This window comes from Chelmon rostratus, chromosome 15, assembly GCF_017976325.1.
Source record: "Chelmon rostratus isolate fCheRos1 chromosome 15, fCheRos1.pri, whole genome shotgun sequence".
In the NCBI taxonomy this organism is placed as follows: Eukaryota; Metazoa; Chordata; class Actinopteri; order Chaetodontiformes; family Chaetodontidae; genus Chelmon; species Chelmon rostratus.
Window position 1 is genome coordinate 3577632 of NC_055672.1, and position 576716 is coordinate 4154347.

Sequence of the window (576716 nt, forward strand, 5' to 3'; positions counted from 1 at the left end):
AGAACCCGGCTAAGCAGCCTCACAGTGAACATGGCCGGACCAGGATTGAAAACGGCCCCCCGAGACCAATCAGTCTGACGAAAGGGATCACACTTCCGAAGTGATTTAGAGCAGCTCCGACCAGGACTCTGATTCCAGGGTGAGAGCCACGTCTGCTAGCTGATTAGCATGCTAACTTAGTAGATAACTGCAACACAATACAGCACAATACATAGATGCCATTGACTTCACGTCGTCACATTCTATTTATAACTTTAAATCATTTTTTTAATGTTTTATTACTCATCATATGTTTTGCTTTTAAACTACCATAAACTAGTAACTATAGCTGTGAAACATATGCAGGTGAATACAAACCACAATATTTCCTATTTAATTTAGTGGGAAATATTAATCATAAAGTGGAAATATAAATTTGCATAAGAAGGAAATAAAACTTCAAATGTGTACTAAAGTAAACTGAAGTCTAGTAAATGTACGTAATCGTACTCCGTGACTGGTTTTCAAACTTGCTGTTTTCTTTTCATTTATTTTTCATAATAAGTTTAAAACAAGCAGAAAACGGAGGTGTAAATGTCAACACGTGCACGTGAAGGGAGCGTGCACGAGCTGTGTGAGCGCTGTGTAAAGTTCACGTACGCTGATGCTGTCCAGTTTCCAGCCTCTGTTAGACCTGCATCAACTCTTAAAACAAAGAAAACAGTGAAGAAGTGGAGGAATGAGAGTGTGGGGGGGGGCGTAGGAAAACATCTTGATGAGTTGTGTCCGGGAAGGAGGTTGAGGTGGGAAGGGGGGCAGCGGTGAGGGTTGATCGCGGGGTGGCTTGGGGGGGTCCTGAGTATGATTTGATCCTGGAAGGCTCAATTAAGTGGTTCGTTTACCCCTCGTGTGGAGCTGGTGAATTGGAGCCAGGTCAGCTCCGGGTTGAGGTGTTGTTCATTATTTTTCCGCCTGTCGGATCCCATGAGCGGCCGCTGGAGACGGTGGCTGCTCGGCGGCCGAGGAGCAAAGGGCCTGCCGGTGGGGTACGTCAAACACACTCAAAGCCTCTCCCCTTGCCCGGGGGATTATGATCAACAAAGCATGTCCCACACCTGCACCGGCCAGCACAATGGAAACTCCGCGGGCCAATGGAGACGCAGGGAGAGACCAGTTATTAGAGTCCCCCACCAATGAAATGGATTACATTAACCCCTTCTGTTGTTGTTCCTCCCGGAGCTTAAACATCGAACTGACAGACTCCACATCCCATTGAGACAAAATCCCGGTAACACTTTGTTACAACAGCTTTATTCCGGTTTATCCACCAATGGGGAAGTATCGTGTCTCCACTGTTAAACTGTGTGATGACTTGGTGAAGTGTTGTAAAGCTGTGGTGAAACTCTGGCCGGACGGCTTTACTTACTGTTGTTGACAAAGTGCTGAAGCAAGTTAGTAAGAAAAGTACAAAGAACAGACTTTAGTTGGGTTTTATGAGTAATAAACAGAAATAAAACCTCATTGTAGAAAACTAAACTTCAGACTCTGTAGGAGGCAGCTTCAGAGTGTGAGGACGACTGTTCAGTTTATAATTAATGTCTCAGGAGACAGCCGACAACATGTCCATGGAGCTGCAAGGACTCCTCAGCGTGTGAGGGTGGAGTCATTCAATGAGTGAGTCAGGTGTCCGGAGCTCTACAGGTAATCACGAGGGTCTTAAAGTCATATTCCATCCAAAAATCTCTTGTTTGAGTATCAGACGCTTCCTGTGGATGTTAAAACAGCTGCAAGGTTTGTGCTTCACGAACAACAGAGGCAGCGAGCACCTTAAATTCAGTGCGGTTGGAAATGAGGGGAGGGGTCCCAAGCAGAGTGCAAACCGGGGACGTTGCTTCTTGGCTGGCTCTGTAAACCGAGTGAAACCAGAACACCTTGGTGACAAGTTTCTGTGGTGGTGGACTCATGTTCATATACAACTAATAAGCAATATATTACGTTCAGAGCCAATGTTAGTTTGAGGGAGTAAAAACACTGAATTTTAGATAGCAGGTGGCAGAATCTGGAGTCCATGTCAAGACTTTGGTTCACTTTAAGCAAAAAAAGCATTTTGGTTAAAGTTTGGGAAGCATCATGATAGCTGCTGACTCTTTCTGTAATAAAACAGACCATGATCTTTCCCCAACAAGTGCTGCCAGCGCCAAAACACAACCATAAAAAGTTGAATAATGTTACAGTCGTACAGTAAAGAGACAAATTACATTTGTTGTCAGTAAACACACGTTGAGTATCAGCATTTTTACAGCTTGCCAAGTACTTTAATTAGCAGCATTTCCCATCATGTTGATAGAAAATGTAATTCAGTCTGCACTATGTTTCCTTTCCTGTTGTAATTTGTTCTATATAAATATAATTTGTAGGAGACAAGGCCGCAGTATGTATCAAAAAACTCACATTTTCACCGAACTGCAGCTCGTCTAAATACACCTTAGTTTCTGTTCTCACGTATTTCCCCTGTGGAGTTGCTCTGCAGGCACATTAATCGCTTTGCGCATGCAGGAACACCCGCATCCTTCTTGGCATGAAGCTTGTTTTGAGTCGATGATGCCAAGCTGCAACGTTTAGATCTGCGGAATCACCTCACTTCAACATAATATAACAAAAGTGGAAATAACCTCCCGCGAAAGAATAATGAGTCTGGAGTCATTTTGATCGCTGCCGTTGAGAATGAATGAGAAGTTCATCGGCATGAGAGGAGATGCGGTCGGATCTGATTCGACTCAGGTGAGATCAGCAATCACGCCGTTAGAGACAAATGGCTGTCAGGCAAGCCAGAATACAGAATATATTGACTGGTGGTAGGAAGTCTCTTTAGATATGTGCAATATGCTCTCAACAATCAGCCCAATGTGGTTCATGGTTAATAGAGTGAAAAACAGCAGCGTGGTCCTTAAAGATTATTCTGCTTTATCGCTCAGTGCTGAGTCAGAGCATCATCTGACCATCTTAAGCTTCGATGTCATGAGCTGCACGGCCGTGCACACGTGCTACACTGCGCCGCGCTGGAGCAAATAAGAATCTTATTCTTCCGTATTCTCCATGTCCCGTTCCTCAAAGTGCGTCAACAAGTAAACAGCGTTGTTTACCCGTCGCTGTGCAGCGGTAATGCAGCCTGTGAGTGTGTTTGGGGTTTGTTTCAGATGTGTTTTGGAACAACAGAGCGGGAGGATACTCAAATATTTTCGATGAAGGAGGGTGTCAGTCCCCAGGGAACCCGTCATGGGCGAATTAGACCGAAGCTCAGAGGAATGCACGTCGCTGCCCTCGTCCTCACCCCCCACCCCCTCCGCTCACACTCTCCCTCCTCCCTCTCTTTTCTGCTTTAATTGGGCCCGTTCTCTGGCACCCATCCAGATCACACTGTCACTTTACGCTGCGTAATAAGCTATTAGCCCCGGCCGGACCGGGCTCCGCCGCCACCCCGCGCTAATCGACATGGACGTGGTCATTGTGTGGGACCGGGACTCAGGACAGCACAGTCCAGCTATTGTTATGGCCTGGACCTCGGAGCCCTGGACGCCCATGCCCCGGCTCGCAGAGGGTTGAGGCGGGGGGGTGGTGGTGGTGGGGAGGTAAACAGAGGGGGAGATCAAGGAGAGGTGAACTCGTTCTCACTGCCCCCTAGGAAACAACAAAACAAACTGTAACACCTTTGGTTCAGCCGTCTTGCTTTGGCTAAAATATGACTTTCTGCCGTGTCTCAAAACAATGGAGCACCTGTTTGAAAATTAGACCCCCCCGTCAGCCGAGACCACAGCAGCAGTTAACAACACAGCTCATCTTTAATATACGTATCGGCTCCACATTCAGAAACGTTTAGAATGAAGATGGACTTTAAGAGCCACATGAAGCAGATTTTTATGGGAAAACACACTTCGTTTAGCATTTTCTGTGTAGTTTGTTCACATGTTTCCATTATTCAGGATCACTGAGACGACAGACAAGCATATAACAGACACAGCACTGTAAAACTGACTTTGAATCCTCTGGTTACTGTGTGGATTAAAAACCAGCTTGAGCTAAATGCTAAAACTAACATGCTCACCGTGGTAACCCGTGCCGACCAACCTCACCTCTCCCGGCATTTACGATAATCCCTCATCTGAAGGTAATCATAACAATAATGCTAATCATATAATACAACTTGATATGCATTCATTACTTATCTTTGTCACTAAATATTGATAATTACCCAGAACTGTTGCTGCCGTGGTCGCCGTCCGCCATCGTTGTTGTCATCAATACAGCATTGCATTGTGGGATATGCGTGCCTACGTAGTGTCCAGTGTTTGCATATGCACCTCATACTACACTTTCAGACATACCATAAAATCTCCTTGCATACTCGTTAGTTTGTTTGTATGGAGTTTTGGACAGAGCCACAGACATTTCCACTCATAGATGTTAGCATGCTAGCTAGCTTCCGTAAATTATATGTAAATAAAGGCAAGTGTGTGAGCAACAGCCTCTATGTCCGGGGAGGGGACCACTGCAAATACAAGTTATTAATAGTTCATTTAAGTTTTTACTCTTGTTACACTAATGACACAAAGCATTTCACAGAAGAATACTGTATATTTTTACATATTTGTGCTCCACAAAAACTTGCAGACCTTTGATCAAAGTGCATTTCTGGAGTGCAGTTTTGCTCTGCACGATGCGACTGAGGAGGGATCCTTGCTAACCCATGTTACATCTCTTGAACAAGTCCCGACGCCTCCAGGCTGAAAATTAAGGGGTTAGATGAGGCCTTGGCGCTGCAGCCCGTCTGAGGCGCTAATACTTGCACACAGCCTTGGCAGGGAGGGAGCTGTATTTTATGTTGGGGATGTACAGACTTCACATTCATCGTCGAGTGTCAATCTCTCATTTGTCACCGGGAGGAGATTCTGAACTTCTGATGCAGCAGGATTGATGTACGGTGCGGGCACATAAATTAAATGCGAGGAAGTCTGTTGATAGGAACAGTGCTTAATTACCCCGCTGGAAACCCAAATTGTGAAGTCTTTTTCAGGGTTTTGTGTTTCGGGATATCAAAGATGTCGGAGTCTGTTGGTGTGTGTTTGGAGGAATGCTGCAGGGGAAGGAGGGCAGGCTGGGACAGAGCTGTGAACAGGTGCATGATGGGGTGGGAGTCCAGGGAGGAGCCCCTGCGGTTCAGGATGAGATTGCCAGTGGGAGCGATTGTGGCTGGATTTTATGGTGGGGGTAGGAGGTCTGCACTTGCACAACTTGGGAAGAGACATTCGAGCACATTTTGTCAACTTTCATCATGTTTGTGAAAAATGTGCGTTTGTGCAAATTTCAAAAAGTGATTGTGTGCAAACAAATATGTCTAAAAAATTCAACGTGAATCATGAATCTCAACCATCTGCTTCTATCTATCTATCTATCTATCTAAGCCCCCTCTCCATTGCCACACACATCCTTCCTGCCTCCACCCTCTAATCCAGCCCCCTCTGAGCTCAGGGTCCCGGGGAAAGGTTCATCCAGAGGGCGGAATCAGCCTCCATGGCAAAGTAAGACTTGAGGGGGTGGAGGGGCCTACAGCAGGGCGGAGGTTCAATGTAATGGGGTGTGTATGAGTTTGTATGTGTGTGTGTGTGTGTGTTTTGAGGAGATTTGTTGGGGAGGGGCTGTGAGAGCAGGCGAGAGCATCAATCCTGATGGCACCGAAGAGGCAGGATGGTGGGGTCAGGGTGTGTGTGTGTGTGTGTGTGTGTCGGAGGTTCACTGGTTCTGAGGTTCCTCACCCACATTTGTTTGGGTTCACCGCTCTGAGGTCACGGCCGAGCCGCTGGTCAGCTCCCGGTCGCGGCGGCTGGCTGAGGCCACGGATTCTGGAGGGAAAGAAGCCAACGAAGAGGCAAACTGCAGCCGTCTGGAGCTGCACCATCCAAGAAATCTAAGAGACACGGAGGCCTTAACTGAAGGGGTTAACTGTAATGATGCTGCTGCATCACTGGCCTGCGTGGTTCGTGAACGTCTTAGCCGCACGGTTTCTAAAGAATTGAGTAAAACTAATTCATTGTAGTGAAACGTCACGGGTGAGGATTTTCCCGACCGTATCGTGGCCATTTTAGGATAAAGACAACAGCTTGTGGTTTTGGATGTTTAAGCCAAGTGTCTGTGTTACATAACAAATAACCGTTTTCCGAAGTTTTAATTTCCAGACTTTCATGGATCCTGTTGCTTTCCATTTCTTTTCGCATCATCAGATGTGAAACTTGCTGAAGATCAATTAAAATAAACGGCTGATTTATCATCTTAGTTAAATTACTGTCATCAATTAGATTTTATAACACATTTCATGATTTCACCATTTGGTATCAAAGCAGGTGCACATTTTTAAAGCCTCCTTGTTAGTGCATTAAATGATGCGCCTCAACTAAGTCCTCGGTCCAAGCTACAGCATGTTAATTGAATAATCAAACCTGAGGCATAGCTATGTTTTCTTAAGGATCAAGCAAAGCTGAGACACTGAGCCTGCCATATCAATCAAGTTCCTGCAAGTCGATTTTCGTACCGTAATGAAATGAACTGAAGCCAGTGGCCACCTGGAAGGCAGGAAATCACTTTAAACCGTTCACACCTGGAAACTGCCTGCTGCAACCACAGCTGGCAGCTCCGCTGGCGCAATTAGAGGCTAAGTGCCTTGCTCAAGGGCAGCAAAGTGGTGGTAATGAGAGAGAGGTGTGATGCTGGAGAGTGTAACTTCTGCTCAGAGACTGACAGAGTTACGCCGAGGAGGAACAGGAAGGGGAGTGGCTGCTGCAGCAGTTTGTGTGTGTGTGTGTGTGTGTGAGAGAGAGGGCGTGTGTGTATTGTTTACAGTTTACACAGCAGCACATTGGCAGAGCATCAAAACCATGTTGCTTTTTGTTATGAGGTAAACACAACCCCCAACCCTGAGGCAGGGCCAGGACAAACAGCAAAGCCCCGGGAAGCCGCCCGGCATCCATGATACCCCCGACGCTCCAAACCTCCAGCTCCAGACTGCTATCAGTGAAAAAGTCAACATCGGATCTCTCCAAAATCACAGCAGCTTGCTTACAGGATGCGATCATCCGCAATCTTTTCCAATCAATTCATGCTCATGCTCATATTTAGAGTCATCCACTGCGAGCAAATGAGGCCCAGGTGCCCCCAGCTGCAGAGTTTAAGGTACAGGCCCTGCTCGTTCTGTCAACCGTTGAGTTAGTCTACATCCTCCTGAAATAGTGAAACACATTGCTTAAAAACACTTCTAATAAAGCATTAATGTCACCTGTGTGTGATATAATAGAACAGAAATACCTGGAAATATGTTTCAGCTTTGAAGAAAGATGGATTCAATAAGTTTTTTGCAAGAAAATACTGTACTCTAGCTTCCTGTGATTCCCCCTCACAGCCACAGTGACCGCTAAAATCACATAAGCTCACTTTAAAAAGTGAGCAAGACCCTAAAAGAAATATGGTACAAGATGAAAGAAACGACAATAACGCACAACAAGTTGTAACAGGATAATATTTTTCAGAGCTTACCCTCTGACATGCAACAGCAACACGTCCCTGACCCATACAACCTGTTGCATATTTGTTAAATGTGATTTAGCTCCTTTTTTCTGTCTTTGTGGACTTCTCTGATGCTTCTCTGTCAAATCAATGCTCTCCTGATGCGTTTTCACTTTAATTCAACAGCGTCTTGAGGCGGCTTTCTGTCTGAGCAGGTCACAGCCTCTGGAGTCTTGGTGAATTTGTAGGCCACCTGATTGAAACCCACAGAAAGGGAAAGAGGGTTATGGTCTGGGGGCTGAGTGTGTGCGTACTGAAGGGGGGAAGAGCTGGAAAGCCCCCAGCGCAGGTGCAACCCAGGGCCATCCGCGACGCTCCGTCAGCTTCGCGCCGGGCCAGCGAGGGGTTCAGACAGGGGGGTGGAGGGTGAGATCTTCTCACCCCGCTGGCCTTCTTCTGCGAAGCGGAGCTGGTAATTTGGACAGAAAACTGGATTTGTGCCCAGCAGAGCCTGGGCAGCGAGGCAGTGAAGCAGCCAGCGGTCGGGGCTCACAGCGGGGGAGAGGGGGCTGAACTCAGGATGACCAATATGTTTTCACTCATTCATTCATCCTGCTTTTCCTCAGAGTGCCTCTCCTCCCCCCTCCTGCTCTCTCACTGTACTGATCCACTTCTCTGTGATCGGCTTAGTCTGCCTCAAGTCCTCCAGACGGTTCATCGACTCCATTGTTACCAGTGCATACCAGTGGAAATACAGTTTATCTCTGAACTGGGCAAATCTACGGAAGTCCACAACAGCCACGACTGCAATGACCTTTTTAATGACATCATTATCTTGCGGTCACAATTATTTGTTTGTCTTTAAATAATCAACCTCGTTTTCTCGTAAAAACGCGTTTATTTATCTCGTTATCCAACCAAAAAAAAACATCTTGAGATAACAGGATAATTGAACATAATTTAAGCCTGTACCATGACTGAGGTACAGGCTGATGCTTGGTCATTTTCATCTGCGATCAGTTATCAAGACGCCATCAGTGCGTGCACTCCTGATCTCCCATAAACATTAGAAGCAAGAAGAGGGAACAACCTTTAGTTTTCTTGTGATAATGGGTTTATTATCTGAAGATAACATCATTAAAAAAAATAATAACTGCCAGCACGGCCTTTCTTGGCTTCTGTATGTTTCACACTAAAACAAATTCTTAAAACCAAAACATTTCTGTAGAAAGCCAATTATTAAGATAGAAGCGTCTTAGAAAAAATCAGACTGTGACAGGATAAAGGCACACTGAACACCAGCTACATTCACAGAGCCTTCACTCTCTGCTAAAGAGCCGTTAAAACAAAGAAAGATTTCATAGAACAATGGTCAGGCTTCAGGGACGAGAAAACGTAGTATTTGTTAAAAGATGGAAACCTATTAACTGCGTTTGAATGTTAAAAATAAAAATAAAAAAAAATTCCATAATACAGACAGAGATTTGTATAAAAAGTTACTAAAAATATCCGTAAAACTCCTCTCTGATGGAAGTAATCTGCTCAAAATTCATCCAAATCGCTCATTTTACACAAATCACCTGCAGGTATTGTCTGTACTTTATTGTTATGATTGAATCTAATATAAAAAACATGTCACTTAGTCAGGGGTCGTCATTTTACTCAACAATAGAATCAAACTACCTCTGTGCTCAGATTAGGTCGTTTATTTGCGTCCGTTATCAAAATGTGACTTGAATATTTGCGTCCGCTGCCGGCTGCTGTAACCTGTCAGGTCCAGTGTCGCTGGAATCAACGAGCCACAGATTACGTAATCCTCCTTTAAAACACTGCTCTTTTTTGTGTCAGGAAAGCAGCCTTGTAGATTCACCTGCCAAGCTTTGTTAGTCAGTGTGAGGTCTCCATCTGCCAAGGCAGGCACAGCGAAGTAATAGAAGGTAATAAAGCACCCCGTAATAGAGCATCGCAGAGGAGGTAATTACAGTGAGGGCCGCCTCTTAAAGGGTTGTTTGTAATGATTCATGGTTGCACAAATGCAATTTTCATTGTCAGTCCCCTCTCATCACTCGCTGCTGCTCGCCTGGATCTACAGGTAACCTTCCTCTCACCTCTGCGAGGAGCATCTCCACCGCGCTCTCCAGGCACATCGAACACGTCGAACACGCAGAAAACTTTCCATTCACTCACACGGTGTTCAATCTGATGGCAGTTTCTGGTAGCACTGTAGCTTCCAGCGAAAGCCGCCGCTTTCATCCCACGCACCAAACCGCCCCCATCCTGGATATTATTATTTGCTGCCGATAAACAACGAGCAGGATGATTCAAATGTACAATCTGACCCATTTTGCATGCGCGAGCTTGCAGACTAGAGTTCACAGCCACGCAGATTTAGGTGATAACAGCTCAGGATTAGCAGACTGTAGTAGCCTGCAGTTGCTATGGGATAAAAAAAACAACTTAATGGTCGAAGATGTTCCTCATTTTATTTAATGAAAGTTTTTTAGGGTTGATTATTGATTATTTCTTTACAATAATACAACCTGAACAGCATATTACCAATAATAAGAAGAATGAAAATAAAAAAAGAAATTGTGTTTTTATTTCAGTAATTATGAGAAGTTATTTGCGGAGGCTCGTTCTTGAGCTACAAATCTGTGCTAAATATTCCGAACTCTTTGCTAGCTTTTCCCCAGAGCTTTCAAACATATCTCTTGGCTTTCTTCAGCAGATGGAGCTCAGAACTGAGCTTCTGCCATGCAATCGCAAATTGTGGTATGGGATACAGACCCCATTTATATGAGATGAAGAATGCTGGGATGTGGTCAAAAGCTCTGGAAAAAATAAAGCCAGTAAGTGAACCTTTAGTTTAGAATATTTTATAAAGGTGATTTACAAGATCGACTGATTCAAGAACCCTCACTCCGGATATTCCTCAATGAACTGCTGATAAAAGGAAGTGAATTCATAATAATAGCAAAAACTGCAGAGTGTTTAATTGTTGTTTTTAAAATTCCACAAAAGCACATTTGACTTTTTTTGTCTGATGTATTTTAAGGTCATCATCTCTGCCCCCAACTCATCTCTGATCCCCCTGTCTCTTGACAACCCTATAGGCCTATTTGTCACCACAAGAAAAGCTTCCGAGCAGCCCGCAGAACCCCCCTCTTCGTCTTTAATAACCCGGGTTCGCATGAGACGTCATTCATGTTCAGAAAACCGCTCAGGCGGGCTGGAAGAGACTCGCGGCGGAGCATGCAGCAGCACACCGCCACCGTCTCTTCCCTCCGCATCCTGGCCCCAACCGAGACCCAGACATCAAAGGCAGGTGGAGTGAAACCATGAAATTACAGGTAAGGTGTCAATTACCCTTTGAAACCAAGCACTCTCCAAATCCAGGCAAGACCCAGCCGGTCCCTGGAATTAGAACAAATAAAGAGGAACTGAAGGGAGAATGGCAGAGAAGGAGGGGGGAGGAGTGGAGGAGGAGGTTTTACGGGCCGTGTTGACAATATAGCATCAGTATAAAAGGTCCTAATTCAGCTTTAAATTACCCCCCTGTCCTCCTCTACTCGCAGCGTACAACCACCGCCTGTTTGGGCGGTGTGAGAGTGTCTTGTCTGGGAAACAGGAGGAGAAAGGACCGGTTGCGGGTAAAATCTGCATCGGCACAATTGTTTTTACTCACCCGGACTTTCTCCGGCAGAGTTTTCGGTGTAAAAGTAATACTTTTCTACACAATTACATCTGCGTCTCACTCACCCACCCTTCTCTCCGACACCCGAGACACATTTCTGCATGTAATGGAGGGTAAAACCGATTGAACGCCTTCTAATTTACAGGTTCAGCTTTTTATGAGAGGCATAAAAATCTTTATAGGGTATAATACACTAAGTAGCATCAAATTGTCAGTTGTTAAAGTTTATTTTTGAAGAGGGGAAGGCATGAAACCAATGCTTGTCTGACACAAAATACAGATAGAAATTAATTAAGAAAACCTAATTTTTGATAACTACTGACACGGAAATATCTGTAGTCAACACCAGCCTTACAATACAAACACAACAATCTCGCATTTCTCTCAATTTAACAATACACTTGATTTATTATTTTCTCATAAAGAAAACTGTCACTGTGGGAATTAATTGAATTAATTATTGTTCTCTCTTGGCCTCTCTCGCTCTCGCTGTCTCTCTGCGTGCCATGAAGCCAGTTGACAGCTCATGTGGGAAAAAAATCCAACCACAGCTTTGGGTTACACAACACACACCCGCCCGCTGAGCCTCAGACAGCGCTAGCCCGGTCCAGCCCAGACGCTGCAGAACACCCACAACGCTTCCCCGCCCCCGGCCTGCCCTCCTCTGCCAGGTGGCCCGCACCGAGCCTGGCTCGGAGCTATCGGGAGGAAGGTGAGGTCGGCCTGGGAGGAGGAAAACTCCTTACAAATCGTCTGTTTACAGTGTGTTTATGTCAATCTGAGAATATGCAACGTGTCTGAAATGTAAATAAACCTGGGAAAGCTGCTGTGGTGATATCGATTGCTTCCAGTTTGGATGACAGTGAACTAGATATAAAATGATCTTGTATGTTTTTAAACCCTGCTCGTCCTGCTTGAACTATGCAGCACACAGTTCACATCATTCTAGTGATTTACAAGCGCATTTCAAATCAAATATACACTGACAGGTTACGTTCAGCACAGAAAAGTCAAGTTTGTGTATCAGTCTGTGTATATAATTCCAAAAAGTTAAGTTCACTTTAGCTTCCCTGGTGATGTTTTGATAAGCGTGATTTCACCTTATACTGGATGCCACATATAAATACACTTAGTGCATATTACTGTTGCACTGATACTGAAAGTTCATCCATTTCATACCTGAAATCTTTACAACGTAAAGTGGTTTCAGATTTTTCAAATAAGCTGCCACTAAATGGATCTTGTGCTGACATTTTTTGTCCACTACAGTTTCCGAAGTCAACTTTTCGTTCGCCAGGTGGCCAGAAACCCGACAAACGCAACAAATGATCGATCACGCTGCTCCGTGCCTGCTGAGTGTGTAAAAAGGCAGTTTAACCTATCGACTTAATGAGTGATAATAGCCAGCGTCAGTGTCGTGTTCAACACGTCCCAGTCATGGGAGGTTTAAAGTGTAAAAACAAACAGAAATTTGAAGATTTACAATAACATGACAACTGATGTGTGATTGGTCTGAAAGCTGGAGAACAGCTGCTGACTGGGCGTTTGGATCCTATACAGGATCGTATATGTGATGAATTTAAACAGAATATTCTTATTGTCAGTTGACAACTAAACTTCCTGATTTCAAGTTATGCTAATGTTTTCTTTTCGTCTGCTGTCAAACAGCTCATCTCGTCTGCTGTATGTGAGGTCCTCTTATTTTTCCATGCATTGTGTAACTGTCTTGTAATGTGCCAGCACCAATTAATTAAGTCGAATTCCTGGTGTACCACTTGGACTTGGCACGTATACGTGATCCTGACACAGAGCAACAGTAAACAGGTTGAAGTCTTGTTAAAAATCTCAATCATAATTTCTTCCTGTAGTCATAAATGTAGGCACCGTTTGACAGTTACCATGGAAACTACAGACTGTATTATGACAGCGTGCCTGACAACCCCCACAGCAGAGACGGAGGGTAAGATTGGGATCCCCCTGCTTTTTCGGTGCTAAGTCCTGCCTGAGGTTTTAGTTTCTGCAAGCTAGTTTTAAACTGGACAAATTGCACCATTAAAACATAACAAATGTCTCAGGTAGTAAACTCTAATGATGCGTAAATCCTGTGCCATCCAATCAAAAGCAATCACCTGAGTAAACAAGCAGTCACTTTAGCATCATTAGCTATAACTTCCAAATATAACTTGGGCACTTTTTGTTATGTGCATAACAGGGGACATACGTAGCTACCGTATGTTTTAGAGCTAGCATTAATGCAGTTTAGAGTCAGAGAGAAATATCTGAATGTACTAGCTAGCTGGTGTCATTTGAGCATTTAGCAAAAAGTAGGTATTAGTTTGACTTATATAGCATGTATTTTAGCGTTAGCGGTGTTCATGCATTTTAGAATGAGTGGGATTAGCTAATTATGTTAGCTAGCTAACATAAAGCAAAATGGTTGTATTACTTTAATTTATTCACATATAAACCCATGGCTACATGTGTGTGATCCAGGGTTAGTTGGTGAGTGGGATTAGCCTATTATGCCAGCTAGCTAACATTATTTGGCCTTAAGGGAAATTGTATATACTACTTTCATTTATTCAATGCGCACACCTGGATAAATGTGTGTGTTTCAAGGTTAGCAGTAGTCATGCAGCTTCATTGGTGCAATATCTGACAACACTAGCCTTGCTAACGTTAGTAGCTAATTTAGCAAAACATTGCTGGGATAATGGGCCGCAATGTGGGGTGTATTGTTATTTTGTGAAATGCAATTTAAAATCTTTCAGCATTATATCAGTTTTAAAAAAAAGTTCATCAAGTGTCAGACCGGACATGTCAGCCATATTTTATATTGTCTGTTTCACACTAAACGGGTCACCAAGCTTACAGCCAGTTCACTAAATAGGCTATGCAACATGTGGCGGCTACTGGCTGCAGATATATATATAGTAACAACTCGCTAGTTTGTGTGACGCAACCTAATCTAAGAATGTGTCCATTTCTATTTAGTTGTTATCACTCAAGTTTTGGGTGTTTCCGGTGTCTGACTTCCTGTCTTGGTAGACCTGCTCTCTGCAGATTGATGCATCGTCCGTCAAAAATAGACTCAGAGCGGAGATATGCTTCTGGGATGGTTCTGAAATGGAATCGCTTCACGCTCTGTCAAATTGCACGCAATGTCTAGAATGGCGATCAGCTCAATCATAAGCGTGATGTGGACGCTATGTGCCTGGTGGAATTTAGGGGTTACGCGTGGAGCCAGCGCTCTTGCTCAAAGCCTCTGCATAAGAGGGGGGGAAGTATATGGCACTTTTGAGCCATCAGATATCATAACCCAGATGTTATGATGTGATCCGCGCATGAAACCGCGACCTGTAGTGGAAACATCAGCTCAGTTTACTTACAGTTACAATCAGATGTTATAAACAGGCAGGGTGTTTACAAATGTTTTAGTTGTTAAATTGACGACTTATATCCGAGTGAATGTTGGAGTGTAAATATGGATGTAAACAAACTAACAGAGAGGACGAGGCAGACAGAGCAGACAGCACGTCTGTCAGCGGCCTGATGACAATAATAAGTCAGGTTCATAAACAACTTCCCCTTATTAAAGACTGCTGTGATTCATTGTGGGCTGCGGTCTGCAGCTCATCTCAGCCAACTGTTTTATGCGTGCGCCACGCTGAAAAGTTGTGTGTGGCATAGTTTCCAGCGTGCTGCGCCAAACATCTGTCAATTCATCTGACACTTCCTAATGAACGAGGTTTGTCTCTTTCATCATCTGGTGGCTGTGCCTCGCCTTGGACACTGCTGGCTCAATACCGGGCAAGGATCCTTCTTTTAAGTCAAAATGATGCGCTGTATGATCATTCTGTGACAGGCAGTCATTCCTGAGAGGTGTGTGGGTCGGGTTTCTTTTTTAATGCATTTCATTTCTCTCCACAGCAGCGTCAGCGTGCAATCACACGAACTGGGTCACCTACCTGGTCAGGAACCCTTGACTTAACTTTTAAAGGCATACGTAACGTACATAACTAGCATGTTTTTTTTAAGCCAAACCATGATGTTTTCCTAAACCTGCACCTGAAGTGCAACAGTTTCACAACGTTAACCACATGTTTATTATTGTTCTCAGCGAGCTTTATTTTTAAAGCGTGACCAGCTGTTGCTGAACAGACCTTGTATATTTTTTTATTGCTAAAATGGCGTTAAAGGACTCATCAGTGCCTTAGATAATGACAGGCTTTTAGATAAAGTTTCAGTAATAGTTGCTGGATGTATCAAAGTTTGAATGAAAGTATGTTTAGATGTATGTTCGCCTGATTGACAGCTGCGTCACCGAATCACAGCCACCTGTGGAGCTTTTGCATCCACTAACCAGCAAAGATAGAAACAGTGAACGCAAACACCAACTTCACTCATGTTTCTGATGGATGAAGGTATCTTTGCCAACAGCCACAAGTTTCTAGAATGTAGATGAGGCACCAGAATTATTTACCAAATACTGGCCCAAATAAATAGATATATTCAGGAATATGCTTTAATATGGTACAGGATGTGTGTTTTCTCAGAGTTAGTGTATGTTTTTCACTAAAAGATGGTCTTTTAGCGTGTTTTTGTTGGTCTTCTTCTCTTAAGGTGTATAATCTAGATTTTTTTTTTTTTTGGCACCTGCAAACCCAAAATAGCTTAGAAAAAGCAAATTAAGATAAAGTAAAAAAACAAACAAACAGGTAGGTTGATGTGATTTATTTCTGTTCATGCGAGTGGAGCGCATGCCTTTACCTTTGTCTGACAAAAGTCACATGGGGTAACCCTTGATCAGGTAGTGTCGTGTGAACTCGCCTTTGTCTGGGCTGCACAGGTAACGACGAGTGAGTGACACTTTTTGTCTGAGTCTGTCTCAGAGGGGAAGAGATGCAACGTCGAGCCAGGGGATTCACAAACAACACGGGGCTGGAAATCAAAGAAGGCCGGGCGTTCGCTCAAACGAGCCGTCCCGCCTCGCTGACAGACGAGGTGCTTCAGCGAAGGAGCCGTGAAAAAGCCTGTCGGTTTGATGTCGCTTCTCTGGTGTCACTCACGCACATTTAGAGGCGTTTCGAGATGGCTTCAGTGTTGACATCTCTGTTAAAGCTTCTGGGCGAATGTGAACAAGCTCTCCAGCTGCTTGCCTACGTAAGTGGCTGTGTGTGGTGGATTTCCATTTTATGACTCAAACATAAATTACAGATAGAGATTACAAAACATCACATCACTCGAGGTTTGATGAGTAAAACGGAGCTGAAAACACGTGTTACCACAGATAAACCCAACAACATCAAGTGCTGGAACACGACTGTACGAATATTTTCACTCTCTGGAGGTCTGTTGTTGTTCTCGGCTGGGACAAGACAGCTGGCCCCAGTGCTGTGCCCTCACATCGGATCCCCTTATTACAGAGACTCCCAGCAGTAATGGAAATAACCTGGGCCAGGTAGCTCGACAGGCCCATAAATCAAACCGGTGTTCGGGGAGGCGGGGTGTCGGGGAGAAAAAGTAGGGTGAGGAGCAGCAGGGAGGAGTGTCCTGTGCTTGTTGACAGGCTCGAACGAGGCTTGAGCAAACAGGCTTTTCAAGGTGCAAGGAGCTCAGACAGACGAGCAGGTAGACGAGCAGGTAGACAGGTTAGAAGCAGGGAGACCGGCACAGAAGCCTGAAAGTAGTTCATTTGCAGCTTGTGGAAATAAAAAAATACTCTATCAACAGCAGCATAACAGTAATGTATCATTTTCTGTCTTTATTTCTTTCTTCATTTTGTCTGGTGTGCTGGCTGGGTGGGGTTTGCTTCATCAGAGCGGTTCAGGGGGTGGGGTGGGAGGAGTGGGGCAACTCACAGTAAGTAGAGATTATTGCAAAGCGTGTGTCTGATAGTCGATGCTCCGTGCTGAATTTCTTCTCAGACAGTCACAGCCTGGTCTGAGGGTTTAGGGTTATTGATGTTCAAGCATTAACTTCTCAGATGCCCAATCACAAACGCAATTTGCAATTACAGCGTGCAGAAATAAACAATGATTAAAAGGAGCAGCCTCACACAAATTACATGCAATTCAGATGTTGGATCTTTGCAGTCATTGATTAAATAAGACTCTACAGCGACGCCAGCAGCTCCGTATGGCTGCAGGCTACTTATACATGAGCTAAATGCTAAAAAAGCTTTGCTAGCAGAGATGCAAAGCTAACATGCTGATGTTCCGCAGGTGCAGTGTTCACCGTCTTAGTTTGGTGGTGCTGCATGAAAAACGAGAGGGTCAACGGAGTTATTGCAATACATCCGGTGAGCTAACAAGTTGAATGTGTCTGTATGAAAGCAAAGAAAAAAAACAAGTATCTGTACGACATGCAGCGCGCCACCCCGGCTCACTAACCTCAGAGCTTTTGCAAATTGTTCGGTTGCTCATAATTAGCATACACACGCACTCCGCAGTGGTTTGCTTTGAAACAATTTGTCAGTTGAGTCTTGTGGCATCATAATAATCAAAAGCCAATCTGGGATTTGTTTTACTTGGTCGGGATTTTGGTGATTTGTCTCTGCGAAGTGGGGTTGAATTCCTTGTGGTGTTGTTGCTGAACAATCCCGCCACTGTTTCACCTCCTGAGTTATGGCCGATTGGGTGTCTAATTATGATCTTGCAAACTGGAGGGGGTAGAATCTCTTTGATCTCGATGGTTTACGTTGATTAGCTATTATGATGTTTCGCTGCCGTGTAATGGAGTTAACCTGCAATTAAAAAACCTGCACCATCTTCCGACAGCGGTGTTTAATCCCAGTGACAAACCAGCAAACCTGCGATGCCCTGACAGCCTGAATCAACACACATCTCACACTCTTAGAAGCAAAACTGCACCGTCGTGCAGAAGAAAATCATATAAGGCAGCTCAGACAAAGCTGCTCCCCCCGTGCTCCTGCATGCAGACAGTTGCAGCTGAAACACATGGTCAAAGCATTCGATCGGAACTGAATTCCACTTAGATTTCAACACCACCACCCCATTAAATTTCAGGATGAACACTGCACAAGAAAAAAATAGGACAGAGTTTTGGCGTTTTAGCACAAAGCAGCATGCAAGTCAAAGCAGGAGAGCTTCACGAGGCAGAGCTGTGCATGAAATATACTGTATACCCCAAACGGGACGCGGAAAAATGGCTGAATTTATAGTATATAAAAGTCATTTGTGCTTAATATAATAGGATTCAGTGACACTTGGCGATTTGCTTCCCTCCAGCTGCAAAAAGTTGAGAAGTCACTGAGAGTGTCTCACTTATCAACAGCAGCTCGACCTACAGTAACTATATCACAGCATCACCTGTATAAATCATTTTCAGTTCTGGCAGCGTGCTGCGCTGGTTGTGTTTGCACAGATGCATCCCATCCAACTGTGAGGATGATCTGGCAGAGGTGTCACATTAGAGAGAGAGAAGCCATTTAGAGCCATATTAATCACTCCCATTAGTAAAAAAACGCTGAGGAACACGCAGGCGAGCACCGAGCATAATGGCGCAATTGTCTTTCTGGGGTAGGGGAGGATAATATTAAGTGCTTTTAATATTCACATATATCTGTTACCAGTTTGGATTGCAGGCCTCTCCTCCTTTCCAGGAGGGCTTGTTCAGAGCTGAGCCCTGGGGGGAACAGGTGGATTTTAGGTGCGTCCTCTCGCACACCAGGAGTCGACATCACAGAATGGATGGCATAGTTCACATGTTTTTAATTAGCTGGTAATAGTGCCTTTGTGTCCCAGATCTGCGTCATTAGCATACCTCATGAGTCGGAAAAGGGCGATTATGTTCCATCACGCCACCCATCGATGTTTTCTTTGGGCATGCGATGCTATGTGTGCTTGGCAGGGGTGCCAGTCTCTGCATTTCAACACAAAGCATTTTGTTTTAGTGCTAATTACACGGCAGGCAAAGGCAGATGGGCCCCGTTTCCTCCTCCCCTCTGTGGGTGACAGTTATTGACAATCGGCCCTGTCTAGCCATAATACGCCAGAGGCAGTCAATCAACCACTTCCAACGTAAACACTGCAGAGAGAGGAGCTTCAAATGGGCCCGATTTTACCTTGACAACTGTAACTATGTTCAACAAATTAGTCCCAGAACCCCTTGATGTTTACACTCCTTGAAATGAAAGAGATTGCTTCTCCTCTGACTGACAGTAGGGATCCTTCAGATTTGGTGTTTTGTTTTCATTGCCGCGGTTGTGAATGGGCACAGCGGATGACACCCACTCCAAGATGGCAGCCGATGTGTGTGTGTGTGTGAATGTGTGCGACTGCCAGAGGGTTAAATTGTATTTGCAAACGGTTCTTGGCATGTGTTGCAGCCTGTATCGCGTTCCAGATTTACTGCAGAGCAAATCTGAACAGTTGACTGGTGTCAGCTCGGCCGCTGATTACTCAACATTACACTAAAGTTTATTTTTTTAAACAGTTTTTCCATGAACATTTGAATCTTCCGTCACTCATCCTAAAATATTCCCATTCCGTCTCATGGTGTGTGTTGGCGTTTGTGAAGCCAGGATCAAAGATCAGCAGCACAGGTCTATGAAGGCCCAAATGTTTAGCCGCTGTCTGTCCCTGCTGAGTGACTCTCAATCGTGTGTGAAAATGGTTGGAAGGGTCAGCGCCAGTGACTGACCCGCCGCCATTTCCTCGCTGCTCTGCCTGTCCCACGTCTGTAACCAACACTTAGTCACACCAGCTTCAAAGGAGGCAGCCCGTCACACCCTGCACATCAAAGACGCACTGTCAACATCCACGCCAGTCACACTGTACAAGCGAGGGAATCATACGAGCTCGTGAAAGGACCCTCAGATGTCCCGTCCTGCAAAATGGACCAGATGTGACTCAGACACTGATGCAGTGGCCTTTGAGATCGTTCCAGTCCGCCTGGGAATCAAACCAGCAACCATCCGGCCGCAAATGGAGCAGATGGCAAAAAATGAGAGGAGAAAGGTAGAGAATGACGAAGCCGCCCTCACCTGAGAAACGGCTGCACAGGTCCACTTTGCGACGAGGCTATCACGACCGAAACTTACACTGATTGTCAGGCGGCGACCTCTAGTGGCTGTGCGATAGGAGCGACGGCGAAAGTCAGGAGACAGTATAAAGAGCAAGAAAGTGCACATTTGAGGTAGGTGGGTGGATGGACGGGTCAGACAAACACAGGACGTTCACTCAGGTTAGAGCTGTTCATGTCAGCGTGACTCCAAAAGCCACCATTGACTTTTCAAAGTAACGTTGCAGTGACACACTTATTTTAACCCATGATTTTTTTTTCTTAGACCTAGCCACGTAGCTTTGGTTCCTAAATATGTGGTTCTGGGAGTCGCTGGTCGTGTTTCCATCTATTGTCAAGCGAATTTTAGACAAAAGTTTGAACCAAAACAAAGGCGACACAAAGCGTGGTTTCATCAGAAGTTGGTGGTATAAGCTACGTTAAGCATGGCGATAATAAACAGAGTAGAAGAAGAAGAATGTTGAAAACCAGAAACAACGTCGGACGTCTGCAGGACCGTGTTGCGTTCGGTTGTTCCTTCAGGTCACCTGTTGGCGGCCACGTTGGTGATGTTACAGCCATGTTCTCGCACGTTATGGGAAAATGCGGGAAGATCACAACAGGGGAAACAGATGATGTGAGTTACGTTCACCACATCAAAACTAATTCGGCAAAGACGTTTCCATCTCCTGTTTAGCGCATTAGCACTTTTTTCCAAAAAAAATTATTTGCCAAAAATTCGTATTTTTTTTCATATTTTTGCTGTTTCCATCAAGCTTTTCCAGTGCAATATATATGCAACACAGTCTTGTTGACATTAACATATATATGTATGTATATGATTGTGTTTATTTTAGGTTTAGATGAGAGACAACACCACCAGCACATTCACGTGCAGACAGAACTACTTGGGAATCACCTGACAAGAAGTCATAATACAGTAGAACAGTTTATCGGTTGTCATTAAAGGCTATTAAAGTATTGGATGGTGCTGTACAGATTAGCAAGAGGCCATTTAAATGTATAAATGAACAACAATTTGGGCTCGCGAGTCTGCATTTTAGTGGAGCGCACACACTGATTTTGTCATGTCGTTACGCGTCCAAATGTTTCCTGCTGCAGGAGGACACTGATCACCACAATTTACAGTAAACAAGGCCTTACTGCAGCATCGACGGCTCGCAGAAGGCTTCAGGTGGAAGAGCACAAAGGAAGCTGAAAGTGAAGAGGAGAATCAGGAGAAACTGACTGAGCGTGCTGATTATGCACCTGAGTCACGCAGAGCCAGTAAAGAGCGCAGCTACACAGTGTTTACACTGCAAACAGTGTTTTAAAATCGGGATGTGGAGTCAGATTTTTTTTACATGGGATTTTCACAAGTTTTATTAGAAATCAAAATAAAGGCACAACAATTACCATAAATTATTTTAAAAAATGTGTCAATTGTCAAATTAAAACCAAGCAGTTTTATATATATATATATATATAGTTTCTCTGCATTTCAGCAGTTGGTACCACTCTTTTGATAACACTCCAGCTATTTAGCATTGTACTTGAGGACTACTTGATTATGTGTGAAGCTCCAGAGATGCATTTTGTCAGAATTTTGAAAACACCTCCCTCAAAGGCTGACTTGTACTCCTTGCACCGCTATTAAATTTTGAACATGATTTCTCCATTTAGGAGTCATAAATGTATACTTTGATTGACAGGTCTCTTAGACCACTGTCAGCACGCCGGCTCCGCCCTCTACCATATTTGGGAGTTTGGCAGTTTATTTGCCACAGACGACAACATGCTGTTTTTCCAGAGAACAGTTCATCTGTCAGCTCTAGTGTGAAGGTTAATATCGGCCATAAACACCAGAGCTCCTCAGTTCGGCGTTCGCACAAAGTGAAGGAAAGTCAGAAAGCCACGGCCTGAACAGATGATACACGGACATCGACGACTGTTTCCGTCTGTCAGTTCTCTGTGTTTGCAGCATGTTTTGGAAATGTTTTCTTATTTTGCTTGTGTTTAGTCTATTGCATATTTTCTCACAGTAAGCTGCAGTGTGTTGAGCTCCCAGTGTCACCGTGCACTGAAGATTTCTCCAGATTATTATAAAGGAAGAAAAGTCCTCTATTAATCCACCGCCTGATTAGGATTTAATTGCACAAGCACAGGTACATGGAGAGACCTCTACGTGCATCTGTCGTGGAGCGATCTGAGCGATGGGTCGCCGCCGTGCAACACCCTGGGCGGTTTGGGGTTGGGTGCCTGGCTCGAGGGTGCCTGGGCGGGTGAGCTGGCACCTCTCCAGCTACCAGTCCACCTCCATATTGGTAAGTCCATGCTGGACTCGAACAGGCCACCCTCTGGTCGCCCAGCCAGGCCCTTCTGGACTGAGCTGCCTCAGGTTATCCTGGATTTGTGAAATGTTGTTTTCTGAATGTTATTTGTCCGTTTCATGAATGTGTTTTCTATGATGTTGTTGTGCTTTTGCACCTAAAACACATTGCACAGCTCCTCTCGCACTGTGCTTCATGGATTATATTTGTTCTCCAAAAAGAGAAATGTAGCTGGGAGATGTCTGTGGGACTTTGAAACTACTTAAATATTAAGAGATAGAAGATTTTTGCATGCATTGTTTGTGTGATGTGTTTTAATTTTACTGCGTGCTCAAAGGTGCGAGCTGTTGCACGTCGGCGTTATAGCACCTTACAAAAACTATGTTCTATTGTAAGGTGACACCAGCATTATATAATGTGTCTTCATATCACTTAAGAACTTGGCAGACATTCATGCCATATATCATTCTGCTCTCAAATCTACCTGAGAACCTCCAGCTTTGTCTCTAAACCCTTTATCTCTCTGTAATCTGTCCCTTAAACCCAAAAGCCGAAAAACCTTTTCTAAAAGGTTGGACAAAAAAGACGTGTGGATAAGAGGGAGAGAGAGGGAACAGACTACACTGGCCACATTTAAGGCATTGACATCTTCCAGCAGGTTGGTCTTCCTGAGCGCTGACAGCGGCCTCGAGGCCTCTGAACCCCCCCGCGGGCTGGGACTCAAACGCCCGAACAGGCTGGAGGTGTCGGGCTGTCGGGGCGGCACCGGGAGCTGTGTCCGGCCTCTCTCCTCGCTCTCAGGAGTTCCTGAAGCTGCTCACATGAGCTGAAGTGCAGGTGGTCCGACATTCTGCCAAAGTGATCTGAATCTGAATCTGCGTAAATTACAGCGTCTGAAAACCTCACTTTCACGACATGTTGAGACGAGGCTCTCCGTCCCAGATCATTCCCCCTCTCCTCTCTCTCTCTCTCTCTCTCTTTGTCTGCATGCTCGTGTTTTCTTTGTTTGCCTCTTTTTCTTTTTGTCTTTCTACTTCTGCTTTGTCTTTTCTCTTAGTTGATGCATTTCTCATTTTTTTTAGTCTAGGGAGATAGTCCAAAGTTATACAAATAATTGCAACAGTAAAAGGTTCCTTTCTGCCTCCTCAGGCTGAAATAAAACAAAATAAAAATAGATTTTGCACAGAGCAGCGTGGAGGGACAGTTTTTACACTGAACTGTATTGATGCACCATGATGATCACAGCTCAGCACGAACACTGCAGAGGATGTTCGGCCCGTATTGATTGGTTAATGATCAGATTTTTCACTGGAGATGATTGATGATATTTATTATTTATTTTCGAGCCCAACCAGTCACCTTAATGGAAGTTATGGGATTTAATGTTTGAAAAGATTAAAAGCTATCAAGCCTCACTTAGTGTCAGAGCTGACGGCCAGATCAGATCAATGTGTTTCATCAGACCGATCAGTTTATGCAATTACTCGTTATGTATCGCAGATTTTTCAGTTTGATGCAGAGTTTTACTGCCTGTGCATTACAGCTTTGTCTCCACATTGAGGACATTTCTTCACGAAACCTTCTGTCAGAGGAAAAACTTTTCTTATTACAATTTGCCATCATAATGCACTTTATGTATGTTATTTTGCTCACTCTGTTCATTTTACACGATAAAATTCTAAAATATAGAATTTATTAAGTTAAAAACAATAAATATAAAATGCAAACACGTGCAGTGCATGCCTGCTTTAGAGCAAAATGAATATGTTAACATTTTTTGTCATTTTAATTTCTATGGCAGAAACCTGGAGATGCACCGCTGTATGTATGAGACATTAACTGCACTAGAAAAGAACAGAAATATTAATTCCTCCTAAAGTATTTTTTATTCTCAGCCTTTTTGTGTCAAATTTTGGACCTTGTGTTATTTTGCTCTTACTTTTTTCTGTTGTTTGTCCGGGGCTTAATTCCCTCTGGGTAATTACAGACACATCTTTCCTTATTTTCTTTACAAATGTGCTCTGAACTGGTTCATTGTGGGAATGCGAGCAGCCAGTCTTCAGGTTTGTGGGACTGTCGCGCGTTCTCACCCTGCTCTCTGGATGTACAAACAAACCGAGCGCCGTGCGCAGACGGGGACAAAAGGCAGGCTTATGGGCGAGGCGAGGAGGAGTCAGGTGGATCAAGGAGCGATGTGGGAAAGGTGGAATCTCCCGGCGATCCTCCTGGGACCACCACCAGGAAGAGAAATGTCAGATTTACAGGATTCAGCGTTCTCCTGGGAAACAAGGAGGCTTTGACGCACTCACACACAGTACAAGTTTCACACACTTTTACTGGGAAAGAATGGAGTAACCACCAGCAGGTAGACTTTGCACTTTTCTACCATTCCTGAGAAAACAAGCTGATGGATTTCACACACATTCAGACTCGTGCAGTCGCACAGTTCCTCGAAAATCTGTCTGGAACAGCTGACGCTCTGCAGGCTTATGAGAATGCAAATGCACTGAAGCGGACATTCACACAAACTCACAAATAATGTCAGATTACAGGATTCACCTGCTGATGAGAAACACATGAACACAAACGTGCCTCAAATGTGCATTCACCAAATAAGCTGATGTTTGTATAAGTACATGCTGTGTGTATAAGTCGTATATTCTGTTTGGATGATTGCATTCATGTGTTTTTTCTTTTTTTGTCCAAATAAAAGACAATATCCAGAAAACAAAGACATTTATAATACAGTGTTCTCAAAACCGATTGGGATTAAATTTCTGATTAAAAGTGTCGTAATTGTTTGGTTTCTTTTGGTTTCCCACTTGGAAAAATAACATACAAACCTTCAAAAAGTGTTTTCCAAAGTGAAAATGCAGGCCGTCATGTTTTTCAAATGGCTCTGAGCAGCGGAGTGTGTGGATGGCAGGTCTGTGGGACCCCGGCCTGAAGTAAGTCGAGAGATTAGAGAGATTATAGTTAAAGAGCATCTTGTCCTGTGGAGCCCCTTCTAAACACCAGCTCCCATCAGATGGGCCCGGACTGATGGAGGAAACAGCAGAGATTATACCCGTTTAACAGTAATCCCCCTCCTCTGGAGCAACGCCAGCGCAGAGCAGAAGACCACCGCTCGACTGGAGAGGCAAAGACAGAGACAGACAGAGGCGCAGAGTCCACATTTAGAACAAGAATCAGGCTTTTACAACAGTTAGCGATGGTTTCTGTTGTCACAGCATTTAAAAGCTGCTCTATAAGTCAATTGGCAGTTTCCACCTTAAGGGTGCCAGGATAGAGGAAGATGTGCATTGCACAGATTCATGCATGGATTACTGAACAGGCCTACAGCACAGGCACAGGCCCAGGAGCTCAGGTGGCCTGTGTTTTACAGAGCTCAGTTAGTAGGAAAGCAGAGAAGTTGCTTTGATATTGAATTTATTGAGACTCTTCATGTGCAGAAACAAACTACTGATGTCCAGGTGGAGTTTCGGAGCAGCAGAGTTCTGCTTCACCTGCAGAATTCTGCAGGGAGAAACACAAAGCGATGACTGCGGTGTTGTGTCTCGTTCAGTTTGGGTGCCCCTCGTACATGTCTGTGCCCAGGGGCCCATTTTTTTCACAATCCGTCCACGCACAGAGTGGAACACCCGCCGAACATGGCCGTACAAGCTCAGAATTTCATTTTGGCGCATGTGAGTCAATCAAGTGTCAGGAAGCTCCCCCACGTAATTACTGATCTTTAAGATTATCCCTCAACGCAAAAAAATGCAACAGTTATATGACTGAAGCCTGAAATATCCGCGGCCTGTTGCAGTGATTGGCTTGTTTTTGAGACTGAACGCATTCGTTTGTGGCGTCTTTCGTGCAAACTCCCGCTGAGTTTCTCTCGGTGTCGGTGGCGCTTTATTTACCGACGCTGTGCTTTGGCAAATAATGTGTGCGTGTTGTTGCTGTCTGTCAAAATGTTTTCTGACACTTTTCAACACATCAGATAGGTTTGTGTTTATGTGTGATTGATGCACCAGTGGCACGTGAGGCGTTCAGGCGATAAACAGTTAGACGTTACAGTTAGTTAGTTCGTTCCGTTACAGGTTGATGTTGATGAGATTAGAGATATATCTGCATAAATTATCACAGCAGCTGATTTTTGCTTTCATGCTGCAATAAAGTAAATATTTCAGGCTTGAATTTGCCTTAAAAATATCATAAATTTAGTCTTTGTCTAGTTTTAGGCCCCATTTTAAAACCTTCAGATCCTGTGTTCTGAATTCCGGTTGTGCACTTAGTTTTTTTGTACACTCAGGTTATGGACTGAACCTTTAATAGAGACCTGACAATGCTTCACAGTGTTACTACATATTTCCATCTGTTGTCTACTGCTTTAAAATAACATACGGTGATAGTTTATAAAACAAAAGGAAATAGAAAACTCTCTAACAAACCAGGAAGAGATCGAGGGCATAAACAGACAGACAAACTGACTGAATAATGAAAAGAGGGACAAACCGAACGATTGATTGATGGATAGAAAGCCTGCCAGACAGACTGACAGGCTCGCTGACTCAGTGTCTGAGAATGAAAGTCAGAGGCTGGAATGAGTGAGCGAGGGAGGACAGACGTGGAGGAAGAGGGGGAGAGAGAGAGAGAGAGAGAGAGAGAGAGTAATGAAACATTTAGAAAACATAAAGTGGAAAATGACTCTGTTAACTCACCTCTGATAACTGGTTCAGTGCCAGACCACACACATGGATGAGCAGATATGGACGGCTGCACACGCGCACACGCCAACACGTGTGACAGACAAACATATGCATGCGCACACACACACACACACACACACACACACACACGCTGCATACCTGGCTGGGTGGGCTTGGTTGCTTCAGGCTACAGTTGCAGTTGTAACTCGACAATCAAAAGTCTGATACGGTGCAGCAGAGCAATAAGCACATACTCATATTATACTGCTATACTACAGCTGTGTAGTCATTTCTACATTATATATTATATTTATATATATTATTATATATTATATGTATATATTAGTGGTGCATGGGTAAAAATATGACATGCATGAGCTGAAATTGATTACTTAAAATGTATAAAACGCATAATATCCATGTAGTAGCCAGGAATTTGCTTTAAATGTTGTTTAGTGAATTACTCACAGATGCTGGATATTCCATTTTACAGGAAATTTCTGCAGCTAAATTAACTCATCATCATCTCGGTGGATACAGATGTCTTTGTAAGTTTTAACCTATAATTTCTAACTATTATGTTCTTCCTAACTTGTAATTGTGAGCATGTGAGTCACAACTTAATTGGCGAGGAGTCGGAAAATGCTATGAAGAGCTAGCACGTATTATTTCCCCACTTTACGGTAATGCGACCACATGATCGGTGTCAGGTCGAACCCCTGAGATATTAGGAAAGGAGGCGCTGAGCAAGCATTTGTGCAACTTTAATTTTCATAATTATTCCAGAGAAAATAGCTGTGATGATGTACAACTGGCATCCACTTCAACCAGTCGACTGTAACACTGTTTGACATTAGAAAGTGTTTGTTCATGTATTTTACTGTTCAACATTCAGTCAGTTTACTTCTTTCATCAAAAAATCACTACTTACTGTCAGTCTAATGGTACATGCTAAGGCAGGAAGCACATTTTCATTAATAGTGAAGAAATTGTTTGTTTTCTGGAATATTTACATTTACTAGTAGTACTGGTTTGTCCCTGCAGAGGGCAGTGAAGGTCTAGAGCTAGAAGGTTTCAGACCGGTGCTGGTCTCTGTGTCTGTGACAGCAGACCTCCACGGCTTCACTGACGAAATTTAACACAATGTGCTGTAAGATCATCCGCAAAACACATCAGTACTTATTGTCTGTGGTCTGGCCTGCATACAATAAAAAAGTCACATTTTACAGTCACTAAAATAAAATATGTTCCTGGAAAGAACTGTTGCTGCTATTTCTTACTAATTTTGTGGAAAACTAAACACAAATTAGTGCAATTATAGTGTAACATTGAGAGTCTTTTAATCAAAAGAGAGGCAATTCAACGTGTGTGAATGTTCACGTTTCTAATAACAAAGAATACGATTTTAAAGTTTAGAAGGGTTTGTTTTTTCATTTATTTATTTTATTACCAGGTAACAACTTATAAAATCACAGAATAAAGTGGAACAAATATGAAATAGCAGCAGATCATCTCTATTTTCCATATATATGCAGACTGTATGAGATGAAGAACAAACATGAGGTTTTGCTTCAGATATCACCACAGCGTGTGACAGAATGGGGCCAGAACATTCAAAAATATCTCAACTTTTCAACCTGTTTTAATTTTTGTTTTTTAACCTTTTCGACACGACTGACACGGAACTATATCTTATCGCGCTGACGGAGCAACAGTAGCATCCGTGCATAACGTAGCAGTACAGAGTTGTTTGTTCATAGCAGACCGAGACCAAATCTGAAAATTCAGACCAGTTCCATTCCTGTCAGACTGAATCAGAAAGCCTGCAGAGTGCTCGTGCTCTCATCCAGTCACACAGGTGAAAAGTAAAGTGACACATTAAACATGTTAAAGTTTGTTTATAGGATGGTCTCCAAAACCACCAGAAACTCAGAGTCTAACAATATCAGTAACAGTATAATTACTGATGTGGGCTGTAAAGCTACAACCTGTCCTTGGAGAGCACAGAGGCTTTTTCTCAAAGTGTGTTTTCATTAGAGCTCATATGTATCCACACACAGCCCATTGAAACCCACCAAGCTGCACAGTGTGGTGGCAGTGGGAAAGAAGTAAATCAACAACCAGTGTGAAGTAATCACCAGGTGCAACAGAGCTCGGCTGAAACACAACAACATTGATGTGCTTCCCTGGATGAAATATTGAACTTCTAAATCTCCTGGAAGGCCTCTCTTCCCCTGAACCTCCACCCCAAATATAATCAGCCATGCAGAAAGTTTCCCAGACCGAGGGCAACGTTTCTTCCCAAGTTCACAACAGGATTATTCTGTCCAAACAGCAGCCGAGGAGTTTCAGTTAAACAAACATTTCTCAGAGCTGCTCTGGAAGCAGAAACAAATCCATGGGTTGAGTTCTGTGCAGTTTGTCTGGACAAGCAACATCAAACCGGTGCCAAAGTAAAAGACAAAAGGTAAAGACAGGTGGAAGTCAGGGTGTAATATTTAATTCTGTTCACGACTCTGCAATTATAGTCTTTACTGATGTCAGCGCTTAGACGCTGCATGTAAAACCCTTTGGCAGGTGACATCCTGACCTGAGCGCTGTTCTGAGAGAGAAACATGTTACGCCTCAGCGGAGTTGAGAGTTGCATCATCTCCGACACGGAGAAAATTTAGATGCAAAATTGTTTTTTCGCGTGGCAGAATCATGTTTGAGAAATCTGTTTTATCTGAATCTGCGTGTTCCCCCCGTGGACGGGAAGGTGAGGTTCCCTCTCTCCTGCTGTAATAAGTTATCAATCTTTTGTCACCTTTCTAATGAAGCCTGGAGGGGGTAATGTCTGCTGTCTGGTTCTGTTCATGTCTGGGCCTTTTTCTCTCTGTCGGAAAGTGCTGAAGACAGCGAGGAATTCCTTTACATCGCCTACAGTGTCTCTGTTCAGGTGCTGCTGACTCTGCACCGGACGAACGTGTTTGCAGGAAATGAATTGATGAATAAGTTAAATTACATTTTTGGTGAGTTAAAGAGGCTGTAGGCGTGCTACAGTACACTGACTGTCATTTTGAGCCCAACCCAATCAAATTGCAGGCAAAACAGCGTTTTTTTCATTGAAAGCCATGTTAGTCTGCACCTCCATGCATGTTATGAGTTTCAGAACTGCAGATTTAGGTCATCAAACAGTCTCCGAGCTGTCCTGTGTGGACAGATGTGGCCACAACTCTGAACCTGCAGCATTTGCATTTGCAGACAATCAAACTGAACTTCTGAGACGTTTCATCTGTTGTTAATAACTGATTATTTGCACATTTGCATCTATAACAACAAGTGTTCTTTGAGAGAGATTTAAATCACGTTGTATTTAAATTGCATTCATGCATTGTGTCCATCTGCAGCAGCCTGTATGAAGAGGTCACGTCCAAGATGCTAAGCAAAGACTGAATAATCAGTCTGCATGACACTCTTACAGGAGGGACTTTAGGTTTGTGCATGTACTGAACGTACTGTACAGCGTAATGTTTGTGCACGACACAGTGCAATAGACCATATTATGGGAACTACAATAGCTCCTGACCTACTGTCAATGTAGGCAAAATGTGCTGACTTGTTCCTGATTGGCTGTGTTTCATGTTTTCCTGCTGGATTTACGGTAAGAAGAAGACGACAATGTCCTCTTCCTGTGAGTGTTGCGTTCAAGTGCACGAAGTCAAGGCCGGTCATACAAATCTCAGCATTATGTAAACTGAAATCAAGTCATTAAAACCACACAAGAAGTGAGACTTTCTGCACCGTCTCTGCTGTTGTCAATAAATGTACAATAAATGTAGTAAGCGGTGTGAGCAATGAGGAGCAAACAGCCACCGAGCATCAAACATGCGCTACTTTGTCTGCAGTTAATGAGTGAACATAAGAAGAGCGACTGTCAGGAAATATAGCTGTAACAGAACTTTCCAAGAGGAAAGCATCTGTCTCAGTGAAAGTGAACACGCTGTTTACTTTCCTGTTTTTCATTCCAGGAAACGGGGAACAGAAGGATCGTCAGACTCCCACTTGTGCGTTGCACCACATCTGCTTGATTTATGTTTCCTTTCTTTCAACTGGGAGCCTTTAAAACAGCACAGTTGCTGGTTTTGGTTCAGTTAAACCGACATCATGGTGTCAGAGAAAGACGTTCTGGTGGCTGCTGCTGTTTTTGTTTTTGCCCTCATTTCCCACAGTGAGTCTTTGAGTCGTCTGTTTGCTTCATGTCATTCATGTCTATTTGTTGAGATTTTGATTTTCACTAATTTGTTGTGTTTCCAGTGTCTTTTTCTGCAAATCTATACCAAATATACTTAATTTAACTGATTCTTGTTATTATGACTTTGTACCCTCTCATGCAATACTATATATTACTGTATAGAAGCAGAAATATTGTTATTATTAGCATGGCTTAATTCTTCTTTGTGTGCCTTGATGGTTTCAGGCGAGGGCATCATTGGTGGCAGAGAGGCGGCTCCACACTCTCGGCCCTACATGGCCTCCATCCAGGTGCCAGAAGGAGAGACTATGAAGCATGAGTGTGGAGGGTTTGTGATCGCAGATCAGTGGGTGATGACTGCAGTACACTGTCTGCCAACAGGGTGAGGCAGCCCTCCTCGAACCGTCATCAGTGTAGCTTGTTATGTGAGAAACACAAAGTACAAGATAATGAATGATATTGCATGTTTGGTCAAGAGCAAGTTGCTGTGATTCTCCACATGTTTTCTGTGTGACAGCTGACGTGGCTCAGATTCTGTTTGAGTTTTTTTTTTTTGGGGGGGGGGTGTATTATCATGTTTATTTATTTGGTTTTCATGAATGTTTCAATCATCAGTAGCTGTAAATTATTTTTGTAGGAAGTAGTTATGTATGTTATGGAGTAAAACATACACTTTTATCACTACTATTCAATCCTTGACAACTTTTTTTGATTATAATATTTATTTAATAGAATGTGTTATCACATAATGATACGTTTTGAAGATTATTTAATACTACAATATTACTGTGGCTGTTTTTTCACAGGCCAAACGGGAGGAAAGTTGTGCTGGGAGTTCATTCTCTGAGTGAACCTGAAGAGACACAGCAGACATTCGATATTTTGGAACTTCACAATCACCCCGACTTCAGCATGTCAAATTATGATAATGACATTGCTTTAATTAAGGTAAGAGTATATTTTGTTATGAATTCTAAGATCTACAGACGGAGCTAAATAGAAAAACCAAAACGGCACTTTTGCACCTTTTTTTGTGTGTGATTTCTGCAGCTGGATCGTCCATTTAACGCCTCTGAAGCCGTTAAAGCTGTGGAATACCTGAGAGCAGGTGGCACAAACCCTCACACAGATGCAGAGGTTGAAACAGCTGGTTGGGGCTCCCTTGATAACCTGGGGACCAGACCAGACAAGCTCAAAGAGGTGGTGGTGGAGGTGGTCAGCTCGACTCGGTGCAGGCGCAGCGACTACTTTGGCAAAAAGTTCACCAGCAACATGATGTGTGCACACAAAGTATGCTCAGACCCCTGCGATCAACCGCATAAGAAAGAAGACAGCTGTGATGTAAGTTTCACTTCCTTCTGTTCGACTAAATATGGTTGTCAACAAATGGGATGGACAATATGAAGTTATGATGACCATGAGCCGAGTTGTGCGTGTTTGTCTGAATTAAAAGTAATTTTTACAGTTAGACGACTGTGGTTTTATTAAATAGAATATGATATTCATATCATGTTTTCATCAGTGTATAATCACCTGAACATTAGAACTGCTCTGTTTTCATTATGTTGGAATGAGCTCTTTACATCTGCAGAGGGAGTGGGTGCATGAGAGTCCACCATGTTGCCCTGCAGGGACAAACCAAACACAGGCTCTAGTCAGCGCCTTTCCTGAAAAGGAAGGGCGAGTCGAGGGGTATTCAGCTGGTCGCAGCATGCAACCTCACGACTAGATGCCACTAAATCCTGCGCACTGGACCTTTAACAGCCAAAAACAGGCTGCCTCCCCAACAGCAGACATGAAACACTCTGACCAGAGAAAACCTGGATTTGCCAGTCGTACATATGTTTCTGGTCTTATTGTTTCTGGTGAACAAGGTAAACATAGCATAGCACAGCATGTTAACAAGCTCAAAGAACTGCTGTTGAGCCTTGCAGAGCTGCAGGCATGGTAATATCAGGGTGTGTGTAGGCCAACAGTCACCTTTCACCTTCATTCGGTGCTGCCATTCAGTGCTGACTCACCACTTCACTTTATCAGATGCACGTTTAAATACTGTTGCTTCCTGTTTAAGACCCTTCCTGCTCGCATGCTTGTTGTCTTTAAGGGTGACTCTGGAGGTCCTCTGCTCTACAACGGCATTGCAGTGGGCATCACTTCCAACGGAGGAAAGAAGTGTGGCCAAATCAAAAAGCCTGGAATTTACACTGTCATCTCCCACTACACCGAGTGGATTGACAACACCATGGGCCTGCAGCCTGCTGCGACAGAGGGCCCGAGCAGCTAAATAAAGGAGAGCAAGCATTCCAGTTATTAATCATCAGCCATGTTCCTGCCACAATCATGCTTCTACTGAGGATATTAAGCCAATGCGTTATAATGTCCAATATGTTGGACATTTGCATCTAATGCACGGCTCTAGAGATAGATCTCCAGTATGCTGAATGTACTACAACCACCTGTACAAACAGATTATCCAAAACACACCTCACATTATTTTATCAAATCACTTTATGAAGGAATCAATAAAAAACAGTTGATCACATTCAGATGTCATGTCTTTCTTGAGTTGTTGAGAATCTTGTACAATAAGCAGCAGATGCAGTAAAATAACAAAGACAGATTTGCAGAGATAAAACGATGTTACTAAAAGCATATAAAACACAGGTATGAGTACAAAGAAGAACAGTTATGGAGGACACTAACTGCAAATAACAAAAAAAGATCATTAACATGTTAAATTACAAGACATTAGAACTGCTATAATTAAATTTAAACGACATTTTGCATCAGCTGTGTTTGTTTTTATGCAGTTGTATCAGCTGTATCATCTGCAGGATGGTGTTTGAGGATGCAACAGTTAGTCAATCAAAAAATCAACAAATTAATCTCACAAACTTGTCAGATAAAGTCTCGTATTTATGTACAAAAGTAAATAAAACCAGCAGCTGTACATCTTCTTTTCCTCCTCTCTCTGCTCTGTGCAGATAAACATGGACATACATAATTCCTGACGTGTTCTGCTCTTCTGTTTTGTTTGGAAAGATTTTTTTTTAAATTTTTAATTCACAATGCAAAGTTTAATAATCATTCTGATTTACTGAGCAACAAATAATTCAATCCAGTGCAAACTCAGGTTGCCTTGTTTGTGTTCAGCCCCCTGCCTGTGAGTATAGACATCAAGCGTCCTTTAATAAGTAGTTCACTTCTAAAGCCCCCTCCTTCCTCTCCTCAATCACTTTCTTCCTCTCCTTCAGCTCCTGCACGGTAAATCTCTTAACCACGTACGAGCGGCCTCCATGTGAAGCCACCAGTTTGTTCATTCCCGAGAGCAGGTCGTTCACCTGAGGGTAGCTCAGAGCATTGTGGGACGCCGTAGCATTCAGCTCATAATAACGGCTCCCGCACTTCCTGATGAGACCCTGCAGGGCTGCGTGAGCTCCGGCCACGTAGTCGCTGATCCTCTGAGGCCTGCGCTGGTTGCCGTCAGAGTGAACGAACAGGACGATGGTGTGCTCTGTGAGGTCTCGCCCAAAGATCCTCTGCAGGTGCCCCAGCATCTCGCACTCGCCCTGGGTGAAGCGCCCCACTTGGAGCACCAGCAGGAAGACATGGGGTCCAGGTAAGGACAATGCCAAGCAGTCCTTGACCAGCTCCACATTTTCCACCTCGTCCTCGTCCCACAGCTCGGGGGTGTCCACAAGGACGAGTCGCCTCCCTGCTGCAAAAACTTCCTTTCTCTCACAAGACAAGGTGGGCTGAGGGGCTTCAACACCAGACCTATTGGCCGAGTATTGATTACCTGCCCTCTCCAGAATTAGATTCAGGGCAGAAGACTTCCCGCTGCCAGAGAGACCCAACAGGATCACTGACAGCTTCTTTGTGTCATTATCTTAAAGCCAAGAAAGAAAAGGAAACTGGCTGTCAGAAAGCATTTTTTAGAAAGATTATTTAACAAAAGGTAGAAAATAAGAATACCCACTGAATTGTAAACCCACATTTGGACATTTCTGAAGCCTTTTTATTGACTGTACACTTGCTGTGTTGGGGTTAAAGGATAAATATTTTTTGTATGAAACTGGTAAATATGAATATTTTTAGATACTGTAGATGGTGAGTGATGAACGCCCATATTAATGTGTAACTCTATCACCCCCTAGTGGGAGAAGTTGCTGCATCCGAATGTCTGAGAATACAACTGTGCAATAACACGTTGTGAGATGTTTTCTGCAGTTTTCTGAATAAAATCTTTTTCTAAAGTGTCCTACGTGAAATAAAAGTTGATTTAGAAAATCAGATGGTTCTGTGGCAGTAACTACGCTGCAGTTTTGTACAGATGGAAATGTTTGGAGTACAGGAAAGAGATGGATCTCTGTTTTTTCTTTATCTTAACTAATTCTGATATTAAAGCCTTACCATCAGTGGCACTCATCTGGAGCTGCAACATGGCTCTGTGGCTCATCACAGCCTCCTCCAGGCTCTCTCTTTTTGTCTCATATTGCCCTTTTTCAGCTGCCTCCTTCTTTCTTTCCTCAGCATGTTTCGCCTTCAGCTCCTCTATCTCTTTAGCTCTCCTCTCCTCCTGTTGTTTAACCAGCTGCTCGAAGGCCTCCTCCTTCTCCTGGGCCTCTCGCACCGTCTGTTTCAGCATCTTCATCGCAGAGTCTTCTGTGCTCCTTTTCCTAGCTTCAGTCAGCATGGTCTCCGTGTAGCCAGTCATGCCGTTTTCCGTCAGCATGCAGTCGACCATCTCGAGTAGAGCGCGCAGTTCGTCTGTCGCTGCAGATGATGTGATGCGACAGTATCTTCCATCACACACGCTGATCAACTCCAGGAGGGCATCGTCCAGTGTGTCAGCAACCTTTCCATCTTCCAAAGAGAGCACTACCAGGTATTTTAAAGCTTCAGCTCCAAAATGTGCCTGCAGTATCTCTATCATTCTTCTTTCCCTCTTCATATAATGCCCGCCTTGGATCAGGAGCAGAAATGTACTGATTCCACCTGTGCAAGACTTAAAGCAGCCATTTATGGCCTGACTGATGCCCTCCTCTGTCAGGTCTTGTTTTAAATCTGCATAATGAAAGCTGATCGAGTGACCATCCGCTGTCAAGTCACAGACTTCATTTGATCCCAGAGAACTAGAGGTCACCTGGAGATGTTTATCCCCAGAGCTATCCTGCAGCAGGGACTTGAAAGAGAGCCATTGCTCCACTGTGGACATGACCACCATAATCTGACTTCCGTTCATTATGCCGTCTGCCAACACAGAAATGATTTATCAGTGACCTGTAATCACTTTTAGTGCACACTCAAAGTAATTACACCTCATTTTTAACAGTAACTCTTAAAATCTTTGTGATAAACTGAGTGCAACCCATTATTTTCAGGCCTAGCAATGGTTAACATTGGCCCTGTACAGCCAATGAACTTAATGAGTGATTCATAGGGTTGAATATGTCTGAAAATACACATTTCAGAAAATAAGTACTTACCGTGCGACATGTCTCTTGCAGCTGCTCTCACACGTCTGAGATCCTTGTCAGCTCAAGATAACACCTGAAACAGGATTCTCTGGCTCTGAAACAAGCGTGATGAGGGCAAAAAAAGAAGATGCTTCCTGATTACAACAGTTCACCTGCAGTTGTTCAGGAAGTGCATTCCACAGCACAACCTGGAACGACCGAGCTACTAGTCCAGTGCATCTTTTATTCTTCACGTCATGCTTGACTTCTATGAAAGCACTCTTTTCCTCCCCTCACAAGCATTGCTTTACTCACAAATAAGAAGCAGTACTTCCTGCTAATGCCTTTGTGCACTTAAAACCAAGGTTCTGCAGTGTCCACGCCAAACAATCACACAGACACACAAAGTTGTTTTAGTCACACAGGACATTGCATTCATTTGCTTCATGCCCTGGAGACTCACCAAACATAAACCATAACCACTACAGGCCTAACCTCGAGCCCAACTCCCACCTTAACCAAAAAAACATATCCACTGTAATGTCCAATATTTCAAAAGTCATATTTAGGACGAACATTTTAAACTAAATCAAATCATTATGGGAATTTACAAACTCCTAATCAACTGGCCTGGTTCAGTTTCCCTTTCCTACCTGACTCCATCAAGTTGCTTCCCTCTGCACAATGAAGCTGGTCTGAGAGGCATCCTGTAATTGTTTCTTGTTTGCACTATTGCTGCATGACTCTCACTGCAGATATTAAGCCAAAACAGGAGAAGCACAGCCATGACATGGAAGACAGAATGTGACCCAACTTCCCTGTGAACATGCTCCTGAACACTGGTGTCTCTAAGGAAAACTCTGATTGAAATAGCTCCTACAATGTTATCTTTTTTTTTTTCTAATTTCTGATGATAATTTATGAAGTCACGGAAGGACAGTAGCCTTTGTTGTAAAAACAAATACCATAAAGAAAAGCATGGAATTATCATTGATAGCATCTCCATGTATTGTGATATTAGCACAGAAGCAGCTGTATTATATGGAGGAGTTCCCTTTCACAGGCCACACAACAGCTGAGATTACTGAGGGATTGCACCATCTTCCTGTGCTGCTGCCTGCTGCTGTCAAACGGCCCAAAACAAGGCAGTACTACAGCGTAAAATGGGGTAAACCATCTAGCAAAATCAGATATATTCGTATTTTTTCATCGATTTATTCGCTAAATACGCAATATGGTGTTATATATGTTTGTGATGTTTTAGAGTGTATGGTAATTAGTCCTACATATTGTCATTATTGTCCCAAAACATCATAGTGATATTCCTGACACCCCTCAATAACAAATGGTTTGCTCCGTTGCTATGCTATCTTGTGTGGACATTCTCCAGGGTGATGAAGAAGATGTAGTTGTTCGGCCTGAAAATATATACGTTTTTCGGTTTCATACGTAAATCACGTGAACCGTGACATTAATTACAATGGCCGGTATAAGGAGAGTTAACGGAAAATTATCGGGAATCAACCCAGCTGTCAGGTAATGTTAATGTCGAATTGGGTTTATAGACAACGGCGAAGCTGTCAAGCTAGCACGGCTAACGTTAGCGCGAGCCGTTATTTGTCGCCGTTTTAACAGCAGTTATCGCTAATTAACGTCAACGGTTCCGTTAGCAATTGTGCTAACGTTAGCGAGGTGCCCGACCGGTTATAGGTTACACTGCCAGTGTTAATAAGCTGGCTAAGCGACATAGTAATATATCTTACAACGTTAACACCCATTCCAAGAAAGCCCCCGCACCTCAGTTAATGTTGTTTTTTGTGGCCATCATCAAGCTAATGTTACCTAATGTTTAATGAATTATGAAGCATCTGTGGAAAAAGTACTGCACTCTCAAAAAATATCAACAAAAACATATGCCTAATTATCTCATAATTTACTGACTATTTCAAGTGCTGGAACAATGTCATAATGGTAAAACTGCATCTATTTATTATGGGAAAAACTGTCCTCGACATGTGTTGCAGTCATAAGATGTTAAGCTTAAGCTATCTCATCATGGTGACTGACCTTAGCAATAATGATCTCATCTGTCATAGTCTGTCATACAGTTTTTAAATATGCTTTAGTGGATTCAGTCCCACTGCTAAATTCAGCTGAGGAAAACATCCAAATAGAAGATCCAGCTAACTGACCATTTCTAATGTGGATAGAATAGTTCAGTAGTCCTTTGGTTATACAGCAAGTAAGCTGGACCCTGTGTTGAGCTTTATCTTCATCAAACTGTTGTTTCCACAGTTAAGAATGACACTTATTGGTCGGCATTCATCTGAGGTTAATGTTAAAAATGAACAAATATTCTGACTATATAGTATATACTTTCTATTGTTATATTTTTTTAGTTGCTGTCGCCTGCGTCAGGTTCAGTCTCTGCTCTGCGAGGGTGGCACTGCGACCCCTGATGGCATCCTGTGCTCGCTCGGTATGTTAAGTTGCAAAGTTTGTTATCTTTAAACCTTATTTCATTATATGACCCAGTTCCCTGCGCTGTGCTACACTGTCTGCTCAGGCTAAAGGAAGTTAATGAAATAATATTAATAAAACTGTTTATATGGTCGTTCTAAAACGGACAACATATTTTAATGTCATTTTTTTGTGTAATTTAGGGATTGACAGCAGATATAATGAGGGGTGCACTGAGCTGGCGAAATACCTGTTCTATGGACTATATGGACGAAATCAGCTGAATCTGGAACATGTCCTTGAGGAATTTCCTGAAGAAATGCTGGATGGTGAGTTTTTCCAAGTGTTGTCTACAAGATTTCAATCATATTTTTGTGCTTGCTTTAGTTTTTATTTATTCTGACAAATTACTTATCCGCTTTACAGATGTAATCCTGCTGATCAAGGCTGAGTGTGTTCATCTGTACTGCAACCCGGTGAACTACAGTTACCTCTTGCCCTATGTGTCCCACTGGAGGAACCTGCATCTCTACTGCATGACAGAAGCAGAGGTTAAAAAGCCTACTTCCCCCCAACAGGCCTATCATTCCTTTTAATTACAGTTTATTTAAATGCAACACCTTGTCTACAGTGGCTGCGCAGTGAAAGTAGCACATTAATTTAAAACAATGTGTTCTGGTTTATATACCAGTGTACCTTCAGTTTGTGTACAGGTGGCTGAGCCTCTTCAGAGCTGTTAGTTGTCTCACATTGCTTCAGAAACTCAGATATCAAAGTAATGATTGACCTGTTTCATTGCTGAAAATTCTAAATATGACCTTTGTTGCAGTGATTGCCATTTGCAATTGTTGTCCTGAGATTCAGTCCTTTTCCTAATTGTCCACCCATGTAATTTTCCTGCCTCCGCTCACAGTATGAAGATGAGGAAGCAGCAGAGGAATTCAAAATCTCCAGTTTTGTCACAATGGTGCAAGACTGCTATCGTATTGGAGTACCTAACAGCTCCCAGGGTATATATCATTCCATTTTAATCTCCACATTAGTTCCTTACATGTGTTAAATATGACATTACATCTCAGTAAGGCAGAATAAAATGCAGTTTTGCTACTTGACAGCATGCACTTACATCAAAATTACACCAACAACACAAGTAATTATACCTGCTGTTACTGTTGCTTTTAGGACACATCCAGAGGTTTGATATGTTTATGGTGGAAAAGTGGCCCCTAATTCAAGCGTTTGCCCTGGAAGGCATCGGGGGAGGAAGCTTTTTTACCATGAAATACAAGGTACCTTTCAACCTAAAAAATAAATCAGAAACAACATACTTGTTGAGCTCTGATGTGGCAAAATTGAAATACATTTCAAATAAAAGTAAGTGTAGCACTACATTGTACTTGTCCATTGCTTTTCCAGCTAATGGACATGAGTGAGAAGCTGTGGCAGGTTTACAACAGACTTGACCCAGTGTCCCTGGATAATGTCTTCACAGAGGTAAAATACTTTCTTTTTTCATCAGCTGTTCTAACTTTGACAGGATTCTGTCGCATTTAACTACAAGGCCTACCTGTGACATCTGACGACCTTTTTCTAAAATGATGTCCAGAAAATACATGGTAGTCATTAAGAATAATCAGTAATTATTTTTTTTTATCAAGGAAATTCTAATTATTTATCATCCTTGACCATCACAGTTACAATATCTAAAGATGTTCACATTCTTAGGGCGTTGTTGGTTATTCAGTCAGTTGAAGTAGAATCAATTGATTTTGATAATCAACTGTTTTAGTCTTAAATGATGTTGCTATTTTTTGTCTTATCAGCAGACATATTTAAACATGAACACGACCATTCAGTATGATATGAACTCTAACCTTGGTGCTGTTTGTTTGTATTTTAGGACTTGGTAAACTTTGAGAAGCAGTGGAGTGGGTTTTTCTCCAGCATGGACCTGGAGAGCCATCTCTCCATCTTGGAGCTATCTGAAGCGCAGGCAGGAGAGGTATGTTTATCACCACAGTCTCTGGACAGTACTTTACTGCCTTTCAACAGAAAGTTGTAAATAAGCAGAAAGTATAATAAGCAGTTATTAAAGTTATACTGACAAATCTTTCTCAAAATGAATAATAAGATTTTCTTCACAAAGTAAGATATTAAACACATTCACTCATTATATGAAGAGAAGATTAATAACAGTGAGTGATCAACCAGCCCTTTCTGTGAGTTGTGCTGTTTCGTTGTCATCAAAAAGCATTACAAAAACAACATGTATGTTTTTTTTCATATTTTCCATTCTTTAGGTCAAAGATCATTTGGTTTAACTGTGAAAATACAATACAGTATGAGAAAAGTGCATGAAAGGATTGTGTGTTAAGTATGATCAAGAGTAATGTTAAAATAACAGCAAAATCATGCTTAAATTAGTATCATGCTTCCTCTATCCTCCTGCACTTCATTTATTAGTAGTTGAGTATCATAAGTCAGCATGGATGTGCCATCATTAGAGAGTATAATAGTGCAATTCATCTTCCTGCAAATGGAACATGGGCATGCAAACAGAGATGGTGTGTAGGGGGACAAAGGAATAGTGACTGGATGCTGATCAAGTCTGCTTCAGTGACTGCTATTGCATCTGTGGTGAAGTTTATGTCGTTTACAAGAAATGAAAAGAATATTTTCAAATGGCATTGTTCAGTGTCTGGTCTTAGTCTTCAGCTAAGTGTCTGCATAAAGTGTATTCTCATCAATCCACAGGCATTCCGCACTTACTACTCACATGGACTGATCTCAAGCAACATCACAGATAAAAGGTATTCTTCATATACAGCAATGTTTGATTACTGAGATGATGTTCATCTGTAGTCTCCTAGAAAGAAAAATACAATTGCTTAATCAAATGTTTCTTTATTTCAGTAAAAGTCAGCAGCCCTTTGTGTTGTTTGGGAAACATTCCTGCTCAGAGGATTTGGAGAGTTATTCTTTCAACTTTCCCTCAGAGAGTCATCAGGTCCGCAACACAGGCCCTCGAGGTTCTGCAGCCAGACACATGGTGAGAAGTGTGATGTGAAAACACACAGTGCAATACTATAGGATCTCTGTCAGCGGCTGGACACCTGCCAGAGTGCTTACAGCAGAGAAGACCTACCACTGCGAAAACTCCTCTGCATTTCATGTGGCATTAATGTAATGTTTCCATTGTGTGTACCTAATATTTCATAAATCACACTGCTCAAGTTTAAGAGCAGAACTGGCCTACAGCACCACCTGGTGAAATAATGCAGCATAACCAGTGATGTGCAGAGCAGTGATGCAATAAATCATCTTCATCATCTTGTACCAGGACACGTGATTGCTGATCCTATGTCTCCTGTAGATATGAGATATGGGTCATTTTGCTCCACTTTTTTCTGTGTTGTTTGTGAAGTGGGAACATGCCATGAACGCAGTTTTCAAAAGAAACACTTTTTCTGTCCTTTAGATTCTGCAGTGTGTGGCTCCCAAGGGACCTCTGGCCTGCTCTCGAACCTATTTTTTCGGGACCACCCACACACCTTACCTTGGTGAGGTTTCACTCTGTAACTTAGATTTTTTAGCATTGATGTCCTCAGAATCACATTTCAGTGGAAACCCTGCTGCAGAGCTTAGTTTGTTAACCCAGTAGTACTTACTATCCCTTCATTAGAAACTGCTGAACTAAACGCATAACAAGCCCAAGTGGCTGTGTTGATGATGTTGCATGGAGTGTAGCTGCTCAGTACTATTTTCTGCTGACCTTTATATTGTTCTCTACTCTTTTGGTAACATTGCAGACACGTCCAAATACATGCAGTATTGATATCAATGCAACAATTACAGATGTGTCCCCCTGCTCCTCCTTATGGTCATTTAAACAATTGAAGATTGAAGATTTTGGCCATATTACCCATCCATAATTTGTACTGTTAATATAGAATTTCTTTACACTCGCTGTGTTTCACCCACAGGAAATCAAACCACAGAGCAAAAGAAAACAGAAGTCTTGTAAGTGATTTAATTTTGGATTTCATAAGTAATATTTCCCTCTAAGCTATTCGGCCATTGTTAAATGTAAAGAATGTCTGAATGAAAGACTTTTTGCTTTTCAGACTTTTGTCACAGATTTATTCCGCTGCTGTTCAAGCAGTCCTGTCAGGAATTAAATGCTACTCCTGCACCACCAGCGCTACCAAGGTAAGAAGAAAAATTATTGCAGTATGTCCTGTGCTTGTATAGTTGATCATTAATAAATACTTGTTGTTGCAGGCTAAGGATGTGGCAGAGAACACCTTTCTAGTGGCTTTGGACTCAGTGAATTTAAGTCAGTACCGCAGTTCTCTCAGGTACAGATTGATTTTATTTTTTTCTGCTGTTGTCCACTGTATGAGTCTTTCAGCCAAGCATGAAATGAAATGAAATGTACTCTTAGAAGTGGCTTGATTCTGTCTTTTCTCTCCTCAGGTCCAAATGTGAATTCAACATTCAGGCAGTAAATAAACAAGGAAGGTGGGCATTAGGCAGTTCTGTCTGTAAACATTAGTGTTTTTTTGACACAGCTCCTTGAAATTTTCCTTGTGTTATTTGAGAAATACACACTCAGGTTGTGTTTTTATAAAACCTTTCAGACCTAAAGAGGCTGTTTTTTTTTCAGGATCATCCCTCTGACTGATGAAGAAAGCCGTTATGTTGTAAAAACAGTACGTTGGAGAAGAATATTTTTGTACTTGACCAAAGAATACACTGAAATGTACCTCTTTTTTAAAAATCTTGACTAATTGTACTTTTTTCTAAGGCCTCCATGACTGTCCATGATATCCCAGACCTGCAGTGGGATGGAGGGGACCTGGGCTCTGTGGTCTTTTCTGAATCCTTCTTGGAGTCCAGCATCAACATTCAACATAAAGGTACAGTATTGATTCGATTAAGCCTAGTTAGAATAGATTGCTGATTGATTCCACAAAGGAAATTAGATTTACATATAAGCAGCACAAAGCCACAGGTCACTGCCAACAGAAAATGGCAAAAGTCATTTTGGAACAACAGCGCTAGTCTAAAAAAGGCCAATTTGCTGCCCTGAAAATCACATTTGTGATTCATCTTGTCATGTTTGTCTTTCTTTGTCTTGTTTGTCTATGCTGAATTTTAAAAAAGCCTGTCTCTTCTCCTGCAGATGGCACTGTGTCCTCAGACAGCTGCTACACAATCCTGACTACATCTGTGCCTCGCTATGCATGCTGGCTGGTATGTGCAGAGCTGAAAGTCGAGTTCAGATGAATATGATAAACATAATGTTTGGATACAGACAGAGTTACGTAGTCTAGATTAATTTCGCAGTTAAGTTTATTTTCAGAAAAACATGTGTCATCTTTAGTTAATGAGTAAAATGTTGAATTTTTTTCCAATATTGTTATCAAAAGTTTTATGGTCATGTTACTTTTAGATGGAGTCTGATGTCAAGCAATCTGAGCAAGCCCAGCATCTTGCTAAGGTAAGTTCAGAAGCTTTATGTAGCTTTACGCAGTGTGTGAATACATGCTTATGAACGTATGAGCATGTGGCCTCATCACTCAGTATGTGTCTTCAGCAGACAGAGGAAGGCACTTGTCTGGGGACTGCTCTGACCGTAGCAGATGCTGCATATGTGTCCTCCAGCAGCCAGCTCTCCACACATGAAGAAGGTGACACTAATATTAACATTTGTATATGACAATACCATGACAAGTTATTTTTGTGATGTAATGTGAAAATGAGCTGCAATTCTGCATCATTTTTAATATTTCTTCAATGTTAATCTCAGGGAAAATAATTTTCTTCTCTGAGGGACTCCTCTTCATCCATTCTCAATATGGAAGTATTAGCCTGTCCAAGGATCACATCAGCACCATCAAGTTCTATGATCCGGTAATTTTTATATGTGATGTGACACGATGTCTGCTGTTACTTAGTACATGAATGATTTTTTTAAAGGCTGTGCTTTTTTTGCCTCCCTACAAAATTCTAAAACGTGATATGAAACCATTTGCAGTTGAATGTCCGGTACTGACTTGTGTGTGATTTGTATGTTCTCTTATTACCAGAACTCCAGTGCTGTGGCGTCTCTCTTTGTGGAGTATGAGAGCAGCCTGCTCCCTCACCTCCCCTTCCCTCTCCACAGCTCCGACCAGTGTCTGGTCTTTGCTCTTCAGCCCAGGTCTAAGAGCCACAGGGCCTTCTATTCCAAGGTAGGAGCAGTGACTGCTGACAGGGTCTGAGACTGAAGATATATGTGGACCATCTGAGTATGGCTGATTTGTACTAACAGTCTCTTATCATGATTAAAAATCATTATTCCAACATTATCACTATGTATATTAGTACATAGTAATACATGTTAGTAATTTCCCAAAAATAGTTGTTGTAGGACTGAATATATTTGGTTTGAACCACCATGATTTGTGGACGAAATACAAGATTAAGATTTGGTTTCGTGTCGGTTCATGGATAATCCATCATCGTAAAAATTAATAAATAAATGTCTTTAGCCTCTTTTTTCTTCATTTGATCTCATTAAAGATATATCTCCAGTTGTATGAACCTTTTCTCTCTTGGTTTCAGGTTTTGTCAGTGTGGCAAAGTTCTGAATCTGGACTCACTCTGCAATTGGTGGACCAAGAGCACCTGACCTCAAACTATAAAAACATGTAAGATGACTCTCCTTCACAGCCTAAGATCAGTTGTCTGTGTGCTGATTCCAGTTTGATTTTTTGCCTTTGAAGTAACAAAGACACTTTCATATAATGTTTGTGATCTTATTTGATCAAATAAGTAAAAGTATCAAGTAAAAGCATGATAAACAGGGGCACAGTTCTACCATTTGAATATGTTTTACCAAGCCCCTCTCTCATCATGTCACCAGATTTCTTATAAGCTGTCTGAGACATAATAATACCATTGTTAACACAGTGTACTTCTGTTTAATAATGAGTCAGCCTTTCAGATGTTATATAAGGTTGTTAATTAAGGTTAACTCTGACTTTTTTCTCTCAGGCACAGCAGACTCCAGAAGCTGCACGACAGTCAGGAGCCACCAGTGGCCAAACGCAGAGGCAGCCTGAAGACTTCATACTGCCAGCTGCCAGAGCAGGACATGTTAGTACACACTCAAGTCACTCACAGTGCTGTGTAATTGGACCAAACAAGTAATGAAAACTGATGCTAGGTATTGCTTAATTGTGGTAAGTGTTCCCAAAATAGGATTTAGGCCTGTCTCTCAAGATGCAGTGTATTCATCAGTGGTGACCATCCACACTGGGACGGTCTTTTCTGCTGAGAGAAAGTCTGTAAGATAATTTAGCTTCAGTATCTGAATAAAAATAAAACAGTGCACACACGTTTTCTTTCCTGCCATTGTGCCTCAAACAAAGAGGACCACATGCAAGGATAACCTTAGGGAGCCAAAGTACACATATTGTCCATTACTTATAAAATGAGTTGCTCCCTTTTGCAATCAGTCTGATTTGTCATTGCTTTGTTCCAGTAGAGATAAAAATTGTGGGAAATTTTGTGCTTTTGTATAAATATCTACTGCAAAAAATGGAGCAAATGCAAACAACAAGGTGGTGAAAGGAAACTTCAACTCTTGGCTTAAAAAATGGTTGCACTTTGTAAAATTATAGTCCTCATTTTTGTCTATTGCCTTACAAATACATGCTTAGTGCCAAAATACTTTTTTTATGTAGTCAGGCCAGTGAGTTGTTACCCCATTTCTGATTTCTGCTTACTGGTTGTTGTATTCTGGTCTGTGCCAGGTTTCTTCAGCACTTTGCTTTGAGTAGTATTGGTCAGGAGCCCATTCTGTACGACCACCTGGGGGTGCTCTTCCCCTCTGCAGAGCTGAGGAATCCAACCAACAGTAAGGGAGACAAGGTGAGTGTATTGACTGGAGTGCAGTGGAGCGTCCTCGTTTGAAAAATGTTGACAAGAAAAGAAAAAAAAATCCGGTTTCTTCAGGGAATGCTGTCACCTGTGTCATCCTGAGTGCAGCTGGTACTATTCAAGACTGATGTGGGTTTTTTAATGTGTCAAAAGGTTGTCATTACCATCATCAGCGGATTGCCAGGAAGCCACAAGAAGAGACTCTGCAACTTCCTGATCCAGTTGAACAAGGAACGTGAAAGGTGGGAGATTTCATCCAGTGAGATTTCGTACTTTTGCAATCTATTTTTGTTCCTTTTTGCTTTCTTAATATTTTTAATCTTACATATGCTGCGATTGTTTAATAATAATCATGAACAACACAGACAAAAATAATACAATTTGGTTATTACTTCATCTGTAGGTGGGTGGTATACAACCCTGACAGCTGTGACAGCTTCTCGGCTTCTCACCTGCAGCTGTATTTGTCCGGCTTCCTGGAGAGCCAGAGAGGCCCAGGAGGCAAACCCCGTCTGTTGGTGCTCTCTCCTGGGTAAGAAAGCCCACTGATCAGTTTGATACAGATGGGAACTGAGAGGTCAGGACTAATCCAGTAGAGCAGAGCTGACATAAATGGAAGCATTTCATTCCAGAAATACAACATTGTGAAAATAATGTTGTCTGATGTTCATCATTCAGTGCAATAAATGGTAATAATTTCACCCTAGCACATAAAATCAGACCTCTGTACCTTTACAGTATGTTGGGCTAATCAAACCTAACAATAACAGACAGCATTTAATGAAACTAGAAAAAGAAAAGACTGAATTCATTTACTGTTCTTTTTCAGTGTATAATGACTTATTCACTTGTAAATGTTCCACTTGCACAGATACACAGATGTTCTGGATGTGGTCCAGGCGGTGCTTTTCCACCCTGACCCAGTTGTCCAAGCGTGTTTCACCATCGGCGCTGTAACTGCTTGTGTGGACCCTCTCGCCTCCTGTATGGAGCACAGGTGATATTTCTTGCTTCAGTAAATCTGGTCTCAACCCTGAGAGACCTAACAAAGATGTCAGTGTACAGTTTAAGGTGTCTCACATTGTATGTACAGCAGAAAAGGTTCCAGAATTTTGATTGCTTGGTTAGAATAAAAACAGTTAAAATCAAATCACTCTCAAATTACATATTTTGAACTTCGGTGTAAGATGATGACAGTGTACTGAATTGAAAAGATGAATAATTCTATCCTGTTGTGATCCAAAGACCAATTTCATGTCTCACCTAGCAAACTCAGCCCTTCAGTATGTGTCCTCAAGCAGCACCTGTTGTGCCAATGTTTTTATCAGTTTCCCAATGAATGGACGGCGGATGCTGTATGTATGAAATTTGTATTGACTGCATACTGAATACTTCACCAGAAATCTGTCCAATGAGTTGAAAAAACACCCCACCTGTAGGTGTGAAACATGGCTCAGAAAAGTTTGCAGCTTTATCCAGAGAGCGGCAGCTCAGTCAACCAGGATTCACAGCAGTTACAATGGATTTGGTGACCCAGTTTCACAACCACAAACTACTCAAATCACTCCTGCAGCACAATCTACTTTGCTGTCTGTCTGTATGCTCAGTATGTTCCAAAAACATACATTTTTACCAAATAGCTTGTATTTTTTCCTCGTACTGGCGGCTGCTTTTCTGGTTTGTCTTCAGTCGCAATAAATGTAGTTGCATGCCACAAAGGTAAGCAGCTAGCAACCAATGTTAGCTATTTATTTAGCCATATTTTTGGCCTATTTTGCAAAGTTTGCAAAGGTTAAAAAAGCTGAAACATACCAGTGACATAACCTGAAATTCCAGTTGGAGGTTTCATGCAGTTATATTCTCAAGTAACATATGGACCAGATGATGACAGACGGGGCCGAATGTTGATAAATTGTTGAAGCACTGGAGGTTTCCAGGACGAGGTCGACTTTTACAGAGAGGATCAGTCCTACATTTAATCTCACTCTCCTTTTGTTACAGGCTTTAGATGTAGCTTACGGAGCTTGTCACTGTCGGAGATTGACTGAGCTGCTCCACACAATATGACATACCACTCCGGTTAATAGGCTGTTTTCCACTGCACAGCCAAGCTGGGATGGCCACTGATTCTTACATACAGATGAAGTCACTCAAGAGGGTCTAGTTTTTACAACAACCATTGCTGCCGTATTTCTTCATCAGAAATTGAATTGAACTGAATTGAATGATGTTACAACAAATGCCCTGCTAACTCATTAAAGTAGTGAGAACTATGATAATGTGATTCTGCACAGTAACATTCCTGAATACTGGAGCATATATACAGGATCAGGAAAACTCCCACAGTCCTTTGGAAAAGATGATTTGTTTACTGAGCTCAACTTTAATAATGAATCTTAAATGTGTTTTGGATCCTGTGCTATAAACATGTTGTGATGACTCTCCAATAAAACTCTGGCAAGCCCCACTTGGCTCAGCAGTGGAAAAATGTGTAATAAGAGGTTTAGTTAGCAATGTGGTTAGCACTGACTTTTCCATTTGAGGCATCTTCAACAAGCCCCCTATCACTGTCTGTTGCCATAGATTGTGTGGAGGTCTGTGGAGCCCCACTATGGCGCTAATTGGGTGTGGTTAGCCCAGCTTAGGTCTGACCTGCCTGTCAACCCACTCAGCATAGCCCTCTAATCCCCCAGGTCCACATGGGCGACCAGCACACCCTCCTCAGTGAAGCTCATCAGTCAGTCATGATCCATTCTTTGTGATGAATGTAGACAGTTCATTACATCAGAACAGGAAAGATAAATGCCTTTCAAATTGCTGATGCCTCAGCCTGCAGGCTCCCTAAGAGCTGCAGGGGAGGGTTTGTGGTGGCTGGAGGGGGACTTGGCTCACAACAGTTATTCAGAAAGTGGCGTATAACACTGATCGATTTGAAAACTCAGGATAAATTATGTTAAGATTAAATGAGATTACAGAAAGCTTTTACATTGGTCAGTTGCCAGTCATAGTCATGATGTCATCCTCTGAAAAAAGGCTCAAGATTGATAACCGGGTTGCTAGCCAGGGGCTGTAACATGGAATTAGCCTGTTTATTGCTGTAGAACTTTGGCAAGCACCCATTAGTCATAAATAGAGTTATTGTTAGTGATGATATTTTGGAACAAGACATGGGTTAAAATAAAGAGGACTGTCAACTAAATAGATTAAAACACAGCTCTTCTATTTGTGTCGCTCAGGTACAGACATCCTATTTTCAGTGCATCTATCCAAAGTGCAGCAGTGACCGTCTCAGTCAAACTAAATGTGCATTTGACTGATGTCTCAGCCTGCACTCAAGTGTACTGTATATTTAACTTTTTATTTTACGTCCATCTGTCTCTTGTCTGTTACTTCAGGTTTGCCTTCCCTAAGCTGTTGGAGCAGTGCAGCCAAGGTAAGTCCTGTCCTTTACACTGTTCTACCCTCCAGTTTCCCAACAACAAAATACATCAAGGATGAACTTTCTCTCAGGAATACTGAAGAAACACCTTATTGATATTCATTGATATTGATTTTTTCAGAAGTGTAATGCTGTTTTGGAAGCCGTTCAACAAAGCCATTCCAAGAATATATCATGCTGTCAGTTTGTACAATAGAACCATTAAAGGTCAAGAAATGTACGATGTTTGTCAAACTAAGTCAGAGGAGAAGTGCTATGTGACAAAAATAATAGTCATATTCAGTCGAGTGAAGTCGTAAATTAGAGGTCCAACACGAGCACTAAGTGAAGATGTGCAACAACGCTGTGTTAGCTTTTTTGATTAATCTGCCAGCAGCATCATCCTCCATCTTTGAAAACTGGGAATAAACTACGACACAAGTCACCCTCATTAATACTTTTATGGGACACATAAGGAACATTTGAAGGAAAATTGGTGGAGGACCCTTGTGATCCGGCTGCAACATAAATGCAGAAAGAAAATCATTGATGTAAAAGGTCTTACTGACCTTAACAACATCGTTTTTTCAATGACCTCAACAAGGTCATTAAAACAGCTCAATTTGTGTTGTTAGAGGTTTCAGATGGAGTCTAAAGGGCCAACCCACGATAGTTCAGCAGCGCGTTGCTACAACCATCACTTCATGTTTGAGAGCACACAGTTCAAATTCCGTCTTCTATTCTGAAGTGACATATTGAAGATTTTTTTAGATTTTACTGCCATCATCTGTGACATACTTGTTACTGGAACCAGAAAAATCCCAATTTGGTTAGTAGGGAGGAAGCCTGGCCGGGTGGAGCTGACATGGAATGAGCAAGGGGCAACCACCACAGTTTAATCTGTCACAGAATTACTTTGTATGCCTTTTGTATCTTACCAATCGTTGTGAAGGAATCAGAATGTCAATTTCCATAAAAATCCAGCCTGCAGGGAGAGCACAGCAGCAGTGTTGCCAGTAAATCAAACCTAGTGTAAGATATGGTATTTCTGCAGTGGCTTCACAGATGTGGTTTTGTATTTTCAGGAAATTGAGCCAGTTTTCCTGGAATTCATATTCCTTTTGTGTGCTTGGTTTTATGTCAGGTATTGTGAGTACAGTGGTGTTCACCGGGCTGACAGCAGAGCAGAAGCACCCTCTCATGCAGCATGTTCAGCAGTTGGTACGCTCTGCCAACCCCACTGCAGCCTTCATACTGGCAGAGAGAGGAGCTGTCACCAGGTAGGCGCCCACAGAATTGTGATCAATGCTGCGAACAGTCATTTAACTGCTTTTATCTTTGCCTAAAATATCTTTAGGCTACATTTTATCCAGCTTTTTTGAGTCTGTGTCTGAATCTGATGGCTCAGACCACTGCTCAGTTAGCACAGAAATTGTGTCAGGAACATTTCCCAAAGCATTCTATACTGAAAGAATATTTTATTTTTGTAGTTAAAAGTTCATTATGGATAAAGGACATTCTCTAAGGAAGTTATGTGGTTTCTTCATGTCATGTGTACATATTTATATAATTTCGGTATAACACATTTATATTGAGTTGTTTTTTTCTTTCTTTTTATTAATTAGGAATGAAGACGTGAATCTGATATTTTCTGAATCCAGCTTCAATGAGCCACAGATGCTGAGAGCACGTTACATCCTCTACCCCGGATGGTAAGACCCTCATCCTATGTTTCACTCTACTGGTTGTGACCCCCGTGTGTCCTTCTGTGTCCACACTCAACCTTTTGGCCGCTGAGTGACAGATTGGCGTTGATTCCTGCCTCGGTCTTCGTCTGTCCTGCCTCGCCTCCCTCCCTGCGGTTTAATTGCCACTCGGCTGCAGTGGTGGGGGTATCGGCTGCTGATTGCTGTAAAGCCCCTCAGGCCATCTTGTGTCCTATCACCAGCTGCCTCCTGGCAGCACAGTAACAAGCTGTTGGCCATGCAGTTTCCATGTACACAGAGGGGTTCTCCTTCCCTTTGGACCAGGTCCAGTCAGCCTTCATGCCACAGTGGTCAGCCTAATATGAACCTCTGCTAAACCCTCCTGTCAGATCATTCACTGGATATCTGGCCAGAGTCTGGCCCTTCTGATTTACTCATCATCAAGCTTTGATTTGTTTGTATGTCCGTGAATGTGTTTGAGATGCTTCTTACACGTCCTTCACTCTGCGACCAAGAGAGGATTCTTTTTCACCTGCTGATGGGAGTATCTGCATTTACAGATTCATCATCCACTTCCACAGTGCGACCAGCAAATCACATACGCTGGCCTCTCTCTGTGGGCAGCTGGCAGAGTAAACAAGTTTGCAGCCAAAGACAAAATGTAGCACAAACATTTGGCTTGCACTAGACTCAACTTTCTCACCATTTGTGTAATGTGCACGTGTTCTGTGTTTCAGGTGCAAAGGGAACTTCTTGTCAGGTTCTGGGTCTGTGGTCCTTGCCCAGCACCATGTGGCTTTCAACCGCCCCCTAGAGAGGCCTCTATTTGTCACCCGCTGTAAAGGTGAGATGGAAAGGATTTCTCCCCCCTTTTTTGAGTGTTACACGTGACAGAAGCTCCAGATATGAGCTGGCAGGGGTTGAGGATGATTACATAAGCTGCCTTTCCCTCCAAATATGGAGACAACTGAAGTCTCAGAGTAATTGTTTGTGGCTGGTGTGAAATAATCTGTATTCCCAAAGGATGCACTTACAACATCCCTCCAACAACATATGCATTTCAGGAAAATGTATATTAATATTGTTAAGTTCTATATTTTGTGTCACAATACTAACTGCTAAAACTCTCATCACTTTTCTGTAGCTTTCAGGTCATCACTAAGACCAAGCCCCTTCCAAGGAAACGTGTACAATGTTTGGGGAAAAGTACGATTTTCTGGTAGGAATTTCGCATCTTCATTTGATTTTTTCAGATCAGATTTTGAATTCCAGAGAACTTGCTTTTGTTAAGCTTTACTAAACAAATGTGACTTCTTTCCTTGGTAAATATTTGACCTGCATTTGCATTTCCCAGTTTTGGGAATTATTAGACAAAAGGTTACCCTCAAGGCAGGCAAGAAGCTCCTGACGGTAGGAATTTTGCTCGGTTGTTGCTCTGGTGTCTGGTGCTTAGAAGTCGGCTCATAGTCCACCGGTTTGGTTTCCTCCACATAGTTTTCTCACTCTTTTTTCATTTGAAGATTGTGTAGAGTTGTTGCATGAGGAGAGAGTGCAGGTGCCTGTGAGGTGAGAGAGAGCAGAGAGCGTGCAGATATTTGTAGAGAGCTGGGAAGAGTGTGGAGACTGTACTGTATGATCCTTATCCTAAAACTCACATCCCCCTAGTGTCGAGTGTGAATCTCAGTCACTGTCTTTAGGACAGTGTATCATCTACATCACTTTATATTTAGTTATTTTACTTTTTTTTTGTACTTAGCTGTTGCTTTCGGTACATATTTTACATTCAGTTAGGATGGTTTTGACATGTTTGTCTCGTTTTTACCACACACGTGAGTGCTGAGAACCAGTGAGAGAGCCATTTTGGGAACAGAGAGTTTGTATGGATGTTAATACATTAACACCCCACCAACACCATGTGTTGTTACCATATGAAGCTGCTGTAGCAGGTGTTACACAAGGTGTGAACTGTATGTGCGACTTGGGTGTGAGCGCCTTCGTCTCTGGAACCTCCAGACTCAGACCAACTGATGGAGGTGAGCTACAACACAGTGAGCGGGAGCCTGAGCATCGTGCCAGACCACAGCATTAACCCTCTGACCCCGGGCCCCAAAGAGACCAGCACGCCCTGCTTCCTGATCTTTGATGGTGTTGGCCTCACTGAGGATGGACTGAAGGACTGGCTCAGATTGTGCACCAAGCAGGTAGACATTTAAAATAACATTTAGATGTTTTTGTTGCCAGTACACACTGACTCCCCTGTTTAAACCAATTATAGCACATGGTCTAAAGCTAATGGTGCAAGAGCATTTAGGGTGTGTCCAAGTCCAATCCTGCTGGTTAAACAGTGCATAATATGGGTGCAACGGGGTTGTATTTAGCCTCTCATGTAATCATAGGTGTGTGTTGGGCATAATATGAATTAAACCAATCAGTGTCACCTCCCATTCCCTTAAAAAGCGAGATGCATGTGCACCTGGTGCATTGCTATTTAAACGGGGCATTCGACCAAGTGAACATTTTTTTGCTGAGGAAACAGATCTGCTCGCACGCTTTCTTTTCACACACAAGCAGATCATATGTGGGAGTGGCAGGAATCCACCAAAGCTCCCTGATGTGAAGCAGGCGTGGGAGTCAGGCGTCTTACTATCTGAATAATGCACCCTTTAAATGCAGGAAAATACTGTGCCATTGACTTTAGACCACAGTGCAATCCTTTTTTTGCTGCCTCAAGATAACAGTGAGCCAACAATGCGCCTGACTACACCTCATTTTAAGTTAATGCACCCATGCGTCCACAGATGGGTGCAAGTACTTTTGCTGCTTACAAAACATGGATGCTAGGCATGAAAAGAACAACTGCATCAGTTGGAAGCTAGCAATGACACTTGCGCCGTGCTGTGCTCCACTTTGCACTGGGTGTGAGGTGGGGCCCGAGAGTCGTGTATATCTATTACCATGGGTAGCGTCAGATAAGTACTGTATATGGCAGGCATGTCAAACCTATTCCATACAGAGCCATGTGGCTGCAGCCTATCTCAGTCTTCAGCTGATAATTAAGTGATCCCTTGATTGGTTGGAACGAAAACCTGCAGCCACGCGGCCCTTTGTGGAATAGGTTTGACATTCTTGGTATAAGAAAATAAACTGTTGTGTAACCACAAAGCTGATGTTCTGTTTGGTGTTTACAGAGGCAGACAAAGAAGCCGAGGAAGACTAAAAATACCCTTACATCACAAGAAATCAAACACATACATGTGAGTGTATTTATAATTATATAAAATGTAATTTTTTATTTACCACTGTGAACTTTGTGTGGACAGAACTGCATTAAAGCTCCTCTGGCATCAACTAGGAACAGTATTTTTATGAGCTAGCACCTGCTTTGTTTGTGCCTATATTTAATTACTAGCAAGCATGCAATCCACACATGCACGTCCCGGCTGATAGTTTCATGCTTTTTAGCAGTTTAGCAGTTTTTTAGCATTTAGCAGTTTGTCCACAAAAGACGAAGAAGAAGCTGATGTAAATAATACAGGTTTTAAAATATTCCCCAATAATTTTCTTTGCATCTGTTAGGCTGCAGGGTTATATGGATGTGTGCTTTGTGACAAACAATGAATGTAAACATTACTGTGTTTGTTTGCAAAAAAAAACTCTGCAGGCTACCTTTAAATTTATTTACAATAAATGCCAATGCTAAAGCAAAAAAAAGGTATTAAAATATTTGATGATGGACACAAGCCTCACTAAACATGTGCCAAAGTGGTTTGATGCTTTTTTGTTTGTCTGCTTGGAGAATTTATTTATCTTCTAAGAGATCTTGGGCCGGGTCAGAAACTGTTGTAGATCATCACAGAACCTATTATATGTCTCTGTTTAGATCACCAGGCACTTGGATCCACTACCACCAGGCTACTTCTACAATGGTTATCAATATGTTGACATCTTTGGAGAGAAAAGGAACCTCCATCCCAGTATCCTTTTCATAGTGGTTACTGCCTGTTATAAAACCTGGACTATATCTTAATTTGTCGCTCAGGTTTGTAATACTGTACTGACGAGTTTTCATATTTCAGAGGCTCAAAAAAAGAAACTGGCACACTTAAATCAGTTTAACATGAACATACCTAGTGTACATACAGTTGATGTGAGTCAGTGCAGGTCATAAAACTCTAACTGTATGTGAAAATGTGTTCTGTTAACTTACAAATAGAGATGTGATCTTTTTGACCCAAAGGAAGCAGTGACCATGAAGCATTGTGAAGGTCTTCTTGCATCTGTATTGTTGCGTGTGGTGATTGTGCTGCTGTTTCCCTTACATTGCTCTTACTGCAGACATGGAGGAGTTTATTAAAGAGTACATCACAGAGGCCAACAAAGAGATCGAGCTATTCAACCGTCAGCTGGAGCTGCAGGGACAGCCTGACCTGTTTGATCCGTGATAGAATCTGTATGTCCACTGCCTCCATCTGTCTTATTTAACTCTAAGGAAACCACTGTGGGAGGGACGGGGAGGGTACAAGGTTTATGTACTGAACACTCCGCTATAATGGTCAGTGTGTTCACACCACATGCATCTGCAGAAACTGCTGCTATCCATTTTTTATTTATGTTCTATGTGACTTTGTTTCCTAATTTCGTGGCATAAAAACATTGAGTGCAGGTGAGCTTTTAAACAGCGACAGCCCCCATCAAAAGCCAGCTATGTCATGGCATGGCTGTTTGCCTCACTTCCATTAACTCTGCAGTTAGCACTTAAGCAAGTTAGCTGTCATGTGGATCAGATGGAAGTGGCAAACTGATGTGGTCACCTGTGTTAATTTAAATTACTGTCGACGTTTATCGAGAGATGAGAGTAGCTCACAGCCGCAGAGAAATCTGAAACATAACGCAACACAAGACTCCATCTTTAAACCAATGTGATTACGCCACTAAGCCTGCAAGCTATGAGACTTTCACAATTAAAGGGAATTTCCAACCACACAGTCCTACAGCTTGCGCGTTTCTGTTTATCACAGTTGGCAAATTAATGCCTCTATTTCTGGACAGGCATGGATAGCCGTGTGATTCTGGTGGGCTCCCTGGTGGGGTTTCTCAAGAATCGCTCCTCCTCTGTTGTCACCCAATCCGTGGCCCACCTGTTATCTTGTCTGCGTGCCACGCTGCAGCAGAGGGAGCGCTTGGCCATAGAGCTGTAAACATTGGACAGCCTGTTGGCTGAAGACAACTGATGAATGATGCCATTAATCACATAGCAAAACGCCTTCCCAGTGCTTTATTTTAAGACTCCTAAAGTGAATCTAATGAAAGTGCAATAAAGCAGACTTCAGTTCCTGCAGCAGAGTGTTAGAAAACAGCTGAGGCCGTCAGGAAACACACTGAATCACAGAGGTTACATGTCCACCACAAACGTCCCCGCAGCGCACTGTGTTCTGTTTATTATAATGCTGCTAGTTAACAGTAGGAAACCAGGTCGCGTCACTGCAGCCAGGTGTGGATCACTCACTGCACCATTTTGGCCAAAATGTTCATTTATTGCATTTGTAATAAGTGTGAACATTCCCATGGTTTGTTTTGTTTTGTTTTATATGTATTTTGGGTCAATGCTTTTGGGCAGGACAAGGGGAAAAGAAATAATCTGGGAAAACCTTGATTCGGTCAACGGTTGGGTTAGGTTTGGGTACTTGAGTAGAGCCTGCAGTGAAAGGTGTAAGGCTTTGTATCGGTGGTGTGATGTTGCAGAGGATCAGACTTTATGTCCTTTTTAAATGGGTAGTTATGCTACTGTTTGCTCTGCGATTGTGTGTCACACTAATGTTCTATGCATGTCTTCCTCTTATCAGGGTTCCTGCACAGCATTTGAAATTCTTTAACTTCAAAGAAAATGTGTTTGATGAGCTGTGGTTAATTTGTGTGGAAATGACCATTTGTGCTGTCATTTGCGCAGCTGCGTATTTGGGGAGTTCGAGACCCACTTATATTATAATCAAACAAACCAGCATTTCAAAGTAAAAGCGTGCTAAATAAGTAGATATCAGATGTTGAAATGTGTAGGAACCCTGTCACAATCTCTGGAGATTTAATGGCTTTCATTCATTATGGGGTCAGCAGTGTATGATGCAGACTAATTAACAATCTTTGGCTCAAGGGGAACTAAATTTGTCCTGAGTGAATTGATACTGACGAGGAACACTTAAATGCACATTGAAGTGTGCACATACTGAAGTAATATTACTTTAAATACATACTTTAAATCCATAATCTATCATGGAAATGCTTGCGATTGCTCACAATTATTGAAATATTCACTGATGCTTCTCTGTCAGCGCTGTCAACAGCCAGCTACTTTGAACGAAGCGATCGTTTTGTTTTTAGCTGGCAGACAAACAGAGAGCGATCACATTGTTGACGAGTTACGTTCCCTCAGATGACCCGCGAGTATCTGTGCAGATTCAAATAGTCCTGAGGCTGAGCTCAGCCGGACACTGCTGGCCCCATCCGTCCACTCAGCAGAGTCCACTTTGATCTGAACAAGCCATACCATCTAATGCTAGATGTGCCACTGTCTTTTAGAAGAATGATACAATGCATAGAATAGCACATAACATAGCAATGAAGTATGCCTCTAACGTGTATAACCCTGGCAGCATAAGAGGGGTTCATATGAAGAGGAGGAGCTCACCCCGAGTTATTCATTCCATTTACTCCTCTCTTACAGTCCTTTTTACTCTATGAAACAAGTGCAATTGTAGCCTACCTTGTGTTTTTATATATTCCACTTACTGTACCCTCAGATAGCTCTTTAAGGACGGAGCCGAGCAAACGAATGAGCTGCTAAATTCTCAGACTCTCACAGCTTATATTTGACTTTGAATGCGTGTAGTTCACACAACACCGTAAAGAGTCCTAAAAACCAGTGAAGGGTTTTGTTGCAAAATGAGATGCCACTGGAAAAAAAAAAAGCATTACCTCCACTTAAGATGGCGGATAGAAGAAAATGCAAACAGATTATAGTGCTTTTTTAAAAGTGGAACAGGATAATGTGTAACATAAATCCTTTGCTGACAATATGATAACTCCTGTTTAAGCTGGATCCTCTGTTCAGCGTTTCAGAGATGTTCTCTCAAAGCCGTCTGTTTTGAGCAACAGTTGCTGTCATTCTGCAGTTATGTAATACTGCAGAGAGTTACCTTGATTGACAGTGAAACAGTCTGAGGCTGATGTATGGGAGGCTGAAGGTGCCGCGACTATGGAACCTGCTACACATGTCAAAGAGCAGAGAATCTGAAACCCTAATTGGCCAAGAGATGAAGAGCAGTCCTTAAGGAGTTGAGGGTTACGTAAGATGTTTGTGATATTCAAATCAAATTGCCACTAACTCTTATACACACACATATACACGACTACTACCACTAAGTATGTCTACACTATTTTGCATGTGTTGGGATGTCATGTGAATATGATACCACATATATTGTGACAGAATTGCCTTTCACCAAACTGGTACAACAAAGACAAAATAACCACATTTATTTTACATATCTGCTAAGAATTTGAATTACCTCGAAACAGCAAATAGTATTTTTGTAAGACAGTGAATTGAACACTCGATGCAAGCAAAACGTCTCCTCTCGCACAAGCTACAAAAAGCAAAAGCAGATGCAATTTTTTTTGTAGAAGACAAAACCTGGAAGAGAATCTGATCGGTCGTGAGATGTCAGGTTTCTCTGATCCGGCAGTGCCTTGGCTTCGGCTAAGAAAAGCAGAGATTAAAGCTGCATTCAGAGCTCCATCCCTCTCCACGTCGCGGGGGAGGAGGTGTTGTCAGGCGAGGATCTGTCCTTCAACAGTGTTGGTGAAAGGAATCCGTGGAGTCCTTCTTTAAAGCAATGTGTTTTTACTAAGCCAGAGGGTAAAGTAGGCAAGGTCACACAGGGGTGAGTGCTGGAGGGCTCAGGACGATTCAGGTGTTCTTGCAAACTAACCAAAAATCAGTCAGAATCCGGGCTGGGTACCACAGCAAGTAGTACAGGTCTGACTGTAGATTTATTCATGTTCAGGTTCATTTCTTGCCTTATTTTGATTTATTACATGATAGACAGATCCGATTCAGTTGATTTCTTTAGTGAAAATGTACAGATACTAGAAGGAAAGCTCCATTTTTCTCTATTTTCCTTTCCCTAAAATAATGGGAAATAGAAATGTTTATTTTTTGATACCCAGCCCGAGGTGGGATACAAAAGATTTGTATCAGAGTATGTAGAGAGAAAAAACAAAACGAGGATTGAGTTTGTGACTAAAGTTGGGTGACCCCTACTTATTGCACATTGGGGGCCCCGAAGAGCCCTCCACAAGCCTCTCAGTGTGACTGCTACGCAGCTCTCTGGCAGACCGAGCACCCTGGTGTCTTCTTCCTGTGTGTGCAGGCTAGCCGTTTTGTAGCTGAAGTTATAGGACAAAAACAAAGTTTGGTGTTAATTGGTTTTATATGACGGGGGAAAGGTGATGTTCTTGTACTGCAATGTGGTGACGCAGCACAAGAGGTTTTTGTTCTTTTCTAGTTTTGAAGATTGGCTCCAGCGTTCAAAGGGGCCAACAGTGTGGAATGTATGCACTTGTTGAAGAAGTGGATATTTTTGTGCTTATTGGAGACAGGCGGCTCGGAAATGGATTTTTAACTGTCCAGATATTACTCAGGCCTCAGGGGACTGTTGATGCTAATTGTTTGGGCTGTTCTGTCCTATCGAGGTTAAAAGGGAAGCACGGGCTCTTCACCCCACAGTCCTCACAGACAGCGAGAGGAATTTGCTCAGGTGTGCTTATTATTACCATACCCGAGATTACATATTTATCCTATCAAACCTAAGTGTTATAGAAGAAGATGGGGGTGAAATTGTGGTGGATATCTCCTGTCTGTAGTCTCATATCGGCTATTATTCACGTCGAGGAACAGTAACGATTCGAGCTGGGAGGTTTTTGATGTCACGGTGGCAGAATTAGATCTGGGAAAAAAAAAAGCAAAGGGCTCATTTCTTCTCCCCCAGCTACAGGCCGTCCAAAGTAAAAGGACAAACCAGAACTTACTGTCTCTGTTGTCACGAGAAGCAAAAAACAGAAGGAATTTCAGAAGTGCCAAGCTGACTTCCACATTGTTCACAGCGCGTGAGCTAAACTGAATTGCATTTGCACAAAACTACTGTAACTTTTGTTTTTTTCCTGTGACCGATGCTTTTATAATCTAAATGTTGTTTTTAATTGCACCACGTAATCCATTAAATATTTATATGGTTGATCCGTCTGTCTCCTTTTATCACGTCATGCAACATTTAGTCATTTCTAAAGATCTGCGCTCTGCGCTTTGATTGCCTGATAACTGTCCCCCTCTCAGATGTCAGCAGCTACACGTTCAGCATAGTAGTGGATTTGTCACATGGTGAGACGACATGGATTCGCTGTGTGCATCCAAACCCTGTATCAGCACCAACTGAGGCGGTGAGCTCTCTGATATTGGGATTGGTGGGAGCTAGACTTAACAGGAACTGTCTGCAGTGTGTGTGTAAAAAATAAGTGTGTGTGTGTGTGTTTTGTGGTATTAACGCACTTCGTTAAAGAGAAATGGCAGCTGAAATAGTGCTGAGAGAATGTGAGGAATCCTGCCCCACATAACACAGTTTTAGCACTCCATTTCCTCATGCTGTGTGTGTGTGTGTGTGTGTGTGTGTGTGTGTGTGTGTGTGTGTGTGTGTGTGTGTGTTTCAAAGAAAGGAAGATAGAGTCTGTGTGTGTGTCCTTGTATTGTTGCCAGGCAGATACAGTCCTCCACATGGCTAACCTCTGACATCAGCGTTTCCTCGCTTCCCTCCTGCCACCACTCCGCCGCCAGTTTCTCCCCAGCGACTCAAGGCAAGGCCCCCCACCCACAGCCCCCCACCCAGATGCACTCAGCACACTTAAAACACACTCTTACCATATCGCTTCGACCATTAACCGCCCTTTTTCTTTTCCCCACCCCACTATTGTTGTATTTTTACTGAGGCAGCGGGCTGAGGCTATTTGTGGCCTATTATGACAGCCACATGTAAACACTCGTCACTCTCACTGGCGTCTGCCAAAGCCTGCTGAGCGGGCCCAGCTCGCTGCAAACAAAAGCGGGCTGTCCAGTGCTGGATGTGTTCACTTTTCTATAGCTGGATTGATGTTTTTCCTTTAAGCTGAAGCTAATAATGTGATAGGTGGGGATCTTTTGGTGGGATGTGGGACGGAAATGAAGGTGTCACCAGCCTTGACCCCAACTTAAACTGTCCCCTGGGTCTGACCACTTCCTGCTGCATGCGACAACGAGCATGAATCCATGCTGTTAACCGTGACACACACTCTGATGCCAGTTTATTATGTTCCCCAAACAGAAAGTAATGCAGCCTAATACCAACAGCCCTGCAGTAAATCCTGCATTCATGAAGGTTATCACAGCAGTTTTTATTAGAATTGTTTCAGAGAGGTGTTGATTTAACTGTACGGCCATTTTAAAGGCTGCAGTTTGTGGTGCTGTTAAATTTTATTGCGTTGCACTGGCAGGTGTTTCAATTATTTTGCTTACCCCATTTATATCAATGATGGTAGGCTCACAGAAATACCTCTCTGTATAATGGAATACAGTTCAAGCCGCATCCAGCACAATCCAAACATTATGTAACCCTCGTGAAGGTAGAATTTACTGCTGGACTGTATTATACTGCATTACTTTAAATTACTTTTCAATCAGATCATTTTTTTTAAGCTGTTTCCTAACACAGTAATCCCAATCACGCTCTGAGTACATCGTGTTCATATCAGAAAACTGTTGTGAGTAATGCACACTGTTGATGGAGCTTCTTATAGCTGCAAAAAAGTCATTTATTTATGAAAATTGTAGACAGCGGTGCGACAGATCCAGGTCTCCCCGAACCTTAGAATAAAATGTTAAATCTGAAGTTAAGTTTAAGTGACAGTTGGTTTCAGGGTCGCAGATTGTTTGATATCCGCTGGCGTCTTGTTTTACTTCCTCTGTGGACGAAATGGAAAAGTACATTGACATCCTGAGTCCTGACTGCACAGCAGCGTGACATGAAAGTTAGGATGTAGTCCATGTGTACTATACTAGTACGTAGTATGGAGTCAGGAGTTAGTGGAAGGAATGTGGTGTATAGATGATAATCCAATCGTCTGTCTGGATATTTTGATTAAGTTTAGGTGCCTTAGCCCTTAGACTACAAGGATTGCTAATATTTCAGCAATGTCTAAGTTATACTTGGAACCAAAACACATGTTTAAAGATCACTGATAAGCCTCCATCACGTGATAAATGCTGTAACTGTGGAAACTAAAACTGCAGCGTTGTTGCTCATCTGTGACTGAAAAAAAAAGGCCATCCAGATATTTTCACAGTATTTTTATTTCATGCCTTTTGACAACCATCATTTCATAATGCAGATTTTCTTCTTATAACACAATAGTAAAGCACAAATGCACTCTGGATCAGTATGAGCACCATAGCTGAGCACCATTGTCAATCTTGAAAGGTTTTTTTGCACTGAATGCTACCAGGATCAAAGAAGAGCTCTCAGGTAAGTTTAGTATTGCATTTTATCACTTCATTGCTACAGAGTTCACGCATTCACAGCATCATATTTCAAATTCAACTTTATACACCTTATTACGGCTGGCAATAGCCTGGCTCCATCTGTATTATGTTGATGCAGTTAAACCTGAAGGATTATGGCTCACAGTTTGAATTGTTTGCAAATATTTTCAACCCCAGTCTGATTCGCATTAGTCCATGTCGACGTCGGCAGGCAGTTAACAGCTACATTCAGACAACTATCCATCCAGTCCGTGCCAGCCTTTTGATTTCACACTTCTCTCTCCAACTGCTTGATGTCAAAGGTCATCAAAACAGCCATGTCACCGGAATCCCCCGAGGCGGCAGCCAGTTTCAGCTGCCGGAGACCGTTTCCACTGGAAACCTCACCCTCCCACACTCTGCTCTTGTTCAGTTTCAGATCAGTTCTCGTCTCTCCCACCACGCTCACCCTCTGGGCCCCGGGGACCCTCACCCTGAAGCGGACCCATGAGAGGGGCTCCAGCAGGCCCACGCGAGGCTCGAAGAGCACGCAGCCTTTTCTCCAGGCTGAGTAGACACAGGGGAAAGGAGGCCCCGGCTGATCGCAGCTGTTCCTCAGAACAAAGTCACACATGGGGTTGAAATCTCCCCCGGGGGTGAGCCTGGCATACAGGCCCAGCCGATACACCCCAGGGTCGGGCAGGCTGACGCTCACTGTCACCTTGCTGTCTGTGTATGTGCAGAAGAGGTGGCGGGAAAGCGGGATGGCTGCTGTTCTGCTCTCCTCTCTGCTGAGCACAGTGTGAAGCTCCAGGTCCCGCTGGTTGTGGAAGGTGATGTTGCACTTGCCTTGCTGGGTAGTCACCAGCGGTGTCGTGTGGCTGAATTTGGACAGCCCCGCCTCTGATGTGCGGGTCCCAGGCCCACAGGCCGAGCCCAGGTTAGGCGGGAAGAGCTCATCCGGACCGACCACCTTCCCCTTGCAGTGCAACAGGAAGTTTGCGGCGTTCTGGAACTTGACTTCTGTTTTCTCGTAGTCCCGCACAAACACCGACAGCCGGTAGAAGCCGTGCAAAGGACACAGGACATGGCAGGTCAGGACATTCGGTTGAATCTGAGTAAGCAGGCATCGCTTGGCTACAGCAGCTTCAAGTCCTGGATGGACCAGTTCACACAGCACCATCAGAGGCCTGGACGTCTTCAACGTCAATTCAAAGACACCTTCTTCCACCTCAGCAACCTCGCTGCCCTGGCTGCTGCCCGCGACACCAAGAGATCCTGCAACAGGCTGCAGGCCCCAAGACAAGAACGGGTTCTCTGGGATCTCCTCCATGGCCCTGGGGGTCGGGCACTCAACCGTAAAGGAGCAGACCCAAATCAGATGCGTCGTGGCTGATTCGGGTCTCGCAAACACCTTCACATCGTATGCGCCACTTGCAGGCGGCAGGAGCTGTAGCTTCATGCTCCGATGGGAGACTGTTAGGAGGCCGTGGGAGGAGTTGCTGGACTCTTTCTGCTCTGAAGCTCCACAGTGGAGAAGGTCCTGGTGCTGTGTGATCTCATAGGTAAAAGTTGCAGGCCTGGAGAAGCCGAGGGACACGGTTGCCTCGCCATCATCTTAGGAGGAAATCAGAAGATTTAAGAAAATAAGATAGAAGATCTTTGTTAACTAAATTCAAATGATAACGACGGACATAGTTGCTCATTCTTGGACAATAACTCAAAATGCAAATAATCTAATTTTCAAAGGTTTTTTTGAGTGCTTAAAACTGCACAGAACCAAGAGGATCAATATATGAGCACGGCCTTGTAAAATCAACAAGACTGAGGGCAGACCTGTGACAATGTGAGAATGATGAGGCTGAATCAGCCTGAGGCCCATGGTGAAGAAGGCAGAGGTCTTGAAGACCCTCCTCTCAAACTCCCCCACAGTGATGGGCATGTCCAGGAGCTGCCATTTCTCCTCATCAGGGAAGTGTGAATCTATGAACTCCTCCGGGTCCGTTAGGAAATAGAAATCATCGAACCTTGGAGGCAACAGATGGAGACAGCAGACTGGTTTGAGACTCAACTCACTGCTGGTTTCAGATGTATGAAAATAAACAAACTCAAGAAAACTCAAAACTGTCTGCAGAATCATTCGTTAGTCCCGCCTCCCTTTTCAAACCTTTTGACGAAGCTTTCGTGTTCCATATCTACTCGCCCCGCTCCCCAACAGGCGTCCAATAGGAACCACTGTCCTCCCAGAAGCACGCCGTTCCACAGGTGATCAGATTTCACATTCTTGAGGCTCTGGCCCTGACGGTACCCAATGCCCTTACTGTGGCCTGGCACTTCTTGGCACTCGATGCCCACCTCTCTGTAAACACAAACAGAACAGAACACGCTCGCTGCCGTTTGTTTTACATCCCGTGTCCTCAAGCCCAAGTTCAAGGTTGGCGTTGCACGTGGACGTTCGTGTCGACTGACATCTAAATGAATGAGAAACTGTACTGCAATATGAAATCATGTTGTGTTTGCATTTTTTTTCATTATGAAAATCTCAACGAGGCATAACAGCACAGTGACGTTTGGGGTTTTAGAAGCATTCTGAATTAGTTTTTTCTGTGCAACAACTGGTTTCAGTTTGTTTGTAACATGTTTATATTAACAAACGATCCAATAGCTAAGTTAAATATAAAAGGAGTGACTTGTAGTGATGAGCACGTACTTATCACAGAGTTCCCCTCATATTCTACCTGCCAGCACCAAACAGCAGACAGACAGAGGAGCTAGCTGTGGACATAATAGTGCATTTTACTGGAGCATTTAGCCGCTTTAGAGCCAGGTGTTTCCGTCAGTGGTTGGTTGGGCATAAACGTGAACATCGCACTTATATTTATAACTGTTTGTCTGTGGCCAGTGGTTTGTTTCGTGTCTACTGGGATTTATAAAAATAAAAAAAGCGAACACCTTAGTTATAACAACTTTGTGGGAAGATGATATGTCAGCATTAGCGTGAACTGCTGCCCTCAGGTGGCCAAAAACATTAATGCAGCTTTAATTGAAACATTGAAACATCAATGCAAATTAACATCACCCTGCTGGTGTAAAATAGAACTGCCTGGAAGTAAGAGCACAAGGTTTGAGAAATAGTTGCTGGTAGTGAAAATTGTACACAGATTGAATACAGTCTTTATAAATGAACAACTATTGTGCCACTGTTTGTGGCTATAGTCTAAGAAAGACCTGGAGGAAAAGCCATTTTCCATAGTGCCTAATTTATTGGATTTTGTTGTGATTACCTGCACATCTCCGTGCAGAGGTTGGAGTAGCCACAGCACACACCCCGACCAGCCGCTATCACGTCCTCTGGGGAGCTCAGCTTCTCAGAGTGGCCGAGGTACCCACTCACATCATACTCTGTGAAGACAACAACATTCCCTACTCTTAAACAGAGCTAGATATCCCAAAATACACTGTGTATACAGGACAGGATTACTGGGATTTATATGCAGGTATGTACAGTTTAAAGTAAAATACCCACCGATGTTGTGGCACAGCCAGACCCAAATGGCACGAAGCCTCTCCAGCTCATTTCTGGCTCCTTTTGTGATGCTCTGTACTATCAACTTTACATCATACACACACTTTTCCTTCAGCTGCAAAACACACACACAAAACATACTCACCATTAGACAAAAGAGTAATTTTACTTCAAACCAGCATCAGAAACATTCATGTAAACCATTGCCACAGTTTAGTTTCCATCCATCCTTACAGCATCATTCTATTTGTCAGCATCTTTCAGTGTCATTCATTCTATTGAACAAACCAGGTTGCCGTCCATGCTCAAGGATGTGAGTGCTGCCTGAGAGCTGTGGTATTTATTATGGTTTTATTGCAGTGGATGAGAAGATGTTGTCATTCTTCAGGGTTTTTCCTGCAGAGCTCAGGAACACAAAGAGCCATCTCTGTTGTGGCTTTGTTTTATATTGTTTTAGTTTGCTTTGGTTCTGTTTTATCCTGCTGGAAATGTGGTCATTCTGTTTGGCTTAAGCATGGACTAATGTCAGTCACTGCTGAGGTTAAAGATTCAGTTTACACCAAGTATACCAGTAGTACTAGTAGTAGCACAGTGTAAGTGTCGTCACCTCTGCTCCTGCCCTGATGACATGTGAATCAACCCTGTGGAAGACCTCAGAGTTGGTGAAGAGGTCCTTTCGACGCCTCCTCTGCCCTGCCGCCACAGCGCACGGTGACACCCTCTGCCCCAGGTGTGCTTTCGGTTTCAGGTGTCTCTGTTCCTCAGCCTCCTTCCTCACTGCGCTCTTCTTCACCACGGTGATGGTCCTGGCTGCGCTCTCGGACGACAACTGCCTCTTCGCCACTGGACGCTGATCTTCACTTTCAACCATCAGTTTCTCAGACACGTTCTGCCTGGAGAGCACAGCGCTCTGCGAAGCTTTGGCACAGACCAGGACCTGGGCAGGTGCCACGTCTGCCCCAGGAGGAGGCTTTGAACTCTCCTGGACCTGGTTCTCATTATGTACCAGGGCTCCTATAACTGCAGCAGGACTCTGTTTGCTTAAGATCGGATTCTCCTGAAGGTCATGAAGTGCCAGGGCCTTCACCTGTACGCATCCCTTCTGGGTCACCTCATCTTGCTGACAACGGTGTGCAGCACAGGAGAAGGGGAAGGAGAACTTCTGAGTTGCAACTTTAGCTGACATTATGCTGGAAGCATGGCGTCCTAGCCAGAGAGAAGGTAGATGCTGTTGAAAGTAGTCATTTTTGTGAATCTATTTTTAGCTAATGTTCTCAGTCCTGTGAACGGGTAAGCCTTCACTGCCTCATGCAGTAGCTTAAAACAAGACTGCTGTGGAAACCCTTCACAAAAGATCCATAACACTATTGCACATGCTGTGCTGAGTGGAGCAGAAGGTATATTCTATACAGTACATTCTGTGTGAGACAGTGATGAATTGGCAATTATATCATGTCTATTCATGACCAGAAATTAACACAAAGGTTGGAATCATTAGTCACTGTCACAGCTAACAGCGCAAAGAAAGTCAAAGCCTTCACCAGATGTGCGTGACCTTATAACTTCCTATATGTGATGAACCTGCAGATTGATGGTTGTATTCAACATCCGTGAACACGCAGGCGAACATATATTGAGCGAAACTTAGTAACCTGTGGTTATTTCTTTCAAAGGGGCAGCCGGTCAGCACAGTGGAGACGATGACGTCCTTCAACCAGATGACCTGAGCTGAAGCCCTGTGTTGGCAGCTATGAGCCCAGCTCAAGTGTCCTTCAGCAGTCCACTAAGTCCTATCAGCTCTGTGGGCAGTATGCTGCAGCTGACCCTGACCTCTGACCTTCCTGGAGTGCAACTAAAGTAAAGGTCCCAAAGGATATCCTGAGGTATCAGCCCGCATGCTGAAGTACATCCAGACAGATTAAAATCATCATCTTTTTTTCCCCAAACTAATCATTAAGCATTTCAATATCCTGATACTTCTCTCAATGTTCATGATAACTTTTGAAAATGTCAGATTTATGTCGCAGTCTCAAATGTAAAGGTGAAGTCTGGCTAGGTTTAACATCTGTAAAAGTCGTGGAGGTTGTTACTCACCCTGAGAGGATTTAAAATGCCTGCTGGATGTTCGCTGGAGTGTCGGGCAGAGATGTTTCCACTGTGTGTTCTCAGTGGTCCCCGGCTGCAGGGGGAGGCTTATATACTCTCCCAGTGGCCTGCCAGGACAGGCCCCAGAATAACAGGCCTAAAAATACTACAAAGCAGTTAAGACCAGCCAATAGAGTAAGCCCCAACTCAGGAGTGTGACGTCTGTGTGTGTGTATCTGTAAGTGTGTGTGTGGCTTACAGATGCACGTTCTGATGTGCTTTTGTGTTCTCTGTACGTGCATTTGGCTAATCAGTGCACGCACTGTGCAGCATATCTGAGCACACGAGTGGGTGCGAATGTGTGTGTGTGTGTGTGTGTCAGCATGCGTGCATACGGATCGTGAATGCGAGCGCAGCGTTGATGGGCGGGCGGGAAGGTTGGCGTGAGCACGTGTTGGTGGCGACGGAGGGGTCAGATTCAACAAAGAGCTGGTCGTTCAAAGAAAGGGGCAGAAGGCTTCATGGAGGGCCTGTCATACGATAACGACCACCGCAACATCAAACACACACTCAGTCACCCTGTTTCTGTCACACACACACGCAGAAGGACACAGTTTAATCCTTCTCGGTTGCATTTTGGAAGGCACCTGTCTGAATTTGAGAGATTTGTGAAAGTAGCGGCGGCTCATTGAAATAGAAAGTCAAATCTATGTAGATTGAAAAAGGACAAACAAAAGAAGCAACAACTTTGGAAACAAGCCGGTAACACGACACTGACACATTATTACATTATAAAGTTGATGTGTTGAACTTAAGCAGCTGCCTATTAACACACTTTGCACATGAGGAGCAAATTTAGCTTTAATTTTGAGCCACCTGTCTAGTATCACTCTCCTTTTAGCTCTGTTTTGGTCCCTACCAACCACGAGCTCTTAAAGGGGAGGTCGTCTGTTTACAGGCCTTGGATAAACCCTTTTGTGTCTTACATCTGAAGCTCCTCATCTGTACTTGAGGCTAGCTGTTCATGGCTACATTACCTGTTACTAGATTGAATATCCAACCAAGCTGTTGCCACTGTAGTGGCATTGTGGGTAATGTAGGCTCCAGCAGGAAGAAGAATGTGTGGACTAAAAAGGTGATAATCTCTGGTTCTGCTGTGAAGATTTTGGTACTTTGATGTCCATTGTGAGTCTGCCAGTGTTATCGGAGTGCAATGCTAAATCGGTTGGGTACGCCTGCAAGCTGCTAATGTTCAGCTAGTTGCTAACTTTGAATGTCTGCTGTGAAGCGCTGGGCAGGTAGTTGATTGACACTTCATTTATCAGCACTTTTATCTCTATAAAACAGCTGCCTGCTGCAAAAAAAACACACTACGAGACCATTACAAGTAACCACAACAGTCAATTTGTGCAGGAAAATAAAAACGACGAGCTGAAACAAGCTCCAAGAAAAACCCTGCAGAAGGAAAAGCAGCCCAGCTTTCGTCAAACAGAACCAGCGCAAAAATGAAGAGAAAGAAGGAGAAGTCGTCAGGTGATCACCGTAACACATCGCCCCACAGATACAGTGTTACATAACACTGCCATATGTTGGTGTTGATGTTGACGCGTGGGCACGGCGGAGGGACAGCCACCTCCGTCGGTGGTGGATCCTGAGCCAGCTGACTGTGAAACCGTGGAGTAATAATGCCATCTGGAACAGCTGCCAGCCAAGGAATCTCGCTCTGGCTTATTAGGGAAAGCGGAGGAGCGACGGTGGGAGGGGGGGGGGGGGTTCTCTGCAACTCAAAGAGAGGTGAAGCACATGGAGGGGAGATGTGAGGCATCGATATGGCAGAGAAATGAAAAGGAAATCACTGTGGGCTGGAAAAGAGCCGTTAATCTTCTTCCAGCCACTTGTGAATTTCTTATAGCGAGAAAACATGGATTTTGGTCCCGTTTGGGTTTGTGAGCTTCAGATGTCTGAATTTTGTTGTTTTTTTCAGTAGTCTCCCTGTGGTTTATCCCAGAATTCAGCAACCAGTCACACTATTTAACAATCAGAAGAAGATGAATTACCTGCCGAGGTGGTTTCTCGTATAATTAATTAAAAAACTAATCGACTGTGTCTCTAAAAACACGTTCAAAACTCTGGTCACGGTTCAAAAATATACAGTTTAACTTACATTGCAGATGTTTTTACACTCTTTCAAGACCAAATTCAGCATAGTTTTTATAAAAACTCTATGTAATTTCAACCAAATCTTATAGGTCACATGATGGCCACTGACCCCATCTGCAGAGGAAGACCGTGAGATGCGGTTGAAAATCCAGAAAAAGCAAGCACCCTGCACCGCTTAGCAAAGTTAAGATTCTTTGTTTTGTTTTTTAAGGTCGACAATTAACCTTTCACTCTGAACTCACGCATTCAGCTTCAAGCTAATTTGAACTGCAGTCTGAAAGTGCTTTACATGTCGGAGGCACAAAGAAGAATCAGCTGAAGTGAAGCGCAGGAAATGAACGAAAAGTGTGCGGTTTGAAATTTGGACATGAAAGCGGCTGAAGTGAAAGTGCATCATCGTGTGGTCCTGGCTGCGTACAGCACAGCAGCCAAATGCATCTTTGCCATGTTTGCTTATGACTGGAGGCACAAAACCTGTTTCCTTGAGATCTAAGGGACCAGCTGGGTTTATATTCCTCAAACATACCAGAAACGTGTTTTGGCCTTCGGCTGTAATGTGATTTCTAAAGCAGCAGAAGCACTTTGAAATCTATTCTGTAACTAACTTGGAGCCGGCGTAATGTGCTCGATTTTTCCTCGTTATTGTGGCAGCACCAGTCAAAATGTGCCGCAGTTGTCTTTTGGAGAAGATCAAGAACAAAAGCACATTGCACCCTGCTGGAGATGAAGGCGTGAATCAGTTTCTCTAAAGCTCACATGGACATGAGACCTCTGAATCCGATTTAGTCATTACTGTGGCAGTGCTTTGTCGATGCAGCAGCTGCCACAACAATATGAGTCCATTAAAGCAAAGATTTCTAACTTGGACTTCAGTTTTTAAAGCAAAGGTAAGAAGGAATGAGGAAGCTGCAGCGTGCAGGGTGCCTGCTATGATCAAAGGTTTGACTCCCACCTACAGATACAAATAAAAGCTGGATGAGATAGGCTTCATATAAGCTTTACAGTGTCTGGGATACAACCTTTTGTAGTGTTCTAAAGGTGTGCTGTTTAAAGCACATCTACCTGAGGGGGCTTGGCATGAAATAATTAACAGCCGAGAACTCCCAGAACTCAGCTGATAGCAGTTCTCCCCCTTCTAACAGCTGGTGAATGTGGCTAAAAAACAGCATAATCTGGACAGCTTGCCTCTAAAAATAAAACTGAATAATGAATAGGTTGTGCATTGTAGTTTTGATATTCCAAAAAACACAAATGGTGAACGCAACCTGCGATGATGACGCCTCGGAGGCTGCAGCGGGCTACTTGCTTTAAAGGCTTCATGCAGGTACCAGAATTAAATATTTTGAATCGTAAATGAAAGTCTGCGTTACATGTCATCTTCGCAGTGTTTAAACCAGTTGTTCGGGATCCTCACTAGGGGTCGCTACAACTTCTACTTCACAAAATTATCTTTCATTTTTCAGACTTTCCTTTAGTTTTTTTTTCTTGTAATTCAAGATCAAGATTGCCTTTATTCTCATTGAGCATGGACATGTCAATGAAATTCACATTGCAACCCCCCTGTTAGAAAGAAAGATAATAAGAAAGATAATAAATAAAGATAGATAGATAGATAGATAGATAGATAGATAGATAGACTTTATTTATCCCAAGCTGGGAAACTGCAGTGCAGCAGCAGCATTACACACAGTAAAGTGAAGTGAAAATACGACTATAGAGAACAAACTATACAAATGCACATGAATATCAAAATAAGAATATCAAAAGCAAATGGCAGTGAAAATAAAGTGTACCGTGACTGTAAGAACAAACTGAAATAGAAATTATAGAGTAAAGTAATCTTACATGCAATAAAAATATGGATAAATGCGATACAAATATGCTAGGATGAGGTAGCTGAATATACTATAATGTATATACTGAAATGCATTAGTATATTTCACATAATTGTAAATTAGCCTACTAATCCCATCCCGTGAAGTTTTCTTACTTAACAAATCATCTTTCTGATTAAAGAACAAAAAAAACTAGTTACCATAGGTTACCTGATTTCCCAGGTGTACAAACATGATAAAAACATACTTTATCAGCAGAAATATGATTTCTAGTCATTGTTTATATTATTTAATTAAAATGATGCGTTCAAGTGTATATGAAATTGTTTTCCTATTAGTTCATGGAGAAGGAAATCATCACATTGAGATAATTAATGAGGCATTTAATAATCATGATTATGGCGCACATTTTAATAACAGCTCGTACCTTTACCTTCATTCCTCTGCTGCAGTTTGGAGACAGCAGGTGAGCTACACCTGCGCGTCGTTAAACCACGAGCGGCGCGAGCCCTGAACTTGTCACATCGCCGCTGTTCGTGGCGGTCTCGTGCCGGCGGCGCGCGGTGGGCGGGGTCGCCGGCTCAGGCACTCGGCGGGCGCGTGCTGTCATCAGCACCTGGCGGTGACAGCTGATTGCCGGATGACACCGACGGCACTTTTTTAAATGTAGAGACGGGACGGAGCAAAGTCAGCACGCGCGCTTTCGCTCGTTCCGCGCGGACAATTAAAGAGAAGCCGGCGGGGGGAAGATCCGTGGACGCTTCGTGGACACCGGGGACATCATGAAAACTGTCAAAGACGATGGAGAGGTGACGGGGGTGTCGGTAAACCGGTTTACTGGAGGTAAGACGCGTTTTAGTTTCTCAACTCCCTGCTAACGGCTTTTCTCACGCGTAATTGATGTTGCAGAGTTGACGAATTCATTTAATTGAATTATGTGTGTGTCATTTTCCTCAACTCTACTACTGTGAAGCTAACTGTCATGCGCAGCTAATGACAGGTAAGTTAGCTGAACTGCATCCTGTGTGTGAGGGAGGGAGGACGAGAGAGGTAGAGACAGGCGGAGAGAGAGAGAGTCCTTTAATTAAACAGGACACAAACTGCATCAGAGGAGGGCCAATTCACCAAAGAGGGAAAACTGTCAGTGTGGAAACTTGATCCTTGACAAACAGCCTCCATGCAGACTTTTGGGTGATTTTTTCTATATAGTTTAGCCCTGAGTGCTGCAAAACCCAGAGTTCAGCTGGTTGTCAGAGAGGATCTGCTGCAGCTCTGTTGCACGTCTTCATCGCCCACAGTCAATCCACATGCATCCCGAAAAGCATTGCACGGACGCCCTGGCAGAAATGTGGCGACGCGTCAGGGGACGTGTGAGGAATCCTGCAGAACTCTTGCGTGGACGGAGGAGATGCTGAGCACACAAGCACAGCAAACAGCGTCACCGGTGCCAGAACACATGTAAACAAGCAGCTTTAAATCGAACAAACACTGAAATGTGGCGTCTTGCTTTCCAGTGTTTGCCGGCGTGTGCAGCCTCTAAAAATACACGAGGCAGGAAAATGACAAAAACAGATTTAAACAAGTGCAACGACCAGAGTGAGGTGAACAAAAGAACTTGATATGTTAGGCAATATTAAATAGGATGTGACTCTCCTGGATAGAAAGACACCAAAGAGGAAGATACAGTTAAAAAAAAAGACATGTATCAATATGTTTGTCTATAAATCTATAAAATACAGACATTAATTATGTGCCTGGTGAACTAATTCGTGGAGTAATCTAAAAAGCTTGCAAGTGTAGAAATCAGTGGGGAAATGAGTTCAATCAGTTCCTAACAAATAATCAATAGTGAGCGGATAATGAAAATAACTATTAGCTGTAGTAGAAGGCATGCGAAATGGCATTTGGTATCAAAAAGAGTCAGAAGGAGTTTTTTCTTCATGCTCAGTTTCTACATCAAAATGAAATGAAGGTGCTTGTAATTGGATCACTTCACAGAAATACACACTGTTAGCCTTGTGGACCTCCCGTTGCCTTATCTCGTGTGTTTAATTGGTTGTAGAACAGAGGTTTTATCGTCCTGAAACCTTGCAAAGTTCAAAGCCTTTTCTCAAAAAAATCTGTATTCCTTTGACCTTGAATTTTTCCAAACAAGCCCTTTTTTTCCACACCGTCCACTGTGTATTGTGTAACTGTCTTTACCAGGATTACCTCTTTTTTTTATATGCCATTTGGCTGGCACTTTCATCCTGATCTCCTTACGGACTTCAGAGTGCATACATGTCGTTTTGATCCGGTGGGAGCCGAGCCTCTATCTCTGACGCTGTTAACACTGCGTTCCACATGTTGACCTACTCGGGAGAATACAGCCGTGACCCTGTTCCTGCTGTACAGTACGCATGAAGAAAAAACAGGGTACATATCAAAATATATGACCTGAATGTAACTCTTAGGGTGTGGTAATATGTGGTAGCGCTCGGTACAGGCGTGCAGCGGTAAAGGTCAGCACCTGCAGGCGAAGACAACGGCAAAACAGTAAAGCTCAGATGACGATCAGCTTCATTTGCATTAAAATCTGCATGGATCAGCCCTGGTACAGATTGACGTCATGTTAGGCTGTGGAAAATAGGGACATTTGGGATGTTTTTCACTACTTTCTGACATTTTATTGACCAAACAATTAATCTGTTAATCAAGATAATAGTCATTAGTTGCAGCCATACAATAAGTATTTAATTATCATTATTAATTATTATTATAAAATCTGACCCAGCATGTTCAAGGCACGCACAATTCACTGAGTTACAAAGAACTTTTACATCTTTTACAAGCTGAGATAATTAAGTTTCACAAAACGCACCTTGGAAAAAAGTATTTTTCTGTCCAAAAGTATTTATCTATCCCAAAAATCAAACCAGATATTAGTCAGTAGCTAACTCAAGGTCTTCACAATATTCAGAATTTAATACTGTGTCTGATATAAAGCAACAAATATTACATAACTGTGTTCAGAGTACATCTTTTGTGTTTTTCTGTGTACCAGGAGATCAGTTTACCTCCTCGGCCTCCTCTGTCTGTCAGTGGCAGTGGTGTGTTCAGGGACACGTGGGAACGTGGTTCACAGTGTTAATTGTTTGTTAAGTGTCATTCATTAACTGCTGTCTGGCGGGACTGCGGTAGAACCGAGTAGCTACTGGTGAAGACATTAATCAATCAGCGACTCACTTAACTTCCAGCTCCCACAGTCCCACTTCATTTGCCAGGTTGAATAGATACATCATTGTGTCTGTGGTTAAACTGGTTCAAGCTTGATAAAAACACATACAGTTTGACGCTGCTCTGAGAGGAAGAGAAATTAAATTGAATTAATTCATATATAAAATCTTTAAAAATGACTCAAATCAGCCGCTGAAGCCGTGTTCAGCTTTACCTTGTTTGTCTGAGTGCTTGGCCTGGATGCAGATGTAATCAGGGAACCATCACCTCACACTGATGTCACCAGGTGACGCTTCAACAACGAGTCAGTTTGATAAAAATAATGAATCACTGTCATTCAGCTGCGGTAACGAAGACCTGAGGACAAAAAAAAAAAATGTAACTACGTCATGGCAACAGACTCGCTGCCGTACCCGAACAATGATTTGGTTTATATGTAATCTAGACATCTGACACCAGTTTTAAAACATACAGTTTGTATGTTGTAAACTTCTTTTTGTGTTGTGTTGTTTTAAACCTGACTTAAAGGAACATTTTGTGATGAATGACAGAATGCACCTTTAAGTCAGACTAGAGTCGTGTTACTTTGCATTAGAGCCCTGCGCGGGACTGTTTATCCCGCTCCCGCTGAATTTCTGACCATTACCGCCCGCACCCGCAACATGTGTGTTACACTCCCGCCCGCACCCACAAAACTCTGAGAATTAATGCCCGCACAATAATAAAAAAGAATTGATTTTGTGTCTTCTCCTGTCCTGCAGGAGAAAACACGTCATTTTATAGGCTAATGGATAGGTTAATGGATACTCATGGGGATGTTTGATTCGTTTCCCTGGGCTGCATGTCTTTGACGCACTGGTAGAGACCTTGTTTTAGCTTTTTTTCGATTTCAGTTGTTGACTCCATCATCCTGTCACTCCCCAAGTGTTTTTTTTTTTTAGCCACCCGTTCCTGCCCGCAGCAAAATTCAAAATGCGTGAAGAAACTCCCGCGAGATTTGTGTTGGGTCCCACGGGACCTGGCGGGACCCAATCCCAATGCAGCCCTCTACTTTGCATCTGATATAATTCAATTCAAATTCAAAGAACTTTATTAATCCGTTCATTTGTGCAGAGCATCAGTGTGTGTACAATTCACACACCCAGCAACACAGCACAACACAATATACCACACACACACACAGGACATACCGTGACATCTCCGTTTCAGAAGCATCCCAGAAGCGGCTCTACGCGTTGCTCCATGGAGAATATGCGCCGATTCTGTTTTTGACGGACGATTTATCAACTTGCACAGAGCGGATCGAGTTTGACAGGGAGTCAGATACACAGAAACGGTGTAGAGAAGCCAGTAAATTTTCAAAATAAAACACCCTGTGCAGACTTCTGGGGTCACATCAACGATGCAGCGCAATGAAAACAGACAAAAGAAGAAACCAGGTAACGACAAAGCCACATGACACATGGTAGAAGCACAAATATCAAGGAAAAATGACCAAATCAGCTAAATCTGAGCAGGTCAACAGAATCATCTCTGCTGCTGGTGGGGTTTGCAGCCACGGTGCAGTCAGTCATTCTCGCTGGGTTCACTGCAGTTTTACATTAACAGCTATTGACATATTTATCTTGAGTTATAACTCACAGAATGTAATAAGTGCAACCATTCAAGCCATTAAATGTTCAAAATCAGAGCAAACGATTCCCATGCCTGATGCCGTGCAGGTATTTGCATTGGTTGACGTGCTGCTGTACTTTTTGTGCTTGTTGTTGGACTGAAAACGCTGTACATACTGTCAACCGAGAGCTGGCACAGCAGGATCCCACACAGAGGAAACAGACGGCTGATCTATTGTCTTGTTAACCAGGAAGCATCGATTTGGTAGTTTACAGGTGAGAAGACCTTAAACTGGGCTGAATTTAGTTAAGAAGTGTCACACATGACAGTTACATGTCAACATGTGGTCGGACCTGCCCTCATTATATTAGAGTGGAAGCAACTGGTTCCAGCTCACAAATGTGAGATTTGCTGCTTTTCTCTAGTTTGTATCACGGTAAACTGTTTGTCTCTGTGTTTTTTGGACTGATGGTCAGACAAAACAAGACATTTGAAGGCATCACTCTGGGAAACGGATGAACATCTTTCACCATTTTCTGATATTTTACACTCAAAGTGATTAATGGTGATAACAATCGGCAGAATAATCAATAAGAATAATCTTTAGTTAAGCCTTAGATTATACATATCTGTTTAATTATGTCCACCATGCTTGCTGCCTCAAGAATTTGTGAGGATTTTGCGGAAATAGTTATTTTTTATATGTGGTGTGTAGAAAGTGATTATCATAAAAGCTAATGCATCGATACGCTGAGCAGCAGCAGTTAGCACTGTCACCTCATAGCAAGACGTTGCGCTGGCTGGGTCTTTCTGGGTGGAGTTTGCATGTTCTCCCTGTTTCTGCGTGGCTTTCCTCCAGGTGCTCCGGCTGCCTCACACAGTGCAAAGACGTGCAGGTGAGTTAACTGGCGATTTTAAATTGAGCGTAGGTGTGGATGCGAGCTTGCCCTGTGATGAACTGGAGACCTGTCCAGGTGTAAACCCACCTCTCACCCAGTGTCAGCTGGGCCAGCTTCAGTCCCCCTGGGACCCTCCAAAGGATAAGAGGTTATAGCTGATATTGATTTAGGATGCCGGAGCAGCAATAAATCATTTGAGCCCAGTTCCTGCATGCGAGTGGGAGCATGCATTTTGTTTGAGCTAGCCTGCATGTGTTTATGTGCATGACGGACGCATTTTGTTATTCTCCTTGGCGAGCGGCACTTGGCCAGCGTCTGAAAACGGACAATGCGAGGCAGGAGCCAGTCAGAAGGAGAGGAAATCCCACCCAGTGTTTGTCCACTAACCGTGTCTTTGCTGTCTTCCTGCATGGAGCACAATACAACAAGGTGCCCTTTGCAGTTTATTGCAGCGTTTTTAATGCGCTCTGTAGCTGCACAGAATTTTAAAGCTCGCTGCAGAGTGACATTTTTTTTCCAGAGGCAGTCTCCACGAGCGAAGGAAAAGGCTTCGTTTCAAAACGAGGCAGCTTAATCTATTTTCATAATAGTGACATGCACTTCTGCAAATGTATTAATAGCACAAAGTAGGAGCCTGTATCCTGATGAAACACTTTGAGACTGGATCCTGAATGATGAACATCAGGAAATTATAATTTTCTCCAAAAGAGATGGGTAGAGATTTCTAAATTAATTCTTTAAGCACACATCAGATAGAGTAGCAGTATTATTGGATTTACTATGACTATTAATCTACAATAATTCTGACACATTGTTAAGGACAGAGTGAAATACGACCATCTCGACCACTAACTAACATCCACAGCGTCTGTTACAGAAAACAGTTCAAAATAAACTCATCAAGTGCAGTATTTGACAAATATTTTGCCATAAGATTTCATTTAAGTTTGATTTGAAACATGTTAAGCGCGCAGGTCACGGCCATTAAAACGTTCCTGTAGTTTTCTGGTCATCTTGTAAGAGCGAGTGATTTACAGCGAGGGCGGCGGAGGCAGGATGGTCCATGCTGCTGATGTGACCGTTTCACTCACTCACTAGAAAGTTAAAAGTGTCTGTGTCAGCATCGCTTCCCCATAAGGCCCTTTTGGAAATGTAAAGACAACAAACATTTCCTCTGTGTGTGTGTGTGTGTGTGTGGAGGGGAGGGTAGAGGGGATCTCTCTGAAGAGGGGAAACATGCAGGGGAAGCTGGGGTCAAAGGACACGGCGCCATCTTCAATGCTGCTTCCACACACAGTCTGCACATTTGTGTATCTGACCAATCCCAGATCAGACGAGGCTCGCTGAGATAACCGCTCTGTGTTTGTTTAATACTCACTCACTGTGCTTCTGACTGCATAAACGTAGACGAAGACCTAAACCTTGTACTCATTTTCATGCAATTTTCAAAATGTTCAACCCATTGAACAAAATGTAAAATAGAAACCTGTTCTGAGCCTCTGCAGCCTCCAGCAGAGGGCAGTGTGTACGTGTCTCTGTCTCTCTGGACAACATCTTTTATCCTATCGAGTGTGCTTGTGATGATATTCAAGATCTTATGCTTAGAAATCCTTCGTCACCGGGATGATTTAGTCTTCATTTGCGTTGCTGTTTTGTTGCTTCTTCACATCCTGATGTATGAGGATTTTCTGGAAACCTGCAGAGGCACATCCTTACTGTGTCGGCACTGGACCGGACTTATTGATCACGTCTGCGCATCTGTGGGCTGCATATCAGCCCAACCAATTATCCAACTCAAGCCATTCGACAGAAACCTTTCATTTGCTTCAAAGAGACATTTATCCCATAATGCCATTTTTTATTCATCATTTATTACCTTTTTTTTCTGTGCTGCTCACTTTGTTCCCCCTTGGGGAATAATTAAGCCCGTCCTTATCACATTTTTTGTCAGGAATACCTTTGGGGGTTGAAGGAGCCGAGAGGTTCGAGGCGTGCCTTGTGACAAATCTGAGGAAGTGAACAAGAGCCAGCAACGTGCCCTTGAGCAAGCAAGATTGTTGCATGGGGTAGCTTTTGCATGTGAGCGAATGAGTGCTGTGGGGTGCCGGGAAAACGAGCGCGCTCCGTCAGCCTTCCCCATTTAGACGTGGGCTGAAACGTCCCCGCTATGCTTGCTGCACTGGAATTCTCATTTTCCATCTCAGGCAGTTACGTGATGCAGGCTTCCAGGACAGCTTACTCTAAGTGAGCAGGTGGGATTTACTGTGTGGCACTCCGCGGGGGCGCGTGGTTGTTACTGGACACATGTGAGGATTGATCCTGTCAAACTCTAGGCCGCCCTGGCATCCATCATTTTGATGGCAGGCAAAAAGTTAACCAAAGCAAACAGCAGTCATTTATGATGGGATGTGCCCACCCTGGTGCTGGTTAACTTACCGTGCTGGGGCTGTAGGACGAAGTGTTAGCCTATCAGCCCACGCACCAGAATAAAATGTCGGTGTTTGACGTTTCTGCAAACCAGGGATGTGTTAAATTGGTGTGTTTCATGTGTATCACATCAACATTTCTACAATCGGTATCAAAGTGACGTAGTTCACATTATCAGTCCGTGTAGATGAGCTGAGTTTTCCTGATCAGGAGGCGGGGGGGGGGGTGGGGGTACTGGTGGCGTGACAGCAAGGCGAGGCCGCTGCCAAGCACCAGACCACTGTTCAACTGCCAAGCAGGAGTTTGTGGCTACGAAGCTTTCTAACGAGACGTCTGGACGTTTTCCAGCTGTGTTTGTGGCGCAGAAAGCGGGTATTTTGAGCCAAAACGTGGTCTTTTCATAACCCTAACCGAGTGGTTTTTGTGCCTGAACCTAACCCAACTTTAACCGCTGTGTTGTCACAGCAAAAAATTTAAAATGAAAATGTAAATAAAGGTAGAGTTTGAATACAAAGAGTCAGAATGAGCTCGTTGTATCTACAGAGTGGATCCTCTTCCACCATGTTGCACAGCCATGTTTCTACAGTAGCCCAGAATGGACAATCCAAACCCAGCTGGTAGCAGTGATGCACCTCTCTTCCATCTCTCCACAAAGAAAGTCAGTTTTGCTGTTTTGAGTCTTCGGGTATAGTTATTTTAAACAGTTACTGTACTGTGATATAATATCACATATACTATGATAAAAGATTTTGGCCGTATCGCCCACCCCTGGGTGATCATATTATATCTATATTCGCTATTTTACATTACAGTGTGAATGTATGGCCTCTCGCCTGTTTACGGTCGGCTCTGTGCGTTGCCTGGCCAACAGTTTGCTGAGGGTGGAGATGCATACGCGAAGGACGAGCCCACATTTCTCATTTCCATGAGCCATGTGAACAGCTTAGCAGGAGTGTTTTCCAGTCGTTGTGCGTCGGCGGGGTTGATTTGTGCTCAGCGGCAGCTAAAAGCAGGCGACAGGAAGTTGCCGGTAATGATTCCGCGCTGGACCAAATTGTTTGTAGAAACGAGCCGCTGTGTGAGCATGTTTCCTGTTGTCTTCGAGTGCTGAAGCAGCCGGTTTGCGCCCGCAGTGTGACATCGAGAGCTTATCACAGTGTTGAACTTCACGGTGTGGTATTTTCCTTAAAAGGTCGGCACATCCTCGAAGGTAATTCTTTATGAGGTTTCAAATCGAATGAAACAGCCACTGAAAGAAAACGGCTTTACCTTCCAAAACTCTGCCGTGTGCATTTTTTATCATAAGTGATTGTTGCTGTCGAAGCAAATCCAGGTTGACAAACTGCTACGAAATGTAAAAGAAATCTGTGCATTAGAGACACTGAATGGCCATCTTCATCTTTTTTTTTCAGTCTCTTTTGTCTCTGTTGCCTTTGGCGTCTCCATCACGGCATGTCCAGATCCCCCCCCCCCCACACAGGTGAAGCTTCTGGCAGCTAACGAGCCAGATGTCACATGGCTCTGCTACCTTCAGCCTAAACCGCGCCCACTTAAAAAGAACAATGCTAAAGCTTTATCCAGGCATTTTGCAGCAAAATCATTCATATTCTGATTTTCCTTCAGTTGCCCATCCGAACGGTCGATTTGATGTACGCAGGAAGCGCAGACGGCGAGCTAATGGTCGATCAGAGCCACATGAGCGTTAGCGATAGGAGCACGACCGCCCGTATGCGCTGCAAAGGCACAAAAAACAAACGCTCCTCAATCACTTTCCAATAGCAAGAGCCATCAAGTCGACCTTCAATCTCATCTTCTGCTCATATGTCAGTGAAGAATTTTATCGCTTCTGTTTTCTTGCCAACAATGAAAGCATGTAAGTAATCGTGTTATTGTGACGTGAGCGTGTTTGTATGGAGGCGTTTTGACAGCACGGGACCACAGTGCCACCAAAACTGATGTCAGACAGGTGGGCTCGCGCATGAATTTCGGTTGGCACCTGGGTATCATACTATCATAATCAGATGGTCTCTTTAGATACCTCACATGCACGTGTGTTGGACTGTGTGTCCCTGCACTGTGTGTGTGTGTGTGTGTGTGTGTGTGTGTGTGTGTGTGTGTGTGTGTGTGTGTTCACCTGTGTCATCTGTTACGTCTCCTGAGCCGTTTTTGCCTGAGAGAACATAATCAAGTTGTTCTTCTCCAAATTAAATCTGTAGCTAGTTTGTGACCTGAAATATGCCCTCATCCCCTTGGCAATACTTACAGCTCTGCACACACACACACACACACACACCCATACCCATACAGAGGGAATTGCGGGAGGCTATATTCTGATAGCTCCTGCAGTGATGTGTGGGGGCAGCAGAGTAACTAGAACCAGCTGCTCCCCTCATCCTCCTTCTCTTCCTCCTCTTCATCATCTTCCTCCTCCTCCTCCTTGTTCCTTCATCTCCCTTTTCTCCTCTATTCCTGAGTGTTATTATGATTATCACTCTCTCTCTCTCTTCCTGTGCCAGAGTACAGCATAAACAACAACAACAAACAACAAAGACGACGCTGAGGGAAAAAAAGAGACTTTTCCCCGTGCACACACACACGCACACACGTATTCACATGTGCACACACGTGCACACAGGCTTATCGACACACACACAAACAGAAAGACAAAACAGGCGCCTACACACAGACAGAAAGACAAGATAGACGCCTACACATGCAGACACCAGGGTGTACTTAAAACACACACACACACACACACACACACACACAGAGTCAGCTGCTAATGAAGGTTGTTCCCAGTCAAAAGAAGGGAGCAGGATTCCCTCACTGATTGATGACTCATTGAAGCAAGCGCTGTCGCTGTTTGTGCACCATTACTCGCTATGCTGTATTACCATTAATGCTACACCACCGCAGCCACGTAAGGAGCCCCGCGGCTTCTCAGAACAGGGTCGGCAGGCTGTAAAACCACCAAGTGAAAAGTCTGGTGCAGAGGCACGCCGGCATCCGAACGGGTTGTACGCCACATCCTGACATCTGGCACAAGGACAAAAGGACGCCACATACTGTACACTGCAGCAGCACGGTCCTGTGCAATCCTAGACTACAAATCAGTTAAATCACATCATTACCGCAGGCTCATGCACAATATGGCTGCATATTAGAATAGCAGGCAAAATGGCAACTTGCAGTTGTTATAAGTCGTTTTTTTTATTTGACATAGACTGCAGAGGGAAATTACAGAGCCCGAGAGGCTAATTTATGTGCACAAATTACCAGAACGATCAAAACTCAACACATGATGCTTAAGATGTGTCAAAGGAAGCAGTTGTGTGTCAAGCAAATAAAAGTATATGCACATATATTCATCCAAACTCAAAGCACAACTGCTTTAAACCCAATTTAAACTGCATTTTCCTTCACTGTTTTATCTTGCAGCCGTTGCTTCATTATGCACTTAACGGTTAGCAGCCAAAGCCGACCAGTTCTGATGAAACAATGTCTAATGTGGCATCGACTGTATGTGGAAAGAGTGTCACAGCAGCTGGCCTGCTGCTACCTGAGCGGGGCAGCAGCACCAACCTGTAACCTTCAGATGTGACCTTACAGGTTACTAATCTGTGCACAAAAAATAAAGTTTTAGGTGGAACTGCTTCAGTTTGGCTCCTTATTGAAGAAAGACTTAATATTAGAGCTGCAAAGATTCATAGCTTGTTTGAGTGCAGATGGACAAAGATTACCTGCAACTATTCCGATAATTGATTGATCACAGAGGTAATTTTTCAAGCAAAAATCCAAAACATTTGATGGTTCAAATGTCAGGATCTGCTGCCATCTCTTACCTCATAGGAAATGAAATGTCTTTTGGTTTTTGGACAAACAAAACGAGACATTAGCTGTTTCCTTGCTCTCTAGCATACTGTGATGTTTTTTTTGTGTGTGTTTTCTGTTGTTTTATAGATCAAACAATTAGGTGATTGAGAAAATAATCGGCCAGTTTCATTGGTAATGAAAATAGCTGCAGCTGTGTTGAATGTATATGTGTGTCGGTTTCAGTTAAATAGACAAAGGAAGGAGGAAATAAATAGATAATAATCATAGAAATGAAAACATTCTGCACAGCGTGGAGCATTCAGTCCTCTTTACTCCTGTCCAGCTCCGCCTCTGAACTCTTTGGGGTGCCTGACGTCCACGTTCCGTCCTCGACGCGTATGACCGAGCTGTTTGCTGCCTTTCTAGAGCAGAGTGCCGAGTCTATTTTTGACTGACGATACGTCGATCTGCTCTGTGCAGATCGAGCCAGACAGGAAGTCAGACACTGGGACATCTTAATAATTGTTGATTGCTGACTTTGACGCAGATCAGAGCTCATCAAGACGTCTTAAAGTATGACGATCTATTGATTTTAATACGGTGATAACAGAATATCCCAGATCCTGGAACAGTGTTGTTACATGTTTTGTACCTTTTCAACATGCGTCCTGTTCTGTATTTATATTCTTGTGATTCAGTTTGTTTCATGTGTTGCTATGTTGTGATTAATACTTGATTCGTTAGGCCTACAGGTCTGCTTGTTTTCTTTGAGATCTGCTTTACTGATCTAAAAGGACTTAACTCAGTCTTCTGGATGCAGGTTGAACCTTTTCATGTGCAGCCCCCCCTGTTGGCGTTCTGAGTGTTCCCCCCTATCACATACAAACCGTTACTTGATTTTTTTGTGGCTCTTTATCAAAACAGCAGGAGTGCTGAGAGACACACATACAGCACACAGTATAGATGCTTCTGGCAGGATTCAATCCAAGGCCGACAGGGGGGTACATGTGGCTCCAGAGTAGGGGGTCCTAACTGCTAAACTCCCTCTCTCTGTGCACTTTATTGCTTTTTAGTGGTTAAGGCGGTTCACAAGTGGTGATTCATCACTCACCAACACACACACACACAAACCAAGCTGTGAGCTTCCCGGAGGCCATTCCCACCTCCAGCCTCATAGCGCCCACTGATGACGAGCCGCGGAGGAGCCGCAGGGTCATTCCAGACGCCTCCCCTTGCACTCAGCATCACCCAGAACTGATTCTATAATCTCACCTGAAAGCTCCCGTCATGAGAACGTGGTGGAGAGAACGAGGAGCCGTTTTTACTAAATGTGTCGTTCTGAGCAGAAACGAGACGCAGACCCGTCTTCCTCCGCTGGAGTCCGGAGGCATGATGGGATTTTCTGGAGGGAGGGACGCTGACAGCAGCCTCCGTCGGCTGACACAATACACACATGCAGTACAGCGCAGTGTGTGTCTGCATGTGTGTGTCCGGATAGAACAAAAACTCATCCAGTGAAACGACCGATAAATTAATTTTTATAACCCTGATTCCAAAAGTTGTGACGTGTAAAACGTAAATAAAAACAGACTTAATCCAATCACGTGTTCACAAAGTGTTGAACCTCGCTGTGAACCACTGAGCCTTTCAATCATGACACTATCACCTGTTACCAATCAACCTGCTTACCTGTGGAATGATCCAAACAGGTGTTTTTGGAGCGTTCCACATCTTTTCCAGTCTTTTGTTGCTCCTGTTGGAAATGTGTTGCTGCATCAGATTCAGAATAAGCAGATATTTACAAAAACCAATGAAGCTGATGAGGTCAAACATTAAATATATTGACTTTGTGCTGTGTTCAGGTGAGCAGATGTCAGAGAGGATTAGCAACAGCATCCTAATTTTTTGGAAATTTGGGTTGTACAGCAGAATAATAGTAAAGTCAAAATGTTTAAAAGCTATAAGAAGATAAGATAAGATAAGATAAGATAAGACTTTATTAATCCCCAGAATTTACAGGCAACAGAATAGGGAAAGACAAAATGCAAAATAAAAAGCTGACTATATATACGTACATTTTATACAAAGGACTATAAAAAAGAAACAATATGTAAAATATATATTTATATATTGCCAAAAACATAGTGCCAAAAATTCTATAGAATTTCACAGTATTTGCACAAATTGCACATGGCTGGTGCAGATAAAGTAAGTGATGCTGTCCACCTACCTGTGCACTACATGACAATCAACAAACAGAGCATTTAGGAAAGTAGTGAACTGTTTTATTTATAATTATTTTATAGACTCACAGGGCTTCAGACAGTTACCTCAACACAAACAAGGCAGACATCAGTTCAAACCACAGCTGAACTCTACAACAGCATGGCCCTGTGGCATTCCTGGACTCCTTAAACTACATCAACCTTCACCAGGAGCGCCTGCTAGCGCTGAGAAGAGCATCGTAAGATATGTCTTTAGTAGACATTTGAGTTTGAGAAACATGTATCACACATGATTACTTTTTAAACTAATGAATTAAGGCTGACAGATGGCTCCTTGAAGATGGAAAAAAGTATTCATATGCATTTCGCTGTATGCAATCCAAGTGAATCGATAACTTTATTGACCTTATTGCCTTTTAGTTCAGAAAATGTCCAAAAATTGTGAAAAATTCCACAAGAATTTCTTTAGATTACAGCACAAAAACAAAAGTGTTTCATGTACAATGAGAGCAAAAAATCCAAATCCACACATTTAAGAAGCTGGGACCAGAATTTATTTTAAAAACTTCATTAAATGTAAACACTGTGAGTCATTTTTGACTAACTGTGGTCGCACTGCAGCCTTTATCACAATCTGAGAAAATACAGTTTCTGTTATTCAACAGGCAGGCAACACTGGTTTTTATGTTTGATGTGCACTCAGAGAAAATCGGCAGTGGAAGCATTATCAGACGCTGCATGTCGGCGCTGCACGACTGTGGCCTGCCTGGCGAATCCGTGTTGTTGTGCGTGGTGGGGAGCAGCCCAAAGAGCACGTACTGTACTTCCCCTTCAGCACTAAATGTCTCTAAAAGCATCGAACACCAACAGACATCGACAAGCAGCACAAGTCTTAAAGGATGTGCAGAGGATTTGTTGTAGTCAAATGAAAACTGGCACAGAGATCTTCAGCAAACTGAACACAACATGTGGCTGAGAAGCTCCTCTGATGGCTGCACTGACATGTAGCTCTAAGTCCAACACCGCCGGCTGCAGCCTGCACGCGTTTTCCACGACCGAAGAGGGCGCTCCACTCCTTTGGGTGGCACGGCTGTGCGGTCGAAATGAACAGTTGTAGATGAGGTAATGAAAGGCTGTCCTTGTGCAAACACGGCGAGCTGCTCTGTTTTTAACACCGGAGTCTGGTTCCTGGCAGCTATAATTAGAGCGAACGAGTAGTTAAATATTTCTGTTTACATAACTCCCGTTTCCCTTTCTCGTGGTATTTTGACAGCGAGTGCCAACTCTCGCTCTCATTTGTCAGTCTCCCCGTGGTTCAAGCTAAAACAATATTATTGCGAGATGAAAAAGTAGAGAATAATTCAAACAAATAAATGTTTATCATTGCTGATAAAGCCCGACTGATCTGCGTCAGCATGGCCGATATTTGGAGCCAAGTTTATCTAATGGCGTATTGGTGGATTTTGTCCTTTTTGCTGACTGATGAGCAGCGGTGGAGGAAGTATTCAGATGCTTTACTGAAGTAAAAGTAGCAAAAGGAAAAGGAAAAATACTCCATTACAAGTAAAAGTCCCGCAAGACGAGATGAGATTTTCAGATTTTTGTAAAAACAAAACAAAAAGTTCACGTTTCTCAACACAGACTGAAGAATTTCTGTCTGCTTTCACGTTTCCATTAAAGACTGAATGAATGAATGAACTCATTCTTCTCCTCTCGGACACCGACGGCTGCTGTAGTTAAAACTCTCGCTCTGTTATTCCTCCACGTAGAAGCGGGACAGTTGAACTTTCTCCTCAGTGAACATGTTGAACATGTCTTCATGGAAACACACTCGGTCGTTGCTGCTTTGAGGAAAATTGAATAGGATCTGTCTTTGCCGCCCCGGCGCCAACTTTAACACCACTTTAAAACGCCGGGGGTGTTTGAAAGTTGTCTGTTTCCAATTTAAGCTACTTGAAGTAAAAGATCTCATAAAGCAGAATCACGTCCCCTGTCAGTGTTATATTATCATGTGTAATATTTTTGGATATTTTATGATATTTTTTGCATTTTACGATTGTAGTTTGTCATGGATGGAGGTAATTTTAACTAATTACTATACTGTTGGGTAGTTTCATCTATAGCAATGCTTCATGTTTTATAAACTGATCATAGCTTTTTAAAATAACTTAGAAATGTAATGAAGTAAAAGGTTCAGTATTTCCCTCTTAGATGTAGCAAAAGTACAAAGTAGGATAAAATGGAAAACTCTAGAACCTCAAAGTCATATTAAAGTGCAGCACTGATGTAAATGTACTTTTAGCCACAGGTGCGGCGCATGTTAAAGGTAATTTAGGAACATTCACCATCAGTTTGTCCAACAGGGCATTTCATTCTTCAGCTGTAAAGTATTCAGCTCACTGTCGTGGCTAAAATTGTTTAAAGCAGCTATAATCTGACAATTTATCAAATGACAGTGTGAAACAATGAGAAGGGGATCTCCCACAGTGATGAGCCTACAAAGGCTTATTGTTCACGCACTCTACACTTCCTGCTCGCCACCGAACCGACAGGTAAGAGACTGACGCAGGTGAATACTGAGCTCCTGCTTTGGTGATGCTGGACGTGAAAGTCAACAAAATCAGCTGCTGCAGGTTTAAGAACCGACTTTAGGGAAACGTATTAGAAATGTTTGTGTATGTGTGCATGAGGGTTTATGTATTCACTGATGTATTGTGATGAGTTATGTTGTAATTTGTCAAACATAGACAGCAGGAGAGCTCCCCTCTGTGGAGAAGCTGCTACATGTGAATCAGTCTGCGGGTGAGCTACAAGCCAGCTTTATGGGATGCATGACGTCTGAAAAGAAGCAGCTCTGCTCGAAGCTTCTTAATCCGAGGCTAGTTCGAGGTCCAGTTCAGATTAAAAAGAACCAGTTCACGATCATTTCGTCTGCTTTTTTTTTACAGGCAGCGAAGTCTGCAGATCTACGATGAAGTCCAGGAAATAACGAGTGCGCCTGCGTGCCGGTCCTTTACAAAATGCTGAGTTTGACTTGGGTGGAGGAATTTTGTGGCTGTTGGCTCGTGGTCTTCTTGTGATCATCGTTCACTCGCAGACGTTGCTTCAGCTCGATGTGTCTCTTGGCGATGTGGCCGATGTTTGGACTTGTTTTTCTAGACATGGCGCTGACATAAACGTAAAAATGTGAGTTTTCTTCCGCTGCACTGATTTAAAACTACAAAAAAAAAATCATAACTGCGTCTGAATGGCCATTTGTGCAAGTCATGACCCGCCCTATTCCTGACCTGCCAAACTCTGCCTCTGATTGGCTCATACTCATTACCTGTGTTGTTTGGGTTGGTTAGGTTTCAGTATGAGGCGTGAGATTGGTTAGGATTATGATAAGAATATCAGGGTAAGCCAATCAGAGGTAGAGTATGGCGGCTCATGCCTTCGCCACCCAGCACAGTGTTAAGACTCATGTTCATTGGTTGCAAATGGACATGATCAGTTCACTGTTCACCAAAAACATGAGCATGTTTATGCACACTGTAAAATTAAGAAGCAAGAGCATCATCATTTAAAAGCAAGCAAGAGATTAGACTTTCAGCTTTCTAGATTGTTTTTCATCTTCTTCTTCTTCTGCATTCAGTTCAAGTCTGTGTTTGCAGATTTAGGTTTTTTTTTTCCATTTCCACTCTATTGACCTCAGTTATCACGTTAATAAGATTTGACTTTTCCGGCTCCAGTAGGCGACAAAGATGGAAACAAGCGTAAATCAACCTCGAGGCTTCAGCGCATCATTTCAAGCACCTGTAGGCGACAGACGGCACGGCCATGTTTTTCTCCAGGTGGTCAGCTCCGCCGCTCTTACTGACATTTACTCAGACGTAGGTTGTAATGTTGCCGTGCCGCGTGGCGTCGCGCACACTCGAGTGCGCCCGCCGTGTCACCTGGGTTGCGGGTTCGCGGTGGGTGAGAACACTTGAATTATCCTCCGGGGAGAATGCACCCTGGCTCACTGAGTGACGCATTTGCCCTCGCAGCGCGTAACACTTCTTATGCAAAGCAGACCCACTGGCCATACCACACACAGTGATGTTATATATGCTGGCTTATGCAAATGAATGACCTTTCACAGAGCATTTACATCAGGGTGGGAAATTAACTTTTTGATCCAGTCGCCTCTGTGTCCGCTGGATTTAAACATCCGTCCGAACTGCTCATTATTACATGAAAAAGAGCCGCTCGAGTCAGAGCCACAAAGGCAAAATGTTGTGATCTTGAGACATTTTTGAAATAAAGACGCAAATTTGAGGCAATTTTCTGAAGCCATGTTATTAATCAATCATCTCTAACAAAATGAAAGCTTTCTTTAAGTAACGAACATTTTCCCCAAACAACGGTAAATCATGTTTAGTATTGGTGTTATTTGATAATCAGCCCATTCCTTGAATATGTCAGTTAAAAATGGTTCATCCTCACTTGTTCTGCTTGCTGTTATTTAACAGAAGCCCGTCCAAAATTAAAAAGTATATGCAGGATTGTTGCGTGCAGCTTACCGGCTCCGTGAGGTGACATTACATTCTGCGTCCTTACAACAAATCCTAACCCCTTTTCATACTAATGACAAGTCTGCAGCAGCAGTTGCCTCATGGGAAAAAAAGGCAAATCCAATTTCCTGACAGCAGTGATTTTTAGTTTTGGTGTTTTCATTTAAGAACAGAAGAGAATCTGCAACTTTAAAATATTTCTGCACAGGTCCACTTGTTGACGTAATGCAAAGCGACACAACGAAAACCGACGCTGCGCTAATCATCTGCTCATATATCCAAAGTAACTGCTCCGCTGCCATCGGTCAACTGCTTTATCGAACACGCTCTGCATATTTTGTCGGTCTGCATGACACAGTTTTTCAGATCAAGCCTTGTGCCGGTTCGCCGGTTTGCACGATCTGAAATTATGCCATGTGAGTTGTGTTCTTGGAAACGTGTCCTCAGCTCGCTCCTGCAGCCGTCGGCGTGTTTCCTCAGAGACGATGTGCCTAGCTTGCGGCTATGAAAAGCTAATACTTGTTGGCACTTTTTACAAGCAGCAAAGCCGATGACAACACAATTTGGTTTGTGCTGGTTTGCACATTGTGATGTGCTAGCTAGCAGCTAGCCTACATCACTACTACTACTACTACTTTTTTTACCCTTTACACAACTTTTTTTTCGGTAACAGAACTCAAGATAAGACGAAATTAAATGTTCGATGTTTCATGATCCCACATTAAATTTCCAAATTATGTCTGTAACAGACCTCAGATGGAACTTTGTTGATATCATATATAATGCGAAGACTTATTGTTCTCCAGGGTTATGACCTTTCCCGTCGGAACAATTTGCGTTGGACTTAAATTGCTTGTTTTATTGCCTGATGGGGCTCAAAGGAAAGATAAAATTGCACAATACAGAGTGTCTCTTTGTGAGATCGCTTGATAAATGGTCAGATTCATAGTGATTTTACCATACAGTGCTGTCCTGTGGATGCATGTGTGGTGGAAACGACTGGGTGGGTGTGTGCGGTTGACTTCATTGACCTTTTTTTTCTGCGCATCTCAATTTAAATGCAAGATTCTGATTGCATTTGCAGTTTGTGTTCTTCCACGCGAACCTTAATTGATTGTTCGATTTGTGTGTTTGGCTTGTGTGAGTTCACAGCGGCTGCAGTTAAACCAGAATGCTCTCAGCAGCTGCTTGTTTTTTTGGACAGAGTTCAGGTTACCTGTCATCATGCACGACTGGAGATTTTGGCAACTGGATGCGGAGGTGTCAACACAAATCTGATCCCAGTCCCTGTCACTTTAGCTTGGCATGATGGGCTTGTTTGCGCTCTTTGCCATAAATTACACTCTTTGGTGTCAGTTAAGAACAAGCACATTTGCTAAAATTAGCCGTAGTTTTGATTGTGGCTTCCTCTTCGATAACTTTGTTCTGCTTTGTTCCTGCACATCAAGCAACTAATTTTTCAACTAACTGAGACACTTTTTGGCATTTTATCCATTAGTTGTAAATATAGATGCATTCAGGAAACAGACAGAGAGGTTTATGACACGCAACAAGGCTCGACGTTGTGGCCATATGTCCACCAGAAGGCCCCACTAACTTATTTTAATTAGCCATTTATTTCTCACATTTTTTTCAATTAATCAACTATAAAAATATGTCATGAAGTAGTGAAAAGTCACATTTTACCAGGCGAGCAGTTCAAAATGAAATACAACTGTGAAAAACAGCAAATTCTCACATTTTAGAAGCTGGAATCAGACCAAGATCAGAGCAAACTATGAACAACAGACCAGTTCTGTGTCTTAATATGTGTGTGTGTGAGAGAGAGAGACAAAGACAGGGAACCAAAGAGAGAGAGAGAGAGAGTTCTGGCTTTTTGATCTGGGCTAAAAAGGTCAATCAGAATTGGATTAGGTTTATTTTGATTTAATTATGATGCACAATATTTTACAGAGAAAGACAAAGCAGTTCTTCTTAAACGGACCCAGTGCAACACGTCACGCTCTCGCCTTTGCTTTGAGTTGACATTGTCCAAACACAAGCCAGTAAGACTGTACAAGTGTAGACACATTGAGTGAGATCCCGGAGAGAGATAAGCACACAATCATGGTGAAACTAGTTTGGTCAGTTGGGGCGACCGCACAGAGAAATGGCGACCAGGTGAGCTGATGTGGCTGACGGCGAGATGCCATGTTGCCTGTCGGCTTTGCTGTGTTGAGAGAAGCGTGTAGGGGAGGTGTGTCTTGACGTGCGGTTCGCCCCGCCGCATGCCGGCCTGCCATAGGCTGCCGACTGGTGAGCTGGGATGGTGAAGCGGAGGGGGGAAAAGAGAAGGCACTAGGACCCAGCAGCGAGGCAGCGAACAGGCAGGCAGAGCGGGGCTGAGTCACTGCATGTGTCTGAGAGGCAGTCAGAAACAGAGCAGAGCAAGGGAGCAGAGGTGATCTCACTCATCAGCACAGGATAACACAACCATGATGGGTTGACTTGGGGGGGGCAGGCGGTTGGAGAGAGGAAGTGTGCATTCGCCACCACTTGCTCAGCCATGGAGACCAACAAAGTTCTTCATTTTGTGCCTTCGGGTAAGTGGATCAAAGCTCTCAGAGCTGCTCCTCAGCTGTGCACGACACAGCGTTCACTGGGAGAACCTTGGGGTTCCCTACCTAGTGAAACCCGAGAACCCCCCCCCCGTGAAAAACATGTGCAGCCCACCTCCACTTCCACTCTGACGGACGACAGATGTTTGGGTGTGCATGTGTTCTACTGTACGGTACACGCTTGGTGTTTTTCTTTTGTGTTTCCTCTCTCTGTGTACTTGTTCTGTTCTGTTTGTGACAGAAATCTGTTTTTTTCAGGGGAGGTGTGGTTGTAGAAGCCTGTTGTGCTTACAGAAATGCAGATGTTGGGGGGGGGGGGTTTGCATTTTTCTATGAGCGTTTGCTGTTGTTCTTCTTCTTGTTTATTTCTGGTATGCGGCACGAGAGCTTCCTGCTTTGTATTTCTTCAGTTCAGGAACTGAACCTTGAGAAATGTTTGCATTGCAAAGGCAGCCTACCTGTCGAACAGGGACGGCTGGAATGCAGAGGAAGCCCGGGCTCATAATGCACTTTCTCATGTGTTGCACTGGCGGGGCTCGTGCGAGTGTGCTTGCGAGACGGAGGTGGAGAGGGATCGACAGTGTGTTTGTGTGTGTGTGTGTGTGTGTGTGCGTGTGCGTGTGCGAATGTGCACATGTGCGAATGTGTTCATCTGTGTCTGTGCAGAGAAATTGAGAGGAAAAAAGATTTGTGCGTTCGCGTGGCCGCGTCTGCGTGTGCGTGTTTGAAACGTGAGTGTGTGTGTGCGCGTGTGTGTGTGTGCGTGTGTGTGAGATAGAGAAAGACAGACAGATTAGTGTTGCTGACAGCCACAGGAGAGCAGCGAGTTCTCCCCTCGCTGAAAGTCCTCCGAGAGACCAGAGCCCATTTGGAGGTGTGATGCGGCTGCCTCCTCACTTTCATTTTGTCTGGGAAGGCAGAGTGGGATACTGCGTCTCTGTGTGTGTGTGTGTGTTATGTGGGATAATGCAAGTGCAGGAATATTGTGTGTGTGTGTGTGTGTGTGTGTGTGTGTGTGTGTGTGTGCAGACGAGCGTGTTGATGTAGTTGCCAACCCTTCGTGTGTGGCATCATGTGTGGGAACATATCTGTGTTTGCATCCGTTTTTCTGTCTTGTCTATTTGTCGGAGTTCAGTCGTGCTCTCGTGAGATGTGTAAAAGAGTGTGTGTGTGTGTGTGTGTGTGCGTGAGCGTCATGCGCCGTGCACACTAACTACATCTCGGAGTGTATTTCAGGGCGTGATGGACACTGCTGTGTCTCGTCCTCTGAAGAGTAATTTGCATTCATTTGCTTAGCGCTGATTAGCGGCGGAGAGGGCAGGTTTGATCCCTGCAGCAGAGCAGAAAGGTATTCAGGAGCTCTGTAACCAATCACAGGGAAGGTTGAGATGTGAAAAGCATCTGAAACGTCTGATCCAGCTCTGTCTTATCAAACATCTCATCCATTAACATCAGAATCGTTTTTAATTTTCTCCATCGTGTAATTTAACCTTGGCTATAATGCGCGTATAAGCGGTCGGCTGCCCAGCAGAACAAGATGATGAAGATATCTCTGCAGGAATGTGATGGAGTTATTGATCACCGCCAGTGACTCAACAATTACTTTGCCAGGGGATTGGATTTCTTGCTTTCCAAACTCACTTTACTGCCCTCTGGATGTTGGAATAAAGCAGAGCGTGCGCTGTCCGTCAGAGTGATGAAGCTGCCCGTGCACATTACAGAACATGTTGTATTGGCGCTGTCATCCATGAGCATTAGCAAAACCTTATTGCAGCATATTGCGAGCAGTCTCCCAGATCGTGTCATTACCAGTGGCAACCTGCTGACAGGTGAAGGAGCAGCTGGCGCTGTGGGAGGAGGTCAGGAGATGCGGGATTCACTTTATGGAGCCGTAAATTACCACAGAGCTCCACCATGCTATTACACAATGTAATAATACTGCAGCGAGTTTCTGATCTGAAGCTGGGGCGCGTTCCGTCTGTCTTTCCGGTTCCGTTTGTTGCTCTCAGAATGGACAGAACCCGATCACTGCAGATTGTAACAGAGCAGCAGGGGAACATGTGACACTCTGTCACTGAGGATTAACGGCTTCCTTCCCCTCATCGTTACTGTTGATTTACCGCTGAAGGGTAATGAAGCCGTTATGGTTTACAGACTGTCAGTAGAATCATATTTGGACAGAACTGTGATCCATATTGATGATTCAAAGTAAACTAGTTTGTGCAGCTCTTGTTTTACATGTAAAACCAGTTTGGTCTGATGTAAGGCATGAACATCAGCTTTGATCATATGAAATGATATACATACAGCAATATGTTCTTATTAATATCATGATCATTTTTAAAACCAGTCGGAACCAAAAATATTTAGTATTTCAGAGGAGGAAGTCTATTTAATTAAAATGACACAACTGAAGATGTTTTTTTCTTGTGTGTTTTATGGCTGTAACTGCCGTGTTTGATTAATCAGCCAATGACTTTTCCTCATACTTAAATTAATTGTTCAGTCAATAAAATGTCAGACAATTATGAAAAATGACCTTCACAATTTCCGGAAGCTCAAGGTGACTTATTGAAAATTCAGGTTTTGTCCAATCAGCACTCAAAAACAAATAATATTCAGCTTACAATCCCATTAAAAATGCTAATTCTTCCATTTGAGAAGCTGGAATTCGGGAATATTTGACATTTTCTAAACATTTTAGGCTTTTTAAAATATGTCTTGATCAGTTTTCAAACCGGTTGCTGATCCATCTTCTGTCCATCGACTACTCGATTAAATTGTTTTGTAATTAAAGCTTTCAAAAGCCCATTCCAGGTAGAAAGAACATAAAATTAGAACAATTATAAATCCAGCCAGTCAAGCCAAGTTCACACTTTTTGGCATTTTTGTCTTTATTGGACACCTTGTGGCAGCTAAGAGGAAGACAGGAAATGACGGGAGAGAGAAGGGGACAGGACTGGAATCGAACCTGCGATACTGCCATTACGTGACAGTAACTATTCGGCTATTAAATCCACATTTTCTGATCAAATATCGTAATCACAGCATAAAGCTGAAATCTCCCAGCGTCGTGCTGGCGGGGCGTCCGTCCTCAGGTGTGACCGACAGCCTGCAGAGCCACAAAATATCAGCATGGAGGACACATCGTACCTGTGTAAATTAGTAGTTCGACCATGTGGAAGTGGAGGTGTGTGTGAGTGAAGATGGATGACGTGTGCCTGTGTGTGTGTGTGTGTGTGTGTGTGTGTGCGTGTGTGTGTGTGTGTGTGTCCTGTAGATGTGACAGTGATCTCTGATCAGTATTCACCGCTGGCAACAGATCTCAGAAGCTCCAGCCTCTGAGCACAGCCATCTGGGCAGAGGAGAAACACACATCGACACACACATACAAATTATTATACAGTACCACACACACACACACACACACACACACACAAATACAAACACACACCAGCTCTGAAATATCAGAAAAACAAGTCCATACAAGACACGACAAGCCACGCACACACAAGTGTGTTCACACGAGCTTTTTTTTAATAATTCACACACACACACACACACACACACACACAGACACAGAAATACACACTCACACCAACTGTGTAGATTTTGTCCATACACACTGCACGTAATTACATACACAATTCATTTCTATCTACATAATTTGTTGGTTTACACACACAAAACAATTATGTAGATGTGTCAGCACAGGCACTCATCATGCACAGTTCAAGGAACACAGAATGAAGAAGACCACACATTCACTGCAATAACACACACGCACACACACACACACACACACAGTCTCCTGTTTGTCTTTATACTGTATACTTTATATCTGTCTTACTCCATCTTCTTTATTTTTTGTTTTCATTCTTCCTCTCCCACGCACACATTTCCATACATATACACACACACTCCTTTATCTGGGTATTTGAATACATGAAACACACACTGACACACACACACACACACACACTCAGCCGTACCATGGACAGTTGTGCATCAGGGAGAAATGATGAAGCGATGGAGGAGCGTTGTGTCGTGCAGAGGCCCGCGGTGCTCAGAGCGTGATGAAAACACTTCCTGTCATTTAGGCGGCCGGGGTCGAGTCAGCGTGAGGCTGCAGGTGTTTTTCACGTATTAATCTTTATCACGATCGTGATCTGTTTAATCACCCAGCGTAGTCCAGGTGCTGCGTTAGTGACAGCCTACAGACAGATGCTGCGTGACGTGAGCGAGTTTCTGAACGTCGGCCTCGGTGTGAAAAGCGTCGCGTTCGTGCCGCGGATTGTATCGCTCGGTGTTTCAGTGGTAAAGGATTTTCTCACTCTGACATCAATGAGGTGCAATTACCACAACAACTACTGCTGCTGCTAATGGCAGTATAAACGATGATAATAGGATTTCACCCATAACAGCATGATTAATTCTTCTGTACTGTACTCAGTATTGGAAAAGCACATTTCTGTCTTCAGTGTTTTTTAAGTGAGAGAGTCGGGATGGCAGAAACATCAGTGACTCTGCAGGCTCTGTTTCGTGCAGGTAAACAGTGCAAACTGCAGTTCTGCATCGGCAAAGCTGCCTTTTCTCTAAGTTCCTTGCAGTATTTTTCCTCGCTAAAGCAGCTGTTTGGTATTTCGGTGCCATTTTTGTGTCTCCTTGTGCACGGTGCACCCGAGCTCTGTCCTGCTGTCGTCCCTTTAGTCGATGGAGGTCCGCTGCTGCTGCGATGCACAATTGCTTGTCTGCACGTCCTTGATGAGAATTTTAATTTCCCCATCCAGAGAGAGGAACCGATGTAATTGGTCAGGATTGACACCAGCCCCCAACACGCCCACATGCAATTCATGACAACAGGTTGTCCCTCATCTTACTGAGTCTCTAGGTCACTGCAGGCGCGCCTCACGCCTCTGGACATGAAAACACCACAGCGACGGTGTGGCGTGGCATTCTTTAACGTGTTTCATGCCAAGAAGTTCTGACTTTCCTGCATTTTGCTCCTGTGTCTCTCACACATGATGTCCCACCGCCCTCGTCCTGTGCAGTTTGGGACGTGGAGTGATGTCGCTCGTCATTGGTTGATGCTGTTTAGGGAGAAATTAGACGCACTTGGCTTTTTTATCATTTAAGTTTTTATCCGATTTCTTGTTTGTCACATCATACAAAGACGTCAAACTTCCAAATCAGCTGGGCTGAATTCAACAAAATTATATAACAAAAAACTAAAACGTGCATATGCATATACATTTACACACAAATCCCATCCCATAAACATAAACAGAGCCGCACATCTCCCAGCACTAAACAATATGTCCACAAATAGAATATATGATAATAAACATACATACATGAATCGTCCTCCCCTCACATGTCAGAAGCACCTTTTCCCCTTTTATATAATTCAGAAATTGACCCCAGACCTTGTAAAATTTGCTTTGTTGTCAAATTTCATTGACATGTCATGCTCAATGACAATAAAGAATCTTGAATCTTGAATTCACTCTTGCTATCATTAATTCATATGATGCATTATCCGTCATCAGCTTTACCCATTCATTAAGTTCTGGTCGAGTCGGACTCCTCCAGCATCGAAGAATGATCCTAGCTGCAGCGATGAAGCCCGTCAGTGCTAACCCGAATTCTGCTCTTGATATTCCTGCTGGTGGCCTTGACCTGTCGTCCCAACAGGCAGAATTGGGGGGATTCTGGTAGAGCTTTTCCAAGCCGCTCACCCAATTTTCCTCGACGCGCTTGGTTTGACTCACTGGAGCTCCCTGCTAATGCAAACGGTGGAAGCACTGTCACATATTGGTGGAATAGCTGAGACGCATGAATTAAGATACAGTCAACACTCGATCGACATAAAAATGAATCAGCAATGGTTTTGATGAAAATTATTTTTTGAGCAACAATGAAAAACTTTTGCTGGTTCCAGTTTCTTAAACATTTTATACTTTTCTCTGTCGTGCATCATAATAAACTGAAGTTTGTGGACAACAAAACATTAGAGGATGTCAGGAAATTATAACGGTTTATTTTCACTATTTTCTGACATTTTACACCAAAAATAAATAATAATGTGCAGATTAATTGATAATGAATATAATAATAAACCATGCAGCTTTATCATATCGCATTTTAATCATGACCACAGTGAGATTAAAGGTTTGAGGTTTAGGCCATTTCCTCCTCTATGTGTTATTAAAGAAAGGTCCAGTTTACTCGTATTTTCTAAACGGAGCAGACTGAAACTGAAACTGAACTTCAGCTGGATTTTATGTTTCAAACAGGCGCAAATCAGCACAGTTCACATTAAGCATAGTCTGCTTGATAAACCACGGCTTTAAGTAACAGAGAGTGATTTTTTTATTAATTGATTTTTAGTTGTTATAAATTAAACATTGATGACCTTTGTCTGAATAACTTTCCCAACATCGTGTCCTGAGTTGTTTTATCTTTCAAATAGCTAAATATTTGCATGTTGATCTTATCTTAGTTCTAAAGGGACATTAAGATGAAGAAGTCATTCCTATTCAAGGACCAGACTGAGTTATACCATCCATCCATCCATCCATTATCTATACACAGCTGAATCCTTTGCAGGGTCACGGGGGGGCTGGAGCCTATCCCAGCTGTCTCTCGGGCGAAGGCAGGGGACACCCTGGGCAGGTCGACAGTCTACCACAGGGCTACACATATAGACAGACAACCATGCACACCACTCATTCACACCTACGGACAATTTAGAATTATCAATTAACCTCAGCATGTTTTTGGAGTGGAAGCCGGAGTGAGTTACACCATCAACTGATATATTTCTAAATAAATAATCAACGTCAGAGGAGTTCCTTAAGCAGGAGAGAGACGTTGGTGTATTAGCACATCCTCTTCCGTGTTCCATTCAGCATCCAAATTAAATCAATCACACAGTTTAGTGCTGTCAAAAAGGAGCCAAACATCAGTTCACCCAGTTTATATATCACTACGCCGACAAGAAAAAGCCCAGTTATTAAGTCAGGCACTCAAATACTGCTGCAAAGCCCAAGATGAGAAGTATGAGCAAACCAAGTCGGTGATTATTGTCAACAGTATGGTCAGATCGCTCCGTGATACCTCTGCAGTATTTTGGTCTTCACAGTAGGCAGAACATGCATCATGAAGGGTTTGGGCATTACTAAAATCTATTCTGAAATTACACCCTAATGTGGAATTTACGAGCTATTTAAGCAGCCGATCCCGATCAGCGGCACGGACAGAAATACCCCTGCAGGTCCAACGTGGTGTTTATCGTGTTACTCTTTGCAAACCTTTTAATTCCACATGTCTCCATTGCTTTACAGCAACTGTATAAAAAGCATCTATTATTATGAGGATGAAAGCAAAACTGCTTTGTCCTCCTAATCGTCGGTCAAATAAAATGGCGGCTAAACACAAGTGTGCTGCTTCCCAGAAGAACAACCAGTAATCATAAATCGAGTTACACCAGTTGCACCAGTACAGTTATTTTTAACGCTGATTATAAACGCAGTCACAGTCATTGACAGTGAACGGGGAGATCCTTTTTGTTCAGTAAATTGGACGTGCAGCTCTTTGCTTTTTCTGGCTTGCTTTCTTTTTAGCAGCAGATTGCATGTTTAAGCGGTGTTCAGCGGGTGAAAGTGGAAGATGAGGAGCTGATGTTTCGGGGCCCTTCAGTGCAGATTTGATCCCCTTTAATTTGACTTCGCAGAGAGGTCGCGTCTTAATCTCCTCGCTCGCTTTTAACCCTGAAATAAAGCAGATTGTCGGCTGCCATTGTCTGTAGATTTAAAGGAGAGGATAATTCGCTGAGTCAAGCCGAAGCATGAATAAATGCACACAGACGTGAACATGCACATGATCTCTTACATGCACTCAAATGTTAAAGTTACTTTTACACACATAAATGCACGTGTTCAGAAAAATCAAACAACACGCGCAGTGTTGGTGGTCCTCTCCGTCTTTGCTCATGACAGCTGCTCTGGCTTGCTGATGTGTAATTAGGCCACAGTTTACCACCACCCTCTAGCATGTACACACCCATTCACTGCAGATTAAAGATTACTCTCCAGGTTCCAGCGCAGAAAGCAGTGCCGTGGTGTGTGCAGGCAAGGTGTGCGTTTCACTTCCTATTTAATATTGCTCTTGTATGGTCTGCTAAGGCTGCACAGCGTTTGCAGCACAGAACAGTTTGTACTGAGCAGAGTACTTTCTCCTTTGCAGTGAATTTAATTTAAAACCAACAAACAGAACACAACAGAGTGGCAGACATGGCTGCTCCCTTCCTCTCGATATGTACACCCCCCCCCCCATCATCGTAATTATTCCAAGATGTCTGAGGTTGCCCGTGTCGATGAATTCCCCAAACCTTGATTGTGAAGCCTCTCTTTCCACGTGGCTGAGCAGAAATATCAATGTGTTAAATAGAGTGTGGCAGCATGTATAGCAGGTATAACGCAGACTCACAGGGGTGTTAGCGCACACACTGTATTACAATCTCGCTGACACACACGCAGGACCACGCAGACGCACACACGCGCGTTATTATGTGTGACCCACGCAATTCAAACAAGATGCTTTTTGAACTGCAGAAACAAGTTGCATCATGTTGTACGATGAGTCCTGCAGACATTTTCCCTCCCGCTCAGACCGAGGTTATTTATACCCAGCTGCTGGTTTCACACAGCTGTTGAATGCTGGGTTTGCATATATGATATTAGTCTTTGTCCATAAGAGGTGTCCTTTTTGACCTTGTCACACGTCGTGACGGTGCAACTGACAGCATCCATCTGCCGCAGCACCAAAGCTGAATCCACGTTCCACCATAATTAAAGTATCTGTAGCTAAGGTGTGTCTGTACTGTACGAGAGATGTAAAGAAGTGTGACTTTGGTGGTGCAGAGAGGCAGCAGCACAGCAGCGCAGCTCACACTGAGTGACGTGCCGGGGCACAAAGATCTCACCTTCCAGTGTAGAGAGGAGGCTCAAGACACAAAATGGACAGATGACTACACAAACCACTCTGCACCCAGTGTCAGGTGCAGGATTAAACGAGTGAGACATACTGTAGCACGATAAGCTGGAGGACAGTCGGTAGCCAAGGTCTCTTCACTTACAGTCTTTCAGGGTGGAGCAGGATACAGCTAAGCTAAGCAAAGAGACAGCTACCGAACAGGGCAGGGCACTGACGCTGCTGAGGTTAGTGGTTTGATTCTCACTGGGGCCCTGCACGCTAAAAGGTACCGATACTGTAAACAGTGCGTTTTATCTCATTTAAGACGTCACGTCGTCTGCACGCTGCTGGAAAGTGCTGCAGCTGAAACATTAGAATTCAAACCCACGTTTTTACCTCAGGTAGGAACACGCCACACATATGAGGACCCCGCATGAGGTGGAAGCAGACAGCTTGGCAGACATGCAGTCGACTCGACTTTGCCGGCATTTTCCCTCCCGCTGTCTCGCATCAATTCAGCTGAAACTGTGTCCGTGCAGTTCTGTGGGGGGACACCACAAATGGAAAGCAGTGAGATATGCTGTCGGATGGCGGGCGGGCAGGCGGGCGGGCTGGAGCGGCGTACAGTAGAGTGCCGTGTGGAGAGCAGCAGACTTGAAAGGGAGATGGTGGCCTGGCTTTAATCGAGCCAGAGGAAGAGGGGAATGTGCAAGCAATTAGCAGGAATCCCCGAGCACTGGCATTTCTTTTCGACCGCCCCCCCCCCCCCCCCCCCTATGAAAATCGAGGCAGCCAATTTCTTCAGCGAGCGGTAGGCTGATGTGTGTGTGTGCGTGTGCGATGGAACTAACACTCTCAGTCACTCACACACACATCAACAGACAGCAGAGCATCCCTGCCGCAGCACCTGAGCGTAATCCCATACCTGTGTGTGACTGTCAGAGATTGAGAGAGGACAGAGAAGCTGGGGGGGGCGAGAAGGAAAGATATGCAAAATGGAGAACGAGACATACAAATAGATGGAGGGAGGACAGACAGGAAGAAAGGGGGTAAGAAAATGAAGCGCCGGGGGTGGAGGCGTTTAAATTGGAGCGTGCTCCTGCGCTCCCTTCAGTCACGATGCCTCGTCTTGCCGCGCCGCAGACGGGCCCGGATTCATCTGTGGACTCGCGGTAGCCGGCTCGCTATAACTATCAATCCCTCTCAGGTGAAAGGACCAGAGGATTACTGCAGAGCTTTTCAGTCCACAGACCTGACGCCAAGAGGCAAATCTGACATCCAGGAAGCGCGCTGGGAAACAGAAATTATACATCCTTAATTAAATAATTCTTCAAAATGAATTACATTAAAGGCAAACCTGGAGTATTCACGTCTGCTGTGTGGTCGAGCTCTGTTGCACAGCCATGTTGGTGTTGCAGCTGAGGTGTTGCTTTAACCGGCTCGGTTAGGTTCGCCTGTGGTCACGTCCGTTGAACACTCGGGCTTTGCTGCACCTCCACCTGAAGCATCTCCGTGCTTTCTGTCACATTATTTGACAAATTTGTTGACAAACACGCGTTAAGGCGAGAGTTTGGGCTTGTTTGAGGCGCTTTTCAGGAGACAGCGTGTTACCTACGGTCGGTGGCGGTCAGCGTGAAGTATCCCTTTAAAACTCTTACAGACAAATTGTACACGCTGATGTATGATGGATAGATAGAAACACACTCCCGCACACACGCACATCAGCAGCATACGGCCGGGCGCGCACACTCACGCTGCTGTCCGGCATCAGGCCGGCCAGAGTCCACCTGCTTGCCAGACAGCTCGCTCATAGCCAGCCTCGTGGCCAAGGCTGTGACATCATCAACGCCAGACGCCAGCCCGGGGACACAGCTGTCTGCAGCAGAGCCAGCAGCTCGTCAAACAATCAACCAAAGTCCTATTTTCAATTTTTTGATTTAGATTCTCTAACGTTTAGAAAAGAGGCTTGGCCAGTTTCTCCTGCGTGGATGCAAATGAGGGAACGAACGATCGAACGGTTTCGACACCAGTGCAGCGTCTGAAGTGAGAAACGTCACGGATAAAACACTCAGTGATGAAAACCCGTGCGAGCAGAACGTCTCCTGCAGAAGGAGGCTTCCCAGTTAATTATGATACTTTGACATTAAGTGTTGTAATTAATGTTTTTTTGGCAGTCACTTGTCACAGTGTGGAGTTCCAGACTTCAGTGTCTCTGCGTTTCCTTGTTAACAATGTGAGCGTCCCTCACTGGAAACACGCAGCAGCGCTCGCTGCAAACACGCGCTTCATTATACCCTTGAGTTTGAATGCGGAGTTCTACCAATCTGCTTCAAGGAAACCGAAAGGACGGAGAGAGATTTTTTTCTGCCGATGTGACTCATTGTACTTCAAGGTTCTTTGGATAAAAGCGTTCATCAAATAATGCGGTGTTTACCTCGGATGCTTGGCTGGAGGACAGTACGGGCTTGTTTAGCTCAGTGGATTTTTTAAGGACTTAATTGGCAAAACATATTGACAACCTACAGATAATACTGATAAGCTCATATTTGCATGTGGCGAAATGATGACAAGACATCAAATGCAAGACAAAGAGGAAATATTTAGAGATTTTGGTGAAAACCAGTGAAAAACAGACATTAATTCAAAAGCTTATTATTAAATCCCTTGGAAACAGTGTATAATAAGGGATAATGGTTAGTTTCATTTCATCCTCTCAACTAACTGATTATTCATTTGGTCTAAAAACTGGTCATAAAATACTGAATAGGGGCTGTTACAGATAACAAAAGCCCAAGGTGAAGTCTTCACGTGTCTTTTTTCAGTCCAGAAACCAAAGATAGCCAGTTTAATACGACATAAACCAGGAAAATTTACAATATTTAGCAAATGTGCTGAAAAAAATGCAGTTAATTGACTCCCAGAATAGCTGCTGATTAATTTTCCGTCGATGAATTAGTTGTTCAAACAACTAACAGAGAATGTGAGACCTTTTCAGTGTATTTCATTTGCTGACTGTCTTTTTGTCTATAATGACCGTATATAGTCTACTCTGGTTTGAAATATTGATTAAAAATGCAGGTTCACATCGACAGTATATGTGCCGCCTCTGGAAAGGTGAGATTTTATCGAGTGCTGGCTTCTGAAATTGAAATCGGTCGGTCTGTATCTCACTTTTAAGCTGCTGCGGTTTAAGATTCAGCGTGAGTTAACATCACAGAGTACGTATGGAAAGAAAGGAAGTGACCTGTGGGAAGGCTTTCGGTGAGAGCTGACAAATGAGCGGCAAATTGCCGTGAAAGTGCGAGACTGCGAATGTGACGAGAAACCAGCAAAGACGTGTCCAGATGGAGCCGGCACGAACGTGACCGTGACCTTGTGGGGGTAAGATTTGTTTAAGAATCGAGCCAAATCACGTTTCCTCACAAATTCCACCGCCCAAACCAGATTTGGCTCGGAGCTACACCTCGCTGATGTGGTCGCCTTTCAGCAGCCCCGTGGTTACAGCATCGCGCCAGAGCGGCTTCCCACCTCAGCAATCAGTCCGTCCAGTTTTGACTTCTTATCTGGAACAAGATTACAGAGGAGTCCCTTCACCACCAGCTCCCTCGAGAGGCTTTCCCCGGCCAGCGTGATGTGGATTTGCCCTCACCTGGAGATGGAAAGGATAAGATCTCAAATACAAGGAGGTGCACTCCTTCATAAGGAGTCTGTACGTTCCCTTAGAGGTAGGATAATGATCAGAGATGTTCGGGAGGAGCTTGGAGTGCAGCGGGCGCAGTTGGCCGTCACTCAGGGAGTTAATGTGCTGGTGTAGCGCCCGCAACGGCTTCTGTCTCCATTGAATTCTCCTGAATTCATGAAATGCAGAAATCCAGGTTCAGACCTGCGGAACAAAACGCTGGGCTTGCCCTCTCACCTAACGTTGCACCTCCTGGGAAACACCATGCAAACACGTACTGTAAATTGCCGTTTACAATGTGTGTGGAATCAGCACGCCGGCTGCAGCTCTTTCAGATTCACGCGGGATAAAAAGAAGGCGAATAAAGGCCGAACGTGGGCCTGCTGCTCAAAGCGTGTACACGAGCAAACAGAGCAGCTCAGAGCGGAGCATCGGGAGGAATTCCCTCTCCGCCTGGGCTCTCTCAACGACCGCAGCTCCAGAGAGGACGGGTGCCAAGACGGCCTGTGGGCACAATTAGCCAACAAAAGGCCCGGCCCCCTCCTCGGTGCCGGCCCAGCCCTCGTAGATTCCCCTACAAACGCAGCGGGGGCAGCGTTTAATCTCTTGCCCTCTTCACTTCTCAGCCTCACTTCTCTCTTAAATTCCAGGGTTTGTCCCTCCTGGGGGTTCTGGCGTCTGTTTTGCATGTACCTGCAGCGCACTGCCCTGCACAGACCAGCCTGCGAGGGGAGGAAGGGTGGCTCAACCTGGCTGCTTTATGCACACACCAAGGGTCATATAAGTTGACTTTCTGCCGTCTTGGAACGTTTAAATACACAGCTTCTTTTTTTTAATGCAGTTCAGGCAGTAATGAGCGATTCTCAGCAATAAAGTCGTCCACAACTGCTTGTAGAGCGTATAAGGTCCTTCCCTTTCAGCTGATTAAAATACCCGAAGCCATCAAACGGTTGTATTACATCTGCGCTCTTAAAGAAACACACTGTGTAATTAAACGAAGGTCAAACAGCGCAGGTACCTGCCTTTAGAAATGCACCCTTTTATTGATTTATCTTGGCAATAAGTGGCTCAGTTTTGGCCATCAGGCGGCCAGTTTGTGGCTTTTCTCACAGGATTTGCAGTTTTAATGCTCACTAAAATCATTTTTAATCTCTCAAGTAAACAACATGGGCAACAGACAGAAGTGATGGAAGCACTTTAGTGTTTTTGAAGTTGCTAGCTTATTAGCTGGAGCCAAAGCACACAGATATCTTTGTTCTCTAACATTTCAGGAGGAGAGAAATGTACGTCCTGAAATGTAAATTCAACTTACGAAGCTCATTCTTATTCCTCTATTAGCACTTGGTGATGCATATTTGTTTCTTGCTCCACTCTCAACTCCTAAACCTCCTGCTGCTTTTAACAGGGATTAGAGGTGATGGCCATTATTTAAGCTCCCAACCCCGCTGATGCTGTACTTCTGCTAAAAATACATCCGTCCGGCGTTAGCCTCTTCTCCATTAAAGTTAGCAAAACGAGTTCCATTCACATGCTTTTGTGCCTGGAGTTGAGACTTGTGATTACACTTTTTTTTTTTCAGTTTTAGGAAATTACAGTGTGAAGTATGTGCTTCTAATCTTTTACTGGTCCCATTGTCTTCTTTTAATGAGTGAAGAGCATTTACAGACCTTCACGGAGAATCCTCTCGTGGCTTTGTTTGCTGAAACAAGCTGCCTGTAAATAGTTTTGTTGTCTCTGTGACTGTGTCTGGCCGGGTAGGGAAGGCCCGGGTTTCCTGCAGGGTTTAGCTGTAATGGCGCTCTGTGGTTTGATTAAGAGAGGCGGTAAATCATATTAAACGTGAGGACGCATGCACGCCAAATCGCTAAAACTATCCCTGAATGTATCGTACATATGTGTTTTTTTCTTAAGGGCTGTAGGAAGTCATGTTGCTTTCACTTTTTTCCTCTTTTGAGAACACAAGGATCAAAAGCAAAGGGGGGTGAAAGCAGAGGGAAGGGTCGGCTGGCGTTTGAGTAGTAGCCCACAGAGGTATTTGTGGTTCCAGAGGCAGAAATCAGAAGAACATCTCAGGTAACGTTTCCACTGCTGAGCCCTTGTCTGTCTTTGTCAAACAGCTGTTGCTTACTCGCTAGTCGTCAAACTGATGCAAAAACCACAATCGCTGCAAAGGCAACAAGCGGCCGCCTGACATCTTTTTTGCAGATAACTCGTATCAGACGAGGGTTCGGCTTTATCAGGAAGAAAGAGTTTGTCATGTGGCGTGCGCTGACACTGCGCGAAGTGACGAGCAGAGCAGATGCTGCCTTGCTTGTGGGTTTTCTGACATGTAAATTGGGCTGACTGACAGATATTTCCCTCATGTATATGTTGGGCAATGATGAAAGGCCTGAGTCTAAGTAAGAGACTCACACACACACACACACACACACACACACACACAGCAGATCAGTGAAAGTGATGAGACGTGTGTGAGATTCTATTCTAACCAGTTCTGACTTCCTGCTTGCAAGCAGACAGCTTCCTCTTTTCTGCAGAAGGTTATCGTGCATCTTTTTTTTTTGCATGACCTGTTCTTCTAACGTGCCTCTTCGTGGAAGAGCTGTCTCTCCAGTCACTTCTTTTCAACCGCTGTTTGTATGTACTTCATCATAAAATGAGCGACGACTTTATATTTGCTCATGTGGCTTTTAATCCCTCAGTCTAAAACGTGCAGGGGAACTTACTTTTAATATAAGATTTCTCATTTGTAGATGTCAGATAACCTGTATTGTATGGGTGCATTAAAAAGCCATGAGGAAGTTAATGCTGTTCTATTCTAAATCTGTTATTGTATTAAAGGAAAAAGTCTATTTCTTTTTATTTCTTTTTATAACTCTTTAAAGGCGCACAGCTATAATCAGGGGTCAGTTACTCAGGTGAGCACCAGGAGCTGGTGTTTGGTACTCACCCCCTCACTGTCCTTCTCTTCATCTCCCAGCATGGTAGATGATGAAGATGCACCTCCCAGTCTCTGGTTGAGCCACAGGTTACCTGTCTCCATCCACAGGTCAGCGGCTGTCCTTAGGTCACATGTCTCTGTGGTCGTCTTTGACGGGTGAATGAAGGTCATGGCAGAAGGACTTGATCTGGATTTGGTCTTTCTTATGCTGAGGTGTGAAAATCCCCTCTCGCATGCAGCACTGCTCAAAGACAGCGGAAGTTCAACCAGCTTGTTGATGTTGGAGTAAGAATCTGGATTACTTATTATTTGGACCAAGTCATACTCAGGCATTTTCCTGCTCGCATTAAGCGCATCCATTTAGTCGCCAATCAATCCATCAAAGAGCAACACCCAAGATTCAGAGGACAGACACTTTGCTCTGAACTCCCCGCTGATAGATGTGCAATGGTCTGCATTGTCCATGTTCGCCCTTCACGTCAATATGCACCTCAGACGTTCACCCCAGAGCTGCTGCGATAAAGCAGCATCGTCGGCATAGAGGACAGAGGAGGTGTGTTCAGCTTTATGAAATGCAGGAGAGAAACATCACACTGAGCCGGCTGTTTGTTGGGCCGTATGTGAACGTCAGATCTTGCACCACATTTCGGTGCGTTCGTCGTTAGCATCAAGCTACGACACATCTTGGAGCCGCTTTTTCAGAGAAAAGTCTCAGTACTACGTCTGCAGTGAAAAGTACAGGAAAATGAATTTCACTGTTTTACAAATTGTGTTGCATCAGCAAGGTTTTTACAATCCATCAATTCTCCAAAGTACAGCACAGTAATTCATCTGGTGCAAAAACACATAATTCAGCAGCTATGGTGTCGCATTAGCAGCTAGCATCGTTAGCGGTAAGTTAATCATAGAAGAACTAGATTCTGCTCAATGGAATGAAAACAGTACTGACAGACAATGCTCCAACAAGGACATTCGAGAGCACATGAAAGGTGTCTGTTAATAAAAACCGTGGATGTAACCGTGTCAGCAACAGCCGTGACAACACCAGTCACCAGTTCTTAATCATCACTGCATATACAGTAATCCCTCGTTTATCGCGGGGGTTACGTTCCAAAAATAACCCGCGATAAGTGAAATCCGCGAAGTAGATATATCTTCATTTTTACTGTTATTTTACAATGCAATATTGTACTATAGAATGAAACAAAACGCCAAAACTTGTTTTCACGCCTAAAATGCGTTTAATAAATGCAAATATTAACGTTTTTTTTTAACAAAAACTATGATACAAAAGAGGAAATATTGTCACTCGCGTATTTCACAGTCCATCCAGCTGTGCCTCTTCGTCCTGACTCCGCTGCGCTGTAGCGTCTTTTTCTACTGAAGGCTGTGCAGGAGTCTTTGCCCGAGACAAGAACATAGTTATGGGTAGTTGTCGGCACTCTTTCTTTTTCTGAGCAAGAAGATTTTTATAAACGGACATGTCACCTTCAAAGCGCTGTAAAAAAAAAAAAAACACTGTAAAAAAAATCCGCGAAGCAGCGAAGCCGCGATAAGTGAAGCGCGATATAGCGAGGGATTACTGTACAGCAAAAACAATCACACAAATTCAGAATGTTTCATTAGATTTAGAGTTGTTATTATCAGGATTTCTTTTATTCTTTGATTTATTGTGACTGTTCCTCCAGCTTTCTCTCCCTATGGACCCTTTGCAAATATAAAGTAGCTCATTAATTGAGATGGGGGTCAATGAAAGATCTCTGATATGTTCAATAAACGCGTCAAATTAAAAGAAGAAGAAGAAGCATTTGCATGCCCCTGAAGTTTAGAAGACAGCCAGTAGGAATCACATCTGGAGCGGCGCTGTGAACGCCACCATGGATGCTGGCTGACTGATGCAGTTGTTGCAGGAGAGTCGAGTCAGGGCCGGAGTTTATTCACAGGACGGACGATGCTGAAGCACAATACGTTACTTGTATGGGTTGGCATGTCATCACATGCCTCTGCTGTGATGTAATTGCTTCTTGTTCAGATCCGACTTCTGTTCCTCAGAATGTGGTCGTATCAGCCGGCGTCACTTCGTGAACATCAGCTTTGAATCTGTCATATTTAACCTCAGTCTCTGAACTCATCATGCTTTAACTTTGCATCACACGTCTATGTCTCAGTCTATGAGTCCCAGTCCCTCACAGGGACGGGTGTCCTTGAACCTTTCCTCTCGGTTGTCAGTATGTCTCGGTTCACGCAATTTAAACGGATCCGCGTCTGATTTCACAACAGAATAGCCTTCATGACTGCTAATGAGCCTGTTTCTAAAAGACCACCAGAGCGTGAACTATGTTAAGGTCCTTAATCAGCTCTGTCCAACAATTATCTGCATGTGTGTGAGGCCTTTAAGGCCGACAGAGACGGTGCATTGACTCATAACAGAAACAAATAACGCAGTCTGAACTGCAGCTCGTCTTCACGTCTGCTCTCTGAACACGCAGAGGATGAAAATTCTGCCGATTTCAGGAGTTTATGTTCTATGTTTTATTTATTTTACATCAGTTAATGTAACTTATTTGGGTGCTTAAATTTAGAACAAAGCTCTTTAGCTCACAGCAGAGAAACCTGCAGTCCTGCACACTGCAAACACTCTCAGACACACGGAAACGAAGCAGTAAGATGGTGGAAAGTTTCAAAGAACCCAGTTATCTTCAGACTCAGACTAAAAACAAGCAGTTTGGTGCTTTTCTGTGTCGATCAAACAGCTTTTTAATTCAGGAAGTTCGAGATTCAAACATGAAGTTACTCAGAACCAGTAATAAAATCTCAGTAACAAGTCGTGAGGTTCATTACAACTAAAAAAACAAGTCAGATGCTCCGACGTAACACCTGCTGGTGAGAAGAAGCACCTCATTGGACAGAAAATAAGCACATGCAGCCCATACCGCCCTGATTTAAGTCACTTCATCTCACTTACGGAGCGCAAGTCTCTTTCTGCATCTGCCGGTTTCAGACAGCTCAGTACAGGCCGAGCACATGCGCGATGACGCTGCCGATCGCAGCTCAGAGGAGCGCGGCGTCCACAGGAAGCCGGCGTGGCGGGCCACGTAAATAAACGAGCAGAGCCACAGACGATAGAGACACCGTTCCTTTAGTTCAGTGATTTTCAAACAGCTGAAATAATGTCCCTGAACTTTGTTTTATTGATGCAATTTATTATTTTGCCCACTTTTTGACAGTGTGGTGTTTTGTTGTAGGTTTTACTACGAAATGATAATTAATGATAATATGAATTATGAAACATGGCATCCATGAAAGCAATGGCTGTTTGCCCTTCAGACAGATTCATGTAAATGTTCCTCTTCAGTGTTCACGCGTTATGGGATGCTTGCAGTAGACAATGAATCGATTAGTTGATTGACAGTGAAGTAATCTGCAACTATTCTGATAACCGCTGAAGACGTTTTTCATTGTTGTAACGTGACTGTTTTGGGGTTCGGACAAAACGAGGCATGACGTCACCTTCGAGCTCCAGCAAACTGCCAACAAATCAAAAATAATTGTCAGGTTAATTGATAATAAAAGTGCCGAGCAGTTTCAGCCGCAGTGCTTTGGCGCGGGAGAGGAAGCCGGCGATCGCTGTTCTCTCAGGCTGCATCAGGGAGTCTCCAGTGAATCTCCCAATAAATGTTTTCATAAACTTCATTATTTATTAGACGGAGAATTCTGTGGCCTACTTTACAATGCCCGAGGAGGCTTTAAGTTGTGACTCTAATTCCTGTTTGCTCACATGCTATGAAGTGTTCTGCTGGATGTTTGTAATTTCATCCACGCGGATGACACGAAGGAAACCTGAAAATGTCGACAGGAAGTGCTGGTCCGATTGCATTTAGAGCAGAAATGATTCATCGATAAATCATTTGACATTATAAATTAATTAATTAATCATGTTTCAAACAAAAATATGAAGCATTTGTTGCTTCTTCCCTCTCAAATGTTCAGATTTGCTCTTTTTGTTGACAATATTTTCTTGGACCTCACAGTTAATAGAGAGAACAATTGGCAGGTTACTTCATAATGAAGTGGATGCAGCCCTGTTCATCACCGTGGTTTTTGTTTTTGCTTGTCTACCACTTCCTCCACACTGCAAGGAGGAAAGACGTTGCTGTAAAATTGTCTCGCTCAGTATTTAGCGGTTTATTGGACCGACGCGTCAGAGATCATGACCGAGCGACACAGTTACTGCTGCACGTTTAATCTCTCGGCTTATTTAACCTGCAGCCTTTACGTTAACGCGGCAGTGCTCAGTCCACGCTGTTACAGGAATGAATCTACGTTGCATTTACATAAAAAGGTGCATCCCTGAAACGGGCTTAATGGTCATACTAACAACAATAATAACATTACCTTCAGTATGAGAGAGATCATGTGTGTGAGACAAGAAAAGACTTGGACCAGAAGGCACCAGGATGCAAGAACAGAGAGTGAGAGAATAGATGTTATTGGTGAAAATAACTCAGCGTTTGCAGAATACTGCATATATATCTGCATCCCCATCATGCTGATGGTGTAGCTGAGTGCATGTGCTCTTAAAGGTGAGTTTGACGGCTGGCTGCAGGTGAGCGGACGTCGTGGCGGGGACGTGATCGACCTGTGCTGCTGTGCAGGAAGGTGAAGGGATGATTTATGTTTCTGCGACTGACATCACAACTGAACACGCGCAGTAATAAACAAGCGGCGGCGGCGGCGGCTGTCGGGGAAATGCTCCCACGTGTTCGTGTTGACACGGCGACTCAGGCGAGAGCGGCTGATTTGTTTTCGTTGTCAGCGGTTTCAGGAAGGAGCAGGCATTTTGCAGAAATAATGTCAGGGGGGATTTTTACAGTAACGGCAATCGTCAAACAGTTACCAGGCAGATTTAACACACGGTAAAGGTCTTTGACATTTAAACCTCTTTTCCATTAGTAACCAGTGACACAGATGGTCTTGGAGGTCGCTGCATTGGGCCGATAAATCATTTTATTCCATTACGTCTCATTTGGAGGCAGAGACGAGGCGTTCCTCTGCTCTCGGGGGGATGCTGTGATGTGTCAAACCCCACCAGATAACAGAGCAGAGAATCAACCACGAAACCGTCTGAAAAATAACCGGGATCAGACAAAGCTTTCCTTCACTAACACTAAGTGTAATACAGAAGAGTATAATCATGTAAGAGTTCAAGAGACTCAGTTATTCCACTCTCATTTGCTTCCTTTTCTGGTTTCTGGACGTGTTTATTGTCACATAGGTGGTTAGCCTAGCTTAGCATAAAGACTGGGAACAGCTAGCCTGGCTCTGTCCAAACAGAGAAAGATCTGCTCAGATAAGATCAATAAAATAAGACTTTATTGATCCCCCATCAGGGGAAGTTATCTTGTTACAACAGCAGAATAAAAAGAGATGCTAAAAAACAAAGAACAAGTTTAACAAATGATAAAAAGGTACAAAAATAAAATCAACTATAGAGGATATGTACATTGTATACAAAACAGTTTGAACAACATTGCTTTGTGGCGAATGGCTCAGTTTCACAGTGGAATAATTTAAAAAAAAAACCTAAATTCACAAATTATGAATTAAACTAATGAGGTTTACAGTGTTAACATGTGAGCTGCTGGATAGAGTCACGCCAGCTGTTTCCCCCCCTGTTTCCAATCTTTGTGCTAAGCTAAGCTAAGCTAACAGGCTCCTGGCAGAATCTTCACATTCACCATGCAGACATGAGAGTGGTATTGATCTTCTCATCTAACCTCTAAATACCAACCGGCTGCGTTACGTCCCCGACCCGTCCGACGGAGCTGATCGCTGCCTTTCAATGAGCGCAACTCCACTCCGATTCAGCAGCGTCTCAGAAACGACCCTCCGCTCTGCGCCGCCGAGAACAGTCAGAGTCAAAGTGCCAGAGAGGCTTCATATGAAAAAAAAAAAAATGCAAATATCTATTACAGACCCAAGAGGCGACATCATTACCTGTGTAGATTAAAAAAACTAATTGTGGTGGGGATAAATGAATCCCCGGTTCTCTTACTCTGGAGTTGTTTTTTTCTCTCTCTGCGCTCAACCCAGAGAGTGAGGGAACATTTGGTATAATTAAAATTGTAAACTGTGCTCGTACGCTCGGCTTTGTCACGTCAAAGAATCCCTCCGGGGGGGGGGGGGGATCACGTACATCCTGACATCCCTCCTCTGAAGCAGAGCTTCACGTGGCTTCAGTGTTTGGCAGGTATGTGACTGATGGTGCCATTTTTTCCCCCCATCGGTCTGGTTTTAGCAGTCGAGTCAGGGAAATACCCGCGAGACAAGCTGTTGATCTTTGGTTATAGGATGAATATGTAAACACATTGGCTTAATGCTGGAGAAAAGCCCCCCAGAAGTCACTCACAGTCACCCCCCCGGCCCACAATGCCTCAGTAACCTTCAAAGTACCCCCCCCCCCTCCATATCTGCCTCGTCGCTCTGCGCCATCCGCATGCCGCCTGCATCCACAGGGCCGCGTGACGAACGCTCTCTGTGTGTTTGAGCTCTTCACCAGATTAAGTTTAATTCCAGAATGAGATATCCACCATTTTAAAAAACGCTGCGCCCGACCGCCGCAAAACGATTTCCTGCCCGGGAGCAGAACTCACTACAGATTATCGCTGAATGTGCGAGCGAAGTCAGGACCTTTGCTCATGAACAGAGCATGTATCGCATATCATCACTGCCTGTTAACATTTCTGTCACCTAATGAATATGTTAGGAATGAAGCCTTTCCTCCCCCCCTCGAAGGGAATTCCTCTTTTCACCTTCTGGATTGAGGCTCGACCAGTTTGCGCTCACGGCCGTGGCAGCATGAGGACGCAACGTTTCGCCCGCTCCTTCTTTCTCTGCTGGCACATCTACATAAATCTCTGTTAAGGTGATCAGGCTGAGACCAGCCAGCTCTCAGTTGGGGTTGTTTGCACTTGAGGGTTTCACTGCTTTGCATGATTTAAATGCTCAAACCGATCAGAGCGACAGGTTGAACAATGAGCTGAAGTGTCTCATCCGCAACAGGTTTGGTAGTCCATCAGTCATTTAAATCTTTGTTGTTTTGGCTCTTATTCACAGAGATTTAAAATGTTCACAGAATAGTGTTAGGGTCAACGTAACGCGTTGCTTTTGGCGATAATGAGAAATCTAACTAATTACTTCTGCGAATTACGTAGCGCAGTTACAATCACTGAAATTTAAATTTCATCTTAGCTGAAAACTGAGGACGAGTGCAGAGGATCGCAGACAAATGCAGCCTGCAGACTTTTCCATCTTATAATCCAATGTCAGTTTATGAGTTTATGGCGACGCAGGACTTGCTTTCATCATAGTAATGATGTAAATGTTTCTAATATAAACTGAAGTCTAATTATTTATTAACCACTGTGGCAAAGTAAATCCAGCATGGTGTCTATCTAAGACAATACAATTATCTTTTACAGGTAGGAAGTCAAGTTATTGCTGCCCTCTGGTGGTCGGGAGTGTTAATAACTCCTGTCACTGCAGTGATAATGGGAACAACAATTGATGAGACACATAAGATATATACATTAACGAGAGAGTTGAGGTAACTCAAATGTTGCTTTCCCTTGTAAGTAATTACTTTTGAAAAATTGGTAAAATAATTCAATTACTTTTGTGAGAAGTAACTAATAAGTGTAACTAATCAGTGATTTTCAGTAACTTGCACAATGCTGCCATCTTTATTTACAACAGCCAGTCATTTAACCATGAATTTATAACAACATTTAACCAAATCTTAACCACAGGAAAAGCTTTGTAATGGTTTGGACAGTAACAAATGACAAATCCAAAAACCATTTATGTGTCTTCTCCAGTGCAAAGGATATGTGTTGTTTTTAAATTTGCAGGAATGCTTGTGATATAACTTTTTGACAAAATGAATTCAGCAGTTTAACAATAATTCCTGAAAACCTTTGCGCGGATTTGGAGCAGTTTTCTGTGACCTCCGGTGTTGCTGCTTGCAAAAACAGCGTTCAGTTTAAGAGCAAATATGAGATAATCAACTGCTGTCATTACTAACAACTAGCTGCTTGGGACAAGGCTATTTAGCAATTTGGGATCAGGCTAGTTCCAGGAACAAAAGCACTCTTTTTTTAGACTATTGTGCAACTAATTTATCTCTCTATAAAGTGTAGCCCTACAAGGTAACAAAAGGTCACATAATGTCGTTATTACGTTATTACGTAATAACATTACGTAATATTACGTAATGTCACAGCATCGTTTGCCTCTTTCCCGCTCTTTGTTGTCCTGTCGTACGGCGCGCCGTCCTCTGAGGCCTTCGTTAACGTCGTTTGCTCGGCTGCGTGCTTGTAGCCGATGCACTCGTGTGGGATCCCCTCGCTGTTTGACTCTCTGCACGCTGCCTCGCCTGCTTTCTTTTGAGGTGGTTGAAAAGGTTTGTCGTGTTGCCGTCCGACGTGCAAACCTTTATCTTTACACCCTGTCGGTTTCTGAACGTCCAAACCACCACCGAGTAGTCGAGTTTATTCCAGGGACCAGCTCCCCCGTGTTGACATCCATGCCGAATAAAAAGGTTGAGGGGAAGAAATCCAAAGCAGGACTTACTGTTTTCCTTCATTGGTTTGTTCGTGTGTCTCTGGGGAAGGAGTGAAACAGAGCAGCATATAGAGCGATTAAAGATTCGCACACTCCTGTTTGAGTCAAGTGAAGCAAAATGGTAGATTCAGAAGCCTTTGCTGATATGTTGCACCTCTGCTTCCTCCTGTGTCTCTGTCTTCATCTGTTCCTGAATGTGCCACAGCGAGAGACGGAGGACGAGCTGTACCCAGCATGCCGTTCGGCTGTAGAAGAAATATATCCTGGCGATGTCAACAAACCACAACAAAAGCGACCTCATGATGATTTTTGTATAGCGCGGGGCTAGACCGACTTCTTTAGCTTACAGAGATCCAGGAGTTCCCTCTCGAGCAAAAAACTTTTACCAGGCAGACGGAAACAGACGCTGCCTCTAGGTGGGCGGCCATCTGCCTCGACGGGGGGGTGGGGGGGGCGAGGGAGACAGAGAGAGATGCAACAACAATAGATAATCTCAAGAGCTCACACTCGACACTTCACTTCCTCTGGTCCTCAGAAATACACCCACCAAGTGTGAAGTGGATCGGACGAACGGCTGTCGAGAAGGTTGAAGGACAGACAGACAGATGGACAGACAGACAGACAGAGACGCCGTCCATTTTCGTTAGCTTGTCATGTCTCCTAGCGGCCATTCGGGGGCAGATACCTTAATCATGAGCGAGTGAATGAATGAATTCATGAGTGACTTCCTGAATCCGTGAGATGTTTTGCACTGAAATGGACGCGTCCTCGGCAGAGGTCTGATAATGACTCCAATCTGAATTTGTAATCATCTCCCATCCCGACAGTTTGTGTGTAAAAATAATAACAAATAATCTGATTCCGAGATGGAAATGGCTCCCTGCAGGGCCTGTTGCTGCTGCCCAGTTTCACCTCAGTGATTGCTGTCTTCCTCTGTTTCTGCTCTCTTCTGCAGAGGCGCCTCCCTCTGGGATGTCCAAGAATGGATACTTCTTTCAAGAAATGGGTGAGTCTGAGCCACCAGCGGGACAAACCGACGCACCATACATTACATTTTCAACGTTAGACGGTTTTCCAAGATGGAAATCAAAGCAGCCAGTAATCAGGGATCCATCAGATGGAGATGCAGTGTGAACAAAACATGTCATCCTCTCATCATGATGCCAAAAGAACTAGAATTGTTTTTTATTTTTTGATTGAATGTTGCCAGCGCTGTGCGTTGTACAGTATAAAAGCTGTGAATTAAAGGCTGGAGCTGCAGGACAGACACAGAAAGCTCTCCCAGCTCTCACACTTCACTGCATTTGGATATAAATAATGAACTTTGCTCCGGCTGTTATGATAACGGCAGTTTCATTACCTTCAAGCCAAGGAGAGGCACCCAATTAGTATGTGCAGCACAAGCAGTCGGGACAGAATATGCTTGCATTGGATCTCCCTGCCTCCCGCAGCCAATTATTCCCCTCCTGCAACACACCGATTCACTCAGCAGCTCCACAGAGGGCCCCCCTTCTGCAGAGGAACATAACCGTGTTTATTAGGCAACCTTTTATCTGGATATAAATGCAATTACATTATTGTTGGCACGTAAGCATTATCCACCGCTGTCATCTCAGGGGTCCACGAGCGAAGGTCGGTCTGGAAATCAAACCCTCTTCAGAACCTGCGAGCAGCTTGACGTGGAAATCACACGTGTCGGAACGTCCCACGCCGCATCGCTCCCGTTGTCCCTCATTAGTGCGTTAATAGTAGATAAGTCACCAAAATATATCAGCTGGTAATGTGCTTGGAAGCAGCTGTGAGTGACTGGATCTGATTATGGCTGCACATTTTTGGCTCAAACTCACAAAAGAACCAAAAAAAAGCAATAAAAACAGGCAGTGTTCTGCATGTGTGCAGAATAAAAAACAGAAAATAATTTGAGTGACCTCCTTGATGCACGGGGATGCACTGAGCGGTGATGCATCGAGGGGATTGTGCCACAGGTTGTTATTAAAGGTGAATTATTGGATTTTAGGGCTTAATTCGGGGACTCCCTGAGGAAACTGGGAACATCTTATTTTGTGATTTCTTTAGTTAGTATATAAACAAACAGCCACACTCAATATATGGAATAATCCATGTGAAGTAGTTCCTCAGCTCTCTTCCCTGGAACTGAATGTCTTACTTTACGTACTGTGCATGTGCATTTTTGGTGATCGTTAATTCAGGCAAGGTGTCCCGTCTGTGGGAAACCCTGTGGCTGCCATCGTTTTGCTTCCAACAGCTTCGTCTTAATGGCTTGAGAGGATTTGATCACTCAGAGACAGACAGTCCCGTCCCCGAGAGCTCGATGTCTCAGGAATCCCTCGAGGGAATTTCTTCAAATTTGGCACAAACGTTCACTTTCACTCAAGGATGAACTGATTCGATTCTGGTGGTCAAAGGCCAGAATTCATAAGCTAATTATGACAAACTTTCACACAAACGTCTCAGAGGATGAACCGATGAAGCGATGCTGTTTATATCCAAAAGGTCGAAGGTCGGCTCCACTGTGACGTCGTGATATTTGTGTTCTGTGGTTTATTTTTTATTCTTTATAGCAGCATCACTCAGGAACAGAAGGCAGGCTGTGACCATATCCCACATTCGGTCCGATACTGAACTGGTGACTCTAATCTCGGGCGTCCACCTTGAAACTCTGCTGATTGTATTGATTTTCTGTGCTAACGGGTTCAACCTGTGAGCGAAGCCTCCACGTTTTGGACTGTAGCTTCTTTGCAGCAGCATCCATATTTGAAGCATCGCAGTCCACCACGAGCTGATTGGTTGTGCTGATATTGATCTTCAGGTGATCGTTGATGCACCATGTGATGAAGCTCTCTATCAGGCCTCTGGAGAAATAGTCCCTGAGTGAAGGCATCATGTTTCTCTCTGGACATTACATACATGTTAATATAATGAAAACTACAAATACACTGAATAACTTTAAAGTCTTCACTGCATATATTACAGAGTGTGGAAAGCTTGTTGTGCCTTGAACATACAGTTTATAATTTCTAAAACTAGTTAATTATTGAGAGCTGTGTCCAAACAGGGTAAAGATTTGCTTCTTTTCACTCTTTTATCTCATTATACATTGAATAGTTTGTTGTGAACTTGGTCTGTAACTAAATATCACTGACGAATCATTGATCAGTCTGCAGATTATAATTTCTTTAAATTGTTTTGTTCCAAAACTCCAAAGCCCCTTAAAATATTCACTTTACTAACACAGCAAAAATCAGCCGATCTTCATAATTGAGAGGCTGAAAAATGGCAAAAAAATTAAAAAAAATCACTAAAGCTATCAATAATCCAACTACTGTTTCGTTTATCAACTAATTGATTTCTCAACCGAATCGTTTCAGCTCATTTGGGCAAAACAGCAAACGTGAAGTCGTCGCTGTGTGCTTTGTCACTCTATAGACAAATTAATCAGAGCAATAATTAACAGATTCGTCTGTGAAAACTGAGGTTTGTTGCAGACTTGCATGACATCGCAGTGACAGCAGTTGTGTGTCTTCATCAAGTGACTCTCAGAACACAAAGCGTGAAAGATTCAAACGCCTTCAATGATGCAAACATGCTGTAGTGTTCCTGTATGTCACGGCTCCACGCGCGTCTCGGAGGCTGCTGCAGAACGCCGCACGCCGTCTGAAGGAAACACATCAATCATTCAGTGTTTTCATATCAAACAGCCCTCATTCCTTCTGCATGTTGCATGTTTGCGTTGACGGGTCAGAGTCACTGAGCTCGGCTCGTCTGAATTCAGGTACTGACTCGATTTATTGTTCGATTGACATCCATATTGTGATTTTTTAGTGCAATCAGCCCCAATTCTGCATCAGAACTGCATATTTGGAGTTTAACAGCAAAAATAAACAGATATATATTTAGCTAAGTAGCAAACATTTAAAAACTTTCCCTAAAATTGATGCCGCTGCGTCTTGGAGTCGATCTGCTCCTCCTGCTCTGCAGCCGCCGTTGCCTCCCAAGGTGATTTGAAAGTCAGAGCCCAGCCGGTGAGTCTGAGGCGCAGAGGGATGCAGGCAGGGCGACGACACGGCGAGGTTCAAATAATGTCAAGAGCTGGGGGATGATCCCGATGCAAGGCAGACTGAACGGACCGAAACTGGGGCCCCCTCACAGATAAGGTCAGCAGATAAAGAGCACGAGCGTGAGATATTGTTCTGGTCGCATCGAGCCGATCGCCGGATGGTATTTGGGAGCCCGGTGGTGACTGTAGGATAGGATTTAAGGGGCTGCTGTGTCAGGAGGAGAGAATGGGATGAGTCATACAAACAGGCTCCAGGCTGGGTCCTGTGATGCTTTCTACCATACAAATCCTGCTCATCACACACCAAGAAAACCTGCAGAAGCCCGTCTACCTGCTGGTTCATGAAACACGTCACGTCAAAACAACCAGTGAGCGGCGTCGTTTCTGCCATTTTCTTTTTGCCATTTCATGTTTAAGGTTTTTAGATGTAGACGTCCTCTGCTTACACACACACACACACACACACACACACACACACACACGTAAATAAAGACATCTTGCATACATGTACACAACATAGTGTTTAATGCACAGTACAAATCCACCAATAAATACTCCAGTGTAACACACAGTAGCTATCATCTACATTAAATAACAGAACGATCGAGCATCAAGACATTTAATCACAGTAGATCTCTAAACATGACACTGATACAAGATCCAAATCCGATCTATTATCACATAAACAGAGCTGAATTGATTTAATGATTCAGCTCTCTTAGATCCGATTTCATGGTTTCTCAGTCTTCTCTGAGTTTGACAAACACATGTCACCTCAGGCTCTGGTAACGTGTGATGGACATTTTTGCTATTCGCTCACCTTTAATTGACCAAATGATTAGTTAGTAAATTGCAAAAGTAATAGAAAGTAGATAAACAAACCTCTAAAAAAGCCTGTTTCTAACTTAAAACCTGCAGACAATACACTGCTGGTGGTTAACCAGACTGTATTTTGTGAAATGCAGTGAGCACTGAGCGCGTGTTTGACAAGCGAGCCTCCTCGTGACATCCTTCAGGTGACACTAAGACAACATTTGCATTTAATTCTGAGGCTTTTTTTTTGTTTTAAGCGCCAGATGTTTATGACGGTGCCGGGCTGGTTCAGCGACTGTCAGATAAGCTGTCACAGGAAAGCATAATTTCGTGTAATAATCGTTTGTGCCTGTCTCAACTTTTGGTAAGCACTGCTCAGACGGGATTTTACTTTAAGGTGTCTAGTAAATGAGCTTTTACTTCTAGTGTTGGTATTGTGTTTGTTTAAGAATACGGTTAAAATCCCCCAAAACACAGGATGTCTTCAAGTAAAACCTCTCTCATAATAAGAATTTATGTATTATGTATTTATGTTATAGTTAAAAATTAATTTTAGGCACCAACAAAGCATTGAAATGTGCTTACTTTATTTACTTCGACATGTAGATCAGCATCATTTCATTGTCTTTTCTCCTAAAAGTGGAGCTGACTGGTAAAAAAATGTACATTAAGTACCTGTTGAATTCCTCAACTTGCCAGCTGCTGCAGCTGATGATGATAATAATAAAAGTGCGTTTGCTGCCCCGCCTGTGAGGTCCAGGAGGTGACCCTGTGCTGTTGTGTCCCCAGAGCAGCGGGAGGTGGAGCAGGAGGAGGGCAGCGAGGGCCGAGAGGAGGGACAGGACTCGCCGATCGCCTGCGGAGATGACATCCACCTCTATGACAACCAGATCAGCCCTGGGCCAGGTCAGTACACAGAGCGAGAGGGCAGCGGGGGTTGGAGTGTGTGGTGGGGATAAAGGAGGAGGAGGAGGAGAACAGCTGGATAAGGAGAAGCAACGCCAGAGAAGTGATGAGATCAAGGAAGAAAGATGATGGAGAGTGAGCAAAGAGAGGAAAAGCTGAAAAAGGCCGAGACATAATATTGTTTCTGTCTTTAAAATGCCTATTAACCTCAGATTTGATTGACAGCTGTGTCGCCCTGGCAACAAACGCAAACAGCCCAGTAACTGATCAACTTCCAGTTCCTGTTCCTCTCGCTACTTACTCAACGCCGTCTCTCATTTGGCATTTCTGTCATGTCTTCTTTAAAGGATCGATCGTCCAAGCGATTCCTCCGGGAGCGCATTAAACAGTATAGCTGCCATTAAAGCGTACAAGCACGGCAGCGTGGCTTCTTATTTCAACGTCCGCATCCATAAAAGTCACCAAACGCGCCTGTAAAGTCAGCCTTTCTAATCCTTTGGTTGTAATCTCTGCCGTCTGAAAACTTTTACTCGCCGCCAGACTCTCCTTTTGTTGAGCTTTGATGGTTTTTTTGGAAATGTTATTCGTTGAAATATTAATTAATCAAAAACCAATCCTTGTCTAAAAATGTAAAGTGAGTCACATACTGCTGAGTTCTGTTCTGAGGCTGGATTTTTAGCTTTTAGTGCTGTTACAAATGTCAGCGGGATTTTGAAGGAGGTTCCTTATTTCTGGAACAGAACCAGGAAGTTCTGGTTACTCTATACAGAAATCCCTCATGCTCATTGGCCAGTGTCATGCTGCATGTTGAGGCGTCGCTGCAACCGCCGACGTGTTCTCACGTTAACGGACCGGTGCGAAGGATTCGACTTTTTTGGAACCTGTTGCTGCATCAGATTCAGAATAAGCAGATATTTACAAGATGATGAGGTCAAACATTCAATACATCGACTTTGTGCTGTTTCCAGTCGAGTTTGTGTCAGAGAGGGGGAGCAAATGATCACACTCTGTTTGTTTTTTGAAGTGACGTTTGATGTTGAAGTGAAGGCCGCTGCAGGTTCTCCTGCACACTTGGAAGGGGGTGAGTAGTGAGGGGCGGGGTGTTCAGTACAGCCTCACTGCTAGGTAGAGCTAATTCCCGCACACTGCTCCTTTAAGTGGAAACGTGTGTCACATGATAAAAAGGTAAGGAACGTGCTAACCGCCTCTCTGTGAATAACCTCGTCTGCTGGTTTGTTTTTTTCTGCTTGCGCTTTAACTTTTTTGGACGTGTTTCGTATCACAACATGAAGCAAATTCTTCAAAGGCAGCGTTTGTCTCTTCAAGGCACCATTCAAGAAGAAACCAGAAGAAACACGCCCCGAAAATCCGCTCTGGGGTCCGGTGGGGTCTGAGTCCATCCAGAGCCCGATGGCAGGTGTTGACTTGACAGACAGCTCCTCAGCTGCAGGTGCAGATGATTTTGACCCCATCACCGGAAACCCCACGAGTCAACAGGTTACCGTTGCCACGGTAACAGTCACAGGTGCACCGCGGGGATGGAAGGAAAGAGAGAGAGATGTGACAGGTGACCATGTCACTTGGGCTGATTCTCCATACATAGTAACACTCAAGGCATCTGACAAGAGAGCTGGAGCGGAGCAAGCTGGGAACAAGTTAGAGAAGAAAACAGCAGTAAAAACTATTTCAAGTTGGACAATGTCAGTACATCAAATACCAGAGTGGCATAGTGTAAACTGTCGTAACAGAGCAGACTATACCCATGATCAGAAATGTGGATTTCTATGACAGCGATGAGGACATTTTCCCTCCCCGCTTTCTGGACCGGACCACTTCCCATAAGTTGGACCATCAGATCAAAAACATTAGAATTTATAACTTATGCTTTATTGTGAAATCCAGTTCATGCGTCTCCATTCAGGGTTTCCAGACCTTCTGGAGTTGACAAACTGTTCGGTTATAGCAGAGTTTTCCCTGTTGATTGTTGGTCTCATCCATGCATGTGATAACACTATAAAGCAGGATCTTTAGCTTTAGCATTCAATCATTTCAATACCACGCTGATTGCAAATTATGCAAAAATAATGCATGTGTGCTTAAAGAAATTACACAAATCAACTTACCCTGGCTTTAACAATTTGCTACGGCTGCTATCAGTGCTTCTGCTACTGCTAATATCACTACTACTATAATAATGTTTCTTATTTTGCCATAATTTGTCAAGAAAGGAGCCGAGAAAGTTAAGATAGTTTCACATTACTGCACAAGTGTGTTTACTTTAGTGAATACACAATTAAAACATACAATAGGACAAAGTTTGAATCCTGGAAAAGAAGAAACTTCATCTCACTGATGCAAAAAAAATCATTTAAAAGCCCAAAATACCACAATACGCCCAGAAATATTGTATGGGTATTAACTCTATAGCAAAATCTCTGACGTTAGATGATTTAGATCACCTGGTGCTATATAATCGCATATCACTCACCCCTCATCGTAAGCCACTGATTCACACCCCTGGCGTTAGTGTGAGCCATGCGCCTGAACCTGCAGTGTTTTACTGCACTCATCTCCCTCTCTGCAGCTGTAACATGTTGAATTCTCACTGCTGTCAATTCTCACCCGCAGGTGCAGAGCGTTTGTCATGCCCAGCAGTGTCTGTTCCCAGATTTTCAGTGCATTATTCATTGACAGCGCAGCTGAATGTTGATCAGCGCGGTTTGTTTTTATTCCCGCTTCCTCCCCGTAAGTCTAGCTGTCACATGCGTTTGATCCCGGTGTCGTCAGCTGCTCTTCTGCTTTTAATTTATGTCGCTAATTATTAGGTTATTTTATTATTCCACATCAGCAGGCCGCTGTGGAATACGTCCTCCATATCAAATCAATGCGAGACTCCGAACAGGACTTTTAATCACATCCTGTCTGGCTACATAAGCAGCAGTTGGAAAAGCAAATAGCGTAGTGATTACATCAGACCCAGAGACAGCAGCTCCTACCTAAATCTAATTTCCAAAACATCTCTCTGATATAATTAATGAATTTCTCTCCCTCTGTTTAACAGTGGCTCCTTTCATGAGAAAATGTGGCTTTGGATGCTTTTTATCATGCTGCTCTATGATACTCTCCCTGGTTTCTGGGACAGTATTCAATCTTGACCTTTATCATATTGTGCCTGTTGGATATTTGCACGATACCAAAGATATGTTTCATAATGGCTTCCAACATTTGAGTTATTTAAAGAGCATTTTTCATTTAATGTCCCACATATGAGCTCGGCCTCCCAAGTGCTGCAGCGATCCTGTTTTTTTTTACCACAGTGCCGTCATCGTCCAGAGGAAAAACTCGTCTTTGAATTGTTCTTTCTGGTTTGCTCATCCGTCTTTTTCATGTTTTGTGTGTTCCGTGTTAAAAACACCAGGCTGCTGTTTGAATCGTCAGAACGTCTTATGATAAAGTGGATTACGGTGGCTTTGAATTTGTCACTGAGAAACAACAACAACAACAACACAAAAAAGATGAGGCGAGGTTTGTCATGACTGTCAGAATAGAGGAGAAATGGTGCTAAGACAGAAAATGTGACTTGTAGCTTCGTGGTAAATGATGCGTTCACAGTGAAACACTTTGGAGCAGCTATTGGCAACGCGGCGAGCATTTCCAGGTTCATTTTGTTGTGTTTTTTTGTTTTGTTTTTTAGTGCAGCTTCGATGCCCAATGGGACAAAACATCTCTCTAAAAGTGCTGAATGTCAAGTTTTTGTGGCAGAGCCATTTAGAAAAACGCTGTCTCCAGACTGAAACTGCTTCTCCTGCTGACTTTCAACCGTAATTCAAGAGGAAATCCATTTTGAGCAGGAAAATACACAATAGATCCATAAAAAAGCAGCGTAGCCACAGCATGGACACTCCTCTGGATTGGACCAGTCGTGTTCTGCTGTTACAGTCAGTTTCTTTAATGTGACTACATGTACAGTGACACAGTAACGCTGGTTTATTGACCTCCACCTGCCTCCATCAAGCCTGTCGGGGGTGTAGTGTCATCAAAGCAAAGGAAGCATGAGTGGCCAAACCTAATGAGTGTTACAGTACAGAAGCAACCTCATGTTATGTTACTGTCAGGGCTGAACAGTTAATAGAAAAATATCCAAATTTACAAAGTCAGGACTCGTAATGATCCTTTTTTATATATCGTATCAGCCCTAATGACTATGTTGGACCTTCTTTAGCCATGCTAAAGGGTGAAGGCCTCTGATTTTGGTGATCCCATGACGTTTCCATGTCACCATGAGTTTGCTATTTTGGATTGCTAGTGAAATATCTCAGTAACTCTTAACCATTAAATTTAGCACAGATCTGCACCAAGAAAAGTGATTTCCGTTTTCTTTATCTGCTGCCACCAGCAGGTCAAAGTTTTGACTTCATCCACTACACAGCTTGTCATACAATCTTACAAAAAAACAAAAATTCTTGGTTTCCAGATGTTGTATGTTGATGTTCCCAGAGCACCACCACAAAGTTTTGTATTTATTGTTTTGAACAAAATGTCAGATATTGGATGATTTCCCGTGAAATCCAATCATTCATAATCCCCTCAGGATGAACCGTAGTAACGTTACTGCTACATTAACTTTTTGTCCAAATACAAACAGATGACATTCCCTTAGCCTAAGCGATAGTTTGTGTTTAGTGCTAGTTAGCAAATAATAAGATAAGATAAGATATACTTTCATTGTCCCTGTGGGGAAATTTTTCATGGACTCCGTCGAGCTGCAGTTTACAGATGTAAACAGAAAAGAGAGAACCAAACAAGAAAGTACAGCAGCGACATACTTCACAGAAGTAAATATATATATATATATATATGTGTGTGTGTGTGTGTGTGTGTGTATGTATATATTTATATATGTATATAAACAAAAGTATATTAAAAATATATAAATAGTTGTATATATGTATATATATACACACATATGTATATACATTCATACATATACACACCTATATACAAGAGAGATATAAACATGTTTATATCTATATATAGATAATCTGCAGATTATATTGCACAGATAGGAATTTATTGCACCATGTATCTTATTGCACTAAGAGGTACTGTTGGTTGTTTAGCAGTCTGATGGATGTTGGCAGGAATGAGTTTTTGTAGCGGTTCAGCCTGGTTCTGGGGACCCTGAGTCTCCTGCCGGAAGGTAGGAGCTGGAACTCATGGTGTAAAATGTTAGCATGGTAGCACACTAAACTTAGATCGTGATCGAAGCATCCATGTCTTACACAGTTATTGATAGATTACGCTCTGTCCACACATACACACATAGTGCAGGTACCTGCAGAAAGCTCACCTTCCTCGTCTGAAGGCTAAAGAGACAATAATACGTTCTGCTTCGGGTCGGTGTGTATGTGGAATCAGACAATGATCAAACAAAGGAAGTGATGGCAGTTGTTCAAACGAGTGCTGACGATTAGAAATTGGAGATCTTACCGGACATGTTGTCATCTGATAATACTGGGATGTTGTCCTTTTGTGTTTTTCATCATTTTGACACGATCCTACCCATTCTCCCCCCTTCAGAGAACTTTGCCATAAAGTTGTCAAATGCTCTCCGTAAATAGAATTGATTTCATGATTATATTTCTGTCAGTGCTGGGCTCAGTTCCATTTCTGTTTAATCAGTTTGGCTGGATATTGAAGTGGAGAAGTCATGAGGAAGGGCAGGCGTCTCTCACACTGGAGGATCGAGGCTTTGACCAAGGTCGTTGATTGACCTTGATAACCCTGGGAGGGGCTATCATTAACATACAGTTAAACGTACAGTTTAAAGGCAAACATTTTTCATTTTTAAAGTTGGATTTTATCATTTATCATTGAAAGTAAATTAAATAGAGAGTGTTCAGCATCTCCAGAGCCTTCGACCTTGCATTGTTGGGTTGTCTTGGCTGACACACCTCTTCAATCTTGCATGGAGGTCAGGGACAGTGCCTGCGGACTTGCAGACCGGGGATGGTGGTTCCTATTTTTAAAGAGGTTGTGCTCCAGTTATCGGGGTATCACACTGCTCAGCCTCTCTGGGAAAGCTTATACCAAGGTGGTGTGTGCAGGAAAGGAGGCTGCAACCAATCATCAAACCTCAGATCCAGAAGGAGCAATGCCTATTCCGTGCTGCTCGTAGATCAGTGGTAAAGCTCTGTACCCTTGCAGGGTTATCAGTGAGACTGTCCATCCAGTGTTACAAGTGTTTTGTGGACTTGAAAAAGGCTTATGATGATGATATCTCCCATTGAGTCCTGTGGAGTTGTAGAGCAGTGCGCTGCAATCCTTATACAACCAGACGAGGGGGTTGCAATGTTTGGGGATCTCAGCAACTTTGCAGATGATGTGGTTCTGTTGGCTTCATCAGATCTTAATCTTGAGATCTTGACCTTCAGCATGCACTGGGGCTGTTTGCAGTCAGGTGTGAAGCAATCGGAATGAGAGTCAGCACCTTCAAGTTTTGAGGCCATGGTTCATGGGGATTGGGAGTGAGTTGCTGCCCCAAGAGAATCAGTTTTAGTCTCTGCATGTTGTTAAAATTGAGGGTAAAATATTGAGATCATGGATCCAAGTGACCAAAATGAGTTTCCTCCATAGGGTGGCTGGGCTCACCTGTAGAGAGAGGAGCAGGTGAGGATCTCAGCAGGAGTAGAGCCGCTACTTCTTCACGCTGGAAGGAAGCAGTTGATGTGGTTCAGGTATATGATCAGGATGCCTCCTGGTTGCCTTCATTTGGAGGTTTTCCAGACACTGGGGTAGACCCAGAACACATTGGAGAGATTATAAATCTCATCTGGCTAAGAGACTCCACAGGACCGCCCACCCCCCCGAAGGAGCTGGAAAACGTCACTGGAGAGAGGGACGTCTGGACTAGCTTGCTTAGCGTGACCGTCCCCTGATTAGCAGCAAAAACAGTGAAGTCCTGGAAAAGGGTTGGTGTATTTGCTGGAGACACATTAGTCTGATCCTAAGGGTCTGTACACCCGGTGATAACTCACCATGTGAAGGTAAGGTAAGGTCATGCTATGATAAGCAGTTCGAATGATTTTAAAACAAGGGTAGGCATGGGACATCAAAGTGTATTTTCATACAAAACACTCTGTGGTGGTGATAAACAGCCTGAGAGCAGCAGCTGCCTGAGAGGCCGATTTCTAAAATATGAATATATTTGCAAGGACATGTGTTTGCTGAGGAGAAGGTTTGACTCTTTTCACCAGAGCTTGAAACAGTTGCTCTGAATTGGATTATTTTGCACCGGCAATGTGATATTTGATCAAATTTTCAAAGAAAATGCATGTTTTCCCCATTTTTGCAGAAGAATAGCAGGTTTTGAATAAAACTTTGAGAAATAGGCATCGGTCAAATTTATTTTAATGATTACGACTGTAATTTTTCATGAGGGACTGGTAAATGTCTGCAGTCAGTGCTTCGGCTTTACACGTCGCACACCTCTTCACTGACCTCGACACTGCTTGGGTGTGATTTAACCTTGATGAGGAATGTTGCAGAATAAAAGTACTGTGAAAATGTTGTTCGTAGAAAGGTGGTTTATAGGGCTGCATCACCAATTCTGATACCTCAGTGTGCAATATGCACAACACGCGGTGTACAGCTCCTGATCCCTTATTTTAATGTGGGGTAACGTGAGGCCAGGGATTAATGTTCTGCAAAAAAAAGAGTGTACAGCGCACCATGACATAATAAATGTGCAGTGACTGAGAGCACAGCGATCGGCTCTCATGACAGCGACAAGAAAATGCATTTAACCCCTTAGTGATCCCACCCAGAAAAAAACAGTGGAACGCTTTTATTAAAGAAACAGTGGAGCTGTCCATCAAAGGTAAATGTACATCTCTACCAGTAAAACTAGACTTTTAACAAGCCGCATAGATTTTTCTCCATATTGTGGAACAAAATTCACTCCTAGAATTTAACTTCCTTTCTTATGAGCAAGAACGATGTGTAAAACCAAAGAACTTAAACATTAAACTATGATGGGTATCGGCACTGATCGGTGCATCCCTGCTGATTGTGCTGCCTTAAAGGATAACTTTCGTTTTTTACAACGTGGACCTTATTTGTAGCATTAAATACGCCCATTTACTCACCCAGACATCTTTGGTGGCATTTGGACTCGTTTTGAAGAAATTAGCCCCAGAGGAGTGGCGTGTATATCCGTATAATGCGAGTACTCGGGCATCCATGCGCAGCCTCTATATAACGCAGAATCTGCGGCGAAACTTGTTCATATTCCAATATTTTGTTATGATATGCTGGTGTTATTCCCCTCTGAGCCCGTGGTGGCATGTCATCAACATCCGGCGTCTCTTCTACCTCTGACGTAGACGATGCCATTACCGAATGCCGGGCGCTGCGAGTAGCCAGCCACAACACTAACAGCTACGAATACGCAATAACGAACCATAGCTATGCCAAACTACAGCTAAACTAGCCGACCGCCGGCTCAGAGGGGAATAGCACCAGCATATCATAACTAAATGTTGGAATATGAACGAGTTTCGCCGCAGATTATGCGTTATATAGAGGCTGCCCATGGATGCCCCGAGTACTCTCATTACACGGATATATGCGCCGCTCCTCTGGGGCTAATTTCTTCAAAACGACTCCAAATGCCACCAAAGTTGTCTGGGTGAGTAAATGGTCATATTTGATGCTACAAATAAGGTCCAGGTTGTAAAAAGTTATCCTTTAAACAAATGAAATAAACAGAACACATGGAATGTGAGAGGCAGACAGATGGTAAATATCTTCTTAATATTCCGAAAGTGAAAATGAGTATGAACCTGTGGTGCTTTGATACCAATTAAATTGAACATTTTTCGACGAAACCAATTTCTTTGTATGAAAAACATATTTGAAGTGCATGTGCTGTTTCAAACGCGCTGCCCAACCTCGGCCCAAGGACACTTGAGCCTGTTCGGATGCGAGATTTCTCCTATCACGCGGTAATTCGGCCATTCTCAGTCACCACCCTGCAACCCATAATGACTAAAATAATACAACACTCCACTCTGAAATTACACAACACTTGTGGCTGGCTCAATATAATCAAACGTTGTAGTGCCACATTGATCAAATAAGGAACCGAGTAGGGAAACAAGCCGGTGTCACATTTTAACACTTCCTCTCCCTAATCCCTAAACCCTGAAATTCTGATGGATTACTTTAAGCCACACACTATATTGAGACGTACAGAGGCCATTAGAAAGAGGTGATCATTGGGGAAGAGGTAATCTTATATGAATATATGAATATCTCCTTACAGCTGCAGCCTGACAGCAATTAGAGCCGCAGCTCCGTCTTCCCTCTGGGAGCAGATAAGCCCGACCGTGTGCTTTTTGATTGTGAGGCTTTGATGAACCAAATCCGCTGCACACGACACGTGCCCCCTGCCATAGTCTCAGCACAGAGGTAGGGGCTGGGGCTCTCTTTCTTCCTCCAGTGACTGCAGGGTTTCATGATGGCAAAGGTGTTTGGCATGGCAATCAAAGCCCCCCCCTCCGTCCTGCAGACTCACACCCAGACATGTTCACTTGTGGCTGGATTATTGATATTATGATATCCTGGCACTTTCCTGAGGCTTACTGGCTTGTTAACGGGGGGGGTTTCTTGCTTTTCCGTCGCTGGAGGGAGGAGTTAAGGTCTGATTGATTTCCAGACGGTGCCGACATTGTGCATCACATGGAGCGGAGAAGGAAAGCCCATGGTAACCTAATAACGTCCTCCCCACAGTAAACGGCGATAACTGCGTTATGTAACCGGGTGGCGGACTGTTTTACGCGAGTCAGCAGGGCACTGGCAGTCTGCTAGTTAAGGGACTGAAGTGTGCTGAAAACCCCGTTCCCTCAGTTTGTCCCCGTATTGTTTTTTAACATAAAAGGTTTTTCCTCCTTTTCCGACACTGGGAAAATCCGGACCTTTGTACTTTATCTGAGCACTCGCCTCAGCTCCACAGACGTGTGTATTAAAGCCTTATCAGCAGAGAACTTCCAATCCTTGTTCAATGAGAGCATTTAGAGACTCGCCTCTTGACATTTTGTCACTATTAGAAAAAAGGGTCTCAGGCGTATCCTCTTTTCTGCCGGCTGAGTGGTTGCTACTTGTGATCTCTATTTCAGAATTCAGTAACGGATGCTCTGCTGCTTTTAAATGCAAATACAGAACACCATAATGACCGTGTAGCTACAGATTTGCATTAAAACATGAAGCATTTTCACTTGTAATACTCTGATTCAACCAAAGCTGAAGTCATAGGGTGTCCTTGTGTGCAGGGTCTCAGGGTGCTGACCCTGAACTGCAAGTCGAGTCATTCCCCAGCTCGCCTGTTTGCCATCAGCCTTTGTGTAAATAAATAGTAGTTTGTATCTTCTCAAACGTGCTGGTCAGAGCAGAAGTGATGCGCACGCCGCTTTTTTAGAGCCTCCTTGGCGACACATCACCATGGTAACCTGTGCCAACCAACCTCACCTCTCCTGGCATGTGCAGTAATCATGCATATAGTGGTCATCATAATAAAAGCAAAGTTAAACTTTTGTACTTCCGCTTATATTAAAGCATAATTGACGTGAGTCAGAGCTGGAGTTGCCTCGTCGCCCACTGCCATTGTCTTTGTCGTCAATGCCGCATTGCATCGTGGGATATTTTTATATTATTTTATGATGATGTTTTGTTGTGGTACACTATGAATGTCTAATTGTACCTCTTGTTTTTCCTCAGACGCTGACGACTCTGGTTGTGTGTTACTGAACACATCGAGACGGGTAGGCATGAATATTCATTCGATTAAATATAATGCAATTTCACTTGAAGGAAAAAGTGATTTTTGGCCGTCAATGACCTTCACGCATGGCTAATGACGACTGCAGACATCTATCAATACAATACAGTTCAACTCAGTTCAGATCTTAATTAGTCAGTGAAGGAAATTCATTCATGCCCTTAATGATTTAATATATGTTGGAGAATGTTCCAAGTTTTGTGCAGCACAAAAACTAAAAGCAGTTTTCATAAATTCACTGTTTGCATACAGGACTTCGAGCTTCGGCCGATCACTTGAACGGGTCAAACAACGATTAGTTAATGGGCAGTTTAATAAAGAAGTGATGTATGATGGCATGTTACCATCAGGTCTTTTTAAATGAATAGAAATGGCATGGAAAGTGCGGCATGAATTTGACTTCAGACACAAAACTACAAAGAAGCTGCAAAAGAAGCACACATTGAATGTTTTAATCAGAAGAGCAAAGCAGTTCTAACATTGACTTTCACTTATTTTCCCTTTATTTCACGCTAGTTTTCCCACTGCGCACCAAACAGCCGCTACCTTCCTATACGTTTACTGTACGTGAAGATAGAGAAGTGATTTCTGATGGAAGTGGACGTGATTAAGTCGGAGCAGTGACGAGAAACTAGAAAGAATTCTTTTGTCTTCAGCGGTTTTCAGCTTCATGACATCTAGGGATGTCCTAATCAAGATTTTTTGCCTGAGTCAGTATAATCCCATACCGAGTCCTAGCCTACTACTTATATTTCCTTACATACTGGAATGGCCCACAGCTGCATGTGCACTGTCGTAGTGCTCTGATGTTCGGAAAACCAATCCATTTTATGTAAGATGTGCTTGACAGCCGAATAGCTCTGCTGTCAGAGTGAATATCGGCTGTGAAACTGCTGTCTGCTGCTGTTTATCTTTGCATGCCGCTTCACTGTTGGCTCGCTCATTTTGTTGAGTTGGTTCGAGTGTTTCAGCAGAGGCGCAGTGACGACACCTCTTCAACAGCTGGTGACCCAGACTGCGCTGAGTTTAGGCAGAGCACCAGCATGCGACCAGTCTTAATAAATCTGTTAAAATATGCCTGAAACACACTGATATGGATCTTACGGAAAGATTCAGGAAATCCCAATGATGTCAGCATTTTAGCATAGTTGGTAGCATTTCCTGTTTGATGGTCTTATGTGTTTGTTAGCTTAATTGTGTATGAATTAACAATGCTGCATTGTGGGAAAAAGTCTTCATTCGTGGACAGACCTGTGCGCCGTCTGCAGATTTTCATTCAAACAAATAGAACAGCAGCTGAATTCATTGATTGTCCATCCAGAAGAGGGACTACTCACATAAATCACGCCTGTTTTATGTTTTACTGTATCTCATACAATGAATTACAGACATATAAAGTGACAAAACAATAAGATAAAATGAAATAAAGGTCAAATCAACCCCAAACAAGATAAAAGCTGCAGAAAAATAATTAAATGGCTCAATTAAAGTCAGTCTGAATTAATTATCTGTGTTTTCTTAGCTGAAAAGCTCTGATTTACAGTTTCGTTTAAAACCGTTTGCAGATCTCCTCAGTTCCTCTTACAGGCTGCCAGAGGAAGAGTCATACAACATATCAGACACTCAGCCTCAGTCTAAACCAGTAAGCTGACTGATTCAAAAACCAATAGCATTATTTTAAAGTCTGATCTCGGTGACAGGACTTCTAAACAGATGTAATGTGGCCTCTGCCTCTGGACTTGGCCAGCACACCTGCTGCTGCGTTTGAGGGCATCTGCATTTCAAGGCTTCCCCGGCAAGATCAGACAAGAGAGAATTACAGTAATCAAGGCTGCGAGTGAGGAAGGAGTCTTTTCAGCGTCTGCTTGACAGAGAAAGGAATATCATATTCAAATCAAGATCCAAGAACTTCAAACTGAAGCCTGAGTTGATGCTTCTCTCTGTGGGCATCTTCTGTCTCAGCCGCTGATGTGATCCATACGCTGAACCAATTTATCAATAGGACTAATACGACCGTGTCACACGGAGCTGCAGCTGTCTATTATCTGCATACTGCAGCTTTGTAAATCAATCCCGAGTGTGTTTCCCGGTGGGAGCATATAAAGGCCGAACCACACAGCCAAACGAGATGAGATGTTAGAACATAAATCGTCTCTAATGTTATTGTTAATGGAAATCATTCACATTTAATAAAACATCCAAGAGAGCTAAACATGACCGAGGCCCTTAAAAACTCCTGCTTTGATGCCAGCGGGCATTTTTAAAAGCGTGGAGGAACATGAACATCTCGCGCTGGAGATGAATGGACGTTTCTCCTCGTCCACAGTTCGAGGAGTTTGCAGCAGCACCCAGAGGGTGAGCGAGGCTGTCGGGAGTCAGACTTCCTCAGCACGAGCCCGTCAGAGGTTTCGGTTTGTTGTGCCTTGTCCCTGCCAACAGCTTGCCTGCTTTCTCTCCACTAATCTACCCGTTCTGTATTACATTTCTATTTGTTTGTTCTCTCCTTCTGTTTTAAGAAAAAAATCAATTTCACATGATGAAGATCCAAGAACTTTGTTGTACATCTGTTTATTTGCAGTGGTCCATAAATAGAAATCATTTTGACATGGTTGTGTTTCTGCTTCAGCTGCAGACTTTTCACTTTTTTTTTTATGAACAATTCATCAAAATCCAAATCAAAGAACGACGCCAAATGAATTCAGTTTATTCTTAACCTTTTAATCTCTTAACCCGAGGTGAAAAACAATCTGAGTCCTGACAGAACAAAATCTAATTTATTTATAGAGGTCCGTACACAAATAACTCCAAAGACTGGAGACATTCTGCTCGGTGCTTGTTTCACTTTAAAAAGAACAGCGGGGAGTCCATTCATCTTCAGAATTTCTGTCAATCACATGATCAATAGAATCGAGGACTGCTGGGCGTCTGGGCTCTTAATCGAGCTGTGTTCGTCTCGCTGTCCATTTGTGCGTCTCTCAGGTGATTCTCAGAAACAATTGAACCATCACAGCTTTGTAGCCATGACCGGGAGTGTTGACATCTCCCTGCTTAGCTTGCTAAAGTCGCTACATACCTGCATCAATACAGCAGAATAGCTCTGACAGAGGTGACGAAGGTCTCAGATGCAAGTGGACTTAAACTGAGCAGACACTGTACATTTTTATTACTTTAGCGTGTTGCAGTAACTAGTAAAACTTCTGACCTCGAGACGCATCCAATCAACTAACGGCCAGATCCTTGACTGAATTATTCAGGTTCCAGATTCCCCTCAAACTACGATCAAATGACCTTTAAAAAAAAGTCCAAAATAGGTTGCAGCCCCAGTTCAGGGCTTTATACAAATAAGATTCATTTGAGAAGTTTCTTTGATAGTTCAGAAAAACACTGAAAATGAGCCAAAAATGAGCTACAGTTAGCTTAGCATGCATGCTTTATTGTCTTGATTTCCCAAATGCATTGTCACAGACGTCACAGACATATAAAAACCTCAGCTTGCTGCAGCAGAATTTCTTGGCTTAGAAATATATCTGAGACATTTGCATAAAATGAACATGAAGCCTTTGGTCCAGTTCTGCAGAAACTAAAGTGGATGCATTTTAACAATGTATTCCCGTCTTTATATATATTCTGTAAAACTATGTCAAACTTTGACAGAATCCAATATCTTTCACAGTATGTGAAGCTGATGAACTTCGAGGAGGAAGTTCGGGCACACCGGGACCTCGATGGCTTTCTGGCGAGGGCCACTATCCTGCTGGACGAGACGGCTGCCTCCCTGGACGACGTCCTGAAGAGAATGTTGCACCACGTGGGCCAGGACAGCCACGCGTCCGAGCCCAGCTGCAACTTCGAGGAGGTGATGAGCATGCTTTTCACAGACGCAGGAGCTCAGGAGGTCAACGGTAAGCAGAGAACCCAACGGCGTGAAAATACAATAATACTGAGCCTGCCCACAATCGAACCCAAGGCCCCATAACATACGACACCTGACCTAAAAACATCTGTCGTCTGCACATGTCAACACCTACCTGAAGAGCTGCTTCACCCCAGGCTCAGGAGCAGGATTGTCAGATAGACTCGAGAACGGTTCAAGAAGCTTTTAAGACCCAAAGGAAAGTTTGTGATGTTCGAATCGAGTGTGTTCATTTGCCCCGCGGCGTTTTTAAGTGGACGCGAGTGAAGCTCAATGTGCTGAATCGTGTCAGCAACCATTTACATGTGCAGACATCAAACGTTTCCCAGGAAAACTGCCAAGTGGTTATCGTACACATTAATGCACAAGCAGAGGATGCACATGTTTGGTTACTGACCACAGTCACGGAGAGTAAAATCTGTGTTCATACATGGTAAAGTTTTCAGATAACTGAAAACATCCTGCCGACATTCGGTCATGTTTCCACTTCTGGTTTACAAAAATCAGTGAAGCATTTTAATTAAACATTTCAGGAGAAAACAAATAGTTTTGCTAGCACACATATACATATTTATCCTACTGTTTGGCCCTGAAAAGCTCAGGTTTATTGTACCTTAAAGTGCAAGATATGCATAAAGTTTTCTGCACACCTTATTCTCCTCTAATGCATAAATTCATGCCTGAAACGTTCTGTAGTTTCCAGGAGTTCGGTGCCCATTTGCCGGCTTACAGATCCCTGTCACATTAGTTCAGTCCCTGCAGCACAGGTCCTTTTGGCTGAGTAGCAAAGCCTCTTGGTTAAGGCGAATCTCCTCAGCCCATTAGAGCAGGAGAAATCCGCCTTCTTACATAACAGTGTGCAGCCATTGTCGAAGCCTCGCTCTGTGCTGCAAGCCGCACCGAACGCTGCAGTCACAAAAGTAATTATTTGGCAAATCAAAGGATGTCGCGAAGAATTGAAGGAATGTTTTGGGTTTTTTTTCAGTGCATTTATATCGCCTGACTGTAAAATGTTTGCTGACGGATTAAAGATGCTGTGGAGACGCAGGACAAACACGAGGGGTTTTCCTCCCACTGTAAAGGCATGTGGAGGTAATGGTAGTGTAAGGGCTGTCTGTCATACGCTCTGTGTCCAGTGATCTCCCGTCTGGCTGGGCCGGCGTCTGCAGCCGTCGATGGTTAGTCAGAGGTGGGTGGTGTGTGACGCTCGCCCTGCACAGCCGCCTCTGACAGATCCGCGAGGTGATAATTGACTTCTGTCATCGATCACTCACTTAGCTTTTCAAATGGCTCTCTGAGACTCTCAAGCTGTGGTGGCTGCTGCTACTTGACTGTTTCTCTCTCAGAATACCCCACAAAGAGGCAGAGGCTGCCATCTTAACAAAAAGGCTTCCCGCGCAGGTCCGAACTCTCTGAAAATCCATTTCAGCTTTCAGGGGTTTGACAGAAATCTGAAATTCCATAAAGCAACATAGACAAATAAAGAAAATATTTATTATGAAAAAGAATCTATAGCCATCGTTGCAGATGGTTAACAGAACCAGCATCTGCACACAAGCACAAAATACCACGTTGCTTTTGTGCATTTTTCAAATTGAGACGTCTTAAATATTAGTTTGTAATCTGGTGATATAACAGTGTGCAGTAGTCGAGCGTGCATCATTATCAAAGACTCACAAAAAACCAACATAAAGTCATGATTTTATTTTTATATCCTGATGTTTTCACTCTGGAGAAATGCATTAGCCGCAGCAGAAGGAATAAAACGAGGATGATGAGGATTGGCTGGTTGCACAGAGGATGATGTAACCGCAGAAGCATGTAACATACAGAAACATTCACAGGATGAGCAGATGAAGCACATGAAGAAATCAGTTTAGACATTCAGATGTGCTTTTCAAATGTCTGTGGATCTCAGTCACCTTTGACTCCTCAGTTTTGATTTGGTATTTTTAATTATTTAATAAGAACAAGCACCACTTCAAACGGTGGATTTCTCATGTCGAAATCCTCCTCTTCACTATCTTGTTCTGCAACGTGTCGTAGTTCACTCAGAGTAAGAATCCCCACGTCGCACGTGGGATCGCCAAATTAAAATGACGAACATTCGCACACGAAACACTCATGTCGCCACCGTGGGGGAAAAAAAAAATATCTCAGAGGGAGGAACAAAGGCTCTTCCAGGGGGGAATACGTTCATATTGCACGTAAGTATGTTATCAACGGGACATATCTCTTCAGGTATTAATTTCTGCCATATCTACGCTCACTCTGCCACAGCGGGGTGATACGGCTGGCGAGCGGACCGGCTCATTTGGAGTGTAATACTGTACAGCTGTGAGATAAAGAGAACAGGGCGAGATTATGACAGGCACAGAAAGAACAGAGAATTACTGAAATGAAAAAGATGAAAGCCCACAGAGATAATTAGTCCTGCTCCAACTTGTGCAGAGGAGTCGGTTTTTAGAGGCCAACTTGTGCCGTTTCTTTGCTCACTTTCTTCTTGGGATTCGGCGATGGAGCACAATACGCACATTGTGCCGAGGAGTAACGAACAGCACAGCCGATGACGCGATGCGTTGAGAATTATCTCGTCAGCCACGACTGTAAACACCAAACCTGCCTCTACCGATTGAGAATAACGCTTCATCCTTTAGGATTGTCCGAGCATTTAATGATTATAGGCTGCTGAAGGTGATGACGGTGCTTACAGTAGTGATGAGCGGCTGCCTCACAAAGACTAATTGTCAATATTTTGAGTGATGATGTATTGTATAATTGTGTTTTCCTCTGCGAAGCCGTCTGCAGCCACAGTGCTCGGTGCGCTGTGCGCCGCTGATTGTCTGCCCTATTTGTGATGACTGTACCATCATTCCTCCCTAAATTGCCGTCACCTTTGATCGATCTCGCCGGCTCTCCACCTCGCCTCGATTTTTGCATAATCCTCCTGTGCTATTCTTTTTATTTTCAATTTTTTTCCCCTCGCCAGCTCGAGTCAAACAAACGGAAAAAAACGGTCACGTATTCGTGATTTTAGAGCTGCAGAGGTGAGGCTGGGGGCGTCTTTTTGAAAAACAACATGCAAACCACCTTTTCTGCAGCCTGCGAGTTTCACGACACTTGAGATCCTGTGCAACACGTTTAATGAGTTCAGAAAGGCAGGCATCTGTTCGAGCAGGGTAATGATTACTTACCTGTATTTCCACCTGCAGATATGTGTTTATTTTCTGAAAGCATGCACTGTAAATATTGAAGATATAATTTCCAACAGGAAAGGTGCTTTGTGTTTTTGAATCAGCCGACTCTGCGTCTGTGTTATAATAACACATCTTTTCCAGGCCGGCGGCTTGACTGAACCCCTCCAACAGTCTGCAGCGATGATCAGAATACTAAAGTGGAAGCATTAATTCAAGCTCTTTGCCACACGAGGGACGGTGGCCGCACATGTCATTTTCCTCATCGTGATCTCTTCATTGACGTCTTTCGGTTTCTTTGCGCTATCAGTGATAAAATCCAATTTTTGGTAATAGCCAGCAGACGGTAATCAAGATAAGATCTCTCTGTGGCCAACTAAGGCAAGACATTGAGGGATTTTTCTCTGGAAAATGATATTTAATATGCATGAGGTAAAGGAGGGCAGGAAATGAAGCGTCTGTTCAGCGGAGATATTTAAAGTGTCTCAGCCGAGTGTTACTGTATGTATCTGCGTGTGTTTGTATGAAACGCTGCTCGCCTGTTGATCAGAAAAAGGTGACTGAACTGTTTCTCCTCTCGGTTTTTCTCCCCCCCCTCCTTCTCCCCGTGCAGACAAGTCTCAAAGTTTCGTTTTCTTTGATGACGGTAAGCTGTGCTAATTGGATGAAAATGTCAGCATCAGCCGCCACGAGGCTGCAATCAGTGGTTTGCTTCTGTCCCCAATCACCATCAGTGTGCCGTTTGTGTTGCTTTCCCCCGCTCGGGACTGGGTCGATCCATCGAGTCATCAAATGATTACAGACACCAGCAATCCCTCCCGTGTCACAGTTATCGATGCCTCTTCAGTCGCCCCTCAAATCAACGGCCTCTCCGTCCAGTGGGCTCATCGTCCAATAATGTTATTAGTTCTTTTTTGTAAAGTCCTGTGGACAAAAAAAAAATAATCATAAATTCATTTGATTGAGATTGAAGGGGTGAAAGTCACATAATTTAATCAGCGGTTTTGGCGCCCTTGGTAGAAAAAATATTCTGGAGATTTTACATTCAGGTAATTTGTTTTTCCAACTGATTACATAATTGTAATTTACCTGGTCATATATCCCGTACTTGACTTTAATGCTGTATCCACGCAGGCCGTTGGATTATTTGCGATTAATGTGATTTGCTTTCGTGCGAGCGAGCGGAAGATTAGAATTGACAACCTCTCTAGATAACAAGGTTTCACAATTGACCCAGTCCGAGTGGCCATCTCATCACCATGTGACATCATAGCATCTGTGTCCTGCATGGTGATTGGCTATGATGGATACCTGATATACAGTAATTGTTTCATCTGCCACTGCCTGTGTGGAGCCCTCCTGTGTTTTAATCACTACCTTCAGAGTGCCCTCCACGAGCCACACTTTGAAGGAAACAAATCATTTCCCTTTCTGTGTGTGTGTGTGTGTGTGTGTGTGTGTGTGCTGGCAGGTCTACCCATGGTTGAGGCCACAGTTAATCTTGAAGGCAGCATAAGATCAGGAGGTTTTATTGAGGTCACCTCTGAGCATAATGTAAAGAGTCTCCTTGCCAAAAGGACTCGTGGCCTTTCACACACACACACACACACACACACACACACACACACACACAGAAACCATGAATCTCCATGAATCTTTGTGCTTTTGAACCTGCACATTTCTGTAGATTTCCCGCTGCTGATTTTAGACTGGCACAGCAGCCAGGAGAAATATTAACATCACTGTTTTTTGACTGGTTTAGCATATTTATTGATTCGTCTCCCCCTTATTTGTGACAGACTGCATTATCCTCGTGTGATTTACAGAAATTGCAATCTGTTTTTCCCCCCTCCAACCAAACCGTGTGGATAATGCAGTTAAAGAATTCACCAAGAATCCCCAGAGATCAAAGGGGGCGACGCAGCCATCCAGTCTTGCCTTCCTCATATTTTTTCATCACTTTCCATTGAAGTTTGTCACATTTGATATGCTGCGTGTTAGCATCTGTGATCCCCCCCCCCCCTGTGTGTGGAAACAGTGGTGTTTGCATACCAAAAGCTGATGAAACAGAGCAGAAATCTTCACATAACTGACAAATATCAAAGGTGCATGTCTTAATTAGTCTCCCACTTGATCACATCGGCGACCTTACTCACACCCTGCTGCCTCTCCTCTAACATCCAAGTCAGGTTGGTTCACCTCAGCTGGAGACATGTGTGCTCCAGTGTCCCACACATGTGTATTACAAAGGGGGTCGGGGTGGTGGAAGGAGCCACGTTGGCACATCGGAGCTCTCCATCAGCTTAAAAATTAGCTTAAAAATGTGCTTATTGTGACTTCCCTTGAATGTTTGACCTTCACTGTGCAAAGCGATGTGCAGAGTTTTCACACCAGAAGGCTGTTTCCACATTCGTCTGCTGCGGGGCTTCACTGCGCTCACCTAAAACCAGAGCAGCACGTCCTCAACAGGAAAAAAAAGGCTCAATAGTTCGACTGCAAGCAGGTTATTTCGATCCATATTTAAATTTATTGCTGGTGACCTCTAGTGGACATAGTCAGGGGAGGTAGTATAAAGAGCAAAAAAGTCCAAATATGGGTCAAACAAACAGGCCTTTAAGCCAGCAGACTGCTGTTTGTGACCCGTGTGAAGCTGAAAATCAACGGTGGCTTTTTTTAATTTATGTAACGTAAAGTTACATCCAGCCTTGATATTAGTGTACTTATTTTAGCACAAATCATGAGCTTTTCCTTAAGCTAACCCGGTAGTTTTTGCCGAAGCCTGAGTAAACTGTTTCACATTAACAGCATGAAGACCAAGTCAGCAATATTTGCATATTCATAGTTTCTGAACTTTTTTGTGGAAAAAAAACCCCACATCAGATGTAAATTATTATTCCAAGCAGAGAGTTTTTATTTCTCTTAAAATGTAAATAAATGCACAGCAACATAATGTAAGAAAAGACATTTGTCCGTCCGTAAACAACCATCGAATGGTTGTAATATGAAGGCTGAAGCTAGCGGTGTTAGCCGTTAGCTTCTCTCGGGTGCTCTGACATTGACCACCCGCTCTGCTGGTTGGAGGACCACAGACGTCCCCTCAGCGCGCCTCGTCCCCCTCCCTCTCTCCGTCTTCCCTGTCTTCTCCTGGCTCTCCTGTAACCCCTGTCTCCGTCTTTTTCATCCTCCATCCCTCCTCTCTTTATCTTTTAATCTCTCTTTTGTTCTGTTTGCGTCTCTCTCTCGCTCCGTCTCTCCCCTCTTCTCCTCCCTGACGTCAATGAGAAATTGGATGGTTTTTGATTATTACATGGCTGTCAGGCTTACTGCTATTAATTGAATTGAATCCCCGTCCACCTCCTTCACTCCTGCGTCCCGTCCTCCCTCCCTGTCTCCCTCCCTGTCTCCCTCTCGCTCCTCTTTTCATCTCGTCTTTCTCTCGCTCTCCTTCTTGTTTGTCACGTTCTTTGTTTTCTCTGTTTTTTTTCTTTTCATTCCCTTGGCCCTTCTTTGCCCCTGTTTCTCTTGCCTACATTTCTTCCTCTCTCTCAGTTTCATTCTCTCTCTCTGCATGTCTCCTCCTTCTTGCTCTCTCTTCCTGTCTCGCTCTTTTTATTTCCCTCTTCCCCCTGTCTCTCCTCCACCCCACATCCCAGCGTTTCCTCCCTCCTCTCTTCCTCTACAGGCTTCTTTTCATCCTTTCTTCCCCTCTTACTCTTTATCTACACGCTCTCTCTCTCTCTCTTATTTCTCCGTCTCTCTTGTCTGCCCCCCCCCCTCTCATTCTCCCTTCCCGACTCTCTCACTCCTTGAGCACTGTGATACTGTTGTCATGGTGACGCCCATCATTTTCTGGCATGAATGGAGGATACTTTATTGATGAGACGGCGTGGCGGAGAGAGGGAGAAAGGGGGAGTGATGGAGAGAAAGACAAAGACAGACAGACAGAGAGGGAGAAACCACCACCGGGAGGGAAAATCAGAATGATATGGAAATGATCGTCCCCGCTGCTCACGATACAAAACATTTCCACCCTGCAATTTGCACAGCGCTGATGAGTCGAAGAGGATGCTGCGAGCCAAAGCGCGCTGAATCTTCTTGAGGGGTTTGGGATAGTCGGGGCTGCTGAAGAATATCCCCCAAAACACTATTATTCATCGCTCTCAGCGTGAGAAGTCGGAAGGGAGATTCCTCTTATTAGGAAGCAGCGAGCTGCTTTCAGCTGTGCCCCCAGTTGCCCGTTTTTTAATGATTTGCGCCGTGTAAACACGGCAGCATAATGAAATGTGTTTTTTTTTTTTTAATCTGCGAACACGAGCGCTGGTGTTTTCTGGAGTTGGATGGACATCGTTATTAGCGTGTCGTGGGGTGGTGTTTGCACACAGTGCAGACTGGCATCGCCGTCTAAAGCAGAAGGCGAGCTTGTTAAACACTTCTGATGTAGACATCATATTGAGAGGCTTGGCACAGCAGATCAGGCTCTAGATTTCTATTGAACATTTTAGGCTTTCGGCCGACACCATTAGGCCTGATGAAGAAACGAGAGCCAGGTTTTGTTTTTATATATTTAAATATTTTAGATTGAAGCTCCGGAGGCTTTGATGAGTGCAGTGATGAACATGTAAGTGTCCATTTTAGGACGGAGGGATGGCATGCTTTGCAGGAAAGAAGGAGAGTTCAGCTCTGTAGCAGAAAACAGGAGTGTGTGAGGATCAGACTGGACCTGAGGTCCATCTCAGTTAACTTGCGCTTCACCTCTGGCCTTTCGCCCACAGTCCACCTGCTGTCAGAGACGATCCAGGGGGTGACAGCCACGGCCACCGGGGTCCAGTACCAGCAGTCCTGGCTCTGCATCCTGTAAGCCTGAATGTGTGTGTGTGTGTGTGTGTGTGTGTGTGTGTGTGTGTGTGTGTGTGTGTGTGTGTGTGTGTGTGTGTGTGTGTGTGTGAGGTTTAGAGATGAAACAATTCATGAATTGTTCAACTGGACGATCAACAAAACAAATTAGCAACAATTTTAGCAGGTTATCAGGATTCATTCATCATGCAAAAATATCAATTTCCTTCTTTCATACGATTGGAAAATGAAACATTTAGATTTGGGACTTTTGCTCTGACAAAGCAAGCAGAGCTAAAGACACTGAACTTCACTCTGTGAAAACATTACAGGCTAATCAATCAATGCATTAATGAAACAGAATAATCAACTGATTGATAATGACAGCGTGTGACACATATGTGTACTGTAATATATGTTCCAGAGCTCGCACTTAAGAAAACAACAATAATAATTAATGCATAAAATGAGACATTTTTATTCAAATCATCCAACTCTGAATGACCAGAGGTATTACAAATGCACGCACAACTAAAATAATTTATTGCCACCGTCCTGTTAAAACCACGTATGTCCTGCATCAACTTTTCATGAGCAAACAACCACATTCTGAAGAAACTGACAGTCTAATGGATTTTTTTTTTATAAAGTTAATACGTGTTTTAAGGAGACAAATCTCTCTGTTGGCCTTAGTAATGTAATGTAAGTCAGGTCGTTAAGGAGTAGAGACGAGGTCCAGGTGGATGGATGTGCCAAAACCGAACCAGACCTGAGTCATCACCATGAAACACATTTATCTTTCAATCGTGATTTTAACAGTTCAAGTCGGATCACAAAAAAATTGTGTGATTCAACGGATTTTGTCATTAAATTTGCAAAATTTAAAAAGCAATCTGAAAGAATTATAAATCAAATCGGATATGTGGTTTTTACAGCAACAATGTGTGAATGTGTGTGGGGTTTTTTTTAATCCAGCTGAAAGAACTGCAGGAATTTAAGTGTGAGTGTCTCTGCAGCGTATCTGTGTGTGTACATCTGTGTGTGTGTGTGTGTGTGTGTGTGTGTGCGTGCGTGTGTGTGTGTGAACGCTCACCCAGCACATTTGAATAGTGTCTACCTGTTGCTGCAGAGACCGAGAGGTCAATCTATGGAAATGAAGGACGCTGCCGGTGAGGTGAGGCGTTGACATTTATAAAACCTCCTCCTTCTCCCTCTCTGCTCCAGCTGCAACGTGAAGCATCTCCAGAGGCGTCACGTGTGCATCTCCCGCCTGGAGAGGCCGCAAAACTGGGGGGAGAACTGCTGCGAGGTCCGCTATGTCATCCTGATACTGGCCCCGCTCAAAATGGTAACTGCCACCCCCAGAGGGAGGAGATGATATGTGGGATTTATCGGACTTACTGTGTTTTCTTCTATTCTTTACATCATTTACTGTATTTTTGCTCACTTGTAGTTACTGTCCCCCTTCACTTATTATTAATTCAGTCATTCACTGATGATGTTGCTGTGAAGAGATTCTTCTTGCATCTCCACTGCCAGTCATTTTGCTTTTTTACCTCTCAACATGCATCAGCATATGATCAATGCAAGCATCCTGATGCTGTAGCACGAGTAACCGATCATTTGCATCCCCTCCTGCTCCGCTTTCTGCTGCTGCACCTCAACAGTTAAAGCTTTCTTTATTAATTAGTCCGCTCTTTCAGATTCAGTCACAGTCAGCCACCTGTCGCAAGTCCAATTAATCGAATGACAGCTGTGTTTCTCGCTGCAAGAAGACACTGATAAGCACACGTTACAGTAAAAACTGGATCCGAATGTGACAATAACAGCTCAGAAAATGTTTTCTGCAATTTAAAGTAAAAAGACGAACGAGGAGAAAACACGAACGAGCTGCTAATTACGTGCCCGAGTAATGAAAGTAGTAAGAAATACATAAACTGTTAAACTGCATAATATTTGGGTTGCAAATGGTGGTTTTAAAATGTGATTTGCTTTATTTTGTATTGTCATTTTGAAAATTAAAAACCAAACCACCTCTGGCTTTTTTTTCCCTTTAACTCTAAGAGGAAAGCAGGATTTGAGTTTTTAAGTTTAAGTATTTAAACGACCTTAAAATGACCTTATTTCATTTTCAAGGTCATTTACTACCAAATTTCCTTGGTTTTTGTGTTTTAATTCACTGAAGTGTCACTGATGCAGCTGCAAAGCTGCCAAGTGACTGTTGAGCTGAATTTAATCCGAGGGCCTCTCAGGGTCTCGCGTGGGCCCGGGCGTCCTGTCGGCCGAACCTTTCGGGTCACTGTCGTGTGCAGGATTGCTGTTTTCTTCAGCTCTGAAGAGCTTGCTGTAGCCGGTGGAGAGTGCCACATATCCTGTTATACCCTTCCCCTCCCATCAAAACATGAACTCTCTCTGCTTCCCATCAAACCACTCAACCCTCCGCTGCTTCATCCTGAGCTCTCTCTCTCTCTCTCTCACACACACACACACACACACACACACACACACACTCTCTCCGTCTTCAGATGGCTCTGATTGTTGCCCCACTCCAGATGGAAAGCCCCTCAAACCCTCCACCTCTTTGAGGGATTTCTTCATGCTGGCCCCACTTTTAGCGTGGCATCCCCCTCACCCCCGCCCCCGAGCGCAGCCGTGTTCACCACCCTACCATCAAACTGAGGAACCGCCGACCCCGGCAATCAGCGGAGCCTCGGCCAGCTGCGTCGCGTCTTCTGTTTGTTTGTTTGGTTTCTATCTTTTTTCCCATAAACCCTCCATTGTGTCTGCGCCCTCCGAAATGCTTCCAGCGCCCTCCCTGCGAGTCTTCCAGGCTGCAATCACAACCACTAATGGCATTCCCACAGACATTTATCTAAGCCCCAAGTAAACATAAAGCACTATTATGTCTCAATTATCCTTGATGCTGACTGCTTCTGCAAGAAAAAAATCTTTGGAGAGGCATGATGATGATGATAATAGAAATTCCTTTGGTTGGCAAATGTATGTAATCTGGCATGTGTACGGGTGGACCGTTTCCATCACCCGCCATTTAGAGAGATTTACAGCATTTGTGGCTTTTTTTTTTTTCTCCACGCGGGGCGAATGTGCCGAGCAGACGTGACCTTTCTCCAGAAACGCTCTGTTTCTCATTCGCTCAGTTCAACACGTAACCCGAAAGCGCCCGTCAACACGTTCCTGTGCTGTTGCCCTCGAAGAAGCTCCTCCAGCTCTTTTGCTACTTAGGCGAGCGGCCGTCAGTCTTTTGGTGTTTGGACGCCACGTTGTTACTCACTTTCTGCGCCCACATTTTCCCAGTCAGCCTGTTTAATCAAACAAGTGACCTTTAAAATTTAAGTAAATCCCACAATGAGAAGCTCTCTTTTGAGTAAGAGACACTCCGAAACGTGTGCAGCTCCCTCCTCTGTGGAGGATGGCAGCTGTGGTTGCAACGGCAGTAACAATGGATTCCTCTGCAGCGTGATCCATCCTCTGCTATTAAATCATGTGTCTCTTTATATTTTCAACATGACTTCTGAGCTTTAACCTCCTCACAATCCAAAAACCAGTCTCTGTGGACACTGGGGACTTTTTAGCCTCGCCACCATGGTGGCTCTATGGATGAATGATAATTCTGTTCAGACATTCATGGTCCTCAGAGGATGAGTCCTGTTGAATTTACCGATCCCCCGACTTTCCCTCAAGTGCCACTAAGACGTTCATATTATAGCTTTTGAGTGAATGAAATTTGGAACACGCGTTCATTTTCCACTCAGGATGAATCATAATCGGATGAATATTCTAATTTATCCTCTTCCACATGTTAGCGTTATTACTATGAGCGTGTTAGAATCAGAATCAGCAAGCATGTGTGCACATACAAGGAGTCTGACTCCGGTTTAAACGCAGATCTCAGTGTACTCGTGTAGGAAAACAGCTTAACAAGGACAAAAAAGACCCCAAAAAAGACTGAACAATAAGTTAAATGGTGCAGAAATATAAAATAAACAATATGTACATGGAATAATAAGGCAATAAACGATATAAACAATGAAATTTACATAATATATGTGATTATATTATATATATTATATTACATATTTATGTTGACAGTGACAGTGAGTTGTGTTAGCATGCTAAAGTTAGCATTTGCCTGAGAGCACACAGTCTGACAGAGCTGCCAGCAGGGCTGGGTCTCCACTGGAAACCCTCATACCGGCTCAAAGTCCAGGGTATCCTGTGCCTTCACGCAGGAAGAGAGCCTTCACGTTAATCAAGATCCATTCTCTCAGCTCTTTCAGCTCTGGTCGGAGTTCAGTCACCGCCGTGAAAAAGCTTGAAGGCTTTAGTTATTCTGTTTGCCGCAGCAGCTGCTGCTGCGCGTGCCGAGCCGGGCGATGGCGGCATCATCACCACCTGGCTAACAAGGCTTCCCTGGCACCGCGCTGTCTCAGAGCCCGCCAGTACATTATTACCACCACTCTGTGACTTGTGACAGCATTATTTCTAACAGATGTGGGATTATTGACAAGAGCTCGCCCCAAAACACCAGCTCCAAACCTGCCACCTACCCAACCCACGTCTGTGGTCGTAATGTTTGGACTACACTTCATGCTACATCTGTAGCACTGTTTGACAGCAAAACATGAGGTTTTTGTGCTTTTTATAAAAAGATGTTTTCCAAATGAGACACAGTTTATTCACAGTTGATCATATACATGTTTAATTTAATTGACCAGATGACAAAGAATGTGTTTCTTTGGCTAATCCAGTGAATTAGATGTAAATTAAGGTGCTTTATGAAGTAATTTCTGAATCATATTTTGACAGTAGACAAATCTGTTGTCTCGTCTGTACCCGGCGTCCAAAGCTGTGTTCAACTTGTTTGATAACAGGACAAATTAAATGCACTGCCGTCTTTTTATGTTTCTCATCTGAATTTAAAAATCGATATTTCCACGTTTCACTGGAATAAAAGTTAAACTAAAACCAGAAAACAAATTTTATTGTTCTATCTGTATTATCTGCCCTGACTGTATCTCTGCTATAGCCTGATATAAATCTATCAGGTGTCCCACAGGGGCTGTTTGGTTTTGGTTTAACTTGCCGATTTGATGATGAAACCGGCTAAAGCTCACATGAAAATCAGGAAAACAAAATAGTGCATTATATATTTATTAATCCAGTTATCAAACAAGCTGAACACAGTTTTGAACATGGAACATGGACAAACTCATCTAAGGAGGCTCCGTTTTAAAATTGTGATATTAATACTTCAGTTTGAATTTTTTGGAATAAAAGGCTTAAACGATAATATATAAAAAAAACTGCAGTAATCAATGTTTCTATATTAACTATGCATGAAATGTGACAGACTCACAGATTATTACATCCGGACTCGGCGGTTGCAGCATCTTTCAGCTCATCGCTTTCATCTTCTGGCCTGCAACACTGGCGACTCATTTCTCTCCGTGCCCCCGTCCACAGAAAAGCACCAAGACAGCGATGGAGCTGGGCAGGACGTTCGCCACCCTCTTCTCCGACATCTCCTTCAGGCAGAAGCTGCTGGAGACCAAGACGCAGGAGGAGTTTAAGGAGGCGTTGGTGTTCCAGAGGCACCAGCTGACGGCGACCAACCAGCAGCCCACCGCTCTGGGGAAGGAGGAGACCGACCCCCGCAGCCACAAACCCCTCAAGGTGGGAAGCGGCATTTTGCATGTTTCTGTACTTTTTTGTGTTCATGTGATGGCGTCGTGAGTCATTCCCAGCGCCCTGATGATGAGGCGTGTGATTGGTTGACGTTTGCGCCACCCTCCCTCACTTTTCTCTTACTTTCCGTCGTCTCATTTCTTACCGGAGCTCTGCAGAGAAACGAAACTATGCATGTTCATTTTTTATTTTTTTATTTTAACTCTCTTCCATTTCCGTCTTCTAACCCCCCCACCTCCTCCTCTCCCTCCTGCTCGCTCGGCTGCCTCGACTCTTCCATCTTTTCTCCCCCCCCTAATCAATCAGCATCAGCTCCTGCCAGGCCTCCTCAGTGGGTAAATGACCTTACATCTCTCACAGTCCTGTCAGAGCTCCCCACCCCTTAGCTACACATGTACGTGCACACACACACACATTAACACACACCTCCAGAGGGGCTCTGCTCAATGCCACGGACCAACATCTCCTCCTCATGTTGCGGTTGACAGGCCAGGGCTCCCAGACATTTCCCCTTGTGTTTCTTTTTTTTTTTTATAGTGGAGGATTTTGTTAGGTGTTTATCCCTGGGCTTGAAAGGCTCAGTGCCACTCAGTGAACGAGGGATATATAGAGAAAGACGGATGGAGAGAAAAGGGGGGAAGACGGGATGGTAGAGGCGGAGGGAGCGCAGGTGAACTCAAGAAGAAACAGAAAATGATGAAATGAGAGAGAAAAGAACAGGAAAAAAAAGGAGAGACCACCCGCCTCCTCCACCTCCTTCCACATCTGAAATTGACATCGGACCACCCGCGAGAGCGCGCCGCTCTCCTGTACTTTAGAAGAGCGACGCCGGGTTGTTGTTGTTGTTGTTGTGTTTTTATGTTTTTCCTTCCCGTTGCTTCACTCCATCGAATGGCAAACAGGTGGACAGTAATTCCTCTCTGAGACACACACACACACACACACACACACACACACACACACACACTGTGGCCTCCCTGTAATAATAAATGAGTCCATGATGTATAGGCGTTTAATGGATGAGCAGCCCTGGTTGAGCAAGCGTGTGTGGCGCCATAAACGTCCACGCTGTCGTTTGTTTTCAGGTTGTTTACGTCGAGGCGAGTTGCTTCGTTCTGCCGACAAACTTTTCCAAATGATAAACGAGGCAGGGATGATTTTCCCGGGGGCTTTTCCTGCTCACCCACCCACCCGTTCCATTTAATTATGTAATGCTATGTTCAACAAGAAAATGAAACATTGGGTAATTGGATAATTTACTTAATAAGCTCAGTCAGGACGGCACATTTGCTCCCTATCCGCTGTAACCTGAGAGCTCATCTTTTTAAGACGTCTCCTCTCAATCACGTGGCTCTTTCCCTTCCGTGCTCTCAAATTCTCTAAAAATACACTAAATCTTCTATCCCTCGCCGTCGCGTCTCTGTCGTTCTTGATCGTTCTGGGGACACGGGGATCTTTATTAAATCTAAATGCAGTCCTGCTGATCTGCTTACTTTGTTTTGGATTACGCAATTGAAGCTTTTCGAGGACTATCTCGTTAAATTCGATGATTCAAATCAGCTTTCGGAGAGCCTCCTGTGGAATCACCGGTGCCCTGGCTGAATCATCAAATGGGCAATTTTTAATCTAAGCGTGTCATTGTCCGCGGCGCAGCGCGGGATGGACGAAGAAGATGCACGACTTGGATGCAGCCTCAGGCTTTATGTGCTCTTGCTTTATTTGGAGGAGCTAAATTTGGAAAAAACGCCTAAGAGCAAAATCTAAACTTCACGAAAACATACAGGAGCACAATGAAAACTCAAGTTTGCATTTCATCGTTCTACAAATACCAACATGCGCCACCTACAGGCCAGAAAAGTAATATCAGCAGCTGCAGTTTGGATCTGCACATGTCGACGTGGTCATGTTGCCACCTGCAGGCAAAGAAAGTAACAACACCTGTTTTCAGCTACTTTATACAACTCAGAGGGAAGTATTTGATAACTTTAGCTGATAGTTACTTATGATACGATTTAGATGAATAATCCAAAATATAATCAACAATTGATGTATTGTCAACAAGTTAGCATTTTATTGATCTCTGGGGTAAATTCACAGGCTACCCAGGAGTATAGCTCCATCTTTACCAGCTGAATCAGATGAATGCATTAGTGCATTAGCATGCAGGCTAGTAGATTATTCTAAAATAGGCCATTCTGCATAATGAGTACTTGAGTATATTTTGATGTTAATGCTTTTGTACTTGAATGCAGGACAAAAATCCTGTATTTTTCCTCTGCGCTTTTATTGTTTCAGGTTGATTTTCTCTCTGAAGTCTTCCTGAACGCTACTTACTGTCCAGACACCACAGTCCAGACCAGAGACGAGCGCAGTTGATAAAAATGTCAATACACTCTCCTGAGTCTCCTTGAGTTATTACCATGCACTTGAGCAATGAGCTTAACGAGCAGTAGCGACATGAGTGTTTGCAGACTTTTCTTGCCCTGGGATTTGCCTGTCAGGTAGCCTAAAAGGAATACCTGCAGAGTTAAATCAGGGCTGACAAAGGTACTACCCACTTCATTTAGTTTAACCTATATTTTAATGTTAGAATTAAACACGAGTCAAAAATAAGATGGTATTTCTTTTTGAATTCATTGTGTTCCCTGCGCTTCTGAAACCAAACCTCTATAAATAAAGTACAATGCAGTAAGTACAATGTTGTAAACTAATGTATAATTTATTGCTCTTTTTTCAACAAAATCAAATCAATTCAACTTTACCATTCAGATATTCAGAGCCAAAAGACAGAATTTAGTCAGCCTACATTGTTAGATTTCTGTTATTTTTGGCCTCTGCATGCCAACCCTTTTGCTATGAAGCAAATCAAATCTGGTAAAGACCTTCAGAGCAAAAACTGTACTTTTTCCTGTATTCAGCAGAATACACTCCAGCCAACAGAATCCTTACAGTTATCAGATTTCCACCGTAAAATGCCAAACACAAGCAGCATCTATAAAAAGACGAACTTCAGTTGCAGGGCTGCAGGTGCACAGCTGTCAAATTTGCAGCCGCTGTTACTGTCCTTGCCTGTAGATGGCGCACTTTGGCGTGTCTGCATTTGCAAGCTGCTGTCAGGCACGTGTCCTTGTTGGAGATCTAACCTTTTCCCTTCTGTCCACAGTGTAAAGACTTCTTCAAAGCCGGCCGGGGGATTTATGAGGACTTGTGCCGCAGGCTGCCTTTCTACCCCTCTGACTTCACAGATGGTAGGCTGGACCTGGACTCATAGTGAAAGTGAATCATCTCCCTTATTATGCCACACTGGGGCGCCTCTGGCAGCTCCTCATTTGTCTGTCACCTTTTGCCTCAGATACATCTGTGCTGCATCTGTGTCACATCTAGGCCCGTCTCCAGCTAAAATGACTGTCTCAGATGTCTTGCTGCTCTCGCATGTTCCCGTATGGACAATGTTATTGTAATTTCCGGAGTCACCAGACAAGGACATTGCCGTACACATGCTCCATTGCAGTCTCGGCAGACTGGTGGTTGTATTGGCTCATCAAATCATTGTCTTTATCAACAAATGTGCGATAGGGTTTCTGTCCCCGGTCAGAACATGTTACCTGACCGTTTTCAAAAGAGGATTTTTTTTTTTTAGTTACCGTCAGAGAAGCTTGTGCATTTCAGGAAGCAATTGATTGTTTTAAAGGGTTTGGCACTGCTAAATTAAACCAGATGAATCGACTCAGTTGACCTTGATTGTAATAAAAGACTGAGCAAAGTAGAGCAGAGTAAAGTACATTTAAGGTGAACAGCTTTCATGCTGGCTGCTCTCTTTCCGAGCGCATTCACTGGCCTGTAACAAAATCAAGATATTTCTGTCTTGTGAGTGTCATCAGATAATGATCATCTGATGAAAGTCACAGGGCCAAAATCATTGTGATCACATTAGAGCCCAATTAAAGTGTTTTATTCCAAAACGAGTTATCCATCATGTGGATAAAAGCGACAACTGTTCTCGCGAAATGATGGATGGCGAGATAGCGAAGCAGATGACGAAGAGGGCAGTGAGTGGAGAAGCCTCACTGTACATCCTGGATGGTCCGTGCGGCGGAGGCGCTGAATGATGAACTCGCTTCATGTTTTTGGCATTTTGAAATTAAAGTGTTGAACCTCCCCCGCTCCATTAGGAGTCGAGTATGACTCATATGTTTGTGTTTGTCTCCCCTCAGGTATAGTTGGCAGTAATAAAACCCTGCTGAAGTACATGACCACAGCCATCTTCCTCTACATCGCCATCCTCCTCCCCGCCATCGCTTTCGGCTCCCTCAATGACGAGAGCACACGTGGCGAGATAGGTACGAGCGGATACTTGAATGCAGAATGTGAACGCTTTCTTGGAGACTTACTGAGTGTTGTAGACGGGACAAACTACTAATTCCATACCCTATTGTACAGCATGTCATTTAATTTAATCTGTCTTTGAAGATTTTACAAGTAATTGAATGTATGACATCATTGATCCAGAATAATGTTGAAATTAGACTAGTGGTTTCCTCATGAACAGACCTACTGTATTATTCATGTTGAATCTACCTTCTTTTTTTTTTTGGGCTAAGCTAATTCGCTAGTAAACACTTGCCAAACAAAACAGAGAAAGCTAAAGAAAGCAAATGAGTCTGAAGATGCGTTTGAAGACGTGCACTGATTTGACACTTGTGAGATCAGTTTTCAGTTTTCAGCACTGACCTCAGAGCAGCCAGATGCCCCCGCTCTGCAGACCCTCCTCCCAACCAATCAAACCATACAGTAAATGTGACATAAAACCAAAAGCTAAGACTGCTTTCACAGCACAAGTAATCAAGACATTCTTAAAAATACTGATGAGTGGTGCTTTAAAATTGGTGCAGGGTTCTGCATCATATTAGCATTGTTTGAAAAATTAATTGGAAATTTACTTCTGCTTCAGTTCAGACGAACCTAGCAGACATTCACGCTCATTAATTAACGCACATCAGTCCTCCCTCCTGAGTTTTCTCTGCGTGCGTCCTCCCTGTCCAGATGTTCGGAAGACCATCATCGGCCAAAGCATCGGCGGGGTCATCTACTCGTTGTTCGCCGGCTCTCCTCTAGTCATCCCTCTAACCACAGCTCCCCTCGCCATCTTCATCAGCGGTAGGTTTCCCCTCTTTCATTCAGCTCAGCTCAGGCAAAATGCACTTATCTTTACAGCTTCTGCCAGCGGCAGATTTGAAAAGGAGGCTGGGGGTGGGTGGAGTGCTAAGAAGATTACGTCAAAAATCAAGGGAAGGAGGCACCCGACCGTGTACGACAGCAGCTAGAAACTCCTGCGTCCTCATCTGCTCTCTCTTTGACCAGAAAGCACCACTGTTGGAGTAATTTAGCTGTTTGTTCACACATATGCCCCGGATGAGTGTTCCTGGTGCAGTCAAGCAGAAAGCACATCTCTCCAAAAACTTGTGTTTTTCAGGAATGAGGAAAATAACTTTTTTTTTTCCTGCGCTGATGTTACGTAATGATTGGTTTCAGGGGGAAACTCGCTCGCCACATACACGAACACGTAACTTTTATTCCGTTCCGAGAGAAAACAGCATGTAAACTGTTGTATGGTTTCTCCCAGCAGCGGCGTTTTGTTGGTTGGAATTTAAACGATCTTGACGGCTGGAAGCTGCAGAACGGGTCACTGGTGAGGAACAGCAGCAGCTCCGAAGTCAAGATGTAGCTTTAATATCAAAGCTGTTTGTTGGGTGTGTGGCGTGATGATCTTTGAAGTAAATGGGTTAGAATTGTGTTAAGCTCATCCTCTTGGGGATAATTATGCTGCATTTCCAGCGGCCTGTCTGAGCAGAACAATGGCTTGTTTGTAAAGTTGTAACTCATCTGCGCACAAATCTGCTCAAGATTACAACTGAGTTGTTTTGGTTTCAACAATTCCTTTGTCCTTTGCATGTTTGGATGAAGTGCGTTAACCCTTTAATGATAAACACTCTCGAGCCACACGTCATTTAAAAATGGCCGCAGAACAGACCATGAGGCCATCTTGCTAAGGGCAAAGTATGTGAATAAAACTGCAATGTGTGCCTCAAGTGACATGAGGTGTCAGGAAGTGGTCAGGCCAATCAGAGGCCGTCCTGCAGCCTGCAGCACATGACCCGGTCTGGAGCCGGTTCCAGTACACCGCAGTGGATTCACTGATACTGTGGTGGGTTTAATGTGTAAAACAACAGAAGCAAATGTATCCAAAACTACGGTTAAATCACCCTACAACCAGAAACCATGGATTCCAGAACCATCCAGGGTGCCAGAAACAGACTCACTACAGCCTGCAACTCACAGCTGCAGTCTGAAAACAAACCAATTATAAAGCAGCAGCCCGCAATGTAGAAGAAGAGCAGTAAAGGAGGCAGAAGGGGAATACGAGGAGAAAGTGGAGCTACAATGCCAGGAGGGCAATCCCAGAAGCGTCTGGCAAGGTCTAAGAACTATGACAGATTACAAGCCCACCCCTACCTCCTTGTCAAGCGCTGATGTGTCTCCAGCAAGTGAGCTAAACACCCTGTATGTTTGCTTTGAGGCCATCTGAGCAAGAAGAGTGCCCACCTGTGGACCTCACCTCTGTACTGATGAAGTGCTCAGTTACTGATTCATTGATTTTTGTAAACATCTGCTTATTCTCAATCTGATGCAGCAACACATTTCAAACAAGTTGGGACAGACAAAAGACTGGGAAAGATGTGGAACACTCCAAAAACACCTGTTTGGATCATTCCACAGGTAAACAGGTCGATTGGTAACAGGTGATAGTATCATGATTGGGTATGGATGAAGGAGAGTGTCATCCATCAGGGTTAGTTCCCACGAGGACGTCACAAAGCTCAAGGACCTGGGATTAAACATCTCACTGTCCATGTGGATCCGTGACTTCCGGACAGGTAGACCCCAGGTGGTGTGATTGGGTGGACACACCTCCTCCACCCTCATCCAAAATACCACAGCGCCCCTGGTCTGCATTTTGAGCCCCCTGCTGGTGCCACGACAGAAACCTACTCCTGAAGGTCAGCAAGACTAAGGAGCTGATTGTGGACTTCTGGAAGAAGGAACTGCGCCCCCCTTAATATCAACGGTTCCTCGGTGGAGAAGGTGTCCACACCGCTGTGACCTGGACGATGCACACTGACTCAGTGGTGAGAAAGGTAAGGCAGTTTCACCTGAAACGCCTGAGGAAATTCCACGCATCCCTTCAAATAGTGATCAGTTTCTACCCCCGCACCATCGAGAGCATCCTGACGGGAGCATCACTGCCTGGTGCAGGAACAGCACCGAACAGGACCGGAAGGCCCTGCGAAGAGTGGCTCGTTTGGCTGAACCTTCAATAGGCCCAAAGGATATTCACACCAGTCGCTGCAGGAATAAGGCTAATGGAATGATTAGGGATCCCAACCAGCCGGATAACAGCCTTTTCTCCCTGCCGCGGTCTGGAGGAAGACGCCGGAAACACCAGGCCGACACCGAGAGGCTGAGCGAGAGCTTCTACCCTCAGACCGCGTGGATCCTAAATGAGGCCATTTACAACAGCATTACACTTCACTGTGATTGTACCTGATGCGATCACACGTGACGAATAAACTCGATTGATTGATTGTTGGTTTTTTTATTTCATTCTGTAGGCTCGTTTGTTTGGTTGTTTGCTTGTCACAAAGAATTTCTCAGGCCCGACTGATTGAATTTGACAGAACGTGAAAATTTCTTACTCTTCTTTCTATACAGTAAAAGCACTTTACAGCTCAGGAGACATATGAGTTTGTCAGTGTGGAGGGGGGGCGACGTGTTTACTGCTGTCAATCAACAAGATCTTAGCAGTGATTGCAGCACACTGGTTGGCCGATGAAGTTTGATGATCTGTTTTTGACGGTGTGCTTGTGTGCACGTGCGACCTCGCAGTGATCCGAGGAATCTGTGACGACTACAACCTGGACTTCCCGGCTTTCTACGCCTGCATCGGCCTGTGGAACTGCCTCTTCCTCATCCTGGGAGGGATCTTCAATGTCAGCCTGCTCATGAAGCTCTTCAAAAGGTATTTCTCGCACAGTCACACTTTTCAGCTGAACTCCCTTTAATTGTTTTCATGTCGGTAAAAATCCAATTTATTGAAGCAACGCTTACATTTGCTTTTATCTGCTGCTGCGCTTCCTCCTCCGTCGAGCAGAAAAATGTTTTAAATTGGGCGGTCACGCCGGCGTCTGCAGCAGAATCGCTGGCACTCGACGGGAAGGTCTGTTTTGTACAACAGACGGTTTTTACAGGAAGCAGAGTCCATTCTGTGCAGCAGCTCTCCTCCATGTTCCCACACATCCAGAGCTTTAGATCTTCGCTTCTGGTTCCCTTTTCAGCCAAAACCAACAGATATTTAGTTCTCTTTCATGCTCTGCCCTCTCTCAGCTAAACGAAAAGGTAAATATACTCAAACCGGGAAAATCATTCTCTTCAATGAATTTTCATTTTTACATTTATATGACGTGTTTACGTCTTCAATCAATGATGCAGATTAATTTTCTGATTTAAAAACATTTCATGCAAACTCTAATTTGACATATTAGTCTGTAGCTTTGTGTTTTGTTTTAGCTAAACTCTGCAAGTCCAGGTTAGATTGGGTTTTTGGACCCTGGCGTTACTGCCTGCAGGTTTAGAGATTAGATTAGATTAAAAAACGAATAATGGTAACTCATGTTTGCTTTTTCAATTTTATTTACATTGTTCTTTCTGTAGTCATCAATTATTTCCCTCGTTATTGATATTTTTTTCCACCAACTTTGCAGGTAAGCACAATAAATCAGTTTTGTGACACTTTACTTCTTCATGCACTCCACTACAACAGCCTTGACTGTCACTTCTGTCATGTTTCTGTGTTTTTCCAGGTCGACGGAGGAGGTCATCGCCCTCTTCATTTCCATTGCGTTCGTGGTAGACGCGGTGAAAGGCACGGTCAAAAGTGAGTTCCTGACGCACGTGTCTCTTTTCTTCTTTACATCACAGTCTCGCGTTGCTTTCACCGACGCCTCTTCCCGCCACGCCGCTGTCATTGTGGCGGCGCAAATCAAGACCTCGTCGTCAGCCCTGGCTAATCAGAGGGGATGCTAAAGCTAGCACCATACCTGCTGTCAGATCCACCACCAGCCCTGTCTGCGCACAGCCAATTACACAGAGACAAGACGTTGTCAAATCCCCCAAAGAATCCGAAACGACACTGTATTACTGCTAAATTTTGCAGATTATAATTTAAGTGTGCAGCTCATTAATTAATATGGCTGTCCTCGACTGTGGAATCCTTTGTTGGCTGATTGTCATAAGATCTCTTCAGTTAGTCATTTAGTCCATTAAATTAAAAACTGTCAAATAGTTCTTTCCACTGTTATTGTCCCTCTGCAGATGAATGCACTCATACAGATGGGTCTCTTGAAAACTAGCTTATTAAAGAACAAGCCATCTTTTTGAATATTATTGTGATTGCAGGTAGAATTTTCCAGTATTTACTAACAACTTATAGTAAATTGGCCAAGGGGAAGGAGCAGAGCCTTTTGGATAGTTTAGAGGTGGGAAAGACAGAAAAATGCATTAGCTCCTCTGTCCCTGTGGTGGGTCAGCAGACCGAGAGGCTGACAGAGATACTGTGTACTAAATTAATCAATCCAGATTTTGAGCGCAGCCTGCAGCCGTATTGCACCACCCCTGCCTTTACTGCATTTTACTGTATCATAAATATTCTACACAATTTAATTTCCAAAAAATGAGATGACGATAGCAGAATGTAATTTATTTTCAATGCGATGTTGTCCTGTTTTGGAGATTGCCGGTGCAGTAGTTCAATTTTCAGAAGCCATTTGTAAAATACGCTCGGAGCTCATATGCCATTACCATAACATTAACCTATGCCATTTCCTTGACACTTTTCATCCAAAATATTTTGCGGTAACATGAATGAATGCATTTCGGGGTGTGCATCCAGTCTCCTGTACAACTTTGCTTGCTGCATCACTTTCTCGTGGTTTGATGAAAAGGCCTGCAGAGGGAGCAGCACACAGGTCCATCACAGCCTCGTCAATGACAGTGATGATAGAAAGCGTTTCTATTATTCTATTATAAGCGAGGCTGTGTCGTTCTTCTTATTCAAAATAGCTGTAAAAGCGTTGCAGGGTTTAACACACCAGCCTTCAACACGATGCCGCTGAAGGGACAGGCACACACTATGAATGCCGGGTTGATCTGTACAGTGTGTTGTGTTTAAGGATTTGTTTGACCTTTGATCCCGTCATTCTCATTCAGATGATTTTAAACATATTAACTGTTTCTGAGCCAAATATCAAAAAAATGGTAAGCAAACCAGTGCGGTGTAGTTTCGGTGATTTTTCTTTTATGATCCAGTTGATCAGGTTTCAGCGCAGAGGCACAGCTCAGCTGAGGTTTATCTCACTTTTACGCCTTCAGCTCTCCCTGCAGACTTTACAGTCCTTGTCACCCAGGTCTCCTCAACCCATATTTCACCTAAATTTAGTATTTTATCTGTGTTTGGGTGCTGATTGCAGCATAAACAACACAAACCATTTTTAAGGCTGTTTGTGTGTGTTGTGGAGAGCAAAACAACAAGGCAAACCATCATTCAGTGTGCTGTTTTTACTCAGTACTCAATATGTGTCCTTCTGCAAAAAAATAGCCCTAAAAAACAAGAAAAAAACAGTAAAATTGGGAATATATTACTCAAAATAAGCAACAGAACAGGAAAATTTAGCTTACCAAGTATTGTAAAACAAGTAAAAATATCTAGTCTCAAAGAACCCACAGTTATCTGAAATATAGTGACTGAAAAGCAACAAGCACATTTGTCAGGATACAGAGAAATCCTGACAGTTTATGATTCTGGATATTCTAGTGTCAAACATAAAGTTACTGAGAACCAGTAATAAAAAACTCAGTAAAAAGCGATCTTATTAAGATAATTAAGGGAAAAAAGCATGACACAAGTGAAACATTGAAACTGGCTGGTAAGAAGATGCATCTTATCAGACAAGAAAACAAGCACATTTAGCTTTGATTTAAGACATTTCCTCCTCATTAGGTTTCACTTTTTTACAGTGTGACTGTTCAGATTTCTGCAGCTGCATTAATGCACAGCTAAATGCTAACATCAGCATGACAGCATTCTCACAATGATGACACTAATATGCTAATGTTCGGCAGCTATAATGTTCACTATCTTAGCTAACACTGCTAATTAGCTCTAACCCAGAAGACGGGCATGTAGGTGTTTGGGAACCACACTGGCCACCAAACTCACTAGGATTCATCAAGTCTGAACCAAATTTCATGGCAGTCTTTCTAATATTTTATGACATATTTGACTGATATAGCCAACACCTGCTAGCATGGCTAACAATCTGCATGCAGTATGTGTGGGGTTTCACGTCCTTGTTGGTTTCAGTCGTCCTCAAATTGACTAAACACTGCGATGTGATTTCAGTCTTTCACAGGTACTACCACTCCCCGACGCTGGCTAACAGTAGCATAGAGGACTTCCCTCAGGGCCGAGTCCTGCATGGGGGGAACAGGAGTGAGGTGGCGGCTGGGTTGGCACTCAACGCCCTCCCTGAATCCTTCATCCAGTGCACTCGAGAGAGGCCCGTCCTCTGCCTCCTGCTGATGCTCGGGACATTATGGATGGGCTACACCCTGTACCAGTTCAAAAGAAGGTATGTGCAGCACTGCAGCGCTGCAGCACTCTTAAGATAAATCACTGGAGAAGTTTAAATTGTGTTTGGGTGGGAGCGCTGCCGGCGGGGCGAATACTGCTGAGTTGGCCCCTGACTCTAAAGATTGTCAGGAGTGACAGAGCTTGCAGGAACTTTCCAGACGGGCTCTTACGGAGCTCCCTTTTCTGTCGAAGCTTCTGTCCCAGCCTGAGATGTAATAAGCATTAATATTCTACTTCTGATTGCTCCCAGTAATCAAATCAGCCTCAAAGCTGGATTCAATTGTGTAAGCAAAAGGTACTTAAGCAGTGTCAGGATTGCAGCCATTGTCCTTGTCTTGTCCACAGTAATTGTATCCCTTTATTATTTGCCTCTCCTTCTCTTTCAGTCCGTTCCTGCATGCCAAAGTGAGGGAGGTGCTGTCGGACTGCGCTCTGCCGATCTCAGTGTTACTGTTCTCCTTCATCGGCTCCTACCTTTTCAGTGACATTGAGCGTCAGTATCTGTTTTTGCTTCAGGAGTGTTTTTCATGCTGTGTAAAACTGTTCAGTCTGATCATTACGTGTCTGTTGATCTGCAACAAACCACTGTTTCTGTTTTCACCACAGATGGAATCAGATCAAAGAGTCTTTACTCGTCACTTAATTGTGACCTAAATGTCAAGACAGTTTGGTCCTTCATCATCCTAGAATTACAACAGTCCTCTTTGAAATGTGTTCCTGACTGCATTTTATGATAAAATCATTTTTAATGAGAAAGATGTTTTTGACCAGGGCTGCGGTGAGGTTAGTGGTAAACCTGTCCATTAAACTGTCATTTGGATATTTTAGATTCTTTGATTTTACATGATAAAAATGCAAACATTATAGATGTTTTGTTGTGGATTTTTTGGCATTATTTCTAAGTTAAAGTAGTGCTAAACAGAAACTCAATAAAATGTTAATAGTGAGAGTAATAATCAGACTATATGACTAATGACCTTCATATTCCAGGCAGAGATGTGAGCTGCAGATGTGTTCTTCCCAACCTGAACTACCATTTCGCAATATTCATTTAACGATATCCTCAATATTTCTCAACATAGAAGCACGAGTCCTGAATAATTTAATGATGCTGTAGATTTATGTCATTGACATCAGCTTTAATTATCGCAGCTATTAATGACAAACCATGTTTTTTCTTTAGTTTGATGGATCTTTCTAAATGCTACGATATGGAGTTCAGTCAGAGGAGCGAATCAGAGCTCTAGCAAGTTAAAAATGCTTTGTTGTTGTAATTTGGAACAAAATTCCACACCAAACTTGCCAAATTCACCCCAAACTGAATTGCAGTAATTGTAATGATATTGTATTATAACAGTAGGAGGATCTTTTGTACTGATGGCGATTCAACCAGGAGAATTTCCTGCAGATGCAAACATTGGAAACGCTACAGCTGTCTGCCGCTCTTCGCTAGCCCGTCATTTTCCACGTAGGAACGTACAGAACATTAATCTCAGGAACCTCGCCGCCCAAAATATCTCCTCCCACGTGGTAGCCGTGCACCACATGCACGGGCATGTTTGTTTCCTCACAGCTTTTTAATGAATGAAGAAGTGATTAGCAGTTGTGTGTCCGTGCTGTTGACGAGGGCAAACGTAGAAAAAATATGGTTAAAAAATGCAAATAGCCTATTCTGAATGAAACCACTGCATTTGTTTGGTGAGGTTTCATTAAATCTGAAACATGAGGGGAAGTCATTGTAAAGCAGCGGTTAATGGTCGCTCGTCTTTTTGTGGCTGTTTGGGGAATATTTAGTGTTTTGGACTCCGGACTGAAAGGCTCAAACTTATAGCCTGTTTCCTGTCCTGTTTCCAGGCTGACTGACTGCGAGACCTCCCTTATTTGGTGCCTTTATTGTTGTTTTATGTTCCTTAATCAAGACACAGGCCAAAACACATTGGAGGCTCTCAGTTTTTATCCTCTATTGTTTAGCATCATTTTGAATCTCCATTCATTGTTGCCAAGGCAGCAGCTGTTCTCCAGGGGTCGACACAGAAACACAGAGACGAGCGCCAAACCCTCAAGTGAATTTAAATTTAAGTGCCCGGCCAATTTTCTGTTCCTTTACCTCCAGGGACAATAAGTCATAAGATAATAGACCCATTATTGTATTGTCATTTCTTCCTAAATTTAACCAGCTGCACTTAATTCTGCAGCATTTGAGGGGATACAGTCCTAAATGAGACACCCAGCGTTTGCAAAAAAGAGGAAATCCAGCCTCTTAGAAACAATCGGTGGTGTGAAAATGTGAGTCATCATAACAGTTTGAGAGACAGTTATGTTTGTGAAGATGGGATCTGATGAGTTCTTCAAGCACTGATGGTGAATTTTGGAGAAAATTCCTCCCAAATTTGTGTTTCTATCATCGTTTAGAGTCCATGAAAGGAAGTGATGTTTACAACTGAGCTATTATGGAGATGTAATCAAGTCGGTCGTGTCCTAAGATACAGTAATCTAACAAAGTAAGAACACAGAGGAAAGACAGTAAAGCCTCACTGTTCAATTAGACTCAGAGTTGTTATTTGGCTGCAGCCGAGGATCAGTTTCATTATGGATTCATCTGCAGGTGATTCTCTCACTTAATCAATGTTTGGCTTTCTCCATAAAATGTCAGGAAATAGTTCAAAGAAAATGTAGATTTCAATTTCCCAGAAACAAAAGTGGTGTCATCGCGCCGCTGTTTTGTCCAAATTTTACATTTATTTTTGGTCTGAAAACTGATTGATTCGTTCTCTCAGCTCTAGTTGTAACTTTTCTTCTTCCTCCAACAGTTCCAGTCTTTAAAGTTCACGACCGGCCCGTCTTCAACGTGGCTCCGTTTGAGCGGCTGTCGGCAATGAACGTCGTTAGCGCCATGGGCCTGGGCTTCCTCCTGGCCCTCCTCATCTTCATCGACCAGAACATTGTCGTCTCGCTGACCAACGCGCCAGAGAACAGGTAGAGGGATTTCCATCTTATATACGACTTGACTCACATTTACAAAACTGTCCACACAAGTAATACTAGTGTGTTCATGCTAATTCTTCTGCATTAACAGGCTTAAACTCTTTCTATGACCCATCAAAAAGCCACCAAGGACCGTTGGGGATCCACTGACCCCACTTTGGGATCTGCTGAAACCAGATATTTGCCGGTCTGTTAGGGAGGGAAGATTAACTGAGCCAGAAACTTGACATCTGAGTCAAATTGTCACAGTCAGGGAGCTCTGAAGAAGCCTCAGAGCCAAAACACGATGTTGAGCTTTCACCCCGCTCCTGTGAATCTGCATTGGACCGTCAGCCGTCAAGCAGCCCTGCAGTGAAAATCTAGAATGATGGAGTTTCAACCCTTATCATCTGCATTTGTTGGGCAGAAATTAATTGGATCTAAATGTCACTGGAAGGCAAAACGGGCTGCTATAGCGTAAAAAAGAGAAGTGATCTGTTTAACTCTGTTCATGTTGTTTTATGAATTACGCTGTTGTGATAGTATTTACTCTCCCATGTGTCACTGACTGAAGGCCAGAAGCTGGAAGATGTTAGTTCTATTCTGTCTATTTCTGTTCCTGCTTTTCAGTCTTTTATCTGGCGCTTTCCTTTATTTGCTTCATGCCTTTTTTTTGTCTATAAATAAGCTGTTTATTGAACCATTTGCACCTTTTCTCCACCTGCACAGGTCTTTGTTGCATCTTTCTTTGTTTTCTGACATGATTTATTTACTATTTCCGTCATCATTATGCAAATAAACACACACTGAAAATCTTTAATCCGATAATTAACATTGAGCATCAGTATTATTTGTTTCTTCACGAGACATTTTTTCATGCTTTATAAAACTGCACAGTCTAATCATTGTGTGTCCCTTGACCTGCGACAGACCATAATAGTGGATCAACATGCAAAACTGTGGAGTCTTTACTGAGCTGTCACCTTAAAGTCAGGACAGTTAATCCTTCACCATCCTGCAATTACATCAGTAGAAACTGTCCCTGTTGAAACATGATCATGGCTGCATTTTATGATGAGCAGCTGTTGATTTTAATTTAAATATCATCAATAATTAGTTAAATTAAAATCTTTAATAATTAAGGCTGATTGACAGCGTGCTGGTTTCACTGTCCTGCTCAAGGGCACGTCAGCAGGACGCAGGTCAGGTGATCAGCATGATCACAGAACGTTTGCTGTCGACTCACCTTCACACACAGCTTTAGGGTGACTCTCCCCCCAAAAGACACACACACACACACACACACACACACACAGGCGGGTGTACAAGCAGTGAAGACACACTTCACGTGTGTGTGTGTGTGGCATCATAAAGGTCGCAGTCATCCTTTTCTGGAAAGTTACCGTAATGCCACGCTGCGCTCATGATGTCATCGTCTGTGACATATTGATTCATGTTTCCCTTCGTATGAAAACGCGGGAGGGTGAACCGCACGCGCGTGGAACGTCGAACGAGAGGAACCGTGGGAGCACACGCGTGTATTGCGTTGAAGGGCACCGCTGACCGTAGGAGAGCGATGGCCTTTGTGTTTGTGTGTCACATGTGTGCTCACTTCTAAATATTACTGTATGCAGATTTTCTTTGTGCCTCTGTGTGTGTGTGTGTGTGTTGTCGACTGGGCCTAACAGTTGCTGTGTTGCTCCTCAGGTTGCTGAAGGGCACGGCGTACCACTGGGACCTGATGCTCTCCGGGCTCATTAACATACTGATGTCGGTGCTGGGGTTGCCCTGGATGCACGCCGCCTTCCCCCACTCCACCCTCCATGTGCGCCAGCTGGCTTTCGTGGAGCAGCGGGTGGAGGGGGGGCACCTCTATGAGACGTGAGTTACCCGCCCTCTCGTCGCCGCCGCTAATCAGGCGCTCAATTAAAGGTCGTCTGCAGAACATGCCGTGACTGTAATTTTGTGTTGCGGGCTACTGTATCCTGCTCTCGCCTGATTGCATGATTACTATGTAACTAAGCATTTTCTCTCCAGGTGGAAGAGGTGAGGGAGTTTTTAAGAGATGAGAGGATTAAGGCCACACAGAAAGTTGCAGTTAGCATATATTCAGGATTCGTTAAGTAGTCAAGTGTGATAAGTGGGGCATGGAGGACAATCTTCTATAAGACTCTAATTAGAGATATTGGTCGCAGAAAAGTATGCAGTTCAGAGCTCTTCAAAGTATGTAAATGTCTGGAAATTAATATTCCAGATTCCAAATCTGATTGTCTCTGAAAATTATCTTAAGTGGTTACTTAAAGCAGAGAAAGTAAGTGGGCCTTCAAGAGCAGAGCCTCATAAAGTGCTCCAGACTAAAAAATACAGATGCAGAAAGAGCTAAAATACAGAGTGATGATCGCAGGTGTAAACAGGTGGATTTTGAGCAGCTTAATGAAAGTGTCTGCAGTGTCTGCAGGTCTAAGGTCAAAAGGTTTAGGAGCCACAACCTGAAAAGAAGCCTGTCCTTTAGTTTTAAGCCTGAAAAAAGAAGCATTGTCTTCAAACATGCGCCCTTTGGTCAGCTTAGGTGACGCCGACCAATCACAAAAAGCCATTTTAAAGCCATGTGATTGTCAAAGGATGCTAAAACAGACAAATGTGTATGTTTAGTTGTAGAAAATGTAGATATGCAAAGAGCAGGAGCAGCCTTACGGCCATAAGAGCTCAGAACTCTCCACTCAGAAGACGTCAGAGCAAGCGAAGGAGGTTTTTCATTGCGTTCCCTCTGTATTTATTCAGGTTAAACAAGTCCTGTTGAACACTGTTTGCACAAAACTCAGTGCGTTCACCACAGTCCAAGGTTTTCCCTCAAACTCTGGAAATTTGCCTGCAAAACTAAGAATTTCTCAAATGGAAAATGTGCAGCAACACTGATAAGAAAATCCTGGTCTGTTGCATTGTGTGAACCAATTGTGTGCTTTCCAGTCAGCATTCATCAGCGTGCGTTATTGTGTGTGTGTGTGTGTGTGTGTGCGTGTCTCCTCAGTATCGTCCAGGTGAAGGAGACCCGGCTGACGTCTCTGACTGCCAACATCTTCATCGGCGTGTCGGTGCTGCTGCTGCCCCTCCCGCTGCAGTGGATCCCCAAACCCGTCCTGTACGGCCTCTTCCTCTACATCGCCCTCACCTCCATCGACGGAAACCAGATGTGCGACCGCATGGCTCTCCTCCTCAAGGAGCAGGTGAGTGAGTGTGTGTGTGTGTGTGTGTGTGACCATATGTCGATCGCAGGACTCTGCAGATCAAAAGGTTGACAGGGTGCCCGCTGCTGGAGGACCACACCTGAGTCACATAATATTTGCAAATCTAATTTTTTGTTTGTTTTAATCCCCTCAGAACAGCAGGCAGGTGGGTTTAGTGAATTAAGACAGATCAGCCGGTGAATGAACATTATTACAGCAGCCGCATGAAGACGCTCTCTAACACACTAACATTTTTATTTATTACTCTGCAGCTGAGTCGCCAAAATCAAATCCAATCAAATGTTTGCAAAATGCTTTCCCGAAAAAATCACATCTACAATCTCTTTTCTTGAGTCTCGTCTCTGTGTGTCCGATTTAACCTTCCTACTGGAAGCAGGACTTGCCATTTTCCTCTTAACTGTACTTGCTAACGTCACACGCTAGCGCCTCCAAATGGCAGCGGGAGGTAACTGTTCAGAAAACCCCTCAAACATGTGTCTTTCTGGCTGTCACTCGTGTTTGAGCTTCGCTGTGCTGAGGGATGCAGGCGATGATGTGTTGTGTGCTGAAGGGGGGAAGTTTCTCTGTGCTCACCTTGAATCTCAGGTTAACGTGGCCGTCAGTCGTGGTCAGGTACGCAGCTTACAACTGTAAGTAAAACATGTATTTTAACTAGTCTGCACTTAGTGTCTGGACCCTGTTCAGGCTTCAGGTAGCTTCTCAGGGTGCACAAACACTAACAGTGGGCTCTACAGTGAAGCTGGAGACAAACATTTGCATATTCACAGATTTGGGATTTGGAGAAGGAGATTTTTTTGTTGTTGTTGAGCGTTTTTCTGGAAAAGCCAAATTAATCTAATCCAGTCTAAGAAGGGAATTTTTAGTGTTTTTTAAAACACGTCTGAGAGGATCTTTAACCTCAGTCAGCAGAAATCCTGTAATGGAACATGAGTTAACCGCAGACACTGTGATCAGGTTTAACACTGCAGGGAAAAGGTCCATCCATCTTTTTCAGCCAAGAGACATTTTTTATTTCACCGATTTCTGCAGAGAAATCGCTAAACATAACAATATTCAACATGAAGGTCAACATCAGTCAAAGAAAAGTAGCCCTGAAATGTCAATTTTGTATTCTTTATTCTTAAGAATCATTGAGTATCTCACTTTTACAAACCTGATTCCAACAAAGTCTGAGCTCTGTAAAGCGTAGCAGAGTGTTCCTGAGTCCAGGTATTAATCTCCTTCATCCAATCATGTGTTCAAGTGGTGAACCTCGCTTGTGAGTGACTGAGCCTTTCCAGGACGCCCCTTTCATACCCAATCATGATACTATCACCTGTCACCAATCAGCCTGTTTACCTGTGGAATGATCCAAACAGGTGTTTTTGGAGCGTTCCACATCTTTCCCAGTCTTTTGTTGCTCCTGGCCCAACTTGTTTGAAACATGTTGCTGCATCAGATTCAGAATAAGCAGATATTTACAAAAATCAATGAAGCCGATGAGGTCAAACATTAAATTTATTGACTTTGTGCTTGTTTCAGTTGAGTAGATGTCAGAAAAAAACATTCTGATTTATTCATGATTTAAACAGCGTCACAACTGTTTTTGAAATCAGGGTTGTATGTTTTTTAAATCTTTTCCAACTCATCAGGTGGATCACATGATCACAATCTCAGCCTTAACATGAAGCTTCAGTTTTCTGACATGAAGTTTATTTTGTTTATTAGACAGATTTACAGAACGATTGCTGATAGTAATTGTGACACAGATGTGTCAGCAGAGAAATCAGGTCATTTACTGATTCATACCTGACACCAGGTCAGTTAGGGTTTGCTTTTGTTGCAGAGACAGGTAAGTTTCCATATAAGCATGTATAAATACTTCACAAGAAGGCATCCGCTGGAAACGAAATGTTATTTCTGAGAGGTGTGTGGGCCGTCCACTTCCCTGAGTCATCTCTTTAAGACTGCAGGAGACCTGAGGACAGCGAGGAAAAGAACCTCGGGGCAGATTGTATTTTAATCTGTCCTGATCCTCTCACCTCCCGCAGACGTCTTACCCGCCTACCCACTACATCCGCAAAGTGCCCCAGAGAAAGATCCACTACTTCACCTTCCTGCAGATGATGCAGCTGCTGGTACTGTGTACGTTTGGCATGTACCCGATACCGTACATGAAGATGATCTTCCCTCTGCTCATGATCCTGCTAATTCCAATCAGGTACGACTGCAGCGATTTTGTCTCCGAAAATGATTTTTCTCAAGTGCTTTAAACCGTGATGACATTTAGCAGCACGCAGGTAACGAGAGCCGCGTCTGACCCGAATCTGCCTCAGGATGAAACCCTGGTTCAGCTGCAGTGAAGTCTGCACACTTACTGTTGTCAAAATCACAAATCTCTCCGAACATCATCCTGCTGGGGGATGGAGTGGAGTTCTTAATTGCATTTTTAATGTATTGAATGTCATGAAATATTAGATTTATAACATAATGATGTTTTTGGAAACATCTGGCAGGTCGGTCGAGATGCAAACGTGATGAGTGAAACCAGGCAGATGTGTGTGGTGCATTACGTATGATTTCAATTCACAGAGTCGTTTCCATGCACGCTCTCTGCATCACCACATCGTCAGTCAAATAATGTCGCTTGTTCTAGAAAACTGTTAAACTTTAAATAAAGTCAGTGAACTTTTTATCCAGCACTTCTTAAAGCGTTAGAATTTTCTCAGTTTACTGAGACACACTGTTCGCGGTTCATTACCATAAGAGAACCAATATTAATGATCCATTACATTCATTCATTCAGAGCATATCCAGCAGTGCACAAGCCTGATTAAAAACCTGAACTATAAGATCCCACTCATGAGCTCACCCCAGCTCTTCTTCTCCAGAACTCTTTAACACTTGTTAAAAGTTAAGTCCTTGTGTTTCCATATGTGGGTCCAGCAGATCGCCTCAGCTGGCCGCCACATAACAGGCTGCAAAGGTTTTTAACTACTGTGTTGAAACACCAAAGTGACACAACAGGACAAACAAAGCAGCAGACCAACAACTCCTGCGTTCAGCAAGGTTAAATTTGTGTGTGTGTCAGTGGAGTCTGGAGGCTTTTAGCAGAGCTATACAGCAGCTGTTTGTGTTTAAACAAACAGGATCGCGCTGTCTCTGTAGAGATCCTTTCCATAATGTTTCCAGACACTTACAGTAGCAGTCTGAGCCTTTCAGTGGCAAACACAAACACTTTTAGTGGACGTACTTTGACGGGCGCAGTCGCCCCCGAGGATTACGCTGCAGCCACTGCAGCCTGTTTCCTGCCTGCTGGCTCGAGGCGATCTACTGGACCAATTCCAAAACCTCATCTAGACCCCAAAATATGTAGAAATAGGGCCCAGGTTTACAAACCCCACAACTGCTCTTTAAGGCGAACGTTGTGCTATTTTTTGTCATTTAAACCAGCATTAATGGATGTTTTCGGGGCACTTGAGGGCAACTTATGAAGCTGTCATGGCACATGTGTTCGCTAACAACGAGCCGGAAGACGTTAAAATGCTCTGAAGGGAACTGCAGAGTCTCTCTGAGCTCCACCTCTAACGTTCGCTCAGTCATTTCATCCATTGCATTAATACAGAAATGGAGCAGCTTTAATGCAGAAGGGAACATTTTGAATTCATGCTTTCTTGCGCTGCTGCATTTGTAATTTTGCTGCATTAAAAACAGAAATGATTTAGTGTTAATGTTTTGAGTGTTGAGCGTCATTTTGTAGTTGATGTACAGCATATGCAGCATTTTCCCACCCTGATCTGTAGTATGGACAAGCCCGTCGACAGGGGGGGGGCAACCGGGTATGTTGTCCCGGGCCTCAGGACCATAGGGGCCCCTGAATGACCCTTAATTTATTTTACTTTACATTCACATATTTCTTTTTAATTAAATCATTGCCTGAAGAATTAAATATTATTTTCTAATCAACATATACCTAAAAACTTTAACATATTAAATATTTCAAATATATATATATACATCCCTACCCTTAGCAGAGAATGGTTTGACCCCACTCTGGCGCACTTAAGGCTACGCTACATACGTGCCCTGAAGCGGGAAATTTACATAAATCTGTCATTGTTATAAACTCTAAACATGCTGGGGGGGGCCCTATGATGGTCTCTTGTCCCCGGGCCCCAGCAAGTCTGTCGACAGCCCTGAGTATGGACACTCATATTCTTGTACATCAGCTACAACTGTATCGCTGATTTGCTCTCTTGTTCACTGGTACTACTGAGAGGAAAGTGATAAATCATGTCTGATACGATCGGACATTTTGACGACGCTTTATTCTTCTTCTTATGTTTTCTCTCTCATTTCTGGCCTAACAAGTAACCTCTGACGTAAACTCTGTCTGCTCTGTGTCCAGGAACAACGTGCTTCCTCATATCATTGAGGCCAAATACTTGGACATAATGGATGCCCAACACATGTAGCTACAGATGGAGACGAGTTCTGGATCCGCAAAAAAGACGTCTAGAGTTTAAAAAAAAGAAATGAGGATTTAAAAAAAAACAACAACATATTTTTCAATGCAAAACTGTACGGAAGCAAAAAAGGAAGGAGGAAATAGCGACTGTTTTGATTTTTGTATCCGATAAGGACATTCTTACAGGTGAAGCACTGGAAATGTGGGAAGTGGTGTGAGGAGGAGAGATGAGAGCCGCAGGAAATGTTCTCCAAACATGGACCGACAGCATCTCTCTGGGGAAAAGTTCTACCGGACCGCCCAGAACTCCCTGTTTCACCGCCGTTTGACCCCGTCAGCTCATTCAGCGCCATTCACCTCCATGTTCTCCTCTCACACTTTAACATGTCACCCTCACTGCAGCGTGTTCATCTGTGTGTTAAGCTATGGGTAAGTGCTTATAGTACTCACGAATACTGCGTGAGCACTAAAAATGCTGCCAGTGTACATTGTCGAGTACGTAGAAAGATGTAATGGCACAATGTAAGTATGAACAATATCTTTGACTCTTTGCACTCACATTGTGTTTTTACACTGTCATTCGGGTAAATTTTGCATACTTACACTGTGTCGATAAGTACTTCGACACTTTCCCATGAGTGAATTAGCTGATAATATCGCTGCGTTTAGGCCACTGTATTGCTGTGCGGCGATGAAACCTTTACATTCCTGCACCTGTTAGCTGTGATTCCCCCTTTTTCTATGAAGGACACGTGTGCTCACGCATATTAAGTTTCTAAGTCATTCCAGCAGATCTAAGTGTTCATTAAGGAGAAGAAAGGGAGTGTGTGTGTGCGCGCGCGTGTGTGTGTGTGCATTACTGATCTGTCCCTCATCGAGCCTCCTGACAGCTCCTCAGAAAACCTCACGTTTAAGGTGGAATTTAAGTACTCAGCCGAATAACAGCATACATTCCACAGGTATATATGATATGTAATTATTTAGAACAACAGCACAAACCAAAACATATAGTGAAATCTTTATCAAATTCTGAATATATTAGAATATATTATGGCAATATACAAAAAATATTTTAGGTTAAAGTCAAATAGAGTATTTATTTATCATGATGACGGTTTATCTTTTAAAATGGTGACTCCTCTGTTTGATCCTTTACATTCCGCAGTTACTGATTCTTGTATTTTGAGTGTGTTGACTTACATCTGGCGTTTGCCGCAGTGTTTACATATCAAAGTCCCTTCCAGCTCCATGTCGAAGTCCAACACAGTTCTGGTGCATTGCTCGTAAAGATGAAAGTCAGGTAACGGGGAAAAATAACCCAGGAAAAAAAAAAAAAAAAACATTTGTGGGCTTTGGATTCAACATAATGCATCCCTGTTTTCTTTTTCTTTTTGTGAACAAGTGTTCAAAGATGAGTTTTAGAATAATCTGGTCTTGTTTTCTATTTAGATGTTATGATTAGATCAATGCTTGCAAACGTTGTCATGTAATAATCCAGACGTCTGGAAAGATTATCTTGTTATCTACAGTACAAAAAGAAAAAAAAAAGATAATTTCTAGGCACTGGTTTGCGTAAAGCATGACTCATCTGGGTTTTTGATACGATGTGATGCCAATGGTCATGTATCCTACACGAGAAAAAAAAAGTAGCAAGTCAAACAGTAACTTCTCAGTAAACCGAATGCAACGCTCAATATTCAGCAATACTGTGTATAAAAACAGAACTTCGCTGGTCAGAGTCGGGTTTCCCAGCAGCCCGTCAGCGAAGCAAAGACAGGCCAGCTGTATTTTTAAGACAGCAACTTTCCAGTCCATCGTCATGGTACAAAAGCTGCTCTGTGCTGATTCAATTATTGCACACATCAACGAGATTAAAGAAAAAAAAAACGACAAAAAAAACGTTTGCCTGTCAACGAGGCGTTCGCAGTGCCGGATTTTATCACCGTTTAGTTGCTCTCCCGATATCCAAATGGCAGCTCCCTCATGCAGTTCTGTTCAACTTTGTCTTACAGATGTGAGAAAGATGTCCAATTTAAGCAGATGTCTCACGCCGAGATAGCAAGGCATGAAAGGAAAGCTCGGAAGCATTTACATAATCCTCGGACTGAAGCTTAAGACAGCACTAGTGAGAGAAGAGAGAGATTGTGAGGTATGAAGTAATATGTACAGTTTGCAATGCAAAGTTTAGTTTCTATCAACGATCCATTGTAATCCATGGCAAGGTATTAGTTTCTAACTTTGGACTGAGTACGGAGATTTAACCATTCTTCTTCTTATGTGACAGTATTGTTGTTGTTCCTTGATATCTTCTCTGTACTGATGATTTTGGAATAGCAGCAAATTCCTCTCAGATGACTTAACATTGGATTCAGAGTGACAGCCCATAATACTCCGTTTGTGAAACCTTGACTTCCCTCCTCCTGATTGGATTTGTTTGAAATTGCGTACTGTGGTGTTTTTTTTTCTTTTCTTTTCCTGATTTCATATAGCCTACTTTTTCTAATCATGAATGTAAGATGTGTGGATTTTTATATAGCATACTAATTTAGGTGTCAAACACAATCTGTAATTTTGTCAAAAAGATCAGCTATATTTGTAAGCTGTAATATGTAAAAATGAGAAAAAAATGGTTATCAAGCAGAATGTGTTGGTTTATTATAGTATATATATACTGTACACTGAAAAAGAGAGACTATCTCAAGCTGTTTGCCAAATAAAAAGTAGTAGTGATGTAAATATGTGTGTGTGCTTGTGTTCATTGGACCACAGCAAAATATCTACAACTTTCTAATGTTTAAAATGTGTATTTATGACCTTTAGAGGAGGATTCATTGCCATGTTACTGACCCTCTGATCATTTCTCTAGCGCCACCTGACCTCAGGTCGCTCCCTGACTCTTTGTTCCATCACAAAAAAGGTCAAGATTATAAGTGCTAAATAGTTGCATAATTACATGCACATATTTTATTCCAAGTAAGAGAGTGATTAACTCCAGAAATCACTCAGACAGGGCATCAAACCTCCGAACTTCATGGTACCAATAACCTGCTGCAGCAGGAGTAAAGCCTGTCACATACTGAAAGATGGTCAAGATGAAGATTTTGGTCGCATAGTTCTTGATTTAAAATGTATTTTATTATTTCAACAAATGTGACATTTGACCTTTTCATTCAATGACAAAAGCATTTGTAGATTTGTAGAGGGAAGGTTATTGAAAGAAGTGTTGCTTGGTAACTGCTCAAACTGCAGAGTCATATTGACTCAGAGGAAACCAGTTTCTTCCACATATCCCATTAAAAACACGTGACTCTGACTGGTGGAGACTCGACAGCAGCGCCTGCACCTGTTCTCACTTCCTGTCCCTCCCAAAGCTGAAATGACAACGACACCCTTTGTTATTCACAAAAAGTGGAATATTTACTCATGTACTGGCCTTAAGTACAAATTAGGTTAGGTACTTGTACTTTACTTGAGTAGCTACAATTAATGCAGCTGTATCTTACACTATCTTTAGTTACTTTTAGGATTATTATTTTTCATACCTTTCCTGTCCGGTGAAAACCACATAGCTCCAGTTTTGTTGATTTTGTCTTTGGATTTTTCAGATTTCTTTATGGGTTTTCCTACTTCTTACACACCAGGGACCATTTTACTGAACGATGAGTACTTTTACCTTTCATACTTTCATTAAATTTCACTAATAATACTTTACTACCTAAAAGATCTGAAATTAAACTCTTTTATTTTAGACACTTTCCTCTTGCACCACCCTCAGAACATGTGATTATGTGACAGGAACATTACTGAGGACAGTCACGTTCCCGAGAGGATGAACCCAGTTTTAATAGACCGCATGGCTTTTCCTCTGGCGCCACCTTCAGGACAAACTTTAGACCATCAGCCTTTACTGGAGCTCTTTGCAAATCCTCATGATGTACTGTGGTTTGTAAAGGACATCTTTCAACTAGAGAATTCGATATTACACAAAAACAATCCCTGGACAAGTTATTTTTACTAAAAACCACGAAACAATCAGGTGAGTTCAACAGGGCACTCGGCTGGACTGCGCATGCGCAGATAATCGCAGATCTCCAAGTCATATGAGAAGAGACAGAACAGGTGATCAGCTGTCAGACAGGCTTTAAAGCGCTGTCTGACACCGTCTGTCTCTCTCCGAGTGTTTGTCTGTCTGTCTCTCTGTGAGTATCTGTCTGTTAGTGGGCCGGTCTCTGCGTCTTGTGGGCTGGGTCATGAGACTCCAGGGGTGGGTCTCCTTCGGTAACCTCGCAGCTGGATTTCTCTCTTCAGCATCCAGGAGGCAGGCGGCTCTCCTCAGCTACAAACACGTGTGTCAATTCAGTCACTCCGGAGCGAACATGGCAGAGGAGGCGAAGAAACTGGCCGCTTACGCCGCTGTGGACAACCACGTCCAGGTACCGTGGACTGCTCAGTGGCGCTGTTAGCTAACATGTGTCCACATCCTGCTAGCATGCTGTTTGCACCGGCTAACGTAAAATACAGTAATTTGTCCTATTAGCCACATGCTCAGACGTTACATGCTAGCAAAGTTAGCTAGCACAGGTAGAAAGTAGTGTAGCCTAGCTTGCTAACTTATTACTGTTATCTAACTTGCAGGGTTTGGGAGGGAATTAGCTCAGTGTTATGTATGCTTGTCCCGGGATAGTGGGCTAACTTTGTTTGGCATTAAGGGATAAATATACTAACCGTTTGTTACAGCATGTGTTAGCTGCTAGCAAGACGGTTTTAACTGATGGATAAGCAGAAACAGTTAAGCTAACGTGTTATGCATGATTTAAGCCTGCAGCCCGGAGCTGACGGAGCTTCACACTGCTGCTGAAATACTTTGAATAATTGAATAAAGTAACGTTAGCAGTTTCTCCTCTAACCTCCCACATCCAGACAGTTAGCTTATGAAATGTCAGGAACAAGAAAACATGAACATCTGTTCACATCAGCCAGGAAAAAGAACTTGTACAGTGCTTATAAAGCCTTGTTATAATCTCCATTCTTGTTCAAAGTGTCTCATTAAATATATGTTGCATTATTCATTCATGTGTATGTATGTATGTGTGAGAAACAAAACACCACGAACACATAAACACAAACAATTCAATGAACACTGGCAACTGTTCGTGGCGTTGTGTCCATCACTGGTGCTCATGATGTGTCCATCGCTAATGTTTATAATGTTTTGTCCATCACTGGTGTCTATGACGTTGTGTCCATCGCTGATGTCTATGGCATTGTGTCCATCGCTGATGTCTATGGCGTTGTGTCCATCACTGATGTCTATGATGTTGTGTCCATCACTGATGTCTATGACGTTGCGTCCATCACTGGTGTCTATGACGTTGTGTCCGCTGTTGTGCTCACTGTCAGCTCACCTACAGGAGAGTCTGTTCATACAGTTTGTGGCAGGTTTTTGCCCTGAGCTGCTTTCAGGACCTGCTGTGAAAAGCAACATGATGGCATCAGCTTGAGTTCTTTTATGTCTCTCGTAGAACAACCAGGTGGTCGGAGTGGGCAGCGGTTCAACCATCGTCTATGCTGTGGACAGATTAGGTGAGCCAAACCATTTTAGGCGGCAACTATCAATTAATATCATTGTTGATTAATCTGTTCATTGTTTTCTAGATGAATCGATCAGTCGAGTCAGAAAATGGTGGAAGACATCAATCATTTTTTCCCAAAGCCTAAGATGACGTCCTCAAATATCTATGTTCACTTAACTTTCACAGAGGGCTAAAGAAACAAGACAATATCTATATTTAAGAAGCTGCAATCAGAGAATTTTCACATTTTTGCCTTAAGAAATTACTCAAACTAATCAATCAATTATTAAAATAGTTGAATCGTTGCAACATTCAATTCTGATTTTAGATGTAATTCACGAGCCAGCTGATGTGTGTTTCCTCTTTTACACAGTAACGTGGCCACAGAAAGTTGAATAAAGCTCACTGCGTCTTTTTACTTCTTTGTGTATATGTTCCTGTTTTTTTCCTGTAAAAAAACCCACAGGGTTGACGTGCAGTGCACAACATGCTTCATTAAACTACCTGCCTGCATGTTTTCCTGCTTTGTCATTACAAAATGTTTAATGAAGCCAGCAGAAGCAGCAACATGTGGGTTTTGATTACAGGTGCCTGAGGTAAATACACTCACGATGTGTCTTGTGTATGTTTGTTATTCCAGCTGAGAGAGTGCGTCAGGAGAAGCTCAACATCGTGTGTGTGCCCACCTCCTTCCAGGTTGGTTTCTTCTAGAACAACATGGCTTGTGATTGGCTCACGCTGGTGGCTTACACACAGTATTTGGCAACGTTGTGGCTTTGAATGCAATTCATTACGACACACACACACACACCGTCTTTTTTTGTCCGAGCATACGAATGACACACTTGTTCAGAATGACTTGCAAGAAAATATTCATTCATTTCTAAATTCTTCAGCATTGATAATTGTTTTTTGTGTATTTCACAAACGTGTCCTCTCTGGAAAAATGTGCACAAAATGAAAACAGTAACGCAGAATTTTTTCGCAGCCGTCACATTTTCTCCCGTCTCTCGCCTCGTCCTCCCACAGGCTCGTCAGCTGATTCTGCAGCACGGCCTCACGCTGTCGGATCTGGACAGGCACCCAGAGGTATGATGAGCTCTTTACAAATCAAACTGAAAGCCCTGGAAATGAGGAAGGTCCACAATATGTTGCTGCTCAAACCCTGTCAGTTTGAATTGGAGCGCTGCAGATATTACAGCCGTGCAACTACGAAAAAAACATGAATGGTGGAGCTGGCTGCCATTTTTAAATGTGGAGAATGGCTCAGGAGTCTTCTCGTTGGACCTTTTGTTTTCTGTTTGTGTTAGAAGTGCTTTGTCTAAACGTTCCTCCCACACAGCTGGATGTGGCGATCGACGGAGCGGACGAAGTGGACGCAGATCTCACGCTGATAAAAGGTGGAGGGTGAGTACAGGTCAGTGCAGACAGTAGAACTCAAACAGTGTCTCCCCTGACGTCTGTCTCACACTCGTCCTCTTTGTCTTGCAGCGGCTGCCTGACTCAGGAGAAGATCGTCGCCGGCTGCGCGAAACACTTCGTCGTCATCGCCGACTACAGGTTTGTATTTGCTCGCTCGCCTCAATAAATAAACTTCACACAGCTCGAAACAACATTAGATACTGTACATTTCACTTTTACTTCTCATGCTTTTAATGGTGATAATAATCAGCTTTATTTGTAGAACCTTTCATAGAAGAAGTGCTGCTCAAAGTGCTTTACAGCAAACAAATCACATGCAGCACATAAAAAAACAGAGCATAAACATAGAAAAGGAATGAAGCATAAACCTCACTTGGTTTTAAGAGTGAAAATAAAAATAATGCTTAACATAAGATGGGAATTATAACCCAGTGAAGTGCAGAAGCACGAGGCAAAGATGGATGAGCTGTGATAAAATACCTGTACTTTAATCTGCATCTATGTGATCCTCAGAAAAGTCACGTTAGTCACATTTGATCGCTGTGTTCCTCCTTCAGGAAGGATTCCAAGGCTCTGGGCCAGCAGTGGAAGAAGGGAGTTCCCATTGAGGTGATCCCCATGGCGTACGTTCCCGTCTCCAGGACCATCGCCAGACGCTTCGGAGGGGAGGCCAACTTACGGATGGCTGTCAGCAAAGCCGTAAGTGGAGGATTGGCTTGACTCCTCTGTGTCAAACACTTGCTTCTCTCTCTGCTGCAGCAGCAGAGTCACTGTTTTTACTCCGAGCTTTGCTCTGTGTTGCTTGTGTGTGTTCAGAATTAGTTTTCATGCTGCACTGTTGGATCCCTCAGGTTCTCCCTCCAGGAGCTTGTAGTGGTCCAGAGGTCCAGCATGAAAGTGATGAGTGGTGATTCCTTTCATGCTGACACTGAAACTCAGAAAGAATCAGAGCAGCAAAACCTCTTAGGAGCCATTAAGTTTATTAAAACATTTAATAAGCATTACATCATTTTTATTATTGACCTGAGTGCTGTTTGTGCAGGATCTTACTTATGATATATTTTGCATTACATTTTTTTATGTGGCATTAATGAAATCAAAGTATGCACCAGATGTAATTACATTATTCTGGACTTGTGTGAGCTTTAAAGGACCCTGTGGAGATTTTGACCTCTAGTGGCACTATGGAGCCAGTTTTTCATGAGTGGGTCCCTGTTTTGTTGTCTGCACGTGCATCTTTGTGCACACGCATGCACTTGCTGGTGGTGACATAATGAACAGAGGTAAGGTGCCATGGTATGCTGCAATGCGACAGCAAAGGAGTTGACGTGCATGAGAAAAACGGACTTTGCAGACGTTTTGTGAGTTTTGTTTGTCCACAGGGCACTTTTAAGGGGAGAGACAACAAACTGAGCAAAGTTTACGGTGCAACCAGAGGACAAGAATGACACCTACACATGTACTGTAACTGCTATCTCATTAACAAACTGTAGAGCAGAACTTCAATGATTATCTTCCCACTCAGTTTTTAAATGAACATCATCCAACAAGAGACACAAATGTCTGTTTGTGTTTATAGATTCTTACGACTGTTGAGCCTGGAAACAGTTTGTGTGCTGATGAGTGGACAGGTGCCAGTTTGTTAAGACAGAAAGCCTTGATGATCACAGACAGGCTGTTTGTTAACAGTTCAGAGATATTCAGTTAATAACTACAGAGGTCAGGACACGCTGAGGACAGGTCTTCAAACTGGTAAAACTCAGCAGGAAGAGTTGCTGTCGTTGCCCAGTCAAGAAAAAGACGTGTGAAAGTTTCACCTGGAAAAACTTCAGAAGAACTCGTATTTCAACAGATTAAATACTAAAAAACTGTCCTGAGCCTCACTGCTCTGGAAAACAAAGATCCTAAAAAAGAATAACGGTTCAATCTTGTAGCCAAGTCAGACATGTTGTTTTTTTTTCAGCAGTCACCGTCATCACATGTGCTGGAACAGCGTCGATCCGCTGATTATCACATCATTTTCACTGTGTGATTGGGATTGAATTGAATAGCTGTTGACGTGTTTGCCTCTTATGTACCTGATGAGGATATAAAGCGACCTGTGAATGATTTGGTCTGCATTGTCCGTCTTCCTCTCAGGGTCCTGTGGTCACCGACAACAGCAACTTCATCCTGGACTGGAAGTTTGAGCACGCTCAGAACTGGAAGGACGTCAACACGGCCATCAAGATGATTCCAGGTGAGGAGCTGACCGGGACGGTTCTCGTTGGTTGGGTGACTGTGTACCAGCCAATCATCATTGCACACAGCCTCCCATAGGAAGCAACATGAAACATTAGCAGAATGTCCAACAAAGCGCTGAGCGTCTCCCTATGTGTCCTCCTCAGGTGTGGTGGAGACGGGGCTTTTCGTCGGCATGGCTGAACGGGCTTACTTCGGGATGGAGGACGGAAGCGTGCAGGTTCGGGATCCTCCGGTCAACTGAGGAGTTTTCTGTAATCACCCTCTCTCGCCACCCCTTGAAATGACCTCACCTTCTCCCGCAAGTGCCGTGTTCACGATTTACAGCCGTCTCAGACTGTGTTTGGACCGAACTGCACCTCCTGACAAACTGGACTAAACCTGAGCAGGGAAGTTTTCACACACCTCAAGACCAGATATCACTTGATTTTTCTCATCCTGCAGGTGGTGCTTCTGATTCCGTGAGTTTTAAAGTGCCTGATGAGGAAAATCAAGAGCATCTTATACACAGTTTTTTTTTTTTCAGTCAGTGTTTCGTTGCTCAGTTTGGCTGCCTGGTCTCACTGGGAATGTTGGCTCGTCCTGTAATTGGTGGGTTTGACTGAACGTCTGCAGGGCTGCGTGTTGAATTGCTGCTGTGCTGCAGAATGAGGTGTGCCTTGACATTATATTTTAAATCCTTTGAAAATAAATGACATGATTAAAGTTACATTTAAATGCTCACAATCATACATCAAACTATTACCTGTTAGGCTGCTGCTGAAAGTCCACTAGTGGAGACTTTGTAAACGGTTAGAAAGACGATTTGCCTCGAAGTCTTTTTGTTTAATTAGATCACAGAAGGGGGAGTAATATGAACCATATACTACAACATAAGGATTTTTTTTGCAAGAAATTAACTTCTTTAATTAGTATGCTAATTTAAACCACAAAAAAAGCTCCAAAAATTAATGAGATCGTTGACAATTTAGGGGAACCCTGTGGTGCAGGTGTGAAGCTTAATATCGTGTCGATTCTGCTGGTGTTTAAACAGACGTGTCAACACGTGGTTTGAAAAATACAACAGAGAACAAAAAACCTGCAGGATGTAGCTGTGGGTAGTGTCACTTTGCAGAAAAAAGGGCTGAGACCCATCGAACCTCAGGGCGAGGTGAAATCGTGCACTTCCTGTTGCTGAGACATGCTCATGCTCTGTCCTGCAGCAGCCCCTCGTCTTGTACAGGCTTGTGACAGCATAGTGATGCATTTCACATCATCTCAACCATTCAGCCACACATGCCAACAAATTTACATCTGTTGAATTTAAACATATGAATTATAGCCGCTGATGCCGCGAGCCAGCGATCTGGTTCCTTGCTCCGAGTGAGACAGTGGAAATGTTTTATGGTTTCCTCTCAGCTTCAACAGCAGCTCCTGCAGAGTAGTAGCTAATCTGGAGGGTTAAAGTCCACCGCCTCTCACTGTTTGACTAAAACAAACCGCTGAATGTGTTCTTTCATGCATGAACCTCCTATTTTTTTTGTGCCTGTAAGCAACTTGCATGACAGTTTCTTTTTTGTTACACAAGCCGTGTGGTCAGAGGAAGTCTTGTGCCATAAAGTTCATTTTAAATACAGCTAAAGAAAGAAGAAGAAGAAGTCAGCTAATGGTGAACTGATGCTCTGATCTGAAACAACAGCACTACAAGTACATTTTATGTGCCTTGGCACATCAAAGCAATAGAACAACCATCTTTATTCAGATGTAGCAAAATGAACAGATTATGTAGCTGTTTATAATGTAGGAACAGCTGCCACTCAGCATCACTGCTACCTGTTGAAGGTGTTGTATACGATCTTATGCTCAGCATGTAGCAGGTTTCAATGACATAATGTGTCTCAAGTCCACAGCACAGTTGAATTGTCTAAAAAATCTTTCTTTATACCAAGAACAAGTGACTTTACTGTCCGGAACAACCATCGTTTGTTTGAAATTTTGTGTTAATTTGTCTTTTCTTTCTGTACGATTGATAATTCATTTTGAAAAGCAGCTTTTCACTCTGCTCTTGGCTCTCGATGCCTTACACTGTGGGTTTCTTCTTGTATGTTTGTGTTTCTCTATGTGCAGCTCTGAGAGACTCAGGAGAACATCAAGGGTGGGAAATTTAATACAATCAAGCAAATGCAGTTGGCTGACACGTTTGTCTACAAGCCCACTCTTATTAGGTACAGGCAAGATTCTAGTCGAACTCTTCTCTCAGAAATCAAAAGGATGCCTCAGTGGTGTGTAGACAAAGTGAAAGTTAACTGAAATGAGAATGTGTGGCCCAGTTTGGGTCCAGTTCAAGTTGTTGGATATTTTTTGCACCAGCATTTCTTTTATTCCTTTCTTTACCAACTGACTGTGATAATGGTTTTGCTGTGAAGGTACTATTCTCAATACAGGACCAAAATGATAACAGTATGACTCTGTGTTTGATTTCTGATGATTCTGTGAAAACTTCTAGATCCTAGAGCAGAAACAACTAGTCAATGACTCAATAAATCAATTGTCGGAAATTAATTTGGCAATAATTTTGATCATCAATCATTAAAAATGTCAAACATTCACTGGTTCTAGCTTCACAGATGTGAAGGTTTGCTGGTTTTGTATTCTGTGGTAGTAAACGCAGTATAGCATTTGAGTTTTTGACTGTTTGTCAGACAAAACAAGGAATTATATTGGTCAAATTGTGATATTATACTGATACGATACTGTTTTCCAAGCCATTATTCAACAAAATAACTGCCAGCTTCATTCATAAAGGGAATGCTGCAGCCCTTGTAGACATCAGTAGAGGTTAAAAAAAAAGTGTCTAAGATGCCAAGCTGCTTCCAACTAAAGGTGACTGAAAGAAAACCTTGTTGGTGCCTTTCTCCTTTATGGCCACGTGGAGGCGCTAGAAATGCAAGCAGTCTGATTCTGCTGCAAGGTGTGTTCACAGTGACCTTACATAGCACCGAAAGTCATTCTAAAAAATACATCCTGCACGCATTGAGCAACTGTTTGTACCGTTACAAGTGCTTGGTGTGACACGTTTGATCTGTTTTGACTGTCATGTAAAATTAGTTTATGAAACTTATTTATGGAACTTGACAGCTTTGTGGTTCGCAGACAGTTTTACAACAGCTTCCTTTATAACACGAAACTCCTTATAACGCCTTCAGAGTCTGTCCGAGAGATTATGTCACAGCGCCCTGTTTGTTAATGGGAAAGTGAGAAAACATAACTCGTGATCAGGAACAGGAAATGTACCTATCTACAGTGAAGCCACGTTGATGCCTCACATCGGCTGTCTTGACAACTACACATGAATGACAGCGGAAATATCGAATCAGTGCGTATTTTGAGTGAGCGGTGGCAGACGTTGACCAATAGCGTTGCGGCATCTCGGCTTTGTCTCCCTTATTGGACGGACGACGACGTATCCCACCAATCACATATCCGCCACAGGAAACGCCATCGGGGACTTTTTTGCGTCACCTTTTGCTCCTGTTGTGTCTCAGTCACCAGTGCGCCTGCGTCGTTTCGACAGACACTGGATAAGCCAATGAAGGGCACTGTTTGGGGGGCTGGAACGTTCTGAGCCCGCCTTTTTGAATGACAGCTGTCTGATGCAATCGTATTGTGCTAAGTATGCAAGTATGCATGATTGACAGCAAGCGGCGCAATGAAAAGCGGCTAAATGTATTTTTGACCAACGTCGGGATTTTACCGTCCAATCCTAGTGTAGAAACAAGGCGGGGCTAAGCGTTACCAAGGCAAGTCTCAGTGAAGTATAAAGGGAATAACATGGTATCCTAGTGGCTGTTTATGTTTACTTATAGAACAGCTTTGAAAGGGCGTTTTACAAGACACAACGGAGTTTTCTTTGTAGTTACACTGTTTTTTTGCACTTTAAGTTTTTTATGTTAAGATTTACAAGGCCAGTGGCATGTAAATCTCATATTTCACTAATGTGCCAGTCTTACAAATGGAAAGGGGGCTTCACTTTGGAAACGTGAGCATTTCCCTGGTGCTCCTGCTGGTTCTGAAAGCGCTCATCGGATTCGGGACTTCGCAAACTCAGGGCTCCGCCATCGGGAGGGAGCCGCAGTCCGCCACCCGGGGTTCAGGTTCGGAGGAAGATGGTGCAAGAGTCATGGAGCGGGGCTTGGAGAACGTAGGCGCCCCGGTGATTGTAGCAGACGTTACCGTGGAGGACGACGACAACGGGTCGGCGGGGGAAGCCGACGAATCATATGGAGAAAGTAACGGAAACGTCCGAGCGACAAGGTATTTTGTTAGTCAAGTGTAACGTGATAGCGGCTGCACTCCCATTATCGGACACTCAGTGTGGCATGCGGTTTTAGTATCTGCAAAACGTGGACGACCTCAAATAAACTACAGCGAAAAAACAAAATGTCTCTTTAATGTAGCTAGCTTGTTGGCTAAAGCGTCGGTTTCGCCGGCTCTTTAGCCAAACGTACAGTCTCGCGCTTTGGACGCACGCTGAGTATCGCTCCGCCTCGGCGCTGCGCTGAAAACTTGTGGATGTGGTTTCCTGTGTGTTCCCCGGACGCTTAAACCTTGTTTTAACGGGTATCATCGCAGCTAATCTCCCCCTGTTATCGATAAATGGTCGTGGAAGAAATCTGAAGCGGTGTCAGCGAACTGTCAGAGCACAAAAAGGGATAAAACGAGCTAGTTTGACTTAAGATCTTTTCCACTAAAGTTTGGATGGAAATCGCCTGAAAAGTAGATTTAAGGAAAACACAGTCGATGGGTATATGCGGTTAAATAGTCCTAGCCACTTTTTACACAAGTCATCGTATGCTGATAAAAGTGAAAGTTGACAGCGGACTGTGGCGTGTCAGGGCGTAACGCGCATCCGCGTATCGACCACAAACTTTGTGGGACCATCGTGAGTCCTCCTGCAGGCTGACAGCGGTTGTTCTCAGAGTTTCCACCGTTAAGCTGGCACATGTCAGGAATGGATATGCCTTGGTTGTTGTTGAGGTTTGTTGGAAGTTGTGTTGATGCCATGTGTGCGTCTGCTCGCTGGACACGCAGGTGCCGTTAGGGTCGTGGCACCTGAGCACCGTCGGTCCGGTTGAGTCCACAGATCCCAGCAGCTGATACTGCAGCTGCTTCAGTTTATGTGTGCAGCAATCAAGCTGGATGCATTTTAACAGCAGTGTGATGTGATGGCAGGAGCCTGCTCTGCTTCCCGGGGCTTCTTGTCAGATTTTCTTGCACTGTTGAGTTGATTTGCTTTCCATTTATTATCGTACAAAAATCACATTACATGACAGAAACATTCCTAATCGCTTGACAGCAGAGATAGCAGCCTCTCAGGATCCACCGCTTATCTCCTCCTGTCTGCAGAGAGGCTCCTTCTTAGCTGAGAAAAGTTGAAAGAAAGTAGGGCTCTGTTTATTTAATTAACCACAGTTAATTGGGAGTTTAGCAGAAGAAGCTGCTGATAAAGTTTGAATTCAAAGCGACTCTGCGGCACAGATTTCATGTCAGATCTAAGGTGACTTCACATGTGGAGATCCTGCCTGAGTGTTGGGATCTGTTGTTGTGACAAAATAGTGGCTGCAGGTGCTTAAAATGCACAGTATTATGGGGTTTATCTTGGACATGAACTGAAAGCTGCTGTCATGAATGAATAGCAAACATTTGATGGGTGCTCCGCTCACATACCGAGAATACAAATCAAACAAGAGCGGTGCACGTTTTTTTATTTTGTGACAGACTACCGAGCAAAAACATGTCACTCATCTGAGAAAATCTCCAGAATCCTACCAGTCAAAAGTTTACGGCTTCACGCGGTCCACAGGTTTGCCGAACCCGGTTAGACCTGCTGCTGCTGCCCAAAGTGAGATGCAGTGCTTGGCGCAGTGGGTAGGGCATTGATTTTGTCTTCCTTGGTAAACAGTAGGTTTGACGCCCACCTTAGATGTTTGGCGCAGTGTGTTCTTCATGATGTTACTTCTCTCTGCCATGTTGTTCTTTTTTTAACAAGACCATTACACATACTTTTGACTGTGATACAGCTTATGGAGTCATTCGTATTTCAGTGCATGTTCTTCGTAGAAGCACAGGTCCTTCACTAAATTATTCCCTGTGTAGTATAATAAATGTGCTGTCTGCTTTTCAAGGGAAAGTTGGATCTAAGTCGGTCATGAAATTGAAAACCTGGTTAGAGTGAGAGCTTTTGAAGGCTTTTGGTGCCCTTTCTTACCTTAATACTAAAACTTGCTGCTACTGTATCTTCTTGGTATTAAAAATGCAGCATGTTTTCCTTTTGCCGTCAACCTTTTTAATTTTGAGCCTCACTTTAAAGCTTTCTGACAACCCCCAGAGCATCCAATACTAGTTCTTGTTATTCGGGATGCCAGCTTTGTCCCAACAGGGTGCTGCTGAGCACACTGCGCAGTCAGCTCCGTGAAGCCCAAGTCAGGAGGAATAGGTGTGATTAGTTGTTGAACATGTTGTTTTGAAAGATTATGTAAGGCAGAATGATGGCAAAATAACTCTGGTTTAAGGGCAGTACATGGCGATGGACTTGGATGGATCAGGCTCGTGTCTTGACATCTGCGATACAGTATCAAGAGAAAATGGAAAGTAATTAGCAGAGCATTTTGGGCTATTCCCCTGCCAGGCACCTCAGCTGCTGCAGGGAAACTCCTGTGAGTGTCGCCCTGCTGCTGGTCACACCCTGCCGCTGCTCGCTTTCACTCCTGCGTCTGTTCCTATACAGCAAACCTGCCCGTGTCTGTCACTTTCTGCTGCGTTTCCCTTCCTGTCTCACTTTGTCCCAGCTTGCATCTCTCGTTTTCTGAATTCTCTCATGATCTTTGTCCCTCATTGACTGTTTGTCTGCCACCACTTATTGGCTTTGAGTCACCTTATAGCAATCTCTTTTTGGGTAGTTTGTTTAGAATAACTTGTCCATATTATTAAAAGTTTAAGGTATTCCTGCCTCTCTTTTATTTTGATTTATTATGTTCAAAGTATTCTAGAAATACGTTTATTGTCGAAATTGCATTATTGAAACTTTCATTTCTGCCAGCTTTCGATATGCTGCCACAGAGGGTATGGATTTACATACTCACAATAACAAACACTGATATGTAGAAGTCAAGAAGATGAAGAATTAATAAAGTAACTTGTGAGGCAGATACAGTAAGAATGAACAGGTGAATTATTGATTAAAGAGCCTGTCTGTAAAACAACAACAACATGTAGAACATGACAGATTTCACTGAAATGAGGAAATAATGAACTTGTGGAAGGTTTTTCTGTGTTTCGAGTGTCAAAAGACGGGATCACATCCTGTCTGTCTCTGTCTGTATGTCTTTGTTGATGTCTGTCTCTCCCTCGCATTTATTCTCTTTGTCTCTCGCTCACGTGTTTACTCTCTCTCTCATCTTACACTCACTCCTTCCCCTAACGCTCTCCCTTACCTTCACACGTACACATTGCTTTTTAATGTCCCCCCCGAGTATATACTCTCACCATGCTCTGTTTCCACCCATCTGTCGGGGGAATTGTCGTTGAACTTTAGAAATGTCATAAGAAATCAAACATGATTTAGGTGCGTCTCCCTTCAAATGGGCCAATTTAAACGAAAAAGACTTCCTAAATGTCAGAAAACACATTTGCAATAGAAGGAAAAATGTGTTTCAAGAATCGACTCATTTTTTATTCTAATTTTAGCGCTGCAACACTGTAAACAGAAAGCATGTTGATAATAGAGATTTTCAACATTGAAAGTAATGACAGTGAAAAACAGGAAACTCAGCCATGAGAAAGTGTGAAACAGTAAAACTGAACACTTTGGGAAGTAGTCGTCCAGCATTAATTAGGTCAGCCTCTTGAAAACATGTCACCACTTCCTTCTGTCACCTTTCAAAGCTTTACCTGCTGTTTTCCCAAGTTAAACAGACCAGTCTTGTGATGTGTGCCACCCTGTGTAACTCCCTACTAATGCTAACACATTCTTCATCACTTTAGCTAGAGAACAACTTCACAGACATGTGAATAAAGTCACTATTTTTTATATTTTCTATTCAGAAAAGGAGAGAATCATGACCTTGTTCATGACACAAAATTCAAGCCTATGAACCACTTATTCCACTTTGGAAGGATACTGGTAACTTTAGTGCTTTGTTGACAATATTATACCTCTCACAGCCTGATCTCTTTTGTGTTTTAAAGAGAATGGACCTCCAGTGAAGCCCTTTTATTTTCTTCCAAATTGTATTTTGAAGTGGAGCACTTCAAACACAGACTCTTGAAAACATTTCAGGCGGATAGCTTGAAAAACAGTCTACGCTCAGATGTCAACATTTTTAAGTTTCTGTCAGTTGCAGTTGCTTCTTTATTCCCGCTCCCTCCTCCGCCTCTGTATCCTGTAATCTATAAATATTCTAGATGTTCGCTTTGATCCGGCCTTCAGTTTGTGACGTGAGCTGCCGTCGCGCCTGCCGACACCTGTCACCTCACCTATAATGCTGCCATCTATAGGTTACTATCTCTACTCTGGAGACTTGGTGTTTACATCTGTCTCAGGGCATGTAGTGTGTGTGTGTGTGTGGGGGGGGGGGGGGTGTGCTGTATGTTTGAAGGCTTATGTGTGCGTGTGAATCATGCATGTGACGGCGCTGCCAGGTTTGATGCCTCCGTCGGGGCCTCGGGCACCTTAGGGAACACTTGGAGGTGAGAGGAGAGAGGACAGCAGCTTTGTTTGAACTTGCTATCCCCACCGTCACCCACCCCCCCCTCACCCTCTGTACCCCCCGCCACCCCCACACCCTCAGGGCCCTGTAGCGGCAACAGCTCTTCTGGGCCGCCGTGCTCGCCGGCTGGCTCCCACCAGCCTACTGCTTAGCAACAGCCAATCGGCCAAGCCGGGCGACTTGTCGGCCAATTGCGTCGGAGAGACGGGCTAGTGCTCAGAATTTGAGTTGGCCGCATGGGTCTGGCTATAGTTAGGTAAAAGAGGAGGAGGAGAAGATTTTTTTTTTTTTCCTTTTTTTGGGAGGGGAGAGTTCATTTCCTTGTTTTGTTTTTTTTTTTGTCTCTCTTACTTTGTTTGAGTAGTCTGCTCTCTGTAACCAGGGAGATATTGTGGGTTTTATTAATAGAAACTGTCCCCAAAATAACAGGTCAACATGAAGATGATTGAACTCCCTCTGGGAAGTTTTAATTGAGCACTTTAAACTCTTCTCGAAACTCAGTCCGGGTGCAGCAGTTGTTTTACGTTGGAGAGGTCTGAATGTATAACTCCAGCTGCTAAACTCGGTGTCACTTCAAACAAGCTTATATAATCCCTTTAACCTGTTTCATCCTCATTTTCTTTTCCTTATGTAACCATGTTTTTGCTTTTTGTGATAATGTTATTATCCAGTTATTATTATTCCGTGAGCAGAGGTTGCCTTAGAATTGACCGGCAGTTGCTGATGTTGGGATGTGACGACCTTGAGTGTCACTGACTTCCTGACTCTCTGCACTCGTTGAACGCTGTCTGGGTCACAGACGCGCTTGTGATTCATTTTGCAAGATGTTTTTCAGGTTGTTTCATAACCGTGTGTAGTGACAGAAATAGTATCCACTCCTTCATACATGTGATTACTAAATAATGCTGGTTTGAATATGATTATGGAAAGGAGTGGATTTATTAGGTCAGTGGCTATTTTGGTAAGTCGGCAGGACCCATCCTGCAGCACTGCAGTATGGGTGGGGCAGAGGCAAAAAGGTGGGATACTCTGAGAGAGGGGAAGGGAGGGAGAGGAGGATGAAAACAAGGAGTTAGCTGGTAGAGTTAGTAAGACCATGCTGTCTTGTTTTCACTCTCGATGGCTCCTCACTGCTTAGCAACAACGAATCAGATCCTCGGATCAGAGCTGCAGGCCAGCCAATCAGCCGGCAGGAGCGTGGCGCCATAGAGTTTGGATTTTACCACGTGTGAGATGATCCGGGTTGGAGAGGGGAGCGCACTTGTGCAGGAGGAGAGAGAGGGTGATGGCAACGCTTTTAGATGGTGTGTGTGTTTTCTATGCTGGTACTAGAAGTTTTTTTTTGAAACCACACCCTGCGCTCTCTGCTGCGGTGGTCTGCTGCAGAGACCCTGATGGATGTGAGGTCGATTTTTTCTTTTTTTTAAAAGCAGACTGCACATTGCAGGTCTGTCACTGTCAGGCTTCAGCTGCTCTGACAAAGACATACAAAAATGATCACTTGTTTATTTAACAGGTTTAGAGGACAGTTATATAAGCCTTCAAGCATTAAGCTGTGTTAAAGTGCTGCTGTTATGTCATCTGTGATTATTAATGTCTCTTTAAGCTTAGTGACACATTACTTCCATGTCAGTCACCTTTGTGACACCCAGATGGAGTTTGTTTTCTTTTTTTAGCTTAGACTTTAAATCCTGTCTTATTGTAGCTGTTTATTTATATTAGCTGTTGTTAGGCATATAGGCATACTCGTACTGTGTTGTACTAACTGCCTGCAGGTCCTTAAACCTTTAAATATCCTGCATTGAATCATGGGATTAAAGACTGAAAGATTCAAAACTTGCTATGTTTGGAATTCAAGGCTTCAAGGCTGTAAGTATTTGTTGTCACTGCCACCACAGTTACTGGTATTGTTTTTCTTTTTACGTATTTGTAAAAGATTAATTCTGGCTCTGAATAAATAATCTCAAATTAAATGTTTGAAACCCTCTTTGGCTCATTTCCGTGGCGTTCTCCGTCAGAACGTCCACAGTTTGCAGGAATGCACTTGACTGCTGGTGCAGCTGGTGGTGCTGGGCGCGGCCGGCTCAGAGCTGCATCCATAACTTTCTCCCCACGTGCTCCCCATGCTCTCGTATTTTTGTTCTGCCTCTTGGTGGCTGCGCGGCAGGCTGAGTGGCAGCTGTGCGGCAGCAGAACTCCACACTCCGGCGTGCATTCAGGCTGCTCGCTGTTGCATGGTTACAGGCAGTTCTGCCCTGCCATTCGCTCAGAGTCTGCAGAGCTGCCCGCGCATTGGCTAAGCGAGTAGAAAAAAACGGCTTCCATTGGCTCCTGGGAAGTGGCAGGCTGTTGCGATTGGTCCGGCTTGACGGCTCCAGCTCCTTAGAGACTCGGCCTGTGTAAACATCCTGGTTGTTTCTTTCAATGGAGTGTGTTTACCAGCAGCTCGGTTTCGCCGGTGTGTGCAGACTGAGGCTGGGAGTCTCTGAGGAGCACAGAGTCTGGTGAGAATGAGGCTAATTGGCTCCCTGCTCCACCATACACTTTGTGATTGAAGAAGCACTCTGCACTATTATGACACTTTGACAGCATTACAGACGAGGACGCTAACAACCCTCAGTCTGTTGGCAGCTTCGCTACTCTCCCTCTTTCTCCTTCTTCGTTCTCCATTCCAACGTCTTCTTCAGCGTCTCCGCCGCCTGCATCTGTCACAGCGGCGGCAGCAGCCCCACAGGCTACATGTTATCCCTTTGGTGAGGAGCAGAGCAGCGGTGTCTCGGGGCTCAGACGTGGAAAATAAATTGCCCCGAGTTCTAAATGATACAGTAGGGCTGTTTGTTTTGTTTGAGTTGTTTTTATTGTTCAGTTTAGCGCTATATTTGTACCCTACTCCCCCAATACTCGTTTTCTCCATTACCATGATACCTAACTTGTAGAGTTAAGTGCCGCCCCCCAACCCGACCCCCCCCCCTCCTTTATCTGGAGTACAAAGAGTCCACAAAAGCCTTTGATCTCCCTCTCAGAATGAAATTCTTCTATCTCTTGCTCACGCTCTTTCCAGCTGTGAAGTTGAACTCGATGCTCTCAGCGACTTCGTCCTCACTTCTACATTCACAGCATGACTTGGAGGAGGTGGGGCCAGCTGAGCGAAGGCCGCCAAAGCTTCCACCCTCTCAGAGAGCCGACTGCTTAGCAACAACCAATCAGCCTAATATTTTTGGCAGAGTTTCGCAGCCAATCGAGAGGGTGAGAGCGGGCTTTAGCGCTCTGTTTTTATTGGTGGCTGAGTGGAAAAACAATGTTTTTCTTAGTACTCTACACTTCAGTGCTAGTGGCGAGGCTGATAATGCTAAGAGCAGATTTGGGGAGATAATCTTGGCTCTGATGGGGCTGAAAGACACATGGCTCATTACGGTTAAGTGATCCTATTTGCATTTTTATGCAAGATTGCAACTCCAGTTGAACTGAAACAACTAGCTGGTCCAGAGCTGCAGTTGTACCTCTCTGTTAATGTGTCAGTGACTACAGTAAAACACAAGAGAAAATTTCCTAAAATTGATTTTCACCCTCTGAAACAATCAATTTCTTTGTTGTCCTGAGGCTTATACATCCTTGAACATGCTCCGTCTCCTTCATGACTGAAGAGTGTTCGATAGGTGAAATCAGTGAGGGATTATAAGTAGTCAATATCAATTCACCTGCTCAGTCTAAACGATGGATAGCGCAGGTAATGCCTGTATTAAAAACACTCAGCTCAGTCGACCACTGTCACAGTGCACAGAAATAACAGCGAAGCATGATGACAAGTTCACGTTTTCTTTATTTCCTCATTTTTTTCAGCCTGAGCTGGGAAAATGAACAAGTGTAACACTGTGTCTTCCCTCTACAACTGCTGCCTAGTTGCCCTCGAGGGAGGCAGTTAAAACCCCATATGCCCCAGTGGCCGACAGAGGGAAACTGGCTGGGTCCCAGCTGTGTGGATGTGAGGCAGTGGGTGCTCGGAGACAGCATGCATGCTCAGCCGACCCTCGCTGGTTAAATAAAGCTAAAAGCCCCGTTGACAGCATCTCCTCTAGACAGATACAAATCAATAGTCAGGAGGTGGCCCCTGCCAGAGCTCAGGATGGGATTGACAAGCAATGCGGCAGAACCCTTAAGAGTCAGGGGAAGGGTGGGGTTGGATGTCTCGATTAATTCAAGTCAGTTAGACTGTTTTTAGCCTGGAGTTACTGGACCAAACAACCAATCTTGCTGTGTAGGCACATGAAGAGGAATAAAACTAATTTGGAGAATTCATACTTAACTACTAATGGAGACTTCACCAGGTATACTTTCTGGCAGAGCTGCATCTTAATTGGGAGGGGGGCAAAAATATTAAAATCCATCACTACAATGATTCAAAAAAAAGAAGAATTCTCAGAGGTAAAGCGCAGCGGTGCTGTGAGAAATCTTTAGGCCATACATCATCTAAGGGAAAACACTTTCACCCCCTGCATCTTATTCTCCTCCTGCATCTTATTTTTAGCAGCTCGGTGTGTCTCTGCCAAGAATGCGTCTAAATGAAATATGTGGAAAATACGTCCACTGTGTAATAATAACAGTATTCAGTATTTACATATTTTGTCTTTTAGCATTCTGAAAATAATTTTTTTGAGAAATCAAAGTAACACGTTTCATGACATCCAACAGACTTCAAACAGACACTCATCCATATCGTGCTTAAACTCACAAAGATCTGCGAAAGTGAAATCATACCAGTCTCTGAAGGGTTCCGTTGTTTTCTTAACACCACTGATATGGTGTTTCTCTGAGCTGTCATCGTGGGCATTCAAGCCAGTGTTTGTGAACACTCATTTTCTGCCAATGCTGGAGAGCCCAGAAGAAAGCTGAGACTAATCAGAAATGTCACTGAACAAATCCATCGACTGGGAATAAAAGACGGTCTTTGTCGACACATAAAACATTTATTTGAGGTTTTGCATGTAAATGAACCTAATTTTATGGCAGTAATAACGGTTTTAAGCCTGAGAAAAGTAACCATGTCAAATCCCCCTGTGTACTCTTAACATTAAGTCGCTGTTACCATCTGCTTCAGTCTGTGTGTTCCTCCCATACCTGAGGTGCAGCAGACTCGTATGTCTTTCCTGCAGTAAAGGGATAACACTGTTTATAAAATGAGGCAACAAGAAGAGCAAATCATTTTCAGTACTCAGACAGGAAATGGATCTCATCTGCCTGCCAGCTTTGTTTCTTTATTTTGATTTTGGTACTGATTTTAGATTCAGTCCCAGGTGGTTTCAGTGTGCAGACTCTGATAGAAGTGACATTAAAAAAAGGTTGAAAAACTGTGTGATGTGCCGTCAGTAATGGAGTATAATTTATTTGTTAAGTTCATCCATCCATTGTTGACAAAGTTCCCTGGCCTTCATCTGTTTCAGCAGTCCCATTTCAGTATTTCAGTCATATTTGATTGTTTTCACGTGGTTTGCCTTTGCTGTGCAGATTAAAATGAACAAGGTGCCTTTTTGATTGATACCTGTTTGGTTCACTAACAACTTATAATACATGGTCTCGGGCAGTTATACTGTATTTTTTATGGAAATAAGTTGCGTGTGTGAGATGTCAGGTTTTAATAATCCTCAGTCTCCGTCTTTAATCAACGTACCGTTCAAACTAGCTGACGTGATGGGGTTTGTCATGGCACAGGTGTGCTGTTGGCTGCTGTTGAAGGTCACCCTGATTGCTAAACAAAGGTGAGGACAAGAGAGAGGAAGACAACATCTGCACCACCGCTGAGCAGTTCTTCGCCCTTTTGCCTGTGATGGCATTAAACTTAAAGCCCCGCTGGGAAGATGCCATTAAAGGACAACACTTGTGTAAACATTTTTAATGTTAAAAACAACTTGCAGAGACACATTGTGGACGTATGTCAAGCAGCAGTTAATGTCTACAGTTCCTCAGTGGAGAGTGTGTTAAAGTCTTTGCGTTTTGTCCCCAGGTCTCTTGTGATCATCAGTACCCTGGATGGCCGAATCTCGGCTCTGGATCCTCACAACCAGGGCAGGAAGCAGTGGGACCTAGATGTTGGCTCAGGGTGCCTGGTGTCCTCCAGCCTCAGCAAACCTGAGGTAGACCAACGCCTGTTTTTCTTTTGCATTTTTATTCTTTTTGTGGGTGAGAAATGAGGAAACCTGTATAATATTAAACAGGCACATGTATGGAAGGATGGTAAGGGAACAGAAATCTAGATTTATTGATTTATTTTTGTCTACCATAACAAATAAAGATGCCAGCACATGTAAAAATTACAATTCACACCCAACCACGGCCACTTAAGCTGGTTAAATAGATGTTGTTCAGCTTAATAAGATCTACCAGGAGAGAAAAAAGTCAATTTCCACAGTCTTGACATGTCAGTATGAGGTCAAGAGGGAGTCTCATCTGAGTCTTTGCCTCAAAGCAAACACTGTCCCTCTTGGCTTTCTTTCTGTAGACCAATAATTGAACTCAGTGCACTCTGAACAGTCAACCAAGGGTTGCTGTTGCTTATATTCATTTCATGTACACACATACACAATACACACCAGACATACTGTACACCCCCACATAAATCTGAGGGTAGCTGTTTCGCCTGGAGGATTAGCCTCTTTGTTGACTGTGGTGGTTTACACATACAAGCACAGCAAGACTCTGGTCTGTACATGTATACAGAAGCTTAAACCGCCCACACCGACACGCTGAAAGTGAAGTGTAGCCCAGAGCGAGACCAGAGCGCCGCTCTCTGAGATACATACTGGAGACGTGCTCCTGGTTTACTTTGATGTGGACTCGCTCGGTGTCTGTGAGAGATTTGCCTCAGGGAAAAAGCCTCTGATACTAACAAGGGTCTGGGTGGCTGCTGAGATCAGTGTAATGTTGGTCTTCTGGTGCTGGCAAGGCATGTTTGAGTGTAATGAACTCTGTGGCTCCGTCGTATAAATACATTTCTGCTTTGTTAGTCTGTTATAACGATAAAAAAGCAATCTAGAACCAGTTTATTAGATTTAGCACCTTTCGACTGGAGGGTTTTTTTTCCAGAAAAAGCTCAGAGGTTGTATTAGGGTTGGACATTTCATTAAAATATTATCGCAGTATGGCCAAGTGCAAAATCCCAACATACCATTATAATGAAGCACTGCGGTGCTGCAGCGATGCCCCGACCTACAAATCATATTCTCCAGATATAAGAGAACATGCTTGTTTGGTACAGTCCACAGCAAAAATCCAGACATCCTCATTTTTATATCATATGTATTCATGCATATATAAATATATATTCAGTCAGAATGAAATGCAATAATTAACTCTAAAATTGTGACTCTTAAAGCAAAATATTTTCTCCATGTCAAATAGAGGAAGGTGGTAATGCATCTTTTGTTTCCCACACAAGTTTACTGATGGATTGGAATCAGTCCGTGCTGGGTAACATGGATAAAAAGCCAGACTGATTGACAGGTCACCTCTGAGAAGTACAAATGAAATAAAAAGAAGTGAGGCGCTCGAAAGATTAAAATGTGTATAAAATGAAAGCTCAAAATAAGCTGCTTCAGCAGTCCAAACATAGCAACTTCAGGGTGTTACTCACTTTAGAAGAATCTCATTCAAGTGTTTGAGAACCTCCCATATTAGTGGGTGAAGTGGTTCTCAAGTATGTGCCATTCAGCCAGTAAAGTCTGCAGATCAGTGAAACCTACAATTACAAGGAGGGAGCTAATCACTGAAATCAGCAGCTGTACTGTGGCTTTGGCATTAAAAAACCTTCTAACTTGTGTTTCCTGAGCTCATGTGGTTGAGAACTGCTGCGTTTGAGAAAATCAGAATTCATGAACCTTTTTGTTCGAGGGTCCTTAGAGGTTATGGTCCCCTAAAGGTTCCTCGGAGCACTTCAACTTTTAACAGTATACAGACTGTGTGAGCACAGTATTGTAGCTTCTCTACTGGATGCATCAGAATGGTAATTTGACCTTGAATATAAAGTTGCGTGCCGCGATACTGAATTACAAGATATCACAGTCATTGTGTGGAAACTGCAGTTTTTGTGATTTTCATGGCTTCAGTTGAAGGATAACGTGATTCTCTATGGATGCATGAAAGCCTTTAACTTGCTTTTGAATCACTTAGAACTCTTATAAATCATGTTGTTGAGCCAAAAACTAGTTTCTACTTATTTTCATTCTCTCAGCTAACATGTACATATACACATATTTACCTTATTTATGAAGTTATCTTTGGACAATGACTCAATTAAACCGCTGAACAAAGCCTCAACGTGTTTTTACCGAAGTGTACTTAATAATAAATACTGTATCAAAAATAAAATGGTTTTGTAAGTAATGCAAACAAAGCAGTTATACATTAGCTCAGAAATATTAGCTCTATTTTCTGGAGGTCAAATTTATGATTACTTAATTAAAATAATCTACATGTACTATTTAAAAGTCAGTTACTGTTTACAAGTGTAAAACGTGTCTTAGTTTATTCTGCAGCACATAACAGAAGTATCCCAACGTAATGAATGAAAAGTGAAGCAGGCAGACTATTTCTGCCTCTGCTTTTCACAGCTGTGTGTGTGTGTGTGTGTGTGTGTGTGTGTGTGTGTGTGCGCGTGTGTGTGTGCGTGTGTGTGTGCGTGTGTGTGTGCGTGTGCGTGTGCGTGTGTGTGTGTGTGTGTGAGGACATTGCCTTTACATCTGTGTTCAGCGTGTGAGACTTCACAAGAAGTGTCTGGAAATTCATAGACAGACTGATTCACGTAACATCCTCTAGCATGCTCATGTAGTGACAGAGGATGCTGACCCTCTACGTGTGTGTGTGTGCGTGTGTGCGTGTGCGCATGTGCGTGTGCATGTGCATGTGTTGTTGGACTCCCTCTGTCTGTGTCTTTTTACCTGTTGACTTTCATTTGGCTGACAGAGCGGAACATGGAGAGATGCCCGTCAGCTCTGAACCCGGTGACTCGCTGTGACGTCATTTATTATGATCGTGTGTGTGTGTGTGTGTGTGTGTGTGTGTGTGTGTGTGTGTGTGTGTGTGTGTGTGTGTGTGTGTGTGTGTTTAGTGCTCATCATACTTTATGTAAGTTTCTCTCTAGCCTTGCCCTCTCTGCCCTCAGTAACCTGGGATGCCTTTCTGTCTGTGTGTGCATGTGTGTGTGTTGGTGGCGGGGGGACTGCAATTGCCCCCCCACCCCCACCCTAACGCCTCCTGAGCGCTTAGCAACGGTTTCATTGGTGCTTGCCGGGTCCCTGAGACACCAGTCTGCTCGGTGATTAGAGGCTGGGGGGGGGTCTGCCGCCGTGCCATTGGCTGGCCTCGACACGCCGGGGAGGAAACAGCCAGTCACCTGCTGCATCCTGCGAAGTGTGTGTATGTGTGTGTTTTGTTTTTTTTTGTTTTTTTTGGGTGAAACGAGGGACAGCAGAGCCACAAACAGCATTGTCTGCAGAAATAGAAGCCCTCACTTCAAAAAGCCAGGAGTCGCCCCGGGGGTGTTAGAGGGGGGGTGAAGGCCGTGCGCGTGGAGTGGGGGGGTTACATGCAGGGAGTCGGTGCCAGCATGGAGTGAGTCATGCCGAGGGAGGCGGGGTTAAAGGGATGAAGAGGAGGGGGGAGGCTGGATGATCAGGGAGGTGAGGTAATGCCACAGAGCAGAGATGATGTCATCACAGAATAGACAACACACACACTTGCATACCTCTGCCGGCATGCAGCGTGAATGAATGAGCGATGAGAGAGTTTGATTGATCGCTACACAATGGCCAACGATTGATCGCCTCGCTGTGACTAATGTGACAAGCAATAATTCTTCCAGCGTGGCGAAGGAAATGAAAACGGCCAGACGGGCGATATTTTTGGCAGAAAGTCGATTTGTCTCGCAGCCGCTCTGATTTTTGTTGTGATTTTTGTGTGTGTGTGTTGTGTTGCTCTGCTCAAACCACCAGCACTGCTTGGTCTCATGCTGTCTGCCGCCTGTAAGTGGAGCAGTAGCCTTGTGGGCCAATAGTGGCACATTAGCGGCTGGTGAGAGCTGACTCTGTTTGACAAGATCGCTGGAGCATTGACTGCAACACACACACACACACACAAACAAATGTGCACAAACACGAGCACACACCACCGCAACAATCCCACCCCCCACCCCACTCCCTTTGAACCTGCACCCCCACATTTCCCAAGGGTGGAATACAGTGACATAATTAGTACGATCAAATAGTCATCTAGTGCTCCAGTCAATTGAAATAAAATGTAGAAATAATATTTTGAATCAACATTATTAAAGATATTCTAATAAATATGAACTAATAATCATCACGGTGTAGTGCACATGAAGTATTAATGCAACAAGATGCGAAAGCAAATCTATTTAACTACAATCTGACGTCACAACACAACAATGGATGCTCCCTGCAGCCAACAGATGAATATCTCAGAATACCCGAATGGCTTTTTTTTACTTTCTTTAAGAAAAAGATGGAAGTAAAACTTGAATGAGTCCAAATATTTACAGGCAATTCATAGCAAACGAGGCACAAGGAGAAGGAAAATGTTTGTGTGGAGTAATCAGGTTTTTCTCAGAATGTTGACAGACAAACAAAGAGCATTTTATACTCACAGAAAAGACAAAGACATACAAACATGGTGTGGGGGTGGGACATTCAAAATAATTTCCTGCACGGTTCATCAAAGGATACCTTTAATTTGCTTTGATGGGGATTTTTCATATAATCAAGAAAGGGCTGCCATATCCTCCTTTATCTTACATCCTTTACATCCTGTTTCTTTCTCAAACGCTGTGCAGCAACAATTTTGAGTTATTACCTTATTCTGTTCATGTTCTGTACATCTTTCCATTTGAATGGATAATGATTTTTGTAAGTTTCATGGCGTTGATAGATTTGCAGATTTACCTAACTGACATATATGAGGATCGAGTAGGCAAATAATGGCATATCATTTAATGTTCTGCAGGTCTGATGCCAAAAGTCATGAAGTCAAGTCAAGTTGATGCTGCAATTAATGATTTTGTGGAATTTTCCCTGATCTAAACCACACTTAGGACAAAAAGGTTTGCATTAGATCTGTATTTATGCAGTGTGGACGTAACATGAAGTTGATGGAAAACCATGTAATTGTATGAATGTAAATCTGGAGTTAGGTGTACATCTGGAGTAACATCACCTCTACATGAATCAATCAAGAGTTTCTCATTTATTTTTCTAATTTTAGCTGCATCTTAGTTTGGATTTCTGCACATGGAATAGTTTTACAGAAGACAATTGAAGTTCATATTTTGAAAAATAGGTGTCATATTAGGGAACATCCACTGGCCGTAAAACTCTGTAAAGTCCTTGAGCTGTGAATAACTTCAGAGGTCATGTCATCCTGTCTCAGCCGTTTTTATCACTAAACATTAGTGTCTTCCCTGATGACTTCCATATAGACAGACCGCTTTGTGATTCAAGAGCTGTCAAAATATGTCAAAGTGAATCATCCCACATGCCACGAAAGCCTCTACGGCCTCATTCTAACCAAGCTGTGCTGAGATGTGATGCTTGACAAGGCCCAGTTATCTTAGTTACAACAGAGGAATGGTTAATGATTTACTGACAATGATAGCTTACCACCTGTTCAGACTGCAGCGAAGATTGTTAAATTATTGAACGTTCAGGTAGCGTAAACACTTCTGTGTTATTATCAGGAGTGGTGGCATTGTCATCAGGGCAGGAGTGAGCTTTTTACAAAGAGAAGACTGTGGTTCTAGGTTTAATGACCGTTTTTATGGATAAATTAGTCTGATTTTTGATAACCTTGGCTTGTTTTTCCTCAGTTTCACATCTTGCTGATCTGGTTTTGTAAGGCAACATAGTAGATCAGTCACTGCAGAAATCAGTGGACCGGGACCATGTATGCATCTCTGTGGAGGACGTGGAGATGAACAAGCTGAGAGAAGTGATCCAGGGTGGCTGGTGTTAGGACTCCAGGCCGGATCAGAGACATGGATTAAGGCATCAGGAGCAGGATGACTCATGCACGGCTCTGAGAAGTCCCCCTCTGCTGTAAACCTCTCAGCCATACCAGCACAGTGTGATGTGATGGTCAGATTGTTAACCCCCTCCTCCTTTCACTTGCTAAATTTATCCTCATCTTGTCTCCAATCCCCCCCCCACCCCTCCTCTTAAAAGATGACATCACCTCTGCTCCTGGCTAGTAAATCATTCTGCCACAGATTTCTCCCTCCTGGCATTTTTTAATCCGCCACAGAGCATCCCATAGCATTTCCAGAACAAGATGATTGACAGGCCACAGGTGCGACACCCGCAGCACCCGATGCGTTCATTAACAAGGCAATTTTTAATTGGTCCAGAGCTGTTATGTCACTGAACAGTTTGAAACTAGTGAGTCACAACGTGCTGGACATCCAAACAAACTGTCGATGACAGTCTTTGTAAAACAATGACTGAAGCGCTTGAAGAAAACAGTTTTCCTCACACCCCCTGACGAGCTAAAGCTGCGGAGGTTAAATCAGGATTAGGCTCAGGTTTTTGCAATGATGTCATGCTTGCCGCCCCCCTACAGTGAGCACCTAATGGCACACACACAGCAACACACACACACACATTATCCATAGCTGCACACTTTTATAAAGATCCAGGTTAATTACTTAGGCTCTTAGTTGTGTAATGGTCCCAAGCCTGTGGATCGAGTCCAAGTGTGCGGGGGCTGAAGCTGCTGCTGCCATGTGGGCGGATGTGTGTCGGCCAGCGTTGTCTGTGTGGGCAAGTGTTTTCGTGTTTGAACGATTGTCTGTCTGAGCTGAAAACGACTTTTCAGACTGCAAAAGATATTCCAGGAGGTTTGAATGTGTTTAAGCTATTGCATCAGACAGAAGTAATAAAATTTGGTGTCAGGTCTTTTGTTTAGTGACATTGAAGCAGAATGTCAGAATGATGTCATGTAGTTTCTTCAGCAGTGGCAACAGTACCGCACATACGGTTCTGAGTGTCAGCGGCTTGTTCAGACCGCTTTAGCCACCTTCAGTCCAGGTGTGGCACAGCGTCGTCTGCATTGCAATTCTTGGCCCGCTAGTTTCCAAACATCTGCTAACATTAATCCATGAAAGGCTACAGGTAAATAATTAAAGATAATCTAGCAGAGCAAAAACATGACATAACATTACGTTAAACTGCTACACTGGCAAATCAAGTTAAGATATCACAGCACAAAGTGAACGTAACGTTAGCGAGGATAAGCTACCAGCTGTCTAACATCAAGTGGCAACCTGTCAAATTAAGTATCATAAGCATCTCTGCAATTTGATAACTGTGTTTATGGAGCAGAAGATTCACAACAACAGGTTATACTCAAACAGAAGCTTTGCCTCCTCAGATTAATAAGACCATCTGTAGCTGAGCACATGGAAACTGGACAAGTGCCACAAAGCTAGCTAACCAGATTCATGGGCCTTCCATGGTTTGGCCCCTCCATGCACATTCCCATACTATGTAATAACCAAGACACAAAGTCTCTTTAACTCATTAACATCAACTGGTTTGTCTCTGCAGGTGTTTGGCAATAAGATGGTCATCCCTTCACTGGACGGTGCCTTGTTTCAGTGGAACCGGGACAGGGAGAGTATGGAGGCAGTGCCTTTCAGTGTGGAGTCCCTGCTGGAGTCGTCCTACCGAATCGGAGAGGACACCGTCCTGGTCGGGGGCAAATCCCTCACTACTTATGGCCTGGGGGCCTACAGTGGCAAGGTCAGTGAAGTCACAGTTAAAGCTTGGAGTATGTTTTTAAAGAATGAAGTGACATATTTCCTTTTTACCTAGAGAGTGACTTAAAGTAATCATACCAAATGTTTTTCAGAGAGGCGTGACCAACTTGTTGTCACCACATTAACACAGTAGAATAACCCTGTTTGCAATTTCCCCTGATGTTGCTCGCCCCAGCTGCGATACATCTGCTCTGCGGTGGGCTGCAGTCGCTGGGGGGAGGAAGAGCTGGAGACCGAAGACATGCTCCTGCTGCAGAGGACTCAGAAGACCGTGCGAGCCATCAGACCCCGATCAGGGATGGAGAAGTGCGTTTTGTTTATTCATTTATCGGTCAATCAGTCTGTCGTTGTCAGTCATCGTGAGTCATGGAGCAGCGACTGTATCTTGTGAGGTATTTCAGAAAGCGTCGCAGGCACTCGATTGACTTTCTGTCAGCGTTTTTACAACCCTGATTCTAAAACAGTTGAGACGCTGTTTAAAACACAAATAAAACAGAATGTGATAACTTCTTAATCCTTTTTGACATACAGGTTGAGCCCTAATTGTGATAATCAGGTACAAAATTACAGTTGAAGGAGTTTTTCAGTCTTGTGTTATCACTCTCGTTACTAGGTGGAACTTCAGTGTTGGAAACTTTGAGCTGAAGCTCGTTCCTGAGATGCAGTCTGGAATGAACTTCCTGGAGGGAGAAGTTGGCGACGCCTGGAGGGAGAGTCAGCGGATCATTACTGATGAACCAAAGGACAGAAAGGAGACGGAGAACCAACAAAATCAGAACCAGCATCTGGACCTCGTCATCAAAGTGTCTGTTCCTGATTGGAAGGTGATGGCCTTCAGTACCAAGCCTGATGGACAGCTGGTCTGGGAACGTCAGGTGAGACCTCACAAAGTGCCAGAAAAACCCGTTTTCACCAGTAATTTAGTGTCATTTACACGGAGCGTGTTTGCAGTGGTTTATTTGAGTTTGTGGCCCTCACTATGGAGATTAAAAAAGTACATCAACTCATTGTGTGTGACCTGTGTCGTGCAGTTCTGCACACCCATCGCTTCGGCTTGGCTGGTGGGCGGGGGTAAAGTCACGCCAATCGCCCTGTTTGACGACAACGCCTACAGCAACCAGTCGGAAACTGAAGAGGAGGAGGATGACGGCGAACCAAATAAGGCCAGAGGAGCTGCAGAGTCTAGCGTTTACCTCGGTAAATTCACAGACATGCAGAGATCCCCACGCTGCACGCTTGTGTTCAGTTGCAGTTTCGTCTTTGAGATACCAGTGATTCCACGACACGTATAACTCCTTTGCCGTTGGTTTATCAGGGATGTTCCAGGGACAGCTCTACCTCCAGTCCTCCGTGAGGATCACTGAAAAGTTCCCTTCCAAAGCTATCGGATCAGAAAAGGACATAATTCCACTACCCACTGTCAAATGGAAGCCTCTAATCCGTAAGTCCACGTCTCCTTAGTCACCGGGTGCTGTGTTACATCACAAAGGCAGCTTTTTGTGAAGGAAACCTTTGGTGTGAGCGCTGACCAAGTGATGCTGTATCTGGTTTTCAAGACACATTTGAAGTAATGAGTAGCTTTTTGGGTGGGGCTGATTGGTATACCAAAGAAAATCATATCGGGATTATTTTGACAGCTGTTGCGATGTGAGTCACTGTTTTAGTTGGAATTCTCATTTTTGCGTTTCATTCAAGTCTGTGCCAAAAACAAGCATGTTCCTTATGGAGAGACATGACTTTTGTAGAATAGGGCAGGGCGTCTCTGTAGCACCACCTGTAGTATGTTCTGACACATTTTACATTGATCCTGTGATTTATCCTGTTTTCCATATTGCGATTTCGATAATATTTGATTAATCGTTTGCCCCACTTTTGGGCTTCTCCCCAGTTGCTCAGAGCTTTGTCTTCATGTCTTTTAATGTTTCAGTATCCTGTGATTGTTATTCCTACTCTGTTGATCTTGCTTTCTACTCAGATATGTTATCTTTGACTATGTACACAGATTCTCCATCTCGGACTCCAGCCCTGGTCGGCTCTGACGAATTTGACAAGTGTCTGAATAATGACAAGTTCTCCCATGAAGAATACAGCAATGGAGCCCTGTCCATCCTTCAGTATCCGTATGGTAAGAAGCTGGTACTGAACATATGCTGTAAAAGCCTACAATGAAGTGTGCAGCAGAGAAAAGTGAATTGGTTGTGAGGGACAAAATCGCTGCTCTTCCTCCCTGCAGACAACGGCTACTACTTCCCCTACAACAAGCGCTACCGGGAGAGGCGTGACAGTGCCATAAGCCTAATAAAGGGAAATGGGGCGGGAGGTGAGAGTCGCAGGAGAAAGGACCCCGTGCTGCTGCTGCCCTGGTGGAAGGAGATCCTCGGCACCATCATCTTCTGCATTGTTGCCACCACCTACATCGTCCGCAAGTTCTTCCACCCCCCTGCCCCTGTGGCCTATGTGAGGGTAAGACCACAGACTCTGCCTGCAGCAAGGATATAGAGCCAGTGCCTGCTGCTGGTTATTCCTGTCACACAGTGTTAATTTAAACATTGCATGCAAGAACTGCAGTATGAAAAACAGCTTGATGAAGACTTTGATTTTCTCAGCTCTGCTTCATCACTCATTTATGACCCCATCAGGAAATATTTCCTCATGTCCATGTTTTAAATTGAGTTTAAGAAAGTTCATTTCAAAATAGGGGTTGACACTGTAAATTCTCTGTTAAAGGAACATATGTAGGTGGTTCTGCGAAGTTCTTCTAACATAAAGGCTTCATACAAACTTTAGAAAACGCTTAATTTTACCGTTTCCTGGTGTTGAAATGACCAACAATTAAATAATTTTAAAATTTGTTTTTCACAGTTTCATTTGTTGTAGCAGTTTAGGATGATGAAAGGCTTTGAGAGTTTGGAATTTTTTGGTTCAGGTACCTTGAATGTCCTTGAATTTTACTCTTAAAAAGCTGAAGGAACCCTGAACAAAAGCGCATTGATTTTTGTAGGAATGTCTCGTTCAATACATGCTGATACACCTTGTCTTCAGCTTTTTGTTTCAAACATTCCCAGCATGCCACAGAAGTGAATGTTGTTGTTTTTTTAAATCCAAAGCTATTCAACATTTATAATTTCCTCAATGTCTCTTTGCTGTCCTCCTTCTGTCCCTCAAAGCAACGGAAAGAGTCAGAGACACAGTGCCAGACAGACTCCAAGTTCGACCTTGAGGTTGTGGAATCCAAAGAGCCGGTTGCTATGGAGACCCGGTCCAGCGAATATGTGTCCAGGTACTTCATTAACACACTGCGAAGCTGAGGCAGAACATACTCCGTGTAAATGATTTCTGTCATGACTCGGGAGAACTTCACCCTAACACCACTACCGTGCTGGGGATTGTTATCCTCACACTCGAAAGTCAAGCGCGAGTCTCACTCTTTCAAGGTGTAGCTACAGATTCGGCACTGTTACCATGGTGACCACCGGTCTTCCAGCCTGCCTCGATAGGACAAGGCAGAGATGGGAGATAGGAGTCGTAGTAGTGCATGATTGGATAACTCAGCTGTTTTCCATCAAATGAAAATGACCTTGTCCCCCGCAGACCCCACCCTGCCCAGCAGCATCTGCCACGGGGTTGGAGTGTCACTTTACATCACTGTCAGCACATTGTCACAAGTTCTTCTCGTTATTTTGGACAACCCAAATATGATCAGTAGCCATAATATATGGGCTGCCACCGACCTCCTGCAGTCTGATCGATGGAGGTTGCATGTTAACGTTTGTTAGATGAATAATATGGCTCTACCCCTCTCCCCAATACAAGCAAGAATCTGATTAAACTGCAGATTTCTTTTCTCCCGTTGTCATAAATTGCACATTCTCCTCTTCTGATCCACCCTCAAATAACGAACACCCCACCCGCCCATTTCCTTTAAAGCTGCTCTGCAATCCAAGCACATTGCTTTTGCCAAAGAAGTTTCCCTAAATAAATCTGGTGGCTGTTGCAGCAGCTGAGGCGGGCGTGAGTCAGGATCCTCAGGAAGGAGCTAGAGATCAGGAAGCAATCCTGAGTCACATGTGCCCACACATAAGACCCCCCCATTTGACCCCCACAAGGAGCCTGGGCAGGGATGCTTTGACTGGGTGTAGAACAGCAATTCCCAAGCAGTCAAAGGACGTTATTTTTTTTTTTTAAACATGCAAAAATGCACACAGATGCTTATCAGTTTAAACTATTTCGTTTATATTGAGTTGAATAATAGTTGGCCATTTACTGATGATGAATACAATTAAATACACTAATATGTGAAATGTATTCTCTAGCTTTCTTCGTTAAATTAGCTCATATTTAAGGTTCTCATGGACAAGCAAACAATGGGACATACTCTGATATGGAGAGAGAAAAAACAACCTGCAGGTCTGACCTCACTGACAGGCGTCACTTTCCAAACAGGCAGCTTCTTGTCTTGTTTTCATGCAGGGATGAGAGAGCCAGATCACACGAGGGTGGATATCTGTCCGGTAAACTGTCGGCCGAGTGGTGTTCGGTCTGAATTTAGCTTTGTTGGTCGGCTCGGATTCAGTCCTGTCAGACTGTGCTGAGGGCTGAGATGTACCAGTATCTCCTCAGCTCTCTTTACATGTCAGATCTTTCCATCACTCCGCTGGTCACAACTTTTCTGACTGCTGACCTCTTGAAAAGCCCCGACCCGGATACCGTGTTGTGTAACCGTCAACCATGTGTTGTCATGGCATTAGCTGTGCGACAACTTTTTTAATATGATATGAATGAAATTGTATCATTTTTTTCTTCTGTTTTGAAATGTTTGTAACAAAAAGTTAATGTAAATCTTCAGGTATCTTTCACCTGTCCCTGCCACTGGTAGAAGAGAGTTTAGTGGTATCTCACCATGAGGCAAACTAAGTGAATATATTTATTTTATTCTGTGTAGAATAACAGAAAATTTTCAAATGATGGTTTATGAAGCTTGATAAACATGGGGAAAAATCATGTGACACGTGATATATCTGAAGATGTTGAGTGATTGAAATGCTTGCACTAGAGCTGTGCTTGAATTTTTACCACAATATTTATATTACATAAACTTTGAAATAGGCCATGTCATTCCTACAATCATCTTCCAAGAGATGTTAATTTACACAAAAAAGATAATCTTTTGCAAACGTTTGTCTTGACCTCTAACCGGAGTCCGTCTTAGCTTAGCGACAGCAAAGCCTTTTCCTTACAGCACCATCAGCTTGAATTCGTAATATTTTTTAGTTGTAAATTGGTTACCTGCCAGCTCAGCAGCCACAGCCAGCCTTGACGGGGATTTGACTCCTCTCCTGTTAATCACCTTTTGCTGCTGTAAAAGCCTCCCTGACCTCAGTGAATTTTATGATCCCTGGTCTTTTGAAATTGTCAGGCATGTAGGCGATAACACACAGCTCCTCTCTACCACTGAGCGTGTTAAGTGTAATTCTTCTTTGCATAATGACAACCAAAGTGTCTTCTCCCCAGGTACCTGACTGACTTTGAGCCAGTGCAGTGCCTTGGCCGCGGGGGGTTCGGCGTTGTGTTTGAAGCCCGCAACAAAGTGGACGACTGCAACTACGCCATCAAAAGAATCCGTCTGCCCAGCAGGTAGCGCCTCTCGCTGGTCACACCACAGACTTCCTCGCTGGAGGCTATTAGCTCTTCCTTTATCTCTGTTTTCTTTAAAGCTGTTGAACTGAGTTATGTAAGCGGCAACCTACTTATGATTTCCAAACACAGAAAACCACGTAGAGGCATAACTGACATTTTGGCATAAATATTATGCACCAAAGTGGAAAGTGAGAGTTAAGCAGCAGCAGCCGCGCATGCATTATCATTTCAGCCCTGTTGTTGACAAGTGCATCACGCAGTACATAACAAACAAGTCTGTTAATTATTTTCATGCCCATGTTTTTGTTGAAGCATTTATTGAACCCTTGGTGTATTAAGACTGGGCTGGTGTGAATGTCATTACAGTCAGTTAGTGTGATGGAAAACAGCCTGATTCCAGATTTTGGTCATGGAGCAGTTATACCTGCATTCAGGCAACAAGGAATTGAGGGTATGACAAAGAATACTAAGCCCAAAAAAAGTCAGGGAACACTTTATATCAAGGTACACATGTTCACCATTAACTAGTTGTTTATTAGCATGTACATTAGTAGCATTTTGGCTTTTTATATTGGCACTTATTAATGCCTTATTGTGGAGGTCAGAGTTATTAATGGTCAGGTTATTAAGATCATAATTGATGTACAACAACTTAATGTTATAATGTAAATATGCTACTAATAGGCATGCTAATAAACAACTAATTAATGGTAAAAATGTGTACCTTAACATAATGTGTTACTAAAAGTCTAATGAACAGCAAAATCTTCACAGAGATTGTGTCTTAAATCCTAAACATTTTGGACCCAGCTGATAGAAAAATAACTGTCATAGCAGAAGCGGTTGTCCTGAACTGTAACGCCCACTTTTACATCATTCAGAGAGCTGGCCCGTGAGAAGGTGATGCGAGAGGTGAAGGCCCTGGCCAAGCTGGAGCACCCAGGGATTATCCGCTACTTCAACGCTTGGCAGGAGAGCCCCCCCGAGGGCTGGCAGGAGGAGATGGACCAGAGGTGGCTGAAAGACACCAGGTGAGCCGGGGCTTGTAAACCTGTTATCCTGTACAGCTCAGCAGGCCGAGCATGCCGATCATGCCGCTGCCAGGGGTCTGTTGTCAAGGGACGGCATCCGTGCAAAGACGTTTAACCTCCCCTCAGGAGAAAGTGTGACATTTATTTACAGCACAGACTTCAGATCATTCGCCTCACTTCACTGGTTGATGAAGGCAGATTTTTAAAAGGGGAAGAAAAATGCATATTTACACAAGTGTGTTTGCAGAAAGTCTGGCGTGTTTACTCCTGCGTGTTAGTATGCTTGGGCAGATTAGACCTGAAAGTAGCACCATGCAGACACTTTACTGGTACCCAGTAAATGTTGTGCTTCACTGTGTTCACGCAAAATAAAATGATCTGTAAGCATTGCTGCACCCTGAATTAAACATGTCCTCTTGCTTTAGTTTGCTTACTTTTTACTATTTTAAGTATTTTATAAACTGTTCTGTCATAACTGTTTTATTGCACATTTGCACAGTATCTTGAAAAATCACAGGTAAAATTTACACAGTAGTTATTTGATTGTTTCAAGTTTTATGTTCTGCGCAACCATTACAGTGAAGCAGTCATTAGCATTAGGCGCCCTCCAACAATGCTCATATGATTTTTATAAAAGGATCAAAAACATAAAATAGTGCAGAAGTTTAAAAAGGACAAAAATATGTGTGAAATAAACAGGTTTTGTCATAATGTAGCAAAGTATATGCTTAAGGATAACAGGTAAGAAGTCTGTTTAGTGCACATAAATATAATGTATATACTGTTGTGATGGTTAAACAGCTTGTAAACAGGTAGTAAAATAAATATAAGTATACTGTGATGTGTGCAGGTGTAAGCAGGTAGTAGTAAATATATGGAGTATATATATATTCAGTATAAACTGTGTATTGTACCAGTAAGCCTGTTAGAAACGACCTTCCTTTCTCTTTCAGTGCCACCGATTGGCCAGTGAGCTTCCCTGACCACATGGAGGCGCTGTCAGTTAAAGTTCCAGTGTCCAGTTCGGTGTCCCCGGTCTCTGGGCCCGAACAAGACGCTCTGGAGGCCAGTGTTGATGCACGGGCTCTGCTCTCCAGCAGCGCCAGTGGTGCTGAAGGTTTTAGTGTTGACATGGGAGACCTGTCCTTCCACCCGCTGCTGGGCCACGACAGCCTGATGTCTGAGAGGGACAGCCAGGCCGACCCCGACGCCTCGGACACCCCCCACTCCTTCGAGCTCTGTCCTCCACGTGGTCCCAGCGACTGCACCTCTTCCTCCTTCGACATCGTGTTCGAGGACTCGGGCTGCGACCGTGATGCCGATGCAGATGCGGACTCGGCTTCTAGTGCAGCCAGTCCAGGCACGCTGACGGAGAAGAACAGCTCGTCTTCCTCGCACAATAGAAGACACGATTCCGTCCCCGCTTCCTCTTCCTCTCCTCCCCGGCCAACGTCACTCAGCCTGGCTCTCCCCACGACTCCTCCGACCCTGCGGGTCTCCCAGTCTCCCAAGGTCAGTCAATCATTCACTTGACAATCAGTCAGCTGTGATTAGCTGGTGTTGCCATCTTGTTTCACCTTGCCGAGGTTGATTTTGTCCCTTTGTTGTTGATATCAGTCCTGACTGTTGTGCCGACAGGTCTGTTGTTAAAGGTGCAGGTGTGCAAGTTTTTGTCTTCTCCAACTCAAGTAAAATGTTTTTTCCAAGTTTAAAGGTGCATTTTAATACCTGCTGGTGTGGACATCTGTTGTGTAATTTAGCTAAACCAAGATTTTGTATTTTGAGTATAAGAAATTACATGAGAGCATAACAAAAAAACTATGTACGGAAAATAAAAGCTGCAGATGTAAAATAAAGCCGGAGCCATTTATAGTTCTAATTGAATGCAGACACCTGAGATTTACCTTTTTTTTCCATCTTTTTCTCTGAAATGAAATACTAGTTTCCAGTTTCAAATGTAAAACCTAATGTGTTGAACCTTCTCCGCCTGTCCTCAGGTGTATCTGTACATCCAGATGCAGCTCTGTCGGAAAGAGAACCTGAAGGACTGGATGGCTCAGCGCTGCCTCCCGGAGCAGAGGGAGCACAACAAGTGTCTGCATATCTTCCTCCAGATTGCAGAGGCTGTGGATTTCTTGCACGGCAAGGGGCTCATGCACAGGGACCTCAAGGTGAACGGACACACCACACACTATCCACCACACAGGCAAAAGTGTACTGTATGAGCAGCAAGCTAAAGCAATCCTTCCCGTTTATTTCCCGTTGAAGTTCAAATGTAAAACAAACTGCAGCTCCAGTTCAGAATGTTAACCAGGCTCAGTTTTCTTTAACATCTCCTTTTCATTTCATAGAATGGAAAATTAAAGCTGCAAGAGTGTTTTTCTGAAAAAATACTCCTCCTTTTTATCTTAAATCTCTCACTGGGACAACAGAAAGCAAGTGCCTGGTGTAAAGACAGATGTGACAGAAATATTCCTCGCAAAGTGCAAATCTGCCTGTTTTTGGTTTGATCACTGTATATGTTGTGATTTGTGTGTGTGAAGTCCAACATTAGCTGATAGCATCAACATGTCCATGCATTAGTAATGCTCTCTGCCTTCATGTGTTTAATGTTTGGTACATGTTACCAGTGTTGGACATGAACGCACCCATGGTGAACGGTATCTATTAATGAATGTGGACGTTCGCTCACATGCCGCCGTGGCTCGTGCAACTAGCAAATTCAGACGCAGCCATGGATGTATGAAGGAGTTTTCTGAACAAATCAGATTCCTGTGGGAAAAATCTCACATTTTTATGCAAATTGTGCCCACTGGGTCTGAAAAAAACAAGTCAGAACTTCAGCCACATCTGCAACGAATTTGAAACCACAGCTGAAGCATCTGACCAGTTTTGGCAAATATCTGAGAGCGAATGATGATCACAAGAAATCATGAACAAGGGGAAGACCACAAGGCAACAGCCACAAAGCTCCTCCACTCAGTCAAACTCTTAGTACTGTGTAAAGTAGACAGACTTGTACTGGACGTCGCTGTAGGAGCTCTGCAGCCGTTGCAGCTATTTTAAATGCAGCACGTCACATAAACTGTCCCCATCGGTCCCCCAGCCCTCCAACATCTTCTTCACTATGGATGACGTGGTGAAAGTGGGAGACTTCGGCCTGGTGACGGCCATGGACCAGGAGGAGGACGAGGACGAGCCGAGCGCCCTGACGCCCGCCCCGCTCCTGACCCGACACACAGGCCAGGTCGGCACCAAGCTCTACATGAGCCCAGAGCAGGTGAGCACACGCGTGGACATTTGCAGATATGATTTTCATTTTTAATAAACACAACCTGTGATTGGATATGTGGAGTTAATCAGCACCGTATTTCTCACTTTCCATCCTTTCCTTTCTGTCCTGACAGCTCTCCGGAAACTCGTACTCTCACAAAGTGGACATTTACTCTCTGGGTCTGATCCTGTTTGAGCTGCTGTATCCTTTCAGGACCCAGATGGAGAGAGTGAGGGTGAGTCAGCAAACACACAAGCACGTCTGAAGTTCACTATTTTCCCTCTCCTGTTATTTAATTCCCAGTAGGATTATTAGACAGCAACACATTAGCCTGTAGCTCAGCATTTAAGGCTGCCAAGCACTTGATTAGTGTAGTCAGTGTCGTCAGTGTTTGTATTTTCCTGTTTGTAATGCAGGTTTGTTTGCAGGGGAAGTTACAGATCAGTTTGTGAAGCATGAGATCAAAACAAATTCAGTGAAGACAAAAGGCAAAGCAGAGAACATGACGTATACATAAAGGCAAGATTATACACAAGCATTTTGAGATTTTGTTAGCGATATTTATCCAACCTGAACTATTAAAAAGTCAGAAGCAATTAAGATTTTCACGTCATTTCCAAAGCCGACGGGTCACCACTGATATTTAAAAAGGAAATGATATGATTTCATTTTTGGCTTCAGTTTGAATCCCTGCTGCTAAAATGTATTTAACATGGAGAAGAGAGAGACTTTGTAATGAGGGGTGTATCTTTCTGTCTGCCCTTTTAAATTTTGTATATTTTGAAAACTGTGTTGGGAAAACTGTGATAAATAATCACTATCATCATTTGAATAATCATTATCGACAGTTTAAATGTTAGATTTTCTTCGGCCTTGAGCGCAATCGACCGTCTTTGTCTCGCTAACAAAGGGCCTGATTAGCGATTAGCACAGCTCCACTCACAGGTGTTTACATCCTTTCTTCCAGACGCTGACGGAGGTGAGAGCACTGCGCTTCCCAGAGGTTTTCTCCAAAAACAACGTTCAGGAGGTGAGTGGCCGTCTGCTGCCACCTAGTGGCTGTGAGGTCAAACTACGCATGAACCCAGAAAACCTGTTCCAGTTGTTTATCCTGAGAGCAGTCACTGTGAAATGAACAAAGTGGGACAGATCCAGAGCTGTGAGGGTTCATTCTCATTATGTAGTCTGTCACAGATTTAAATGACCTGTCCACACGTTATCCAGTCAAACCCACTGAGCTAATCCAATTTGGAGGTGTAGTTATCTTATTTAGTTCCCAACTCAGCAGAAAAACAAGTTACACATGCAAATGTCATCACTTTCCACACTAAAACAGAATTTAACGTGGAACAGCAGCATTCATATCTGAGGCAGATAGTTATAATAACACAATTTATAATTTGCATCCATAATCCCATCAGAATCAAATTATCAGTCCGTTCAAATAATTGACAAAATGATATTCTTTAGTCCCCCAGCAGGCAGCAACATACTGCTTAGTGTGGGATTGTTATACTACCTTGTTTACCTGTTTACTTTGTAATAAGATTAACATAATACCATAGCATAATCTGTGATTCTCCAACACTGGAAATACCCTCACCGTGTTGTCCCAGTATCCCACTTCACTAGTTCTACTTTAAGATGTCCTGTACATGTGTGTGTATGTGGCTGAATGTGTTTATGTGGTATTTCATTATGTGAGTTCCAGTTTGTACTGGCTCTGCTGTGTTACATGAGCCTTAAGCACAGTGAGTTGGATTAATGGATGCTATGATTAGCACGATGCTGCTCTGACAGACGTCGCTGTACTGTGTGCTTCCTCTCTGTGCAGCTGAGCATGGTGCACAGAATGCTGTCCTGGAGCCCCAGCGAGCGTCCTGAGGCGGCCGAGATCACAGGAACCCCCCTCTTCCATGAGCTGGAACTGGAGCTGGATCACGCCTGCCGAATGACTGTGAGGCAGCGCTCCCGCACCTACAGCGCCTCGTCCATGGGCCGGCCCTCGCGCCAAACATCAACTACCTGAAAATCCTGTGACGCAACATATAGCCCCCCACCCCTTCCCCTATCGCCCCCTGCTGGTCTGCCGCCCAAGAGAAACACCTCAGCCCCATGCCATCACACACTGCCTCAGACGGGATCACTTTAAACGCCGAGTACGACAACACGCGGGAATTTATCTCGTTGGCTTCGAGCAGCGAGACGAAGTCCTGCACAGTTACTCTGCTTGGCAAATCCACATGCCGTTACATATTTGCACGCCATTACGCTGCCCACGTTCCCAATTTTAATCACACTTACAAGTGAAAGAATCTTTTAAAAGCGACAGCCGTTCTGTAATGTTCACGACCAGACTTGGCTCAAGCGCCCCTTGCAAATAATTCTTCGTGGCTGTTTTAAGTGGCTCTCAGTACCAGACGGGCAGCGTTTACTGCAGCCAGTCAGCTCAGCGCAGACCAAGCAGTTATCCACGGAACATTAGAACAAATTGATTTCGAAATGTTTACCTGTGATTGTCTTAAGCGATAAACTCGATCATCTGGTGCTCTGAGATCGCTGACAGACTGCTGAGAACTATTTTGGACGTGATTTGAGCTCGGTCTGGTCACAACACGCTGCTTGCTCCCTACATTCAGCCAGTGTTCACTCACCCGCACTACACCTCAGGTATCAAAACCAAGAGGACACTCCAAAGGGGCCTTTGATGCTTGATCATCCAATCTACTAGTGACCAGTACTGATCACTGGTACGAGCACTAACTGGTGTTCCTACACCCAATATGCCTATTTGGGAGACCAAAAAATACCATCTTTTTTCCTATGTGTTTTTTTAATGAGAGAAGGTGATGTATTGCGTAGAGAAGAGTTTATGAATCCAATTCATCAGATATGGTTTGCCTTTGGAAAGGGGCCCGTGGCCCCCTCTGAATGAATGCTGAGCCTCTGGCTGCTGTCGTTTTTGCATGTACCTGATAGGAAAGTGAAGGGGTGAGTGTGAACTTGTTATCTTAAAGCCAGTACTTGGAAGCAGTTTTTCTGTGTGTAACTTTACACAGTGACTCTGAGGTGCTCAATCATTTCCAAACACCTCCTCTTTGCTCTGTGTACATAACGGAAGGGAAAAATCTGTTTATATCTTTTTCTTTACTTCAGAAGGTTCGATCAACCCTGTACATATTGTAAGGCGCCAATGCTTGTAAATGGCTTTTTCATAAGGCAACTGTAAGATAGTGTGATATACTGTGGGGGAGGGTACAAAGAGGAGACGATCTCTGCCATTAATGGATAGCTGAATGTTACAGTGTGACCTCCGGAGACAGATGATGGTGGTCACCTCTTCTAGCTGTTTGAAATTATTCCCAGTGTTTGTTTTCACATGTTTGTACCAAGTGGAAGGGGTTTGCCCCGCGTTGAGCACCAGAGGAGAACCAGAGTGCCATTTGAAAGTCAGTTAAGTGTACTTTTCCACAGCTGATAACTCACCTCACATTTTTAGAAAGTGTGCTCCTGTGCTCTAACCCCGTCCAGCTGGTGTTTCCGACGAAGCACAAATACTGAGGTCTGCAGCTCTCCCGTGATGCAGGAAACATAGCATTTAGTCAAGAAGATGATACTGTTCTATCCCCTCTACTCTGTCTGCTGGGGACCTGGACCTGATGTTGGTCATGTGATCCACATTTGCATTGTTTTATGTACATACGAAGTGCTGGGAGAGTCACATGACCTGTTTGTAACTACACACACACAAACTGCTAATTGTAATGTGCTTTGAATGATTGTACTTTTCTAAGAATCTCCTCTTTTTTTTAACAAGCGCAGTTTTTTGATTATTCTGCAGGGTTTTTTGATTACTGTAAAGTCTCGACTGTGTCTGATACAGGAAGTCAAACTGACGTTCGTTCATCCATCCACTCGGCCCACTGAAGATGAGTCACTCTCGATGTAAAACGATCACTTCTCTCTTCAGAGTTTAAAACAGACCGTACTCCCACCGTGATGAGGGTGGAGACTGGAGAGTTCAGTTCCGTAATGACATATCCTCAAGTTAGGGGGAAGATCTAAGATGATGAAGATGTAACACATTTTGTAAAATTACTGTTTGATATTTCAGAGGAAGTCAATAATTTATTCAGAGTAAATCCTTCTCTCACACATAAGTAGCTGTAAGGATTTTGGAACTTTTTTGTCAATTCCTGAATGAATAGTGATATAAAGATTGTTTGTGGATGATTAACAACAGATAAGAAGGAAACTTTCACAAGTAAAATCACCTACAGTAGTAAATAGCAGCAATATCAGCTTCTACCATTAACACTGAAACAGCATTAATGACAATAGTGTTTTATTAAAGGTTCTAGAGATTTTCGTCTTTCACTCAAACCAAGAAAATGTGATTATTCAGTAGGTTTTTCATGCTCTGTTGAATCTTCCACTCCGTCCTGCAGTCAAAGTAGCTTTTCCTGAGGATAGTTCAGTTGAAAAATCAGACACCCCCCCCCAATCTCTGACGCCTCTGTCTGGAGATGTAGTTGTGTGTCCTCATGCACAAACCCCATTCTCTGTCCATGTTGAATTGTAAATATGTTTATTTGCTTTATTTATGTTTCGAAGACGTGATCAATCCTTTTTGGGTTGGTGTTATTATGAATGCGCTTCATGCGATGGAGCGCGTTGGAATATGATGACTTCTTACAAGTCTAAATTTAATAAACTGTTCTATACCGTTTGTACAGTTTTGTGTCGTTGGTGTGCAGTCTGTGGGTTGGTCTGATATTTATCACCTGAGCATCATTAAGCAAACGCCAAAATCAAGATTTCTATAAAAACAGGACTGTTTCTTTCAACACCAGTCCTATGAATAATTTACACAGGTTTTGTGCTGCTTTAAACTGCTGTATGTGTAATATATTTATGTCAACCTGTGTTTATTCAGCACAAGTACACAGGCCATTTGTAATCGCTGAATCAAGGAATTAACCAAACAACACATTTACAATGCTGACAGTGGAAATAAACTGCAATAATAAAGCAGAGAGGGAAGGATTAGATTCTAATATCACCATAAAGTCGCTGAAGTAGAGCAGCACCACAAGACCAGAACGTTGTATTATGCGATAGCATGAGCTACTACAAAAATACCACAACGAATGCAGAGGCTTGCACACAGGTCCACTGCACGATATAATAACAAGCCATTGAGACCCAGTCATGCTCTGTGGCATGTTTAACTGTGCTGAGCAGGCCCCCTTGATTCTGATTGTGTGTTAAGATGGAAAAGGGAAAACTGATCAGCTGGCTCATGTTTCAACAGGGACAGTGACTGAAGTGACTTCTGCAATTAGATCAAGAGAAAGACATCAGAGAAAGACATCAGTGAATAAATGTGATGACCATGATGCTCGTGCATTAGTACGATCTGTGAGGAAAAACAGAGGAGCAACTCTTCCTCACTGACTGAGAATGTGAATGCAGGAATTCCATGGAGGGATATTAAAGTAGGGTTACAGTGCATAAACCCCACATTACAAAGATGAATGCACATTTGAGAGTTCAGTGGTGCAAAAACCAGAGGCACTGATCAACAGAGATGTGGGAAAAAGTGATTAAATTGATTAAAATCATGTAAGTGTTCATAGGCTTACAGGGGCTTTGATGTGAAGACCATCACTACATGCATTTTGAGCCAAAATACGTGCCGTCTCTCTTCATCTCAGCATCAAGCCTGCTGACGAGCTTTTGTAAAGCTTTCGAGCACATCTCATGGTCTTCATGGAGTCTGGACAGTTGTAATTAAACTGACAGTTTATCAATGAAGTTGCCCACTTATCATGTTGGCTGATGAACACTGTAAGAAGATGCAGATGAAAGAAAAAGCGTAAGTGGACCTTGAGTTGTGCTTAAGTCAAACTACTAAATTTAAGATTAAGGATTCATTTTATCATAGCACCTATTTTGTTAGCATTAAAGAACTGTTGCTAGCATGAGTGTGGCACAAACAGCTTTCCTGCCAAAGCATCATGGGAGATGGTTTAAACGCTAATAACATAATAGTTTTATTTTTACTATATATAATGTAGAATCTTTACATAGTAGACAGTTAACGTGGCTTTGAGTAAATATATATAATATATATAAACACGAAATCCCAGTATCATGTTTAATCTTTGCAGAATAACCGATAAAAGTACTAAAAATACTATTGAGTAGAAGCTAACATGCTAGCTAACGAAGGGGCGGGATTTCTGCTCTGTTTTCAAAATAAAAGCTTAAAGCCCCGCGCGCTTCGCCTCCCCCCGGTTGCGCATTTCCGTTGCCATAACGTCACTTCTGGATGTCAATATGCGGCTTGGTGCGGCGCTGGGAAACGGAACCACAGGAAAGATGTAAACCAAGCAACCAGCGAAGACCAGCCTAAACGAAGACACTAAACGTAACCCCCAGGGACGCCGCAACTTAGGTCCGATAAACGGAACCACGCCGACGGGCAGCTCGTTGAGTCGCTATCCCCGAAGCAGCGGAGCGTCTGCCTGAAGCAGCCATCTTTTGTGAGAGAATGTACGGGGCGACACGGCGGGCCTGCTCGGGCTCCGGCCGGGGCCGTAGCCTGCTGATGCTTACAACCGCGCTCCTGCTTTCGGTTCTCGGGCTGCTCTCCGGGCTGCCTGGCCTCACCGACGCGAAGGAATGCGACAAAACGTGTATGAACGGGCAGTGCAACACGGCGACGGGCAACTGTGTGTGCTTCCCCGGCTGGGTTGGGGACCAATGCCAGCACTGCGGAGGGCGATTCAGGTACAGAGAATAAAGCTGCTTCTGTCACTGACACAGGTTGTTCTACGCCTGCTTCGCTTTGTGCTAAATGTTTGCTAATTCAGAGCCCTGATTGCTAATCAAGAGATGCCAAGAGTGCACCCCTGAGGCGTTTAAAGACCCGTCTACCAGCGTTACTACTACAACTACTACTACTGCTGCTAACGTTACCATTAGGGCTCAGTTTTCCTGATTAAAATGCAGTACATGTTTGTAAAGATACTAAATAGTGTTTGCATGTCTTATACGTATCTCTAATCTACATTAGTGTCACTATTTTGTCATCCAGTCCTCCAGATTTGTTGCGTTGCGACCAAACTAAGTGACACCTGCCCGTTTTGTACACATCACATCACTGAACTTGAAGGTGCTGCTTGACTGTGGTCACCTGTCAACAAGGAGGATCTATTGGGACTGCAGCAGGGCTCATATGAACTATACTGTGACCTTTTTCATTCATTATTTTGGTAAAAATGTCAGAAAGCGGCGAAGAAGTTCCAGTGCAGTTTCCCAGAGGCTAAGGCGATGTTGTCATGATCTGTCTTCAACCCAAAAGTGTTCAATTTAAGATGACCAGAGATTGTTTTTATACCAAAAATATGCTTAAATGATTAAACATTATCACACATTTCTTAGTAATTGATTAATCCACATTCACACACTCAAACGCTTATCCTACTCTCTATGCTTTCATACAACCATCGGCAGGTATTTACGTCCGTCTGGCTTGTGCTGACAGTCATCTTCGTGTTTGTACTTGTGAGGACGATGACTTGGCAGTGTTCCCCTCTTGAAAAACAGGGCTTTTTGTTGTTTTATCAGGTCCGTCAGTGAGACTGTTCTGTGTTGTCCAGCTTTACAGCAGGGGTGGTGTTCACATATCTGTTACCCACTAACAGCAGTAACTCGGGGTCAAAGTATGGGAAATTTGCATGCACACATGCTGAAAGCAACCAGCGTTTTTGTATCTGAGATATCTAGGTTTGTGCTGTTGGTCAAACTCGTGGAAACATCTGAGAGGTGGGAGGAAGGTGACCACACTCGCCCCCTTTCCGAGCACATCTCTGTAAGCTCTCTGTGTAGGCTTGTGACACTGAGTACTGTGTGATGGCAAATGCACTACGCAATTGAAAAGTGTCAATCGTCGTTTAATGAGAATATTCAGGCCACCAGTGCTGCACATCTCGCTCTCTGTGCCCATTAAAGTGTCACTTAACGTTACTGGAGTTTGTTTTAGTGATGTTCCGGTGAGGGAAAATTGTCCCACACCTGCAGGACTTGATGACAGCTTAATTTATTCAAATTGAATGATGATTGAATTGAAGCTGCACAGCTTGTGGGATTGTGCCCTTCTGCACACCCTGCCAACATGACATAAACAAGGATTTAATTAGAAAAAACAAAAAAGCATTTCCTGGGTTGAGTCAAATTTGAGCTCAAACTGTAATGTTATACTTATTCTTGTCTTTTTTTTTGGTCGTTAGCAAGCTCATCTTGTTCCGACATTGTGATGAGCTAGCACGTCAGTGCAGCTAAAGTGTGTCCATCAGGTTGTGCCCTATTGCCAGGCCTCAGCTAAATGTTTGTTTTTGGGAGATCCAGGGCATTTTTCCCCCTTTCTTTTTGAACTTGATATTCTCTGTCGTGCTGTCTCAGCGCAGTACCGGCCTGCCAGGTCGTAAAGCCGAGCTGGACGCAGGCCTGCAGTGTTATGTATCCTGTGATATTTGGCCGTGGTGAAGGAAAGGGAAGCTGGACCTATATGCACATCAGCACAGCCAGGAGCTTATCTGAACAGGTAAAATGGAGGCTGAACGGCTGCTGAGCTTCTAATGTTTCAGAGGGGCAGGGTTGAGTGCTCTCTGGATGGAATCACTCGTCTTGGTCGTGGTTAAAAACTGGGAGCCCGGTGCACTCGGGTATTAATTGAAACAGTCTATCACTGTGGGAAACCCTTACTGGCCACCAGCTGCATTCTGGGTAACGGGGTGGCTCACTTGCTAGCGTCACAGTCCTGGGTTCAAGTGGAATGAAGCTTAAGGGCTGCTGTCAAGGATTAGTTCTGATTCTTCTATTTATTATTGTCACTGATGGGTGAGTAATTAAATGTTTTAATTGATAGAAAATGCACAGGTTCCCTGAGCCCAAGGTGTCATTTTCTAGCTGCTTATTTAATCTGAAGCAGCTGTAAAACCATAACGATATGTATACGTATCTCTTCACACTGGACAAGCTGGAAACTGCAGATGTTTGACGTTTTGATTGAAGTTATTTTAAACCAATTGATGCCTCTCAGTAGCTCAGATGGTAGAGCTGGGTGGACTGTAGGGCCCATTAATTGTAGGGTTGGTGGTTTGATTCTGGCGTCTCCGTTCTACATGTCGTAGTGTCCTTGAGCAAGAGGCTGAACCGCTAATTGCGCCCAGTGTGTAGAGAAAAATGGGTTTTGAATGCAGTGTAATGTAAAGACGGGCAGATTTTTGACAGAACAAACAGACGAAGGCGCTGGGAAGTTCTGGATTCGTTGATTATTTAGTTGATCTAGAGAACAGTTTTGATGATGGATTAATCATCCAGATAAAAACTATCTGGTTCCAACTTTTCAAATGTGTGGATTTGTCCCTTTCTCTCGTTTTATATCACTGTAAATTGAATGTCCTTGCTCTGTATGCACAACTTAAGCTATTTGAAACATTACCTTAGGCTCTGGAAAAGTGTACTGTGCATATCACTGTTTTCTGACTTTTTGTGTACTTAATTAAGTGCTTATTCTGAAAAAATAACAATTAATTGATAATGAAAATACTCATTGGTTGCAGCCTTCTTTGCGTGGCTCTATATCCCGTAGTTCCCCCAGCATGTGTATTAATGATACTCCAGCTGTTGCACTTACTGGCCCTTCAAGCTCCGGTTGGTTCCTGCTTTAGCACTGACCACAGGGCCAAATGCAGAGGTGGAACGTCCCTATGGAGATTATTAAAGCTGAACTTTTTTTCTGTGGCTGAAAAGTTTGTCTTCTCTGCCAGACTTCTTTTAAAAGCAGCCGGCCGGCGTTTAATTGTCTTTTTCTATTCTAAAGCTATATTGTGTGGAAAATGGGAAAAGTGGAGGCCAGTCTTCTCCACCGTCAGTGCTGCCAGAGAGGTTGGTGCTTGTCTGCTGGAGGAGTGATAGTTTGACCCCGAGCTTCATTAATAACACAGCAGGGCACTGACTTGCACTATAATGCTTATCAGCTCAAACTGCAGCTCTCCAGCGCCACGGAGCGCAGCATTATCAGTGATGTTGGAGCTACCTCGCCCCTTCAGGCTAATTATCATTAAGTGGAATGGTAAACCTTCAGCCGTGTGATCCCGCACTCAGGAATCAAGGCTGCGCTGTTTTGTTAACGTGGTCAAAGGGCCGATAGTTTTTCGGGGAGAGCCTGTGGTGGTCTGAGGCCGTGTTTAGCATACAGACAATGCTACCATACAAGGCCGACTGAATGCTGGTAAAAGCAGCTTTCTGTGGCAGGGTCGTGCCAAGACGGAGTCCTGGCTAGCCATGAGGGCCAAAATCAACATGAAGGGGGGGACAAAAACAGACAAGTGTGTTTTGTTATTGTTTTATAGCATCAAAATTAGGTTTTCTTTTTCATCTGAGGATATTTGGAACTCGTGTGTGTGTGTGTGTGTGCCATGGGAGTCGCTGAGAAGCTGTTGTTGGGGCTGGGCGTTATGGAAAAGTTGATATCACAATATTAAAACAAATGGCAACATGACAAATGTATGCAAAATGAAATGCTGAGTGGAATGAACTGTGTTCCACTTTCCACTTCAATTTAACATGTGATAAAACTCTTAAAAAGTGCCAAAGCAAACCCCAAAAAGCACCATATTTACAGTCTTGCTTCTACTTGTGTTCAGCCTGAGGAATGGATATCCATGCATCTGAGATTTCTGCCTCCATCCGGGTGGAGCTGAGTGGAGTTGTGTTTGTGGCTCCTACAGCAAAAATGTGTCTTTCCAGGGACAGTGTCCATTACTCTGGACAATCCACAGACCTCATTGTGAACAGTTTTTACAGGGACTGTTTCTTTGGTAAAAAAGCAGCTCCGAGGCGACGCCGTTTCTGGAAAGAGATGCTGTTGCAGTTGTTCTTTTGTTATCTGGTATTTTTGGGGCTTTTTTATGTCTTTTGTTTGAGCGCTGACAGCGGAGAGATGACAGAGAACGTGGGGAGGGAGAGACGTGGATGTCTCGGGCTGGATTTGAACAGAGCACATCGCGGCTTGTTGTTGGCGCCTTAAACCTTCAGGCCGCCTGGGTTCCCCTTAATGTACATTCAATGGTTTGAAAATCACAGGTGAAATTCTGTTCACCCCCATTGAACTGAGATGGAGGCAGAAATGTCAGAGACGGAGTTCCCAAAACCCTTTAAATGAAATTAATCATTACAGATTAATTCTTTTTTTGTTTGGGTCCAGCCCCTACGTCAGTCTGATGCCGGCTTTTTTCAGGCTAGTGGTAAGTCTTTCTGGGGAAATCCACCCGTGCACAGTCTGCTAGCTTTTGTTGCTGATCCACAGGAAGCTAAAAACAGTAAAATAGCAGCGATGAAATTTCTATACTCAACTGAAAAGCTGCTTTCGTCTGGTTTATTATAGCTTAGCCATAACTGTTGCTCGTAATATTGACGAATGTTGTGTGAGGGGAAATTTCTATGAGTTTTCTATATGATCGTGTTTTGCTGTATTGTTAAATGATCCTTCTGTTGCTCGCATGCTTTTACTTTTATAAATATGAGTGTTTGACTGCATGTATCTACCATAATATAACAGTGTTTAAGTTGATGGGTGACTGTATATAAGGAGACTTGTGGGTTTAGCCTGGAGGGATTTAACGCCTCCAACTGTCTACATGTGGTCTGTGGTTGATAATCTCTACGGCAGCGGGTGTATATGTGTAGGGACGGGAACTGAGAACCATGACAGTCGTCTGACTCCAAGTTTATCAATTCCTTTTATCGGTTCTGATACGCTTCTGATGGTCGCAGAACAAGAAAGTCTAAGTCATGCGTCTGCGCTGCTGGAAGCTTGCAACAAGGAGTCATTGCGGGGAGAAAAGAAGCAGTCCAAAGCGTGACTTCATTTCACGAACACAATGACAAGTGAGCTAGTTATTATGTCTGTAAAATGATCATTTCAGGTAAAGGTTGCACAACACGGGCTTCGGTTCCAGGAATGCCGTGTATTTGTGCCGCTGCTTCCCAACCGAGCAGCACCGTTACTGAGGCAAAAATCCAAGGTTATGACAACACGAGCGCCAAGCAAACAGGATTGGCTGCTTTTAGCAGGAGTTTGAGGAGTAGACGAATGTGGCGAACGTGCGAGATGTTCTTGATGAAGAATATGAGAGTAACAATGTCTGAAGACAAGAACGTGTTCATGACCGAGTAAAGAAAGGATCGCGTGTCTTCTGTCTCACACAGTTAACGTGAGTCTTCAGTCGTGTTGGTGAATACTGATGATGATTCGTCCTTGCAAGCAATAAAAGTTGACTAGGTTCGACCCCGATTCCAAAAAAAGTTTGTGTAAAACGTAAATAAAACCAGACTGCAGTCATTAGCAAACAAACTGTGTTTACTGACAGCAGTTTTCTGAAGTGTTCCTGAGCTCATGCAGTAATCTCCTTTATCCAATCATGTGTTCACAAAGTGGTGAACCTCGCTCCATCCTCGCTGTGAACCACTGAGCCTTCCAATCATGATACCATCACCTGTTACCAATCAACCTGTTAACTGTGGAACGATCCAAACAGGTGTTTTTGGAGTATGTGTTGCCGCATCAGATTGAGAATAAGCAGATATTTACAAAAATCAAAGAAGCTGATGACGTCAAACATTAAATATATTGTCTTTGATTGATTGATTGATTGAAAACAATCAAAGGATTAGCAAACTGTCACACACGGTTTTATTTCTGCTTTACACAGCTTCCCAACTTTTTAAGCGTTGGAGCTGGAACTGAAAAATTGTACTGACTAGTGTTTTTGAATGCACTTTCTCACCAAACCAAGATGCAGACTGACTTTCAGTTCCCGTGACAGTTGAACGCTGAACTGAATCTAATGTTCATGCTGATCAGATTATTGTTACAAAAGCCAGCTTTATGTTTTTTGGCACGAAGAGTCCCAAAGACACGCGACTCTACTGCTGTTTTATGAGTATGGCATGGAGCTTTTGCTCAGATCGATTTGTTTTTTAGTAGCTTTGGAGTTATGTGGGACGGGGGTGGTGAATGAATGTCTTGTCCACGTCAAGCCTCAGTCGCATGCTCGTGTCCTGACACCAACTCTGGCTCCCCCAATTTCTAATGCAATTAATGTGTGACTCTGTGCCAGCCAATGAAACGAGCAAACATGGACGTTCTTGCATTGCATCGCTATAGTTCTCGGCCTGTTACCACCTCCAACCGTCGTTCAGTGGAATAGTGTGAAGGGCGGTGGCAGGATTACGTATCGCCTCCTCGGCATTTCCGCCTCAAGATACAAACAAAACCAGGGCTCGCTCTGAAAAACATTACTCCATAGTGGTCGAAAACAGCGTACCTTTAATTTTCTGTCAGTCGACGACTTGATTCATCTTCTAATTGTTTCTGCATTCGTTTGAATCATTCTGACCAGGGTGTAGAATCCGTATTGGTAGAGAAGAAATGTGATATCTCATCCATCAATGCACGGCTGAAACATTCGTCGTGGCCTGAGAGTAACTTTGGCTTCAGTATTTTCAGTTTTGCCACTCGCTGCTTTGTAGCTCCTTTGTCGCCATCTCTTGTATAGTCTGCATATTAGTCCTCATTCATCCTCAGACGCTCTGGAACCTGTTTGAAGGCTGACCTCGCTTTGCTAAAGGCCCCGCAGAGCGACCAGCCTGCCTGCCCTCTGCAGAGACTAATGGTCCCCACTGCTGTACTACTGATTTGTTCTTTTCCAGCTTACTGATGCAGAAGCTCAGATATTTGTCCCATCCCTCTCCACAGCTACCCAGCGTAGAGATGGAGTTTGGGAAGCTTTAGTGGACTGAAGTGCATACAGCTGTGCAGAAAGGCCACGGACTCTGAATGTCATTGCCGAACTCCTGTAAGGTGGCATCAGTAAACTGCATTCAGTCGCGACGCTGAATATCACATGTCAACAGTGGCGTGCACAGACTTTTTGAAGGGCAGGGGCGGTAGGGAAAAAAGGGCACATATAGCGTGTCCTCGCCACTGAAGAGGGCACTTTAGCATGCCATTTGGTTTCCAAGAGGGCACTTTAACACGCGTTTTGGCTCCCAGGGGGCACTTTAGAGCACGTTTTGGTGTCCAAGAGGGCACTTTAGCGCGCGTTTTGGCTCCCAGGGGGCACTTTAGCGTGTGTTTTGGCTCCCAAGAGGGCACTTTAGCGCGTGTTTTGGCTCCCAAGAGGGCACTTTAGCACGCGTTTTGGAGTCCAAGAGGGCACTTTAGCGCACGTTTTTCAAAAACTGGGCCACGAGGGGGGCACATAGAGCGTGTCCTCGCCACTGAAGAGGGCACTTTAGCACGCGCTTTGGCTCCCAGCGGGCACTTTAACACGCGTTTTGGCTCCCAGGGGGCACTTTAGAGCGCGTTTTGGCGTCCAAGAGGGCACTTTAGAGCGCATTTTGGCGTCAAAGAGGGCACTTTAGCGTGCGTTTTGGCTCCCAAGGGGCACTTCAGCACGTGTTTTGGTGTCCAAGAGGGCACTTTAGCGCGCGTTTTTCAAAAACTGGGCCACGAGGGAGGGCGGTCGCCCCCCCCCATGTCAAAGTTTTGTTAGTGCAGATGAGATAAATCTGCAGGGTTTCCGTGGAGATGGGTTGCGTTTTTAGGCTGGTGAAAGGGTCATTTTGTACATTTAAAAGAGCTCTCATCAGAGTGCAACTCTAACTCAAGCAAAACACTGAGGTGTGAAAGCACAGCGACTTGGAAGAATTTCAGAAATATTTATTACACAATATAACTGACTTGTAGCTTCATGAGCGTGTTTTGGGTACACAGCCTTTGTAGATTTGTTGCCAGGTTCACAGCTCTCCTCCTCCACAGCTGCTGCTGAGTGGCTTTATATCATCTTATGTCATCTTATGCATCTCTTAAATGTTTTGGCACAGCTGCATTAACAAGGGAGGATTTGCAGCAGATGTATTGTTGATCACAGTATCTGGTGGATCTGGTGTTTTTTTGTTTTTTTAGTGCACATACTATATGCTGCACCAGACCCTAAACTCCTGTGATCAACTCCTGATTGGTGGTAAGGTATGTTTCTTTCTGCTAACATGAGCAAATTAATGTGAAACTATGAAATTATGTCTGCTTTGGTCTGGGATATAATGTTACAATAGCTGTAATTTTCCTCTCAAATATTCCCAAATTGATTTAAAGTCTCACATCAGCAGCTTTTGAGCGGCTCAGACAGTCTGAGGTGAAAACCCTCGTGCCTCAGATGAGTGAGCATCTGCTCTTTCCCCCTCCAGTCTGTGCCATGAACAGGACTGTTGTCGCCTTTTCAACCAGAAATCGTGTTTGCTGTGCTTTCACGCTGCACCGCTTTGCCATTTGCAGACCATTCGGCTGTGCTGCAGGGAAACTGTTAGCTTGGGAGGGGGCCGCTGTTGGATGATACTGTGTGTGTCTAATACAGGAAGTGAAGGCTGGCTTATTCTTTATCTCAGGACATTTTTTCACCTCTTCTGTTCAATGAACACATGACAGATTTTTATTGACCTAGTTCCAAGAAGAATGTGGTTTCTAGTCATGTTACTATTAGATGACATTAGAGGTTTTTTTTTAGTTAGTTTGTTTAAACAGGTCCTGCTTGCAAGTTGCTAGAAAATGACAACACTGTCTTTGACAGTTAAAAGCTATGCTCAATCAGAACTAGTTCATATGACATTTGTTGTCCGACCATACTGGAAATCAAAGTCTTCAAAGTTGGGAAGCTTTTCAGCCATATGGCAGCTGGAATATTGATGAATGTGATGAATTAGCCCCCGTTTGTTTGACAACAGGTGGAGTGGGAGCTGCTGCAGCAGTTATGAGTAGCAGATTTATTTAATCTTACAAGTGATAATGAAGTAAATCATCATCACATTTCATTTACAATTCAAAAATACATCTGTATATCAGGAAAAAGGTGTTTTATAAATTTGAATTATGAATGGATTATCACTAATTGACATGGCTGTTGATCGAGTGAGTAAATGACTTCAAATTTAGATGAATACAGGAAGAAAGCTTTGGAAATGGTGTTTTTTAGTTTAAGTTCATGAGAGCTGGTTTTACTGTTTGGTTTTATTTTGTTTTTATCCCTTCGCCCCAGCAGCAGCAGTCTTGGCTCGAGGCTTTCGGTTTTCAGGCTTCGTGAGCACAATATCTCAGGAACTCCTTCAGGGAATTTCTTCAAATTTGGCACAAACATCCACTTGGACTCGAGGAGGAACTGATTAGAATTTGGTGCTCAAAGGTCAAAGAAGAAGTGATGACATTTTATATCCAAAAGGTCAAAGGTCAGCTTCACTCTGACATGATAATATTCTGCAGAAAGACTTGTTCTCTCCATTATTCAGCACCATCACTCAGGAACAGAAGGAGAGATCGTGGCTGTATTTCACATTTGATACTGAATTGCTGACACTAATCTTGGGCGTCCACCTTCAGACCGTGCTTCTAGCTTCTAACTGTTCTTTGCAGCAGCGTTCATATTTGAAGCATTGTCGTCCACCACGAGCTGATTGGTTGTGCTGATATTGACCTTCAGGTGATTGTTGTTGCACCATGTGATGAAGCTCACTATCAGTCCTCTGTGCTCCTCTGGAAAAATAGTCTCTAAGTGAACACAGCATGTTTCTCTCTGGACATGATTCACTGGAATAATACACGTCTCCCATTTCACAGTCTTCTCTGCATATATTAAATGAGTCTGGACAGACATGGACATGAACGCAGCTTGACTGGTTGGTGGAGGCGAACAACCGCAAGGTGCTCATTCTAGTTTTAACAGGCGCGTTGGTCTAGTTCAGCTCCTGTTTCAATATATGTAACAGATTGTTGTCCTTTAAGGGCCCCTCTATGTGCTTCACCATGATAAACCCATGAAGGGTGTGTTTCGTAATAATTTTTTACTTCCTCATGGTTGTAAATGACCATAAAATCTCTTGCAGTGGCTTATTATAACAAGGTGCACACTTGTGTATTTAAAAACTCGCCTTATGGATTGATATTTATGAAGTACCGTTTGCTAAACTCAGCAGCAACTTGTCTTTCTGGGAAATATGTTCACACTGCCGTGGTTCATGCACAGACCTCAACAGTTTTCAGTGGGATAGACATTGCTGAGTCGTTCAAATGTCATGTTTCCACACTTCAAGCACCACAAATGAAATTCCATTAACCTCCATTGTACTTGGACGGCAGCAAAAGTTTCAGGTAGCGATTTAAACTGCCACTAGACATATGTGAAAAGCATTTATTTGAATTGTTTGTCTGTTTGCATCCACGTTCACTGTTTGTTTAGCAATAACTGCTCTCCTATGGCCAACATATGCCTGATTTGAGCAAATGTAATTGTTCTTTAAGTAGTTGCTTCTCATAAAAATGTGAATTCTTGGTTCATATATAACATCTCTCTTGGTATATCTGTTGTAATATCAGTAGTAGTAGCACAGTCTTTATATTTCTACTAGGAAAGCACTAGACATGCAGCAGGGTTGACAGTGGAGGTGTGTTGGCTTCAGGTGAGTCTGGAGCCTCCGATCCTCTGAGGGAGCTCTGTTTTTCTGCTAGCTGGGAGAGCTGAGAGTCCCCGCAGACCTCTGCTGTATTAGCACTGAGAGATCTGTAATTACATCGTTAGCGTACTCGTTTGCTAACCGCTGAGACCTACCATGTTAAAAGGGCCCGGGTGAAACTACTCTCTTAAAACACTTACAGTACAAAGAGCGGAGCAGCAGCATTCAGCAAAGTGCTGCAGTCAGAGTGAGACTGTTCAGTTTCCCTGCAGATATGGTATCTGTTTGGTGGTGAAACACTTCATTTGCCGACATACTGACTCCGAGACGTCTAAGATAAAAAATGAGCCCTTGCAGAGATAGGAGAAGAGCATTGTTGCAATACAGAGTCATATGTTTGGCCTCTAACATTGTCATGAAATTCTCAACACCCTTGGCCTTGGACCTTGAGCCGCCCAGCCCACACAGCTGGGTCTATTGGCCTGCACCGCGGCAGCTATGGCTGCAGGCTAAAGTTTTCAATAACAAGAAGTTTCAGGACTCTTGTTGCCTGGATGCAAATAAGAAAACACAACAGGGATTTCCCCAGAAGTTCTCTGCATGATTTTTTTCAATTGTGAAACATATTTTGTCATTAGTGAGCTAAATTGTGAAAGAGCAGCATCCTGTTTTTCTGGTGGAATTGTGGAAATGGAAACTAACTGAAGAATTAATTCATATTAAGACCAATTTGTATTTCTTTCAAAATGCAGAGCTGTTGAGCTTTTATCGATGTGTGCTGTCGTTTCTTTCGGCTGATGCAGAGATCTCTGACCGGCTGCTGTAGCTGAGCAGGGCCGGAGCGTTTCCTCTGCAGCTTTCTCAGTAGACTTTAGTCTCAAACAGTGCTGCGAGACTGTTTTGGAACAAGACTGTGACAGGGTGTGTTAGCAGAGTCATCGCACCCTGAGACCTACATCAGTAATGATACAATTTCTGACTGCGTCTAAGCGTCCCCTGTGTAATTCAGCTCCTCGGTGCTGCTGTGTCATCAAGCTGGAATTGATCAGGCAATAACAGAGGCCGGGCGCCGTACTGAACTATTAGAGTGTTTGCGGCCGCCTGTCGTGTCGTCCGCCTCAGATAATAATTCGCTGCGAGGTTTAATCGTTCTCAGCCCTTTCGCTGTCCTATCTGCTGCGCGCTCAACTACCAAAGCTGCATGAACTAAAACAGTGAAGTGGCAGAAGTTAGCATTTACCTGCACGCTCGCCGGTCTGCTGACTGCCTCTTGTGTACCAGCGTTGTGCATGCGTAGTCATTTCTGCAGAACATTCTTAGAAAACATAACTGCAACCTGAATATTTGAATGTGTTTTACAGCCTTAGATAATGACAAGACACAGATGCTGGTGTGCTGGTTTAATAAACTGACTTTAACCAATATTCTAGTGCTGGAATTCTTCTGACTCCACTTAGGGCTGCTGATGATTGTTCTCATTATTGATTAAACTGCTTATTAGATTTTGGAGTCTAAAAGGGCATGAGGTGAAAATGTCCATTGCAACTTTTCAGCTTTCTCTGACAGATGTTGACGTAACAGTGGAACAAAGAAACAAGAGTAAGAGTCCTCAGCCATGTTTGCAGCTGGTACAGAAGTGCTTTGAGCTAAATGCTAATGCTAACATGCTCACAGTGACAGTGCGAGCGTGCTGATGTTTATCAATGTCACCTTCTTAGTTTAGCGTTTTAGCATGCTATAAATTGCGTGTTAGCATTAATCAGAAAGTACAGCTTAAACTGTTGGACCTGATGGTGCCAATGAACGAACAGTCAGGGGATTAACAAAGTGAAAATCCATCCTGAGGGGACATGAATGTCTGGTGTGAAGTGACAGACCTGCATTCCCGCTCCTGGAGGCGCTTTGCTAGCGTGGTTAAAAAAACCACGCTCACGTTCACGTTTTCAAGTTGAATAACCTTTGGGAACTTTTCACCTTTTGTTAGACGACCCAAGAACTGAAGAAGAACAAAGTTTAAGTTCAAGTTCTGGTAGCTCGTGATGGGAATATGTAAAAAAGACAAAAAGAAAAATCATTAGATTATTTAAATGCATGAAGAAGAATTGTCCAGAGGCTTGTTAATGTTAGTGGACAGTCGGTAGATGTTGGTGATTGGTTTTAGCTGCTTAAATCATTTATTTCAGTGAATTGATCTTCAACTTAACAGTCATTTGACTTTTCTTGTTTTCGTTCTGCTTTTTGATGACACTCAGTCAAGGGTTAGGGTTAGGGTTAGGGTTAGGGTTGCAGTGCACACCTGCCGCATCACATCACACCCAGACAAGCAGTAGAAGACACAGTTTCCAGGATTTCAGCTTGTTTTAGACTAAAACTTCATCTGTAACCTTGAATCTCTCTCCTGTCCTCCCTCTTTCTTCCAGGTTGACGGGGCCCTCTGGTCACCTGACTGATGGTCCAGGAAACTATAAGTACAAGACCAAATGCACCTGGCTGATCGAGGGACAGTAAGTAGAGTGCAGATCCAACACCAGATCACATCAGAACAGGACTTTGCTGCTCTTAAACAGACAAATTCTGTCAGACGCTGACTGAATTTTTTTATTAATTAGCTCAGAAAATCTTTTTGTCTTAAAAAGCACCAAAAATAATTCAACTAACTCAATATACTCTAATAGAGTTATCCTTTACAATAGGCTTCTTATAATGCCGGATTTTGTCCAGACAGTTTAAATATGTTGTGCACATTATGAGTCGTAATCTAACAGTAATTTAAATACATTTTTCAGACGATCTTTTGGTGTAGTTAAACATCTTTGCTGCATGTATCAGCCTGAGCAAAGGACCTCACACATCTGGTCTCTTCAGTAGTGAAAACAAAGGCCGTGGACACACTACGCGAAAGCGATACACTCTCATTGACTTCATCTTAAATCAGCTTTTTTCACGAGGATAAAAGGCTGACGACGGATTCCTGAACCTTTGAGACAGTCGAGAGATGGATTGTGAGACGCAAGGCTGCAACTAAATATTTCAAGCGTCCTCATGATGATTGTTGCGCACACGATCGGCACAGCGGCTCTTCGCTGAGAGCCGTCCAGCGTTGGGAGTGTGCAGTATCGAGGAGACGATGGATGGAAATGAACGGCAAAGTAACTGTGAGAAATTCCATACTCCTCCTCCGTTGTTTCAGTCAGCATAAACACGCCACAGAGTATCGATTCAGAGCGATGAGTCTTCATCTTTTTGGCCGTCAGCTCATCTGAACCATAAACTCTTTGATTACATTTCCATTTTGGGCGTTTCGCCAACGCTCTCACTCGGGGGATTAACCGCGGGTGACCCGGTCGGGGCTCAGGAGGTCACACTCGCGCTGTCTTCGACATGTAGATGTTACGGGGCTTTGAACTTCTGACCTTCCTGTTCCTGGATGGCTTCTCTAATCACCGGGACGCCCTGTCGTCCGGCGTTTTCATTACACACTAATGCCACGTTTATATGCCGCCTGGAGACCTCGGGCCGTGCTGAGCAGGAGGTTAATGCACCGACACGTGCACTGTATGCATCAAAATGACAAGAACACATACATAGACATACATTCACTGTGAGCTTTCCCTCTCGTTAAGTGTGTTGAATCCATCCACGGTGGCCTGAAGTGACTTCACTGAAAATATGGGTGTGTCATGTGCTTTGCTGCCACGCTCAGACTTCAGTGGTAGCTGCTGATTTAAAATAGGACCGACAGAAATGTGACAGATCTCTCCAGTCATTCCTTATTTTTGACTCTTAATTCATTGGTCACATGCCTTCTTTAATTGAACCTCGGGGCTGCTTCCAGTCCTCCATTTATGTATCTGCAAGGGGAGGGAGGAAATATCGCTAATAAATAAAATTCTGAAGAGAAAAATGTGACTATTCATAATATTTCCTGTATGTTTAGTGGCCTCACTGTAGATGCCCTAAATGGGCCTTTGTGTTGTTCCCGCTCCTTTTGAATAACTTCGTTTTGGGATGTTAAATGAATTTAGAGCTGAGACGGAGAGAGAATCTCATGAATGTCTTCAATCAAAACATGAACAAACAAGCTCCTTTTCTTTCCTGTTTTGCAGCCATGGAGAGTGGGTTAATACATTCTGCACAGCGTAAAATGTAACCTACTATATCTGTGACATGATGCAATCCAACTTTATTGTCCGATTTACCAGCTTGACTTTACTTTGCAGCGCAGCCGGTTACATTTAACTACGTTTCTTTGAATTTACTGTTAAACTTGTATTGATGTGTTTTGTGATTTCATGTAAAAGTAGCAAATGGGGGAAGTTGCCGCCACAACACTGCTAGTAAAGTTTTGTTGCAGGTGGTGAGTGTTTCCTTCTTATCGCCTAGTTAATTATTGACCTTTCATTCTGCTCATGTCCGCATTTCATTTTGCAGTTGCCCTCTTTAGTTAGTGAAACTAAGCTCTGGTTAGAGTGAATGAGCAGGAAGTTGTGGGTTTTGTTTAAATATTGGTACTTCTTCTTGAACAAATGATGTAAATTAGTTGTAATCTAATTAACATCACTAATTAGTGAATTATCTTTAATTTGGAATTCTAAACAGGGAAGTTGCCAAGACTTTTTCATGTCACACAGTTATCAAATTAGCATTGTGGCTGTACATACAGTGCATAGTCTACGAAATACAGTTTGTCAGAATTCCACACCCCTAAATGGAAAACTGTTGAAATTACAAAAAAAAATATTTTCCTGGTAAAGGCTAACAAATAGAAAATAAGCCACTGCATTATTTGTGTTGCCGGGGCTTGCTTGTTTCTAGTTTCTCAGAGTCAGACCATTTGCAGCTGTGATAAAAAGATAAGTACTGCATGACCGCAAACATTAAATGAAAAGTTTTTGGGTGGTAGGAGCTGTCAGAGCTACAAAAGTCTGCTTGTCGCGCCAACATGCAATCAGATCGACTGTGTCACAAGTTCTGCATTCGTACTTCCTGAGATAGAGAAAAATAAATGTTTTCTAATAGTGTATCCATGCATCTAGTATATGGTGTCATCAAAATACTGATATTTGAGCTTATTCTTTAAGTATTAGATTAATTTAAGTGCAGCGGTGCTCAGTTTTTCTGTGTGTGTGTGTGTGTGTTTTCCAGGCCCAACACCATACTCCGATTACGGTTCAACCATTTCGCCACTGAATGCAGCTGGGACCACCTTTATGTGTACGATGGAGACTCCATCTACGCCCCCCTCCTCGCTGCTTTCAGGTACGTCTGACTGAGGGTCTGTTTGCTGTTTTCCTCTAATCTGCCTCTATTCTTACAAAGTTTAAAGTGTTAGCTTAGAGTTTTCTTCTTGTCAGAGCTGAAGAGCCTCTGAAACATAATTTAGACCAAATGATTTTCAAACTCAGCACTGAGGGACCGACTAATAGGAGTTTTAAGATGGTAGAGACGACTTTACCAACAGATTTACAACAGTTCCCAAACCCTTCAGTTTTTATATAAACAAGCAAAGAGCGTCATGTTGCTTTTAGTTACAGCCAGGCTGTCAAATATACGTCAGTTTAGGAGTAAAATATGTGTAAATAGTGAGACTTTTGTGTTATTATTTCAGTGGTCTGATCGTTCCTGAGCGTTATGGAAATGAAACGGTTCCTGAGGTGGTGTCTCAGTCCGGCTACGCCCTGCTGCACTTCTTCAGTGATGCTGCCTACAACCTGACTGGCTTCAACATCTCCTACAGGTGAGAGAAACACGTCGTACAAAGGATTCCTCCCACTGCTTTCTGCATTTCCTTATTTATAAAAAAACTAAACCAGGAAATGTGGAGGTAAAGTTGTGTATTAGACTACATGTTGGTTCCATTTTGAAAAAAGAAAAGTGCACTCAATGTCTAGAATATAATCAAGGCATCTTCCAAAAGGCTTGAGTGTAACTCCCGCTGAAGGTTGTCGTCCAAATCAAGTGTAAAAACTAAATGTGGTCATTCGTCTCAAGTGATATTCTCAGGCCTTTCCTTGATTTTGGGATCTGAGCTGGTACGGCAGCTTCCACATATCAGGTTGCTCATAATCCTCCACAGCTGAGAGCGGAGCTGGCAGGCCTCAGGGTTTGCATCTCTCAGGGTCCACGCATGCATTCACGATAGTGTCAGTCGGCGGATAAAAGTATCTGCTAAACGACATATAGTCTGATACCGAGCCCCACGACGAGAACCTCAGTGCAAATCATGTCTGTTTTACTGGCTGTTGAGATTTATTTAGGTGAAGGGCCCACTTCACACCCTTCCTTGGGACATGATGACGCATACAAAGCTATCACTTTCTGCATGATTCAGCCTGAGCGCTGGCACGGCCGCTCGTCGGCATTTAGAGGATCATGTCAGGCTGCTGCCGTCCATTTGCTGCAGTATGTTTTTGTTGCATCGTTACACCGTCTTCTACCAGTCAGGCACACTGCGGCGTACAGCTGGTGACATTAGCACCGTGGAGACAAAGAAACCGTGGTAATTAGTACGTTATTGCGGCCTTTTTTTCCACTGAGAAATATAACCACAACTAAATCCTTCAAAATTTACACAATATAAATTAAACTGTTCAATACTCCAAAAAGCTGTGTTCAGGCTCTTCAAATTCAAATGATCATTTTCATGTCTTAACATTTCAAGTAAAAAAACAAAAAAACAAAAACAAAATTCAAGATGAAAAATTCAAAATTGAACCAATCGAGTCTAAAGGAATCGATCACAAATTTGTCCTATCAGCTCGCATTCCGTCGGTCACATGATCCAACAGAAGGAATTGACTGTTGAAGTGACATTGAGACCGACGCTTTTCAAAATAAAATGTTTCAGTTCTATAGATGCAGTGGTATATAAATTCAGCATGAAGTAGGGAGGAGGATATTAAATAGATGATATAAATTTGAATGATTATGGCCTGCCTTTGCTTCCATACGCTATCATTACGTAAGCTCTAAACAGCAATGCACCCGTCTCTCCAGTTTTCCATGTAACAAGCAATTAGTGGCCTGTTCTGGTTGCAGCCCAGTGATGACGCCGCACTGTAGGGTTGCAGTCTGTACGACCATGTGCGGGTCCAGTGTGGACACACTATGTTTTGGTACTGATGCTGCACATGTTTGATTACACACAAAGCATCAAGCTGCTGGACTGACGGACTAACTAAGCATCACGAGCGCCACATCTTAATGTGTGTCTGAATACAGCGGCACATTGCCGTTTGTTCTGGGAGCGTCACCTATGACAGAAAAAGATGATTTATTATTGTTTTATATTAGTTATGGACTCATGGTTTCACATTCCTAGCCAGCCTAGTGTCCCTCTGCTGAGCCCGTTTTCAGCAGTAGCCATTACAGACATGTTCATATGTCGTTCAGATTCATTTGAGGTCACGATTGAACTTCAGTCTCCTCCTAGTGGAGACCACCTTTCCCCTCTTTGCTATTTGGTTTGTTTGTTTCTTGTAGTCAAAATATATCACCCAAATGAAAAAGTGCAGCTTCAGTCCACCCGTGTGTTGTCCACTTCCTGCTGGGTGTCCTTTCAGAGACCAGCGAAAAACAAGTAATCCAGTTATATTATGCCTGCTCACTCATCTGTTAACCCAGAAAACTTATGCATTCCCATGTTTGTACGACAAACATCTACCCACACTAACACAAAAATGTAATCTCATCCCTTTAATATGCAAAACATCCATATATCAGTGCAAGACACCAAACCCACCGACAGACAGATCAAACCAAACCGTCCCGTCAGTCACAAAGAACCAAAAATGTCGGTCTTTTCTCCGACCCGCTTCGGCTGCCGTAAAAAGGAAAATCATTCTAAAAACCAAAGTGGATTCTGTCTTTTGCAAACATCTGTAAAGGACACAATGGACCCCCGCGTTTTCTCTTGCTCGCTGCTACCGTCGCCATAGCGATGGGCTCCAAGTCGGGCTGAGAAACACAGAGCTGGATGAAAGCGAGGTGCCCCCCGGTCTTCGGTGTGTCTGGGAGGGGCGGAGGAGCCGAAACATCAAACCATCAGGCTGCCGAAGCTACATGAAAGGATGACGAGGGCTCTTTGTGTCGTCTGTCTCGCTCTCCAACGTGTTTGTCTTCAGGAGGGAGAAAACCGGCGTCTCGCTTCGGTCTCTCGCTTTGATGGACGGATAGTGTTTTCAAAACAAAGCAAAACTTTTGACATTGACATACTTAGTTTCTTCTAAAAAGTACAGATAAGTAAAGATAAGTATGGCAGTATTTTCAGATAACAGATTCCATAAAACAACTACAAGCAACAATGAAGTGACCTACTAACAAGTACTGTCTGAGCGTCCACAGCCTGATGTAGCTCATTCCTCTGTGTCATCAAGCTGGTTTTGGTCTTTCTGTGGAATTTGTCCACAATTAGAAGAATATAGAATAATATAATATATCAAATTGGACATGTTATACACCTTATAATGTAAAAGTGTGTGTGTGTGTGCATATAGATCCATCTACCCATTCACCTGAAGCTGCTTTAATTCTCCAATATTTCAAAGTCTTGATATTTGCTACGGGTGTAGCCAGCAGCGAGGTGGATGGTGGCTCCATCAATAACAACAGTGGAAACTGCTTTTGAATGTTAAGCTAGTAGTTTCAGGCTCATGGCGTGGTCGCTGTTAGACACTCATATAAGAAGTAGTTATTGTAGGAAAAGTGAGGGAGCTCAGAAAAAAAAAAAAAACACCTTTAATGGTATTATAATGTTTTCATGCCCATTCTGTCTTTTCTATGTGAGACACTCACTCTGCATGTGATTTCTTTGTTGCACTTTGAGCTGCAATTCCTGTATGAAAGGTGCTACACAAATAAAGTTTACTGTCATATTATAAATGTTTTAGGACAGTTTTTATGTCAACGATTTGTATGAATGTCAGTACTCTATGGATGTGTTGACGGGACAGTCTCTGAGTTTAATTTGGCATAATTATATTCTGACTTTTGGTGCAGCAGCTAATCGTGTTTTAGCAGCAAACATGCAGTGTAATACTCCCATGGAGTCCACGCTACATGCTACGTGTATACTGTCTGTACTATACACTGCTTGTCATAGCATGCTGTTTTTTTATTTAGTATTGAACAAAAAAATCAATGTATTTTTCCCGTTTGTACTCACAAGAAAGGGGCAATATGTCACACTCTGACTTTGAAAAGCTGCTGTCAGTTAAACTTGACCAGAAGAAATACTGTTAATACTGAAGGAGAACTCAATGTGAAGATCATGTATTCTTTTTTCAGACAGACAGACAGACAGACAGACAGACACTTTATTTATCTCCAAGGAGAAATGTGCAGTTCCAGCAGCTCAAAAAGGTGGACACACAAGGGCATGCAAAATAAGAACAGGAACTACTTTCAAGTAATGTGCAACTGACAAGTGATGAACAACTTTCAAGTACAGATCAACCTTCAAGTAAGGCACAACTTTCAAGTAAGAGGCAAAAATCCAATACAAGATACCAGTATAAGAAAAAATAGTGAAGTAAAAAATAAATAAATAATAATAATAATAATAAAGAACTAAGCTATACAGGATAAACATCTGAACTAAACAATTGAATGATTTTTAACAGATTTCCAGATGTTTATCTGCAGCAGACATGAGATATACTGCCACTGGAGCGAGCGCTGCTCTGAACCCAGCAGCATTAAGTTTATATATTCTGATTCGACTGCGCGAAATGTGTCAAGTGGATGCTAACAGAGGAGCGAAATGTGCAACATAAAGGACCTGTGGAGAGACATGGAGAGCGTCAGTGGTGCTGTTTTACTGCAGATTGGCTGTGCCATCTGCTTTCCTGCGCCTGTTGTGACTTTATGTCTGCTGGTTGCTGCAGCCTCTAGCTCGACGCTGTCCCAGTGCAGAAGGCCCTCTGAGATGAGTGACAAGCCTTAAAGCAGGTGCTTGACCACTTAATGAGGGAGGACGATGCCGACAACAACACCTTCTGCTGTGTGAAGGGGAAATGTTGCATATTTTATCTTAAAGCCGGGAGACAACCGAGGCGTCGCTCGCTCAAAAGCAGATGTAGCTTAGTAGTTGAAAGATGTTCCTGATGTTTTATTCATAGTCTATATTTCAGGCAGAATTGGAGTCCTTGTTACTCTTCCTCTCTGTTTCCTCCTCTTTCCTCCCTCCCAGGGTGAATACATGTCCCAACAACTGCTCCGGCCGCGGGGAGTGCCGCACGGGGAACTCCACTGGTTCGGTGTACTGCGATTGTGAGGCCGGCTGGAAGGGGGAAGCCTGTGACGTCCCTTACTGCCTGGCTGACTGTGGCAGCCCCGACAGAGGTCGCTGCCAGGGCAAGACGTGCGTCTGCAAGACCGGATGGCAAGGTGGGCTGGCACTGCGGCAGCATCGCTTCGGCTGCCAGTGACCTCATTGTCTCGTACGCTGCGCTGGTTTGAATTACCACAGTGTCATCAGGTTGGCTTCAGCAAGCCCAGGCATGCCAAACCCTCCTCAGTGACTTAAAGAAGCTTCTCACCTGGTCTGAACAGTGGCTCTGCTCCCAGCGATGGGCAAATCATGAACCCAGCTGCTAAAAATAAGCCAATTATTAATGGGTAGTTCAGGTATTTAAACCTGGACCCTATTTTTTACATATTTTGGTGTCTCAATTGCTAATATATGTTAGATACTTTGTGGAATAAGCCCGGTAGATCGCCTTGAGCATCTCGTCAAAGTGCGTCCACTAAAAGTGCTTGTGTTTTTTCAGTGACAAATGAAAACAGGGCCCAGTTTTAAATACAGCAGGACCCTTTAATACATGATATGGATGGAATTGCAGTGTGGCTCCGTCCCATTTTCAACACTGTTTTATGGAGCATTCATATAGAATGAATGAAATGTAAATTCAGTATGATATAACTGAGGTTGTCAAATAATGTAAGTGTGCTCAGTATAACACCCACCTAATGCCTGAAAGTGCAGTGGGACACAGCTCATATAATTAGTTTAAAAAAAAAAAAGGAGCCAGAAAAACTATGTTTAGGTTTTAATGAAGGAGTGCTGCGTGATGACCCTCCAGGGACCGTCTAGAAGTGTGCAGCAACACGTTATAGAGGTATCTGTTGAAAAAGTCCTTGTTTCAGGGCCAGGTTTAATGCTTCTATGTGAATCCGTCCCTTGGTGTTCAAACAACTAGGTTTTTACGGGAAAAATGAGCTTTACACCTTTTTTCTTTTAAAAAATACCCAGAAATAAATGAAAACAAACCTTCCCAGTAAATATCCAGTGCCGCTGAGCTCCAAGCAGCTCCAGTGAAGCAGTTGGAGGTTTAGTAAAGAGTGTTACTGCCTTCATCCGTCCAGAGTTCGCCTGTTTTTCTGGTGATTCAACCCAGTGCCTCTTCAGCTTTAAGCCTCCACCACTATTACTGAGGCTCCTGCTGCCCCCACATCATCCATCTGCTGTAACCTGATGGACTTCAAATGAACTTTTTGCAGGCTCAGCTTCCTCGTCTTTTTGGTTGAGTCATGAATATCGAGTCGTTGTGTTTGGTGATGACCTGACACTGCTGTATCCTTTTTGAATCAGGCCATATGGGCGTTTTAACCGCTCTATTAGTCCTTAAACGGCTCCACTGTGCCAGTCTGCACAAGCAGAGACAACGGCTTAATTTAACCGCAGATATATCAGCAGCTCAGTGTGCTCACGATCTAATTACCAAAGCTGAGGGAGTTGAGAAGCAGACTGGCGTTTTCTTTAGCTTTTATTACCCTGTCATGGTGTGTTAGCCGAGGAATAGCACACTTAGTGTACTCTGTGCTGCCAGCTTCCAAATGAACTCATTTTCTGCGCCAACCGGTGCAAAAGCAGAGACAGATGCCTGTTTAGTCAAGCCAGCCTTGCATTTAATCTCTCTTTCACAGATGCGTCGCCTTCAACAAATTACATCTTTAAGGGCGGCTAAGGCCAAGTTTGTTGTATTTATGGAAATGCCACCAAGGTGCAAAGGTGGTTTTGTTTGCTTCGCGATACTGGAGGCTTATTGAAGAATATTAGTCACCAGGGATTTTTTTTTTTTCAGCCGGTGAACAAAACAAACAGCAGAATGGGCAAAGTGACCTTGATTGCCGCAGTGAATCACAATGCTTCCTTTCCTGTCACGTGGCCACTTCGGCATTGTTTTGGTAGCGGTCAATAAGGAACTCCCCCAGCTGTTAACATCCTGTTTCTGCTGCGAGATGGAGTGATAGCGCTAATCGGTCGGTAAATGTTATATCCCAGGCCGGCTTTTGTCTCTGCTCTTCATCAGGTAGGGCGGACAGACTGTGGATGAACAACATGAACAAAAAGCATCACGACCTGTCCGATTCGACGCAGGACAGGCCGATCTTTCTATTTCTGACCTGGCAGCTGTTTGCCAGAAAGCTCCTCTGAATCTCTTCCCTTCATTCATAAGTGATTCCGGTTTATGCTGCTGTTATTGTTCTCGTCCAGTCACGGGAAGGCAGCTCCGGCCCGGCCGCCGACGAGTCACTCATATCTGTAAAGCCTGAACCGAAAGAATGTTCAGAAAGTTAAATCTCCTCAAACATCAAACACAGCTTCTGTAAGGCATCAGCTGATAACCTCGCATTTCAAAAACTACGTCCCGATGCTGAATTACTCCACACCTGCATTATCAGCCCATTATCTGAAGGCTTAAAGGCTTCTTTAACCTCTCTGCCCTGTCTTTCACTTCTCGCTTTCATAATTCAAGAGATGAAATTAATAATGGATCTATTTTTTCCTTTCTTTTTTTTTTTTTTTACCTGCACAGTCGGTTCATGGAAAGCAGAAGGCCTCTCTCTTATACTCTCTGCTGAACTGCAGGACATTAAAGTGGACTAATGAAGCCTGCCAAAGTTTAATCCTCCGTTAATGCTAGAACTTTCTCACACTTTCTCTTTTTTTTTCCTCGTGTTTATACTGATTCATTTTGTTTGTATTTTTATCTCTCTTTAGGCAGTCTGTGTTTATTATATACAAGTGCAAAAAAATAAATGAACTGAGCCTCGTGCATCCTTTAGCCCCCCTGCGGAGCCCTGACTCTGGCTTCCTTCCCTCCTCAGGTCCAGACTGCTCCATCTCAGTGCCTGCCAACTCCTCTTTCTGGAGCCGGGAGGAGTATGCCGAGGCCGGGCTGGCCAGGGCTTCCCATAAGGCCGTGGTGGACCAGGGCGTCATGTGGGTCATCGGAGGCTACGTCTTCAACGCCTCCGACTATCACATGGTCAAAGCGTAAGTACTCTCCCCTGTGAGCATCTACCCTCGGATTTTGAGCATTTGGCTGCTGCTCTCATCCGAGAGTGCTGCGAGACACGAGTCCTGCTGTTGCTATGCGACTGAGGGGAATGCGCTTTTGAAACACAGTGCTGCAAAAATTTAAATATTTTTAACTTGCACGCCTGTTATGCCGAGCGCTAAAGTAATACTTGGCTGTCAGGAAGACGCCGCAGGACTTCCTGTCTGTTGGAAATCAACAAGAAAAAGAGCACAGCTGGGCGCAGACAGCCCTGTGTTGAACACAGACTGAAGGATGTAATTAAAAGCATAAAATTACAGGAAAGGCTGACTCTCTTCACCCTGAACTCCACCCAGGAAGGTCACGCTTATTCCCTCGGCTCATATTTTGGCTTTATGGGTTTCAGGCAGGCCCTTTTTTTATCTGCTCAGGGTGTCATATAAGGCTATAAAGGAGGATACTGCCAACTCTGTACAACTTCCTGTGTTTTTCACCTTGACATAGTTTGATTGGACAGTAGCGTCAATCTCCCGTTCAACCGTTCAGCTTTCACAGGTGTAAGTTTTCCAGGTATTTTTAGAGCAATGCTTCCCTTCAGTTTGTGAAACAAAACCATACAGCTTACCTAAAGATAATAAATCCAATGAAAGCGCATGATGATGGGCATTTCGCTTCTCTTTTTGCGGTAGATGGTTGTTTTATTGGACATCTTGTTTATTGTCACCATTGTAGTTTGCAAGTTTGGGTGGGTCAAGATAAGCGCAAGCCATAAAAAACATTAAAGCTGCAGCATCATGGGACTTGATGTGTACTCACTCATGTGGCACAGTGTCACTAAACTAAACACACCACACTCATGTAGCCTTATTCTTTGTGCAGTGTGATGTTTTATACTAAAATAAAAAATTTCAGAGGTTTTTATTGGCTGGAGTGAAGAGACAATTTTGGATTTTCCATTCGAGGTTTTATTTTTATCTCTGCTTTGAGCTGCTGTATGTAGACGCTTGTATCTTCAGCACAGTAATTCATATTCCAAGCCACATGTGACGTCTCGTCACCTGCGGGTAAGGATTTGCCCTTCGTTATGTGATTGTTCCTCTGCATCGTGCTAACTTTAAAAGGGAGGAAGTGAGTCAAGGTTCCCCACAGACGCCGTCTCAGTCTGGCTGAACTGGGTTCATCTTGTCATGTCACATTCAAGTGAAGCAGGAAGTCTTGACTGAACAGTTTTTGAAATGTAAACTGAATGAAATGAAAGCGGAGGAGCTCAGGATGTACTCATGCACGCTTTGCAAGTGAGCAAACACCCTCCTTGCAGAGTTTCTTAAAGCTGTTCTTGTTCGTGATCATCACACCTTTCTGTTCTCTCTCTGCAGGTATAACCTCAGCAGCAAGAGCTGGCTGACCCTTGACCCCTCCGTCAACACTGTCACGCCACGATATGGCCACTCACTGGCTCTGCATGAGGTTTGTAGAGGGAAAATCCATATGTACTGGGAACCAGGATGTACACTAAGACAGCAGAATGTGACTCTACTGTACATTTCACTGTTACTACAGTAAATTTTACATGCATTTGTAGTTTCTGCCAACACAATATGACATGAAAAGAGGTTCAACAGAGGTTGAGAAAAGAACTGGAGACTAAATTAAATGGAAGCACCGGCAGAAATCTTATAAACTCCTCCTGCTTTTATTTATGATCTCAGCTGCGTCTGTTTGTTGTCTGGAACTAATATATAAATCTGTGGGCTTTGATACGCTGCAGTGAAGTGGTGAAGCAGTTTCTCCTCAGCCAGAAAGACTGTTAGGAGCCACTGATGGAATAATAAATTAGAGCGAGGAGGATTCAGAGGAAGACGCAGGCTGTCTGCTCTGCGGTTTGAGAGAACCCAGTTTGTGCATTACAAACACTCCGCAGCTCAAATTGCATCGCGGCGTACGAACGCGTCCTGTAAGCCAGCGTGTGCTCGCAAGACAAATCTGAAATCAAATCAGTGTTGATACGTAACAGATAGAGCTGATGTCTCTGAGAACAGATAATGTGGCGGTTCAGGCTCTCAAGCACACGTAGCCTCAGTGGTTTATAAAAAGCTCAAGATACTACGACGCCTGGAAATGAATAATCCAAGCATTTGTGAAATGGAGCATTCATGGGTTCAGAAAGCACTATTTTCTACGGGATGATGTGAGAAAGGTTTGAAGAGAAATTCAGGGTGTTGCATTATTAGTTTTGTTAGTCTAGCTATACATATTTTTTGATTAGTAATTCCAAAATCAATCATATCAGCTGTGGAGCTCACAAACTACTGCGTGCAATAGCAACACGAGTATCCAGCCTCAGAGATCTCTGCAGTACCGTTGCAGTGCCTTTTATCGAGAACATGAGGAACATTAATTCATTTTCTTTAGTACGAAATCAAGAAAGTGAGCTGACAGGCTCTAAACATCGAGAGACGTTCTTCTGTCTGATCTCCACACTGTCTTCAGGTCTTTCAGCGGTCCAAAGAATAAATATAATGATTATAATAGTAATAATAATAAACTGGTTTTATTATTCAGAGCTCAAGGACAGGTGGAAGGTTATTGGTGCTCAAGTTTTCATCTCTCTGAGAATCCTTTTTTCGCTGTGTTTAAGTTTCATTACGAGATTTCATTTGAGTGATGCTTCATGATCACCTGAGGGGTAACTGTACCAGACTCCGGATCAGCGGTAATGAGCTACAGTGTCACAGCTCTGGACTGGCTTCCTACATACTGACGGTCAGACCAGCATGTGGACAAATCGGCAGCTCAAACTTCCCCTTTCAAGCCTGTTTGCTTCTTTTTATGAGGATTCAGCAGTTTGATATGTTTTATACATCTTGTCTTTATTTGTGCTTATCAAACTACAGCTTGTCATTTGTTTAAGTTGCATAAGGTCTAAACATTTTATTCAACAAAATGTATAACAAAAAACTCTTAATCTTAATTTTAATAATAATGATTTTAATTTTTCATGCTGTAAATTTCAGTGGATACTTTCATTTTGTTCATGTCCGCTGTTCGTCTTTGTCCCCTCCAGGGGAAGATCTACATGTACGGAGGAAAGATCGACTCCACCGGTAATGTGTCCAGTCAGCTGTGGGTTTTCCACATCCAGAACCAGACCTGGGTGCTCCTGAGCCCGCGGGCCAAGGACCAGTACGCCGTGGTGGGACACTCGGCCCACATCGTCCCGCCTGTCCAGGAGGGGGCCGGTCCCATAATGCTGGTCCTGTTTGGGCACTGTCCTCTGTACGGTTACATCAGCCAGGTGCAGGAGTACAACATCGGTAAGTTGTGCTGACGGGGACGAGCAGAAAGCTGCGGCGCCTCGAGGCGATTTAGAAAGAGAAGAACTGTCTCCCAGGTTTCATCTTCGCACCAGCTTTGTGTCTTTGAGCGGTGCCCCCCAACCTTCAGCTGCTCCCATTTAGCTGATAGCCTGCCCTGGGTGTTAGTGCCTGAATATATCAGTTCATAACAACAGGAAGTTAACACTGGCCACTAAGGTGAAGCGACGGCGTTTCTGTGTGTTCATCGAATCCACCAACCTCATTGGCAGGCGGCCGGACTTCATTCAGAGGTCTCATTGTCTTCTAAAAGCCTCTCTGTCTGAGAAAATGAGATGAATTAACCTGCCGCTGTGGCCGATGGACATGAGTGCATCTCCTGTCTTCCCTTGAATGAAAGTGATTTTCATTTCCTGGATGACCACCAATAAAATCTGATGGCCGTCTGGCGCTACTTTCACACTTGTTTTCATTTTAGGGGCATAATGCAAAGATTCATTGGCTTAACTCTCCTTCACTAATGAGCCGCTGTGTAAGCTGAGTTAAGCTGTAATTACCTCCACTCCATCCCCGCTGGCATCAAAACCTGAATCCTCTTTCTTAACCTGGCTGCAGTTTCCCTTCACTTTCCTAGAGACGTTTCATTATATCGTGATTTTCTGTCGCTCAGTAAAAGTTGTCTCTGCGACCCTCCAGCCAAGAACACATGGAACATGGTGTCCACAGAGGGGGCGCTGGTCCAGGGCGGCTACGGCCACAGCAGCGTGTTCGACCCCGGCACCAGAGCCATCTACATCCACGGAGGCTACAAGGCCTTCAGTGCCAACAAGTACGGCCTGGCTGGAGACCTGTACAAGTTGGACGTGGACAAGAGGAAATGGTGAGGTTTTCATTTTGGTGCAGATTTTTATCTTCAACACTGTTACTGGAATGTCGTACAATGTGCAATTAGATGAAGTATGTAATGTGTTCTTGTAAAGTACAGCAGTTTCATTTCTTCAGGCCTCTAAAATGATTCTAATTAAACAGTGCGAGATGGAAAATCACTCTGATTGAACCCCATAGACGTGCACCCTGTGATGAGGTGCCACAAATAGAAAATGCGTCACATTAGGAGGTCAGAAGCAAGAAAGGTTGGCTGATTTGCAACACAGAAATGCGACATTTCTCCGACTCAAATGTGGTTTTAATTAGCAAAACTCGTTCACAAAATGCTGAACTCCTAAATTTGGGATGAAAATGTCAGAATGCAAGAATGAAGAATGTCTGAAAACATTTGCATCCAGTGAGTTAAAAAACCACACAGGTTTATTATTAAATGTGTTTCACTGAAATTGATTTATAATACAGTAACTAACCTTCACCAGAACAGTCTGCAGTGGTCATTTCCTCAATGTTACAGAAATAGCAACAAGAAAAAAAACCTTAAGATAACTTGAAATCTTTCAGTTTACTATATTCAGTTAAAGGATAACTTTCGTTTTTTACAACCTGGACCTTATTTCTAGCATTAAATACGACCATTTACTCATCCAGACAACTTTGGTGGCATTTGGAGTCGTTTTGAAGAAATTAGCCCCAGAGGAGCGGCGCGTATATCCGTATAATGCGAGTACTCGGGGCATCCATGCGCAGCCTCTATATAACGCATAATCTGCGGCGAAACTCGTTCATATTCCAATATTTAGTTATGATATGCTGCTGCTATTCCCCTCTGAGCGGGCGGTCGGCTAGTTTAGCTGTAGTTTGGCACAGCTATGGTTCGTTTTTGCGTATTCGTAGCCGACCAGCCAGAGTGTTGTGGCTGGCTGCTCGCAGCGTGCGGCGTTCGATAATGACATCATCCAAGTCAGAGGTAGTTGTCTAGAGACGCCGGATGTCGATAACATGCCACCACGGGCTCAGAGGGGAATAGCACCAGCATATCATAACAAAAAATTGGAATATGAACGAGTTTCGCCGCAGATTTTGCGTTATATAGAGGCTGCGCATGGATGCCCCGAGTACTCGCATTATACGGATATACGCGCCGCTCCTCTGGGGCTAATTTCTTCAAAACGACTCCAAATGCCACCAAAGTTGTCTGGGTGAGTAAATGGTCATATTTAATGCTGGAAATAAGGTCCAGGTTGTAAAAAACGAAAGTTATCCTTTAATATAAAGAGCTGTAAACAAAAATGAATTTTAGCATCTTTTCAGTTAGTTGCAGTTGCAGCACGTGTGAGGCTCATTTTATAGCAGCCAGCTAGCTGCTTGTGTAACAGCTGTATAACAACCATCACTGTGTGTCTGTGCAGGACCGTTCTGAGAGACAGCGGCTTCTTCCGTTACCTCCACACAGCAGTGATAGTGAGCGGGACGATGCTGGTGTTCGGAGGAAACACGCACAACGACACATCCATGAGCCACGGTGCCAAGTGCTTCTCCTCCGACTTCCTGGCCTACAGTCTGGGTCAGTAACACGCTCGCAGCAGCAGCAGCTTCTTCTTTCTCAGTGGCGCTCTGGCTGTTTCTGCTTAGCATGCATCATCTTTTTTTGCGCTGAGCTGCTTTGCATTCATGCAGTCGCGCAGACTCACACCTGGGAGCTGCTCAGTACAACTGCAGTGTTTTGTTGTTGGACACTGAGCTGCTCCACCGGAGCAGAGGAAGGTCAAATGTCGCAGCTGGACGTACACAAGCGCTAAACCGCTGCCACTTTCTGTACATCATACTCGGAATAATGCCGGCTTGGATTCTCCAGCAGTGCAGCGGTTCTGCATGTTCACACTAATCTCTGTAGCATTTCCATGCAGAATACATTCACATGTGACGTGATTTTCCTGGACAGAGGAAGAGAAACCGCTGGTTTTAAAGTGCATGCTGGAAGCTTCTTGTTTTTGTTTTCATGGATTATTCATGCACATATTAATCTTGTACTTTGCCGAGAGGGCTGGTTGCCCTCATTGTCTGGAGAGCTGAATCCAAGTTACTGGACTGGACTTGTGAACAAAGATGCTTTGCTGTTGAGGGTGATTCTGCTCTGTGTTAGAATCAAAACTTCAGTCCATCAGTTTGGAATCCACACATGGTGTCACCTTCACACACACACACACACACACCTGGTGTGTGGTAAAAAGTATGTGGACAAACCGGTCTGGTCTTGGTTAACGCCCTTCGTTCCAGTTCAGGAAAATCTGAATGCTACAGCACATCATAATATTTCAGACAATAATATTTTTCCAACTTTGTGGCAACAGATGTTTTTGTCCGTTTCCTGCTTCAACATGATGATTCCCCTGTTTTAAGCCAAGTCCATAATGAAATGGTTTCCCTAGTTTGGTGTTGAAGGACTTGACAGTCCACCTCAACCCCATCCAACACCTTTGATTTGAACTGGAGCTCCAGCCGTGAGCCAGGCCTCATTGCCAAACATCAGTAGCCGACCAGTCTGATGCTCTTCAGGCTGAATGGGAGCAAACCTCTGCAGCCAGTTTCCAAAATATCCTGGATAGACTGAAACCAGAATAGTGTAGGCTTTAGCGGTTGTGCTGCTTCGTACACCCAACTGGACCAAACGGAAGCCAAGCAGAAAACATCCCAAAAAGATGCTTAAATTTCTAACTCTCTGCTCAAAACACATGCTGCTGTGAGGACCTTATAGCATGAAAAATGTCCCAGAATCCTTTATTACTGTGCCGAGCGTCTGTGTTTTATTCATATTGGCCCCATACAGGAAAGTCAGGAAAACTGACAGATCAGACTTTATAGAACATCCAGTCGAGATGCAGTTCACACTCGACTTCTTGAGGATTTGTAGGTGATCAAAGCTTAATAATGTAACTACTAAACTCGACAGTGGATACAGTCTCAAGTTGTTCTTGTGTTTATTCTTGTGCTCTCCTCTTTTTACTGCTAAGGTGCCCTTAATCAAGATATTTAACCCTCAGTTTATGCAACACAGCTGCTCAGCAGCAGAGAGAGAGCGGCACAGAATGGCTCCATATGCGTCTGTACAAGGAAGGAGCAGAGTGTGGGACAGAAAATACCTTTACTCTGTTTATTAGTTAAATATGACGAGGAGTTGATGTCGATTCTAGCGTACTCTTTTTTGCATTCTAATTATAATCCCATTTAAAGTTCTCTGATGTGTCCTAATAGGAGTTAGTACAGCTTTGTCAGAAACCATATTGGCATCCTCATTTTGTTAACTGCCTCCAAACATTGTTGTAAATTGAGTCGGTCTCCTTCCGCAGTGCTGTCATAAGCTGCTCATTAATGGGAGGCATCAGTCTGTCTGGATGGAAGGGAGAATTCCCTGCAGGCCGCGAAACGGCCCCAGGACATTCTGTTTTTCTGTGTCATTATGAAGATGATTGACAGGCGGCGAAATTACAATCTCAGGGGCACAGGCACCCCCACCTCCCCTCTCTGTGCAACCAGCTTTTGTTCATGAGAATTGCATGTTGGGACTGAAACATCCCCAACAAACGCCCCTCATTTTTTCTTCTGCTCATCAGAGCGGTGCGCAGAGCAGACGATGGCCGCAGCAGCACACGTGGAAGCATCACATCAATTTAAATCTTGGCGTAGTGTCCCATTTATATGTTCTGTTACTGCATGTCCGCACTTGATTGGCATAATGAGACTAACTCATCTCACGCTAGTCACCACGTGAAACAAATTGTTTTCATGATTTCCCCGGAGAGTCCGCTTTCAAGTCAAACTTTAGGAATTAAAAACTTCAAGAGTTGTTGTTTTCCCCTTCCCCTGCTCTGACCTCTCTCTCTCTCCTTCCTGCCACTCCTCATCCTCTGTATGATTTTGTAATTGGACAGAAAGGACTAGTAGACTGTTTTCCTCTCCCCCACCAGACAGCTGCAGGGTCGGTGTCAGCAGCAGCTGCTCTGTAATTGTCTGGTAATTACAGCCGGGATGGGCTGAGCATCGAGGACTAATCGCCCCGCCTTAACAAGCTGAACTCAATTAGAGCGTAGAATTTAAGGCCCGTCCTCTGTCCTGATATTGGTGGATGGTGTCAAAATAAATCCCCGTTCCGAGGGGCATTGCACCAGCACGCCTGCAGTACAGCTGTGTGGCAGCAGAGGGCAGCGTCTACCTGTGAATGTGGCTCTCACAGATGTCAGTCTCTCCTCTGGGAGCCCATGATGACTTGCACTGCATTGTACTGACTGAAGGTGATGTACTGCAGACACTGTTCTGTTTTCCAGCAGCTTTGGCTTTCGGGCTCACGTTCCATCGCTTTTTCTTGTTTGTGTTGTTTTAGCGGTTTGCACAGACTCAAAATCGGTGTACACTGTCACACGCTGCTGGAGCTAATTTAAAAAACAACCCTAAAGGAACTATTACCATATTCATTCATTTCTTTACCCAGCAAGTGTTGACTTGATGATTTAGAGGATGAGAGATCTGGGTTCAAACTGGGCTAAATGTTGTTGAAGTGAAAGTTTTCTGACACCGAGGTTACACATGACTGTTTCGACAGCAACTTAGGAAGCAGTGGTTTTGTCCAACCCGAGCCTGGGGTCAGGGTACAAAACATTTGACGCTTAAAGTTTCATTTCTCTTCAGCTGAGGGACTCAAGGGTTTTGCACAGAATCCCATAAAAGATTTCCTGGAAGATTTCGTCCAAGATTATGATGAAGAGAACCTGCAGTGCTCAGTGGCATGCCCACCTTAAGGCCATATGCTTTGATGGGGGTTACAAGTGGACCTTGCTTCATTTTAAGGGGGACTGCATGTCTAAAAAAACTTAACTTTGAAATAAAATCAAGCCTGATTGTAACCTACACGTGCATCATTTGACTTGCAAATCACTAATTCAGTGCTGATGATGCACCTACTTATTTCTGTTCAGGGCTGTCTAATACCTGTTGGGTCCATCAGCATTGGGAGGTCAGATCAGACACATTTTATCATTTAATCTCCTGAATCCACTACCAAATCTGCTTATCGACTTATCCTTTCAAATCCCTCACCGAATCTCATTACATGTAGCTTTTATCATTTGCAGGTAGCCTGAGTTAGGAATGAAACTCAAAGATCTGTTGTCACTTTTTGGCGGGAGAGGGGCCAGAAGCACTGCAGATTTTAAAAACCTGTAGCCACAACCCGAACGTGAGATCAGCAGAGGAGTGTTTTCACAAGCGGAGGTCTCCTGTGAAACCGTATTTTATGAGCGTGTTTCTTTCCACACGCCGGAGACTCGCATGCCTGGCGGCAGTTTCTCGGTCAAGGACGCTTTCTGACTGACTCGTTGATTGACACGAGGATATGAGCTGTTAAAGGTCACGCTAACCACCCGTGGCGTGTCGGCTGAATTTCCACCTGCTGAAGACGACGTGTGATTAAATATGTGGAAGCAGGTCAACTGTCTGACCTCTTTGTGTCTTCTTTCCATTCCAGCGTGTGACGAGTGGACAGTGCTGCCTCGACCGGACCTCTACCACGACGTGAACCGCTTCGGACACTCGGCGGTCTTCAGTGACAGGTGATCATTTATGCATTGATTGCAGAGTGCGTCACTTAAAGGTAATATGGAAAATATATGTATATATGTATATATGTATATATGTTCTTAAATCGCTAAAATGCAAAACACAATGAAAGCAAAATACAGGATGAGATTGTTATCTTATGATTTGGGCAGATTCATAACATTAAATGATTATCATGAGACCTGCTGGGGCCTGCTAAAGTAGACTTACGTTAAATTCAGTTCAGTTCAATTAATAGACCATCAAAACACCAAATAAGGGAATATATTTTGGAAGAAGAACAGTACCAACACTTTACGCTGTTGAAGCAGCGCGTTTCAGAAGCATCATTGAAGCAGCTCTCTGCTCTGCTACACAGCTCGCACGTCTTTGTCGGAAGTGACGTCGGTCTGCACAGAGCAGGTCGAGCCCGGCAAACAAATCAACAAAACCTGAGCAAATCAATGAAATCAGGCAGACAAAAGGCTTCTGAAATGCTCCCGGCGGGGTTTGGAGCCATGTGGAGGACGCAACAAAATGTGACGGCGTTCCCGGTGGGATCTCTGGGTAACACACTGAAAACACACCACTCTGGGCTGGAGAGTAAATGCAGGAGAAATCTGCCAGTTTTCTGCAGTGCGCGGACACGTGCTCAGATTTCCTGTCTTAACCTAATTTCTCTCCGTAACCTTTTTCGTCGAGTGCATGCAAACCAGAGTGACAGGCCTTATTTCCACCGGGGCCCACGCATGTTTAATTATGCACTTGTTTTATTTAAAGACATGTTGAAGTGGAATATGTTATATAAACAAACACGCTCGCTACGCATCTGCATCACATGTAAATAAATGTAAGTCTTACATTAAGGGAGATTTTCTCGAGGGAGATTACGGTTTCCTTCGCCGCTTTCAGTTCTTTTATTCATGATCACATCTCCGCGCTCTTGCACCACGAGTGAACAGTGGGAACAGTTGGCAAACTGCACACACTCAGCGGACGCTGTTGGAGGGGAAAAGGGAAATGTATATCACACTAAACTGAGATATCTACTATTTGCTGGGGAAATGATTAAAAGTGATTGCTCCTGAGAAAGTAAAGGCATTGTGGGGCTCTGAAGTCATGAACTGAAACCTTTGCTGAAAATTGAGAACAGAAGTGCTCCATTATGCGATCAATTTTGATTATTTCCAGGCTAACTCATCATTCTGCATTGAGCTCTTTTGATTGCTTTCACTCACGCTGGACCTTGCAATTGAAATTGTTCACAATTTCCAGTGCGCAGATGGTCTCAGATTATTTCATGAATCATTTTATCGATCTGAATATGCAACCAAACACAAAATGTCTAATTCTTGATTCTTATTTACTCAGAAAAGCAATGTGGGAATTTTTTTTTTCCCAGTCTCTAATTCAGAAATCCACATGCAGAGTTAACAAAGAAAAATAGTCCTTTCAAGCCAAAGTACTATAAAGTCAATGACAGCAGCGGGGAAAAGGCAAACACTTGGAACCAAGGACAAGTGACAGAGAGACAGTATCGCAGAAAGAAACCAAACCTTGTTACCTTGGAAAGTAATCCTTTGTGCGTTCATACATGACATTTCATTATTAGTCCTCGATATGAATAGATTGTGATGGGATGGCGCTGCGGCCAGAAGGGATGACTCATCTGTAAGTGTTATCTGCACTGCCAGCAGAGCAAGACGCAGCGATCCATATTAAATTATACATCCTGTTGTAGAGGAACGCATCGAATATAAACACGAATCACCGGCCCCGTCGGAGTCAGTCGTCACTGACGGCCCCTGTTCCTCAGGAGCAATTAAGAGTTAAGAGTGCGTTCATTCATTGATTCACTCGGATTCAACACGATCGCGGCGTTCGAGGCAGAGAACAGCGAGCTTTACTTGAACGTTTTTACTGAGGAGAGGTCCAAAAGCGCTTTGCGGTACGACTTTAAAAACACATGAGGAGACGCGTAATGGGGTGAACAGGAAAATGTAGCCCAGAGGAAGCTGGTCACAGTTAATTTCAAGATGGCGCCACATGAGTGGCGAGCAGCTCCGACCACTTTTACAGTGTTTTTGTGCTTCTTGTGAAGAATGACATAAATCATAAAAGAAGAAAAATTGAATTTCTTTAATAATAATCATAATAAGAAGGAATCTATACAGTACATGCAATTCTTTTCATGCAGGAAACATTCAGGTCACGTGAGAAACAGTCACGTGACCTCCCAGGTGCGCTGAGGACTGGGTTTGTGCAAGTGGTTGATTTTTAATGACACAAAAGCGAGTGATGAAAGCACTCACTCGTCTCAAGATGTGGTTCTTTTTCTCGATGGGAAGCGTTGCACTCTCAGACGTTCTTCTAAGTTCAGTTTAAGTTTGAGTGTTGAAGGGAAGATCCTCAAGAAAACATCATTCACTCAATCAAATAAAGAGGCGTCGCCCCCCAGCACTGGAACCCTGATTACAGCCTCTGTGCAGTGGCCTCCAGTTGAATCCAGAATGGATTTTTCTAAGGTTTTCTTCTTTACTTTTAAAGCACTCCAAGCTCTGAGCTCATAGATTTGTGAGCTTTTTTTTTTTTACCCACGTGTACCTACACTCGACTTTCAACCTCAGATCCTGCTGCAAAACTCTGCCGGCAGTCCCCTGGTGGGGGCTTAAAACTAAAGGAGAGAGCGAGGAGTGCTGCTGACGTCAAGGCCCCTACAATCTGCAGCAGTCTTTCTTTTAAACTCCTCAGCGACGTCCTTTACATCTCTCCCAAAAACTGCATTTCTGCATCCAGGGCTCTTTCTGTGCCTCACTTTTAGCTTATTTGGATTGTCCCGCCCATATTTTTAGCATTTGCATTAGTTATTTTGTTCTCATTTTCTTTGAAGGTTATGACTATAATTATTATTCATTCAAGTGTTCATTCATCGTGTTCCCGCTCTTTTTAAGTCTTAAAGCGTCAGTTCAGATCTCACCATCAATTTGAATCACCGATGGAAACTGTTGATCGCATCTTTGTCCCGGGTCATTGTAAAGGAACATTTTATTTTTGATGTTAAGTAATTTTTTAATGGTCCGAGCAGCACAAAAACAACTCTATTCACCTCAGTTATATTCAGATGGAGGCAGACGTGGGGGCAGCCGTGGCCTAGAGGTTGGAGAAGCGGCTTGTCATCAGAAGGCCGGTTCGATTCCCCCACCGGACACCGGAAAAATTTGGGTGTGGTGGAGTATCCCCTCCCCCTTTATTAGCCGGCTGATGTGCCCTTGAGCTAGGCACTTTAACCCCTACATGCTCCCCGGGCGAGTGTGTTTCACTGCATGTTGCATGTGTGTGTTTCAATCAGCGAAGGGTTAAATGCAGAGAAGTAATTTCCCAGTTTGGGATCAATAAAGTAAATTAAAAAAAAAAAGAAATCTCAGAGATGGATATTTAAAAGAAAGTGTCAGTTATTTCTTTATTTAGTCTTCGTCCTGTGCCAGATGTCCACGTTAGTTTTTACTGTATGTAGTCAGCCTCATCTTTAAAGCCAGATTTTAGTTGACTTAATGCCCATTTTAGTGTTATATTAACCAAAGAAAACCTGAACTATTTTAGTCTAGTTTTTTTTTTCTTTTTTTGTCATTTGAGTAAGATTTGATCTTGTCTTTATCGGATGAAAAACACAGGTTGAATGATTAATTCTCCACGATTGATCCAGACATCTGGGGTCTGATGCTCTCTTTAAAACTATTTTAAAACAATGTAAGCTGTACAGGCAATAAAACGCTTTGAATTCAGTACAGGATGAACTTTGTCCTCTGAACAATGGAAATAATACTGTAACCTGCCTCGGCAGCCAATTCTGGACCACATTCTGATAAAAATGTATTTGGTTTATTCTCAGCCTCATTGTGACAAAAATGGGCCTAAATATCACCTCGTGTGTTTCTGTAAGGTAGTTGATGGAAGTTACTCTGGTCCTGAGTGTGTCATTCTAGTCTGGACTTTCTGTCAGTGAAAATAAAGATTTTGGTAAAGTTATTATCACGGTCAGAGCTCAATAACGAGTTTTCGTTAACTAAATGAACACTAATGAGAAAATGTGTTCTGTAATTTGGGAGAACCAACCCTTCTTAATTCGTCCTTTCACTGTCTGGGTCGTCCTTTGCTTCTCTGCAGCGACTCGCCTCTTTCATGTGGTCCCGCGTTCTCCTCCTCCTGATCTGTGCGCTCAGCAGGACGTCCAGAGCAGAACTGTTTGATGTGTGCCCTCCGCCGTCCGAAGGGACTCATGATCAGACTGGTGCAATTTACCCATCCACCCCGGCCCAGCTGCCGCCACCAGCACGCACGCACGCACGCACACACACTCCCAGTCTCTGAGTCGCACACTAATCCCAGCAGCTGAACAGAGGCCAGTGGAGGAAGATGTTCAGAAATGCCCCAGACCCTGTATCTAAACACACACACCCACACACAGCCGGGGGGGGGGGGGGGGTTTAAAAGACGGGTTGAAGCCCAGAGATGAGGAGGAGCACTCGGACTAAGCTTCTCTGGATCTTACAGCACACAAAAGTGACTGGAGAACTGGAGACGATTGCAGGCTTGTTTCACTCCCTGAATCCCCTCCCTCTTTGCCCCCCCCTCTCCCTGTAGCCCTCTAATATCTTCTCTCCTCTCGTCTTACAGCGTGATGTACGTGTTCGGCGGCTTCAACAGCCTGCTGCTCAGCGACGTCCTCATGTACACCTCGCCCAGCTGCTCGGCCTTCTCCAGCCCGGCGTCCTGCGGCCAGGCCTGGCCGGGGATCCAGTGCGTCTGGAACAGCACCCAGGGGACCTGCCTGCCCTGGGAGAGCAGCGCCGCGGGAATCGAGCAGCAGCAGCTGCCGGCGTCCTGTAGCACGCGATCGTGTAGGTGACGCCGCCGTCGAAATCCTCTGCCGTGTGAAACTGATCCGAGATGATTTTAGATTCCTGCTGCCTTTTCTCGAGTGTCTGCAGAACTCATCTGCATTCACGACACTGACGTCTGAAGGCAGAAACCGCTCGTCTGTCGAGGACCACCAGTGCACTCTTGCAAATCAGAACAAGATTGGCAAAAACAAAAAAAAGAACGCATGTGTGTAAATGTGGGAAACGTGTCTTTCATGCACCTTTAGAAACAGATGCTGCTTTTTATCATGTTTTTAAGTCATTCAAGCCAATATATTTCATAATATCAGACACGATGATCGAAAATGTCACCTTGGGGTCTGTCTTTCCATTTTTCGAGATTTTCTGACATGTTTTGAACAAAACTTTTAAACTATCAGTCAAAATAAACAGCAGATAAATCACAAGTGGAAACAGTTGCAGCCCAAAAAAGAAAGGCCCGAAAAGAAAAGGACACATTTCCTGCGCTGATGTCACCCTGATGTCATCGATTTATCCGTGTTTGTTTCCAGAAACCGGTTCATGATGATAGTGATTGTCCAACAATCATGCAGCCTTACTAGAGTGTGTGTGCACGAGTGTGTGTGTTTGTCATGCATTGATTTGTCCTATAAACACATCTGTCCATCTGTCTGTCTGTCCGTGTATATACATACACATGTGTGCGTGCACGTGCGTGCATGCATGCGATTGGACAGGAAGAGGTAATCACCGGGGACGGTTCAGTCTGGTCTCTCCACTTTCTGCTGAGAATTCTCTTCTGTTTGCTGTTTGCTACCATTTGTCACAAAGACTCCTCGGTTTCTCCAACACGGCCATCTCATTTTCTGGTGCCGGCGTCTCCAGAAGCGCCGGCAGATGGAAACTGCGCCCCGGAATATCTTTAAGGCGCATTTAATACCACCGAGGCCTTTGTGCTGCGCTGTCTGTCTGCCAGTCGCCCTGCCCCAGTTTCCCCAGAAGAAAGCTCACGATCAGGAGGTGTTGACTGATCTGTGCACAGCAGAATCACAATGACCTAAACTGCTGCAGAAGAAATGAAAAAGAACTCCTGCACTTTCAGTAGATTAACATTAAATTGTGAGAAGTGTGAAGTTGAGTTACTTTTACCTTTGATACTTATATATATAATACTAATAATACTTAGTTGCATGCTTTTGGAGCAGCACTTTGACTTGTACAGTTACAGTGGTATTAGTACTTTTACTTAAGTAGAAGATGTGAATACTCTTAACTCTTCCAACTAATGATTTAAAAACAAACGAGCTATAACAACACTAGAAAGTGGGCCACCTGTAAACTGCCTTTCCTCCACTTTGCAAACACAGCAAACGATCATATCTGTCATACACATCGTTTTTAGAAATGTTTAATGTTCTTCCACATTTTGCAGATGCTGATAACGAGAGGTGTGACCAGTACACTGACTGCTACAGCTGCACTGCAAACACCAACGGCTGCCAGTGGTGTTCAGTCCAGTGTGTGTCTCTGGGAAGCAACTGCACCTCTGCGTCGGTACGTAAACTGACCCTGCCGACGATGCTAACCCTGCTGCTGAGAGGATAAAGGGACATCACAGCTAACTGCATGTCAACGACAAGCAAGTCCAAGCTTTTAAAGATGTCCTTTAGTCACTACCAGCTGTAGCAGGATGTGGGTGGCGGGTAAACCCCTGTGATAAAACACACTAGTATATAACTTTTTACATGAATACGTGGTCTCCTTGTTATTATGAACAGGCTCTTTGAAGCACAGATGGATGAATGCTCAGACACTTTGGCTTCCTGGAGCCACTTCCAGTGCGACTCCACTGACTCTGGCAGAGTTTTAGGATACAGAAATGTTCGGCTGAGGGTTATTACAGCGAAGGAATTGGGATATGTCAGATCTGAGTAATGATTAGATCACGTTAGAAGTACTGATGATGCACACTCTTGTTTCCAGCACATGATTTGTCAATCTGTGATTAAATCGCTGCTTGTTTACATTCAATGCGGCACCCAGAGACAGCTCATGGGTCTCCTCCAGGAATCTTTTCTGCATTTTTTTCTAAATTTTTTGATTGATAAGGGTCAGTCTGTCTGATTACAGTTATTTGGAAATTTAATTCATGTGATAATCTGCCCTTCTACTCAAGTAGCTGCAGTGTAAGACAAAAAAATCTTTTCAGTTTGGATGTAATAAGATTCTTCTTCATTATGTCTTCAAAGACTTCAATCCTTTTCAATGAAAGTCTCATGAATCTGGAAAGAGCTGAATAACCATGTCATATGAGCGGGTGTCGTTTATGCAGCATGAAATGTAATGAGGTGCTTCGAGTCCTAAAAGTTGACGCCTGTTATTTCCTGCTTCCTCTTCCCAGGGGGCCATTGGGGAGTATGAAGTTTGCCCCAAGGACAACCCCTCGTACGTGTGCAACAAGAAAACCAGCTGCAAGAGCTGCGCTGTGGACCAGAACTGTCAATGGGAGCTCCGGAACCAGGAGTGCATCTCACTGCCAGGTACCTGTGGAAGTTAGGAAGTAAAACTGAGCCTCTGGGTCTCGTATACGAAGAGGCTGGAAGATTAAAGGGATGACAGAGAAGAGAAAACATCGCTGCCACACAAAATTGTTTGTTTGTTTTTTCAGATTTTCCTCTAATTTCTTGTGAAATACTGGTTTGTTTTCCCTCTTCAGACATTTGAAATATATTAAATTCAGTGTTGATGGCTGGGCTGCTCCCTCATCACAACTCTTTTGAGACTTGTTTTTAAGGGCTATAAAACAAAAAGTTTGGAAACCGCTGCTTTTGGTGATGAAAAAGGATTGACGGATATACTGATGATGAAGGTGCTGCCAACTTGCGAATCAGCCCGACACCCTGTCGCATCTGTCGTACCAACCGCCTCCTCGTCTGTTCCCTCCATTCCAGAAAACGTGTGCGGTGAAAGTTGGCATCTGGTGGGCAACTCCTGTCTGAAGTTCATCACGGCAAAGGACTCGTACGACAACGCCAAGCTGGCCTGCCGGAGCCACAACGCCGTCCTGGCCTCGCTGACCACGCAGAAGAAGGTGGACTTTGTCCTGAAGGAGCTGCAGATCATGAGCGTGGTGGTAAGGAGGAGGGGGGGTGGGGATCAGTCCCGGGTATTAATTATCAGATTAGAGAAAGTTAAATATTCTCCACGGGGAAATTGGGTCGTCACGGCAGCGGCGAATGAGATGCCGATAACGCTTGAGCTGCACAAAGAGTGGCGGAGATAAACGGGATAATTCCTGCAAAAAGATCACACCAACATCATGACTGAAGAGCGACATAGCAACAAAATGAATAAAGATACCGTTCATAGAGCCTCTTCTTTGATGGAGTTCTGATCATGTTGATCAGAGGCTGGTGTGCACGGATGAAAGGAGAAAAATCCAAGAGCAGAGACGTTAATTCAAGGAAGAAAACTACAAAAGAACCCATCTTTATTTACTGTGTTATCTCTGATTAATGACCAAAACCGTGACTGCGGTGCGCCGTTTGAATTCTTGCACTCGGATGTCTTTGTGGTAGTTTCCCTCTTTTGAAACGTTGTCTTTTCATCTGCAGGTGAGCTCTGCTTGGACTCTTTTTGCCTATAACGTTCGGACCAGTGAGCGTGAAACAAATCTCCCATTAACAGATTCTTTCCTCAGAGCTCAGGCATCTCTTACTCGCTCCATTAGAGCAAATGTGCAGAAATCTATCCCGGCAATCGACTAGCCGCCGCAGTCATCGGACGCTGGTCACATCACATCCACAGATAGATGTGTGAGTGATGGGGAACGTGCAGGGTGCTAGCTTTAATCTTTGCTTCAAATCTGTACACATGCATAACACATAGAGGAAAAAGCACCGTTTGCACATGTTGACTGGTGCTGAGAGAAGCAGCGTACATGCTTTACTGAAGAGATCCTGAATGTATTTGTCTTTGAAGATGTGTGTTTAGCCTTGTAGCTTTGATCCCGCTCCCTTTATTCTTGGCAGCTTGAGATGTTGACAATCACGAAATCCAGTATAAGCTTATACATGCAATATACTCACTGTACACTGGATTGAGTGTGAGTGTTGGTTTAAGGGTAAGATTTAAATTAAAACTCGGCTGCGCTGAGTCAAACAGAGTGATTAAACTTGATTTGATTTCGAAATGCTAATTCACAATGATGGCAAACCAGGCACTCTCTGGTTCCAGCGTCTTTAATGTGAGGATTAGCTGCTTTCCTTTCTAAATCATTGTATAATGAATATTTTTGTTGTTCAAACAAAATCATATTTCAAACGAGGCCTCACTCTGGCCTCTGTGATGGGCTTTTTTCACAATTTCCTGACATTTTGTGTCCTGGATGATGAATCGATCAATTGATTAATCAAGAAAATAAGATGCAGAATAAAGGATAATAAAAATAATTGTTAAGTGCATTTCAAAAATGTCCAGAAAGGCCTCTACAAAATGAACAGGTTTCTTCTGCAAAAAGTAGAGCTCACACTTCCATTTTTATGAATTAATAAGTGCTTTTTTATGGCGAGGGGCACATTATTGGCCTAATCACAGCTGAATTTGTCTAAATATTTCAGCTGGTGTCTACACAGTTCACTGAAAGTGTTGCATAATCCCGAATGTGTCAGAAGCACTGCAAGAGAGTACAGCTCTAACAGCCTGCTGTGCACTTAGCTGAAACATGGTGTCGTCTACAGCCGCAGTCCTGCTTTAGTTCCTCTGTAGATCTCCCGGCAGGCACAAACACGGCCATCCCTCGCTGAAGCCGCCCATGCAAAATTGCAAACCACTTATGATCCGACAAAGTGCCCAGGAGCCACCACATGGCTTACGCAGCGTTGAAGCTGGAAAAGACCAGAACATTTGAGTCTAAATCACAAAGTGGGGCTGGAATTGATGAGTGTTTTCAATCCATACTGATGAAATAGTTTAGATTTCCCCTGCTGGTCAGTTTGTGTGTAAAGATAGAGAAGCAATTAAACCAAACTCCTCTGGAATGACGCTGGTGTTCAAACTGTCCGGTTCAACAGTGAAATGCTGTGCAAGCGCAGAGAGTCTGAAACACGCTTCACACTTTCTGCTGTGTTTTATCAGCACTGTTTGTGCTCTTTAGCAGTTCCAGCTATTTTCAGACGGGATCCATCAATCCAAGAAATACAATTAAATCCCGATGGAACAGTAATTCGACCGACGTCTGAGAGAGATCGAGCTCTCTTTGTTTACTACGACTGCAACAGCGTGGTCATTGATTAGAGATGGGATGGATAACAGAGCCTCCCGAGTCAAGTGAAGTAAAGCTGCTTTTATTGCAGCTCAGTCAGTTCGGGGGAATTTATGTCAGTACTGACGAAGCGTTGCTGTTTTTTGTTGATGATCAGGCCAAAGTTGTGATTTCTGACTAAAAAAACTTTAAAATCTGGTTTTGATTTTCATCTAATGTCTCATTAGTCTTCAGCCACAGAATAATTAGCACTGAATCTGTAGCTCTCAGTCTTTTTTGCAAACCTTTAAAGTGGAGAGAAGACCAAACAGCACTCGATTATAAAGGTTTTCCTGTGTTATGATGAGATGGTTGTGAAGAACTGTGTGAAACCCTCCTCTTCGCCGTACTGTTGTGTGTTTGCAGTACAAAGCCACAGTGACACCCTGGGTGGGGCTCAGGAAAATCAACGTGTCGTACTGGTGCTGGGAGGACATGTCGCCCTTCACCAACACCACCCTGCAGTGGCTGCCCGGCGAGCCGAGCGACGCTGGCTTCTGCGGCTACCTGGCCGAGCCGGCGTCCAGCGGGCTGAAAGCGCAGACCTGCATCAACCCGGTGAACGGCAGCCTGTGTGAGCGGCCAGGTGAGTTAAAACCAAAGGTGTCGAGGCTGGTATTAACCTGCAGGAAGGCATACTGATTCACATTAAGGCATTTTTTTCTGTGCTGTGCTAAACAGAAATAAGGAGGACAGCCATGCTTGCAGTAATTTTTTTTTTTTAATGCAGTTATCTCGAGATCAGGAGTTCGTTATTTCTTATTTCTCCTGATAGCGGCCTAATTTATCTCGTTATCTCCACAAAACAAGAGGCCAATAACGGGATAATTTATCATGGGAAAACGACTCTTATCTGCTTTACCCAGCATTTGATCAAATAAAGCCCGTCATGGCCGTCCAGTTTGCAGTGACCCCCCACAGCATCCTATAGCCTTCAGACACCTGTAGCTCAAAGGAGGTAGAATCACACCCACAACCACTAAAGACATGAAAAGTTATTTACTAGAAGCTGAAAGCTGCTAAAGCCTGATGATGTAAATGATGACACCAGAATATCTCTTTTGATAACAAGAAATTGAGTATTGATTGATCATATTTTTTATTATAAAGCTCATTTTCTTGTGGCCATTCTGCCTTCCGTATGCAACAATTAATCATCAAACACTGTAGCTGTCAGATACATTCTGATTCATGGAAACTCACCTGAACACACCACCAAACATGTACAGTAACAGGTAAATACAATGCCATTAAAGCCAAAGCTTTAGTCAAATAGTATAGATGTCTATTAAATGAACAGTATTGTGATCATTTCCTGTTCAGTGTATTTATATTAACATTAATTTTATGTTATATAAACATCTAATGCTGAGTTCAAACTGGTTGTACCTGGTTTGAGACGTTCACTGTCAGTGTGTAATCTTAAATTCCTGCCATGAATTGGTTGAGACAGATGTCAGACTACGCTTTGAACACCGACCAATCGCAAACGTAACGTGGCATCGAGGATTGAACATGTTAAAATGTCAACATCACAGAGCGCTTCTTAGATGACGTCAAACCAGCTGAGAGGAAGCCAAATGTTCTGACATGGTAGTTTTTCTGTCCCAGCCCTGCGAGACAGTCTAGATGCAGAATACTGATTTCAACAATGACGAATTATGTGATGCCCCCCCCATGTCTGTCCGTGTCATTAGAGCATAGCATCTGGCTGCTTCAAGTGACACAACTGGAAATGTCAAAATTTCAGCTGGATGCCGTCAAAATTCTGAATGTTTGAACCACCAGAAAGTGTCTGAAGATCAACTTTGCAACCTTTTTTTGTTTTCGCCTCAGTTATTGTCTTCTCTCTAGATATTCAGTCGTAGCATCGTGTTTATCACGTCCGGTAGAGTTCAGCAGAAGAGCATTCATTACCAGAGGAGCTTTGACCCCCACTGATCCGTGCTGAAAATCTATGCGCTCACATGTACGACTTAAATGTTCCCCAGCCAACCACAGTGCCAAGCAGTGTCGGACGCCGTGCGCCCTGAGGACCACCTGCAGCGAGTGCACCAGCAGCAGCTCGGAGTGCATGTGGTGCAGCAACATGAAGCAGTGCGTTGACTCCAACGCCTACGTGGCCTCCTTCCCCTTCGGACAGTGCATGGAGTGGTACACCATGAACAGCTGTCCACGTAAGACATCTTATTCACTTCTCTCCTTCTTTTTTTTATTAATATGACAATCATTGTGATTCTTTTATTTTGTCAAACCACACCAGAAATATACTGACATTCTGAATATTGAGTCTAAAAAATCATTTCCTGTTATTACATCATTACATGTAATACAGAAGAATGTAATTTATCCATTTAGTCTCTTTCGTAGCAGCGTAAAAACCTCCAAGACGGTTATTAGAATACAGAAGGGATATCAGAAGAAATAATTTAAAAACCCTGTGGCTAGACGTCGTCCTCCTGCCATTGCTGTTTTTGGCATTGAGTGCATCTGTGTTAGTAGTAGAGGTGTTAGGTGTTCCTTTGTAAATGATATAAGGAGTTCAGGTTTATTGAGACACTCCAAACACAAGCAATAACTAGTTACATTGTATGTATTACTGGAGCGATTCTCCTCAAAACTCATTAAGTGAGCAAAATATCCAGTTCCAGCAAGCATGTAGACTGAAACTAGAAAACACTGTTTCCTCTCGAATGAACCAAAGCTGCAGGTGAACCGCTCCAGGTTTCAGAGCACCTGGTCCAGACGAGCTAGGTGTGAATACACTCTTAGTCAATGCATGACAGCTGAACTTGCAAAGAAGTAATAATTGTCTACAAATAAGCATAAAGAATCCAATAGTATCTGAATACGTACTTAAATTGAAGCTTTTCTTTTAAGGACATTCCTGTTTCCCCCATAGTTAGAACCAATCACACGTTTTCAGGAACCTTTCCTGGGGAATGAAGGAGCAGTAAATGGAGGCATCACCCTCCTCTCTGCTAACAAGCAAACCTCTTGGATCCGTTTTTGTAATCTATAATGTCTTTTCATCAGTGGACTTGACTCATTGATTTCATCACGCCTCAGTGCTACAACCTTTCTGCAGCGTTTGCTTCTGCGGCCTTCGCGTTGGGATCTCTTGTGTCGAACCACATTGATTATACATGAAATGTTTACTTTTTAGCATGAACAAATCTCTCCGTGCATTTCAAGCAAATCGCTGCTGCTAACGCTAAAAATGCGTTTTGCAAAAACACTTTCTGTCCGACGCACAAAAATGTTGCAACATACTGTTTAAACGTCTGATCAAGTTGCGACGTCTGCACGCGTAACCTCCACCCTCCCAGACAGGACTCATGAGCGTCAAACTATGACGGGAGGATAACTCCACAGGAAAGTAAAAGCGTGAATCTGAAGTCTGCTCACGTAGCGCTCCAGCTGCAGTTAATGTTCTTAACCGCTTGAGCATATGTAGCGATCTTCATCGACTTCATCAAAAGACCCTAAAAGGCAACACTTTAAATAACTGTGGCTCTCCGGGGCAGAGCATCTTTAAATGTTCGTTTTTTTTAACCTTTATTTAGCCGAGCGCATTAAACTGCGGCCTCTCCACCAGATGAGACGGGGATTAATAATCTGGTTTAGTAGTTTGATAACTTGGTCTCCGGCTGGTGCTTTGTTGTTGTACGCCGTAGCGGAAAACAGTTTTCATTTATTTAACCTGGCAGGTCAATTAGGTACAAATTGTTGTTACAGCCATAGGCAGAGAACCCCCCCGAGGGGCTGAGAGTTAGGAATTCAGATGTAGGCAAATATCTGTGGAGAGCGGGTGGAGAGAACAGCGGCTGAGCTGAATTAACTGTTGAGCATTGTAGAGCAGTTGTGGGTGTTGTTAATTAAAACTCTTCAACAGGCTTTTTACTGACTAACACCCAATAACAAACTCTTATCCATGTATTGAGGGGGCTGTGCTCACGTTGCTGCCTTTGTTTTGAAGGACAGTAATTGATTACTAGTAAGGGAAACTCGCTGAGAACAAGCTCTCACTCAGCGGGAAGGCCTCGTCTCCACAGGTAAACATAGAAGAGCAACACATTTTAGATGTATTGTAAAGCACAACGTTGCAGCTAGAATAACAAAAGACAACATGTCGAAAAATGCGACGTGACACAGGAAAACACAGGAGTTAGCTCGGTTACCTGAACAGCCTGCTCCTGGAAACACTGGCAGCTCTGTTTTTATGACACAGGTGGATTTTAAGAAGACAAAGTATTGACAGTTTTTTTTTGACTGGTGCTGTGTTGCATGTTTTTCTGCAGCGGAGAACTGCTCTGGGTACAGAACATGTGGCCAGTGTCTGGACCAGCCGGGCTGCGGTTGGTGCACAGACCCCAGTAACACGGGCAAAGGTCAGTGCATCGAGGGCTCCTATCGCGGACCTTTCCAGACCTCCGTCCCGGCCCCGTCTACCCTCCCTGGCCTGCCCGCCAACCCCCAGCCGGCCCTCAATGCCAGCATGTGCCCCGGCGAGGCCAAATACAACTGGTCCTTCATCCACTGCCCAGGTAGGGAAGAATTAGCTCCAATAATTTGAAAATACTCACTTTTTTCTCGTATGGAAGAAATGCTCTCTCTGTAAATGTGTTTACACTGAAAGACTTTCACCAGTTTTACACGCTGAGATCAGTTTACGTGTCATGAGAAGTACAGAGGTGATTTTTTTAACAGCTTTAAAGTGGCCTGCTTTCAAACATGAATGTGATTTTCAAAGAGGTTCTACTTTACTTTGATAAAGATCAGGAACTCACAAGAGACGTTGGAAAAAACATCAAAGGTCAAAATCAAAGCAGCAGATGGTGAAACATCATGACTTTCAGTCTTTAGCACGGTTCAAGCTCCAAATACACTGAATCCTACACTTCCTGTGACGCAACCCAATGTCCAGTTTCTCATGGAGGTTTAAAAAAACCCCCAAAACATCCATCAGCATTGTTTTTTTAATTTTGAAAGCCTCCCATCAGAGAAAGAAACATTATGCGACTGTTTTCTCAGGCCGAACGATCCTCCTCATGACGAGTAAACTGATCCTCGTGTGAAGTCGTTGAAGTGCCCCCGTAAAGCCGGCCTCAGACTGCAGGAGTTTTAAAATCCTCACCTGTTTTCTAATCGGGTTGCATGAGGAGAAACATGCACACATTACAAGATTTGCAAGTAACGTCACATCGCACTCTGCAGGACATTCTTACGATTATCAAACCACAGGGAGCGATGCGCCGTGCCATGTGATCTTTCCCATGAGACCTCATGGAGAGGCAGATGTAGACAAAATGGAGCAACAGCTTGTAGTAAAGCCAGTGAAGGAAAAACGAGCACAAGACTGAACGAGTGTGGGTGAGGAAATGTTGAGGAGACGCTGTCAGCACAGGTTGTCTCTTCTTCAGCCACAACTGGAGGTGAGATTTTAACTGTCAGCTTTAATATCTGTCAGCAGGAGTATGCTCGCTAACGTTAGCCTCGAGGGCTAGAATGTTTGCCGTTGCTTGGCAACATCGTCAGCTGCTCCGGGACTAACGGACTTGTCGCTCTCATTGGCTATTTGGGCCTCGCTCAGAGAGTACTGACATATCCAGATTTTAACTCCTAATGATCAAACATGTTCGAAAGTATCAGAGTGACCCTGATGAGTTTGGAGCAGGTCGTGAGGTTTAAGACTGGATCTGTGAACCGTCACAATACTGGATGATCTGGGCCAAACAAGGGCACCGACCAAGCTCCATATTTCTCCTACGATTTGCTTTAAATCAGCCCAGAACTCCTGCAGGCTGAGCTCGGCTTTATGATCCGTCTTCAATGTTTAACAGTGATCAAATCTGAAAATGTTTTCCCGCTCAGAGATTGTTTTGTTCATTATACTCTAACAGGAGCAGTTTCCAGTGACCAGCAGTGGTTATTCTCACAAGATCTGTGTCGTAAATCCTGACAGATAGCCCTGACAGGCGTAGACGTTATCAGAGTAACATCGTTTGTCACGAGGACCTCACGTGCAGCAGTTCAGAACTCACCCAGATCCCAGCCTGCACATCGCTGTCTGCGCTCGAAAATTAACAAACAAGTTCATTCATGTTTGAGCCTCGGGCTGTTTGTTAAAACATTTCTTTTTTTTCTTTTTTTTTTACAGCTTGTCAGTGTAACGGCCACAGCCAGTGTGTCAACGAGAGCGTGTGCGAGAAGTGCGAGGACCTGACGACCGGCCGGCACTGCGAGAGCTGCATCTCCGGCTTCTACGGAGATCCGACCAACGGGGGCAGCTGCCAGCGTGAGTATCCGCCGCCGTCCGGCCCGGCGCTAAATCAACCGCTCGGCCTCTCTGCGCGCGGCTTCATTTAACTTGTCAGTGTTTTACAATTCAGTTTTATGTCGGCCATTTTCCCGATTCCTGGGCGCACAGTAAAGCGGTCCCGTGGGATATTGAAGATTTACTCTGCTCCGCAGCTAATACTGACAGTCAGTCAATCAGGCAAGAAATCATGCGTCCATTCCTTCGACAGCTTAATTTAGCTCACCGATATCTTGCAGCCATGTTTTTGTGATTTTATTTCCTTTTTTTTTTAGCTCTTATTCCTGCTTTCTAGAATAAATATTTACTTGGTTCTGCATCAGTGACAGCCAATCAATAAACCAGCCTCTCTGCATATCTTCATCTTGTCAGTATTCAGCATTCCTTGTTTATGCTTCTTATTTTCTGCCTCCTGGTTCTACAGCAAAGTCCCGTCAAGAGGCTTGTTTTACCTCACAGCTAATCATCACATTCTTTAGATCAGTTTGACTCAGGGGGAGTTATCGGACAAAGTTAAAAGAACAAATAATGAAGGTAAAACACATGTAAATACTGATAAAACCGTTAAATGGCTTGTTGTTCAACCAGCTGGCCTCGAAATCACTAAACCTAATAGACATTCGGCATCTGTTCACGGCCACAAACGCTGCCCGTCGGGATGTGGAAGGTCACCTCTGGTGTGGGAGGAGCCGGAGCTCTTGTGGGAAAAGCAGCATTAAAGTTGGCATCACTTCTCTGCACAGAGTCGGCTCTGGAACTAAACTTCTTGTCCTTCCCCTGGAGAACGAGTGGTTTGCTCCAGACAGGGTTGACTGTTTGTGGCCGACAGCTTTTCAGAGTATCTGGCCCTCTTGGAGTCCCTGGGCGCCGCTCTGAAAAAGATGGCTCCGGGGGACTCCTGGGGGAACCCAAGAAGGTCTTTGTTACTGCGCTCTGAACACTAAGTGTATCTGAACCTCTTCTTCCAAAGATCAATAATGGACTTTGGTTGTGTGTGAAGAAACGAGCAGAGTTTGATCAGGTGGTGCAGAAAGACCAGATGTTTAGTGAGCGTGAGCTGGAAACATCTGCATCCCGTCACACAGGGAACATTCAGGAAAGCAGAGCTGCCATCAAACCCGTCACAACCGTGTGCATTTATTTAGTTTATTTAGTAAAAACTTCTTATTTGTTGTAGACCTCGGGGTAAATGTTGAACCAGATTTACTCGATTTACAGCGTTATAAAATATTTGTGTTTTATTATTCATGTTTGTGCTTTCTTCACTGAAAATCACACATGAACAGTTTATAGTCAACGATATTCTACAAAAACACAAAAAAGAGCTCACATTCATATTATTTAAGAGTCTGTCACGCTCAATATAAAACAATACGTTCGCTATTCTGCGGCTGTTTGTTATCCAGAATGAGAGCAGTCATTAAATGTGAAACGTGGTTTGGTGTTATTTTACTGAGGCACTTTCATTTCTGACTCTTTTTCACTTTTCGTATCTTTCGTTCAGCCTGCAAGTGTAACGGCCACGCCAGCATGTGCAACCCCAACAACGGCAAGTGCTTCTGCACCACTAAAGGCATCAAAGGAGACCGCTGCCACCTGTGAGTTTCACTTCTCCCGTCGTATATCCTCCTCCGCCCCGCCGGTGTGCTCTCACATGTACTCTTTTCTCCACTCGGGGTATATAGGGGTCATATCTGAGTTCAATTCTGGATAGGAGGATATGGTTTAGTCCATATGCCAATCACATGCAGCGTTTGCGACGCCTCATGCTCAGATTTTGATGGCATACGAGTGTGGCCAGTGAAGGGCCATACTTCTCCACCTCTGGACTTTTTTACCCGAGGAGGATACGTCTAACTTCTGGGAATCTGGGAGTTGGACTTTCTAATGGCCCAGGGATTATCAGGCAGTAAATTATCAATTAAGGTGTGTGGATGTGCTGGTCTCCAGTTGTATCAGTATTAGGAGTAGAAATGTGATAATCTTACACATTAAAACACAAGATAATGTAGTCAGCTTCCACACTAGTCTAAAACTGAGCTAGATTTTATTTATTTATTGTTCTATTGTATTAATAGAGTCATGGAGACGTGAAACTTAATGTTAATCTGTATTTGGAAGAACCTTTTTGTAATGTGTGAAATCACAATCAACTTTTTTATTTTTATTTTTTGTAGAAACACAGTTCATAAAGGACCTGCAAGGCCACATTCTAATATGTTGAGACTTTAAGAAAAGACTTGATATCCTCTGTTTTAGTTCTTTTTATTGGCACACTGTGGTTGCAGCTGTTCATTAGTGCCAGCAGCAATAATCTCAACCCTGGCCTTCATTACCATAGGACTTCCCAAAACCCATTAAAAACTTGAGATACAGTTTCAGAAGTGAGTGGTCATCAGTATGAAAATGAGGCTTTTTTTTTTTTTTTGTCTTTTGAAATATGAAGTTTTTGTAGTCGGGAGGTGTCTCTTTCCCTGCTTCTGTTTTCTTTTTGTATGCACTCTGGCTGAAGGTCGAGACTGTCGACTGCGTGTGATCTCAGCTCACATGTGATTCGTGGATTTCTGTCCGCTTTGTTTTTACCAGCAATTAACTCGTCCTAACTCACCTTCTTCCCTGTCTGTCCTCTCCTCCTCCCCTCTCGCTGTCTTCCCCCCGATGCTTTGCCTCATTTCCGTTCATCCATCCTCCACTTGTCTCCTTTAGGTGTGAAGTCGAGAACCGTTACCAAGGCAACCCCCTCAAAGGCACATGCTACTGTAAGTGGAATTCCAATTGCCAACTTCAGCGAAGGTATGGGGAGGTGTTCACATTAAGAGACCACTGTGAGGCCGTACTCTTCTCACTTGTCCAGGTCAATGCCGAGATGGTTACGTTGCTCTTAAATCAAAGTAGGTCTCAAATAGTTTGATGTTTAAAGAAAAAACAGCCAGAGGAGAAACAGCTTTTTTTTCTTTTTTTAACAAGTCGCAGGTGGAAAGAATGGAAAGCAGATGAAAGCGAAGAATGAAGCGGAGCTTGAGGAAGGCCGTCGTTCTCTTTTTCTCCGCTGCAGTGACATTCGTCTGACCGGAGACAGGCCGCAGTGCGCTGATAATTTAGAATATAATCATGTAGATGTGAAATTTGTACATCTGTCAGACCACAGAGTTTAACTGACCTCGTCCTCAAGCGCTCCTTCCTCGTTATTTTGTTATCCGATGACGTACAGGAGGAGCCTTAAACGACGGCGGAGTTGACAAACTCGCTCCACCTTCATAACTTACCGCAGCTCACATCAGCGGTCGATCCACACGAGTCAACTGGTGTCGTCCGGCGTCATTTCATGACCTTAACAGTGTGAATTGAACGTTACTGGTGCTGAAACCGTTTGCATGTGAGGATTTGCTGCTTTTTTTCTGTTTGATATTACTGGAAATTGAATGTTGGGTTTTTAGTAGAATGGAACAAGAGTTTTGATGACGTCACCTTTGGCTCTGGGACTCTAATGTTTTGTAAATCAAACAATCAATCGTTGAAATAGTAAAATGATCTAATGGTGTTTAATGGGCTCCCAGAATAGCCTGAAAAGAGCAGTGGACAGAGAGACTTGAACTTGCATGAGGAGGTCAAACCGATGCTGTCGTTAGCGTCCGCGGCGCGTGTCTAATGGAGTTCTGTGTGAATCTATTGCTTTTCAGCCAATGAATGCAACTACAGTTGGATTTCAACCCTGGTTCAGTGGTGCTCATGCTCATTAGTGGTAGACCTGCTTTATATCTGTGACTCCTGTGTGAAATTATCAACCCGAGGGATTAAATGTTTCTTGCACCCCATTTACACCCAGTGCGTAATGGGATCTATATCCGGGTGATAAACAACCCGTTCGCGCTTTGTTTTTAGACCTGGTATTTATAATGTGTTCTCATTAGCCTCGCTAACATCAGATCTCTGCTCTCTGTGGCAAAACCCTGCGAGTGAGTCATTCGAGGCGGACGCAAATCAGCATCAAACTCCCTGGAAAAGTTTTGTTGTGTGAGCCGTTGAGTTGAGGGAAGCTTAGCGAAACGCCGTCTGTGACAAATTCTCCATTATTCGTTCCCGCTTGTAAATTCTGCAAATGTAAGAGTTTTTCCTTTCGCTGTATAAAAAACATACAGTGTGAGTTTGTCCCGGTGCCAGCGTGTAGGCTACTCTGACTACAGAAATTGTATGTCTTGTTAGCAGCACATCAGCTGCACCGACTAGTGCACGCTGTCACAAACGCAGTGATTTCTTACTGCATATTCTTCATTTCCCGCCATACGGCTTTTATTTTTCATACAGTTTCTCTTTTTGCACCTTCGATTGCACGGAGTAGACGTATAATCAGTAATCAGAGGCCTGACTCTGATTCCAGCCCTCCAGCTCGCTCGCTCTCTAAGAACAGTTCACTGAAAACAAATATCTGTCATGTTCTGTACGGATGCCAGCATGTTGTACAGCTACCAAAGATCTCAACACGATGCGAGCCAGGTTACCTCCAGACGATCACATTCGATCGTGATGCATTTACATCCTTCATTAACATGCGTTTCTCCTAATCTGGATAACGGAAAGGAAATGAGTTTTCCTGTGCAGGTCGATAACGTCTGCAGGAGAAAGGAAAATGGATTTTAACAGAAAGGAAAGTGGACAGAAATGAAGCACACGGGGGAAGCATTTGTTTCATGCTGGTTCATGTATGACTCTGATTGTTGCTCGATGACTTTTTGTATGCTGTGTTATCACAGTCTAGCTACCTTGAGCTCCAGCTGTAGTCTAAGGCAAGCTCACACAAGGCCGTATAACCCGGCCTCCATCATGACCTTCATCACAGACACAGACAGCTGACAACACACACTGAAATCTTCAGGTCCATCCAAGAAAGTCTGAAAGAGACAAAGAAAGGGGATGTGGGTAATACCCTGCCCCGAGCGCCGTGCGCAAACACGCTCCCGTGTGACTTTCAAACCAGACTAATCGAGCTATCCCTCTTCTTCGTCCTCTTCTTTTGTAATCCCCACCACACTCTTCCACACCCACCCCGCCGGCTCGATCACTTCAAACAGACACGCTCCTCATCGACTACCAGTTCACCTTCAGCCTGTCGCAGGAGGACGACCGCTACTACACCGCCATCAACTTCGTGGCCACACCTGAGGAGGTATGTCTCCGACTGCGAACGCCCCGCCGTCACAGCAGCTGTCACGTTTATTAGGATAAAGACTGTCTGGTCTGCACCAGATGACGATGATGATGATGATTGTTTTTTTCCCTCCCTCCTCTGTTATTGTCAAAGTTTCTTCCAAAGACACTTCTCCGAATTGTGTGTTTACCATTTTGCTAATAACAGTGTTTTATACATAATAGCAGTACTAAGAAAGTTAGTCAGTGAGAACAAATATGTTGCTGTGCTGTGAAAATCGTGTATCTCCAAATGTCAGCTGTTAATGAGCTGAGAAAAACAGCCCATTTTCATCACGGTGACGTTTCCAGCTAACGCTCAGGCCGGTTTAATGCTTGATTTAGCTTCAAAGGATTTTTCCAAACAGTGAAGGAACATTTCATCCTTCAGCTTGTCTGGAAAATTCGCCAACTTTGGATATACATGCTTTTCATTGGACAGACACAAGCACAGGCAAACACACAGATATTCAAAATACACAATTCACGAACACAATGAATAATCATTAACTCATTAACTCTACTCTTAAAATTAGAAATGGCTCTCAAAATGTTTGTTGTGTTTGAAGAGTGCGTCCACTGTTTGCTTCATTACAACCCAGTTAACAAAGTGCCATAAGTGTGTTTCCATCAACGTGTTTTTATGCACACTTTGAAAAGTTGTTCAAAAAGCTTGATGGAAACGGTGAAATTATAAAAAAAACTCCCAAAAATTCAATTTTACAAAAAAGTTTTAGAGCTCACTTGAGGTGGTTTTTGCGTTTTTAGGAAAAGTGTTAAATTGGAGATGGGAACACCCTCGTAACTATATAACTGTCACATTACTGTTCAGCCGTCACTAACACTCACAGAAGTAGAAGAAGCTGTTTCCGCTGTTCACGTTTTCTTTGTTTTTTCCTTTTTTGTGACTTTTAAAAATTTGCTTGGCAATAGATGAAAACCCAGCTAGTGAGGCTGAGATCTCATTTTCAAGGGAGACATGAACATAATTCAAAATATTATAATTTATCAAGCTACAAACAGCAGTAATAGACAATAGAACACAAGTTCTGTAATAATATAAACATTAACATAACAAATGAACTATTGAAACAAATAAAACGGGCACCACTCACTCTATTAGCTTATTATCAACCATAATTTAAAGAAATGCAGATTGGTCTGTTGCTGACGAGCAAAAGCAGGCTGTCATGTCGCGGTGTGAACTCCACTCATCACACAGATGTTTTCCCTGTCCAGTCCCGGTTACCTGGCTGCAGCAGCTGGAGCCCAAACTGAAACACAAGCGTCTGATTAGCTATTCCAGATGTTAGCCTCCCCCTGACAAAGCTTGTACCAACTGGGAACGAATGCAGAAGTGCGATCCCTTTGTGAGCCAGAGCGGCGCAAAAATCCATCTTTTAACAAATGAAAAGAATATTAAACTGTTCCTAATTGATCCTCATTTAAATGATTATTAGCAAACACAGTGAGCAAACATTAATTAGGTCTTCTTCCATCTACTTGATGCTATCAAAGCTGCTGACACTTCACAGCTGTACTTACAGTATTTTGATACATCTCATCGTCACCATTGACTCTTCAAACATTTATTTAGCTAATTCAGCTTCCATTAGTTGTGCAAATTTGCTATAGTCTGCTGTGCAGTAACTGTTTGGACAGCTGCAAACTGGTTGGAGGCAGGGAAAAAAACCTCTGCTCTGCATTTGCAGTAAAGCAGCGCAGCCTCGTTTCTTCTCCTGACAGATCTGCTTCATCGCTCTCTGTACATGTCGGTGATATGTGGAGCTAGAAGGGTGTTTATACGCGATGATGGTGGTGACTGCATGTTTTCTCTGTCCTCCTCAGCCAAACCGAGACCTAGACATGTTCATAAATGCCTCAAAGAACTTCAACCTGAACATCACCTGGGCCACCAGCTTCACCGGTACGTCTCCACAAACACCCCAGTGCTGCCGATCATCAGCTTCATCAGCTTTGATGATCAATGACAAGCACAAATGCCAAACCTACCCTAGCTCGGCCTCTTGGATGCTTCGTCTTTGTTTTGTGTTAGATCTTCACTGTTGGTCAGACAGAAAAAACAGTCTGAAGAAGAAGCCACCGTGGGCTCCTGTTGGATTTTTATTAACAAATGAAAATAAGCATTAGTTGCAGCTTTAAGATAAGATAAGATAAGATGTACCTTATTAATCCCCAGCTGGGGAAATTCAGGAAACTTAGTTCAGTGAAACATAAGGTGGCAGCAGGTGGCAGCTCTCACCTGTCCCCTGTCCTTGGGCTGTCTTCACAGGCCTGTGTTGCAGTTTAATACAACAAGGAATGGTTAGATCAGATCCTTTGTTTTGCTGAATGTCGGGGGGGTAGTGGGGATGCAACAGGTAGCAGCGTGGTGATATTTCTGCCTTACATTCTTGTAATTGCACTTTGATGCTGAAATAGCATGAAACGGATTTTGTAGTTTAAAGTCAGAAACTCTTTAATTTTTGGAGAATATGTTTGGATGTCCTAAAATGGGGTGAAATCCCATCTGGGGCACTGCTGCCATGTTTGATTTGTTCTTCTCATATGGATGAAAAACAAAGCTGATGGTTCCTGTTAAAGTTCTGTTTAAATGTATAAAAAGGACAGAATTGATTGTATTGTTGCTTCATCTTATTGGCTGATACCACATGTCTTCTCTTCATCTTCCATCTCTCCATCCACCTCCTCTGTCTGTTTCTCTGTCTCCTCTTGTCTGTTCTTCTTCCTGTCGTTCAGCGGGCACCCAGACCGGGGAGGAGATCCCCATCGTCTCCCGTAGCAACATCAAGGAGTTCAAGGACAGCTTCTCCAACGAGAACTTCGACTTTCGCAACAGCCCGAACATCACGTTCTTTGTCTACGTCAGCAACTTCACATGGCCCATCAAGATCCAAGTAAGCTTCAGTTCATCTCAACACAAATACGATAGAGTAAGATGTAGTTTGTGACGTGGTGCAGTTTGACATTTAGTCAAGCCGCACTCGATGTGAGTGGCACATATTTCTGCAGTTTAATCAACGATCGCATGCTTCACTGACATAAACGCACACTTACGTTTTGAGGTAGAGGCAGCCGAAGAGCACACAGACTGCTGCAGTGCTTCCAGACCACATCCTGCTGAAATGAAGATCGTTATCGTCTAATTTTCATAATTAACATTTTAACATTTCAGTTAGCACCTTAAGCTGCGCTATGGGGAATGTACTTATTTGAAAATTAGATTACATTCTCTGCTGAAATCCAAACAGAGGGGGGGCTCATGTCTGTGGCTGAATCCAGTTTTAAGGATGACACGTTCAGCAGTGGCATCGGAGGATCAGCATCCACGGACTGATGTTGAGCAGAGGACAGAAAGCTGCCTGGTTCCATACGATGCTAGAAATGTATAGATAAGGGACAGCATGAGGGGAGCAGAAATGACGGTGACTTGAACAAATTTGAGATAAATTATCGTCCGTATTGCGCTGTAACAGACGTGCGTCACATTATTAGAGGCTGCTGCTAACCCAGTGCAGCTTTAAAACCAAGTCATGTTGCCTTTTCAGTTAATGCACATGAACTTTTCAACATGAGCAGCTTAATAAGAGCACAAAACATGATAAAGACGTGATTTCCTCAAGTAGATCAAACCTAAACAGGCCAGGTTGTCCTGAATATTCACTGACTGCAGCAGCATTGCTTATGCTGAAAATGTATTCCTGCACTTTGAATAAAACCATAGACAAAATACCACGTGTCAGGTCTCCCGATGGCCACAGTTATCTCATATTCGGCTCGTGCGTATGTGTGCAAAATATTGAACACTTCCACCTACGCTCATGGACATACACGCATATTTTTGATTAAAGTGCAGCAAAATCATGGTCAGTTTTCACTGTAACTGCTCAGCTTGTCTGATGAAAAGCCACTTTTCTTCTCCATTCAACCAGAAAGTTGGCTGGTAAAATGGCAAAATGTAAAAGTTGGCAGTCACCGGTAAAAATGCGGTCAGTCGGGGGGAGGGAAGTTTCCTGCGTTTGGTGCGCAGCAGCTTTTTCTCCAGCGTTGATGTGGCTGCTTGGCGGCAGCAGTGAATAGCGCTCTGTATCTGCGTGCCTGGTCGCTGACGCTGTGAGTTCATGCAGCCGGGCTACAGTCGCCGCTGCACTCGGTGAAGGGCTGGTGGAGACAAAACTGTCCCTCTCTGTTGTACGTCAGCAGTGAGGTGTTTGTTTAATGCATCTAACTGCTTTATTTACAGCAGGAAAGAAAGAAATTTAATTTATTAAAAGCTGTTCTGTGCTGTCATCCACCTCCTCTGTTTCTGTCCTGAGCATATTTAATATCAATCATATGATTGGTTAGCAGGTGTCAAACAACTGTGATGCTGTTCTGGACTCGTTAATATTCTGTTCAGTGTTCTACCCTCAGTTGCCAGTGTATTAGGTACAAGGTAGGATTTATTGTAGCGCTGCTGTCTTAGACTGCATTAGTTTTATGTGGATATAATAAACTGGCAGCTTTATGTGCATCGGTGCAGTGTACGTTGCTATCTGCAACAGTGTCACATTTTACACGGGGGTTTTAAATTGACTACAAACATGAAGTGTTATCATTTCTTCCTTCATGTGAAGTATCGCCTTTTGAAACGCGGTGCTTAGACAGTCAGAAACCAATGGGCTGTTAGTTCTGGACACAAAAGCAGTTCGATTTGATATGATTCTCATTTTGTGGGATCCTAAAACAATATTTGATGCTGTTTTAAATACGGTTCTCTCTTGTTGCCAGGGTATAAGCATGATTATACTCTCTGCAGTGCCCTGATATATACAACAATGGACTCAGCAGAATTGGGATAAGGGCGCCTCTCTGGCTGCTTCAAGAGATATTAGTACCTTCTCCAGCAGGTCTGACTAAAGAAATTTATTGCCATTTGATCAGGTCTGACTCAAATGCATCACCACCAGTGCTTCAGAGGTGGAATGGAATATAAAATGCACGATATGGTTTGGCACATGTGTAGCTGGCATTGAAACTGTTCAGTGACTTGGATTTTTAAGCAAGATTTTGACCACATGTATGCACACACAGTGATCCCATGGCTGTTTCTGCAGCATGGCTTGGCCGGTGCAGGTTTGGGAGCACGAGGTGCTCTGGGCCTGGCTTTTTGTGCTCCCTGTGCAGCCTCCCAAATCAGCTCTGAAAGTAATTTGACTGGGTGTTGCGTGCAAGCTCCTTCCCCCTGCCCTCCTCCTGAAGGGGAGAAAAATCCTGCCTCCATCTTCCATGTCCTGCCTTGTGAGGGCTTTTAGTTCTCTGAGCTCCAGAGCTCCAGCTGCTGCCAGCCAGCCTCAGGAGGTCTCCAGTGCAGCTAGTTGAGAGAGCCACCCCCCTCACAGCCTCCCCTGGTCCACCTCACCTTCTGTCTTGGTGGGTGGGATCATATAGAAGATCACCCCTGCCCTTGAAACTAGCAGCTAGCGTGTCATTTTTTCTTCCTTGCACTCATGGAGCTTTACTTTCGTCAGCGAGGTAAAATTTTCCGCTTGTTCCTCTTTCCTTTTCTGCCACTGCTCCTCATCTGAAAATCATTTTTCCTTCAGTTTTCTTTTATGCCTTTTCTTGCTCTCCTCGCCTTCAGTGGTCTACTGCAGTGTAGCACCGGGGCGTGTGTGTGTGTAATTGTAGGCGGTTGGTCCTCCAGTGTTGGCAGGCAGAGATCGTCATGTTGGAAAACAGTTCATAAAGAGCAGCCGAGAAAAGAGCAAGGGCAAAGTGGAATGTTAAGTCGAAACACATGCTGCATTCAGAGTGGGCTGTGTGCAAGCTAAGCCCTCTCTCAGCTTCAGTGTGCAGCCGTACAGAGCTCACTCTGACACACCACCTCAAGGTTGCTCGGAAGAGTTTCCAGGCAGGTTTGTGTTTGTCCATTTGTTGCACTCACCACCCAGTCAGCAGCACACATAGTTTTACCCCCCAAACTGAACAGTTCATGCCCAGTTCTCGACATATATATATAGATATAGAAAACAATCTCCACCTAAAGCTTATTGGATAAAATGCACAGACCTGACGTCTTTTACAACAGTCAAAGTGAATTCTGTGATGACTTCATCGCCGTTGAGCCGCTCGGATCATCAAAGCAAAATCAATTGCAGAGATTAGTCAGCAAGGGGTTCTCCCACCCTCTTTTTTCCTTTCCTGATGAAGAATAGATCTGAATTTAATGATGTTTGTAATGAAACGCAAATCCCACACTAATTACATTAAAGAGCTGTGATCTCCTGCTCTGTGCCGCAGTGAACATGTCATGATACGGTAGAGATTAGAACAGCCTCCGATTCAGTACCCCGCTGTGGAGCAGCAGCAGCTGTAGCTATCAGCCGGCTGGGCCGCTCTGCGTAGCAGCGTGGACTCGTGTCGTGTTTATCTGGGCCATGCATGGCTGCCTGATGGCTGCGTCTTGATACCGATCACAGAGAGGTGAGGAAACATAAACTGAGCTTTTTTGCCAGCTTGCCAGCAACTGTGGCTGATGCAACACAAAACCAGCCAGCGACTTGCAATGTTATTTAAACAGAAATAAAATTTTATGCAAACAAATTAAAAAATGGAAATGATGCTGTGCACATTAATAAATGCAATAAATGAAATAGGTTTGATTTAAAAAGTTAAAAATATAAACAAATATATGTATAAAGTCCAAAATGCAAACAGCTGACAAAACTCTGACACATGAAACAAAATTAGAATATCTTCAGAATTGTTCATTTAGAAACCAACATCAATCCAATTAGGAATTAGTACGACTTCACCAACTACTCATTATTTTTATAGCAAGTTTGAATTTCTGATAGAACTCGACTGTCGACGGCCTCCTGAGCAGCTCTGTGAGGCTAAATGCTAGCATTAGTAGGCTAACATGCTCACAATACCATAAATTATAACATGATGATGCTTTAGAAGGTTTTATGTTCACCTTCTTAGTTAGCACGCTAACATTCGCTAATTAGCACTGAACAGAAAGTTAATTTGCTGATGGGAGAATCGTTTGTTTTGCAGATATTTGGTCATAAACCAAATTATTGTACAAACTGAGAAAGAAATGTTGAATGTCTGCACCAGTGTTCATGGTAGTCCAGTAGTTTTTGAAATTGACAAACAAAAATGTGCACCTTGTGGTGGCACGAGAGGAAAAGGTCGGCTGATCACCAGTGTCTGGAGGATGCATCATCTGGGAACCATGAATGTTTGAATAAGATCTTCAGCAATCCATCCCTTCACTTCCGTTTGAACCACCGTGGTGGACACAGACTGATTTCACCATCCGTGTGGCCACACCAGCTAGCATGGCTGTAAATATTTGAAGACACACGGAAAATTAGAAAATAGATTAAATTCCAAAAGAAGACAGATTGTTACACCAGTACCACAAGAAAACATTCGTCTGCATGTGACTGGTGACTTGATCCCCCTCTCGTTATAACCAAATGTATGAAGGAATGTCCTGTGATTCTCTGCCACATGACAGACTGCATGCATGGAAGCATCTCACACACACACACACACACACACACACACACACACACATTGAAAATTCAGCCTCCTTCTGTCCTGTCCTTTTCCGTGGCACCTGTTGAGCAGCCCTCCCTCGCACAGATAACAACACGTTCCCTCAAAACTCCAGTGTGGTTCACGCAGCTGTCAGAAGCCATTAAAGGCAGAATAACTTCCAGACTTAATGCCTGGCGGCAGGCTGACAGGCCCCGCTGCGAGATCCTTCGCGGCCCCTAAAGAGTCACCCTCTGCTGGGCGCATAACGAGAGCGTCACCCGGGCCTCCCGCCGCCGCCGTCAGCCCGCTTCTCGGTGACAAAGCGCCGCACACGACTGACACTTGAGATTAGCTACAATAACCGTTATCGCACATCTTCTCAGCGAGGCGGCCTGCTTGTACTCCTCAAAATAGAGTTATGCAGCGATGACACGACGCTGCAGCTCCTGTCAGTGTTTCTCGTGTTGAGGAAGTTAGCAGTGCTCTTGAAGGAGGCTATTGTGTCATTAGAAGAGAGCATTATGTGTCTGTGATCACCTCGAGAAGTAGATGGCTTTGTGTGGCTGCTGTCACAAAGCGAACCGGGTTTCTGTACACCAGCCGACAAGGCTGCTTTGATAATTCCAAGCTTTGCTCTTAAAAGAATCCCCGCCACTCACACTTTCATAAAATCTCCGCTACTTCTTCTTCACTCCTTTCACTTTTTTTCTCCCATTTACATTCATGAGCACAGGAAGTAAAATATTCACTCCAAACGATTTCTCTTAATGGCGAGTACCTGTTAGGTTCACATGTTTTATCTTGCTCTGCCGCTGCTGTATTCCCTGTGCCCTACAGTTAAAGACAGTGCTAAAGCGATGAGTAGATTAATTGATTCGATTCACTATTTGGATAATCAGTCATTTAATTAATTTACAGAGCAAAATCGCCTACGTTTGCTGATTCCAGCCTTGCAAATGTGAGGATTTTCTGCTTTTCTCTGCTTCATATCACTATGAATTATATAATATATAGATAGAATTACAGTTATTGGCTATCTTACAATAATGACTTGGGACTTGGGAACTTATGTTGGTCATTCTTCATGATATGCTGACAGTTTTTTAGCCTTTCTTTAAACAGGGAAGCCTCATCGAGTTAAAAAATCAGCGATAATAATGAGTGACAGACGAACCACACAGGACAAATAACACAAAGGATGTCATTAACTGAGAAAAACAGACATGCAAGCATAAAATCATGAATAGCATCTCTAGCAGACTCATGATTTCATCCTAACAACAATATTGACAGATTTAAAACATGTTAAGATCCTGAAATATTTGCATGTTTGTCATCTGCTTGACATGAAACTCTTGATCTTGGCAGCATTGGTGCCACGGCACCACCAGACCGTTCCGGTGAGATCTACGCTGCTGACATTTTTAAAAAGTTTTCTCTCGGCGTATTGGCACCCTGAACTTCTCTTCAGTGCTCAACAGTCTGGAGGAAAATTATCACACTGAGGATTCTGTAATCAACAGCAACACATTAGCGAGCCAGATGGTGCTGACTACACAAGTAAATTAGACCCCGGGCCGTTCACAAAACGCAACCCCCCCCCCCCCAACCTGTCATCTCACCACAGAGGCCAGTGCCTTTGGCCCTGTGTTGCTCTTGTGTAAAGTCACTATAGATTTAGACACATTCTCACCCATCAAGTTTTTCTGCACATGCATTGCTATTCTTGATCACGTATTAAGTATTCATAGACTAATCTGACATGCACACAGCTGGGTATTCCAGCTTTTGTCTTTTTTTTTTTTTCTTCCTCCTGCTCCTTTTTTTTGTGCTGGAATTGTATGCAAATCCCTGCTTTGCAGAGGAATAATAAGCAGGAGCGTTGAAACGTTCTGGTCCAAGGTGTCACCTCGGAGAAAAGGTGTGAGGGGAATTCTGCTGCAGGCGGGAGGCGCAGTGCCCCGATGTTCCCAGAGAGTGGCAGTGTTGGGTTGCAACAGGAGTGTGTCCATTGTCAGGCATTTTTGGTGTCGGGGGAGGGGGGGTTGGTAAGACACTGCCAATGTCACCCCTGGCAACCTTGATTAGGACAGGATGTCGTTAGTACAATTGCTCTTGTGATGATTACAAAGTGAATATTTCGGCCCACATGTGCAGGAATGGTGTTTTTTTGCGCAGGCTGTGGGCAGCTGAGAGGCCCGGCTGCTGCTGGCGTGTTGTCGCTTTGACAGGCGTGCAGTCTGGAACACAGATAAGCAGACATACTGGGAACCTCCCAGTAATTGTGAATTAGGAGTTGTGAGCACCAGAAGGGAAAAAAAAACCTTTGGAAATCCCTTATCTTGGCACTGATTTAACTTGTGCGCCACTAGAAATATATGCAATATAATTTGTCTGTTAAATTTATGTAAAGCCACAGGCTGGCAATATAGTGTCATAAATGCATGTACATATACGATACAGTATACACTACATACATATGCAGTGTCTGCCTTTGTGAGCAGAGGCAGCATTATCTCTCCTCCTCGTTAGTGTGCCTTTTGTCAGATCTGCAAGGTCGACTCCAGTCTGAAGCTTGCATGTTTATGAGTGTATAATGCTGACCTCTTGTTTTAAAATCTCCCTTATTAAAGCAGATTTCTCACTGTGTTGTCCTTTCTTTCCCTTTCATAGATCGCCTTCTCCCAGCACAGTAACTTCATGGACCTGGTGCAGTTCTTTGTCACGTTCTTCAGGTAAGCAGCAATACACTTACTCCAAACCGGAGATGTGTTGGTGTTAAAGTGGCAGCAGTCGCCGTCGACGTGTGTGTGATGCAGTATGAACCGCAGCGATGGATCTACAAAAGAAGCGCTGCAGCTCACTGGCTTACAGGAGCTGGTTAGGTCAAATGCACGCACTGCAACTCCCACCCTCTTATTTTATTCAGCCGCATCATGCACACACAAGTACATATGCTTACTTAATGGCGTCTCTGCGGAAGCCAGAGGTCCACCAATAATGTTAATTAAGCACAGTGTCCCTCAGAAATTTGCCCGCATTTAATTCAACAGCACGTGATTTATTACCAACCTCTCAGCGCCGAAACAGAAAGCAGCGTGTCCTTTAGGTAGCATGTAGGCTAACATCTCAGGCTAACAGTTAGTATTCATTTTCTAACCTTGACCATGATGGGGGTTTTTTACCAAACTTAAAGCTGAAGAAAGTTTTTTTTTTTCAGCCACTAGGGAGCAGAAAACACTGCAAAAAACTGAAAGACACACAAGCCTGCTGCACACAAGAGCCTAAATCTCCCCATAGAACTACAAAGTTTAATGTTAATTCTGTGATGATAATAATTAACAATTATTACATTGACATAGAATGTCCAAAAATATTGTTCATATGTAAAAATATCTGTTTAAAGAATGATCAAATATCAACATTACGTCTGATCATGAGACTGAACCTGGACTTTCCCTCTAAACTCCTCAGCGTCACTGATGAATAACAATAACAATAAATTTATTATTCGTATAGCACTTTTCATACAGGAGTTGCAGCTCAAAGTGCTTTTCAACAAAGAAAAAACAAGCTGCACGTAGAAAAGACAGAATGGACATAAAAAAATAGGTTAAATTAAGTTAAAAATGAATGAAGATAAAATCAAGTAAAATACAACAATGTAGAAGTGCAGTGGTGGATAAGTGCCAGGCAAAGCACAAAGTTTCAGACCTGTAGCAGGAAGTCGTGGCTGGATGATGAATGTGGTCAGAAGTGTGTGGTGTCTGTAACCACACCCAACCCCTTGGACTACTCCTACATCACTGTAGGACGGAGTGGCATCAAGCAAAACCAAGTGGCTAGACTGCCTGTCTATTCAACAGTGAGTCAAATACTCAAACCCGCGATTCCATATGATGGAGAGGAGTTGGAAATATATTTGTCTTGCGCATTGCTCTGCACACATTTCCCCGTGATTCACCCTGACGCGCAGCTTCTGGCGTCTTTAGAAACCTTTGGCTCGTGATGAGAATTTAAAATACATTTCTCAAGGCGTCTTGGCAGAGAAACCCGCAGCTCTGTGCTGATGGAGACTCCGGTTTTGCTGGCAGGACAGAACACACGTGCATGTTCGGAGCGGCGATGAAACCCTGGGCCCGCATCACTTCCTCAGGAACCGCTGTAATGCGTTATCGATTCCAGAAACGAGAGGCACCGAAAACTGGGTGGAATAGCGTGGTCCACGCATGCTTGACTGCGTGTGTATATTCGCCTCTCCTGTGTGCCCTGTGGACTGTGTTTGTGTGTGCCTATGCAACCCAGAGGGAGAACCGTGAGGCTTTTTTTTGCATGCTCTCCACAGTGCCCTGAAAAAATTGCTCGCTGTTCCAAGTCATGCGGCTTTTATTGATCGAGCAGCCATGCACAGGCGGGCCGATTTGAAAGATTCTCTTTTACTTTTTTTTGGCCAGTACGGTGATGTTCAGTATTCTTATGTTTCAGCATGGGCTGAATAAATCCCCCTCTGCTCTCAGGTGTATTTTGGGTGGTATTAAAAGCTCTAGGACCACCGGTTCTTCGCCTCTCCCTTTGCATACAAACGCCGACCCTGCAGTTGCTCGCTCACGATGCTCGTGTGTCTCTACACATGCGTCAGCATTTGAATGTTTGCACGTCAGCATTCGAAGCATGCAACCCTGCGCCTGCTGTGTGCAGGAAGCAGGCATCACAGCGATCCATGCACAGAGCAGCTCCTCTCTTACCTCCCTGTGTCACTCGCTCCACTTTTCTCTTCTCCTTCTCCCTCTTTTCTATCACCTTTTCTCCTTCTTTCTTTTCCTGCCTCACAACCTCCCCCTTCTGTTCTCCTCTCCTCTCCTCTCCCCTGTCATCTCTTACCTCCTCTCCTATTCTGTTCCTCCTTCACTCATCATTTTTACATTCCCTCTCCCTTTCTCTCTCACCCTTTCCCTGCTTCTCTCCCATCCCTCCCCCGATGCTCTCCTCCTCTCATTCTCCTTTTATCTCGAGCTCTCCATCTCCCTCTTCTGCACTGTTTTCCTCCTCTGTTTCTCCCTGTGCTTCCTTTCTTCTGTCCCTTGCTTCCCTCCACTTATCTCCCTTGCTCCATCCCCTCTCCTCCTCCCTCTCTCTCTCTTCTTTTCTTTCCTCCCAGCCTCCCACCACTCCCTCTGACTGGCTCTTAATCCCACAGCTCACTCTTTTTTTTTTTAATGTGTATTCCTCCTGCCACTGATTCAGCACAGATGAGCAGAGACCTAAAGTTAGCGAGCTCGCAGCCTTGTCCCTGTTTGCTTCTGGTTCTGTGGGCGCCGCATTGTTTGTGTTGCGGGGGAGGAGAGGGATGCTAATTAACGTGGAAATTGTTTGCTCTTCTCCACTCCGACTTCCTCTCTGTCTTAATCTCACTCTTTCTCGCTCTCTGTTCCTTCTCCCTCGCTGTGCCGTGTTCCCTTTGGGGACAGATGAAGGTGGTGCCATCCCGTTATCTGCCGCGCCAGTTAAGATACCCCCACCAGCATTCTCCAGCCACAGAACAGAAGCATTAAACATCAGCTTTAACAGCAACAAGATGCAGTCACATATCCACACCCAGCTGTTCAGCAGCTTCTCACCTCTGACTCGTTGTGTTGAGTTACACCTTTCAAAAGTGGATTAACGTTTTTTTTTTTCTCCCAGTTTGCTTTCACAGTTTGCAACATTTATGAAATATTTTTCATGAATGTTTTACAAATTGAATGTTGCCGCTAGTTGTGCAAATGTAATGTTCTCTTCCAGGCCTGGAAAAGCCCTGGAGAATGTAAAAATTTCCAAAACATATTTGGAAATGCAATGAAAATGTATTCTTGAGCTGTTTTTTTTTTTTCCCCCCACTCAAGCTGTCATGTTTTTAATTTAAAACTTGGCTGCTGCTAAAGCAAGCGCCCTTTGAAGTAATAGTGACCTGAATGACAAATTTCTTGGCTACATAAGTCCAGACTGCTGGATGGTGGAAGCTAAAAGAGCTATCATGAAATGCAACTTTTTGAACGCTGCGCACTGGGACATATTTGTCATGGAAATATTACTGCAGTTGTGGTTATTTTTGAAGTCTGACTTAATACAGCTTGTACCCTACATTTCTCTCTCACCCAACCAGTTACGAGCTCCGTCAAAAGGGAAAAAAAAAGTTTGTTTATGTGAATCTGTATCGGAATAGTTGATCTTGTTTGTGCAGCCAGTGTTCAGCGGTGGTGCATTTGAAATGTAACCTGCAGAGGTTACATCTGTGTGCGTCGTGGAGAATTAATGGTACTCAAATATATAATTAACACAATTGCATAAGAACACTTTAATGTCCTATTCAGCCAAGGGTTTATATTTCAGTGTAGCAGCGACTTCTGCAGAGTAAACCAGTTTACAGCAGTGTGGGCAAAACAAGAGGGACATAATGTTTTCATGCAACTATAATACTGGAAAGAGAGCAAGGTCAAGGCGCAAAGATATAGCTGTCAGGTTTTTCAACCTCTCTAACCTGCAGTGGGATCCCAGCTCTCTGCTGGGGGATCGGTGTTTATTTTTATTTTTGATGGATACATCAAAGTTAGGGAAGGAAAACAGTTTCTGAACTACCGTTCTAGAACACTGACCACACGTAGGCCCCGCTGTGGTGTTTACTTCTTAAAAACTTGGCTCTAATAGCCAGCGTGCCACCGATGCCTGATGTCCCAGAAAATTCTGCTTCCCCTGAGAGTGTACCTCCCTGGCACATCGGTGCTGCTCAGCAGCTGATATTAAAATAAATCATGTGTTCTAGTGGGCACTTCCATCCAACGTTAGTGCTTACATATCATCATTTTCAGTATATGGCTGGTCCCAGCAGGGACTGAAGCTCTGCTGCTGGCGGTGTTGTGCGCCTCAAAGCGTCACTAGTCAAAGATACTTGAGTTTGTTTCTTGGGACCCTTAAAGAAAAGCTTCTGATTCAAGTCTATTTTAAGACTCATGTGCCATATGTACATTGAAAGACTTATGGGATGATGTAGTCATCCCTGTCTACGTACTGAAGTGATATATTCTACAGTGACTACATGGTAAGAAAATCCACAGTCCTCTTTGTAAGCAAAAAGGCGTTTTCAAAGTTCACCTGAAGCTAATATGAATCTTCAGTACACTTGCTGACTTTTAATATTGTTGTGATATTATAAAAACAGACTTTATCAGGTCTAACCACTGCAGTGAGCTTACCTTTGTGGTGCAAATTAGCTGTGAGTGAGCATATTAACCAGACAACAGCTGAGAGTTTCCCATTGTTTCAACAAATCACAATGTTCCTGTTACTCGGCTGCAGCAGAGGCAATTTGCCAACTACAGTCAGAATCAGTGACATCAGCAGGCCCTGGCTTAGTGCAGTAAATTGCGATGAAAAGCGTGACTCTTGAGATTTGAAAAGTGATGATCAGCGCATGAAGTCCTGCATGTGATGCCAGCCAAAATTCACGTGTCATTTTGGCCGGTCGTGTTCATATTTGCAGGCTCTGAGGTTGACTGTAGCAAATGCAAGTTGACTGGTCCGTGGTGGACTTGAGGAAACCGTTCAATAACAGCTCTCACGCCTCATTAAATTCATGTCTTATTCGTGGAAAATCTTTCCAATCAGTGTGAGAGTTCCCTTCGCTCGACCCAAGAACCCACTGAAGCATACACGAGCACCATTAAAAGTATCAAACCAGGTGATATTCTCCATTATTCTTATCAACAAATCCCATGAAAGGACCAAAAAGTATTTTCTGTGTATCCAAAGCCTCACACGTCTTCTTCCTCTGTGCATCGAGCTCCATTGTTGTCCACAAACTATTGAAAAGACGTCAATGAGCCACACAGTGGTGACAAGTTCATCCATAACAATGAGCATGGATACAGAACTCGCATCCCACGTACACCTTTCTGCTGCTGGAAATGCTCCCCGGAGCACCAAGTGTGTATTAATGCGCAACAGAAAATAGTCCCCTACAAATGCACTATTTAAGTCTGTTTCAGTAACGTTTGCTAAAACCTGCAGTGTCCAGGTGTGTCAGGAAATCACTTTGTAATTAGCGACTCGATTTTAAAGCTTAACATCTTCGTCAGGAGGTACAGAGTACCCAGAGAGCAGTATTGAGAAAGTATTGAGAGAGATAAGAGAAATATAAAATAATGTCAGCTTTGTCCATTACAAGGACGCCACAAAATCTTTTTCCCTGACATTACAGTGATGACCATAGACCCACACGGAGCTCATGTGAATCAGCACAGACGCCTCAACACCTCTTTGAAAAACGTCATCCTCGCTCAGATGAATTATTAGAATTCACATTTAAAAATGATAATCCACCTCACTTTGCGGCGTGTTATCACGGCTGTGTGTTTAAAATGATGAGTAATTTATGCTGCGTTGCATGCCGTTTGAACACTGGGGAGACATAATTTGGAGCGGAGGCATTGAAAGAAGGGGTACCAGCGGGCTGCCCGCCCTGGGCCAAGTCAGGGCGGGTGTGTGGGCGGCTGGGATTTAATGATATGAATGAATCACCCCGCTGCCGTCGAGGAGATTTAAAGTCTCTTACGAGAAACAGACAAGTTGTACGCGTTTGTTTTCCTGCTCATGTTCGGTTGCTATTGTGAGAATCTGAGCAACATCATCAAAATCTGGCCCATAATCGCTATCCAGACCCTGCGCTCCACCATCACCGCCCCCCACCATCAGCATGCAGCAGTAGAGAGTGGGCAGCAGTGTTATTCCACTCACCGACCCTGCTCTGAACCATTTATCTCGTTAAGGCAGAGAGGTGATTAGTGTCGCCACTCCCAGGTCTCTGGAGTCAGCATGCTGGCCATGTATGTCGCTCTCCTCCTCTGTCTACCCCCCACCTTCACCGCACCCTCCTCTCCTCCTCCCATCCACCCCAGCAGGGCTTTTAACCCCTTATGCTGACACAGTCGAAGCTTTCGTTTCTTTTTGGACACGGGTGCTGAAATCATATTTTTCAAACAGTACTGTTGCCTAAACTGTGCCTGGATTGATGACTTTTCAGAAGTTAAAACATAAATATACAGTAGAAACTCATAGATCAAGAATCATGAATGCAAAGCTATTAAACATAATTTACATAATCAATGATCAACTTAACCCAACCCAGGGTCTTAAAGGGTTGGTTCAGTTTAGCTTTGAGATATCTGCTTCGGACAATGGAGGTAAATGGACTTTTGGCAACACTTTATGTTAAGATACATATTCACCATTACCTAGCTGCTTATTAGCATGCATACTGGTAGCCTATTGGCTCTTTATTAGTCATTATAAAGCACTTAATACCTTATGATGCATGACCACAACACAATAGTTTTCCTTGAATAACCTCCTAATTACTGATTATTGATAGTAAGTAAGGAAGTTGTTGTACATGAATTACAATCTTAATAACACTAGCTCCCAGAATTAGGCATTAATTATTGCTCAACAGAGCAGCAGCATTGTCTCTCTGCACAATCCAGAGGCCACTTCTCTGTTATGTGGGTGAACCAGCCCTTTGAATTGACACAAAGTCGCAGCAGGGAAACAGACTTTGCTGTGTGGTCCTTCAAGAACTGGACTAAAATCAAGACAGCAACGGAACTTGAGTTAAATGATTTACTAATGATTAGATGATTGGAGGGCTGCACTTGTCTTGATTTTGCTTTTGAGGATTCAGCAGCACCCATTTCCATGTAATTCACACCACACTAATGTTGATTTATTGTTATATTCATGAAGGCACAAAGAAATAAAAGCTTGACCATTTGCTCTCCAATAGGAGTCCGCAGCCATTCACACACACACACACACACGCACACACACACACACACACACACACAGATACACATACACACACTGGGCCTCTGTGTAGGTCTCAGGTCTCATAGTGGCCACTCATGCATATTTTGGCAGCTGCAAGTAGTCTGCAACAGAGAATAAATCATTCTGTTGTTGTGATCATCATCTCTCTGCTCAGCCTCTTAAACACATCTGCAGGTTTAGACATTGGCACAGAAATTCTCTCAAATACACAAGCTCAGTCTTTTGTACACACTTAAACACACACACACACACACCCGGACACACATGCATGCACGCAAAAACACTCTTTATTCAAACATAGCAGGCAGCTGGCCACTCAGTGGTGCTGTGTGCCCTCTGAGCTGTGCCACACACACACACACACACACACACACACACACACACACACACACACACAGAGGCCGTTTCTCTACTGTATCTTTAAAGCTCTGGACTACAGCCTGCATGAGTGCACTTGTTGGGGTCGGCTCAATGAAGTCAATTCCAAATGTCAATTTAAATTGCGACCCGTTTACTACCGACAGATCATTCCCAATTATTCCCCCGTGGTATTTGTTCTCAGTGGCTTCATTATCGAGCGGAGCGCTTTTCTGTCTTCAAATTGGGAAAGAGATCCATCACTATGATTGATCGAAAAGAAAGTGGCACTGACCCCGACTGTGATACGCGGCGTGGAGCGCGCGGGCTCGCCGCTTCCCCTCGCGCGCGTTTGTGTTTGTACACGAGCGTCGGCCTGCATCAGCGTCACCGGCAGCGGTGACAGGACGAGCGACGGGTGATTGACAGCAGGACAAAGTGTGGAGGACAACATAAACCATAGCTGTGGTTTCATCCAACTGTCAAGCAAATGCTGCTCAAACTTTGTTCTATAAACAGATTTAGGTTTTTTTTTTTTTTTTTGAGTTGATTTGCATCATTGTTTTGTCATTTTTATTCAGCGTTGTTCTGTTTCATACCCCAGTTTCATACATTTGTTATATGTGTTGATTTTCACTGACTGGCGCTGCCAATTAATCAAGAATTATTTGATTGACAGAAAGTGAATCAAGCAGGATTTCAGACTTCAGCAGCTCCAGTGGTGTCCGAATGATAATTTTTCTACAAGTTAAAGATTATGTCAACATTTTAGAAGTCCTCATGTAGTGGCTTCCATCTGTTTAAGTCATTTATCAGGCAAAAAGGCAAAACTGGTTCAGGTTTCGGATTCTCCGATGTGAGAATTCGCGGCTTGTCGCAGCACGACACCTCGGGCTCTAGAAACTTGTGATGGGAACTTTTCAGCTATCATCGGTTTTGACAGCTTAAAGATGAAAACACTGTTTCCCAACATGGAGGCCAGGACCTCTTCAAAGGGTTGCGAGGTGATTAACAGAAAAAGAAGGGAAAATAAAGAAATCTGCGTCGTGGGTGGTGTGTGTTTGCATCTCAGTCGGCAAAAATCTCCTCTTTTCCTTCCGTCGCCCGCTCTCTGTTTTCACGCCGCTGAAATGTAAAAGCAGACGTCTGCACGTGAGCCGGGCTGCTTTCTGGTAACACGCACACTGTTTGAACACACATGCACTCCCTCGGTGAGGTGTTTGCCCTCAGCTTGCTCCTTCTGGTGTTGATTGACAGCAGACACCCTCTCTCTCCCCCCCCGAGACACCTGAGAAAAGGAGAAAGAGCTGGAGGGGTGGGGTTGGGTGGGTAAAGACACTCAACATGCATTCAAACCGCCTGCCTGTCCTAAGGGGCCTCCCCGGGCACACAGCAGGGGCTGCTGCCGGTGCTTCTCTCCAAGCTTTCTCTTTCTCTCTGTGAGTCTCTGCCTCCTCTTCCTCCCTCCATCTCTACCTGAACCTGCTTCATCACCGCCTGTCCGTTTACCTCCCTGCCTTTGCGTGTCTTCTTATTTTTTGCCTCTCTTTGCTCCCCTGTTGCTCACTTTGCCGTCCGTCTTTCATATTCCTTCCACACTCCCAGCCTTCTCTTCATCTTTCTCCCCTGTCTGCCTTCGTTTTTGCTTTTCCTCTCTCTTCACACCTTCTCTCCACCTCTTGGCCCACCTCCTTTTTTCCCCCTCTCTTGCATTCTTTAACACTCTCTCTTTGTATCTGACCTCATTGTCAGGTCATCAGCGAGGAGCAGGAGAGAGATAGAAGTGGAAGATGGAGCAGATAGCGAGTGCAAGAAGCACCTCGCGGCTAAACCTTCCCCCGATAGGTCCGCGAGGAGCGAGAAGGCGCTCTGCGTCTGATTAATAATAAATGAATCACATCAGTCGGTTTGACTCAGAGCCTCCACTCTCCGCTGCTCCTCCTCCTCTTCCTCACCTGTAATGAGCAGGGAGGAGAGCAATAGGAACATGAACTGGGCTGTAGAGCACTCCAGGGGAGTCCCGAGAGGGAGTCAAAGTCTTTTCCTCCCATCCCATCAGCCCCGCGTCCGCTCCCTCCCTCCACGCTGCAGCGCTCTTCCTGTGGAAATTAGTTTTGGCAGGTTTGCGAAAGCAACGGCTTGCAAAAACAGATGAGGAGCATCGTCTTTGGACTCCTCGTGCTCCGGCCCTCATTGCAGGATTGTCATACGGCTCGTGGAGAAGCACTCGTTCTTCACTTTGTTTTTGGTCTGATCTCTTCACCTGCTCAGGATGACAGGTGCAGACACTCGGCTCGCTGAGGCTTTTTAGGAGGATTCTACTTCTTTATTCAACAATCGTTTTGTAATTCCTCATATTCTCTCAGCTGCTTTTGTCCTTCTTTCACTGCAGTTTTTGTACCCACTGCTGCTTCTTTTCCTAGATTACATCTCGGACAGGCAGTAAACTAAATCCACATTTAGCAGGTTCCCAGTCTCAAATAGCTTCCTACAGATGGATATGAGGACACACTTTGCAGCTGCATTAGCGCAAAATGATTTACTCTTGTTTGACTGAAATTCCAATTTTTGAAAAGGGCAGTTTTCAGGTTTTAATTAGCTGCAGCCTGTCGTCTTAACAAGTTTTAGAGGGTGATTCGATAACTGTCTGTGGCAAATTTAATTATCTGTAAGTAATTAACATCCATGGAAGTGAACAGTGCTGTGTGTTCAGCCAGGTAACCTGTGCACACGGCAGCAGCCTGCTTCCTTTATGGTTGCAAACCTGCCATGTTGGCTGTGAGGACATGCCAAATTCAAATTCGCTTTTTTCTCCCCCCGCCCAAACATAAAGGAGAGAATGGAGTCACTTTTCCCGGCTCCCTTTGTGCAAGGAGCGTGTAAACAAACAATACACACCTGAGGAGATTATACAGAAATTTGTATTCCGCGACATGCTGAGCCCTGCATCTATTTCAGGTGGGTTAGACTTCTTGGAAGTGTCCCACCACCCACGGTGCCGCAGGGTTTAGTGTGACGGCAAGTGCGGGTCAGAACAGGACCTCTGAGCGACTGCTGGTTAGCGTGCGGTTCAGTGGATTTATCGGCCGTAGTGAAAATGGAATGGCGTTTGGCTGGTGAGCAGGTTTAATTTCCCACCCCGGAGTAAAAGCCAGCAGCAGCCGGCAGGCAGTCAGGCTGCTGGATTAGTATTCAGCTGGCTGCAGACAATAGAGCCGGCCTGTTGGTGTTTGCCCTGTGGCTGTTGTCTTACTGTCAGGTTAGCCAACGACATGTCAGAGCTCACCTCTCCGGCTTCTGCAGCTAGTGGCTATAATACACTCGCTCTCCGGCCCTCTTTACACACTCCAGTCTCTGCTGAAACGGACAGCTTTCATCATTTTTTGACCTGTTTTTGTCAAAGGTTTGCTCGACACACATGCAGTTTTTGCCAGTTTTCTCCTGCCGTCAGTCACACTTTCCTTATTTTTCCGTTATTGAGCATCGAACAGCTAAAGAAACCACGCTGCATCACTCTGTATATTGCAAGAAAACGCACTGACAGTACAACCTCGCCCCATCCTCGCTCCTCGTGAACCACTGAGCCTGTCCAGGATGCTTCTTTCATATCCAATCATGATGCTATCATCTGTTACCAATCAACCTGTTTACCTGTGGAATGATCCAAACAGGTGTTTTTGTTGCTCCTGTCCCAACTTGTTTGAAACATGTTGCTGCATCAGATTCAGAATAAGCAGATATTTACAAAAATCAATGAAGCTGATGAGGAATCACATTAAATATTTTATCTTTGTGCTATTTTTAGTTGAGTTTATGTCAGAATGGTTTTTTGTTCTCCACAGCTTTCCATCTTTTTTGGGATCGGGGTTCTATATTTATAGTGTTCAGTAGTATTGTGCACATAGAAATAAAGGACAGCTGCTACAGAAATTAGTGTGATACAGGTGGAAAGGTGTCACTAACTTATTGCAAGAAACCGTATCAACATATTTCTTGATTGGTTAAATGTCCCACCTGGTAGTATTTTGCCCAAGAATACTCAACATAAAGTGGGGAAAGATGCATCATTGTTCTCCCTGATCAGATTTTCCCCTATTAGCGTATTATCTACTGATTCATGAGACTCAGCCTTCTCTTCCTATCATCTTTCTTTCATTTCCTTAGGCTCGGCATGCATTTACAACTCAGCTGACAAACATATCAAAGGTATTGCATTAGATTAAAGGGTGCATACAGGCAGAGAAGCTACGTGCTCAACGTGCACAGCAACATTCAACTGCAAAAGTATATTAACGCATGCTAATCATGTCAGTAATGTTATCATGGCAAGAAACATGCAACATGCATAATAGATCTGGATGCAAAAACCTGGTTTTTAACTCTTCTTTTATGGAGCAAATCAACATAGCAGGTGAAAGAACTGCATATAAGCAAAATGCTCATAATTGCCTGATTTTTGAGCTACAGTATGTGTTTACAGGAGAGAAAATAGTTTTTTCTGCACATTAGTTTTTGGCCACTAGGAGTCACCGCACATTGTATTATGTCGTCTACCGGCCGATGCACAGCACCAATAGGTGGTTGACACTTCTGCAGACTCTGAGGGAGGAACAGTTGGTGGCAGCAGTGCTGCAATAAAAAGAGCAGAAGAAGACCACCTGGCAAAATTAACACACCAGGTTTCAAAACACTTCGGCCTTGGGCATGTAGACAACAGGATGTGGTGAGAAACCTCGGATGCAAACAAAACTGATTGTTTTCAGTGAAAACTCCACAGGAAACCTTCATGGGAAGAAAATCAGGGTTAACTTCTTCATGGCGCAGGTGGAATGTGACTGTTTTCACAGGTAATGAAGAGAAATACTTTCCATTAAAGAAGATATCAGTCCAAATAAAGACTGCGTGGCTGCCAAAAGCTCTCTTCTCAAATTAGGAGTCGTGTGTTGCTTCTTCTCGTCAGTCCTTGCACTTGGATATTAGTAATTATTTATTTATAGATGATGCATCAGTTCACGCAGTCCGACACGTTTCCTGCAACCTTCGAGCAGGGCCAGAACTTTTAACTGCTGCATCACAAACAGGCTGTTTTTGTCCCTTTGCATAGATTTACTTCCATGTTATACAGTAATAAGTGGAAAAGCAGAATTTCATTGTTGCACAAAGATTAGAAAGTCTTATAGACGAATAAAAAACATATTTATTTCTGATGTTTCAATCCTCAGATCTTTATCAGGTAAAATTCAACTGGATTCAGTTTAATTCAGTTCGGTTGAGGCAAAAAATGAGCTGATTAAGTTGAATTACTCACTGCAGTAATGACATTAAGACAGTTCTGTGTCACAGATATAAGGAATATATCCTTAAGGGGGGTGCAATGATTGTTGCTCTCTTCTGTGAGGTGAAACGGATCATTGGGATCAGTATTTGTGGACTTCAGTCACATTTCATGACAAGTTATCTGACATCTGAGCTGAGGAGGGGAGAAACAGAACAGATATCACACTCGAAGTGTTTTGGCTTATTTTGCTTTTCAAAAATGTTCCCCCCCCTCAGCATTTTAACTATAAATGCAGCCTCACCTGAACATGCCGTCAGAGTGCTGTCGGTCTAATTAGCTCAGGCAGGTTAAAGTAGCATCAAGCACCACAATGTGCTCAATTACTGGGTCGTTTAATGGAGACGGATGTGTTTGCGGCGAGCGTCGGGCGGTGTTGCCCTTCAGGCTGCGTGACGCTGCGTCTGTGTGGGTATCTGGTGCAGAATCTTTTGTGGGCCTGTGAGCTGCAGTGAATACGGGTTTATATTTATCTTCTAGGATCCAGCTCATGACTCTTTGATGCTTTTGCATGTGTTCAGCGCTCATTTCATTTATATTGGCTGCTGTGTCAAAGACTCAAACAGTTGAATCATCATCCTTCAGCTCTCACTCGAACGTCACTTTTAAAACGTGCGGTGGCGTCAAACTTGTGGAGTTTTGGTGACGGCGGCGCTTCGGACCAGGAGGTGGAGCGTGATTGCTGCAGGTGGTTCTGGTGAGGCAGCATCTGCCGCTGGATGCTCATTTGGATTCCCTGTGAGAGCGGGAGCGCAGGGTGTGATGGAGCGGTTGGGGGGAGGTGGGAGCTGAAGCCTGACTGACTTGGCCAGCTTCCCTCGTGGAAGTGGAGATCAAATGAAGCGCACTGCTCTGCCTGTTTCCATCTGCGTCTTCTTCCCTTTGTGCCTGTGTCCGTCTCTCTGCTGTTCCTTTCTGTATGTTTCTCTCTCAGTCTTCGTCTTTTGGTCTCCGCCTATAGAAGTATAGCGACAACAAAAGACTTGAGAGGGCACAAAACAAATTTTGAGCGCAACTCGGCCTGCGCTTTGAGAGCGCACAGGCACGGATTTGTAAGCGCAGAATTAGATTTGTGCGTCAGGGAGGACAGAATCGTGAGCGTAACAGATGATTTGAGCATGCAAGAGGAATTGTGTAACTACTTTTGAGGCAGCAATCGGGATTCTCATGCCTGTGATAATCAAAGCTGCTCGCTCTCAGTTTTGGCAGTCTGAATACAATGAGCGCAAACCATGGGTGTATTATAAGAGCTGGACCCAAAGATGGCACCTATTCAGTCCAGTAAGAGTTGCTCGCCAAAAAAAGTTTCCGGCTTTCAAGTTCTGGGGGTATGTGGAGTCGTGTAATCCCATCATGTCTCTGGCCATGCTGGGCTGTGTGAACCAATCCCAAGACACGACACGAGCGCACATGCTCACCGCTGTGGGTGACGTCATTCAGAACAAAAGGACTTTTTGGGGGGTTTAGAAAAGTTTTACAAAGAATAAACTACCATCGCTTAAAAGTATATAAGACGAATAGTCACAATTACAGTGCTGGTCTATGGGGAAAACCTTCACCTCCACCTCCACCTGCACCTTCTGTGTACTTAACATTTAAATACACACACACTTAACTAAATTATGTACATTTTAGTATATTGATACATTTCACTGGTATATTTTTATTGTTTATTGTTTAGTATATTTTTATTGTCTTGTCTTTTCATTTCTGGTATATTTTTAATTGCATGTACGAATATTTTTATTGCATGTTGGTTTTTTTTATTCTAGTATCTTGATTTTATTTTAGAATCTTTCTTATTATCTTGGTTCTAACATGGGGGTTGCAATGCAGATTTCATTGACATGTCATGCTCAATGACAATAAAGAAAACTTGAATCTTGCAGTACCACAAGTGGCCACTGGGAAAATTTGGCTGAACGAGGATGCCTTATCCAGCTCCTATAAAACATCAGCGGTACGAAGTGAAACGTAGAGCAGAGCATCACCTGTTATGCTCTTCCTCCGACTAAATAAACTAATAGTTCAGACAACTTAACTAACAATATTATGGGGTTTTTATGGGGTGTGGCTACATCCAGAATGACTGCGTTTTCAGAATACACATGCTGTTAATGTAAATATCAGTTGGATGACCAGAACTTGGCTGCAAAGGTTCACCTTTTTCCTTGTGCAGATATAAACTTTGCAAACTACCCAGACGTCCAGATGTGGTCGTGTCTTGTTGCAGCTTGCTGGACAAAGATGTGTTTCTCAAACCTTTTGTTGTCAGTCAGCTTCCGTTTGCATCTGTTTCTAGTCTCATTGTTCTAACTCCAGCTTGCACTTTCTAATCTCTTATCTCTCCGTCTTTCACCATGACTGTCCATTTCCCTCTGTCCCTTTGTCTTTGCTTCTCCTTCTCCTCCTCCTCCTCCCCTCTCTCCTTTCCCTCCCACCCCGCTGAGCAGGGAGGCCTTTGATGCGGGGCTGATATCTATTCACGCGGGTCATTCATCAGAACCATGTCGCTCTTTAAGCAGCGAGCAGGAAGCCAGATCAATAAGATGGCTGAACGGATGGATCGCTTAAGAGTCCTCTACAGCCCGCAGAGATAAGGGAATTTTTTGAATGGGTGGCAGTTTAAAGAGCCACACAGGGTGGGCAAGGGGATGAATAAAGATCTGAATGCATCACAGCCGGTGTTAAAACGGGCAAAGGCGTTTAGATTGAAAAGGTGGTGAAAGTTTGGAGAAAAATCCATGAGGGAGCGGGCGGTCTCACCACCAGACTCCTGCTTCTTCTTTTTCCTTCTGCTTTCTCTTTCCTTTATCTTGTTTTTCTTGTTTGCTTTGCTTCATTATTGCTTTGTCAACAGGGAGAGTTTGTTGAGATGCAGGAGATACAGTACGTACAGCTGTGAGCCATTTTCCAGTTCTGGTGAGGGTGGGTGGAGAGCTGATGGGAGCCTGCGGGGGAACTGGAATAAACAAATGAAGGGGGAGTATTGGAATTACATTCTTCCTGTCACATGTAGAACCAGCCCTTCGCAGGAGAATGTCAAAAACAGGGAATTGTCCATTAAACCTGAGCTCATCTGTGAAGAAACGTATACAAAAAAAGTTTCGCATCAACGTGAATTTTCTGATTAAATCTGCTTCTAACTCCTGAAAGTGAATTCATGCACATTACTCCTGTGAAATCAGCTGCACTTGGAACACAAAGCAAAGACTGAATATTTATATAAGTCAACAGTTTGCAGCCTCAATGTAGTTTAATCAATCAAAGACCCCACTGATCAATCCAGGTGATCTTGCATCAAATACAGAGACCCGGCGGACTCGTGGGAGTAGCAGGGTCTCTCTCTTCGTTAAAAATAGCCTCTAGCTGCAATAAAAAAGCTGTGTTGTACTTTTACTTCCAGCCAATTAGAACTGCAGGACATGGTATTGAATTGTTAGCATTTATATGTGGGAAACAGTGAAAAATCAAAGCGTGTGCGTATATTAACATGCATAAATGATCACCTGAGTTCCAGTGAACTGTGGGCTCCTTTATGAACCGGTCAAAGCAGCAAACGCTCAGTTGTAAATATTAAATGCCTCAGTATCATTTGGATCTGCACAAAAGAAAGCACTGAATGTCAGCCGCAGTCAGCGCTCTGCAGGAGCCTGATTTCTTAAAAAAAAAAAAAACGTGTAAATGTGAAACCCGGCTTCTGCGATCGAGGTAGGAAAGTGGAGAAGTTTTCCAGCTGGATTCCTCTGAAGAAAGCGGATTCATTCACCATGTGCACAGTTAACAGAGCTTCTGATCAGAATTTTACAAGTGTGCATGTGCGTGACAAACAGAGTATAGACACACACATGCAGTGTTTCGTTCACACATCAAATAAAACCTGATTAACGTCATTTACACCGTCAACTATTTTCTGTTACGTTCAGTATGTCACTGCATTGCACTGGAAAGCATGTAAAAAAGGGTGTTAATGTGTGAACGGTGAATTAGACTGTGAATATTACTGCGTGTCGCTGCTGCGTGCACAGTGATCACAGACTAAACAGTGACAGAGTTTGTGTTATGGAGATTTTCATGCATTTTCTAGTTTGTTGTTGACAGACACAAAACACCTTTTTGCCAGGAACTCCAGAATTCACACGCTAATAATGACAAACTTTCACAGAAACGTCTCGCAGGATAAAATGTGATGACATTTTAGAAAAGGTCAAGATGTGTGTGAAACATCCCCGTTTTAGACTCTGTAGCTTCTTTGCAGCAGCATCCATATTTGAACAGTTATAGTCCACCACGAGCTGATTGGTTGTGCTGATATTGATCTTCAGGTGATTGTTGTTGCACCATGTGATGAAGCTCTCCATCAGCCCTCTGGACTCCTCTGGAAAAATAGTCTCAAAGTGAACACAGCATGTGTCTAAATGATCATAATTCATACACAGTCATCCATTTCATTCCATTTCAAAGTCTTCTCTACATATATTAGATGAATCTGGACAGACTTGGATGTCATGCAGCTTGATCGGTTAGTGGAGGCGATCGACCACAAGGTGGTAATTCTAGTTATTGAAGTGAACTGTGGCTCATTAGTCCATATATAATGAGCCATATATGTGAAACCATATATAAATGCATCCATAGCTCAGAGTAAACATATGTTATTATGTCTTAATGTGACATTTTAATTCAGTGTTTCTCTGCTCAGTTTTCAAGTTTTGGGAAAGACTTGTATGATGTTGGGTGTTCAGGCTTTTTGCCAGCATGCTGCTGATACTCAGCTCATCAGCAGTCAGTTGCCAACACTGACATGAGCTGAAATATAGGAAGTCCGAGCCAGAGAGCAACAGGAACGCTGACAGGAGATCAGCGAGAAGCTCGTCAGTCAGGGAATGAAGATTTTGTCACTGATGTATTTGTGCATCTCACACACACACACACACACACACACACATGCACTCTCTCTCTCTCTCTCTCCATCTTTGTCTTTGTCTTTGCAGTTTTCTAGCGTCTTCTTCACCGCCACCTAAGTGCAGGTGTGAAAGCAGCCAGGGGGAGTGGAGGAAGACAGGGAACACACACACAGAAAGACGTGACACCCCTACCTTCATCACCTCTAGGCGATTTCAGTGTAGAGTGCAAAGAACACTCAAGCTTTTGATTCCATGTATATTTTATTTGCACGAATGTGAAAAATACTGGAAAATGGAGAAGGAAAAAAAATGTGCTCAGGCAGAAATAAAAAAAAAATCCCCAAATCCTATCCAGCCAAAGGAGGAGATTTCAGAAAAAAAAAAAACAAATCAAGATGACAAAGACGCTGCTTAACGTCAAAACCCAGAGGAGGAGAAGCATCCAGAAATAAATACGGGACATGAAATAATCTCCAAACTCACAGCCGAAGTCAGAGCATGTTAGCGAACGGAGGTGTGTGTACGCATGGGAAGGTGTTGACACAGGAAACAATCATGTGTGTCTGACTCAGCACCCACGATGGTGCCCTGATGAACCTCTTGGCTCTCTCACGTTGGAAGGCGTGGTTAACCCTTTTTTTTTTTTTTCTCGTATAACTCCACGTCTCCGGACAGCTGCTTCCTCTGTTTGACACCATTGCACCTCGTACACCAGTGACGTCGTCCTCAGGTGTTTTCTATACTGTAACCTTGACGATTCTGCATGTGGTGACATTTGTACGTGCAGGCTGGAGTATTGACTCTATCTAGACAGAAGGTATTTGGATAACTTCTCATGCTCTTGATCAGTCGGTGGTACTTCTCTCGTTATAACATGCTGTTGATGTACAGTACAGACAGAGAAAACTGCAGACAGCTTATGGCTTTGTTGTCAGGAGGGGTTGTCCGCAAGCATCAGACCTGTAGCTCATTAAAAATAATACAGATCGATGTGGGCTGTAATCGGCTCTCCTGGCGAGCGCTGTCAGACCACAACACGCATGAATATGCATGAGCTCGAAGGAGAAAATCAGCACTCACTGATTAATTTATGTATGACTGAAGCTGATATGTGTACAGTCATGCAGGAGTCATGCGCTTCTTAGCTACGAATGCACCTCAGACGTTCCCAAAGCTCCCAGCTTTTGTCATTTTGCCTCTTCGTTGCTCGTTTTTAACTCGTCTCTTCCTCTTCCTGTCTGTCCACAGCTGCTTCCTGTCCCTGCTGCTGGTGGCCGCCGTGGTTTGGAAGATCAAGCAAAGCTGCTGGGCGTCGCGGCGACGAGAGGTAAGTCAGAGACTCGTGCCGGGCGGCAAATATTGATTTCTGGCGCCTCTGGTAGGTAAAATACCAGCCACCAAAACTGTGTTCAGTGTATTCATTTTGGCGCTGTGAAGCTGCTGTTGAAGGTTTTGGTCAATGTTGCTTTAAAAAAAAAAAAAAAAAAAAAGATTAAACTGGTAAAAGGATCCTACAACACTGCACCGTCCATATCTGCAATACAAGCTACAATATGGAGTTACATGTGGTGGTACAAGCTGAATTACTTTGATGGGTTTTGCTCTCCAGAGTTGGATTGAAACATATGAGCTTAAATTACCACGGCCTCTTATCAGGGAACATTTTTTATTGAGAAGAACAGGAAAAGTCTGTCTCGGCTCTGTTCTGTCAAATGTGATTTTTTTTACTTACTTCAATCTCCAAGATGCCTTTTTTTCCCATCTTTTTTCTTTTCTTCCTCTCTTTTTTTTTTTTTTTTGCTTTAAATCCAACTTTTACCTTTGAAACTTCAATGAACCACTTTTCTTTCTCAGGAAAAATAAATGCTCTATAAGCTCCACAATTACTAATTTGCACCACAATCTGTTTTGTTTTGTTTTGTGTTTGGTTACCTAATAGAGTGAATGCATGGCATTACTATTATAATATGAGCCACTGTGTTATTTCCTAAAAATAATAATCCAAGCTGCTGTATCATGAAATTGTGTCAGTGTATTTTCCGCCTGCAGCTCTTCAAAAATTAGCTAAAAATTAAACTCATCTAGTCTGTGTGGAAAGCTGTAAAGCCTGCAGAGAGCTCCAATGGTACAGCTGTTCAGACGATGCTACCACTTCAATTACTGTCACACTCCCTTGTAATCACCTGTTTTTTTTTTTTGTGACTGGATGCTAGCTTGTTAACTTTATACTAAATATCTTAGCATATCAGCTAGCTAACAAAGACTGATCAACGTCGGTTTCAAAGTGTAGCGCTCAACTGCTAGCCAACAACTCAGTGAATGATAACAAGCTCTTCCTGCAGAACTAATGCAACCTTAAATGTTTGCAGTCTTTAAGATTATTAAAACCTGCAAAGGGGAGACACCATATGACGAGCATTTCAACCAACATACACAGATTCTTAGTCTGGACAGTCAGAAAGGAGCATGTGAGGACAACACACTGGACTGTAGGTGGAGTGCTTTCATAAGGCAACGACCGTAATTCTGCATGAACGCAAAACCAAATGTGTTCTTGTACCAACGGATATCCAGCAAAAAGAGTCAATTTTGCTAATTGTGCTGCAATTTGCATGTAAAAGGCAAAGAAACGGGCAGAAAAATGCTAAATTGAGATGGAGACAAAGAACAATAAAGAGGGAGTTGCAGGCGAGTGAACATCATCAGAAGTAACCTTCAGCTGAGCTGTGGCTCCGCACTCAAGCCCAGTGAGGCAGATGCCAAAGTAAATGTCACTCATTGATCACCTTTGCAGTACTTACATCCTGGTTTTTGGCTAATGACATCATTTGAATATTTTTCTTACATAAGAAGGCAAAATATTAGACCCTTCCCACACCACAAGCTGTCTATCTCCTGACTGTCAGACCAGCTGACCCAGGCTGGAACAGACGAGGTCCAGCTTATTGCGATCAGCTGTGAAGTCCTGATCATATTCATAATCAGCCCAATGATTGTAGCTTGTTTCTCTGCCGTATGCAGTCATTATTTATACCTGATAACTGTTTATAGAGGTGTGTGTGATCACCCCCTGCTTACTTGCGTCTTCTCCCCAGTTCTGACAATTAACATCATGACACCTTACAAAATGTCTTTCTATTAAAAATCTCATTTAGAAGCAAAATCAATGCCAAACCATACTTCTTTTATAAATGTTTTGTGTTTTATGAGTTGTAAATAACCTCAGAATTAACATTGATGAATTTCAGATTTAAGCTCTTGTTTGCCCCTGTTTCCAATCTTTATGCTAAGCTAAGCTAACCGGCTGCTGGCTGTAGTCTTGCATTGGACAGTCTGAGATTGGTTTCGTACTTCTTGTCTCATTACTGTCCGTGTTGGTTGTAGATCCGTGAATCAACCAGTGACGTATCAGTCCTATTGATTAGTAGTTCACTCCAGTGATTGTATGAATTTGTGGAAGTTGCACAAATGTAAGAAACAGATAGGAGGCAACCTTTAAACCCTGCAGCAGTTCAGGATCCTGAAGCCTCAGTCTGTTTGTCCTTTTATGGCCTCATTTCAAGTTCAGCCATTTTTAGGAGCAGCTGGAATAAGAGCCTCATAGATGCTTTCATCTCTAGCAGGCTTGGTTGCTGTGATGTTTTTGCAAGACTGCTCAAAGAAAACCGTATAATATAAGCCACAGATCATTAAACATACAGCAGCACAAATTCAGAGCTGACATTACCCCTGTTTAAAGTCTCCTTATTGTCTGCCTAATCAAATTAAGACTTTGTTATTGGATTTGTCAAATCATTTAGTTTTGCACCTTAATGCGCGTGTGTCACATTTGAATCAAACAAGATGGTAATGTAATAATCAATAGAGTAACCATCCATAGATGCATAAATGATACGCAGATTAATTCAAACCTGTTGATGTGTGCATACTCTAAAGTTCACAAACATCTATGAAACCACAAAATGTTTTAAATTTTCATTTTAGAGAAAAGAGCATTTTATTTCAAGCTGTCAGTCATTGAAAGTACATCACTGAAGTGCAGTGACCGTAATTAATTTGTCCTATGGCACAGCACCGAGTCCACAGAAAAAACTCAGAAGTCAATAATGTTTTGAAAGGACTGAACAGAGAATGCCAAAGCAATCTGCCAAACTCTGAGGAGCTCTGCGGGATCCACAAAGGATTGAAAATGACAGACAATTTTCAGGTCTTTCAACAATTCTGCAAAATCAAAATCAATTAAAAATACTAATTCATTCACGGATTCGTAGCAGCGGTCTAGCACATCAAGTTGTCTGTGTCGTACCATCAGGAAACAAGCTTGTGAAATATATTGTGATGCACAGCAGATTTTAAGCTTCAGTGACGTTAACCCACTTTTTCAAAAGCACAAACAAATGTATATATATACACACACACACACACACACACACACACACATTGGCAATGCTGGCAGACAGAAAGCAGGCATCCTGACAAAGCTCCTGTGTGATTGGTTTATGCCTCCTGAGATGACAGCAGTCACAATAGATTTGCTCAGTTTATGACTTTATTTCTTAGTCATTGTCAGAGTAACCGTGATGGCATTTTATTTTGTCAAGGAAATAGGACGAGCTCTCGGTAGCCTCGCGGTTTGACTGACTGAGAATGACAGTGTGGCGCGGCTAGCTGGTCGGCCACATGAGCAGTCTTACTGAGCAACATCTGCCTGTTGCTAACTGGCTAACTAGCAGACTGTCTGTTTGAGCTAATTATCCTCGGGGTAGCATGTTGCAGCGGCCTAGCTAACTAAAGTGATGTAGAAACTCTGAAAAGCCACTGTGAGTGCAGTTTTTGCATATTGAATGCTCACTTCCTGAAATGACATAATTCATTTTCATAATGTGTTTCCAGAGGGGTTTGAACCACCTTTTTGAATGAGCGGCTGAAAGCTTGTGTGCATGTGGGAGTGTGACTCTCTGTGTGTCTGAGGGCATACAAGCTAATGTTGTGCTTAACGTGAACTTTTGGTTTGCGCTTTTCGCACTCGGCCTGCCGGCTGAAGTGCCTTTCGGCTGCAACCTCGCCCAAAAGTGCTGTCAACACCCTCGCCTCCGGATGCCACTTAACATCCCCCCTTCACCTGCTCCCACTCCGCCCTCTCTCCATCACACAACTGCTGTTGTCCAGCTGGGCCCTCTGCAGGCTGACCTTTAGACGAAATTAACACTGGACCTTTGTTAAGAGGACTGGGGGCTACAGGAAACTGTGGGGTCAATATTAAACTCCCCAAAAAGCATTTGCAGGACAGCAGGGTTTGCTAAAATGCCTTTCATGGAATCAGCTTCGTCTCCCGTAAGGTGATTTGGAAAATAATCACCTCAGTTGGTGAAAGCAGACGGTAAAGACTCCGTATTGCTCCAGCAATTCCCAAGTGCAGAAGCATGGAAATTAAGATTTTTACATCCACAATATCACTTTTAAAGTTAGTATATTGTGCATTGTTTTTCAGTGTTTTAGCCACAAACATCTGCAGCATTTTCTGAAGTGACATAACATAATGAAATGAGTGTTAGCATCCCATGATGCACTTCTTTCGTGACGACGTCAGTGTCTTCCAATACTGCATGTCTCAGTCATTAACAATAGTATATAGTTTGAATTTGAAAGCGTCAATAATGTTGCTATAATTAAAGTTTTGTTTGATATGCAAATGCAGAGCTTTAGGTGTTTACACTGATTGAGGGACCATATGATGGGTGTAATTTGCCAACTGGTGTTGGACGATTGCTGCTGATATATTTGTGCAGGTGTGTGTGTGTGTGTGTGTGTGTGTGTGTGTGTGTGTGTGTGTGTGTGTGTGTGTGTGTGTGTGTGTGTGTGTGTGTGTACCAAGAAAAAAAAAGCCAGACTCAGCCAATAGCAGATAGCCAGTGTATTCGTTCAGTCACCCAACCCAGTCACCAACCATATGGGTTGGTGTGTGGAAGGTGTCAACCAACATCATGCCCTTTGCAAATTTACCAAGATTTATAGGTTGCTTGAAACCTCAAACCTTCATTTAGCAATTTGCACTGAGCCACATCAGTTGTGAATGAGATAAATGATGCAAGGTAACTGTTTTCCAAAGACTAAGACGTGTGCAAAGAACTACAGCTTTTGAGACCAAACTGAGTTGTTGCATCACACATAAAATGCCGTAAGACAGTCACGACGGTGCCCTGACTCATACATCTTTTCAACACGCCGTGTACTTTCTGTGAAGAATCCGAAGCTTAAGACAAGCCAGTTGGATATAGACACAGGAAGGCCTGCCAATCAGAACTGCAGATGCTGCAGCGACACCATTGCCGCAGCAGGCTTTACAGTCCGTTTTTGAGAAGTCTGTTGAATCCTCTTGGTATTGCATTTTCACGCCACTATCATCTGTAACACAGAGGTGAAGATCAATTTCACACAAAGTAGGTGTATTGGCATCATAATTTTAGTCAAAGTGAAATGTGCAAACCAGCCGATTCATGGAGCACAGCTACATTTAAGCACATGAGGTAGCCACCTGCAGTTCAAAACAGCAGGTGGAAACCGTAATGACCTACCTTTTCTGATAGGATTAGTGTTTCCCTCTGAGAGGGGCTCACAGGTTTCTAAAACGCTGTTTGAGAAAGACCCACCAGCCGAGAGCATCTCTCTGAGGGGAGTCCTGATAATGATGCTCCTCATAGCATCCGTGTCCTTCGTAGTGATGCTCGTAGCGCTTTAATTTGACCTGGAAGTCAACATGATTTGTAGGTTCAGGGCTGTTGCCTGAGGAAACGAGGCCTCTCCAAAATCAGGACCCAAATCGATACAAATTCCATTTACATTTCTTCTTTCATTGCAAAGTAATGATTCACCGAGTTTCTAAAGGAATGAAAACAAATGTAGTTCTATCTGCAAACCCACAAACACATAAAGAGTAGCCCTGTGCTTGCATCCAGGATCCTGTTCAAACTTGTGAAAAGGGGTGTGGGTGGGTGGGAGACAGCACATACAGTATTAGCTATATAGTGAGCACCTCCTATCATAGATGTCGAGTTGCATTAGTGCTGTGACTCCTTTAGAAATACTCAGCAGTAGGTTTTGGCATCCCATGTCCGCCCCCCTCCACACCCACTCTGAACAGTTTTCTGTATGCATAATGTATTGTTTGGCCATTTTTCGTAGTCCATTCACCGCTGCATCGTTCCCTCACTACTTCAGGTAGTGAAAAGTATTCTTTTACTGCTCCAAAATACGTACAAATGTGCTTTTCATAAGATTTGAGACCCTCTTTATGTCACACACATACAGTTTTTGCAACCGAGGATGATGTGATATGGAGCTGTGTAGGTAGAGCAAACACAACAACAGCCAAACAATATTACAAATCAAGAAATGGCCTGGAAAAGGCAGGAATTTTCTCCCTGAAAGTGTGTAGGAACCTCATTTCTAGTTTCAGATTGAACTATAATTACCTTGTCCCACTCATGCTGAAATGCACACAGCTCCACATAGCAGACCTGCCTTCATACATACACATGTACTGTGTTAACGCAGCGTGACACGTAATTTCCAGCAAACAGAAAGCTAATCATGTTTCTCCATGAGGTCGACTCTCTTGTTACAGTCGTCTGCTTCTTTGACATCGGGACCGTTCTGTTCTTTTCAGCGCTGTCCCCCCAGGCCTCGTTCCCACATTCATCCCTGATTCCTCCGTGTTACTCGGCGCTTGCATCAGCCGTACAGTGACACACATTTGCAACTAATTATGCCCACATTCGCCTCTTTTCGGCCCGGCGCAGTGGGAAATGGTGGCCGTTGCATTTTGTGTGGTCATCGCAGGGTCGCAGGAACTTAACGCCCCGAGACTTGTACGTCTTGCTCCCGGCTGCTTGTCATCTGACTTTAGGGGCTTTAAGCTTATTGGGCTGTCACAGTCATTGTAAGTCGCTCTGGATAACAGTGTTAGCTTAAGCCCTAAAATGTAAATGTCACTGTGAGCTCTTTAGGAGAAAGGCAGTAGAAACGAGGCTTGAAATCAACTTTTTGGAACTTTTCTTTTTACCAGCCACTCGCCAAAACTGTTTTCTTGAAACAGAACGGTTTGCATTGCGTTTATTCTATTATAGTTTTTAGCTACGAGTCAGTAGCGGCAGTTATGAATGATTGGTGGATTACAGTCTTTGACAATTAATTTCAGTGAACCATAACTATGAACATGTGATATTTGAATGGACAGATCAGACTCTCGTCTTTTCTGTTGTCTGTTTAAAACGTATCATTGCACAGCAGTGTACAACCGGCAGTATACATCTTAAAAAAATTTTGCTGTGGCTGAGACACAATGTGATGGATCTCTGAAATCAAAATTAAAAAATGAAGCTGTGTCACCGAGAAGGTATAAACTTACCACAAGCTGTGCGACTGACGCTGATTGATTTTGTGCGCAGTGTACTGCACATATGTGACCATACTCCAAATGCCCTCGTGCACATGCTCTGTCAGTCAGACTTCTTGCACCTCTTGCACTTGTAATAGATTCACCCCCTGTCAGCTTGGCAGGTAACTCGATGATGCTATCTGCCACAGTTAATTTTTAATCTCATTTACTGGCAGGTTTTAAGATGTAAACTTGAAGCACCGAGGAGTTAATTTTAGGAGTGTGTTCGAGGCTCTTCTGACTGTGCTACCAGGCACCTGCTGAGACCGCTGAAGGTTTTTGGAACAACCCAGATCCCACCTGTTGGGGTCCGTGTGCTTGTTTGCATGCGTTTCAAAGTGCTCAGGTGCATGTTTTTCCTCATGTGTGTGTTTGCTTTGCATCTGTTTGCATAGATGTGCTTGATGTGTGTATATGTGTGTGTATTTCTGTACTGTCTGAGCCTTCATCAAAGCCTTCCTTTGAGACCTGACAGTTCCTTTGAAGGAGCTGGAGCTGCCAGATGGCAATAGACAGACCCAACGACTGCAGACATTTTGCGCCATAGAAGGCGCTGGCCTTTTAGTCCGAATGAGCCCCGCTGCAGCTTGAGCGAGCCGCTGTCAGTGCTCGCTGATTATTCCTGCAGGAACATTTGAGTGCAGATGGCCTTAGGTGGCTGCTGCCGTGAGTGGGAATAATTCTGGCTTTTCATACGTTCTTTCAGCGTGACTTCTGCATTTACCTAAAATGTAGTTAATCTTTAAAGACGGACTAGAAACAGACAACAATTACAGCGGCAGGTTTCCGGCACAGCTTACGGAGGCCTGCAGCAGACACAAATGATAAGAAGATTTTCTTAATAGAGCCGACTAATTAGAGGCGAGATCCAGCAGAAGCATCCAGTGGCAGGATAATATCTCATGATGCAAAATACTGTAATAATGGTACCGCTGTAACATTCACTTTCTTTGCCTTAAGACAGAAAGTCTGGTTTCACTCGATTGTGGCACCGAACGAGATTTCAGGCCAGAATGTGAGTTCTGAAAGCCTGAACTTTCAGCACCTGGACACGTAAGAGTTGAGTCATATCATGCATTGATTCATAAAGAGGCAGTAAAAAGCTTACCGCCCCTTTGAATGACTTTGTGGTGCACCATACAGTAAGTCTTTGATGTTCATTGTCAGTTTTCACAGTGTTCCTTTATTTCTGTTTCTCATACTGTTATGTCCCCTTGATGTCCCGCCTTCCTCGCTGCAGCGCCACAAAAATATCCTCGTGATGACAGCATGTGTATTTAACAGCCATCCATCGTTGCCCTAACACAGATATAAATCACCAATAACTTGACATATATTAGACGCAGATTGCACCCTGAGGTATTGACAGAAATGCAGAATGTGATAATGTCTCTGATCGTTGGCGCGGCGTCTCACATGATTAACTGTGTTGTAGATTCTTTACACTACGCCAGAGGCAGACCGCCGGGAGGAGGGAGGGAGGGAGAGGAGGTGGCATAAACGTCTCCAGATACCCTCACATATTTATAACCCCATTAAGCTGCCCTCCTTGCCCCCCCCTCCTCTCTCTGACACCTCACCACCACCTTCCCTCAACTATAAATATGAATGTCAACCTCGGTGTTGAGGCTCAGGCCTCTGTTAGCAATACCTGCTATTATGTCATAAAATGAGTGGAAAGCTGCTCAATGGCCTGTGATGTGTGAAGTTTTTTTTTTTTTTTTGATCAAAAGTGATACAGCTCAGGTTGTTGGATGCTAATGAAGTGATGTGCAGCGGTACAGTCCTCTCTCCAAACACACACACATACACACACACACACACACACACACACACACACACACACACACACACTTTCCCCTGCCGGGAACGAACTGCCACCGTTTCACTCCTGCCTTTGATGATCCTGTGATGGAAAGTATACGGTCCGCACATTAAAGTTTCTAAAGAATGGGAGCAGATCAGAGGAAAGATCTGAGGCCTTAACAAGGCGGGCTGCTGTGAAACCGCTCCGCTCTCTGAAGTGAGATTTTTTTTGACGGCTTTATTTAAGTGTATTCACCTGCGAGTTCACCTGTATATAAAAAAAAAAAAAAACCTAATGTACTGTTGCCATCTTGATTGCAAACAGCTCATTATGTGCAGGAAAGTATGAAAACAATGTATGTACCACCACAGTTTGAATACTGGGCATTGGTTTGAATGCCAGATTTCCAGAAGTTTGACTGTTTCTGCCTGAGATTAGATGTTTTGTAGCGTACCAGTACAGTTATATTTGGCCCGTGAGCTTTAGGTAATTATGCCCTTATGCATTTATGCATGTGAGCGTTTCATTACATCAGCGAACAACTAACAAAACCCCTCTGATTAACACCCGGTTTGCAACACCGGAATAAAGCTCTGTAAGTATCACAATGCTTGAAGCTTATATCTGGGATATTTCTCTAATATACTTTTACAGTAATATATGCAAGAATAAAACAAGATTTGTGTGTGTCACATTGCATTTTTGCAGTTTTCACTAAAGCGGTGCAGGATTTGTATAAATGATGTCGAGAAAAGAGCAGAGATATCTAAACCACCCACAATCCTCTGCTAGATCGTCTGTTTTAGGGCGCTGTGCTCACACTTGACTACGTAATAGACTGAAAGTTGGAAAAAATCTTAAAGATCCAGCTGGATGAACAGAGTGACACACCTGAGGTAGTAACAGAAATGGACCATGGTATTTATTTCAACAGCAGATCAGTTTTGTAGGTTTTTTTTACTATGTTACACTTGGTCTTTTTTGAAATGCTGCCATATTAGTTTGAGTTTTCTATGGCGTTCTTTCAGGCAGATACACTTGTTCACTAGTGGCTAAATTAAAACGTAGCTCCTTCAGGACCTGATTCAGAGGGTGAGGATGAATCACCTGGGTAGTAAAGTTGTTAAACGGTTCCACTGCTGCGTCCTTGTGTTCGTGCCCTCTGCCACCGCGAACCTGCTGACCCCGTTTTTTGTTTTTTTTTGGCCGGGTGGCCGCCGTGTCGCCGAGCCTCCCCGTCTCATGCCGTCCTCTCCTCGCTTGTCCGCCCCCATCCGTTCCCACCAACGTTGATGAGAGAGAACAGCGCGACCTCTGATCTTGACCCACGCCATCGCCGACCCTTTTCCGCAGATTTCAGCAATCCAGACTGCTCCTGCTGCTCGGTAGCACGTGCACATAAACACGTGCACACTCACACACTCGTCCCTTAGCTACATTTAAAATGTCTTTCATTGGAGTGCATTGACTTACATGTTAGCATCACATCTATGTTGCACAAACGTTACTAAAAATCGAACAGAATCATCAACATTAGTGATGAAATGAGAGGGATACTCGTTGGATAATTCCCAACTTATAAATAAGTAAAACCCAAAGATTCTGTTAGTATCTGTAATAAGTCAGTTTCCATTCAGTCGATGCCAGTAGCACACATCAAACACAGCTCACATAGAAAAAACTGGATGTTTTGATGTGTGCCAGATAGGTGAGATAAGACGTAACTTCCCACGCCGGCGAAATTTCGTTGTTACAGGCTGAATAATAGCAAGAATGAAGAAGGAGACATAGAAAAAGAACAAATTGACAATAAAAAGGAACACAAAATCAGCTATATGTGTCATTTACACAGGATATTTGCAATGGATGCAGTGGATATTAGCAAATGTTAAACAGAAATAACACAGTGGTGCGAAGCTGATAACGCAGCTTTAGCTGATCAGGTGAAGTGTTGATATCTAATACATGCAAGTGTCACTGGGGGGTTTTGATGGCTGAGCGGTGCTTCGTCATCTTTGGCCGAGCGCACAGAGCATGTTAACCACACAAAAGCTTAGTTTCATTTTGGTCTACGGACATGATGCTTGCATGAGGTGATAAAAAATGAGAACGCTGTTGCCTGAGTGCTGAATGCGTTGCCGTTTGCTGACAAAAAAAGAGCGAGGACGGATAGAAAAGTCAATAGAAGATTTGTCAGCTTGGAGCCTAACGAACGTGGTTATTTCCCCAACCTAAATCCAGGTGCTGAAACCCAACCCGCTCGTCGTGCAGGAAACAGCGATGGGAATGGGCAGGCATGGAGGAGAGAGACACATTCGTAAATGACATCTTCATAATCAGTCCCACTGTCGTCACAGCAACTTCTCATAAACACACAGTAACACAAGCCTGCGCTCGCAGACGCACATTAAACATTCATCAACTTCACTCGCACTGGTGCGCTCTCCTACGGCCTCACGCACGCCGCCGCGCACGCAGCGACGTCTGCAGCAGATGGTTCAGTGTGAAAGCGCAGCAGAGTGGGGGAGATTGGCACCGCTGTCCTCTGAATACGCAGAATCCTGAAATACAATGAAGATATCACAGAGCACGCAGAGCTCCACATCAAATTAGTTTCCAGGATCATCCATAATAAGGAAGACCCTCTCACCAGTGTGTCAGCTCCTGCCCCGCAAGCTCCAGTCCCAGAAGCAGATGGCTGGAAGTGAATGCAGTTCACACATGAGCAGGGAAGAAAGCAAAAAACAATCTTTCCACCTTTACGTTGCAGCTGTTACCCCCTTACGAAGCACTTCTCTGTGATGCTCTGTAATACATTAGAATTTTAGGGATGCACTGTGGCTTCTGCTTGTCGTACAACACAATCCAGAGGCTGAATGTCTGAATGCGTCCCCCGATCGCCGTTTAATACACTTGATATGGACAAAAAGATGACCGGGACAACCAAATTAAACTCAGCAGAGTGGGAAAACCAAGTCACCACAACCTAATTACAAGTAGGAGGAATTAATTTCTGACGGCGACAGTATGTCTGTAATGGCTGAAAGAATTAAAGAAGTGTCAACAAACTGCTGCTGAAATAGCTGCAAAGCCTGAAATCGAGCCTAAATAAAATCCAATATCAGCACAACTGTAATCAATGCAACTTTTAAACTTCACTCTTGTAGCCGTACAACCCAGGAGTCAGTGGAATTTGTTTATTCTTAACATGCTAAACATGCTCAGTATGCAGAGTCGGCTGCACAACATGCAACAGCTTTATTTGTGCAGCACCTCTCATGCAAAGATGCAGAAGTTTGATAACAGTACAATAAAACATGAAGAGCGACACCAATACAACCAAGAGGAAAGAGTGACAGGAACACTAAAATACAGATAAGATTGGAAGTTAAAACAACAGGTCTTTAATTTCTTTTTTAAAATACCAAGGGCGTTTGCTTTCCTGAGATCCGAGGGGAGGAGCCATGAGAACAGAAGGATTCCTTGTGGTGAACATTAGAAAGATCTAAAAGAAAGGCGGTGGGAGATCTGCGAGAGAACAGTAAAATACAACACCGCTCCAGTAGGTGGGCAGAGAGGAGCCGCGAGACCCCGGAGGGTGAGGCAGAGGGTGAGACGGTCAGATATCATTTAACTGATGGTGTGTTTTTTGGCAAGTGAATCAGCTGGTGGGGGGAGGAGCCTTTGACGCTGCTGACTCTGCTGACAGTGAGCTGCAGATTTCTGAGAGCTGTCATACACGACTCTTCAAAGTGAACAGAGGATACTTTAAACGTTTAAATCTGTCGGAGGAGTCTGTTTTTCACTTTGAACTCCTTGAGTTGTCTGAGACTGAACAGGCTCTGCTGGGCTTCATCGCTGATGTGATCCAAGCCAATATTCCATCTGAGACGTTTAAATGAGTCTGATGGTTGTATATATGGCGGTTCTGGGTGGAGCATGGTGTCTGATGCCAGAGTTCCTGAGCAGGAGGCTGTTGTACTTGCCTGGGCTACCTGCTCCACGTGGCTGTGCTCTTTGTTATCGGACGTGAGCCTTTCTAAAGTTGTAAAGTTGTTGTGTGGAAGGAGAACAGCCAGGATGATGAGACACAGCCCTGAGCTGCCATATGCACGGGCTGACGTTCATGTCCATGAATTTACTGCTTGATAGGGTTTATGGTAATAAAGGCTGAGCTGAGATCAGTGAACAGAATGTAGGTGTCAGGCTCCTCCATGTGTTTGAGTGCACAGCGAGGGCTGATGGCTTCCTCAGCAAAAAGGATCTAATGTATATATCCTGCACAGATCTCTATTTAGCTTGTTGCTACAACCCTGATTCCAAAACAGGTGTTTTTGGAGCGTTCCACATCTTTCCCAGTCTTTAGTAGCTCATGTCCTAACTTGTTTGAAGCGTGTTGCTGCATCAGATTCAGAATAAGCAGATATTTACAAAAATAATAGAAAGTTAGATGAGGCCAAACGTTAAATCTGTTAACATTGTACCGTTTTTAATTGAGTTTATGTCAAAAAAAAGGTTATCACATTCTGCTTTATTTATATTTTTCACAGCTGCCTAACTGTTTTAGGAGTCAGCGTTGTGATATGTACCAAACTATATATATATAATTTAGGAACATCTGATGTGACAGCATGTCTAGCAGTGTGGGGAGCCATTCAGGAATAATGTGCGAATGCTCCCAAGGTGCAACAACAGAGCGTTTTCCTGTTGCTCACAATCTGGAGACGTGGTTAGACATCAGCAGAACACCAAGCAGAGCGGAGTTTGACCCAGCTAACGCTCATCTTTAGCCTTATTTGCTTTGGACTAACACAGCCCGGGGACATCCAGTAATTTATAATAACTGGCTCAGTCTTTATCTTCAGCCCAGACACCAAGTCAAAAATAGAGCAGTGGACAAAGTGGACAACAAATAAAAAAGGGCCAGTGTTGTGAAATCCGGCAAACTCCTTCTGTTCAAGTATTCAGATGACGTCGTTGGAGGATTTTTTTCAGCAGCAAGGAGCAGATAGCAGAGGTGAGCTGGAGGAATTCACGATGTAGTGGATGGTTACAGTCTAAACAAGCTTTGCACAGAGCCCGTCCATCACATCCCTCAGACAGACACATCTGCTCCCCCCCCCCTCTAATCTCATTTGCCTGGTCGATGATGTTGTTAAAGGCGTGTCTGCGTTGTGTGTGGTGTCAGAATCTGCATGTGCTCCAGTGCGGGCTGCCCACAGTGTTTTGGTACGAGTGAAGATGATACAAATCCTGTGCAGATTTCAGCCGCAGTCGGTGTTTTGGTTTGTGGATTTGGATTCCTCTCGCTATGAGAAATGGAAGTCATACTGGACTTCATCCAAATGCAACTTTTCTGAGGTTGTTTTTTGTTAAATTGGGTGGCGGCACATGAAACACAAGAAAAAGAAGTAAAGCAGTTGATGCTCAGTCATAAATTCAGCCAATGTTACTAGCTATGGGAGTAATCCATGAGTATATATATATTATACATAAGCAAATGCAGCTTGTTGCTGATGTCAACCTGCCCAACTCTCTCTCGGTGGCAGTTAGTCTGCGGAACAGTAAAAACCTCCCGCAGTATTCTGCTCACTGAAGGTCACTGGATAAAACAGCATAAGCTTCACTACGTGACTGAAATGTGAAAGATCTCTTTATAGATCCAGTAAACATGGTATTCCTGAACTCTCGAGAAAAAATGTGTAACGTTGTTTGAAGATTGAGGTGGATCAGTGTCACCGTTCGGTACCCTTGAAAGTGGATTCAAGCATGCCCGCGTTGGGTCAGAATAATTGCACCCTTGTAACCTCTCTACCAGAGAGGTGACAGTGTTCACACCTGCACGGAGAACAGGGGGCCTCTTGGTTGGGGTATCTCCCTTTCCAGCTGCCTTCTGCTCAGCGCGGGCCAGCAGCCTCTGCTTCTTCTCCTGCTTGGTCTCTACTTGTGGGCCAGCTTGAACAGCTGTGTGGCAGTCTGGCGGTCCAGAGCCTGGGTGAACTGGTTAATTGCAGGAGGAACCTTTTTTTTTAATCTACAAGGAAATGACAAAATAATATTAACTTGTTGAGGCAACCCAGCACTTTATAAACCACTTTGTAATTGTCACTTCTTGGTTAAAGAATGGCTGCAGTGTGAACACATTGCAGAAATACCCCCCCCCCCCCCCCCCCCGCCCTTTTTTTTTTCCCCAGACTTCTCTTAAGATTGACGGTGCAACAGTCGTGAATGTGGTGACCCCAAAATGTTAAGAAGGTGATGAATTTACTTCCATTTAGCAGCTTATTCTCCTGCAAAGGTTGATCTTTTGTCTTCTCTCATTCTCCAAAGAAAAAAGAGACCTCCCCCCAAAACAAAACACCTTCTGTACCTCAGCCGACGATCAAAACGTCACTCCTTCTTCTTTTTTGCAACATGAAAGCTCCTTTGAGTTGTTCGACAGACTCTTTTCAGACGGATTTATTGTTTGTCTCAGCTGTCAGGACGCCTCCTCTCCCGCCAATCCAGCTGTGGCTGCGTCCGAACCAGAGGCGATCGGAGAGGGAGAGCCTCACCTTGTTTCACCCTCAGCTCAATGCTATTAAGTGGGAGTAAACCGGCTCTCTCTCTCTCTCTCCCCCGTTGCTCCTGCGGTCTCCCTCCCTGCTGGAGGTGGGAGATGGATCGGTCAAGGTGACCCAGCCCGGCGGCGTCTGCTCGGCCCGCCCGCCCACACGCCGCCGTTCCTCACACTCATTCTGTCGTGTCGGCTCCCGTGCTGCTGGTCCCCAGGCGGCGGGCTTCGGAGCCGCCTTCAGCAGCTTCTCGTTCATGTGACTTCACACCTCGTCCTCCCTGCAGCTCTCTGCAGCGAGGCCCAGCGTGTCTCGTGGGTAGAGATCTGACAGCATGCTCCTTTAAATGGGTGAGCTGTGGAGGTAAAACATGCTAATATAGTCAATTACCAGCTAATACAATAACATCTCCAGACATATTATGAGCATTGGAAACTCATCATCCCTTTAATGCAATGATGTATTACAGTACATTATCAGAAAATATATATCAAAGGATCAGTCTTTATTACATTTTCTCTCATTTAGCGTGACGTTTTATTAAATCCTGCATTTCATTTGCTCATAACTCTAAAAGCTGTCCATTATAATCAGTCCTGCACTATTTCTCTGCAGTTCTCTGAAACAGCATTTAGCCGTATAAAATGCTTAAACTATCCTTTGAAAGCAAAACTAATGAAATCCTGCGCAGTAGCATTTAGATAACCGAACAGTAAAACTCTCCCCTGAAACCAGTGCTAATGAAATCCCAACCATGTGAGCCATAAACTCTTCACTGAAACAAGTTTTAATGAAAGTGGCTGAAGCAGCTTTTACATGATGCAACACTCAAGCTGTATCTGAAATTAGACTTCTTAAGGACTGAAGTTGATAAAATATTGTGACAGCAGGTCATTTTTATTGGTGAGCTGTCAGTTAATCTGACCAGGGTCACACATGATAACTTTGCCAACAAGGAAGTCATTCGACGTTGTTTTGGCTCACCAGATTATGATGCAAATGAAGTACGGCGAGCAGACACAAATGGAAATTGTGTTTCCTGTGGTCTTTAAAGCGCTGTAAAGTCAGATTAACTAGAGCAATGCTTAAAGATTCTGTGAGAGCTGCCTTCCATTTCCTCCTCTCTCCTGAGGTCAGCGTCCGCTGCACCGCCACACAGAACAAAAGACCTGCTTCTGGGGTGATCAATCCTGAACTGAGAGGTGCAGAGAGGGGAGTTAAGGTGACTAGAGAAAGAGAGGAAAGAGGGGCAGCGCCCAAGGTCACTCACACAGGAAGCTGAGGATCTCGAAAACATGCGTCCTCCGTAAATGGAAGGCCTCGTTAACGGTATCCTCCGCATAGTCGGGCTAACAAGCGTCTCTTCGGGCCTGACAGGATGCGGATTCATCAAAACGTGATGAAAAAGATTTGGGAGCCACTGCAGCACTGGCAGCCGGCTAGCTCTGCAACACAAGACGAGCTTTGCGCTCACAGATTCGCCAGCTCCATTAGCTTTGGTATTAAAAAGAAATAACCAGCATGCAGATAATAGACTGCTAAACGTATGCATGTGCACAAGTGTGTACAGGTGCGTGTTTGTGCAGCTCGTTTTTGGAGCGTTCTCTGTGTTCGTGAACAAACACAAGCAGCGTTTGGGTGCAAGTGAATGAATGCTGCTCTGTGAATGCAGGCGAGGTGGTTGGATTGTATTCTAGCTGCTTCCCACATGTATTTTCAGTGCAGTGTTTGTGCTGGTGTCATTTCACATTCTCACTCTGTGTGCATGTGTGTGTGTGTGTGCGCGAGAGAGAGAGCTGACAGTGTGTGTGTGTGTGTGTGAGAGAGAGAGAACACGTGTTTTTTTTTTTTTGTCTCAGAGTTCCCAAGACACTTCTAAACCCTGCTAATCTTAATTCCACAGAGATGGTGCGTATAATTAGAGTTTGGATGAGAGCCAGTGTCTTATCGCTCACAGTGTGCAGGCTGGCCTCTGAATCCAACCCTGCTGCACTGTGGGTGACCCCCATTTGGCCCAGTAACATCCAGCCCTCCACACCACCACCCATCCATCAAGGTGCTGGTACAGGGCGCTGTCAAACCCGCACCGCTGTGCTTTTTGATTCTGTTTCATCTCAGGCTGTCTTCACTTTCTTTTATTTTTATTCAATTCTTCTTATCTCCTCCATCTTTGTTCTAACCTCCAAACCACCTCCCTTCACTCATTCTGTCACTCTAAAGTCAAACAGCAAAGAAACCTCCAACTTAAGATCACTGCTGTAGATGTTTTTCACACTTTGATGACATATATGTAAAAATGTTAAAGCTTGGTATAAGCACGAGTTGTTTTCAGGATTTTCATGTGAATGCACAGAGCTCAGTCTCACACTGTAGGGTGTAGGATTTAGACAGATATGGAATATGATATTCATAACTATGAGTTCATTAGTGTACAATCACTTGAAAATAAGAATGAGCCCTTTATGCCAACTGAGAGAGCTGTAGCTGTTTAAGAAAGTTATCACTCCCGCCTCGGCAGTCTACATATTGAAGTGTCCTTGGGCAAGATACCGAACCCCAAGTTGCCTCCGATGCTGTGCGTCGGCGTGTGAATGTGTTAATGCTCGTAATGACCAGGTGGCCTAGCTACCAGGTGTGAATGGGTGAATGCAGGCTCGTGTTGAAAAGAGCTTTTAGCGGTCATCAGACTAGAAAAGCGCTTTATAAATACTGTCCATTTTCCGTTTGGAGAGTGTTGAACACCGTGAGACACAGTCAAAAGTTGTCAGTTACGTTTCATCACTTGTACTTGAGCCGACAGTCCGGCTCATGTCAGAGCTCCATCTGAGCTTCCACGTCCACCTTCATGTCCTTTAATACCTTCAACTTCAGCTGCTGCTGCCATACACAGACGGTGCAAAGCTCCAGCTCCAGAAAATAGCCTTTCATCTGGTTTACATATACAGTACGCCATTATAACATTCAAGTCCTTCTGGCCAGGTTAGAAATGAAATCTAATAAAAAGCATAATAAATGTAAAAAGAACAAGTCAAACTAACACGTGGTGTCAGTTTTGAGTTGAAACACTGACACAGAGTTTTAAATAAAGCATGACAAAGCAGTCAGGAGTGTGTAATGTGGCGAAAAACAGGCCCTGATTATGCAAAGAGTGTGCTGGGCCGCATTGATCTGGCTGTTTAAATATTAGATCTGACCAGCAGACAGAAGAGGGACTGATTGGAGCTGGGCCAGGTGTTATTCAGCCATTAGTGACAGGAATATCAGAGGCCTGACAGCCGGCCAAACAATTTAATCGTCAGAAAACTGACTGACGTTTCCTGTTGTTTTCACAATACGTCTCCTAACATGTAGGCTTTGGTACAGTTCACCTAAAAAAAAGAGGGACGGCATCTTTGGTCTGTCCGAATGATCCGTTTGAAGATCACACCTCGGAGCGGGAGCTGAAATGAGCCGCTTTAAACAGAGACGGTGTGAGCGCTCGCCGTCGATTCGCTAAATGCTCCTTCAGTGAATCTCCCCAGCAGTTGCTTTATTTGAGGCTTTCCGCTGTTTTTAACCTCCTTCTGTTCATTATTTCATTTTGCCTCATCACTAGCTTTCTGAAGTTTCTTCACTTTTCATTGCTTCGTTTCTGCTTTTCTTCGGCCCGCTCCTCTTCGGTGGAGCGTTGTTTACCGTTGTGGACGAGATGGTGTAGTATACAGTACGTACAGGAGAGAGATGCACAGATTTAGAGGAGGAGGGGGAGATGAATGGAGAGGTGCGACAGCAGGAGGCCAGCGGTGAGGAAGAGGGAGAGAGCTGGGGAGTGACGGAGGTAGAAAAGAGGAGGAGAGACAAAAAGATGCGGAGGGGGAAAGAGGGATCAAAGCCGCCTCCCTTGTCAGTATGCACAGTGTGTGTCCTCTACACCCGTCTCACTGCTGGAGAGATGGAAAGATGAAGCAGCTAACGTTGCTTCACAGACAAAGATTTCCTCCCTCCCTCCCTCCCTCCCCCCCTCCATGCCTCTCGCTCCGCAGTTTTCCTTCAGTGATGCTGAAGGATGATTGAGAGCTCTCCCACCGACAGCATTTTTAAACAGACGCATCAATAAATAAACGCCTTGATGTAGTGCAGAGTGTGTGTACTGCATGTGTGTGTGTGTGTTTGTGTCCGTCCACGTGCATGAGTGACTGCACACAGAGTGTGTGTGTGTGTGTGTGTGTGTGTGTGTGCATGCATGTTCTCCACGTCCAGGCGATCCGGCCATCCCCTCTTCCCAGGGGCAAACTCTTTGAACGCCTTTGTCTTTCTTTCTGCTCCCATTTCTTTCTGTTAGCTCTCCGAAGCTCTTTTTCTCCTGCCGTCACTCGTTCCTCTCAAACATCTTCCCATATTTCTTTTTAGGCTCATTTCCCTTTTCTCTTCTGTTTCTCTCCTGCATCTTGTTTTTTTTTTTTCTTCTCCTCCCTCCCCTCTGCGTGCTCTGCTGACGCACTCAATCTCTTTGGCACACCGCTGCTCACTTTGAGAATGCTCAAACACTGTGTGTGTGCGTGCGTGCGTGCGTGCGTGCTTGCATGAGTGCGCGTGTGCGAATACAAGCATCTGCAAATCCACCAATTCGTTCTAAATCTGCAAATAGTCGTTGTCATTATCGATCAATCTATAGATTCTTTTTCCGAGGTGCTATGATCGATTTTTTTTTAGATATTTAACAATGAATCACTTGACTGAAGTAATTGATGATTGAATGATTATGTCTGACTAATAGTCCAGAATCCATTAACACTGGATTTAAAATAATGTAAAACAGAGAAAAGAGACAAATCACGTGTACGAAGCTGAAACCGCAGAATGATGGCGACTGTGTTCACGCTCATACTCGTGCTCGTCATGTGATCGTTAATGTATTAACGTCCCTGCATATGTGCATTTAATTCAACTCAATTTTTACCTGCAGCACATGTGTTTATGTGCCCTTTTGTAATTCCGCCGTGTGTGAGAGAATTCATTAGCATTTTTGAAAACACACACATACACACATGATTATTCTTGTGCAGGTGACTCCAAACTACCTGCTTGCATGCATGCGTGTATCTACCTCTATGCGCACGTCTCATTAATAGGTTTATACGGTATATGCACAGTTCGCTCTGCTGCAGTCAGATATTTTCTCCCATAGACACACACACACACACACACACACACACACACACACACACACACACACACACACTACCCTGCAGAAAACTAAGAGCCAATTTAGGAAGTAGGCGACCTGCACTGTAACTCCTCTGGCTTCTGGTTATCTTTGGAGTGCTGACTGTTTGCTGCACAGCTGCTGCCTACTCGCAGCACGGCGTAATGAGATTTGGGCAAATTGTATCTTCTGTAGGACGCCGTCCAAGACGGTTGTGCTGAGAATTCTCACGCCTCCTTAACCTGACGGTGCAGTCCAGACGTTAGAGAGGAGGGCTGGAGATTGAGAGAAACTGGTTTGAAACCTTGGACCTTGGAAGACTTCATAATAAAACTGTATCTGCTCTGTAGTTCAATTTCATGGCAATTACAGGAAAACATACCCCTCCCCCCCTCCGATGTTCGACTTCTTTCTGCAGTTTTTGGCCAGCGTTCCTGTCGGCCACAATAACAATTTAATCACCAGCCTCAGTTCACTTCTGGGGATGCAGCAACATGTTTGTTTACTACGTGTTTGATCGGCTGACTGCGTGTGTTTGTTGCCCTGCTGGACTCTATTGTCGTGATGTGGCCATGTTCCCAGATCTCAAAAGGTGGTTTTGCAGGTAAAATGTTATCATAGACTGTAGTATTGAGAGCCAATAGGAAAAATAATGATTTTCTTTTAAAACGGCTCATTCTGTCTCTGTGTTTCTATTGGCGAGCTCTGGAGTTACAGCCCTAAAATGTCTTCATGGTTCAGACCCACTGCCTCATCAACTCTTTTCCAGTAGCTGCACAGTCTTTCTGAGCAAAACAGCTTTGATAAATGCTACCTGCCCAACACCTGATTACAGGCAGACAAAGTTAGCGACTAGCTGGTTAGCATAATGGAGCATTTAGCAGCATAAAGGCCAGATGTTTCCCGCAGAAGTTTGTGGAGGACCAAAACAACGCTAAAAGGAGAGTTACGATTGGACGTTCCATTCGTCAGGTGGACAGAAACATGAGTCTAAATAAAGGCTAACACTGCTACTTGTCTGCAACAGGCAGCTGTTAGCTAACACATTCAGTTCAGTCTTGTGTTTAAAGCTTGTTCTGCTGCCTCCAAGTTCCCAAAAAATCACAAAGGCAGCTGCAGCTTATGAGATCAGAAAAACTTGTAATGTTTCAGAAGAGCAGCTTTGCATGCAGGATAAACTGGTGCAACTTGGAATAATCACAATGTTCGACACTTAGAGACCCCAAGTTGTCCGGATCACAGTCAAATTTACCATTTTAGTCTTTTGGACATGCTTTTATTTTCTGTTGCTGATGCATGGATTTCATCTTATATTTTGTTCGAATTGCCAACAAGAATATTTTCAATCCAAGTTGATGATACTTGCAGAACTCTGATTGCCCTTAAGCACGACACTTTAATCCCTGCCCTCACACTGACATTCAAACAGAAACTTCTCCATTGGACCAGCTTATTGTTCAGTAGCACAAGCTATTGATTGTGGACAGGTCCAAGTTGTACAGTAGAAATATTTAACTGTGAACATGACAAAAAAGAGGATACGAGTTCAGCCAAATGTCACTGTTTCAGCAAAGGTTTCCTGTATGTTAGACAAGAGACCAGGCTGCGTGCAGGGAGGCTCGGGGAGGTGGACTGAATCTATAAAGTTTGTTTACGGCAACATTCATATGCTCCTCCATCTGCTTTTTATCCAGTAAATCAATTCTGTTGCTTTGTGCTGTTGAAGGAGCGCCGCTTATGAAAAAGGATGTTGTCTGCATGCAGATCCTCACTTCTTGTGCACACTGTTTGCAGATCCAGACTGATGCTGCTGCCCGGCTCGACCTGCTCCGTCATTATGAGTGAGGCCGATTCTGCCAGAATGCGCAACTTCTTTAAGTTCATAATGAGTTTAAGCTCATTAACTCGACTCAGAGTGAAACCTGATTCTTTGCAGGAGTTGAGATTTGGCTTTGCTTGCCTGGGTAGAAAGTCACAAATTTGATTAGTGCTTTGTTGTTAATAGGCTTTTGAGTCAAGGACTAAGGAAACCAGACCAGTGCAAGATGGCGGAGTGCTCAGTGTGCAGTGTTGCTGCACGCCCAGCAGTCATCACACACTCAAAGGCTACATGTTTTGGCTCTCAGATGCTTCACACAGCGGGGTTTCTAATCATGACAAATTGAGACGCGGCACAATTAGTTGCCCATTTGCATTTTCGTTTGTTTTCGTGTGTCGACTGTTGCGGTGGCATCGAGGAATGTACAGCATCAAAACGTTCGACTGGGTATGCTTCAGCCTGTTTTTATTTGTGCTCATGGTAATCAGGCCATTCTTTGCCATTGTGTTTGGATTCATTCATACTTCATGAATGTTATTGTTCTGCTATTATTCTGTTTTTATTTATAGTTTCTGCTCACTATGACTGATTTGGTTTCTTCCTGTTTGATTTGACAGATTTTTATGAAACCTCTCTTTGTATCTCCTCCACACTAATCACTGGCTTTATTAACGACTTTGCAAATTTGCTCATGAACGTCCTTGTGCAAAAAATATGAAGAGTTCAGTTAAGCCTTTTTGGAAAGGGGTTGACTAAGCGTGCCGTGCCAGCTCTGGCTCCGTGAAGTCTGAATGGCCTTCTGGCTAATGAGCAAATTGGAGTGAAAGGGAAAATTGAATGATGAGTGATTCATCCAGGCAGAGTCCAGGTAAATCACCATCACCTTCTATCAGATGACATTAAACTGGCGACAGTCAGTTCACAGAGTGCTTTCAAAATTGGACTCGTTCTCAGCAGCTGCTGTGTGAATAGATAGCATGTGTGTGCTGCTTATTATAGGTCACCCAATTAAAGTGTGGAATGTTAACCTTAATAGTTTGGAAGAATGGGCGCAAGCTTTGAGTGGTTTGGGGCTATTTTTGCTACTGATTAATCTCCCAATGTTTGTTTTTTTTTTGCAATGAATTAACTTATCCTTCAGTGTATGAAGTATCAAGAATAATGACAAATTCCCATCGTAGTTACTAAGAGAAGTTTTGTCTCAAAAAGTGCTTACTTTCTCTTGCAAACCTTCAAAAAAAAACATGCATTAAGTAAAAGAAAGTTTATTCTCATGTCTGAGAAGCTGTTTCTCCATCAATGACTTGTGACACTCTTCGTATTTTGTACCCTGAGTACTGGCTGAGCACTGGATAAGAAGATTCATACCACTCCCATGTTGTCTCTTCAGTATTAAGCTGGAGCCAGGGGACAGTTAGCTTAGCTTTGCATAAAGACTGAAAACAGGGGGAAACACCTAGCCTAGCTCAGTACAACACTCACTAACTTGTGGTTTTACGAGGGGATCTTTGATTTCTGGATGCTGCGACTTCCTGGAGTCTCCAGCACGATTTAATGTTAATGTTAATTAGTGAGCTTTAGTTGTGTTGGTTGGAGCCAGGCTAACCGTTTCCTCCTATTTCTAGTCTTTATTTCTAAGCTAAGCGAAGGAAGCTAAGAGCGGTATCAACCTAAAAGCAAGACAGCGAATGAGCACATTAACTAGAATGTTAAAGTATCCGCGCCTCCTCGTCCAGCTGTTGCTGAGAGGAGTTCGGGGGGTTTGGACATCGGCACACTCCACAGACACGTGCAGGAATATAATGGCTCCACGAACACAATCAGGAGCATTAAATTTAGACCTGATTTCCCCTTGTCAGACTTAGCTGCAGAAAGAGAGAGAGAGACTTTCTCTCAAGCTATTTTCGTAACTCTTAATAAGGATCTAATTATAAGGCTTGACATTTCGAGAGAAAGTGCTAACATGTCAATAACCACAATTGACAGCCTCTCAGGGGGAAGAAAACGCTCAGCAGATTAATTGCTAGCTGCCGAGGAGTCGACCGGTAGGCCGTCCACCTCTCTCGTAAGCCTTGACCCCCGTGTGAATGTGCATCGACACGCAGGTGCCACCTGTGAGTTATAACGTGTGCTTTCAATTCGACTACACCTATTCCCTGCTAACGGCTCGCCGTAATGAGGCGGAGGTCAGAGTGCGTCCCGCTCCGTCGTCGCCGGTTCACTTCCGTTATGAGCCGAAGCACTTGGAGAATTACTCTGACTTCTTCTGACTTTCACGATTCTTTCTCGTCACTGATCTTCCCGCTCATGTTGCAGGTGTTTCTGTTTTGTTTTGGGGGGCTTGCTGCTGGTTTTCAGGTCTTGGTGTCTCGACAGTTGATGCTGTTTGTTTGACAGTCGGCGACACGGGTGCATCGCCTTGTTTACTGAGGTTCCCCATCCTGCCGCTCCTCTTTTCCTCCCTCTGCACCTCACACTCTGCATCTTTCACACTACTACCATCCTCTTCCTCCTTTTATTCTTCTTCTAATTCTCCTCATTTCCTTACCTGTTCTCTCTTCCTTCAGCTTCTGTCCCTCCTCCCCTTCCCTCTCCTTCCCTTGTCATCACCTCCCTCCTCCTCTTCCTCCTCCTGTTCCTCTGGCCAAGGTCCATGTGATAAATCAGACCAAACTGTGACTGTGTCTTCGCTTGCAATGATGGAAAGTTACATTTAAAGTACATTTACTCAAGTACAGTTTAAAGGGCCACTACCTCCAATATATGGTTGCATGTACTTCTGCATCACTACGTTTTAGAGGGAAGTTAATTTCACATACAATACATGCAATGTGCTAATAAACCATGCTTTTTGCAGTAATTTACAATGAGCTCCACCTCTACCAGCTACAGCAGTAAAATGTTGGACACCACTTTCTAATGAGGCAGTTTATACATTGTAATTCTTGACTTATTTAATTGTTATTGAAGCATTATGAAAGCATTAAAAGCACCAATCTGCATAATTAGTACTTCTACTACTTCATTTGGGTCTTAAAGCTGCACTAATTCATATATAAATGAGTGTGTTGCTCATGCTGATGAAGCTCTGCAGCTCAAAGGAGTGTTTTAGCGTCTTTCAGCTCGCTGTTTTAGTTTTACAGCCTCCAGCTTTATCTTTCAGTCTCAGCTCCCTCATCAGCCTCGTTTCCAGCCACAGCAGGCGGCTGTTTACAGCACAAAACCTCTGATAAACCCACTCTGTGCTGCCTGTCTCGTACCAAACAGCAGACAGTGGAACATTTAGCCGCTGAGGAGCCACATATTTCCCTCAGGAGGTGGTGGAGACCAAAAACAGCTGAAAGAGTGCAGATATATGAGTGACATTCAAAAGGTGGCCGGAAACATGACATCCATCTGATCTACTGTAGAAACTGATGTCAGGGTTGTGTTCACACCTCGTTGCTGCTGTAGTCATTTAATGGCAGTTTAAGTACATTTTGTTCACACTTTTGTGCTCTTAATTTTGAATGCAGTACTTATACTTGTAACACAGTACATTTACAGCGATATTGCTCTCTTTACCTAAAGATCTAAATACTTCTTTTAACTCCTTGATTTAAAATTGTGTGTGTGCTCGTCCTTTAGAGACAGTGTTTTAGTGATTCCTATCCAGTAACTAGAGGTGAAACACACTGGGTTCATGCCGGGAAATTGATCAGAGAATAGATGACTGACCTTCGCGCTCCTCCTCTTTTTCCTCCTCTTTCTCTTTAGCAACTGCTCAGAGAGATGCAGCAGATGGCCAGCCGGCCTTTCGCCACCATCAACGTCGCCTTGGAGACGGACGAGGAGCCGCCTGACCTGATAGGAGGAAACGTCAAGGTGAGCGCAACCATTTCTTAAAGCGATCACCGCCGAACCCCGGAGGGATCTACCTGTTGTCTAACAGCAACCAGGGAAGCTCCATCCGTCACCGGGGCCGTCGCTCATCCTCCCTCGAGCGGGGGGCTCGGTCTTGTGGCTGTCGACTGCAGTTTGATGCATGCTCCTCACGCCGTCTGTTTTGCGTCGCTGCTGAGAATGAACCCTTCGAGATGATTCCATTAGTTTTCACCAAGCCGGGGAGGCTAAATCGGGCTCACTTAGGAAGAAGAGTGTGAAGTGTAGTGCAGGTCCAGCCCACCTAATGAGGGTCAGCGCAGTGTGTTTTGCCGGGACAGTGCGAAGCCTGGATGATGATGAAAGCGGCCTGCTGATGAGTAACACAGCACATTATAGCGGCTATAGCCAGTTATTGTGGATTGGCTGTGAATTCTAATGAGAATGAATCCCGTTAACCCTGGAGTTAAATACATGCAGATGAGAGTAACGTATTGCAGATTAAGACTATACTTAGAGAGGAGATAAGAGATTTGTTCCAACGTATTCTTCATTCGGAAAAAAAATAAATTAACGCCCACTTGCAGGAAATGTTTGCTGGCACGAAAATAAAGAGCATTAGGGGACACTATTAAAGTCATGCTTCATCTTACGAAACGGCCTTGTTTTGGCGCATCGAGCCATCTGTGTTTTTGAAATACTGACAGAGGAATCGAAGGTAGCAAGTTCTGTCCATATGGACACGCAGCTTTTTGGAACAAAGCGGAGTGGAAGACAGAGCCGGTCTTAAACTATGGATCTAAATTTAGGATGAATGAGGAGACCACAGTTATGTCAGACCAGGTTCAAGTTCTCAGTGCAGGTCCTGAATCGAAGATTTGAGCCACGTGACTTGAGACCAAACAAACCTCACTTTCGGTTTGCTGTTGTTTTAGTTCAGCGACAGAAACTGAGAGTAAATGTTAATACTCGTTAACTCAAAGTAGACTCAAAACTTGTCTGAAGAACGCAAACCCAGAAGTGTGACGTTGGATGAAAACCTGACTTCATCACTTTTTGCATTCATTACTTGTTGAGATAATACATCTCCTTGTTTTCTGCATGTAAAAAATATCTTTTCCATTCCTTTTTCTCGTTAATAATGACATCCAGCCATGCCAAGGTTTCCAGATATGTTTCTATGAAACTTCCGTCACTGCTTGATGAACAGACTTCTTGCTTGTGCTGCTCAAAGCATTGAAAAATCTCAACAGAAGCAATGTCCAAGTCACTCTGGATAATACAGATGCCTCAGTGTGGAGGTTTTATAAGCACCATCTCTTTGAAGTGCTGGATAAAAACATCTCGGCTGAGAGAGGAGTCATCCAGCCTAAATATTATGAACCTCGTGATGAAGAAACATCAGAGACATGAGATTTGTACTGTGGAGTAAACAACACACACTTGCATGTAAAGAGGAAATATCTCGTGTCTGATAATAATGGGATTAGTGGAGTCACAGTCAGAAGAGGGAGTTCAGGACAGTCTGCGAGGCCGACTCCTGTGTCCCAACACTTCTTTACCGAATAAAGACATTAAGCATTAACGAAGAATTCGTCACAGTGCATTTCCACCACAGGTACAAAGCAGGTCCAGTGAAACTATCGTCCTTTTTCAAAATCAAACTTCTTTCACCTCCATTGAATCAGAGAGTATCAGAGCGCAATCAGGCAGAAATCTCACATGACAATATCTCAACTCCATTAGAAATGAACTGCCTCCCTACAGACCTCTCAAGACAAGGGGGGGGGGGTTTGTTTGTTGACATATCATTCATTCATCATCAGAATTTAAGGTATTTAAAGAAGGAAAAGATTCCCGCTATCCCTGCAAGAAAGCTGCTGCAGCATCTCCAGCTCAGACAAGCATGCTGAGGGTTTAGACCAGGCATCTCAAACCCGTTCCATAAAGGGCCGCGTGGCTGCAGGTTTTCATTCCAACCCAGGAGGAGCACATCAGGCCAACCAATCAACATCAAGGGATCACTTAGTTATCAGCTGAAGACTGAGATCAGCTGATTAATTGATTCCAGCCAGGTGTGCTCCTCCTTGGTTGGAATGAAAACTTGCAGCCACGCGGTCCTTTATGGAACCGGTTTGAGATGCCTGGGTTAGACCAATCAGATCGCGGCTCATTTGTAACTAGCCTCTCAGAGCCGCCACTACATTAGCTAACATCATTGTTATGGATGAACAAAATCATGTATCTCCTGCAAATAATGCTAGTACAACTTATAAAAGTGCAGCTCTCATGAATCGCCTCGTAGCTGCCAATGTAGCTCAGAGACGCTAGCCTCAAGTAGAGATGAAGAGCGGGCTACACGGGTCCGGTAAGACACCCCCAGATATGTTTCATTCTCAAGCTTGTAGCCTTCAGACTCGAGTTAAAGCATTTATTAGTCACTCTTTTATCCAGCTGAAGGCAGAATCTTCAGTTTTGGGGAATAACGGAGCAGGTTTTGATGAAGAGTTCGGTGCGAGGTGCAGCGGTTCGTACTAGATGTAAGCATAAAGAAGAATCAGTAGAGCAAATTAAAAGTAGCTCGAGCCTGTTGAAGCCGTGGAAGAAGTAGATTTAAACGTTAAGATCGAGCCGAGTCGGGGTCGGTGCTTGAGAAGACTTTATTACGGAGAGGAGGTTGACGTAGTGGCGGTGCTGACGGAGGCGAGAGCAGATTTAAATGCAGATTCGGAGCGCGGAGGCAGCGGCAGAGAACATTTAAAAGCAGGAATTGTGCAGAGTTATAGAAACTGCAGCTGAGTGTTCGGCGGGGGGGGCCGCAGGCAGGTGTGCCCGTGACTGTGCACTTTGTGATGAACAACTTCTGAATGCAGATGCGGTGCAGAATTATAGGGCCGTTTCGGCGGGGTGACTCGGGGGCCCCTCGGCTCTGACAGGGGCCATGCATCTCAGGGGGCTCTGCTCCCGAGAACAAGGTTACTCCCGGCGAAGGCGGCGGGGCCCCTGGAGAGGATCATCCCGCCCCTTCACTTCTCTTTTGTCCTCACTTCTTTTGTCTTCTCCTAAATTCCACTCTGCCTTTTTTCTTGACTTTTTTTCATCTGTTTTGTTGATGTTCCATCCTGTTCTCTTCTTTTCTTTTCACTTCTCTCCTCCTGTTCTTCTTCCATGTTTTTTTTCCTTTCTGTTCTGTTTTCTCCTTTTTCTTTGGATTTATCATATTTTCATCTTTTTGTCCTTTTCTTCTGAACTTTTATCTTCTCTCCTGTTCTTCTTATTTCTCCTTTTTTTCTCTACTCTTCGATCTTCTGCTCCGTCTTTTCTTCTCTTCCCTTTTTACTACCCCTTTCCTCTTCTTCTTCTCTGTTTTTCTTCCTCTTTTATTCCTTTCTCCTCTTGTCACATCGTGTTTTCGTCTCTGTTCGCTGTTTTGTTCCGTTCACTTTATTTATGCCCTGTCTTTTGTCTTCCTTTTCAAATCTTGTCTTTTCCCTTTTCTTCGTTTCAGTTTTCTTCTCCTCTTTCTGCTGTTTGTCATCCTTTTCTTCTTTGGTCTTCTCTTTGTATTTTCTTTTCTCCTCTCGTGCCTCCTGCCTGACATCCTTACCTCACTATACTGTTCTCCTCTAATTTACAAGCCCTCTCGTGATCCTATCGGCTGTCTGGGCTTTTCTCTCGCCTTATCTGCTGCTGCTGTTTGCGTGAGTGTGTGCGTTCTTGTGTGCTTCTGCATGTTCGTGTGGGCTGAAAGAAAAAGATGCGGATTCCTTGCCGTGGAAATCAGGCGCCCTCCGCCCGCCCGCTCCTCCTCCGCCGCCGCCGCTTTTCCTTTTCTTCTGCTCCTCTCCTTCCATTCTTCCTGGCCTGCTCTCCTCCTCTCCATCAGGCCAGGAGCAGCCCGAGAGCAGAGATCCAATTTAGATCTTCCTCCTCAGCTTTCTCTGCCTTCACCAGCTCAAACGGCGAGCGTACGCTATCCTATCTCCTCCCCGGCTCAGATTGAGCGACTCGGAGCAGGTTCTCCCCCTTGTTTCCATGCTGCTTTATCAGGATGCTGCTGTAGTGTATTAAGACCTGCGATCGGAGTATACGGGAGGCCCGGCGCCGCACAGTAGGCTGAAGATCATTAAAGTTATTTATAGCCTCAGTGGGAAGTCCAAACTTGCTCCGCAGATGAGATATATTCACTCTGCTTCTGCCAAATGGAGCTTGCGGCCCCGGCATCAGGGGCAGATGATTACCTTTGTGACGCCTCCTGCTCTGCTTTTATTTATAGATACCGTGAGACAAGAGAAAGCGGGGGACATGGAAAAAAAAAAAACATTTTGGTTTATCTGACTTGATTGTGGTGCGCTGCTAGCTTCGCCGCCACTTGTTGTAATATTGCCTTCATTTATAGGCATTTAGCTGATTTTTATACCCCTTGTGCAAATGTGATAACCTTAAATTTCATGATTGCCAGATTTAGAGGCGAGGTTAGAGGTCTGAACGCCAGAGGAATGCTCAATTATGATCATTTCTAATAGATAAGTGTGTGGTAAAGACTTGAATTTCATGAATTCTGGGTTTTTCGAGGTATTTTCCACATGACTTTACTTCACTTTAGTGTCTGAAGGTTTATTTATGTCCGGCAGTACGTTGTTTGTGCTGTTATTTATCGCATCTTTCATAGCGAGAGTGGTGTTTTCTGTATTTTGTCTTTCTGCAGTACCTGCAGAGAGGAAAGTGCAGAAGTGTTTTAGGAAAGCAGAAATGTTTGCAGCTACCGAGAGGTGAAAACTTAAAAGCTGTTGCAGGGAGCCGCCGGTGACGCTTTTCAGGAATAATTTTCACTTGAACCAACAGTACAAACAGGGAAGAGGTGAGAGAAAGACGAGGCAGTGCTGAAAACAAAAGGCGTCTTTATTTGTTTGAGGCTTTAAGCTTCTCGCTCGTGTTATTCTAACACGTTGTACCAAAGTGTCCCTCCTTTCTGTTCCTCGGAGAATCAGCTGAGCTCGGGTTGTTGTTGGATGGGACCACAGTTTGCCTGGTTCTCATCAGTTTGTCCAACGTTGCATCAGTAAAACTTTATTTCCAGCTCAGAAACGAGCTGCGTGCACGTCTCAAATTGAGATTTGTCCAAAATTCGGGAACTAAATTTCTCTCAAACTTCTTGTTTATTTTCATTTTTCTGCCGTGTTTAGCTGGAATTCATTGCAGCATGGCGTTGTTATTACAGGCTGACAAAACATTTTCTTGGTAAACAGAAGCCAACTGAATAAAAACTCATCAAAGTTGGCTCAGTGGAAGCGGCTGTACCTGGTGAGTCATAGCAACAGGGAGTTTGACTCGCTCTCGTCGCTGGCGGGGGGAAACTCATCCCCAGCTGCTGCTAAAGTAGAGATGAATGCAGTGGATGAAAGCGGAGCAGCATGCAGCCGCAGTGTATGCCCACATCAGCGAGTGTGTGTGTGTGTGTGGGGGGGGGGGGCTCAGCAGTGATCCTACGTGCTGAGCTAATTACTGGAGGTAATTTAACAAAACCTTTCGCCGCTCTGCCTGGCCAGTCTAGATAACTCTCGCAGTGGTACTGGTGGGGGAGGCTGGGCAGGGGGGAGTCCAAGGGAGGGCTTCAACGCTATAAAACAAAGGCATCTGCTGGGGGATGTTATTAACACGCAGCCTCTGAAGAAGACCACGGGAAAAGACGCTACCTTTGGCGAACATCTTAGGGAAAACAATCACATGCACAAAGAGTTTAAAAGGAAGGATAATTGAATTTTCCAAGGTGTTTTGTTTTGTTTTCCACTTTAATTTCCGCTCAGGACAAAATAAAGTGGACATGTGTGTTGAGGGAGATAAATTTGTTTTTTTTTTAGGGGGTGCTCTGTTTTTGTTTTTGTCAAAAATGGAAAGTGAAGAACCTGGCTTGTTCCCTCAGGTTGAAATTGAGGTTGCACGTCGGACAGTCGCGCCGATGAGCGCTCGATGCGATCGATTGCGAAACGAGGGCCGTTGAAATCAAAATGATCCCGCTGTCACATCCCACATCACATCAGCCTGACAGCGAGACTCTTTCAGCGCGTGCCGATTGGCTCTCCAGCCTGAATACGAGATGCCGGCGTTCGAAAATGAGAGGCGAGCACGTAAACAAGCGAGAACCTAAGAGCAGCTTGCAGCTGCTGCAGTGGAAATTGGACTTGGCAGACAAGTCTTACAACAGCCCCGAGGTGTAAAATTAAAAGCTGCCAGTCTTCGTCTTCTTTTATTTATTTATTTTTTTACACGAAGAGTACAGATGTGTTCAGGTTATCACGGGCAACCCTCATTTTTCCAATTGTAAACACAGTGGATGAGAAATACATTTTGCCTCAGGCAAAAACAGACCTGTGGACTGCAGCAAACCAAGCCTGGTTGGATTGCTTCTGGCAAGGCCAAAATAATTGTTTCATCTTTTCTTGTACCGAGGGATCGAGGAGCAAAATTAGCCAAGTGTGATATTGCACCACCTAATGTTGTATTGGGATTCTTGTCAGTATTTTTATTTCCGTTTCTCAGCTTTCCATGTAAGCTGCATATAATGACGCACCAGGAGTCTGAAAGTGGAGAGAAATGATCGTTACACTGAGTGCCTGGTTGTCTTATCTAGTTATTGAGTCATCATTCATTTATCACATAAAGCTGTAAGTGACATTAATGTTTTATGTCCCGGAGGGACAGTCTTGTCTTTTACTGCAATCAAATGGAAAACAAAATTGCTGTTTGCTGTCTGTCAGCATTTAATTAGGATTTTTTTTTATCGGGTTCACTCCCACCTCTCTCGTGAGTTTTTAAAGAAGCTTCTGTAAAGTGTTTCCAGAGCGGGATGGAAGCCCCACACGGTCCTCAGCCAAATTCATACAAGTTTAAATTTAACGTTATTTTAGTTTTCCATCATTTAATAACAAAGAAACACTTTCTAATTAGAGTATCTCTCCTCTATCTCTGCTGCTTTCTCACCACACCGCTGTCGTGACACATCAGACAATTAGAATATAAAACCAGCTCTAACTGTGGCACCGTGGCTTGACTGTGTGATAAACTCTAAAATGCAACAAGTGCAGATAAATAGCTGGTTATTAAAGTTAGAATTACAATTTCATTACACGAGACCACATTTTTGATGCGTTTTATGAACAGCATTTTTCAGCCATTCGGATGTGCTGTTTGCATTCAGTGATTGAGTAGTTCAGTGAGAGTTTGCATGAGATTCAAAGGAAGTCTTTTTTTCACCAGTGTGCATGCACACATTTCATGCTGTCATTTTGTTGGATGACACTTGATTTTGTCAGCATTTAATATAACGTCGGTCAATCCATCTACAACGTGCAGGAGCTTTGTTGTTAAAACACACTCGCCTGCTGCACTTCTGGTAAAATGTTTTCTACTTGATTTTACACATCCTATGTACTTTTATGTAATTATTATTATTCAGTGGTTTATATTTTCCATCTTATTTTCCATTAATTTTCTGTCCTGTTTTCATATTTATTCAGTCTGTTTTCATTTGAAGCACTTGTTACATGTGATTTCGTTGCCCTGAAGCACTTTGAGCTGCATTTCTTTAATGAAAGTTGCTACACAAATACAGTTTATTATTACTTTTTGCCGCTACCGCAACCAGGACTAAAATCTTACATTTTAACTGTCTGTCACATAATGTAAAGCTTCTAAAAACCTGTTCGTGTCCCACTTTTTCGTGCTCATTCAAGCAGTTTACGAAATTTAAATGCATACGTATGATGTGACATGTGAAGCATTTAAGAAGAAAATTTCAGTCAGATTACTTTTGATAGCTTCATATTGTTTGTCTCACCACATGTAAGATGATTTATAGCTTCTCTTTCACACCAGTGGAGTTGTTCTAGTGTTTATATAATTAAAAGCACTTTTTTTTTCACAACATCGTCTCTGACCGTCCTCCCTCCTTGCTCTTCCTGTTGTAAACAGCATAAATGCATCAGTGTAGCTGATTGTCAGAAGCTGTCAGTCTTCATAGCAATGGCCTTGCTTGTTGATGCTATTTATCATTATCAATATTCTTTTGAAAATATAATTAAACATCATTAAAAATTCTTGTAAAAGTAGTGCACAAACGAACCAATGCAGGAAATACAAGCGAGAGAGAGAAAAGGAGGAAGTCGAGGGCGTTAGGATAAAGGTCGTCACGTGCTGAGCAGATTGTAAAGCCCTTTGGGGCAAACTTGTCTTAATTTCGGCATTTTCAGATAAACTTGTCTTGACAAGAGGAAGAAAGATAATCCAGGGGAGGGCGTCGAAGATGGAGAGGATGTAAAACAAAGCAGTGACCGTTCGTTTTCCTCCTCTGGACTCATTCGTTTACATTAATCAGGCTTATTTCTCAAAGTCTGAGCGCCACATTGATGATTTATTGTTAAACTTCCTGGTATCCAAACATGCGTCCGAGTATTTGCTATTTTCTCTGCGTGGTTGACGCCGCTGCTGGGTTGACTGCAGTGTTTCCAGCAGGCGAGTCCATCCCGCTACGACCCCATTTGTCTGCATCTGAACTATTCCCCCCGTCAGTCCTTCAGGGGGCTGTAGCGCTGCATGTGTGTGTGTGAGCGCAGCATCGACGCCGCTGAAAAATGCAGCTACCTGTGTGACAGCCTGTGTATCCTGCCGGTATGAAAGGTAAGCCTCAGAGAGATGGAGCAGAGAATAATTGTGTAAAATGGGTCAGAGCCTGAATATCATTACTGCCCCGTTCCCCCTGTGTGTGTGTGTGTGTGTGTGAGAGAGAGAAATGTCGATGTGTGTATATACAGTTGGCTGTGTGTGTTTGTGTTTCAGTGTTCCTGTGAGGGGGGGTGTCACACTCCAGCATCATATCCACTCGGGGCGCTAAGCTCAACTCTCCAGAGTATAAATGCCGGTGTGGGAAGGGATTGAATTTTTGTGTGTGTGTGTGTGTGCGCGTGCATTTGCGCGCGCGTGTGTGTGTGTGTGAGAATTGAGAGGCAGTGTCCGGGGTGTGTGAAACCATGCCATGGCCCAGTTTCCTGTCCGGCTCAGGAAGTTGAACTACATAGCGAGAAAGATGGCGAGGGATAGATAGGACGCTATCTGTATGCGGGTGAGGAGGCGGCGGCCTCCATATCCATATCCTCTGTCGAGGTAAACCCATGAATATTGTACGAGGCGAGCAGCAGCCGCAGCAGATCCGGCCAGTGTTTACAGGCGGGAAACTCATCCTCACATATGGATGAGTTGCTGATAAACAGGAGATATTGGTATTAGGGAGTCAGGTGTGTGAAGCAGCCCGCGGCGACGGGAGAGCGCCGCCGGCCCCGCCGACACAAATCTCTGCTCCCAGCGCCGCCACTTGATATCCAGCCGCGGCCCGCGCAGCACACGGGAGCGGCATTGTCATGAAATTGCGCACAGCGGGGGATTTTGGGCGGGGTGGGGTGGGATCAATTTGTGCCCGCAGATCAGTGCGAGCATCTCGGCGGGGGGGCGGGAAGGTTCTTTCCTGCGTGCATGTTGCTGACACAAACAAGAACAGTATCAGCAAAGCCTCTGTTTGAAAATGCCGTGTGTTCGCCGGGATTTGGGAGGCTTGTGATGTGTAATTTTTTCTTCTTCTCTGTTTCCTTTTCTTTCCGCAGTCCGTCCCAAAACCCATCGCCCTCGAGCCTTGCTTTGGCAACAAAGCCGCCGTGCTCTCCATCTTTGTGCGGTTACCCAGAGGCACCGGCGGCATCCCTCCTCCAGGACAGTCTGGTAAGACGCAGCCGTCGCTCGCTCTCCTCCCTCACTTCATCCGTCTTTGATGATTGTTTCGCATCCGTTCGTTGATCCACCTTCCTTCCTCTGTCTTCTGAAGCTTCAGCTGCAGTGAGAGGAAGGCCAGTTTACTCCCCTCGCTCTCACTTGTTTTCTTTTGTTCTGTATTTTATCTGCTCTTTAGAATTTCACACCGTGGCCACAGCACGGTGGAGAAAAGCGGCAGCAGTGTCCACAATACTGATGTCAGGTCGTTTTCAAAACGTTCTCAAACGCCACTGCAACAACACTCAGCGTGGGACGAGGACTCGGGGACAGGCCGCCCGGATGCTCTCGGCTAGTTAAATGCGTTTCATTCTGATTAAAGTGGTTTCAGCGTAGCCGAACACACAGTTTAGTGTTTCTGATTCACATGATGATTTCTCCGTTCCTGTTCTCTGACAAACAACTATAAATACAAGTCAAAGTGATGCGATTGTGCCTCGTAAATGCTGCCTCTTAAGCAGGTAAACAGTAATTTCTGCAGCAGTCCGACAGACGCGTCTATTTTGCGCTTGTGAAGTCGCCTGTTAGCAGAAACGTAAATGCGTATCAATACCTGTGTTATTATCGCCACCTGTGCTTTGGCACTGACAATGAGGGATCTCAGAGAGCGTTGAAGATGTGAGGAAAAAAACGCAGGTTACAATGTGAGAGCAGCATTTTCAGCTTCGTCCACTCTGGAGAGCTGTTGAGGAAGAACATCGCTGTTGTGAGGACTGAAAAAAAATGAGGATCAAAGGCCAAGACGTCAACAAAAAGACGAGTTCCAGGCTGGTCGATGAAATGCAGCACACTGGATTATTACTTTACTAAGATACATTGTGCTCAAGTTATGAATGTTCCTAGAGAGTTTTAAATCATATGACCTTTAACTACCTCTCACACCTGGTCCAGGAGTCCCGGCTGCTCCTACAGTCTGCTGTTTTCACTGTGCTGAAACATTAAGTCCACACGTGCAGGGGCTGGGGAGGTCAGAGGGGCTCATTGGGCAGTGTTAGCCCGGGGCACACAGCCTGGACGCGCTCTTAGATGTTAAATCTAAGAATAATTACTGGTCTCTGTCAGCCTCGCCATCGCTGTTTGACACAAAGCAAACCAAGACGAGAGAGCGCGTCCTCTTTCCACGTGTCTTTTCGAGCCACAGTGAAATCCTCTTGCTTGAAGTGAGGAAGAATCAGCACCTCGGACTGACAGAGGGGAAGAATCGGGGATTACGGGTTGAGGCTGCGAATCGTCCCGAGCGCGCTCTCGTTTGTTTCCAGTGATCATTTGGTGGTGGCGCCGTTAACGTGACGGGGATGCATTGGTTTTTAAAGATGCTGCAGCGCGCTCTCTGCACTCCCCTCATCCCGCCTCCCTCTGAAGGCTGCAGCCTGTTTGTTGCTCCCCTTCTCATCTGCCTCCCCCCCACCCCCTCGTCGTCTTTCTGTCTGCACGTCGTCGTGTCTCTCTGTGCTGAGAGGCTCGCTGCAGCTCTTCTCTTTGCCACTCTTGAGCTTTGGATTTTTCCCTCTTTCCTTCGCGTCTGTGAGGTCTGGCTTTAAAGAGCACTCTTGTTGTCTTTTATTGCATTTCCCTGCTCTCTCCCTCTTCTTCCTCTTCCTTCTTTCTTTCCCGGACCGTCTGATGCGTCCCTTCATCCTGCGCTCTGTCACTTGCTGTCTTCACACTCTCATCCGTCCTTCTCTTTCTTTTTAAGACTGTCTGATAGGCGCTTGCCTTTTTTTTCTTATTTTTTTCTTATTTTCTGTTTTCTTCTTCAAGGACTCAAACAAGAACTTCATTTCTTTTTTCGTTCTGCATCTCTTGCGTCTCTCAGCCTCTCTGCCTCCCACAGTAGCAGTCCCCAGCCCGTCTTTGCGCCCCAGGCCCTTATTAATTACCACGTAGTCCTTTTGTCATGACAAAACCGCCCCGGCTCTCGCTGGAGCTTTCCCCCGGGCGGCTTTTGTTGAGGCCATGTTAGCCACGTTCCTGCTATCTCCTGCCCGCGAGGGTCTCCTGTCGCGGTGCTTTTAACTCCTCTCCCATCTGGCCGCGTGCGTTTCGAATCCTCGGGCCGCCGTCTGTCGTTCGCAGTTAAGCGCGTTCCAAAATGGCCGCCCTCCTCACTCTCCAAACAGCCGAGGGGAGGTCGGCCCCGTAGATTATCTCTGATTAGTCTCTGAGCCTCGTTCGGCCGCTTTGAACCATCCTGCACCCACTTTGAGATCAAGAAACAAGCTAATAGTTGCAGCCTGTTGCGCTGAGAAGGATCGGACAGAGGATGTGATCCCAGCCACGGCTTCTCCCGCTGGAGTTTATGTTTCGCCGCAGGCTACGTGCACTTGATTGGGGTAAACGCATCCATCATTGGAGATTAATGGAGTTTATTGGAATTTCATGGCTCAGAGAGTATTAATACATTTTAATGAAGTGTAGTATAAGTTAATGATTGTCTGCGCTGCCAGTCTATGATCTCACCACGTGTGTGTGTGTGTGTGTGTGTGTGTGTGTGTGGTGGGAAAGTGACGGAGTTGACCCACAATGCCTTGCAAAAAAGGAATAGGAGGGCAATAAAAACTAGAATAATCCAGATTGTTGTCATGCTGCTCAGGTTCTGGAAAACACAAATATGTGCGTTGAATATTTGGAAAAAGAGCGTTTTGTTTTTTACTCACTATAAAAATGGCTCTGACAGTATCTTCGAACATAATGTGAACCTTTTACTAAATGTTGTTTATACATTTTTTTCAGTCTTTTCTCCTCTGTGCTCCCATCTTTGTTCTTTGTTCTCATTTTATCTGCCTTATCTGGTTTTATTTTTTCTTTTATAAAGCACTTTGTAACATTGTTAAGAAAAATGCTATGAATATAAAGTTTATTTTTTACCACTACTCTCTAGTGCAGTGTTTCCCAATCCTGGTCCTGGAGCACCACTGCCCTGCATGTTTTAGATGTTTCCGTGCTCCAACACACCTGATTCAAATGCTCGGCTCGTTACTGGGCTCTGCTGAGGCCTGATAACGAGCCATTCATTTGAACCAGGTGTGCTGGAGCAGGGATACATCTAAAACATGCAGGGCAGTGGTGCTCCAGGACCAGGATTGGGAAACGCTGCTCTAGTGTACACACAGCTGCAGCCGAGCTAAAGCTAACAGTCCTGCTGTGAATCTGACCTTCGTGAAGGTTATCGTGTTCATTTTTCATTGAAAACTGGTGGTGTTTCTGTTATTTTGTCCACCTCACCACCTGTATGTCAACATCAGCACCTTCCTGTTCAACAGCACCCCAAACTACATCCTTCGAGTGACCACGCAGCTGAATGACACCTCTCTGAACCAGTTTCAATGAGAAATGATCGTCCTAACCGTCATGAAGGAGTTTTAGCTGTTGTGCTCAATGAACAGCATCTCTGTATAATATTCACCTAACTGTGTGTGTGTGTGTGTGTGTGTGTGTGTGTGTGTGTGTGTGTGTGCGTGTGCGTGTGCGTGTGTGTGTCTGTGTGTGTGTGTGTGCGTGCGCGTGCGTGCGCGTGCGCAGGTCTGGCAGTGGCCAGTGCGCTGGTGGACGTCTCTCAGCAGATGTGCGTGGGCTACAAGGAGAAGTCCGGAGGCCTGAGGAACCGCAAACAGCAGCCCACCGCACAGCCATCCACCTGTATCTGACCACGCCCCCCGTCCCCCTCTACCACCCCACCACCCGACCACCCGGTTCTCTCCCATCAACCCCCGCCTCGGCCCCCTCCTTCACAGACTTCCGCCAGCTCCGCTCTGGCAGGGAGAGGTGCATGCTGGGACGCAGAACTGGAACATTTCGGCGCGGGGGCCGAGTCGTCCGGCGGTCTGGAGCTTCCCCTCCCTCTCCTCCTACGGGAACTGTGGGTCCCCACGAACTGACGGACAGAAACTGGACTCAAGGGGGGGGAGCGAGGGAGGGAGGGAGGGACAGAGCGGGTGCTGACTTCACCCTTTCCCCTCAAAAAACATTTTACATTTGTCGACACCGCCTCGTTAGAGTCGAGGCGGCCACGGCTTGCTGCTAGAAGAGATCCTCGTCTCGTAGTTTTTGAAAAATCCAGAGACTTTGCAACCCCCTATATCCTCGTTTTCCTTAAGTTATTGTTGTTCTTTGTTTTGTATTGTTTTATTTTGAAGGCAGGAACAAACTGGACATGTTCAGCTGCGCGTGCACACACACACAAAAAACACACACACACAAAAAAAACACACACTTCCAAGAACCAACTTTCCGGGCCCTTGTACTCATTTGTAGCCCTTTGTCGCCTGCTGTCGTGTTCGCAGCTCAGCGCTGAGGGCCGGAGTCGCCGGAGTCCTTTACGGTCCAGCCTCGGAGCAAGCTAACAGCATGTTCAGTCTTCCTTTAATGAGGATCCGCTGTAGGGGGCTGGCCGTGCAGCCGAAGCCCATCGAAAGAGTCTGTGACATTTCTAATCGGCTGTCCTCTGCCGCCGTCTTCTCTGTCGCCGGTCTGGAGCGTCGTCTCCGCCCGTCTCCCCCCTGTCTCGGTGGCCATCTGGCCGCCGAGCCGAACGCCTTCCCAGCCTCTCTGGCTGCGTGACCACGGCGACATCCCATCCACGCTGGCTGGCCGGACCGTAAGCCAGCGCCGGTTGAAACTTTTCCAGCTAATTACTCCTCCAGTCGCAGTGAAAGCCAGCGGCTGCTCACACCCACAGCAGAGCAGCTGGTGGCGAGAAAACCCTCCAGTGCTTAACGATTGTCCCTTTGGCAGGGCTGCGCCTCGAGCTCATGTGAAACAGGCTTCCTATAGATCGCCTGACTCCGATCGACTGAAGTGATTAGGCTGATGTGTGTGAGGGGAGCAGCATCCTCTGTGATCGTTGCCTCAGAAATCCATGGCCTCTAATTGCCGCTCGTCCCCAAATGTAAACCCCCCGGCGTTCGATGGTGATTGTTCCGTGTCCCCGAGCTATCTACAGCTGCTCTGTTAGCCCCGGCAGCTGTGACGTCCGTGCTCGTATTGATACCACAGCGGAGGCGCTAACATTTAAACGGTACCGGGCCGACGGCTCCGAACATGAAGCACACACGAGCAGCCGCAATGCAAGAGTCCGCGTCTCTTCCCTTATTTGAACCTTTTGTCAAATGGGACTTTTGAATTGACTGCATCTCACGGAAGACTTTGAGTATTGATTTGAAAAAAAGACGAAAAAAAACCCATTCATTGCTTTTTCTTAAAATTGCCTCTTGAAATTATCTTGTTGCCTGGTCTCTTGGGCTTACTCCGCTTTTGTGCTCCGTGCGCGAGGTTTGCTCTAAGCCGATCCTTTATTTCTCCTTCCTTTTATATCTGCTCTACCTGCTCTCTCCACTGTCCTTATCTGAAATCGCCGGGCCATTTTTAAAAGAAACATTGCTTCTTTTTGTCGACCGGGGGAAAATGAGGGAAACCGCAGAATGAAAAACACAAGGCAAACAGAAGACACTAGAAAAGAAAGAAAACTCTGGCTGCTCGATTGCCACCCCGAGGCCATCAGGGTGGCAGATCTTTGTTTCTTTTCTTCTTCAGTCTGAATATCAGAGCAGGCTTAGTCCACGTTGGTCGTCTTTGCAGAGCATACGTTGCAAACACCTGCAGCTCTTCGACTGAAGGCCGAGGCGCTCGCACACACACACGCCTCTCAGAGTGATTAACTTCCCCGCCCCCTGAGCGATACAGTAATAGAACAATTTAATAACTCACATTTTGCCCTAAAGAAGGCGTCGTATTTAGTTCCAGGCTCTCACATGTGGTCAGCGCTCTAGAACTGCTCAGTGTCTGGTTAAAGGGCACACTTTTAGCACTGGGAAAAGGTCAGAGCAGAAAGCATGAACAAAGTTGACATTCTGTAATTATAGAGAGCTGGATGTGCTCACAACTCCACTCACTGACCCCAGCGAGCGTCACGCCATTAAGGAGTCAGCTCTGTTCGTACTCGCACTGAGGAATCCAAGCATTCTGCTTTTACTCTCTGCTGCGGCGACCGTTTTCAGCCATCGCGCCCGCTTTAGGTTTTGATGTTCATTCTGTCGCTTCTGCAGAGGCTCGGCGGTGCAAAATGACCGTCAGTCATCGGCTGAACGTGACAAAATATGCCGGTCGGCGGGTTTGTGCGACTGATTACAAACTTCACGAAAAGCCTCCATGTGAGCTGCATAAAACTTTAAATCCAACACTGTTTGAGTCCATCTGAAAGCAGAGCGAGGAGCTTCGTCGTCTCTGCTTCTTCTCAGGTTTGCAGAAGCTTTTTTGACTTTATGTTTGTCTACACTACTAAACATATGGAGGTGCTATTCAATTATGGGGAAAGGGCTGATGATCGAAGGGAAATTTAGGCAACAAATGTTCTTCAGCCTCGGGCAGAAATGGTTCCACTTCCACGGACTTCAGTCTAATTCAGTTTCTGGTTTTTACAAACATCTTTTTTAAAAATAGTTTAAACCGACGGCGCTTCATTGCCGAGACGCTCATGTTTAGTGAACACTCACCTCCAAGCAGCTTGAAACAAAAGCAACAGATAACACTCATTTATGACCCCGAGCGGATGGAGGCGAGATGTGACCTGCAAAGTCACGTGACCCATCATCAAACGGGCGACGTGCACACTGCAGCATCAGCAGCAGCTCTGAGATCAGACGGCATGTCGTCTGTTTGATTTTCAGCGGGTGAAATGTCTGATTCCACGACGCTTACACTACCTGTTCATGAAAATCACTTTATTTCATTCTCCAGTGACAATATTCAGTCACCAAACGTACAAACGTGGTGTTCTTCAGCTGCAAACTTTATTTTGTTTCCCACGAAGCATTTCTTCATACATGATTCTGTTCTGCAGCTGATTCAAATGTACTGTGTTAATAATTTCACAAAGGATGAAGATTGTGGCTTTTTTTTTATTTTTCTTTTGTAAATGAATGTAAAATGAAAAACCACCTGCGCAGCCACGGCGAGTCTGTGACCTGGAGCTCGCTGAGGGCGCTCTGTGAGTCCCAGCAGCCTGCTGTCATTGGTTCGTCTCTGGCCCGGGGTGACAGGGCGGGTCACTGGTTCACACGGACGCCGCGGTACCTGAAAGGTCACAGGTCAGACCGTGCAGGAGCTGGTTTGTCTTGTTGGAGACGTATTGAGAAAGACACTGGATTTGTAGATCTAAGGTCTGCGGCCTGCCCAGAACCTTACCGGACCGGTGAGACGAGCAGATCCTGGGTCTGATAGCATCTACGAACTCATCTTAGAGGTTTGTTTTTTACCTCTACCATCTGATTCATTCAGCGCCTCTTTGACAAACTGTTTATTTTGTCGCCCTGTGTGGCCAGTCTGACCCATTTAGAACTGCAAGACTGGCAGAGTGCTGAAACTCTATTATCTGTAAATGCTATTTGACCCAGATCTGTTGTCAGCAGCTTCACACTGGGTTCCTACACAGGTCTGCAGAGTCTCGAGGCTTCAAACGTGATTAGGAATATTCAAAAGGAAAAAAGGTCATTTGAGACATTTCCCCTCTGCTCCACCCACACAGGAGGATTTATTTTTGGCTGATCAGACGTCTTTGCAGGCGTGTGGGCGTCTGCAGATGGAGCTTGATTGACGTCTCCCTCTGTCCTCTTGCATTTGTCACACCTGGGCTAAATCAGACCTCTGTGACGGGGCTGAACAGTCGGACTCCTCATTCCAGATTTGTTCGTCCAATTAATTCCAGTATGACCAGTTCAAATTCCTGACTGGAATGTGTGCCCATTGGTTGGTTGAACTACCGTCAAATGTTATTGGCTGTTGTAATTACATGACACATGAAATGAGGAAATATGCTGTAAACTGATTCATAATGTCAATATCGGCACATCCTGTAAAGAAGCCTGATCAGCCACATTAATCGCTGTTGGTTAATTGATTAGGCCCGGTTTAGTCCGCTTTAGCTGCGTTTTTAGGGCTTTCAGGGCTTAGCCACGTTCCGACTGGCTGTTTTACTCCTACGTTCCTGTTCGAACATGTGGTGCAGATGTGTTAAAGGCGGCCTCTGGAGTTCACTGTTAATCACCTGCAGGTGTAACAGATGTGTTGAATCAATTTCCTTCCTCGTGAATAATTAGCACAAATGTCTTTTAATAGATTTTAAATCCTGCTTTTGTTTAAATCTGTGTTGACTTGCCAGCAGTCGTCTTCTTCCCTGCCTTTGCTGGCACATCGCTGCGTTTCTTGGCACAACACCGCCGCCTGTACATCGTGTGAAATCTTTGGCAGGAATCTGTGTCAACACACCATAAAAACATGATCTATAACACTGCTAGTGGTCAAAAACTCCACAGAGGCCCTTTAAGCTACTGCTGATGCAAACTGCTGCTTCACATTAAGAGTTTTCCACCTGCAAACCAGTGGGAGGCTTTTATTGTGAAGGAGCAGTAGTAAATGCAGTGCTTTGCGCAGAGTTAGTGGGGCTTTGTTTAGCAGTCGTGCTCTTCCACAGAAATTGGTTGCTCTTTAGTCCTCGGATCATCTTAGCTGATCTGCAGCCTTTGTCTTGCTTTGCCGTGTTGTGGAGAAAAGCTCTCAGTGCAGACGCCTGCAGCCCTGTTGGAACAGCATCACTGAAAAGTCCTGTGTGGGGATGGATGGTTTTTAAAAAACACATTTTTTCTGTAAAAAAAAAAAAAAAAAGCACCTTTTTCCTGAGTCACTGGTGTCAGTTGCAGTAGAGAGGAGAGTCCCAGCCTTCAGACCTGAGACCTCATGGAAGCAGCAAATCAAAACTTAAGAGCACAATACAAACCTGTCTGTCCGGAGAAGGCTGGAGGTTAAATCTTCGTCCCCTCGCTCTAACGCACCGAAGCCCAGCCCTGTCGGTGAACGTGAACTTCACCGTGCGCACTGCGCTGGTGCTGCGTTCCAGGATTCTTGGGTCCTAAAGTTCAGATTTTCCGGACGATTACATCTCGGCGGCATTTTGAGCTGCCCGAGTGCAAAGCGGCCCCGAGCTGCTCAAAGCATCTGAGGGGAAGCTCGCAGGGAGAAAATGTGTAGGAACCCCGTCTGCCATCGTGCCACCATACCTGTGAAATGCCTGTCAGGTTTGTTTCGATTTAAAGAGATGAGCGACTCCCTCCGTCTCGTCCCGCTTTCCAAGCCTCAAACTTTATCGGGTAACACTTTAGCTTTACAGTGGCCTTATTCCAGCTCATTGATCTCTGTATTAACTGATAGAAATGTACAGCAAATACATATTTATAAAGTGTGATTAGTTACTGGAAATCTAATATTCACCATACAAGTAGAGTTTCCTCAAACACTGGCAGCATTAACATGTTGAAAAGGCTTTAATGCACAGGTTGAAGCATCAGAATAAGGTCACTGTAAAATGTGGATTCCCCCTCCTCCTTTCTTTCTGTCTCTCTTTGTATAGCGGCATTATATATACTGAGGAAGTAGTTTGTTAATATGTATAATTTAGCGGTCGCTGTTTTTTTGTAAATAATGAGAAAGTATTGTGAATGACATTTGTTGAATGGTTTTAAAAATCATTTATTGCAAACCTCTCCAGGCTTTTATAAATGTGACTGCAATACATAGCATATTTTGTATGTAAGACAGCAGTGTAAAGATGAACAAGCATTACTAGAAGCTGATGAAACTACGTGTAAAACTTGAGGATAATAGCTTACTGAACTTGTAATTACTGATGTACATAAAAGAATGACAGAACATTTTTGTCTATTATTAAATGTGAAAATCCATCCGTGGCTGTTTGTCGTGATAACTACGTTTTGCCTCCTGTAGAGCTTGTTTGTATCTGCCTGGAGAGCCAGAGGGGTGGTGCGGTTTCTGGTAAGATGTCTTTCAAGTAAGTATAGTGAAATTTAAAAGATTTTCTTTGATGGTGTGACTACAGAAACACACCCCTGCAGCCGCGCCTCGAGGCGGCGGTGTTAACGCGTTAACGCTGGATGGAGTTCAGGGAGAATTTCAAATCAAATATGTTGATCATCCGAGGAGCCAAAGCGTCCCGAAATCCTTCAGGGAACAAAAATTGTTCTCAGGTTTTGACGTCAATCCGCTCGTTGCGTTTCTGAGCTGGCTTGTGTGGACGTGGAAGTTTTGGTCTGACGGTGGTGCTACAGGAAAACACCAAATTCAGCCGATTGATTGATTGATTGATTGATTGATTGATTGATTGATCATTTGACCTGCAGCTGATGAAGAACTAGGAACTCTCTCCTTCAGCTACACATTGAATGCACTGCCATAAAGTGTTACCCTCATCAGTTATTCAATCAATTAGAATTGATTTGTATAGCACCTTTCATTCGCTCTTTAGTTCAGTTCAAAGTCCTTCACAGATCACAAGACAGAACAAGTGTAGAGCAAAAGACAGTGAAATAAAAACGACATTAAAGAACTCGATTAAATGGTTTAAAAAAAAACAGACAAAAATGATGACAATGAATTACAATAAAATAGATTCAAATGCAACAATACTGAGAAAACAATGAAAGAGTTAAATGACTGTAGAAAGTAGATTAAAAAGACAAAACAGAATTAGAATATCGATCACAGGGATAAAAAGCATAATAATGAGGACAAAATGGAATAAAATGCTACAACGTGAAATAAGAAAATACATTTCTATAAACCATTTTAATCAAAAGCCAGGCTGAAGAGGGACAGTTGACGTTTAAAGACTTCAACACTTCCAGCTGCTCTCTCAGAGAGGCTGTGCTGGTGCACGATCATGATGCGCTTTAAAAAATAAGAAAAGAGTTTTAGAATCAATACAGAAGCTGACAGGCCTCCAGTGTCAGGACTTTAAAACAGGTGTAATCTCCTCGGGTCCTGGTGAGCTTTCAGTAGTCCAGCCTGGTCGATATGAAGCATGCGTCAGTTTCTCTGTCACTCACAAACACAAATAGTTGCACTTTAGTGAGTTTTTTTTTTTTTTTTTTGTGGTGCTGAAAAGCAGATTTGTTGTGGAACTTCACACACCAAGGTTTGTTGCTTGTTGGCTGATCTTAAGAACCTCCTGCTAAGATTTCAGTTTAATCCTGGTTCAGCTCTAAAAAGTTTTGTGACACTTAGACATTAAAATCTAAAATACATTTGTAAAGGGAATCAATAGGTCCTGTTTCATCAGGAAACGCAGCCACATAAAGTTGTGTGTCATCAGCATAACTATGGAAAAAGATGCTGTGTCTCCTGATGACAGCACCAATTAAAAACAAGTGGCCCTAAAATTGATCCCTGAGGAACCCCGCAGGTTATTTTGGAGGTTCTGGATAAGTTGTTTTTAATTGCTGATCCCTCAGTCTTCAGATTGAGTAGCACAAACACTAAAGCCTGATTGGCTGAATTGACTGAATTAAAAACAAGTTGAATAAAGGCGGTTGGAGTTGGATCATGATGCACGTGGAGGACTTTAGCATAATTACCGAGTCTCTGAGCCTTTCAGCACCAACCAGGCTGAAACTGTCAGCAGACCTTCACACTGCGCGCTGGCTGTCGTCGCTTTGAAGCAGTCTGCAAATTCCTCAGGCTGAGCAGCAATAAAATAACCGTTATGGGCGGTAACAGGCAGTAACAGGGTCAATGGGGCAATCGATGGCGCTAAAAAGCATCTGCACTTGCTTATGTTGCAATTTATTACGCTAGAGAAATAATGGCCTTGTGGTCAAAATCGCTTTGTGATAAATTCTTAATTTTTCTGATAAAATCTGTTTATGTACCAGTAAGCTCGTTTTGCACCATCTGTGATCTGACGGCCCCTCTTTAATTTAGTGGCCTCATGATTCCCCCACCTTCTGCTGCTCTTTGTAATTGTTTTTCTAATTTAAAGTGGTGCAACAGCATGAAGGGCTTCAAATTTATTGTGAAAAGCTTTATGCAGACTGTCGGACGAGGAGGGAGGAGGTCTAATGTGGTTTCTGGCGATATCAAAAGAAGAGGAAAATTTAAGGTCAACGTCTCCACCTCCACCCGATGGAGTTTCAGTGTGTGTTGCAGCTGTTGCACCCCCTTTCTCCCCGCTCCACAGGAATGGGTCGACGCATGTTTTGCAGGACAGGTTGGAAAATAAGTGAATAAATAAAATCTATTGAGGCATCGCTGTGTGTCTTCGCTAAGGCCACTGAGAGACCAGGACCTGCAGGACTCTAAGGAAGCTGTAGGCAGACAGGAAGTCAGACACAGGAACAGTGTAGAGACGCCAGTAAATTTTCAAAATAAAACACAAAAATGAACAAAATCCGGCAGGTGAAAGGTTCTGCTTCTGAAACTCTGGCGTGACGTCACGGACGCCATGACAGTTTTTTCCCATTGGTGTTCTTTGTGTGTGTGGAAGTGTGAACTTCAGCCGGTTGCTATGGAAATCAGGGGCTAGCATAAACGTAAGCAGGGCGCCAAAGCCATTCGGATTCATCCTCTGGGGATCATGCACATGTATCAAAGATCATTGGATCCTGAGTCAGATCGTCCTCTGGGGATCAGAAACATCAGAACGTCATGTTGGACGTCACGAGGTCTCGCGACAGAAAGTCGACGCGGCGTCCGCGCCGTGAAACGAACGCTGAGGTCTGTCGTCTGTAAACGCTCGTTTCCTCGGGCCCGTTTTCAAACGATCGCTGCTATTTTCAACGCTGCTGCTGACGCCTCCGAGCCCGCCGGCGAGACGGCGGCGGGAGAGGCTGAGTGTCGGTGAGCTGCTGTGTTCTCACCAGCAATTATTCAGCACCAGTCGTCCCGCATCGCTCCTTCATTCTTTCTCTCCCTTTAATCTCTGCGTCTCCCACCTCTCCCTCCCTCCTCCTCCTCTCACTCCTCATCTTCCTCTTTTGCCTCCGAGCTCTCGCTCCCCCTCCTCTCTCTTTCCCTCCTTCTCTCACTCTTTTCTCCCCCGTCGTTGCCTCCTGCTTTCTCCTCCTCTCCTCCCACTCACTCATCCTTCTTTATTTGTTGTTAGTTCTTCCATCTTTCTCACCTCTCTTTTCTTTTCTCTTCTTCCACCTGTGTCCTCTGCCTCCTTCAACAACTTTTCTTCTCTTCTTCCTCCTCCTCTTCTCTCTTGTTTTCCTTCTCTTCATCACCCACAGCTCCCCCTTTAGCTCTTCCCTCCTTCCCCATCACTCTTTCCATCATCACCCCACCCACTCTACCCCCTCTTTCCCTCTCTCCCTCCACCTCCTTGTCGGTTTCTTCTTCTTCTGTTGTTCTCCTCCTCCTCTTCCTCCCTCACCTCCCTACTTTTAGACTTTCTCTTTTTTTCCACTGACTTCTGTCCCTCCAAACCTTATTTTCTTCATCCATCTCTCTCACTCTTTCCTCTGCTCCCTCCATCCTTCTTTTTGTCCTCCAATATTGCTCCATCCCTTTCCCTTCTTCACTTCCATCCTCCATCCATCCTTCTTTCTACCTCTCATCTCCTTCCCTCTTTCCTTTCCCGTCTCCACCTCCCACCTTTCCTTCTTTTTCTCCTCTTCCTCCCACTTTTCCTTTCTCCTCCCTGTTTCTAACACCCCCCACTTTCCCTCTCACTCGCTCTCATCTTTCATTATTAATCCCTTTCACCTCTTTCCCTTTATTCTTCTTCTTTCCCTCTCTTCCTCCTCTCTTACTGTTCACACCTTCCCTTTGTCTTTTCTCTACTCATTCTTTCCCACCACTCTCAGCCCCTCTCACTCCTCTTCCTCCTTCCACTCTTTCTCCCTTCTCCTTTGTCCCCTTTTCCCCCTTTCTCCCCTCTTCCTGTCTTCTTTATTGTTTGGTTAATCTGTCTATTCTTTCTCCCCTTTCTTTTACCCCTCAGCATCATTTTCTCTCCTTTTTCTCCTCCTGTCTCCTCCATCTCTTTCTTCCCTTCCCTTCCCTTCTCCTCTCCTCTCCCTTTCTTCTTTCTTTCTTTCTTTCTTTCTTTCTTTCTTTCTTTCTTTCTTTCTTTATCTCATTAATCCTCTCCTGTTTTTGTACACTTCTCTTGTTTCACTTCTCCTCTCAGCTTTCTCTCTTCTTCTCTCACCCACGGCCTCCTGTCTTCACTGATCCCTCCACCTTCCTCCTTTTTTTCCCTCCTCTCTTCTTCTTCCTCCTCTCCACTCTGTCCTGCCTGACATCTCTCTACTCCTTTTCCCCCTCCCTCATTCTCCTCCTGTCTCCATCTCCCACCTCCCACTCCACCCTCTCCTTCTCCACCTTTCTCCACTGCCTTGTCCGACCCTGTTTTCCCTCCCTCCCCGCCTGAGGAGCTCTTATACGGTGTAAACAGATGATTAGGTGCTGCCCTTTGATTCCAAGTCTTTGACTAAATCCATCCTGATCATTTTGACAGCCTGCACGCTGCCGCTCAGTAGCAGTTGGCTGATAATGAGGCTCTTATTTCTCCTCTTTTTTTCCCTCCTTCACATTAGATTGGAGAGGCTGTTTATGAAACCTCCTCCTCCTTCTCGTCTAATTCAGAGTAAGCAGAAATTGTTTGTAGACTTTACACGCGTCTGCCCGTTTTCAGGTCATCTGGTCTTTATTGCTTTCACCAAACAAGTCTGATATAATTACCTCTCGTCCCCTCAGCTTTGATTCGGCCGGTTTTTCAGCAGAGCTGTCAGGGGCAATAACGTCTGTAAAAACTTTCCCCCCCGTCGTATTTCAGATTTGCTGAACGAATGTTACGCGGTGAAATGTGGTTCTCAGAAATGCTGCATTTGTGTTTCCTTGTCACAGACTTCTCCTCTTCCTCTCGCTGACAGCATTAGACACATTATCACAATTAGCAAACATTTCTCGGAGGAGTTGCTCCGATCTATCCGCCCCCGCTTCATCCTCTCTACTGAGCTGTCACATCCTGACTTATGATGCCCCCCCCCAGTGCTCGGTACTCTGAAGGGTTTCATAATCCATATCGGCAAAGACAAACTGTTTGCTGATGTGCGGTAGACAGAGGAACAGGTGTCTTCTGGAATCACAGGTATCATCAGAGAGGTTCCTAAGATGCACGAAGGCAGCATTTTTTTCCACTCTTCACCACAACGAGGCCCATTTAGCAGCTGCTCTGGAGCTTTTGATCACATGTCTTGAGCTTCCGCAGCAGATGGAGTTTGTCCAGGTGTCATTTAGAATAAGAGATGCTCTGCTTTCCTCACCCATGTTGGCTCAAAGTTTGAGATTAAAAGTGAATTCTTGACTTTGGAAATAGCTGTTGATGTTGTTCCATCGCCCGAGGAAGACCATGTAACGTAATCAAAAGCTGTTTCTGAGGTCAAGAATGAACTTCAGCTGGTGATGACTTTCTGGTGCAGAAAGTCATCACCAGCTGAATGTAAAAAACTGTGGCAGGACTCAGCTGATGTCTGACCAGCGTTGATTCAGGACTGTTGAGCATCATGGACGGTTCCTACTGAAAAAGACTCTGTGCAACATGTTGGACAGCAGACAGGAAACTGAATAACACCCAGAAGCTCTTTAAATCCTTTCTTGATATCTTCAGTTGCCAGTTTAAGAGAGTAAAAGCCAGCCTACAGAGAGATGGAGGAGCCTCCACTGATATAAATAGTTTTAAATTCCTTCTTTATCTCTTGCTAAGATTAATAAATTGATGTCTGAGTGTATTATATAACTCCAGTGTCAATAGTAATTCTGATCCTGCTTAACACTTGAGATTAGACCAGTGTTTTGGTTTGATACTGGCCTTTAATTAAAACTCTTCACCTAATCATCAGCTTTACTGTAGCAGAAGTAAAAGTTCCCTCCAGACTGCAGCTTGAAAAGAAAAATTAGTATTTTTTCCAGATTGCTGCTCAGAGAAATTAGCCCATTGTGGTGCCTGAATAATGAGCTAAGTGAACTTCAGTGAAACATTCGCTGAAAGCTGCCTCAAAGGAAAAAAAAGTCAAATCCTGCTCGTTTTCCAGCCGCCATGTTGGTCAGCGAGGCCGCTGTCATCAAGTTACCTGCTGTCAACCTGTGACGTGCGGTGAGTGTTCATTCATTCATATATGATGCTGTCAGTATGTGTTTGCAGCTGTTACGTTTCCTGGCACGTGTTTTTGAATCAGATCAGATCCTACGCAGCGTCGGCTCGTCTTCCTCAGAGCAGCTGGGAGGAAATTGGTGTTGTTGGGGGCACAGCTTATGCAGCCTTACCTCCGGCGAGAGCTTTCTCATCGTCTTTTCAGACTGTTTTCCTTCCTGCCAAGAACAGCACGTGTAACAATAAGAGAAGCTAGCAACACAAAAAGCAGTAAGCAGCAAGCCGCTCGCATCAGTCATGGTCTTGTTTGTTTGTATAATGATATCTTTACCTTGAATTTAATGCAGTGAAAGGTGGAGGAGGCCGTGATGGGCGCTGCAGGGACGCTCACTGCTGATTGGCTCTGTGGTGCTCAGACGTGCTTAAAGCCTTCGCTCAGCTTATTTCACGTCTTTTTTCCGTTGTTGTGAAGTAACAAAAGGTTTGCTTCTCTCTTAGTTTTAAAGGTCCAGTCGCAGATTCGCTCTGATCGTGTAACACTGTACATACACGATAAATAGATAAGCATCCTCCAGTAACCATGGTAACAGACCTCTTTTACTCCAGCGTTTATACTGATGTAAACAACCATGTTTCTGTGCTGTTAATGGTTTAAGCTATTAATTCCTGACAGTAAAACGTTGTTTCAGCGTTAAAAGACACGAGAGGCTTGTTGAGATTTTCTTCTACTTTCAGTTTTCGTGGACATGTTTTTGATGAAAAGTTTTTAAATCTATGTCTTTCGTACGTGTATATATTTGGAGCTGCCTCTGTGCCGGTGAAGCTTGATGAATCTTTAATTGACGGAGGAATTCGGAGACCTAAAAACGTCACATGTGAAGGAAAGTTTCAGATCTCAGACTCAGCTTCCTGTCGGTGGTCAGATCTTTATCAGCAGCAGCAGCAGCAGCAGCACGAGTCCAACGGCTCCTGTATGTGGGACAGCAGGAGGTTTGTCCCACATAGCTGTTGACCCAAAACGTGGAGACTGGGACCAATTACAGCCGCCGTGTACGAAGCACAGGTGGCACAGCGACAGCTGGAGCCTCACCTTGTGAAAGGATGACTGCCTGAGCCTCCTTCAGCCGCAGGAAGCAGCGTTTTAAATCCCGTCAGCTGACTGCTACTGTTTGACGCTTTTACCAGGAACTGTGACCACACCAACATCTTTCGGTATTTTAAAGGTATTTTTGCGGCTCATGTACCTCTTTGTGCTCCGCAGGTTGTTCAGCTGGAATGTGCTCGACCTCCGCCGCCTCACCGATGCAGCGTAGCCTTTTTGGTATACAGCAGGTGAGAAGAAACACAAATGTGCTCCAGGTTTGTTTACACCAGGGGTCTCATTTATTAAAGTTTCTCACGCACACGCCTGTGCTCAAAGTTGTGCTTTGTAAAGTCTCGATGTCAGAATTAGACTCAGCGTTTTTCTCCATCTGACATGTCAAAAGCAAAACTTTGGGTAAAATCCTTTTTATTATTACTCAAGGTATGAATGTTATAGACATCATATATGTGGTATACACTGTGAAGTATATACACTATAACATCTTTACAAATCACACCCTGCGTGTGGTGAAAAATGGATTTGGAACTTAATGCCAGGGGTGCTGCTCGAGGGCGAGAACTTCCTCTGAAATACAGAGTGGCGGCGCTGAACTCAGATGAATCTGGATGAGGGTCAAGGGTCACATTTTGTCAGGAGACCAAAAAATATCTCGACAGGTGAGAGAAGCACCGAGCCTCTGCAAGAAAACCGGTCTGAATTCACCTCCAGTTACACAGCGGGCCTTATTTGCAGGAAGTGACACGTCACATCTGAGATTCTGCCGGCGCCGGCGAACAGGAAGCCGGTTGCTCAGGTGACGGGACGCCCGCTGACTCATGAATCACAGGTCGAATCAGAGCGAGAGCCCGGCTGGAGTCGCATCGTGATGAGACACAGAGGCTTTGTGGAAACCAGAGGTATCACTCCACGCTCATCGCCAGGACAGCTGCAGTAAGTCTAAAGGTTCAGCTCGCCATAAATCAAGACGTATGTTTCTCACTTACACCTCGTGGCGATTCATTTAGCCATGCAGACAGTTGAGATCTTATGTGCCCGGGTTTGGAGGTGTCTGCCGTCTAAACTTCTGCTGCCATCCTCACCAGGAAGAAGTGTTCCCACTAGTCCCAGTTAGTCCGGACGAGCCCCAGTCTGGACTGTGGACTGTTCTGGACGAGTTTGCAGTCAGGTGATTGGCTGGGTTTGCTTTTTAAAGATGCACTAATCACTGTTTTTGAAGTCAGAATGGGTCAAATGGTGATTGTAATGTTAAACAGGTCCCTTGTCGCGGTGAACTCCCACCCGATCGTGCAGTTTTTCAGCTCTACTGAGCTTTTCAGCTCATCGACATCTTTTTCCAGCTGTTGTGTGCAGCTGTTTTCTCTGATACATAAACACGACCTGCCCGGCAACAAATGGCTGAAAAAGCTGGCGACTAGCTGATGAACATAGTGGAGCGTTTCACTGATTAAGTGAGATTTCCCTCAAGAGTTGGCGGAGACCAAAACAGAGCTAAAAGAAGAGTGAAAATTGACTGAATGAATGCTAATGTTGGAGTCAGTGTTGTGGCCAAACAAACAGCTAATATTGCTTTAAACAAGTCGGACAAAACGTTAATGACACTCCTACTCCTAACGTGGCGTTTAGATGAGCTGTAAAAACAAAACCTGATTGGAGAGAAATGGCGTCATCTGTCGAGTGATGGCGCTTCGGTGGGAACGATCGTACATATTTAACAGATGCCTCCGAGAGTTGGTATCAAAAGCAACATCACTAGAGCGTAGTTGAAAGAATATTTCAGTTGTCTTTATTGTGCTTGGATGACAGCAGCTCAAACCCGCGGCCAAAATGTCTGCATGACTACAAGTGAACCGTCCCTTTAAGACAAACGCTCAGGTGACAACCCTGATTCCAGGGAGGCGGGACGCTGTGTCAAACAAAACCAACAAGGAATGTGATAACTTGCTCATCCAGGACAAAGTCAATATATTTAATGTTTGAGCTCATCAGCTTCATTGATTGTTGTAAATATCTGCTTATTCTGAATCTGATGCAGCAACACGTTTCAAACCAGTTGTGACAGGAGCAACTAAAGACTGGGAAAGATGTGGAACGCTCCAAAAACACCTGTTTGGATCATTCCACAGGGAAAGAGGTTGACTGGTAACAGGTGATAGTATCACAGCGAGGATGGAGCGAGGTTCAACACCTTGAGAACACATGATTGGATAAAGAGATTGATACCTGAACACTTTGTTAAACTGTCAGTGAACACAGTTTGTTTGTTTGTTTGAAGGTGATTGACTCTGGTTTTATTAATGTTTCACACGGTGTCTCAACTTTCTGGACTCGAGGTTGTAAAACCTTGTTGGGTCTCGTTTTAATCGTACAGAAGCAGGTTTGAGTTCCCTCCTGCAGAACCTGGCAGATGAAAAATAATCAGATGTTTTGACGATATTTTGAGTTCAAAGTGTCGTCTTCATCAGCTCGGGCGACTCGTTTCCTCTCTTCGTGTCATGCGGTGAAACAAACGGGTGTTTCAGTACTGAAGATGACAGCTCAACACTTTTCAGGGACGTGTCCGCTCTGTGAAGCAGCCCCGCGTCGACCGAAGAGTCCCGGCAGGTAGCGGGGGGGCAACGCGGGTCACCGCCTTCGTCTCACGAGTCTCTCAAAGGACAGATGCATCAAACCTCTGCCCGTCTGTCTCCCACTGGTCCTCCCGCCGCGGCTAAGCATGATTGGTCACAAGCTTGCGTGTAGATATCTGTTTTCTCTGCGGTAAAGTCCACATACATTTAAAAAATAGAAACCTGTGTCCATCTCTCGTTGCTTCACCAAAACCACGTGATAGTTTTTACACATTTCTGAAGAGGAACAAAGTCAAACGGCTCTCACACTTAAAGCTTAATGAATGGAGAGTCCCCTCCCAAAGAGGCGTTTAAAATGAAAACTAATCACAACATGTTAAAGGCTAATAAGTAATGTAGGTCCTTCTTCCACAGAGCTCGTCTCAAACGTCACATTTCACGAACAGCCTCGGCTTTTCTCCGGAAATTCTTTATTTGGAAACGAACTCTTCATCCTGCCACTTAAAACACAACAACAAAGATTCCATTGTGATGGGACTCGATTATAACATGTGCTAAACACTCGCGGAACGTAATAATGTCGGATTAAAACAAGAGCGTGGCGTCAACGCAAAGAGCAAAGCTGGGGGGTCGGCGCGCTGCATGTGGACAAACACACACTTCCACCTTAAATCTCGTGAAACACTTTGTCACAGTTCATCTGAGAGAAAAGTCTTAACATTTAATATTTTTCTTTTACATCAAGGAATGTTCAGGGACAAAAAAAAAAATCTTTTTTTTTCTTTTCTGTTTTTTTTTTTTCAGTTTTCCGGCTCCGCCTCCTCAGTGTCTCTTCACTGTACACCTTCTGACCCCGCCCACCTCCTCGCTGGACGTTGTTTTCAGATGAGTGTGTGTGCGTCGTGTGTAACAGTTTGTGTTTGGGCAGGCGTGAAGCAAGAAATGGTGTGTACTTCCTGGCCCCCCCTCCCCCCTCCCCCTGTGGCGCGTGGTGGCACCCTCTCTGGCGGTGTTTCTCGAGGGTGTGGGCTGCACAACACATCTGCTCTGAGTCATGATTCACAAAAAGAGATTAAGTGTGGTTTTTGTGACAGAGAGGGCGAGGGGAGCAGGACGGAGTCAACCCTTTCCCCCCCCACCGTCGTTTGACACATAGAAATGGCTCTTTCTCTCTCCCTCACACCCACCCCCTCCCCCCCGGGTCTGGAGGTTTGTCCGTGGAGGCCGGGCGAGCGAGTCATCTTATTGGTCGGACAGCAGCAGCGGGAGCAGCCAGCCGAGGCCCAGCAGCAGGGAGAGGCGGGCGGGCTCGGCCCCGCGGTCCGACAGGCCCGGAGAGGGAAGGGTGGAGTCCCCCTCGTCGCCCCACAATCTGTCGTTCTCGTTTACCTGAAGGGCGATAAACACGTGCTGCCATTAGTCGGACATGTTATTAGAACGATCTGCCTCCATGAGCCACACCAGGAAACATCTCTTCAGCACAGGCAGTGAAGAAAAATCTGATCCGGGGGGGGGACATTTTCAGAGCAGCCGTGTGGACATAATGGGTGAAAAATAAGACGAGTGACGGCGAGGACATCGGCGCTCATCAGACGCAATTTCACAGCGAGACATGCTTTTCACTGCGAGCACAGTCTGAGTGGACCCTTCGATCAGTCCATCAAATGTCGATTTGATGTTTTATTTTCATTTCTTTGCTTTAACCCTCAAATCTGCCTGTTGGCTGTGTAGAGATTTGTGGCTTTGGACAACACACACACACCCACACACACACCTAAATAAATACATATATATGTGTGTATACATATACACACAAGCATTTTAGGTGTCCATCACTTCTGGGGACATTACACAGACATGTTCATTTCCTGAAAGACTAACCATAACCACTACTTGCCTGACCTTAACGTTAACCCAACCCTTACCTTACCCTTACCCTTACCCTTTACGTTAATCTTAACCTTACACTCACCTTAACCCGTCTTCATCCTAAACTTTAATGATTTACATTACGGGGACCTGCAGGTGAGTCCCCCACGACCCCACAACATGAGTAATACATGGACACACACACACATATATATATATATATATATATATACACACACATACATACATATATATATACATATATATGTATATATATATATATATATATATACATACATACATACATACATATATGTGTATATATATATATATATACATACATACATACATATATGTGTGTGTGTATATATATATATATATATATACATACATACATACATATATATGTGTATAAACACATATCCAGCATGTGTATGAAACATTGCATTTAACATTCCTGTTTTTGTGAACTGAACAAGTCTGCAGCTCATGAACATGAACGGGGTTAACGGTGTGTGGACTGGATGGAATGGTTAAAACGGTAAACGATCATTTATTTACTACGAAGTATAATCAGACTGTAATTAAATGCTAAAAACAAAAGGAAATTAGATTCTGAAACTGAAAAACCTGAAACTGAAGGGATTTTATTTAAATCTGTGATAATTAAAGAACCCGTATGAGAAAACTGGAAAACATCCAACAGAGAGGGGTCTGCTGAGAAATAAACAGGTTTTTTTTCTTAAATGTGCGTTTACATGGTGTTCGTTTCATTTCTGCTGAGTTATCAGGGACATCGGTGTCATTTGAACGTGACAGGATGCTGCTTGAAGTCTGATGATGCGACTCTGACAGCTGCTCATTCACTGGATTAATGATCCGACCGCTGTCGACTCACTGACTCATTATTTGAGGCCGACTTGATGCTCGACTATCGGGTGACGAAATGCGGACTGGAAACAATGGCTGCGTGGGACGAGGGGCTTCAGAGGACCTCGGGCGAGAATGTGTCATTTGGGCTTTTTTTTTTTTTTAAAGCTTTCCCTCTGGAAATAAGTAAGTGGCCTAGTTCTACATTCAGCTTGTGAAGTTTATTTCTATCTGTTGGCGGATTATCAATTATGTTATCTACAGACTTTTTCCCATCAGGAGCCAAATGCATGGAACAAATTTCCTTAGCCTGCAGTGAATTATATTATTTATAATTTCCCCCTCATTATTAAAATCAGACACACTGTGTGAGGCTAAACCGGCTGTCCACATTAAAATTTATGTTCAACAATTTAATCGTTGTTTCCTTTACTGCTTCATCGTATGGGCCGCATTAACAGTGTTTACACAGAGTGTTTATACTGTCGATGGAGCAATTATGAAATATGTTCACACTGATTGTGCACATTTAAAGATCTGTGATGCAGCTAAAGCCTCCAGAACACCCCAAGTTCATACAGTATATCTATACACAGTGTATTTATATACAGTGTATCTATACAGAGTATATAAATAGAGAGTATATTACTTATTTTACGTTAAAAAGTCTGTGTTTACATTTGCAATCATGGTGCAAATAACTGGCGTAGAACTGCGTCTTCCACAGGTTTATCATCCACACTCATCCTGTGTTTCTGGAAGTGTTTAAAGTATCAACGGCGTCTGTTTGCATTGCTGTTCGCAGCCTGTTTTAATTGTCTTAACTGTTTTATTCTCATCGTGTTGTTTGTTTTATGCTCCGCTCCGTGTGCTCAATCCTTTCACTGCTGCAGAGATCTAACGATCCCTCCGGGATCAATAAAGCTACGTCCAATCTCAAAGCCCCAAAGCTTCTTTCATTCACTTGCTTCGGTCTCTACATGATAAACACTCTGCAGTGTCTTTAGTGAGCGGCCGAGCCCGACCGACGTGTTGGCTTCATCAGTGTGCATCACAGAATGTGCACATATGCAAATTGCAGTACAGACATGTTTTACTCCTCATTCACCTCATTATTGGCAAAAACTGCATGTTTATTGAGTATTTGTGTACAAAAATATATTAGTTAATTATATTGGCTTAGTTTTCACTTTTTGTTCATTTTATTCTCATTGTGTTTAAATGTGTTTTTATTGTAAAGCACTTTGTAACTGTGTCTTCAGAGGTGCTGTATAAATAAAATCCATCATTATTATTGAAATCACAGATCCAATATCAGTCGATCTCTGATGGGGAAAAAAAACTGGCATCTTCTGATTGATCTGCTGTGGCTCAGACTGTCGCTTTGTACAAAAGCATCTATCAACTGAACTTTTTGAAATTAAAGGATAACTTTCGTTTTTTACAACCTGGACCTTATTTGTAGCATTAAATACGACCATTTACTCACCCAGACAACTTTGGTGGCATTTGGAGTCGTTTTTAAGAAATAAGCCCCAGAGGAGCGGGGCGTATATCCGTATAATGCGAGTACTCAGGGCATCCATGCGCAGCCTCTATATAACGCATAATCTGCGGCGAAACTCGTTCATATTCCAATATTTTGTTATGATATGCTGGTGCTATTCCCCTCCTCTGGGGCTTATTTCTTCAAAACGACTCCAAATACCACCAAAGTTGTCTGGGTGAGTAAATGGTCGTATTTAATGCTACAGATAAGGTCCAGGTTGTAAAAAACGAAAGTTATCCTTTAAATGACATCGAATAGAGCCTGGACACTAACACGCTGCTGTAAGGTGAATTTTGTGCACATGGTAGCAAACGGACAGAGCTTCAGCTCCCTCCAGCTCAGTTTCTGTGCGACTGACTCTGTACCTGACCCGCCTGAATTATGCAGATAATGTAAATCCCACCCGTCTGCCGCTCCCCGCAGGATAAAACAAACACCCCCAGTTATCTGCGGCGCTGCGACCCAGTTCTGAGCGAGTCCGTCTCCATTAGTGCCTCTCTGTTTGGAAAAGGCTGTAAATCACATTTTCAGTCCTCCATCTCGTCTCACCTGAGTGGGTATCTGTGCTCTCAGAATGTTCTGCTCTGTTTCCATGGCGACGCCCGGGGTGGTGGTGGTGGTCGCCAGGTGCGGGCTCTGGTTGTCCGTCACCGTACCGGCCATCCCGGGCTGGCTGGCGCCCGTTTTCACGTCCGATCCATTCCCGAAGGCCAGGATGGCGTTTTCTAGAACACAGAGCAGCAGCAGCGGCGCCGAGTTTAGTACACCAGCGCTCAATGGAAACACTCACAATCAGCTTTCACATCACCTCGAGTTTCCTATTGCTTTTTACCGCTGCATGGCTCTTTGTAATGTGATTGGTCACTTTATAATTATGCACCGGGGGACTGTAATTACGGCGTGGTCACGGCGTGTGAGGACAACTCGACCTTTCAGGGTGAGTCATCGGCTACTGAACGAGCGACTGCACTCTCTGACACATGAACTTCAAACTGCATTGGACGAGAGTTTTTGAATAAAAACACACCTGCTGTTAGCCGTGATGTGATTTATTCATGCAGCAGTGATTTAAATTAAAGTGTGATGCATCACTTTCCAGTTCACAGGAAGTGACGCATCTGGTGTGAAAGCTGGCGTTGGAAAAAACAGCACGAGGCAGATTTTAAAGGTATCTAGCCGAAAAATTCCATCGCCCGAATAACATACGTTAAAAACTGTTAAATACTACAATAATAGAAGCATCAAAAGAGCCGTCACAAACGTACGTTTCGGTGTGAATGAGCTACCTGCGGTTACCGCTCACTGCTGCAGGTGTGAGCCGGCCCGCTTCATTGTAATCGCTCAACTACCTCACATCTCATCTCCAACATTATCATAATGAATGTAAACAAAGAACACGGCTATTGTTAGCACCCTAGCTATGAAGCTAGCATATTAGCATCGGGAAGAATTGAGTGTACGGGCGCTCATTGTACCTGCCTTACCTGTCTAGGTGGACAGGCAGGTAGGCCGTCCAGTCATTTCATTCAGCCTGGATGAAATGACGGGACGGGCTTATTACAGGCCTGCAGCAGCAACAAATACTCGACATTTTGATTTTGTTTTTGGTCAGAGCATTTGATTTATTGATCGCTGTTGGGATTTGAAGAGAATTTCAAGAAATATAACAAAAAATGCTTCTAAAACTACTCCGGCTTTAAAGAGAAAAAAATGCTAACTGTCCCTGAAACAGCAGCGAGTGCTCGTCCGTCCACAGAAAGCAGTTTTCTGAATAATGGAAGCTCAGCTTTATACATGCTGTTGCCTTTCTGGGCCACCAGTGTACGAAAACCGCCTGAAATGAGTAACATGTTATTCATATGCCTGGAAGCTGAGATTAAACATGTTACTCCTCTGGCAGAAAATGCTGCAGTCGACTGTGTTGAACACGACTGTCTGCCGTCACAGGAGGGAGAAAGGAGAGTTCGTTCATTCACGTTCTTATATGCAAAATGTAAATGTGTGATGGGAACAGCAGAGCGCCTCAGTCTGGCCCCCACCGAAGCTTTTAATTACACAAATCTGCTGCAAGAGCTGCTGCAAGTCAGATATAATGCAAGTTCGACAGCAAATTTGAAAGGCAAAAGCGGAACTCTGGTCGAAATATAAAATAATGAACAATAATGAATAATGAACAGCAGCAAGTCACTTTTTTTTGGAGTCCATTTCAATTCAGCTGGCCGGCTGACTGGCTTACCCAAACAGCTGTGGGGAGGCAGAGTCGAACAATTCCCAGACACTGAGTCGATTCGACTCACTTCTGACCTTCCTGCTGGTTTTACAGCACAAAGACGGCATCAAAATTCAGCCTCCCTTCCTCCATTCACTCATGTATACGGAGAATTAAATGTAAATATAATCGTGTGCTGTTTCACAGGTCATAAATTCTACTCACACACACCATTATTCTCCCTTCCAACTGCTGGTGTGAGACAGACGAGCTGTAATAAACTGTTTGTTACAGTGGTGGGTTTAAGTGAGACTGACTGTGTGTCTATGAAACACATTATCATCGTGTGTGTGTTTGTGTGTGTGTGTGTGTGTGTGTGTGTGGGGGGGGGGGGGGGGGGGGGGGTCTGAGAAAGGATAATGATGCTCATGAGAGAGTAATAAGTAAGAAGAGAAGTGTGTGAAACAGAATGACAGGAGGAGAATATTCTCCAGGTGTTTGTCTCCTGAAAAAAGCTCAGATCTCATCTTTGTGTAAAGCCCCAATGGGCTCGTGACTGCCCCCTGCAGCCGGAGGGCAGAAAACGCCCACTGTGGTGACAAGCACAGTTGGAGCACTTCTTAGATTTGATTGGCTTGAAACCCTCCTGGTCGAATCATCAGCGTAACTGAGTAACAGCTATGTTGGAAAATATCAAACGTTGAGGCGCATACAAACTTAAAGCAGAACTACAACTCCCAAGGTGCATTTCTGCCAGAAACATCCAATCACCACGCTTGCAAAGTCTGCTAAGCAAAATCTGTCAATCAATCAGTTTCAAATTCTGGGTCAATCCTGGATGAACTGACCAACTATGACGACACGTTTTATTCAAAGCGCTTTGAATCGGCAACAAACACACACTGCTGCTGCTCTCAGTGAATCCTGCATCCCACAATAATCCCACACCCCCTCAATCAGCCCCATTGATCAACTGAGTCAAGCTAACATGACAGCGAGACAGGGAGTCCAGGATCCTTCGGGGCTTCGTTTGTTCGAGACACCTGTACCTCATGATGGATGCAGGTGTAGAGCTGAAGATCCCGAGCATCTGGATGAAAGTTACACACACAATGTCTGATTTTATGCACACTGATGGATTTTAAAGTTTACATGAATTATGCTGTATAATTGTCAGATCTTCCAGTGCTTTCTTTCACTCAAACAAACCAAGGACTGACACTCTCAGACCATCTCAAACTGGCAGGACTCTGCCTTTAGTAAAATATGAGCAGCACATATAAGGTCACGGGCAGAGGAGCCCGGACACACACAAACCACCAATAAATCATTATGAAATACTAATAATTCAACATTAGAAATGAGTGAGTGCACTAGAGGCTAGAATAAAAGAAACTGCCTGCAATGTTTTTGAGGACACACCTATTATACGACTTACATAATAAAGTTATGAAAGAGAATAAAAATTGCCCTCTTGGATGCTCTGTGGTAGATAAATGGTAAAGTGCCTGATGCCGTGGCCCAATATGCAAGAAATGGTTCCCTTCCATTGGAGAAAATAACATAAAGTGCCCTTTATGGTGGTCAAATGTGCAAAAAAACATGAAGTGCACTCTAGGGTTCCCTTCCAGTGGCAAAAACATGATAAAGTTCCCTCTATGGTGGCCCAATGTGCGAGAAAACATGATGAAGTGCTCCCTATGGTTCCCCTCCAGTGGAGAAATCATGATGGCGTCCTTACATGCTGCATGAATTGGCCTCTATGAGCCAGTAAACGGTAAAAACTTATAGTCCCCTGTGTATTTTTATTGGAGGCGCAGTAGCTATACTTTAAATCAGAGTCACATAATGTAAAAATTTTAATCTATTTCACCATAAAATCAAAGAAAAACAACAACTTTGTGTGTGCTGGTGCCACCCGACATGGAGCAGGTGCCCTTTTTGTTTGGAGGGTAGGTCCTGTTTGGGTAGGAACCAGAAAGCTCACTGATTGGCTCTCTCCCTCTGTTAACAGAAAGGAAAGGCGGGCCCACACTGCAGTTATTAAATTGATTAAATTATTATTGACAGCATGAAAGAGAAATGCATGCATCAGCTGCACTTGTGAATAAAGTTAATTTAGTGTCCACTGAATACGGCCGACATCATTGGTCATGGGTGGTAAACACTGAGTCCAGCCTACAGGAAAAGAGAAGCAACGACTGAACACATAAACACTGACAGCTACAGCAGCGCAACAGCCGAGTCAAAACATCCAATCACCGAACAATGGTGATGTGAAATAGATTTTGATTTGCCGCCTGGCAACAGCAGCGAACAATTATATTCAACAAAAAACCCAAAATTAAAGTTCTGTCATCTGTCTCCGCCGCTACCAGCGACACTCTGTGAAATCACGACCCATCTTCCCGCTGTCAGTTCAAAGCACTTCGCGGCGCTGATTTAATTCCAACGTGTTCCATCATGTTATAGTTTAAAACTCCTGGAGCACGTTTGATGGATGGCGACGTTAAGACGGTAGCGAGGCTCAAAGGCAATGCAAATGCTCTGGTGCAGCAGGTGGGATCCACCATCTTTCCTTAATCACTCATGTTTATACTGTACGTGACAAAAAATACGTTACTGCTGAAAAGAAAGCGCCTGACAAGTTTCCACGTCGCTCCTTCAAGAAAGTCTCTCATTTTATGATTTCTGATCCACTTCGACTTTTTCCTCCGCTGCTCTTATGTGACAGCTACAGTTTCATAGATACAAACTAAACATTATGAGTGTAAACTATGACTAACTGTTAAAGATGAAACTATCCAACTTAATATAATACATTTAAGGTTAGTTCCACTGCAAGCAGCTGCAATGTCAAACCTCTACTTACATTTATTAAAAAATTCTCCTCACACTGACGTTGACATGTACATTTAATAACAATCTAACGATGAAAAGGACCAGTCTGCTGGCTCGTGACTAACGTCAAGCTGCACTAATCACTATTTTTGTATGAACACTTGATGAAACTATGTTCAAGCAGTGACTCATCACAAAAATCTGCACTTTAAACATATTAAACATGAAATAACTGATTTTGGCCCCTTGGGGGCAGCAGAACAAAGCTGTGAACGCGACATTAGCATATTATCGCCTGGCTTCATGTGACAAATGTTCGCGCTCACTGTTTAGCACTTTAGCTGCTGAATGTTGAACTGTTGTTCGCCAGCTAACTGCTAACACTGTGGGTTAGAGCAAGGCTCTGTTTTCAGGAACGCCCTGAACGCATTTATACCTGGAAGCTGCTCAGTACAGCCGGACTGGCCTGCCGCCGCTGAGCAGCTCCAACGGAGCGGACGGAGTTTAGGGCTTTGCTCAAGGGCACCTCGGTGCTGGTAATAAAGGAAGGTCAAGTGCTGCCTTTTCACTTTCCCCACCCAAATTTAACCTGACGGTCGGAGGAAGTGAACCGATGACCAGTAGGGGGAGTCGAGCCAGGTGGTGTAGAGTGGGTTTTTAGCGCCTGTTGCACCCGAAAACGACCAAACGAAAGCAGTGAGAGTGAACTGAAGCCTTGAAGCTGTGGGCCGGACAGCCAAAAAAAATAGCTGAAACAAGCTTAAAGCTCTGCAGAACTGAAGTAAACGACACAGTCATGTGATAATTCTCTACCCAGCACCCAACAGCAGACAGACACCGTGTTTCTGCACAAACTCCTGTGATTGTTCGCTGCTGGAACAGTTGCATCAGTTACTGTGGCGACAGGAGGAATGCCACTCTTTCCTCCTCTTTCACAGGTGTTAAAGGAACAGATGTTCAAGTTTGGATGTAATTCAATTAAATAAACAAAATCTGTGGATGCTTCAGGTTTGAATAATGGTTCACGTCTTTGTCAGTGCTGAAAAACAGTGCACAACAAAACCAGACAAGTCTGGATTCTCTGGATGGCCAAATACTGATTTCCACCTTTTTCTTGTACTTTTTTTTTTAGTATTAGAGTAACAATGTTCTAAAAAAGAGAGGTGGTATTGGACTTTAACTTAGTTCCCGAGAAGTGGATCCAAAACATCAGTTAGCCTTTCAGTCTTTCTCTCAGCTGTCTGTAATGGTGTGATATAGCGATCATTGTGAATATTTAAAGGGTCCACTTACAGTAAGTAGGCTCTGACTGGGAGGAATATTACAGTATGTGCATTCTGGACTATGTATAATTTACAGTCTGGTGGTGGATTTCTGTGGCTTCATATAACCCAAAGGACACGAATTACATCAAGTTCTTGGATTTACCACAACCAGAATGACAACCACATGATGAATTAATCTTCTCGAGCATTCATTTTCATTCGGCTAATGGGCTACTCGGCGGCAATTACGTTTGCATGAAAGTCACTTCAATTAAAATATGCTCAAATGAAGACATGAGAGATTCATCAATTAATATCCCTGGCTTACACTGTATGATGGATGTGGGTGCTAAGAAATGAAAATCACACCATTATTCCATCTGTTCCCAGCAAAAATCCTCCCGCTCCAGCAGCGACTCGCTGGTTATTAGTGACGGGAATTCAGAGCCTTCAGCGGAGCGTCAGGGTGTGTCACACAAACATTGATTTCTCCCAGAATCATAAAAGATTGATTCGTCCTCCTGAGGTAGGTTACCTTTGCAAGCACAATCCTGCTGCAATCAATGTGGAGCCCTGACTCGACTCCCTCCACTGGTGCAACACTGAGCATCAACTACCGGACAGAGACGGAGGTGGGGGACGGTTAGCCGGCGCTGTCGGTGCCAGCTCTGCAGCTAATTAGGGAATTAGCAAGTTGCAACACAACCGCAACGAGTCAATAGTGGAGGAAACAGATTGAGCGCGGCCGAATGTGTGTATACATCAGCACCTTGCAGAAAAAGCTGTGGACCAGCTAATGGTGCTGTGGGTCATTAGCGTTGGGGGGGGGCAGGTGGGAAAGTGTGCCACGGCGCTCAAAGTGTGCAGTTAGCGCTCGGCGGCGTGCGCCGATCTCCTGGCAGGGCTGACGGATGAGAGGAGCGAGGGGTGCGACTCCAGCTGCTCGCCACCGCGCCTCGCCGCCCGCCGCCACGCGGAGATGAAGTGCCAATTGATATCTTCAGTGGTAAGCTGATGTGACAGTTCCTTTGTAAATGTTTGGACACGGCTGTTTAAGCACCGCCATCTCGCATCTCTTTGACTTTTAAGTTTCTCCCCGAGGGCTTTTTTTTTTTTTTTACTGACTTCATAGATTCCCCAAAGCCACGCCGCAGCGCGCACCCTCTTCCCTGTCCCCAACCTCCCTGACATTTTGCTGGATACCCCCACTTTTTCTGTTACACTACCGATTTAACTTCCAGAAAAATTAAAATAATTGCAGAAATAAATGAGCTTCACCTCCGTCTGTCCTCTCATTTTTTCCCTGACACGCTCAGCTTTCAGAGAGCGAAGAAGTCCAGAGCTGCTGTTCTGCATAGTGATGTGGTTATTACCGCTGCGATGAGGAGGTAAGGTAGGGTGACAGCTGTTTTTAAAACCCGGGCGCACTCTCTCCAGAGACGGCTTTTTTCTGCACTTTTTCCCTTCCCCTCTCTGCAAACAAAGGTATTCGTCCCTGCCACCGTTCTCTCTGTCCACCTCATTAGTTCGGAGGCAGGAAACCAAATTACGTTCAATTACAAAGTCATCAAAGGCCATCTGAAGTCCTGTCTCAGCAAGCCGGCCCCAGCACCGCGGCACGGGGGTGCCCTGCCTGCGGAATAATGCTGAATTCACTCACAACAAGATGCAAGCCTCAAAAGAGGCCAGGAGGATCTATTTAATCTTCGATCACGCCGTCCACTTGTGAAACAGAAGCATTACCGAAGGAGAGGAGAGTCTTTTGGCTCCAGTCAAAATGAACAACATTTCATCCTCCGTGCACTGTGATTACACCAGGAACACGGGGGGAAAGAAAAACATTCAGAAGCTCTCCCAGGGCGGATTCATTTTCCCAATTATTGGCTCGAATCCAAACTCTCCTTGCCAAATCATTACGCGCACTCTCTCCTCAGAATAGGACTGTGGCCTGCCCGCGCCTGGCAAACCAGACTGAACTCCAATGGAGATGAGAGATGGACATGCACTGCCGGTCCATGAATCAGCAACCCATTAGAAACCTGTTCATCCTTATTATCACGTACTGTATGTGCTGCTCGGCTTCAGCCATTTGCTCAGGCAGGAGCAGAGGACTGTTTATTTCTCTCTTTCTTTCTTTTTTTTTTGTTCAGACGGAGGGAAATGAGGCCAGTCAGTCTGAGGTTTGTTTTTCTGGGTCTCTAAGGAGCTTACAGTAAACAGCACACAGGAGCTGCCTTGGCAAGTCTGAGTCCTGGCTGCAGGATGCACATGAGGAGTTTCATTGAAAAACAAGACATCAATCAAGCGGCTGAAAAACATATGCGACCACGCTGGGAGCTTTAACTCGCGACAGGATAATGTACATTTTATTGCCGGCCAGATTTGGCTAATTGGAGAACAGAAGCATTTTAACAAATGTCATTATCTCACTGAGCGATGCATGTCAGGTGGCAACTATCCTTTCAAAATAGATGCAGCGTGTTGTAATTGCTCTGAAAATAGCTTAAACGCTGTAGTTTTTGTCCCCAGACAAAATCGTAATTAGTTCTATTAGGTTTCTCAGTGTGCGCTTTATGTCTGCTGCTTTTAGGTCTGTGCTTCGCTTCGTTTTCATGTCCTTTTTTTCTGTAGAGATTTTGCATATTAGTGTGTTTAAATCTGCATGCTTTGTATTTTCAAAGGCTGCTCAATGGCAGATTTCTTCTGAAGGGACAGCAAAGGGTTTGGTATGCTTGAAACGAACGTTGCATGACAGGTCGTCCGACAGCATCTGCACACAAAAGGATTCGTAGCAGTTCCAAACGGCCACACTCGAAGGCTGAGCTGCTGCCACAACCTCCTTTAGGCTCCATCACGCCTGACGTCCCGATCCCTCTCTAAGGATTCTGTAGCTTTTGCACGTCTTCATAGTCTCGACTCGATGAATTTGACAAATGGGGATGTCTCCCCTCCGAAGCATTCGTGGTGGTAAACAGGAAAAGTGACAGAAGTTGGTGGAGAATGAAAGAAAAAAAGAGCTTGAGAGGAAAGGTCACACCTTCACCTGCTGTCACACCTTTGCACACCCGGCCAATCGCTGCACAAAGCGGGCATGATGGTCCAATAGTCTGTTTCGGAAAGTTACAAAAACTGTCAAATGCTGCATCAGCGGCTTCGACATCGTCAGTTGACCCAACGACTCACTTTGAATCATACGGAGGAAGTGAGGAGATGAGCAGTGACTGCGACTACAACCTGTTGATCCGTGTGAAATAACTGACATAAAAAACAACAAGCATCCAAATTAAATGACAAAACCCGCAGTTTGTACCCACATTCTCAGTCTTTGTCTCTGCCTTCCAAAATCTTTAGAAATCACTGCTGAAAATTCGATAGTTTTATCCTTCATTCAGCATCCAAAGTGATTCTTTTTTTTGAATGACTGCTTTCATTAAGGTTGTCATGGTTACAACAATAATAAAATAACAGTTATTAGAGGCCTTTTATCGTCATGCATGAGAAAAACAACACTGGCTGTTCGTTGGGGGTGAAAAGCAGTCTCCCGCGTTAAAGTCACATGTTTTGCTGACCAGTCCATCAACCCTGACCCCCCTCCTCTGCAGACTTTGCCCCTCTATGACAGCGTCACATGACTTCATCCATTGCTCCGGAGCCACAAATGTCACATGCTGTTTTTTCCAGGAAGGACAGTCCCCTAAAAGCACTTAAGTGTTTGGTCCTCAGTCACACTCAATTATGACCTATTCTGAGTTGTAAGTGTTCCTAACAGCTCTGACCGGCCCACCAGGAACAGAGGCTGTTAGGCTTCAGCTCAAACTGAGCTTTCTGACGAACTGGGAAGTTTCTGTTGGTCTGATGACTGCGAAGCTGTAGCTGCAGGTATAAATCTCAGACTACCTCATTAAAACTCATTACAGCACGACACAACTAATGCAAGTGATTGACTGCACGGGGAGTTTTGTCGCTGGATTAGTAGATAATGCTTTGAATGAGTGATACTGAAATTGTAGTCTGAATCGTATTGTCTCCTAATGTACAGCTTCCTTTCAGTCTTCTCTTACTGGTGGTTCTTTCTCCTCCAGATGGTTGTTTTTTATGCTTTTGTCTTTGCTGCTGAGGGGTTGCTGCTTCTTACTGCATTACTACGCTTATTACTGGATTAACCACCAAGCTGGTAAATGTTAGCTGCTTTTTTTTTTCTACCTCCATACACAAAAATGTTTTGTCTGAAAAATGCTGCACCTGTTCACTGTGGAGTTTTTAAGCAGCCACGAGTTTTTGAGCTGTTTGTGAGACGTTGTTTCGCCTCTCATTCACGATGGAAGTGGTAACACTTTGTTATTTACTAGTTTGTATCACCTTAGCAGTCTATTTTCTATCTGTAGTTCCAGAATAAAGCGTATTAGTCGAAGCAAAACCATCAGATTCAGTCTCATGCTTAACTATTATCTCGACTGACAATAAATAATAAAAATAATAACCTTTATATGCAAACACACGTGGATTTGGCTCTGCTTTAGATGACTTTCTGCAAATTATATTGAATAATTCAGCAGTTTAATCTAGAATATCAACAAAATACTCTGTGAAAACATATAATGGGACAAATATGCAAGCACACCGGAGGAAGAGGAGAGGTTAGGGAACGAGTAAGAGACTCTTTACATGTTTAAAATCAAAGAATAGAGACATTTTGTCACTTCGTAATAAGGCAGAAAGTCCTGATATTGCAAATAAATTAGTTATGGTGTCATTTATTTAAAAATATATGAGACTTAAATATGATACTGGCGATATTAGTTTGGAGAATTAAAAAGTCTTTAGCTGTGGAGCACTCATTATTTAATGTGGTCTTCTTTACTGTTGCTCTGGGACAAAACATTAGGCTAAACTTTGGTAACTTTTACAGCTTTAGATATAAAGCAGCTGTGTGTGTGGTTTTAAAATGATGTTCTGAGGGACAGCAACCTGGTTTTGGCGTCCAATATGAGATCCATGTGACCATCAACACTGATGCAGGAGATAAGCTTAGACCAGCTTTTATGCTCTGTCGTATCATCATAACATATGAACAGTTCAGGTTCTGAACACGACTTATGTCACTTAGTTAATTTAAACACAAGATACTTGTGCTCAAAAAGAGGATTCATTCTCAGTGAAGAACCTTGGAGCCACAATCTGCCTCTATACCTGCCAAAGAGCAGTGATTCCTAACACGTCTCTGGGGGTCATCAGGTGGATACCTCCCTTCAACAGTGTTTCGCCTACTTAGTCCCACTACACCTCCAGGAGGCTAGGCGGTGAGCTCCGGCGTCCCAGAGTCACGCCCCCTAGTGCCAGTTCACACTGCTCCTACACAATCCAAACAGCACTGCCACGTTCAACTGACCCAGAGATGCTCCAGGTTGTGGCCAGTACCGGTGCTACCATTTAACTATTGCTAATGCTAGTGCTAACCGCTAATCCGATGCTACTATTTAGCTAATGTTAAGTGCTAACCGCTACCTGCTAAGAGGAACAGAAGAAGACAATAAAGCTAGATTCACCTATACTGTTAATGTTAACTGCTAGAAACTATTGTGGTTTTTAGGACAACATACAGCAGGCATGTCAAACTGATTCCATAAAGGGCCGTGTGGTTGCTGGTTTTTGTTCTAACCAAGGAGGAGCACACCAGGCCAACCAATCAACATCAAGGGTTCACTTAGTTATCAGCTGAAGACTGAGATCAGCTGATTAATTGATTCCAGCCAGGTGTGCTCCTCCTTGGTTGGAACGAAAACCTGCAGCCACACTGCCCTTTATGGAATGAGATGACATGCCTGACATACAGTATAGAGACCAGTGTGGGTGTAATCTCAAACGTTACTGTGACGTTGACGAGGATAAGATGCTTCTCGTGTTCGCAAGTTCATGCTTTTGCCATAATTGAATTAAGACCCGGCCTCGAATAAACTCACCAAACACTGACATTCTGTTCAGCCGCGGCAGTTAGCTTTGTGCTGTCACTGGTGTCATTGGTCTGTCACTGGTGTTGTTACTCAAACCGACAGCTTTGTAAGAAGTCGTCCTCGTCTGTTGTTAGAAGAAATAATAACCCAAAATAAACTCCGGCGTCTGCTGTGTCACCAGCAGCTACAGTTCGCATCACTTTGTCACCGGTGTCACTCTGATGTCACCGGAGCTATCGCTCATTCAGAGGGATGATCTTCTATCATCATAGCTGCTGTGTTGTTGTTGTTGTTGTTGCTGCTGGATGTATAAAAGCCAAACAAAAGATAAAGGCGACAGAGGATTGGTGGATAATCCTTATGTAACGCTGCGCTGCCAATCAAAAAGTCTTTCTTGTAAACTGTTATTTCCCCGCAATGAAAAATTTCCCAGCATAATCGAAACAAACAGATATTATACAGTATGTGGGAACATTACTGCGTGCCGCCGGCTGTAGACTTTCATTAACGTCAATGGTCTGTCCCTGCTGCCGTCACTCAGGGGGTCGCTTGTCTGCAAAGTCTTATGTGTGCAAAGATATAAATGAAAATCGACTGAAGCAAACACATGCAGAGGGAGTGACTGCGTAGTCTTCACTGTGTCACTGATGTGTCATGAGTGCAATCACTTCAGAGACACTGAAAAATGAGACAAAGTGGTGGTCTAGAGGTGATCAGGCAGACTACGTGGGCAGAGCTTTGTTGTTTTTCTGGATGAACCGTGGCTAACATTTCATACTGAGGAGTCCAAACACTGTTTAAACTGATTGTTGAAATTAAATTTTTTGTATTTATTCGGTATTTAAGTCCAAGGTCAAACTAGAATTACCACCTCGTGGTTGTTTGCCTCCAACAATCAGCCAACCTGCATTCACATCCATGTCTATCTGTATGAGTTTTTAGGTTACAGCCAAAAATTTGCTTTGAGAGGCCACTGTGACCTTTGACCTCCAAAATCTAATCAGGTCATCCTTGAGTCAAAATGAGCATTTGTGCCTCCCTCGAGGCGTTCCAGAAAATATTTTGTTCACGCGAATGGTACATACGTGCGCCCTAACGGACACCCTGAAAACGTGACGCCGCTGGGTCACGGCGGTCGAAGGCGCAGAGGTGTAAAAAAACAACGAGCTCCTTTAATGCTCACAAGTCAACATGTGGTGTCCTATATGTTCAGCGAGGAAAAACTGTTTGCCCCTGTTTATGCTAAAAGCAACTAATCTAAGAGGAAAGTGAGTCATATTTAAAGCACAGATGTGATCTTCTCATCAGACTCTCTGCACAGAGCGTGAGAGTAAAATGATGAATGCTCCTTTAACTAGTCCGTTATATTTTTATTTTTAGATGTCATCTACTCACATGATGGCTTCACTGCCCCGTCTGCACCGCCAGACCACGGATGTGATTCTACAAGAGCTTTGCTAAATTCCTCTGTTTTATTTTAATGCATAATTTTAGGACATTCGGTCTGTATAAGATGCATAGATACATAAGATACATAACACATGCATACATATGCATACATATGCATATGTTATATATAGCATGCATAAGCCTTAGTTGTCTATGTATGCTGTGTTCTTTATCTTTTTGTACAGAGCTACAGATGCAGTTGTGACTCGTGTTACAGTACATCAGAGTACTTCAGCACCATGAAAGTATCATCAATAACTCCGTTCGCGAGTACGGGCTGTAATAATTCTCGCACTCGTCCCGGCCTTTTGTCTGGGTTGTTATTGTTACCGTGTTGCCAGAGGTCTCTCTCTGCAGCTGTTACTCACTCAGGCAGACGTTGTCGTGGAAAAAAGCGAGGAAGTCGTTGCATTGTTCCCTGTGGTTGCCGCTCGCTGCGCAGGAGCACCAGGGTCCCACGTTGGATGTGGAGTTGTCAAGGTAGTTGGGAGTTATTGTGCTTCCTGTAGAGGCGAGGAGAGAGGGAAACAGCACAGCTCTGTATGTCTGCAGGCAAACTGAAGTCATGGAACTTGTCATGCTGCCTGGTTTACGTTCAACCTGAACACAACATCACATGAATAAGAAGAGCTGTGCCATTTTGAGCTATGATATTTTTTGTAAACATCTCGCAGGCAAAAGACTGTCTGAGTGAGGAGTTTAATGTCCCAACAAATTGAACGTTTGAGCAAAATTCTGGCTGATTTAATCTCATTATTCTCAGCCTGATTATGACCTTACCCTGATTATCATAATCAAATGAAGGCGTTTACATGGCAATTTCTAGCATCACAACACTGCCTAATCAGGTTAAGACTGAGTTATTAGTGTGCAAGTGAATGCATTCACTGAGAGGAATATAAAAAGAGGAGAGCAGATGAAAGTGGAGTGATAGAGACAGAGCTGACAGGGCTTGACACTACTGAGCCATTAAAGTTGTACTGTATGTGTATTTCAAAGGAATGGGTATTGGAAACTAGCGAACATTTGCTAAAAATACTCTGATCTTTCGTGACAGGCAATTATTTTGAAATGTGATTTTCTTTGTGGACGCATTTATCATATAAATGCATGAAAAAGTGACAGAGCTGATTGCTTATACAGCATCCTCCTCTTGATCTCTCAGTGAGTCTTATTTGATGTCAGAACAGAACAAGTGCAAACAGGCACAGCAGCAGGCGTTAGCTTTTCCAGTTCTCCGGGTTTCTAACATGCACATCCACCGGGGCAGGCGGCGTGGTGGACTTTGATACGTGCAGCGACCTGCAGCGCAAAGTCCACCACAGGCGCCATCACAGATGTCTCTCTTGACTGCCGTTGGAGCTTTTCAGCAGGAAATGATTGGGAAGTCGTTCTCTGGGAAGGGTAATATAGCCTTGTAGCTTGTATTTTTAAAAGAGATAGAATTTAAAAGAAATAGAATTGCTGCACTTTGAGGCAGTGTGGCGAAAAGTTCTGATTTACCTCCATCGATTTTCTGGGTCCCAGACTCCCAAACAACAACACCTCAGCGTCTCACTTCTACTTCAGTTGTCTAGAACGGCCAATCACTGCTGCACAGCTTTCTGTCTCCGTCTTCCTTAATCTGTCTCCTTCAGTCCCTCACAAACTAAACAAGCTTTTTTTTTTGTTGCTCTTTTTGCAGCACTTCAATGTGGTATTGTTGTCCCATAATGACATGTTTAGACTGAGCGGTTTTTAACAGCCTTTTGTGCATTATGTGATGTTTTGTTAAGTTTTTATCTAAAGTACAATAAGCTGCGTTCCACGCCTCTGCTCGCTCCCACTCGTCGTCACGTCAGGGATAATTCTCTCAAAACAGCTGTCAATAGTTGTAATTGCACTACTTATAATGCCGCCGACTTGGCCGGGCATGCTGCAGCCACATTAATCAGCGCTCCATCGATCGCCGAGCCACGCTTCTCATCACAGTCCTTGATTCATTCTTTTGAGTCCCGTTCCCGTGCGCTCGTCTGCTCTCCGCCTTCCTCCCTCTATGACCTTTTTGTTCCTGATCCATCACAGAAGGTGGGTGAGCCGGAGCCGGCACAGAAAGATTTAGCTCTTACCCATCAGGCCGGTGTAAGCGAGCAGACATGCCCCGTAGTTCTCCTGCTTGCAGCCGCTGGCGCTCTGCTCCGAAGGTTGGCAATCATACTGGAACTGTGCCCAGCGAGACCTGTGGGAGCAATAACATGCCATCCATCATTTACTCGTGCTTGGCTGCTGCACACATCGTGTCACCGAGGGGTGGCCGGCGCCGGCGCTTTTCTCTCCACGACAAGATGTGGAACTGAAACCCACAAGGCTCATCTACCCACCTATACTCCTGCATCAACTCCCTCCACCCTTCGAGCTCTCGCTCTCTGCAGCTCTCCGACCTCGACTCCAGTCACCCCTGGTGACAGTCATCCCTCTTTTTCTTTCCTCCCCTCTCTCCCCAGCGAGCTGTCTTATGGAAGGCTGCCAGGCTGTAAGGAGTCAATGAGGGGCAAAGATAGGCCTTGGCTCTGCTCTCTAAATACCGTGGGCAGTGCCTGGCAGGCCTGGCCGCGAGGAGATTAGACAAATATGGATCTTCCATATAAATACTTCTCCCGCAGCCGCTCAGCCTTCCCTCCTTCACCTTTCCTGCCAGCCGCTCAGACATCTAGCCTCATCATCATCACTGTACAAGGCTATCTCAGCCATCATATCGCATCATCGGCCCCCGTCGTCTGGCATTTGCAACGGGATCCCCTCAGGGCACCACAACTCCCCGCTCGCCCCTCGTTTGTCATGTCATTATGATGATGTGCGTAAAACTCTTAGGCTGTGCGCTAAGTGAAGGCCTCCTCTGCAGGCTGCCGCTTAATGCCAGCTGACTGGTGCGGGATTGGTGGGCTGCGCAGGGGCCTTGAGATACTCCATCCATCGGGGCGGCGGTGGGGAATAATGCCTGATCGATAGCCGTGACAGATGAAGCCCTTTGTCTTCCTGACATTTGAAGAGGAACTAGATTAAATGCTGGCGACTATTCGCTGTCAGAGAGATGGGGATGACTGGACGGGTACGAGAACTCCGTGTTTTCAGTCTCCAGTGATAGAAAGAAGTACGCCTTCAGAATTTTAATGACTTCATCAGACGTTATGACTGATTGGACTTCTACAATCAATTCAAACTAGAATTAAATCTTTGTTTTTACCAGTGTCTCACATTCACGGGGATTTATCGCCCTTATTCATGTAACTGATCTTGTGCTGAGGGTCAGTTTTCAGACCCTGACTACTTACTGATCCCGCCGATGCCTCGACCGGACATTAACAAATATTTTCTGAGCACTTTGGCAGCAAAGTCATGTGTGAATCCCAAATGATAATGGCCGCTCTGATAATGATTATTTCACATGGCTGCTTGTTGCCCGGCTGCTTCTCCCAGAAAATGAATGCAGATTTTAATTGAACTAATTAAACGCAGTTAATGAGTATAACAATTGAATTAATTAAACACAGCTGACTAATTAAATCTAAATGAACATATCATACCAGCCAGACCTATCTTCCAAGATACACAGTGCCATTTATTGTCCTGAGGGAAAGTTAGTGTGCAAGGCCAGCGCATCAACAAAGCACTTCATACTGAACGCAGCCACCACATTAATCATGGAATTTACTTGAAGCAAATTGTTTTCAGCTTGAAAGCACATGCAGGTTTGCAGTATTTGTGGCAGGTGCGTTCATGTTCTGTTGTAAAATTGCAACATACGATACTACACAACAAGAGACATTCTTGTGCATGTCCTTGTGAGATGGTGAATTACTGCAGCTGGCAAGCTAACTGCTAACAAGCTATCTAGCTTCTTAGCGGTTAATAGGCTGACACAGTTTATTACAGAGACTCAAAACTGTCTACAAACAATGACTCTTTGTGAGCAGTTTATATCTGACAAAGGAGGTTAAATAAGGGTGGATTATAAAAGACAGCTACGCTACAATAGCTTCCTCTCCTTTCTCTCAAAGGTCAGCCTATAATAAAGTGACTGTACACTTCCTGCCCAGATTCAACGAAAGTTAGACCAGCTGACCAAAATGCTGAATATGTGAACAGGTAACAATTTGCTAACAAGTTACCCATTACCCAAAAATCAATTAATGCAGCTTTAATGTAAGAAACTGCAGTACCAGCTGCATATAGAATTTGATAATGAAACTTTTCTTGCAATATGAAAGGTGCTTGCTCGTTATATTGGTTTTCCAGTCAGTATAGTTGAGTTGCTCTTGCTCTAACAGACTCTTGCACAGCTCAGCTGTTGAATATGTGTCCAGTGTGAAGCAGCAGAGAACCAAAGGCAAACAAGTGGCTGGTGAAGCTGGTCAAACATCTGACAAGAAAGAGAGACCTGGATCATTTTCTCAGGAGGTGGCAGATCAAACAAGGCGCTGGATGTGTGAGTAACCTCGGGTGTTCGCTAACAACACAACAAGAGAACTCGATAAGCTGAAACAGTTTATCAAAGCTTGTTCTCCGTCTATGTGAGACTTTACTTACCACCTCCATTAAAATATTTCAGCTTCAAATCTTCAGAGCAGCGCATGAACACACCAGAGCTTTCCAGATCAACCAACATTTGCTGTCATGGATTTCCTATTTCATCATCTTACCCACCTATTTGAGCCTCAAATCACTTTGATTTCCATTTCCCTACTATACACAGACAAAACAAGAACACACCCAGTCAATGCCTAACCAGTGCAGCATCTGATAACTGTGGTATGCTTCGAAAAAGGTTCAGCATTAATGGAACGTGTACAAGTTTTGCAATAAGTGAGCCAAAACGCGTAAAAACACCTTTGTGATCCTTCAGCAGAAGCCACAGTTGCAACAAATTATCAGTTCAGTGAGTCGAATGATGCCAGCGCAGGAAACTAAGTGTAAAATGTTCTTGGCAGCAGGCAGCGTGTTAGACAACATTTGTAATTTGTACCTGCACACGTAGTCGGCTTTGCAGACCCGCAGCTGAGCCAGGCAGTTGGGCTTGTCTTTGTCTTCGTAGGAGCAGGACGGCACGATGGTCTGCCGGCGGCGCTCAGCGCAGGCCGTGTCGGTGCAGGGACAGAACAGCAGCTCGTGGGTGTAGTCAGGGGGAACACGGTCAAAGAACTTCCTCAGCGCCTTGTTGCACTTCGGTCGGTTACATGGCCCCGAGCGGGCTGACGGCTGGATGCAGGCCGACACGTACTCCGTGCGAAGCTTCTGACACGTCTCATCTATGTTGCACGCCTTGGCAGCATCCAGGCAGCGGTTCACCGTCGTCACTTCAGACTCTAGAAGGAGAATAAGACACGAATATGAGGCAGAAAGCATTTTATCCTCCTGTGTGGTTTGAGAAAATCAAATCCCAGCCAATGTTTACCAATGATTTCAAGGCCTAATTGGAGTTGGTATTGACTTGCCACTCTCACCTCTAGTCTCAGATGCAGTGTTGCATTTACAGATGGAAAAAAAAAAAAGTGTACGTGTTTCTTGAAGTACAAACTAAACCAAAATGATGATTATATGTAATAGGCCCCCTTGTAATGAATAGAACATGAATAGTGTTTAAATATTGCATGAGTCCGGGCACTGGATGTGTTTCAGCCGAGGCCTAATGGCTGAATTTTTCATTCTGCTGGGTTAATGCAGAGTGGCGGTGCTGAAAAAGCAGCTCCTCCATCTCTTCAACCACACAACAAGGCCTGTAATTACTGCTACTTCCCCTTCATCCGTCTATCCATCTTTCTAACACTCCCTCCCCACATCTGGGTCCGTCCCTCACTCACCTGACTCCCTCCTTCCTCCCTCGCTCTGTGCCTGTTACTCGCAGCGCTACCATCACCCCCGACTCCATCTGTCTCCTCCCTTCCTCCAGTCAGCTCGCTCTCCCCTCACCTTCATCCATTCTTCCTCAACTTTGTCCATCTCTGCCTCCCTCGGCGCCCATGCTCCTCCTGACTTCTGCGGTAATGAGCCACCTCTGCGGAGGCAGCGGAAAGCCCCTTTCATAACCATCTTTTTTTGGCTGCATTATTTCCCGATCCATCATCATGCATGTTTTTTCCCCGAGCGACCCACCAGTCAATACGGCCATGATGACGCTCAGCTCCTCTGGCAGATCGCGCTGCTCATTAGTTTGTAAACTGCCTGTAGTGGTGTCTCCTGGTGAGTTCGCCTCTCGCCAAGCTGTCATATAAAATATGAATGGCCTTGGAGAGCAAGCTAACAACCCATCACAAAGCATAGGTTATTCCCAACTTAACTGCTAAGCAGACGAGGGGGAGGCGGGGGAGGATGGGAGGACCTGATGGAACTGCAGGGCGGGATGACAAACTGCAGTCAGCGGCCACATGCGTGGGAAACGGAATATGCACGCATGTTTTTATGTTGTCATTGTGTTTTCTCCAGCCGTTATTTATTCAGACGAGACTTGCTGAGCATGCAGGCTCTCATCCAGGAACATCCTGCTTCACATTCATGCCTTTCACACACTGACACCTCAGAGCTGCCCAGTGCAACCGCCCCGCTGATCCGTTCCTCTCGGACCCGCCGGAGGCTGAATGCACTCATGCTTTCCAGTTGCAGGGCTGCTTCTGTAATATTCATCATCAAAGATAGAAATGTGACATCCGCAGTGCAGTCAGGGAGTATTCGGACTCATTCAGTGTCTCAGGTTGGAGCATTGACTATAAGCTTGAAAGGAAATTTTGATATCTGCTGACCTGGGACTTAACTTAATATTCCTGAACATGACTAATAATTGTGATAACATGTATTTGTTGTAATAGCATGTCATTGTCCAGCTGTGTTGTAAAATTCCTGCTGTGAATTAAAACTCCTACAAGAATGCTTCCCTGGAAGTCAGCTGTGCATCAGATTCACCACCTGTATGCTTCAAACGCGGCTCTGGGAAGGACGGCAGCTGTACTCAGCTTGGAGTCACAGCAGTTACCAGTAACTCCATAATAACTTCTTAAACCACTCCCATAATCCACCTCTCCCCCATGCAGGACATGTACACAGCTCCACATTCTGTGGTGCCCTAAAGTGTAGGAGCAGTGGAAAACCTCCCAGCATGCACCTGGACAACATTTTACACAAAAGCAATCTCTGTTTCTGTAACGTCAGAGTCATCGTGTTAAATGCTTTGTTCTGTGGAGTTCCTGCTGTTCCTACAGTTCATCTGTGGTTGCTTCAGTCAGTATTAATGTGGTTAAACTGTGAGTGTTGTGTCGCCTGATGCTCAGCCTCGAATCTTAAAGCTCCTTGTTGAAATGAAAACTTTGTTCTGAGAGAAGAAAAAAAAAAACTCTTGCTCACTGCAATATGATGCAGTGCTCCGAAAACTCAGCTTCACACAACAGCTAAATGTACGACCTGAGAGTCTGTGATCTCCTTTCAGTAACTGAGCCAGAGCTCGCTCCAAACCGTTAACGGAAGTAATGCACTTTGCAATTTGCTGACAATCTGGTGATAAATGATGCTGTTGTTGAGTTAAAGAACACCTTCAGGCTACAACTGCATTAAATGTCAATCCGACAACACTCGTGGAAAAACATCACTGATAAATGCCAAAATTTAATTTACATAGAGAGCGTTTGCAGCCTGTGTGTGCACATGATTATCAGTTCTAAACATACAGCGGCCTTCCTCTGCGTGGCCTCAGTCGAATTAACCAGAAAAGACTCAAAACGCAGACAAACACAAATAACCAACAATAAATAAAGAGCGCGAGGGACACGGCGGCGGGCGCAACGAGCTATATTAGGCTGCAGAAATTAAATAACTGCCACTTTATCAGCAGAATAAAACACCCCCAAAGCAGAAAACACAGAGATGTACAAACAATGTGAAGTCTGCAGCAGCTGCAGCCACACACACACACACACACACACACACACACACAATGCTGCGTTGCTAGGCAGCAGTGTCGTTGTTGTTGTTGTGCTCACCTGTTTTCAAGCTTTCAAACACTCTGAGCTGAAACGGGCTCTGCCGTCACTGGCGTGACTGAAATAGTCAAAAACATTTTCATCACAAATTTTCGTCGGTTCAGGCAAACTTTCTTTAAACTGGCCGTCTTCCTTCTTCCTCGCTCTCTTCTCAAATCCGCTTTGAGAACGCTGCACGTTAGTGACGACTGGCTGTCTCTGATGGCGACTCGGATTGCTGTGTAATTCCATTCGGCACAAATGCGGCACGCAGAGCTCGAAGGTCAAAGTGGAATAGCCCATTTAAAGTGAAATGTGGGTGATAAAAATATAGATATTTAATTGGACAGCCCCACATTTATATATAGAGAGATTTATTTATTTATAACCACGGAATATTATTCGTTTGAAGTGACAAGAAAGATAAAATGTTTTAGAAATTAAAATAATAAACTCAAATTCATGAAGGACTTTAGCAGACGTGCCTACCTGTCAATACTTTTAATTTTTGGATTTTTCCACAGCTTTCACCTTCATTGAAGAAGCAAGCGACAAACACAGGCTCATTATTTGACTTTGACTCTCAGTGAAGTATTCCTCTCAGACAGTTCATCCTGGATGAACAATGAACTGAAACTTTAAACAGTGACAGAGCTACAGCTGCTACAGCTGCAACACCCTTCACCCAATCTGGATTCAAACACCCTCAGATTAAAGCTCTGCATTGCTTTGCATTCCAAGTGCTGGTTTCCTTATTGCTTCACAAAGCTTGTGACCAACCTGTTGCACCAGATTCCCAAGAAGAAGAAAAACAAACCAAGATTAATGAAGAGGAGTGAGGAAAAAGTATGTTCTACCACTTCTAGAGGCCGGTGATGCTTTAAAAAGCTTCTTTCTTGGTGCAGAACATCTGATCTGAACACGTTTTTAACAGCACTGATTTCACTTTAGTTAACTGAATAATTGGTGAGGGGTGAAGTTTGAATACTCCTCAAAGTATGACGAGCTGTGGCTCCGGCTCGCGTCTTTGGGAAGGGTCATTACTCTGTTTGAGGGAGAGATGCTACGAGGGTGGAAAAACATCCATTAATCACGTCTTTGTTGTTTTGGCAGTCGACTTGTCGAGATGCATGGCATGGATGTCAACTTTGACCTCCCGCGGAGCCGCTGGAGTGAAATTTACGAGGCGGCTGTACGGTGCAGGTCCGGTGCTGCTGTAATTCAAAGCAGCCTAAACCGACTGGTGTCATTTTAATAAGCAGCTTATGTACGAGGTCACAAAAACGCATGATGGAGCTCGTTAAAGGGGACGTCCACTAAATCTGAATCGCTGAGGTTTTTTTTCCTCAGTTTTTCTGTGCATTTTTCACTCATATTTACACAAACCCACAAACAGGTGAGAGCAGTTTATCCTATTTTCTAATCTGAGCTCTCATTTAATCAAGCAAAACAAGCCCAAAGAAAACCAGAATTAGATTTTTTCTATGGAAGATTCGTGTGATTGCCGCAAGCTGCTGCTGGTTGGAAGCAGAAGCATGTTTCTGGCTGTATGTGGGAGCGCACTGCTTTAACTTCATGATGTTTATTTACTGTAGCGCCCCCTATGGCAGAAACTGCATCAAACTCGTTCTCTGTTGTCTCTTTCTGTACAGATTTACCCAAATTTAGCTACAAATGGGTGATGCATGCATGAGTCATGAGTTATGAGAGTTAATATATATTTCATTTGGCCGCGCCTACAAAAATTTGGCAACCAATTAGAGATGGTCATTTTAGAGGTCATTCAGACATCTTAGAGGTGTGTTGAATGGGGGAAACACTTTCCAGGTCCAAGAAATCAATAGAACAAAGATTTTTTCTTCTTTAATGCATCATGATTCCCAAGATAGTAGTCAAAAGGTCAAGTGACCACATGGGGGCGCTATTGAAAAGGTGCTTCACATTGAGCACAGTTTCATGCAATCTCCCGTAGAGCAACTTTCAAAATAAATAATCCCGATCTCACTTTGTTAAATGATTAAAAACAGACATAACCTGGAGGTCGAACAGCTTGTTGTGTTGTCTGATTGTCTGGCTGCTCCCTGTCAGACTTCATTTTCTACACGCCGCTGATCTCGGTAATTACTTTGGTCAGTACAGCGTTGTCCACATGATGGTTAAATCAGATCTAAGTCGTAATAAGCCAGAATCATTCTTTAACTGGCTCGTGTGCACGCGCAGTTGTGGTCCTGTGGGTAAATATAACGAACGTTTCAGATGCTTTTAGTTCGAGTTCAGTGGGCTCTGTTGGAAAGCTGCGTTGAACAGAGCAGATCTCTGTAATGACAGTGGCAGAATTGTATAACTCACTACATTTACATGCACATTAATTTTCTGAATATGACAATGGGTCGTGTTCTGTTCGGATATTCAGAACAAGGCCTTATTCGAACGTAGTATTTTCTGATTAACATGTGGGATATGCTGATATTATTTGGGTTTTAGAAACATTGTTTGGACGTGTACCGATTATTCAGAATATGTATCTCAGTTGAGGTTTTTACTGCAGTTTGAGACATGAAAGAGGAGCCCACATTTCTGGTCGGAAGGAGAGTCACACCTACTTTTCAACATTATGAAAGACTTGAATATCAACAGGTCTGCGTATGAAAGAGGAAGGGAACAGTGCGTATGCACGGCTGCATGTACGCAGGAATATTAGTGGAATATTCATTTTCATTAGCTGTGTAAACAGCTTAGTAGGCAGACTGGTTTGGGTTTTTTTGGAGTAAAAGACAGATTATTTTGCATGCTAGTCACTGTTGCACAACCTGAAAACAACCTGAATTTACCCATAAAGCCATTGTGCAAACCGTCTCCTGAACTGGCCTCATAACACTGTGAAATCCTTTGCCTTTTCGTATCGGTCTGAAAAAAGCCTGTGCAGTTTGCTGATGTCACTGATGCCTCATTGCCATCAGGAGCCTTTGCTGCTGCTGTGCTGTCATTCCCCGGAGCCGCGGACGATTGGGAGGTTAATCAGCAGCAGGGGACACACCTGTTTTTACAGCCAAACATCCTTCTTACACCCCTGACTTTCCAGATTCTTCCCATCTATTCGTTCCCGTTCGGTTTGATTAGTTTGTTGTAAATAAATGAACTTTGTCTCCTGCTTTTGTTCCAGTCTGCGAGTGGGGCTGCAACACCGCCAGCAAACACAACCACCCAGCGCTACTTTAATATCACGAGGCCTCCAATGATCCCGTGGTAGCCACAATAAACATCGCTGCTCATCTGCGTCTGAAACAATAAACAGAGTGAGACAGTGAGCCTCCACTCAGTCTCTCCTGAGCGGCTCGGTATTATACATCAAGATAACACCATTTATCACAGGCAGCGCTAAATCTGTTTCTCAGGGAAAAAGAAACACAAATACGTGCAACTGATCATCCAGCAGCATGAGGCTATAGGTGATCTCACTATCGAAGAATTAGCATTTCCAGTATTTGTATCTTAGCGGTTTCTGCGTAGGCGTCCTCAGACAATATGTTTACGGCGTTTAAAGTGAAGTTTTAGGCCACTTCTGTTCCTCCTCTCTCTGCGTTCTGTATGTAACCACACCGTATTTAAATGTTTAAACTAAGCGGTGTCCTCCCATTGAGTTGTCATTATCCACTTTTTTGTGTGCGTGTTGGACATTTATCATTACACTGTATGGCACGCACGAATGCCTTCCATACTAATCACTTCATTTAAGACGTTATTTATGTTTCGCAGACTCTCCATCTCAGCTTCACTAATCCAGAGTATAATTGCCGTCGGAGAAAACAAAACACTTGACTTCATGTCCTCTCCAGTGGAAAAAAAATGGAACTCCTCATTTGTGTGCAGCCCGTCTCTTTTCCAAACCTCCGACAAGAAAAAAATAGTGTTGTTTGAGTAAACAAACCGGCTCTGTCTGTCTTCCATTTTCTTTTTTCTCGCTTCCTCCCTCTCTCCTCTTACCGTGACTTATTTCTTTCTTTCTGTTCTTCCCCCCCAACCCCCCGGTTTTGCTGCTTCCAGCTGAATTAAAGTAAATAGGTAATTAATCTGTGCCTCAGGGGCTAACAGCAGCACATACCAGCCCTGCGGCTTGCCCACAGGCGCAGAGGCAAGACAGAAGTAAAGTGTGGGTTGTTACTCATCAAACACTTTTCAAACCAACCTGCACATCCACCCGTCTGCTCCGTCAAAATGATGCAGAACAACGTCTCGATTTGCTCTCTCTTTGACACATGGCGGGGACCCACTGTCACTTTTGTGAAAAATAGATGCTTTTGATTATCTAAAGAACTTTTTTCCCCTCCTGCTCAGCTCTAGTAGCAGACAAACACTTGCAGCAGTGGCAGCTCGCCCAGTCACCTGCAGCGATGGAGGCCAGGCGAACGTAGTCGGAGCCCCTCTCCTCCGGTTCATACGGGTAGCTCTCCACCAGGCTGAGTCCTGCCAAAGCAGAGGAGACGGGTCAGTTTCTGTTGTCATGGCAACCCAAAACACTGACACAAACACTCGCTGTATATCATAACCATCATCTTCTCTGTGCAGGGTGTGTGTACACTGTCAATTAGGTGATCTAGAAGAAATGCTGCTTATAATCTACTCCCTGTACTACTTATTTTATACTTAACTGATGCTAATTCCCCAAAAAATCAATCAGTGTCAGTGACTTTTGGGCCACTTTGGGGGATTCTGGAGGGTCTGGGACACCGGGGGCAGTTCCCCGCTTGTTAATCTCTCCTTAACTTAATTGAAAAGAAGTTAAACTCTGAAGGAAATTAACTACAAACACAGAAACAAAAGCAGGTCACAAGAGGTGGAGAACCAATTAGCTCCCCTTTAAGTTGTAAAGCGGTTCTGGCAGTCACTACTTTAATATGTGGGTTCTCAAAGCAGCGTGAGGTTACTGAAGAGGCCACATCATCTGAGTCCAAGCTGCAGCATGCATGAGTTCAGAAATGCAGCAACAATGAGGATTGTGTCAAAAATGCCAAACACAAAACTGCACTGTGCAAAGCATAATTTAAAGATTTCTTAGTCGAGCATCTCAGTTCTCAGATGTTTGGGTAACTCAAGCAAACAAAAAACAAATGAAAAAATGTTTCAACACCATTAATGTGCCGAAACAATAGAAATGTTTAATTCTGTAGCCAAACTGAACCCACCACCATACATGTCTTTTGAGCTGCAAATCACCAAATCAGTGTTTACTATGGAGGAACAGCTGCTGCAGCTCACCAAAGACAATGTGACAGACATTTCTGCAACCCATCTTAACGGAGTGTTTGCTTCAGTTGTTTCACACATTTTTAATGAAGCGTTTCTATTCTGCAGCCGAGCCTGCGTATGTGTGCAGCACCTCATGAATGTTTGTAGCTTCACTCTCTGCAGCCTGGAAATAATGATGGTTGATGGATGAAACTCAGGCAGCTGAGCTCCACCGTTTGTTTTATTAGTTCATTATCTCTAAGTCATATCTGTACACATTCGCTCTTGACTCGCAGGATATTTACCTTGTTCTACTGTTGCGCATGTTTTCAGTTGTTTTGGAAATAAATGTATATGCAAAGAGCCTCAATTTGGATGTAAATGTAGCACTGATAATGGGATTCAGCATAGGAGATGACAACGGTGGTGCAAAGCGTTTGAAATAAGCACAAAAGTGATCAAACACAATGTGTGTGGGTGGAACAAAAGGAATCAGAGCCTCAGTTTTAACTATTTTTGACACAATAATCACTCTTTTCATTCGAGCCTGGAATTTAACGTTGAGCTGTCTGGAGGCGGAAGTCTAATTCATGTGTAATGGGCGGCACACACTTGATAATCCCAACAAAATACTGTACATGCTCCTGCCCACCTCTTGGGAAGCGAACCATCAGTGTGTCTGTGCCGTCTTACCGTGCAGCACAGACTGATGCAGACTCCAGTAGATACTCAGGCAGTTCTTCTCCTTCTTCATGCCTCGTTTACATTGGCAGCCGTGCAGAGGAGTGGACAGCAGCGCCGTCATGGCGTTCTCACACTGGTTTCGCGCCCCGGGCCCCAGCTTCACGCTGCCGTCCCCCGCCACACACTGCCTGAGGGTGCGCAGTCGCGGGCTGCAGGTGTCGTCGCTGGAGCAGGTGTCTCCGGCACGCAGGCAGTCCCTCCCGCCCGCAGACAGAGCCATACGTGGGACTCCTGCAGGACAAGACGGACAGACGACAGGTTAGTGTCATGTTGTGGCCCCCTGTGAGGGGCTCTGAGCAGGAGGCTGGCATCTGGTTTTTGTTTTCTGTACACAGTGAAGCTTTCTGAGGCTGTTCTGGATGTATAAATAACATCACCTGTTGATATTAATCTAATACACTAAACCACAAATACAGCAAACTCTCAGGCTGCAAGAAGAACGGCAAGACTCAGTGACACAAAGGAAACTAATGAAAGCATATGACTTCGTTTTTTCATTCATCTAACCATGATTAGCCATATAATGAAAGCTTCTGGAAACAGCTAACCTGTCTTGCCAAGAGTGTGCTGATTGTGCTTTTTACTTCAACCAGCCTGGGGAGCACGAAATCACTCAAAAGACCTGGAATTTCTCTGAAGAAGTGAAATAAAATAAAAATAAATAGAAATAATAATAATATATTTCCAAGGAATTGAGTGAAGTTAGTCCCTCAAGACCGGACTAAAGGCTTCTAATCGTTAAAGAGATCCGAACAGGTAAGCTGACTCTTATCTTGAGACTCCAAGAAGCACAACTGCGAAAAACATGGACATATTGATCAAAACTAAAAATTACACAAGCATCAGAAGAGAGCTGAAAATAAATCCATTAGCAGGGCTGCAGGACTGATGGGACGACTTCAAATTCATTTTCCAACCTTGTTACTGTTGTTATTTAATGGTACAAATCTCTTGCTAATGAAGACAGTGATGCAGTGATTTGAGTGAAATGCTTCAATAAAACATAAACATTAAGGTTTAATTATCTTTTGCTGAATCTGTTAAAGTCATTTTCACAAAGCTGTTTCTGGGCTTTGGTCAAAATCGGCAGAAACCGAGATACCGTGACTTTTTTTCTCTAACATGGCGCAACATGTGTCAAGCTCTGGACCTTACATCTCCTGTAATGCATCTCATTTCCATCCTTGGTCAGACGTTTCCTGGTAAACACCCACAAGGTAACAAAGTCACTGTACATTGCATGTACTCCTTTAAGCAAACAAAAAAGTGGCGAGCGAACATGAGATTTTATGAGCCACTGGATCATTGCTAAAATAGTGTCAATTGAATTGAATTTAATAACTGAATTAGATTTCTACAGCCCTTGTCAGTAGCGATCAAACTAGGTCAATGATGCATCTCACGGCTGTATTCCTGCATTTCAAAATTACATCCAGAAACCCTGAGGGGGGGTATATTATTCATGAATTCATACAGTTGTCACATAGAATATATCTGACACCACTGATTGGATTTTGATGAAACCTGGGGATTAGATGCATCTCACAATACATCCTGACATGGTAAGAATTACACTGAAGTGTTTCACTTCCAGTCAATACAAAGAGTCCCATTTGTTACAGAGAAGGGCTGCGTTATTTGAGGGGGGGTACCGTGTTTACTGCTGTCTTGCTTCATGTGCTACTAATGACATGCAAGCTTTATTCCCCTGACAGCAGCTTGTTTTTTCCCATCTGTCTAAGAGCTCTTTGACTCAGTGTTTTAAATCCACCACGTGTGCTAACATGCTCACAATGCTAACAAGCTTAGCCTGCATAATGTTTACCACGTTCACCATCTTATCTTATTCTGCTAGCATGCTAGCTTTACGAATTAGCGCAACACACAAAGTACACCTGAGGCTGATGGGAATGTCGTTGACAAATTAAAATGTCAACCTCATGGTGGCGCCATACGGAAAGTCAGAGGATCATTTAGTTATTACGATTTAATTCAATGTCTGAACCACATCTCATGGCAGTGATTCCAATTGTTCTTGAGACATTTCACTCGAAGCGGCAACCTGCGAGAGAGGAAAGGTGAGGGGATCACAAGTCATCAGCAGATATTGTCTGGGTGCCGTGGATAGATGTGCCAAACAGTCATACTGTGCAGCCGAACTTTAATCAAACACACAGAACTTTATTTTCTACTCTGAAGGAAATCCCAAAGTTTCCAAACAGCACATATGTCAGGCTGAATTATGGTGAAATGCGTATAAAATGATGCACAACTACAGAGACATGTACAATATTTCAATTTGAGGGAATACTGCAGCCTTAATAACATGGACTCTTGGGTTTGAATATTTCACCGAGTGTAAACATCAAATAGCTGTGATAAAACACTGCACAGGCTGAGAGAGGATGTATATGAAATACTGTCAGACAGGCTGGAATACGCTGAGAGGTTCATTTAATATCCTTTATATCAATGCAGCTGTATTAAGGGCATGGAAATTCACTCTTCTCTTAGCATTTTACAAAGCATTCATACAATCTAAAGTGATAGTGATAGAGAATTTGGTTCTAACTGCATGACAGATTCCAAGAAATCACATCCAAAAGCATTTCTGTGTCACTGCCAACTGCAGAGAGATTTCTGTGCAGCGGGTTGGTTCAGTAAATCAAATCTGATTCGATCACGGCTCAATCGGGTGATAGGAAGCGAAAGCAGAATCCGAATAAACGCTGAAGCTCGCTAATTTTCCTCCCGCAGACTGACGGGACTGTCACAATTCAGCGTTTTTCGTTCGTTAAAACTGCGACTCAGAGTAAGCGTCCCTGGGTGACGCGACTCTGGGGACGATCAGATAAAACAGAGAAGGGTTCAGCGTATCCGAACCGAGTCTGCAACCTCAGCCGAAGCCTGGCGTAGCCGAGGGGAAAAAGGGGTTAACTGCCACGCGTCCGGCAGGAGACTTCTCAACCTTTCCCAGGACTCGGCTAATCTAGCGGTAAGCTGTCAATAAAAGTCTAGACAGACGGCGAGGCAAGATGCTTGTTGCTGTGGGTTTGGGATGTTTGTGGAGCCTGTTGAGAGAAAGCATCTGCCACTCAAGAGAGGAGCTCATCTTCGCCGAGGTCTTGACAGGCGCCACTTACTGTGCCGAAAAAAAAAAAATCCCCCTCAACAAGTCATTTATTCCACTATGGAGGCTTAAAATCTGATTCACTTTACGGAAAGCAAAGGAAGGGGAAGAAACTGCAGGGTGAGATAATGTCATTCGTTTTCGATGCAAATCAGCTCCACTCTCAAGCTTTCTTGGATCAAGTGATGGTACCTTGAAAAAAGCGGCGGAATCAGCGTTATGTCAAGATACTTCACTCGCTCTTAAAAAACTCTTAAAATGCACATTTGCATTGAAGACACATGATATCATCTCACCCCTCCGGTGGTTTTCTGCACTTGGTTTGAGAGAAACAATATTTAAAGTGATTCCTTTTGCTTCTCTTATGCAAGCATGTGGAGCTGTGGGTGGGAGCAGATATGTGGGTGGTGTGTGTGGGTGTTCTGATATGGAAGGTGGAGCGCAGAGGAACCTTAAAGCCAGGTTTGACTTCCTTAGGCTTCGAGGCAAAAGAAGGAAAGAAAAAAACCCTGGTGAGCAGCAACAGTGCAAATCTTCTAAAATTGCAGCTAATCCAGTGTGGAGAGAGGTTTGATATTCGTCGGAGAAATTAAGCAGCACTCCAGATTGCGAGAGATAGCCGTTTGCCTGGAAACAGAGCCGCGGCGCACCGGCAGTTCAAAGAGAAACAGTCAAAACCAATTAGGAGGAATCAGTTGCCTTGTCATTCAAATTCGTTCCATCCTACATGCCTCCCTGTTTATCCCACTGAGGTAAATAATCTGTTTGAGCTCTCCCTCTACGCTTTTTTTCCCCCCTCTTTGTTTCTGTTTCTCTGCGATTTCCTCCCTGCTCGCGTCATCCTTTCCACTTATCTCCCCTCTCGTTTTTTTTTCTCCTCCCTCCCTCCCTTGCTCGCTCGCACACAAACACACCCGCCGTGGTTCGAGAAGCGGATTCAGAAACTCGAGAAATATTTTCAAGGGAACGGGAACAAACCTGAATTCACACGAGATGAATCTGAGGCAAAGCGCGAAAATGTCCAAAAACAAAAGAGGTGTAATAGTGGACAGAGTGCCTTAAAGATGCATTCTTTCTAATGGCCAGCAGGGGGCAACTCCACTGGCTGCTAAAAGGGCTTCTTCTCACTTGATGTATTAACTCACTAAACAGATTATGGTCTCAATCGCTAGTTTCAAATCTTCTTCAACACAGCATGATGTCCATTTTGTAAATTATAGTCCCATTAGCGCAAAATCGACATAAAGCAGGGTATGCTTTAGCGCGTGGCTACCTTGTGTTCAACAAACCGCTGCCATGGTGTTCTCAGTCAGATCCAATCATGATAGAGGCGTAGCAATGCACAATTAACAACAAAAAAAAAAAAAACCAAGATGGCGACGGCCAAAATGGCAAACTTGGTAGCCCACAAACCAGCGGCTGATGTCACCATGGCAATAACTGAAACCGTAATCCTGCAAGAATATAAACACGCTGCATTCAACATTTAGCTTCTCAGACAACAGCGGGTGAGATGAAAAAGAGTACCTCGCCACAAACACACTCCTCTCTCAGCCGCCGCTCGCCTCTCCTCTCCTCTTAGAGGAAACAGGTGTGGGAGTGGCGAGGGGCCTCGAGCTCCCCCCGTCTCATCGGGCGGCTCCTCACGTCTCTCTGCCTCCCACCTAAACCCCAGGCTCCTCTGCAGCCACCGGGCATCAGTCACTGCCATCAGCCGCGAGCTATCAGCCCAACGGGAGGAAGCTTCCTTTAAACTCTCTGAGAGCGCGTTCTCGTCGCAGAGGGGGGGGGCTCAATAAGATTTAATTTCTCGATAAGCGAACGATGACGATGAAACTGGGACGAGGACAGAGATAGTGATGACAAAGACAAAATGAATTATATGTTTGTATACAGTGAGCTTGACTCAGCCTTTCCTGTGAGTCAATATCCCAGAAGACAATCAAAGTGTGGGATTTATTAGAATTCCATTGTCGGACTACAAACCTCTTGAGTCCGTAATTTCTCTGAATTCTTGTAACTTTGAGTTCATTATTTGTAAAAGTCGTTTCACTCAGACACACGCCGCTGACTGTCTGAGGGTGTTGGGGGATTACCTAATCCATTTGACTTTTTATTTCCTTTTGTTCTACCTCTACGAGGGTTACAACTTTCATTTTCTTCTTCGAAAGCTTGAGCTGGATTGGCAACTTCTGCTTTGTGCCGAAATACTCAGTGGCCACTTAATTAGGGACACCTGTGAACTCTAACACCATCCAGTACGACGGCTCATTTGATTGACACTGTCGGAGAATATATGTTTATGATTGAGGCTGTTTGCAGTGAACTGAACTGTGCTATAGTGATGTGTCTCTAATGTTTTGCCTGTCTCACCTACACGCAGTGGTGTGCACAGAGGGGGGGCAGGGGGGGCCCCCCCCCCCCCCTCGTGGCCCAGTTTTTTGAAAAACGCGCGCTAAAGTGCCCTCTTGGGCATGCTAAAGTGCCCTCTTGGGAGCCAAAACATGCGCTAAAGTGCCCCCTGGTAGCCAAAACACGCTCTGAAGTGTCCTCTTGGACTCCAAAACGCATGCTAAAGTGCCCTCTTGGGAGCCAAAACATGTGCTAAAGTGCCCCCTGGGAGCCAAAACGCATGCTAAAGTGCCATCTTGGTTGCCAAAACGTGCTCTAAAGTGCCCTCTTGGATGGCAAAACGCGTGCTAAAGTGCCCCCTGGGAGCCAAAACGCGTGCTAAAGTGCCCTCTTCAGTGGCGAGGACACGCTATATGTGCCCTTTTTTCCTTTCCGCCCCTGCCCTTAAAAAAGTCTGTGCACGCCACTGCCTACACGGCAGCTGAATTAACACCTCTCAGAGAGTTTTAACAGAAACTGGCCGTTATAAGCTTCATTCATGTGTCAGAGCTGTTGTACTGGATTGCATTAGATTGTATAGGTGCCTAATTAAGTGGCCAGGGAGTGTAACTGACCAACAACAATCCTGATAATTGATTCATCTTTCAAATAATTACAACATTTACTGATTCCACTCTTGGCCTTCCTCCATTTAATATTACTGTTTTTTGGATTTTCTTTATCTTGGACAAAAAAAAGGTCTTTGACCACATCATCTCAGGCATTTTGGCATTTTAAGCTATTTTGGGACATTTTATCCAAAAATAAATGGATCCAAGAGATTAAACTTTCTGTATATACTGTCCAGCCCAGGGTTTACATGTGAGGTGTGGATACAGTTGGTTTAAGCAACTAAAATATTTGGTTCAGGTCAGGGATGAAGATCGTAGTTCTAGTGAAAGACTGACAACCTTCACATGTTCTGTCTTTTACAACACTTAACCACGATCTTTCCCTGACCCTGATCAAGTGCTTTGATTTGCCTGATCATTAATAGAAATTAGTTGGCATTAAATGTTTTGCGGATACATTCAGTATCAACATTTTGCAATTAAAATCATTTGTTTGCTGTGTTCATTTGCAGCAGACGCAGCCGCTAAGTCAGGGGTCGGGAACCAATGGCTCGCGAGCCAGATGTGGCTCTTTTGACGGCCGCATCTGGCTCGCAGACAAATCCTTTGCGCACGTGCGAGCCAGCGACTAGAAAGCCGGTTCGCAGTCATTTCAGTGAGAAAGTGGCAAACATACATGTCGTTGTGTCTATCTATTTATCTATCTATCCATCAATCACAAAGGCAACGCAGATGAGGCAACGGGTAGTGACAGGCACTGTTTAAGTGAGGCTGCCATATTTTGCTGTCGAAAATAGCGGTCGATGTGCGCATGCGCACTACGGCTTGTCGTTAATCCCGCTGTCAGCTAACTAATTTTTGACACGCTTCTGAGAAGATGGCTAAAAGAAAAAAAGACGACGAGTATCGTACTTTTCTGCAGGAATGGACAGAGGAATTTGCCTTTGTGGAGAAAGCTGGTTCTGCTGTGTGTCTAATATGCAATGATAAAATTGCATCTATGAAGCGGTCAAATATAAAGCGGCACGTCGACACACGCCATGCTGCATTTGCATCAAAATATCCTACTTGTATTTTTAGTTTTAAACATATTGTATGGCTCTCCTGGAATTTCATTCAAAAATATGTGGTGTTCATGGCTCTATCAGCCAAAAAGGTTCCCGACCCCTGCGCTAAGTGATGAATGAAAGATGCTGAAAATAATCATTTTTTCCAACCTGAGCCGTGACACGATTGAGACGTTGTACGTGATACTGAAACAAACAAATCCGACGTGAAATGCACGTAAAAAAAAAGGCAGTGGAAGAACTTAGATGGCCAAACACAACGCAGTTTAAGTCAGCGTCTATGCAGCAACTTTAAACTTTACTTTACTTTAAACTCCAAGTTTCAGCTCCAAGTTCAAAACAGTGTCTGAACTGAGATCAGAGCTCCTAAGTGAGGAGTTTTCTGCATTTGAGCTGATGCGCCGTGCATGCTATCTTTGTATCTATGCTTTCCTCGCTGGATCTTCCTCTTCATCAGCTGCTGTATGGCTGAGTGACTTGCTATAGACAGTGTGATGAGTCCTATTAGCGCTAACAGGCTCTTGGATTGTTTGGCAAATCTTTGACAGCACTACCAAGGGACGGCGCCTTTGTTACTGTATATTGTAGTTCCTTATTAGCTAACTGTGCCTCCCCGAACACGTCTTAACTGAGATGACTCACTGTGTCTGCTGGGGTTTCTTCTGCTGTGCTGTCTCTGTTTCCACAGCTACTAATAATGCCCTCTCTTCTCCTCGGCAGTGGTGCCAAAACAAAAAAAAAGAAAGAAAGCAAAGGAGCAATAATCCTCCCATAAACATATGCACACAAACACACACACGTCAAAGCGAAGAAACAAATGTGTTCCATCCGTACACACGGTCTCAAAATAGTGAAAAACTATTTAAACACCTTTCGATAAATTTAGTTTGCAAGATTTATTCGGACAATAATTTGTCCTCAAAAAATGCTGCGATAGGGTCCTTTTGCTGCGTATCATTGATTCAGCAAAACATGATGAAACTTAGAGGGGAACCAAGAGACCGCTCCGGCCGTGATGCAGAATACTAATTTCCTTCCCGGATTCCTCAGTGACTAATCCATCCCGAAGAAAGTCAATATCATTCCGCAGCTGCTCCAGAACAACCACGCCACTGCAATTTGGGCATTTTTCTTCTTCTTCTCGGAACTGAAAACGAGTGCGGCCGGAGTTGTGAGGCCTGAAAGCTTGATGAAAAACTCATTTAAAAAAAAAAAATAATTTTACTCTTCTGCAGTCGAGATCCGGATTTTTGCAGGCACATTTATGTTGTGCAAGACAGTAATAATGAATTGATTTCAGACTGAGCTCCTGAACGATATAATGGGGGAATGAAACGATTACTACGCTGAAGATGGATTACTATAACCGTATTTGAAAAGTAATAAAAGATAAAGGCTCAAGACTTCAGAAATCAGGAGCTCTAAAAGGTCTAAATTGGATATTATGATAATGAAGACGTTTCATGTGAATATAGATTGGAGGTACTGCCTCAGATTGTAATGATAGTTCACAGAGGTAGAAACGGCCTTTCGCAGGACGTTCCACAGCTCAGTATTTTGAGGTAGAAAGCAACCACATACATGTACTTCAGCTCTGTACTGGAGTACAACTTTGAGATACTGGTACTTTACTTGAGCATTTCCATTTTTTGAAACTATTTGCTTTTCTTTTACAACATTTTAGAGTAAAATGTTGCACTTTGTATCCACTAGATTTAAAGTTTGAACATTCAGGTTATCTGTTGATGAGGAGGACGTGTGATGCGCTCACGTGTCACCTGTCAAGAACAGACTCAGCGTGTGTTCGCTGCAGAGCAGAACGGAGAGACGCTCCTGAAACGCCTGGTACAATTGCGTGCGTTGACTAGAACGCGGCTGTTAGACGCCCTGTGGAGATGTTAAATCCTCCTCCATTTACATAAAATGATTCATTAGATCAAATTATTCTTTTTTAATTAATCAGCTGTGATTAATCAATAGAACGGGTCAGTTTTGTCAGCATAAATACATATAAAAGTACTTGTATGTACGTATTTAGCTCTGACATGCTGCCTCTGTAGTTACCACGCTATAGTCTGGCTCACTATCTCAATATCTGATTGGTCACAGGCCCTGAGTATTAGCCTATCAGCACTGATGGCCACATAATGCAAACTGAAGTTGCAGAAAGATAACCAGTCTTACAGTCGATCAAATGTTGATCTGGAGTTTGAATGTCAGTGTTATGAATGAAGCTTAAATCTGCTCGGCGCAGCTCTAATTTCAACTCAATGACACGGTGACTTTTAGGCTAAATTTATGCAACTTCCTCCTGTTCTTTGCTTTTTTTGATCGGCCTCGTCTTGCTGATTTTTTCTTTATTTTGTTCCTTTTGTTCCTGTCTTATCTGGACTGATCTGAGTCCGGACGCAGGACTTTTACTTGTATTGAAATACATGGCGCCACCTTCCCTCCTGGTTACGTCTCTGCATTTATGTGAAACTAAGCTTCACTCTGTGAAGGTTCTTTACCTCCTCGTCCTCTCCCGCCATTGACCAAACGGCTCGTGAAAATAAAAAAAGATGAGTAGCATCTGGCACTGAACTGGATGTGATGAGCTGCTAAACTAGAAGAAGAGAGAGAAGAAAAATGGTGAGTGGTTAAGTTATTTTACTGCCACCTGCCAGCCTTCTTTCTGGAGAGCCACCTCAAACAGAGGGTGAATCTAAAAGGAGGTGAGAGGTGATGCTGAAGGCGAGGAGAACTGAGTCTGTGTGGAGTCCAACAATGATTCCACCCTCGAGCAGGCTCAGGTCCTTGAGGGAAGGCTAAGAACTGCTCTTCCTCTTTTTGAACACAGACATTCAAAGTGTTGGGATGCATGGCTGCCCGGTGTGGCCCGCTCCTTTCTGTTGAGCAGAAAAAGAGGATCCTCAGGCTACTGGAAGTTTGCTCTGCACGAGTTGGTCAACCGCTGGAGAGGTGAAGCCTTTTTCACAATATTTCTGAGCCTGCTGAATAACATGAAGCCGGATCCTTCCCATGTGCATCACAATAACCAGCTTATAACATCAGGGGGGCGGTTTAGGCTTTTAAACTGTAAACCGGAACACAATTCAAAGGCCCTCGTGTTCCCAATCCCATGGAGATTGTAAATTAGCATTAGACTTCCAGTCCAAACACGAAAGTTTCATTAGTGCAGGCACTAAAATGAACTAAACGCAGCAATTTTAGATGAAAGGGTCTTTGAGTCTGGAAGAGCATAGTGCTCGATACTGAGAGGATGAAGAATACTCGGTGTGTTTCTGTGTGATGCGTTTGTGCGATAAATGTGTTTTGTCGCTGGTCACAAAGTGAATTTGCTTAAATGGAGGACAATAACTAGACAAAGAGTCTCTGTGACACTGTCCTCAGGCACAGCAGGGCTTTGAGTTGAATGCTAACTTGCTCACAAGCTAATGTTTACCATGCTCACCATGTTAGCATGCTAGCCTTCATTATTCAGCCATAAACACATAGTATAGGTGAGGCTTACAGAAGTGTCATTAGTTTTGCAGATATTTGAACTAACGTGTTGGACAAATGAAAATATGCCGCTGATGGATGTCTCTCCGCTCCTCTCCTGATCTGATGATTTGAAAAGTTCATTTGAAGCAAACCAGAGTTGGTGATGATTGCTGAAACAGTGAAAGACGATTCATTTTCTTTCTGTCTAGTTTGAACGAATTGATAAAATGACTGTTTCTGTAAATGGAGTCTGGCTTTATTGAGAGTGTTACTGCAGCTGTTTCTGCTTTAAGAAACGAAAAACAGATCCTTTTTCATAAAGTTGTCAGACACGTCGAATCTGAGCCTGTCAAAACAAACCCTTTCAGCGGACGTACACTGACGGTGCACAAACGGCTGGAAAGATCACATTTCAGCCTGTTTCAGCGGCAGTGCTGTCGTTCAATGCTGGACCAGCTTCTAATATTGTCGCCTCCATTAGTCACCTACACACAAACATGGCAAAATAGGGTTCAGTCCAAGCTTTTAACTTCCATTAAACTGTCAGGGAATCAGTGGTTAGGAACATTCCTACCATGAACCAACACCGCGAGCACGAAAGAAGCTTTGTTCCCGAGGAGAGCAACTGTAAAGCATCGTATGACGGTGTACTGAGGAATTAACCAAGGCTCACTCACACGGCCCTGAACAAGTCGTCTGTCCTCAAGCATGGTCACACAGCCCAGTAGAGGGCACAGCTGTCAGCGTGCCGAACCACCTCCACCCTGCCAGCTGCGCCCACGCCGTACCACGCCAACAGTTGAGAGGAGGGTGTCGTACAAGATGACAATGATCCTGACCACAGAACAACTGGTTGTCAACAAGACGTCCCATTATCCCCTGCTCTCATTATGTTACTCCAGTCTTTAGTTGTATTAATGTGCTGCACAAAGCAGAACAGGTGTTTACATCTCTTATTTGTCAATGTTGAGATGAACTGGGACAAAAGAGAGGCTTAATAACTGTGGCAGACCACAACGTTTGGAGGAGAATACACTTGAAATGCCATCGGCTTGTGAGTAAAACCCTCTGTCGAGCGGAGGGAGAGGATGCTTTCTTCAATCTGATTTTTTTTTTTGTTGTTGTTGTGGAACTAAATCCAGGGACTTGATAGGAGAGTCCAGTGTCAGTCTGGATGTAATTGTTGCCAATTTTCTCTGTTAAAGAACAATCTGGGGAAACAAGGCTATTTGTTTCATCTGCTGTCTGGATGCTGTCACTCTGACCTTTAAAATCCTCACTCTTGTTTAAACACAGCAGATTTGACACTTGCAGTCTTTACTGTTGATTGCTTGTAATGTCTGGGATGTTGGATCTGAACTTTATTCCCACTGCATGCCTGTGGATAAGAGCGCCAGCTAAGAGGTAAAATACAGAAAACACTACTGGGACTGAAGTAAACAGCGAGCTGACATTTACTTTTACTTCTTTAAGTGAATACTGTTCAGCGGTAATTATTATCTCTGCAAGGCGTAAGCCTGGAGGGGATCATGTTTTTGGTTGTGTGTGTGTGTGTGTGTGTGTGTGTGTGTGTCTGCAGCTAATCTCGTATACTACTGCACTTCTTTATCTGTATGCTCAAGGGTCTCTTGTAGTTGTGGTGATTCCCAGTTTTTGAAAAATGTGTTTTATTGACTGCTCTGTTTTATACCGCCGGTGACTCCTCACTCCCTTCAGCTGGCCAATAGGGGGCGCAAGTGACCAACAACTTCTTCAGTTTGCCCCCCTGACACACCTGCCAGGTGTGCTGACGTCATCCGAATCCAGGTGCACGCATAAATCTCCCACTTGAACCAATTATTTTCTCCGATTTAGGCACCCACGTGGACATTTCATGCACCTTATATAGTATTTTTAATTATGTCGGGCAGCCCGAGCTTTGCTTCTTTTCTTTAATGATTTACTTTAATGATTAGAGATCGAGGTGGATTTCAGAAATCTGAATGCAGTACTGTCTGCGCTGGGACATTTAAACAGCAAAACTCAGAAGTCCTGAAGAAGCTGTTTTCATACAGCTGTGATGCAGCGCAGGATTTATCAGACTGCTTTACTCCTGGAGTGTGTGCGACCGTTTGGATGTGTAGAAGAACACAGAACATTAATGAACATGAGATCCGGGCTGTCGGCGTGTCAGGAGATTTAAATAATCAATGAAGTTACGCTGCAGTGCCTCGTGGGTAAATGCACACAGCGTCTCTCTCGGTGGGGAGACGCGCTGATCGTTTCTGCTGCAGGTAGTGTAATAAATGCTTCCCTCATTAATGATGTATAAATGTGTTTCACCCATCCACTATTAATCAGAATTCATTTCTATGACCCGGCCTGCTTGCGAATGTAACTGCGGTCTGCGCATCACTGCCTGGTGGAGATCTGCGCTCTACTGACGTCAGTCTTTAAGTGACTTTTATTATGTTTTTTCAGTCTAAAATACCAAAGAAAGAGTCAAAGAATAGTGGACAATCAACTCATGCAACCATCCATCTGTCCGGTTTGGGATATGATGGCAGGAGGGCAGACTGGGCAACCCAGACATCTTTTTTTCAGAAACATGCTGCAGCTTGTGGGATCACAAATCATTCCTGGGCCTGCTGGGACCTGTAATCACACCATGGGTCCCGGGTGTTTGCAATGGTCCCCTCCCAGTAAGCCATGACTGGAGCACTGTTGAAGGGACGATGCCCAGGCGACATCCTTTCCAAGTATTCGATGCGGTGGAGCGGCGGGTCAATACTGAGCTCCTCCTGAATTTGCTGAGCTCCTCGCTCAGTCGGATAAACAAACAGCAGCCACCTTGCAGACAGATCTCATCTCGGTATCATGTAGCTGTGATCCCACTTTTATGGCTTCAAAGCTTGTGACAGAGGTGTCAGAGCCGAGATTGACGAGTGAATTGAGAGCTTTGCTTTCCAACGGACAGCTCCCGTCCCCAGCTGGTGCAGAGCCAGCATCAGTGCAGATCTCAGACCTGTGACCAGCGCTCAATCTCCCACTCCCCTAACTAACAGCAAACCAGTGCACACCGAAGATTGTAGTGCGATTAAACCGAATTACACCATCATCATCATCATCATCTGCAAATACGCCCTCAAACTGGGCCACTGTGCCTTTATGTCTTGTTGATAAATATCTTAAAATAAGAGGAGGAAAAGGACACTTACTGCCATCCTTGCATACAAATACAGCCCTGGGAACAAAGTGCTTACAGGAAACAATCCTCCAGCATCAGCAGGATACATGTTCAGCCCAAAAAACAAACACTAGAGTTACAAATTCCAAAGAAATTAGGACAATTGAACAATCTATAATGGTTTCGTCCAGTGTTCCATAACCGGGACAACATCTGCATCCTGCTCTCCATCTACTGTGAGTCTTCATGACCTGGAACATCACTTCCACTCCCACTTTGTGGCAATGGCTGCTTTCACACCTTTATGCCAATCCATGGGTGCACTTCCCAAACTCAATGTGACAAGGAGGAGCCGCTACTCTGCCACCGAGGAGCTTTGTGACAATAAAGAGATGATGGCTCACCCCTAAATTCTTCCATTCCTGAACCTTTATCACGGATTGTGTGAATCGGGTCCTTCTACCGCTCAACAATTCATTTCATTTTCAGGTTCTGTCCATATGGAAAATGCCTGAATTTCCTGCCTCATGAGTCACACAATCTTCAAGTCAACCTCGATGTACTCTCTGGACTCCAGCCAGGCCACACTCACATTTTCCACTCTGCAACGTTTAACTCTGATTCCAAAACAGCAGGGTTGTTGTTGCATCTGCTAATAATTTTCTGACATCTTCACAACTGAAAACAGCACAAAGACAAAATATCGAATGTTTGCAGCAACACATGTTTTAAACAAGTTGGAACAGGAGCAACTAAAGACTGGGAAAGATGTGGAACGCTCCAAAAACACCCGTTTGGATCATTCCACAGGTAAACAGGTTGATTGGTAACAGGTGATAGTATCATGATTGAAAGGCTCAGTGGTTCACAGCGAGGTTCACCACTCTGTGAACACGTGATTGGGAGCACAGCTCATTTGCATTCTCAGCTTGTTAGGAAAGCTGTACGTCGGCAGACTTCTGAAGCTGCCTGTGCGAACCAGGCTTAGAAAACACCCTCCTGCAGCTTGACAGCCTCCATCACTGCTGCTGTTCACCACTAAGTTCTTCTGTTTCCACTATGACAAACTCCAAATGTCTCCTGGCCTCAGTAGCATAAGTGGCAGGCGTTTGAAACGTCTCCCCAACCTCTGGGAAAAAAAAAAAAAAAAAACCCCACAAACAAACAAACAAACTAGAGCACCTCTCCAGTCTGAATCTGCATGGGAATTCATAAGCGTTTCCCCATTGCAACAACTGTTACCACCAACATTTGGCACATTTCACTGGTGCATATTGTTGTTTTCTGGCAGAGCGTTTTGCAATATAATTCTAATGATATTTTTATTTCGTTGCATCACTCTCTCCTCACTGTCCTCTGGAGACAAAGCGCTATAAAACCTGATTGGAGCACAGTTGGAGGCTCTATCAGAAAGAAATTTGGGCATTTAAGCTCCTTATTTCTCTGTGTCTCTCTAAATACAAATGCTAAAATAGCTACACTCCCTCTCTCCCTCCTGCATCATCTCCTGTCTCCCCTTCTTTCTCTCATAAGAACACACTGATACTGCACACTGCATATTAATATCAGACTCCTCACACACATGTACAGTGTCTCTTTCCTCACATGCAACCACACAGCCTTGTTCTCAAATGACTTTTTCCTCTTTGCTCCAAGCACAAAAAGTACGAATATCAACGCCGAGACGCCTCACTCTCTCTCACCTGCCCGATCGGGCTTGCTGGTGGAGTCTCACCTCTTCACTCCGCCTCCCCAGGGCACCTTTCACACGCTGCGTTCGTGTGTTGCTGCGTGTGCGGCAGAGAGAGAGAGCAGCGTGCACCTGAATGCGCCGCTTCCTACGTGTCTGTGTTTACTAGTGTTGGCTGCGAATTACATTCTTTAACCGTAGATGTGAGCGTCTTCCTGTCAGCATCCTCCTCGCGTCTGTCTATTTGCAGCACTTGCGAGGTCACGCGCTTACACAAATATTTGTGTACACACATTTTTCCGAGGGTGGAAGTAATCCTTTTGTTTGAGTTAATCCCGAGTAGGCAGTGCTACAGAAACAAAGCTGCTGGGAACGTTTGCAACTCGAAAACTTGACTGACAAAGAGGGAACTTCTTAATATGTATTATCTTGTAAGGTCAGACCAGGCTAGCCAACAAAGCTTCATGCTAATATGATGAAAGTTCAACTGGATGAAGTATCTGACCTACATAATTTCATATGGATAGATTTGATGTTGTCAGCATGCAGAGCTTCTTCCTTCATTACCTTTTGCTTCTTTTCGTGTGCACTCAGGTTAAAGTTGCTTTGCAAGAAAATCTGTCTCCATACAGGTTGCATCAGTACGGAGACACACAGCAGACTCAGTATTAATGTTTGTACACAGGCAGATGTTTTGGGATTGACCGTAATTTCCGGACTATAAACCGCGACTTTTGTCACAAGCTTTCAACCCTGTGGCTTATGCAATGATGCGGCTAATTTATGCATTTTTTCTAACGGCCGCCAGGGGCGCCCGAGCAGTAAAGGTAAGAGTGAGACAGGTGGAATATATGTGTCGAGGAAGACGCAAGTTTAATGTAACTTCGCGCTTTGTGCATGAATAAAATTAGCATGAACAGACCCTCATCATGGAAAATGCAAGAAGAAATGCTTATGACGCAGCTTTCAAGTTAAAAGCAATCGAGCTGGCCGATAAAGAAGGAAACAGAGCTGCTGCACGTTAACTTGGCATAAATGAATCGATGGTGAGACGCTGGAAACGGCAGCAGGGATGTTTTTGTAACCAGCCCTGATAGTGAGTGGTAACGTGTTGCTGCTGTGTTACTGCCGTGTCTCAGTGATTTTAACCGGTATGTTTTTTTTAAACCGGCCCTGTTAGTGCTGTGCTACCGTGTTGCTGTTGTGTTATTGCACTGTTTGGAAAGGAAAGTTAAGGTATATTATTAAAACTTTGAAAACTCTTTCTGTGTACCGTCTTTCTTTGTAAATATCTCATGTTTCAATGTGGGCACATGCGGCTTATAGAAAGGTGCGGCTTATGTATGTACAAAATGTTTTTTCCTTTAAAAATGTACTGGGTGAGGCTTTTAATCAGGTACGCTCTCTAGTCCAGAAATTACGGTATATATCAATGACACATATGTATTTTTCAATGCACATAAACATCATAATTGCATATAAATGCAAAACAAATCCACATATTAGGAAAGAAGGTTCAGAAATGTGTTTCTGATGCACACACAAACATTTCTTGTCTTAAAGAAATAGTTTTTTTTATAAATTTGCAGATTTATGTAAAAAGATAAATTTGTTTACGTACATTGAAAAATAGTTATGTGGAGAGAGTCCAGAAATATATTTGTGAATCCTTCTGTGCATTCATTAATGCTGAGACTGATCTGATACACACACAGTCTGTATGACAAATTAGACGAAAAACCAGAATAAATGAGTAGAGAAACATAACAAACAGGGCACAAAGGGTCGCTGAATGGCTTAATGAGCATGAAAATGAAGTGAATTATATTCTGCAACCTTCACCACATCTCAGCCATAATAAAAACTGCGTAAGAACTTCAGTCGAGTTCTTGAAACCAGTAGAATCTCTGCCAAGGCACATTTTAGCTGTTCTGGAGGATTGCAATAGCCGAACACCTCAGTGAGACTCTTCCTGTTGGTTATTTTATAGCTTGTCACCCATCTGTACAGTGTGTATATATTTTTTTAGCAAACACTGAGTTGGTTTGCTAATTCCAGACCTCTAAACCAGTTTCCACACTTCAGATGTGTTCAGCGGGTTCAAACAGGTCTGGTGTTGCGCTCATGTGACAGCTGTTTCTCTTGGTTTGTGAAACTATGCACCAATTAGAGCGCAGTAGGCGGGATCAAATTCCTAAATAGCCGACAAGGGTAGCAACATAGCAACAAAAAAATGTGGCAAGCATGAATGAAATTATCTTCATTGTGCAGTTTGTTGTAAGTCTACAGATACTCTTAAATGTCTTTGATCAGTGTGAAAAACACTCAGTTAAAGACTCCCAGCAACCGATAAAGCAGATTCGCAGTCGACTGACAACAACAAAGCAAAACACTAAATTCTCACGTTGTGTTGAACAGTGAATAAAAAGTGAATAAAAGCATCTTTGATGAAAACGAATGTACGAGTCGCTGCGGTAACAAGACTGTCCTTTTAGTTTGAAGGTGGAATAATATCATGGCAGTATTTCAAGCACTGTTTTCAAATGTCAGAGGCACAGTCTGAGGCCCTGCTGGAAATGCTACTCCCACACCTCAGGAGGAAGCGTAGTAAATATCATGACCCAATAAACCCTGAGCAACACTTACCAGTGAGCTTAAGGTGCATTTTGATCTAATATCAGCACAGCGGAACAGCAGGGATGTGGGCTAAAGGCTTACTCTGAGGGCTGATGATAGTCTTAGCAATGTCGCTTGATGTATTCATGTGTTTTACAATGTTTTCTGCACCTGAGCGTGTGTGTGTGTGTGTGTGTGTGTGTGTGTGTGTGACCTGCCTGCAAGACAAACTTCCCCACGGGGACGATAAAGTTGAAGTTCTTGGTGCATCTCTGCTGGTTTACAGACTAGCAGCTGCTTTGCTGTGAAAACAGTGGTGTCAGACTGACACTGATGTGACGCTCCATCACAGAAAAATGACCGTATTGATTACTGGGTATTGAAATGAGAGTTCAGTAACAGTTATGCTCGCTCTGTGCTTGCCTTCCTCTGTGCTCTGTCCATGGTGCTGAATCTGCAGCCGACTGAAACTCTCCCACAAATCATTGCCACAATATTAGATTGGACAGTGTTGTGCAAGTTAATGGGAAATGTAATGAATTACTTATTAGCCATAAAAAAAGTGATTACATTACTTTATTAATAACTCATCAACAGAAGTAATTAGTTACATTATTCATTAATCAGTCCGGCTCCATCAAAGTTACCTCCACAGCTACGTGCCACATCCTCTGAGTTTAACTCATTTGTAAACTGTGAGTGGACTGCGCTTATAGAATGATATCAAACCTTGGTGGAAGTGTTAGAATTCGCCCTTCACTCACACTAACACATGAATGGCACGCATGAAGAAAATCAACACAAACACGTGGAGATAAAGCATAGATGGCTGAACAAGCTGCCAGTCGGTAGTTTTAAGGTATTCACCTCATCAACAGCTAGCTTAGCCTCCTGACTGCACACAGTGCCGGTTCACACCCCCTGCAGCTCTGAGCAGAGCCCAGCCTGAATGCAGAGCTACCAGCGGCTAACGTTAGCAGGTACGGCGAATAAGACAACTTTGAACCCCCAAAATGTCAAAGTAATGAAGCAGTGTTGGGACGAGTGATGGTTATATAATTAATTAGCTTCGCTTATTCACTTATGCTACTGAATAATAGATCACTGTGATGCATTACTGACTAATGTGTTGCCGCTGCTGGATCTCATGTGTGTCTGCAGGACTTTATCGCTGAGATCTTGTTTTCACTCACTTTTTTTTTGTGCCTCACCAAACCTCTGCGTTAGTGGGAAACATTCCATGAAACGGCAGGAAGTGAACTTTAAACTTGTGAATATTCTCCCCTGGTGTGAAATTGCTTTGCTACTCCAGCCTGCTGCAGCATATGCATTAAAATGAGCCCACATACATGCTGTGTGTGGCCTGTGTGCCCATGTTTGGCCTCTGTCTGTTTTGTAAAGTGTGTCGGCCTCTGCTCGTACATGAGCCCGGGTCAGATGAGGCGGCAGGACGAGGACACGCTGATTGCAAGTCTGGGATGTGAATGCATCACTGACCTCCAATTATAACTTTTACAAAGAGCTCTCCAAATGTATGTTTTAACCTGCAGGGCGCAGGTCAGCACACAATTATATTGGGAGGGGGGGGACTTTTCAATGAGAGCGGAAAAACTAACCTTGAAACTGACAAACGGATGTCTTTGTTCGGCGAGATGGTTTCAAGCCTTCGTGACAGGGGCGCCATTACTGAGTTGTGTTATCGTTTTTGTTCTCCGCTGCAGATGCCCTCACTGGCCAAGAATCTACTCTGCATTAATTACTGATTGTGGATGCATGCTAATTAACGGCGTCGTTCCAAATGATAAAAATAGACAGGCTTTGATGTTAGCGCTTGGCAAAGCTCTGTGGTCACAAACTCCTTGGGAGATGAACCGTGATGAGCAAGGAGGTGAGTTGATGTTTCATTATGTAAGGCAGCAGATTAGAAGACGCACCACTGGTTTCCAGCGTCCCCTTATCTAAGTTAGGGGAGCATTACGCTCCATATGAGATCAGGATGAAATGATAATGTGTATTGACAGATTCGCTCCTGTCTCTTTCTCTCTCTCTCTCCGGCTACCTCATGCTCCGTCACACTTTCACAGCGGCATCATTCTGCATGAGCAAATTATCATTTTGGATCTCTTGGCTACATCCAACGGAATAAGTTTGTGCTTCGGCTGGGTTCGATGTCGCCGTGCAGGAGTGACTTTGAAATTGAATTTTGCCCATTTTCCACTCTATTCTTTCGTCACTGCTGGTGCCGTTCATGTCAGCGTTCTCCTACTAATACGGCCTAGTGAGCAGAGGGCATCACAGTATTAATATGGTCCTTGCCGCTTCGAGGAGAGCTTTCTCAGTTTAGCTCTCTGGTCATGAGTTCTGAGCCAGAGGCATCTTTTTAATGAGAAAGAGGGCCGCTGTGACAGGGGCGAGCTGACCTGATACGAGCCAGGACCGAGCCAGTGCTCTCTCCTAGTGTTCTTTATGTACACACTCAGTGACACATAGACACTGAAACCCACAGACACGAATAATACACGAGCCCCGCAGAGACAGATCAAGTCAGACATAAATGACCGGCTCGGCTCTCTTTGTGTCAGAAGCAATTTGAAGTACCCACTGTAGACTGCCAACACACAGAGAAGCTTCCCCGCGCTCACTCGTACGAACATGCCGAGAGCCTCCATCTGCACCAGCGTTTCACCCACAAATCGCTTGTTGCCGGGCGGGAAAAGACCTTGAAAGTTTAGACCGCTGGACGTTAGAAAAAAAAGCTAATAGAGTGGAGAGACTAAATCCCTGGAAGTAAAATAATGCACATGCACTTGCCTTAGGAAAGTCTCAGGCCTGCCGAAATGATTAGACACTAAATTGACTGGTCGAAATTCTGATAACTCATTAATCATTTAAGTCATTAATCATGCAAAAGGGCTGAAACTTGCTGATTTCAGTCTCTCAAATTTGAGAATTAGCTGTTTTTCTTCTGTTTTATTTGTTCATAATTTAGATAAAATAATATTGGAATAATAATATTGGAATAATATTCAAATATTTGAGGATTTTGGTCTGTTCTGTCAGATTTTATAGACTACAGAAATGATATGAATGAAATCATACCTGTCGGGTGAAGCGATATTGAACGTGATCATTATTGCAGCTCTTCTCGTTTTTTTTGCTCATATTTGAGGGACTTTATTGAAATATCGCAGCACTTGCTCTTCTGCTCTCAGCGCTTCATGTAACAGAAACCAGTGATGAAATAAAACCGGTTCAAGTACATTTACTCAAGTATCGTATGCAAGTACAACTTTGAGGTACTTCATCTGAGTATTTCTATTTCACGCCACTTCACATCTCTGCCACATTTCAGATGGAAATATTGTACTTTTTACTCCGCTGTGTTTATTAAGGCAGCTGTAGTTACTAGTTAAAGTTTAAGATTTTACACATAAAACATGATGTGCTGAGTAAAATTCTGCTTCGACAAGAATGCATCAGTTTTAATAATGTAATAGTATAATTATGTCATTGTCTAACACTCAGTTTTCTGCATTAAGTACTTTTGTTATTGATACTGCAAGTACATTTTGTACAACTCCATTGTACTCTGATGTAAGATCAGTCAGACTGTTCATGATTACATCAAATAAATGACAATTTTTTTTTATCTTTATAGGCAGAACCTGAGTAAAACTCAATGCTATCCTGACTGAGCGGGTAAAAAACAGACATTTGAATGTTAAGAAGACTAACTTGACAACGTCTGTCACTGAATATGTGATGCAGCCTTTTCACAGTCAGGTATTATATCAAGATGTCTGGTTTGTTCCAGGCTTTCACGAACCATCAGGAGTGAGACTTTAATCTCAATCCGAGTGCAGACAGTGAGGTTTTGTGGGCGGGAAGAACGACAGCCAGCAGTTGGCTACTCCTGCAACAGTGACTTTGTTCTTATGCTGCTAACTGCTGTAAGCAATCATGAAAGAAGCAGATTTATTTTGAAATCCTTGCGCCCAAAATATCAAACCCACTGGGGCGACAGGTTGCCAGCATGACTCCACATGACTCGTAACAAAGTCGTTTTTTTCCCACCGTGCTGAAAACAGTGCGGTTTGAAAGGAATCAGACTGACGACGACTTACATCTGTTGCCATAACAAACAAAAATCTGTGAAGCAGCTGTGAAACTACGTGACAGCGAAACCTTCAGCGGAACGCGGCGCTAACAATGTTCACACATGCAGCATCTGCCGAGGCCGCTGTGACAAAAAACTGCGTTTTTGCAGCGACGATGAGACTGCGTGTCAGGTGAGGCGTCAGCTCCTCTGGACTGCTCAGCGGCAGGAGAGAGCACCGTCCACGGCCGCCTCGGCGTGCGCCACCGGAGAGGAAGTGGAGGTGAGTGTGTGCGTGGGCGGTGCAGAGCTGCTGAAGCCAGGCAGGGCACAGCACACCGTGCCGCCTCACTGCTGCTGAGAGTGTGAGAGCAGGTTCGTTTCCAAATCAAATATGTACTCTTGGAAGAAAAGACAGTGAAAGTTACAGCGATGTGCTTTTAATTAACTGCTCGAAACAAGATTCATTAAAGCTGCACTTTACAGCAGGAAAGCCGAGTTGTGTGTAGATGTAAGCCCCCCCCCCCCACAATGTCAACAAACTATATTACAGTTTAAAGCAGCTCTATTATCAGCAGAGTCAGCAGGGCAGAGTGGTTCGTTTCATGTGTAAAGACCTATAACCTCCTCCTGTACACCATCACTACTGTACATGAAGAAATCAGCGGAAATACACAATCTGCTGCCTTCCAAAAAATGTGCAATTTAGGTTTAATAAAATCCAAAGCAAAACATGCTTTCAAGTAAAAGTGCTTGTAACTTTCCAGTATTTCTGGAGACGGTAATGAGAATCGTGATAACACAATTTATGGTGATATTTTTGCCCACTTTTAGCCTTGTTGTTTTTACATTTTAAAAACAGGTGGAGCTTGGCTATAAACATTCGTTGATATGAAAATGTGGGTGAGAGTGGGAATATACAGATTAACATATGCAGCGCGCATACTAAGCAGCCTCCATCGACGACCCGAGTTCATATATGTAAACCTTGTTGAGCGCTTTAGATAAAACTGCTGCGTTACTGCAGCCATTTATACCATTTAAGTTTTACCTCTGAAGTTCATACAACCACAAAGCTTATTAAGTGTGTGCTAATGTGAGCAGTGCTTGTTACAGCAGAAATGTGGGGACACAAAATGAGGCTGAGAGAAATCTCTCTTCTGTGAAATTGTGCAACCTTTTAGCATCATGCTTGCTCGAATATGAGCTGCCATTTGAGCTCGTGACGAAGAGCGTTTTGTCTATTTAAGGGAACTTTGCTCTGAAATGTTTAAATGTGTTTGCTGAAGAAACGAAGAATAAATGCAGCATCTGTGCGTGAATGGGTTTCAGTGTTACTGACATAGCCCACCTCTTCCAGCTCAAGTGTGTTTTGAAACGCCACTGAAGTTTAGTGTTTATCGGGATCCGGTTTGAGTCATCGATCCACTTGATGTAAAGTGTAAAGTGGTTTACCTCAGGAGCCCTTTTAATCAAGTGATTCCCACCTGGCCTTTGATTACACAGGCTTGTCTTTTTTACATTTATACTTTAACCTGCGCAAAAACTTGTGTTCTCAAGTTGCGGCTGATTAGACGTCTGTTTGGGTTGAAGTCTGATTATATGATGTCCCTAAACTCCATGTGCTCACAGTGGTCGGGTTCATTATGCACGCTGGAGTGCTTGGGCTCCACATACTGTAGATCGCTTGATGTCAGTCACTGAAATGACGCAGCAGAGGCACCTGATGGAGGCAGATCACAGGCTCCACAACAGCCAGAGGAAACAACTAGAGGCACGCAGCGAATCGAACATGCACAACATGCACAACACGAGTCCCAAGTCAACGCCGACAAGTCCAATCCAAGTTCTGAACTGAAGTTCTCTTCTGTGTAATGTCACTGACTCCAGCTGCATCCATTATCAGGAAAACGAGGAGTTGATTAGCAGCACATTTATCATGTTTGGGCTTGGCGAGGGTTTCAGGTCATTACAAACCAAATGAGTGAATTCCAGGTGAACGCACAAGTGAGCGGTGTTTAGAGTCAGCAGGGGTATGAGTCCGGTCCACACCTCTGATGGGCGTGAGCTGAACATGTATGCGTATGGCGAACCTTATTTTTCCATTCAGACGAGGTTTGACTTTCAGTGAGAGGAATTAAAAATGGATGCATCGCTGTCCTTTACCAGAGCTAACAGGAGAATCTAATTATGTCTTGATATAAACCAGGAACAAACACGTTCATTACTTCAATACTTAATATACTGGACTCACTGAAGTTTTATATCCTGCTCTTGTGTCTGTGCAGGAGTTTAGGTGGAGGTGATGAGAGTCCTGTCGCCAAAACATCCTCCATGTCCAGCACAGATTGGGAGCAACTGGACAAATAGTAAAAGAGAGATTTGTTGCTGGAAAAGGCTGCGATGAAACAACCAGTTTGGGTCAGATTCAAGCAGGAGCACAAGGTCTGATGTGAACTCTTTGTGCTGCAGATCTGATCAAGTGCAGACAGACAAACCACACGGAGGCTGACTTTTTTTAATTTGCAACCTGAATCTGACCCAAAGCTCTTAGTCGCGAAAAGCCTCGTGGAATCAGATTTCCTCGTGTTTAAACAGCAACGATGGGCGTCTGTGTGCCACAAAGAGATAAAAGTTTGATTATCTTTTCCGTTGTGGATGCAGCTTTAGTTTATGTATGCAGATGCCTCGTGGAACCAATTCATGAGCTTGGAATTATGAGGTCCCATCTGCATGCGGAGTAGTTTCGCCATTAACGAGAGAGAAAGTTTGCATGTTCATGTTTTAATCATAACTGGATATTTTCAACCTGGGCCCTCTTTCGCTCGTATTTTGCCAACAGACACAGAAGGCCACAACTCAACCCAAAAATAAAATATACTCTAGCTTTTCAGGTTATTTCAATCAGCGAAGGCAAAAACTAGGAAAATTAGACCCAGATTGGAAATAATAAATGAAACCAAGAATTAAAAAATCCCATTTCAGACCGATGTGAAAGCCTGTTTTTGGAGCCGTATTATATCGGGTAACCAGTTTTGACTGAAATGTCAGCTGGAGCCTTATAACACCAAAGATCCCGTGGGAGCCACAGACTGAGTCGAGCACCAGCACCAGAGATGAAGCGAGAAACGTGAACCCTGGTCACCGCCTCCTCCACGGACTGCGACGTGCTGTATGTCGGCAGAGGGAAGACACTGGAGGCGATGATCAAATCCCAGAGATGCAAGCTGTGATTCTATTAATCTGATTCAACAAAGTCAGAAACTTAGACTCTTCCACTGGGAAACATGTCCTGAAGTGGGCACAAGAACAAAAATAATGCAAAGACTGCATTTGTTGATTTAAATAAATATCTGCACGTCTGTCTTTGGATTTAATTTGGACATTTTTCATGCACTTTGCAAACAATCCTTAACTTGAGTTTGTCAAGCTTCATTATTGAGGCACAAATCACAGTAACTGAGGATTAACATGCCAAATGTCCTGATATTAAACTTGAAACTATCCACACCCGCAGGTTGTTTTTATGCCTATTTGTTGATAAGGCTGCATCTAGCAGGTCACGTTGGGACACAACAGTCACCTGCAGCACGTCCGTTACTGAAGAAAACTCTGAATCTGATGACAAATCTGAACATTTTATACGGTTTTAAACAGATTAATGTGTGTTTGTGGTCAAGCTCAGCTGACTGTAGCATTGATGCGACAGATATTAGATTAAAATGCAACGTGCATTATTTGTTTATATCCGAATAATGGATCTGTATTCAGTCACATCCCTAAAACATATATCATAAAAAGAAAGAAGATAACACTCCAGGAGGCCCAAGTGTGCTGCTGTGTAAGAATCTGGCTTTGTTTCATGAAAAAGAAGACTTCACTATATTGGACTGTTCACTGTGACAAATGATCTCCATTTATTGCAGGAACTGTATGAAGAACAGTGGTTCTTCATAAGAGTTTATCTTTGAGGCTGGCAAAACATTTTCTGTGATAATAGAGGCACACAAAAGGCTTTGCGCCTGCAAATAATGCCCCCCCACTAAGGATATTACAACCTTTGCACTTTTAGCTCCAAAGGAAAATAAGTGATTTAATGCACTCAATTTAGAAGAGTTAGTAGGAAAGTCTGATAAAATGCTCCCGAAAGACTTTACAGAAATAAGCTCTTAAATGCGCTCCGTGCTTATTTATTTATTTATCTCCCCCCCAGCCAGAAAACAAGGATGCTGTGTGCCGCTGACCTGGATAAAGCTGAAAGTTAATATTTTTACTATGAGGCCTTGCCATGGGCTTACTCAAAAGGGTCCCATGGGCAGGAATAAGGGTTATATAATTCAGGGATATGTAACTTTGATGTGAGTGGGCAGAAGAAAACTTTGTGGTCAGATAGTTCTCCGTAGTGTGTGTGTGTGTGTGTGTGTGTGTGTGTGTGTGCGTGTGTGCGTGTGTGTGCTCGCAGCCCTTAAGGTGACATACGCATTAAACTCAAACAGACTTATATATGATGTAATGTGGCTGTAATAAGGACGGGCTGCGCTGTGGTGGCATTCTGCACGGTTAGTTGGGATAATTATGAATCAGGTGCTGAAATATTGACGAGGTCGGGGAATTTCAGAAAGGTTTGTGTCTTGGTTTCTCTGTCATGGAGGCTACATTCCGGATGACCGGGCATGGTTACTCCTCGCCGCCGGGGACTCTCCGTCAGTACGGTTCTGTTTGCATGTAACTGTCTGCGCAATTTGTAATAGAGAGAGGCATTTCATTAAATCAACTTTGTGCTTTTTTTAGTAGAACGGGATGTTCTAGATTCATGCCTCATTCCTTTAAATTATCCTGAAGACCTTCAAAGCACCTTAGGTAACGTTCACTGTTCAGTGACATGCAATTAGTGACAGTTAAAGAGAGTGAATGCACTCTTTTTACACTCTACTTACGATGTAAGACTTTGTGCTTTTAATGAATTTTGTGATTTGCTTGAATGAACTGTATCATGTAAAGTTATACAACTACTACTGCTACCAAGCTATTTCCTTTGTTAAATCATTTCAGAAGTATTACACTGCTTTTGGCTGCTTGGCAGCAGAGTACGTAAACACAACACTAACATGTTCTTCCCTTATTAAATTGATATGGCTAACATGTTAGCAAACAACTGCCAACATTAACATTCATTTGGATTCATATATCCGGTGACCTTACGGATTTAAGTCCAATATTGACTTTCCTTTTAGCTCTGTTTTGGTTCTCCACCCACTGTTGATGGAAATATCAGGCTCATTAGCAGCTAAATGCTCTGTTAGGTTCACCAGCTAGCGGCTCACTTTGTCTGTTTGCCATTTGGTGGTGGGCAGACAGTGTGCAGTGAGGTTATTAGAGTTTCCTGCTGAAAACAGCTGTCTGCTGCAGCTGGACACCGGCTAATGAGAGCGCTGAGATTGATCCATAACAGTGAATTTAGGGGCTGTGAAACCAAAGCAAAGCGCTAAAGGATGCAACATACCTCTGCAGAGCTGAGGGGAGCATCAGAGCTGGGTGATAATTCTCGACGGGCCCGTCACGATGTGAGACACCTTTCAACCCATCGTTGATTATCATATCGATTACTGCAGAGATTTGGAAATCTTTTTTTAAGAGATATTTGTTCAAGAATGCAACATTAAAGCAACAATAATGCAATCCAGACAACAGAAACAGGCGAAACTGCCTCAGACGACACAAAAGAGCATTATTTCAGTACTGCGATTATTTAGTAAAAGTGTGCATAAAGGTATTCAAACACAAACGACTTGGATTCACCGATTCAGTTTCAGGTCCGTCTCTAAGTTAATCTGTAGAAGTCGTATTTATACAACTAATACCCTAAATGCCACGCCAGCATCAGATCATGTAAACTCTGCACAGAAAGGCCCTGCCCCAGTCGGGGATCGAACCCTGGACCCAGGACAGCGCTAACCACTGAGCCGCCGGGCTGCTAAAAACATAAAAACACGAAGAAAGAAGGAAAAAGAGCCGGCACTCTCACACATTACTGATATAGACGCTCATGTCAACATGTCATTTAATGCTGTGCGCAAATTAAGATACTGTGACATCACGGAAAATGCTGTCATCCATTTTTTCTCTTCATTAGCGCCGAGCAGCATTTCAATGTAAAGCTGCTAATTACCTGACCAAAAAAAAAAACACTGATGAGAACATACAGTTTGTGTATTTTTATCACTGCGACTGGTTTTCAGCAACTTATGAAAAGTAGGAATATGATTCTGACATGATCAAGGTTTCCATCAACCAGCGGTAAGCAGCCTTGACAATACAGCTGCAAGCACAGAAAGATTATATGCTGAGAGAAGCGATGGAGTCTTGAACAGATCTTCGGCCCGCTCGGTCTACATGACGGTTTCAAAAACCTGACAGTTCGGAAACTTAAATCTTCTTTGTCTTTCTGCAAAATTCAGGGGGAAAAAGCTGAAGCGAGCCCCCTGAATTTGTATGAGCACGGCAGAGCTAACAATACGCAGCGACGTGCATGCAGAAAATGTGATCAGTTTCACCCCTGCGGGTTTTTAGGAAGGCTCAAAATAAATGTGATGCGGGGAGATTCCAATGACCGTAGCCTGCAGCGAAACAGGCTTTTACAGCGAGCAGGAAGTCAGCTGGCATCACTTTCTGTCCCTGAAATAGCTGGAATAAAATTGCCCCATTTAGAATGCACGGATGTTCAATATCAACAATCATTCTGCCGTTTAAAATCCTTTTCCTATATGGGCTCGTAAATACCGATCTTGTCACCCCCCCCCCTATTTTGTCTGTGACACAAAACAATATCGACCGTGAGCTATCGACCCCGACTGGTCCCAAATCTGAGCAGGAGGCAGACTTGTGCCCCTGCCAAAGCAATTAAAACCCCGGCGAGACCTTGGATGGTTTGTCTTTACGGGGAGGGGTGTCAATACAAGCAGCAGAAGAAGAAAAGTTCATTAAAAAGACGCAGTGAGACAGTGGGAGTAGAGGGGCTAAATCACACGCTGACATGCTTCTTAAGTCGTCTTCTTCTCTTAACTATCTATTCTTGAGAGCGCGCCAAGCTTTTGCCGCCGGGCACTTCAGTTTAAAGCCGTGCACTCCGGCGCCGCGCTGCGCGATTCACATCCAGCAATTCACAGCATATGTCTGCCGTCTCCTGAGACGCAGAACCTCAATCGCTGTTTCAACTTTGGGCTGTTTCAAGGTGCTTACAGTACGTCTGAGCTGATGTAATAACACACAGAACTATTGTCTGAACGTTTCAATCACCTGACATCTCCAACGCGCCTACAGCGGCCGGGATCAGGGCGCTCCGGAGCGAGCTTTCATTGTGTATTGATCTGCGTTGTCCCTGCGAGGGGGACTCATGGGAGCCTGGGGCTCATTAATCAAGCTGACACTCGGAGTGACACACGGGGGCTGAGGCAGCAGCGTCGCAGCGCTGGGACGCCGCTATGAACACCTTTTCTTCTTCTGGCCCCCGTCTTCATTCTCCCAGTCTGCCTGCGAGCCGCGAGAAATGACGAGGCTGCGAGTGGGTGATGTCAGCATATAATGCACTGCTCCTGCACTGCTCCCCCCTCTCGTTTCACCGCTGCTCAGTCCCCAAAGTCCCGCCACCCTTTCATTTTCTTCATAGGCATTTCACAAAACCCCCACATCCAGAGTTTTAAGCTTTGCCTTGGACCATGAGCTTTTGACAACAGTTGAAAGAGGCAAATATGCAAGCCTGTGTGTCAATCTCTTTCACCGCATTTCACACTTTGAATGATTGGGGAGGTTTATCTGGACCAGACAGCGTTTCAGTGAGCGTGAAAGCTGCTGTCGAACTCGGAAGCCGTCGAGAAAGTGGGCACCTTAAATTTCTGGTCTTCACGCTGCAGTGCACCACTCCCCCGGAGTCTCAGCACGCCGGAGGCTCCGTAATGTGTCACATTATCTTAACCTATCATTATGCGGTGGTACATACAGCATGTGTCACGACAACGCATTATCCTGACACACATTTGTAGTTGAAAGGTACGCAGCAAAAACACATCTTAAAGCTTACTTTGGACTCCACAAGGAACGACCTTTGTTTGAAGGAGCTACATCACGACGTGCCGCGCCACCGGCCAAAGCTGGCGTTAATCACTTCAGCAGCAACATCAAACAACATCAAAATAAATGCTAGCATGTGTCTTCCAGCTTTTTCTGCATGGCATGGAGGCCAGAACTTCACCACCACGGTCCGACATTAATGTTCTTGGCTCCCAAGCTTGTGCAGACCTGCAGCTGGGTATTTGGGTCGAGTGTTTTAAACCAAAACTCCACCAGGAGTGTCGCTGTGATCCGATTTTGCCTGATATTTGTGCTTCTATCATGGGTAAGTAGATTTTGAAGTTAAATGTTTGGGGTTTTTTTGTCTGTTTTAATTGTGTTTTATTTTGAAAAGTTTTTGGATTCTCGACACCGTTTTTGTGTCTGACTTCCTGTCTGCAGATTGACGCGTCTTTGGTCATGTTCTCCGTGGACACCGGCCTCTGAAATGGAGAAGAAACACTCCCGGTGGAAATGAGTTGTCAAGAATAGCAGCAATCAGCTCTGAAGGACACATCGCAGAGGGAACGCGGACGTTAAGTTAAGTGGAATTTAGGAGTAAGATGGCAGCAGAGTTTCTAAGTTATGAAGACTTCTTGTGACTGGAAAGTTGCTGGTTTTATTTACTGAGAGAGACTGATGGGAGAAATCAGGAAGCAGTGATTGGCTTTTTGTATTTATTGTAAATTTCTAAAAATCTAAAAAAACAGTTATTATGGCAACTATCAATAGTTATAAATACGTTTTATCCAAATTCCATAAAATTCTGTTGAATGATGGCTGAACTGAAAGTGATGAATGGGTGTCATGCTGATGTTCAGTGGATCATACACACAATGGGAATCAGACAGTTGCAGGTGAGGGTGACGCTGAAGATGAACTGTCCTCCAAGAAGGAGACAGTCGTGGTTGCTAGGCGATTTGTGACGCAATTACTCTGCATGCACCATACCAACTTTCCCCTCATGCTTTACCCCCCTTCCTGCCAGTGATCTGCACACACACACACACACACACAGAGCTGTTGTTGGCTGATGTCACCATGCTCCACCCTTCCTCTCCCACCATCCCATCATCCTTTCTGTGATGCACTTGTTCTTTTTCTTGTCATTTTTTCTCCCCCTGTGAAGCACTTTGTGACAAACCGGGCTGTTAAAAGCACTTTATAAATAGACTTGACTCTGTGAGGAAGTCACCAACATGCAGGGACACTGTCGGCTGTCACCACCGACGGCAGCCAGAGTCTCCAAACCAGCCGCGTACTTTCTGTAACCATCTAAAGCCTGAGAGGCAGCAACAAAACAATGTCGAGTGTACTGCTGCTGAAATCCCTGCAGAGTCCAGGGCCACGACGACCAAAGAGTCTGTCACATGGCAAACTTTGACGCATACACTGATGAATAAATCATGGATGTTAATGGTCTTCTCGTGGCTATTTTTCTGAGCTGGGTGATAACAGATGAAGAAGCGAAGTGTAAATAAAGAATCGTTAAGTGAAATAGATAGACATTAACCACAAAGGCACGGTCTTTATTGAGAACAGGCCAACAAACTGTTGAACCATACCAAGATAATTAGTGATGGAAAATTCTCGGCAAAAGGCATGGAGTTTCATGCTGTGCTAATTATGTTTATCTTGCTGGTATAATTACTTTTAATACCGCTTGGTTTTAAAAAAAAACACAGGCATATCCAATTCCCCGGCAGAAAAGCTTCTCTTAACATAGCACCACAGCGGAGCGTCTCCGTTCATAATCTCCTGAGAGAAAAGTCATTATAAAGAACCGTGGACCTGCTTGTTTATTTCTACCCAACCGCAGCACAATGGAGTCCTGCAATGCAGAGATCGTGCAGAGACACGAGAAAGCAGGACTAAAATAGGCTGTTTTGTGCTTACTGATGCCTTGTCATGTTTCATTCCCTTTCCCCATCTGTTTACAATATGACAATAAGAAGATTGTGTTCTGCCGTGGTATCCGGCACATTGCCTTCCACTGAATCACAATCCGGGAGAATCAGACAAAGAAAAAGGAGCCCAAATCTTACCCTCCAGAAACGTACAGATTTAATGCATCACAAGACGCAGCTCAGGGTTTTTGTGAGTCAGGCTGGAATAGTATTATTACTGACCTGAGACAGTGTACATTTCAAATTCACTCATACAGTCGGTTTCAAGGTACGCACTGTATGTACAGGTAAGTGGTTGTATTGATGAACTGATGATTTGTAGCCTTTTATAGCCTCTTGACGGTGCAGAGGGAGACAATTAGGTGAAAGTCAGCAGTGTCAAAGAGTAAAAAGTTTTTCAAAAAAGTGTTATAGGAGATATGTTCTGACAGAGTGAGTGATCAGCTGTTTCCACGATAAAACTCAAAGAAGGAGAAGAAGAGGAAGCTGTTTCTGCTGTCATCATCATCCCGGATATTCCCGTAACGCTCTTCGTCTTCATAATCTTCGTCCCCTGACAGCACGAAACATGGCCGATACCAGCTGACATGAAGGAACAATTATAACTTGCCCAAACAAAACAAATTCCCGTTGACATCTCTCAATTTATCTCTCAGGTGTTTAAGGCAACACGTGTTGTTTCTGGTCCTTTTGCTTCTTCTGCTCTGTTTATTATCGCCATGCGTAACGTATCTTATACCGCCAACTTCTGGTGAAACTACACTTTCTGCCGCCTGGTTTATTCGCTCCAAACCTAATTGGCAGAATATAATATTATGTTTCCAAATACTACAATAAAAACCCAACTTTCAGGGTCCATTAAGTATATTTTCACCACCTGGATATGAGTTATATTCACAAACTACACATGACAGAATAGTTTGAGTTACAGATGGAAACTGTTGTCTAACATTACAGATGTGGAGAAGCTTCATAAACAGCGTCAGAAAACATCTTAAAACTTGAATAAGCAGTCCCTGTATGAACCGCCGTCAGTCAGTTTGAGGATGAGAGCAGGTTCCAGTGTTGTATTTTGATTTTCGTCCGTTTTCCATCCGCTTGCTTTACGTTTGGATCATAAATTCCTTTAAAGAGGAAAAAGATCCTTCCCACGCGGTGCACGGCGGAGGTGAGATGTGCTGCCAAGCATCTTAAAATAATGTAACACTTCTTACAAAATAGTTTAAACCCGGGCGTCTACTTTTCAAATCCTCTTTGACAGGACAAGAAAATTTTTCTTTCTGTTTCTTTGCCAACGAAACATTGGCTTCTCCAGCAGCTGCCAGGATAAAATACAGTGCAGATTAAAGGGATGCTGCTGTGCCCAGTGGAAAGACAAACTCCTCTTTGTGCTCACAGTCCAAAACTATTCCATAACTGCTTCACATTTCATCAATCTGAAAACTTAGATTAGTCGGTTATTGATCCATCTTCTGCTAATGACAAACACCGGTCTGGTTTGTTGGGTTACTTTCGCTTTAATGGACGTTGGCAGTTCACATGAGACACACCAGACACTCTTGCAGCTTTAAATGTCAGATGCACAAAAATAAAACTATTGATGCTGCCAGTTTTAAACTTATTTTGCTGTAATTATTAAAACCGGTTGTACTGTAGCTTGAAAAGGATAAATTGCCTTCATCTCAGGTAAGGCTATGAGCCATACTGACTTATGGTAAAGGATTAGGATTTTTGCCCGAGGAAATCTTTGACCTTTAAGCAATGTGACAGTCTCTCTGATCTACCGGCCGTCATTTAAGTTCAATGTTTTAGATGAGAGCATCTGGGTGATTTTTTTGAGGAGGCAGCACTTTGTTTTTGGGAGCTGCAAGCAAAAAAGTTTCTCCGAACAGGAACTCCTCGGGAAGTCTTTCCCATGGGCTCCGAGCAAACACGGGGGCTTCCCATAGCAAGTCTGCAAAGTCCTGATGAATAATGCAAATGCAGAAAGCATATGCGTCACACCACCTTTTCTAAGAATACTAATCATTCTGACAGGCGGATATTAGATCCTTCTGCACCTCATGTGAACTCTTATCTGAACCCTGGCACACCATACGGCCGTAAACATGAACTAGCTGTTTGTGTGAATTTCACATCACCCTCGGCGTTCCGAAAATGCCACTCTGAGGGGCCCCGGACGCCAACTTGCCGAGGCGCCTGGGGTCCCTGATGCCTTCCATTGCGTTTCAGGACAAACCCTTATCAGTCCAGCACAAACAGTTCTGTGGAGTAAACATGTTTACAGAGTTATGATCTCTGATGAAATATGCCCTCCTGATTTCCCACTGCTGGTAAACATGTTTTCTCACCTAAGAAACTGTAAACACCCTGCACGTAAACACCGACCCGCACTGATACTCGCCTGGCAGCATGGCCACAATACTATATCAACAGATGTCAGACTGTGTAGGCATCATAGTTAGGGGAGGAGAAAAGCACACTCTGCTCTCTTCAGAACCGGGAGCACCACACTTGACCTTGTCCATTCCAATTACAGCAGCCCTGCAGCCACCGTCATACAGTGTGTCTATTGTCATCGGCTTGATAAGACCGTAATGCGCACAGTGTATACCTGCAGCTGCACTGCAGGGAGGCAGGACTATGGAATACATACAGTCACCCACACAAGTGCTGCACTGAAAGTCACTACTAGGAGATACTACATTTGGCACTTTAGGCTCTGAGGGTTTTTAAATTTGGTGGATTGAGTGATTGATTTAAATTAAATTAAATTTTACGTTCAAGACCAAACCTATTTTATGGGTAAAAAATACTGGATGAGGCTGGAAACAGTGTTTTATTTATAGTCAATGAAAAGACCAAAATCAACGATGTCTTTAATCACATCATGAAGGCAAATCTTCAAAAAAAAAAGGGTTGCAACATTACTCAAACAGCAGCAAATAGTGTATTTGTTGGGAACTATTTCCAGCTGTGGATTAATACACATTCGGTGCTCTTGCGCATATTCACAGCAGCAGGATGGTGTATGTGGGACTGACTCAAAATAAACCACGTGTGTGTGTGTGTGTGTGTGTGTGTGTGTGTGTTCGCGGTAACGAAGGAACATGTCATCCAGTGCAACAGAGTGGCTCATTAATGTGTTTGTGGACAGCGATGGAGCTCTATGACACAGAGGAATTCATTACACCTTTGGATATGCAGACACTTGTTAGAAGGATCCATTTGTTAGGAAGCCTTTCATGGGATTTGTTGACAAAGAAAAATTAGAATATCAGCAGACTTTTCTCCATCATGTAAAAGGAAAACTGAATTATGAAACTATAATGTTGACTTATTGCACTTCATATTTTCCTCACAACTATTTAATTGACTTCACTTGAAACGTGCAAAAAAAACCTCCTCTTATCACCCTGATGATGGCAAGAATGTTTGGATGATAAAGTATTTGAGAGGAGAGCAATGCAGCTGAAGCTCACAACTGATCTGCATCTCATGTGTGTTCTCAAAATATCACAAACGGACCCTGGTGGCCTGGACGTTTAACACCGACCACGTAATCACAGATTCACAGTTCAAGTCCATCTGGTGATGTTTGTTGGATGTCGACCCTCATCTCTCCCTCCACCCATTTCCTGTCAGCTCTCTACTGTCTCCAAATGGCCCCGATATGACAGAATACAGTACACTTCCAAACACTCCTGCAGAATTTCACACAGACAACCTTAAGGAAATGAAAAGTGCAGGCTGGTGAAAATCTCTCTGTGGTCTGTCACACTATCTTCCTCACCATCACGGCAGCAATCAAGAGCTGAAGCGGGCCAGAGGAAATGGCAGTAATGACGGACAGAGCCCCAAGCTGGGTTCGACTGCAGAAAGTCTGGGTTAATAGCCTTTTTTATGGTCGGAGGTGCTCCGTTCCCATGGGGACATTTTATCAGGGAACCCATAGTTCTCAGCAACACCTCTGCACAATCTGATTAACAGCAGAGAGACACGTGGAACAGCTAATAATCATCCACACGTTACTCTCCAATGGCACACCGCTTCATCTTTCATGATTTTAATTAACCCCACGTGCAGAGTTTACTAAACAATACGAGATGCTGCATTTTTTATTATAAAATGAGTCAATTAGAGAACATTTCGAACCATTAAAATGGTTAAACATTGCAGATAGGTCTTATGCATGTAGCAGCAGGGCAGATGAATAAATGTTTAAATGATCAGGAGCTGAAATAATTACCAGCACAGGAATTGTAGTAGAAGTACAGGTACGATTCTTATTTGATATATTTCATTTGTGCAGTAAATTTAAAGTAAATGGTGGAGATAAGTGAAAGTATTTCATGCATTAAATTTTGATAAATGTGTGTAATAACTATGCTAAAATAAATCTACATGTCATAACTTTCAGTATGGAAATAAGTTGTTAACCTTCAGTGATTTTATCTTTATCTGCTTTAATGTTAAAGCTGCTTTCTGTCAACAACGGATGAAAAGATTCTGAATACACAGAAGTTTTTGTTTGTTTTATTTAGTTGTTTGTCTTTATGATGTTGCATATCCTTTATCCTTTCTGAATTTATATATCAAATCTGTGCTTACATCTGTTTCTGTTCTGTGTTTATTTCTAACTGTGTCTTATGAACAATATTATAGCATGATCGAGTAAAACCAAACTGAGTTATAATGATAAGTTATACACTTCTTATGAAAATGACAAATCCCTGGTTTGCTGCTTTGCATTAACCTTGAAAAGCATCTCAACTCAGTTGTATTCTTGGTAACGAACCTTAGAAACGTGAGTTCATATTGAATCAGAGCCCCTGATAACGATAACTTTCCTCCCGGCCGAGCGAAGGAAAACAGCACCGACTGTTCATTTCTGAAAAGGAGCATTGGTCACATTTAATCGGCCTTTCCATTCAGGGGAATACATCACCCAAACGAGAGAAATCTTTTGGCCTTGGAGGATGAATATTAATTAATGTGCATGAGGAAACTCATAAAAGGTCATCACTCGCTCTCATCTAATCACACGCCTTTCAAACTCCTTCAAAAGGTGAAAACATTCCTCCCATTCTGACAAACTCACTCCTTCAAATCTGCATTTCAATTAAACGTCTGCGGTTCACTGGAAAAATGCATGTGATTAATTAGGCTTGAAGGAATACAAACGCGGTATTTAACAGGCTAACTCATAATTAACCGTAGAGATCAAATATCTTACGGACACCTTCCTTATCTGAGCTGGCCGAGCGAGGAGACGATATGATCGATGGTGCTCCTTGTCCGAGATTCCCTGAAGTATCAAAAGCTCATTTTAATCTGTTTAAGCCAAATTCTGCCAGAGTGTTTTTTAACCTTTATCCATCCAGGGAAGGTTTGCTGGGCTGATATACCCTTTTTCATCAACAACCTACTTTATATTCATACAGTCACTAGCCATAAATTCATAACAGGGAGCTGCAAGAGGCTTTTACTCTTGGCTACGGAGCAGAGCCGGCTCACAGGCACCACCAAAATAGTTGCTGAAGGAGAGGAAAGCATTAATTATTTAAACCACCCAGATTTTTGTATCTTTTAAAACATTGTTGCCCATTTGAAAACAGGTATTTTCAGATTTAAACAAAGCTCCACATACCAAGGAACTCCGGCTTCTTGCCACAGTGAGAGAACTGCGAGGAATACCTTTGCGGTTTATCGCTCGGCCTTAGTTCTCAAACTAGAGATGAGCAGGTCTGTTTGGCCCTGAGATGAGAAGCATCTGGATGTCAAAGTGTAATCGCATCCGTTATCAGACTACGCCGAGCTCCCGGCAGCCGGAGAGAAGTGACGGCTCAATCTGCAGCGAGCTCCGACGCCATCGGCCTCATCACAACGCTCGGCGTGTATTGTCAAGAGCTAAGATAAAAGGCGGGAATGATTCCAGGATGCATTTGGCTCCGACTGACATAAAAGAGAGAAATTGTGGATAAATCCAACATTTCTCATGAAAGTCTGGACAGTTTGGTTGGATTTATGGCTGCAGTTCAAACATATAACCCCCCATCTAGTAGGCAGAGAGGGCTTTACATGTGCATTTGACAAATAAAATATGCTCTTTCTGCTCGAGTCTAATGCAGCTCTACGGCACCATCTGATTTGATTTATTGTAATACATCTCTGGTCGCTTCTTCATCCGCCCCTGCCATGCAATCATTCAGCGCCAGATGTATCCAAAGAGCAGAGGGATATAAAACACAATTACAATGGATTTTCAACACCTCAAGTGGACTCGGGGCCTCGGATTTGTGCGGATCTCTGCGTTAGCCTGACAATTACACGGATATTCCATGTTGCGAACATACGTCCAAAACCATCCTGAAAATTTGCAGCAGATGCCGGTGCTTAGTCTAGAGGGGGCCAACGAGGACCAAAGTATGCAGGATTGCAGGGAAAAACACAAAGAATCCAAGGAGACAGGCACTCTGTAACAAGCTACAGTGACAGCAACTCGCTCCTCACGGCCGAGGAACAAAAAGCTGGTTGGAAGCAGCTGTCTGTGGCTTTGTGGCTGCAGTCAGAGAGCTCATCCCTCACAGACACAGACGGAAGGACAGACCGAATTCAGTCGTAGACTTTGGTTGGACCGAAGCTCATTGTCCAAAGTTCCTCCTCTTCGCTCTGCCTCGCAGCTCGTCGGCCTAAAAATCGAGCGCTGCTGAGGGCTCAGGCTCCGCGGCCTCTTCATCTTCCTTCGATGGGCAGACACATTTTTCAATTATGCACACGAGGGAAGGGAATTAGAGGCCTAATCCCGACCTAATCCCCAAACAAACAGATCTATGGCCTCCATTTCCAGCGGAGCCACCCCGGCGGCCCCCTCTACCCCCACCTCCGTCTCCTCCTGTTAAATCTCTGCCCCTCTACTCTACCGGTCAGGGACGGGAGTCCTTTCGCCTCTGATAGTTCCTTAAATTGAGCTCTGCAAGCATTAGCCCTGTTTGAATGGTACTTAGGATCAGTTCAAACTACCACTTGCGTCTGGTCTTAGTTTTACACTCGTTATTAAAAATGAAAAAACTGAGATTGTACTTTCACGCAGTAACTCACCCACTTAACAGCACTAATTCGATTCCAAGAGAGGCGCAATTCAATAGCTCTGCCCTCTCCAGGCGAGATCACAGTTTATCTTAGCCTGCATGATGTTTCATGTTATGTTTATTTTATTTATGAAGGGACAATGCATACTAATTAACATGAACATCTGGGTCCATTGTGTAAATGTGCCACATTTAGCCATACAGGCTAATTTTCATATGCATTCCCTGGCAGGCTGATGGCATATAAAAATAACTAAAACACTAAAGGAAAACATACAAATGCACATCAGCACAGACAACAGCACATGAACAATGACATGACCATATGGCAAATACAAAACAATAAAGAACACATAGAAGAGCACATTAATAAAACAATAACATCAGCACTACTGCAACTGTTTTATAGAAGTTGAGAGACGCGATGTCTCGGTCGAGTGCTGCCTGATCGGGGAAGGCTGAAGATGCATTTCCTGTTTGGTACTTCACCCCCCCCCCCCCGGCAGCAGCTCTGGCAGATGAGTTCTGATTTTGTTTAATGAATTAATTGAGTGAGAATTAATTTGTACTCAAGAAAAATATCTGCAAATTTGATCATGTTTACCCAGTTTAAGAAATCATATCCACGATGATGATATGAATTAGACTTTGTAGTCTTTCTGTTCCTACCTGTCTGTGTCCAGCTGGTACGACAGCACTTCATATGACAGAATTGCGCCATTGAGGTACGACTTTGAAGCCTTGGTGGTTAAATTATTCCTAATGTGTCTAATATTTGCCAAACTGAATTGGATGAACTGATCACATAAGAATCACCCAGTAACAACAGATCTTTTTAACACTCTTCCATGGAGCAGTTTGCTGCTCAATGGGCGTCCATCTACAATAACAATCAGGCCTGTGAACAATGTGAGCTGCAATATACATATAATAGGAACATTCAATAGATGAACAAAGTAGGCTTTAACACAAAGTCATTCAGCTGCTCTGAATCAATAGTTCCAGCGACTCCTTAACGGTTTAACCTTGATGGACATTATGTTTCTCTCTGGGTAAGCGCAGACTGAAGTGCAGCAAAAGCTACAGAAACAATTATGATGTGATGCTGTTCTGAAAAGTGAATATGGGGAGGTTGTTGCTAAGCCATTCACCTTTCAACAGTGCTTAAGGCCAAATCTTTTACTGAGCCAGCAGATCCAACCGGCACCAAAACTAAGAAAGCAAGACCGAGCTGAAGACAGGAAGAGACGTCATGAGTCCTGCGTAAACAGCTGAATATGTTACACAACAAAATCTATCCGGAATGACTCGCTGCCTTTATGTCTGACTCAGTGTGGGGAGGTAAAACTACTGTATGTGGGCACAGATAGGGACAGACGAACGCATGGAAGCAGCATCAACTGTTGGCGGGGGACAGGATGTGAAGTCAGAAACTTCCAGAGCGACCCAAGTTAGGCACCTGAAGCAGCTTGGTTCAGGTTGGGGAAAGATCATAGATCGAACCCTCCCCAAGAGATTTTGAGATGCTGCATCAACATCACACTACCTCCATCTTGCTTCCCAGAGAGGAAACAAACATGGCGAAGAGGAGGGGATGCTGAGGTTGCTGCTGAATAAGTTTGTCGGCCATACTGTCCTCTGGAGCTCATCCACAGCTGTGACCGCCAGCATCACACCCAACGCTTCTGTCACCGTGATTGACAGTTGCTTCACCCGCCTCCCCTCTGAAGTTGCCCATCATCATGAACTGCAACATGTCGTGATTGGTCGGGGTCATACGTGTAGTTTTGCCATCCAATCAAGACACGGCGAGAGTTTCTGGCACCGTGACCGTTAAAGATCTGACATGGTGACCATCGTCAAACACAAATTATCGTGTAGTCTGATCCCGGCATTAGGCATTTGAACACATTTTTGATGGTGTTTTCCTGGTGAGGACGCCAGTTCAACACATCTTCCCCATTCCTGACATGAGAAGCGTGTGGCGGGGAGGAGGGCGACCACTCAGCAAACACTTCGTCTGAAGCAATATCACATCTTTAATGTCACAGCATTATGAATGGTGATGCAACCGTTTACTGATGCGAGCCTGAAAGGTGATGTGAATACTTAAAAATAAAAAGCCTGAAATGAATCAGCAAAGTGCTGTATAATTATCACCTCGAGAAAAAAAAAAAACAAGGAAAATATATGAGAAGACTCTGTAAACACATTAAAAGGCGATATCTAACCGTCCACCATCAATCTGTCGACCAATCACACACTCTGGCCATAAGCTCTCTCCCTCGTTATGATTCTGTCCGTGAGTGATTCCAGCCAATCCGAGGGTGGTCAGATCTCTCTCATTTCCCTCAACTTGTACAAGCAATCGATTCCACTCAAAGACGAAGGCCACAGCTCATTCCCCCTGCCAGCCTGCTCCCAACTCCACTCGCCACATCTCTCCATCACCTTCTGAATGCAGATGGGTTTGGGGGTTGTTAGAAGTGAAAAGAGAGACAAAATGTTTTATCTGTAAAGGCTCCAGCAACGCACATCAGTGTAAGAGCCCCTGAGAAGATTTGTCTCCAATTAAGGAACATGCTGCAGTCGATGTCACCTTGTGAGTGAATAGCTTTTGTTAGATCCGTCCATTTGAGTTCTACATCACAAAGAAGAGTTAGTGCACCGTAAATACATTACAGAGCAAACTCAAACATGCAGCCAACACTGCATGTTTGAGTCCATTAACCACACATCAAGCATATCTCACATTAACACTGACCTACAGCGTGAAGACTCCCCCTGCTGTGCAGTAATGCAGCTGTACGCTGGGATTGTTTGGGATACTCTGCTGGGTTTGTTGTTGGTGTGTTGAAGGACACTCGGACCTTCGAAACTTAACATGCACTGCTATACAACAACCTCTCTACAGCGAGAAACAGCCAATGTCGTGTTATCCTTTTCACAAAATCCTTTTGTCTTATGGATTTCATTTTCGGACAACAGAGCGTGTGGACGTAATGCGTACTGGCACCTTACAATCGATATTCAGATGTCAGAGCATTGTTGAATGCACCACCAAGGGCAGTTCCTGCTCACAGCTGCAGCACCACATAATAATAGCACAACTTTGAATATAACATGACTTATTTAAATGCAGAAAATTTGTTTTTATCTGCCTCCTGATGAATGTTAACAGCTCCTTTCAAAAATTCTACTTTGAGACATTAGAAATTGGCTATTGCATTAGCACTGGATCAGCATCAGGTAAACAGGAATCAAAATGCTCTCTGTACCTGACAAAGAGACAGTTTAGGCTTGAAATGTTGAATTTACTACATCAGAAAAAGTACAACATTTTGAGAAAAGGGTCTTGATTCCTCAGTACCTGAACATGAGCCAGTTTGGACTCGGCACATTGCACTTTATCGGATGTTATTAACTAGAATTTTTAAAGATCGTTAAACAGTAGTGCATGTAGTGAATGGTCACCAATGAGGCCCATTTGTAGTGCAGAGACTTCAACATGCATAATTGGTAAGTTTTTTAAAGGCCTTTGGTTTTAGAGTAACTAAAAAACGTCACCAGGCATGTATCATCTCTGGACACGGATTCAGGTGCTTTTTAGGAAATAAAAAAGACACATTTAACTATTTTTTTATGATTTTTTTTCCCCAATCTCAAAAAATGATATTACCGTTTGGAAGCAGTTTCACCATGTGGGAGAGAACTCTTTGGCACAGAAGATGATTCTCAGGATTTTATGCACCCAACAGTACTTTTACTGCCAAAATGTAGAGTTGACGCAGTACTCCAAGAAGATATAACTATTTTTTTTTCCATACAGATAATACTGTGGGGACAGATATATGAAAGGAGCTTAGGACACATGAATTTTCCATCAGGTTAAACACAGACTGGGGCCTATAGGCTCATATTTGGCACCATGGGGCCAGATCTCGTTGGGAAGTAATGTTAGTAAGTAACAAATCAGCTACTGCAGTACTCGAAAAGTGTTTCTTTACTGGTTTCATGCTGCTGATAAAACCTTTATTACTCCTAAATCTGCAGTGATTCCCAACACAATCGGCCTCGTCACTGTGTGCGGTGTGTGTACTGAGGAACTTTGGCTAAAAGATGGAGATCACTCCTGACTTTGCCGATAAACCCACCATTCCTCATAAATCCTTAGCGCTTGGCTGGATTTATGGCCGCGTTTCAAGCAAATTACTTCCACCCAGTAGTTGCTGAGACCTTTACATGCCTTTGAATTTGGCAGAAGGGTAAATGAAGTTGGGGGCTATGGGGTCAGCGTTCAGTGGGTACTATATGTCATCACTGCCGGGTGATAACCTTGAATCTCAGTAATGTCAGCTTTTCAAAAGAAGAGCTTTGCTTTCAGGTTGACCACGATGCAATTCTGAGTTTATCCAGTGTGAAATGGATTTTGATAACCTCAATAGGTGGTAGACTTTTCCTAAAATCTGAAATATGTAATACTTGAATCAAAACCCATCGCTAAAAACTGATTTTTATGTGCATTTTGAAGTATTCCATTAAAGGAGGTTGATAGAAATGGCACAATTAAAAAAAAAAAAAAAAAAAAACTTTCTCAATTTTGCAAAAAAAAAAGTTTCTCTTGAGGCGGTTTTTGCCTTTTAGAGCTGACGCACTGAGTGGGAGATGGAAACACCTTTTCTGAGTAAGTTCTGACGTAGCAAACATTTATCTCACATGACTGATCAGATGTTCAAGCTTTTTCTGCTGCTGAAAATTTCCTGAAGACCTCTCCCCATTTTTACCTCATCTGGTTTTGTTCCCGGTTTGTGACCTCTACTCCTTCCACTCTGTTTACTACGGCCACCCATGACGTAGCCTACGCCACCAACCTTTGATGAAACTATGCTTTGCGTAGTCTAGTTCATTTCCCGTTGATGGAGATGCACCAAATTCACATTTTCCTTTTCCTTTCTTACAACATTAAAAAAAAAAACAAACTTCAAATTCGCTCGACAATGAGGTGGAAACACTGCACCTGCAACTTGGAGCCACTAAAATCCCTCAAAGCCTTCAAAACACTGACACTGCATCAGGCTTTTCAATACGCGGGCTGTTAAAAGCGACCACGGTGATACCTGAAAATCTCTGCGGCGTAGGCAGATTTACGTTTAATTTGTTTCAAAGGGACTAATAAGAGATGAGTCTGAAATGAGCTTGAGCGAGGACTTCTCGACGTGGCAAGTGCCTGGCATAAAATAACCTACTGCTGTGTCCTCTGGGGCAGCACTGCACCAATGTATACAGTGCAGTCAGAGGAAGACAGACAGACAGACAGACAGACAGACAGACAGAAAGAGCTGTTTCATGCCACGGCTTTATGTGAACCATAATTACTGCCTGAGGATCTCATCGCCTCGCTGCTGCTGACACAGGATTTTCATGTGGGAATGGCGCAGATGAAAGGATCTGTGGCGTGAAAAAGATGGATTTTTGTATAAGGAGTTGCGCTGTTATTGTCTGATATCTACCGTCAAGATGCTGTGGCTACAATCTGTAGCGTCGGCTGCTTATAATGCTGTTAATCTAAGAACTGAGGCTTAGCCTAAGTAACGCTCTCTGTAAGCTGCTTTCCATTGAAGGGCAAGTTTAATGTCTATTAAAAGACAAGTTTCTCACCCAAATTTCCCAATGCCCTTGCAAAAGGATGCATGTAAACAGTCGTGACTATTGAACAGTTTCTTTGATATCACTCACACAGCGGCCTTAAGCACTTTAGAAACTAACACTTCATTTCACATTCATGCAGACTGAGGCTATCCACAGCCATGACTTCATATAGAATGCATGCATGTATATGAGATTCTGAATTTACAGCAGCTACTATACTGCATGTGGGAAAATATCTAAAACTACATGTTGGTAATATAAATTTACCAGAGTAAATTAGCAATATCCACGTTCTAATTGCATTCCCCTGAACATGCACGACTGTGTGTGGAATGAGAAATCATCCCGTCGTTTCATTTCAACTATTGCCTCCATATTAGTTCTAGTTAATATCCCCAAGGTCATAACATTTGATGGATCATAATGTCAGCAGGGCCGGTCATAAACCTCCACCGCCCCCACCTCTCTGGCAGCTACAGTCTGCTCACATCACACCTTAATTGACGGGGAGAGAGGCAGACAGCGCGGTCGGGCCAAGGCAATCGATTGTGACAAACAAATTAGAGACGAGTTTGAATGATTAAGTTATGTATTGATTTTGATTTAAACATTAACGGCTCATGTACTCGGCGGGATTAGATGGAAAGACGAAATGTAATCAATGCTTCCTTGTACATATCAGTGGGATTTAGCGTATGAAGAGTCGGGTCGATGTGGATAATAAAGGGCCGTGCGGGCCGAACGCGCTGCTTTTGCATTGTGGTTTGTGGGTAATGAATTATGTGCAATGGGTGGGATTACATGTAATATGATTACAAACTTTTCAATTTGACAAACTGGGTTATTTTTTTATCAGTTAGTCGATGTTGTTTATACCATTTCCTTCTTGGTTTAATTCCAGCTGCTACTTCAGTGATGCAACGCGTGATGCATTTTTATCACGGCCCACCTCACACAGAATATGATCTTAGAGAGTAAATCAAGGAGGATTTTATTTACTTGTACTGTACTGCAAAATGACTTGCGTGTGTGCATGTGTGCGTGTCTACCATGGGCTGGATAACACACATCCTGATGGACCTATGAGTCAACCAGCTTCTGTAACTCCATGCAGCCGCTAGCTGAGCATTTCTTTCATTAGCTTATCTGGAAAAATACTTCAAGAGTATTATATGTAAAATAAGTAGCATATTATAAACTGTGAGCACACAAAGAACCAGGGGCTACTATAGGCTATTTGTCTTAACTTGGCTTCCTCCATATCTGTGGTACCCAATACCACCAATGTGCTTATCTAATGTCAATTTTCCAACTTTTTAGATTCAATTTCTGCTGCATAAAAACACCAACAACGTCAGACTCTCTCTTTCCTGCTGTTGTTCCAGTCATGTCTGAACACATATTCAACTGGCCCAGGGTGATGATTAATTCACGTTGGCCTGGGGTTTAGAGGAATTGAATAAAAGCTGTTTATACTTCTGTGAATCCTACTTTCCTGTTACTGTTCTAACTCATTTGTAGCATAAGTTTTATCCAGCATTGTTTTCACAGTTGCTCCCAGTAAAACCTTCAGAGCCTAACCCCTGTCTTCAACCTTTATTGTGCAATGCTTGCTGCATGAATGTGCACCAACACACATAGTAAAGGCAAAAAAAAAAAAAAAAAAACCCACAGAGCTAACACACACACTCACACAGAGGGCTAATTTACAGTTTCCTGTGCACCTGACCTAAATGTCTTTGGAAAGTGGGAGGAAAGTGGAGCACCATGGAGGAAAACCATGCAGACGCAGGGAGAAGATGCAAACTCCACACAGAGGGGTGAGTTTCAGCCACACAAGAGGGATTATACAAAACACAGGCACATCGACGACTAGACTGTCGAATGAATCACACCACAGAACATGCAGGCCCCGCGCCTCATGACGAACCACTGAACAAATACACCACGGGGGGGCATAGAGCTGGATAACATGAATGACTCACAGGTTTGTCGTCACAGAGAAATGTTCTGGAGACACATGATCTGCATGAGCTGAGGGTCACATATAGAGTTCCACCTCTACATTTCTTAGCAACAAGTGCCGTCACATTTTGATTTTTTTTTTAAACTGGGAACTATTTTTTAGCAGCTTTGGGCATCGATTCGTTTCTTTGACTTCATATTCCCTCTGTGGAAACACTGGGTGCAGCCTGGCTGACTACTGATTCTTCCGAAAAGTAATCAGTAACAGATGGTTTATAATCGATTATGTTTTGAAAGCAGCCCACAAACATCCTGCTTTGAAGTGATGATAAAGGAATCCTTCTGTTGCTTTTCAGATATGACAGCTGGTACTCAGCGCTACTATCACAGATTTGGGTCCAATAAAGTGTTTGTCCTGCACTAAAAATAGGTCCTCGATGAATTCCCACTAAAATAGACTCAACCAAACTCTGTGTATGTAAGTGCGCTCCATGGAGAATTCAGTGGCCTGGTTTCCATTAAGCATCTTGACGCCATCTTAGCCCATCAGCTCACAATGAAAGGTGGCTTGCATGAAGCATCTTTAGAGAAAACAGACAGAGGGAGGCTGAGAAAGCACAGCGGAGGCGGAAAGGGCAACGAAACCGAAGTACAAGCATGAAAACAAAATGACAGCCTGTGCTCCTGCTGTTGTTACGAGTTGTGGGTATTTTCTGCTTTTACGTCGGACAGAAGAGGTGCTTCCTGGATTCAGTAATAACCTCTGGATTTAGCGACTGACCGTGCTGACTCTCATTTTCTTAACTGTGAACATTAGCATCAAAACAACCTGCTGTCAATCGTAGGTGAGGACACAAGACTAAAACAAAGAATCTACAGGCATGCTGGCGGCTTTAGGAGGCAGAAGACCACCTGCTGGAGGCGCTGGATCCTCTGAGCACCATCTGTAGCGCCTTTCAGGTCAGCCTATCCAGTAAATATTAGATATTTTTAGTCTGACAACGGGTCAAAGTTACCCAAAGCTGGTCAAGCTTTTCTTTTGCAGGGATTTAGCCATTTCAATGCCAGACCTCCCCATGTGCAAAATCTACAAAAACAAGATCCCCCCCGACAGTATTTTGCAAGGGCACCATCGCAGCATCCTTCCGCCCAAGGCTTTGCACTGCCCAAGATGATTGTGATTGGTTTAAATAAATGCAAAGAAATCAGAGTGTTTTTCCCCTATACTGCACCAGAATGATAATGGGTGCAGCCAGACCTTACTCCGTCTGGCTCTGCAAGACTGGGACATTTTAATCTGGACCAATATGGTGGACTGTCTGACTGAACAAAATTGCAGCACTAAAAAAAGATGATGTTCACTCTCATATCACCAGTATACTAAAAAATAGAAAATATACAATCCCGCTTACAACTAGCAGTGTACATGTGTCATCACTCCGCTGACGCTGTCTTGAGGACCTAAAGTTTGCAGAACATGCCAGTGATGCAGAGCAAACTTTCCAGTTTTGAGTGAGAGAATAATTCAGACTTGACAGGTGTTGATCGGAGAATTGCTTGTCCACTCAGAGGACTGGTAGAGCTCTGGGGCAAATGCTCAAAACTATCTAAAAGTGTTAAATTGACTCTGATGGGTGTGAATCCAACACTCATACGCAATGTGAGGTGTTGATTGTTACTTTCTTTGAGTGCCATAAATTAAGGATGCTATTTTGATGCTGAGTGGTATCTCTTGACTGCAAATGAGTGCCAGCATGTCAAAGCTTTTCATCTAGAAGATTAACACCACATCGCATGAATTAACTGCCAGGACAGCAGTCAAATGAGAAAAGACTGCAGATTTGTTCAGAGCAGGTGAGGAGGATTGCCACGCTGACAACAGCGATTCCAGTGCAGTAACTAAAGCGAGCCACTTCTCCCGGACGCTGACGGAGGGAGGTCAGGCTCGAAGCCGCCTGGAGGTCTGCGATGGGGAGTGGGACGAGGAAAAGTGGCGAGCTGTCGGTCCAGAGGAGGTGATGAGGAGTGACGTGGTGTGCCAGCAGCAGCAGGCCTGCGAGACGACTCGGTGCTGATGCAGGATTTAGATGCATCACACAGCGAAGTGGCTCTGTCGTGGACTGCAATGATGACAACGACGCAGTCGGCGGGTGTGTCAGCTGTGGCTGCGGAGCGATGGCGTGCGTGCCTGTGTGCGTGTGTGTGTGTACTGTAGTTAATGAGTGAATGTGGACAAGTGAAATGTTCATTGGAGGAAATATGTGTTTGGCGTGTGTTTGTTGTCAGAGCTGGAAAGTAAAGAATGAATCACTAATAACATTCAGTACTCATATATGATGGCTGTTGATTCTGGTTACATTCAGATTCAGGTTTGACACTCACTCACTCACGAACTCATCAAGGATCATCTTTCTTTTTTCCCTTTGCCACCTTTCCTTTTGTTTTATTCAACCCTCTGTCCTTCCTCCTTTCCTTCATACTTTTCTTTCTTCATTTTGTCTCCTCTGTCCTTTCCTTGTTTACTTCCCCCCTCACTTCCATTCAGTTTCCTTTGCTGTATTTTCTCCTGCCTCTGTTCTTTCCTTTTTATCTCAAAAGATCTGAAAGCATCAAAATCCCACAAGCAAAAGTCAAAAGATTTTCAACCAACAGAGAAACAAAACAATTGTTGTTACCAGATACTTTACAACATTCGACTGCTTTGTGAGGGGCACAACTGACAATAACTCGCGTTATCAATTTGTCTGTGGATAGGTTTTTTTTTTCACTTAATTGATTAATAGTTTAGACTGTACAATGGCAGAAAGTACTGAAGAATGCCATCATAATTCTAGTCTCAAAAACAGCCCAAGATGACGTCTTCAAATTGATTTTTTTTGTCCAAGGAACAGTTCAAATCAATTTAGAATAATATAAAACAACGAAAAGCAAAAGAAAATTCTCACATTTGGAGTCACCATGTTTGGCATTTTTGTTTGATAAATTACTTCAACCATTAAGTGGTTATCAAAACTGATTTTCTCTTGATTGATCGATTAACCAAGTGCTCACTTTAGCACTGCTGTCTGCTGTTGTTTACTTTTATTTACAGTGAGTGAAACTTTGACTTTGCATGTGATGTGCATGTTAAAGCACCTGCAGTGTGTTTTGTACATGTGTGTGTTAATGCCTGCGAAACTCGTCTGGTGAAAAGTGCATGTATGAATAGTTGTAGATACACATTGTATGTGTGCAGAGGAATCATTAGTGTACATGTGACTGTGCACATGCAGCCGCTGTCATTCGGAGAGCTCTTCTGAGTCGTATTAAATTGCATGAAGAGGAATTCAGAGAGTTGGCTTTCAGCAGCTCATAAGCACAGGCAGCTTCTAACAGCTTAAACAGGGTAATACCTCATAAATGATGGCTTGTAAGGCCAGTGTAATGATGAGGAATAAGAAATATCCACAGGCATGTATCACCATAAACATCAACCAGCTCGAGTGGCTGTGATAAATTATCCGGCAGGTCAGGACCGACTTATCAGATCTTGATTTGGGGGGAGGACATGTCTCGTAAACAATGATAAATGGCATCATGTGTCTTCATGCATTATCCTCAGAGTTTCTGTCTAAAACTGGCTAAACCATTTATTTTCTAAAATTTTCAATCTTCGCATTTTCTTCTAGGGCGAGTTTGATGAGCGCGCTCATTTGAAACGAGAGACGGCTTCGTATTCACACAGCTGCGCACGCTGAGGCCTCAGGTTCCGCCGAGTACAATCACAACTCGTGCAACTGTGAGTTCAATGCCGCTCAAAGGCACACTGATGGGAGTTTTGCAGGGACGGCTGATTCATTTCTTATTCATTTCCCACAAGTAGATCATCTGAGCACGTCCAGGCTTTTGAAACAGTTGTAATTTAGTAGCATAGTTTGCAGAGCATCTACAGGGCTGAGAGACGTAACTTAAAACTGTAAGAATTAGCTTCTGTAGCACATGCCGTTAAGCTGTGTCTTTACCTTTCGTGTTCATTGTTTAAAGCAGCATTACTTGACTATTTTGGCCGTTCGGGGGTTGGAAAACAAGCTATCAACACAATGCTGATGTATTATCACCTTATACAGTTCAGTGTACACGTTAGCAAACAACTGGCTGTTGACACATGCAGAGGACAGAGGGAGCATTAATTTGGAATCCACTTTCGTTTTTGCTCTGATTTGGTCTCTGCCAGCACCTGACGAGGAACTACTAAACTCTTTAGCTGCCAAACGCTCCACCACATTCACCACCTAGCTGCTAACTTTGTCGGTCTGTTGTTTAGTGCTGGGCAGGTAATGAACAGTTGGTTTATTCGTGTTTTTTGTCTTGGATGAGAGCAGCGAGAGTCAACGAAAGTGGAAATTTACGGGGTATAAAATCAAAACACGTCTAAAGATGCTAAAAAGTTGATCACTTGATTTTGTTTACTTGAGGGAAGAGGACTCCACAACAAGCTAAAAGTAGATGCACACCTGTCAAAGTACTGGTTTACGTTGTTGTTTTAAGCTAGCTAACGTTCTAGCAGAAAGACTGTTGTTTAGTTCCTGCTTCCTGTTTAGTTCGACATTTAACCGGCATGGAGCAACATTGCCTTTCATTTCGAGTTATGTTGAGATAAGATAAATGTAAGGCTATACTCATTCTCCTTTTAGCTCTGGTTTGGTCTCAGCCAACTCCTGAGAAAAACAGCTGGTGCTTCAGCATGCTAGGTCGTTAAATATTTTTTCCATCTGTTGTTGTTGTTGAGGTGGCAGGCAGTTAGCACAGAATCTATTTTTTGAGCATTTTGCGAATGAGCTAAAAAAAAAGGATCATTGTAGACCTGGACATGAGACCTTGTCTGACATCAGGTTCACCTGAGTGGGAGGAAATAAATGCTAGCAGGCAGCGTTGGGTCTATTTCAATTTGTTGCTAGTACTATAGTTGTTGCAAAACAATAACATCCTTGCAAGCCTGGCTTCAAAATGCTGAAGTGTATTAGACTTCACTCGTCTGGACCCAAAATGATGCAAACAGCACCAAGTCCAGAAAGGGATATTAATGGGACCTCGAGCTCAAAGGGCTGCAGAAAGTCATAGACTGTGCAAGACAAAACGATCTGAATTGCAAAGCGAATGTAATTACAAATCCAAATGTTTCAGCATTCAAGCCATTTCCAGTCAGTGTCACTGTCACTTCTTATTTATAATTCCTTCCTCTTTGCAATTCAAATCCCTCCCCACACGATATTCAACATTTAGTATTCTATGGTTGAAATGATCAGTTTTTTTTTTTTTCTTTTTTGTGCTAACGCTGAAGAGCGGGAGAGAGCGGCGACGACACTGCAGTTTAACACATGCCATCTGGACACATGTAGTGCATATGCATTGATGAATGCATACATTAAAGATTAAAGGTGCTTGATATGCCACTCTGAGGGATTGCTGTAACTCAGTGTTAGCGAGATGTTGAGACTGGAGACACAACATACAACACAGACTACCAGTTTCTATTAATACTACATAGAGCTACATTGTTGATTCTGATACTAACACGGCAGAACTGAGGGCAAGGGTTATATTTTGAGCATTTATGGCAAATAAATTATATATTTGCCCAAGATATGTGTTGCTAGTGGTGAAAAGCTTCTGTAACAGCAGCAAAGGAAACAAAACTCTTAATTAAAACCCAGAAATTCTGATAGTAAAGCAGGAGCAACTCCTTAAGGCAGAATGACCTGCTGTACCTTCAGTATTTAATGGTAGACAAAACTCTGGAATACATTATTCATTTTGATTGAAGAATTAATTTAAACTATTCTTAATTGAACAATTAATCATTAGATAAAATGAACAGTAACTGTGGCTGCTTTTTAAAGAGATGATCATTTATTTGTTGGATGACAAGTCTGGCGACTATCCAATTATCTGTCCAATCAGCAGAGCTAATCCTACGTGACAGCACATGTTAGCACTTTGCAGTGTATCTACGAGGTGTATGTCTATATATGTGACGAAGAGGAACGCAGCTGTGAGTAAGAAGCTGAGATTCGTTTCACTGATGTCCAAAAAATGTGTGGTCCAGTGAGCAGAGTCTGCACTCTGATCCCTGTCTCGCTGCGTCTCGGAGTCCATCGCCGCTGACAGAACTGTCTGAATGTGACTCCATAGAAAATGTGCCACGTTTTCAAACACTTAGGTTCAATGTTCAAGCACATCAGTCACGGCCGGCGATTTATTGACTAAAGCTCCGGCTCTGCATTCACATCAGAACTGTAGCTGCTGCCCTCGTCTCCCAGAAGGCCATGCTGCAGCAGGATATCCTGGCCCAGGGCGAGAGCCCGGAGGCTCGGTAGCCTCGCCACCGGGAGGAATATGGAGGCAGGAAATACTTATTATGACACTCTACACATCTCTGCTGCCTGCTCGTTGGACGACTCATTTGGTCACCTGATGACCGACTCGTTCATTCACTTACTCGATCAGTAACGTGCCTTGGTCGCTCACTTACTTCCTCACCAAACCTACACCTGCTAACTCACATGATGCCTCGCTCACTTCCTCACTGCTGGCAAGGTGCGATGTAAAAGAAGCTTGTTTGGCTTCGAATGGTCGGTTGACTTTTAGTTTTATTTGCCCAAATGGCGAGAAACCTGCCTGCAGCCCAAAACGAATGGTAAGCAAATGGAAAGCATTAAAAAAATATGATGCTGGAAACATCGTCTGATTGATAGACGCGTCTAACCCCTGGTCTACCTTCAGTTCTCACTGTGATGACAGGATGTCGTACTGCAGAAAATACTGTCGTCCCAACAGGATAGTTTGACCACATCTGTCTGTCGGGGTCACTTTAGGGTCAAATCAAAAGGATTTCACTCTGATTTCACTTGAAGTTTGCATGCATACCCCTACTGCTCATACAAATCTGGACTCAAAACATCTGTTATGCTCCAAAAAAGGTTCAAAATCCAATCTAGAGGAATCTCTCTGGATATCTGCTAAAAACTTGATTTGCTCTCTCAAAATCTCTTCTCTGTTATTAAATATATACAGTACACTGAGAGAATATTTTTAGTATTTAGTATTTTGCATGCAAGAGTCTGTCTTTTTTCCTCCTGCCAGGTTTCTGCTTTCTCGCGCTATTAAAATGGAATCACAGGAAATCGATACCTGTCCATACTCCCGCGAACACAAGATGAATATCAATGCACACCACAGACTGTTTATGTTGTCCTGTGTTGTGGCAGTGAAACTCAAAGCGTTTAAGTCACTGGTAGGATCTTTACAGCAGAAGCCGTTTACTGGCACACAACCAGTCAGATCTCAGTCCTTCACAAGGGGAAAACTCAACCACCTCAAGGGCACTCGACACATTCTGGGAACTGCTCGCGCTCGCCTCTATCAGGTCTTCGTTTCACGTGGATATAACATGATGTTGCTAAGCTAACTGTCTTCATTAGTAATCTGAGCTGGCTGTAGCCATCCGCTGGGATGTGGCTACTTGTTCTGTATGCACCTCTACAGCGATGCAGAGATTTATAGGGACCAAAAGATGTGGAAACAGCGCGAACAGAAGGCCGGGTCAAGTGTGTGTGTTCTCTGCTGGGTCTGCTCCTCTCATGGGGGTACAGTTTCATTTGTGGCTGTGAATAATGCAGCCCGGTTCCCTTGTTCTTCCAGGGGTCTGTCGATGGGGCAAGCCTTGAGACGGGGTCTACAGATATTTACATTCAGAGCGCCGCCTGCTTTCCGTACGTGACTGGACGCGCTGGAAGAGGATAAGAATGAGAAAGACATGAGGACTGGGAATGTCCCGGTGGCCTCTAAGTGTTGTTATCTTATGTATAACCATCTGGTGAAAAAACACTCTACTCTCCTTTTCAATTTTAAAACAAAAAGGACAAAACGCCTTTGAGGCTGAATCACATTTTGCTTTTATTTACATCTGTGGCATCTCTGCAAGCAAGGCTAAGCAGTGATGCTTGTCCTTGTCTCTGTCGTTGAAGTTGTGATTAATTTACAGAATACAGAATTCAGGCACATCGCTCACTGAATATCCTGCTTAAATCTGTGGGTTGGGTACAACTCTTAGTTTTCAATTTGCTTCAGCATGGAAAATGACTGAATCTGATAGGTGGATATGAGGTACATATACTTTACAGTGTCATGAGCTTGAATTTTACAATTCAAATCATTTCACTGGAAGAGATTAAAGATACAAAACAGGTTTTCATGGTTATCTGAGAGTCCTAAAATATATTTGGGGCAGCATCACAGCACTATCTACCTCTCAAAGCCTGGACAGCATGTCTGTAAACCCACATTACCTCAACGTTGACCCCACTATCAGTATTACATAATTCCACCACCTACAGTGGATCAATGCTAAAAGTCATGTATATATACAAGACCAGGGTTTGATCACAACATTAGGCCCCTTAAAACATAAAATGTTCTGTAACTACAACCTCTCCATCAAACTGTTCCCTTAAAATCAAGGACAGGAAGAAGACTGTTAGCAACATTTAATTAGCAGTTAGCTTTATGAGTTAACGAAACTACAAAATAAAAGCATATACCACCTTCTATCACTTACATATTAGCTGTACGTCTTTTTGCTGCCCAAAAAAACTGGTCAGTTGAGAAATTAAAGCACATTCACTGACACTTACGCACACTTCAGCATTTATGACAGTAACATTTCAATCGCCTTAAATCTCTCGACTCTGGACATTAAGGGCTGTACAGCAGTTTGTCTTGTTGGCTTGTCAAAGTCTAACTGTAGCTAGGTTAGCTCAGCTGCTAACGGATGAAATTTGGTATCATGAGTTTTAACTGTAGGTGGTTATTACTAGCACAATTAGACAACTACTGAGTTTGGCCGTATTTGTCGGCTGCACAGTTCAGCCCTGGCAAAACTTTTTTGAGGACCTTATTTGTCCACATGATTTTATGATATTTTCTAATATTAATTCTTGTAATATTTTAACAGCATTTTGTAGCACTAAATTGGTGTATTGTTTTCAGTATGTTGTTTTCAGTCAGTGTCAATTGTCCCACCTGAATACAATCCAGATTCCAAACAGTTGTGACGCTGTGTGAAACAAAGAAAAACAGAATCCAATCATCTGCAAACAAACTGTTCACGGACAACAGTTTTTTGACCACCTTCTTGAGAGTCCCGTCTCGAACGCTGCAGTATGCAGAGCGATAAAAACAAGCTACTCTTATGTCCTACATCTCCTACAACGTTATGTCCTGAAACCTCTGTGTCACTTTTGCTCATGCTGCCATTGGAGCTGTAACTGGAAAAGTCTACAAGTCAAACATTATAAAAACAGCTCTGTGTGAGAAAGACAATAACGCGGTTGAGCACTTACGTCATTTTCTAAATCACACAGCTCCTTATAATCTTATCACCTGATGTGATTATAGCAGGTTCAGCTGTTATGAGGCGCCTCTGACAGGATGACAACACCTCAGTCATAAGCAACACATTCACAACCTGGTCTCGCTTACAGGGATGTGACGAACGTGGATAGATATTCTTACTGGTCTCCGCTAATGTGACTGCAATTGGAGTATTTAATGCCTTGTCTCTGTGAAGTGGAAACCTTGCATGTCCACAAGACCATCTTTTAAAGAAGTGAAAAAACGTTAAATATTCGATGAAAATATGTTGGACATAACTTGATTGGTTTTTAAAGGGAGGACCTAGACTGGGAGCACTGGGAGAATTCCCAGTTGCCTGGCAAGTAGACCGTCAGAATATGATTGAGCCTAAATTTGGTCCCAAATCATGTGATCCTTATCTAATCTTTGGAATCTAATTGAATTGGCAAGTGTAACGGAGGTCTGCCTCTCAGTGACAGCAAGGAACAGTCAGGTAAGGAATGGGACGGCCGGAGCCCCGGAGGAGGCAGGCTGGGAGAGCGTTTTATCTGAAAAGATTACTGAAGGCAGCCATGCCCTCTCTCCTCGGCTGCCAGGGCGCCCTCACTTTGATCCTAACTCCCTCTGAATAGTAATCACCTGGGAAAAGGTCCCAATTATCTCCCTGAAACTCTCAGAGTTACAGTGTCCCTGTCTGTCTCCACAGCCTCAGATTAGACACAGACACACAGATACAGACAGGTACAGAGGCACCTACATGTATATACAAGCACTACCACACATACTTTAACAGCCCAGCGACTTTGTGTGTTCACAGCAGGGAGATTGGTCCAGGTTGTGCGTGGCCTACCTTAGCACAAACACTGCAAACAGGGGGAGACAGTTAGCGTGCAACAAAAATGAAAAATATGCTTTCATTCAGCTGTTAACTGTGTTATTTACGTGTTATAGCTTATTAGCTTATGAACTAGCCAACAGCATATCCAAGAATCAGAGGTTTTGATCAGAGATTTTGAAATCGTCAGTTAGACGTCAGCTTTAACATTTTGTCGATTAAAGATTTCTTCATTTTACACTTTTACATCGATCTCTGGTCCTAAAAATGGATAAATAAATAGGTATCACACGTTATTAACCTCAAACCAAGCCTTATTTTGCATTTAGCCTTGAACATAATGTTAATTTTAACTAAATCCAAATCCTCATCACCAACCAAAGATGTCATTTCCAGAAATATCAACTCGCTCTGCAAAAACCCCGCTGGAACTCGGAAGGTCTAAGACAGACCTGTTCTCACAAGGACAGTAAAAGATGAAAACACTCATGTACTGATAAATACAGACATCCAGAAAACACATTCAGTGGACTGACCTTAAGCCCACTAAATCTAACATCTCAGCAAGTAAGATGTGGCAAGAAAACCAAGCAGGCACTTATTTTCCACATGAACCGTGTCCTCTCACTTTGGAAAGTGTCTTGAACTGGACCGTCGAGCCATGCGGTGATTACCGTGAAGGCTCAAAGACAAAATGCGCAAGTACTCACTCAGCAGGTCGCTGCGAAACTTCTCCCGCCTTGACTAACCAGGAAATTACAGGTTGTTTTCAAACACAGGTATCTTGCCTCATCAAAGCACTGCGGTTGAAAGCGACAGTGCGACCGATCTGATGGGTCTGAGCGTGGGTCGGCGGACGGCTGCAGCGGCGGGGGGGGGTGAAAATATAAAGGATCTAATTTTATGCAGGAGGTCCGGAGATGATTCTGCTGATAGTGAAGTGGAGAATGGTTGATTGAGATAAAAGACTGTGCCTTGCCTTTGAGGGCTGGCTGATTATGACTGGGCAGCAGATCAGAGGAGCGAGAGAGAGTAAAATGGATGGATGGATAGATGGGTAGATAAATGGGCATGGCTGGGTAGGTGTGTGGAACCCAGATGGATGGTGTGTGGGCACGGATATATCTGAGCGGTTGCACTTTACATAACAGAGGCTTTTCACCGCAGGATCCCGGGAAGAGATAAAATAACAATTCCAGCGGGCAAGGAGATGTGTGATCAGCCGGGTGTTTCGCCGTCGATAAACGGTTTTCCTGACAAAACATTACAAATCTCTACACAGCCAAAGGCCTCAGCGCTGCCTGGTACATCGGGGACATGGCTTTTCCCTGAGTCACTTCTCATAATGTGATTTTCGCCCTTGAAAATGTAATCACACCCTTAAAATAAGGCTCGCAGTGCACTAATCCCCTCCAGTGTGCCTAAGTGCTGTGCTGAGATAAAAAAAAAAGCTTTGAATCACTCATCCTTTTTTTTTTATGACCGTATTAATTGTCCTTGCAGTATCATGATAATCCCAAATAAGCTGGAATGCATCATCATTTTCACAGAAAAAAAGGACGATCTTCCAAACATGGACTTACTCTTTACTCTACTACTCTTCCCCCTGCAGAGACCAGATGCTCGGCCCTGACTTACAGCTGCTGAAGTCTTATAATTGATTTTTTTTTTTTTTTGTTAACTTTGCACCCTGACGTGGGCTCTAAATTTCTTACAGTTCATAAAATCAGGACAAAAATGAACCTCTACTTTCCCATCAGCTTGCAGTATGCTATACAGGGAGAAATGACAACGTTGCATTTCACTTAGCCATAAAAGGAATTGGTGGAAATGACTGGAGTCCTGGAGTCGCCACTATGTATGATGCAAATCTAGAGAAACCCACTGAAATGTACACGAGGACTGTGTGTCCCAAACTTCAAAAATAACTTGAAATTGTTTTCAACGAGTGCCTGCAGCCATGCTAGCAGCTCCATGAGCTCATACTTGGACACGGGGGTGCTTGGAGCTACAGGCTAAGGTCTGCATGCTAGCAAGCTCATAATGGCAAAGGTATATGGACTGTATTTGTAGTGCTTTCCTGCCACTGAAAATGCTTTTACATCACGAGTCAGCATTCACCCCTTCACACACATATTCCTTAACTGGTGGCTTGGTGCCGCCAACTCATCATGAGCAGTATCCATTCACGCAAGTGAACAACGTAAGTCATCAGAGGGGAAAAAAACTAAAACCACTTCAGCTTCCCAACATAAACTATGGTGGTAACCGGAACAGCTGATTGGCTCCTGGCGTTGATGATGCAGTAGCAATCCTTACATCAAACTGTGGCTTCCTGACAACACGAGAGCTGCAATCTCAATAAATAAATGCTACAACATATTAACAGAACTGTGCAATGTTTTTGTGTTCATTCCAAGCTGTCCATGTACGTATATGTACACACTGCCAGATGTTGGTTAGCATGTACTGTTGCCAGATTGATTGTTGGGGCCGTCAACCCTAATTGACAAGCATATGGTCTCCTTGAGGAAGTTGGCGGTCTATTTTTGGCCCGTTAACTTGATTGAGATTTTTGTTTTTCTCCCAGCACGTCAGTCAAAGCTTTCTAGTGTTCTGTACTTGTGAGCCCCCTGTCTGAAACACACGCCTGCTTGTAGCGATGCTTTAAAAGTACAGCAGAGCCCAACATTTCCTGACTTTCCTTAATTCCAAATGGCACAAGGAAGAGCAGATTATCATAAAAAACCCCGGTGACCTTCAGGATGTGAACACAAGCAAAGGCAACATCAATGCTAACAAACTAGAAAACACACGACTTATGGACTCGGAGCTATCAGAGAAATAACAAAGTTCGAAGGTTGTTAACATCACAGCAGTGGATAAGAGCTAATCCCTTGAGGTGTGTTGATGAATGGTGATGCCTCGTCAGGGCTGCGGTTTGGGTCGAGCATCCCCGCTAATGCCCGGCTATCTGTAGCGTTAAAAGTTAATGAAAACAACAGACATACAGTGTCGTTTCCACAGGATACAACACTGTTCTGTCCACTGTGAAAACTGTATTTTATACTTTCTGTACAGGAACGAATGGCAGGGCTTGTAAATGGTCGGATAAGAGAGAAGAGATTTCAGCCTCTAGTCAGATTAGTCGAGGCTGAATTTTACTATTCGATGTTATAGTGAATGTATGAGATACGTAACATTCTATATAAATATATAATGAGGGTTTACACCTAAATTATTCAAATGTATCCTGAGGGGAATATTAATGTCTGAAACTTTCATGGCAGCAGGTGTCGAGACAACTAGAAAAGTTATTGGGATTCATCGTCTGGGGACCATGAATATAAAAAATTTCCTGGAAATAGTAGTCTGACTCAGATCTGATCAACCGACACTATCATCCCTAGAGTGAGCATGGCTAAAAATCCATCAATCTATCAATACTTCATTTGAAGTTAAAAAACAGTTCAAAATGAGATGATGGAAAAGAAAGAAACGGATGTGAGATTTGTGATTAACTCAGCATTCGCAGTTTCACAGATAGATCTCGGTTTGTGCAGCTAAGCGGTTCCTTTTTAAAGAAAATGCCGACATTTTTCAGTGAAAACTATTAAAAGCAACGTATTAAAGAGACTTGTGTATACAAACCATAAATCCATGCATATAGTCAGATGCAGTGTTTGTACCTTCTAATTCCATTGTTGGCATTACTCTGAATCCTGAACCGTGAGTGCCAGAGAGAGTAGCAGTGTGGGAGATGTGTAGATGTCTGTCATTGATATAATGGGCTGCCAGTTTGCTTTAAACATTCTGCAGTTGTTGTCTTAAGATGGGGGTGGTTTCCCTGCGGAGGAGGCACACATTCTATGGAGCTGGCAGCGCCGGCCTTGTTAGCTATACCTGATGCCTCGGCTCCTCAACTGCAATCCCCAATCCCTTCTGATCGGCTCATCTCGCCTGTGATTGCGCACAGGGCAAAGAGGAATCCGTGGATTCTTACCTAAACACGCAAATAAAATATTAATGGCAACACACATGAATATTTCTCCATGTGATCACATAATCATGCACACAGCATACAGAGGATCTCTTATATGCCTGCATATAGAGATACTCGTACAGTGCAGTATGCTTCCAGACACACTGGTGAAACATACACAAATTGGCCCACATTCATTCATGCACACACAGAAATATTGTATTCTGTTTGCATTATTTCCATCTGGTGCTCAGGACGACTGCTGGATACTTGTTTCGATTGCAGTATCGATTTTTAAGTGTTGCAAAACTGTGGGGAGTCACACTTTCAGGTCCCTTTGTTCTGTACTCTGCACCAGACAGATACACATGTTTTAAGAGAACCAGGTTGCTGCTCTGTTGAGCGCTTTGGCTTAACCCACCAGTCTGACAGCAAGGCGCCCTGCCAGAGTACACCTGCCCCCTGGACCCCTGGACAGCAAGGCTAGCACCAATCACAGTCCCTCAGTGCATCATTAGTAAATAGACTAACCTTTATACCTTAATATCAAAACACAAACAACAGCATATTCAGGTCAAGTCCCCTTAAAGGCGTCTGAATTAAAAGCAGTGACAGGATGATGGATAATCCACATGAGCGAGCTGGCCCAGACTCAGTTCACTAACCAGTGCTCCCGGCCTCGGGGTAGAGGTAGACTGTCCCTATTTCTGCAGGAAATAGGGAGGAAGGAGCGGGAAGAGAAGCAAAAAGAGAAGCCCTGGATGTGAACACCTTGATAAAAGTGGGGGCTCTGAACGGAGGATATTAATGTAAAGAGAACAGCAGGCTCCAGGTTTAACAGAGATTTACCACCCTAGTGGAGCACCTGAGCCCCTCCAACAGCCCCAAATGAGCCCCTCTAATTGGACTGATTCGGCTGACCAGTGCAGCCTCTGCCAGCCTGCAGCCCGGGAGGAATGAGAAGAAAGGAAGCGAGGAAGAAAAAGGAGGAGGCGGCGGGAGAATATGGAGGGAGGGGAGGAGCAGGAGATGCTGTCTGGCTGCAGATGAGCTGTTAGCCACTCTGTTAAACTGCTCTTCTTATCTTAACACCAGGAAATGGATCACTAAACTCCTTTGTTTAAATCGGATTCTGGGGGAAGAAATCGTTACATGAGAAATGTGACTCAAGAGGGCTGCTGCTTTAGCCTTAAGTCCTGACGTGGCGTGGAACTTATCTCCAGAAGTGCTGTTTTCAGGCTTTTCCGGAGCTGTCCTGAGGCACTGATGCTTGGGGAGAGGAGGATCTGATTTTTAACTCTGCCGCTCAGCATGCAGAGCATTTCATTCCCCTGTTTAGCAGAGGTGAAAGGTCATACTGTGCTGACAAAGTGTTAAAATGCTAATCTTCTGTTTTTGTAAAAATACTGTGTGAGAAATGTTGCATCTTGTTTCACAACAATTATTACGTCAAAGACTGTGCGACCATGTGTGCAGAAGAGTGTGACAGACAAAAAAACAGCTTCTTAAGCGACAAAGAGCTCAGCGATGTTGCAGTAAATGAGTCTTCACACTGTTGCTGTATTTTTTGTACAGAGCAGTGAGTTTGAATAGATTGATTTTTGTCCTAATGTTGAGTCTAAGCACATGTTTTGACAGGCATCAGCATCTGAATGTCAGCAACACAAAATATACATATGTTCTGTCTTAATGGAAGTATTGAATAAATACTAATTTCACCACTTTCAACAAACTTTACACGCTCAGTTTGTTTTTAGTTGAACTGGTTGGTAAATGTTCTTTCAACAGAGGAGAGTTACAGTGAAAAAACAGGAGTGGGACAAACTGTCTTCGTGCTAATATCAGAACAAGACTTGTGGGTCGGCAGGTTGCTTTCACTCTGAATGGGATCTGGCGATGCAGACGTGCTCGATCCAGCACACCCACAGAGCGACAGGCTGGACACGTCCACTGCTCTGCGTCTGTATGTGTACACACAGCTAAAGAGTCTGCAGCCACGCTAGCAGCTCTATGAAGGCTGTACTACGGCACAGCGGTGCTTTGAGAACGCCAGGATGCTAACACGCTCAAAATGATAATGCTAACATGCTGATTTTTAGTAGTTCATGTTTACCATGTTCCCCATTTTCATTTCATGTATTACTTACATGCTAAAGTAATGTAATGCATGCTAATATTTTCTAACTAGCAGTAATGTCAAAGTACAGCCAGGCTGGTGGGAACGGCATTAGTTTCGCAGACACAGTGTTTATTTTTAAGTGAACGAATGGACAGGTGAAAAATTTGGCCTGATGATGGCGCCAGAGGTGAAGTCAGGGAATCTCAAAAGTAATTTCTATCCATCATAAGGGGAGAACAAGTGTCGCTAACAAATTTTATGACAATATATCCCATGAGAATATTTTAAAAAGTGAACTTCATGGTGGCATTAGAGGAGAGTCAGTCGAGTCCATCCTGTAAGATCATGACGGTCTGTACAAACTCTGTGGTAATCCAGTTGTTGAGGTATAATGTAGTGGACCGACTGAAGCGCTGACGTTGCCTTCTACGGAGCCTTGCTGCAGATCAGAGCCGACCCGAGACGCCGACATGAACGGGTTGAGACGCATAGACGGCACCAATTTTCACTGGCACTGTCTCATTTTTCAAAACTGCTTAAGGAGACTATAAAGTTGGTACATGCCGTGTTGTCAGGGGATAAACCAGTGAAGAATACTGTTTGTTTTAAAGTCGGTCTTCAGCGACTGCAGATCACATAATGTACAGAGCGACGGGGATTTGTGTGATTACAGGGTTGAAACTTAGTACAAAGGGAAAAAAAAGGACTTGACGTGATTAAAAAAAAAAAAAAACAGCGAGGGCTGCGAATGACAAATGTCTCTGGAGCAGACACATTTGTTAAAATGGAGCCTTATCTGTTCCACGAGACAGAGGACTAACAAAGCTTCAGACAACAGTGTCAGCGTGGGTTGGCCTTGAGGTTGTAAAACTTCCATCTGACTTCCATCTTTATCGGGCGCCACAATGCGACAGTGTCAACAAATCACAAAGGGAAAGTTTCTCCTCTGTTTGTCTTCCTAAAGATTGAGCTGCGAAGTTTTTTTTTCTGCTGTTTTAAATATGGGAACTCTTCATTTCGCGGAGCACGAGCTGAGGACACAGTTGGCAGCAGTGAAGACATCCACGTGTAAAGAAACTTGAAACTTCCACAGTCTTGACATCGCATTAGTGGGATGTTTTGTTTGTGTTTGCTTACTTTAGAGGGTCATTTTTGTTGTTTTGATACCAGGCGTGTCAGCACTGACATTTTTTTTTTTTTTTGCCTTGGCTGTCAACAGACTGCACAGTAATGCAAGCTGACAGGTAGCAAGAGAGACTGGTAGCAAAGCCCACAGGTTCCTGGATGGGCCACGTGCATCTGCAAAAAAACACCCCAAAAACACTTCCACTAGCTTCGCCTGGAACCAAGCGCTGTCTTGTATTCATTAGTGGGCCATTTTGTGCAGTCTCTGGCTGGCGGCCGGGCCGGGCTGTACGGACGTGACTGACAGGTTTGGTGACAACGCCTTCATCGCCATCATGGGCGCAGGAAGCCCGAGTTGCAGCGCGTCCCGATCCGCTCGGTGTGTGTTGCGCAGCCCAAATCTGTCCCAGCCGTCTCGCTGCTTCTCAGCTGTGACTGGGTAGTGAATCCAGCGCCAGACGTGATAAATATTCCATCTGCTGAGAGGCCGCTTCCCTCCCCTGATCCCCTGCAGAATGAGCCATGAAAAGACGAGCTTGTCTGCTGTCTGTCTCTATGTAAGAGTGTGTGTGTGTGTGTGTGTGCTCTTCTCACCGTCTCTGTCTTTAAGTCTGTCAATCTATCTCATCTGTCTGCTCCTCTGGCCGCCGTCTGTCCTTCTGTCTGTCTGCACGTCTGCCTCCTCCTCTGTCTGTTCGCCTCTTGTTGAGCTGTCTACCTGTTTGCTTTCATTTTCTGCCCTGAGACATATCGGCCTGTCTAGATGTCTGTCTGAATACACTCTGAGCATGTATCACGCACATTTGTCCTGCCTCATTGTTATGGAAATCTGAATCACTCATATGTTATCTGAATATCTGCTTTCGTCTGTGTGCTGAAGCAAAAAGGTCCCTCTGTCTTATAATTTCACCCTCACTTCTCTGCACTTTTATTATGCAGCACATTCGGGGAGGAAATGTGAATTTTCATCATATCTCTATTCTCTGCACTGTTGCTCTGACCCTTGGGGCCCTTACTTTTGATGGCTTGTCATGTTGTTGATCGAGGAATTTAAGCATATTTGGCTGAGAAAAGCTCCCTGAAAGTCACTGTGGATAAAATTGTCTCTGACGTGTCCTCTGTATGACTTCTTACCATTTCCCTGCTAGTCGACCTGTTCGCATGCCTAGTGCCTACTCAGTCCGTACAATGTCCAACGCGTTTCTCGTTCGTCTCATTCGCTCAATCCCCTGCGCGCCATGCCCGCCGTTGGTATTTTTGGAAAAGGGCCCAGGCAGCCGGCGGTGAAATCTGCAGGGGGACTAAAAGACAAAGCAGGTTTCCCCCCGGAGAATCAGCTCCACCTCATGCACATCTTATCATTTAGCAGTAACAACACAAAGCAGGATATGCAGCAGCCCAGGGACACAGGGAAGAGCCTCCGGGCGGGTGACCTTCAGTGCTCTCACTGTAAATCCTTACATTCATCTGGTGTGTGCACTATCTCAGCGTGACAGAGAGCCTGAGCTTTGATAGTGACTTCTATTCAAAGTTTAATGATTTTCAGGGCTCAGACTAAGTCCTCAGATGGAGCCGTGGCCCTAACCTGTCCTCACACTCCTGATCTTGATGTACTGGGGACTCGAGGAGGAAATGTACCACAAAAGTGGCACTTTGAGGGGAAGATTTGACTCAGTGAGCTGTGGGAGGGGTGACAAAAGTTGATCCAGTGGGGCAGGCTGAACAGATTAGGTGTTTCCACAATCTCTGGAGTTAACTGGGTTTCACTTGACCAGTTTTATTGCAAAGGAGATCCCTGCTGTTCATAAAATGTGGCGCAAAGTCATTTTTAAAGGAGCGATGGGTGGTATTGTTACTGTCTGATAGACCAGAATGTCTGTATTATATCTTCAGGGGGTTAATAAGGTTGGTGGTGATGCAGCAGGGTGCTGTGTTGGTTCAAAGGCGTGTGTGGAGGAGGAATTCTATCGCTGTTCTCGTTAGCATGATGGAACCGCAAAAAGCATTGAATATTTCAACCCCCTGAAGTAAATGCCTGGGTTTTTTTGGTCAAACTATGGCTGAGAGCTGAAGGTCTTCTGTACGGAACACCCACTTCTACATTTTTAAAATGTTTTTCCTATAGGTCACATGTGGACGAGACGTGTTCTTGCCTCTAGCTAACTAACATGAAATTTCAGTGAGAAATGGCAGCAGGCAGCAGGAGTGATGCTGCACAGCGCTGCACAGAGGCGTTCTTCCAGGCAGGAACAAATGACCTGTGTGTGTCCCAAACCATCAACAGGCAGCATGGGTTGATAGCAAAGAAGCCCCCCTAGCACAAGCAACGACAGCCTAAGAAATTACCATTAGCATGTGTAAAAGTCCTGCTGTTTAGTTATCCGCCTACACCGCGCCTCCCTCTCCATGACGACAGTTTCTTCACCCCAGCTTTGATTGTGGTCAAACACTTCTGTCGTTAGTCTCCATCGGATCACACTTCATCCAAACAAGCCCGTTTGAGGCACATCGCTGCCTTTAGCTGAGGAGATTCTGATTGGCCAACGGTAACGAGCATCTCTCTCTGTTTGCTGTTAAGCATTCCTGCTTGTAAGTATAAACGTTAAAGAACGCAGATTTTAAATGTCTAAAATAATTTATGGCAACCCAACCAAGCCCAGCAGACACCATCAATGTTGGAAACACCTTTACAGACACGATGGTGTGAAATTCAGGGATGAAAAACAACAAGAAGAAGCTTTCACTTCATCTGTGCCTTCCAGACTTTTACTCAATAAGACAACACGTCCAATTCTGCATAAAGACATCAGCATGCATGAGTGACTCAGTTTCAGCAGTGGGAGAGTGATTGTTTAATGCACTCAGTGCCGTTGTGGGAGGTCTGGTGGCTTAGATTGCCTCAGAGTCAGTTACAAGACAACAAAAGGTTTTTCTAACAAGAGTGTGTCTTTAATTATTCAAAAATGACAAATAAGTACTCTTTGGTGCCCATCGTCCCTGCATCCACCACAAAAGGCATCAGGGATGTGTCATTAAACTTTAAATTCTCAGTGACGTTTCCCTCGTGCTGTGCCGGGCGCTAAAAAACCTTTCATCATACCAGTGTCTCTGTTTCTGTCCAAGTGTCTGTTAGCCTCCATTAAACAGGGAAACCAGGGATCCTGCTGGTTGCTAGAGAAGGAGGAGAGGGAAACAGGCTTCTATCTGTGTGTCGTCCTCTGTCAGCTGTGTTCTAACTCAACACAAAGTCCTTTCAGGACCGAGCAACAAAGAGATGATCATGTTTGGAGTAATATCCAAGAATGTATATAACAATGTGCTTTACTTCCATGTCAATGAGCACATATTTCATACCTACTAGTTGTGAAAGGAAGTATTGCTGCATTGTTTTCCTATAGGAAGAAAGACACGCGGCAGAGTTTGCTTTGAGAAGTCGAGTGTTTAAAACCCCAGAAGGACAAAAAAACAAAGCGAGGAAGAGGTGCTGCCCGGTAGTTTCATGCTGCTGTGCTCTCAGTATCCAGAACATCCCTTTATTTATTACTTTAACTAACTTAATTACCTCCAGGAGCTGTGAACCACAGCCACTGCTGAGATAAACTACAACAACTAACCTCCCATCTTGTTCAGATCACTTGCAAACACGATGGATGTTCACAACAGACATTTAGGTTAAAAGTTGAGTTTTCTCTCCTGATAAGTCCTGTGTAGTTGTTTGTGTGATTTGTGTGATCTTCCTCAGTGATCTGAAAGAGTATTTTTATGGCTTTATTAGAGTTTTGAGAGTTGAAATGAGGAAAATTAGTAGAAATCTTCATGTTTTATTACATTGAGCTAAGGCTGTTGTTTGAAAATGTCAAGATATGACTTAATGTATTGGTATGATCATCCAGCAGACTAACAAGTTTGAAGTGTCAGGTTATAAAGGCCCTGCGGTACACCTGTAGGGATACGATTGGATGATACTCGTCAGCTGGCAGCTGATGGAACATGAATGAAGCGGATGATGCCAAACATGTGCTCTTAACTAACACCATGCTTCTCAATCTGTCTGTGCTTAATGACACGGCTGCAGACAGTTTGTGGTCTGTTCTGCTATTTCTGGTTGACTTAGGCTCTTGATATCAGTATTGGGCATAATGATCAAACTTTACACGCAGTCCCTGCAGTAAATCAGATGGTCTTCTTCAGTAAGACGTTCAATATAATAATGAAAGCAGATAACACCCACTCTTACGAAACGTCTGTTCGCGAGCAACTAAAGCTAATTCTGTTTCTTTCCCCCTTACACCAGTAGATAACATGTTTTGGAACAATTTCCAAAATGCATATCTGGCACTTTGAAAATGAACTCTTCAAGCAGAATATTGTGCATCGGAGGCGAGTAGGCAGCTGAGTTGCGTCTGTGTTTTCATACTGAAGAATAAGCAGGAAGAGGGTGGAAGACTTCAAAGCAGCTTTTTCGTGCCACCAGAGTATTCCATGGATAATAGACTTAAGGGGAAGATTTATCAAACAGCACACTTGAGGACTCTAATATGAGATGTGAATGCGAGTGAGAGAGAGCCTGAGTGTGGCGGAGATGTGTGTCCGTGTGCGCACAGCGTCGGTGTTTGAGACATCACAGAGGTGTGTTCGCTTTGACGGGCATGTGCGCCTTTCGCTCGCGCTTTCTAGGTGCGATTGAGACTGGGGGCAGGCTCACGGGTGCCGTCTTTCGTTCTAAATTTGTGAAGCGAATATGCTAATGAGCGGCCTGAACGCCCACGCAGACGCGCAGGGGCGCAGGGAGCTGCTTATTTATGCAGACCTCTCCTGCTGGACATGTTGAGTAATTTCCATCAGCACACGGCCATCATCCAGCTTAGAGCCCTATCAGTCACAGTGAAGCACACTGAAGAAGCGTTGGGGGCGCACTCACGCCCCATCATCAAGCCACAAACGTAAACATTTGAATTGACTTGGTGATTAAGCGTGGCCGACTGCGCGTGCTCGGTGGAATAATGGCGTAATACTTATCAATATTAACAGGGGTCTTTCCTATTACAGCCTCACAGCGAAGTCATTAATTGTGCAGCGTTCATAAAAAATATGCAAATACGCCACTGACATTCTGATATGTAAATGATGTCACTTTTTTTAATAATGAAGAGTGGAGATTATGCACTTGCCTTTAGATGGAGCAACACAAGAGCTGTGCTAATTCCAGAATTTTATTACAAACTCATTATCGGTTTATTGTATTTTCCCATTAAAGTTTCCAACATAAGACGAGAGAACGAAAGTAAAAATGTAGAAAAAAGTAAAAAATCTGCTCCCTGCACAAATTTAAGAGCGTATTTTAGTGAACGGCTTTACAACAGTTGTATTATTTCAATACCTTTTGATGCTACAGCTGCGGCTATGGACAGACAGCACGCCGCAGACGCCTGAGCACACACAGACACGGTCTGCAGAACCCACCGCTCATCTCAAGACAAACACAAATTGTGACAAACTGCAGACAGTGTGTGAGTATTGACTGAAGGTTGTGAAGCTCGCGGGCAGGTGACGATGACAGGTGAGGTCAGAGGGACCTTGTCGTGATGCTGACCGCTGAGACAGAGAGACGGACTTGATGCTACGACTTCAGGGAGAAGACAGTTTGTTTTCTGGAGCTTTTAGCCACGTTCAGTGACAGTCGTCACAGCGTAAGAAGTTGAAAGCTCGTCGCTGAGTGTAAGACGCTGAGAAAAGAGGCCTTCAGGACAATCAAAACCACTGTGGGAGATTTCCCAGCTTAAATCCTTGGAGTGGACAAACGCTCTCACTGACTTCTACTGAAGGGCACTTGAGCAAAACCCTAAACTGCTCAGCATGCTGCTCAATGAGCAACTGTTGAAAAAAATATGAAACTAGGGGGTCCTGTGGGTCTGCTGGTGGAGTGGAACGACAACAACTACCTAATCCTATTCTCATGACAGTTTATTAGGTACAACGATGCACTAATACAACCCTGATTCCAAAAAGGTTTGGACGCTGTGTAAAACATGAATAAAACAGAGTGTGACAACCTGCTGATCCTTTTTGACATCTACTCACCTGAAAACAGTCCAAAGTCAATATATTTAACATTTGACCTCATCAGCTTCATTGATTTTTGTAAAAAATCTGCTTATTCTGAATTTGACGCAGCAACAAACAAGTCGGGACAGGAGCAACAAAAGACTGGGAAAGATGTGGAACGCTCCAAAAACACCTGTTTGGATCATTCCACAGGTAAACAGGTTGATTGGTAACAGGTGATAGTATCATGATGGTGATGAAAGGAGCATCCTGGAAAGGCTCAGTGGTTCACAGCGAGGATGGAGCGAGGTTCAACGCTTTGTGAACACTTCAGAAGATGATTACGTTCTGTTTTATTTAGGTTTTACACAGGCTTCCAGCTTTTTAGGAGTCAAGGTTGTATTTTCTTGTCCTTTCCATGACTTTGATAACTCAGATTAGTTATTTAAAGTGCTGTTTCGGGTGGTTTTATAAGTTCATGGTCAACCTTCAGAGCTGCAATTTTTGCAAAGTTGTGCTGTCATCATCTTTGAATCCTACACATTTCCATACAATGTTCAACCCTTTTCTGGAACAACCACAATGTTTCATCTGGATTTACTTTTGTTGTTCCCCTCCTTATCTTCAATCCCTCCTTTACGTATGTTAAATTTGTTTCTGCATGTTTTGTCTGAGCATAATTTGTGATAATGTGATCTTGTCATTTGTTGACTGCAACACAAGGAGAAATCCAAAGTGTCTGGTTTGATGCAACAGATCTCCCTGCTAATGTAGAAATAGAAATCTAAGACTGCATAGAGGTAGGAATCAAGACTGAATACACTTGAACACCTTGTCAGCAGCCCGTCAGAGTAATGATGACATTAAAAAGAATTTCCTGCCAGTGACCAACAGCTCAGTTTCATCTGAGCAAAGGGAGCAGTCTCTGCAGCATCCGGGCCGTGGCTTAGCCTGAATAAACCTACAAATCTCACATTTGTGCATAACTACAAATCTAGAAGAGGATTTAGGAGACACAGGAGGAGGTGATATGACAGGCAAAAAAAAACTGGATAGGGCAAATGGAGAAGAAAGGTCACAGAAAGTGAGAAAGTGACACAGTGACACAATGAAGTGTAAGGTGGAGGAGAGTAAAGGTGAGAAGAGGAATGATAGCGCCAAGGCTTAATTACAGGTCTGTCCCCTGTTCTCCAGGTCAGACCATGATTCACAGCCAATGGACAAGCAGCTGTGTGTGTGTGTGTGTGTGTGTGTGTGTGTTTGTGGGTGGGTGTGTTTGTGTGTGTGTGTGTGTTTGTGGTTTTAGGAGGGGTGGGCAAGCAGCCACCAGAAAGTCCATAACCTTATCACTGCTAGGAGGGTCAAAGATATGGACTCAAACTACTGTAAATAATATGCTCATTGTGAGGGGACAGAGGGACAGACGGGGTGAGAAAAAAGGAGGAGAGACGGTGGAATGGAAATAGATGGACAGAGAGGGCAAGTGACGGAAAGGGCAGGAGAGGGAAAAAGTTACAGGTAACTTTATATCCGTCTGAGAGCAGAGCGAAAGGAAATCTAGTATTCCAGAGGGCGTCGCTTTGAACAACGACATTTTTCCAACATTTGAATTTATTATTGTGCGTTTCATTTTTGTTATATATAACGTTTCCAAGGGGTCGTTCAGATGTTGCATAAATTCCTGAGTGTTAGTGGAGACACACAACGAGCACACTAAGAAGCACAAACAACAGCGTCCCAGCATGCATTGAAACATCATCCTTTTTTAATGCAGCAAGCACTCGAGTTCTTGACCACACAGTGTATGCACAAAACCAGTTTCTGCAGCAGCGTCCTCCATCACTATGATGACAAAGCTGTGGTTCCAAAGTAAAGCAGAAACCTGACTTTCTGCATGTCAACACGTTCTCAGATGACCTGTATAACCTGGAACTTCCTTCGGTGCATGTAAACGTTCTGGCTTTGGATTCACTCTCGCTTTCCATCACTACAGAAAAAACACTGCAAGGCTTTTATTGTGAAGCCGCTACTGGAGTCGTGTCTTATTTGAGTTTTGTGACCAACTATTGAGCTCTCGTTCGACTGAAACTGGCTCGTCTAACAAGATCGAGACAAACGTTGGTGCTGTTCGTTGAAGAGCTGCATGCGACAAGTGCTTATCTTATTACAGCTCTAGCCTCAAACACATCATTCAGTTTTTAAAGTCCCATCCAGAAATATAACTCAAGCTACGTCCACATCACAGGCTCTGATCACTTTAATCAGGTTCAGATCCAGCCCTTTCAAACCACTCGTCTTCCTTCTTAAAACCTCGAAATAAAGTGCTTTTCTGCAGTTACACCTCTAAGAGAGACTGAGAGAAGGCCTTTCTTCTGGTTTCTGGTACTTTCAAGCCAAAAGGGCTGAGCAGCTGCATTTAACCCTGCTGCAAACTAGGGCAGAAACATTTTGGGGGCAAAATAAGGGTTGACAGAAAGACCCTGCACCTTTGTATTGGGAGAGAGGGAGATTTTTCTGCATATAAACTGAGAGGAAAAGATAATGAGTATGAGACAGAAAGAGGGAAGAGTGAGATAATATAACTTCAGGGAGAGAGAGATAGCAGGACACATAGTGTGATATAGCAGAGAAGAGCGCTGAAACAACCTCAGGGAGCGAGATAGGAGGAGGAGTACACTCTATATAACCTCAGACATGCTGAAAGCTCCGACAGAAGACCGCAGATACAGAGAGGGAATAAAACCTTGACAGAACATAAGTACACTGTATGCTGTAGCTTCATATTTACTGCTGTGACTTTAAACTCCGGGATGAGCAGATGAGATGTACGTAACCACAGAGCTGCCGCGTGGTGAGAGACACCGGAACAGAGACGGGGGGAAGCCAGACAACTTTTACAAGACGCACGACAGGAAGTTTGCAGAGTGCGATGAAGGGAAATCCTGCAGAGAGGAGAGAACGAGGGACACAGCAGAAGCTCTGGTCCTGTATAGCACCTACAGACCGGAGGAGGAATCTGGATCATGGAACCAGTGCTTGAATGCCACTGAGTACATTCACACAAGTGAAGTACAAATTTACTTTATACTGTAATCTGCACTTTTACTCCACTACACTTAGCTGACAGCTTCAGTTATTAGTTACTTTACGTATTATGTTATTTTTGCATGCATGTTGCATACAAACATTGTAACTGTAACTATATAACACTATGTTTTCCTGATTATACTTAAATACTTTCACTTAAGGGAGCTTTTCAATGTAGGGTTTTTACTTGTAATGGAGTACTTTTATTTTAGTAAAGGATCTAAATACTTCCTGCGCCACTGCATGGAACAAACGGTGCAGAAGGTGCTTCCTCACTCCCTCCATCACTCGTCCTTTAGATGACCCAAACCTCCACCACCTGACGAGCACCTTGTGAAAGTCAGGCTCACTCCTTTTTCTTTGTTTTTTTTTTGACACTTTCTGAAGCAGCATTTCCACCACACACAGTCAGGTAGTGCTGACTGCAAAGCGTGAGCTGGTCACTGTAAGACTAATAAAAAATGAACCTGTACCTGTGTTTTCCCTTATGGGGCTCAGACACCGTGATATTTTTCCCATTTTGTTGATACCTGCCAACCAATAAAAGCTTGCCGCCAATGAAATGCTCAAACAAGATCATTAGGCACTTTATTTACTCAAATAATAGTAACATGCAGAATCATGTCAGTACGTGACTGATTCGGTCCACATGACAGGTGTAACAACATCATTCCTCTTTTGCTTCATCCTGTTGGTCAACATCACAGAACAGGTCTTAAAACAAATCTAGTCTTTTCTGCGGATGATGTGAGGCTGCATCATGATACGATAAATGAGCGCCGGCGTCGTCGCGCCGGGTCATTGTGAGGAGTATATTGTGGAATCTCATTCTGAGATTCTCAGTTTGAAAACGTCGGACTACGAAGTATAGGAACAAAGGCTGTTTTGTTTTGCGTGTTGTATTCAGCGGTTCCTCCTTCATGCATAATATAAAACGTGCATTTGAGTTGCATCGGGGGATAAAAGGTGAATGTATTTCTGGGAGTTGTTTTCAGAATGCATCCATATTAAATCTGGCCATGGTTGAGCCCTTTAGCTCTCAAATAGCTTGGTGTGTTGTTCAACAAGACCTTGCACAACACGGTGGCCACTCAGTAACACCTTGAGAAATCATTTCCTATTTTCAAAAATTTGAATTTTAATCACCAAAGTTCATCATTCAATTAATCATCTCTCTCTTTCAGCTAAATGTCAGACTATTTTAACAAACACAATCAAGTAAATTCAACAGATTATCACCATACAGTTGCTGATGGCTCTAATTCAAGAACATGCTCTGCTAATTTATGAGTGGATTCAATGTTTGCACAAATTATGAAATTATACTTGCAAAACAATGAAAGAAAGATAGAAATCAGCCAGAACGAGGAAGCAGACTGTTTCATGTTGGCTTAATGAATCAAAATGAGGGCATTAAATCCACTCCATGTGGAAGTGACGACATCTTGTGCTTTCTGCAGAATAAATCATGCCTAAAAATAAATATGAGCTTCTCCTGTGGAAGCGTCCGGGATCTGCAGTAACTGTATAACTCAAATCAAAACACGAGTAAACTGAGTTTATGTGGGTTTACCCCCCACTGCCTCTGCTCATAGCTCCAAACACCTACAGCTGTTTCAGTTTCTCTCACGAAAAAAAAAAATTGTCCTATTAAAATGCTTTTCCAGAGCAACAGAGATGCTTGCTGAGCATCTGGGTAACTTCTGATGAAGACGTTGACTGGATTTCACAGGTCCCAAACCAACATGACCTCTACCATGGATACCGGGCTATGTACACTTGCAACATACGGAGGGATGATAATCACCACGGTTGCACCTGTTTGACTTTTCTGCTTTAAAACCGGCACCGCAGCTTTGTCATCTGTATCCAAGCAAACTGCTCCTTTCTGAAATAAACACAGTACGTCACAACACCAGACAGAAAACACGCATTTGTGCAAAGCCTTCTTTTTTGGAACGGAAGGACAAAAGAAACTCGTAACCCACTAAACAAATGAATCTCAAACTTTCCATTCATGTGACAAAAAGATAAACACCAAATTGGCAGGTTCTGGCCCAGCAGTGAACATTATGCACAATGGCGGACGTCCTACTTAGTCTTGGATATGAATACATTGTGTGTGATGCTTCTGCAGGGTGTAAATGAAAAGCCATTTTGCTGCCAGTGTCACACCATTACTCTGTTTGGCAGCCATTTAAAACTGTGTGAGTCTTTGTGTATTTCTGTGTCTATGATTTGTAGAGCACATTGTGTGTATTCATACACGTGGGTATAAGTGTGTGTGGGTCTAAGAATGTGTGTTACTATGAGTGTGTGTGTTAATGCACCTTTGGCGGTTTGTCCACATGCATGTTTGCTCGCAGGAATGACCTTTACACCCTCATGTCAGTGTTCACAAACGATCCTGTGTGACCAAGCACATGTAGCATGATGTAAGCAGTAAAACAACCAATTCTAAAACTGTTAACTTGGCATGTATGTGCTGTTGCAAATGTCACAGCTGTAGGGGGAGAAATCTTTTTTGCATTTAAATTATGAGTGGTCGCGTTTTTGTTGATGCTCAGCAATTTCCTGTATCAGCCATAGCCTCAGTACACAAGAAGTGCTTTCACAAGGCAAACAGTTTACTGCTGCTGCCTTTTCTACGAGAGGCAAATAACAGGTGAGCCTGCGACGTGCAAAAAGAAGAAATTCAATTATTTAATACAAAGTTGCAGCTTCAGAACCAGCTGAAGAGATCTGGTTAATAATGATTCGTTTCATCAGCAAAAACACTCATCTATAAGCTCATGACTAGCTCAAAAACTAAAATAATACAAGATGGAAAGTTGCAGAGACTGTTGCTTTAGTGTGATCTAGCAGAAAATGTTTCTAAAGCTAACTTTAGCTTCTGGCAACCTCAATAGTTTTTATGGATTTGTTTTTTTGGGGGGGGCTTTGCTAAGGAATTCCTTGGCATCTTATCTAAATTTCCATAGCAACATCGTTAGCTTAATGTGTGTGTGCTGCCCTCTATTGGCAAGCATTGTAATGTCAATGGTTTTTTTGGGTTTGACTTTGAGTTTAGAGTGTTTTGACCTTTTTGGGTTACCATAGTTCAACGTTGTAATCTCACCGTTAATTACTCGCGATGGCGATGCTAATGCGATTAGCTCGTTACTTGGAATTTCCATTATATGTTAGCATTAAGATAGCAGACTTTCTGTTAACTTTCTTTATATGTGTTATACATCCCTTTAAAATGCAAGGCAACGTCATATTTTCTTTGTTTTTACAGTTTTACAGTGCCTTTGTGTGTGAGGTCATAAAAAAAACGGACAAATCAAGAAGAAATGGTCTCTCATTTCACAAGGAACTGCCAAACTAGACACAAACGTTCAGGGAGGGCAGAAAATTAAGTACTTTGCTCTCCTGGGTCCTTTTTGGGATATCGGCCAATCAGTTGGCTACCTGCTTTTTGCTGCTCCAAACTACCGTTAATTTAAACCGTGATTACAGCAGCCTTTAAAAATCTGTCAACGTCTAGGATATTTCCATGATGGCCAGGAGCCTCAACAACCCAGAATGCAACACAGTCACAGGACGTGTTGTGACTGTGAGGCTGTAAACTTGCTCTGTTGTTGATAAAGGTGTTAATGGCATCGTTATCACTCTCAAACTACACTTGCAACCAACAGCTGGAAACAGCAAGTGCAGATGAGTTCACATGGAGGATGTTGAAAGGCATTGTGGGAAAAACAGTAAATCATTAACTAAAATAGTGGAAGATGAGTCAGATTGAGAAAAAAGTGGATGCAAGATTTGAAGGAATTATTTGCCAGACAGAAATTCTGGAATCCCCTTACAAAAACAGATGATTTTTAGCAGCGTAAAAGTGTCTGAGGGGTAATTTCCCTTTAAGTGCTTTGATTAAGGGCACCTTGACAGCCCTTAAGGGAAGCAGAGAGTTCCTGATTTATGCTCCACCTCCAGAAATACCCACAGAATTCAACCTACAAACTTAAAATCACAGAAATCCTGCAGTCTGCAGCCCGTCGCTGCTACGCTATACATCTCATGAATTCCATTTTTGAAGCAGACGCTCTTTTCTTTCCCCCTGAAGGCCAATAAAGGATATAATGGAAAGTGAAAAACACTGGGCAGAATGACACAGAGCTCCAATTAGGGTCTCTACATTCTGTTAAATGGAATTGAGAGGGGAAATCAATTATGTGAAATTAGCACTTATTGCCAACTACCATCGCTCGCTGTTGGGAATGCATGTGAGCGCTGAGCAGCGGGGAGATGCCTTTTCAAGTGTCGGGAAAGCTTTGTCATAGTGGGATCAAACCTTGTGTGATTCCAAGCAACGGCTGTGTGCGTGCATGCGAGCGGGGGGGGGGGGGGGTAAAAGGAAGATGTAAAAGATCAAATGGTGCTGCTGTAAATATCAGGGAAGGTGAAGATTAGCACCCAGAGGTGTTGTTGCCATTGTGTTTGATGATGCTGACAGACATAATAGAGTTCTACAAATGTTTAAAAAGCCTCAGCGGGTTCACGGCTGCTCTGAACGGAAAACATAAAAGGCAAGGAGAGAGTGAAAAAGTGTGTGTGTGTGTGTGGGGGGGCACTCACCAAAATATTCCACAGGGAGCAAAACGTTTGAAAAAGTGCAGTGGGAAAGCCTTACAGCTTTATTCTGTCCACCAGGGAAAGAAAACAGACAAGTGTTCACTCCCCTAATCTGAGACTTCCTGCTGTCTCAGCTCGGCTTCATTCTCTTCTCCGAGATCCTCCTCCCTCCTGGAGCACCGAGAACGGGGGAAAAAAAAGAAAAGGAAGTCGAAAGCCGAAGCGAGGGGGTGAGGAGGTGAGGATGAGGTCCCTTCCTCCCTCAGAACTGAGATCTCACCTTGAAAAGGCATCGGCCTCCTTGATCAATCTTTCATCGGCGTCCCCCGGCTACCGGCCTCTCACCCCGCACTCCCACTCCCCCCCCGGCTCCGCGGCTCTTTGCCATTACAGACCTGGAGAAACGCCTGCTGCACTGAATCACTCAGACGCTGTGTTTACAGACCCACCTGCCATTTCGCTATCTGCCGCCCTCTGTAACAGCACAGCAACAGATAGCGCCGCTGTAGCAATCAAGAAGCCCAGAGGAGCTAACGGCGGCGGCGGCGTGCGCGGCCCTCTGTATGCACATATATTTATACATCCCGACGTCATATGACAGTGAGTCTAAAAGCAAAGCTCATGAAGTATTCAGTTTAAGTTACTGCGAGTCGGTGAGTGCTTCAGGGTTGCTGACAGCAACTTTAATAGGATCTGTTGTTGGAAATAAGTTAATTAATCTCGTCTACTTTCTCTCAACTCTCTCTTTCTTCATCTCGCAGTTGCTCCGTCTCTCGTTCACCCCCAGCCTCACCTTTTAATCCCTCTAACAATCAGCTCTCTCGTTTCATCCCTTCTCCGCCGATGCTGAACCCTCCCCCTCCGATTGTCCCCCCCTCTTCTATTTCTGTCTGTATTTCTCAGAGGCGAGAGCATTAAGAATGAGGGTCAGCAGGGAGATGACTCAAGGGGCCCTGAGACGAGAAACTTACACAGCTTCACACGTTTGTTTCCAAGCTTTTCTGCGTTTTTCACAGTTTCACGCACAACACGCTCAGTGCTTCGAAACAACTCTTTACGCCGCGCTCTCTCTCGGACCGGGCAGCGATGAAGGGAGCGCTTTCCTTTCTGGGCGAGCGCTGGCAGGAGAGGTAATAAACGCAGAAGCTGCCGCTGTGTTCGCAAACATTACTTGCTGTTAATGAAAGTCACAAAGCAAAGAGACGGACAAAAGTGTGCCAGCGACAGGTAACATCTCTTTGACGAGATGTGCAGTGGACAGAGGCAACCGAATCACACACATGGGTCCAGATGGGTTTAACAAAGAGAAAACAGATAAAAGTTGAAAAGAGAAGCTCATGAATAAATATCAGCAACCTACTAAATACTTTGAGGAATGATCTGTTTTTTCACTCATTAAATGTCAAGTCACATGTGCAGAGCATGCTTAACGTGCACTGGCCTTACACTCATATCAAACGGGAATTCTCCATTAGTAATTAATGGTGTTGATCTCGTAAAGATTTCCCAGCGGGTCAGACACGTCTTCACCACCTCGGGTAGATTGTTTTTTTCACTGTTTTGTCTGGTAAACATCACCGACAAAACTGATTCCATGAGGGGTAATTACAGCAACTGCCGGAAACAGAGCAGCGTAGCCAGCGGTGAAAAGTACTGATTTAACAGACCAGGATATTAAAGTCAGCAGACCTGGATGCAATAAAGTGGTACTAGAGGACAGTGGGAGATTACAGGGCTGAGAAACGGTACCAGTTCATTGCTTTTACTGAGCAGTGTAGACATAGACCATTACTTTGGGGTCATTACACAAAATGATTCAGATACAATCCAATATTGTAAATGGAACAGACGGAGCATCTGTCTGCATGTGGAAGTCAGCTTTTAAAATTCAAAAGGCAGACTCAAACAGTGAGGAAATGCTGATTTGTTGATCTATTTAAGGTTGATAACAGCTCGGCTATTGCGAACAGCGTCAGTAGTGAATGTGTCCACGCTTTGAGGGAGATGTTGGGCTTTCAGCCACTTGTCGGACAGCTGTGTAAAGCCCTAGTTCGTTAATACCTCTCCACCTTTGCACAGGTTTATGGCCACGGATCAGCAGGCTCAGTAACAAGGCTGACAGGGGCTTCTAACAAGTCAGGAGACAGGCAAACAGATGAACCTGGCAGCTCCTGTCTCCAAAGAGAGCGGCGAGGGAGGGGGGGTTGAGGATAAATGGGAATCATCCAGTCAAGCGTAGCTGAACATGCTAGCCGTTCTCAATGGGCCCTAATGACTGGGCTGGGGATCAGTGTGACATGACTCTGGTCGGAGGATTTAGCAGGCGGGTAGTTGGAATTTCAGCGGTGCTGTTCAGGAGGCGTGGCAGTCGAACGCTGAGCCGGATGACTCGCTCGACCGCTTCAAAACATAAATGTCAGACACGAACGAGACAATATTCGCAAATGCATCCGCTCGCCAGACTCGCACGTACATGCATCAACACCGGACACGGAAACCACAACAGGGTCTGAGTAAAGCAGAGCTACATCAGTGAAAACAGTAAAGACAGTTCGTCTGAATAAATTTGGCGATTTTGCTATCGCCGACTGGCAGAACGTTGAAGCGATTCGGAGCCGATGAAAGCGTTTCTATTTGTTTCAAACCGGCAGCATCAAGCAGCTGTTTCCTGCCATCTGTCAAAATTAGTTTCTCCTAAAAATTAGTTTCCCCTGGTGAAAAAGCCTCTGCCTCGATTCGATTCCGGGCCAGAAAATAACATCATTTCAGTCCGTGTTTTCATCTCTAAACCATTTCACGCAACAGACCGGGTAGTTAGCGGAAACGGCCCCCACGATCCAGCAACTCAAAGAGGAGGAGGTCTGAATCTGTTCAGGGACCTTTGCTGCACGTCATCATCCTCATGATCCCTGTTTCTCTCTTCTCTCCTGAACAATACAGACCTGATACTGACAGGTAACCATGGACATTTCTCCTTTAAACTTCTAGGATGGTTTTATTTCAATAACACGTTGATGCCCATAGAGGTTTCGGTTTCCAATATTTCACAAAAAAGCAAAGATTAGAGGAAAAAAAATCACTAAAAATCAATACAAATGTGTGTCTTCTATCCTACCACATTAATCTTCTCACAACCCCTAAGATTCATCTAGAGACCTTTTGGAGAGGCTCGACTGCAGTTTGGGAACCAATAAGATGGTTGGTGGTGAAAGTCAAACTCAACAGAATAAAACAGTAACTGACGCACTGATGTGTTGACATTACCTCATTATATGATCATGTCAAATCCACATAATACCAGTCACAGAGGCTAAATACATTTTACCAGTAATAACACCTCTGGATGTTATGTAAACTTTTAAATACCGGACTTGTACAGGAACATTTCTACATTGTTGAACTGGTACATTTAAGTGGCTATAATCTATATTTTTACAGCAACAATGTATAAAAAAAAAAGTGAAATCAACGACAAAGTGGTCGCTCATAGTGACGAACATCCAGAGACTAATCATCTGAATCTGTAACCAGGCAACTGTTCACCATATGAACTTAAACTGCAATGATATGTCAATGTGTTCACAACTTATCAACCACCTGTAAGGGGGGTCGTGGTGAAGCACTAATAACAGTGGAATCACCTTGGTTGGAACCTCATCGCCATTAAACACCATCTTCATTTAATCAAACACGTTATCTGGTTGGAGGATGTGATTTTTAGAACAACAACGACAACTACGACTTCAGGAAGGGAGGAAAAGCTGATGAGAGCAATATCATCTTCACATAACAACCAGGGCAGAATGGATAGAAACTCTGGAATCCATTGAGGTATTACTGTACGTTGTAATACCGCAATGACATATTTTTCTGCCATGCAATGATCAAATCAGCAGACTATCACTTGAAAATGGGACAAAAACAGACACTGGATGGTTGATATCACAGTGAGTGAGGAGAAACCCCCAATCACTAGATGCAAATATCATCAAACTGTGAATAGCAGGAGGATGGGTTTATCATTTAGCCAATCAAGGGGTCCAGTGGAGAGCTGCTACAGTCAAGATGTGTGTTCGCATATTTCCATATGCTTCCTTCCATCCGCAAGTGCAAAAGACTTCCAGGAAGCCAAGAAAGGTTGTAAATATTCTCAGCACCGTCACGTTGATTAGCCGCCATCCCTTTTTTTTTTTTTTTTTTGTCCAAGTGTTGCATAACTCACAGTTGAACAGCCAAGTTTGCAAATTGACAGTGGAAGAAACTGAACCAACATTATTGCTGTACGTGAATAAGTAATAATAAAAATGGAGCCGGAGGGTGACAGTGCCCGCAGATGCCAAGGATCTCATTCATTCTGGTTGTCACGACAAGCCACGCTACAGCCTCAATAAAACCTTCGCCGCGCCTCATCATCTATCATGGCTGTGGCCCTGGCAGATTCTTGGCTCGCTGTCTGAGGCCAGCCTCTTGGTCTCATAATGCGTTTTGGGCCCTTAGCCCCCCCCCCTTTGCGGGAGTGTAGTACAACACAGCGCTCAGAACGCTGGAGTACGGTAACTCTGTGTAAGTCTTTAAACGATATTGATGGGGGCTGAAACCTCGTGAACCCCACGAAGGCCAGAGTAGACCGAGGAGCATTCTTCTGTGGCTCCATGGCTTTCATCCAATCTAGCGGTTATCAAGATCGGATGGCGACTTGTTCCACGGTGTGAACATGTAACCCTGGGTTTGTTCAGGTTGCCGATCAGACAGGAGGTCACAGCAGCTGACAGGGGGAGGGGGCTTTCACTTTATCTGCTGCCTTGCAGGATGGGACAGTGATAGCCAACCTGCTGCAACGCCATTCAGGCTCTGCTTCACTTCCTCTCCGGCCTTTGAGAGAAACCGTGTCCATTACCTTAATCAGATACTATCTAGTTTTATCTGAGTAAGTCAAGTGTCTCTGACCTTCAAGGCTATCTCCTCACAGTCCTTCATCTCCACGACAGCAGCGATATTAAGGAACAGTGAAAAAGCCTCATAAAAGCCCCAGAGCTTTGATAGTGTGTGAAGCCAAGAAAACCCCAAAAGCTGTGTTTCATGTAGCTACTGGAGCGCCGGTGAAAAATGTAATACCTGACCATCTGGCTGATAGATGATGCAGCGGATTATCAAATAATTGAAATCTGCGAAAGGTCACTGGCATGGTGGTGAGCGACCTTAAATCGGCGGCAGCGGGTCGGGTCACACTTCAGTAGCGAAGCCTGAAGCCATGGAGGGCAAGGATCAAGGATCACACGGAAAAAGGGGGGAGGGGCGATGGGTTAAAAGCAGCAAATTAAAGCCGAAGATGAGACGCGCGGCGACCGGGGGGGGGGGAGTGAGTCGAGCCAGCAGCCGTGTGGAAAAGACTTCCAATATTTTCCTTCGCTCTTTCTTTGGTTTTCTTCCTCTCTTCTAGCTCTCAGTTCCTCCTTCTGTCGTTTGATCTCGCCATGGCCCAAAGTCACTAGGCGGGCGGGTTTTATATCTTATATTCACTGTTCCACATGAGGGAGCGTGTCTTAAAAAAAAAAAAAAAAAAAGCCTTCTCAAAATAAATGAGGCTCTCTGAAGGCAAACGCAGACGATGACGGGGGCCGTCACTGGCCATCGCAACAGGCATCGGTAATTCGATTTGAAGAAAATATCCAAGTGTGTGTGTGTGTATGTGTGTGTGTAACTGCAGTCTTATCTGTCCCTTCTGTTCCAAAGGCCCAATCGGATTAAGACAGGTGTAGGTGTTGACTGTCCTCCTCCACAGCAGCATTTGCTTTTGCTGCTTCTCCCTTTTGTCACCTCCACGCCGCTTACAAGTGCTACTAAAAAATAAATGCGAGTGCATGGCGGACTGCAATGCCACAATGATCTGTAATGGATAACACCAGGGGAAAACATTTTCAATTTTCAAAAGAGATGAAAATCAGTTTAGCTGTGGATGCCAGTGTTAATTGGCTGCAGAAGCTGCTACAGCACAAAGGGCTGCGTGAGTGTTATCAATATTTTCGAGAAACCCTCGGAGCGATGAGTTGCAAGTGGCCGGTTTCTAAATGAACCCACAGTCCTACTCAACAAGCATATAAAGGAAAATCAATATCGCTGTTAACTGTCTATTGTTCCAAATAAGAGGCACCGAAAAGGGCCGGAGTCAATATACTGCCACTGTCATCATCTTTAAAACGCAGGCTTTGACTGTGATTGACTGGCACACCAACATACACCCACCACCTAATTGGAATTTACTCAGAGGAAGACAAAGAGAGGCAGCTCTCTTTGTCACTGACAGGATGCCATGAGGCCTGGGGAAATTGAATTCACATCGAGAGGGATTTAATTAGACCACTTTGTACCTTTCATTGCCGCTGAATCCTATTTACATTCAGTCTTGTGTTACTAAGCTTCCTCACCTTAGTTTTATTGCCTCGACTTATCTTCAGGTCTGTCTTAAAAAAACAAAAACAAAACCGAGCATACGGCGTGTTGACGTCATCTGTTCAGACGCTCAGTTTTGGAGGAGAGTTTTATTTGATCTTTCAGTACATGCATCATATAGAAAGCAGCAGGCCACGCTTAAAACAAAAGTCAATGCAAGAAAGTCACATGTTCAAAACACACGACATCTAATGTGTCCATCCAAGAAAGACTCTGCAACACGACTTCCAGTGGCCAAAGCAAACATGTCCCGGATGAAACGGGGAAGAAACTAATTCCTGATTACATTGTGTGCAGCACGTCAATCACTACAATCCCCTCTGAAATAAATCTAAAAGGAAAACTATTTAGATGTGCTGGGAAGAGAGAGCTCGAAGGCAGGATTTATCAGCTCAGCTGAAGGGAGATGATCCACTGAGAGGAGATAGGAAGGGGTTGCCCCGTCTTACTCTCAGCTTAACTGGAGACCCTCAAAAAGCTGCATATGAGATTGAATCCATCCCAAGGTCTGCAGAATATAAATGTATTGATAGTTTAAAAACAACCATTTAACCTGATCAAATATTAAATCTGCTCTTACTGCTAACATCTATGTCAGGTTTCTCTCTCCTGTTTAAAACTTCAACGTGCTATTTTCAGGCTTGAGGTTGGAAGTTTGTTGGTATTCCTCATCTCCTGCTCGATATTTTTACACCAAGGACGGGTCGCATGAGTCGAGTGTGTGAAAGAGGTCGCTCGAATTGACGAAGCCACAAAGCTCTATCAGCTCTGCAGAGAGAAGACGACGCAAGCTATCGTTCAGCTTCAACTTGGGAGACCCAGTGGATGTCTCTTCTTCAGTTTTAATGTACTCAGTTTCTCGTTATTTGTCCTGATGATTCAGTCAGCTAACACTGTGTTTAGAAAAGAACAGGACTTTTCTATCTGGAACCATGGATTCCCTGAGGTAACTCCTCCCATTCGCTGCTCCATATGGTTTAAAATGTCCCAAACATCACTTAAAGGCTGTTTTTAGCAGTATGCTGTGATTTGGTGGAGTAGACTCGAGGTCACAGAAAAATACAAACTGATATTGGAGAACATATGGTCTCTATAATTACTGCCAATAAACTGTTTTGTTTTTTTTTTGCCTCTTGTATCTTTATGAAATCTTGAACATCTTCCAGTTTTTCTGATTTTGTGTTCCGCCTGTTTGCCCATCTGCCTGGCTGGTGACGTGAAACACGCAGGACAAGAAGATATTATCAGCTGATCGGCCCACGACAGACGACGCAGCACAAACCATGTAAGGGTGTCGAGCCGCACACTCTTTCATTAGCCCTCATGAATGTTATCTGGCACATATCTGAGACAGGCTGGGTGGATCGCCTGCTGCGATTTGGCCCGTTCCGCGCATCCCCATCCTCCTCCACCTCCCGTTGGCTTAGTCAGTTGACAGCCTGGCACTGAACCTGATTCCTGAGTCCCGATTTCACACTCAGCCTTTATTTCTATCTCAACAGGCTGAGCGGAACGCCACAGCAGAAGCTGCGGCTCTGATTAGAAACCAATTAGCTCCCCAGATCCCGGGGCCCCTGCAGAAGAGGCTGTAAGATGTCATCTCGATTCGGCTCCTGCTCCAGACGGGATCTCGGCTCCCCCTCTGCCTCCCGCTGGCCTGCTCTTATTTGCTGGGGGTTCTCGGGGAAAAGAAGGATGGCAAGTGGAGGAGCAACTCTTTTAATATCGCCCTAACCTAAATATGAGCTGTGACAGGCCGAGATGGATAAGCCTTGGCTCCAGTTTGTGTCTCTCATGTAATTATCTTTTTTATATATCTGGTTTTTGCATTGATGATTACCTCTGAGCCAATGAAATAAGCCACTTTTTTCCATTAAAATAAACAGAAACTCTGAGAAAGCCTATAGTTTGTTGAAATAAAGAACACATCCATTATCCTCAAAGACAGCCGTGCAGCTACAGTGATGATGTGTGTGGCGTACAGTCAAACAGATGTTTCAACCGGTTTTACAGGGTGAATCTGAGCCCAAACAAAGATTGCTACTGGAACTCTGGTAGCGGCGGATTAAGCTTTTTGATCAATTTCACAGCTATCAATTGAACTTTCTTTTATTCTCTTCTTCAGTCACCCACTCACGAGCCTTTCCATCAAATTCTAAGAAGCAGTTTGTCGCAGGACAACAAAAAAACTCCCAGACGGATTTCTATCGACTCTTGACAGACATTTTCCAACGTAAGATGCCATGACACTGTATTTCTCTGCTAACTGACAGATGATTCTGTCCAGTCAATGTCTGCAATGAATCCTTGTTATTAACTCATGTCCTCCGTGCCAACAAAACAAGAACATGAGTCGGCAGGAAACTCTTTACTGGACATTTTAAGGGTGACTAGCTTTAGCAGACACAGCGTAGAAGTTAAATGTCAACAGGCTCGTTCTGTATCATGAACTGTCCGCTGTGAAAAAAACATACATTTATCGTTCCATGGTCGATGCAGCACTCACTTTTAAACATCACCGCAACAAAAAAAGAACACGGTGTTAGACGACAGCTGCATACTTGTCCAGACGCCATCCTCGTCAGGTTTAAGACAGCGTGTCCCAATTCTACTCCAAACAGTCACCATACAGACGAGGCAGACAGAGCATGCTGTTGATGAGCGCTGCCGTCCCACAATGCAACGCAAAAAGGGAACGGAGGAGCTGCTCACAGTTGCAAAAAGCTAATTATGTCTGGTGGTGAAGCATCTCTGGGAACTCGTCACAAATCAAAGAAAAAAAAAAAAGCTTAATTTTTTTTGGAAAAAACGTTTTGCTGTCTTGTGAAGTGGCAGCAGCGTTCTGATATCACAGTCTGACTGAGATGTGCAACAATAATGCACAATTTCCTGTTATAAAACCGTATTATGTAATTGGTACACAGCTACGGAGACGGTTTACTGGACACCTGAGGAAATGTCTCTTAGCAACAAGCCATAAAAGTCTTTGAGGACATTTCTCTTTAAGCACATGAAGCTCTGGATGGCCTGAACATGAGCATGCAGCTGCGTGTGTCACTAATGCATGGATCATGTATCATGTACGTTGAAGCAGAGGCTTTGTGATTATCAGCTATATTTTCATGTCTGCTTCACCTACGCGAGATGAGAATATGATTGTCACCTCACGCACCCCTCTCAATAAAATGGCGGCGCAATAAGAGCCTGCATTGTAAGCATCTGGATAATGGTTTTGCACCAGTTGCAATGCACGGACAGACACACTTACAGGCTTTAAGTGCTGTGAGCACTTGACGAAGGGCCTTGAAGCCTTGCTAGCTTCTTTCATTACCACTTGTCATTCCCTCTGCCAGGCCGACTCTACACTACCTTTCCCCCCCACTCACTAAACTTTTTCTTCTGATTAATTGCAGCCTTTTAGGCTTTCTCACAATCAGCCTGGACCATTTTGCAGCCTTTTCATTACAAAGTTAAATGTCTGGCTTTGGAATACAGTGGCAGTAAATGCCATATCCTTTTAGCACGGCAAGGGCAGGGTAATTGTCTCTGTGGCATAATCGTCCCTCAACAAAAGCCAGTGGAAATGACAGGGTTTTAATATAATAAGGAGAACTGTCACTTTGGTTTCACCCCACAAAATCCTTCCTACAAGCATCAGTGCTGCAGTTTGATTCCCTCTATTCCAGGGAATGTTTATCTCCATCTCAGGGCCTCCATTTCGCTCTTTTCTCCGCTGCCGATGGCCTGTAATTGCTTCCATCTGCTCTTTATACATACAGTATTATACTTGTCCTGGCAGAGATAACACAAAGCTGTGAGAAAGTCAGTAAGACAGCAAAGAACAACAGGCTATAAATGTCAACTAGTCAGCAGTGAAACACACCAGCAGCTATCTGACTTCATGTTTCAACTCTTTCGTTGAGTCATGACAGTTAAAAAGCCAGCCTTCCCAAAAACTGACAAAGCATTATCTCAGTGAGGAGACAGTGACAAATTAAATCAACAAATCAATCAGACAAGGATGGATCGAGCGTCCAAAACGATATCTGTGAATGTGAAGAGTCTGGGTGCAGGCTGGGGTGAGCCATCTCAACCATCTCTCCTTGTGGGATGTGGCGCAACAGGTGCCGCATACACAACAATCAGGAAAGCCTAAATGAAATTCAACGGGGCAGCACACTAAATTCAAGGCTGGAAACCGAGACGACGCTCCGGGGATCTAAAGAGCAACTCGGCTCTGGTGAGACGCTCTACAGAGGATACGTATCTGCTTCTCTGTTAGATGCCCAACGACAGCTCCAGCCTCATGGAAAAATAAATCCCCTCTCTTCCTGTCACACACGGCTTATTTGCATTCACATCCTCCTCTTCCCGCTATGTTTGCTCCTGTAATTCTCCGACACCGCTCTCTCGCTTCCCTCTGTCAGAGGAACTTGAAGGCACGGAGAAGTATCCACTGTAAGAGAAATCAAGAAGTTTGTGCAACGCTGCGCCAGCTATGAGGATCTGGTGAGAGAGGAGGGCGAGTATGAATTATACATGTGTGAGGGGGTGGCAGTGAGGGGGTGGGCTTCAGATTTGTCAGAATAAATGCATAAAGCGCATACTTGCTAAAACCCATAATATTATCTGTCACAATTCAAGGTTACCAAACATGCAAGGAGCAAATTATTCATTCTCATACGGAGCATAGTGATGAGGCTGAAGGAGCGCTGAGAGCGACAGCAGGAGTTCGGTTTGGATACACAGGAGGCCTCTGTGTCTGCGTGAGCTTGTATGAGGGGTTGTTAATTTAATTTAAGTTAATGTAAAGCGATTTATGTCGAGCTAAATGTTCATCACATGACCTGTAGAGTGCCTGTCACCGTCCCATGAAACGCAAGGCCATTTCCCAATGCCAAACTCTTGACATTTACTGCACTTTAAAGACACACCAGTCAAAACTCTCACTTTTCCATCGACTCAGTGTGAGTTCAGAGGGTCAAAGACAGCCGCGTAAAACAACTGATGCATTTTCTCCTCAACTTTTTAGCCTCTTTAGCTCATTATCTTTGTTTTAGGCCACATTTACTACAGAGTTCAGTCTCAGTTTTCTGCGGCAGGATGCAGCTGCTTAGCAAAAAGCTCTGATCTTTGTAGTAGGACTTGGTTTGAGTCTTCTTCAGGTGGACACAAACATTATTCTAAATGAATTTGTCTGCGCGTTGGGTAACAGTTTGCTAACATGCTAGGCAAACTATTTCACCAGCTATGTGTCAGGGGTGTGTTTCCTTGAGCTTGTTTGGAGTTTTTCTGCCCCCTAGTGGCCAAAAAAAGCCATTAATGCAGCTTTAAGACTTTTAAACCATAGAAAAATGCCACAGCTTTCATTTTGGTTGTGCATTTGTTAGTCAAGTCTTAATATTTTACAACTATCAAAACCACCAACAAGACACGCACTGATCCTACTTTTTCTCCTTCATTTCCGAATTTTTAAATCTGCATCCTCACTGCATGAAACTCAGCAGAATCCTGTCACAAGGTACTAATGTGGTTCTAAAAACTGAGTTTGTGGCCCATTGTGACTGAATTTCATAAGAACTGTAATTAATCGGTCGGGTCATGTCCGATACCCACTCAGCTAAAAAAAGGTCAGTATTGGCACAAGTGTCGGGGTGAATCTCTGCCATCGACAGTGTTAGCCCCCTCCACCATCAGAGCAAAGCTTTTATTGTTATAAATCCAGATCCACCATCTGGCACTCACATTGAATAACCACACAGACAGAAATCCATCTCAGAGGAGGCAGGCAGAGCAGTTTCTCCACACTGACAGTGGTGGCAATGAAGCCACATGCTCGCCTGCAAGAACTTTAGCTCAAATGGAAAATCCTTGATTGCCGTTAGTCTTCCTGACCGCTTGTAAAGCTCACATCTAAACGCAACAAAGCCGTGCAGGTGTCAACACCAGCAAAGATATAAGAGACTACACGTCAGTTGTTGCAGAGAAAGCAGGTTGAGGAAAATGAGGACAAACCAAGCAAAACAAAAACCAAAACCCAGGAATTCAAATATTAAACCTGTGATTTCTCACAGTGTTAAGAGCATCTAAAGCTACACTTTTCTTCTGCAGGTGAGCTCATTCCACTGCAGGGAAAAACAAAGCCAAGTACACGCAGACTACTTTCAAAATCTATTCAACTGGACTGGAAAGTTAATCAGTAAATAATTACCTAGTGAGGAATGGTAATCAGCAATCAGCTTACTCTCGGTGCCGTAGTCTCAACACTCTAATTACGTTTGGGTAACTTTGCTCCAGAGCCCTAAAAAACCAAATCAAAATGGCTCTTTAGTTCCAATCAGCGATGTGAAGCACTTTTCTGACATTATCAACAGCCAAACCATGATTAGCGACAGTATAAAATGGCTGATGGTGTAAAAACAGATAAATAATATCATTTTTACAACCAGATTACTTAAAGACTACTTTTAAACTGAAGTAATTATCCAGACACTCGTATCACATTTGACCTTTAGCTTTTCAGGCTCTCGCTCGGTTGTTTTGCTTTTTATCATCCGTCATGACTCTCGTGTGGAATAACCGATCACATCCAATAATTTTACACTCAGGATCAAATGTTTCCTCCCTGAACATTTCTTGTCACAATTCAGTTAGTAATGATGTAATTGTAGCGTTAGCAATGCGGTCTTCATGTCGTATGTCCCCTCTGAATGTAACTGGACAGATACCATTTTGGAACAGATTGCAGATAATCAGCTGTTTGCCAAAAACAGGCTGATGATACAAATCAGCAGCGGACGCCCTTTTCAGTCTGCTGGGCCTCTTTAAAGGCTATGATGCTGCCCCCCCCCCCACCCCGATGAATCGAATCCACGGCCACACCGGTTTGCCTCTGTGAAGAGATCCTGCACTTTAATGCGTCCTCAAAGTGTTCACACCCTGCCTCCACGACTGCTACCCCTGTGAGGAACAAATCACCACTAACTCACGCTGAGAAGAATCTACATACCACCCTCAAGTAGTGAGTCGTTTATGTTTCTGATTATTACTGCTTTCCAGCCAATTACTGCCATGCATATAAGAGTATTCACCATATGTAACACAGTACAAACCCTGTGCCATGCAGCAAATGGTGAGGTAGGCTGTGTTCATTCACTACTTACTACTTAGAGAAGAATAATATGCAGATGAACCTGGTCAACTAATTACAGTAATGATTGCAAAATGTTCAGAGCCGCGCGGGCAGATAATCACTGAAGCATCACAAGACTGAGCAGTAAATATGCTAATTTAAATCTGACGTAAATGGAGGCTTGTTTTTTTTTCCTCTTCTTTTTTTTTTTACCCTCGCAAGTTAACCACATGCAAAAAAACACAGCACGCTTACCATGCAGCCATCCACCTCATACATCCGCTTCACAGTCCTCAGTCAGTCCTGCAGGAAGCTCAGGGAAGAGAGCTGTACGCAAAAAAAACACGCACATAACAGCCAGTACATCCTCTTAAAGCCAAAGGTCCTCATAAGGAGAGTAGGGTGTCGAGGTTTGTCCTCTGAAGTAAAGCTAAGCCGGTCTGCACACACAACATCCAAGGAGCGAGCGCACTCAAAGACACTTTGGCAGAAGTTGCTGGAGGAACTGATGCTTCCTTAAAGTGCTCTATGAAAGCTCCAGTTTCAGCTGTAAATATGACTTTTCACACATTCCAGTGCTTTTAATTGGACATAACAACATGCAGCCCATTAATCAAAGTGTTTTTTTTATGGTGTTTGATGTTTCACTTACAATTCAAGTGGTGCTGTGCTACTTTGCATGACAAATGAGACAACACAGAAAGTGCAGCACGAACATAAATAAAGCACTATGCAGTCACAAATACTCACACTAAATGCAGAACGTGGACATACAATAATAAATCATATGAGTCTTACACGGGTGAACTCGCCGTCCTGCGTTTTATCGTCACATCCTGGCAACTCACGTTCCAAACTTTCCATTTGTATTTCCCACTTTTCTCCAGGAATCATTCAGGTGCAATCAACTCCTAACATTTCTGACAGCACTTTAAGACTCATGTGCTCCTCCTACTTTGATCCCCCCCCCCTCGTGGATTCAAAGGACCACCTTCCTCTTCCCCTCTCCAACCTCCAGGCGAAAGCTACTTCGGTTTCTTTGATCGCCTCCCCCTTCTCTCTGCATCTGCCTCCCTGTGTGGCTGATGGACAGGATCATGAGGCCTTGGGCGAGAAAGCTCTTCCATTTTGACACATCTATTTGACAAGGTGAGAGCATCTGCGGAGAAAAGACTGGGACTGACTGACCCCCCCTTCTCACATCCTGCTTTCACTTTCCCACCCGGCTCATGTCTTGAGTGACAGCGCAGCACACTGACACATGTTTTACATATGATGTGAAAAGTGAGGGAAGACAGGGGGACATAATAGCATCACTCTCTTAAAGAATGGTGGACAGGAGTGCTGTGTGTGTGTGTGTGTGTGTGTGTGTGTGTGTGTGTGTGTGTGTGTGTGTGTGTGTGTGTGTGTGTGTGTTCAGGGTTTGAGGTGGTGGAGCATCTTGTCTTCCAGCCTACTCCCAGAATTCAAGGCTGCTTTCAGCGTGCCTCATGTGTGGCTGAAATCACAGCTGCAGCAAAGGGAAATGGAGTCTGAGATGTAGAGCTGTCATGATCGATGCTATAAATGCACAAATATGAAATCCTTCCATCCGTACGTCCTGTTTCCAGCCGCATTCGCTCTGCAGGAAGGGATTTTCGCTCCATTGTGGAGGATTTTTTTTTTTTTTACAGAACAGAGTGCAGCAGAATCAGAGAAAGTCAGAGTTTGTACCACAGAAGAATTTTAAATCAGACCAGCTAAACACAGCACTGACATAATGACTGGCACCAGCTGGCACAATGAGAGCAGCACAGGTAACACGATTTGTGTGTGTGTGTGTGCAGTGCTGGTGGTCGTTGACGAGAAGTGTTTGTTCTGATCCTGCACAACACTTTGTTTGGGCAGCTTTATGCTTCTTACACAAAAAAAAAAAAAACAAAAAAAAAAAAACACGCGCACAAACGCGCGCGCTCACACACGCACCAAACACCGCACACACCGGCTGCCACGCCGCTCCGCCCCCCAGCTTACACATACAGCCAACACAATGCACCTGCAAAGGCAGGTGCGCAAGCCGGACGCACGCACGCGCGCGCACGCACACAACTAACCACACGGGCTGGTACACACGCGCGCGCGCACACACACAAACACTTTGAGACACACTTGTCCGCATTGGTGTTTTCGCAGTCGAACTGGGCACCAGCAGCAGTGGCGGCGGCTCAGGTGGTACAAACGGTTATTAGGCTTTCTTCCCTTTCCTGATCTTTTCTCACATCATGTGAGGACACGGAAGCGCGTGCAGGGCTGCTGCCTGCAGGGTGACACAAAAATGTGCTCAGGCAGGATGAGAAAAGAGCATCGTGAGTGGAGAAAATCCGGCGAGTCCCGCCGCTTCATTACTGTCAGTCAGCCATCAGATAATATTTTGCGGTCTTTCTGTGTGGTCCATTAAAAAAAAGACAGAATCCCTGCTTTGCCCGGGACCCTGGAGTGCGCCCCTTCCCATCAACACAACCGGCTCATCCGGCAGAAAACGAAATATATAATCATGCAACTTTGACAAAAAAATCAAGCGAATACGGGCTCGTTAGACTTGCACTAATGAGCGTGAAGCTTAGGCTGAAAACAGCTCTGACAGGCTACGAGCTGCAGCGAAAATCCGCAGAACAACATTCATTTTGCACAAGTTCAACTACATCGAATTTTATTCCAAGTGTTGTTCAACTTACCAATAAGAGCCAGCTGCAAGAAGTACAGTCCGAGGAAGTCCATTATCGGGCGCGACATTAATTCACACGGATGCAATCCCGGGCGAGCGATGATGTGCGAGAATAAAAGCCCTCTGTTTGTTGAAATTGGCACCGAAATTAAGACGGAAAGAATCGCAGCTATTTCTCAAGTGATGACTGGCCACTTACGCTGACGCCGGAATCCACAGCATTGCATGAAAACACAGCAGCGGAGCAGAGCATCATTTTTTAACAGTCAAACTTTTGTCATGGAGGAAAAATGGGTTACAGCTGCGCCAAATCAAGCCAGCGGTTCCAAATCAAGGCAGCACCGAGGGGGGGAGAAAAAAAAACTGTTTGTTCCTTAGGTGGAATAAATCTTAGGCGCATTGAACATCCGTGGCCGTTTCATCCGTCCGTCCTGAGCGGCTGCCTCCTCTCCTCTTCGCCTCCACCTGCGCACCGTCTGGAAACTGCGGATGAATCACAGGGGCGCGTTGCTTTGCGCACTCCGACCTGCGAGTCACACAGTCCCTGTGATCCTCTGCTCCCTGGCGGGTCGGCCGGAGAGACGCCCAGCCCAAGTCGTTTAAAAATCCAATCTTGGCCAAAGTTGAAATAGGACAAGTTAAATCGATAGTCTATTTCAGACTGCCATAAAATGGAAACAATAAACCTGCGTAAAATGGTGCATAGTCTGTACGGGTGGGTAGACCATATCCACACTTCTCTGAAAGTAGGTTATTCCCCCTTAAAAACAGAGAAACTACCACAGTCAGCTCGCGCGGAATCACTGATTTGGAGCCAGATGAGAAAATGTTTGAGGGGCCCTACAGCAGCAGCGGCAGCAGCAGACACAGAGCCAGGCTGACTCACGGTGTCTGTGCCTCTTCATGACAAAAATGAGGAGACCATCTTGCAGCCAGCATGGGCTGTTTGAGGCTACCTGCTGGCTAATGTGCTCATGCTGGTCTCCTTTCAAAACAGAACAAAGAATCATCTATTTTGATCTGGCTTTTCGGGACAGACAAGTGCCACTATTATTATTTTCAGACATAGCCTACATCTACAAGAAATGATGTGCCGTGCACCCAGAATTATTTGATTAAACCTGATGTAGCAGCACTCCATAAATCATGGAGAATATTTAAATCTTTCATATTCTTCATACTGACAGCTGTTGTGGATGCTTTTTTTTTTTTTTTTTTTTTTTTTGGTAAAAGTCTGAATTATTTTCAAGCCGTTAACTCACACTCCGGATAAGAAATTAATTTTTGAGCAGCTTCTCTGTTGGGAGATGTTTTGCCTCCTCGAGCTTATTTTTGGAGTTTTTACAGCATCTCGGGGACACTCTCATCCAAAACCTTGTTTGTGCAGTATGTAAAAAAGGCTGACACACACGGAAACGTGGGAAGGATCATACTCTCGTTCTAAAGAATACGCTGCACAACCTCAGACACTTAGAAACTTCTGTTGAGCGCTTTATTTTTTTCTGAGGAGAGTGGGCAGCCTGCTCCTCTTAGGATTTGCTTAAACGGAGGATGTAGGACGGTTTAGAAGAAAGATACTGCAGGTGGAGAGATGATTCTGGAAAGATTTGCTCCTCAAGGCCAGCACACGAGTCGCTCAGAGGCCGCTGCAGCTCGTCTCCATGAGTTTTTCCTCTTTGCTCTCTTAAGCATCCTCAAAAGTTTCATCACATTTGCAGATTTGTCTTTGGCCTGAAGTCCAGTTTTGATTACTTACTGGTCACAACTCATTTACACTGTCACGATCATAACTGTATGTTATTATTAATGTAAAAGAGAAAATTACACTGAACAGATTCAATTACAGTAAACCACATCATTCTACTGTCAGCTGTTTTTATAGAGAAATTATGCTAATTTATTTTCTTGAACATTAGATTATTTTTCTTCATCTTTTTGGTGGCATTATTTTTAAAATATCCTTCAAAAATGTCAAAATTAAACGTTTTAGTTACGTTTAGTGAGTTACTGGTGACACATTGTCTAAAGGCTAAAAGAAGCTACAAACTGGCAGAGTTAGGAGAAACTTCTAAAAATAAGTTAATAAGTTCAAAAAGTCAAAAAGTAATTCACAAAGCTTTCTAACGGCTTTCACCCAGTAATGTGCTGCAGGTAAGATATCTCATCACAAAAACAGAATAATAATGAGCTTTGAGTCCACTGGATAAGGACTCAATCAGCCAAACAATCCAGTAACACCAGAGATGACAGCCTGCACAACTCTTAACTTGGACATCGGTGAAATCGAGTTTGCAGGGTTGATGGTCTAAGACTGAGCCGTCTGACAGAGTTATTCATCAAAGCAAAAATGCACTCTTCAGACCCCCGTTTTGTTTGACAGTTCATTAAATGTGCATCACATAATCACCAGCTGCAATAAACACCGAACCAAAGGTCACTTCTTTCCTTTGCTGGATCATCCAGTGAAATGGTGTTTTTTTGCATCTTTGGTTGTGATCTGATAAGATCTGGGGCCCCTGAGAAGACTGAGCAGTGTATGTTGACTGATGTGGCCCTCTGAGGGTGGCCCCATGTGTAGCTTACTTGATTTGAGCTAAAGCACCTAGAGTTATTTGCTATTAATCACACTCCCTGGATATGACTACCGCCTGTACTGACGTTCACATTATGGTATTGCATTTACTTGCTACTCCAGCAACTTTTGTTTTTCTTTATCTGACTGTTTGTGGGGGTGGGAGGGCTTGACTTGTACTTATAGAGTTTCCTGGTTGTGTTTCTGTGCATCAACTGCACACAGCATGCTCACGGGTGCCGACTGTGTACCGAAGGCCAACACAGCACAATGATCTGTGGTTGGTCACACTAGTTCTCTCAGCACAGGGTGTTCTTTCGCAGCAGTTAAGATGACAGTTTGGAGTCCATTCTTAAATTTCAACTCATCGCTTTCTATGAGCAGAAACGTGACTGAACCAAACAGCAGAGTTTCATGTGAATGAATGGGATGTCTTTACTGTGAGATGCAAAGCTTTTGTCTGTCGCTGCATTTTGTGTTGAAACAAGTATTCAGAACATTTTTGGCAAGAGCAGGTTTAACAGGAAAGAACAGCAAAGAAAATCTTTTTTTTTTTTTTTACAGTGACACCAGAGGGGGAGTTAAGTCTTGGGTTTGGATTTGTACCCTGGCGGTGGTCCAGCAGCACATTCAGTGAGCAGCTCCACAGCAGCAGCTGGGAGTTAACTGCCTTGCTCAAGGGCAAACTGCCTGCAGTTGCTGTGGGGAGGCAGATCAATCCCTTTTCAGGTCTCCCAAACAGGTTTTCCCAAAAGGTTATGAAAGCAAAACCTAGGCTTACCCGTCTCCCAGAACCCCTGAATTACAGTGTGTGCCAAAAAAGATGCCATATTGATTCCCGCCTCCATCCTTTGACTAAAACGTGCCCCTGCCTGCTTCGGATCGAATCCTTCCAGAGATTTCGCTCCTGCGTCCCCGCCTCCGCTCCCACTCTCAGTAACTCAAAAATCTGCTTTGCCCATTTGCAATGCTGATGTCATAAGCCAGGAGAGGATGTGGGACAGGCTCCTGCTGGGTCGGTCATGAAACGGTATGAAAATCTTACCATGGGCTGATTAAGAGGTGTTAATGCATTCAAATTAATGCCAGCTCCTGAGTTGTTGTTTTTTTTCTGTGTGTCTGCCTGCTGATACATCGTCTCGCTGAGGCACATGGCGAGAGAAATTAGAGGGGGAGGCAGAGAAGAAAAGAGGGAGAGAAAGGGAAAGAAATGACCAGCAACGGAGCTGAATCAGACGCTGGAACAGCTCTCAAGGCCACAGTACATAAAGACCTGCCCGACAATGACGATACAGTTACATGATAATGTCACAAAGCTAGCTGCAGTACAACACTCTGCTCTCCCTTTCTGACATCTTCAACATGTCTGTCTCACACCCACCTTCACTCAGAATTGTCTCATCTTGGCCAGTGTTGGACAATTATGTAAAACATCCCTGTGTTTTCTTATCTACACATACTTTTGAATTTAAAGTACGCAACATTACTGATGCTTTTCTATCATTCGTGACATTTGCCAAGTTACAAAACAGTCCCACAGAAATAAAAAAAATGTGTCCTAGCCATAGTTCAGTTGTAAAATACTAACGCACTACAGATCACCTATCAGCTGAAGTGATAATCGGACTGCAGCAGCATAGAGACAGTGACAGCATCTGGTTTACGAGTATTCTGCAGCATTCAGCGATGAACACGAGAGCAGCAGCAGCACGGGTGAAGAAACCCTGTATGTGCTGCTGTGCCCTCGTTTTCAGTTCCTCTCCACTGTTTTCACTCCGGTTATTACGGCAGTTACTACGTGAATACAAACAGCGAAAGGTTTCATTTATAGTTCACTGTCAGCTTTCTCTCATTGTAGCACCACAACAAGACTCGACAGGTTTACAGTCTGTCATCAGGCTGTAACCGGCTTTAATTATATTCCCCACAGTAACAGTGTTTACATTCTTTTATTCAAGAGCATACGGGCCTCATTAGTGAATAAACTACTGATGCGTAATCACGACGTTCGCGTCCTGTCATTCTCTGTGGCAGAGAGAGGTGATTGTGGTGAGCAGAAAATTTGCAGTGGAGATGAATTTGGTAGATGTGTCTAACTGAAAAGTAAAGAAAAAAAAAAAACCTTCTTCAACTTCCTTCGTGTCAACAGACTCCATCTGCATCAGAAACTTGTGGACCCCACGTGGGCCCTAACCCTTACCCCATCGCTGCCATAGTCCCACCTTTAGTTGTTGCACAGCCCATTTTGGCTACGTGCATATGGTCTGAAGCTACACCACAACCTGTTAATGCACAACCATAAATCTAACAAAAAAGCAGCAGCATCCTCATATTTGTAAAGCTAAATTACTTAAATAATCAATGATAACACTATTTATATATTACCTTAGTGTGCTACACTAAAAACATAAAATAATAATAAAAGCAAAATACAATCAATAAATTCAGATGTGAACTAGATAAAATTATTTAAATAATTACAACCGACTTGGGAACCATCAGTAGGGTCCTGCCAGAGGATCTCAAGCAGCGAGGACGCTCATAGGGATTTAGCAGACCATCAGACAGAGCATTCAAGGCTTCAACAACAAGCAGCAAAATCTTAAAATCAACTCTAAAACTGAAGGGCGGCAAGGATTGGTGTAATATGGTCTTTTCTCTTAGTACTAGGTAAAACCCTAGCAGTAAAAAGCAGGGTTTTGCATCAGCTGCAGTCTTTGAATGTTATGCCTGCTAATACTAGAGTGAAGTGCTGTTCAATAGTCTAGTCTGGAAGATATAAAAGCAAGGATGACCTTTTCTAAGTCTACAGAGGACAGGAATGGCCTGGTTTGGGTTAGTGGTTTCAGTTTAGCAAAGTGGGACTACAGCACTTTAGTCACCTGAGCATCAAAAGACAATCTGCAATTTTTTATTTTAGCAAGGCAGGACATAATACAGGATGCACCAGTGGTACCAGGCTCTATCGGGAGATACAACTGGGTGTCATCTGCATAGCAATGGAAATCAGTGTCATGTTCATACATGATTTGCTGCAGAATAACATTTATATGCTAAACAAGAGGGGGCCCAAAACAGATCCTTGGTGAACCCCACAAACTAGGGGAGCACAAGAGGAGGAGAGATGCCCAAGCATTACAGAGAAGGACCTGTTTCACAGATTAACCAACCCCGCACCACATCACTGATGACAACATAGTCCTTCAGATGTCTGATTAAGACATTAAGATCTCAAGTCAAGGAGAATTAAAATGATATAAGGCTGTGACGGCTGCCAGCAGTCCGTCATTGGTGACCTTGACCACCGTGCTTTATAGGGAGTGGAAACCGGAATTAAAAATTTCAAAGATCTGACATTTTATTCATAAAAGAAATCAGTTTAGTGGAGAGACTTTACTAAAATCTTCGATAAAAGTGGGAGCTTGGAGATGTGTGTAAAACTATTTGAAGAGATCTAGAGAGAGCTTCTTTAACAAAAAACTAAAAAGTGGCATGTTTGAAATTGGAGGGGAAAATACGGGTAGACAGAGAGCAGTTAATAACAGCTGAAATGTCTGCACCAACCATCCGAAATACAGCTTTTAAAAACCAAGTGAGAATACAGTCTGAACGGCAGGAGGGTGATTTTGAGAGTGCAACTGTGAGTCCCAGGGCTGACAGAGAGATTTCACTGAAGTGGGTTAATGCTGAAGGTGTGCAGGAGTTGCGTCAAACTCTCAGTTCAGTGTTTAAGTGCTGCTGAACATCCACTATTTCATTATAAAAGTAATTAAGGAACTATTCACATCCCTCTGGGGTGAATTCATCTGGCTGCCCTGGCAGGGGACCAATCACAGAATTTATGGTAAAAGTCATCACAATAATCTTAATTTTCAGCTAATTGTTTTAGCACTACCGTATGGTGCACAATGACACTCAAGTGTCTGATTAGTAGGAAGTCTGCACTCATTACAGAAGTTGGAAGTTTCAGAGTTTCATAGAGATACACCTCTGTAGAATTGCATGGTTTACTGTATATTGCATATTATCGGTCTTGACCAGCACTAAATTTGCTTTAAGTCTTGAATCACCTTTAGAGCTGATTGGCACTCGGACTGTCCATTTACCTTTCATGAAGGTGGTGCTGAACGTCAGCTGCGGTCACAAGCGAACCATCTTTAACGAATGCTTTTTAATAGCTCATTGTGGCAATCTGTTGCGTTCATTCAAGATTTTATGCCCCCTCCCCTTCAGCAGACTTATAGCTGAAAAAGAAGCCTGCAGTGCGACGACTGAAGGTCTGGACTGATGGCAGTTTCATGGCCGTCACACTGATTTTGTCCCATTTGCAAATTCTGTCCCTGCTGTGTGCAATATTACCAAGCCACACTGCTACAAAACATTCCCTGTGTAGCATCGCCTTTAAAGGCTGGGGAAGCATCGCTCGTGAGCAGTGATATGAGATCTGAGTAGAATGAAACTCAGCATGTCTCATTTGATGTCCAAGCTTTGTGTTTTAAGGTGTGAAAGTCTCATCTGACAGAACTCTATGCAAAGCGTAAACAATATGTGGACTGAAAATATTGCCTGACTGTTAATAGTTGCCGCACTGCATTTTGAACTTTTTGCATCTTGTAAAAAAACAAACAACTATATAGAAAATAGAGAGATGGAAAGTAAAAAACTTTTTTAAAGTCATGTGCTTAGGTACATTTCAGAAGTACTTGTACCTGAGTAGGCGGCATCAACTCCACAGCTCCAGCTGGAAGTTGCTCAGCATCTTCCCACATTCATATTCTTCATATATTTTTGTCATTCTCTGTCTCCATATTATAATTTCACTTTCATTATCTCTGTCCACTGTGTAAAGTCAACATCTGTTTCGAGCCGGTCCGAACTGGAAGAGGAATCCATTTAATAAAAGCAGCGAAACATAATATAATACAATAAATGCTACTGATTGCCTGCACATAAAAACACTTGGTAAGGTCATAAAGTATAAAACATTGCTTTAGATTCATCCAACTGACAAAATGTAAAGGGGGACGACTGCACAGCCAAAATCACATTTTTTATTTGTAGTATTTTTAGGCTGATCCCAGTTCCACAATAAATACACTAAAATGTGATTACTTTCAGAGAAATTAACCATTTGTGTAGAGAAGACTTTGACAGCATACCATATACTAATAGAACAGTTAATTAAATACGTACTTGGTCTCATGACCTCAGGTCCTGGTCTGGACAGAAAGTCAGGTCAATGCGTGTCGCTGTAACTCGTGAAGCTGCCTGGGAAGATGCAGCTGCGCTCGCCATAGAAATGAATGGCCGATGGCTTTGGGTTGGGTTTGGCGTCAAAGCAGGGTTAGGTTTATTACCAGCTGCGCAGCTCCAACATGAAAATCCTCCACACAAAGAAATGAATCGATGGCTTTGCGCTCTAAAAGGGGACATTTTTCATAACGAATTATTTTCATTTTCAAACTTAAAGCGCATTTTGTTGCTGTACTTTTACTTTTGTACATTGTGAACACAGGACTTTTGCCTGTGATAGTGTGTTTTGCATTGTCATGCATTTCACACAGCTTGTATCTCACTCGAGAAACTGCTTCTGCTTAAGTTCGGATGGTGCGTGAAGCTCCCGACCGCTGGCTACAACAATGATTAGAGATCACAACAGGCGACATATTTCTGCTTCGCCCGTGTAGCACGGGGTATGTCATCACACTGCCAACTTGTCACTAGCCTTTCCAACAACAAAAGAAAGCCTTTGAAAATGAAGCTGAATATGAGAAGCCTTCCCTGCAGTGGTACCAGTGTACTGCATCATCAGTTTCTGCTCTCAGTGCAGGCTCGAGCTGTAACCAGAAACTGGCAGAAAAAAAGAAAGGGAGTAGACGGGCTGCCAAACGAGGCTGTAGCGTGCTCGGGCTTTTCAAGGCAGGCCTGTGGTGTAATTATAATCAAATCTGGCCATCGCAGTGGGCAGGTGATGAGACGGATGTGTCCGGAAAGAAGTGTGAGGCATAAAAGCTAAAAGACCCATATGCCCTTGGCAATTCAGGGCTGTTTTCATGATGTGTTTGCAGCCGCATATTTCAGATACGCAGCAAGGATGCGTGGAAATGGATAAATCAATGAGGCCATCTGGGGAGAGGAAGTCAAGATGAGAAATGGTTTAATGCTGACGTTCATTCGACAGTAGCCTCGCAGACCTAATTATTCCCGTCATTACAGAGATCCAAAAAAAGAGAGAGAGAGCCTTGTTATTTCCGTGACACAAATCAAATGATTTTCCTTTTTGCCTTTAAGGAAGTTATAGGTCAAGCAGTATGTGCGGGCTTTTTTCAAAACCAGAGGTGCAATTAAACACTGAATATATCTGTACTTTGCTACAGATCAGGGTTTGTTCAGGACAGAAGTGACGTTCACATGCAGGAGATAAATCTGCTAAATGTACAAAAATGAAAGTACAGACAGCCAGCATGTGAAACAAAATAGCCTCATACTTGGTAACTGCAGCATGTCTAAATTAAGGTCCTGGTTGCCATGAGTATTACTGAATATCATCATTGTCATTGTCTGCCCTCTCCAGCTGAGTCAGTCATCACACACACATACACACACAATGACAACACTCATTCCTACTGTCTCTCTCTCTCACAAACATACACACACACACATAAAAAACATATTATACGTGTGTTTGACCTGATCCTATTGATCATGTAACACAGATTAGATTCAGAAAAAAAGATGACTGATTCTGTAATTTTATCTCGTGTTGATCAAGCATGGGGGATGCAGAACTTTCTTTTACAAGTTTAATGACAGATTATGAGGCTGCGTATGAGGGAACAACACAACAAACACAGAGGACAATCAGGTTATACATCAACTGTATTTCCATTATTAACACCAGTGAGCAGCATGTAATTGACCACGGAGAGGACAGGAAATCTGGGGTAAGTAATGGCTTCATACTGTGATGCTTAATGTGGACAATATTCTGGAAATGACTAAATAAACTACATTTTAACATTCAAACTGAGTCATATGCCTCATTCGGTTTAATGTATTATATTTTATTTCCATCTATTTATCTATCCATCTATATCTATTTCCAAAAAATCATATTATCAGCCTGTGTTTAGCTGAATGAGGCTGCCTGTTTCCTGCCTCATAGGTCAGACTGGAGAGCTTACTGTTACAGTTGCATGTATTTCAACTTCAGTAATACCAAAAACTAAATTGGAGGCAATAAGTTCCACACAAAAACAATGACTTCAAGTCCAAAGTAACACCGAAGTATCATTGCTCTGCTTTGATATAGAAAATGTCTGAGCCAATGAATGACTCCTAAATGAGCAGCCGTCTAGCTTCAGTGTGGAGGAATGAGAGCGAATGTCACAGTAACATTTAAGATTCACGTCACCTTAATTTGTCAGGCATAAATTGGCGGCGTACTGGCAAAACACGGGGTGCTTTCTGTTTTTTGTGAAGGAGCCAAAGGAAACACCACATACAGTATTTGTCTTGCCATGATTGTCCATCCAGAACACCCCCACAAAACAAGACAGTCCAACTTCTGAGCAAGGTAACCAGCTTTACTGTGACCTGCACAGCTCTGCCTGTCATTCAACAATTTTTGATACCGGTACCAGTGTCAATACTTTGATACCGTTCCTGAATATTTTTATGTGTACATTTTTAGGACAAAAAGCAAAAATCACATTTCACATTACAGCACAACTGCTCATTTGGGACCTGTGAGCAGCGCAAACTGATGGAATATCTGTAAAGATTTGGACTATATGAAAAAATATAAAAAACTGTCAGACAGTGGAGGGCAGCAATAACCCCCTGCAGTGTCTAATCTGCATTATCCAATGTGACGTTTCTGGTATTGGGAAATAGTGAGAGAGTGAGACCTCTGACTTTCTCTGTGCTACAGAGCAGCTAGCCGGGGGCTGACAGCCATCCAACATGTCAACCTCAGGACATTTCTCTCCGTTTACCTGACGGTCGGTAGGTAACACCATGTTTGCCGTCAGAAACATTCTCCACCTGGGCTTCAGGTAACCCATCCACGCCAGTGAGCGATGTGGTGAAAGGACTCACTGACGAGCAGAAACAGGTTAGCTGCACCGGCTAGCTAACAAGCAGCACACAGTTTACTTAGTTAGAATCTGTGCAGATAAAGAACTGGCTGTAAAAACATTTAGCCCCGTCTCTGGATGTAACATAGTGTGTTCCTGCACGCCTCTAGAATGTTTATTGTTGGGCAGCCAATCAGCAGCATTATTAGATCTTGGTACAAGCATGCAGCATGCTGACTGGCTCACTGGTGCAGATGATATTTACTCCTTAGGTATGAAAATTTGGTAACGAACTTGGTACTGGTCAAAGGTCCACCATCACTTCCAAAGCCAGGTCATACATTAATTGCTATCATACTACGTCATACATATCATAATTCATATCATGAAAGCAACACCTCAACAGCTAGATGCCATTTCAGGCAATAAATCTTTGCTCCAGAGATCAATAATAACAAACTGCGACATCACCTCTAAAACTGGAAAAGCCAGAAACGCAGCTGTCTCTGCATCAACTTGTTTGTTTAATATAAGTTTTTATTTGGGAACCTAAAGAGTACTGTCCCCAGAGAAGACAAAAGATGAGGCAAATGCCAGTCATCCATCGGTTTGCTCTCTGAACAGCTGTTAATATGCTTTAACCTTTGTTTCATGAAAAGACGTTAGAAGAGCTACACATTTCCTTTTGCTGTGGTCATGAAGAGAAGAAATACCACACTCCTCCACAAGTAAGAAACCATGAGGGATGAAGTAATCAGATCCTTTACTTTAGTTAAGGGGCCATACAGCAATCTAAAAATAGTCTGTTTCACATAAGTGAAGTGAGTCAAAATACTCAGCAGGAGTTCAGAAGTGCTAGCAGCTAAATGTACTTAAAATAGAAAAAAAATAGACGGAGCCTCTTTTAACTATTTTATACAGCTGGATAGTTTCATCCAACCTTGCTCAGACCCCTCCAGAGGGTCACCAGATAAATCTGAGCGTGGTGACATGATTAATGGGAGAGGGAAGAGGAAAAAGCAAAGTCCTGATGGACAAATTTGTTTTCATTTCTCAGACTTTTCTTTCTTTTCTAATCTTTGCTTGATCATTTTGCCTCTTTGGGCCTCTCACAGTTTTGTTCTGGTTTAATCAGTAACTATGTGTTGTTTTTCATTTGCTTACTGTGTGTTGATACAGTCTTAATGTGAAAAGTAACTGGTAACTCTGGCTGTCAGATACAGTAAATATAGTGGAGTAAAAAGTACAACATTTACCTCTGAAAGGTAGTGTAATGAAATTATATATTTACATATTATATCTTCAGTATAAGAAGCAGTGGGCAGCCACTGTGCCAGTCCAGGGACCAAGTCCAGTTCAAAGCCAGAGTCTCGGTCATGGACACTGGCAGGAGAATTCACCTGACACACTTTGCTTAAAGGATAACTTTCATTTTTTACAACCTGGACCTTATTTGTAGCATTAAATACGACCATTTACTCACCCAGACAACTTTGGTGGTATTTGGAGTCGTTTTGAAGAAATTAGCCCCAGAGGAGCGGCGCGTATATCCGTATAATGCGAGTACTCGGGGCATCCATGCGCAGCCTCTATAAACGCATAATCTGCGGCGAAACTCGTTCATATTCCAATATTTAGTTATGATATGCTGGTGCTATTCCCCTCTGAGCCGGCGGTCGGCTAGTCTAGCTGTAGTTTGGCACAGCTATGGTTCGTTATTGTGTATTCGTAGCCGACCGCCGCAGAGTCAGCCGTGTTGTGGCTGGCTGCTCGCAGGCGTTCGGTAATGACATCATCCACGTCAGAGGTAGTTGTCTAGAGACGCCGGATGTTGATAACATGCCACCACGGGCTCAGAGGGGAATAGCACCAGCATATCATAACAAAATATTGGAATATGAACGAGTTTCGCCGCAGATTATGCGTTATATAGAGGCTGCGCATGGATGCCCCGAGTACTCGCATTATACGGATATACGCGCCGCTCCTCTGGGACTGATTTCCTCAAAACAACTCCAAATGCCACCAAAGTTGTCTGGGTAAGTGAATGGTTGTATTTAATGCTAGAAACAAGGTCCAGGTTGTAAAAAACGAAAGTTATCCTTTAACTTTCCACCGCTGGTAATAAAACACGCCGTTACTCTGTTCAATACAGTGCTGCTGATGGGTTTTTGCTGCCAGTTTCTCTTGTAGCTTCTGGTGGCTAATGTGAGCCACTTTTCTTTACTTCGTATTTAAGGATTTACCATTATTCTGTAATGTTCCTCTCCAGAAATCATAACCTGGTTACTCATGATGCACAGATCTTGTTGTGAGCACTTCCCTGTAGGAACTATTTTCTTTACAGTACATCACTGCGCAGATAGAAGCGTGCATTACTCCCCTAACCCTCGTCTGACACTGCTAGCTTGTGGAGATTATTTGATACCTAAAGTGTACTGCTAGCGAACATTACAGCACAGTCGAGGAGGACACCATTAACATTTACATCCCATGCTGTCACAAACACTGTTGTCAACGAGCAGATGTGAAAGTAGTTCCTACATTCAGGGCATATTCTAGAGATGCAGACATCTCCACAGTCAACATCTCCAGAATAAATAAACGGGTCAGAGGATGAGAACTTGGGTTTTGGGGTCAACTGTCCCTCTAAGTTTATTTAAATGTAAGCAAAGCCAACATAAAGCCACTGACTTTAATTTCCCTTCAAATTCAATTTTAGAATTCATTTATTCAACAAAGGCAGTTTTTTTAAATTAACATCTTAATATGAGGGTGACGAATTCAAATTTATGCAACACAAATACAATCTCTGCTGGCACTAATCTCTTTCCATATTATTTATCCGGGGAAAGTTGATTGAGCATGCATGCTGTGTTCCCGCAGCTCCTTCACATGCGCACAATCACATTCGCAGCTGGGAGCTCCCCAGTACCACCACAGTGTCATACTGGTCACCGCTAGCAGCTGCACTGGAGCAGTGTGGGGTTGAGGGCACGCCACTGCTAGTTGTTGAATTACTCATTAACTTTCCTCCCATATGTCTGAACTCACTGCGGGTCACAGGCTTTCTAATTGGACTTTCTGGTCACGATCATGTTTTTCTGACCTGCAGTTTGCTGCCTTGAGTGCCATCCTGAATTTTTGGATTCTCACATGATTTCTCATTCTAGTAATGAACACCTCATTATGAATAAGTCCTAATAATCACACCTGATTGAATAATCAACCTAACTAACTGCTTTCCACATTGTTTGTGTGTGTTAGCTCAGGTGTGCTCTACTCTAGTGTAAATGTATGAAATGAAACGCAGCCCTGCCTCCGTGCTCTGTGACAGCATGTGAGTGCACAATTATGTATCTGAGGTTGTTTCTAACAAGTTTTAGGGATTACTGCAGTTGAGTGCATTCTGAAGCGGTAGATGAAAATGGCTCACAGAACAGTCTTAAAACATTCATAATAGTCGACACGTTCATAATGTGTGAAAGGCCTCGGCAGCCATCGGGGAAAATATTCTCCCAATGAAAATTTGCCTTGAGATGTTTTTTAATCATTGATTTGTACATAAAACATCGTTTATCAGAAAAGAATGCGAGGTGAGCTTAATTTGCCGAACATCTCCATGTTATTCAAGACAAAATGTTACGTGATATAACAACAACCAAAGGATTTCATTCCACAGAGGTGGAGGAAGTATTCAAATCCTTTATCTATGATAAAAGTACTGATACGACACTGTGGAAATACTCCACTACAAGTAAAACACCTGCATTCCTACTTAAGTAAAAGCATGAGTATAAACAAAATGTACTTAAAATTTGAAAAGTAAAAGTACTCGTGCTGCAGTAAAATGTTCCCTGTTAGAGTTTTTCTATTAGATCTGATGTTTGTGGATTAACATCACCGCTGCTTTAATGTGTCTGTGTCTGTACATGATTCAGGTTGAGCTCATTTGAACTACTTTATAGACTGTTGGCTGGTTTAATCTACAGCGATGCATCATATTCTATCAGATCATCATATGTGTGTAGCGTGGCTGTCCTGTGAGAACCACGTATCTCCAAAAAGCTTCATGAGCTCAGAAAAACAGCCTGTTTTTGTGACAGATTTTCCAGCTTTTAGGGTTTATTTAACTAAAGAAGGAAGAGAATTAACCTGTAAAGGAAAACTTCCAGTTTATCAGGAAAACTAAAGCTGTCAGACAAATGTAATAGAGTAAAAAGTACAAATTTGCCTCTGAGAATGAATACAAACATACAGACAAGGCAGCCATGGTGTTATTCTGACCAGTTATGGGCAAGAAAGCGCAGCATTAAATTTTATTCTCTGATAAACTTCACTGCTGTTATATAAAATGGGTACAGCTGTTGCCATAACACGTAAATGTGCACCATTTCTCAATTCTCAGTTGTTTAGGCGTGTTGTTTGTACATTGGTTTTATGTCATTTAGATTACTGTTCAGTTTTATGGTCTGCTGCATCAAGTGGCTCAAAACAAGGCTGCAAGACTGGTTCTTGGATGTTCTTCAAGAACTAGTGTTGACGAAATGCATGAACGTCTTGTTTCGCTGATGGTCCTGGATAGATTATCTAGTAATTTATTAACATACTTTCATAGAATTATTAACACCCAGACTCCTAAATTTCTTTACGAAAATATAATTTACTGCTCAAATACGCATTGACATTACACTAGAGGGGCGAATAGTGGACAGATTACTCTACCCCTCCCTAAGTCTGACTCTATGAGGAGGACTGTGTTCTACAGGTCAACTGTGTTTTGGAACAATCTTCCAGTGGTGGTTCGTGAAATTAAGGGAAAAACTGCTTTTAAAAAGAGGTTAAGAATGTATATGTTCTCATAAAAGCATCTTGATTATTTGATTGATTGAGGTTTGTCATGTGATACATGAAGGGTGTGTTGCTTTTCATTGTTTTAGTGTTTATATTTTAATAAGTATTTTCAGTGTTGTTGTTTTTTTTTTCTCTTTTAACAGAGATTGTGAGCTATTGATATTGTATTTATTGTGTTTTGCATGTATTGTGTGGACCCCAGGAAGACTAGCTGTCGTCTTGGCGTCAACTAATGGGGATCCTTTTAAATAAACAATAAACAAACTGCTGTTAATGTTGTTGATGTTGATTTCCTTGCAAGTTACGAATCCACTAATTTGAAAGCTTCAGGATCATCCTGTAGTCTTACGCGCTGTCGCTATTTCAGACGCAAACATTTTGAGCCTAGCCACACAGATCTGTGGTCCTCAGAACTTGTATTTTAATGTAAAAGAGCAGAACTTAACGTATATCAAAGTTAGAGGGAGAATATAGTGCTGCACACACCCCGGTGCAGTATGGTTATTTTAAACCATTTCTTCATTGAATAGACAAAACGATGACTGTTTAGCTGCAAAACCTGTTTTTGGTTTTTGGCTTTTTTTCAAACTGGTTAACAAGAAAAAATATTGTGAATCTTGGGTCATGGTGCAGCAGGTGCAGCAGCTCATCACAGAATTCGAAAGAACATATTCCTCAAAGGTTACTGAATTTCATCCAAAAATGTCATTGAAAGAAGTAGAAATGTTCAGTCCGATGCCTTTCTAGTTTCATCTGGTGAGGTCTCGTTCTTGGCAAAGTCAGTTACATGGACACAATCCAACTTCACTTTCTGAAGACCAGAGTGGAGGCGAAATGTTCTCAAACAACGATGGCTGCAGTTCTGGCCTGGCAGAGCATCAGCAACAGAGATACCAGGTGTTTGCCGAGGTCGGACACTTTAGTTCAGAGTTATTGGCTGCAATGGATGTGCAACCACGCATTAAATATAAAGACTTCATGTTTGAGTTTATTTATTTCGTCAAACTAAGGAACTATGCATTAAAAGTGTTGAACTCATTTGGACGTAAACACCTTCAAATTAAAGCTGAGTGCAGGAAAAAAGTATAAAATGCATCACCAATTACTTTCTGCCTGCACTGCTTAGCCCTGATAAAAATGCCTGATGCTTTCTGGATCAAAGATCATGTGTATTTACCTGAAAGCAGGAGGAAGAAATGACTCTGACACTGCAGAGGACTTATAGCCATCTTAAAGCTATAGCTTAGTTATGGCTATGAAGTTATAAAATGTGATCGCATAGTACGCAAAACAAATATTGCACTGTAAAACTGCCTGAAAGACTGTGGATCAGAGGCTAATTGCTTGAAAAATCCAAAAATATTTCCAAGAATATCAAACAGCAGCATTTTTTGGATCCGACCCAATTAATCAAACACTGCAGATGTCATTATCACTTTGAATAACCCCCCCTCGCCGCCCCACATTTCACAACAAAATAAAGCAATCAAGTGTGTGAGAGAGCTACTTTAAGTAGAGTAGGACATAATAGTTGAGTTTGATCACAGCGCTGGAGTGTGAAGTGTGCAGGAGAACGCAGACCAAGAAAGTAGGCAAAAGAGGAAGAATAGGAAAAAAAAATACTAAATAATAAATATGTTGTATAGCAGTGGTGTGCAGTTTTCAGCAGCACACTAATGAGCCCATCGGGGGTGAAGAAGTGTGGATGAGAAATGGTTTAGTGCTGACGTTCGTTCGACAGCAGCCTCACCGAGATGATTATTCCATTCATTATGAAGATGAGGAAAAGAACCTTGTTATCAGTGTTGCCACACTGATCTCACCTATTTGTTTTTATAATGAACTTTTGACCATAATCATAGTGAATTACATCCAGAGGCGTGCGTGCAGAAGTGAAACCTCATGATCGTTTGTCACAAACCGCGGCGCAAAAACGAAAACGTGTTTATTTTCATTAGGTGTGCTGCTGCGTAGGTCAATGGCATTAAGGCATGAAGGCTGCAATTTCCACAGCAAGCGGCGCAGCTTAAGGTTGACGCCTGCAGGAAAATGCATTAAATTTTCTGGTCCAGTATCTCTGGTCCAGGAATTATAACCATACTGGACGTTTCTGCATATCACAACTTATGTCCAGTGCCAACGTTTGATTTGCTGATGCAGGATGTAGTAAAAAGTAAGGGATATTTAAGTGTTTTAAGCCTGAGCATACGGTGACAGGATTTTATTTGCCATAATCATGATCTTTACTTAACCTTAAAAGGAGCAGGCCTATACTCATTTAGCCTTGCACTGGTTTGTTTGGTTGAACTTTTGTGCTAGTAGTGGCTAATGTAAATTGAAGCTTCAGGCAGAAGCTGTGTTTCCATTGCCCCTAGAAATGCGCAAATCCTAAATATCGCAATAAAAAAACGGTAATGGAAACACATAATTTCGAAAATCCTCTCAAATATCGCAAAAACATTTTTATGCTCTCATGAGGTGGTTTTTCAGAAGTCAGATATAACGTCTTGTCAATTTTGTAGTGTTTGTATGATTTCTGGATCTCAATAAGTAGCAGACAAAAACACGCTGGCTGATCTGTTAAAGACAATCTGACAGCTGTGATCTCGTCCTGTGCACACTTTGCAAAATCTAATCATTCCGTTTTCATTAATCGTGAGATGAACTTGTGATGAGTGTGTGCACCTCAGCTATGTGGGAGACATGCGTGCACGCCATTAACTTTAATATTTACACATAATTGCTGATAGAAAATATGTTCAAAAGACACTTCAGTAATTCACAGTCCTGTATTCTGCTGCTGCTCCGCCGGCGCGAGCTGACGCTGTCAGAGCAAGCCGACGATGTCAGAGCGAGCCGACGCTGTCAGAGGAGCCTCGCGTGATAACAAAGTGGTAAATAATAGGCCATTAAAATCAGTGATCACTCTAAGTCAACAGATAATTTCTTTATTTCACCTTCAGCATGTGCTTTTTAATAATAGGGCCTTGTGTTAAGTTTTACCGACGCACACACATCTCGCGGGACGTCCGAGAACTTCCGAGAATTTCGGCTGGTTCGCAAAACACCGTTCAATGGAAACACCTGCAAGTCGCATTCGAACTTTGCCGAAATTTCAGAAATATCGCTTTTATTTTGCGAACAACTGTAATGGAAACGCATCTACTGATGAAGACGAGGTTACAGCTGTATGGTCAGCTCACTTCTTTTTGATTCCACACCTCTGGATTTTTCCTCATTTTCAAACAGGTAGTCTTTTGCACCATCCAACACCATCTCAAGTGACATTATTTGAGGTAGTTTGTTGTTTTGGATTAAAAAAAATGTTGTCATTTGATGCAATCTGGGGTGTTGCAGGACAATCTTGGGCTGAGAGGCCTCAAACTGCCAATTCCAAGAAGGTCAGACTAAAAAAAACCCCACTTCTCTCCAGAATAGGGATGTGGAGATTCACCGATTCATATCGGTGGTCCGATATAAACGTTTGCGATACGACTGCACCGGTAGAATGAACGTGCATCGGATAGAATTTACGGGTGAATTCGCGGTGCATCTCTTCTAGCCTGTCTACACCGGCAAATCCCATTGTTAAATCGACTATTTCTATCTATGTTCTAGTATTTTCAAGGCAACCTGAATGCACCATCGCGTCCCCAGGCAGTGACGCAAACAGGTGTTGTACACAACAGACAAACTAGGCAAACGAGAAAGACGATAGCCGCAACGAGATATTTAATGCACCAAAAAAGACACATTAATCAAACGTGTGGCAATATTTTGGGTTTTTTTAAGCGGGGGGTCAGCTAGACAAGACACGCAATTTGCAAACAATGCCGTGCGGCTATCAAGTACGTCGGCAGCACGACGCAACAAGCGTTCCCTCTGAACGAGTGTTCAGTACCGCTGGTGACATAGGGATAATGATAATAATAATAATAATAATAATACATTTTATTTGGAAGCGCCTTTCAGAACACTCAGTGACACTTTACAGAGCGGGTAAAACACAAGTAACACAAGATAAATACAAGCAGAATAAAAAAAAAAAAAATAGTGACTGCTCAGCGCAGTTTGCTATTCCCAGAACATGTAGACCAGTTAATATTTCTAAAGAAAAACCTGAAACTAAGCCATATGAGGTTAATCAGTGAGGTGTTTGCAGTAAATGGCATTGCTTGATTGTCAGTAGTTGATGTTTTTTGCTTACATTGTGAGCAGTTAAGAAAGACTTGTTAGGAAATGTTTTTTATTTACATGTTCAATTTCTTATAGAAACTACACCAATACGTTTTCCTCCTAATACACAGGAGCACTATGGACATTGCACTTTGGAAAGAAATACCTCTATTTGAGAGATTTGGTGAGAGTATTGTTTACAGCAGCTGTTACTGGCTGCCAGTTATAGTTTTATTTTTTTACACTTGATTCTGTAAAACATTGTTATTTGATTTTCATTCTTTGTAAGAAATCAGTCAACTTACTGAAACAAGCACATCATTCTGGCAGACAGTAGTATGTGTTGCTGGTCATGTTATTTGCACTATTCACATGGTTAATACTGTGCTTTCTGAAACTGTTTAACTGTGAAGTTTTATACATTTTGTATAATTATAGAGACAGAGAACATATTTGGGATTTAGGAGTGCTAATTATAAAGACAACTGAATGCTCTGTCTACTGAAATATGTCTTTTTTAAAATATGATTTATTGGTTACTCCATAAAAAAAACAAATATTAAATACATCCCGCAAATCGATACAGAGAGTAAAGCAGAATTGTACTATTGAGGTAAAAAACCTGATGTTACTATTACTCTCTCATACTGCAACTAACTGTATTGAATGCTCACATCATATCAAAACATCCTTTTATAGTTAAGTCATATCGTTATCAAATCATTTTTGAATCGCATCGTATCGTGAGCAGGAGTGAATCGTATCGCATTGTATCGACGGGAGCTTCAGTGTATCGTAACTGTATCGTATCGGTGTCAGCGCATCGAGATGCATATCGAATCGGCCTCAGTGGTGGAGATATGCAACCCTACTCCAGAAGCATCAGAGGCAACATCAAGGTTTTAATAGTTATTTACACTTATTGTGCAGTTGCTTTGACTTTAAACATGACTGTCATTGAGAAGATACACAGGTTTACAGAGAAGTGCAGTATTCTTCATGTGCCTTGGTTGACCGGTGCTTCAGTCTGTCACTATTTTGCTCAACCCACCAAACAACTGTGAATCCTGCTTTCTGCAACTTAAACTAACCATGAGGGACCCGATGGTGCTCTTTGCCATAATTCACCCTCTCTGGGCTTAAATCACTAAAATCTGCCAGACTTTAGTTTAAATTCTAGTAGATGTCCCGAGGTTTCAAGGGATCCAAATATGTCAGACTGAATCCAGCAGAATGTGCATAACATTATCCACAAGTCACCGAAAATATTTCAGTATGATATAATGCTGCTGCCATAAACACAGTGTCGTGGGTGCGAATGGGTGACTCACTGTCAGCTTTATATACTGTAGCTGCGATTAAGTGCTGTAACAAACAGATATAGAATATATGAGATACTGTTGTACGCTGTGGAAATATTTTTCTGTTCTTGTAAATGTCTTTTTTCTCAATTGAAGGAAGCTGAGGGCGTTTTTCAGAGGAAATCGTGAGTTTAAGAGGTTAAGAACACATGTAGAAATAGTTGAATGGGAGCATCCCTCCAGACTGCCCTCGCTTTCCCTTGTTCTCCGCAGGATCTGCTTACTATAAGATATCAACATGTGTCCTCTAATACCCATAAAGCTGAGTGCATTTTGGCCTTGTTTCCCACTGCTGGTTTGTAGTGCACTGTCAGAGCTCCTGACCCACACTGTTAGAACAGCATTCTTCTCACCTGTCCAACCGATGCAAACCGAAGGAGGAAAACTACCAGACTCTGAATAAATCATCCAGTGTGGACTGCCTGGATTCTTCTACCACCAATGCTTAAGCACAGCTTTGGATGAAAGCATCAACCAAACGGCGATTTAACAGTATTTGGTCATAGTCAGACTGTTGGAAAATCACTCCTTTGCAGGTTTGCCATTTTGCGGTTCAAGTGTCGTTGCTGCATATAATGGAGTGGGACCACTTACAGAACCATGAAGACGAAGGCTTTTACTGTCAATGTCAAAGTACGAGGCAGCGAGGTGGCAGCATATAATATCAAGTCCACTCTGCTAATATGACACTCCCCTCTCCTCCCCCGATGTGCATGGACCATTTCATTTGTAATGAAGCCCGTGCCTCCCACACCTAAATGGATTATGGATTTGTGAACTGTGAACAGCACAAGGAGTGAAAGGCGGCAGGGTAGCCTCACGCTGTTATTAGAAGATCACAGGTTAGATCCCCAGAAGGGGCACGCTACAGAAAGTGTCCTTGAGAAACACTCCAAACTGCTAAATCACTCAAAGTCATTCTGGTTAAGAGCACAAGCTAAACGCCTCAAACGCAGGACACACTTCAGCAGCAAGTGTCTGCTTGTCATCAGGAATACCGAGTTTTCTTAGAGTTAGAGTAAAAGATGCTGCCCTCAAGGAGGCGCCAAAGATCACTGGGTGCACACGTGCCTTTGTCTGCTCTGAGGCTGTCAAAACTGGATGTGAATATGTTAATTAAAATCACACACTTACTGGATAGGATACAAAAGTCAGAACAACTATTTGAAAAGATTTTTTTTTGTCCTCACTCAAACATAGTCAGCTGCTCAGACAGCCACACCTCTGTGGCCCCTCAACCTCTGTGACCTGCACTCTCAATTAGCTTCGACGGGTCAGCTAACGAGCTCATCCTCGTTCAGAGTAACACCACTCCATGACTGAAACAACGTGTCCGAGAAATGTAAAAATGCTGATGACTCATCACTATCAGAAAAGAAAGTAAGGCTATATCTCCAGAGCTGCTAAGACTGGTCGTGAATCTGTGTTCATAGCAAATTTGGGAGACTCTGCTATGCTTGTTTGCTTCACGGGGATCGATTGGTAGTGTGTGGATTCATGGCAAATGCTTTCTGACATCTTGCCTATTAAGTCTCAATTGTATTGAAGGAAGAAGACAGTTTGGAGACCTTTGATGCTTACATTTTCATCCTTAGTCCTATCTTATTTCTTATTATTATGATCATCAAGTGGGTTTTATTCTTCATCCTATTTTTATTCATTTTCTGTCCCTGTTTTCATGTTAATTCATTTTTATGTGAAGCTCTTGGTGCATGTGACTTCTTTGTGGTAAAGCTGCAATTCATGTATGAGGTGCTAAGGTGCTATACAAATAAAGTTTCATTATTATTATCATATTGACTTTAATTTTAAAGGACAGGTTTCGGCCAGAACATGACATTTGTGGCAAGAAGCTAGCTACCGACAGCATAAAGCCAAGCAAAATCAGACAACACCAGGAAACGAAACACCAGGAGACTGGTGGTAAAGGTCTGGATTTTTTATTTTTTTTTGACTCTTCTGCAGGAGTCATATGACATCATTTGGTTCATTCATCTGATTGGTTGAAGTTAGCAAGTGATAAATGGTGAAAGACAGATGGTTCATCCAATCACCTGCCAGGTATTCTTTGAAAGTGCCTGCCCTTTTCCAAACAGTTTCCAAGGACGACTTCCCAGATGGTTCTGTGTAACAAACCATCTGGCGCACCAGGTTAGCTGTCGCGAGGATCACACCTGACATCCCTGGTCAGAGGTTTGCAAGCCCAAGGTGGCTATTAGTTTACGAATAAACAGGATGACACTGTGTAAGGGGGGGTTCAGCTTTTCTTAGAAACAAGTAGGGGGTCTCTAAGCAAAAATGCCTGTAAATTTGGGCTGTATCAGACATCAGTATGTGGAACTGATTTTTCTAGACATTCTGTCATCTTGCAGTTGAAGTGACGACAGATTTGACGATCCTCTCCTTTCACTTGATCTTTTCCCTTTTCTCTCCTTCATGTTCCATATGTCATCGGTGTTTTCCATGCAGATGTGAATCGTTTGGGGGGGAATTAGCAGACTTTCATCATCAGGGTGTTTGCCAAAAGGTGAGTCATGACCCAGAGGTGGATCATGAGCCTCACTGACAGGATCAAGGACAACAGGAGAATATGATGTTGTTCGGGGAGCTGACCTCAGAAATAATTATTTTCTTTAAATGATTTTGCAGTGGCATGAGATTGAGTCAGTTTATATAGGATCTGAACGGCCATGTTCTTCACTGCACTGCAGTAAGTCTTGTTTTCAGGCAGTGACATTATTTTTCTAGTTATTTCCTGAAACAAGGGACACTGCATGAGGAGCTGAAGTAGCATACCACTAAATGCTTTCTTTTCCATTTGTTAGCGTTTTCGCATCAGACAGTTAAGTGTAACTTGCTGGTTATTTAGTTAGCTACCATCTAGCTATCTTCAGCGAGCCTGATAATCAGACTTAAGTTTCATATTTGCCTCAGTTAGTTAATCTATCCTGACATCATGCTCCTGTTAGACGACTCCTTGTTGAGAAGAGGTTCAGGATTTTGTTCTGTTTTTTTCCTTATCAGGGTGGGTTGTATCCATCCTGCTAACGTGATCCTCAGTCACAACAGAAGTTAGGCTTGCTAAGAGGATGATGTCCCCATTTTTAACGTGACTTATAAAACTATGATCACTTTGTTGTTCCTCTGATTCAAAGGTCTGGAGGCAGGCTAATTTTTAGCTATCTGTATTGTTATATCACCCTCTATGTATCTTTTTATAGATTATCTAGGTCTATAGAGAGTATTTACCTTTACTGAGCATACATATACAAATAGCTAGCTCACCAGATAGCCAGCCACCAATACAGATTGAAAATGTATATGTAGGGTAGTGACTTGAATGTGTCGAGAGGTGGCACTGTTGCACTGAGCCCCAAGGCTCTTTAGCGATTTTTTGTTGTTTGTCCCTTGCGGGACACGGTGGTTTGGCTTTTGTGCCATTTTGGCTCAGTGTTCGCTTATCCTCCATAAGGTAAGCACTATGAATGGCACTCTGCATAAATGTAAGATATCACAGTATATAAGTTGTTGTTGATACACCCTGTGAAGGGCTGAGTTTAATAATAATAATAATTCTGTGCTATTTTATATGAGGAAGTCGGCCGATAATTTTTTTTTTTTTACTTTTGTAAGACCTATGTTCAGTGTTCGCTTATCCTCCATAAGGGTGAAGCCGCCAGCTTAGTGAGTAACAAACGGCGCAGTCCCGGCCACGAATGAAGCAACCACCTGTGTCCGACTTGTCCCTCCACTACGCACCGACACGACACACACCAACACAACGCAGAGCCTCCGGGTGCGGAGAGGCGCGATCCGAAACGGGCTGGGTTACATATATATATTGTCTTACTATTTCTATGTACCATATATGTCATCATTTCTTGAGTGCATTTGTATATCTGTGTGTAGATGATCAGTAGATGCACTGTAGCTTTACTGCTGCCTTACATGCTGTCTTCACTCAGGGACTATTTCGCCAGAGGCCTGATAGAGAGCTTCATCACATGGTGCAACAACAATCACCTGAAGCCCAATATCAGCACAACCAATCAGCTTGTGGTGGACTACAATGCTTCAAATATGGCTGCTGCTGCAAAGAAGCTACTGACTGTAAAACTTTGATGCTTCACACACATGTTCAATCCAGCGGCACAGAATATCTCTATAATCAGCACAGTTTAAAGGTGGACGCCCAAGATTAGTGTCAGCAATTCAGTGTCTGACCAAATGTGGTCATAATCTGCCAACTGTTTCTGAGTTATGGTGCTGAATAACGGCCAGAAAAGTGTTTCTGCAGAACATTACCGTGTCACAGTGAAGCTGACCTTTGACCTTTTGGATCTAAAATGTCATCACCTCTTCATTTTAGCCTGTGAGCCATTTGTGTGTATTTTTGTTATAACTAATGCATGAATTTCTGAGTTATGGCCAAAAATGTGTTTTGTGTGGTCACAGTGACCTTTGAGCTTCAAAACCTAACCAGTTCAGATCCCTCGTTCACAGATTGGGACGTATGTACAGCCGGACATCCCAAAAACCTTTCCAGACACGACAGCGCCGAGGCATAGATCTGATTTATTTCTCTCTATTATATCTGTTTATACAGGCATAGGTAAATGTGAGTGCGTCCTCATTAGTAAAACATACTCCCCCAACTTGACCACCCCTGCCCAGCCCACCTGAACCCATATCCCACTCTCCACAGACACCCTTGGGAAGATGAGGCGGTCAGTTTCCTGTTTCATTTGCCTGCAGTCATGCAAGGCTGCGTCAGTGTCTCTGGCCGTCTCCCTGCACTAAATCAAAGGCAGAGCCGAGCGCCCAGCCGTGGCGGTGACTCCTTTTATGATATTCTATAGGATCTCAGTCATTGAGAGGAGCGAAATGTATGGCCACTAAGACTTACAGATCCTCGCAGGGGTCACAGGAGCTGGCTCGCCTTGTGAATCACATTCACAACTGCCAGTCACTTTTTTCCGTCTCACTGAGTTGTATCATTGAAAACCTCATTAAGCAGCTACATTAGAGAGCTTAGTGTTTATTCTGCTCAGCCTCCTCTAGGTTTGTTATCAAGCTGTGACACTTTCCATTTGCAGGTGTTAGATACTGTTTCTGCCTCCACTCTTCTCTTCTCTTCCTCCCTCTCTCTTCTTCATTGCATACGTGACAGAGAGTCACCAACCGCTGATCTGCAATTCCGTGTAACCCGGGCAAATGGCTGATGCTTAAAAGAGCTTGATGGTTTGAACTGCATTGCAGCAAAATCATTTTAAGAAGTGCCCTAAACCAAAAAAACAGAGAGTCATGTGGGAGAGTTTCAGCTTCTGCATTAAAGCCATTCCAGACTCTTAAAATGACACCAGAAAGACTTTAATGCAAATCTGAGGCGCTGTCAGGTTACTCTGTGGTCATGTACACCTCAACGGGCAGAGCGTGACACGAACGCTTTCCTGTGGGGAGAAAACAAAATTCTCTGTGCAGCTCAGTATGCAGGAGGGGGATGATTCCAAGCCTGTGTTGACAAGCAAGCAAAACACTCAACAAGTCAGCGAAAGAGTAATTTATGGAGATGAACAAAACAGAAAATTCAGCCAACGACTAGATTCTCAACAAGCAGAAAAGTCCGAAGCAGTAGAACTTTTCACTGTCACCAGATGTCAAGAGCCAATTAAACTTCCACCCTGTCACATTTACCTTCCACTGAATAACAATAGTTCCATCTGGGATGCGCAGCATGCATGAGAAGATTACAACCATTTAAAATTCCCAATTTTCTATGATTTATAATAACAACAAGACCTCATGTCAACCCTCGTAAGCTACTGTTCCAAGCAGCTCTCTCTCACACTGCGTGAAAGAACAACCGACAATTTCCTCTGACAGTTTAGCCAACTTCATGTCAAGCAGCACTCTGCCTTTGTTTGCATCTATAATCTTGGATGTAAAGAGCCTCATTTGCAGAAGTTACACCTCTGATTCCAAAAAAGTTGGGACTGCGTGTGAAACATAAATAAAAACAGAATGACAATATATTTAATGTTCGAATGAATAAACTTCATTGTTTTTTGCACACGTCACTCTAATCATTCTGAATTTGATGTCTGCAACATGTTCCAGAACAGTCGGACAAGCGGCTGTTTACCACTGTGTTGCATCAGCTTCTCTTTGAACAACACTCAGTAAGGGTTTGGGAACTGAGGACACAAACTGTTGAAGTTTGGAAACTGAAATTCTTTCCCATTCTCGCTTGAAATACAGGTCTGGGCTGCAGGCAGGCCAGTCGAGTTTCACGCTCTTGAGATGAAGCCACACTGTTGTAACTTGCAGAATGTGGCTTTGCATCGTGCAACTGATTCCACATTATTACGCACAGCAACAGAAAAGTGCTGTTAAGACGAAACATTACACAGACTGTTTTACGCTTACACCCTAAACACTGGTGGCTTATCTAACTGAGTATGAAGTTGTTGAGCAAATTTCATGGTAATCTGCCCAGTACATTAAAAGATATCCTCTGTGCTGCTTGGCGGCAGCACTGGAGAGACAAGAATGGACAGGGTTCATCCTCTGGAGACAATTAATGTCATTCAATTTAATTTTTGGACATTTGAATATGGCTTCTAGTTTTCTAATTATGCTGCAGGATTCCTGATCTGCAAGAGTTGAAATGATTAGTTTGTCGCTTAGTCAACTGACTGAAAAGTCAATCAGCTACTGTTTTGATAATTGACGGTTTTCATAAATGTTCGAGTGAAAATACGAAACAATGGTTCCAGCTCTTCCACCGTGAGGATTTGCTGTTTTTATTTCTCACAACACACAACTTCAGCTTGAACATCATATATTTAACGTGCAAATCACTTCATTTTACTGAGATTTTTTAGATGTTTATCATGGATTGAATAATCAGATGCTGAATAGTAGGTGCTGTACAGATGACAATCATAGCAATGTAACTGAGGACCTTCTAAGACTCTGTGGTTGCATCTGCAGTCTTTTACGCAGCGGTCTGCTGGGGCTGTGGAAGCTCTGAGAGGGACAGAAAGAGACCCAATAAACTGGTCAGGAGAGCTGGCTCTGTCCTGGACTGCCCTCTGGATACCACTGAGGATGTAGGTGAGAGGAGGATGTTAGCCAAGCTGACATCAATCATGGACAACCCCTCCCACCCCCTGCATGACACAGTGGGGGCCCTTAGCTGCTCCTTTAGTGACAGACTGTTGTATCCACCCTGTAAGAAGGAACGCTACCACAGGTCCTTCCTTCAATCAGCTGTCAGAGTGTTCAACTCCACTTAACATAAGACTGTGTTGATGTTGTTTGACATATTCCACTCACATCCATACAGTTTGTGCAATATTTACTGTTTTGTATATTTTTATTTTCTGTGCAATAGTAGTAACACTATTTATTATTATCTTTAATCTGAAGGCATCTTACATTGTTCGCTTTCCACAGCTATTGGGGCAATAACTACTTTTTACATATTTTTTATATATTTTTTTCTACATAACTTATTTTTCTTTTATATAATCAGATTTAATTTTATTCGTATAATAAGTACAATTATATAGTCTACTTTTTATTTTGCTTTTTTCAAATGTTCTCTATCTCTGCTGCTATTTTTCTTCCCGCTGCTACACATGTTGCTGTAATGCCCAAATTTCCCAGGCTGGGAATAAATAAAGTTTTATCTTATCTTATCTTATCTTATCTTATCTAACAGTCTAAAAAAGCAACAGAAAATACAGGATTTTCTTGTTCAAACCTGCGTCCTCTTCCGTCGTATACAGGTGCTCAGCTCAGGCCGTCTCAGCAATGTTGCTCATAGCACAAATGTGGAGTCACGCTGCCAGGTAGAGAGGTAGGGGTCATTTAACCACTGAAAAAAAAATCTATAAAGTCATGTTACAGTAAAGTGCTTTCGTTAAAAGAATGTTATGAGGACCACACGCACACTCAGACACACCTGTGGGGAAATGGCAGGTTGTGGTTCGTGTGTGTGTCCACAGTAGTCACCCTCGCTGTTTGGGGTCATAAATATTCATTTAGCATCTATCAGCCTTCAGGGATTAATCCCAGTATGGATAAAATACAGGACACAAAGCTACACGACCGGCATGTTAAGTCCATTATACACTGTAAAGTACCAGGTATTGCCCACAGGAGACTAATGGCTTTTTATCAAGGATCCCTGGAGGGCTGCAGCCCTCCACCTCCAACAGCACAGCTTCCATTAACGCAAGGCAGGTTTAGTTCAAGAGCACATTTTCCAAAATGCACCTGCTTTAAAAGTAAAATGAGTGACATTAGCGAGACAAACAACCCACGCTCTTGCTCTTTTATTTTTGCAGAGAGCCACCTTTAAGACTGTGTCTGTGGTTGTAATGAAAGACTTCTCTCTGCTGTGGCTCTAATTGACATAGTTGACACAATTGTTTCTTGTGTCTTGACAATAAAGCTGTTAAATGTCACACAGCTGCACGAAGTCGATTTTTTTTTAAAGGATCTGAAAAGTGTGTTGAAATGCAAAGACGGAAACTTGCTTAAAAGGGAAATTATGTCCAACAGCATCTGGGCTCCAGATTCCAACATCCGCCTCCATAAAAGGTCACTTCATTCAACGTCCTTGTGAAAGCAGAAGTACAAACAGCCTCATCATTAAACAGCTGCTTTCAAGTGACTCGCATTTACATTTCAATCTAGTTCATTAAGCACAGACACTATAATCCACATGATGTTTTAACAGTGACAGATCTGTATTCACTGTCCCCCACACACTTCAGAATAACACGTTGAGTGTTTACACTGCGCCGCGAAAAGAAAAGTCACAACACAACAATGCTGCAGTCAGGACACGACTGCGGTAAGGCACCTTGAACAATAAAGAAGAGAAAAACTTATTTTGACAGCGGCAGAAAAAAAAAAGACTACATGTGGTTTAGTGCAGCAGAAAAGGCATTTGAGGAGGACTGAATCTCAGCGCCTTCGCATGAGCGCAGGCAGGTTCACGCGGATCTCATAAGCATTTTTATTTCAGTCATAATTAGACTGAAAGCTGTGCGTCCTCCAACTCTGAGAAAAATAGCAGCCTATGTGTGTGTTCATTCATTCCGCTTCTGACTGAAAAACATGTTTTTTCCCAATTCCATCTTTATATTTTCTGCTCCAGACATTATAACAGCCTGCTGACAGATCTGACACTTAACGCTTCTCTGTCTGCTGTACAGTTTTGTCTGTTGTGGATCTATTTTGTCTGTATTGTTTTGTTTTCATTGTCTTTTTTAGTGTTGTATCTGTGTGTCTGACCTTGATGGGTTTTATGAAAATGAAAAAGACTGAAGTCACACTGCGATCTGAAAAACCTCTGTTACCTCAGTGTTATGATCCGCGTTAAAACAGCAGCAACAGAAGTCAGAAAACCACATTCCCTCCTCTCTTCACAAGCACCATTTTTCCCCAGCCACCATTATTGAGAGGGACCTCTATTTTGTTCTCAGCAGCGTGAGCCCGGCCCCAGCAGTGTCCAATCTATCCTCCACTTTACCTCCTACCTCTGTCAGCACCTCTGTGCCTTTATAGTGGCGGCTGCTGTCTGGCAATTAAGCCCCAATTTAACAAACAACCAAAACAATAGAGGTGGCGGATGATGAAGAAAGCGAGTGACTTCTTCTATGGACCTGACCGGTGTAAACTCCCCCATGTGGGATGTGCTGAATCATAAGGAATTATAAGTGTGATCAGTATTATTTCAATCTTTTTAAATAATACAGATGATCACACACTCTAATTCCTGCACTTAATAGCGATACTCTGCAATTTGATTATTAGTTTTAGAGGCGCAAGAACAAGCGAGAAGTCCATATCTCCTTTGAAAAAGAAACTCTTAATTTGACTGTCAACCTTTCTGTCAGAACAGCATGAATCGCCGTTATCTTTCTAAATGTCACCACTAACCAGCCTAAATCACATTCTTTCCTTGTGCGGGCGATAACAAATTTGAGCAATTTTTGAGAACTTTTTTTGAGTGCTTCCTCGCATTTGAGATGAAACATTATGCCACAGGGTCCATCACTGAACACCTGAAAAGAAAAATCATTCACTTTTGACAAGCATTTGACAGGCAAGGTCATCAGTCGCCTATTAGCTCATAAAACGTGCTGCAATTTGTCCTAATTTTCTGCCATCAGTCATTTTGTGGGAAAATATGTCAATTTAGAAACGGCGGCTAACATCTCCGCCTGGGAGGACGCTCTTTAAATGCACAGCAGCTGAAAATAGGTAAAACATGTCAAGTTCTTATCCTTCACACACAGACTAACTACAGAAGAAGGGGACATGATATTATTTGCCACCTGTTATTATGTCCACCTGTTTCTTGCCGCTGACTCACAGGAGATGACTGAGGTTTTAGCTGCGTTCGGGGCCCATCTTTTTTTGATTTGTGCGTCTGTGATCTAACCAAGTGGAAAGGTTAGGCTGAAGGATGTCATCTGAGTATAATTGTTTCTCCTCACTAATTAGCAGAGCAACAGAGTTACAACTAACTGAATAAATCTTTTTACTGCTGGAGTGACTGCAACTGCCCTGAATACATCACAGCTGCATCTTATAGCTGCATCTTAAGTCTTTCATGGACACACACACACACACACACACAGTCAGTTCTAGTCAGTTATTACCTGTGTTTATGAACCTATTTCCCCATGTTTCTGTATGTTACTGACAAATGGAGACAACAATTTATTACAGTATTGAGCGCTGCAGCCAGCAGCTGCAAGAACGCGCTGCAGTGTAATCCCCCTGGGTGTTTGGGAGCATCAATGTACATCCACGAAAAGTGTTTGTTCTTGTCACTGACTGGCTCAGATTGTTCTTCTAAGTGTCTGACATTATTGAAACGATTCTTACAGAGACAGACTTTTTGCAAATGAGTAAGACCCTTTTTGTACGAGCCTGCAAGAGGATGAACGCCTGGGACTCCCCAGCAATCAGTTAGAACTGGAGAATTGTTCTAGAACCTCAAGCAAGTCCAGCACTTAGAAGTACCAAGACCTGGATGAATGAGATCCTTCAAAGACACATTGTTCCAACAGCGTTCCAATGATTAGATTTAAACATTTAGACAACAGATGTCATTGAAATGCTGAAACAATGGTTATCTACACCACAGACATTCAAAAATGTCCCCAATTTTCAGTTGACTTTGGCTCATCTAGACACCTTTTGACCTGCAAACCACCAATAAAAGCATTACTGGAATGTTGTAAACTTGTAGTTGTTGTTTGAAAAAATAATGAAATGATTTTTCAACCAGTTTGTATCATTCATGCAACCTTCAGCCTCTCTGAAAATGTAAGTCCACAGTAACGCTATCAGCTCTGTGAGGCCCTGCTTAGGCCCTGCTTCCAGCTAAATGCCAACGTCTGAATGCTAACACGCTCAGAGCGGCAATGCTAAAATGATAATGTTTAGTAGAGTACGTTCACCATGTTCACAAACTTGGTTTAGCACGTTAACATGCTGATATTTGCCTATAAGCGCTAAACACAATGTGCAGCTGAGGCTGATGGGAATGTCATTGTTTTGAGGTATTTGGTCACAAACCGAAATTGTGACAGTTGTTGAGATATTTCAATCATGAAAACCTCATTGTGGCGCTAGAGGAACAGTCAGGGGATCACCAAAGTCCTCAGGATTCATGGTGCGGGAAAAACGACTGTCTGTACTAAATTTCAAACAAAGTCAAAACATTTGACTCTGAATCTAAATTGTCGGTGGCACTAGAGAGAACGTCACTTAAGTCATTAGAATTTATAAGTCATTAGAATTTCTGCAGCAAATTTCATTCAATTGTTGCTGAGATAGTTCAGTCTGGACCAAAGAGGTGGACTGAACAACAGACGGACAGACCGACGCTAGCACTGCTAAAGCTTTGGAGATGCGTGGTTTTCACGGGACAGGTTGCTACTGTAGGTTGACTCACGCTGTGAAAAATTCGCTGCGAGTACTGTAACTTCCTTCTTACAGCAGCTGAATTATGAGAGCACTGCGTACTGTAATGAACAACCATTTTATTATATCTCTAAGAACTTTAATAGCTATTGACAAAAAGTGTGGTTAGCTCACTCTGTGCTCAGCCAACAATTACCAAACAAATTAGACTCTGTGTTTCCGAGCAGCGCAGATGTTTGTTGTCTATTAAAAGCACAGATGACTCTTATTGGGAAAATGTCGCAGAAATTGAGGGAAAGCCTCATTATCAGGTTGGTTTATTTGTTTTCAGCTTGTTCCCATTATGTGAAACAGCATTTTAGATGAGCCAAGGACTCTGCCATGGTTCTGTGGTCGGCAGAACAGTGTCCTTGGTATTGTCATGGGAAGCGGCGTGTTCGGCCTTCATGCTCTGTGGAGCTCCCTCCCCAACCCACCTGCGCGAAACTTTCCTCTCCGAACCCGCTAATGAGGCCGAGCCAGGAGTCAATCAGCTGTGAGGGCTAAAATGTGCTTCTGAGGGGTTGCGGGCGAACCTGTGAAGCCTGCCGGTTCGACGTTCTCACTTCTTTGTGAGCCTATCAGCGTCTCTATTCACCTCATTCTAACTCAGGCAACCGGAGGTGGCGGGCATGTCCGTCAACTTCTGTCTGGTACCGCAGGAAAGAGCGTTGGAAGTGGAGCTTTCACAGGTGGCTCTCGCACCCTGAAAGCAATTCCCTGACATCTTAAAGAATCCGCTCACCTCCTTTGAAAGTAAAACCACACAGCTATTAAATAACAATGTGCGACTGTGACATATTGAGCAGCTGAACTCAGACTTTGAATAGTCAGAATATCTTAGTTTGAACCCACCACTCCGCCGACCCCTCCTTTCACATTTCTCATTTATTATTCTTTTACAACACATGACTAACTAAGTTTCCTGCCCACATTTATGCATTGCTTTGAAAGGAGCCAGGGGCTTTATGGTCACCATAGCACGCCGCTGACACTCCTATTTCAATGGTTCACTATTCTACCTATAAACTGAGCTCCATTAAGTCCAATAAACGAAATACTTTACGATCCATCATCACCCTCTTTCTATTTTCAGCCTGTGCAGCCAAACATCTCTGAGCATCATTCCAGTAAAACTGCGCAAGTGAATCAGCAAGCACAGCAGCAGCTAATGTTGCTGCTTAATGTATGGGGGGGTCACAGAGGACTCAGAAATGTCGAGGTGTTGATAGTAGTGTGCGGGAGAGAAAGGTGGCAGAGTTGCCAGAGCTTCATATCAGAGGAATAATTCATGCGGAGGGAAAAAAAAAAAAAACAATCTGTGACATCTGCCTCTGGTGGTGATTATTGTAGATATTTTCACCGGTGCCACTTCCAGTGAGCAGAGTGGCGTCTCACTCTAAACACGTCTCGACATAATAATAACGGCTGTTGATTGATATTCTGGGTGTGGTGGTGCTTAGTGCCAAAATTGCAAGTCTAAACAAAAATGCGGCCTATTGAAATTCTGATTCAGGCTTGGCCTAGTTTTCCCTCATATACATTTATATTGTTTGGGGCGGGGCTTGAGAACAGGGACTTATCGTAACAGATATTATCTCATAAACAAGTGCGTGCCAGGCGAGCACCTCTCTCTGTTCTTCTGTGCTATGATATCTCTGGATGCTAAGAGAGGCAGCCAATCTAGATAATTCTGCCCTGTAATCAGCTTTTTGTTTGCACCGCTGACAGCAGCATCGCTGGTGAAGAAGTTCCACTACACGGCAAAGATAAACTGATAGAATTTCTGCGGAAACCTGCGATAGGAGAATCTGTGTGATCATGCAGAGAAAATGACACTGTAGGTAATTCTCTACGCTGGATTCATTTTCCAGGGAAATTGTGCTGTTATCATGAAGGAAATGGAGGCCGGCTCAACGCCGCGTTCACTACTTTAACTGCATATCTGCTCACATTTAATTTTAGCAACGTGATTTCACAAAAGATGCCAAAATTAATTGAAGAGCTCAGCGGGTGGCGGTGCATAACAGGCTTATGACTTCATGTCTTGAGATTGAATGTGACTCATGATGTGTAGTGAGGACATTATGGAGATGAGATACTGAGAAAATATTACTCCATTTGCTTTTCTGGCCTACGAAAATGTTTTCAAACGCCGGTTACTGATTCATCACAGAGGCCATCGTTGGATAGGTAACACCGGGAGATGTGTCCTGATATTCTCATCAGCCTTTATCCTAAACCACTCACGCAGTTAGCATCAAATCTGTGTTGAACCATCCCAGCTCAACCTGGTTTGGACATTCAGTAAAAGCCAATCAACAGCGTGGCTCTCTCCTGAAGGCACCAATATACTAGGTATGAAATTGAGCTTGCACAAAATTAAACTGCTGTTGAACTGCTTTCAAACACAGCGCTGCGAGCAAATATCTGTATACTCACTGCGACTTGACGTCTGTTCATTATGTGACACTCCACGAGTCCTTGCCAGATGGGGCTGCTCGCAAACTGCAGCTACGAGATAGAAGGAGACAGAGATTAGAGATGAGAGTTAAACAAATGACGGTGAAAGAGGTTAGGATACAGGAGAGCTACCGGAGACGAACATTAAAGCACATGACTGAACTGAATATGACAGAACTGCTGGACCACAAAATCAGCAACCTGTTCTGCAGCTCGTTCTTTTGCTCTCAGATCAGAAATGTTAACTTTTAACATTTGCAGTGGAAATTAACTCCAAATTTTGAGACAACACAAGCATGTTGCAAAGATGCAAATACAGACAAGAGGTCTTTAAGGAGGGTTTTTAAAGACTCTGGGTCTTTTTGTCCAAAAATGCAGAAAATGTGAACATGTACAGTCCCATGGCGACTATGCAAACTCTGAGACAGCTCCTGAACAGCTACTATATGGACCTTGAGGTACGATGTTTTGTCAGTGACATCCTGTTTTGTTTCTTGATGGTTGGTGATCAGTTAGACACAGCATGCAACATGCACACGGTTGACCGGCTGCAAGTGATGTATTCAGGGACAATGAACAAAGCTGTGCAGCTAACGTAGCTAACGAAGCTTGCACAATACGTAATCAAAGCCAGACCAACACTTCTTTTTGGTTGAAAGACATCTTGCAAACATGCAAATTTCAATTTCACTCATTCTGTCCTTCTCATTGCTTTTAGTTTTCCATTTCACACTTTAACTCTTTAAGGTCCAGTGTGTGGGGATTTTGTGGCATCGAGCAGCAAGGCTGCAGATTACAGCCAACTGAATTAGGGCTGCAACTAAGGATTATTTTCATTTTGGATTAACACGCCGATTATTTTCACAATGAATCATTTGGTCTATAAAATGGCAAAAATTGTGAACAAGACTCAATATCCCACAGCCCAGAGTGAGGACTTTTAAAATTACTTCTTTTGTACAACAGTCCAAAACCCAAAGGCTCTTTATCTACTATCATAAATGACAAAGAAAAGCTGCAAATCCTCACATTTAAGAAGCTGGAACCAGCAAATGTTGGACATTTTTGCTTGAAAAATAACTTAAAGGATTAATTGACTATGAAAACAGCTGGCAATTAATGATTTAATTAAAAGGTAATTTTCAAGTAACAAAAACAAAATTCTTATTTTCAGGTGATTAAAAACACATAAAACATACTTCAATTTCTGCCATATTCTGCCAATACATCACCAAATCTTACACGCTGCTGCTTTAACACAACATCAAAATATATTGTAGCACATAATGTGGATTAAGTGTGTCGGCTCTCAACATCTGGCACGTTACACATGCTGTTTGGACACAGATCAACAAAGTGTTTTAACACAAAGCATTTACAATTTTTATGCCACAGAACAGTTGCTACAGCACTAATATCTAATCCAATATGCCTGAATTAAAATCCTTCTTGCAGATGAAGACACACAGCTATACATGTGACTACACAAACATCTTTAAGTATTACAACAATGGAAGAAAATGAAGGCGCCAAGCAAAAATTCCCTCTTTGATGTTTTTTGCCTCATTCCTAATTCACAGTCAGGCTGGCTGACTCATAAAGGTGTGATCCTGGGGTAAAGCATGTATCACACTGCATGTGTTTTTTATAATCACTAATATGTGCAATTTATACATCTGGCCCCTGATGGAGTAATGACTGCGTAAATGGTATCGATGAATAACCTTATCAAACCCCCACCGACACACTATGAGCATTTGTGTTCCAGGCGTTGAGTGAAACTGAAAAGAACAAATTAAATATGATTCAGCTGGCATGAAGGTCGTAAAAACAGCTCAGGTTTTTAGACATTTATCCTTCAGGATTTGAGTTCCAGAAACAGAGTCAAACCCTGACAGGCACGGTGACACTCGAACCACCTTCTCAAGACATTCGCTCCACCTTAAATTCCCACCTATTCAAATGCAACAGGTGAATTTCAGGAGACTGCATTTCCATTTCGCTATGAGCCAAGTCCAGCAGATTTGCAGGTCAAGGATGACCTTTGTTGAATTCTGACCTGTGCAAAGAAACTCTACAATGTACGGTGAATATGAGAGAAAAGGTGGGACTGAAAAGGTCTTCAGGAAATACCGATCTTTACATAAGTGTGTTCTGAGAAGCAGCAGCGTGGGAGGGATCCTGCGCGGCTACAACAGGGGAAGAAGGCAACAACAATGAAGCCTTTGAATGCATAGTTACTGTCTGGAGCTTGTGCTCGCAGCCCTGCACATCCAAACGCTCGCCCTCAACAACTGGCAGTTTGCTAAAGCCCTCCCCCGTACAGCGATTGTCCAATAGTAGTTTAACAACTGTAAATAAGCACAGCAAGCCTGTCGAGCTTTGGATATCTGAACATGCAGAAGGGATGTGCGTGCAGGCCTAGTGAGAGCAACTGTCTATATGAAAACATTTGGAGAGCATCGGATCCGTTAGAATTCACAAACTCTTATTAATCAACAGAATGTTTGCACATCCAACTAGCTGCTACTGTTATCATCCTAAACTGCATATGTGCTATGCAAGAATGTACAGCTTAGCATCAGTAGTCTATTACACAGCAGCATTAATAACAGAGGGTGGGGCCTAGCAAATTTGGTGAATCACGTCACAGCTGGAGCAAAGAGGAAGGCAGATAGAGCCATCAGCTGACTGGAGCAAAGCAGCAGACAGGTGCAGAGGTAATTTGAAAACAATCCTCTTCCATACGGAGACAAAACAAACGTCTCTGTCTGCCTCAGCCATTAAGGTGTCAGATACGTTTAGCGGTGAAGGTCATCCCGAGGCATGCCTGGACGCTCCGGCTTGACCCAATGATGCAGGTAGATTCAATTGAAACGCCACAAAATGAAGCTCCTCATGAGCTGCCTCTTGTCGCCCGTCTCTCGCCATTTCATCTCGCTCAACCAGCCATGTGTGGCTGAAACTGAGCAAATACATGTTGTCAGACAAAAAAAAAAAAAAGCATCTAAAATACGTGTGATTTTTAAAAGAATGCTCATTTTTCCATTAGCACCTGCTGTAGATAATGCACATTACCCAGCAGATTTTATAACAGGTCTCTGAGACATAAACCTCACTCAACACTTCGTCTTCTGTGTAATAACTGCTACGTGGCTGCTTTTATAGCAGCAGGAAAAGGTTCAAAGAAGCCCACCAACTAACCCACCCTAATTCAAAACCTCATTCTGAAGAAACAACAGTACAGAGGAGTGCAAACCACGTGAGGCCAAATAAATCTATGTATCGTTGCCTAACTTCCGAGCTCACGTCACTGCCTTGGCTCAGTGCAGATCACTCAGGGGTATAACCTAGATGTTTCAGGGACGCGAGTGAAAGGGGAATTCAAACACACACCAGTGGCTTAGCATTAAAAATAGCAGACGTGTCTTAGCCTCAATGAATATATGAATAATGAAATAACCTATAAAAAAGGTGTGATTACTAAAAGGATAAGTGAGATATAATACTTCAGGCTTTGATGATGAAATGAAAGTAAACCCATCTCTCTGCCTGTGTATCCATCCATTCAAGCAGTTCACTGCCTTCATGTTGCTTGTAGCAACGTCACTCTGCTACTGTCCAAAGGCCATTTTGAGACAGATGATTGGTAGTTGTAGCACCACTGCTACATGACTGGTAGCTGACAGAGCTGACAGCAGATGGGTGATGCATGTTCTTGAAAGAATTGGCTTACAACGATTACATTGTAACAATAACACGACGGATGTAGTTTTCACTTTGACCGGTCCGACGAGAAACCAGTGCTTGCAAAAGGTGTGTGTTGAATATGCACAAACCGGCATTAGAGGAATGCATGCGATTCGGCTGCAATGTGGATTAAAGCGGTATGATGCGAATTCGCAACAATCGGCGTCAAGAGGTTAATGCACTCAGTATCAGTAATGTAAATAATCTGTTTATCCATGAAATGAACACACTATAATTAAGTGAAAGTCCTATAAAATTTAAGAACAACCTGACCAAGTGCACTGTGTTGAGAGCAGTTAGCAGTTAAAAAACATCTGCGCTTGAATTTTCATGCTTTTTGCTAATGTTTGAGCCCATTGATAATCAACAACAAGCCATTGAGTTCAGAGTGGATTATACTGCCTTCACCATGATCACCTGGCTGGTTTCAAAATATAACTGTAAATGGAAAGGAATCATTAGAAACATCTTTGTCAACCTGCCTTTGTATGATTTTGACAATTAGCAGAGGCCAAAGCCTTCCAGCTACAAGTACTAATTTACAATTTTGATGAGACTATGCAGAAAAATGTACTCCCTGTCCAATCACACTATAAGTTTTCTCCATGGTCATGGCGAAATAAAAAAAAAAAACAGTTTCAATGGACATCTTCCAGACAACCAAGAAAAAGGATTCACCCTGACCCTGATACAACAGAAAATGAATTATTTAGTCGAGAGTCTGGGTTGGTTGCAGACCGCCTGTGCTGGCCAGCTGCCAGCTTTCAATGAGTGCGGGGTGGGATCTTGCAAAACTTCACTGCCTTTAAAAGAAACATCTGACCTTGAGCATTCCTACATTGTTAGATCTGTGATGTTCAGTGCCTTCTGGGAGGCGCTGGTTTCGTGATGAAGTGTTGTAGTCAAGTCTTGTGGTGTAGCCTGTGTCCTTCAACCAGCCTCGCCTGCTTTAGTCCTCCTAAGAATGGATGTGAGCTCGTTCCACTCGACTGTGGGTTGCGTGTGGAGGCGGAGAAAGCGATAGCAATAGAAAAAAATTGAGAGCGAGGATTTGTCTCACATTTCTTGTGGCTGCACTGCATCGTGGTTTAGCGGCGAAAGTGGGAGCAGATATTGGTCCGCGTGCTGGATTTCTCCCTGTATAATCACCCAATGTCTTCAAACTGGTAGCTCTTGAAAAAAGCAATTGATAATTCTTGGTCTGGTCCGGCCTGGTCTCACCAAATGGCGTATGAACACACCAATGTCTTAAGTCACTTTGTGTGTTATCATGATGCTTTTTTTTTGCTTTTTGCGTGTCATTTAATGCTGTCCACGCGTCGTTTAAGGTGCAAATGTCAGACAAAAATTGTCAGGTGATGTAGAAAGTCCACGTATGGAGGAGGCTGGGGTGGATGGACGGACTTTCACCCAGGACAATGGTGTTCATGTGAAACCAGAAGTCAACACTGACTTGTTTAAACTTCCATCCTTTAGTTTACGGACATATTTCACTTCCGTCTTGTACGTATCATCAACCATGATCTTTTCCAAAGATCCACCATTACACAACGTTAACCACATGCTTTTTATTGTCACCATGACAATCAAGGTTTCATCTTCATAAAATAGTGGGACTACTCTCTGGGCTTGCTGGTGAACTCCTGGTGGTGAGCTGACCACGAACAAACTTGAAATTAAACCAGGAACACGCCAGCGCACGTCAGTCACAACAGCTCTCCCAGCTTCTTTCTCCTGAGCCGTCGACTCACTCTGGCATTTTGGGGACAAATAAGGGTCAATGCGTCCGCAGTTTGCCAAACAAGCCTATGTGCACCATAGACCCATCCATCTCGTCTCACAACTGTCCAAAAACCAGATCTCTGGTGGAACCGTTTATACTCAGACAGAGGATGTTAAATAACACACAGCGAATAAGCTACAGTAACATTAACTTCCTCCATTTTGGGCTCTCTGTCATCACAATTACTTGTCAAAAGCACATATTTGAACCAAAACTGAACTTGATACAAAAAACAATCATGCAAATGCAAACCCTAACCCCTCCCGACTGATCACAGAGGTCCCACTGAAATGAATGGCCGGTGGTCTGGGGTGCTGTGAGAGATTTAAACCAAAGTTTGACATCTATCATAGATTTATTGAAGAGTTGTGCTGGAAAGTGACATACTGTTATCAACTTCGTGCACAGGAAAAAAACTAAAAACAATACAATGTGTTTGCAATGTCATGACTTTGAATGCAACTCAACTGTCATATCTCTCATACCTCTTTTCCTGTTTTGTCTCTAAACACCATCTTATGAAGCAGAAATGCCATAAAAAATGTCTTAAAAACAGAAAGCGCAGTATTCCCTGGGACTCTCTTCAAGGGCTGAGTGAAACGTCACCCAAATGAAGAATGGCAGTGATATCCAGCCAGAGGACAGCTTCCTCACTCTCCCTGTTTTTCAGAGCCAGATAAATCAGCTCAAGGTTCCTCAGTGATCCTCTGTGTGGCAGTGGAGGGGGATTTATCATTCTCAGATAAAGGCTCGGTCCTCGTCAACGTTCGCTTTCACCCTCGGCTGGGAATTTATGAGAACTGGTGGCATTGTGTGTGCAGCCTACCTGGTTACACAACAGAGTGCAAAGGGCTGCACAACAAGACAATCCATTGCGCTCACGCCATCAATTTCCACCCTGAGGATGTCGTTCACACTCATGACAAACGGTATTTTACGCAGTCATTTGCAACAGTGCGGCAAAGGCACAACCGGCGTCACTGCAGCGCGCAACAGTTCACTCACTCTCTGAGCAGCGCAATTCATAAAGTTTACATATTTCAAACGGCAGCGTCGAAATCAGTTTACCAGGAACATACAAGCACTGGTTTCACAATAAATACGTGAATAAATAAAAGCAATGTAGCTCTAAGTGGTTTCACATCCAGACACGAGCAAACACATGAATGATTTCATCTACTACAATTCAGTCTGATCGAGTGTTTCAAGCTTCCTCTCGTCTGTCAGTTACCTGTTTTCTGCAGTACGGATAAATGCAGGCTGTGTCTATGTAATTACCTAATTACAGCTGTGAGACCAAGAGAAATAACCTCTGCTAATGCTATTAGAGCTGTACAGTCGAACGGAGACTGTTGCATTTACAAAGAAACACGTTTCCATCTTTTGTTCAGGCTTGTAGACTGAAATAAGAAATGTTGGTTAGAGGAATGCATGAAAAAGAGTCACGTGAGACTCAAGGCTCTCCTACTCTGTGATTCTGAAATTATCCATATCAATAATGCTGTAGTTTCTCCTTGATAACTGAGAAGCAGGCAAATATCTCACAACAATCTTAAAACTATTAGACTCACTACATCTCAGGTCTTATTGCAGTTTATGGCAAACACCACAGAGAGATTTACTAATGTTTCCATACACTGCGATATGAAACATGCCTGGCAGCTAGGTTAACTGCTCATGTAGCAGATTTGTTCATTGATTAAAGAACAAACCTGGTTAATATCCTATATGTTTCTCATTCCATGAAAAGACCAAAGCAGACAGTGAATTGATCCGACTAACAAGTATCGTCTGTGTAGCCAAAGCCTGATATATCTTATTCCTCTGTGCCGTGGAGCTCCACAGTTGTCCAAAAACTATTAAAACAACATCATTGAGCCATGCTGTTGCGCTGGGTGACATGTTCATTCATTATAATAAACAAGGGAACTGTATTTTAGTTTGAGTCAGTGGCACATACACAGTCCTGCTGCCATAAAAACTAACTAGAGCACTGAATGTGTATTAATCTGCAGCTGAAAACAGTCCCAGACAAATACCCCGCCTACAGGTGTTTGAGTAATGTTGGTTAAAAATCTACAAACCCAGCTGTTCCCAGAAATTACTGTGGCTTTTTAAAAAGGAAACTATATATTTGTGAGCTGTTTTTAGAGGTTTATGAAGTAAGAAGCAATGGCCTCGGGGCTGAGTGCCACACACGGGGTGGGGAAGTTGGAAAGTACGGCGAGGCAGACTAACAACTTGTTGGTTTTGGTCTTTTCATGGATTTGTTGACGGTACTAAAAATGAAGAATAGCAGCAGCCTTATCGTTTGAACTGATGCAACTGGAGTCGATTTGTGACGCCAAGAATCTAAATCAAACGGTTTAAATGGTTGTTGCTTGTGCTGCCGCCATTGCACTGAAAAAAAAAAGTGACCAAATGTGTTGTTACAGAAGTTAAAATCCAGTGAGATGAGATAACCATCCCTCACCTGCAGAGTGCTCATTACTGGCCATCAGCCATTACTCAAACTTGAGGAACTTCCTTTGATAACAGAATCGCTGGAGCTTTTTGAGGCAATGATTGAGGATTTTTAGTAAACTAAACATTCCCAGAATGCATTCCAGACTCGTGGCATGAAAGCCCTCATTGAGAGCGTTATTAGTGTTTCCTTTCTGTTGTTTATTCTCGTCTGATAATGAGGGATCATTTGCCTCAGACCATCAAGCGTGCGCTCCTTCGGCCTCGTCGTCACATCATGTGCTCTTGGATTCTTGAAAAGAAAGACATTCCCTGCTCATTAGCTGATATCCTGAGGCACAGCTGTCTCTATTTTTGCTTGTGAAGCTTTTGTTGTTGACCTCCGAGTGCTTCAGCAACCCCCTCATCTCTTTTTACTCTCCTCTTCTTCATTCTTCTTCTCCGTCTCGCACTCAGTCAGTTCATCCCTCGATTCCCTTCGATCGCCTCTGGGCAGACAGTGGATCTTTTTGTATTTCTCATAAATGCCTGTTATGGTGCTGCGTATTGAACGTTTGAAGCTGTATCCTTGTCAGGTAACGCTGGTGATGGTGAGTGTGAATACAGAAAATGTTGTCTTTTCAGGTTGTAGCCACATTCCCGGGTTTGTATTGGATGTATTTTGCCAACATGTGACAGAACCGATGATGTTTCTATATAGGCCCAAAGGTGTAATAACCTCCTAAATAAATCAAATCTCCCATTTCATCCTGAACGTGTCCTCACTGTCTCTCCTCTGGTTTGGTCAGCTAAAACGCTTCATTTTCCATCCCGCTCTTATTGTTATGACAGCGGGGTTTTTGTTTTTTGAGCTGACTCAGGTTACTCGCTGCCTCACTGAGTCATATCTGCTGAGTCACAGAAGGGCCGGAGGACCCTGCGCCGTGTCTCCTGATCAAAGGGGCTTTGACCATCAGCAAAACTCCAGCCGGGTGACATAAGGCGGGCGAGATCAATTCAAACTCATACTGACGCCTCTGTGAGCCGGGACACGGTCGGTGAGCTGCGTGCAAAAATCGGACTCGCTCGTTTGATTTCATCGCTTTTGAGATATATCAAATCTTTCTGTCAGAGCCGCGGCCCTCTGAGCTTTGGCTTTGTATGCCGCTCTTTCTCTTAATTAACTTCAGTTTTAATACTACACGACAGACTAGTCAAAATTCAACTCGAGTGCGATGTGAATTCTCGAGGGTGAGGTAAAAACTGCTTGCTCAACAGGTGCAGCAGTCAACATCAAACGCTCCATGCATCTACATCAGGACATGACGGCAGGCTTGTTCATGGAGATGTGCTGTTTGACATCAAACCCTCGCCCACATTCACGTAACCTCATGTCAACCCCAAGCATGCCACGTAACTGATGCCTCAGAGGCTAAAATAGTCCATGGGACATTTGATCTCTGGTTAGAAATTATACTTTTTTTATTCAGAAATCAACAAAAAAAGGTAATAATCTCTAATGTCATCAACAATAATATATTGTACATCACAGTTTCCAAAATTCAAACCTAAATGACCCAAATCTTTATCTACACCTGTGTAGATATGTTCACTCTCTGTTGAGAGATGTGTCTATTTAACCTTCCCAAGGATTGGAACCAGCAACCGTTCAGCAACAAGCCCACTGTTCTCACCTTCAGGTCACTTCTGCCCTCGTTTAATGGCTCAGTGCTATTTGTAGCTCTGTTCATGCCCACTGTCGGCCACAGTAAATGGGAATATATCGGTCTGGGGATGATGAGGGCATATAAACGGAATAGTGTGGCGGGGGGTTGTGGGGAGGGCAGGCCTGACTCAGCTGAATGGACCGTCGGTGACACAGACTCCTGGAAGTGGGTCAAGAACACACACCTCCACTCTGAACCATGCAGACAGCCAGAGCCTGTTAACTCAAACCTGTGAATGAGCAAAGCACCATATGACTTGCAAATTATCATAATATGTAAATTGAAATCAAGTAATTATGGTAGGCCGCAGAGGTACAGCATTTTAAGCCAGTTTTGCCTTAAGTATCGACATTAGCTCAGTACGGTGTGCCCCCCAGCACATGATAATAATGATGATAAATAACTCTACCCCTGGCAGAGCCGAAAATACTCCTCCTACGGCAATTCTAAAACAGGTAACAGGCTCAGCTGTTAATCCTTTAAATGTGAGGAAGAGATGCTTATACATATTCATGCATATTAATGCACCACTGCAACCCAACCTGACAGGGGAGCTTATTAAATTCCGGTTCTTTAAAACCACCATGACATTCAGGAGTCTAAATCCTGTCCTATCCTTGTTAGCTTGTGTAAATAACAACGATGTGGGGGAATCGAAACAGCGCGCCCCTCGACACAAGCAGCCAAATTAAGATGTGTTTTGGCATTTTCACCCGGGACGATCAGTCAAAACACACCTGGGAGGGCGCACTTGAAAATCAGCCAGCGAGCACTAATAATAAAAGCACTGCTGGCTCCTCTCAGCAGAGCAGTAAACAGAACAATAGTGATGTAACAGTAATATGGTGATAATAATCACAATTAATATTAAATTCGAACTGCAGATCAGAGCAGTGTCAAACTGGACTGATGCTTTGCAGGATGTCCTCCTAAAGCAGGTAAGTGAGTTTTCTCTGCAAGTGAAGTTTCAAGGACCTGTATGAGTCACAATGCTGACACTCCCAAGTCCCATCAGTTTGTTGCGTGTACACCATGTTATCAGGCAGTGCACACAAAGGCCCCGATTCTGAACCTAATAAAGTATAATAACACGCCTTGTAATGAGACGGCGCTTCCTGAGGGCAAATCATAAATTATGCAAATCGGCAGGCGAATAAAGGGCCCAAGCTTAATTGAGAGAGTGTGAGGTCGTGAGCAACCAGGGAACACTGAGGCCCCCTTTTCACTTTCATCCTCCTGATACCACAGCGAAGCTTCTGCATGAGTCTCTAAAGCAAATAATGACAAAGAAACCGGAGCTGAAATTTCACTCATTATTATTTCTAGTATTTGCTTTTTGACAAGTTGCTGGTAATTCTCGGCTTGGAGTTCGGTCAGCGGGTCGAAAAAGGGCAAAGACAGCTGATGGCACATGCTGAGGTGAGTCAAATGAAGAGCCCTTCACACAAATAAATCTCTGTGTGCCAGGCTGGAGTGAGCGCTCAGAGCAAAGTCATAAACACATACGTCAAGACCTCTGCCGCATTCCTCCGCTCCGCAAGGTCAAAAGGCTTCGCGGCGCCTGTAGGGGATCTTCAGATTGCAATTGTACGTCGATTGCGTCCATCGGGGGACTCTGAAATCCAAACAGAGTCAATGAGCACTTGAGGGTCCCTCACAAGCAGAAAGTGCAAACAACCTTTTATAGTTGCCTGCACTTTAAACAGCAAATGGCTTTGAGGAACTCTTACACAGAGTTGAGCTAAATCCAATATATTTCAAGAGAAATTATGTAACTCAAAATGCTGCGGATATAATAGTGTATTAGAGAGTTCAAATTAGAGGTCTTCGAATTAGACTTGCCAGGAATCGAGACACGAACCACGTTGATATGGTAGAAGTCCTTCAGATACGTAGACTGTCATCATTTAAAAAAAAAACAGATTTTATTTTTCATCGACCGATTAAAGCTGAGCCTCTGCATTTTGAAAGTTACTGATCTGCTGTCCTCTAAGTCACAGCTAAGAAGCTTCAAAGGTTGTCCGAGTCAAACTGAAAGATGAGATGAGATGAGACTCTGCGCTGAAACAAAAAGGTTAAGAAAAGCAGGATAAGGATGGCGACATTCTGGATCTTTGCAGTTGTCAAGAAATCCCATAAAACGATCAAAACCAACAAAGTGTTGGATCATCTTGCAAGTTTCCGTTGACCTTTATCAGACTTTGGATACGGAGACATGTTAGCAGCAGCAATTTATTATTGGTTCTGGCCTTTTTATGGCATCAAATCACTTTTTATTCTATAAAAAAATGTATAATAGAATATCAGACTTAGCCTTTAAAACCATACTTGGTGGCACTGTTGACATATGTGCCAAAAATGACTGCATTGTTCTAGAGTTTGTTCTTGCTGTTAAAATCCCTGGAGACATGTTTCCTGCAGGATCCTTTTCATAAAGGCCTCATAAACTCTGACTGAACCTCCATGAACCTCTTATACACAAAGGTTTGTCTCTGCACCTTTTATTTTTTCCTGTGAGGTGTCCTCAGGCGTTTGCTTGCTATCTTAGATTAATAAAAAAAAAATAAAAAAAAATCTTGTGATGAACCTTTCACTTCGAAAATGTCAAATCAAGACGTATCTGCAATGATGTTATCTACAAATGAAATGCGATAATTGTCCCACTGGCTCGAGATTCATTACAGGGGTTTAACTGTACATAATTCACACACTGTAATTGCATTTTGCAGGGGGGGCTTTGCTTTCATTACTCCTGTTAGAGCCACATTCGACATGCCTGTGGAACAGAAAGGGATTTGTAGAACTTCACAATGAAAAGGATATTAACTATTCAGTGGATTTGATGGCTATTACGCTGTAATGAGCCCAGTTTTAGTGGGCAAATTGACAGCAGCAGCGTTACATGTGTCCCAGGCCGGTGTAATTCATATTGACGGTTCTCAGGACACTTGTTATATAATGTGACACCTTGTTGAGCAGTGAATCTCACGACAAGCATCAGCGATCCTATTAAGTTATTCAGTCGCACAGACTCCCATTTTGGTTGCAAGAAATAATCAGTTTATTTACTGAGACTTACAAACAAATAAACTAAAACGTGCTGTTGTAGTGCCCAGGAAGCCAAAGCATTCCTTCCTTCAGGGCCCACTTGAAATGAGCCTAATAGAGGTTTACATCAAAGCTAATCTAAGCAACAGCCTGTCTCTGACAGCCAACCACAGCAGCGACCTCTCAGCAAATAATCTCCACTGCTGAGTCTGAAATCACTGACTTACAGTGCATTTAACTGTTTTTAGCTCGGCAATTTGACTAAGAACACAGTCTAATTTACTGCATTATGGCCTGGAGGAAAAACACACACAAACAGTCATGTTTCTATCACTCTGGGGACATTACATAGACTCACACTCATTTCTTGGAGACTTGCCATAACCATAACCACTGCTTTCCAAAGCCTAACCTTAACCTGACCTTAACCTGACCTTAACCCAAGTACATTATTGGGATTTGAGTTTTGTCCCCACAATGTGACTGTGTAAACACGTCCCTACAACATGAGTAACACAGGTCCACACACACAGCAGGGCACCGCATAGTGCTGCACAAATACTCTACTGTTAGCCATCAAGCAATTTATGGAGAGGGCAGGATTTTTGTGCTGTCCGAGTTGTAGACTTTTTGGTAGAGTTCAAAGAGGGAGGATTACAAGTTGCACAGAAGTTTTTGTTCAAACACAAACGACTGGTCAGAGAGGTTTTTTTAAAGACAGCCTTTTGTAGAAAGAGAAAGTTCAACAGAAAGTGTTAATCAATAACCCATCAAGATTGTCCAACTTGGTCTCGTCCTCCTTGGGTCAAACTGGTCTCAATGAAGAGCCGAAGGAAAACACACACATTTGCACTGGACACGTGGTCTGCAGACAGACAGCAACGACAGGAGTGAACAACCAGCCTGAAGAAGCAAAACGTGGCCAAACAACTGATGAATTTAAGAAAAGAGAGAAAGAGACTGCATTGAAGTTATGATGTGTGGTGTTAAATCCTCCATCATGGTACAAAATGAATCAACTGTCCTCCCTCCACGATCGCTTAGCTGCAACCAAAGAATCAACGTCTCTTAATTTCATCCACCTAAACCCTGACAAATCTGAAAATCTGGCTGGTAAGGGCCTGAGGTTTGATTTGTCTGTTCTGGGCTTCTGCAGAAACACGGCGCTGCAACATAGTGGACTCTGTGGAAGTGGACCTGCTCCCTCTGTAGACATAAAGAGCTCTTTCTAAGACAACAAAGACTTATTTTCAGGTGATTAGAATGAAACGAAAACATAATTTTGAATATTAAGTTACATTCCTGCCAATATATAAATCCAGTTAAGACAAGACCTTTAAAGAATGGCACTATTTAGCATTTTGTTTTTCTTCTTGCCTCTTATGGTGTCTTCACTCTGTATTCACAGCATGTTTTTGGATCTATTATCAATAAAGCTTTGCGAACTATCAGTTGCTGACAGCAAGACCAGGATCATCAGTCAGGGACACTACCCTTTTTTCTTTATTTTGGACATAATGTTAATGGTTTTGTGCTCTTTTTTTTATCCTTTTTTATTCTCTCTTATCAGCTCTGGACCAGCACCCAAGCAGTCATCTGACCAATCCATGACCTGAGCGGAGTATGGACTGATGCATGGTGCAGGTACCAAAAGGATGGCAGCAACGTCCAATCAAAATCATTGCATTGCCCAAAGACGCTTTCCCTACAATTATGAATGCTTGTTCACAGCACATAAGATGAGTGCTAAGATGAAAACAGAGAAAAAGATAAGACTAAGACTTTATTAATCCCATGCTGGGGAAAGTAAATAAAAGTGCTTGCTGCACTGGCCGGGCCTCCTGAGTGGCAGGCGAAATCTACCATTGAACCACCAATGCAAACATCACATTCATCCACCACATGATTAAACACTGATGACAAAATGTTCACTATTAAACACAGAATTCAGACCAATGAAAACTGAAAACACAGGATTTTGGGGAAAATAAAGATTTCACAGGGCCCTACAACACATCCAAGAGTTGTCCAGATATTCTACTCTAATCCACAAATGTGAACTTTATGCTGTTGCTGGAGGAAAAGTCATGTGATCATAGCAATCATCCTCTGGGGATCATAAGCTACAGTATTTCAGGCTGAGTCAAAGTGGTGGACTGATCAACACAACACTGGCTTCCCCAGAGCCACTCAGGCAGCATAGCTGATAATTCATAATTTTTGATAATTCTTGACTTCTGTTGTCTTATGGTATATACCTGGACAGGTAAATCAAGCAACCCTACTGCAGCTCACTCCTCTGTTCAAACCCGTAAAGTTGCGCTGTAATGCAGATAACAAGTAAGCTCTGAACAGCCCGGCAGACCCCTGCAGTGCAACTCAGACAAGCACAGCCAAGGTCCCCTAATGAAATAAGAGCTTTTACTGGGAGCTGAGACAGTTTTCATCCATATATTTCCTTCCTCTGTGCGACGCTGTATAAATTGTACAGCAAAGTGATAGTTAAGTGTTTGAAAATACATGCCTGGGGGTGTTACCACCTACTGGACCTGGAGAATAAAAGAAAACAGTCATATATTGTAAAAGAGGATGCTGATATTAAACACTTTTTCTCTCACTTTATGTCGTACTGATGCATAAAGTGAAAGGCCTGCTCTCTGGCTCTGTATACTGCAGATGAGGAAACAAGGTTTGATTCCCAATAGAGTGATACATACAAAAGACTTACATATGCAATATTACTGTGACTTAACCGGATTGTCGTTCCTATGTTCAGTCAAATAGCTTGTGTTTTTTTTACAATTATTCAATTATTGTGGTGAACCTGACATTACAGTGTGTCAGAAAATGTTTTTTGATCTCAGTTTTCAGTCATTTTTAATGTTATCAATGCTTTGCCGTGCAATCGAACACCCCAGAAGCTTAACTTGGCTACTTGAAACATCTTCCAATATTTCTTGTGTGTCGGAGACAAAGATTCATGAAAACACTGTGCTGCAAACTACAAAGCCTGACTGTTCTCAGATACATTAGACACCTCATTAGGCACAAACAGCTGTGGGTCGCTTCAGCTTCACAATGCTGCTGAGGCAAATTCACATATTCATAACGGTAAACAAGGACCTTTCAGCAAAGCTATTGTTTGAGAAAAATATTGTTATTGAATCAAACGTGTTGCTCCTTCATCACAGCAGCAACCAGACATTCAACGCTTTCAGCAGGATGATGTTGAAACTTACAGTGGAGCTTCACATATATGATACCTCAGTAGCCTGAAAAAGCCAAGCTTCAGATGTAAAGCCAGGCTTGTGAAAGAGATTAAAGGGGTATTTCACAGATGTTACACATCAAGATCAGTTTGTCCGTGAAGAGGAGTGCAATCAAGTCTGTGAAAACAGCTTTATAACATCACCTGTGGCTCCAGAGGAGCTTTCTAAGGTCTGAAAAAATAAGCAAGAGTGACGATGAGGTTTATCTCAGCTACAAATTTCCAGCAGGAAGCCAGCGTTACAAACTTTTGGGGTAGGAAAAGTTCTGGACATTTAGCAGGGTTTAACAAAGAAAAGCTATTTAGTTGCATTAATCCTCCAAAGTGCAAGTGCAATCAGCACAGTGCAATACCGAACAGTCGTTCAAAGAATAAGTATGGTTTATTACAGCTTGGACTTTATCTTCGTGACTCTGGTCTTTGGCTTCTGTTGGTTATGTTAACATTGTTCTGACCCAAGTCATTGCTGAGATCTCGAAATGTGGTGACATTGTTTTAAAGGATAAGTTTCGTTTTTTACAACCTGGACTTTATTTGTAGCATTAAATACGACCATTTACTCATCCAGACAACTTTGGTGGCATTTGGAGTCGTTTTGAAGAAATTAGCCCCAGAGGAGCGGCGCGTATATCCGTATAATGCGAGTACTCGGGGCATCCATGCACAGCCTCTATATAACGCATAATCTGCGGAAACTCGTTCATATTCCAATATTTTGTTATGATATGCTGGTGCTATTCCCCTCTGAGCCGGCGGTCGGCTAGTCTAGCTGTAGTTTGGCACAGCTATGGTTCGTTATTGTGTATTCGTAGCTGACCGCCGCAGAGTCAGCCGTGTTGTGGCTGGCTGCTCTCAGCGTGCGGCGTTCGGTAATGACATCATCCACGTCAGAGGTAGTTGTCTAAAGACGCCGGATGTTGATAACATGCCACCACGGGCTCAGAGGGGAATAGCACCAGCATATCAGAACAAAATATTGGAATATGAACGAGTTTCTCTGCAGATTATGCGTTATATAGAGGCTGCGCATGGATGCCCCGAGTACTCGCATTATACGGATATACGCGCCGCTCCTCTGGGGCTTATTTCTTCAAAACGACTCCAAATGCCACCAAAGTTGTCTGGGTGAGTAAATGGTCGTATTTAATGCTACAAATAAGGTCCAGGTTGTAAAAAATGAATCCTTTAAGCGTAAGAAGTCCGAGTCAACCAGTGCAGACAATAGTGCAGGTTTTAAACAAGGCAACAGTAATGCTAAGATAAATAAAGATAAGATAAACGCCTCATTATACAGGAAAACTGTGAGTGGCCAAACCTGAACTGGGAAGTTGTTCTGTAAACTGAACCGGGTGTTTACGAGGGAGAGTTGGGGCAATAATTTTAATCATTTGTTCTTGTTGTAAAGTCTGACTAGCCTGGAGGCTTGTTTATGACCTGCATGATTTTCTGTGTTTGATGGACCACTGGGCTCATGTTCAGTGATGTTGTAGCTTTGAAATCTCAGCAGTTACTCTGATTAAAAGAACTACTTCTGTCAAGAGAGGTTGCTCACCTAACATGCTCTCAATTTCACAACACTGTCATTTGCTGGGATGTAACAGCAATGTTCCTCCTCTCCTTCATGTGCTGTGGCTCTGATTGCACCCTCATTTGTACTGTACATTGCTTTATAAAAACTGGATTCACCAGCATTCAATTTTTAGATATAGTTGTACACCTTCATAGAGCAATCATTCACATAAAAGGGAAGAATGCTGCTCAGTGCTCCGATGGGTTGAGAATTACAAGAAAACAAGATTAATTTCTGGAAAGAAATGGCGTGAATCATCTGTCAGGACTGAGACTTTCCTACCAACAACGACAGCATCACTCGTTTCAGCAAGTGTCCCAACACCACATATATTTACTATGAAGTGGAATTCAGGTGACAGTATAATAGAGAGAGACAAAGCCCACACAGAGACAACGTCTCGATGGATGGGTGGGTCAACAAAACCTCAGTGTAGAACAGGGGAGACTGGAGCTGTCAGTCATTGTCAAGATGATTAACTAACTTTAACACAGGTTGTCCAAAATGCAATGTTTCCCAAAGCCTGACCACATCGTTTCTGTGCCTAAACTGAACCAGATGCTAAATATAGGGGGCTTTAGGGCATTCAATCGTTCGCAACTGGACCTCGTCAGTTTGTCTTAGAAGACGTTTCACCTCTCATCCGAGCAGGCTTCATCAGTTCGTACGCAACCAGACTAGATAGGACAGCTCTAGTCCAATGCAATGGTGTTAGGTTCAAGTATTTATCCCCTGAGTGAGACCAACCCCCAAAATCAAGAATGGTATCACTCTATTGTGAGGCAAATGATCCCCCCATTAAGGCGGGGTGGGGTGCAACCCTTGAATGTCAACGACAGTCGTTTGCCTCGTTAGTGTCCCATTGTTGTCATTGGGAGGCTCCTGGAGCCATGTGTGAATGGCTTTGTTGTTTATCCTCAGAGACTAAATCTTTGAATCTTTTTGGGAGAGATGAAAGGACCGCATTGTATGTGGGAGAGAGGTGGTGTCTCAGACCTCCCCCTCTGTTCAGAGATGGTTTTTCCACCTTGACATAGATGGCTTCTCGTTCTCCTCTTTCAAACCATCTGTCTTCTCTGTCCAGAATATGCACATTTTTATCCTCAAAGGAGTGTGCTTTCTCCTTGAGATGCAGGTAAACAGCTGAGTCCAGCCCTGAAGAGTTAGCCCTTCTGTGTTGTGTTTGGGGGTTGGCCTCACTCAGGGGATAGATACTTGAACCTAACACCATTGCATTGGACTAGAGCTGTCCTAGTCTGGTTGCGTACGAACTGATGAAGCCTGCTCGGATGAGAGGTGAAACGTCTTCTAAGACAAACTGACGAGGTCCAGTTGCGAACGATTGAATGCCCTAAAGCTTACAATGACCTGGATGAATGAGAATATTCACAGGCATGCTAAATATAGGTTTATTTTTCAACAGTTATTTGCAACAGTTTAAGAAGGCACAGGAAATGACCTGTCCTGATGTTTAGGTGTTGGATCAGAGAACCCTTCTACAGTATTTGTCATTTTTTAGGGCGTGGACAGACACGAGTGACTGTTGTGGGAAATCCAATTGTGTATTCCCACAATTCTTCCAGTCATGTGAAGCTCCTGGTGTCTTCAGTCTACTTTCCTTTTCTGTGTGAACGAAGCATTAATTGTCCTAATGAGGTAAAATCCCCCATCCTGGCTCTCCAATCCGGTCGAAAATAACCACACACTATTTGAACCTGCCTTTACTCTGGTCTGTTACTCCATAGAAAATTGCAACCCCTGCTGCCTGCTTTGAATCCCTCTCCTTTGTTGTGTGTTGAGAAAGATGATAGCCCAGATTTAGTGTTACACGGTCCGCCAGGCTATCAAGAAGCCTGATAAGCACCTCAGCAGCACTCCTTCAAGCTGTGCGCTGCTCTCAGATGAAATCCTCGCTTCTTTAAAAAGTTTACTTTTCAGGAATTTCGCAGAAGAGTCTTTTAGATGACATTTTCATAAAGTTACAGAACAGGTCATGACTCTCTCTTCCCCTAAAAATAGCTGAATAAAGCTTCACTCTCTGTGTAGACATGAAAATTCCCAGGACTGAAGTTTTGAGGTTTTCACTTTAAAAACAGCAGCGGGGTTCTCGTCAAAAAGCAGCATTGCATTCGTCACGGCGAGGCCCCAGCCCCTGTCAGGATGCCACATCAGCTGCTGGGCAAAGCAGAGCCAATGAAAATAAATAAATCAAGCAGGTGTCACGGACATCTGTGGAACACCCAGGCATGCATCCAGTAGCCATCAGCTGCATTTCCACACTGCACACGAGGCTGCGCATCTTTCTTCTCAACAACCGTGTTTTACAATTGATTGTCGATGGTTAAATTTCCATTCCTCCCAGCGCTTTGAAATCCTTCATGTCCACGCTGGCGATAATGAAAGAACAGCTACTCAGTGGATCCCGTGGTGAGATTATTTTATCAACTGCTTTTTCCAAGGTCAAGAATGAATTTGTAATCTCAATTTTTAATCCAGCATGGATGAGAAGCTCATCGAGACAAATGGAAATGAAAACCATCTTCAATATCAGGACTAGGCAACAACGATAAGCTTCAGAAGATCATGTGATGTGATCGAAAGCTCCAGAATGGCTTCTAAATGGACATTGTGGTGCACTGATTGTCAGTTACTAAAGATGCTTTCTTCTAACGTACCTTTTGATTGGTTGCGTAATTACAAACAACATTTTTACATAAAATGCTTCAGATTTCAAACCAAATTCTCAGGTTTTCATGTAAATTTGCCATTTTGGCCATGAAAGCAGACAAAGTTGTGGTTTATCTTGTTGCTGTTATTTCAAGAAACTGGTGTTCCTATAAGACCTCTAGTTAACAGCTGGAGCTCTGCGCTTCTTTGAGGCACGGCCTCGAGTGCGTGTGGCCAGACGTGAGGGTAAGATGCATCATTTTCTCACACATTTGTTTCAGAAAACGGCGTGAAAACATCTTTCAGGATTTGTGCCCACGCCGCACATTCGAAAGATGTCGTCCCTCTTTGTGCAGCTGTTAGTGGACGAACCATCATTACCGGGAGGCATGTGTTTGTGCTTGTTCTGCTTCCTCGTAGATATTCAAAAACAAATGATCACCTACAGCATCGTATCATTGAGAGCAGACTCTGATCTGGCTTGCTCGAGGCTCCTGAAGGACCGACCATCATTTAGCAGAATTGTTGTGACCTAGAGTAGCTGTCTGATTTGGAGCATTTTCAGGCTCTAAATCCACATAATGATGTTTTCTACTCTTCACAAAGAGCTGCTCTGTTTACATAGCGCACATCATGCCTCGTTAATATTTCAGTACTGTTCTGTTTGGGCATCTGGGAAGGCATAGTAGAGAGTCGCACTGAAGTCCCTTTCCTTCTGTGCTTACTGTGTTCCCAATGAATAGGTGGAATGGTGAGTGTGTGAATGCAGAGTGCCGGAGCTATCTGTAAGAATAACACAGTTTCTCTCTCCTCCAACACAAAACAAAGAAACGAGTTCACAGCAGCACAACAGCAGCAGCCGTTTGACAACAATCTATAAACATGAGCTTAAAACTGTACGTTGTCTCGATCTTATGTCGCCATATGCAAAGCCTGGAACCTGGAACTTCACTGCAGTCAGCCTCTGCAGTGATGTCGAATCTAAAAATGAAAACTGTTGACTGGCAGGATGCTGTCAGATGTGATGTGGGTGTAAGATCTGTCAGAGCTGTGAAATTGTTAAGTTAGAATCAAAGATCACCACGTGGTGGTTTCCATGCACACTACAGAAAGACTGAGGTCACTAATGTAGTAAGATTGAAATTTATTGTTTTCACACTGCAGCAGTGGAAAGTGAAATTATGGGCATGATCATGGTCATTTAGAGGGCAAGAGGTCATCAGAACAACAGGGTTCAGCCTCTGGGTACCATTAAGTATGGTTTATTACAGCTTGGACTTTATCTTCGTGACTCTGGTCTTTGGCTTCTGTTGGTTATGTTAACATTGTACTGACCCAAGTCATTGCTGAGATCTCGAAACGTGGTGACATTGTTTTAAGTGTAAGAAGTCCGAGTCAACCATTGCAGACAATAGTGCAGGTTTTAAACAAGGCAACAGTTATGCTAAGATAAAATAATGCCTCATTATACAGGAAAACTGTGAGTGGCCAAACCTGAACTGGGAAGTTTAGGAGGTCACCAATGTAGTAAGACTGGAATTTATTGTTTTCGCATGGCAGCAGTGGAAAGTGAAATTATGGGCATGATCATGGTCATTTAGAGGGCAAGAGGTCATCAGAACATCAGGGTTCAGCCTCTGGGTACCATAAAAATCCAAAAGATTCGGAAATCTGACCATAAGTGCTAGTCAATAGGACATTTTGAGCTGACTGTGGTGCTTGAGATCAGCAGCTCCCAATGTGATGTAGGTCATCTACAGGCATCAGTCAGTCATCTCCAAATCAACCTTTCAGTTAACTTCCTGCCTTGTGCTTCAAGTCACTGTTGACTTTTTCAATATTTAGGCCTATCAAAGAGACATCAATCGAAAAATGTGTGGCCAAGAAGTGCATTGTGGTGTCATGGAAATCTGATTCCCCTCTCTTCATTGACAGGTGGTCTTTTGAGATGAATAGTTGCATTCCCCTGGAAAAAATCACATATTGTCTCAGAAAACAATATAACACCTTTTTGAAACTTTGGCAGCCATATTTAGATTATATGTCTTGCACCAAATAATTAATGTGATAATTTATATTGAGTTTCCACACTGACCCCTTTTTTTAAGTAATTTTACCCTCTTGTTTGTTATGTCTGTATACTGTTGGTATATCGGCATGTTTGTGTATGTTTCTATATGTTGCATATAAAAAAACTGAAAATAAAGTAGTTAAAAAAAAAAGAGAGACGTCAATCACTCCCCAGGCCTAACCTAATGCTTTTAGTGCCTAAACATAATCATGTTAACCATGGTTCAGTCGAGTGTGCACATTGTCGGGGAAAATGTTGTAATTTTGTGACTTGGACGACATGTTTATTAAAAGCATTATGCCGATGAAAATGTAATTTAAGTGGCACGAGGTCCCTCGGTTTCTAATGAGCAGTACGTAATTCTAAATACAGAATAATATAATGTCCAGGAGAAAGTGGTTGCATGCTTTTAGCTTCTAGGATCTTCTTACTGTTGCAAATAGCAAGTTAACATGAGTAAAACAAGACATTTTCTTTGGATGAGGTGGTGAGAAAAGTACAATATCCAAACCGTTGACCTCCTTAACATCAGATGACACTGACACAGTAAGAATGATCTGAGGTGGAAAAAAAACCTCTGCTACAGACGACAGGTTAGAGGGTCACCAAAGCTATTAATAAACATCTTTGACATAAAAAAAGCACAGAGAGGGAAAAGCAGCAACTAAAAATACTTGGAAGAAGCCGTTTGGTTTGCATTGAGAATATCTGCAGCAAATGTGTGAATCTGCTCTGTAGTTTCAGATGCTTTGGAAGGAAGCGTTGGACAGACATCTCCAGACCCAACCAACAGCAGGATGGAAACTTTACATATATCAACCTAAATAAAGCAGTCAGCTAAAAAGAAGGATGAAGTGACTCAGACCTGGTGGTGATATACCTGACTCTACTTGGCAGACCAGGGGGGCATGAACATTAAGTTGAAGTATAAATATTTCAGTCTTAATGTTTCAGTGAGCTCAGAGTCTGGGATCCGGAGGAGGCTTTGCCCTGCTGGACTCTCACAGCAAAAGTTAAGTAAAAGTCTACTTTTCAGAGCCTGACAGTTTGACTGATTCCATGTGATTTGTCTTGATGCAGTGAACCGCCCCCACCTGGGACCAAAAGATTACAGGAAATGTTAAAAATGATTTGTCACGAGGCAGGCTTCATGCTCACATGTACTTTTCCGAATCAGTTTTTCCTTCTACTCCAATAAACGCTCAGACACATCAGGACACAGCTCCTTCAATATCAACAACATCCTAAAAATGGCATTGATTTCCACCAAACATTTACTCACCGTATGTGTGAATAATCTATGGAACTGCTCCGGGTGATAGTTGGAGATATAGAGGCAATTACACAGTAATAGATTCAATCTCAGGCCAAGAGAAACATAATTGGAGAGGGAGCTCTTGCCTACGGGCGAGAATATTGTATATTGTCACTGTGATTATAGACACTTGGCACAGCTTGGTGCTGTTAGCAATTTAAAATCAGCACATGAATGGCTGACATTAAATGGAACACTTTAGATCATAGCTTTGATTGGGCTGTAATGTTTGTCTGTGTCAATTTGAAAACACCCCATTTGTTTTCCTGCTCGGCCAGTTGACAGTGATCAAAAGGAAATAGCAATCCACACCGCGGTGTTATGTTTGCACCAAATGCAAATGTGATCGACTGAGTGGATACCCAAAAGAAAATGAGGTGTTCAAAAGAAACAATGAGGGCTCTGCTGCATTTTAAATTGACATGCCAAGCATTTAACCGATGCTGTCGTCCAGAAGCCCCGAACAAACGATTCAGTAGAAAAATCACTAATATGGAGAAAAAAAAAAGTCTAGAAAAGGACTCAATGCTCAGATAACAGGTCTACATACAGTGGTCTTGCCTCTGGAGACTTTTATACAAGTGAGCAGCAAGAGCAGGAGCAAGAGAAGCAGGCATGTCCAGTGAAACTGAGGGGGACAGGATATGTAGGGACTAACAAGAGCAGAGTGAGGTCAGAGGGTCACTGTTTCACTGGAGGTTGGGTGCATGGAGGGGAAGAGGTCAAGGCACGACGGAGTAATGAGCGTGAATCCAAAGGGAAAGGAGGACGAAAGTGCACAGTGCGCTGCCGTCGTATGACACACATCAGGACGCTCGTGCTTGGCATTTTCTACATGAACACCAGCGGACTTCGTGTTCGTACGTGTTTGTGGATTCTTTCCTCCCTCATGCATTCGTATTCCTTGTGACCACCTGACATGTAGTGTAAAGTGCACGTCAGCAGCAGTCCTCCTCTGTCCACAGTGGATCTGTTCATCCACAGTGCTGCTGTGCATTAACAAGACATGAGCTACCACGGTTTATGGAACAGCATCGACCACTGGCTGTGATAACTCGATGTACTCACCAATGTAATTGCCGGGATCTCAAAACGTGGCGCATTGCTGAATGCCTGTTTATAACATGTACAAGTGCCTGACCGCTCATGACGCCCTGTTAGTCCTATTATTAGTGATGCAGCCACGCTTTGAGATCTCAACAATTACTGTGGAGAGCACAGTGTTAGCGTAGCTGATGGAACTGATGGCCAGAGCTGTGAAAAATAAACCCAAGTTGTAATAAGCTGTAGCTTTCCCTGGGGTGCGCTCACACTAACAGGTGGGAGTAGTTCCAGCTGGGTTCAGTCACAATGTCCACGTGGGCAGGATTTTGTTACCACCCTGACTCGAGGAGTTGCTATGAAAACCTCTCAGGATGAAGGTTTAACGCGCGTTTCAGCGCCGAGCAGACCCAGCATCACTGATGGCTTTGGTGGGGAGTGTGCTTTTTCTGCACCTGCAGCCGAACCAGCAGTGATGTCACAGGATGCTGGAGTACACCTGTGCAAAGCGAGGTGAGGTCACTGTACAGTATACAAGCTCAACTGTGTTTGATTTAAAAGATATTGCATTTTTGATCTGTGTAGGTACACAACAATGTTTTGGGGGTTTTTTTTGGATACAAACTTGGTACTAGTTGCATTTTTTACATTTTGATCTGAAATCAGCAAAAAGCTTCTGATATGGGTGTTGTTCTTTTGTGTGTGGAGGGCATTAGAGCGGACATCCTCTGCGGATCAGTTGGTTCTGAATGCAAACTACAAAAGCTACAGCTACAAAATCTAAATTGTCTGTCTACTGCTTTTCTGCAAAGACGGACAGAGAAAACGAGGATGTCATCCTTATATAAACACTCTGAGATAACAAGGTGCGCCAGAGCACACGTTAACACTGGATCTATTCTTATTGTACCAAAAAAATCTAAGTAAATCACATTCTTTCATGGTCTGATTTTTCAGCGATGAAAAGAGCCGGCGGGTCGCACAGTGTGCAACATCACATATTGTGAGAAAGCAGCAGTGTGACAATCAGTGAGCAGCGTGCAGGCAACATTGTCACAGGACCCGCAAACGTATACAGCGCACAGCTGCAGGACGCTTGCTTCCCAGAGTTCACGGCGGCACGCGGCGCAGAGGCGACAGACTCGACTGACTGACTGCAGAGGAGGAGAATGACAACAGATGGATGCGCATCGTCCTTGTGTTTGAGGTTGACTTTCCTCACAGCTATGCAGCATGGTCAGAACATGCACAGTACGCAGAGCGTGAATGGGCATCATTAACCTACATTACAATGTATTTCTGTGATTGACAAGCAGCAGAACAGCTGGTCGACATCAGAATAACCTGCTGAGAACTCAATGCTAACACTGAACATGTGTTCCGGTGAACTGTTGACATTAAAGCCTCTGCTGTAGAGTGCTGCTGAAGAAGTAGTGCAATACTAATAAAAAAATAAAACACACATTCATCACTGTTCATGCCAATCTGTCTTTTGCTCGTGTTTGCAGGCCTCGACATCGCTCAGAAATTGTGTGTGTGTGTGGGTGGGTGGTTCTGAAATGGTGGGGGGGCTGCTGTTTATGCTGTTTACTTGATTGGTATTTGGAGAGCGCCAGAATACTGTTGTTTGAAAGAATATTCCACTGTGAGAAAACTGCATCCTTAAAGAGGTAAACACTACATTTATGATACTTACTTACTCTGTGTTCTATATATGCAGCCTTGATTTCAGCATTGTGATTCACAAGAGTTACATTAGCAACAAAGCATGAGGACAACGCTGCAATAAATACCTTCCAAAGCGAGTTAGTAAACCTAATTCTCAGTCTTGAAATCAAATTTTCCCTTTAGCGGTTGTTGGCAACACATCTCAACAAGGTAACCCAGAAATGTCATTTTTAGGTGTTAATTGTGTTAAATGGTTAATGGTCTATCAGTCACACTCCCCATTTATATTCCCTACAGACAAGAAGAAGAACTACTTTGTTAATCGCCTTGGGGAAATTAATTTTTTTTACTCCGTTGTCATTTTCTTTTCTCTGTCGCACACATAGGCTAAACATACACACACACGTACACACAGGGTGTACAGACATTAGAGGTCTGAGAAGATCCACCCAGTACATTCTGCAGCGCTGGGGTCTGCATGATTTCAGTCCAGCAGGGAAAACTACATTTACTTTACATCATATCGTCATATTGGTCGCATTGTCAATAACAAAAAAGACCAAAAATAAATAACCTACATGTCAGTAATGTTGCGTCATAAGATTAGTCCAACCTGTTGATAATTCCTCAACAGCTGCAGCCTGTGCTACTTTAAACTGAGCAGATACACAACATGCACATGAGAAGAGAGTCTAACGTTCATTTTGTCAGCTGTCATCTTATTTAGTCTTAGTCCTGTATCAAAGTTATTTTAAAACTTAGTCTAGTTTTAGTCAGCCAAAACATTTAGTCTTTTTTAGTCCTCAAACTGTGCTGAACATTTCACTCAGTCTCATCTAACCATACCTCATCAGTTTAAGTCAAACTTATTTTTGATGTCAAATTAAATCAAATTCACTTTGACGGACAAACAGCATTTTTATGCCAGTTTGTTAAAAATAAAAGTATTCAAATGGGAATTTACAGTTGAAGAAGTGCTTTGAGAAGCGGTGGCTCTTGTCCACTCTACGTCCCATTCATAGTTTCCAGTAAAGGTGAATAAGTGTTGTTGATGAAAGTCCAGCTTTCTGTGGCCGGTTGAGCTTGTTAAGCAGAGTTCATATGAGGGAAATAGGACAAATCGGCTATTTTTAAATACTGAAATTTCCTTGGTCTCACACATTAGTTGTATCAACCAGACACTATAACGTAATGTTGGGGTATTTTATTTTGTGACATGACGTGACTTTAATATTCTAAGTTGTATTCTTGGAAAATAGACTTGAGAGCGAGAGGTGTTCCTGGAAACCAGCTTCTACAATTTCCGCAAGTTTAAACAAAAAACAACTTGATTGCATATTAAACAGCTTTTTAAGATGAACGTGCAGTGAAGCTATTTCCATGCAGGATGCTGCCTGGAGGGGTCATCTGTCTGTCTAGATGGAGATAAATGCACCGTGTTGCCCAGAGAGAGGCGGGCTGCTGACTGATAAAGGCTGTGTTTGGGATGAAGCTCAGCTGTTAATGTTTACTTTAATTGTCCTGTAATCACCAGGTTTCCAGGGGAAGGAGATGTCTCCCGCTGAGCTGCACCTGGACCCTGTTCCAGACCGATTATACCTTAGGTGGAGGAGATTCCCAATGTCCCGAACACATTCCCATCGAAACGCACCTGGGAATCTGATGGCTGTGGTAAAAAGTTTAGTGTATTAAAAGACAAAAAACTGATTCAATGTTTAGAGTATACTGACAGTGCAGATGTGCAGAGTACGTATTTGCGAGAGAAAGAAGACTGGAGAGAAGACTTGCAGCTAAGCTGTGAAAGAAAAGCATAAATGTGTAATGTATGTGCCAACAAACAAGCAGAGAAGCCATAAAAAATAAATTGACTGCATAATTGGAGGTGCTACATGTACCAATTTAACATCAATAAATCATTACAAGAATAATTTGAGGTGTCATTATAATTACAGTAAACAAACAGGTCCATCATGAGGAGAATTAGCAGCCTCTAACAGCCTCAGCGTTACCTTGTGAGCACCATGGTTAGATTTGACAGGAAAGGGAGATGGATTGTTTTATAAGCAAAGAAATGGTGGGAGGGTGCTGCTCACAGCGCACACACAGCTTCACACTTCTGATCAAAAGAATTCTTCTCACTGAAGCCAGAATGAAAATCTTTTCCTGTCATGAACTTGAATCTGCTGAAACTGTGTTTGAAACATATTTGTTATGTACATATATTATGTTTGGTTTGTGATTTAAGTTGTAAAATTATTGCTAGACTGACACTAAGATGAATGACTTTGTGATTTCTTCATGTTCATGCTAGGAACAGCATCAAAAAGATAACTTCCAGTGGCTCTGCCATTGTTTAGCTATGCTAGCAGCGTGCATCTGAGGATAGTCGTGCTCGTCCGTCGATGGACCATTTTGATCCAGACAGGACAACCTCAACAAATGTTGGAAAAATATCTATACATGCATCGCTTACTGCGCACAAGTTAAATCTGAAACCAGGCTGGTGGCTGTGTGAGGCTGTACACAGTGATGCTCTGAGCTTATTGCTAACATTTCTTAGTTTAGCATGTTAGCATTCTAACAGTAGCTGTTACCACAAAGTACAGCTGAGGATGGTGGAAATTTTCTGGACACCATTAATATTCGTAGAAAATTTAATTGTAATTCATCTGACGGTTGCTGAGGTGTGTCAGTGTGGACTAAAGTGGCAGACCAACCGACAGACGCTGGCATCCCTGGATACTATGCAACCAGCGTGGCTAAAAACGCAAATATGAGACATTTGTTGAATTTGGAATACAGGCTGAATCAGCGCTGTTAATTCAGTTTCTCGCAGAGGAGAAAATGTGAAAATGTCACAGATTATTAGTTTAACAAATTCACTGAGAGAAAGAAATGGTGAGATGGTGAGACAGAGAGAGATCGGCAGAGAGTGTCATGTTACACAGTCCATAACAGGGAAGGACGGGGAGGACAGAGAAATTGAAAAACCAACAGAGAGCAGGTGTTCAGAGATAAAAAATGGAGTGTGGTGGAAGAGATGGGCAGTGCAAATAGACTGAGTGTTATGAGCCAGCCGTATGTATGTGGAAAGACAAGAGAGGAAGAGGATGGGATATGGCAAATTAAAAAATGGACGGAAAGAAAATGAAGCTGTGAAAAGACCTTTGATTATTCGAAATATCACTGAAACCCTGCACATGTCACAACTTATTTCCACCAATGAACCGCTTGGTCTGGATAGTCAACAGGTACGTACAAGAAACAATACACTAAACTACAGGTAGATATGATTCGAGTCTTGTCGCTGGGCAGGACATTGTTTTTCTGATGAAATGTTGGAGGGAGACAGTACAACAGCAGCAAACTCTGAGCACAGTGCTGGAAGTATGTGAACTTTGTAAGAGTGAGGTATATTTCAGCTGAGGTTCGGCTCTGCACTGCATGAACTGCATCATAAAGCAATACTCAAAGCAACTTTGGGTTTTCAGCTAGCGTTTCTCATTTCATTTCATTGCTGCTAGCATGGCTAGAATGGAACTGGACGCACTGTCATGAAATTCCATACAGACATTCATGGTCCCCAGACGATGTCTGACTTTTCTCTAGCAAAGCTGTCAGTTATCCTGACTGAAATCTTAACATGTAATTGATAGATTGGAGCGTTGAGTGCTAATTAACTAATGTTAGCACTCTAACACACTCAATTAAGCTCATTAACATGCTAGCCATCATACCTGTGAGTAAACATCAGAAAGCTAGCTTTGTTATTGTGAGCACATTAGCATTTAGCTAAAAGTATTGCTGTCAACAGGGATGCTTGTTCACTGTGTCATCACTATGTGTGTGTGTGTGTGTGTCCTAACATTAAGGCATACCAGGCTACTTTCACAGTAGCTTCTGATGTGATGGGTGAGGGTGTCAATCCTACAATTTACGGATGGAAATATTAGTGCTTGGTGTGGGAGTGGCCGTTAATCCTCAGTCCTCTGCTTCATCATCATGTTCAGACCATCACATGTTTCCAGTGCTTCTGTTACATCACACCATCGAAGAAACAAATGTGAAGCTAATTACCTCTGATGGCACCACTCTTACAGCGCCTGTCCTCCTAAAACTGAAGAAGCGGTGTGATCCGTGACATCCGCTAAGCCTGTGGAAAGTTTGTGTAATTGTGCTTCAGTCAGTAGTACACCCAAGAGACGCACTCCGTAGGGCCCTTCAGAGGGGGCCAAGAGGCACTGAATGGGGAGGAAGTAGAGCTGCTTTAGAGCCGCCAAAGGAGAAGGAAAGAACTGTGGGATTGCTAATGAGAAGAAAGAGCTTTAACAAAGACCTAGACTGGGAGGTAATCAGAAAGATTAAGGAAGAGACAGAGTGAGAAAGAACATGAGACTCAAAGAGAAACTGAGTAGAGCGTTGAACACCAATAATTCCAGAATGCACAAGAACAGTGACTTAATGTTGACAATTACAGAGGAAGATGTTTATCACAGGTGCTGCACTGGCCCTCTGCACAGTATGCGGGCTCCCTCTGCAGTCATTTATGCCACTCAGGTCATCTAATTAGGTTCCACTTGATATCTTGCGAGCCTGAACTGCAGACATGGACTCTGTAAGGTCCTTTGGAGCGGGCCAAGAGGTACGAGGAGCGAAGAGGAGGCGCACAGCAGGAGGGCCAATAAAAATGAGGAAGGAAAACTGCTTCTCGAGGAAAGACAGCAGATGAGAAGACAGGGAAATACAGAGCACCCATTATCAAAAAGAATGCTTTCATTCAACTGTTTTGATGCACATTTTAATTTGCTACTGCTGTAACACTGCAAACTTCTCTGCTCTGGAATAAATGAAGGACTATTTTATTTTAAAGCCAAGAAGAATTTTTTTTTTGACTGAATCAAGTTTATTGTCACAAATACAGCTCACACTCATTCACAGTACAACATATAGTGAAATTCCTGCTGTGCATTTAACACCATCCTAGCATGAGGGCAGTGGTCGCCACTGTGTGCAAACACAGGGAGAATATGCAAACTCCACAGAAAGGCCCTGCACCAGCCAGGACCTGAATTAGTGCTAACCACTCATTGTGCTGCCTGAAAACAATGCCACCCATTGTTTTTGCATAATCCATATTTCCTAAAGACAGAGTCATGTAGTCTTTGTTATGGCCCTGGACTAAACCTGACTGGCACTTTTTTCATGGCAGCAATGACTTGGGATCATATTGCCATCCTAAATGCTCAAGTACTTTGAGGTGCAGTTCTCAAATGAACCTGCCACTCTAAGTCCCAATCCTCTGGTCACAAGCTTTGAGTAATGACCGAAACAATGAGATGATGGATAAAGCGACTGAGATGATTTTCCTTCACAGGATGGTTGGCCTTGGGGACAGAATTTGGAGCTCGGAAATCCAGAAGGAGCTCAGACAAGGACAGATGAAAGAGCAAGCGGAAAGGAGCTTATGGAGATGACCAGGCCTCAGATCAGAACGCCTCCTGGAAGAATTTCAGGCATGTGCCCGACTGGGAGGAGACCCCAGGACAGACCCAGAACACTCAGGAGGGATTACATAATACACCTGGCCTGGAATGTCTCAGGATCACCCAGGAGGAGTTGGAGAAAGTGGCTAGGGAGAAGAGCATGATTGCTACCTTGCTTACCCTGCTGAAACCACTACCCAGAGCCAGAAAAGCAGCAGAAGATGGAGAGATGGATGAATAAATGGTTAGAAATTACCTTCAAATTTGAGCAGTGTTAGTGTCAGTAACATATCTATCAAAGGTGTTGCACATTTCCTTTGCATTTTATTTTGTAACTACAGCCATCTAATTAAGTTCCACTCAATATCTTGCAAGCGTGACCTGAAAACATGGACTCTGAGGACCTTTGGAAGGGAGCCAAGACGTGTGACAATGAAGGAAGTGGATGTGTCAAGCATGGCGGCAAATAAAGATCAACAAGGAAGTCTATGAGTCTACTGAAATCCAGAACAATGGTCTTGCACTCTCCTTTGGACTGCATGTGAGGACACACTGCATTTGCTTCTTATAATTGTGCTCAAGGGTGCACCCAGGGGACCGACTCCTAAGGGTCCCTAAGAGAGAACCAGGAGGTTCTGAGGGAGGCAGAAAGCAGAACTGCTTTGGGGGAAGCAAAGAAAGACTTGGAGGGAGGGAAGGGTTACTGCTGAAAGTAAAGAGCTTTAGCAAAGTGCTGCAAAGCATATAATTGCTTTGGCCAGACAAAAAGATAAAGAAGCAGAGGAGGAAAGGGTGTGAGAAAGTCCAGAAAAGACAGAGGTTGCATGGTCATTTGGCACATGAAATTACTGACTCATTTTGATTTGTGGAGTAATATGTGATTAATATGTTTTTCTATGTCTATTTGCACTGCATGTGAGGCCCCTCTGCATTTGTTTGGCGTCACAAGACTCATCTAATTAAGTTCCACTCGATATATCCTGCAAATGACGTACTTCGGCGGGTCCTTGGAGGAGGCCAAGTGGGATAACGGGGAGAAGGGGGTACTTGCTTCCGAAAAGGAAAGGCCTTTAGTTAGAAGCTGGGAAGCATATAATTGCCTCGGCCAGACAGAGAAACAGAGAAAGGGCTGTTAGGAGAGTAGAGGAGGAGGGCAGATAAAGGAGGAGAGGTAAAGAAAGAAATTAAAGAAAGAGATCAAGTGTATTTATTGAACTTGGAGGATAAAGTGATTCTGATCACGAGAGAAAAGAGACGAGAGGAGGAAGATAGAGATACAGGTGGGAAGACAAGGGTAAAGAAGACAGAGAGAGGGAGGAAAAGATGCAGGTCAAAGACAATAGGAGCCAGATGAGAGCCAGCGAGCCAGTTCCATTACCAGGTCCTCTCCAATGGGAGGGGAGGCCAGGCTGGAACAAATGGACTGTAATTGCACACAATCTGTCTTCAGAGCTCAATCACTTTGCCCTGGGGGGACCATTGGTGAAACACTTCTCTCACACTAATCTAATAACCTCCCCCCTCACCTTCCTCCCAACGGAGACGTTACCTTTCACCTTCAACACAGACCTTAGCCCGACGCAGAAGTGAGACATTAATGCGATCGCAGGTTGTTGTTAACCGCCTACATAACGAACCTCGCACACATTTGCACGTGATATCAATCACAGCGAGACGCTTGCTGACTCTGGAGTTCGAATGTTCCATGCTATTGTTCTCAACAGTCTTTTTTAAGTAATCTTGTTACTCTAATTATTTGTTTTGTTTCATCATTAAGTTGGTAAATAATGAACATTGCATATATTAACCCAGAATTTATCAGTCAAACCCACTTCTATCTGCACAGGGTAGCTTTCAGACATTCATATATTTTTGCCTTTAGGTGTCTGTGTTTGTTTTTTATTATGTATCTTATTACTTTTTCATTTATCAGTGTTTTATTTTCTGCAAGGCACTTTATGACCCTTTAAGTTTAATGTCAGTTTCATTATTATTGTCTAGCTGCTGATAAAAATTTCCGGAGAATGACATAATACCCTGTTTGGAAATAATGACACTGCAGCGATTGCTTATGAGAAACGGAAACTCATTATGGAAAAACTTATTTGAAGTTACAATGCATTTCAAGACTTTTCCTCCACAGCTGATGGCATTTTTGAGGGCAGCAATAAATTCTGGTTTTATATGTTGATGAATTTTAAGCAAGTAGCTTGATGTGAAAAATCTTTTTTCCCCAAAAAACATCATCTTTGAATTTGAAATGCCATAACGTAGAAACCTGAATTTCATTAGTTTCTATTTAATAGAAGAAGTCCTCCTTAAAATTGTGGCTTTTTGGGGAAGTGAGAGCTGTATTTAGCTAATAAATTCACTGTATCTCATTTTGGAATTAGTTTTTCATATATTCATGAATTAGCTTTGCAGTGCACCCTACTGTGCAAAAAAACTGTCTCAACAAGGCAATTAGCATTTTACTGAATCCTAAAAACGTCTTATTAAGACCTGTGTTTTGCAGTTTGTCGAATATACTGAGATTTTAACTGAATAATAACAAAACAACATGCATCAATATTAAAAACCTGTGTAAACATATTGCCAAGATAAGAGGGAACAACATCTGTGGCCTTTCAGAGCTGCTACCTGCAACATCATTTTGTAAAATTATAACCTCATTACCTTTTTGATTTCAATTTAATTTCCTGAGCAGTGTAATTTGTAACCTGTATTATTATGTATTATTATGCTGAACTTGGCTTCCTGCAGTGCATCACTGTCTGCTCAGTGCTTGCTGGGTGGGGGCTGATATGTGTTTGTATGTCCGTCTGTCCCTCTCTGACCGTCTCTGAGCATGCATGCGAGTATGATTTGCATTTGCCTGTCTGAGCCTGCGTGTGTGTGTGTGTGTGTGTGTAAACCTGCTTTTGTGCGACCATGCTGGTATGATGCATGTGCCTGTTAAAATTTCAGCTTGTGTGTATGTCAGGCTTTATGTGCATGTGTGCGCGCATGTGTAAGAGAGAGGCGCATCCACAGTATAGTGCCTGTACGTCTGTCGTCTGTTTTCCCATTCACTTCATTTCCCATCGTCTACCGGGGGGAAAGGTCTGAGGAGCGACTCCTTGCACAGAGTGCAGGTTCTGGGGATATTAGAAGCAGTGAACCAGCGAGGGCCACTCATGCGTGCTGACTACAGAGACAAACATACATGGTGCTCCAATAACAATGTTAGTTCCTCTGATCCAGTGAAAATCCCTTGATGTTGTTTTCTTTGAGGGGCTGAAAGGAGCTGTCTCGTTGGTTAAGGACCAAACTGGTCTCTCTGCATCAAATATGCACAGTTTTAGTGGTTGCGTTGGGACATTGTGTGGTAACATTCAGTGCAGACGGAAAATATGTGGACAGTGAGATCATTTTTGATTATTTGCGTGTGTACTCCAACACACTGAGTTTGAAATGACACATTAAAAAAGAGATTGAAGTGTTGCCACAGTTGTTTTTCTTAATGGAGCAATTTCAAATAAGACTTAGCATGGACATGTTGCATTTATAAGGAAACTTCAATTATCATATAGCAACATTCAAAAGTACTACACAAAGCAGAAAAATCACGGGCAGAATAACCGAGAAACTACACAACATACAGGTCGACAAACAAGCAATAGAGACGGGGACTGCAGGAAACGACTGCAGAACGTTACATCTTTAGTGACAGAAGGTTTCAGTCGGGAGTCCTGCTCATACCACCTCTGAATAAAGCTCCTTTGCTGATTGTGGAGTACTTGCGGGAGGTCATGTGGGCGCCAGCTCCTTCCTCTGGCTGCCAGCCGGCTAACACCACCACCAACAAGCAAGTCACAGGTGGTCTCCACCTGCTGTTCTAACTCTGTCCGGACGCCTCCACTTTTCCATTTTTTGTTCAGTTTCTGGTAACTTTTGACAAGGTCGACTCAAACAAACAATGTGTTCGTATCAGCAAAACAAACTCAACAAAACTTCAATGAAACACATCTCGTGTGACGGAGCAGCGTGATCCTGCTCAGGTGATTCCAGTGCATTGAAGGTTGCTATAGCAACTTTGACTCTGCAAGGCCTGTACTGCATTACTTCTTGCCTGTTTTAGGAGCTTTTTGCTTTGCCTTCTACAGCAAGTGAAACACATGACCAGCTGGATGGCAGTCATGTGACTGAGACCAAACGTGTTTGCGAAGACTCTCAGAAACACTAAATAATATAAAAACACATTGTCTCTAATGAGTAAACAAACACTTTTTTGTCTTTAGTGAAAAGCTCACTCTCGAGACTCAACACTAACGATGGCTTTCTTGAAACCTCAGCGTTGTGATGTGTTGCCGCTCCGCTTTCATCGTTTTCATCATGTTATGGCCTGCGCTGTAGCTGAGACTCATAACAGTGTATGTAAATTTCAGCTTGAGTGCTTATTAATGTTTTAATGTTTACCACTGTGTTATAGATTCCTTTTCAGCAATATTCATGAGGATAACCCCCAACCACCACCAAAAACACAAACACAAACACCCACGCTACATATACAAAACTCTTGTTGCATCTATGAATACATACTAACTATTGGGAGAGCTGACTTCTCTCCATCCCCAAGTATTTTCACTCGAGTTGAGAAATTTCACGTCTCTTTTGCTCCCTGACGGCGAGTGTGTGGATGAATCACGGTTGCAGAGCACGTCTCAGATGGAATGCTGATTAGAGACACTAATCTGCAATAAGGAATATTCATGCATCTGTGTAAGTGATCGGAGGAGCGAAGCAGAGCTGCTGTTGTAGGTACAAATGAATGTTGAGACAGTCATTGTTTCTGCTGTTACTGGTAGAAATGTACTCATTAGGATTCAGCGAGCTGCCGAGTACAGATGCCTGAGCACGCCGTGTGGAGATTGAAGACTCCTGACTGTCAAATTAAGTCCTGCTAAATACTGTTTGGGTTATTGCTTTGCAGGCGTACAAGTATTTTTAAATAGTCATGCATTGCTGTTGCTTTTCCATTAGAAACAAGCTAAGCAGGCAGAATAATTTTAGCTCTTAGCAAAGCACACTGGGACTTGTTTTATGTTGCTGAAGAGAAGCTTTTCGTCAATAAATTTTGTGTATTAACAGCGTTTTAGGAAACGATTATACACATCTTACACTGGAGCACACATACTTGATGTAGACTGAAGTTCAATATGTTTTACTGTGGAGTAAAGAGGCAATACAGCTAATCAGCTGGAAAGAAATCAAAGAGTATGTAAAAAAAAAGTATCAAAAGAAAGTAAGACAGAAAAAAAAGGAGGATAAAGTTGAAAAGAGACAGAGAGGAAGATGAAGAGGAAGAGGTCAGATGTTGTTGCCTTAAGACAGTGAGAGTCTTAAAGTTCACCCAGCTTCCTGCTCCCATCTGTCCCAGCCGACCCCTCTCCTGTTGTGTCCGAGGGTATCTACCAGTCATGTAGTGCACACAGGCAAGTGGGGCTTAACAAACCTTTTCCATTACGGTAATGACCTTCACGACTGAACGCCTTGGGAGCGGGAGTCGGTACAGGACTGATTCCACAGCATGGCCATTAACTCTCTCCCCATGGGTCCCCCGAGATCAGATACAGCGGCTATGTAGGCTCACCATCGATCACGGCACCAATACAACAACGAAGAGCCCAACTCGGTCGGTTCCCATTCAACCGAAACCGGGTGCTCCAGAGACCAGCAAAGTCGTGGTGAAACATCAATGATTTAAAGCTTCTTCACTATTTGTGAATAAGAACTATTTCAAAGCTTTTACAGTTTTTACCGATGATGATGCAAACAGCCAGGGTCTGGTAGGCTTTTCAAGGAAAAAAAAATCATGTGTTCTACAGGATTAGTTTGCACCTGCTGTTCATAAATCAGTTTCTAAGTCTTGAGTACAACTTGAGGGTAACAGTCAGCTCAGCTCAGCATTGCTTTGATCAAATTCGAAGAAAAAAAAAACAGGAATTGCAGTGATGCCGCATTTAGCACTGATCACACAAGAAGTCCTATACAGCCACAGAGCTGCTGTGGGTTTTATGTTTTATGTCAATTTGTGTTCTCAAGACAGCGGAGAATGTGAAGCATGCCCTACATAAGATCAGGAAGATTGTGACACATTTCTATCCTGGTTTTGTAATCCAGGAAAGGTTTGCTGAGCATGCATTCTCCTTCCAGAAACACCCTGCTTCAAAATGATAAGTTGCAGCACATTCATACCTGGTAGCCGCCAGCAAAACCACAACCTGCTGCTTTACCTGTGTTAACTGAAAATATTGGTACAGGAGCAACCATCAGTCAGGGATTTTTGTAAACTGTCAGCCACAATAACCACAGCTATCATAGCTAAAAACACACCTAAAATCTGTCTAAAAGGTATGTGAGGTTCCATCCTATTGGACCGTTTGTAAGGTTTGTAAGAGGTCATCAGTCAAATTTTGTCTTTATGATCTACTAAAAAATTAAAATTGGATAACAGCAGTTAAAGGGAAACAGCAAATAATACAGGCATTACTTAAAGATATATTCTCCAACATATCTTCATGAAAATGTCCCAGAACAACTCGATCCATGTGATAGAATTTGTTGAATTGTGTCTTTACATTATGCCAAATGTTTCCAACAATGTTCAAACCCAGGAAATCTGTACTTTCATCCATGGTAATGGTGCGCTTCATCTAGCTAACGTGAACAGAACTTTAATCCATCACCCCGTCCATGAACATTTCAGCCTGACCCTAAATTACACCCCCCCGCGTCCGATGGAGCTAATCGCTGCTATTCTGGACAATGTGTGCAGTTCAACTGGGTGCATACTGCGTCTGTTTGCTCTGCGGAGAGTACACACAGATACTTTTTATTGATCATGCGTCAGTCTGCACTGAGCAGATCAAGCCAGACAGGAAGTCCGGCACAGGAACAGTGTAGAGAATCCGTTAAACCTTCAAAATAAAACACCTTATGCTATACACCCTACAATTAAAACAGACAAAGAAAGACACAATTTAACTACGAAGCCTATGTACCCATGGTAGAAGCACAAATATCAAGGAAAAATGACCAAATGAGCAAAATCTGAGCAAGTCAACAAAATCAGGCAGGTAAAACGCTCTGCTTCTGAAACGGTGGGGCTGCAGCCGTTGGAGGACGGAACAAAAATGTGTTGCAGATGCCGTGTCACAGCGACGCACTCGGTGAAATCTCCGGGTGACTCGCGTCAAATAGATTATCATCAACAATGGCGGTTGTTTAACAATGACGACAACAACTCCTGTGATCCCACATTGCTCCACGACATCATCAAACTACATCTTTGACTGAGCAGCAGAACTTACATACTGAACATTTGTCTTGACATCGTCCACTCTAACTTATAAAATATTAGTAGAAAATGAGACTTTTTTTTATTTCTGTCCAACAGTCCCATGAGACAAGTATAAGGGCTTTCATGACTTCGGAAGAGGAACTTTTCCAACAGCCCTAAACTGACAAGTTGTGATAAAAGCTGTTTATATGCACTCACTGTGCAACAACTCAAATACACAACCTTAGTCATCTGCTCTTTTCTAGTCCCTTGAAAAACAAATTTCCGAGTTCTTTTTGCAGGCAATACTCACAACCCGTGTGACTGCTGAAAGAGTTATTGATCGCTCAGTTCTCCTCTTCATGCTGGTTGTGAAGCGATCCCTTCGAACATCACTGTGCTGTGAAAGACGAACGACAAAATCCACAGTTCTTACAAATTTATTCTGTGTTAAAGAATGAGACCACTTACAGGCTACAGCACTTTCTCTCTGCAAGTAGATAAGTAACGTCCAACGGGAAGCAGGGACAGGGACAGTGTAGCCATGGGTGTTGTTGTGTCAGAGTCCAGCTGAGCAAAGAATCACTGTGTGTGGAAACACAGGAGAGAACTCGAAACTAGTCCCATCTCTGACTGTTCACATCAACTGAACGTTGGTACGTAGTTTTGCACAGACTGTGGATTTTGTCCCCGGTCCTTTAAAACACGGTCGTTACAGGAAGGGGTCGCTTTGCAGGCAGTAGGGAGAGGAGGAATAATTGCGAAGGCCAGTAGAAAGTGTTGTATTAAAACAACACATTTTTTTAAACAAATAACCTGACCAACAGGCCAATGACATCACAGTAAAACAGTCCATCAGACCAGACTGTTACCAATCAGGACAATCTGTTTGTCTCATGGCAGAGCCACATGTTCGGTAACAGCATGAAACTCACCACCAGACATATTAATTATTTGATGAGCTGCTGTTATCTAACAACAACTGGCCTACTTCACAAATCACTGTCGCTGCGTGGCGACACCCACATCCTCCCCCATCCTCCCCCATCAGTATTTGTCATTTGCGTTTACAATCCAGAACTTTGTCATCCGGATTTTCCATACTGTCATTTTACTATGACAGTATGTCTGAGGGATGTCTGAGGGATCCCTCCTCTGTAGCTCTTCCTGAGGTTCTGTTAAGGGGGTTTTTGGGTTTTTTTTTCTTATCCAAATTGAGGGTCTAAGGACAAAGGGTGCCATATGCTGTACAGACCGTAATGCCCATTGAGACAAATTTGTGCTGTATGATATTGGGTCATACTGTAAATAAAACTGACTTGACTGCAGTGACTAATGATATCCTGCTCAGACCTTCCCGCTTCATGCCCCACTTTATGGATCTCTTGCCAAACGTCAGTGCAACCTACCAGATAACACCTTGTAATTTGCACCTTTTCTGGGAACTTGGACAACTGAAGCAGCACATTACATAAAGCTTTGGTGCGAGCAAGCAGCCTCCGCCTCCGGAGCCTCTCTGACTGCTCTCAGAGCCTCGGCCTGCTGGCCGAACACCACTGCTAGGCTGTGTCAGGAATCAAACGTCAGCCTTTGCAGCAGGCATCGTCAGCCAAGAAGCTGCTCTCCACGGTCCCCTGTGGAGCCTGATGCGCCGTTGGTCTGAACCAACACACTCACACCGAGGCGCTCTCTGAGAGATGTCTTCTCTCTCCCTGCCGCTTCCTCACGTACCACTTCCCTCTCGCCGCCTCGCCCCCTCCCCTGCCTCTTTCTCCCACTTCATTTCAATCTCTTTCCTCTCCTCCCTTGATCTTTCTCTCTCTCTCTCTCTGCCTCTTTCCACCACTCACACCCTCTTGTCTTTCTCTCTCCATGACTTTTCTCTCTTCTACTCTCTCTTTCTTCCTGCCTCCATCTCATCCCTCCGACTCTCCAGAACACTTACATTGCAATACACTCACCGTCTCACACACTCCAAGGGGAGGTGTTCAACTGGTACATTATGTCTCTTGAGTATTTCTCAGACTAATGGAAAACACTCAAAATGCCTCAGCAGTCCATCATTCTACTGGTAAAGGAGAAACTCTCAGTCCACATATTGCCTCCGTAAGGGAAAGTTTCTACCAACAAGCTGCAGCTGCCAGGAGTTTTTCAGGAGGACAGTGGGCACTTTTCAAGTTTATTTTCTCTTTTTGTTCTGAGGGCCTTTCACACACCCTGTGTAGCAGATTACCCTGACGAAATCATTCTTACACAGATTTTAAGATATCTGTAGAGAAATGAGTGGGAATACTCTATGCTGGAGCTTTAAAACAAATGAGATCGCTTTACATTACATGCACCTAAACACTGAAGTGACTTTTCACCTTGCTTTATTCAGTGACTTCAGCTGTTCAAAATATTATTCAGCACAAACTGCTATTGTAATGATTGTGCGAACGTTAGCCGTTAGCTAGCTAGCAACACACACCAACTCTGAGGCCTGCATGTGTTTGTGTGGGCCCTTAATGATCTCATAACTCAGGCATGTCCAAACTATTGCATAAAGGGCCGTGTGGCTGCAGGTTTTCGTTCCAACCAAGGAGGAGCACACCAGGCCAACCAATCAACATCAAGGGATCCCTTAGTTATCAGCTGAAAAGTGAGATCAGCTGATTAAATGAGCCCAGCCTGGTGTGCTCCTCCTTGGCTGTCATAACTCAAAAGGATCTTAAGGTTTGTTTTGTCATCAGGTTTTTCCAATGTGTTCATGATGTGGAATCAAAGATCTAAACAATTAAGGTTAAGATCAAACAAAGGTAACAACGGGGCCTTTCCTCTGGCGCCACCATTGGGTCAGACTTTTTTTTGCACCACTCAAAGCAAGAATCTGAGAACATCAAAGTTGTCTCTCCATTTCTTATGACCCATTAAATTATTCTCTTTCCTTCTGTGTAACAGTGCTTAATCTGTAATGCACTCTGGTTTGTGCAGCAGCCCAAATAACCACGTGTGTTTGACTTTGCGCATACATGGCTTTCACATTACTGTATGTTGACTGCACAACAGGGACAGCTGGAGTGGATGTTACAAACAGTTCAACGAGGACATCCAGACACATACAAGGCAGTGATGGAAGATGTAAGTGCCCAGTTAACCCACCAGGATACTGCATTCCCCTGCTGCTATCATTTCTTACTCTAATTAAGCTTTAATGCAGCAACACATCTACTGTATATAGGACACTATTTTGCTGCTTCCCTATGGGGATCATTAGAGCAAATGTATACATGTATCAATATTTCATATGCAGATGATATTCAAAAAAGGAGGGAAAACCAGAGCAAAGACTTATTTCTTTGAATTAAACATACATGAAAAATGAAGTTAAAAGCAAAACAGGGTGCAACGTTTTTCCATTTTTTACAAAACGTCATCTCTTCCTTGATCCACTTTACCTCCTTAGTGGGACGGTAACAGCAGGTTTTTTGGATCATCTGCAGCAGAAGATGAAAAAGACTGCTGAGAAAAAAATTTACATGTGACAAAGATCCTGTTCCACACTTAAACAATGAGGACATCGTGGATGCACAACTCGCATCTGGGCCGCAAGGACGCTTCAGTGCATCCCTTTGAAGATTACGTTTGGCTTGGAGACCATGTCTACAGGGGAAAATGGAAGCTGTTTACCGGAAAGATAAATGTGATGCAGTGATTATTTTGATAAATGAAACATGTGTGCCAGTGTTGTGAAGATTAGGCGCGTTCACAGATGTGACTTTTGTGCTTGTATTGGTGTTTAGGGAAGATGTGTATTTATTTGCGCTTGGATAAACTGGAGGTGATGGGATATTGACGTATTACACTTGTTATTGTACAATCATCTGTCATAATTAGTGTGGAGAACAATGTTACACAAAGCACCATTTTGACCCAGGGAGCTGTGAAATTCACATCATGACATCCATGTTTACCAGCTGCGACAGTGTGGCTGGTATCGTTTTCACCTTAGGTGTCGGTGTGTGTGTGATCATAGCAAAATGTAGTCCTGGAGACACCTAATGTCGTGGGAACGACCACAGAAGCAGGCATTAATACCTCCGAGGGTGCTGTAGCATCATGTTGTGCTGTAGCATCACAACCATGCAAGAAGCAGTCAGGTAACGGTACAGTATGTACTTCAGATCCAAATGAAGGAGTCTGAAGATGGGTGTGGTTCAACCTCTACATGTAATGATGTAGTAATGACGGCTGAGTTCTCATGGGTTGGAATGTCAATATGCTACAGCCAATTATTGTATTTAAGATTTAATATTTTCTAAAGCAGCAACGAATGCACCATCAGTGGTGGGCTCCAATTTCAACTGCGTTACGACACAACAAATTATCTTTGTGAAAAATTAAAACTGCTATGACCATGACCCAATATTTTGTGGAAATTCTATTTGCAACATACACTCAAAAAAGTTTCAAGCTCTTCTTCATGGTGAACTGGATTTTATACACTATATGGCAAAATAATATGAGCAGCTCCTGTATGTTCTTAAACTTGTGGAATAATATTGTTCGACTGTACAATTAAAAGTTAATGGAGAATATGGGTCTGAAAAGTGAAGGCAGTACAGAAGCACCTGCATTCTTTTATAATGGCCAACAGGGGGCGACTCCACCGGTTGCAAAAAGAAGTGTGATTGTATGGAATATTAGAAGAAAGTGACCCTACTTGATTGAAAACCTCAGTAAACATTTTCTGGATGACTTTAGGGTCTTTGTCGCTACTTTCAAGTCTTCTTCAACACAGCATGATGTTCATTTTGTAAATTTTAGAACGGGGCGCCCAGCTCCACCCTCTCATCCAAATATGGTCACCTCCAGCTGCAAAAGCCAAGATGAGGACGGCCATAAAGCCAAACTGGAGCCTTCAAAACAATAGTCCACAAACCAATGGGTGATGTCACGGTGGCTCTGTTCACTATTTACAATACGGTCGATGCCTCAAAGCCAGCGATGCCTCTTTATTGTCCCGCCGAGCAGGTGAAATCCGGTCTCAATGTGTTCTGTTCATTCACGTTCAGCCTCTGCTGCATTTCAAAAAGTCAGCAAACAGACAGACAGGGCACTTTAGCAGCGGCCAGGTTTAAGGCACCTTTATTTGATAGCAGTTTACTTGTTACTTTAAATGGGTCTTCTTGATTTCTACACTTATATTTATAGATCAAAACACACTTACTCTTACTGATCCCATTTTTGTTGCGTAAAAAAAATACTGTATGACAAACCCATGGTTCAGAGGGGTAATGCATTAACAATCTATTTTGTATATACATACCTCTATGGTAAAATACTGTGTGTGCAAATTTTGCTGTCCCGATAATGAGGCCCATTCTGCACACATACATGCACGCTCTCCTGGTGATTGTGCTAACATAAGCTTTCAGCTTCACCAGGTGACTCCTCAAAAATATTAATGCATCTACAGAAGCTGAGGACAGGCAGAGAATGAGGCCAGTGCACATTACAGCTAATGATCTCTCTCAGCAAAATCACACATACATACACACGCACGCACACACACACACACACACACACACACACACACACACACACTTACAAAGAAATGAACACCAAGACACCCACGTAAGTACAGGCAAGACAAGACTGAGCATTTGAACACAGAAATACGGTGCAGAAATGTGCTGTGTGCTGATGAAAAACAAAGGTGAACATGCCGCTGATTAAAAGTACACAATACTTCTGCATCATCACTATCATCATTAACATATCTGTCTGTAGCAGGGAAGCAGTGGCAGTGTGGAGTCAGTTTTCGCTGGGTGTTAATGAAGGAGGGACTGGGTCTATGATTCAAACCCAACAGAGCTGGCTCATCACAGTCCACTTTAATAAAGAGAACGCTCGACTGTGGCAGAGCTCATTTATAATGTCGGCCTGTCACAAAATGTTTTCACAGCAGCTTCCAGCGGACAAGCCACAAGGAGAGAGGGGGGGGGTAAATATTGAGTAAATCTAAAACTATGGTTGGTGTACCGCGAGACAATCATTTGTTTTAGTCTCATTCCAAACCACTTTAATTGTGAGAGCAGTTTAATATTGCCAATAGAACTGTATTAGACCATTGTAGGCATGCTGCAAATCAATAATCTGTGTAAGTATGCCGTATGTGATTTTTGCACCAATGGCATGAAATTGATTTGTAGGGCCTTTAATTCACTGGACTACATGCCGGAAAATAAACAGTGGATCAAGATGCATATCAACATCAAACGTTATTATCACTTGTTCCTTCCTCACAACAAGTAGGGCCGCAATGATTACCGCCATGCAGAAAACACGGACGGAATCACAGGACTTCATAATAAAAGCAAAATCAATTGTAAAACGTGGAATATCGTGGATATGTGGACACAATTTATAAAAGTCAGGGTAACGTACTGCTATACGTTGAAGACTTCATGGTACAGACAGTCGGTTGAAAAAATGAAAAAGCCCTCGTCCTTTTCTGGTCAAGCGTTGTAAAAGACTTTTCCCCCTGAAAATGAGCGTGGCCTCAGTCAGACCCACCTACCCGCTGTGCACAAGAGCTGAATGCTAAAAATATTACAATGTATTACATCAAATTTATTGTTGTTCACTTAATTTTGAGTCTTTTTTCATTGAATCGTTTAATTGTGGGGAAATATTAAACAGAATCTGATGAAAATGAAAATCGATTTCAAAGGGCACTTGAGAAGGAAAGGGAAACAACAACAATGGCGAACTATTGGTTCGGGAAAAGGAATAAGTAAACGTTGTGCTGCTTGGTAGCCAGCCAGCCCAGGTAAGCTGTATTTGTTCATCAATGAGTCCGTTCACCACATGGTCCACCGGCAGGGACGGATAACTTGGAGCTGAGGACGACGGCGATTCTAACAGCAAACATGTCATGTTGGATTACAGCAGATCAGATGCTACGATGGCATATTGCAACCCTCTGCTGCTTGTTATTGATGCTTAAACAGTTTCTCCAGCTGCTCCCAGGTCCTTGACCACCTTCCTCCTTAAACATGAGTAACTATACCATACTGTGTAATTTAATTTTCTTTTTGTTAAAGTAGATTTTATGAAATTGGTATTGAAGAAGTAGCGTTCACCAATCTGTATCAAAGTCAAGGTATCGGCACCAGTATTGAAAATTGTTCAACAATACCCAGCCCTACCTTAGACACACTTAAACTGGCTGAGACAAAGTACGCTGACATGCACAGTTCATGGAGCAGTTTCAAACAGTAACTCGGCAAAGATGCAATAAAAAGCAAAATAAAACAAACTGAGAGCAAACTGCAGTCAAGACTGATAAATGAATATGAACACAAGAGAAATAAAATTACAGCAAACCATGCAGAAGGGTCCGTCATGCTACAGAGGGTGGAATGAAATTTGTTTCGACCATCCTGCCACTGCCTCTGTAATCACCATATGAATTTTCCTTAGGAGCCTTAGTTCACTTGGACCTTGTTAAAAGAGAAAAAAATACTCTTTCTACTATGTTTTGAAAAATGTAAACTGTAGGTTCGATCGAACCTACATAGCCACAATCAATATCAGGCAATAAGACAAGATGTACCTCTAACTAAAGCAGACTGGAACAGGACTTGAGCAAATGAAGAAGGAGCAATACGGGAAAAGTTGGCAATCAGAAGGCATATTTACAACAGCTGTGATCAACACATAAATGAGCCGTATAGGCATCCGGGTCAGAACAATAGCTGCAATCAAGTCCATCAGGAAGCGAGATGCACCACGACAAGCAGAACATGTACACCGAGTTGAAAGCTGAGGTGACAGCCATACAACCCCTGCCTGAGAAAGCTTTTCTCCTGCCATCTCCACATTTGTAGCTTCCTGACAACCGCACACAGAAAGACACTGGAATGAAAAACAGAGCTTCTACAAGGCGTCTTGAGAGTAAAACTGGACAGATGTTACAAGTTGCCGATCATCATGAGAATATCAATTTTATCAGTAGAATATCAGAACAGACAGAAAACACAACAAATCTCTCCCATCATCTGAAAAGGTATCGTCCACGTAATCACGCCATTATTTTAACAAGCTACAAGGCAAGCTAGCTTTGATTGTTTTGTTAAAGCAGAAGACGCTAATACAGCTAGCTAATATATTCTTTTATCATAAAATACCTTCTAAACCAAGCCGTGTTTGCACAGTTAAATGTTAATAATCTATAAATAAACTAATGACCCCTCTGGATTTTTAGGCCTCGGTCATTATCAGGATACTCTTAAAACTGGAATCATTATCAAATCATATATTGTGATAAATATATTGATCAACATGAAAAAAATGATCTGGATCACATTTTTTGCCGTATCGTCCAGGCCTGATATAAAGCATTTTCTGAGAGATGAGAACTCCAGCAACACTTGTAGTGTAAACAACTTTTCAGCTCCCTTCTGACAAGCTGTCATTTATACTCAGGAGCTCTGACCTATTCAGACTTTTTCCCGTCTCCATGCACCCTTGACGTAGGTGAGGTTATGACAGAAATCCCTTCTCCGCTTCAACAGCTCTGTCTTTAATCACAGATGGATGAAGAATGTCTTTATACTGCAGCTACATTAAATGAGCAGTATTTTATAATGAAGTACATTTAGACCACAGTAGTTTCTCATGACTCACACTTCAGCAAAGCAACAGTTTCTGCTTGACTGGAAGATTTTAATACTTGCTCCAGAAACATCTTTCTCAGTCAACAGATAAATATTAATATAATACATGCATATTTATTTTGCCACTACAACTATGACCCACATTAGCAGCTAAAAAAAAAAAACATATGAATGGAGAGAATCTATTTGCCAAAATTCCACATTGGTTGGACGGTAGTGAAAGCGTGGATGCAGATTTTAAATAACGGTTGTAAATAGAGAGCATACAGCGACCGTGCCAACAATAAACCAGACCTGATGTGTTTTAGCAAGCATGTGAAAGCTCAGTGGGGAGGGGACAAAAACCACCAAGACCCTTCAGACAGACTGCTGGAGCTAAATGGTGAGAGGTTATCTGCAGGTGGTGGACGATAAATAAGGAAACCTTCATTGAATTGTGCTTCATTTAAAGTGGCCGTCATCAGAGTGTATGTGCAGCTCAAGTGTTGCTGCAGTTGGAATCACAGAAGGAGCATGACCTCAGTGCATATGCTCAGAGTACTTGGTGACGTTTGTATGCACATACACAGAAACAAAAGAGAGAACAAGGCTGTGTTCCATCCATACAACAGCAAAAGTAAAGCACACACAACCTGAGACAGCTGCATGTGGTGTAAACTGCCGTATACTACCTGTAGGCCCCAAACACCAAGGTTCAACGGCCAATGATTGGTGGTAATTTGAGCAATTGATATTTGGTTTGAGAATTTATATCACCAAAGTACAAAATAATCAAAGACAGGTTTTGTATTATTACCTAATCTTGTGGCCATGCGGGGGGGGGGGCTAAATAATTCCTAAAGTTATGTTTAATATTAACATGCTTTCACTAGCACTCAGAAAACCTAGGGACAGATGCAGCTGCAGCATAGGTAAGTGGTAAAGGGCTGCAATTCTAAAGTGCTTTTACCAAAGAGCCTTGCACTTTCACTCATTCACACACAAGCATGCACACACAATGGCAGCTAGCTACCATACAGGATGCTGGCCTGACCACTGGGAGCAATTTGGGGTTCAGTGTCTTGCCCAAGGACACTTCGACATGTGGGATCAAACCGCCTCTCTACGATTAGCGATCAACCACTTCTACTTCCTGAGCTACAGCCGCCCCGTTCGTATGGGCACTGGTTGGCCTCGAGCCATATAATGATGTTGACATTTACTCTGTGCACTAGCAGGTGTGGAGACGGTTCAGAAGGGGGTCAATACCAAATGTTTTGCCTCAGGGCCTACCTAACATGTTAACCAAGCCATGATTATACACTATTGTATGTGATAACGTGTCAAACAGATGCCAAACAATGACTTTGGAGCACAATTTCAGACTTGATATATTCACAAAAAGCATTGAAGGAATAATGCATTTTCAAATTGTCACCTTTTTTTAAATGTATATTACCTGGCTCTTAACAGTGTTCCTGATTGGTATCAAATCGATATGGTGCAACAGACAGTAGCATATAAAATAGCTTAATATTGTGTGACCTAAGATATGCTGCCAAGTTAACTTCAATATAAGCATATTATGTAAAAGTGTGGTTTTGCCTCCGCTGCTAATACATTGAGACTCAAAAGCTGCATGTCAAAAAACAAAACAAGTGATGGTGCGAAAAGTACTCCTGCAGCCGAGGCCAGTCAGACCACAGAAAAGCATCAAACTCCTGATCCTGAAGAAATGGAAGATGTGACAGCGGCCAAAAAAAAAAAAAAAAAAAAAACAAGGGAAAAAAATGAGAAGTTTCAAACCAGAAAGGCAGGAGAAGTTCTACAGTGAAGACATGAAAAGGTGGACGGAACAGACAAAATGTTCTGCACCATTTGTGAGGGGGCAGGCAGGACAAACGGCTATCAAATTGAAGTCAACTGCACTTACAGAACTCAGTCAGTCCTGCAAACAC

At 43.6% G+C, this 576716-nt stretch overlaps 9 protein-coding genes and 1 long non-coding RNA gene across 13 annotated transcripts; 6 read left to right on the top strand and 4 right to left on the bottom strand.

Annotated features, from left to right (window-relative positions):
- The first annotated feature begins 31343 nt into the window (after positions 1-31343).
- Positions 31344-34048, top strand: cfd (complement factor D (adipsin)). The gene is made up of 5 exons (XM_041953619.1): positions 31344-31482; positions 31732-31888; positions 32313-32454; positions 32557-32847; positions 33611-34048. Exons 1-5 carry the CDS (start codon positions 31419-31421, stop codon positions 33788-33790), a joined length of 834 nt encoding a protein of 277 aa, XP_041809553.1. The 5' UTR covers positions 31344-31418; the 3' UTR covers positions 33791-34048.
- LOC121618246 (GTPase IMAP family member 8-like) lies at positions 33598-37076 on the bottom strand. Its single transcript, XM_041953618.1, has 3 exons — positions 36996-37076; positions 35920-36759; positions 33598-35395 (listed from the first exon to the last, which is right to left on the bottom strand). The coding sequence occupies exons 1-3, from the start codon at positions 37003-37005 to the stop codon at positions 34683-34685; spliced, it is 1563 nt and encodes a 520-aa protein (XP_041809552.1). The 5' UTR covers positions 37006-37076; the 3' UTR covers positions 33598-34682.
- Positions 37077-38361: 1285 nt separating this feature from the next.
- Positions 38362-59476, top strand: dnaaf9 (dynein axonemal assembly factor 9). 2 transcript variants are annotated; one of them, XM_041954211.1, is made up of 37 exons: positions 38362-38501; positions 39365-39444; positions 39629-39754; positions 39852-39976; positions 40339-40435; positions 40608-40714; positions 40842-40919; positions 41326-41427; positions 42180-42235; positions 42339-42474; positions 42904-42985; positions 43409-43445; positions 43550-43634; positions 43707-43783; positions 43902-43946; positions 44092-44137; positions 44233-44344; positions 44611-44681; positions 44881-44928; positions 45025-45118; positions 45238-45341; positions 45518-45661; positions 46035-46120; positions 46467-46568; positions 47228-47345; positions 47508-47596; positions 47758-47886; positions 48226-48351; positions 50750-50787; positions 51917-52052; positions 52398-52484; positions 53216-53322; positions 53623-53697; positions 54492-54679; positions 55667-55732; positions 56359-56452; positions 56814-59476. In XM_041954211.1, the coding sequence occupies exons 1-37, from the start codon at positions 38446-38448 to the stop codon at positions 56918-56920; spliced, it is 3456 nt and encodes a 1151-aa protein (XP_041810145.1). In that variant the 5' UTR covers positions 38362-38445; the 3' UTR covers positions 56921-59476. The 2 variants fall into 2 exon arrangements, with proteins under 2 accessions (XP_041810145.1, XP_041810146.1); XM_041954212.1 differs by having other exon boundaries at positions 45028-45118.
- Positions 59477-63933: 4457 nt separating this feature from the next.
- On the bottom strand, positions 63934-68789 carry ky (kyphoscoliosis peptidase). The gene is made up of 6 exons (XM_041954428.1): positions 68211-68789; positions 67604-67718; positions 67362-67479; positions 66245-66436; positions 65914-66104; positions 63934-65694 (listed from the first exon to the last, which is right to left on the bottom strand). The coding sequence occupies exons 1-6, from the start codon at positions 68787-68789 to the stop codon at positions 64367-64369; spliced, it is 2523 nt and encodes an 840-aa protein (XP_041810362.1). The 3' UTR covers positions 63934-64366.
- A 26048-nt stretch (positions 68790-94837) lies between these two features.
- On the top strand, positions 94838-178645 carry slc4a11 (solute carrier family 4 member 11). 3 transcript variants are annotated; one of them, XM_041953550.1, is made up of 20 exons: positions 94838-94994; positions 120183-120233; positions 124908-125024; positions 135801-135844; positions 139535-139763; positions 147741-147822; positions 149026-149149; positions 153286-153495; positions 156671-156755; positions 157722-157847; positions 158551-158664; positions 161452-161584; positions 162426-162499; positions 165023-165251; positions 165640-165746; positions 168064-168229; positions 169925-170098; positions 171246-171441; positions 173493-173662; positions 175850-178645. In XM_041953550.1, the coding sequence occupies exons 1-20, from the start codon at positions 94958-94960 to the stop codon at positions 175914-175916; spliced, it is 2535 nt and encodes an 844-aa protein (XP_041809484.1). In that variant the 5' UTR covers positions 94838-94957; the 3' UTR covers positions 175917-178645. The 3 variants fall into 3 exon arrangements, with proteins under 3 accessions (XP_041809484.1, XP_041809485.1, XP_041809486.1); XM_041953552.1 differs by having other exon boundaries at positions 94862-94994; positions 124913-125024; XM_041953551.1 differs by lacking the exon at positions 120183-120233.
- Positions 178646-180066: 1421 nt separating this feature from the next.
- rpia (ribose 5-phosphate isomerase A (ribose 5-phosphate epimerase)) lies at positions 180067-187767 on the top strand. Its single transcript, XM_041953887.1, has 9 exons — positions 180067-180342; positions 181432-181492; positions 182123-182178; positions 182512-182571; positions 182825-182889; positions 182974-183042; positions 183462-183603; positions 185044-185143; positions 185292-187767. The coding sequence occupies exons 1-9, from the start codon at positions 180160-180162 to the stop codon at positions 185387-185389; spliced, it is 834 nt and encodes a 277-aa protein (XP_041809821.1). The 5' UTR covers positions 180067-180159; the 3' UTR covers positions 185390-187767.
- A 1178-nt stretch (positions 187768-188945) lies between these two features.
- Positions 188946-222371, top strand: eif2ak3 (eukaryotic translation initiation factor 2-alpha kinase 3). Its single transcript, XM_041954491.1, has 18 exons — positions 188946-189438; positions 199891-200020; positions 207494-207688; positions 207881-208011; positions 208319-208580; positions 208737-208902; positions 209021-209146; positions 209708-209830; positions 209939-210168; positions 210873-210985; positions 213217-213339; positions 214224-214373; positions 215327-215885; positions 216371-216544; positions 217480-217653; positions 217781-217882; positions 218615-218677; positions 219482-222371. The coding sequence occupies exons 1-18, from the start codon at positions 189137-189139 to the stop codon at positions 219674-219676; spliced, it is 3318 nt and encodes a 1105-aa protein (XP_041810425.1). The 5' UTR covers positions 188946-189136; the 3' UTR covers positions 219677-222371.
- A 1610-nt stretch (positions 222372-223981) lies between these two features.
- atrn (attractin) lies at positions 223982-355207 on the top strand. Its single transcript, XM_041953271.1, is given in 31 exon segments — positions 223982-224060; positions 224063-224166; positions 224168-224442; positions 237645-237728; positions 240370-240483; positions 240833-240961; positions 245414-245610; positions 248335-248503; positions 249884-249974; positions 251572-251821; positions 252518-252701; positions 254119-254273; positions 258228-258312; positions 262973-263196; positions 264611-264732; positions 265580-265718; positions 266130-266311; positions 268847-269066; positions 270472-270657; positions 272782-273027; positions 274641-274778; positions 276304-276397; positions 277506-277558; positions 279869-279963; positions 281832-281910; positions 282744-282901; positions 290214-290275; positions 309246-309324; positions 335556-335663; positions 345314-345428; positions 348999-355207. Coding segments are annotated over 31 exon segments (4341 nt in total). The 3' UTR covers positions 349124-355207.
- LOC121618035 lies at positions 313160-324178 on the bottom strand. The gene is made up of 3 exons (XR_006007429.1): positions 324049-324178; positions 315870-315875; positions 313160-313173 (listed from the first exon to the last, which is right to left on the bottom strand). It is a non-coding gene; the product is annotated as an uncharacterized LOC121618035 (long non-coding RNA).
- Positions 355208-366333: 11126 nt separating the features above from the next.
- Positions 366334-491605, bottom strand: gfra4a (GDNF family receptor alpha 4a). Its single transcript, XM_041954285.1, has 8 exons — positions 491475-491605; positions 396996-397277; positions 395460-395540; positions 388097-388436; positions 385203-385312; positions 383463-383597; positions 369929-370104; positions 366334-366480 (listed from the first exon to the last, which is right to left on the bottom strand). Exons 1-8 carry the CDS (start codon positions 491530-491532, stop codon positions 366334-366336), a joined length of 1329 nt encoding a protein of 442 aa, XP_041810219.1. The 5' UTR covers positions 491533-491605.
- Positions 491606-576716: the final 85111 nt, after the last annotated feature.

Excerpts from the sequence above, each read along its gene's own strand:
- cfd (XM_041953619.1), top strand. The coding sequence starts at position 31,419 with ATGGTGTCAGAGAAAGACGTTCTGGTGGCTGCTGCTGTTTTTGTTTTT. Across the intron at positions 31,483-31,731 it reads TTTTGCCCTCATTTCCCACA|GCGAGGGCATCATTGGTGGC; the intron begins GTGAGTCTTTGA and ends TGATGGTTTCAG. Across the intron at positions 32,848-33,610 it reads AGAAAGAAGACAGCTGTGAT|GGTGACTCTGGAGGTCCTCT; the intron begins GTAAGTTTCACT and ends GTTGTCTTTAAG.
- LOC121618246 (XM_041953618.1), bottom strand. Across the intron at positions 35,396-35,919 it reads CCAGATGAGTGCCACTGATG|ATAATGACACAAAGAAGCTG; the intron begins GTAAGGCTTTAA and ends CTTGGCTTTAAG.
- dnaaf9 (XM_041954211.1), top strand. The coding sequence starts at position 38,446 with ATGGCCGGTATAAGGAGAGTTAACGGAAAATTATCGGGAATCAACCCA. Across the intron at positions 39,977-40,338 it reads ACTGCATGACAGAAGCAGAG|TATGAAGATGAGGAAGCAGC; the intron begins GTTAAAAAGCCT and ends CTCCGCTCACAG. Across the intron at positions 53,698-54,491 it reads GGGAAAAGTACGATTTTCTG|ACTCAGACCAACTGATGGAG; the intron begins GTAGGAATTTCG and ends TGGAACCTCCAG.
- ky (XM_041954428.1), bottom strand. The coding sequence starts at position 68,789 with ATGTCAGCTAAAGTTGCAACTCAGAAGTTCTCCTTCCCCTTCTCCTGT. Across the intron at positions 67,480-67,603 it reads CTGGCTGTGCCACAACATCG|AGTATGATGTGAGTGGGTAC; the intron begins GTGGGTATTTTA and ends TTGTCTTCACAG. Across the intron at positions 66,105-66,244 it reads CACGAAAGCTTCGTCAAAAG|GTTCGATGATTTCTATTTCC; the intron begins GTTTGAAAAGGG and ends GTTGCCTCCAAG.
- slc4a11 (XM_041953550.1), top strand. The coding sequence starts at position 94,958 with ATGGAGACCAACAAAGTTCTTCATTTTGTGCCTTCGG. Across the intron at positions 147,823-149,025 it reads CAGTCCTGGCTCTGCATCCT|CTGCAACGTGAAGCATCTCC; the intron begins GTAAGCCTGAAT and ends TCTCTGCTCCAG. Across the intron at positions 149,150-153,285 it reads TACTGGCCCCGCTCAAAATG|AAAAGCACCAAGACAGCGAT; the intron begins GTAACTGCCACC and ends CCCCGTCCACAG.
- rpia (XM_041953887.1), top strand. The coding sequence starts at position 180,160 with ATGAGACTCCAGGGGTGGGTCTCCTTCGGTAACCTCGCAGCTGGATTT. Across the intron at positions 180,343-181,431 it reads CTGTGGACAACCACGTCCAG|AACAACCAGGTGGTCGGAGT; the intron begins GTACCGTGGACT and ends TGTCTCTCGTAG. Across the intron at positions 185,144-185,291 it reads GGCCATCAAGATGATTCCAG|GTGTGGTGGAGACGGGGCTT; the intron begins GTGAGGAGCTGA and ends TGTCCTCCTCAG.
- eif2ak3 (XM_041954491.1), top strand. The coding sequence starts at position 189,137 with ATGGAAAGGGGGCTTCACTTTGGAAACGTGAGCATTTCCCTGGTGCTC. Across the intron at positions 207,689-207,880 it reads TGGGGGCCTACAGTGGCAAG|CTGCGATACATCTGCTCTGC; the intron begins GTCAGTGAAGTC and ends TGCTCGCCCCAG. Across the intron at positions 208,581-208,736 it reads AGCTGGTCTGGGAACGTCAG|TTCTGCACACCCATCGCTTC; the intron begins GTGAGACCTCAC and ends TGTGTCGTGCAG.
- gfra4a (XM_041954285.1), bottom strand. The coding sequence starts at position 491,532 with ATGTCGCGCCCGATAATGGACTTCCTCGGACTGTACTTCTTGCAGCTG. Across the intron at positions 388,437-395,459 it reads CCTGGCCTCCATCGCTGCAG|AGTCTGAAGTGACGACGGTG; the intron begins GTGACTGGGCGA and ends TTCTCCTTCTAG. Across the intron at positions 383,598-385,202 it reads CGCTTACACCGGCCTGATGG|GAAGCACAATAACTCCCAAC; the intron begins GTAAGAGCTAAA and ends TCGCCTCTACAG.